General features: G+C 37.1%; 25 protein-coding genes, 7 long non-coding RNA genes and 3 other non-coding genes across 54 annotated transcripts; 11 read left to right on the forward strand and 24 right to left on the reverse strand.

Moving 5' to 3' along the window:
- Positions 1 to 1,803: 1,803 nt before the first annotated feature.
- st6galnac3 (ST6 (alpha-N-acetyl-neuraminyl-2,3-beta-galactosyl-1,3)-N-acetylgalactosaminide alpha-2,6-sialyltransferase 3) lies at positions 1,804 to 96,113 on the reverse strand. Its single transcript, XM_032566443.1, has 5 exons — positions 95,867 to 96,113; positions 65,934 to 66,110; positions 55,703 to 56,112; positions 15,619 to 15,726; positions 1,804 to 5,982 (listed from the first exon to the last, which is right to left on the reverse strand). Exons 1-5 carry the CDS (start codon positions 95,882 to 95,884, stop codon positions 5,793 to 5,795), a joined length of 903 nt encoding a protein of 300 aa, XP_032422334.1. The 5' UTR covers positions 95,885 to 96,113; the 3' UTR covers positions 1,804 to 5,792.
- Positions 10,601 to 12,815, forward strand: LOC116722237 (uncharacterized). Its single transcript, XR_004339730.1, has 3 exons — positions 10,601 to 10,959; positions 12,414 to 12,560; positions 12,662 to 12,815. It is a non-coding gene; the product is annotated as an uncharacterized LOC116722237 (long non-coding RNA).
- LOC116722238 (uncharacterized) lies at positions 39,513 to 59,807 on the forward strand. The gene is made up of 3 exons (XR_004339731.1): positions 39,513 to 39,585; positions 44,620 to 44,625; positions 59,795 to 59,807. It is a non-coding gene; the product is annotated as an uncharacterized LOC116722238 (long non-coding RNA).
- Positions 96,114 to 107,628: 11,515 nt separating the features above from the next.
- Positions 107,629 to 117,938, reverse strand: rabggtb (Rab geranylgeranyltransferase subunit beta). Of its 2 annotated transcripts, XR_004339694.1 has the most exons (10): positions 117,826 to 117,938; positions 117,390 to 117,497; positions 116,345 to 116,542; positions 114,921 to 115,026; positions 114,483 to 114,535; positions 113,518 to 113,628; positions 113,226 to 113,351; positions 112,230 to 112,379; positions 109,978 to 111,384; positions 107,629 to 108,240 (listed from the first exon to the last, which is right to left on the reverse strand). XR_004339694.1 is itself a non-coding variant. In XM_032566056.1 (9 exons), exons 1-9 carry the CDS (start codon positions 117,829 to 117,831, stop codon positions 111,244 to 111,246), a joined length of 999 nt encoding a protein of 332 aa, XP_032421947.1. In that variant the 5' UTR covers positions 117,832 to 117,938; the 3' UTR covers positions 109,809 to 111,243. The 2 variants fall into 2 exon arrangements, 1 of the variants encoding a protein (XP_032421947.1); XM_032566056.1 differs by lacking the exon at positions 107,629 to 108,240 and having other exon boundaries at positions 109,809 to 111,384.
- Positions 117,939 to 118,502: 564 nt separating this feature from the next.
- Positions 118,503 to 133,799, reverse strand: LOC116722014 (uncharacterized). 2 transcript variants are annotated; one of them, XR_004339699.1, is made up of 5 exons: positions 133,619 to 133,799; positions 120,843 to 120,956; positions 120,536 to 120,649; positions 120,367 to 120,456; positions 118,503 to 119,390 (listed from the first exon to the last, which is right to left on the reverse strand). It is a non-coding gene; the product is annotated as an uncharacterized LOC116722014 (long non-coding RNA). The 2 variants fall into 2 exon arrangements; XR_004339700.1 differs by lacking the exon at positions 133,619 to 133,799 and adding an exon at positions 121,371 to 121,770.
- A 3,758-nt stretch (positions 133,800 to 137,557) lies between these two features.
- acadm (acyl-CoA dehydrogenase medium chain) lies at positions 137,558 to 146,392 on the reverse strand. Its single transcript, XM_032566049.1, has 12 exons — positions 146,265 to 146,392; positions 145,107 to 145,212; positions 144,156 to 144,253; positions 143,803 to 143,872; positions 142,936 to 143,036; positions 142,629 to 142,709; positions 141,765 to 141,895; positions 141,557 to 141,665; positions 140,955 to 141,095; positions 139,962 to 140,057; positions 138,579 to 138,827; positions 137,558 to 138,358 (listed from the first exon to the last, which is right to left on the reverse strand). The coding sequence occupies exons 1-12, from the start codon at positions 146,277 to 146,279 to the stop codon at positions 138,287 to 138,289; spliced, it is 1,269 nt and encodes a 422-aa protein (XP_032421940.1). The 5' UTR covers positions 146,280 to 146,392; the 3' UTR covers positions 137,558 to 138,286.
- Positions 146,393 to 147,070: 678 nt separating this feature from the next.
- On the reverse strand, positions 147,071 to 162,821 carry rps8a (ribosomal protein S8a). Its single transcript, XM_032566097.1, has 7 exons — positions 162,798 to 162,821; positions 151,067 to 151,071; positions 150,175 to 150,281; positions 149,856 to 149,955; positions 149,494 to 149,669; positions 148,409 to 148,538; positions 147,071 to 147,229 (listed from the first exon to the last, which is right to left on the reverse strand). Exons 2-7 carry the CDS (start codon positions 151,068 to 151,070, stop codon positions 147,120 to 147,122), a joined length of 627 nt encoding a protein of 208 aa, XP_032421988.1. The 5' UTR covers position 151,071; positions 162,798 to 162,821; the 3' UTR covers positions 147,071 to 147,119.
- On the reverse strand, positions 148,630 to 148,698 carry LOC116722378 (small nucleolar RNA SNORD38). The gene has a single exon (XR_004339764.1). It is a non-coding gene; the product is annotated as a small nucleolar RNA SNORD38 (small nucleolar RNA).
- On the reverse strand, positions 149,755 to 149,822 carry LOC116722363 (small nucleolar RNA SNORD38). Its single transcript, XR_004339750.1, has one exon. It is a non-coding gene; the product is annotated as a small nucleolar RNA SNORD38 (small nucleolar RNA).
- On the reverse strand, positions 150,030 to 150,138 carry LOC116722364 (small nucleolar RNA SNORD46). Its single transcript, XR_004339751.1, has one exon. It is a non-coding gene; the product is annotated as a small nucleolar RNA SNORD46 (small nucleolar RNA).
- On the reverse strand, positions 152,125 to 164,017 carry hectd3 (HECT domain containing 3). 2 transcript variants are annotated; one of them, XM_032566023.1, is made up of 20 exons: positions 163,918 to 164,017; positions 163,150 to 163,611; positions 162,302 to 162,555; positions 162,092 to 162,227; positions 161,339 to 161,460; positions 159,069 to 159,182; positions 158,813 to 158,895; positions 157,693 to 157,858; positions 157,524 to 157,605; positions 156,397 to 156,579; positions 156,265 to 156,317; positions 155,344 to 155,512; positions 155,154 to 155,267; positions 154,442 to 154,531; positions 154,125 to 154,331; positions 153,909 to 154,038; positions 153,367 to 153,441; positions 153,179 to 153,260; positions 153,019 to 153,090; positions 152,125 to 152,343 (listed from the first exon to the last, which is right to left on the reverse strand). In XM_032566023.1, the coding sequence occupies exons 2-20, from the start codon at positions 163,501 to 163,503 to the stop codon at positions 152,259 to 152,261; spliced, it is 2,571 nt and encodes an 856-aa protein (XP_032421914.1). In that variant the 5' UTR covers positions 163,504 to 163,611; positions 163,918 to 164,017; the 3' UTR covers positions 152,125 to 152,258. The 2 variants fall into 2 exon arrangements, with proteins under 2 accessions (XP_032421914.1, XP_032421915.1); XM_032566024.1 differs by having other exon boundaries at positions 163,150 to 163,608; positions 163,918 to 163,991.
- A 1,682-nt stretch (positions 164,018 to 165,699) lies between these two features.
- best4 (bestrophin 4) lies at positions 165,700 to 180,037 on the reverse strand. The gene is made up of 10 exons (XM_032566048.1): positions 179,952 to 180,037; positions 179,702 to 179,860; positions 179,519 to 179,619; positions 178,601 to 178,834; positions 175,856 to 176,010; positions 175,053 to 175,130; positions 173,805 to 173,957; positions 172,888 to 172,968; positions 172,657 to 172,811; positions 165,700 to 166,045 (listed from the first exon to the last, which is right to left on the reverse strand). The coding sequence occupies exons 2-10, from the start codon at positions 179,851 to 179,853 to the stop codon at positions 165,811 to 165,813; spliced, it is 1,344 nt and encodes a 447-aa protein (XP_032421939.1). The 5' UTR covers positions 179,854 to 179,860; positions 179,952 to 180,037; the 3' UTR covers positions 165,700 to 165,810.
- Positions 166,350 to 170,424, forward strand: LOC116721974 (uncharacterized). Its single transcript, XM_032566035.1, has 3 exons — positions 166,350 to 166,376; positions 166,806 to 166,934; positions 167,967 to 170,424. The coding sequence occupies exon 3, from the start codon at positions 168,180 to 168,182 to the stop codon at positions 170,151 to 170,153; it is 1,974 nt and encodes a 657-aa protein (XP_032421926.1). The 5' UTR covers positions 166,350 to 166,376; positions 166,806 to 166,934; positions 167,967 to 168,179; the 3' UTR covers positions 170,154 to 170,424.
- Positions 180,038 to 195,688: 15,651 nt separating the features above from the next.
- Positions 195,689 to 207,611, reverse strand: LOC116721985 (carboxypeptidase N subunit 2). The gene is made up of 3 exons (XM_032566052.1): positions 207,230 to 207,611; positions 200,842 to 200,972; positions 195,689 to 199,466 (listed from the first exon to the last, which is right to left on the reverse strand). The coding sequence occupies exon 3, from the start codon at positions 199,462 to 199,464 to the stop codon at positions 198,259 to 198,261; it is 1,206 nt and encodes a 401-aa protein (XP_032421943.1). The 5' UTR covers positions 199,465 to 199,466; positions 200,842 to 200,972; positions 207,230 to 207,611; the 3' UTR covers positions 195,689 to 198,258.
- A 4,945-nt stretch (positions 207,612 to 212,556) lies between these two features.
- glis1a (GLIS family zinc finger 1a) lies at positions 212,557 to 254,447 on the reverse strand. Its single transcript, XM_032566039.1, has 9 exons — positions 254,319 to 254,447; positions 236,562 to 237,608; positions 229,060 to 229,221; positions 225,306 to 225,419; positions 222,175 to 222,301; positions 220,095 to 220,251; positions 214,543 to 214,724; positions 214,370 to 214,462; positions 212,557 to 213,122 (listed from the first exon to the last, which is right to left on the reverse strand). The coding sequence occupies exons 2-9, from the start codon at positions 237,432 to 237,434 to the stop codon at positions 212,980 to 212,982; spliced, it is 1,851 nt and encodes a 616-aa protein (XP_032421930.1). The 5' UTR covers positions 237,435 to 237,608; positions 254,319 to 254,447; the 3' UTR covers positions 212,557 to 212,979.
- A 6,266-nt stretch (positions 254,448 to 260,713) lies between these two features.
- LOC116721991 (heterogeneous nuclear ribonucleoprotein C) lies at positions 260,714 to 269,606 on the forward strand. Of its 4 annotated transcripts, none has more exons than XM_032566061.1 (9): positions 260,714 to 260,854; positions 262,460 to 262,569; positions 263,693 to 263,961; positions 265,742 to 265,814; positions 265,953 to 266,003; positions 266,106 to 266,272; positions 267,576 to 267,689; positions 267,786 to 267,961; positions 269,199 to 269,606. In XM_032566061.1, exons 2-9 carry the CDS (start codon positions 262,565 to 262,567, stop codon positions 269,307 to 269,309), a joined length of 966 nt encoding a protein of 321 aa, XP_032421952.1. In that variant the 5' UTR covers positions 260,714 to 260,854; positions 262,460 to 262,564; the 3' UTR covers positions 269,310 to 269,606. The 4 variants fall into 4 exon arrangements, with proteins under 4 accessions (XP_032421952.1, XP_032421950.1, XP_032421951.1 ...); XM_032566059.1 differs by having other exon boundaries at positions 260,715 to 261,550; XM_032566060.1 differs by having other exon boundaries at positions 260,715 to 261,433.
- Positions 269,607 to 274,367: 4,761 nt separating this feature from the next.
- LOC116722011 (putative ferric-chelate reductase 1) lies at positions 274,368 to 278,907 on the reverse strand. The gene is made up of 7 exons (XM_032566099.1): positions 278,770 to 278,907; positions 278,321 to 278,404; positions 277,183 to 277,419; positions 276,025 to 276,138; positions 275,692 to 275,833; positions 275,450 to 275,569; positions 274,368 to 275,215 (listed from the first exon to the last, which is right to left on the reverse strand). Exons 2-7 carry the CDS (start codon positions 278,396 to 278,398, stop codon positions 275,163 to 275,165), a joined length of 744 nt encoding a protein of 247 aa, XP_032421990.1. The 5' UTR covers positions 278,399 to 278,404; positions 278,770 to 278,907; the 3' UTR covers positions 274,368 to 275,162.
- Positions 278,908 to 287,634: 8,727 nt separating this feature from the next.
- On the reverse strand, positions 287,635 to 300,080 carry apold1a (apolipoprotein L domain containing 1a). 3 transcript variants are annotated; one of them, XM_032566016.1, is made up of 20 exons: positions 299,943 to 300,080; positions 298,415 to 298,465; positions 298,179 to 298,238; positions 298,038 to 298,112; positions 297,895 to 297,960; positions 296,957 to 297,022; positions 296,714 to 296,767; positions 296,561 to 296,635; positions 296,396 to 296,467; positions 295,547 to 295,603; positions 295,136 to 295,207; positions 294,993 to 295,052; positions 294,328 to 294,399; positions 294,156 to 294,203; positions 293,993 to 294,055; positions 293,431 to 293,505; positions 293,318 to 293,357; positions 293,169 to 293,220; positions 292,021 to 292,435; positions 287,635 to 290,454 (listed from the first exon to the last, which is right to left on the reverse strand). In XM_032566016.1, exons 4-20 carry the CDS (start codon positions 298,089 to 298,091, stop codon positions 288,721 to 288,723), a joined length of 3,075 nt encoding a protein of 1,024 aa, XP_032421907.1. In that variant the 5' UTR covers positions 298,092 to 298,112; positions 298,179 to 298,238; positions 298,415 to 298,465; positions 299,943 to 300,080; the 3' UTR covers positions 287,635 to 288,720. The 3 variants fall into 3 exon arrangements, with proteins under 3 accessions (XP_032421907.1, XP_032421908.1, XP_032421909.1); XM_032566017.1 differs by lacking the exons at positions 297,895 to 297,960; positions 298,038 to 298,112; positions 298,179 to 298,238; positions 298,415 to 298,465; positions 299,943 to 300,080 and having other exon boundaries at positions 296,396 to 296,483; positions 296,957 to 297,019; XM_032566018.1 differs by lacking the exons at positions 296,396 to 296,467; positions 296,561 to 296,635; positions 296,714 to 296,767; ... (4 more) ...; positions 298,415 to 298,465; positions 299,943 to 300,080 and having other exon boundaries at positions 294,993 to 295,049; positions 295,132 to 295,207; positions 295,547 to 295,564.
- Positions 300,081 to 304,791: 4,711 nt separating this feature from the next.
- Positions 304,792 to 323,644, reverse strand: apol1 (apolipoprotein L, 1). The gene is made up of 25 exons (XM_032566028.1): positions 323,447 to 323,644; positions 323,309 to 323,344; positions 321,539 to 321,610; positions 320,717 to 320,788; positions 320,560 to 320,616; positions 319,016 to 319,075; positions 318,885 to 318,944; positions 318,748 to 318,807; positions 318,598 to 318,663; positions 318,441 to 318,497; positions 316,561 to 316,626; positions 316,271 to 316,348; positions 316,133 to 316,186; positions 315,983 to 316,057; positions 315,836 to 315,880; positions 314,435 to 314,482; positions 311,876 to 311,965; positions 311,705 to 311,740; positions 311,280 to 311,372; positions 311,130 to 311,180; positions 309,659 to 309,703; positions 308,907 to 308,984; positions 307,091 to 307,130; positions 306,637 to 306,688; positions 304,792 to 305,836 (listed from the first exon to the last, which is right to left on the reverse strand). The coding sequence occupies exons 1-25, from the start codon at positions 323,447 to 323,449 to the stop codon at positions 304,975 to 304,977; spliced, it is 2,256 nt and encodes a 751-aa protein (XP_032421919.1). The 5' UTR covers positions 323,450 to 323,644; the 3' UTR covers positions 304,792 to 304,974.
- A 1,847-nt stretch (positions 323,645 to 325,491) lies between these two features.
- On the reverse strand, positions 325,492 to 363,871 carry tep1 (telomerase-associated protein 1). 3 transcript variants are annotated; one of them, XM_032566012.1, is made up of 57 exons: positions 363,720 to 363,870; positions 361,414 to 361,865; positions 360,234 to 360,425; positions 360,001 to 360,150; positions 358,526 to 358,690; positions 358,306 to 358,443; positions 357,383 to 357,454; positions 357,126 to 357,250; positions 356,500 to 356,657; positions 355,553 to 355,662; positions 355,395 to 355,473; positions 354,328 to 354,517; positions 353,267 to 353,588; positions 352,329 to 352,481; positions 351,121 to 351,189; positions 350,064 to 350,182; positions 349,904 to 349,978; positions 349,092 to 349,232; positions 348,727 to 349,018; positions 347,778 to 347,899; positions 347,589 to 347,702; positions 347,065 to 347,182; positions 345,945 to 346,133; positions 344,789 to 344,976; positions 344,561 to 344,708; positions 343,838 to 344,017; positions 343,666 to 343,758; positions 343,451 to 343,586; positions 342,790 to 342,949; positions 341,627 to 341,760; positions 341,452 to 341,540; positions 341,217 to 341,331; positions 340,032 to 340,058; positions 339,721 to 339,931; positions 339,430 to 339,550; positions 338,690 to 338,814; positions 338,502 to 338,601; positions 338,060 to 338,215; positions 336,761 to 336,976; positions 336,343 to 336,399; positions 335,534 to 335,669; positions 334,333 to 334,584; positions 333,525 to 333,676; positions 333,305 to 333,412; positions 332,370 to 332,474; positions 331,844 to 331,973; positions 331,662 to 331,747; positions 329,894 to 330,020; positions 329,683 to 329,813; positions 329,343 to 329,467; positions 328,829 to 328,972; positions 328,617 to 328,716; positions 327,782 to 327,931; positions 327,691 to 327,751; positions 327,419 to 327,501; positions 326,674 to 326,778; positions 325,492 to 326,557 (listed from the first exon to the last, which is right to left on the reverse strand). In XM_032566012.1, the coding sequence occupies exons 2-57, from the start codon at positions 361,861 to 361,863 to the stop codon at positions 326,438 to 326,440; spliced, it is 7,914 nt and encodes a 2,637-aa protein (XP_032421903.1). In that variant the 5' UTR covers positions 361,864 to 361,865; positions 363,720 to 363,870; the 3' UTR covers positions 325,492 to 326,437. The 3 variants fall into 3 exon arrangements, with proteins under 3 accessions (XP_032421903.1, XP_032421901.1, XP_032421904.1); XM_032566010.1 differs by having other exon boundaries at positions 327,691 to 327,931; XM_032566013.1 differs by lacking the exons at positions 325,492 to 326,557; positions 326,674 to 326,778; positions 327,419 to 327,501; positions 327,691 to 327,751 and having other exon boundaries at positions 327,753 to 327,931; positions 328,615 to 328,716; positions 363,720 to 363,871.
- A 16,526-nt stretch (positions 363,872 to 380,397) lies between these two features.
- On the reverse strand, positions 380,398 to 388,650 carry LOC116722010 (uncharacterized). Its single transcript, XM_032566098.1, has 6 exons — positions 388,536 to 388,650; positions 386,190 to 386,920; positions 383,417 to 383,477; positions 382,309 to 382,614; positions 381,396 to 381,490; positions 380,398 to 380,946 (listed from the first exon to the last, which is right to left on the reverse strand). Exons 2-6 carry the CDS (start codon positions 386,190 to 386,192, stop codon positions 380,803 to 380,805), a joined length of 609 nt encoding a protein of 202 aa, XP_032421989.1. The 5' UTR covers positions 386,193 to 386,920; positions 388,536 to 388,650; the 3' UTR covers positions 380,398 to 380,802.
- A 2,709-nt stretch (positions 388,651 to 391,359) lies between these two features.
- On the forward strand, positions 391,360 to 395,489 carry LOC116722006 (uncharacterized). Of its 3 annotated transcripts, none has more exons than XM_032566092.1 (6): positions 391,360 to 391,721; positions 392,781 to 393,086; positions 393,366 to 393,638; positions 393,874 to 393,969; positions 394,656 to 394,702; positions 394,892 to 395,037. In XM_032566092.1, exons 1-6 carry the CDS (start codon positions 391,661 to 391,663, stop codon positions 394,892 to 394,894), a joined length of 786 nt encoding a protein of 261 aa, XP_032421983.1. In that variant the 5' UTR covers positions 391,360 to 391,660; the 3' UTR covers positions 394,895 to 395,037. The 3 variants fall into 3 exon arrangements, with proteins under 3 accessions (XP_032421983.1, XP_032421982.1, XP_032421984.1); XM_032566091.1 differs by lacking the exon at positions 394,892 to 395,037 and adding an exon at positions 395,044 to 395,489 and having other exon boundaries at positions 391,370 to 391,721; XM_032566093.1 differs by lacking the exons at positions 391,360 to 391,721; positions 394,892 to 395,037 and adding an exon at positions 395,044 to 395,489 and having other exon boundaries at positions 391,793 to 393,086.
- Positions 395,490 to 396,507: 1,018 nt separating this feature from the next.
- Positions 396,508 to 407,223, forward strand: LOC116722012 (uncharacterized). 3 transcript variants are annotated; one of them, XR_004339697.1, is made up of 7 exons: positions 396,508 to 397,057; positions 397,319 to 397,348; positions 398,713 to 399,428; positions 401,817 to 401,890; positions 404,894 to 405,199; positions 406,017 to 406,119; positions 406,569 to 407,223. It is a non-coding gene; the product is annotated as an uncharacterized LOC116722012 (long non-coding RNA). The 3 variants fall into 3 exon arrangements; XR_004339696.1 differs by lacking the exon at positions 397,319 to 397,348 and having other exon boundaries at positions 396,528 to 396,590; positions 396,854 to 397,057; XR_004339695.1 differs by lacking the exon at positions 397,319 to 397,348.
- Positions 407,224 to 410,639: 3,416 nt separating this feature from the next.
- On the forward strand, positions 410,640 to 439,401 carry LOC116722001 (uncharacterized). The gene is made up of 6 exons (XM_032566082.1): positions 410,640 to 410,886; positions 434,512 to 434,582; positions 437,051 to 437,353; positions 437,487 to 437,750; positions 438,062 to 438,156; positions 438,877 to 439,401. The coding sequence occupies exons 1-6, from the start codon at positions 410,876 to 410,878 to the stop codon at positions 439,012 to 439,014; spliced, it is 882 nt and encodes a 293-aa protein (XP_032421973.1). The 5' UTR covers positions 410,640 to 410,875; the 3' UTR covers positions 439,015 to 439,401.
- On the reverse strand, positions 412,168 to 412,558 carry LOC116722016 (uncharacterized). The gene is made up of 2 exons (XR_004339702.1): positions 412,331 to 412,558; positions 412,168 to 412,255 (listed from the first exon to the last, which is right to left on the reverse strand). It is a non-coding gene; the product is annotated as an uncharacterized LOC116722016 (long non-coding RNA).
- On the reverse strand, positions 417,145 to 417,535 carry LOC116722015 (uncharacterized). The gene is made up of 2 exons (XR_004339701.1): positions 417,308 to 417,535; positions 417,145 to 417,232 (listed from the first exon to the last, which is right to left on the reverse strand). It is a non-coding gene; the product is annotated as an uncharacterized LOC116722015 (long non-coding RNA).
- Positions 439,402 to 443,485: 4,084 nt separating the features above from the next.
- On the reverse strand, positions 443,486 to 457,139 carry LOC116722004 (T-lymphocyte surface antigen Ly-9-like). Of its 3 annotated transcripts, XM_032566087.1 has the most exons (6): positions 457,121 to 457,139; positions 456,446 to 456,650; positions 453,954 to 454,669; positions 449,028 to 449,336; positions 446,529 to 446,807; positions 443,486 to 445,752 (listed from the first exon to the last, which is right to left on the reverse strand). In XM_032566087.1, exons 3-6 carry the CDS (start codon positions 454,033 to 454,035, stop codon positions 445,625 to 445,627), a joined length of 798 nt encoding a protein of 265 aa, XP_032421978.1. In that variant the 5' UTR covers positions 454,036 to 454,669; positions 456,446 to 456,650; positions 457,121 to 457,139; the 3' UTR covers positions 443,486 to 445,624. The 3 variants fall into 3 exon arrangements, with proteins under 3 accessions (XP_032421978.1, XP_032421980.1, XP_032421979.1); XM_032566089.1 differs by lacking the exon at positions 449,028 to 449,336; XM_032566088.1 differs by lacking the exons at positions 453,954 to 454,669; positions 456,446 to 456,650; positions 457,121 to 457,139 and adding an exon at positions 449,608 to 449,888.
- Positions 457,140 to 458,060: 921 nt separating this feature from the next.
- On the reverse strand, positions 458,061 to 462,335 carry LOC116721998 (uncharacterized). 2 transcript variants are annotated; one of them, XM_032566079.1, is made up of 6 exons: positions 461,973 to 462,335; positions 460,478 to 460,783; positions 459,917 to 460,192; positions 459,586 to 459,681; positions 458,846 to 458,892; positions 458,061 to 458,504 (listed from the first exon to the last, which is right to left on the reverse strand). In XM_032566079.1, exons 1-6 carry the CDS (start codon positions 462,121 to 462,123, stop codon positions 458,502 to 458,504), a joined length of 879 nt encoding a protein of 292 aa, XP_032421970.1. In that variant the 5' UTR covers positions 462,124 to 462,335; the 3' UTR covers positions 458,061 to 458,501. The 2 variants fall into 2 exon arrangements, with proteins under 2 accessions (XP_032421970.1, XP_032421971.1); XM_032566080.1 differs by lacking the exon at positions 461,973 to 462,335 and adding an exon at positions 461,837 to 461,966 and having other exon boundaries at positions 459,914 to 460,192.
- Positions 462,336 to 464,097: 1,762 nt separating this feature from the next.
- Positions 464,098 to 475,914, forward strand: LOC116722005 (E3 ubiquitin-protein ligase znrf1). Its single transcript, XM_032566090.1, has 5 exons — positions 464,098 to 464,905; positions 467,810 to 467,905; positions 468,021 to 468,126; positions 471,724 to 471,825; positions 474,581 to 475,914. Exons 1-4 carry the CDS (start codon positions 464,380 to 464,382, stop codon positions 471,779 to 471,781), a joined length of 786 nt encoding a protein of 261 aa, XP_032421981.1. The 5' UTR covers positions 464,098 to 464,379; the 3' UTR covers positions 471,782 to 471,825; positions 474,581 to 475,914.
- A 2,000-nt stretch (positions 475,915 to 477,914) lies between these two features.
- LOC116722003 (protein lifeguard 1) lies at positions 477,915 to 485,132 on the forward strand. 2 transcript variants are annotated; one of them, XM_032566085.1, is made up of 6 exons: positions 477,915 to 480,009; positions 480,939 to 481,188; positions 482,034 to 482,234; positions 482,346 to 482,474; positions 483,311 to 483,454; positions 484,872 to 485,132. In XM_032566085.1, the coding sequence occupies exons 2-6, from the start codon at positions 480,946 to 480,948 to the stop codon at positions 485,004 to 485,006; spliced, it is 852 nt and encodes a 283-aa protein (XP_032421976.1). In that variant the 5' UTR covers positions 477,915 to 480,009; positions 480,939 to 480,945; the 3' UTR covers positions 485,007 to 485,132. The 2 variants fall into 2 exon arrangements, with proteins under 2 accessions (XP_032421976.1, XP_032421977.1); XM_032566086.1 differs by having other exon boundaries at positions 477,915 to 480,005; positions 480,941 to 481,188.
- parp2 (poly (ADP-ribose) polymerase 2) lies at positions 485,076 to 499,847 on the reverse strand. Its single transcript, XM_032566036.1, has 17 exons — positions 499,668 to 499,847; positions 498,808 to 499,017; positions 497,872 to 498,039; positions 497,712 to 497,782; positions 497,084 to 497,134; positions 496,386 to 496,482; positions 495,479 to 495,554; positions 495,297 to 495,399; positions 493,894 to 494,047; positions 493,665 to 493,803; positions 493,520 to 493,583; positions 492,746 to 492,880; positions 489,414 to 489,541; positions 488,907 to 489,006; positions 487,820 to 487,918; positions 487,555 to 487,679; positions 485,076 to 486,498 (listed from the first exon to the last, which is right to left on the reverse strand). Exons 1-17 carry the CDS (start codon positions 499,738 to 499,740, stop codon positions 486,339 to 486,341), a joined length of 1,953 nt encoding a protein of 650 aa, XP_032421927.1. The 5' UTR covers positions 499,741 to 499,847; the 3' UTR covers positions 485,076 to 486,338.
- A 340-nt stretch (positions 499,848 to 500,187) lies between these two features.
- mettl17 (methyltransferase like 17) lies at positions 500,188 to 507,570 on the forward strand. Of its 2 annotated transcripts, none has more exons than XM_032566044.1 (14): positions 500,188 to 500,360; positions 500,629 to 500,770; positions 500,855 to 501,007; positions 501,883 to 501,970; positions 502,083 to 502,164; positions 502,250 to 502,323; positions 502,402 to 502,496; positions 502,576 to 502,646; positions 504,007 to 504,114; positions 504,747 to 504,815; positions 504,903 to 504,953; positions 505,028 to 505,120; positions 505,892 to 506,088; positions 507,092 to 507,570. In XM_032566044.1, exons 1-14 carry the CDS (start codon positions 500,202 to 500,204, stop codon positions 507,192 to 507,194), a joined length of 1,485 nt encoding a protein of 494 aa, XP_032421935.1. In that variant the 5' UTR covers positions 500,188 to 500,201; the 3' UTR covers positions 507,195 to 507,570. The 2 variants fall into 2 exon arrangements, with proteins under 2 accessions (XP_032421935.1, XP_032421937.1); XM_032566046.1 differs by lacking the exon at positions 500,188 to 500,360 and adding an exon at positions 500,387 to 500,409.
- Positions 507,571 to 508,037: 467 nt separating this feature from the next.
- Positions 508,038 to 512,169, reverse strand: sdr39u1 (short chain dehydrogenase/reductase family 39U, member 1). The gene is made up of 6 exons (XM_032566077.1): positions 512,005 to 512,169; positions 511,399 to 511,505; positions 511,166 to 511,248; positions 509,435 to 509,556; positions 509,175 to 509,327; positions 508,038 to 508,614 (listed from the first exon to the last, which is right to left on the reverse strand). The coding sequence occupies exons 1-6, from the start codon at positions 512,018 to 512,020 to the stop codon at positions 508,181 to 508,183; spliced, it is 915 nt and encodes a 304-aa protein (XP_032421968.1). The 5' UTR covers positions 512,021 to 512,169; the 3' UTR covers positions 508,038 to 508,180.
- Positions 512,170 to 513,283: 1,114 nt separating this feature from the next.
- LOC116722013 (uncharacterized) lies at positions 513,284 to 514,778 on the forward strand. Its single transcript, XR_004339698.1, has 3 exons — positions 513,284 to 513,416; positions 514,410 to 514,437; positions 514,624 to 514,778. It is a non-coding gene; the product is annotated as an uncharacterized LOC116722013 (long non-coding RNA).
- Positions 514,779 to 515,391: 613 nt separating this feature from the next.
- ltb4r2b (leukotriene B4 receptor 2b) lies at positions 515,392 to 523,613 on the reverse strand. Its single transcript, XM_032566055.1, has 5 exons — positions 523,328 to 523,613; positions 520,331 to 520,890; positions 518,970 to 519,170; positions 518,838 to 518,881; positions 515,392 to 517,572 (listed from the first exon to the last, which is right to left on the reverse strand). Exons 2-5 carry the CDS (start codon positions 520,871 to 520,873, stop codon positions 517,329 to 517,331), a joined length of 1,032 nt encoding a protein of 343 aa, XP_032421946.1. The 5' UTR covers positions 520,874 to 520,890; positions 523,328 to 523,613; the 3' UTR covers positions 515,392 to 517,328.
- Positions 523,614 to 529,396: the final 5,783 nt, after the last annotated feature.

The raw sequence follows: 529,396 nt of genomic DNA on the forward strand, positions 1-529,396 counted from the left end.
TTTTTAATTTAGTAAAATAATTTTCAGAAAATTATTTTATGACATAATTCATTTCGTAAAATGATTTATGAAATCTCTGTAAACAAAATTGTCCTTCAAAAAAGGGTCTGGTTGTCATCCAGTTTTTCATAAAAAGAGAGAGAAAAGGGAAAAACAATAAATCCTGCAAATGGAAACTATTGAGCTTATTTTAATTTATCATGTGATTAATTGATTTATTGCTTATTGTGACAGGACTATGTACTGTTTTAAATAAATGTATTTTCCTTTTGTCAGTCACAAAATTTAAAGAGAATCTCAAACATCTGAAAAGAAAAACTGGATTCTGAATAAAAAATCTAACAAATCATGACCCTAAAAACTAGAATTTAATCGCCACACTTTTCGTCTCTACCAAAAGCACTTGGTGAGATTTTGTGGGTTTTTTGCAGTGCGGTTTCCCTCCGGAGCAGAACGAAGTCCTCGACTCGTTCAGGCTGTATCGTTTAGCAGAAACCTCGACTCCCGGCTGCTGGTGAAGCTCGGCGGGGCGGCGCTGCGAACGCTGACCCGGACCAACCCCCAAAAACCTTCAGTCCAGCTCAGGAATTTAAAACAGGACAGTTTTACATTTTGCTGATTTCCAACAAGCGGCAAGGTGATGCAGCAATGCCACGCACCTGTTGCATTGCATGTGGTGCAACTACATATATGCCACGATTTGCAGGTAAAACTATAATCACCATTAAAGCGACAACTGAGCTGAAAACAAGCTCCTCCTGAGCTTTTAGTCATGTTAGCCTTCATTTGCTTTATCGACTGCCAGTAGGCAGGAAGTTAATCTCTATGCATTTAGTTTCTGATAAACACTGGAATTTATTTGCCAAATTAAAACAATTAATTTAGCTTTAGCTTTGTGAGTTAAAGCTTATCTCTGCAGACTAAGAAGGAGCCTAAACCCATAAACAGATTAATGCATACAGCAGTTTTATGGAGCTCATCATTCGGTGCATCTCCTGGAGAAATAAGCACAATTACTGAACGGATGAATCACTGGAGCAGCTGTGATGTTTCTCAAGGACTGCTCCGGATGTTTCTAAAAGGCTGGATTTGAGTTAGAGCTTTTTAAGATACAATATCTCTATAGTGAAGTATAACAGCTACTGACAGATGAATATGCCGAACCCCATAATTTCAGCAGCTAAAAGATATAATCAATAGTTTTACTGAGGTGTGGACAGTCCGAATGTTTGCTGTGATATTAAACTATGTAGGGATTTCCTGCAGACAAACCTGTTTGAAAACTTAGGGAAGGAATGGACTAGGCGTGGCCGATGTTGTGAAAAATGTCATGATTATTTCTACAGAATAATCACGGTTATGATTTTAATACAACTTCATGGACTATAAGGGAAGGTTTAGAGCGTTTAGACCAAAAGCGTACACTGATGCCACTCTAGATCCAAATAATCTGCTGCTGGCCACGCCCCCAGCAACGTTTACACTCGCACGGAAAAATTATACAACTGTACATCTTTGAAAAGCAGAAGTAGAGCCTCCTGCACAGCCAACAAGAATGCAGCAAGTGGTTTCTGCATGGTAAGTCAACAACAAAGCACTCATCTTTTCCAGCTGCCATTGTACAGTACATACAGTGGTAAAACCAGCTGACCAAATGTACTGGTGGTGAGCTTGTGTTGCTAGGTAACGGGGCTGGACTTGGCTGGGGTTGCTAGGTAACAACAGCACAGTGCCTATAGAATGTAACTCAATAATCAGGAGGATTTTGAAACACCAAAAAACATAAACATATTGCCAAAAACTTGTGTTTTTTTTTAACCACTAGGACAGTTAAGAGCAACATGGACATAAAACTAGCAAAAAGTGAATTTTTCATAACTTTTTGAAGGACAATTTGGATTACAGACACTTCATAATTAATTGTAATTGTTGTTTTTGTTTTTTTGTTTACTTACTTTGGATATTTAAATTGTCTTCTGGTGTTAAATGTTCATTAGAATTTAAAGTTCACTGATATTTGATCATGTTTTATTGCATTATTATGTCGTTACCATTTTATTCATGTGTTAATGATTAAAAACACAACCCACTTTTTTGTTAGATGACTTCCTCAACAGCAGGAAGTTTATTTCAGATAAATTCTAAAATATTCTGCATTTTGCAGAGATTTCTGTCTGGTTTGTTGATTTGAGTTTCTATCTGCAGTATAAAAATCCTAATGTAACATGTTGTTATACTTTAAAGTCTAATATTACCCACTTCTGTTTTAAAAACAAAACAGATCAAATTTCTACAATGACTTTATAAGCAGTGAGAAAGATTATCTCCTGGATTATGTGGTGCTGAATTTGTGTTTTTTATTGTGGCTCTGCAGGCTGATATTTCTGTGGCTTAAAGGCAGCTGAAAAAGGTCTTAAAGGAGTTTAATTAAAGGCTGAACACAACTTAACAGAACGCATTTTGACTGAATGTGACTGAAGCTGCTGTTTGTTTGCAGGGAAACTCCACAGGGGTCCCTTTAACTTGAGGCACATTAACGCTGGTTTGTTTTCCAACAGGCTTTCAGCTCCATCTTAATGTTTTTATCCACGGCTGAGGAAGAAAATCCACTACATGCCTTTTTTCTTTTTTAATAATCTATCTCATTTGTTCTTGGAAAAGCAGATATTTTATACCTCGACCAAAACTTTATTACTGTGGTTCAATGTTCAGCTGCTTGTTTTTTTCCTACATTTAGAGTTACGTTCACACAGAAGCCAAATGCAACCCGAATCAGATTTTTTCACCGCAGTCTGAACGGTCCAACTCCAATATTTTCGCCTGGACAAAAATCCAATTTCTGAGCCCTTAATATGTGGTACTAAATCAGATACGTATCTGATATGTGTCTACAGTCACATTTTATCCAACTTTTACGTTATCGACATGAGACATGCGTCGAAATCGGCACCAGAAGAAACCAAACGAAGTAAATCCGGATGTAAACAGTGGCTGAAGCAAAAAAAGCCGACACTTCCTTCTTGTTATGATCTTGTGACAATACTGTCGGCTCTGATTGCTTAACAATTTATTGTTCCAAAGACGGCGGCGTCCATTATTACTTCTGTAAACATTGCACTGCTTTGTGACGTCTAAGTGGAAATAGGCATTAGCCCGTATCCATTATTTATACAAAAACAGCTGGAAAAAAATTTATATTGTGAAAGAGTTCAATATTTTTTTTTACTTCTTTCACAAAGTGAAACTCATCATACATAGGGTTCATTCACACCAGTCCTGTTTAGTTCACTTTATTGAAACATTAGTTGATTTGTCTAGATCACGTGTCAAACTCAAGGCCCGTGGGCCAAATCTGGGCCACCATAGCTTTTTATGTGGCCCTCTAGATGCTAGACTAAACGCTAAGTCTGCTTGAACATTATGCTATCAATGAAATCAACGCAGTTTATATCTGTTTACTACCCAGATATATCAGTCCCTGGAAATTCACGCAAGATCAACAAATCCCTGCATTTTTTTGTGCCAATAATTGGGAGTTTATTGCAAATTTTTCTAAAAAATTGTCAAACAATTTCTTACTTGTACTAAACAGCTGTCTCAACCTTAATTGATGTCAAATTATAGTCCATGATCTAAACAGCGAGTAATAAATAAGCGCAAATATTTCCAAATTGGTACAACAAACACTTTGATTTTTATTGCAAAAAATCACAAAAGAAATCACGAAATCCTGGAGGGACTGAAAAGATGTTCAATAATATTTAATTTTAAGAAATCGTTGATATTTTAACAGTTTGTGAACAGGTTTTATTAATACATTCTGGCACAACCGGCCATTTAAGAACGAAAGTGAGTTTGACTCCCCTGATTTAGAAAGTCAGATTTGTTTGGGGAAATGTGAATATGTAATCAAACTCTGGTCCGCCTAAAAACCTCGGTCTCTATTCGATTAAAGTGAGCTATGGTGCTGTTTGAATGCTTATGTGAACATTAAGAAGACCGAGACATTAAGAAACGCAGGCCACTTCCTGCTTTTACAGCAGGAAGTGGACTGCGCAGCTGCCATTGTACAGTAAATGCCCTGCGCAAGGCATTCTGGGTAAATATAACCAAAACAAACGCAACAGTCTAACGATAGCGAGAGAAATGACAAAAGAGAAATTCTACAACCACTAAAATCTGACGTCACTCCATTTTTGTTTACATTTCGTGACAAAGGAAGTGGCACTCAGTGTCTTCTTCTGAGGTTTTTGAGTCTTTTACTTCAGTGGTTTTGGTGTAGCGCTCCCACAGGTGAGGAGGGGAACAGGTTTTTTAGATTATTTTGATTGTTGAAGTGTGAAAGCGAACCGCAGCAGCTGAAAATGTAACAAATCTGTTGCAATTTTGGTCTCCAATTTGACTGAATCTACCAGACTATCAGGTGTGAAAACACCCTTTCAGTATTTCAGCCTGTAGTTCTTGCAGTTTTGATGATTATGGTTTAAAAAAGCCATAAAAAGCAGTGTACTTGTGTACTGAATTGTATCACTTTTGGTCCTTATTAGATAAGCATTATACATTATAATAGTGATTTTGTCCAGCAGCTCTAAAGGCTAACAATGCACATTTTGTTCCAAACTTTCAGCCCAGTTTTCACATGTGACTACAGCCGACCTGCAAACCACGACAATCCTGTCCGCTTACGCTGGAGCAGAAGTATCTCACTGTCCTCTGAGTTGCCTAAATTAGAAGTCTTTGACTCTTTTCAGTTGTCATCGCTGGTCCCACAGGCCCCAGCAGAGACCCACTGGTTATTCTTCACCGTCCTGTAACAGATGCGATGAGAAGTTACTGAGCGAGAGTCGAGCGCGCTGCACCCAGAGACAAAAGGGATAAAGTCCACACGGAGATGTGTTACACAAAGAGGCACAAAGCTGGAGGAGAAGATGAGAGAAAGAGAGCAAATGCATCTTCTTCTTTGTCTATACAATGAACTGCAAAGTATATGGCAGGCACAAAATGATAATGGGATACAATTAACTTCAAATGGTTTCACTGCACACATAAATCTTCTCCTCTGTAGGGACACAAACTGCATCCAGAGAGATGGACTCTAATTGCACCTCGCTCTCTGTGCTGTGCTGCTTACATTGTCATTGGCACAGTAAATCAGCAAACCCTCCAGAGACTAAAACCAAAACCACAATGAAATTTAGCTTCACTGAATTATAGCAAGAAAAAGGAGCCAACATCTTCAGGTTGAAACACAACGAAGCTGATTTACATCTTTACCTACAACCTGATTTTTGATCGCTTTGTGAAACAATCTTGTTTGCTGAAGATTTTTTAAACGGATCGATGCAAATTGAAACTGACAAAGCATCTGCCTTCAGTAGATGAAAGCCTGAACGAAGCTTGTTACAGGAGGCGAACTCCAAGGGGAAACAGCAGAGAAGCTGATGAGACGTCCAAGCCGACACAAATCGTCCAGTTGGCGTTCTTCCCCCCAAATCCAAAACGAGTTAACACCAGATAATGTCTTTTCCTATCAAGGCGGCATTCTTTGCTGGACTCACAGAGCCGCAAATGTTTGGTTCTGCCAGTGCAGAGCAGGGAGCGTTCCACATTCGTCTGCTGAAAACGTACAATCCAAGAAGCCGAAGGTATGAAAGATGCACGTTCATGTTTAGTCTTCAGATTTCACTTAATTCTGAAGAACCAAATGGGAACGAAATAACAGAAATGGGGAGAAATCTGAAAACTGATGTGTGTGTTTGTTTTAGTGTGAATTTTGTCAGGGTCGGCCGGGGTCACGACAGCTGCCACGGAGGGTTGAAGAACTTGATGGAGTGGGTTTTGGCCCACTTGGCGAAAACTGACTTCTCTGTGATGAAGCGGTGTCCGCCGTAGGGGGCGCTCTCGTGCAGATGGTACTCTGCACACTCGTCCCGGCTGCCCGCCTCGTAGTAGTGGTAGGGAACCTGCCTGTAGCCCTCAGTCCTAAAGGGAGGAGGAGAGAAAAGTTATCAGACAAAATCTTTCTCTACTGAAGAGGAAGAGAAGCTCGTTACACATGAATTACGTGATAAAACCTTTTATTTTGAAGGAAGAGTTCATCCAGTTATCAGGTCTGGACACCAAATAGTTGGACGGTTAAGTCTTGCAAAAACATTCACACAACTAAAACTTTTCACATTTAATTTTTTTCTATTTAGTGGTGAGATGTGATTAAAATTTAATTACAAGTTCTGTAATTAAATGCTTCAATTCTAACGTTAACATTGGGGGCAACTGTTAGCTGCTGCAACATGTTTAGCATTGAGATGCTACTTCAGGCTAGAATAGCTTCACTGAGAGGCTAACTCTTATTAGCATAACTTTAACACATTTATAGTTTTTCTAGCGTTCTTTTACATTGTTTTTTTTTAAGAAAAAATTAAACCGCAATGGACCAAAAGACGCAGTTTTGTCATCTATTGCTGTTTTTTCAAACAGTGCTTGTGCGTCACATTTACAGATGTACCAGAAACACAACACGAAGGTTCCTACTCTAGACTTTTGTATTGGAAAAAATAAAAATGTGCTTAACTGCTTTAAAATATTGATGTAATTAATTAGTCAAAATTAACAGCTTAAAGTTCCAACCTATAATTAATTGATAGATCCAAACTAAGTAGAGTTTAACATCTATATGCTGCCATTTTTACAGAATGTGTCTTTTTAAAATAGCTCAAGCTGAGTCAGATTGGATGAAGAACATCAATGAAGATCAGTTTTCAAGTCAAAATATGGTCAATGGGATTTTAAAAAGGACTTTAACTGGGCCAATGCAACATGTATGGTCTTTATAAAAATTAAAATTAAAATTAAAAATGAGTGAATTTTACATTTAAACAGTTGTGGACTTAATAAAGACATAGTAATTGATGGCAGATGGCTTGAAATTTTGCACAGCTGAACTTTAGCAGGATGAAATTTTGTTCCATAATGAAACTACCAATTAAAATTACGCCTGATTTCAGAGTGAACGCCAGGATTTTGCCTCACTTTGGGCGCTGGCTTCGATGCTTCTGAGCGACCCGTTACCGTCTTCAGCTGGGATAAACCGATACATTCAATCAGCAGCCAAGTGCTCTCTCTGAGCACTTATCCGTGTCCAAACACTTTCCTGCAGCAACCGCTCCCAGTTAGTGTGTAACACGCCGCGTGGGGAATCAGGTTCCCCCGTCCTGCAGCACCGGGATGAACTGCAGCTGCATCTGTGAGCGAAGGGTCCATCAGCCAAAATCTTACAAACGCTGTTCAATCCCAACTAGTCTTACACAAAAGCTTTTCAGAGAATAAAACACGGTTAAATCTCAACAGGGTTTCAACCAGCTGTGTGTTTATTTTAACAAGAACTATACTGATATTATGCAAAGGTTTTAGACTACATTTTATTATATTCAAGCAGCTATTCGTTCTTTTGATCATGTAGCTTTCGCTAGCTCCTCAGGTTTTTCTTTTTACTGGACTTTCACTTTCTTTTTCTCTCATTTTCTGTCCAGGATGTGGATAAATAACTTAAGTTTTAGTTATTTACCTAGAGGCAGATTCATTGTTAAACTCGGAGTGACGGGATTTAACCTTCACAAAATTTTATCGATATTTGTTAAAGAAATACTTACTAATTAAAAAAAAAAACATTTAATATGTCTTTATTGTGTTATATTAGTGATTAGTAGAGGTGCATAACATCAGGAAAGCAAAAATAAAACAACTATTTAGGACTGGGCAATTAAAAAAAACCAATCATATCACAATATCACAATAAAATTAACACTAGCCAATACTAATATCACGATATGCAATAATTCAGATTGTTTGTTTTGCTTTGATGCTTCTGATTGTTTTAAGAACAGTAGAAAACTCATTTATACAGAATGACTTCTCTGTTTTCTGTCTTTATTAGTTTTTTATGTTGTTATTATTTGTATTTTTAACATTTGTTTCCACTGGTATAGCACTTTGTGTTATTCTGACCTATAAAAGGTGCTGCATAAATAAAACGGACTCACTTACCATCTCTAATGTCCCCTGGTACTATTAAATAAGATTTTAAGATTTTAGAAGGTTAGTTTTGATTTCAAGATTTATTTTCAAAAACTAAACATGCCGACTTTCTGTTATGCCTATCGATTAAAAGCATTTTGAGGTGTCAAATGTTTGGGCTGATATTATTTTAAAGATATTCATAAATGTTTCCAGAGGTCATCAAAGGTCAAGCAGTGAGTCCATCTTTACAAAATCAAATGAAATATGGTGACAATCAACTGTGGAAGCAAATTGTTTCTGTTTGTGCCGTTACAATTTTTAAGACTTTAACATTTTTTAAAAAGTTTCCAGAGGTCATCCCCCCTCATGTTAACAAAATCAAATAAAATAGTTAGAAATTAATTGTACTATGTTTTTGCGTCTAAAACATTTGTAGCACAGTTGACTGACACCATGTTTTGTAATAATTATTCTTAATATCTTTAAAATGATAACAACACAAACACTTTACACCAATTTTGTGTCATTTGAAGACGGCAGGGGGTCCAACTTCACTCAGGTATATTACTGTCATTTAATCGCCCAGCTCAAGGCAATTACACCGTTTAATATTACAATTACATTCATAATGTTTTATTCACTGAGTGTATTTGCAGACGCTAATTGTTTAAAAAACTGAGTTTTTATGTACAATTTATCCCCAGCAAAACAATACAGTTGAGTTTTTAAGTTAACTCAGAGCTGCAGAAACTCCTGCTGGGATGAAATATGTCACAGGTAAGTGAGTGAAGTAAGACACAATAACAACACTAATGTAGACCATGGCATATCGATGAAATGTAGTGTGTTAGTTGAAGGGCTTTGAATTTATTGCAGCATGAGACATACAAAATAACCAGTAGAGTAAATCTGAAAACATGCAGCAAATGTCTCACTGCAGAGTAAAGAAAGTTATTGAGTTTTGTCCTAAATTTCCTGTGTATAGCGTTCATTAAAAAGAATATGATCTCAACCACCAATAAGCAACAGCACAACGCAGCGGATCAGGTTCACTGTGTCCTCTGGTGTCTGTTTTTAATGGCGTCTGACAGCTTTATGAGCGGATGACTTGTGTAACAACTGCATTGGGAGGAAGAACGAGACAGAAGAGAAACAGTCGTAACAGCAGCAGCAGCAGCAAGAGAGCGACTGTGGCTTTCTGCCAGTTCCCTGTAACACACAGCCGCTTCTCCTCTGTGTCACACGGCGGGCGCGCCGGGTTTAACAAATAACTTCAGTTTCACCAGAGCTGGAGAAAATATTCAAATCCTACACGAGTGCTGGACAGTGAAGATAGTCACATGATCAGTATAAACGGATGGGATCGCACTCGCGAACGCTGAAGCATGCTAAACGAAACATTAGCTTCGCTATCAGCGCGTTAGCGGACGTGTGCCCACCATTGTTGATTAAAAGCCATTGAAAACCTGTATCAACATTGCGGCTGGACAATAAATCAATAACAATATGTATCGCGACAGAATTGTGATCAATATCAATACATAATACAGCTGAAATAATATCCAATAATTTCACTGAACTCCAATCCAGAACCGCACGGCATTCTGGGAAATGTAGAGGAAAGACTTTTACCGTTGAACCTCTCATGGCCAGCTAACCAAAACTGGTGGAATCAACTGACTCACTCACTTTTTGGTAACCTAGCAACTCACTCTTTGGTAACCTAGCAATTCACTCTTTGGTTACCTAGCAACAACCTGTTGGGTAACTTAAGCAGCAGCAGTTAAAGATTTCCTTATAATTGCTTAAAAATAATTTTTAAAAACAACATGGAGTGAAAACTGTTTGGAAAATAAGAAAGGTCCCTTGAGAAGTTTGGCATAATTTCAGATATTTAAAACAAAAAATAATTCATTATTCGACAAATATGAAATGTTTACGTTGTGAGTTTTTCAGCCATATTTTCCCAGCCTTACACGGCACATAAGAAAAGGTCCAAATAAAGAGACAAATTGTAGTAGCCTGTCACAGTAACACATTTTGCTGGATGATCAACTGTCCCAGAAATAATTTAAATAAACAATAATATTGTTGTTTAGAGACCATTTTCAAGTAATATAATAATAATAATGACATAAAAATGCAAGAACATATTCTCAAAGATCAATAAACTTTAAATTCTAATGAACATTTGACACTGGAGCTGGAAGACGTTTTAAAAGATTAATAAATAAATAAACAAAACAATAGAAACAACAAATAAAATGAATTATGAAGTCTCTGTAAACAAAACTGTCCTTCAAAAAAAGGGCAAAACACCAGACTGAAGACTTTTGTTGAGATTTTGGTACAACGAGAGAGAAAAGAGAAAAACAATAAATCATACAAATGTTGAGCCTGTTTTAATTTATCATGAGATCAATTGATTATTTATTGCTTATTGCGACAGGCCTAAGTACAGGTACATTAAAAATATACTTCAGTATACAAAGTACTTGTACTTTGCTCCATCCTGCCACTGATTTCACCATCTCTGCAGCTTTAAATCTGAAAACCTTGAACCGCTTCATGCAAACATGGAAGTTGTCAGCAGAGGCGGAGCTAGAGGGGGGGCCGGGGGGGCCAGTGCCCCCCCAGCCATCTGATTGGCCCCCCCAGCGGCCCCCCCAAATGATCGACATGTCACGACACCCAGTCATTCCTTCACAGTAGGTAGCACTATGTACCACAATGGGTTGTGACACTTGTGACTGTTGTGACTGCTCAAAAGCAGCAGGGGGCGATATGCACCATTTACGTTTATTGTGATACACCATTTGGACACAACAGAGTTGACCCAACAGAAGAAGAGAAGGAGAACCGCGAAGAGACGATAGAGAAATATTGTACATCTAAGAGGAATACAGTCGATTTGACTCCAAGACGGATAATCTGACTTCAAAGGTAAGTTTTACAATGGTTTACTACTACCAATAAAAAACCCCCGTTAAAAACATTTTGTGCTCAGCCAGGAAATAGTTTCTGGTAGTTGAGTTACTACTATAAGTTGCGAGCATCAAGCTAACAATGCTACAGCTATAGACATACGTAGACGCCGACTTAGTGAGCGAGTCGGCCAGTTGCTATGATACGTCACGTCTGCCAGTCAGACTCGTAATGCACGCAGAAGCAAAAAGTATTGTAAAGACGCTGACGTGTTTCAGTGTGTTTACCACTCACGTCTGCCTGAACAATGTCGGGAGGATAAATACGGGAAGTAAAAAAAAAAGTATCCAACGTGGTGCATGTGTTATCAGACAGAATGGATCACGACATTCCTGATTATATGACCTGCCAAAATCCTCTGGTCTGTAATGCTCTTTCTTTCTAACAGCGATTTCTTATTAGCTCTCGCATTAAATAAAACTATACAGAATGAAAAATGTTAGCTATACTAAGAAAATAAAAATCAGAGTAGTTACTTCTGGCCAATATAATTACATGGGAAATATTTATTGGCTCAGAAGCTGTCGTTTGGCCACAAAGTCAAGAAATTCTGTTCATAAAATTGTGTTCTTTCTTTCTTACCTGTGAAAGGTAATGCTAATGGAGCCAGCTTGTACTATAAAATGAGTGAAAAAACTCCACACAAGTTCCCCACTGACATTTGCTATTTTTACTAATTCTTTTCTAAACATTTTCTATGAAACGGCAACACTTTGTTAGAGGTTCCGTTTCCCCTAGGAAAGGGCATGAACTTGTGACAATGTAATCTGTTACTCTTTTTGCTTTATTATGTTTTCCATGAAATGTTTAATTTATTTAAATTCTTATGTGTTTAGCTTTGTCATTTTCTTTTATGTTTTCTTTTATCTTATCGCTGATGTTTAGCACTTTATTTCAGCTCTGGCTGCTGTTAAAGTGCTTTATAAATAAAGTCGATAATGATCATGAACAAAAACAGGTTAGTCGGTCCAGTAGCTGAGAAGTTTGAATGCTGAACATACAGCCACAGTCTGTTTCCCCTGACCTACACACTGGAAGTGGGGATCTATTAACACTAAGTAATAGGAAGTGATACTTGGCATAACATGACTGGCTTGTTTTTTTTCCTAGGGTCAGTTGAGAATGAAAAGACAGGGAGGCAGGATAGACAGCTTCTTTATAAAAAGAAGCAAATCAGGCACAGATCAAACAGGGTTCAGCTCTGACATCAGCAGTCCTGGTAGCTCATGTCCTGAGAACAGTCACGAGAAAGAAAGTCTGGCAAACACCAATCCACCATCACCAGGTCAGAGTATCTACAGAAACAGTCAAATTCCTGCCCCGTTTTAGGTTATTTTTACTTGCTGGCTTCTGCTAATGTGTTTCTTTAATTGTTGGTTCAATTATGTTAATGTACTGTTTTTACAACGTAGTTCCATCAAAGGAGGAGTCTGAAAACACAGAAAGCTCTGCGCCTGACCAGGATGATGATGAGCCAGAAGGGGCAATTGCAGGAGATACCACTGATCTCTTCTCAGCAGTGTCCAGCACTCCTTTTGCTTTTCCAAAAGGACCCAGTGGTAATTTTACTTACACTAAGACCTGCTTAGTAGCTGCACAATTTACATGACATAATGATCATGTAAATTATGTGTACATAACCATTGTGTTTGTATTCCAGATATTTCAAAGTCAAAAGAACAGGGCTCTGTTCAGCCAAGTTTGACAAACTTCCCCAGAACTCAGCATGGAACAAGAAAGAGAACTTTTCACAGCTCCTGGTACAAAGACTATTCTTGGTTAGAATATTCTGTTATTAAAGACTCCTCCTACTGCTTTGCCTGTAGGCATTTTTCTTTGCCTAATGCACCAGATAGTGTCTTTGCTTCGCATTCCGGCTTCAGTAATTGGAAAAAGGCATTGTCCAAGGAGTCTGGATTTAAGCTTCACTCAAAGTTAGAGCACCATGTAAATGCAATGTATGCATGGAGTCAATATAAAAGGGCTAAAAGGGCTACTTGTACCAATGATAGTTTAGGAGTCAGTACATTTGGTCATAGCTGCATTAAGTTCGAAAATAAAATGCACATGTAGCATCTATTAAATAACAGTTTCCATAACATACAACCTTCTTTTTTGAGATATTGTAATTGTGAACTGTGTGACACTGCATTCTCATTGTAAGTCTTGTCTTGTTACAATGGTGTCATTTAGAGGTTAATGTCCACTTATGCTTTGTGTGGCATGCATTGATAATAAACTGCAAATTACATGAGCAAATCTCATTTCATGAGTCTTTATTTATATATAGTATGTGAATGAAAGTACTTTTACTGTATTGTCATTGTCATAGTCAGTGGACCCCTTACAGATAGCCCTGGCCCCCCATTCGCCCCCCCAGAAATAAAAGTCTAGCTCCGCCACTGGTTGTCAGATCGGAAACTTGGAAAAACACAACATCTGCAGGCATGAATGAGGACGGGGGGGAAATAAACGATGCACATGCAGAGAGGGGGAGAAGTATCCAGTAACTGCCTCGCTAAATCATCAAATCTCCTCTGTGCCGGTTGAATTACGCGCGCCTCTCTGCCATGTGTCTGCGGCTCTTATCTCAGCTCCCGCTGCGCACCGGGGAACGCACGGAGGATGAAGAGCTGGATTTCCAGCATGCATTTGGGAAGCGAGTTTGATTCGGGGGGGAAGGAGGAGGTTCAGGTGGATGATGAGTTCATCGAGAATGCGACGCGTTTAGAAAGAGAGAGAGAGTAAGAAAGAGAGCAGCCGAACCCAGAGCGCCGTGTTTGTCATCCCTCCTACGGCCTCGCAGCGCGACGGTAATCACTCAGCCGGGAGTCAGGGAAAAGACGACAGGCGCGATCACAGGAGAGACGCAAAGCAGAGGGGACAGCAAGAGACATGGCAGGCAGAGACAGACCCAGTAACAACGCCACAAAAAAAATCCAGTATGGATGCCAGAATGGAAATGTAACCATTAAATCCAACAGCTTGGCTTCGAAATGGACAGTGGTGGGATGTGGCGAGGTATTTATTTATTTCAAACAAGTTTTTAAAAACAAGAAAACAAGCTATCAGTAGGACAGAGAAAACATGTGCATACAAAATAATTGAGCAAAAATAATTAGCTTACCGCCACTTTTCTGTTTGAGAAAGAGCAGGAAGACATGAACACTTATTTAATCCTACATCTTATCTCAAGTTAAAGAAATATATCACTTACTGACGCACTAATTATCAAAAATGTTCCATTAAAACCATGTTATTGACCTCTAGCGTTGAGTGCATGCGCAAAATGTCCGGATATAAACAATAACATGCAAAGGGTCCATGTTTTGAATGTATTTGTTATTTATTTAATTAGATTTAATCATGGATACTTTCAGCTTTTATATGAAGTATCTGTACTTTCTACTCCACTACACTGCAAAAACACAAAATTTTACCAAAAACATTTGCTCTAATTATCTTAATACACTTAAAATTAGATAAAGCTGACTCAAAAGTAACTTTTCAGCATGGCAGAGCAGCTTGCTTTAAGTAAATAACTCCTTAAAATTTATGAAAAGTACTAGTTCACTTAAAACAAGACTTTTTTCCCACATTACAAGTGGAAAAATCTGCTGATGGAGCAATTGTTTTCTCACCAATATAAAGAAATTATTTACTTAAAATAAGCCAAAATGTTACTGTTGAGTTAGTTTTGACTCATTTCACGTTTACTAAGATATTTCACTATAATTTGTTTTTGGAGTGTAATGTGTTGTGTTACAAGTTGCATTGAGTTTTTTTATTTGTTTATTTGTTTTACAGTAATCCATGACTTAGCTGAGTTAAATGGTTCAAAAAGTTTTGAAAATGGTGTCAGAAAATTAAGATACTGTTCACTATTGAACCTATTTTAATACGAAATATTAAGTATTTTTAATTATAGAGTTCTTTTGTGTCTAAAGATAAGATAAGATAAGATAAGACTTAATTGATACAGGAAAATTTGTTTGTCCAAGCGTAGCCTGCAACAAAAATTAAAAACAAGTAGATGAATAAATAATTAATAATAAAGAAAACATAACAATAAATAACAATTAGCAGTGATATCGCTCAGTATATTGGTAAAAATATATTAATTTAAAACTATAAAAATGTAATTAAGCATGTTGGTTGTGCTTTGCGTTAAAAACTTTCACAGATATAACCATTTCTCTTTCTTATTTTTCTTGCTGGCTTTTAACTCGACTGATGCACAGAACTACAAGTCCAAGTGTAAACTGTAACACAATAAAAACACATTATTTGCATCCTTGTCAACTAAAATGATGTATTAAAGAAAATAATGATATTGTAGACCATTGCATTAAGGAATACATTCAGCAAGTACTTTTACTTTCAATACTTTAAGTATTTTACAAGGAAGTTAAGAGAAAATAGTACTTTTACTTGTACTAGTCTATAATTTTGTGTTTATTTGTGTTTCTCCACTGCTGGAAATGAAACGGTGTGCAGTTAAAGATGTGGATTTCATTTATCAGTTTTATAAAATCTGATGTTTTTATTTCCATAAGTGCTCAGAGGAAGTAGCAGGTGGCGAGGAGGCAGTGAGGTGTGCCGTCACTGGTGTCTTACTTGCAGTAGGTGTCGTTTATCATGCCGTAGACATGGATCTCTTTGCACATGTCCATGGCCAGGATGAGCGTGAACCAGCCGGTGCTCAGGTAAGAGCCGGACTGAATCCTGCAAATGCAGAAAAAAAATAAGTAAATCTTGGTAATAATAATATGCATCACAATTCAAATATTAATAATTTGCAATTACAGAGTTTCATTAATGCTGTTCCAGCGACCTTTGCACCTTTTGCTGATGCATTACAGCTCAACCGAGTCGCTGAATTATTCCAACAAATGCTTCCACTGAGAGCTGGTCCTCAGCTCAAACATAAATTTGAATGTAACGGTAATAGCAGATCAGCAGAAACACCATCCTCTCCTTGAACAGATGCCCAGTTCAATGTGATTTTTTATTTAACACTCAAGTTTTGGAGCTTTTACACTTGACTGGAGATGATAAAAAAAAAAAAACTACTGAAAGGCTGAGAAACAACAGGCAGCTCTTCAATTATTCAAGCACCCGGTGGGCAAATCAATACCAACATGTATAATCTTTTCATGAGCCCGAGACTATTAATGTTTGATTTGTGGATGTTCAAAGTTAAGACATGTCAGCTTTGATCATTTTTATCCAGACAACATGGAGTTGGAGTTTTATCTTGGCTGGAGGTTGAGAAGAAAGTCTAAAGCCTGAGTCTGCAGGTCGGACTGGGCAGGGGGCCACGGACTCCCCGAGGCCACTCAGCAAGCCAAAATATACTGAAAACAGAAATATATGAAGATATATTTAATATTTATTTTATTTAAAAAACACCTGTGGCTCTCTGGACTCTCCAGAGACACAATAGACTGACAAACTAAGCTATTATTTCATAAAAGAAAGAAATGTCAGAACAAATCTACACCAGATTCCAAAATTCATGACTTTGGTTTGATTGATCTCTATACCAATAAATATATATTAATTTATATAGAGCTCACTGCACTGACCATTCCACCAAATATTGATTTCTGAACTCTTCCTGAGTTAAAACATTAGTATTGTTGCTTCTAACTGAATATGAACTTGTTTTCTTTGCATTATTTGCATTTATCGTCATAAATAAGCGCATATATTTCCAAATTAGTGCCACAAACACTTTGATTTTTATAGCAAAAAATGACAAAAAGAATCACAAAATCCTGGAGGAACTGAAAAGATGTTCAATACTATTTAATTTTTAAAATTAATTGATATTTCGTTTTATCAATACCTTCTGGCACAACTGGAAATCTAAGAGCATTGATGATCTTGATTTGGTCCAAAACGAAAATGAGTTTGACTCCCCTGTTCTACGGGAAACAACTGGACTAAAGTTAGAAAAAGTGTTCAGTGAACACTATTAACTACTAACTTCTCCATGAAAACGACCTCTAACCAGACAAATAACGTACTTTTCTTCCAAGACCTCAAGCTGAGCAGAAGCGTCACTCGGCTTTCACTCTAAATGTTTAAAAACAGTTTGCAACTCATTAAATGTTCATTAAATGAAGTGAAATCAAATAAGACCACAGGAGAGAGATTTTCACTATGTTTGTTTTACAGTGCTTATAGCTCTGAAAAAGATGGAAGCTCAAAGTAAATAAGTTTAGAAATAAACACATTTTGGGGAATAGTAACGATTGTGTCTCCGGTCTCACGCTGCTCAGTAATGATGTCTCTGCTCTGAACTCCGCAGCGCAAATAATGGGAGCAACAGTTCACCTCTGTGCCTTTCATGCCCAAACTGGAGAGGACAAAGACTACATGAAGCTTTTTAGTGTATTTATTCCTGTTTCCTATTTGAAACTAGTGATTAACATTGGTGTCAAGAAAAGCAAAACTAAAAGACTTTTGCTAACTCTGGAGGAGCTGCAGAGATCCTCAGGTCAGGCAGGATGATGTTAGGAAAACATCATTCAGCTGAATCATAGTGGTGAATATCGCAAGAAAGATAAGATATGATGCATAAGTAAAAAGAGTTACTGGGTTCAAAGCAACTTGGTTAAAAAGAAACAAATGTCTTTTGATTTTTCTCAACAAGGTTTAATTGGAAAAGAGACGCCACTCTGTTGCTGTAAAGTTGCCACTGAAGTTTGCTGTGATTTTTCAACTGCTGTGGTTTATACCTCAGATTTGTGTCCGGGTGTTTGAAATGGCTACTGGACATTTTGTAGGAGCCGCAGACATTTTGACTTCTGACTGGAGTCCAAAATTAAAACTCTACGGCGCGCTTCCTGACATGGAAGCTGCAAATTTGGATTTTCACAAAAACAATCAAGTGAATCTAACAAAGAAACGCTCACCGTTCCCCGTATTTATTTATTTATTTTAATAAAAAGAGTACCATCCCCCTAATCTGCTACTATTAATCCTCCTTGTGACACTTCTTGCCATTATTCTCACTCACTCTTGGAAACTTTAAACATCGATTTGGGAAGTGCAAAAAGGAAAAAAAAACATTACAAGAGAGAATAAAGAGACCGCTTAAAATGATCAGTTTCTCTGATTTTACTTTTTATAAGTTTATGTTTGAGTAAAATGAACATTGTTATTTTTTTCTATGAACTACTGACAACATGTTTCCGAAATTCCAAGCAAAAATTTAGTATTTAATTTGCAGAAAATAAGGAAAAAGATGCAGAGCTTTCAGACCTCAAACAATGCAAAGGAAACAAGTTCATATTAATTTAGAAACAACAACACTAATGTTTTAACTCAAGAAGAGTTCAGAAATCAATATTTGGTGGAGTAACCATGAGGGGTTTTTCAATTCTTTCCAGCGCTGCATAAAACACTATTTATTTTTAAACAATTTCTGGTGTGATATGGATAAAAACTGTCTGGAGAAACTCTGTGAATAAATAATGAGGAGCCACTGTGTTAGTCAGAGATACCAATCCAATCCAGAAATGTAAGCAAGAGGAATCAATTTAGAAACCAATCAGCTGCTAACTTTCAGCTGCATTATTCAAAATGTTTGGATTTTGAACCCGACAAACTCCTTCAAACACTGATACACACAAACATGCACGCGCTGGAGGTGTAGGGGAGGAGAAATTACAAAAATATATATATATGCAATTTGTCGTAATAAAAGGGTGGAATAGCGTGGAAGGGAAATGGGACATTATCACCGATACGCGGCTCGGCAGCTCTCAGCCGTCTGAGCTGTCAACACATCACCATCACCCTGCATTATTCATTAGCAGTTTGCCACTTCGGCAGCAGACAAACAGGCTAGCACGCAAACACGGGCCGGCACATGCACCACATCCCCGACGGAGAGCTGGATGTTCTGGAATAAATGAAGGGGGAGGGATCTGCTGCACTGATAACTAACATTTCAAAGCTTGACGTCTGCTGGATGCGGAGGCCCAGAGAGAGAACGCCTGATAGCATTCGAGGCCCGAAACAGGCTGCAGTGTTTACCTGTGACGGTTTTAATGGGACAGGTTTGCGGAGAGGCGGCTGTTATTGTGTGGTCAATTTAAAAGATAAGGCAGGCTGTGAAGTCGCTTCGGCAGGCGACAAATAACATCCACAGCCCGGGGACACGGAGAATGCAATTTGCCTGTTTGGTTACAGCAGAAGAATCTCCTTTTACTCAAAGGCGGCAGACAAAATGTGTCATAAGGTCTGACTCGACGGCGCTTTGCTTTTAAGAGAATCCCTTTTAGTCTCCACTGAACCTCTTGTCTTGCAAAATGAAATAAACAGCGCTTGGGCGAAAACAAAGCAGGAAAGAAAGTGCATAAAGAAATTTTCTTTCAATAACCGAGGAGATGTGAGGTGGGAGTTACTAGAACAGGCAGGATCGAAACAAACAACCCCCTAAATCTGAGCTGCAGCTCGTTGAGCTTTACATCTGGAGAACGAGAAGCTAAGCCGGCGTGGAGAACTGCCCGGGATCCGCCAGACACTCATCTGCCTCCGATTCCACTCAATAACTCGCTCTTGACATTCGCGGCAGGAGGGCTGTCCATTTGTGTGAGATAATCTGCAATGACGGGCGATTCAGCTGAACCGTGCCTCGTGATGGCTCTGCATGCCGCTCCGATACGATCTGTCACCTGTCAGAAACACTCAGAGGAAAATACCTCAGCGCCATTGTGGCAAGCTGATCGCTCAGAGAGGACGTCATGCTTACACGGGATTCAGGGAAACAGCTTTTCAGGGAGAGTTTTGTTTTCTTGCCCAAAGTTCAGCAAGATGATTGACACACCTTTCATAGATATTCCTCTTCCTTCTCTGGCCTGCAAGCGAACCTCCAGTGGATTTTTCTTTAAGCTTTTACAGGTTTAGACAACGATAACTCAGGTCAGGGGTGTCCAAACTTTTTGTCACACAAGCCAAAATTGTCGAATCAAAAGTAGTAGTGGTCCAAAAAAAACAAAAAACAAACAAGAAACGTAAAGTCAAGCAAATAAAGTAACAAGATTTTTAAAATTTTCTCAAAATTGATTTTTATTGTGGATCCAAAACTTGAGAGGGATTTTATCTGAGCCATTGCAGATATGAAACACAAAAAGGAGTAAACTTCCAGCAAAAATCTCAGAAAGATTTTAGAACAAAATTGGAAATCTCAGAGTTTCAAAAGTAAAAATCTTGTGACGTTAGGAATTTTTCTCAGTTTCAAAACTCAAAAATATCCAATGAGTTTTCTTTGCTGGAAATGATTGATGACTGTTTGTGCAATTCAACTCAAAAATGACACAAATTTGTCCCATAAATGGAGAGTTTTAATTTGTAAACTGGATAAAATTATCAGCAACAAAATTTTCTTACAAAATATTCACCTTTTTATAACCAAGTTAAACCTTGTTTATCCAGAGACTTTTACTGAAAAACCAGCTTTTATTCTTTCTTAAGAATGTGAAAAAAGTTTATTGGAAATAATTTTATTCAATTGAGCCCAAAAGAAACTAAAAACTACTTTCATTTAATACAGCAAAATCTGCCAGAGCATTTCAGATCGGGGAAAAACAGGAATTAATTTCCAGTGAAAAACTCATTGAAGCTTTTTGGAACAAATAAAGAAAATTTTCACCTTTTGAAACTCAGAAATTTCTAAGTGATTTCTAGAAAATTTCTGAGATTAATCAAAAAGATTCTTGGCATTTTCTCCTCCTGTCTACAATGGTCCGAATACGGTGTTGTTAAAATCTCTTTCAAGTTTTGGATCTAACATAAAAATCCATTTAGAAAAAAAACAATAAAATAAAAAAACGTTATCTTTATTTATTTTATTTTTTTTGGCCTACGTAATAAAACGCTTGGAGACCTCTGATCTTTATTCGAGTTTATCTCCATTTGGATCAATGATCACTTGGTTAAAACGACAAAGAAAATAACCAGTTTTCTCTCCAAACTTATGTCTTCATTATGACTTAAGGTCAATATGCAAAAGCACTTCTTTTATTCCTTCCATATCTGGCCCTAAAATACCTTCTATAGATAAATAAAAATTGTGAAGAACATTTTGATCGTATTTCACTGTGATTAAGAATCACGGTCTGATGGTGATATAAACAAGATAAAATGCAGCTTCAGTTACTTAACAGTAAAGTAAGTTTACAGAAATGACTATTTGATTGGAATTTAACTTTATCTAAGTATGTATATGTATAAAAGTGTAGTCCCTGGTTTTGCTTTGACGAGAGAAGAGCAAGGTGAGGGCGTGTAAAGACGAGAGCTGAATACGTGAGACGCACTTTTCAGAATTTATGATTTATGGAAGGACGTCTCATTAAAACATTTCATGCTTGCCTGAAATGAATTATAAAATAGATAGATTGCATGAAACAGCATAATGGAGATGTGTGGTACGTGATAATTTCTGTTCAACTCAAAGCAAGGACTTTTTCATCAAGCTAAATATACGATACCTTCACTTGAACAAAACTTTGTTATTCTGTCAGAAGATTTTTCACTTTTCCCACAAATTTTTTAAACTTATTTTGTGACTCTACTGTATCACAGCCAAACATTTTGGACTTTTTCTTACATTGGACCTTTTGGTTTTCCTGTGATAAGATCACTTTTCAAAAGCATCGACAGAATTGTAGTAAACAAAGACAATGTCATCAGCATACAGCCGGACTTTTAGTCTTTGAATATGGGAGACATTGAATGTTCTGATTTTTACCAAGTCAGAAAGTTGAACCTGAATGATAACAAAAACAATCACAAATAATAAATAATCTCATCAGTATTTTTTAATGCTTGTCAAACTCAACTAAAACATGTTTACGGCTGAAACATCAGCCTTTATAAAGATCAGCAATCGGCAAGAAAACTGTAATCTGTGCATCCCTATTTTTTTCTTATACTTTTATTACAGATATATTATAGTTACTGGGCTGCATTCAGCCCATTAAGATGTTCCTGTGGAGTCAAATAAATCATCTGGCTTGGAATAATTGATATTTTATGGGGTCTGCCACTGAATATTTTATACCCAGCCCATTAAGGATCCCTATTATGCTTCATTCAACAGGTTAGAATATGGTTAATACAAAATACATATATACATTTTTTTTCCACAAAATCATTCGTACATAACAAAATTTTAGTCTGCACAGTTCTGCTTATTAACTGTTCTAGCGCCGCTTGTCTGCTTTAAGTATAATTGCTGCTGATGCGCAATTATATGACTGTTATATGCTGTTAATTATACAACAGCAGTAAAACCAGCTGACCAAACATGCTGGGCTCGGTTGGGGTTGCTAGGAAACAGTGCAGTACCTGACTCGATTTCCAGACACCAAAAATATTAACTTGTTGACAAAAACAGCTGAATGTTTTTTTTAAAGGAAAAACAAACATTTTGGTGTTTTTAGAAGCAGAGGAGAGACAAATAGAAGTACAAAAATGTGCAAATTTTGAATAACGGGTCTCCTTAAAAGACTTTTTTATTTCCAGCAAAGGAGCTTTGTGAGGTCACTAATCTTGCAATGTTCAATATCAGAAAGCAATCCAGACAATGTGAAGAGCCGACAGGAAAAGAGGAATTTATCCATATTCAAGGCCATGTTGATCTGTTTATTTTGTCTCTGGCTCCTGTTCCTTTGTTTTGTATTTGAAGCTCTATTATAATCTACTTATGATCCACCAACACATACTTGTAATTTCCTTCCAGGTCTTCAGGTTTTATTGAAAACCCTTTTCAGCTGCGGAGCATTGATCCATGCACATAACAACCTGGTCAAACCATTTCATCCATCCTCTTTCATTCTGAGAGCATGTCAAGCATCTATTTCCCTTTGCATCTTATTTGAGTCTTTCTGTGTTTCTTTAAACAAATTCCCATTCAATCACAGCCTTTCTGGATGTAAACAATAAGGTCTCTGGTTGCACAAGAACTATTTCGCTGCTTTTTCACTAGACAGGTTCTGATATTTTTCTTCTTCCTCATCAGCATGTGAGCTTTCACTCATGTCAGGACGCCGCCTGATGCAGCCGAGTTTGTTATTAGTTGCTTCCTTCACTCAGCAGTAAACTGTGAGACAGGTTTTTGCCTGTGGGCGGTTCTGCGTAGAAGAACATCACACAACGTCTTCCAGTGTCGAAAACTAAACTGCGATGCGTCCCCTCCCCCGATCCCACCGCACCGGGAACAAATAGTAACAAAAAAGGGAGGCTTTTATTGGTGGAACGTTTTTCCTTTAGGAAGACCGCGGAGCAGAGTAATTTATTGTAATGATAAAACGAAGGAGGCAGCTGTGTGGGCTTGCTGAGCCGGTCTTTATTTCTGCCGGGAGGCGACGTGAAGCATGGCGAACGACCTCCACAACCTGCATTATGAAAAGAAAATTTGCTCTTTTTTGAAAAGGCCTGGTTTTGTTTACTTTCATACACAGAGCCATTAATAAGGCAGAGAAAGGAAGCCGGCCCACGGAGGAAAAGCCGTCTGCTGATGAAGGGGAAGCTCAGCCGTTTGTTTGAGGGTGATTTTGTCTTTGACTCCCATGATTCGCTACAGTAAAGTACACTGACTTTCTTTTCATGCATATTAAGCAGGTTAGAGGGTGAATTTGATGTGATGAAAGAATATTTGGAGTGTTTCATGCATGCAGATGAAGAACTGGTCAAACGTTTTCCTTCAGCTCCTGTTTCTGTTGTTTTCTGTCCTGCAGCTACTGCAAACAGGAAACTGAGGCTCTTCTCCTACTGAACGGGTTGCAAGTCCTTGAATATCTTTTCTAACATTCAGTTGCTTTTATATTCAGCATGAGAATGCACTAAGGTAACAATGCAGCAGAGCAGCAAACAATGTCTGCCGATTAACTTTGGCATCTTCAATCTCTTCAGGAGACATCCTGTCTTAAAATGACAGTTTTCTAGTCTTTACTTCAGCCTCACACTTTTAAATTTTACATTTTCTGCAGAGAAATAGATATTAACTTTTTTAGTCATTTAAACTATCACTACCACTTTTTTATTTGTATATTATTATGCTTCCTTGAACAGGTTAGAATACACAAAACATGTTGATTACATGCTTTGAAATTTTATTTCACACAAAATTATTCTTATGTAATAAGATTTTAGTCTGAGCAGTTCTGTGCATTTTGAGCTCTTTCCAGAATGAGGTGTATTAAGGCTTCTTGTCACTTTAAATCCAAAAACCTTCACTGGCCACGCCCCCAACTAAACATTCACACTCGCATGGGAAAATGGCGGCAAACAGATGCGCAATTATACAACCGTACATCTTTGAAAATCAGAAGTAGAGCGTCATGCACAACAAATAGGAATGCAGCAAGTGGTTTCTGAATGTTGAGTCATCAAGAGAATAGTTAGTTACAATGGCTGCTGGTTTTTCCAGCAGCCATTGTACAGTGTGTACAGCTGACTAAAAGTGCTGGGGTTGCTAAGTAACGGCGCCGTGTGACGCCGGGTAAAATTAGCCGTTTTCAAAACTGCTCATTTTCCAGACGCCAAAAAACATAAACTTATTGCCAAATAATGGCTTTGTGTTTTCTTTAAGCTATTGGGTTGTTTTTAGAAGCAGTAAAAACCCAAATGAACTTATAAAAACGTCCAAAATGTGAATTTTCCATAACAGGTCCCCTTTAAAGTTAGAAATGAAGTTATCTCTTCCAGCCATGGACAGTGGCAGGAATGTGGGAACCTTAACCCTGACCTGACTCAGATAATCCTGCTAATTCAGTGCCACAAAATGTCTCGTTCTGTTCTGTCGTGTTGGTTCTGGTGTCAGCAGAAAACATTCTGGACCTTTTACTTCCACGCTCTATTTAGAGTTAACAATGGGGACCCAGGAAACAAGCCAACAAACCTCTATAATTAAACTCTAGAGAGACCAATGAATGATTGATGACTGCTAGACTTTATTAAATCTAATAATTTTTAGAAACTTCATTACTTATTTGTTATTTGATGCGTTTCATTTCACATAATTAAATCGCAGGAGTTTAAGTGATTAAAGATTAAAGAAACTTAATATATGATGATGGTGTATTCAGTGATTGTAAATCCTTCTTTGAGAAATATGCATCATATAAATTTGTGATTAAACTGTTTCATAGTAAAGTCAAGATCACTGGTATAGCACATTTCAGCAATAAGGCAGTTCAAAGAGCTTTACAGCATACAAATATTATAAAGTCACCAATTATGAACCAAGCAATAAACATCATGTTTTGTTCAATGACATCATCAAAATTATCAAGCACATCAAATATAATATTGATCCAGCTACTATTAATCAAAGCCAACTCTAAACAGGTCGGTTTTTAGCCTTGATTTAAAGGAACTCAGTGTTTCAGCAGTTTTGCAGTTTTCTGGAAGCTTGTTGTATATTTGTAGACCGTAGAAAATGTTGTAACTCGTCCTCCATGTCTCTTGTTTCGACTCCAGTACATCGCAGCGTCGCAGAAACTGAATAAACACGTCTTTTCACCCAAAAAGGGAGCTTGCGATTTTTCAAACATATGTCTTGATCTGGAGAAAATAAGGTGAGATCCCTATTCTCTTATTTTTTTCTCAAAGTCCCCTTATGGCAGTCTTTCTCAAACTGTGGTCCCCAGACTACTGCTGGTCCCCAAGTTACTGCATGTAAACAGCCGTTTATTTGCCATGACGTGAGCTCAAAGTGCGATGCTCAGCTAGCTTACCAAAGGATTGTGTTTAAAAATAATAATGGACAAGTAGCTTAAGATTGGGTCACTAAAAAGAAAACCTGAAGACACCGGTGGAAAGTTTCTCAGGGTTACTTGCAGAACTTTTGTTTTTGAACATTATTTTGATACACACGTATGCAGTTCTAGGTTTGTGTCTGGGCTGAATGCGACATGATGGTGACGAGGCGGTGAGCAGCGCTGCGCCCCGCGCTGACTAACTGCATCACCTAAAATAAAATTATTTAAGGGCTACCTACTTTCTGAAAGAAAATGTCTGTTTTTACCAAAGCAACTCAAGTCTATTGTTCTTTTATTATACTACTAAATTACAAATAGCTCTAAAACATTATTAATGCAACACAACACTTGTAGTAAAGAACTGTTTTGATCGGAAAGCGTAGAATCCATACTTTTAGAATCTATAAATAACTTAAAACATCTGAGTAGTCGTGTCCATTAGGATAAACAAAGACAATAAGTTAAGAGACTAATATTTTCATTCCAGGTTGTATATATTAAGGTGTTGTTGAGTTAGGTGGTCTGTGAATGTTTGTTAATTGGGGTAAGTGATCCCCGGCCTTGAAAACTGTGAGTAACACTGACCTGAAAGGTAAGAGATTAATCATTTTAATTAATGGTCATTGACATAGTTTAGAGTTGAACATCTTTTTTAGACCAGGCATTGTTTTGAACATTACTTAAAGGTCTTTCAGTTCTGTAAAGGAAACAAGTTCCAGCCTAAAGCAGGTATAATTTATTTCTGTTTTATGATACTTTGTATTGTTTTTTTGATTGTTTTGAAGTGTTTACTAAAAGCTGTAAGTGAAACTTTCATCCTCAAACATTTCAGCTGCACTGAGTTTATTCTAGACGCCGGTGGGAAGGTTGTTCTGTTGCTTTCCTTTGTTTAGTCCTTTGATATGCATTACATTTTTTTGCAGGGATTAGTCTGTCATGCTGCAGTTCCTTAGGGGATAGAGATATTGAATTTTTACTCCCTTGAGTTCTTCTTTGTTTTTGGTTCAATATTCTGCACCATTTTCAAATCTCCTGTCTCTCAGGGGATTCCCCTTTCTATCACTATTTTCTGTGGCACTCCATCTTTGCTGCTGGTTTTTATCAACCCTATCAACCATTTTCCGCTCTGACCCTTTAAACCTTCCCCATTGCTCTGTTCGTCTCTCTCTCAGAAAGAGTTAATGACCTTGTATTCCTCCTGAAGCACCTCCAGTGAAGACACAGAGCAGTGGTGCTAAAAAGAAAGAAATAAAGCACACAGGGTCTCTTTTCCACAGTAAATTCAAGCTATTTTGAAGCATTTTCAGGGTAAGTTTTTAAACTTTTCAGCAACACACTTAGACAAAAATGAAAGAGTTTCAAATCACTTCGACTATTAATAGTCTTGTGACAGGATATAGGTAAAGTAAAATATAACAAAGATTATGTTTTGAAATGTCCCTTAAATACCTGAGTGGTTCAAGAACAAAACACTAATTTAACAAAAAAAATCCTATATATCCATATACATATGCCAACCTTTATCTCAATTACACAGATCAATAAGTAATTTATTTGGTTTTGTTTCAAACAATCGAAACAAATGGTGTTAGGGTAAATGACCTTAATGCATTAATTAAATGCTTGAACACAAAATACAAAGAAAGTTACAAAAAAACCATCTCAATTTCTGTAATTTAGCAAACAGAAATAATTCTGATGATTCTAATTGACCTAAAGCAAGAAAAGTTTAGTCTGATTTAACTTCAGACGGTGAGAAGAAAATGTGTCTTTGTCTTTTTATTGGGTTTATGAAAATATCTGGTTTCTACTGTAAAGAACGTTTTCCAAATTGAAGCTATTAGTCAAACGTTCGATTCCACCTTATTACAAAACAGCAGATTGAATATCAACCACTTTCAAGGACTTTTTTCAAGGATTTCAAGCACCTTTACGAACTCAGCTGAACTGACTTGATAATCTGGGATACAATGAGTTCCTGACGCTCTGAGTCACATTAAGCTCCGTTTAGGTGATGATGAGCAAAGAGAGAGAAGAGAATATCACTGCAAACAGGAAGAAATTTATTACCCTTGAGAGCTGCAGGAAATGTCAGGGTCACAAAGCGTGGTGGTGTCGCTGCCCATGATGTCGACACATTTTATTCCGCCTCTCTGTCATCATTATTTAGCCTTTTCTGTTGTGATGTCTCTGTGGAGACTTGACAACTTTGACGTCTGAGACCATTGTGAAATAAGACAATTATAACCTTTTAAGACAGTTATTCATGGAGCGCTAAATACAGAGAGAGTTTGAAACAAGACCTAAACGTAACATTAATCTGAGAATAATCTGAGAGATTAACTAAATATTTAGAGTCTGAGTTGTTGAATTTGCAGTCATGGGGAAAAAGAAAGATGTTGCCAATCAAAATGTTCTTTGTTAATTTAAAATCAGCAAGTCTCATCACTTTTATTAAAGCAAGTTTTTGCAGATTTCTAGCTTAAATTTATATTCTAGAGTTTAATTATTACTAGAAAACATTTAAGAGAGTTGAAAATCTTTCCAGGAGTGGATGTCAACTTCACCCCAGTTTTGTTGGGTCAAAGAAATTGCAAAATAAATTCAAAAGCTACATCTCAGATCCAGCCACCATTTTAGGAGAATTAGACTGAAGTTGAGCTTCAAGGTTTCTGGAAGAATTACTTTTAGACAGATGAGACCAAAGTACAAATGTTTGCCTCTAATACACAGAACTATATTTGTGGAAAGCCAAACATCATGTCAGCAAAAATACGTCATCACAACTGTTAAGCATGTTTGATGATGTGGGCTTTGATTTTTATTGAGTTGTTACTAGAGCTTTAGAATATTTTAAATTGCAGTAATCTTCACAATATCAGAGCTAAACGTTTTCAAAGTTAGCAAAAATGCTAAGGCGCTATATCAAGCATTAGCTCCGCTATTAGCACATAAGCGGAACTGAACCCACCACTGAAGATTACTAATTAAAACTTATTAGAACATTAGTGGTGGGCAATAAATCAAGACATGATCAATATCAGTACCAATATTCAATAGTTTCACTGAACTCCGATCCATAACCGCACTGCATTCTGGGGGATGTAGGCACAGGAAAGGCTTTAGCCATTCAACCTCTCGCAGCTAGCTTCGCAAAGTTGGTGGAATCAACTCACTCTCTCTTTGGTTACCTAGCAACTCACTCTCTTTTTGGTTACCTAGCAACTCACTCTCTTTTTGGTTACCTAGCAACAACCTGTTGAGTAACTGCCTGTCATGTTCCGTGTTTTTCTGTGTATTTATTTATTGTTTTCTGCGTCCGTGAGTCTCTTCGTTGTCCTGTCCTCCCCTTGATTGTTCCCAGGTGTGTCTCGTTTCTGTGATTACCCTCCCGTGTATTTAATGCCACCTGTGTGTCTGCGTCTCTGTCGGGTCCTTGTCAATTCAGTGTCTTGTCAGTGTCGAATGTGCGTTTAGTCCTTCGTCTTATCCATTGAATTTACCAGTTGCTACCGGCGTTGAGCTCTGGCTTCTGCTCAGTCGTGCTGCCTGGTTGTGTGGACTTATTCTGAACATTCATCATTAAAATCATTTATTTTTCACATCCTGGGTCTACAGCGTCTGCCTCACCACCCCTCACCGCACCACTTCGTGACACTGCCACCAGTATTTCAGATTTCTAAAACAAAAAACGAATCAATAATTATCGATATCGACTGATATGAAGCCTTTGTATCGTGTTTTTCAGCCATACCGTCCAGGCCTAATTAACATGTCTAAAGTAATAATACTTCAGTTACGTTTATTTTAAAAGAATTGCTAGGTCTAGCACTAAGTGTAATTTATTAAAAAGAAAACAATAATTAAATTTTTGAAGTATTTTTGAAGATTATTAAACAAAAGATTAAAAAGTCAGTGTCACATTATTATTTCTACATGGTCAAAAGCGTTACATTTAATAAAAATGAACAGAGAAAGCAGATGAAGACTCCTATTAAAAGGATAACATTTTAATGATGAGCGGTACGGTATCTTATTTTTCCTGACTTGTCCTCCCCTGCTGCGCCCTGCTTGATCTTGGCTGCTCTGTTTACTGACACTTTGCATGCAGAGAGCATCTATCATCCTATCTTGCTTCACACCCGCTGCATTTGTCCCCCTGTCAAGTTTACAGGGGAGGGAAAAAAAGCAAACACAAACACCCAAATGACCGAGCAGATGGTGCTAAATGACGGGAGCCAAAACAGAACATATTTTCCTGCTCTCGGCCTCCCTTCTGACGCGCGCCGAGCCCGGCTTCCACTGATCTCCTCGTCTCCGCCTGGCAACCGGCACTTTAATAATTCTCTCAGAGCAGAAGACGTTGTCTGTTGCTTTCATGCCCACCGCCTCCCCAGCAGTTTTCTCTCATTAATTCTGCATCCCTCCAGTGAGTCTGAGGCAAAGACTTTGAGGAGAAGACAGATGTTAATCTGTGTCCTTTAAAGTCTAAGGTAAATGTGTGTGAGGTGTTTGTTTTACAAGCAACCTTACATCCTTTGTGCCCTGAGCCGGACTGCCCAGTACCAATACAGCATACTCCTTTTCTGTTTTGTACTTCATTTTGGGGGAGAAATCTGGTCTGAACTGAAAAGATGACATCCATCTCACTTTGGATGCTGAAGCGCCAGCATCTAGATCTATGGATAGATTTATTAGTCATCAAAAAGCATGACACTCCACAGCTGAGAACATAAAGCAGGGTGGCAATGTTTATTGCTTTTATGTGGGATTTTCACTGCTGCCAGGCCTCTAAGCGAGTTTTCACACCTGATAGTCCGGTAGACTCGGTTCGATTGGGGACCAAAAATGCAACATTTGTTACATTTTCAGCTGCTGTGGTTCCCTTTAATACTGCAGTCCAAGCACTTTGAACACTCTGTTCCCCCTACTCACCTGTGGTGGCGCTGCACCAAGAACCACTGAAGGAAATGACACACAAACCTCTGAAGAAGACATGAATGCAACTTGCTTCTTCATGAAATGTAAACAAAAATGAAGTGATGTCAGATTTTAGTGATTGTAGGATTTCTCTTCTGTATTTGGTAAAAAACCAGGAGCCATTTCTTCCGAGACTACTGCATTTGTCTTGGTTGTATTTACCCAGAATGCACTGTGCTACGGACACCTTCCTGCTTTTGGAGCGGCCTCCGGTCCACTTGGTATTCACATACGGATTCAAATCGCACCAGAGTTCACTTCAACCGAACCGAGACCGATGTTTTTAGGAGTTCGCAGAGTTCTGTCTGCATCTGTTTGATTACACGTTCCCACCTCCAGAAACAAACTGGACTTTCTAGACAAACGAACTAGAATTGGATTAAAGCGGAGTAAACATGACCGGAAGAAACAAATACGGCAAATATGCGACAATAAACTGCGATTTTAATTATTTAGAGTACATTTATGGTTTGATACATAGCGCTCATCAATGCTGGACGATATAGAAAACCATGAAAAAAAAATCCAAGCTTTCAGGACTACTTTGAAGATAAAAATATATTTTTATCTGATTTTTTGTGTTTTTTATGGTTCTATGAAAATGTTGCGATACTAAATAAAAAATAGAACATGCTCTATTTTCATTTTGTACAAATGTTAGACAAAAATTACATATGTAAGTATAATGATTTCCTAAAAAAATCTAAAAATATATTTTACTTTTTGATTGCTCTGGTACAGTTAGTCACAGAGATTTAATTCATCCAAGATTTTTCAAGTTGTTTTGTGAAGATTTGTTGGGACTTACATGCAAATGTCTTATCCAGAAGCACTGATGAGGTTCAATCTGTAATGCTTGGGTGAAAAAGCTGAAGAAAAGTAAACATTTGTAAATTTTTTTGTTTGAAATAAAAATTTTGTAATATTACAAGGATAAAAAGAAAATCAGAGATCTGGAATATCAAGCAAAACTGATCTCTGATCAGATCCATAATAAAGTGATGTTAGAAAATAGGGTTTAACTAAATTAAATTACATTGCATCAACTCTGCAATATAAAAGAAAAGAAAAAGAAAAAAAAGCAGGAACTGTTTATGAGGATAAAATACGTTGAAAAAAATTGAGAAATTAGCAAAGGGATGAATTGATCTGTAATCACAAATTTTACTTTTTGTTTTGTTTTGCAGAGATTTTCTTGCTTGGTTTCATAATTTGCTTTTACTCAATTTACCTAAGCTGTGATCAGCGCAGGAACACTTCATGTTTGATTTACTCTTTCAGTGGAAATCTTCCATGTCTAATTTTTGGATTTTGGTCCCATTTTAAGCCTTAGCTGTCAAGATTTCCATGAATCAGCAGCAATTTTAGCTCAGGTTTAGCTCATGAAGTATTTCTAGTCTGCATATTTAGTTAATTTAAAAAAAAATTATTTTAACTCTAATAAATCTATGTTTTACTGCATTTATATGATGCTGTGTCATTCATATCTGATCATAAATCATAATTATGCTTACACCAGAAGTAGGCTACTTCTAGAAAAAGAATTAAACTAAACGACAGTCTAATTTGTTGAACGTTTTACATCCCAGAGGAAAAAATACAATATCTGTACAGTAGAAAGAAAGGTGTGTGTGTGTGTGGGTGTGTGTGTGTGTAACATTGTAGCCATTTAAGCTGTTAATTGAGGTCAACTGGCTGCACTCTAATGCCTGGAAAGTGAATCACAGTCAAACGCAGCCTTTCTCTCTGATAGTCATTTCAAACAATTACAGCCCACAGACGGTGTCATCCTCTCAGTCACACTCCGCTATAGCTTCAACGCTAGTTTCTCCTCCGCCCTTTGAAACAAGCAGGCCGATTTTTCAAAATGATTGTGTAAGCTCGTTTCTCATTTCAAAAGACAAAGCTAGATCCGTCAACGGCCCTGGACGTGAATCAAAGGCGCCCACACACAATTTTTGGCTACGTCTTAGGAAATTCAGCAGCTGTGATAATCCTCAGCGACACCATCGGCAGGATGACGTGATGCTAGGAGTTATTGTCGCCTTTTCTCGCCTATGTTGTTTCCCAGCATTTGACTACCGTATTTTCCGCACTATAAGGCGCACCACATTATAAGGCGCACCTTCAAAAAAATGGCCTATTTTAAAACTTTTTTCATATACAAGGTGCACCGAATAGATGCTACAGTAGAGGCTGGGGTTACGTTATGCATCCATTAGATGGAACTGCGCTAAAGGGAATGTCAACAAAACAGTCAGATAGGTCAGTCAAACTTTATTAATAGATTACAAACCAGCGTTCTGAAAACTCCGTTCATTCCCAAAATGAATAAACAGCTGTTTTATTATTTTCCCCGAGGTAAAGTAAGTGATGTGGTATTTTCGTGACACAGTTTATCTTTTAACAACAGCAAGGTATAACATGTAGTGGAGGGAACTTTTCCTCGATTCAAAAACACGTAAAATACAGTCTGATACTGTTACAGTAAATCAAACATTAGTGCAATCACAATATATATCCACTTCCACACCATTGATTCGTTCATGTTAAATTCTCTCGCTGCTGCTCTATTCCCGTGTTCTACTGCGTGACTGATCACCTTGAGCTTAAACTCTGCGTCGTAAGCGTGTCTCTTAATAGGAGCCATTTTGGGGTCTTTACACAAAACCCAGCATGCATCGCGCGCTTCTTCTTCTACGGGGGAAAATGAAGTCGGCGGCTGCTTTCCGTAGTTGCGAGACCTGTTGTGGCTCAATATTGGTCCATACATAAGACGCACCGGATTATAAGGCGCACTCTCGGCTTTTGAGAAAATTGAAGGTTTTTAGGTGCGCCTTATAGTGTGGAAAATACGGTAATAAATTATCTTTCAGTAAAACACAATGAAGTCCTACAAGTATGTACCTTTAGAAGCTATTTAAGGGTGCATTCACACCAACCCTGTTTTGTCTGACTTAAGCCAACTCTAGATCGATTGTCTTGAAAGTTCGGTTCGTTTGATGTGGACCAAAAAAAGCAAACTCTAGTCCACTTAAAAATCTCGGTCTCGGTTCCGTTGAAGTGAACTCTAGTGCAGTTCAAATGCAGATGTGAACACCAAGTGGACTGGAAACCACAACAAAAGAAAGAAGTGGACTGCAGCGCAGAGCATTCTGGGTAAATACAAATGTGTGATTGTAACACTAGCGAAGGAAATCGCTTGTTGTCTTTTACCAAAGACAAAAGAGAAATCATACAAACGCTGAAATCTGATGCCACTCTGTTTACATTTTGAGAAGGAAGTTGCGCTTATGTCTTCTGCAGAGGTTTTTGTGTAGTTTCCTTCAGTGGTTCTTGGTGCAGCGCCCCCCACAGGTGAGGAATGGGAACCACACCAACTGAAAATATAGAAAAATGTTATTTCCTTTTTATTTATTGTTTTTGGTTGTTGTGTTTTATTTTGGATATTTAAAATGTCTTCCAGTTCCAGTGTGGAGTACATTAACCTTTATTATTCTACGAGAGGGCAAACCTGCATTACTATGCCATTATATTTATATTGGATTAAAATGTTCTCTGGACATTTCAGGGACAATTTATCGTCCAGCAAAATCTGTTATTGTGAAAGACCTAACTGATGTTACCGTGTCCCGTTTTTAGCAGCCTGCACAAAAAATTTACTTTGTTATTTATGCATGGATGGAAGAAAAATATCATTTTTATCTGTTGTAAATGAAAAACATACAACAGGTCTTCCCGTTATTTGTTAGGTTACTTTTGTGCCAAAGAGGTTCAGTGACCTGCACTCTGATGCACAGAGCTATGTTGGTAACATTTATTTCATAAGGACTCTGCTTGCCGTATCTCACCTCAACCAAACCCAATAACCCAAAATGAGATCCAGTTTTATCACCTTGATATCAGCAGGTGTGCCAGATGTAATGTATGCATTCTGCACATGAGTTGGTAGTGACCCATGGAAACAGACCGCCTGTCAGATGTTCACAGCCTCACTATTTATGTTTCAGCAAAGCAAACATTAGGATGGTAAATATCAGACGTTTGTCGTCTGAAAGTGAAAATAAAAACCTTAAACATTCACGCTTTTGAACCACATGTAAGTTGAATGTGGAAAAATGAGTAAAACCTGTTATGTGGACTTTTATTCTGCAATACCAGCTACAGAACTGGACTGGATGAATCCAAGCAAGTGCACTTCTGTATTTCACTTGTGAAAAAAAAGTAGTAGTTGACTGCATAATTTATGTTCAGAATGAAGGAGAAAGAAAAATTACTGTACAGATAGAGTTCATCCAGAGTCCAAGAGATGACTTTTGGCCAATCTGGCAGAGCAGCATTGATTACAACGCTTCGTGTAATCAAATATGGAACAAGAATTAATTAAAGGTGTCCAGTTATGCTTCCTTGAACAGGTTAGTATAGGCATATGAGCTATAAAAAACATGTTCATTACATTTTTAGATGATGAGAATTCAGTTGTTTAGTTCTGTGTATGATCTGTTTTAAGGCTTCTTGTCACTTTAACTCCAAATAAGCTGTTGCTGGCCACACCCCCCAACTCAACGTTTACACTCGCACGTGAAAATGGCTGCAGAAAGATGCGCAATCATACAACCATACATCTTTGAAAAGCAAAAGTGGAGTCTCCTGCACAGCCAACATGAGTGCAACAAGTAGTTTCTGGATAGTAAGTCAACAACAAAACACTTGTCTTTTCCAGCAGCCATTGTACAGCGCATAAAACGGTAAAACCAGCTGACCAAACAATCTGGAGCTCCTCTTGGGTTGCTAGGTAATGGACTGAGCTGGGCTGGGGTTGCTAGGCAACGGCGCAGTGTGACTCAACCATCGGGAGGTTTTTGATTCGGCTCATTTTCCCGAAAACCATTAACTTAGTGAGAAAAAACTAATTACTAGTTGTTTTTTTAGAAGCACTTAAATCTAAGCACTTAAGTATAATTTCTGAAGTCTACCTAAGAGAACTCCAAAATATGGTTCAACACCTAACACAGCCTCAATTAGTAGCCAGATTCTGCAGGTGTGGAAAATGGATGAACGGATCTCCTGTTGTTTTGATTAAACTATATTTTCCCCTGGATTTTATGAAATCTTGATTTTTGAATTCTTGATTCCAAGATGAGAAAAGAATCCCACGATTATTCCAAACGGTGGCCAAGACAAGAGAAAGCTGCATGTCTTTTGGTAAAACAGGTGAGTCTGATCTATGCATTATTCAAGGTGAGTCTGAAGTGTCTTGGTAATCAAAGCCTAGTGCCAGCTGAGAGGCTTTTTCAACCAATGCCGCATAACAGATTATTGGCTTTGCCCTCGCAGAGGAGCAAAGTGTAGCAGGGTTGGTACCAGCAACAACACGGTGCTGTTACCTTCATGCACAACACCCATAAACCATTTATGAGGACTTAATTTGCATAAAATCAGACCGTGGTGTGTTTGAAGGTCTGAGAAGGTTGGCAGGGGTCTGAATACATTTGTCATAAGTGCAACTTTTCCACTCAAAAACGAGAGTGGAAAACAGCATGAGGTAAACTTGGAAATCCCTTCAACCTTTTCAGCATAATAATAAGGAGCCAATCTAAGACGGGCGAGTAAAAACCGAGGATTAGTGAATCTGATGAGGACCAATTTCAGAGATTTCTCCAGGGGCAGAGATCAAGACAAAGACCTAAGACCACCTATTACACACAGAACCGCTGATTATCATTGATTTAGAGCTCAATAATCAATTAATCTCACCTGGTTTGTTGAATAATTTAGAGCCGCTTTGAAACTGGAGCTATACCTTTTCAAAAACCGACAATAGGGAGTAATCCCACTAACCGTGGCGCCAGTAAGCTCTCCCTCGCTGCTCTTAAGCCACACCGGGTCCCCTCTCATACAGTAAAGGAGATTTATGGTGGCTCACATATAAATGTGCTTTGAATTCAATATGTAACACCCTCTCGCTCCTGGTTTTACAGGAGGCTTAGAGAGCACACTGTCGTGACTTTACATTTTTATTTTCGTCACGTCGATGGTAAATAATGCTCCACACAAATCAAAAACCCTAACCAGGGTGACAGATGGAATAATGAAGTGATTATTCTTCCTTTAAAGGGATATATTCTCATCTGTTTGGCACTTTTACTAAACACAGAGCTACATTTTCAGTTTTTATTATTTAAATATTTCCTTATTAAAACATTTTATGCATCTATAATGTGTTTAATCCAGAAATGTTGTAACTTTATGGGGAATGAGAGGCAGATACAGCGTGGGAGGCAAGAGTGGCTGATGCAAGCAAAACTGGAAGACTTTCATGATGAGAATATATTTACTGAGGTTTTGCAGTGAGATTTTTATTTATTATTTTGATTATTAGCGTAATGCTTTTCGAGTCTGACAGGAGTGGATAAGGGGAAGCTTTCTACTAACGATTATTTTTTTAAATCAATTATTCTGATGATTCACTGGATAAAAAAATTGCCACATTCTGCAGATTTTAAAAAATAATAATCTAAGCCTTTTTTAAATACAATATTAGAAATACATTAAAGCAAATAAACAAATAATTAATTCTTTAATAAGAAAGTAAACATTTTATTGCCTAAAATGTAATAAAATTTGTTTAGAAAACGCTAGGGCTGGACAATATGGCTGAAAAACATCACGTTATTATCAATAATTATTGATTATTGTTTTTTGTTTAATTATATGAAATTCTGCCAAATTAGTGTCATGATCTTTCCTGCTTTATCCACAGTTATCACTCCAAACCGTTGCTTATTTTTAAGCTGTTATGAGGCACAGTGGAAAAAACAGAAACTTCTGCTGCGCTATATACTCAACAGGTCGTTGCTAGGTAACCAAAATTTGGGCGGGAATTTGTAACTGCTTGTTACCCAGGAGGTTGTTGCTAGGTAACCAAAGAATTAGTAAGCTAGCTGAGGCCACCAACCTACATTAGCTCTACTAGGTTGAGAAGCTAAAACCTTTCCTCTGCCTACATCTCCCAGAATGCTGTGCAGTTCTGGATTGGAGTTTAGTGAATAATCTATACATTGAATATTCTATCAAATGTATTACCTATTGATCACATATCTATTGCGATATATTGTTATTGATTTATTGTCCAGCCCCATAAACACTTGATCATTTGTATCAACGTGAGAAGCTCAGTCGTTTCTGCTCGACTTATAAACAAAACGGAGTAGGTTTGATCTGCTGACAATATTTTTTATTAATAATAACTAGATAGCAAAAAGTGCTTAACAGACTTTTTTGCTGAATTTAAACCAGGTGAAGCTAAATCTACACCACTTGAGGAGCTCTGCGTAGAACATTAAAAAAATAATACTTTAATCTTGTATTCAAAATGTGTTCAATTTTTGTACAGTTTTGGCTTATTTTTTTCTATGAATTTGTCATTCTTTCAGCAAATGGCCTTTTTTGACTCTGTATACTCCAGATTAATCGATTAGTAATCAATTAATTAATCGCCATAAACCTTTCACTATAAAACTACAAGTACTTTGACTGTATAATTTTAAAATATGTATCAGTGGTGAAATGAAGGCGGTTGTTCCAGCTGCATTTCAAAAAGTTTATAATTATTAGCTGGGCATTTGGGCTAAGACACTGGAAACAAGAATGTACAATGTCTAATTTGGCCTTTAAGTCTTTGCTGGAATTACTATAATTTAAAAATCAAAGTTGCAGGAAAGTGCCAGCCCCACTTTAGAGTTAAAATTGACTCATGGAAGGTGGTATTTATCAGGGGAAACCCGCAGCGGAAACATGACTTATCAGTGGTGGAGAAGCTCTGGTTTTGGGGATTTCAACACTGTAGCCAGGAGGTGACTGCCGCACATTTCACACAGCGTTGTGTTTAATTGGAAGCGAATAGTTCACTTTCAATTTAAAGTTGAACATATAACACTGACAGGATGCATTACGACTGATGGGGCACAGAGCATTATGGGCGCACTCATTTTTCTTGCTTAGGACACAAATTTGAGATCCATCTTTGTCTGGACTGCGACCGTAAATGCATTATCTGACATGACGGAGTGACTGTTGCCTCGCATTAAGCAGCAAGCAGCATTTTATATCAAAGTGTCCTCTGCAGATTTATTGATAGTGTCTCCAAAAAAACAGCACACCAGAGAACAAACACCAGAAACAGTGTTTGAGATTCAAGATATGCAGCAGTTTGCAAAGTGTCCCGTCCAACTCAACATTTTAAACCACACAGTTTGATGGGTTTCGTTGGGATTTTGTATGATAGACCAACACAAAGTAAAATAAATCAGTAGAAAAAAGCAGCAGAGTGAATGGGAAGATGGGTGGAGCTAAATACACAACAACCGTTCCTAGACATTATGCTAAAAATTAGGCCACTGAGGCAGCAGGAAGAAGTTGTCCAAACTCTTCTGATGCAGGCAAAATAAACTATTTTGGCAAAATAAACTATTTTGGCAAAATAAACTATTTTGCCAAAGTGGGCCGGCCATAAACCTCCCTCCGTTTCTATATGGAAGTCAAAGCTAATGGCCATTTCTGTTTTGATATTACGCTGATAGTACGATGGTAATTTTTCAGCAGAAATGCTAGAGGGCAAAAAGCTGCTCACTGACAATGACTACCATTGATTTTAGTTGTTAAGTTAACAATATAACACACTAAATCTTAAATATACTATATAAAATAATTGTTCACAATATCACAACTAGTAGCAAAACCTGCAAGGGAAAGGGAAGTAGTTCAGTTACGCTAGCTTGACTTTGACAACCGTAACATGTAGATGTGATGTGGAATTAGGTGTGTTTCTATTCAGTTACAAATTAAAAAAACGTAACCCGCACTCCATCTCTGACGGGTCATCAGTACAGCAAGTGTTTAAATAAGCTAATCAACCACCGCTGAGTTAGATAGCTAATAGCAGCGGTAGCTAATCTATCACAGCAATTACTTATTAATAATCGCAAAATAAACATCAAACCTAAAAACATAATACTGTAACGGACTAAATGTTCTGTTGTGTGCGGGAAATGTTTTAGTGTTTTATGATGTTGAATCCTGATACATTAGTGGTGTTGTTGTCAGTTGCTATGGATATGTGTGTAGCGTAGCAGACATAGAGAGCGAGAAAAAAGTGGTTAAGAGTTGTTCTTTAACAATTTTTCGGCGTTATTTTTCCCTTTGCTGTGACGCACTGCACTAAATTAATAATACCTACATGTCTAGTTAACAGGATTGTTCTACCGCGGCAGTGCAGCTATGGATGGCACATGTAAGAATCGTCCAGCGTTGCGCGCTTGCGCAAAATTTCTGGATGTAAACAATAACATCGAAGGGACCAATACTGATGTCTAGTGCTGATGTATATCACCATGTGACCGACCAGCTATTTATGTATTATAAAAGAAATAAACAAGTTGAAAAATTGTTGCATATAATTTCAATAAAGTACAAAGAATCAAGTGAGAAAAAATATAAAAGCTTTGAACACCTGCTGGTATGGGTCGGCACCAACTGCTCGGATGAAACGGTTCTCACCTAGATTAGCTGAAATGGGAACCACCGAGGTGGGAAAAGATTAAAAAAAAAAGTGGACAAGAAACAGCAGCAGAAGGTGGGCAAGTGGTAAAATTTTACAACATGAAAATCTGGGAAATATCTCACACCGTACGTGATGGCACACCACTCTTCACAAGTTCTCACCTTCACACAGAAACACCTTGTTCCCACACAGCAAAGTGCCGAAAACCAAGGCCAGTTAGCTGCTCTATTTTCTACATCAATCACACACACAGAGCAAAAATACTCTTAACCCTTAGCTTCTTTAAGACACGATTACAGCAGTAAAACAAGCTGACCAAACATTCTGTAACTCAGCTTGGGTTGCTAGGTAACGGGCGGAACTCCACATTGGTTGCTAGGTAACGGGCTGAGCTTCCCTGAGGTTACTAGGTGAACCTGCTTCAAATCTAACCAAATTGATATCAAATGTTTGTGCAGTAAAAATATTAATTTTGTTGCTATCATTTTAGACATATTAATAAAATACATTTTTAATTGTTTTTTTTTTTTTACCCCTCCAGCATTTATTGATATTTCAGTTTTTAAAAGTTATGAGGGAAGATGTGAGTTTATTCATTCAATCTGCCCAGATGGCACCATGGGAAGAAATTAAATTTGAGTTCAGGAAAGTGGATGAAACAGATATTAGATAGGATGAAGGGCAAGGACTTGCTAAATTGATTTGTTGCTGATAAATTGAATTTCAATGTGAGAATAGACTGACTCAATTTGATAATGTGGAAATGTATCTGTGTTGGATAACTCTACTTTATGTTCTAGGATTTAAAAAACCCAACAGATTAACACGAACAGAAACCAAGAACATGATGTGTGGAAGAATAATGAGGATGAAAAGGAGACAAGGTTGGATGAAAAGGGCAATACGGCTGATAAGAGGGAAGAAAAAAAGATTGGAAATAGGAAAAAGGACCATGAGTGAAGGGAAACAGGCTTGAAATGATGCAAAGTTGGATGAAAACAGGTTTAAAAAGAGGAGAAAGAAGAAAGAATGTCTGAAAGACAGACAAGGAGGATGGAATGGACAAATAAAGGGTCAGAAAATGGGTCAAAGGGAAAACGGAATCACATGAACGCTACGTGAGAATTCATAATAGTCATGAATACTTTGAAAACCCTAAGAACTTCCTATTTTAACAGTTCAAACACCAATTATACATTAAAACGCATTAATACAGACAGAGGAAACCGTATTAGCATTACCACAGTAGCTAACCTCTACCGCAGGGGTCACCAACCTTTTTGAGGCTGGGAGCCACTTCACGGGTCCAGAGTAACACGAAGGGCTTCTTGTTTGATACAGACATAAATTTTCTTGGCTCAGCCTTTATAACAATACTACATATACAGTATGTATATATGATTACATCCTGCCTGATCATATTAATGTTAGGGACTACTGACAATAGTTATCAGTAATAATTTACCATGACAACTATGGTTAATTGTCATTATGTGATCAGAAGTTCTTAGTTCAGAGTTTTAAGTTTGATTCCCTTTTGAAGATTTTCTGTGTGATTCTAAATTACCCACAAGTGACTGAGAGTCTGGATTGTTGCAGCTGCTGCTGTACAGCTGGACGCACTGAGATTTTCCTTTAAATAAAAAAAAGAAAAGTTATTATATTCTTTTATTATCAAACCGTCTTTACTATTAACAAAATTGTGGAGAGAAGAAAAATATCTAAGATATTAGGATTTATTATTTTAGGATGAACTAAGATATTTGCACTATAATCTAGAAGCAAATACTTGGTAAGACTTTATGTTTTTGCAGTGAATGCCCTTCAAAGCACTTACAATTATTCCAATACCATGTATTGGATTTAAAATTTTCAGTAAACTCTGAGCAAAAGTTTTTCTTCTGTGGGTTAGCAAATTGATTAAAAAAAAAGAAAACCTGAAAGCCCAAAAGTTGTATTAATATGTATTTTATAATATATTTCATATTTATTTAAATCGTTTTGGCCAACTCATATCTTCCAAAAAATAATAGAAAATAGTAAATACATTTCAAATAAATCATCAGCATGAAACAAGAATGCTATTTTTAATTAGCTAATCATAAAAATTAAACATTGTACAAGACATTACCTTAGCTTAAGGTCTTAATTCTTTTTTTTTTCAAAAAGGTAATTTATTTTGCTATTCCTGCTATTAAAGTTTAATTCAGTTCTTGATGTTAGACTAAAACATGATGTTGAATAAAAGCCAACGGAGCTGTAAGTAAGTGAGGATCTAAGCAGTGACAGACTGCTGGTGGAGCTTTGTGTCACAAGGCTATTTCATCTGTTTACGTTGGTATTTTCTAAAGCAACAGCGTTTGATCTAATTAAGCTTTTAGACGAGGCTGACCTGCGACATGACTGGTGGAGCAGAAGCGTGTCGTTTTGCTGCTGTGGGGTTTATTCAGGTGCAGTAGATCAGAGCAGAAAATGCATTTACAGCTTTAGAGTCTGGAGGCTAACCGTGTCTCCTACCTGCTTCCCTGCCCAGCTGCTGCTCCAACGAGCGATTCGTGTGAGCTGAATGCCATTATGTTCGGATAAGAAGATGCAGCAGTTTCTGCCAAAGCCAGTAAGACAAATGTCTGCCGGATTCGTAACAAAATTATTGGGAGTAAAAAGGCAGAAAGTAAATCTAATCTGGTATGAATATGGGAGTAAAAGCCACAAAGGAAACACAGCATGTTGAGCTGGACTCAAAGAAAACTGTTGGTGTTTTAACTAAAACATTGAATAAAAGTTTTATTTTATCAGAAAACTGGTACAACCCTATCCATAACCCTTCTGACAAACCTGGAGTAACTGAGTCAGTTTGCAGGCCATCCTGCTTGCAAACACATTTTCCAACTTTGGAGCTAAACATACTTGTATTATTATATACAAATTTAAAATAACAAAAAATGATTTATTTTCCCTTTTATAAATATATATTAGGGCTGAAATGATTATTCAGATCAGTTATCATGAATCGGCTATTGAAATAATCATTAACTGAAGTATACAGACTCAAAAATGTGAAATAACAACACACTCAGAGGAGGAATGAAGATGAACCTTTACAAACAAAAAACTATATACATTTTGGATTTAAAATAAAAAATATATTTTTTCCGTAAACCTGTTTTACACAAAACTCCTCAAATGTCATAGTTTTAGCTTCAGCCAGATTATATTATCATTAAACATCTTTTCTATCCAATTATTAATCGGCTAATGCAAAAATTAATCAGAACTAAACTGTATTATTGTTCAGTTAAGCAGAAAGTGCTGAGTTTTCCACATGTTGATGTTATAAGTATTCTTTTTGGTTGCAGATGCATCCTTTGCTACAGATGATCAAATGTTCACAAAAGGAATGCTAAATGCTTTTTTTCTTGATTAAAAAAGTATTTAATTATTTGTTTATTTACATCTTTTAATGTATTTCTAATATTGGATAAAATAAGCAGAAGTGGTTAAACAAAACATCTGCAGTTGTTACTATTTTTTTTATCCAGTTAATCAATAGAATAATCGATTATTAAAATAATTTTGTTTCCTGCTCATATTGTGTGAAGTGCACCAGTCCCTCCTGGAGCAAAACACCCTCACAAGATGAATAAAACCAACATATTACATTATAATAAATGTCTTCAGATCAGTACCATGAATTTTTGTACTACTTCAAACCTTCTTATTTCATATCTGTACATTTAAAAGAACAAACAAGCTTTTAATATTTTTATTTCGCCTTTTTTATATATCTATATTTTAAAAGTTTTCATTGATCGCAGAAGGGGGATCAAAGTCAATTTCCTTGTTTGAGTTCGCAAACTTGGCGAAAAAAGCTGATTGTGATTTAATTTTACCTTTAATTGATCTCAGAAAACAAAGTATTTTTCCCTGAGTTGATTTGAAAATGATTATCTGCTTTTTTATGTTGATTTCGGACTCGTTTTACTAATGACACTTTCAACTTAATATTTCCTAAAATAGATTTAAAAGTGCACTTTTATAGTAACATAGTAACCTTGAAAATCTTCTTTGCAAAATTTCTATTGTAAATATCCTGTTTTTAGTAAATATTAATAACTTTAGTGATCCTTTCTGACTGAAAATAGAAAAGGTTTAGTGAAAAAAACGGGGGGTTTTATACCGTATGTTTAAACACCTGGTTTTATGTAAGAAATAAATGGTGAAATGATTTCATTTTCATTACAATGTCTGCTTTTTAGATCCACCACGTCTGAAACAGAAATTCAACACTGACCAAAGGAAACTGTTAAATGACTTGCATCTAATTTGTGACGGTAATAAACGTGAAGGAAGCGAAGAGTCACGCGGCATTGTGAGCTAAAATCCTGAATCACAGAGGATAAGAGCTATTTCAGACATTTAATAACAGAAATCTGCTGACCAGCTCAGTGTCGCGTTCCCTGCTAATAAATTAGCTGGTATCATCCGAGAGTCATTACATTATTAAACCATAAATGCAAATGGCCTTTAGGGAAGACTGCACCCTGCCTTTATGTGATAGGTTGCTTTTCTCCCTCTGATGGGGTCACACGAAACGCAGGAAGGAAAAAATCTTCCTCCTGTTTGGGAGCGGCCAGTTCAACAACTTTTCCATTTGTCTGAATTGACCGCCTTTGACCCAGTGAACCCCCAAGAATTAGTTATTCAAGCCTAAGAGTTTCCAGTGGCTTCATTTAATAAGATAATTTCACACCAATTACAAGCTCTCAGCGCACAGAAGTAATGTCATTACACGCTTGCTTGGTGACAAATTCTTGGCCGGGACGAGGCGAGACGTGCCTGAAAATCATAGCTACACGACGGGAAACGGTACAATAACTCCTCCTCCTGCTCTCTGTTCTCCTTAAAGAGGTCATAGTGATAAACATAAAATTACAGCTAGAAATAACGCGCTTACGCCTCCCACTCGACAAATCCTGATGCCGGCTGTTTGTTGTCTTGTCAGGGAAAACACAAGGCAATTCCAGATACAGTCGTGCAGGACGCAGAGGAGCTGCTGGGGACTCCAGTTCACCGGCTCAGTCGCACAGCGATGCCGACTGAATCACCCAAGTTTTCCGATTGTTTTTTAGCACATTAATTCATTTTCGGTTGAGACACTTCAAGGTCTGCAATCAGTTTTTCTTTTTGTTTGACTCGTTTTAACGGCGGTGGAGCAAACATTTCTTTTCAATAAAAAGCCAGTTGCTTTGTCAGAGAGTTAACAGCTTGAACTCCAATTAATCCCAAACAATCGGTTATTTTGACCTGTTAATAATGATTTGCATATAACTACAAACAGCATGGAAAGTTCTTGTTCACCACCTGAGTGGTAAAACACTAAATCTCTGATTTAGTTTCTAGTGCAAATTTCATGGTACACTTAAATAAAGTAACTTTTCAGAAAGATATAAGAGTTTGCTCTGACTAAATAATTCATTAATATTGATGAAAAAGTATCACTTAATACATGGGGAAACTTTTTGTTATAAGTGAAAGAATCGAATTAGGCCTGTCGCAATAAACAATAATTAATTAACTGCATAATCAATTAAAAGAAGTTAAATAATTTATTGTTTTTCTCTATTTCTACCAAAAACTGGATGATAAAAAATCTTCAGTCTGGTGAATTAGCTCTAGTTTTGTTTACAGAGACTTCATAATTAATTTTATGTGTTGTTAAATATTTAAAATGTCTTCCAGTTCCAGTGTTAAATGTTCATTACAATTTAAAGTTTATTGATCTGTGATAATGTGTTCTTGGATTATTATGCCATTATTACTATTATATTGCCTCGAAAAGTCGCAATAATTTCTGGGATAATTTCATCGTCCAGTAAAATTTGTTATTGTGGCAGACCTACATGGAACTACAACTTTTTCACTAATATTCTGCAATTATTTACTTAAAACCAGCCCCTATATCTTGCTGAAAAGTTATGTATAAGTTAGTTTTGTCTTATTTTAAGTTTACTAAGATGTTTGCACTAGAAACTGGACCAAAATTACTTGCTAAGATTTTGTGGTTTTGCAGTGAAAATGGCTTGAATTAGCAAGAAGAAGATGATGAAACCGAACTACACAGGTGATCTGTTTGTCAAATTTAACATTTTTACTTTAGACCCAGTCACTAATAGATGACGGGAAAAAAGAGACACTAAAGAGAAAGTGACTTTCTATGATCAGAGATCTATTCTGAAAAAAACATATAAAAATTTTAAAATGGATGTATTTAAATACACTGGTTTTATTTTAAATACCTATTCAGACCTGGAAAATACCCGGATTAAATTACATACCTTTTTAATTTTTCAAGACTGAATCTAAACAGATGTTAGATTTTATTAGTTCATGTCTAGAAACGTGAAAATCACTGTAGAAAAAGAGAAACACAATCAATGGTGTTGAATTTAGTCCTGTCACGATAACGATACATTGTCCCAGTAATTATTGCGATAAACGATAATATTGTTGTTTTTAGACCATTTACAAGTAACATAATGGTAATAATAATGAAGAAACACATTCTCAAAGAGCAACAACGAGCATTTTAAACTGGAACTGGAAGACATTTTAAATATCCAAAATAAATAAACAAAACAGAAACAACAAATAAAGTAAATTATAAAGTCTTTGTAAAATAAAAAAAGGGTTAAATGAGACCAAAACACCAGACTGAAGACTTTAAATATCCAGATTTTGGTAAAAAAAGAGAAAAAAAACTATAAATCATGCAAATGGAAATTATTCAGCTTGTTTTAATTTATCATGTGATTAATTGAATTATTGCTTATTGCAACAGGTCCAGTTAAATAACTTTCTACTTTTACTTGTTTATCCTCATATCATGTTTTGAAAGTTTCATCTCAAAAACATCTCAACAAAGATATAAATGCTTTATCACTTGTTTTGATTAAACTGTTATCCAATAGGTAAAATTGAAGCCCTTTGAAGATTGTGTTATTGATCCTGACAGTAAAAACTTTAAAAACGGTTAAACCAAAAGCTCGTTTGGAGGAATTGGATTTTTTTTGTTGTTTTGTGTTTTTGTGGGGGTTCATTTTCCTTCACGTTCAGCAGAATATCAAAGCTGGAAAAATATGAGCTATTAAACTGGGAAGCGAACAAAGGAAGTATTTATATTCTCACTTGTACCAGAACGTTTCTGAACACACAAAACCCCCGCACTGATAGTTAATTTAAACAGCTGAAAAGAACAAAAGCATGCAGCTGTTAAGAGGCTGTTCATGAAAAAAATAAAAATAAAAAAAACAGGCTGAATCTCTGAGCCGGCGACTATAACAAAGATGAGAAGCGGTTCAGTTGCACGGCGTTTCTTTTGAAGCTATTTTAGGATGAGAAAGCGGCGGCTGCCAGGGGCGCATACAGTTATATGAAGTGGACAGCTGGAGATTATGGAGCGTGATTACGCAGTCCAGACATTCACAGCAGAATGTGACTAATTTGTGATTACAAAATGCTGATTTTTAATTTGGTGCTTCTTCAACGCAGACGTTACTTAAAAAAGGTCTGTTTTTGTTCTATTGGTGTTAACTTTTCTCGTCCAGTGTTAACGCTTCTCATCTTTTCATGGTCCCTTTTGCTAACTTTAACTTTGGAAAGTGTCTTCGGGTTTTATTGCTCGTATTTAAGCATTCATATTTAATCACAGCTGGAATATCTGCAGCAGATTCTGCTTTTTATGCTTCAACAAACAGAAAAAAAGCCTCATCAGAAGTAAATTCAGCTTGTCATCTAAGATTTTATTACTGCCATTCTGCCTCCTTTTCCATTATAACATCTCAGTAGGAGTTAAAGTTGAATGAAATGGATGCTGTAAAATAAGAAAAAGGAAAAAAAGAGTCATGTAATTTCATGCTTTCTGCATTTCAGGGTGATTTCTATTACACAGAGATAAACGAGCCATGACTAACTGACACCTGTGTTGCCAAGAAGTTTTCTACTTAGGGATGTTTTTTTTTTACTTCCCTCAAACTTTTCTGTCATTTTTAATTTTAAATTCATAACTCATAAACTCACTTACTTTTAAACGTGTAAAAAAAATAAATCAGTTGGGGGTTTTTTTTTAATTGTTGGCGATAAAACGTCTCATCAGGAAAATCCCTTTAAAATTTGTCAGTAGCACAAATGTGAGCAAAGCTTTGTAGATATGCCACCAATGTTGAAAAAACACTTTCGCAATTGCAGTGTTTCGATTAAATAAGAAAAAATTTAAATCACGTGTGAATAAGCTTGATCACACGATAAACAAAAACAAAAAAACAGTCTGTACCTTCATCTTCCAACTACTTCCTGTTGACTTCTTCGTGGTTTCCGGCAGTAGTAACATCCGGGTTGTTGATCATGTGACGCAAAAAAAAGAGTTTCCATTGCAGTTTTGTGAAATACGCGCAAAATTGGTGTTTCCATTAAGCAAATTTAAGTCAGTATTTCTAATTTGAACAGTAATATGAAATATGGTGTTTGTTTTTTGAGTTAATTGAAATAAATATACAACCAGTTGAATACAAGAACATTGCGGTATTTCCTGATAAAACCCTAGGATTGAAACTGGATGTACTTTTCCTTTTTACTGTGACTTTATTTTAATGAGTCTACATTTTCTGTCCCCTTGAGCTTCTTGAAGCAACTCTATTGTTGGTGTGTCAAAACCATCTTTTATCACAAAACCTGAGTGTTTTTCAAACTTGCCGTTTTTCCATTAAGCTAATTTATTTTCCTAAACCCCATTTGCGTAATTTTACGGTCAATGGAAAAGCAGCTAGTTCAACTTTCTGCGGATTCATCTAAGTTTTAAACTATCATTACTTTACTTTTGGTTTTTGTGGTGAAAACTGCTGCAGTTTGAGGAATTATCCACGAAATTATCCTGTTTTGGGAAAATTTCACACTAGTAAACAAAAGTTCTGGGAAAATTGGTTCTTATGGAAAGATGTGCTGAATCTCATAGTTGGAAAAATTATTGCAAAAGTAATTTCTTCACTTTTTCACAATTTGTAGCATTTGTAGCAGCAAGTCTGAGAACAATTTTCAAACTCTTATAAACTTTTTAAAAAAATTATATTTTTTGTCTTCAAACAGAACCAAGCAGCAGGAAACCATCAGAATCTGATTTGCTTCCAAGAGAGCCAATCAGGAGCCTTTAGGGTACTTCAAAGAGACTACCATGACCAATCAGGTGACAGAGTTTTCTTCCAAAACATTTCTCTCTGCTCAGGTCCGTAACAGATGCGATGTGAGGGAAGTTTAAACGATTTGTAATGTTATGGAGCTCAGTGTCAGCTTAGCTGCGCTGGCACACTCTGAAGCTTTAACCCTTCATTATGACGACTCGCTGGGTTTTACGTCGGTTTAATAACAGGAAGCTCTTTGGGATGCTCAGGTTAACGCAGAGCATCTCAGACCATCATAATGTCCAGACTGATCTGACAGTGAGCCTTAAATTTTTATTACAGGTTCTGATTTTTATGGGCTGATCAATAAAAGGCAATAAACAGGAGCGGTTGCTGCAAAATATATGAAATGTGAGGCATCAAATATTTCATTTAAGCTGTTAGCATCACTGGAAGCCTGATCAGCATTAGCTATAGTTTAAAGAGGAAATATTACGCAAAATTCACGTTTTTAGACTTTCATTTGGGTTTCAACTGCTTCTAAAAACACCCCACATGCTTAAAAAATATCCTGAGGTGTTTTTTTTAGCAATTAGTTAATGTTTCTTGGTGTCTGGTAATGGCTGGCACCGTTACCTAGCAACCCAAACAAAGCACCGCCCGTTACCTAGCAATAAAAGTAGAGCTTCAACACGTTTGGTCAGCTGGTTTTGCCTCTGTTTGCACTGCACAATGGCTGCTGGAAAAGTCAATGAGTTTTGTTACTATTCAGGCGCTACTTGCTGTATTATTGTTAGTTGTGCAGGAGACTCGACTTCTGCTTTTCAAAGCTGTATGGTTGCAGCCATTTTCATGTGCGAGTGTAAACGTTGAGTTGGAAGGTTTGGCCACATTGCAAAAACATAAAATCTAAAGCCAATATGTTAGTACACTTAAAATAAGACAAAACTAACTCATCAGACATTTTCAGCAAAAAATTGTAGCTTCTTTAGCGTCAATAATTCCTTAATATTGGTGAAAAGTGACGTCCATTTCCAGATTATTTAAAAATGTTTTGTTATAATCTGCCAATTGAACTTGTACTCTTTTTTTTATTACAAATATTAAGTTCTTATTGACTTGTAAGATCCTGTGTTTTGCTGAAAAGTTACTTGTAAGTAAGCCTTGTCTTACTTTAAGTGAAATATGACATTTGCTCTAGAAACTAGATCAAGAATACTTGCTAAGATTTTGTGTTTTTGCAGTGCAACAGCAGCTTATTTGGATATAAAGTGACAAGAGGCTGTAAAATTGCTCACAATAGGCTAAACTAAGCAGACTGAAATCTCATCATTCAAGAATATTTTGTGAAAAAACATATAATGAACAAGTTTTGCATTGCTCATAAATCCTATCTTTTCCCCTTTTAAGACCAAACCTTAATTGCCCTGGCAGGTATTAAGACTGTAGAAACAAACAGGAGGATGTGTAACAGATGTCAATAATTTAATAGTGATCAAAGCTGAATCAACTTAAAGCTGCTGGAAACAGCAAAGCCCCGGTTTGAGCGTCTGCTGTTGGTAATGGAGAAGTGGGCGGATGGGAGACGGAGACCCCGGCCACACAGCCGCTGTAAAGTGACAACGTGATTTAAGTGCTGTGTCTTCATAAGGTCCCTTATCTGCCGCCGCTAACGGGAGCGCGCCGATACGCTCTGACAACCACAGGAGGCAGAGCTGATAACGGAGCGGCCCGGCCTGCGCGACATCCGGCCGCAGCCCACACTCACATGACTCACAGGAAGAGGCGGCTGTCACACACATTTACAGCCACAACTTTTCATTATTATCTGCTACACTGAATTTCCTCCTTACTGCTTGGAGAGAATCAGGATGATCAGAGGCAACAAACAGAGGCATCGCCAAGATGTTTCATCTCAGTCATCAACGTGGTTTTCCTCTAAACTTAAAGATACTTTCTATACCTGACATGATTCTCAGCGTAAATGTCAAAATAAATGACCTGGTGTAACAATAAAAAAATTACACAATAATTAGATTCTTTAGAATAGTTTGTGATCTGTGGTTTTTACTTGCAAAACCAAACAAGGGGTGCACCAATTGATTGTTTCTGGACGATCGCTGATTACCGATTTTTTAAAAGCCTGACCTGCCGATTCCGATACCAATTTGTCTGAAATGTCGAATTTATTATTTCCATGCTTAAATCACTCCACAGCTTCACCCATAAAGGCTTTTTCTAGTGGTTTAAACTTTTAAACTCACATTTTTCTCTTTAATTATGAATTTGTTCCTTTTTAAGAAGAGCTTTTGTGATGTTTTGTGTTTCCTTTTTATAATCTTGACATTTTAATAACCCTTTCCCTCTCTTTCCTAAACACAGGAGTGAATTTACCAATTAAAATCTGTTGTTTTTGTACGTACAAAACGTCTAGTTTAAAAGATTTTTAATTTCCTCTCCATCATGAGGAACTCGTCTTTCTTTCTGTACTTCATAAAGACACAGTTTCGGTTCAACTTCTCAGCTTTCTGCAGAAACGACTGAGTTTCCTGACAAACCACAGGATCTTCTGGAGAATTACACTGCAAAAACACAAAATCATATCAAATCTTAGTCCACTTCAAATATGAAAAACTAACTTATAAGTAACCTTTAAGAAATATTTGGAGCTTGTTTTAAGTCAGCAGCTCCTTAATATCATGAAAAAAAGTTCTAGTTCCAGATTATTTCACCTGTAACATGGAAAAATGTCTTGTTAAAAGCAGGGGTGCACCAATTTATGGGCGTAAAATTCTTTAATTTAGTTAAATCAGCTATCAGCCAATACTTATTCACCGATATTATCTATTTCATCAAAGGTCTAAAAATCAACCACTCTCCTCTTTTACTTTTACAGGCTTGCCTGACGGACCGGCCCACCAGGCAATATCTGCATGTTTACAGTTAACAAATTAACAATAGTTGTTACCAACTTAGTGACTTCCTTGCTATATTTAGCAATAATTCAGACAAAATACAATTGGTTTCAGCAAAATCGGAATCAGCAGGTCAGGCTTGTAAAAGATCGTAATCGGCAATCGACCAGAAAACTGCAATCAATGCACAGCTAGTTATAAATGAGTGGAACTAGAACTTTTTCACTAATATTCTGCAATTATTTACTTAAAACCAGCTCCTACATCTTGCTGAAAAGTTATGTATAAGTTAATTTTGTCTTATTTCAAGCGCACTAAGATATGTACACTAGAAACTAGACCAAAATTACTTGGTAAGGTTTTGCATTTTTGCAGCGTGTTCAGCTCTGACACGGCGTTCGTCTTGATCAGGCATGCAAGAGGAAGCCGAGACGCCGCATCTTCTCATCTGCTGGCGGCAATGTGGATAATTAGAAGTAGTGTTGATCACTGTTCCATCTTTTTTTTTCTTTTACCAAGCTGATTATTATCCATGCACCAGTAGGGAGGCACTGACAGTACGCCACTGCATGCACAAATACAAATTACAGAGGAGCTGCTGCAGTAATGCGCTCTTAGGAGGGTTTTTTCTGGACTCGGGTCTGAAGTTAGCTAAGAGAGCAACAAAGAGCTGCAGGGTTGGATCAGTTTGAATTAGCTCCAGCTAATGACAGCAGTTATTCCCTTCTGATTACAGTGAGCTACACGCCGTATAACCCAATTTGAAAACTGTTTCCGCGGATATTCATTGTGTCAAAGCGCTGAAGTGTTTGCAGCCAAAATTGTGACAAGACAGGCACAGGCATGTAGAGAAACTTCTCATTACATATTCATTCAAAGTGCCTCATTGTTGCTCCTCGAGTTGGGTCTGTGTTACCAATCAACATCGATTGACGGTTCGCGTCTTCCCCGGGAGCGTAACGTCCCGTAATGAGATTCCTCTCCCTGAGCATCCATCCCTAATCCCGCACCTCTAGCTGCGCTCTCTGGGTTTCTGCACAGCTGAGCCGCACTCAAACCGGGACGGCGAACATGAAATTCAGTGTTATTGCTGCCATCCTGAATGAGAACCGCACAATGGAGCTGAAATGAAATGGATGCTACGCCTATTACCGAACATGTTAATCCTCTTAAGAAGTTAAGAGAGGTCTTGATGACATAAGGGAGCGGCAGGAGAGCGGCGCTCTGTGGAGATGAGCAGGAAGAAATGAGGTTTGTCCTCAACAATGGCACTGCCTGCTGCCGCCTTCCTGCAGTCATTAACCTGCAATTCTCTCAGGCGGATCAGCAGACAAAGAGGAACAACATGAGCAGCTTTTAAAGGGCAAATACTGTATATTCCAACCTAAAAATACTGAAAGTATGAAATATGCTTCAATAAACTATTTAAAATGTATCTAATAGGAATGCACCGATTGCAAGATCGATTACCGATCTGTAAAAAGCCTGACCTGCCGATTATGATTTGTTTTTGACTGAAATGTTGAAAAATATCGCAGGAAAGCTGCAGAGTTGGCAACAGTGGGGCAACTATTGTTAGCTGCAGACATTCAGACGTGAAACCAAAAAACAAGAAGTTGACTATCTTGGTCAAACGTGTAAAAAATAAACTGCAACAAACCTGTTAGATTTTTCAGAAAGTATGATTAGGAATTCTAAATATAATGTAAAATAAATAATAAAGCATGATGTCGCTCAGAACAGAAAATATAGAATTAGACTGAATAGATCCGCCCCTATAGATCAGGCCTATTGTCACTGATGCCCAATCTAGAATTTTTTTAAATATCGGGACCGATACAGATATTGATGTCGGATCGGTGCATCTCTAATCATCAGCTGGTCTTAAAAGGGCAAATATATTTTAGATCCAGACAACCTAGAAATACTAGAAGTAACTATTTAAAGTGAATCTAACTCTCAAATTAACTTTAAGTTTGCTGATAATCTGTCTAAATAATGTGTTAAGAGTTCAATCTTTATGTTTCTGTGCAGACTTTGGCATTTTCATGGAAATTTGTTTAGTTCGCCAATATTTTTTAGGCAAAAATATACATAAGAAATACAAGATTACGAATTAAATATCCGCGTCTGAATATGTTAGAGAAACAAATACGCTGTTGTTCTTTTTTAGATTATTATAATTATCATGAGCTAAATAAAAATCCTGTACACAAGTAAAGTATGAAAAAATTAGTTCACTTTAAGGTGGAACATTACACACGTTGAGGTCAACTGTTCATAAAAATTATTATTTATCTCACAGAAAACTGACCTGTAGCTTTAATTCTGCATTTTTTATTTATTTTACTGAAAATAGAACGAGTCAATCTGTTAGGGCAGCTGGATCTCAGAAGGAGTGCCAAACCCGAGCTGCCTAATTAACCAGCGTTTCCCCAGACCAACATTTTTGGATCATCTCCTTCCCTCTGCGGCTGCTCTCCACAGCTACTTCTTAAACGGCCTCATGTGTCACTTTGAACCTCTTTACAAGTAAATCTAACTCCGATGAAAGATCAGAGGGAGGATCAGAGGCGAGACGAACTAAACTGCAAAATTTAGAGGAGTTCCTGGCAAAACAAGCAGAAATCAGGAGTAGTGCTGCAGCTAGTGATTATTTTACTAATCAATTATTCTGACCAGTAATCGGATTTAAAAAACAGCTGATTCTGCTGATTTTACATTGAACTGCTTTAGCTTATTTTATATAATATAAAGAGTTTGTAAATAATGCAAATAAACAAATAACTGAACTTCAAATAATGGAGAGTTGACACTTTTAATGCAACTTTTAATGACACTTTTAGTTTTTAAGTTCCATTAAATGTTGCATTAAAAATGTTATTATTCACCAAATATTTCAAAATTGATACTTTTAATGCAACTTTTAGTGTAAGTTGCATTAAATTGTCATTATTTACCAAACAATGAAAAGTTGACATGCAAGTTTTAATAAAACTTTAAATTAAAAGTATCATTATTTACCAAATATTTATAAATTGATGCTTTTAATGCAACTTTTAGTGCAACTTTGCCAAACATTATTTACTGAATGAAAACAGTTGTGAACATTTATGAAGACTCCTTCATGTTTATGTCATGTCAGTCTTATCCACACCCCTTCAAATAAAGTGTTACCAAAATGTGCTGCACAAATAAACTTAAAACTTGATTGATTAAATTAGTTGCTGATTATTTCAATACTTAATCTTAATTCATTTGTGCCGAGCGAACAGGAAGTGCTGTTGGTCTCACCTGTCTTTCCCCGTCTCCTTCTTGAACACCATGTCGCAGTAGTTCATCCGGTCCTCTGTGGTGGCGTAGATGCGAGCGTGCGGGTAGTTCTCCGACGCCTGCCGCAGCATGTTGTACACGATGCCCTTGCCGTCCTTCCTCATGTTCCGCAGCGGGCCCCACACCACGTACACGGTGTCGTTGCCCTGGCCGAAGAAGTGCTGCGGCTTCTGCAGCAGCAGCGGCACGCTGGTGTGAGAGACGACCCTGAGCGTGGTCCGTCGCCCGACGTCGTTGTCAAACCCTCGCGTGGGAGCGTTGTTCATGCGCCAGATGCAGGGAGAGCGGTCGATCTGCGCGCCGGCAGCCTGGCCCAACATCTGACCGGAGCTGGACACGATGCTGCACAGCTCGCAGTTCAGCTTCAATGGCTGGAAAAAAAAACCCAGAAAAATATGTTTTAAGATTATTTTCTAAAGGTTAAAGATCAGGGTCAGCTACAGAGAAGCAGCCAGCTTCCTCTCATAAAAATATATGGATTTGAAGAGTGAAAGTTTGGCGGATTTTATTTTTTATAAATGATTTGCAGAGAAACCAAGTCAATAGTTCAGGCAAAAAGAAATAAACTCTCAAGTTTTCTAAGAGACAGAGTTCAAAACTGAAGGATCTGAAGGTTCAGCTAAAAATTTAAGTTTTTCCAGTAAGAAAACAAAAATAACTTCTTCCACTGTGTAAACCGACACAAAGTAGCGTCATTATCTCCACCAGCTCTGTACATCTTGACTGACATTTCATATTGATATGCGAATATCAATTTTAAACTTCTGTTTCAAGCTCTGGACTTTGACTGGTCCATTCTGACGCCTAAATACAATTTGATCTAAGCCATACAAAAGCTTTGTCTGTATTTTAGAGGGTACATATTATGAAAATGTATGTTTTTTTTTAATTTTTATTTGTGTCTCAACAGCCCAGGCACTTAAAAAAAAACAGAAATCTTTTGGCAATAAGTTCATGTTTATTGGTGTCTGGAAAATGAGACATTTCAAAAACTTCCCGATTGTTGAGTCACATCCAAGGGGCACTGCACCGTTACCTAGCAACCCCTGCAAAGCCCAGCCTGTTACCTAGCAACCCAAGCTAAGTTTCAGTGCATCTGGTCAGCTTAGTTTCCCATTGTTTGCGACCCGCAATGGCAGCTACAAAACACAAGTGCTTAGTTTAGTTACAATCCACATTTAGCTGCAGCAATGCTAACGCTATTCTTACACACAACTTCATTAAATCACTCGGTCAAGAACTTAAAATAAATACAAAACAACAAAACGAAAAAACAACATGGAAGACAACATGTCGGAATAAATGTAATTTTATTGTTGATTTACCATCCAGAAACCACTTGCTGTATTCTTGTTGGTTGTGCAGGAGGTCCCACTTTTGCTTTTCAAAGCAGTAGTAGTAAACACTTAGTGGGGGGAGTGGGGTGGACAGCAGCAGCTTATTTGGCAGGAGGCCCAAAAAAACTCAAAATAGGCAGAACTGACCAGAATAAAATCAGATTTCTTTTAACCTGCTGAAGGAAGCATAATAGGTCACCTTTAATAAGTGCTTGGCCTGCAGCAGAGGGTCAAATGCCTTGCTCAAGGGCTTCTCCACAGGCAGCTTTGTGAGCTTTATTTCAGCGTTCCCCACTGAGCTGAGCCAATCTGTGTGCGCTGAAAGGCGTGATGGAGTTATGAGGGCAGCCTGAGATGATGGATGAGCGGCTGACAGCTCAAGGCAGCTCGACGGCTGCAGAGTGACCCGGCCAGGTGCCGAGATTATTTCATAACCCTCTGATTGCATCCAGATGAGAGGGGAGAGAAAAAAGAAAACAGAAGATGGAGTAATTTACAGAAGATTGATGTCTCTTGAGAAAGGAGATGTTTTTGTTTCATTTTAAGGGGCTGATCTCCTGTAAGCTCGTCGTCGAGTCGTGAGCTCAGATAAGCCAAGTGGTAATGAGAGAATCTGCTGGATTATCTACTGTGATGATGTTTACAGCCACTGTTCATCTTCAAATCAGTGACATTTCACTGATTCTCCATTAAGCGCTTGTTAAATAAACCATTGGCTTCTTTGTTTTGGTGTAAGTGAGATTAATCTCATCAAAACAAACTGAGACGCAAACAGAGAAATCTGAAGAAGAAGGCAGGAGATTTTATAGACCGCAGGAAAATGGAGGAAAATAAAACATTTGATCTATGAAACATGTCTGAGTGTCCATCCAACCAACCATCCAACAACCATCTGTTCATCCAACCATCCAACAACCATCTGTTCATTCAACCATCTGTATGTCCCTCCATCTAACCAACATACCATCCAACCAACCATCCAACAACCGTCTGTTCATTCAACCATCTGTTTGTCCATCCATCTAACCAACCAACCAACCATCCATCCAACCAACTAACCAACCAACCATCTGTTCATCTAACCATGTAACCAACCAACCAACCAACCAACCAACCAACCATCCATCCAACCAACCATCTGTTCATGGTTCATGAACCATGAACCATCATGAACCAACCAACCATCCAAAGAACCAACTAACCAACCATCCATCCATCCATCCATCCATCCAACCATCTGTTCATCCAACCAGTCGGGTCACTCTGCAGCCGTCAAGCTGCCTTGAGCTGTCAGCCGCTCATCTATCATCGCAGGCTGCCCTCATAACTCCATCACGCCTTCCATCCAACCATCCATCCATCCTACCAACCAACTATCCAACCATCCATTCATCCATCCAACCATCCATCCAATCACACATCTAGTCAGCCATTCATCCAGCCATCCAGCCGTCCATCCATCCAACAGTACCATAAAACATCATGATAATGCATCTCATCTCTTCAGTCCTTTCATAAAAATAACTGAAAAAGTCGCCTTATTTCTGCCTTCAAATTAAACGATTGATTGAACTTCATATAAATTAGTAATTCTATATTTTTCTGGCAGTAATGTCCTTTAAAGGTCTTCAGAAATTCTACAGGTCAAATACTTCCAAATCAAGAAAGAAAATCCTCCTATATTGGAGCAAACTGAACATTGTACCAATCAGTTTGTGATTGGCTGGTTGGTATTATCTCTCTGAATTTCTCTCCATTTAAATGATGAATGTTCTGTATTTGCATCATCACCCTTTCACAAGCCCGTTATCATCTACCCCTTGTTAACCTATTGTGTCTTTCCTTGTCTTTGGTGAGGTCAAGATATATACAGAAGGCGAACATTTCCAGCAAGTTTTCTGCACTTTCAGCTCTTCAGTGATAGAAAACGTGCACACATTGTTCTAAAGCTGTAAAACCCAGAGATAAGGCTCAGCAGCGTCTCACAATGTGATAAATTTAGGTCCTCTTGGGTCTCTGTTCTAATTAACTGCCTTTCCCAGGGCTGTATTTTATGAACTGTAGTACATCCCTGCAGAGGCTGCACCGATAGACAGTAAAGGAAGTCATAAAGTGCTTGATCTTTAATTAGAACTGTAAACTTTGGATTTAGGTAGAACCAACTGACAAATCGCAACTCCTCAGTTAACTTTGAAGCAATAACACACACACATACACACGCAGTCATTTTCTTTATAATCATTTGTCGACTGTCACAATATTTATAACTGAATAAAACTTTAAAAAGTTTCACTTTCAAACGAGCGTCTGTGATTTATTTTCCCTGACATTTAATCAGTTGAATTTTTGACGCCTCACCGAGCTCTTAATCTGAAATGACTTGAGGCTTTAGGTTGATTTGACTCAAGCCTGAACTTAAACTTTTTTTTTTTATCAGCACACAGCTTCACATATTACAGCTAGAAACCAGTGACCAGGCCTGAAATCTGACCTGAACCTTCAGAGACATATAAAGACGATTACAAAGTCGGCTTTTTATCACCTGAAGAACATTTCCGAGATTAAAAAAACTAATATCTCAGCGAGATCTAGAGAAACTCATCCAAGGCATTTTTTCCTTGTTATAAGTGAAATAATCTGCCAGTGGAACTGGAACATTTTCATCAATATTAAGGAATTATTGACTTAAAACAAGCTCCTTTATCTTGCTGAAAAGTTTCAGTTAGTTTTTTCTTATGTGAAGTTTACTGACCTACTGACACTACAAGCTAAACCAAAGATTTTGGTAAAATTTTGTGTTTTTGAAGTGTAGCATCACTTAAACCCAATGTTTTTGACAATTTTTGTGGGAAAAAATTGCAATAAACTTGAAATCCTGCAGTAGCGCAAATGAAAGGGGTGAATTTGTTGATTTTGCATGAATTTCTCAGATTACAGAATTGCAATAATGTTGTTTTGGAACTTTACTCAAAGCTTCTTCTGCACAGCCAGTTAACCTTTGGAGAACCAACCAACATTTAGCTTTATACTTTTAATATTGGAGCAATAGAGAAACTGCTTTTAGTTTACTTAGTAACCCAGAACAAGAATTAAATCTGGAGAACAAGCATTTACATTTATACAAATCCAGCACTCAACCAAGAACAACCGGAACCAACATTTAGTTATATACTTAACCAACATTTAGTTTTATACTTAAACAACATTTTGTTTTATACTAAAACAACATTTAGTTTTATACTTAAACAACATTTAGTTTTATACTTAAACAACATTTTGTTTTATACTTAACCAACATTTAGTTTTATACTAAAACAACATTTAGTTTTATACTTAACCAACATTTAGTTTTATACTTAACCAACATTTAGTTTTATACTTAACCAACATTTAGTTTTATACTTAACCAACATTTAGCTTTCTCCCCGTCTAATCCAGAACAAACACATTTAAGATCAAGAGAAAGCCTCAGTAGTTTTTTACATGGGGAACCAACATTTAAATTTGTACTTTTAGCTTTTTGTTGTTCTTTTGGTTTAGTTGTTTGGTTTGTATTTCCTTCTAATTTGTGTATAAATTAAATTACCCTACCTGACCCACAAGTGGATGTAAATTTTTAACTGTGAAGAAATTAGATAACAAATAATTTTGATAATCCAAACTGAGCCTGAACAGAAAAAGTTTTCTTTTTACAAAGTGAATGTAAACATCTGGCTTCAGTTGGAAAAAGATGTATAAAATCTGGTCTAATGAGAACAAATCCTGGAATCTAGTTACCAACAAATCTTTGTGATTCAATAAAATGTAAAGTACCAGTAATCACAACAAAGTGCATTTTTATAATCCCACTAATCCCAGCACTCAGCAGAGCCTCTGATATGAAGGCATGAGTGTGGTAAATATAAAGTGGGTTATTTAAAAATAAAAGCTGCAGACAAAGCCGTCGTTAAATTAAAGCGCTGGGCTGTGAACTGAACCTTGACGTTCGTTAAGTTGCTTTAAACTCAATTAATTAATAAGTAATAATGATTGAATTAACAAGCTGCAAATCGCAGCGTCTCTGTGGGAATTTAAAGTCCTTCTTACAAAAATAACGTCTGTGCGGAGATCCAATTCTGCTGCCATCAAATAATTATTTTTGGTGCTTATTTCTGTGCAAATAAATCTTCCAAATTAAGTTGGATAAAATAAAAGGGCAAAAAAAGACTGAATTCTTGAAACAATTTGGGCAAAAAATACCAGATGAATCTTCCACAAAATCTCAACTTAAATGAAAAGTTAGTTAATAGATCAGACTGACGCATCTCTAGCTAAACAATCTTGATTTTAATGGTCAAAGGTGGACAAAATAAAATCAAGCTAGAAACGCTGAGAAATGCAATTAAAACAGACTTCTGATTTAACATAAAAATGCACGTCATAAAATCTGCAACTTGCAAAACCCAACAACTTTAATTAACTAATAACTAAGACTGAAAGTAAATTGGTCAGAAGCTAATAAAACAGCTTGTCCTTTCATTTTAATCTCAGAGGTCTTTAGACATCCAGAAGCCCTGATTTTAATTCAACTCACAGAGAAAGATGTCGACTCTCTCCACTAACTGATTAATAAATAATTACTTTGCTAATTAGGAGAACAACTTTGGATTGGGCAATCCAGTTTAGTTAATCTCTTGTTTGAATTAAGAGCATTAAAGACGACAGAAGGGAAACATGAACATATCTGAGCAGATGCTTCTATTGAACTGGATAAAATCTAACGTTTCTCCTTAAATCTGCAGTATGTAACTGTATATTTTTATTTATTTAAAAAAAAATTATATATATACATATTTTTAGTTTTTTATTTATTTATTACATATTTGCTGAAACTGTCACTATGTCATGACAGTATAAAATGAGGCAGATAATCAGTGGAAAAATGTAGCCTTCTCCCAGTGCTCCCAGTGCTAACAAGAAACGACCAATCAGAGCGAGGAGGCGGGTCTTAGTGTTGTCAATCACTCTTCTCTGTTTCTCTCTGCTGTTCCTGATAGCATAGAATGTTGTGAATGCTAAAGCTAGTTAGCTTGGCCATCAATGATAGAGGACAAACGTTTTTCTGTAACCGTAAGTTGTTTCTCGGCCATCATCACATTTAGCAGCAAGTACAGGAGGACGATTGACAGCGCTAAGACCTGACTCTGATTGGTTGTTTTTGGTCAGAAGTAATGCATTTCTACAAACAGCAATAGTAGCTCAGGAAAGAGGTGGAACAGATCGATCTTTTCACAGATTATCTGTCTCATATTAAACTACAAGGACATGGTGAACATTTTAATACAGAAAACTTTTTTTTAAAGTTACATACTGCAGCTTTAACAGGAAGCATGCAGAATAACTTTGTTTAACATTTCAGTCATTTGCCAAAGCAAACAGACAAAAATCAGGATGCAAAAGTTTCTGCTCGGCGTGAGACGAACCGGAGGGCATGAATGCAAAGTGCTGCAAGACAAATGTTCTGTATTTCTCTGAGAAAGCAGAACAGGAACAATAAATCACACCTGCAGACAGACTCAATCAAATGAGGAAAATGAGGCCGGGAGCTAAGGCAGCTTCCGCTTCTGCCAGGTTATGCATAATACATGCCAGGGAAATGACACTGTTCGGTGGATCAGGTAACACCGTCAAACAGAAACATCTCTTCCTCTCCAGCCTGGTTTGTTGCTCAAAAGCTGCCGCAGACGTTAAAGCCCATCGCTTCCCGTTAAAGTTCACAGCAAAGATCCAGTCGGAGAAGAGCGAGAGAAGCAAAAAGAGGCGTAATTCTGCAGAGGCTGCCTTTCTTTTCCAATGACTTCCCTAAATCTCCACAGGGAGAGGCCGGTGATTTAAGCAGGCTCGTCTGAAGGCTGGAGGAGGCGCAGACGTAGAGATTGGTGTAATGCATGATTGCCTCTGGGCCCGTGTTTTGTGGACGAAAGTCTCCAGAGGCAGAGGAAGATGCCGCGCATTAATCTGCCAATATCAGCCCTTTTTTATTTTCCCCCAAACGCGAGAGATCCACTTCTCACGAAGGACGAAGCGTCTTCTGCAACTCTGAAACCAGCCTCCAAACTAAAACCTTCATCTCCTTTATTCTCATCCTCCTTCACCTTTTGCTCCACAGATCTTTTATTTATTTGTGTGGCTATTTAACACCTAGAACACTAAACAGGATTTGATGTTTCAATTTACATAAATTACAATGTGAAGATAATAAGAAGCAGTTAGAAGGCAGTTTGTGTTTACAAAGAAATACGGCCAGAGTTGGGTAGTGTTACATTTACTCAATTACATTTACTAAAGTAACCTTTTTTGAAAAAATGTACTTTTAGGAGTATTTTTATTACACTGTACTTTTTACTTTTACTTTAGTAATTTTATTATGAAGTATCGATAATTTTACCCAAGTAAAATTTCTGGATTTTCTACCCACTGAATGAAAATCAAACATGTTTTAACCAAAAATGCACCAGACACAGACACACACCTGCAGTTTATATTAAAGTTTCATCAGTTTTCTTATTGAAAAAAACTTAACTGAAAAATTTCATGTTGACTTATTTTGTTATTTATGTGAATTATTGTCATTTTTGTCCTTGAAAATCAAAATTTTCCACTTAAATTTATATTTTTAAACATCAAATGATTGGTGTTTTGATCAGTTATGCAGTACTTGAGTAGACTTTTAATCAAATACCTTTTTACTTTTACTTGAGTAAAATTTTTAGCTACTCATATTGCACACAAACAACATCAGACGAGACATTTTGGGATCCGTTGCACAGTTACAGTGAATTAAGGAAATCTTTACGAAGATGCTGTGTTTGCATTTCATAATCTCTTACTGTGGATCAGAGATGAGATGATAAGTTAATGCCAATAGATGCTTGAAGAATAAGAAATTAAATATTAAAATTAGAGAAATATAAAAAAGTTCCAATAAAAATAAGGTGATTTCGTTTTATTGTAAAGTAATAAAATCCAAAGTATAGGGGAAAAAAACCAGCAGAGAAATCCTGTTAAAGTTTGAGACATAAAATTGAAAAAACTCCAGTAATCCTGTTCTGGAACATCAGTCAGCCTGAACATCTCATTTTCCTTCATCTTTAAAATGTGTCATCCTTTCCTCCGTCTTGTTTTCTCTACATATTTCTAACTTCTGCTGAAACACAGTTAATAAATCTGCCTCAGCATCTGTTGGCGCCACATATGAAGATACTCAAAAGCAGAAGTTACAGTAGCATAATGTTACTCTGAAAATATCCAAATAAAACTTATTCTATTCTATGCATTCCTAAGTCACACATTAAGAAAATACCTTTATGAAATAACCATGTGTATGAATACAAAATAAACAATAAGGCTGTAAACAGTGACATGTATAAAATGTTCAGTAATTATGCTCAAAGTTGATGAATGAACAAGAACTGGTTCTTTCTGTTTCTGTATGTTTGGTTCAAAATGTTGAAGCAGTGAACTATAAACATGAATCTATTCAGTTTTTATGTGAACTGAAGATTTTGACCAGGAAAATAAAACTAAAAGTGAGAAAAGCATGCAGTCTGTGCAGCTGTCATTCAGAAAGCAGCTCCAAAGGCCATTTTACTCAAAACGGGGAAATAATTTACAAAATGGGCATCAAGCTGAACCAACGATTGGAAATAAGATTGCTGTCTGGACTAAAATAAGTCAAAAGTTTCAAATCTGCTCACGGGAAACGTCAAGTTGAGATTAATGTACTTAAACTGAAGCAATGGAGGAGAATTCGTGGAAATGGGATGGACAAACTGTGGCTTTGAGAAGACCTCTTAATAGTGGGGCTAATTTACATACAAGGCTTCTGATGGGAACACGTTAACCTTTACTTAGCGTGATGGACGCCTCACATCATGCCTCGATCACTCACAGTGCAAGATGAAAATTTAATGGTCAAAAATGACAAAAAGACATTTTAAAAATAAATCTGCTCAATAGAAACACACCAATTTAGAGAAAAATCTGGTTTTTGTTGGGTTTTTTGCATTAACAGGATGTTACTACTGGTGGAAACTACAAAAAAAACAACAGAAAAGTTTAGGATGATGATGTTTTTTAATGACTTATCACATGAACAAACATATTCATGTGTAATTTTAATTTCAATTTTTTATTTAAAGGAAACACCTTTACTGTGTTTTTTCAACATTTTTAATATTGACAAAGTGTATGAAACTGATTAAGAATGTTTTGACACCTGGTAGTCTGGTAGACTATTGCAACCTTTGTTACATTTTCAGCTGCTGCGGTTCTGTTTCACAGGGCACTGTGTCAAATGAACTAAATCCTTAGGAAAACCTGTTCCCCTCTTCACCCTGGGGGGGCGCTGCACCAAGAACCACTGAAGGAAACAACATGAAAACCTCTGAAGAAGACATGACCGCAACTTTATTCACAAAATGTAAACAAAAATGGAGTAGCGGTTGTAGGTTTTCGCTTTTGTTTTTGGTTTTAAAAAAAGCGCTGGACTGTCACATTTGTTTTGGTTGCATTTACCCAGAATGCACTGTGATTTATTCCACTTCCTGCTTTTGGAGCAGTCTCAGGTGCACATATGCATCCAAACCGCATCAGAGTTCACTTCAACCGAACAAAAACGCAGGTTTTTCGGTGGACCAGAATTGACTTGTTTTGGTCCGCATCAGTTTGATCAGCTTCCACAAACCAACTGAACTTTCTTAGACAAAAGATATAGAGTTAGACTAAACAGGGCTGGTGTGAATGAACACTAAATGTGGAAAAAATAATAATTTCAGCTGTAGATTTTCATCACACGTGTCGATGCTGTCTCTCACCTCCTGTTTTGGGATGCTGACGTAGCCCAGGTGAGGCTTGAAAGCCTTGTATGACTGCTTGGAGAACATCCAGTGGTTGCTGAACGTCTGACCGAAGTCTGGCATCTGAGAGAAGTTCACCACGACCACAAAGAGCGAAACCACCACAACCAGGCTGGTGGCGATAAGAGACTTCCTCTGCGGAGAGAAAGGAAGCAATAAGCAAAACCTGGAGATAATATTTCACGTGATTCACTGGCTGTAAATCCAAATGTTGACATAGAAGGACAAATCTGAGGCCAGACTGTGTCTCTGTAAAACCTGGGTTTCTGCAGGTTTCACCAACTCAGATTTAAGACTTTTTAAGACCAGTATGAACATAATTTAAGACCTGTAACACAACAGAAATGTACCAAAAAAATGCAAATAAATAAATCATATGGGTTCACAACAGAAATGACCCAATAGTGAATGTGAACATCATTCAACCAACTGGTGATAAATCTGAACTTACCCAGGATGGATGTAAAAAAGCTAACCAGCTAGCAACGGGATATTAGCAGCTAGCTACCAAGACTTGCAACCGCCTCGGGTCACAGAACGCAACTCAAACTTTTGCGTAGCAATAAAGTCACATGAGAAAAAAGAAAGTTACATATAATATATGAGATTAAATAAATATTCTTTCCATAACAGATTTTAACATATGTGATTAACATATTTAAGAACAACTTTTTAAAATAATTTAAAGACATTTTAAGGTCTTGATTATAGATATATGAAATTAAGACTTTTTAAGGACGTGCAGACACCTTGTAAAGTTTTTAATTTTGAAAAACAAAACAGAATTTTTCATACAGCAAAGCAATGCCTGGTGGTGGATTTTGGAATATGGGCAATTGACCAGGGTGGCATTAAAAAAGGGGGTGCATGAACACAGAAATATATATATATATATATGTATATATAAACAAGTGTTTTATTGCTTTATGAATGTGAAGTGAAGTCATTGGAGTAGTTTACCAAATGAGACTATAAGATGTTTTAACATTTGGCTAAAATATGGCTGCTAAATACGCAGATTTGTACTCAATATTAATGAAGGTATAGAAATTGTTTCATAAATTGTCTGTTGGTTTGTAGTTTTTGTTTGGTTTTAGTGATCTGATCTGAAAAATAAAACATGCATGTAATTAATTACTAAACTGGCTTTTCACCAAATCGTGACCTATAAAATCAGTCCAGGTGGAAATTAGCATATTTTGCTACAACCTGGTGCCATGTATCTCTCCTTCTAAAAGGTTAATGAAATGATGTACGTTGCCCCTGTATAAATAAATAAACGGTACAAGCAGGAGAAATCTCATTTACTTCCCTTAATTGGTTGGTGGCCTGCAGAAAAAGGGTCTTGTCTCTCTGAGACATTTCACAGCCACTTTTTCTTTTTAAATAACAGCCATTAGATACCAAAGAAAATTCTCTATCAAAAGAATAACGCGGCCCATTCAAAGTCTACAGAGCAAAGACTTTAATTTCACCATCTAAAGATGCAAAGTCTTAATAACCTTTTAAGATGAAGCTCATTTGGAACAAATTACGAGTGGATTTGAGGAGAGCTACATCAAAAATGTCTGAGAAGAAGCGAGCTTCGCTCCCCATGAGAAGTTGTTTTCAAAGCAGCAGAGGGACTTTGAAGAAAGTGTTAAACTCAATCTTTGCCTTTTTGATTCAAGGCTAATGACTCAGTGTAACATCTTCCCTTAAGATCCGAGTATACGAAGGCCTCTCCTCCTCCTTCTACAGTCAATTTGCAGAGATTACCTCTTAATCTCCGCTCACTGAAGCACACCATTTCATCCCGGATGTGAGGGAGAAGATATACCGGTACTTTTAAAAAGCCAGCTCAGCTTTTTCAAATGTTTTATAGGTGTGTGTGTGTGTGATGGAAAAGTAACGAGTGGATGTTGGTCCACCAGCTGAAGTAGATACGAATTCACATCATCTATTCAATAGAGTCTGCAGAGACAAACCAACAATAGATTCCCTTCAGGAAGATCAATGGGACTTTAATAAAACACTGAAATGGTCGACTCGTTCAAATACAGCAAGGCAAAAAAGAAAAGTACATTCGCTTTCCATTCTAGGGTTTTATCAGGAAATACTACAATGTTCTCGTCTTTAAGAAACTCACAAAACAAACATCAGATTTCACACTAGCTGCGTTTTCATTCACCATATAATTGTGCAAGTTGCAAATTCACTTAATGGAAATGCCACTTTTGAAAAATTTCAATGTTTTTGCATTAGAATTAAGTGTTTTTATCAAAAACCAGAAGTTACTACTGGCAGAAATGACAAAGAAGATGACAGGAAGTGGTAGAAGGATGACGGCATGGCATGTTTTTTAATGATTTATCGTGACAACAAACTTAATCATGAGTGAATTTAATTGTGTTTCTTATTTAGTGGAAATACCGCAATTGTAAAATTTTGTTTTTTTCTAAATTAGTGGAACATCAACAAAGTTTTGCAATATTTGCATTGGAAACGCAGCCACAGCTTTTATTTTAGTGTATGAAATAAAAGACTAAATGGGGGAGGAACAAATCAATACTTTGCAGAATTACATAGTTTTCTCATATCTTTGTTTAGTTTTATTGATGTTTGCAGACATTGGTAAAAAAATAGTTTTAACCAATTTGAAAGTTTAGGCAACCAAAGTCCAAAAAGAAAAGCTTACAAGAAGGCGTGGAAAACTACTAATAAAGACCACTTCAAATGTCTGCAAAAGATGTAGAAACTTTAATTTCAGACCTTTGCACATCACTGACATTTGGCTCCAACAACAATAAAGCAAAATGGCTGCCAAACTCAAATATAAGCTTCCCCCATATGAATAAAACTTCTGCACCTGTTATATGAGGCAAGAAAGAAGTTCTTTATTTTTCCATATTTTCTCCATGTTTCCTCAGCTGACTCACCCGTGGGATCTGCATTGCAGTGCCACAGCAAAAATAAAACTCGCTATAAGATTCAAGGTCCAGAGATTCATAATATAAACCTGAACTGACTTGTTATTGCAGCACAGCGATTGACCAGCGGGACAAACTGGCACTAACATATAAATGTACCTGTGCAAACTCCAAGTAAAGGATTATGAGCCATTTTCACTTTGCATAATCTGCTTTCTCTCAGTTTCCTCCAAATAAAGCAGCAGCTGGGGCGACATTGTTTTACAGATGGCAGAATCTGCAGGTAATGGGTATTATGGTCCAGCAGAAAGAGCTGATGAATAATGAATAAGCGATGGAGGAGGAGGAGGAGGAGGAGGAGGAAAGGTTTCACAGAGGAGAAGCAGAACTGGAGATCAATGCACAGAACACACAAGAACTCAGGATATGGTAAAAAAAAATAAATTAAGTAAATTATCTGATTGCTACAACATCTCAGAGCCTGAGGCTGATGATACAAGAGGTTTCATTTTAACTCGCGTTTACCGCAGGAAACTGCTAATCCAAACAAACAACAACTCCAGCTTTTGGAAAGTTGGTGTTTTTCTTTGAAGTGATCTGATGGTGAAATGATCGGATGCAGTGGAACAGCAAAAACCGTGGCTGCGAGCTCCGAACTCCGATATCAAACATCCTAAAGGAGGAGGCGGCGGAGGCTTTGCATCATCAAGACGAGATCAAACAGCTGTGGTGCAGCAGGGGTGAAGCTAAAAAAATAAAAATGGTGGCTGCTAAGATGGCCTGGAAAGTCAACCTCCATTAAGCAGATGTACGCAGAGCATCAAGCAAAGGCATTGATTCTGTCACTTTTAGTTACCTTACAACTAAAAAGCTTCAAGATTTTTTTACAGGGATCTTATGTGACATTTTTCACCCACTTTGAAACAAACTGCACTGAAAAAAAACTAAAGATTTTACCAGGTATTTTTGTCCAGCTTCTAGTGCAAATATTTTATATCAACTTGAAATAAGTCAAAACTATTCAAATGTGAAGAAATGTGAGTTTGTAATTCTTTATATTGTTGTAAAAACACTAGTTCCACTGGCAGATTATTTTAATTTTATTATAGTAAAAGGTGAAGTAATCCTCCAATGGAATAAGTTACTTTTAGATCAAAATGAATGAATCATTGATTTAAACTAAGCTCCTATATCTTCCTGAAGATACGTGTAAGTTAGTTTCATCTTATTTTAAGTGAACTAACATACTTCCACTAGAAATTAAACTAAAATACTTGGTAAGACTTTGTGTTTTTGCAGTGTGCATACAGAAATAAATGAATTATTGTTGGAAAAAAGTCACACAAATGAATTTTTTTTAGTAATTTTACTGATACTTGGAAACGGGAGTCCTGTCCTGAATGTGACTCAGAATCTGTGAGCGGATGTAAAGATTAGGGTGATGGCAATGAGGCCTTCCAACCTAAAATATTTGTAGCACATCTCCAAATAAAATCACTAAAATACCAGTAAAAATGTACAAAAAGCTGGTCAATTATGAGAAGAGTTCGACTGCTATAATAACCAATTAATCATTGAAAAACGTAAAAATCGTTTTCAACACGCAACATTTTGATGAAATGTAAATAAAAACCTCTTTTTTCCTGAAAATTGTTCCTCGTTTTGTCTCATTTTTTATTAAACAAACTTCGCAGTTAAATTAAAATTATTTAAAGGGGACCTATTATAAAGTTTTTATTATTTTATTTGGGTTCTGCTTCTAAAAACAAACCAAGCACTTAAAAAAAAACAGTTTTTTGCAATAAATTAAAATTTTTTGATGTCCAGAAAAAGAGCTGTTTCAAAATCCTCTGGAATGTAACATCACAGTTAAGCCCACCCAGTTACCTAGCAACCCAAGCTGAGCTCCAGCATGTTTGGTCAGCTGGTTCTACTGCTGTACAATGACTGCTGGGAAAGACGAGAGTTTTGCTGAGGACTTGCAATGCAGATGGTTGTGCAGGAGGCTCCACTTCTGCTTTTCAAAGATGTACGGTTGTACAATTGTGCATCTGTTTGCAGCCATTTTCACATGCGATCGTAAACGTTGAGTTGGGGGAGGCGTGGCCAGCAGCTCAAAATAGGCAGAACTGATCAGGCTAACATATCATTATCTGAGAATGATTTTGTGCAAAAACATGCAGTGAACATGTTTTGAATAGACCACACACGCATCATAACCTGTTTAAAGAAGCATAATAGGTCACCTCTAAGTACAGGAAGAAAATGTCTTGGAGGCTGGTGAAGACATGAGGCTGTTTGAGGTTCATAACCTACAGCTAGACTCTTCGGGATTTAAAATAAAAGCATGCCACACTTTTCAGATTATTATTTTACGCTATGCACATAAAATTACAGTAAAACACATACAAGTTTGTGGTTGTAATGTGACGAAATTGAAAAGAGGGTTCAAAGTGTGTGAATAGAGCTGTACTCTTTCATGGCACGCTGAGATAATTTGATGCAAAAAGATTCTCTACGAGGAGTAATTCTGCCTTTTTCCAGTTTCTCCTTCCACTTTTATATAAAAGCTGCATATTACAAAGGGGCACAGCCAGTCTATCCTATTTTATTAAAAAAATGCAGGTCATTTTCTGAAAATGGGCTGTAATAGCCTATCATCAGGCCTCCATTACGGGGCTTGAAACCAATTCCTTGCAGGATGGTTCTCCAAGGGAGGCTAGAAACAACCTTCGGCTCAGCCTGCAGAGCTGAAAAACCTCGGCCTGCACTCGGGAGGACAGAAAATTTCCTCGTCTCCATCAACCTCGACCTCCTTGTCACAAATCACGGGGGAAACGATGTGTCAGAGTCTGGAGGCGACCGGAGGCCTCGGCGTGGGCGTCACGGGGCGCTGAACCTCAGCCGGTGGAGAAACTCTAAACTGGCGTCTGTTCATCCATCAGGGGGATGTTAAGTCAGATCATCGAGCCGTGAGACGCCGCAGTGAGGAGCGGCTCGGCAGAAGTGCAGTACAGTGGGAGAGCGGAGCCATTATCGCCATCAGAGAGGCGGCAGATGGCTATAAAGTCCGAGCATTAAAGCTTTTGGTCAATGTTAAAACATTTTCCTTGAAGATGGCGGCCCCGTATGCGACTGCGTTGACCTTGTTTGGCACCATCGGATCGGCCGATGATGGCCGCTAACTGCAGCGCTATTTACAGCCGCAGCCAGGGGACGTTTTATTTAATCTACCCCGGCTGAAAGCTTCGAGGGGGCCATTTCTGAAGGTGCTAAAGCTTGATCTCGGTTCTCTGAGTGTGCCGGATCACTGGGACCTGCGACACAAGAGAGCCATAACTTTCCTTCAATCTCTCCTGCAGCGCGTCAGAGGGACCACATTACATCCAGGATGAACCAACGGTGAGGCGTTGAGCCAACGATCTGCACTGGGATGAAATTAAGGAACTGAGGGAGTTGTGCATCAGAATGGAGAACATTTACCAAAATTGAGGAAATGTCATTTCAGAACATGTCTGAGCAGGAGATCGATTTGAGTTCGCAGCCGTTACAGTTGTCAGAAGTGACTGAGTCGGGTTTCTAGGCTGCCTCGCCCACAACTTTCCCAAAGGATTGAGACGGAAACACCAAAACATTCACGTTGTTGGCATTAACCCTGGTGTGCAGCGGTGGGGGGGTATCAGACCCCGCTTGGCATAACCCGCCCTGCTGGCATGCTGTTATGGGTCATGGTGGTGATGTTGATTCATAACAAGGATCGGGTTGGCGTCCTCTGTTACAGCCAGGACGGTGGAGCTAGCTAACTGTGTTCAGTCAGCTGCATGCCGGCATAGAGTTAGCGAGGGTGTTTGTGTTTTGTCACCGTAGCGACGCCAAGTTTGCTTTGTGTTCCAGGTTGTTACAGGGTTGAACAGAACTGGAACAACATGATTAAAAAGTGCCATTTTATATAAATAACTCATGTATTTTTCTCATATTTCTTGTATTTAGGTTAAAGTATATCAAACATGTTTATATTAGTTGAAATAACTTGCAGTTAGTGGCTATTTTTATTTGCTTTATATTCAGTGAAAACATTGATCAGTGGGGACTTGCTCATTTGGCTGACCTCCAGAAAAAGTTTAAAAACATGTAGTACATCTTTTTGTTGTTTGCGATGTGCAAGCTTCTCCTTTTCGCCTCGGCGGCGTTCACTCGGACCCCCGCCAGCTACCACCCCTAGCATTAGCGTGAACTGTGTCGTTTTCGCCTCGGCGGGGTCCAGACCCCAAGTCAGCATCAACTGTATCACTTCAGGCTGATACACACAAAGGTTAAGCCACTTTTGGTTGTTTGCTTAGTGTTGGTGTCCATTTGGAAAACCAATCTCCAAGCTTTAACTTCCTGATTGATGTTGCTTCCATGGTTTTACCTCATCCATCTATGTAATGAAGTGCACCAGTTCCTCCTGCAGCAAAATAACCCCACAACATGGGGTTGTTTTGGGGCTAACACCCCCCATTTTTCACAGTTAAGTTGGTGCAACCATCCAGTTTTTCTCCCAAATGTAAGGACGGTCACTTTGGCCAAACAGTTCTACTTTAGTTTCATCAGACCAAATGATGTAAGGTTTTTATTCCTGTCTCCATTCCCAAACTCTAATCTGTTTTATGTCGCTGGCTTCCTCCTCCTCATCCAGGATTTATTGGTTTAAATAAAACTATAAAATTACACAAATTGGAATTACAAAAAATAAACTTGCTTAATGGAAATTTTGAAAAATCCCACGTTTTTCAATAAGGTTGAAGTGTTAGTGTATTTTGCAAAAGTTTGATAGAAACACTTTATGCGAATCACACGAGTCGTGTGACCAGCAGACAGAAATCACTACTGGTGGAAAAGAGGAAGAAGGAGACAGAAGATTGTAAAAATACAATCTTGTGTTTTCTCAACATCAGAGGAATAAATTTTGAGCTCATTTGTACAGAAAACGCGGCTTTAGCCACCATTTTCACAAGGTTTTGTTTTGCTTTTGTTCTGGGGACCAGCTTTGCATTTTGGACTACGACTCGTTCACTTCTCCCATATGAACCGTTATTGTTCATTGTTCTTCCTCATAGCTGATTTCTTTTGATTTATTTATACCCTCACAAAAGAAAAGCGCTTGTGTGAGGTAAAATAAATCCACAAATTTGCTTCCAATTAATCAATCAATCTCACCAATCCATGACATCATCATTAGGGCCTTCTCATTTAAGAAATAGAAATAACTTTGGTAATCGTTGCCAACAAAAAAACAGGAAAAATTTAGTCTCATTTCAAGTCAGATAATAGGTTTTTATTGTGTATGTAAACATCCGTTCCCAAGGTGAACACAGATTCATCTAAATCTTTTAAAAATGGAGGAAGATCCAGAGGCAATCAGAACTGGAAATCATTTTATCTTAATTTATTCGTAATGTAAACAGTTCATTCTGAAAAAGGATATCATTCAGCAATGATAATGTAACTTTAAACTAAAAAAGGTGTTAAAATGTGCATTTTTTGTGATTTAAAGTCAATAATTTATCCTCAAATGTATAACAATGTAATTTGTTTATCAATTCTGAACCCTTCCTCTTCAAAATAAGAGACTCCACCACTGCACCTAAGATCTCTGGTTGCAGTTAGATTTATATCATCAGTTGTGTGCATGAAAAACATTTTATCAGCTAAATATTTCAGTGGAAAGGAGAGTTAGAACGCATTGCAGCAGAGCAGCAATTTAAAAGCATGAAAATTCACAGATTCACACTGGGATGAGAACTGTAATTTGATCAGTTGTGCAGATCCAGTTTTAATGCATCTTACAGAAACAATTCACACCCAAAATAAGCTAAAACTGGATTTTATTTTTATTTTGGTTGCTTGTTCAGGTCTGAGTCCTGCAACTGAAAGTAAGAAAACAGTTTAGAATAAATTTAAGTGTAAAAAACCACCAGGTAATTAATCAGGGGTGTTCAAAGTGCGGCTCGGGGGCCATTTGTGGCCCTTGGACTAATTATAATTGAAAAATGCCTAAAATTTGTTCCATAGACGCAAATGGAGAGTTTTAATTTGCAATCAGGGTAAAATTATCACCAACAAATTTTTCTAACAAACTGTTTGACTTTTCATCCAAACCACTTTCTTCCAGAAATGTAGCAATTATTGCTACACTATTTTGAAAGAGTGTGAAATAAAATTACTTTAAATAAATTTATTCAATTGAGCCCAAAAGAAAGTGAAAACTAATAAGAAACGGCTTATTAGGGTGGCTGTCGAGGAAAATAGGAATATATTTCCAGCAAATAAACTGACTGGAAAATTCTGATTTTCAAATGTCAAAAATTTGCAACTTTTGAAAATGAGAAAAAATGTTTAAAGACAAAAGATTTTTACTTTTGAAAATCAAAAATTTCCACGTTTTTTCTAGAAAATTTCTGAGATTAATCACTAAATTTCTGAGTTTTTTTGCCAGAAAAACTCCAGTTTTGTATCCACAACAAACATCCTTTTTGAAAAAATTTAAACAACAATAAAAAAATTGGGCTACTTTATTTGTTTCTATTTTTGAGTCGTGAATTTTGGCTTACTTGACAAAACGTTTGGACACCATTACATTAAATAAAACTTGGTTTAGCAGGTTATTTTTTTCCAGTTGTGCTTGGCTAATAAAAAACCATTACATTCAAGTTGTTCAGTTTCATTAACATTTGTTAAAATCTAAAGAAAAAAACTGTAAACATTGTCCAAACACAATCTGCGCCTGTTTTCCTATAATGTGCACCGAGTGGGTATTAAACCTCCAAACTGAAGAGTTGCCTACAAGGAGTGCTCAGTTCACTATTGTGATGAATGGAAATTCAAGGCAAATTAGCTGTTTATTTCCTCATACATATTGTGCAATCAAAATTTCACCCCCGCCAGGCATGAAGAGAATACAATTTCCCACCATGAATAATCCCCCAGCTCAGTAAACAACAGGACCGCGCCGCAGTTCAATCTAAAAAGTTAATGGCAATGGGTCTTGGAATAATGAGAGGTTCAACCTGAAGGAAACAGTTTGTGTTAAAAAAAAATAAAAACAACATATCTGCCAGCTATTTTTGAGCCTCCTGGGCAGCAGGCACAAAGAAAAGCTGAGATTACATTTGCAATGCAAAATCGCTGCACCTGATTCCTGCCATCACGCTTCAGCGGCCAGTTAAAACCCAATTTCAATTAAGGTGTTTAAGAAAATACATTTAGTCTCTCTCTCCCTCCGACGTTTCTCTCCGAGGTAATAAAACCCAGATAAACAAAAATCTGCTCCGAAGATTGGAAGCGTAGAGCTGTGGATGCGTGGACTTTATTCGGGCCGTGTTTTTTGAAGAACGTCTCACTTCAAAAGTGGTCCAAGTACAAGATAATACAATATTGTTTCCCCAGAGGAGGAAGAGGCTGAGTGTTTGCTGCCAGTAACAGAATCACGGACAAGCTCCTCTCCGAGTTTCGCCCACTGGAGGTTTCACTGCGTAACTGGGAACGAGCGTTGATGCAGTTTGCAGGAGTTACAGCGATCAGATTTGTACAACGGCATATTAGGGCCATTTTAGATAGGAAGAAATTTCTAGAGAAAAGAAATTTCAGAGCCTAAAAAGTGGAAAAAATTGCTAGAAAATTTTCAGAAATACTGAGATCGATCTCAGAAATTTTCTAGAGAGAAAAAAAATTTTTTTTCTTGTTTCAAAAGTCAAAAATGTTCTTGTTTTTTTTCCCATCCAGATTATTTCTGATATTATTGTCACAATTTCTGAGTTTTTCTAGCAAATTTCCAAAATTAATATCAAAATGTTCCAGTTAAACTTTTAAAGTTCTTTTTAATCTCAGAAATGGCAAATTATTTTTTTTGAAAATTTCAGAGAATAATGTCAAGATTTCTGAGATCTCCCTGAAAATATAAAACTTTTCAAACTCTGACATTTCTTAGTATTTTCTATAAAATTTCTGAAATTAATTTCCACATTTGTGAGTTTTTTTGGGGCAGATATTTAATCCTATTTTTTTTTTTTCTTTAATCTGAAATGGTCCTACCAGAGATTTGGGCCATTACAGTAAAACTAATACTTTTTATGAGTTAGTGGTAAAACTCTTTTGGGTTTTAACTTTGTGAAATTCCTTTAATTCACACAAAATCATCTTTTGTTGTTTTTTCAACACTCGATATTTGTCTAATTCTCAAAAGTTTCAGTTTGTTTTTGGGTCTTTTCTAAACTACAAGCAGAAAGAAAATTACGGCGAATGTTTGAACATCAGTTGAACATTTACAACTTTAAGATAAATCAGTTAATGAAAAAAATCAATAGGAATAGAAGAGAAATAAACTTTATTGTCTCTTAATGTGTTTTTTTTATTTAACATTTTGTGCTAGTAAATTTAGCATAAAATTTTAACTTGGTAGGGCTTGGCAATAAATTTATTTTGTCAATGAATTACATTTGCTGTTCATGAAGATTTAATTTTTCTGAAGAAATATATTATTATCTGGTTTATAAGAATGTTCTACAGCCTGTATTTATTTGGACTTTGAATCCAGGTCATCTCTCAGAAGAGAGGAAATGAAAGCCAGTTTTTGAAAATATTTTGTATCATTTGTAATTTCCTTTAAGAAAATAAACTGAGACAAAATAAATTGATTAAATTTCAGGAAAAATAGCATTTAGATGTGTTAACTGCGTGTTTCCCCCTTTTGGTATGTTGAGAGGTTTGTGTGTTTTTCCACCAGAAAAAGGAGATGAGATGGAAAAATGTGACATCAATAACAACCTTGAGCAAAAGACAAACCTAAACAACAAAAAATGACTCTAATTATTTCCTTGAAATACTGTTTTAGTTATTGCACACCTGAAAACAAAACAAAAAACTCAAAATGAAAAAGAAAATCTGTGTTTTCAAATGCAAATATTTCAAGATGACGCAGTTTGTCTCATTGCTGATCTGATGCAGGATGCTGATAGAGAACACGACCAGCAGAGGGCGCAGTCCGCTAACAGAGAGCTGACGTAGTGACCTTGTGATGAACGCTTTCATTCATTCATTCATTCATTCATTCATTCATTCATTAAAAAATGCAAATGGGAAACAATCCATCCTATTTCTTTTTAATCTTTTCTGACTGAAACAAAAAAGAAACAAACTCACATTTTGAGGCAATGCAGGATAAAAACCAACAAAAAAATAAAGGCTTCAGGTAGTTTTATTGTACAAAAAAATTGTAGAGATGCCAATATGTTTGTAGATTTCTTAATAGAGTATTTGTATTATGCAATAAAGATTCGTGTGTCTTTATGCAGTATTACACAGACCTGGAACATTTTCAGAGTAAAAAAGTGACAGATGGTTTGAGTCAGTTTTGGAAAAATCCTGCTGGTAGGAAGAAGGTGGAAGAGAGAAAATACAATCTGGTCAAGAGCAATAATCTGAGATAAAAAATAAAAATAACAAAAACAATATTCATTAGTACAATTAACAGGTTGATGCGATAGATAAACACGTTTTATCTTTGTTTTATTGTAAAGTGTCCTTGGATGGGACTAATAAATAAAATTCATTATTGTTATTAGAAATAGAAATAACTTTACTGTCATATGTTTGCACAATTTTTTAAAAGTCACAAAATGAAAAGCAATAAAATCACACTAAAACTTAAATTACATTGAGTTTTAAAGCCTGGGAATAAAAACTGTTTCACTGCTTTCATACTTCTGTAACGTCTACCAAAAGTAATAAGTGAATTATTATTGTTGTTAAGTTCTGATTTTCCAAATCAGTTTTTATTCTGACATTGAAGGGGGGGTTTTTTCTGTCAAATAGGCTAATTTTTATTTGTAAAGGCAATAAAAAGGGGGAAAACATCCAAGGGGTGAGCACTTTTCATAGGTGGTGTACGTGCAAAATCTGAAAAGCATGAAAACATTTCTTATGATGTGCTTTTGTGTCAATTTTAAATGTCTAAATACATTTATCTCCAAAAAAAACATGGAGTGGATTTGTGTCAATTATAGATTTTTAAACATATTTATATCTAAAAAAAAATAAAAATAGAAAGAAAGAAAGAAAGAAAGAAAACATGATGTGGATTTGTGTCCATTTAAAATTTTAAACACATCTATGTCCAAAAGAAAAAAAACATGGTTTTGTGTTAATTTTACATTTTTAAACAAATTTATCTCCAAACAAACAATTAATTTGTGTCAATCGTTAATGTTATTCTAACATAAACCTTTCAACAAGCCATTTAATTGCTTTTATTGTGAAAGATGTTCTTCCTGTTAGTCACCATCTGCAGTCATGAAAGATTCAGCAGGAAAAAATCAGATGAAAGTGACATTAAAGCCTCTATGGCGGCTTTTCGTGGTCCAGATGCCCACGTTGGCCAACCTCACTTTCTCCTCATCTGTGCAGAGCAAAATGTCCTGATGTTGTTTCCTCAGTGGTATCGCACTTATCAGCCGTGACATATGAAAAGCAAATCCTTCAATCCAGGTCAAATGAACGCTAATCTGTTCTGCTGGCGTCAAACTGGATCATTATAGAGCCTGAAGCGAAACGCAGCGTCTCAATCAGGAACGAAATGGAAGAAGTTGGATTTTTATGCAGCTTACACAAACAAAAGGTACAAAAAATATTTTAAATACAAATAAACCAGCATTAGTGAGAGTGAATGTAAATCTGCAACAGAGAAACCAATTGGACTAATGCATATCTGATATCAAATGGAAATAAATCCCCACAAGTACAGAGGATTAAATTCCCGACAGCATTCACCTCCCCATCTGGAGAGCAGGAAGGAAACTTTTGCATCTAGGTGAGTAAAAACACAAAACAACGTACCATATGTTCAGAGACAGTTTGGTGATTCTCTACGGTCCGATGCGTACGTAGGCCGACGCTTCAGAAAGTGCAAAAAAATTCTCAAAGTGACAGAAGGAAGAAGCTGTTCGTCGTGGTAGAGTAAAGTTTTATACGACGGTTTTCAGTAGATCTGAATGTTTTCCCAGTAAAAGCTGCTGCTTCTACCTGAGTACATGTTTGGACTATGCCGAGTTCATAAAGGTGACCTGTTACGCTTCCTTTTGACAGGTTAGGATAAGTTTATGGGCTATAAAAAAACACGTCTATCATAATTTTTGCTCAAAATCAATTTTAGAAAATTAGATGTTATTCTGCTCAGTTCTGCCTGAGGAGATTGATCTCCTCTAGCTCCTCCCTGAGCAACTATTGAAGAAATGCACACAAAATAACCAATCAGAGCCAGGAGGCGGGGCTTAGCGCTGTCAATCAACCTCATGTATGGTCTGGAAATGTGCTAATGGTGGAGAAAGAACTTATAGTTGCAGGAAAACTGTTTATCCACTGTCATTGGTGGCTAAGCTAACTAGCCTTAGCATTGCCAACATGCTATGCTAGCTGCATTGTAGCAGAAAGGAAGAGGCTGGAACGTCTTTGAAAAATAAACAAAATCAGCAAAAGAGTCTATGTACTCCGGTTACCCATATTCAATCACTAAATAAGTGGACGATTAGGCCTGTTATTATCACAAATTTTGCTGGATGAAAAATTGTCCCAGAAGTTATTGAGATAAACAATAATATTGTTCTTTTGAGAAAATCTTCAAGCAATATGATGGTAAAAAATGGCAGAATAATGCAATAACACATTCTCAAATATCAATAAACTTTAAATTCTAATGAACATTTAACAGCATAACTGGAAAACATATGAAATATCTAAAATAAATAAAGAAAAACAACAGAAATAGCCAATAAAATTAATTTGAAGTCTCCGTAAACAGAATAATCCTTCAAAAATAAAACAAAACACCAGACTGAAGAGTTTTATTATTCGGTATTTGATATAAACTGAGAAACAATAAATTATGCAAATGGAAATTGCTGAGTTTGATTGTTTAATCCAATTAACTGTTCCAGTAAATAAGGGTTCATCCTTTGAGTTCAGGAACCTTTCCTCCAAAGAAACCTTGAGAAAATCAGTAAATTTACTGCTCACTTTAAAGAAATCTATTGATTCTTCAGAGAAAAATATAAAGAAATGAGTAATTTCTCATATATTTTAAGTTTCTTAACCCGTTTAAAGTTTTGCTTTCTCTGAAAAGCACTTTGGGCTACACTTGTACTTGAAAAGCTGCATAAAAATATAAAAATGAATCTGAAAGAGAAAAAGAGCCAACCTGGCCTGCAGAAAGAGGCTGCTGCAAAGATTAAACGGCCCTTTGAGTTGCAGGTCGAGCCAGAATATCTCGAGGCATTCAGCCAGAACCAGAAAACGGCCTCAGCTGCTCACTTATAACAAGAGCCCCTCTAGCTTTATTCTTCTGTGATATCTTAGGGTCAGAGGCTCTGTGCTCACGGCTGCAGATGGCCGGCAGGCGGGAAAGACCTCGCTGCCGGCCAAGGACAAAGCTACCGTACTGTAAAGCATCAGCTGCTCTCTATCTGCCGCAGATGTCCTGACGTTGGGCCAGATGTCATCTCTGAACATGAAGCCTGGAGTTTCTCTGCAGCAGAATCACAAGAAGGAGAGGGCGGGAATCCGTTTGTTGTGAAAAACACAGACTAGGGAAAATCTATTTCAATTTGCCAAATGCCAGAGCAGGATTACTGACATTTAGCGACTGATATTTTCTGCAAAACTCAATGAAATCCCTACGTAACTCCATAACAGAGGCTCATCTCACCGACGGTGATTACACGCAGCAGGACTGCCGCTCGGAGAAATCTGAGCAGATATGTGAAAAGCTGAAAAGCACACAGACATCTGAGAGGGTGGAAGGGTTGGACAGGCAGACGAGGCGAATTACAGAGCATAATTCAAGGCGGAGAAGCAAACACGCTTCTTCTTCACTTCAGAGGTTTTCAGACAGGTGTTATTTGTTAAAGAAAAGTTTCAGAGAAAAAAGAAAAGCCTTTCCTGAAGGCAGGAGAGGTTTTAAAGCAATAAATGGGATTTGCTGTGTTTGGAGTTTGGATGACGACTGAAAACCCAAAACAAACATTAGCTTTGTCAGCTTTACTTCCAAAACATAATCTCTGCATAAAATAAAAAACAAACTTATAAACAAGTTATAAAATCAGTTTTATTATTTTCCAAATTCCACTGTTTTTCTTAATTTTTCTCAATTCATTTTAACCATATTTACTATCAGAGGTGCAGCGATTGTAATTTTCGGGCCGATTACTGATCTTCAACCCTTCCAAACCAAACGCGTCGGCGACGACGCAGCCAAATTTGTCGTACCATAATTCTGCAACGCTTTACGTTATCTGAAAAATTCCAACGGTTTCTGAAAGGGGAGACGTTGCACTTAATATGAGAGATGGTTGATCGGCCAATGCTTACATGTGAATCTTATCAACCTCGGCACAGATCTGAAAATCGTCCAATGTCCTCTTCTGCAGGTTTGACTGTCCCACCAGGTCATGTATGCAGTAACAATATTATAATATTTTCTTGCTATATTGAGCAACATTTCAGACAAAAAAAATTTATATGGGCCAACCTTGGAATCGGCAGGTCAGGCTTTTTATAGATCAAAAACCGCATTCGTTGCACCTCTAATAATTTCCATTTGCATGATTTATCGTTTTTGACTTTTCTCTCTTTCTACCAAAAACTGGATGATAAAACTCTTCAGTCGGGTGTTTTGGTCTCAACTAGCCGTCATTTTGAAGGACAATTTTGTTTACAAAGACTTCATATTTCATTTTATTTGTTGTTTCTGTTGTTTTGTTTACTTATTTTGGATATTTAAAATGCCTTCCAGTGTTAAATGTTCATCAGAATTCAAAGTTTATTGATCTCTAAGATAATGTGTTCCTGCATTATTATGCCATTACTATTATATTACTTCAAAATGGTCTCAAAGCAACAATATTTTCATTTATTGCAATAACTTCTGGGACAAGTTATCATCCAGCAAAAGTTGTTATCGTGTCAGGGCTTAAGTAGGTCATTTATTCTTTAAAACCCTCGAATGATTCTGCAAAGAAGAGTGGGTTAAAATTCCTCAACAGAGATTCTTGCCATTCGAAAGGAGTACAACCGGTTAGCTGTGACGAAAAACAAAAACAGAAGATGCATGTAGGAGTAGAAACCTAAATACGCCTGCAGCAGAAATTTCACTGACTTTTCCGTCAACGGAGGCATTCAGATGATTAGCAAGCTAAGTGTTTTGATTTCCATTAATCCGCTGCTTCTGAATTTGCACAAAGAGCTTCAGCAGCAGCAGCGTCATGGAACTGGAGCAGCTGTTGGATATAATAAACAAACCATCCAGGTGCATCGAAGGCCACCGGGTCCCGCTTTGTGGTAAACACACGGCGGGTGTTTGGGCTGAAAAACAACAATAAAGCTCACAGAGTCAGAGTGTGTTGTGTGAAAAAGCCCTGCGGCTCTGCTGCGCCGCGCTGACAGATCCGAAGGTGGGAGACCGGTGGCATTCAGCGTGTGAGGGGTGGAGTTGTGTCAACAGCAAACACGAGAACAGCAGCAAGTGCTTGCAGTTTGTCAAGGAGATCAATACGAAGGAAATGAAGAAGGAGGAAGAAAAACAATGACGAAGCAGAATCAGTTCATCTAAAGAGCATTTGGAATCGTTTCCACTTCTTTTTAATCAAAATCACCGCCACAGATGAAGGTTCATGGTCCCAGCAGATTATATTTCATCAAAAATATTGCCTCCCTGACTAATTCCCTCATTTAACCGCCTGTTGACCTCTTCAGCTGGCAGAGGCAATCAGCCTCCCAGTGGTGGCGCCCAGAGCTCTCCCAGCTTCCAACTGGGGATAATAACAGAGAACCCACAACCTTTTATTATCCCGATTTGCACAAGAGCCCTCAGAAAACAGGACTCTAATATCAGAAGCTGGCCATCTACCAGAGAGGACAGCTCCGACTTTACACCCCAACCTGACAATTTCAGCAAGAGACGGGGAATCACGCTGGGTATCTGATGCTGTGTGTTATCTGCAGCTCTGCAGCAGCGGGAAAAAACTCCAGCAAACATGTCAGGGTGATAAATTCAACCAAAAAGCCGATGTGGAGGGAGCGGGACTGGCCGAAGCTTTGAGTTGGACCACACTAATGCAATTACAGGGATTTTCTGCTTACTCAGAGGCTCGGTTGAAGGGCGAACTGAAATCTGGAGCCAAGTTGCATAAAATCAGGCGTTACTCAGGGCTTGAGCCAAGCCGAATCTCGCCACCTCGCTGTCTGGGAAAGCCGATGAGGAAATGTATACAGGATTACAGCCGGATCAGAGGTCCGTTCTGCATCAAACTTAGCTTTACATAGTTTACCTTAATCAAATAAAAGATGAAAATAGAAAATTTTACAACACGACCAAAGACAGTCTGACTCGATCTTTGCTACCACCTCAAGTCCTAAAGCTCATCTGTTTCACTGAGATCTTATTTCTTTTTGTGGTTCACATCAAAACCTCAAAGGTGGCCTATTATGCTTCTTTGAAAAGGTCAGGATAACTCTTAAGGGCTACACACTTTTGTTTCACAAAATCATTCTTAGACAACAAAATTTAAGTCTGATCAGTTCTTCCCATCTTGAGCTCTTTTATCTTGTCTCTTTAAATCAAAATAAGCTGCTGCTGCTGCTGGCCACCCCCCAAACCCCGCCTCCCCCCAAACTCTTACATGAAAATGGCTGCAAACAGATGCACAATTATGCAACCATACATCTTTGAAAAGCAGATGTGGAGCCTCCTGCACAATCTATAAGAATGCAGCAAGTGGTTTCTGGTCGGTAAGTCAGCAACAAAACTCTTGTCTTTTCCAGCAGCCATTGTACATCACTACAGCTGTAAAACCAGCTGACCAAACATGCTGGAGCTCTGATTGGGTTGCTAGGTAACGGGCTGTGCCTGCTGATTCGTGACGTTACATTCAAAAGGATTTTGGAACAGCTCATTTTCCAGTCACTGAAAAGAATTTATTTATTGCCAAAAACTAGTTGGTGGGTTTTTTTAAGCATTTCTTCTGTTTTTAGTAGCAGTTAAGACCCAAATGGAAGCATAAAAACATATAAAATGTGAATTTAGAATAATACTTCCCCTTTAATGCAACCACCATCAGACTCCACTGCAAACATTTAATAGCAGCGGTCAGTTTCTGAAACTTTCAGATGCATCCCTGCACCAACAAACATGAATCAAGTGACTGACTAATGACCTGGACTTTGCTAAACTTGTTTATGCGCCGTAAAGCGACTCGCATGCACAGGAGACACAGAGTCACATGTACGCCTCGTTTGTTCTTGTAAACATGGCCGACACACACGTCTGCGTCTGAAGTGGTCATCAAGTTGAAACCGACGAAATTACAAGATGGTTTACAAACTTTATCTGCAGAAATGTTTTCAGTCTTGTGCACATTTTTACTCTGAAGCTGATCGACTCCAGAAACAGGAAGTTGATGTGATTAGCCTGATGCTCATGTAAAGAGACGCTCTTGAATCTTACAACTTATATCTAGTGCACAGTTATTAAATATTGTCTCCATCCATTGTTTCAGCTTCTCTAAGATGGTTTTGTTGTCATAAATTTTAATCAGTTCAATAAATTTTTAAAAATACAGCCTCTTTCACCCGAGTGAAGGGGCTGAACTCCTAAACCACCAGCCTCAACCCTTGACCTCCTCAGCACCAAACTTTAAACTCAATGCCCAGTGGACGCACTGGTCCATCGGTTTGCAGACAGTCAATGTGGTCTGCAACATTCTCCACTTATCACACAGAAAAACTATGTTTTATAGTATTGATTGGAATGTATTTTTCTGTAATGTCGACTCAAATAATTTCAGAAATATGGCTTCACTCCCTTCAGTATGATTTCCTCTGTGAGCTCCAGCTCAGGGATAATTAAAGTGTGAAACTTCAGCGTCGACATTACATCTCCTTTGTGAAAGCTTGTACAGTAATAATAGGGGTTATGGCCCAGAGGTTCGCAGTGAGTGACATGTAATTTTAGGCTGCTGACCGTGGCTACAACTAAAGAGCAGAACTTAATTTCCAGGCTGCCATATCAACTCTTTCATTAAACCCCGGATGTCTTTTCTTTGTGTTTTTGCCCAACGAGAGAGAGAAAAAAAAGAAGTTATGCTCTGGCAGTTCCTGTCAGCAAAGTTCAAGCAAGCTGAACTTTCAGAGTGGCACTCGATTAAACACTGCAGGATTAGAGAGCACCTGTACAACAAGACCGACTGCACAAAGTCCGATCCAGCAAATCCTTCCTGGATGCTGATATGATCTCCCTGTGTGAGCACGGTGTTGGCTGCTGTGACTGCTGCTCTGGGGGATTAGACAGCAGGAAGGTTATCACCGCTGGTGAATAAAGCTAACTCTGCAGCAGCATGTCAATGTGTGTGTGTTTGCACAACAGATGTAGGTTACATTTCCATAATAAAGCAGCCACACGCTTAAATGCGCCTCTGTTGGTTCAGAGGATGGACGGCGACAGCAGAGCGCGAGATAAAGACCGTCGTTCAGGACAGGAGGAGGATTCAGCTACAGTTGGACTGAAATCTGATTCCTCCTCTTTTTTTCCTCAAAAAATGCATAATTTATTTTGAGTTTTGTTAATAATAGGTGCAAACATTTCTACTTAAATGACGTTAAGTCGGCCTGTTGATACAGAAGAAAATTCATCCTACTTTCTTGATTTTTACCTGAGATAAAAGTGAGAATTCTGAGATTAAAGTCAGAATTTTGGGATTAAAATCAAAATTCTGAGTTAAAAAAAAAGTTGGAATTTTGAGAATAAAATCTAAATTCTGAGAAAAAACAGAATTCTGAGACTAAATTCAAAATTCTAAGGTAAAAGTCACAATTTTTTCTGCATGTCCCTAATCCTCTTCCATATTTTTCTTTCAATGCAAAAAAAGATCAGCAAATACTTGGTAATCTTACCAAGTATTTTTTTTGTCTAGTTTCTAGTACAAATATCTTAGCACACTTGAAATAAGAGAAAACAAACTGAAGTTTGTTTGTTTTTTTGCAAAATATAGGAAACATCTACAGGATATGAGATTTTAACCTATAATAAGGGAAAATGTCCAATTATTTGATTTATAACAAGTAGTTTTTCCATCAACATTAAGGAATTATTGACTTTAAAAAAGCTGCTACATTGTGCTGAAAAGCTGCTAATAAGTTAGTTTTGTCTAACTTAACTTTCCTCAACTGGACTAAGATATCTGCTCTGGAAACTAGACCAAAAATACTTGCTAAGATTTTTGTGTTTTTGCAATGTTGCTAAAATTAAAATAAAATCTGTTCTGCAGTTTAATTAGTACAAACTGATACATCAATAACACAGAAGGATATTTATAGAAGAAATTATACAAAACAAGAAACTGGAAATAAAATATTAATTTCTAAAAAAACTCCTGAAAATAGGAGGCTGAAACCTCCTTTGCTGACAAAGACAGTCTGAAGTCTTCAACTCGTGGAAATCACCGGATGCTGCAGGGATTTCCTCATTTTTGACGCTCTGCCCGGCTTTTACTGCTGCAGCTTTCAGTTTATGTTTGTTATCCAAACTTTAGTCTTTAATAAATAAAATATTAGCTCAATTTAAGTAGGGCTGTTTGCAGATGAAGTAGTAATTTCCAAAGGAAGGAGTTTCTGAAGGAGAACACCTGATTGGACGGAAACACCTCCAATCAGGTGGTGCTATTTGAATTTTTTTTATTTATTTAGTTTCACTAGTTTACTGTTATATCAGAAGATGTTAGATATAATTACAGTGGACAGCTGGTCCAACTTTAGCACCGTCTCCTCCTGCCTTTCAAAACACAGATCTACTGGCTACATTTCAAAATAAGAGCATCAACGTTCACGTCCCACTGTTTTAATAACCAACAGAAGTGATTTTTCAGAGATGTTTATAAGTAAAGAGAGATAAATATTAATACTGGCTTGTTTTAGTTGTATGGTTTGTGACAGTAGCTTCATTTCCATTAACCATTTAACTGAACAAATGGAATTGTAAAAAATAAATTATTCATTTATTTTCAAAAACAAATTACAAAAATAATTTATTTATAAAATAAATTATTCTACATCATAAATAACATCTGAAACAAAAATTGTATTTTATTTCGTATTTAAATATGAAATAAATTATATTTATAATAAAATTTTCTTAACAAACAATTACATTTAAAATAATTACTGGTATTTATTTTATTCGCTTTTTTTAAAAGTGGAATTTAAGAAAACGTCGCATTTTTTAATAAAACATTTTTGCGCTAAAGATGGTGTAATATATTTTCGAAAACTGCAATGGAAACACTTGATCAACCACAGGATGTTGCTACTGGTGGAAACGACAAATAAAGATGACAGGAAGTGGTAGGACGATGAAGCCATGCCATGTTATTTTTATAACTTATCACATGAACAAACTTATTGATATGTGATTTTAACTGTGTTTCTTATTTAATAGAAACACTGAAATTGCAAAATTGTGTTTATTGACAAAGTTTTGTGCACATTTGTAATGAAAACACAGCTATCATTCCTTTATTAGCAATATTTCTTCTATCCAAAGAATATTTTTCAAGAACTGCGTTGACTTTTTTGGATGTTTTTAACAAAGTTTCACCTAGCTTTTATATTCCTTACTCTTATAAGTGGCCAGCTAGCATCTTGGACATCCAGGGTTTGGTTTTTTTTTGCGTGTCTGAGTCCACCAGCCTTTTCTTTCTTTCTCAATCAAATTGTAGTTTCTGCCACTGCTAATATTGTGGCAACTTTTCTGTTTCTGAAAAATCTTCCACATACAATCACCACCCATCAAACCAACTCCATGTCTTTTATCTGCTTAACTTATAAAGACAAAACAAATGAAATTCCTATGGATTTAGTTATTCATGGGCATATTCGTGTATTTACGTTCACAAATTACGTAGTTATTATTTTATGAAGAGACCTACTTAAATACAAAGGAGATGTTTTTAACAGTTAAGGTTTTATGCAGGATTCTTAGAGCTTCAGCGTCCAAAATAAAGAAAAAGGACAAAAGTGTGAAACGTCTCAAGGGAAAAGAAGACAAAAATCTGAACCAGAGCTCCAGCTCCATTCAGCCTCTCACTAGAGGGCTTTATTTAAAACTATGAGAGAGGCCTATTTATTAGGTTTTTATGTAGTTACACAAGAGGAACTCTGTAAAAAGCTCCATTCATCCCTGGTAAGAACTGGGCCACTCACAAAAAGCTTCAACAAAGTCTCTCAACACACGCAAACGAGAGCCTGTTTGCATGTTAACCCATTAATTAATGAAAATCTTCAAATTGTCTTTGTGGTGCACACACACATGCATTGCAAAAACACAAAATCTTAACAGATATTTCTGATCTAGAGCAAAAATCTTAGTACCAGACTGTTGCTGGATGATAAATTGTCCCAGTAATTATTGCGATAAATGATAATATTGTTGTTTTGAGACCATTTGCCAGTATTTTATTGGTAATGGTATAATGCAAGTTATCTCATTTTAATTTTGTAAAGAACACTTAACACTGGAAGGTATTTTAAATATCAAAAATAAAACACCAGAACTGAAAACAATAAATAAAACTGCAATAAAAAACACATACAACTGAAACCAGAAATAAAACAGATTATTAAGTCTCTGTAAACAAAATTGCACTTCAAAAAATATTAATAATCCGAATGGAAATTACTGAGTTCACTTTAATTTACCATGCGATTTATTGAGTAATTGCTTACTACAACAATCAGCAATTAATTGTCACAGTACACGCTTTCTTAGTGCACTAGAAATAAGACAAAACTGACTTACAAGTATCTTTTCAGCAAGATACAGCAGCTTGTTTTAAGTCAATAATTTTAATATTGATGAAAAAATTCAAGTTCCAGTACTAGGAAAGTATTACCATGTTACAAGTGAAATAATCTGCTGGTAGAAATAGTAGTTTTTCATCAATATTAAGGAATTATTTACTTAAAATAAGCTCCTATGTCTTCCAGAAAAGTTACTCGTAATTTAGTTTTGCGTTATTTCAATAGAAACGAGACAGAAATACTTGGATATACTTTGTGTTTTTGCAGTGACCACTGAAACCTGTTCCTCTGAACTCGTCCTGCCTGAAGTTGTGAGCAGCAGCAGCAGCAGCAGCTCTGCTTTGATGGGAAGAGATGCAGAGCTGAAGTCTTTGCTGCTGGGACAGAGCAGTCAGCTTTCAGCTGCTCTTCATGGATGAACTCTCCTCAATTAAAACACAACCTAACAACAGTGGGAACTCTGCATGCACCACCGCGCTCAGCGGGTATCCTGCACATAAAACCGCAGGAATGGAGAATCACACAGAGGCGTAGCAGAGAGATTAAGAACCGAGTTCGCTCGCGTCATTATGAATGGATGTTTCTGCACAGATCAAACCAAAACATGGCAACCTACTAATTATATAACGTGGCTTATCTGTCCAAACAGCTCCTAAAGACTACGATTCAATTAAGGCTGCAGCTAATAATTGTTTTAGTAATCGACTATGCTGACAATCAATCAATCAATTGGAAAAAATTCTACAGATTTATAATTTAACCACTTAACCCTTTTTTATATTAGAAACACATTAAGAGATGCAAAAAAAATTTTTTTTCTTTTTTAAATAAGAAAATAAACATTTTATCACCTAAAATGCAATCATTCCTTGAGTGAATTTGAGTCAGATGAAGCTAAAACACCAGTTGGTGGAGGTCTGCTGTTGGGTAAATGTCTGGCGTGTCGACGGGAGGTTTCGTAAAGGATTTTTAGAGCTTGAAACATCAAATTAAGATTATTTTCGTTTTCGACTAAGTTGTAAGACATGTTTAGTAATTATTTGTCTCTATTTTTTTTTTACAAGAAATAAATCATATATATTTTTTCAAAACAACCAAGTTGGAAGTGCGTGCAAATCAAACCACCTGTTACCACCCACGGCCTTTTTGGAAATTTTGGTTTTGGAAAATAGAAGAGAAGCAGCAACACAGTCCCTCCAGTTTTTAGCTGTTTTTCTACCTTGGAAATTCATGTAAAATGAAGAGATTCCCACATTCTTTTCCTGTTAAAGCATAACAGTGATTTTATTGCAAATTTTCAGTAAAAATGGTCAAAAGCTTTGGTTGTAAGTGAGGCTAACTCCCACCTGCAGGTGGCAGTATTTCTTACTTACTCTGCTGTCTCGCCCTCTGGATGTGACGTTACAAGTCACATTTACCATCATACATAAGCACAAATATGGTAAACTTTCTAACATATAACCGATAAATCTGTTAATTTGATTCCAAAGAAATCACAAAAACAAAAGCAGAATCCTGTATGGACTGATCAATCTGAAAAGATTGATTATTTAATCTGCTATTTGTTAATATTTTAGCAGCATAATAGGTTTTATCAATACATTCTGACCCTTACAAAATGTATTTCTGATCTTTATTATGATTAATTTAAATGATATTGATTTTTTTTCGCACCCATCTGCTCTCTTGACTGTTTCGGATTCATAATGTGATGTATAAGGACATCTACCGAGCCAGTAGCAGAACAATCCAGGTTCTCCCTAAACTTCTTCATAAAACTTTGCATCTGAACTCAACTTAAACGGAAACCATAACAATTGAGATTTAATTTAAAGCCACACCTCATTTCCTGCTGTCCACCTCCAGATTACATTTCCTTCAGTCACTCAGCGCTTTGTGCAGTGTAATTATTTTTCCTTTGTTCCCTGTTTTTGAAATATATTAACACACTATGCAGCCAAATCCGGTGTGAAATTAAACGCCGTCTGCGATAACGAGGGGAACCAGCAGAAGCGGTGAAGCTTTTGAAGTAAAACACTGAGGGAAAACTGTTTCCCGACGAGGAAGAGGAGGAGGAGGAGGGTATTAGATGACTGACAGCTCAGAAAGTTAAGAAATCTCGTATGTCAAGATTTACCCAGCAGAGTTGTTTCAAAACATGAAGTAAAAGCTGGAAATAAAAACCTCAACACAGTGAGATCAATGGCATCGAGCGACTCTGCTGTGGATTGGAGAGGGCGATAATTCAATATCGCCACTTAATGAGCTTTGGCAGAGTTAAACTGTGCTGCATGCCTATTGTATTCCGCTTCTGAATTTTTTATTGATCTTTGGTTGTAAACAAGCTGATTTTCTCAATTATTTTGACACCAAACTACCAGAGGCTTATTACAGTTAAAACCATTTTAAATTTCTCCCAGAAGTCAAGTTAAATATGTCGACAAAGCAATTAGTTTTAATAATTACAGATGAAAACGTCTGGTATTCTTTATCTCAAATACATAATACTTGTAGACTGAAAATAGTGGTTTGTCTTGCTGCTTATGAATGAATAAAAACTGAAAATGCAATTTTTTTCAGTATGAAAACTAGAGGTGTGCTGATCGATCGGCCACCGATCATAATCGTCCGATTTCCGTGAAAAAGTGTATGATCGGCGATCGCCGATCACGGTCTCTTGTTGCCGATCACCAAAACCTGTAAGCCTGCGTGTTCAGCTCTTCTCCTCTTTCGTTCTCACTGCAGAAGCACAGCAACAAATCCTGTCGTGTGGAACCTTAAGGCTCAGAGTAAACAGGGAAGTTTGCGTGTTGCGGTGGAAAATTACCTCGGGTGAAACACGTCACAATGCATCAACACAACAAATCTAATATGACATTTAAAAAACAAACTCTTGACAGAGTTTGGCTACATCAAGGCTCACTGCAGGAAAAAAAAGACATCCAGAGCAATGAGACAGCAGGTAAAGCAGCGCACAACTACCAACACTCAGCTGGATGAGCATGACGGTCAGAAAGCCAAACAAATAACCCGAAAAATTATTTAATTCATCGAGCTGGCGGTGTAAGACGCTGGTTCTGCTCTCGATGTTGGACCGCCGCTACGCGATACTGGGACGTAATTACACTCACAAGTTCTTCTTCAGTTTTGGCAACTTTATTTGCCCCACGCTGTGTGTATCTTTTTGTAATTGTTCTCTCAGAAGCAGCTGGGCACCGACGCACAGAAACAAAACCGTCACAAAGTTTCTTCACCCAGAGCTACAACGTTACAACTGACCAGGCGCAGCTCAGCCTCTCCAAAACTTCTGCAGCTAAATAAAAATAACTAGGCAAATAAAATATACTAAATAAATGAATAAAAGAGTGCTTTATTCATAACTTAAAAAACAGTAACATTTTAAATAAAATACTTCTAGGATGCAACATATTATTTCACAGACGTTTAACCTCCAACCGCAGTGAACTCTCACACCGAACGTCTGCTTAAAGCTGCAGCGTGTAACTTAAACAAACAAAAGATTTTACATATGTACTAAAACTTTCACTGTGCTAACATAAGACAGATAATCAATCTCCTCTGCCTCCTCCTGGTTCTGCAGAATTACTCCGCTTAGTCAGAACCAACCAATCAGAACCAGCATTACTCAGCTAGCTTTGATCTCAGGAAGTTTTGATTCAGTAACTCAGGATTGTTTATTTTGCTGCAACTTGCATTTGACTTAGAATGAATGTTTCCTTTTTTCTTGACATTATTTGATATAGGCAGTGTTGTGAGATTTATTTGACTCATGTATAATTAGGGTGCAGATCCTTACTGTTAAATATTATTTTACTGATTGCAGGTTTTTCAGTCCTTTAGACTGAAAAGTTGCTCAAAACAGCAACTTGTTTAAGTCTAAACTAGGTGAATTTATTGCCAGATCACGTAGAAGCACTTATGTGTTATGTGATAAAATTAATAGCCAATCCAGGTGATCGGTAGTGATCGGCAGTGATCGGCAGTGATCAGCAGTGATCTGCAGTGATCGGTAGTGATCAGCAGTGATCGGCAGTGATCGGCAGTGATCAGCAGTGATCTGCAGTGATCGGCAGTGATCGGTAGTGATCAGCAGTGATCGGCAGTGATCGGCAGTGATCAGCAGTGATTGGCAGTGATCGGTAGTGATCGGCCCTCATGGGTGATCGGAATGAGAATCGGCAGCAAAAGACCTGATAGCTACTGAAAACTCATCATCAACAGCAAATTCACTGATGCTCTTAAAGTGGCACAACAACAATCTTTCATTTTTTCTGTTTGGTTAAAAATTAGAACCACAAATATTTAATTGCCAATATATATAAAAATAAAAATAAAAAAAAACGTTACATGAAATCTAGTTCATAAGAAAAAATCTAAAACTTACATAAACTTACATAAATAAACAGCTTGGTAAAAATAGTGCAGCTCGCACAGAGCTAATCAGAGAAGATAATGATCAAAATAACAAAAATTACAAGCAAAAAAACATTTTCGTTAACTGACAAAATTTAAAAAGAGACTTTGAGAAAAAAAGAAAAACGAACTAAAACTGGTGTTTGACTCAGAAACAGACAAAAACTATAACTGAAGCTACCTGACAACCTGAGGACATGATACCAACAGGAGACGAGTTATTTTTGTCTTGCAAATGTAGCTTCTCAGATTAACATCAATGGGAATTTTGTTTTTGACGAAGCTTGTGCTTCCATATTTACCTTTAATTAGCTCAATGAGTCTCCAGAAACACCAGTTTGCCAAACATTGATGCTGTGGGAATTTATTAATCCCAAATTAAAAGCTGTAATAACTCAGACTATCCAAGTTCCTATAATCTACAAAAGGCATTTTCCACCTTCAAGCAAGCATGCAAAAACATGAAAACATGCAAACTAACAAGAAAGATGACCTTTCATCTATGCGGGGAAAATGTATGACAACAGGGAAAACCTGCAAATCAAGATTGTGACAATATGAGGTTGTTCTTCTATTCTGTTGACTTAACAATGCATCAATTGTATTTTCCAGTCTCTAAAACAGTTTCTCTCTTCTCTCACGTCGTTGGTTCGTTATTTTTGGAAACTAACACTAACATTGCCAAAGTTTACTCTGGAGGAGCTGCAAAGGTTAACCTGAGCTGTGTGCTACAATCCAAAAATCTGGTCTTTACTGAAGAGTGGCAAGAAAGAAGCCATTGAGATAAAAGCGTTAAAAGAAAGTACTTAGCAAATCAGATTAACCAGCAAAGTCGACAGAAAATTTTGACATGCAGTATTTCCTAATCATTCTCCCAGCACAGCAGACTGCGAGATCAAATTTCATGATTTATTTGTGAAGATTTAGGCACATTTTTACATTTTAAGACAAACATTAAATAGTAAATAAACTCAAAAATAATACAAACTTGTGTCTGTCCACTGTTGCCACATGCATGTTCGGCTGGGTATCCCTTGATAGAAACTTAATTTCTACTAAAATGGTTTAATCATGTAAATGAATCTGAATCTGGACTATGTATAGAAATTGGATTCATCATTTGCTCTGAATTGGTGCTGCAGACAAAAACTGGAATTTAAACAGTCTGATGCTGCAGGTAATGTGTTTATATTGTGGAGATGGAGGTTGTGATGATTTGCAGTTTGAAATGCAGTGTTTGTTAAATATGAGAGTTTCCAGAGTGAAGGTAGGGCTCGTTTGTTTACTTCCCTTTCAGCTCAGCATGTAAACACCTGGACCTGAAGGATGTTGTTCTCACAGCCTGGCTGGCCTTCACCAGCCTGGCAGCAGGCCAGATGGAGATAAAATAAAAACAAAACACAAACAACACAACCCGAGTGTCTGCACACACCCCAAAATCACCAAGCAATAAGAAAAAAACCCGGAAACCCACATCTGATATAAACTGGGGGGGTTAATTACCTCTTATGGAGCATCATTCCCTGCAACACTTGCTTCTGCTTCTGCTAGTATTTCACCATCCGACAGCTAAAATACTCCCAGACGAAGACCTACCCACGTCTCGGGCTCCACATGTCCACTCGTTTTGATTATTTTTAGCAGGAATGAGAGGGAGAAAGCAGCTCTTACCTTCCACATCCAGGCCATTCTTCCAATTTCTGCGCGCACACAATGGTGGACCGCTGCCGTCCCTCGGCTTTTAAAACGCGCTCGCCGCGTCCGTCCGCTCAGATGTGAACATCACAGGAAGCGGGTTGGAGGCGGGACGGTTTACATGCGGGCTCCAGGTATGCTGCAGTGTACCGTTATTTGGGTTTCTCCGTCTCTCTCGGGTCGGGCTCCTCTTCCCCATCCACGCGCACCACAGAACCGCTGCTGCTGGAGCCTGCTCGCGTTCTGCGCTGCTATTGGTCGATGGCGTAGAAGTCCCGCCCACCCGGCTTGGTCACGTGATCTGACTACTTTAACATCAACATGAGGAGAGGAGCCAAGAGAAACAAAAAGTCGCTGTTAAATGATATGTTAAATGATTTAACACATGAAGATATGTTAAATGTACGGAGGCATGTTAGGGCCGCAGATAGTGAAAATAGAGAAGACAATTTCTGCCAAAACACTCAGAAAAATATTTAGATTAATTTCAGAAATTTTCAGGAAAAACAGGGATGTTTCTAAGTTTGAAAAGTAGATTTTGAAAGAAAAATGTCAGAAATTTTGAGATTAATCTCAGATATTCTCTAGAAAGAAACAAGAAACTTTCTCTTCTGTTTTGGCAGCTTTATTTGCCCCACGTTGCGTGTATCTTTTTGTAAATGTTCTTCTCAGAAACAGCCGGGCACCGACGCACAGAAACGAAACCGTTACAGAGTTTATTCTTCCAGAACTACAACGTTACAACTGACACTACCAAACAAACAAACAAACATGGCGCGCAGCTCAGACTCTCCAAAACGTCTGTGGCTGAACAAAAATAACTAGGCAAATAAAATATTTTGAGTAAATTAATAAAAGAGTGTTTTATCCATAACTTTAAAAACATAGCAATAATTTAAATAAAATACTTCTAGGATGCAACATTTGGTCAGCTGGTTTAATCTGCTGTACAAAAGCGACGGGGCTTTGTTGGTTTACCATTAGTCACTGCAGGAGTATGGAGTGAAAATAGTCTGCACAGGTATTTTGAGACTATTTTCACTCCATACAGGAGACTCTACTTCTGCGTTTGTGTCTGAGTCCAGGTCAAGATGTTGGTATGGTTGTATAATTGTGCATCTGCTTGTGTGAAGGTTGACTTGGGGGCGTGGCGACTTACAGTTTATCTGGATTTAAAGTGACAAGACGCCCTAAAACATCTCATTCTGAAAGGAGGATGTAATTTACACAAATAAAAACTGACTTGATTTGACTGATAAAATAATATTTAAGCACACAACTGTTATCTTGAAATTCTATTTGTGTGGAGCCTTGACGGCCACATAAATAGCTGTGGCGGTCCAGATTCGGCCCGGGAGCCTGGAGTTTAACTCTGGTGTCGACGGATGAGGTAGGGAGGCCATGTTTGTGATTCACATATTTGCGTACATTATGTTTTATGTTGGATCGGCTTTCTGACACCAACCTGTGTAATTTATCTTTACGATTACCATAAATGAGTTGGGTCTGTATTTTGCAGAAAACCAAATAATATATATATTTTTAAAAAGTAAACACATAATGTGGTAAACAGTAAATGGAGTACTATGACTTGTTTTACAGTCTCTGTTATAAACAAGTAAAATAGATGTTTTGATTAATGTTTGTTTTTGTGCGATTTTACGCAGTTTGTCAACATCTAACTAATAATCTCGCTCTAAAATACATATAAAATACAAAACAGCACCGTGGTCCATCTTACACTGAGAGTTGAAATATTGCATTGCGCTGCGTTATGTAAATTTGATCTTTTAAAAACATTAAAATTATTCTGCAGCAGTGACATTTTGAAGATAAATTACACCGAGGTTCATGTTGGAAGTGGAGTTGGATTATTGCACCGCACAACAAAGTTTCTCTGTGCAACACAACATTTGCATCGACTGCAAAGTGCAGAATGAGGAAAAGGCTGCAGGAAAACAAACAGTTGAGAAGGTTGTTGAAATAACCAATCAGTGTTCAATACAAGTATTACAGCAGTGGAAAAAAAAAATTTTGAGTTTACTTGTTTTGAATTTGATCCAGATGAATTAATTGTTAACCACAGATGCTAAAAGAAATAATCTTTGATTAATTTAGATAATTTGAAAATGACAGCCAACTATAAGGTTTTCCTTAATAACATAAGATAAAGAGAAATGTTCTTAAAAACACCTTGAAATGGTAAAAATAGAAAAGAATGGGAACTTTAATAATTTCATTAATTTCTGTCATCAGGTGAAAGTTTTTGTTCTAAGAGTCACTTTATTAAAGTTTATTTTTTTCAAAGTCATTCAATTAAATTCTAAAATACTTTATTTATCCAAAAGAAAAATTAAATGTTATTGTTAATCTTGTTAATTGAGCAGAAAGGATCTCCTGTAGCAGTCTGTTTTACAGCCATTTTGGAGACGCCTCTGACTGGAGACACAGATGAGATGTTTTTTTTTTTACATAATATTTTCATTAAACCTTTAGAGACTAAACAAATCATATTATTGTATTTTATTAAGCTGGAATATCCCATTGAGACGCCATAATATACGTTTAATACATACATTCATAAATTGGAAGAACAGCAAAACCAAAAACTTAAAGAGGATTTTTTTAAATAAATCAGAACCCAAAGACCTTTTTTAGATAATGTTCAGATTTAAGAACATTACAAACAAGCAACTTTCACACAGTAATGGACAAGAGAAAAAAAATCTATTATAGAATTTAATTTATATTTAAACATCATGAAAGACGTTAAATCAGAGAGTTTGCACGCAAACTAAAGACCAATTTTAAGTCGTAATAATAATAATAATCTGCTAAATCTGCTTTTCAAAGTTGCTTAAAATCACAGAATGAGGATAATAAATCCAAGGTGCAGGAAACTGTTTCACAATGAAAAGTTGTGATGTCCAGCTGCCAAACTCAACTAATCTACAGACCCGAGTCTTTGGTTTCATGACACGCTAGAGACAGAAATTCAACTGGAAAACATCAAGAGTTTATTTTCTGTTGTGTTTTCCCAACGTTTCCTTTGCGCTTCATTGTGTTTAAGTTCAGAAAGTGACCTGAAACCTCAGGCTAAACGACTTATTCACTGTGTGAAAAAGTAACGTCCTTCCTTATTAGTTCATAAATTTAAGGAGAGCCTAAGCTTCTTTAAACAGGTTAGGATTGGTAAATTAATTATACTTTTTACACAAAATCATTCTTAGATGATCAGATTTTAGTCTGGTCACTTCTGCCTATTTTGAGCTGTTTTATGACATCTTGACATTTTAAATCCAAATAATCTGCTGCTGACAAACTCAGTGTTTACACTCACACCTGAAAATGGCTGCAAACAGATGCAACTGTACATCTTTGAAAAGCAGAAGAGGAGCCTCCTGCACAGCCAAGAATAATGCAGCATGTGCTTTCTGGATGATAAGTCAACAACAAAAAACACTTGCCTTTTCCAGCAGCCATTATGCAGCGCAAACATGGGTAAAACCAGCTGACCAACCGGAATCTTCTAATAATGAAGTGGGCGGAGCTCCACTTTGGTTGCTAGGTAACAAGGCATTGACTTAATAATCAGGAGGGGTCTTTTTGTGGCTCATGTAATTAATCCATATAAAATATTTCACTTTGAAAACCGAGTTGCCAGGATGACATCATAATAAACTGTTTAGCACACGTGTCAAACTGAAGGTCCAGGGGCCAAATCTGGTCCGCCATAAGTTTTATGTGGCCCTGTTGACTCTAGAACAATCTGCAGCTTGCAAACCTCAGTCCAAAGAAATAAAACTTGCTTAGATGCTATTAGACCTTTTTGGGGGGGGGATAATTTCTACTATAGATATTTTGCTGTCATTTTTAAAGAACCGTTGTTCTATTTCTATTTTTAGTTATGTAAACCTTTGTAAAAAAAAAAAGTATAGATACAATTTCTTCTGTGGGATGTTGGCATTTGTAGAAAATTACGTAAAAAAATGAAAACCCACACAGTTAAAAACCTAAACATCAAAAAATGCCTGAAAAAATACATCTAATATTGTATTTTGTTGTTGTGGAAAATCAGTGGAATTTTTTGTTTTAAATATTATTTTATCAATCAAATCAAAACCGTTTTTATATCTGTTATACATCAATGTGAAAATACCTTCAATATTATTTAACAAAAACTCATCACACACAGAGACAGCCATTTATTTGTATTTTAAGTTTGTTAAAATCGTTTGGTTTAGCATTTCAGCAGCAACATGATGCATGCAGCTTTCTGCAGCAGAAGTTACAATCTAAACAGAGAGATAAACAAAGCAGACAAGCTGTTTGTTTTTGTCCATGAAGATGAATCATCTCTGACAGATTCGTCTCTCTCGCTGCTGAGAAGAAGCAGAAATTAAAATCCAATCACCATATGGCCTTTTGAACGCCGTGTCCTGATAATCTGCAAATGACTCGAACACCACGCACATCAACAACCGGATGACTGAGAGGGAATCGGTCTGAGGGCGACTGATTAGATCTCCACCTCTTCATCTGCTGCACGTTATCTTTATTTCTGCTCTCAAGGGTTTTATTAATCAACAGTATGAAGGTAATATCTACTTTACACTTCAAAAACACAAAATCTTACCAAGAATTTTAGTCTAGTAGGTGCAAAAATCTTAATACGCTTGAAATAAAACAAAATTTACTCTTTAAGATGGACAAAAATAGAAAGCTAAGTGGAAATCTTTGGTATTTTAAACACCAAAACGACAATAACTCATATAAATAACAAGAAATTAACAAAGTCAGGCAAAAGAAAATGTTTCCAAATCAGTTTCTTTCATTAAAAAACTGCAGGTGTATGTCTGGTGAATTTTGGGTTAAAACATGTTTGTGGGTAGAGATGCAGAAATTTTACTCAAGTAATAAAATTGCTCAAGTAAAAGTAAAAGTACAGCATAGTAAAAATACTCCTAAAAGTACATTTTTAAAAAAAAGTTACTCAAACGTTTTGGGGGGATACAGACGTTTCACAAGCTGTGGACAAGAGGGCAAAAACCTGCACTTCACATCCTGATGTGAGATCACTTGATTTTGGCTCTTTAAGAGTGATTTAATCTATATTTTTTAAAATTACATTTAAACAGCTTAGATAAGACATGAAATGTCTTATACCACTAGTTTAAACGTTTCCCAGTGAGGGGTACAAAAGAGGAATAAAGCTTAAGAACTCTTAAATTTATAGATGTTCAGTATTTAAATACATCTTAAGCTTTATTTTACCCTCAAAGGTGGATTATTTTAATTTATTGTGTATTATATATGTATTCAAGGTATTTCTATGCAGCGCTTCCACAGGTAGTGGCAGACGGACGCTTGCAGTGAGTTTGGTTCTGGTTCTGCTGCAGGTTTCTTCCTGTTAAAGGGGAGTTTTTCCTTTCCACTGTCGCTGCATGAATGATTGGGTTAAAATTTTTTAAATTTTATTTTACTGACTTGATTCATTCGTTAATTCCTGCTACATAAAATGAATTGATTCTGATTTGTTTTTTTGTTTATTAAACTGCAAAACATACAACGACAGGATAGATTCATTGCTTACAATATTATAAAATTTGTTTAATAACTCATTAGAAACATTAAAAGAGTTTATACCTGAAATGGGCAATGTATCCTGGGGGATACAAACCCTACATTTACAAATAAAGGTCCTACATTTAAGAAAATTATGAAAATGTGTCATGAAAATAATTTTCAAATATATACAGCTCTGGAAAAAAATTAAGACACATAGATCAGTTTCTGTGATTTTACTCTTGGTAGGTATATGTTTGAGTAAAATGAACATTGTTCTTTTATTCTATTAACTACTGACAACATGTCACTGAATTTCCAAGCAAAAATTTTGTTTTTATTTGCAGAAAATTAAAAATGATCATAATGAAAAAGAAGCAGAGCTTTCAGATCTCATATAACGCAAAGAAAACAGGTTCATATTCATTTGGGAGCAACAATACTAATGTTTTAACTCAGGAATCAGTATTTGGTGGAGGAACCAGGAGGTTTTCCATGGGTCTCACTGCAGTGGGCTCAGTTTTTCCAGAGCTGTAAGTGTGTCCGCCCATTTAAGGGTTAATGTGAGGTGAATTGTGAAATAAATGTAAACAAAAAAAACGTGTCTGATTTATTTCAGAACAGAAAGTCAGTCCTTGGTTTCAGATGGTGGTGGAGAATAGCAACAAGATGGTACTAACAGCAATCTGTGTCTAAGGTTACCAACAAGCTGCATGTGTTGCTGTGGATGTCGGCTGCGCCTGCGGACTAATCCGCGGTAGTTTGTGCTGAGAGATAGCGCAAGTTTGACAGGACCCGGAGGAAGACAGGGAGGAAACTGCGCTGCTGCTTTCTATGCAAACAAACATGACTGAGAGTCGAGGGCTGTGATCCATCCATCTGTCTCCCTGCTTCTTTTCCTCACACTTCCTTCCCCGCCTCGTCCTCTTCATCTGTCTCTTCCTCGCTAATGAGCGCCGGTGGGTTTTCTCGGCAGCCTAACAACCAGGAAGTTTTGCCTCTGTGTCCAGAAACGGAGGGGCCACGCAGATTACTGCTGCCCGTCAATAAATACTGAAATTCAAACAGGCAGGTTCACTTTGCAGCAGGGAAATCCCACGTAGCAAGAGAAGCTACACACATGCTAGCTGTATGTAGCATAAAATACGTTATTAGCATGCTAATTGCAGCTAATAACTGCTTCCAGCGAACATTGAACTTGTTGATGGTCTTCTGACATGCAGAGTTGGACAGTAACTAGTTACATTTACTTCTAGGAGTATTTTTACTACTTTTTAAAATAAGTTCATAATTATAATTTTCAGCCATTGTTCCCATCCTGATTAACTGCGTCTGGCTTCTGCTGGTGCAGAATTATGACTCATGTCTCACATTAATGACGTAAAAGCCAGCAAGTACGCGGCATGGCCGTTGAAAACAGATAACTATCCGATTTAATATATACCAAGGTGACACAAATCAGATTTTCTTTTTCTTTTCATGAGTAAAAAGATTGGAATTGTATTGTTCAGACTACCGTGAAAAAGTCGGATACACACAACACACAAAGATCGGATTGAGTTGTTGCATCCTAGAGGTATTTTATTCAATTATAATAATTAATATAATTATAATTTAAACCCATCCATCCATCCATCCATCTTCTTCCGCTTATCCGAGGTCGGGTCGCGGGGGTAGCAGCTTCAGAAGGGAGGCCCAGACTTCCCTCTCCCCAGCCACTTCTTCTAGCTCCTCCGGGGGAATCCCGAGGCGTTCCCAGGCCAGCCGAGAGACATAGTCCCTCCAGCGTGTCCTGGGTCTTCCCCGGGGCCTCCTCCCGGTGGGACGTGCCCGGAACACCTCACCAGGGAGGCGTCTAGGAGGCATCCTGACCAGATGCCCGAGCCACCTCAACTGGCTCCTCTCGATGTGAAGGAGCAGCGGCTCTACTCTGAGTCCCTCCCGGATGACTGAGCTTCTCACCCTATCTCTAAGGGAGAGCCCAGCCACCCTACGGAGAAAACCCATTTCGGCCGCTTGTATCCGCGATCTCGTTCTTTCGGTCATGACCCAAAGCTCATGACCATAGATGAGGGTGGGAACGTAGATCGACCGGTAAATCGAGAGCTTCGCTTTTTGGCTCAGCTCTCTCTTCACCACGACGGACCGGTACAGCGCCCGCTTGACAGCAGACGCTGCGCCAATCCGCCTGTCGATCTCCCGCTCCCTTCTTCCCCCATTCGTGAACAAGATCCCGAGATACTTAAACTCCTCCACTTGGGGCAGGACACCCCCCCTGACCCGGAGAAGGCACTCTACCCTTTTCCGGCTCAAGACCATGGCCTCGGATTTGGAGGCACTGATCCTCATCCCGGCCGCGTCACACTCGGCTGCGAACCGCTCCAGCGAGAGCTGCAGATCACGATCTGATGAAGCCAAAAGGACCACATCGTCTGCAAAAAGCAGAGATGAGATCCTAAGGCCACCAAATCGGATCCCCTCAACACCTTGGCTGCGCCTAGAAATTCTGTCCATGAAAGTGATGAACAGAATCGGTGACAAAGGGCAGCCCTGGCGGAGTCCAACTCTCACCGGAAACGAGCCCAACTTACTGCCGGCAATGCGGACCAGACTCTGACACCGGTCATACAGGGACCTGACAGCCCGTATCAAAGGGCCCGGTACCCCATACTCCCGGAGAACCCCCCACAGGGCTCCCCGAGGGACACGGTCGAACGCCTTCTCCAGGTCCACAAAACACATGTAGACTGGTTGGGCGAACTCCCATGCACCCTCCAGGACCCTGCCGAGGGTGTAGAGCTGGTCCAGCGTTCCACGACCAGGACGAAAACCACACTGCTCTTCCTGAATCCGAGGTTCGACTATCCGACGGACCCTCCTCTCCAGGACCCCTGAATAGACCTTGCCAGGGAGGCTTAAGAGTGTGACCCCTCTATAATTGGAGCACACCCTCCGGTCCCCCTTTTTGAACAGGGGGACCACCACCCCAGTCTGCCAATCCAGGGGAACTGCCCCCGATGTCCATGCGACATTGCAGAGTCGCGTCAACCAACACAACCCTACAACATCCAGAGCCTTAAGAAACTCCGGGCGGATCTCATCCACCCCCGGGGCCCTGCCACCGAGGAGCTTTTTAACCACCTCGGCGACCTCGTCCCCAGAGATTGGAGAGCCCAACCCAGAGTCCCCAGGCTCCGCTTCCTCAGTGGAAGGCATGTTGGTGGGATTGAGGAGGTCTTCGAAGTACTCTGCCCACCGGCCCACAACGTCCCGAGTAGAGGTCAGCAGCACACCATCCCCACTATAAACAGTGTTGGTGCTGCACCGCTTCCCCCCCCTGAGACGCCGGATGGTGGACCAGAATCGCCTCGAAGCCGTACGGAAGTCTTTCTCCATGGCCTCTCCAAACTCCTCCCACGCCCGGGTTTTTGCCTCAGCAACCGCCCGAGCCGCATGCCGCTTCGCCCGCCGGTACCCATCAGCTGCTTCCGGAGTCCCACAGGCCAAAAAGGCCCGATAGGACTCCTTCTTCAGCCTGACGGCATCCCTCACCGAAGGTGTCCACCAGCGGGTTCGAGGGTTGCCGCCGCGACAGGCACCGACAACCTTGCGGGCACAGCTCCGATCGGCCGCCTCGACAATGGAGGCACGGAACACGGTCCACTCAGACTCCATGTCCCCCACCTCCCCCGGGACGTGTTCGAAGTTTTGCCGGAGATGGGAGTTAAAGCTCCGTCTCACAGGGGATTCCGCCAGACGTTCCCAGCAGACCCTCACAACACGTTTGGGCCTGCCAGGTCTGACCGGCTTTCGCCCCCACCACCGGAGCCAACTCACCACCAGGTAGTGGTCAGTGGACAGCTCCGCACCTCTCTTCACCCGAGTGTCCAAGACATACGGCCGCAGATCCGATGAAACGATGACAAAGTCGATCATCGAACTGCGGCCTAGGGTGTCCTGGTGCCAAGTGCACATATGGACACCCTTATGCTTGAACATGGTGTTCGTTATGGACAATCCATGGCGAGCACAGAAGTCCAGCAACAGAACACCGCTCGAGTTCAGGTCGGGCGGGCCGTTCCTCCCAACCACGCCCCTCCAGGTCTCACTGTCATTGCCCACGTGAGCGTTGAAGTCCCCCAGCAGAACAAGGGAGTCCCCAGGAGGAGCACTCTCCAGTACCCCCTCTAAGGACTCCAAAAAGGGTGGGTAATCTGAACTGTCGTTCGGCCCGTAAGCACAAACGACAGTCAGAACCCGTCCCCCCACCCGTAGGCGGAGGGATGCTACCCTCTCGTTCACCGGGGTAAACCCCAACGTACAGGCGCCGAGATGGGGAGCAACAAGTATGCCCACTCCTGCCCGACGCCTCTCACCTTGGGCAACTCCAGAGTGGAAGTATGTCCAGCCCCTCTCAAGGAGACTGGTTCCAGAACCAGAGCCGTGCGTCGAGGTGAGACCGACTATTTCTAGCCGGAACCTCTCGACCTCACGCACTAGCTCCGGCTCCTTCCCCACCAGAGAGGTGACATTCCACGTCCCAAGAGCCAGTTTCTGCAACCGAGGATCGGACCGCCAGGGTCCCCTCCCTCTGCTGCCACCCATCCCACACTGCACCCGACCCCTTTGGCCCCTCCCACGGGTGGTGGGCCCATGGGAGGGGGGGCCCATGTTTCCTCTTCGGGCTGAGCCCGGCCGGGCTCCATGGGTAAAAGCCCGGCCACCAGACGCTCGCCATCGTGCCCCCCCTCCAGGCCTGGCTCCAGAGTGGGGCCCCGGTGACCCGCGTCCGGGCGAGGGAACACCAAGTCCAAAGTTTTCCTTCATCATTGGGGTCTTTGGGCTGCTCTTTGTCTGGTCTCTCACCTAGGACCTGTCTGCCTTGGGTGACCCTACCAGGGGCATGAAGCCCCAGACAGCATAGCTCCTAGGATCATTGGGACACTCAAACCCCTCCACCACGATAAGGTGGCAGCCCATGGAGGAGAAAGTTGTTCGAAAGCTGTTAGAAGTTGTTCCTGGGAAAGTGTCACTCTCGTATCTCGGCTGCACTGCAGGGGGCCGTCCTCATCTCCATCACGAGGAGGAAACAGGTGGAGGAAAGAATGACCTCCCTCTAATTACTCAGACCGAGCTGTGAAATAAAAACCGACGCATAAAACCAGCAGCAGTGGCATTTCCAGACTGCCAGACCCTTTTCTGCATAAATAGATTAAATAATAAATAATCGTTTATTGCTGCTGGCTTTACACCCAGCTACTCTTCTTTTAAAAACACACATCATACAATAGAAATCATTAAAATGATTGAAATATATGGCAGATTTAGCATTAAAAAAAAATTAATTATGGTCAATACAAAATGTTGATAAACATATAATAAACTATAAGATGTGAATTAATGGTATTTATACTTGTCCTGAAAGAAGGATTCAATGCTTATTGAGCTGCTTTTTTCTGTTTCAATTTCAGTTTGTTTTTTATTTTTCCCTTTGCTCATTGTCTGACGATATTGAAGCTCAGAAATAATTAAAGTTCTTACTGCAGGCTTAATCAACCGAAATAAGGGCAAAACCAAGACAGTTTGTTATCCAAACAGACCCCAAGTAGCTCAGCGACTTGCTTTATGAGAGTCTAATTTATTGACGAAAATAGCTTTGGATCATGTTTACGCTTTTCTAAAAACTTAAAGACACGTTACAGGAATCAAGCAAAATTATAAACAAAACACTTAGATACATCTAACAAAATTATTTTAAAATATTATTTAATATATTGAAGAGTCTTGAATTCTGATTTTAATCTCAGAATTAAATTTTTTTTCTCAAAGACTCCGACATTAATCTCACAATTCTGACTTTTCTCAAAATTTTGACTTGTTTTCAAAGAATTTGGACTTTAATCTCACAATTCTGATGGTTTTCCTGAACATTTTGACTTTAATCTCAAAATTCTGATGGTTTTCCTGAACATTTTGACATTAATCTCAAAATTTTGGCAATCTCAAAATTCTGAGATTATCGTCAGAATTTCGACTTTTTTCAAAGAATTCGGACTTTAATCTCAACATTCTGACTGTTTTGCTCAAAATTTTGACAATCACAGAATTTTCAATTTTTTTCTCAAAATTCTGATTTTTTTTCCCTCACGTTTAACATTAATTTCAGAATTCTGACCTTTTTCTCAGAATTTTTACTTTTTTCTCAGAATTTTGATTTTAATCTTCTTGGGAAGAAAAAGTCTGGATTCTTTTTCTGTTTCTTTTTCCAGTGGCCCCCATCCTTTTCTGTATGCTTGTTTGAACCAAGTACTAGCTTTTTGTCTTTAAAATACGTAATATTAATTTGTTACCCAAAACCCATAGACTGCACTTTCATTTATAATTTATTGTTTAACATTAGAAATCTTAAACAAGAATATAATAAATAAATATTCTATATAATTTAAAAAGTTTCCCGTCCAGTGTTTGGTTTTGGGATCTGGGCAGCAGAATGCAGAAACTCTCCCAGAGCATGACTGGGATCCCTCTGACAGGCTGCCACCGAGAGCCGAACAGAAACTCCTCCATCATGCCGTTCCAGCCCCACAGGGACGGTGATGCACGCCGCGCAGCAGATCACTGAGCTGCCAGTCCGCGGGGCCCCAGGAGGCCCCCGAGAGCCACGGAGGAGGCGATGCATCCACACCACAGCCTGCCACACCGATTCCTCGTGGCAGCCGAGACACGAGTCACAAATCACACGCCAGCAGATGGAGATGCAGCCATGATGACTTCCTGCCAAATCACTACAGAGGAAAAAAATCTGCATATAAACACTACAAAAAAAATTCAAAAAGTATTTTTGGTTTAGTTTCTACACTGAAAAAAGACAACAGAGCTCAAACTTTTAAAAATTGAGCTAATTTTTTAGATTTAATCAAATTAAGTTTGTCAAACTTATTTAAGACACTTAGTATTTTTACTCGGATTAACTTAATTTGATTAATTGTAACAAAGGATCACCTGTTTTCTTTTTTCAGTGTAGTTCAAATATTGTAATACATTTGAAATAAGATAAAACTGACTTACAGGCAACATTTCAGCAAAGATATAAGTTTGAGTAAATTATTCCTTAATATTGATGAAAAAGTTCCAGTTCCAAAAGCCGATTATTTCACTTATAACATGGAAAAAATATATTGTTATAAATGTTATGTATTGGCCAGTATAACTAGAACTTTTACATCTATATTAAGGAGTTAGCTGTTATATCTTGCTGAAAAGTTACTTGTAAGTTAGTTTTGTCTTATTTCAAACATAAGAAATTTGCAGTAGAAAATAGAACAAAAATAAAAAAGATTTTGTGTTTTTTCAGTGCAGAAGCAGCTTCACTCTGTCGCTCAATAATACCAAATATTATATATTAATTTAATATTAATAATATTAATTTTTTTGTTAATATGCTAGAATTTTAAAAACATTACTGTATTAAACAGATTAAGCTCATTATTCCAACAACATACATGTTTCATTCCGTATTTTAGGTCAAAATGTGATATTTTTGTGCTATGAGACAAACAATAAATTTAATGGTTACGCATATTAAATTAACCAAAAGTCTGTTTAAAAGGGTGATGCTGCCATCTAGTGGTAATCAGCAGCTAGAACCTTTAATATGAAGTATCTGAAGATGGAGGGTTTCTTTTCCACACTCAAAATTTCAATTATCTGATTCATGGAGTTAATTTTCTGCCAAAACGTTGCAAGCAAATAAAAACCGATTTTTTTTCTTTATTTTATTATTCTCCTTCCAGAGAATAAAACTACATGTTTTAGTTTGTAGTTTGCTACAAACTGTTTGCTGTTTGCTGTTTTAGTTTGCTACAAACTAAAACAGCAAACAGTTTTTAGTTTGCTTAAGTTTTAGTTTGTTTGTCACATGACAAAATCATCATTTTGTCATGATGTTTAAATCATCGTGACAAAATCATCATTTTGTCATCATGACAAAATGATTAAATGCTTAATAAAGTGTAACTGTAATTATTTACTCAGGATCAACCAATCAAAATCGACTTTAAAAGTAAAAAAAAATATCAAGGAACTAAAAATTAAATGAAATGATTCAATTTCAAAAACTGCACAATAAAAATCCTTCTAATTGTACATTTTATTAAGTGACAATTTGAATTGTTTCAATTCAATCAGGGGTTTTTATTCTTTTTTTTGAATAAAAACAAAGATTAAAAATAAAAAGAATGGAAATAGTTTGACATTAGTCAGAAATCAGTGCAGACTTTATAAGCTGTTCTAAAATATTCTGTAAACTTAAATATATTTTAAAGGCATCAAATGAAGGAGTGAGAAACAAAAATATCTTCTTAATTATCTGATTTTAATTAGTTAAAACATAGAAACCCTTCTTGTAAACAAACTATTTCTATAGTAACTGTGTTAATTTAGCAAATCATAATTTTTAGTTTGGATTCAAACATTAAAACACTGATATACGTTCATAAAGCTTTATAACAAAACACACTAACCGGTTATTTTCTGACAGTAAGAGACGAGGAGATTTAGGGATGTGGAGCGAAACTGGAGAATCTGTTCAGGGTTGAGTAAATATTTCCTGCAGAGCGACAGATTTCAATAAATAGTTGGAATATTAAACACAACATTTACAGAAGAAATGAAAACTCCCCCCGTTTAAGCAGCTTCGCTCACGTTGGTGTGATGGAGACATAAACCAGTTTGCAGCGACTCCTGTGGCTCCTCTCCAGCTGAGTGGACCATTATCGCAGCGGGCTGCAAGTGCTGGAGAGCCACAAACGCGCTCTTACTTTAAATAGGCCGTCACCGTTTCATTACTGACTGAGCACAACAAACTGAATTTTCTGACATTTTTCCTTTTCCTGTAAAAAACTTGAGTTCTTTTACAATAAAATTGGAAAACCTTTTTGGTTTGGGGCTGATGAAGGCAGAAAATAGGGCTGAAACGATTGATCGATTATTGAAGTGATCGATTGTTATTGAAAAAAATCAATTAATTGTGATTAATCTATCATTTAAATAAACAATTACTAGTGATTAATCATGATCAATAATGATTTATAACAATTATAAGCATTATAAAACACTTAAATAAAAATTCTGCAGAATGTGGCAGTTTTAATATCCGATTAATCACCAGAACAATCGATTAATCGATAACTAAAATAATCGTTGCAGCCAATCAGAAGCCCCTCAAAATATGTTCACCATATTTTTACATTTCAGCCAAAAACTACAAAGCATTTTATTGAGATTTTGTGTGTTTTGTGATACAAAGTAAGATATAATTGTGAAACTTTAAAATATTTTTCACAAATAAAAACCTAAAAATAGCATCATTTAGTGCATCCATAAATAACCTCCAGGCTGACAAAAAGATGAATACATCAACTTTGTATATTTTTAATTTGTTTATTTGTAAAAATGTAACATTTTCCTTCTACTTCACAACTATGGAGTACTTCCAGTGGATCCATCACAAAAATCCCAATAAACTACAGTGAAGTTTGTGGTTGTAGGTGAGGAAAAGTGTAAAATTTCCAGGTTTTTCTCCTAAAAACAACTTGAGAAACGAAGGAATGTCATTTTCTGATGGTTCTTCCAAACACAGATTGATGAAAAGCAGAGGAGCGATCCTCTAACTGCATCCAGGGTGCAGCTGTAGTGGTTATAACTCAGACTGGGGGCCGGTGTGAGGAGCGGAGCAGCGTTTTAGTTCGTCATGATGATGATGATGATGATGTGTTAGCTAAGGGGCGCTAGCTGAGGAGGTCGGGCTGCAGGCCGACCCTCTGCAGGACGTCCTCAGGCATACACAGGACGGGATTCACCGGCTTGATCGCCTCGTCGCCGAGAAGCGAGAGGCCCGCCACACCGAACAGAGTGTGGAACGGATCCACCTGCAGAGGAGGGGTCAAGAGGTCAAACTGGTGCATAATGAAATCCTGGAATATTGCCTATCAACAATGTCTTATATTTTTGTCACTGTTTTAAAAGTTTCAACCAATTTTGATGGTTTGAGGAAACATAAAATGCAGTTTTTTGGAGGGGAAAAAGAATCTATCCAAACCCAAAATGGCTGCACAATCTATCAACAGGTTGTGATTAACATCATGTGGAAAAGTTTAGGACCAGTTCTGAGTGTAGAGATGGATCACATGACCAGCAGATCAGCCCTAAACTGTATTTGTACTATACTTTTCTACGAATAATCAAGCAAACACTAAATGAATGCTATGTTATTGAATTTTAGACAATAAAATATCATTTTCTTATTTAAAATTAATTTAATTATTTGTTTATTTGCATTTTAATATATTTCTAATATTGCATAAAAAGATTTAAGTGGCTAAATAAAAAAATCTTCAAAATATGTCAATGTCGTTATCCGATTAATCAATTATTCTGACGATTAATCAATTAATCGTCAGAATAATTGATAGAATATTCAAATATTAAAATAATCACTAGTCGCAGCCCAAGTATTCAGTAAAACTGATCTAATTCTGGTGGCTAGTTGCAGTTTATTCATGATTTAATGGGCGACATAAATCTTGTTCTCACACAGCCGAAGTTAGTTTAACTTTTTTCAACTGAAAAACTGCATTTTGTGTTTATTCAGGTTATTTTATGTGACAACAAAGTAAAAATAAAGAAGAAACCTTTAAAGGGGGCAATACTTGCAAAAAGTGCGGCATTAAGAAGGAAGATAATCAGCAGGAAGTCACGGCGTTTCTTTTCTCACCATGTCTCCCGGTCGGTCAGCGAATCCTCCCGTCTCCTCGTCCTGGCAGGCCAGAATGAAGCGCTGCAGCTTGGCTTTGTCGATCCAGTGAATCCTGCCGATGATTTTCAGAGACGCCAGGACCCACCAGGAGTAGCAAACATCTGGAAGCTGAGAGAGACGGAGGTTTGTCTGCGACTCTGAGCATCCAGCTGTGATCTCAGGCTCAAATCAAACATCTGAACTGATCCTTTGTTACAGGAAATATCACTTTATATCAACACTCCTCTTGATTGATGCAGAAAAAAAGACCATAAAGAGAAATCAGGTTCTTCAGTCGCTCTGTTTTTAGTCCTTAAGGAGGGAAAAATATTTTTAAATTTGTTCATTTTTAACCTTTTTTTTTTTTTTTACTAATGTGAACTGGGAATTTACTGTAAGTAAGAGATGTTGAAGTATAAATTTATAAATCTAGAATTTAGCAGCTTGTTGGAGTAAATCTACTTGGTTACATCTCATTTGTTCTGTTTATAAATTCTTGTTAATTTTTTAGGGTTTGGACAATAATTCCCACTAGTATCGGACACTTTGCAGCTGGGAGCATTTCTGTTCTTACTTTTTTACTTTCAGGCACTTATGAAGTGTAACCATGGCAACAATGTATTATTTTTAAAACTGGAAGAAACTGATTAGCATCTTAAATAATAAACTTTACTTACAAATTAACATATCTTACCTGAGATTAGAAAAAAGGGAAGATATCAGACAATACTGATAGTTTGACAGTTATATTGACTTTGTTTTTAATAAAAAAAACTAATTTCTACATTTTCTTTTAATTTGATGCAAGGTATCTGACTAATCCTGGATGCAAACTCAAAAACCTTAATAAACATTAAAGAACAACAACAAATCTGCAATAATCCCCTCATTTAAATGTGTTCAGCCACATTTCAATGCAGCTTTCTTGCCTTATGAATCTAACGAGCAGAGAAACTTCATGTGAAGTGCACAAACCTTCTCGGGTCGCCCGTTGAGGCCTCCGGACGGCAGCTGCCTCTCGCAGAGCCACCAGCCCAGTAGGTCGGCGTTGAGCTGGTGCAGCTGACCGGTGAGCGACAGGAAACCGGTGCAGCAGTAAATCTGACGGACGAACACGGCTTAATGGATTCATTCTGCGACCAACCGCCTCGCAGTTCTCAATCAAATGTTTACATTTTATTCTAAAGACATTTATTAGGACGTAAAGAACCTGTTTGGTTTTGTTTATAAAGAGTAAAGTTTTAAAAACGTCCAGGTGTGAACTCACCTGGCCAGCGTGAGACTCTGAGCCCGGCCTGCAGCCGAAACCTCCGTCGAAATTCATGCAAGACAAGACGAACTCCACAGCTTTGTCAACGTTTATGGTGTCCATCTTTCCCTGAGCGAGGACGGAGGAAAACAGAGACGGATCAGGACAAGCTAACGCTAACTAGCATGCTCATGTTCAGCTATCATGTAAAACTACAAATTTATAACGTTTCTGCTTCTTCTTTTGTCACACTTAACATTTTCTGAACAAATTTAAATGTCAAAGGTAACCTGAGTAAGTCTAGCCTTTGACTAGGCAACTTCAAAACATTTGAATATTTTTCTTTTCAAGGACCCAGAGGTGGATTAAACGTCACGGTTCCATTGAAGCAGCTAAACAAGCCCAGAGCATCATTCTGCCACCACCATGTTAGACAGAATGTAGACTGAAGTGTGTAAATGATTGTGATTTAATTAGAAACAACGTTTGGTGTGAATAGACACATTTGGATGCATTTTGCTGGAAATACAAATGGAAAGTAGCATTAGCTAAATCTGATGGAGAGCATTTCTTCCTTTTGTAAAGATTAATTTGTTTACACAGATGGTAAAAACAAACAATATGGACAATTAATAAAATTAGTTTTCAAGGTTGTTTTTGCATAGATTGAGAAAGAAAATTACAAATCTAAATTTATTCAGGTTTCCATTAATCATCAGAAAACATTTAAGTTTGACCAGAAAGGAGCGAAACAAGAAGGAATACTTTTCCTGTACTTCATTTCTAGAAACATTTAACTGTTTAGTTTTTAAATATTTATTTCTTTAAAAATAAAACAGAACTGCCTGACAAACTGAGATTATTTTAATAAATACAGAAATACATAACTTTACGACACAGCTATTATATGTTGGCTGCAGTTTTTGACATGATTATGAAGTTTTATCTTTAACAAACTTGTAGGGAAATAAAACCAAACATACCAGCAATGCCAGCGTAGCAACAGCACAGAAAGAAAACCGTGTGTCGATTTCTCCTGAAAAGACAGAAAACTAAAGTTAAAACTAACATTCATGTAATGAAAACTTTGATATCTTAATTACTTAATTTTTTTAGTTCAAACTTTAAAGTCTACAGCTTTTAAGTTATTATTTTTTGCTTATTTCTCCCCACAAAATACAAAAAAATATGTGAACATTTTTAAACCAAAAAGCAATCATAAAAACATCACATAAAAACATATTTATTTGAAAAAAACAACAACTACAAAGCAATCAGACAAAACAATTGGAGGAAATCCAGCAGTTTAATCATTCAAGTTTCTAAAGCAACATTTATAATTACATTATATTACAATTTATAAAGACTAAAATACAAACTGATCACGATCTGAATAATAACTTAGATTAAAGATTTGTTACCCCATTTGTCTCCTGCAAACGAGCCGTCCTCCTGCTGAAGCCCCTTAACGTATTCCACCACTTTGTCCACATCGATGGCGTCCAAACTGTCATACAGGCACAAAATCTGAGACGGACAGAGGACAGTCAGTCTGAGACACACAGAGGACAGTCAGTCTGAGACGGACACAGGACAGTCAGTCTGAGACGGACAGAGGACAGTCAGTCTGAGACACACAGACGACAGTCAGTCTGAGACACACAGAGGACAGTCAGTCTGAGACGGACACAGGACAGTCAGTCTGAGACACACAGAGGACAGTCAGTCTGAGACGGACACAGGACAGTCAGTCTGAGACGGACACAGGACAGTCAGTCTGAGACGGACACAGGACAGTCAGTCTGAGACAGTAAGTCTGAGACACACAGAGGACAGTCAGTCTGAGACGGACAGAGGACAGTCAGTCTAAGACGGACAGAAGACAGTCAGTCTGAGACACACAGACGACAGTCAGTCTGAGACACACAGAGGACAGTCAGTCTGAGACGGACACAGGACAGTCAGTCTGAGACGGACACAGGACAGTCAGTCTGAGACGGACACAGGACAGTCAGTCTGAGACAGTAAGTCTGAGACACACAGAGGACAGTCAGTCTGAGACGGACAGAGGACAGTCAGTCTAAGACGGACAGAAGACAGTCAGTCTGAGACACACAGACGACAGTCAGTCTGAGACACACAGAGGACAGTCAGTCTGAGACGGACAGACGACAGTCAGTCTGAGACGGACAGAGTACAGTCAGTCTGAGACGGACAGAAGACAGTCAGTCTGAGACACACCGAGGACAGTCAGTCTGAGACGGACAGAGTACAGTCAGTCTGAGACGGACAGAAGACAGTCAGTCTGAGACACACCGAGGACAGTCAGTCTGAGACGGACAGAAGACAGTCAGTCTGAACCAGGGGTTCGAACTTTTTACCCAGAGGGTCAAAACTGGTCCATTTACTGGCAGGACACAAAATTCACTAAATTAAAAATTCACAAGTTGGTTTGTGATATTTTTTTGTTTTTCTTTCTCAACAACAAACATTTTTTTATTAAATGTGTAAATCAATAAAGATCTAAAACATAAAAAGGGCTTCAGACTGCTGCCTTATTAAAAGAAAAACAGCTCATTTCCAAATTCTTGGGGTCATTAATTGTTTTCTATTTTGTTGGCCAAATTTTTACCATTCTTGACTTGTGATCAGGGGCCAAATAAAACCATTTTCAAGGTGGTTTTCAAGGTGTTCAAACTTTGAACACCTCCGGTCTAAACCACAAGAAAAACCTGATCAAACAGCTCTGTGTTACAACGAAATGGAAAAATTGTCACATTAGATCCAAACAGATCAACAAATACGATTAAAGTTTAGGATGCAGCGAAAGTCCATTAGGATTCACCTGGACGGCGCTGAGGGTGTAGAGCAGGTGAGGGTCGTGTCCGATGCTGGCGCTGATGCCTCCACACTCGTGCTGACAGGCTTTGATGAAATCGATGATCTCCTGGCGGTTCATCCGCTGCAGCTGGTCCATCAGGTCCATCACCGTCAGCCCCCAGTAGACGCCGCTCATCCTCAGGTACTCTGACAGCGTGTACTCCTGGTTAGTTCAACACAGAGCTAGTTCAAATGAAACGTCTTTAAAATATCAGAAGACCAGGGTTTGATCTGATATGTGGTTATATCATATGACTTCCAATAAGAGGCTGTTGTTTTTTTCACCATTTTGAACTAATCAGTCAATCATGTTCATTGTATAGCTCAGTTTCTTTCAATGAAAAAACTTATAAAACTTTAACAAAAACTACAGGTGTGTGTCTGGTGAATTTTTGGTTAAAACATGTTTGTTTTTCATTCAGTGGGCAGAAAATCCAGAAATTTTACTCAGGTAAGAGTAGAAATACTTCATAATAAAATTACTCAAGTAAAAGTTAAGAGTGCAGCGCAGTAAAAATATTCCTAAAAGTGCATCTTTTCCAAAAAATTACTCAAGTAAATGTAATTGAGTAAATGTAACTAGTTAATACCCAAATCTAATCAATGTACATCAAAATGTTGATAAATGTTTCATTCATTATGGTTCAAAAGCAACTCTAACCAGGTGGGTTTTAGCCTAGATTTAAAGGAACTCAATATTTCAGCAGTTTTTCAGTTTTCTGGCAGTTTGTTCCAGGTTTGTGATGCATAGAAGCTGAATGCTGCTTCATGTTTGGTTCTGGGGATGAAAAACCACTGCTAGGAGATCCTTAGGGTAACAATTTAAACCTTTTTAAAGTTTGCCTAGAGCAGGTAGTTAATGATCCCTGTCCGATCTTGGATGACATGAAAGTTGAAAAATAGACTTAAAAACAATGAATCTAAACGTATTTGAATGTGACTGGGTGTAAACTGGTTCTGTTTACAGCCAGATCCAGTTGTGATCTGGGTGCAAACGAGGCTTTACTCACATAGTCATCCTTCTTGGAGCCGTAGGCTGCGATGTAGTCTGCATGTTTGTCCAGCAGCAGAGAGCTGGGAGCGTCAGGTTTGATAATGACATCTTTCAGTTGAGCACTCTGACATAAAAACACAAAACAAGACGGCTTCAACAACCCGCAAAGAGGCCACGGCAGCACGAAACACAGCAACCTAAACCATAGGATCTTCTATTCAGTCGTTTATTGACGTTGTTTAGTGTAGAAAAACGAATGAATGTAAATATGAGGAGGATTCTTGTTGACAAGCTGCTAAATGCTAATATTGATGCTAGCGGCTTTCACAGAGAAACGGTCAGGTTTACGGTAAGATTTAAACAGGACACGGACAAAATAACAATCAAGCACATTAATATTGTACTGTTATATTCTAAAACAACGTTAACGTTAAAAAAAAGTCATCGTTTACCATCATTGGACACTATTAGCTTCGTGTCATTATCGGGATGCCTTTCGTCTTCTTCTTGGAATTAATGGTGGCTGGCCAACCAACTCAAAAGGTGCGTTATCGCCATCTACTGGATCCTTGTGAGACTGACAGAAAATATATAATTCCTCCCAGTAAAGTTTCTGTATGTAGCCTTTATAATAAAATAAATAACTTTTTTTTAACATATTGTTGAAACTGTCACTAAGTCGTGACAGTATGTTATAAGACATAACAAACGGTATAGCTTGTTGTGAATGCTACCGGTTGTTAGCATAGCCACCGATTATGGAGGATAAACAGCTTCCCTGTTGGTAGGTAGTTTCTCCACCGCTAGCAGATTTAGCAGTTGCATAGTAGAGCGTTTGACAGCTCTGGTATTGACAGCGGTTCAGCGGAAACACATTTCTCCTGGCTCTGATTGGTTGCTTTATTAAGGAGAGGAGCATTTCTGCAGATGGAGCTCAGGGAGGTTCATTTTTTCAGACAGAGACAGATAATCAATGTCACATGTTGCGACATGGTGACAGTTTTCACAAATATGTAAACAAAAATAATAATAATGAAACCATTTTTAGAAACAAAATAGTTCAAGAGATGTCCTGTAATAATATCTTTTCTCTGTGTTTCTGCACATAATTAAAACAAACAACAACTTGGTTTTTATGTTTGAAATGCATTTATTTTGTAATGTGCTGCAAAGCTATTCAAGTATAGGACGTCCTGCAGAGTACAGATTACAGTGTCAGTCTCTAGCCATGCTAAAGCAATAATAACAATACAGTACAACAATAAATTCATTTCTAGCATCCATACTTGTAACAGTCATTATACTGCTTGGTTCCTAGACATGAGTAGGTATCACCACAAGGGGGCGCCTATTCCCTTTTTCTTTTGTTGTACTATTGTACAGAGTAAGAACTCGTCTTCCATGTGGTGTAGAGGAGATCATCGGTGATGATGAGGTGCAGAGCGGTGAATTATCGTTTCTTTTCTCATGTATGAGACTGAAATGTTAGTACCGTGGAGACCTGGCTTTACATGGACGAAGTGAAAATAAAGTGACAGTGTGGAAAACTTCAACAGTGCGTCCTGCTGTTTTGGGTTAGAGTGGCTAACCACCATTGCTAACTCCTTCTCCAACCTCTCACCGCACCGTCACATACTGCAAAGGGCATGTTTTAAGAAAATGAATGGCCTAAACATCAACATTGTTACAATTAACAAGAAACACTTTTTTCATCCTGATGAACTTTTACAGCAACATATTAATAACATCAAGGCACTTTATGGCATTTGAAGATGTAAACATTTTTATATTATTTGACACATGACTCCATAGGGATTTTGAACATTAAAGTGTATTTAAAAAATAATATTCTCTGATTTGCACAAACAAAAAAATCTATTTGGTCACAAAATTTGCCTAACAAATCATTTTGTCCCTAAAAAACGGTAATTTTTACTTTTTCCCCATAAAACTAATTAGTTTGGCATTAAAGGAGCTGAGATGAGACGTTGTTGATGCAGAAGGTCTTTAAAACAACCTGAAAAAGAAAACAAGTTTCAATTTATTGAAAGAAATTAGACTTCTAACAGAACATTATAATTCTGTAATATGTAACAATATTTACAATCATCATACAATAATTCAGAATTTGTGAATACATCTCCCTTTATTTGGTGGTGGTAAATTAAGGCTCACAAAGAAAACAACTTTTAAACGGGATTAAACTGAAGAAAAAGTTTAATGAATGAAATGTAGCAGCTGGGAGTGAGAATCAGAACTATAACGTGATTTTAGAATAAATTGTATTTTTACTGTTTTCACATGTTGTATTTGTTTGATGCAAAACCCCAATAAAAGTGTCGATCTTAGACAAACGTAGACAAAAAAACAACGACTTGGTTTTCATGTTTGAAATTCCTTTAGTTCTTAATGTGTTGCAAAGCTATTCAAGTACAGGACAGATTACAACACTCTGCATGATGACTGTAGCCTTCAGGGAGGGGAAAACCCCCAAAGTGGTTCGACTTTACAATGGATATTGACCCATATAGAAGATTAATTACGAGAAGCTTTATATAGTTTTTCTGAGTTGCCTTATTGGTGCATTTATCTGATTAAATAAAAATGATCATAGCTGTCAGGTAAATCTTCACTATATTTTCTATTAGAATGTGATTTACCAGAAAACCTACACTTGTCTTTTCAGGAAGGAAACCTAATTTTTAATGTCTAGCGATCTTCCATCCTCTTATATCAGCAATAAAAAATAAAAAATACGCACTATGTGTTTACAAAACAGTGTTTGGTAGCTGACTGATTTCTGTTGCAGGCCAGTTTTTTAGCAAACAGTTCAATGTTTAATCTGATATTTTGCACTTTTGGTGTAAACTTTACCTTCAGTTCAATTGTCAGTTAAATTTAGTCTATTTTTATATATATAAATAAACACCCCTCAAAATAATCACAGTACCACCTGCTGTAAATATTTGAAACACTAAAATATTATTTATTACCTCTTGCAGCAGGTTGTCCAGTTTTCTAATTATTCTGAAGACAGAAGGTCCAATGAGGCCCAGTGTTGTTTCCATCCAGCAATGGGAGAACTGTAGAGCACAGACAGGTTTCAGCATAAAGATTTCAGGTGTCAACGTTCCCCAACCAGGTTTTCTGCTCTGAACTCACCTGACAGGAAACCTTGGACCCAGATACGAACAGATCCATGGATCAGATCCAATCCAATGTTTCCAGCAGCGGAACAGAAACGGAGAACAATCCCAAATTCCTGAAGGCTGATGCCTGAATGAAACAGAAATCAACAAAACCCAAAGTAAATATTTTATTGGGACAAGAAAAACTCAACTAGCTCAGCATTCACAGCTCAGTGTGCATCAAGACAGAAATAGATTTATTTATTCTTTAATCATGATTTAATTCTGCATATGGAGAAAAGAAGTAAAACACCACAGAGACGAGGTAAACCTGAGCTCACCCAGCTCATCTCCACGGATCATGTAACGACCAGGTTCACGGATCAGGTCCAGTTCAAAGTAACCCACAGTGGGACCAAGATGGAGAGGAATCCCATAGTCCAGGAGGTTTGGGTCTGAACAGAAACAAATAAACAGAACCCATATAAATATAACATTTCAATAAACTAAAGCACAGAAAACCTCAAGTTGTAGCGAGTTTCTTTGGTTAATGTTGTAGCTGTTAGAAAGTTTATCCCTGCAGCAGAGGATAGACAACAGAACTGTTCTGAAAGTTATCAAATAATTTATTCCCCAAATATTTCTTTTATAGTACATGAGCAGAAGAGGACAGAGAAGACAAACGTACTAAAGTAAGAGTAAAACTACTTCAACATATTTTTACTCAAGTAAAAGGAAAAAGTAGTGTTGTGATTTAAACTCGACAGACCCAAAACGTGTGAGCACACGAACAGGAAATCAGCCAACACAGAATAATCAGAGTTTACTTTTTTTATTCTTTTTTAGTGCTAGAAAAGAGAGACGCTTACCCTCACAGGCTAATTTGTTGTGGAGTGAATATAACCGAAATTATACAGCATCTGCTCAAACACGGAAGACACATTGCTTATATCCTAAGATCCGCCTCCTGGTCTGCTGATGTGTTACGTCACTAAAGGTCCTCCCATATGGAGTGAAAATAGTGTCAAAAAGATTTGTGTGTGCGTAAAATGATTTCTGCGTGCGTAAAATGATTTGTGCGTGCGTAACAGGATTTGTAAACCTTAAAAATAAAATACATGTTGGAAAAGTACACACAAATCACCTGGTACGCACACACAAATCTTTTTACACACGCACAAATCCTGTTACGCATGCACAAATCATTTTATGCACACACAAATCTTTTTGACACTATTTTCACTCCATACTCCCAGTGGTCATCCGATGCTCGGCACTAACTAAAGTTAGATTTATTAGAGTTTCCTCTGTCTCCCTCCACTGACTATCACCTCGTCTATTATTCCACCTATTCAGTAATTCCTCTGCCAATCTTTTTGCCTCTTTTTTTGCTCGACCCATATTTCCTTGTGTCTCCTTGCTGGTTTCCTCCCTGTGTATTTGTAGTAAGTTTTTGTTTTTATATTTTCATCAAATCCTTCATTGTCTGAAATTGGGTTCACCCAACACCCAGGACTTAGGGTCCTTAGTAAAACGATGCATGAGCACTCTGGAGTTTCGAACCCCTTGGATAAGTGGTTCACTGACCTGTTTAGAAAATATAAAGAAATCATCATCTCTTTGCTCCTTTCTGTGGCAACTTTCCTGGCACTCCTGATCACCTGCGGTTGCTGCTGTGTTCCCTGTCTGAGGTCTTTGGCTGTAAGGTGCATAACTGCATCTATAGAGAAAGGGAGCGACAGTGATGGAAAGCCCCCTGCCTATCAGATGGTTTCTCAGAAACGTAAAACAACCGTGAACCTGCAACTTTCCAGAGTGTAATCCTTTCTGGGGGTGTCCGGATGACATTGAGCCATCTCGACACACGTAGAAACCAATTTGACAGCAAATGACGCCAGAAGACACTGTTTCGAATAACATTTTAGAGCTCATAAAAAATAAATTTAACCTGCTGACTTTTTAACATTTTGCCAGTATCATTACATTGGGTTTTAAATGACTTTTTGCCTAAAACATTGATTTGCATATTTCAAGTGTGCTTCTTTCATATTATGTGCACTAAACATTTCTTTTCAGTGGGTAAGTTCGCATCCCTTTAGGACCATTAACTACTTTCACATTTTGACCTTAGAGATTTCACCTCACAAGTAACAAAGGGATCTTAACACTACTTTGTTTAACATTTTATTTGTCAGCATTATACCTAACATTGAAAGTTTTTTATTCTCATTGAGTTTTGGATTACTGAAGCTTGCATATTAACTAACATTTCTTCCATTGTGTAGTATTCACTTTATAATTTACCGCAATTCTTAGTATTAACCTTGCACTGCATTAAAGTTACACTTTATTGTTTGTTCACAGTTTATTACAAATAATAATGCCGGCGTCAACTCCTCACACTTCGTTTTACTCATTTAACTTTATTCATTAAAGGGTTATTAACATTCACATATTATTTTCGAATCACACATTTTACTAATATTCATTAACATTCACCATTTTGTTTAAATTTTCATTTTGTTTTCCTTTATTTTCACTTAATATTTTTCTGTTCCTTTTCAGCCTGTAAGAGGAACATTGTGGTGTCAACCCGCCGCCATTTTGGGGCCAAATGGGGCGCCCTGTTCGTTTTTACTTCCGATGAATGCAATGAAATGAAACCAACAAGCACCGTAATGGGCCCGGGGGATGTTTTCCGAACAGTGGGCAATGTCTTCCTCAGGATGTGTTGCTCCCCAAATGTGTGATGCTCTTTCAAAGATGTGTGGTCTCTTAGAGACCAAAAGGGGGAGTTGTTGAGACGTTTACTCCAGACACGCACCATACATGCACGCACACACATCTACGGACACAAAGATTCTGCACAAAAGCCTTTTGTTTCATACGGAAACTTTCTGTAGAAACGAAACTTAACTCTAGATAACCAGACAAAAGCAACACAATCAAACTAGAGTGACCGAATATTAACTATGAACAACAAACATAACTGGAAACACTGAGCAGAACTAAGAAAAACAGGAACTAGACAGAGCTAACCAGAATAAAAAACTAACACAAATTGAAACTATAATCAAAACAAACTGGGATCCTGACATTTTACTTTCCTCATACTGTTAGTTTGGACAGTGTGACGTCACACTTTCCAGATCCCATATTTCCATGAATACTAAGTGCTTATCATTCATGGAAAATTTGTCTTTTGTGTGAAAATACCTAACACGTGTCACAAGGGAAATTTTCCTACGTGGTTGCTTTGAAACTTTAGTGAAGATGAAATAAGCAGGCTATGACTGGAACATGAATCTTGTAGTCAGACGCTTACAATGGCCTACAGCAACTAGCAGATGACAAGGCCAATAATGAGTTTTTTACCATGAGGCCACCAGGGAGCAGTCAAAGCAGAAATCAGCACTTTTCCGAGTGTAATCTCACAAGACTGTTTATGTAACCTTGGCTCTTTGTGCCAACAGGACGTCATTCTTTGGGATTCCCATAAACATCTTCTGTCTGTCCCACTACAGTTCAATGATTTTGGCATCCTATGCTTGCTGCTTTTGGGGTAACAGTTTCTTTTTCTGCTCAACAAGACTTGGGTTTGTTTTATTTGGGCAGGAGGAGGAAAGATGCTATCTTCTCCACAATTACAGCAGTACCAATGCTTGGGTTTGGCTTTTAACTGAGGTGAAGGAGAATAGGATCTGTTCTGTCTTGACATGGGCTTGGACAGAGGTTGAGACATTTTCCTACGGAAGAGGATTAGGGCCACCGAAAAAAAAAAAAAAAGAATGGATTTTTTTCCAGTCAAACAAACACACTCATACACAATGGGATAGTTATGAAAATGAGCATACAAGTCACTCATGGCGCAGTAAGTTTCATTTATGCAAATGTAAACACTAAAAATGAGCTAATAAGAGCTCTGCTTCTCCAAAAGTAGCCTCATTCTTGATGAACTGGTTGCATAGATGCAGATTTGGAGTCCATGTTTTTACCTTAAACATCTTAGAACAAATTTTTGTGACAAATAAAACGTCTGTCTAATCCCTACTGTAGTGGCGATTGTTTGTCAAACCAAACATCCAATAAAAAGTTCCATCCGCCACTATGAGGTATTGGGGTCCAGATTCTTCACGCAGGCACAAAAAGTTTAATGTCCAAACTTCTTGATTTTCTTGGTTGCTTTTATTTTCCTTTTCAGCAAAACACTTATAACATTCAAATTTTCCTTTGTTACTCCTATCTACTTCTGTCTCTGGTGCCCTGTTGCACTGGTGCTCTGGTAAAAACCATAGGCCCCAAACCCAAATGCCTGCTGGTCCTTTACCAGGCCCCTACACTTATAGAAAGTGGATTGATCCACCTCACTTCCTGTCTTTAGAAAACAAATAAATAAGAACAAATAATAAAAACAAAAGATAAATAGAATTGACAATTATTAACCTGCAAATAATACAAAAACTAGAAATGTAAAAATAAACTAACAAAATTCAAATGCATAAAGAAATAAAGAATAAATAGCTCCAACACCTACCGTCACATATAAACCAATTGCCTCAGCCAGTACCAATGCTGTGCCCAAACAAAATAAATGCAGGATAAATGACCCAATTTCAACTACTTAGTTATAAAACCTCAGAAGAAATTATAAGTCAATTAAGCTCAAGTTTCTGCTGTCTGGATGTCCTACCCACACATTTCTTTAAGAAAGTCCTGCCTGCAGCCTCAGTGTGGAATAACCCAAAAATAAAAATAGAGGGGAAAATGATCTTTTGGAGGAACTGGCATACAAAAGGGATTGACAGTATAAACTGCTTCTTCCAAAATGATACCTTACTGTCATTTCAACAATTATACAATCTAAACCACAAAGATTTCTGGAAGTTCCTACAAATCAGGGACTGCCTCACAAAATTAAGAATCCTGAGGGAACCATACCCACGGAATCACCGATATACACTAATAAAATGAAAGATTCCCCAAGACGAGTAAGCCATATTTATAACTATCTGATTGAGAACGCTTGTAATACAGGACTTAAAAAGGTATGGGAATCAGAACTAAACAAAAAGTTCACAGAAGAACAATGGCGGAGGCTACCCTCTCGTTCACCGGGGTAAACCCCAACGTACAGGCGCCGAGATGGGGGGCAACAAGTATGCCCACTCCTGCCCGACGCCTCTCACCTTGGGCAACTCCAGAGTGGAAGTATGTCCAGCCCCTTTCAAGGAGACTGGTTCCAGAACCAGAGCCATGCGTCGAGGTGAGACCGACTATTTCTAGCCGGAACCTCTCGACCTCACACACTAGCTCTGGCTCCTTCCCCACCAGAGAGGTGACATTCCACGTCCCAAGAGCCAGCTTTTGCAACCGAGGATCGGACCGCCAGGGTCCCCTCCATCGGCCGCCACCCATCACACAATGCACCCGACCCCTTTGGCTCCTCTCACGGGTGGTGGGCCCATGGGAGGGGGGACCCATGTTTCCTCTTCGGGCTGAGCCCGGCCGGGCTCCATGGGTAAAAGCCCGGCCACCAGGCGCTCGCCATCGTGCCCCCCCTCCAGGCCTGGCTCCAGAGTGGGGCCCCGGTGACCCGCGTCCGGGCGAGAGAACACGAAGTCCAATGGTGCCGTTCATCATTGGGGTCTTCGGGCTGCGCTTTGTCTGGTCCCTCACGTAGGACCTGTCTGCCTTGGGTGACCCTACCAGGGGCATGAAGCCCCAGACAGCATAGCTCCTGGGATCATTGGGACACTCAAACCCCTCCACGACAAGGTGGCAGCCCAAGGTGAGGCATTTGAAGAACATTTCACTAAATGCATAGGATTAAAAAAACAGTTTATTATCAAGGTAGATGTTCAGTTTAATGACTAGTGAAAATGAGTCATTAACCTGAACTTTATTTGAAAATCATACTTAGAAATTTCATTATCCTTATTTTTATCTGAACGTTATGTCGCTGTTGGCCTTTTTTCTTTAAACAAGAATGAATGTCCATCTATGGAAAAGTAGACATGATGAGTTGGGTTTTACTATTTCAGTTCACAGTTCATGAAGTGGGCCTGTCATAGTTTCAGTACCAAACACCTTCCTGTTCACACAGAAACATCCCAACATCCTGCACTGCTCTTTAGTTTGACCTTATTTAAGTGACTCCAGAAAGATTTGGGAAATTAATTACAAAACAACACAACAGTCACTAATAACTTCAAAAAAGACCAACAAGACTCATTAACAAGGCTAAGGACCAGGATCAGACTAACACATTATTTATCCAAATATTTTGCACATATATCCGATTTTGCACAGAACTACAAAATACTCTTCAAATAAAGAAAGCCAATGCTGTACACAATTTCATTCATAAATATAAAAATAATTCTAAATTAATTAAGTACTGCATTGCTATTTAAAATTGCCCATTGCAAAAAATTCACTAAGCATAATATTTTGCATTGCAAATTGTCATCTGAATAAAGGTGCTGATGATACAAGTTTGCCCCCTTATAGCTGGTTAAAAAAATATATATATAATGGTCTTTACTGTTTTCTTTAGAGGTTCTAGACCAAATTTACCACAGGGGCCCGTGTAGTCAGTGTTTTTATGGACACACTTAAAAAAAGAATTAAACAAAAACACAGCAATATTTCATCATTTAATAATGTGAACAAAGAGCCACTTGTGTCTCCAGAGATTCAGGTTGTATTTCTCTGATTTAGTAGATGGAAAGTCTGATCCCATCTCCATACTGCAATTCAAAGAGCAGTACCATAATTTTTAATTCATTAAATTAATTTTTATTAAAAATAATTTTAATATATTTTTAATAATACCTTAAAAAGAAAATTGTGAAGAAAAAATATCTACCACTGAATATTTAAAAAAGACATTTATTTAGTGTAATTTCTTTAGAACCCCTCTTAGCCCCCGTCTAGAACCAGCCCTGGCCTGCAGGTCTGGTGGTATTGGTGTCTTAGCATGATTTTTCTTCATTGATAGGAAGTCAGATTATCCAAACTGGTAAACCACATTAATAAAATATTAGTGAAATAATACATTAAATGACCACTGGACAATAATTTATAAAATATATCAACATTTCTGAATAAAACACACAGAAAGTAATGTAATGTAGGAAATATTTATGTATTTACTGTTAATCTATTCGTATGATTTGTTCTTTAAATGGCCACTTATTTTGTCTATTGCTATTATTTATTAAATATCATCCAGACTCAACATCCTAAGCAAAGAATCAAACCACAATAGTGAACTAAAATCACAATAAGAAACTTAATCAATCATAACTAAATGTTCTGTACCATGTCAGCCTCAGGAGATGATTGAGGATGAAGAGATGCTGATTTCTGGTTCTTAAGGTTCTGATGGGTCTGCAGTTCCTCTCCTGATCCATTCTGTCTATCATACAGCACAGCAACACACTGCGCCACGACGGACACTTTTTTTTTGTCTTTCGATGTACACAGTTTCCATCCTCTGAAATTGTTCAGCTTATAATGCGCGTCTTTTCACTCACGTCTGTATTTTTAAAAGCGTTTTTTGTACTAAGGACACTGAATCGGGTCGAGGACGTTTTAAAAAGAAGCGGGTTGATAGCAGCTCGCCGCGGCTGCATAGTGTCCGTCTCTAGGCAACGGTGACGTTCAGCGTCGGTCCGCAGCGTTCAGGGGTCATTTTAGCTCCCGCCACAATTTAGCTGGCCTTAATATTTCCTGTGTTTTATTTTGGTCATTCGGACTCTCCGGGCCGGTGCTCAACTGCCTTTAATCTTACATAAAGAACGGGGATTTCTTTGTTTCAATTGGAAACTTCTCATCAAAGAGGTCAAAGGTCACATGTGGGTTACCCCAAGGTTCAATCCTAGGACCCCTCTTATTCAATATTTATATGCTCCCACTAGCTCAGGTTATAACAGGAAATAAGATTAGCTACCATAACTATGCAGATGACACACAGCTCTACACAGGGGCACTGCCAGGAATCTTGGGCCCCCAGACAAAAAATTAAATTGGGCCCCCTCTCACAGCTGCTGTTACAATTTTTTGAGTTTATCTGACCTATCAAAAGCGTCACAATTTTAAAGGCTTGCAACGGCCTTGCTTTCTTTGGTCCAATACAGATACTAGCACAATATTTACTGTTCATGAATTTTACATGCAACAGTCCACATACAGTATGCAAATAGGTTGCTTAAATTATTTCTATTAGTTTTAGATTACTGAAATGTCTTTCCCCACGAGTAACAGTCATAGGCAACATGCAAAATACACATAAAGCAATCCAGACTTCTCAAAAAATGCGGTGTAGTTGCATTTTATTCAAGCTGCAGTATATAACTTTAATAAAAAATATGTTTTCTCCATATTTGTTAAAGCTGTCACCATGTCACCACCAGTTTGTTATGAGACAGATAATCTGTGAAAACAATCAATCTGCTCCACCTGAACTACTATTGCTGGCTAAATTAATGCAACGTTCCAACCAAAACAACCAATCAGAACCAGTAGGAGGGTCTTAGCGCTGTCAATCAACCTCATTCTCTCACTGCTAAATGTGCTAATGGTGAAAAAACAACTTATCATTACAGGAAAACCGTTTATCTGGCGTCATTGGTAGCTATGCTAACTAGACTGAGCATTTACAACAGGCTATGCTAGCTGCAGCATAGGGATGAGCAGCCACACAAGATTGTGATTGACAGCACTAAAACTCTCCCGTCTCTGACTGGTTGTTTCCAGATAGTACTGGGAGAAGGAAGAGGAAATAGATTTTTTCACAGATTATTTCTCGCCCCAGAGGAGCTGGAACACGAGGCTGGGGAGAGGGAAGTCCGGGCCTCCCTTCTGAAGCTGCTACCCCCGCGACCCGACCCGACCCGACCCCGGATAAGTGGAAGAAAATGGACGGATGGATGGATGGATGGATGGATGGATGGATGGATGGATATTTCTCATGCCATACTGTCACAACATAATGACAGTTTTAACAAATATGTAAAAAAAAAAGTTTCATAAAAGTTACATACTGCAGCTTTAATTTCACTTAGAACAGGGGTCTCAAACTCCAGTCCTCGAGGGCCGCAGTCCTGCAACTTTTAAATGTGCCTCTGCTGCACCACCTGAACAGAATAATTAGATCGTTAAGGCTCTGGAAAACTGATCTACACAAGGAGGAGGTCATTAAGTCATTTCATTCCTGTGGTTTGTACCAGTGGCACATGTAAGAACTGCTGACCTCGAGGACTGGAGTTTGAGACCTCTGAATTAGAAGGAGATGAGTCAGGAGTCCAGGACGTGAGTTATTATTTTTCTTGGCAGCATAGTAACATCCACTCTTGTTCTTGTTTTGTACTGTCTGCTGCTGAAATTCTCCAAGCAGGAAAGAATCAGTCCATGCAGATCCAGGGGGGTTCAGGGCAAATGTGAGCTTTTTGGTCAGGGAGTGGTAACATTTCATTTTTACTGCTAAAAACAATATAATTAATTTTGTTATTGACAGGGCCCCTTTTTTAAAACTTCTATGAACAAAAATAAATAAAACATTGTCCTTCGAATTGTCATAACTTTCCCCCCTACACGGCGCCCCTGGCTCTACATTCTGATGTCACCAGGTGACCTTTGACCCCATCCAATCACTGAACAGATGCTTAGAGAAAGATGCCAAAACTTTCTCCAGCTGAACAGAAACAAAACTGAAGTTATTATTTTTGGACCTAAAAAGGAACGATCTAGAGTTATAGATCTAGAGTCAATGCACAGCTTCAGTTATTACAACTAAAACCTAGAGATCAGGCCTGAAACCTGGGAGTAGTGATGGACTCTGACCTGAACCTCCAGAGCCACATAAAGACAGTTACAAAGTCGGCCTTCTATCACCTGAAGAACATTTCCAGGATTAAAGGACTAAAGTCTCAGCAAAATCTAGAGAAACTCATCCATGAGTTCATCTTCAGTCGTATTGATTATTGCAACAGCGTCTTCACAGGTCTGTCCAACAAATCAATCAAACAGCTGCAGCTGATCCAGAATGCTGCTGCTCGCGTTCTCACTAAAACCAGGAAGATAGAGCACATAACACCAGTTTTAAAGTCCCTGTAGCTCAGAGAACAATACACTACACTGCTGTTGTTGTATCAACCTTCCAGAGCTCTCAGGTCTTCTGGTTCTGGTTCTGCTCTGCATCCCCAGAACCAGAACCAAATGAGGAGAAGCAGCATTCAGCTTCTATGCACCACAAATCTGGAACAAACTTCCAGAAAACTGTAAAACAGCCAAAACACTGACTTCCTTTAAATCTCAACTAAAAACCCACCTGTTTAGAATTGTATTTGAAACATAATCAATTACGAATTTAAAGATGACACTTGACTTAATGTAATGTTTTGATTGTTGATTCTGTGCTGCACGACTTTGTGTTTTTGTGTTTATTATGATGTGAAGCACTTTGAAATTCCTTGCTGCTGAAATGTGTTATACAAATAAAATTTGACTGAACAGAATCAATTATTGCAACATATGAAGTTAATTTTAAGTATGCAGTTTAAATATTGCAAACCTAAAATAACTTGACACATTTAGTTTAGCTGTAAACTAAATACCAAAGACATCTTGACTTGCAAAGTAACTTACTGAAAGTGAGTGTTGATAGCAATTTGATGAAAACTGATTTAAGTCAACTTACAGTTTTTAATTAAATACAATTTTGCATTTGCAGTATATTTACATCTCCATTTGAAAGAATACATGTTTTAATACAGACCATTTTATTTATTCTGATGTTTTTCATGAGTGTTTGCATTAAGTATTTGCAAATAAAGCAACAAAAGAATCTCAGATAAATACTATGTTAAAAAAGGAAATTGCTTTTTTAAGTTTTAAGCTCAAATAAACCCTTAAAATGCATCTAGTGTTATTAAATAATTAAAAAACAACCATTGACGAACTTAAACTTGAAATCAAGTTGTTTGAAAATAACAGCAGCAACAATTATTAATACTTAACATTTCTCTGATGCGTTTAAACTGACATGCAGTCTCAAGAACAATAGTTAACAACTACAACATACGGCTGCTTCAGCTATGAGTTCCTCTATAACATGCACCAAGTAACGCACCAAAAATCTCAGCATCAGCAGAACTAATAACAAAACTCACCTCCAGTGAATCCAAACAAATAAAAGAACATCATTAACCAAGAGAAACAACGGAAACTCCAAGTTGCTTGGATGAGTCGATATGAAAGCTCCCAAAAGAAAGAAATGCAGATGAGTGGTAAGATGGGCTTATCAGGTCGAGCGGTCGTCTGCTGGCTATGGGAGGAGCAATGTTTTTTAATACCGTCTGATTCTACGACAACCATTTTTCACTTACAGAGCAGATTTGACCAAACAGCAGCTTCAACGTTCAGAGCACTTTTTTCAGCTCATTACAAAATGATTGAAGAAAAAAGTTGTTTTATTATTGAATTCACTACAGAGCCCTGCAGTAAATATTTCACTTAAACTAGTAAAATCAAAATAAGAAACTTTTCCAGGAACTTTAACTGTAAACATCCAAATCAAAATGTGTTAAACATTTTCCAATCAGCGTGAAGACGATTCTGGAAGAGGTGGCTTCACTGAACGTTGGGTTCCAGAGAAAAACCCAACATTTCTAGGAAAACATACCCAGATACTTTGGAGGGTTTTAACTAACTTTGTGTTATTAACATTATCTATTCTCCTCCTAAAACATCAAGTTGTTCCTCCAGGACATTTCCAGGAGGACAATCCCAAACGAGTTCAGCAGAATCATGCTATGCTTAGCTTGACTATGAAGAGGAATAAACCTCTACAAACGCCAACATGGACTCTGACTTCTTTGTTCTGACCATGAAAGAAGCAAAGCAGACTGAGATGTCTGGCCACTCAGTGGAGGGGGGCATGCAAATTTTGGCAGGCTAATGATAGGCCTTGCCAAAAAACACATCCCCTGCTAAAATGGAGAAATAAAGAGTTAAGAGTGGAATAACTTTTTCTACATAATCACACTTGTTCTATGAATTGCTGGTATAAGTTTCATATCAATAGGATAATATTTGAGGAAAATAGAGAGGGCATGCAGATATCAGCAGGGTAATAATAGGCTTTGCCAAAAACACATCCCCTGCTAAAATGGAGAAATAAAGAGTTAAGAGTGGAATAACTTTTTCTACATAATCACACTTGTTCTATGAATTGCTGGTATAAGTTTCATATCAATAGGATAATATTTGAGGAAAATAGAGAGGGCATGCAGATATCAGCAGGGTAATAATAGGCTTTGCCAAAAATGCATCCCCTGCTAAAATGGAGAAATAAAGAGTTAAGAGTGAAATAACTTTTTCTACATAATGACACTTGTTCTCTGAGCTACTTCTGTAAGTTTCATATCAACAGGACAATAGACAGGCGATACAAATATTGGCAGGCTCAGAAATTAAAATGCATCCCCCTACATAAAGAGACTAGACAGTAAAGGATGATATAAAATGTTCTACATAACGGGCTTCTGTTTTGTAATGCTTTAAGCCATTATTGTGTTAAAAGAAAAATCGGGGAATTTCAAACCATCTGCGGAGAACATTTTCATCAGACACTCACTGAAAAACGTTCGACTCATATGTTTCAATAAAGCTATAAAAACCGTATTTATTTCAATTAATCTGCGAAATAAAACCCACCGTTTTATGGCTTACATGGTTAAGCCATAAAACGTTACGAATATCTTCAAAATGTTACGAATATCTTCAAAAATGTTACGAATATCTTCAAAAATGTCCTCTTCGGTCATATTTCAGTCCGTTTTCTCATCAATATGCGAGAGTTTAGAGCGATGCGCGCTCCCGCGACAGGGCATGTGTAAATGCCCTGAAGAAGGGGAGTGTTTTAATAAAAGAGCTGGACACGGTGCTTCTGCTCCAACGGTTATTATTAACTACATTTAACGGGAGTATGTTAGCAACAGCGCTAACAACAGAATTTAACATTCGGAGTGCCAAAAGAACTCACAGCTTTCTGAAAGTCAATAAACTCATTTACAATATACAGGTGTGTATATATATATATATATACTCATACCTGAAGAAGGGGAGTGTTTTAATAAAAGAGCTGGACACGGTGCTTCTGCTCCAACGGTTATTATTAACTAAGGAGGAAGTTCCGGTGCTCTTCACTATAGCTAGCGCAAGCGCTAGACTCCCCCTGCTGGTTGAATTTGACCACTGCTTCAGCCAAATCAGACTAGCCAGCCTCTGAAATATCCACATTTCAATCCATCACACATGCACTTCTCGGCATAACACCGTCGGCGCATGCGTCAAGCCCATAGACAAAACCCCGTATCGATGCGCGTATTGATTTCAGTTTCGAAATGACACTGGCGCACCAAACTGTGTTTATAAGGAAGCGAATCTGTCAGCGGGATGCATTTGCCAAAATGATCTTTTTTACGGTACAGCGTCAACTATGGAGCCTCAAGGCCATGGGCGTAGGTTTGGGTATGGACGGTCGTGACATGTCACGACCAATATTCAAGGGATATAAAATAGTCCCGACCAATTTTTGCCATATTAATTAAAAAAAAAAACCCATATGTATTTTTTTAACAAAAACAAAATAAATAAACGAAAATCTACATTGATTAGTTTAATATTTCAATATACTACGCAGTGGTAGCATTCATTTTAAAATTCACTGTTATGAACTATGACGACCCGCTATTGGCTCAAAGAACGTGGATCTACGTTCTTTGATTAGCTGCACCAGGCGGCGGCCAGCTGGCCACACGCGGAACGGAAGCTTGGTCCATGGTGCTGAAAGTGAACGCGTCTCCTTCTGAGTTTGACATTTATTATGAGTCTCCGAGACCATGTCGCCACCAAAAAAGAAAAGGACGACAGACATTAGAAGTTATTTCGCTACCTCGGCTGTAAGTACAGTGAGGGGACCCATAAGTTAGATATCACCTGGAGCCCTGAAGCTCCAGCCACCTCTCCATCGTTCTGCTCTGCCCCTTGCTCTGCTGTCTGAGCATCCTATGTGAAAAAATATTACATAATTAACAGACCTATTCTACCTCACATTCAGTGCTGACCTTACTAAACACCGGACTTTACAACAAATGCGTTGCGTGATAGAGGTGTTAGTTCTCAGATATGTAATATACTGTGAAATTATCTCAGTAAATATGGCATTTGAAGTTGGTTATTACCAGTCAACAATTGGATCTTTTTCCTGAAGTGCAAGAAGTCATTTTTTGTTCTTATCTGCAATTGTGTTTGTTGTATAATCAGTAGATCCAGAGGATATTTCTTTTGATCTTACTTGTATTGTTTGCTGAATTTTGAAAAGGAAAAAGTGAAGTGTTCTTGAACTGATCTGCTGAGTATGACTGTATCTGGCTGTATACACAAGATGTATGATCAAGTTATGGTTATGGTTGGGGGGAGGGGGTTATTAAGCCAATGTGGTGACATAAGATGCTATTTATGTGATGGACTGGGCCACACTCGGTACTTCTGCCACCTTACTAATCAGTCTAAGCCATCCCTGTTTTGCACAGTCTCTAGACCCACTACAGGTGCTTTTCATGATGCTGCCTGTACTGCACTAGTTCTGATTAATGGGCAGCGGGAGACAGCCTTGCTAAATACATGGGGGTTTCAGACCGTGGTTTTGTCTTCCTTAGTACCTAGAGAAAGGTGGACTGAGGAGAAATGTCACATAAGCTGCATAAATGGGGATAAGCATGAATATCCAATGGCTGACATACAGTCAGATGACTGTGGGAGCTACTGACATTTTTTATGTCAGTAGCTCTTGCAGAAAAGATGCCTCATACTGTTATTCTGGGTAATGATGTCCCCATTATTGCTGATCTCACTCAGCAAGCATAATTACATCCTCCCAAACTACTGAGTCCCACACATCCAGAAAACGTTCCCCCACAGGAAGTAACTGGTGCTCTTTTAGCCCAAACCATAGAGTACCCAGGTAAAGTGAGATCTGCAGGGCACAACATGGTCACTACAAGGGCTCAAAGTGCTCAAAACACCTTGAGAGAGTTACCATTTTTTGAGGAAGTATGGGAAATGGGACCAATTAAATCTTATAAAACCAATGCTGAGAGAAGGAGGGACAAGATGAGAGGATCTGCCAGAAATCTCTTTTAAACCATTTCAGCTGCTAGATGTTAATCTTCCAGCTAATGTGGGTGAGCTTCAGAGACAGGATCCAACTTTGAAAGTTTGATTTGAGAAAGTCATAGAGGTGGAAGGAAACACGCAGATCACTGCAGAATTTCTTGATGAAGCTACTTATGTAGTAAAAAGGGGAATTTTGTATCAGTGTAAAGGGGATGTAGAGGCCTTAGCATTACCACAACAGTTCAGAGAGAGAGTAATGGATCTGGGACACACAGATTCATGTGGGATTTCAGAAAACACTGTAGAATTGCCATAAGATTTGTGTGGCCAGGAATGTATAGTCAAATATCACACTTCTGTAAGTCCTGTGTTAAATGTCAACTCACTTCAGGAAAGAAGATTTCTCTGGCCCATCTGCAGCCCCTACCAATTATTGGTACTCCTTTTGAGAGAATAGGGATGGATGTAGTGGGTCCCTTAGAGAGAAGCTCAGCAGGCAACAAGTACATCCTAGTTATATGCGATTATGCAACTCGGTATCCTGACGTTTTTCCCCTGAGGTGTGTGAAAGCCAGAAATATTGCTAACTGTCTGGTACAATTGTTCTCTGGAGTAGGGATCCTGAAAGAGGTTTTGACAGACTGTGGAACAAACTTAATGTCTAAGCTGTTACAGCAAGTCTACAAGTTGCTAGGAGTGAAGGGAATTAAGATCACCCCCTATCATCCTCAAACGGACGGGCTTGTTGAGAGCTACAACCAGACTTTAAAGAACATGCTGCGCAAGTTTGTTTCCACTACAGGAGCAGATTGGGACCAGTTGTTGCCCTATTTGCTTTTTGCATACAGAGAGATCCCACAGGCTTTGACGGGATTTTCGCCATTTGAACTGCTCTATGGATGCCAAGTGAGAGGACCATTGGACCTCCTGAAGGTTACTGGGAACATCCTGAATTAGCGGAGGACATCGTGGCATATGTGGTCAAGATGCGACAGAGCTTGGAGGAAATGACAGCTCTGGCAAAGGAGAGCATGAAGACAGCACAACAGAACCAGAAAAGATGGTATGACCAGAAATCTAAAGAAAAGGTTGGTAGCAGCAGGTCCTATTGCTGCTACCAACCTCAGATAACAAGCTGCTTGCCAAGTGGCATGACCCATATGAAGTGACTCAACAAGTGGGTAAGGTTACATATGAACTGTTTATGCCAGACAGAGTGAAAAAACATCAGACATTTCATGAGAATTTGCTGAAAGAATTCCAGGTGCGTCAGAGACCAGTGCAGCAGCTCTTGATTTGTGAGGTTCAAGATGAAAAGGAGATGAAGTTTTTGCCCTCTAATGAAACACAGCTGTGTGGTTGCTGCTGAGACCTTAGCCCTTTGTAAGCAGGGTGTCTGTGTGTGTGTTAAATATTGGTGAATAAACACCCAGTGGGTCTGCACCGTTTCTCTGCCTCAAGACTCCGACTTCATCCAGCCGCTAAGGGCCATTCTAACATCTCCAGTCAATATAGATGCATCAGTATTGCACGTGTGCATGTGTGTGGTAAAATAGGGTTCATAGCTGCAAGGAAACGTATACAATTGGACTTTTTTTTAACCTTTTTTTACCCTTCAACCTGACTGCTGGGTCAAATTGACCCGAACAGTATCAGATTGAAAATGAACCATTTTCAATTTATATGTAGAGTGCACCTATTAAGACAAATAGAAAAAGTTTCATGCAGAAAAAATACTTCCAACTATTTAAAAAAATAAATTTTACTGTAAAACGGGTCAATTTGACCCGCAACATAACAGGAGGATTAAGGGAAAAGAAATAGACTAATTGTTTTCTTAAAATGAATTTGCAGAAATAAAAAAAGTCAAAGATCCTTTTGAGCAGAAGAGTAATAATGTAGTTGATGGCAAACAGGCTCAGAAAACATTGTTACAGTACAGAATTACATCCTGGAGAAGTCTGAAGAAATCTGACTGTAAAACTGTTTTAATCTCATTTTAAATTTTAAAACAGGCAAAATATTATTGACAAGATAAAAAAGCTGCATTTTAGACATGCAAAACAGACTTCTAAACATCTTTCTACACATTCTGTTCAAACTGAAAGTTATTTTACAAATTTGATCTTAAAGTCAGACGGATGTTCAAGGCAAAATATGGCAAAAATATTGAGCAAGATTATGATTAAAAGGCTGAAGATGTGAGCGACAATAAATCTTTACAGAAAACTGGATCTGAGTCACTGATGCACAAGATTAACAGCAGCTTTAGTTCAATAACTGATCAATGCTTAAAGATGCATTTCTGATAAAAACTATAAGCAGTTAAACTGTTCGCTGGAGAAATTATATTTTTTACAGTCTTGTGCTATTTTGGGCTTGGAAACGAGTTTTAATCGTCACATTTAAAGTGGTTTTCATCGTTTGAATCAGCAGAATCAGGACCTGGTGACTCAGATTAATGATCCGAATTGTTCGTTAAGGCAGAAAACATTGGAGCTGCATCCCGGGTCAGCGGCCGGGTCCGTTTTACAGAAACGCGTTATGTACAGGAGCTACAGGCTAACGGCAAATCACTGAGGATGAGGACGGATGATCTTATTCACTTCTTGAATCTTCCCAGGTGTTCTCTGGCGATAATGAGCCTCTGGATTTGAGCCGTGCCTTCATAGATCTACAGATAAAATAAATCAGAGCTGTTTTAGACTGTTGGTAGTGAATAAATCAATCAATTAACTTTATTTATATTGAACATTTCAGCAACAAGGCAGTTCAAAGTGCCTTACATTATAAAAACGCAAAAATACAAAGAAACAAAAGAAGCCAGACAGTAAACCAGTAAAAGGAACTCAGTGTTTTGTCAGTTTTGATCTAAATGAAGCGATCTTCCTCACCTGGTAGATCTTGGCGTCCCTCATCAGCTTCTCCACCGGGTATTCGCTGTTGAAGCCGTTTCCTCCAAAGATCTGGACGGCGTCGGCGGCCACCTGGTTGGCGATGTCTCCGGCGAAGGCCTTGGCGATGGAGGCGTAGTAGGTGTTCTTGCGGCCCTGGTCCACTTCCCAGGCGGATCGCTGGTACCCCATCCGGGCCAGCTCCACCTTCATGGCCATCTCAGCCAGGAGGAACGACACGGCCTGGTGCTGCCGAACAAAACCACAGACACCGTAACCATCCTGGTAGAAAGGCTTCAGCAGAAATACAACCCAAGTTTATTAGCCATTTGCTTTAGTTAATGTACTGTTAGGGAAGAGGATTAGGGCCAAAAAGCTGACTTCTTCCTCAGTTTCAGAATATTTCACATTGTTTATGCATCATCAGACAAATCTAGTCTTAAAACTTAAATCAACCAAACAAATTTGGGACAATATTTCGATGTAGATAAAGTGCAGATTTACAAATCCTATAACAAGGAGGAAACGTAATTATCTTTATATGCAAACAACATAACAGATATAAATCAAAGAATATTTGCTTATTAATTTGGATTTTGATATAGATTCACACAGAATCTAGGGGAAAAAATTTGGAAAGAAAAAAAAAAAAAAGGTCAATTCTGGAAAAAAAAGTCCACAATCTGAGATTAAAGTCAGAATTCTTAGGAAAAAATCCATCAAAATTCTGGTAAAACAAAAATAATTCTGAGAAAAAATAAAAAATAAACCAAAATCACAGGAAAAAAGGAATTCTGAGATAAAAAGTCTAAATTCTGAGATTAAAATCATATAAAATGTAAAAAAAAAATGTGTTTGTCCTAATCTTCTTCCATAAACAACTTATTAGTTCCCAAGTTCCATTTCTTTAGTTTTATGTTCAAGGCGCCACCTACTGGTGGAAAAGGAGACTAAAAGTGAGGCCTGGGCTTTTATCCAATAAAACTATGATTCATCTTTTCCATGAGACTCGGCACAGCAAAAGGTCAGATTCTACGCTGTGGTTTACGTTTCGGATCGCAGCTGCATCCTTTCAGAGATAGTCACATCACAAACTGCATATTTTAAGCGAAAATTATTTATTTTTTCTGGTGTGCCATATTCATTTACTCTCCCTCAGTAACAGAAGAGTTTTTTTTGTTTTTTTTTTTAACTAGAATATTCTCTGGAGTCTTGGCTTTATTTTGATAAATAATCCAAATAATTTCATTTTGGGGAGGTTATTTCAAGCAGAAATGTTGTAAAAGGAGTTAAATATACCGTTGTGTCATAGTTTGAATTGACGACATTGTAGCTAAAAATGAGGCGACACATTAACACCCCATCCTGGACGCTCAAACTAACCTCAGCAATAACTTTGCCAAAGGTTTTCCTCTCCAAGGCGTAGTTGGTGGCTTCATCCAGAGCCCTCTGGGCCAGGCCTGTTGCTCCGGCTGCCACCTGAAATAAAGTCACTTTAATTAACAGAACAAAACATAAATACATTTAAATCTGGAATATTTGAGACAGAACATGGGAAACATTTGATCACTTCAATTATTATGTACTGCGGACATTTACTCGTTTGATTTAATGGTACCGTTTTGACAAAAGCAAACATAAAGCAAAACCAAAAGATTTTTGTGACACAAAAGAAAGTTATGTAAATTTCATATAAAGTGAATGCTAGAGAACATGCTGTTTATTCAAATATTGAAACTAAAGGACTTGATTTATTTAAAAATGCTATTAGATATGTTTAAAACTAGAAAATATTACTGACAATTAGTTTAGAAAAGGTATTTTTCTCAAGCTCAAGAGATAAATATAAGAAATAAATTTAAAGGTAAAACTGTGAACTAGTTTAAAACAAATGTGCATTTCGATAGAATAAAATTATGGAGCAATTTAGATGAAGAGATGAAAAAATGCTTTGCTATGAATCAAATCAAAACATTTTACAAGAAAAATTATTAAGTCTTATAGATTTCTATGAGTAGATTACGAGGAGAATGATAGATTGTTTGCAACTTAGATTGTTGATTTAATGTTTACGGCTCAGAAAATGTATTTTATTATTGAAGAGGCAGATTTTTACAAGATTTTTTTCTTCTTCCTGCTCTCTTTTCACTTGTTTGCAGTAAATGTTGTAAGAGAATGTTTGTGAATTAATGATGAAATTTGTTAAATATAATGAATAAACTGATTAATGTCCCAGCAAGATCTAGAAAAACATATCCATGCATTTATTGTCTGTATTGTGTTTTTATGGTGAGAAGCTGTCATATCTCCATTCTTCAAAATAAACCTGATTTGCTGTGATATTTCTGCAATGCTGGAAACAACTGGAGCTCTTACTGGTGGTCTGGTGTTGTCAAAGGCACCCATAGCGATTTTGAACCCGGCTCCCTCTCCGATCAGAACGTTCTCCTTCGGTATCCTGACGTCCTCGAATGTGATGCCTCTGGTGTCCGAGCATTTCTGACCCATATTCATCTCCTGGAAGGACAACACGGGTCAGAAAACGCCACGAGCATGAACCGTCGTGGCTGGCCTGAAGATATTTACTGTTTATCGTTAACATCGCTAAATTAATGTAGTTTTATTTACAGAGACGCTCACAGCTTTATTAAGATTCCCTGCTTACCAGGGTATCTGCAGGTTTCACCAACTCAGGTTTAGGAATTTTTAAGACCATAATGAATGAAATTTAAAACTTGTATCACGAGAGAAATGTACAAAAGAAAATCGTATATTTTACATAGTAGTAGTGCCAAGATTTATGCACACAATGAATGTAGCATCTTATGGATTAGAAATAGAAGTGAGCTTTTAAGACCTTAATTACATGAATTAAAGAGATTTTAAGGCCTTAATTTGAGATAGATTCATTTATGATTTTCAAGGTTTTAATTTTAGATACATTTAAGACTTTAAATATGTTTGAACACCCTGCTTACCTTCCTTCCGATCTGAATCCCTGGAGTATCCGCTTCAACGATGAAGCCAGTGAAAGCTTTGCTGGTTGGACATTTGGGATCAGGATTGGTGCGAGCAAGGAGGAAGTACCTGAGGACAGAAGAGACAAATAACATGTTGTCTACCAATACTGCAGCCACATAACCCCCAATGAGCGAAGGAAGACAGCAGCTGGGCGTAGATACACACCAGTTAGCTTTCCCTCCGTTGGTAATCCACATCTTCTGGCCGTTAACGACGTACTCGTCTCCCATCTTCTCGGCTCGGGTCTTTAGTCCGGCCACATCAGAACCGGCTCCGGGTTCAGTGACGCAGTACGCCTGTGGAGGAGAAACGAGAAGCGTCACAACTCTGAACAAACAGAAAAAAATTTCATTTTTTTTTATGTTGCCTAAATTAAAAAGCCATAACTTAGATTTTTTTTCAAACCGCAGGAAGTGGAAGAAAATGGTCACATTTCTGTATGTTGTGAAAATTACCTCCTTATATTTACTTTTAAATTGTACTAAATTTTGACTTTGTTTTAACTCCTCTATTAACTTGTTCCATAATTTTACACCATGAATTGAAATATAAAAGCTCTTTCTTGCATATACTACAAATCCTTCGGGTTGAATAACCCCATGAGTTAAATCTCCTTCTCTTTCAAAAAAACATCTGTTTGTGTTCAGGTAACGGTTTATTTGATAAACATAATTTGAACAATTTTGAATTCCACCAGATTTTCAATGCTTAAAAATAAACAGTTTGGAGTCAAAATGGTGGATGAAACAGGAACAATTGCCAGTATTTCAGATATTACAGAAAACTAATCAATAATTATCTATAAGCCACATCGTCCAGAATGTATTAAAAACATTCTTTTAATACTAATTTGCTCTAATTTGAAATGTTGTGTATTAAAAAAATCATCATAATTAACAGGAATAAATTCTTTCAAACATTTAGTGTGTAATAATTTGTTTCACTTGGTGATAAATGGACTTTTCAGTAATATTCCAAACTATTCAATGTTTAGACTAAAACTAGCAGTTTGTCTTGTACTGAACTTACACACATCAGCGGCTCCTCCGTCATCCTTCCCAGGTATTTCTTCTTCTGCTCCTCATTTCCAGCAAGAATTACAGGCATTTGCTGCAAAGTACAAACAATAAGTTGATTAATACGGAGCTTCTCCTTATGATTGATGATGTGGAAAAACTATCAGGAAGGAAGTTAGGAGACATAAAATCTGTTTTGAAGCAATAGACTTAAATCTCTTAAACAATATTTGAATAAAATTCATTAAATAAATAATTTCTGCTCTGTCACTAGCTGCTCTCCTGTCCTGATGACGTTATGGATGCGTTACTTTACTTACTCCCAGAGAGTTTGCCTCGATGGCCGTCTGCATCCCAGTGCAGGCGTAGGCCAGCTCCTCTGTGATCAGGCAGGCGTCAAAGATCGACAGGCCCATTCCACCTTAAAGGAAAAACTCAACATTTTAGAGAAACGGAAGAAGAAACTTCACATTTAGATTTGGGTCAATAATCAGAATCAGAATATACATTATTGATCCCCAAGGGAAAGTGATTATTTGCTGACAATCTGCTCCCATCCAAATAGTTATAAATTAGCAAATACAAGCCATTAGTGATATGAAATTTATAACATGTGAAATTATAAGTAATTTAAATATGACCTAAATGTGAAATAAATAAAAAAGAGAAGTGAATATGTCATAAATGTTGCTGTGCATCTACTGATTTTTTAGGAGTTTATTAAGATATATTTGACACTATAACTGGCCTAATTAAAAACCAACTAATTATTTCACCCAGGAGCCTTTTATGAATAAAAATAAGTCTTAAAAAAAGACTACATTTGATCTGTTTTATTTATGTTTTTAACATTTTTGTTCATTTATCTGTACAGCAGAGATTTGCCTACAAATCTTGCATTCAGAGAACAATCAAATATTTCATATCAAACTATTCATGCTCTTTATGAAGCGTTAAAACGGGACAAAATTCAATAAATAAACAGATTATTAAATCATCAAATGTACCATAAAATAATTTATTTAATAGCCCATTATTGAATCACCATTAAATCATTAAATTTAAAACAGGTTTCACAGATAATTAAATGTACATTTATTTAATTATCTGCATCTGTTATTATAAGATCCTGACAATTAAAAAAAGATTGGATATTATAGAAATGCATTAAATTAGTAATGGCTTACCGTACTGCTGTGGGATGTGACTGTTGATCAGGCCGAGCTCCCAGGCCTTCTTGATGATGGGGACTGGATACTGGGAGAAAAAATTAAGGTCAATTACACATTAAACTTAAACATTTGGCTTCCTAAGACCTACATTTGATTAGATTTAAATCCATTTTCTATTTCCAAATAATAAAGCTATGTTTTATAATACTAAACCAACCACTATTATACCATTGGTATTTAAATTCGGCTTCATATCTTTAGGAAATTTGAACAACTGAAGGGTATAAAGATTAAAGTTTTTCTGTAAAACTACACTTTAAAAGAAAGTATTCAGCCGTATATTTGAGCCTCTTGTTTTCTGAACATACTTCACCACTTCTGTCATAAGCAGCTGCCACAGGAATCATCTCTTCTCGAGCGAAGCGCCTCGCCAGCTGCTGGAACTCCTTCTGCTGATCCGTCAGCTCTGTTCAAAAAACAACAGAAAAAAATTTAAGACAGAATTCACTCATTCACTACAAATAGATACACTTTTATTGTTTTCCAAAACACGTTATTATGACTCAAAAAAAAACTCATTTATAAAGGAGCCTAGCAGGGACAAATGTTTATGAGTGAATCTTTCAGGAGGAAATTAGGTTTTGTTCTAATATCTGATTCTTGGGTAAAACCACTAAAAAACAAGGCTTCAGTTTGTTTCTGAAGAAAATTAGTTTTATTTATAATAAATAAATAATCAAAACAGCTTTCTTTCAGCATTTATGTCCATCAGTGTGTGTAAACAAGCATTGGAGGGGTGGCGAAAGAGGTCAGAAACCACAGAGATGCACCGATCCAATATTATATCTGTATTGGTCCTGTAGTTAAAAAAAAATAATCCTAGATTGGGTATCTGTGACGATGATCCCAATAGATGAGGGCAGATCTATTCAGTATAATTCTATGCTTTATTAGTTATTTCACATTATATTTAGAATTCCTAATTGCACTTTCTGAACCACTTGAAAGAAGATTTGTTGTAGTTTGTTTTTACAGGTTTGACCAAAGTAGTCAACCTGTTTTTGCCAGTTTCTTTGTTATTTACTGTATATTGGCTGTTATACTCTAATTGCACTTACTGGAAAACTTTAAGTTGTTTTTATATGTTTGTCCAAACTTGTGAAACTATTAGTGTATTTAAATGTGCTGTGCTGGTGCAGAATTATCATTTAAATGTGTAATCGAGTACACTGATGACTATGTTTAAAACAGGAAAAGTCAATATGGCACAATTTTCTGTATTCACATATTGCTTATCGTCTTGATTTCCTCTGACTCACCGAATGAGTAGCCAGGAGCTCCTGCATGGCTGCTGGAAGCTGCAGCGGCTGCAGCAGCACCGGAGCTCTGCAGACGAATCCCAGAGCGAAGGCTGGCTCTGAACACCTGCATGGAGGGCAAAGGTCATCGTAGCACCTTTCAGCAACAAGGCATTTCAAAGTGCTTTACATCATAAAAAACACAAAATGCAAAGTCGTAGAAACACAGTGAACAATTGAAACATTACACTTTGCCGTCGCAACATCAGATTGTTGATTAATGTTTCATTGATTACGTTTCAAAAGCAACTCTAGACAGTTAGGTTTTTAGTCTAGATCTAAAGGAAGTCATTGTTTCGGCTGTTTTGTAGTTTTATGGAAGTTTGTTCCAAATTTGCATGAATATTATACATATATAATATTCACAGAACCTTTGTCATCATCTTATTGTGTCTACTTACTGTTTGGCAGATTAACAGTTAGATAAATATTGTGTTTATATGCTCTGGATTCAGATAAAATTGTTCTCCTTTGAATAATATATAAGAAAAAATAATTTATTGCCCAGCAGAGGGGAAATTCAGGTGTACCAGCAGCAAGTTAGAGGAAAATAGAAGAACGTAGTTACACCAAGTAAAAAAATATAAAGACACTGCAAGGTAAGAGCAAGTTTATAAGAAAAATAATACTCTAGTTATTAAAAACAACATACTGAAAAGGGGTTATGAACAACAAAAACCATCCAAATACATTTAACAGAAACTAAAAGGTATTCCAGTCTGTTTACTCAGACCAGGTTTCAGTTTAAGTCGGTTACTCTTTTCTAATATTTCTCCTGCTGCTTGAAATGGACCTTTAGATTACAGATATTTACACAGGATGCTAAAGCTAATGCTAGAAACTCAGGCACGGATTCGGGTCTGCTGTTAAAGATCCAGGAGATGCTGAAAATCATTCAAATAGTGACTAAAACGTACTTGCAAAAACTCGATAGAAAACTATTTCTGTGTTTTAGCCGTTATAGCAACTTGCTAACTAACATTAGCATGTGACGTAACGGTTCAACTAGCCTCGTTTCCATATACAAACGCACTAATTTAAAGCTTACATTCACAAATTAACTGGAACTGAATACATAGAAATGTGTCTGCAAATATCAATTAGAGGAAACAAACGCACCTTGTTGAGCAGCATTGTTGATCCTTCAGTATAAACTGAACCGACTGGACGTTAGCTAACTCTGCTGCAGCAAGTTAGCGTCCTCTCGACCAATCAGAGCGACGGGAAAAGGTGACGTGTACAACCTGGCACCTCCACTGTGACTTTTGTCCCAGTTTTTCCAGCTTATATAATGCAGTTCACCTCTACTGTTTATAGCAGTTTGTTTAACGTAACGGAACATTAAAACTGTCTCAGAAGACGTCCTGTAGCACAAGTTAAATACAGCAACAGCTCAGAACCTGTTCCGATGAAAACTAAGGCAGGTTGGATGGCATTCAGATCAAATGCACCAAAATGGAAAACTGAAATATGCCATATAGTGTTGAAAAAAAGAGGTTTAATATTGCAAAATACCGAAAGGCTCCAATATTTCTGGTAAATAAACCCTTCAAATTTCTCAGAAAAAAAAACTGCGATGATTCACAAAACAAGGCAAAAATAATAGTCAATATGATCAAAATTAATCTCATTATTTATGGTAGTTGGTTTTAAATATGACCATACCTGTATAGGGGGAACAAATATTTTTGTAATGAAATAAAATTGCATCTGATGTATCGTCTTTGCTGGGGGGAAAAAATCATAATTAAGCTAATCAGTTTTTATATCAAGTTCATGAGATTTTTATCATTAAATATTCACTGTGAAAATAAAACTAGGTCAGGTTTTAATTAAAAGTTACCATTTTTCCAGATTCTGCACCAATTAAACAGATTTTATAGGAATTGTTCCCATTTCAAAGAACAAAGAGGGCAGAGATCAGATCAGGTGTGGGACATTTGAGTTTTATTGTTGTATCAAACAGCTGTACATCTATTTGCCTTTCTTGGCCTTGATCTTCCTCAGGTAGAACTCCAGCTCTTTGCCCTCCAGCAGATATCCGTCTGCCCTGCCGCACTGGCCGGGCCTGGAGGCGATGCAAGCTGCAGGAAAACAAGAAAAAACTAAACTGTTAGGAAGAACTAAAGCAAAAATCAGGTAATAAAAATATAAATATGGATTAAAAAATAAATTAATTAAAGATATGTTAATTTACAGTTTTAAAGTTCTAAAAAGTATATACTAAAGCAGTGTAACTTGAACAAGTACTAGAGATAATTAGAACAAATAAAAATAAAGCTATGAGAATAAAGTAATATGAGGACAGTCATAATATTACAAAAAGTAGGATGTTACAAGAAGTCGTACAAGAATAAAATCATATTACAAAAATAAAGTTATACAAGAAAAGTCGGAATATTACAAAGTCATAAAATAATAAAATCGGAAAATTACAAAAAGTTGTACTGCTACGAGACATTGTACGAGAATATTACAAAGTTGTACATGAATAAAATCATAAAATTACAAAAAGTTGTATTACTAGAATGTAAAGTAACATTACAAAGTCGTACAAGAATAAAATGGTAAAATTACGAAAAGTCGCATCATGAGAAGTCGTACAAGAATAGTCGCACAGAAATAAAGTGATATTACAACTTTATTACTTTGTACGAAGTAATACTACAAAATGTTATAACAATACAACTTTTATACGAGTAGAAAAGTCGTATGAGAATAAAGTTGTAACATTACGAGTATAAAATTGTACAAGACATAATATTACGACTCTTAAGACTTCACTCTCAAAATATTACAACTTTATTTTAGTAAAGTTGTATTACTTTATTAGTTTATCCTGGTAATGAAACTTTCTTCTTGTAACTTTATGACGAGAAATTAAGGTGAAGTTGTGATGTTACAACTTTCTTCCCATAATTTTATTTTTTTTTAGATTTTCACAATATGACCCTTAGACGCCATTGTGAATTTGCTTTAGTGAACATTAAACCCCGGAAAATTGTTTTTTTCTGACAGTTTTACCGACCAATACTATCAATGTGACTCGCCTATATGCCAAACTAAAAGCAGAATTTCCAAAACAAAGAACATTTCTGACCAAACTATCAGTTTGAAGATGCACAAACATTGAGCACAACTTTAAGAGTGAGTTCCTTATTGAGATTTACAGAATTGTTCCCTTTTTAAAACTTTAATATCATGAAATTCTGTTTTCAGGCTCCTTGTTTAGCTTTTGTAGTGGATGAGGATGTTTGACCTACCGAGAAGTTTTCCCTGCAGGAACTGCTCCTCCAGGAGAGTGCTGATCTTGGCCGTCTTTTTACGCTCTTCGTACTTCTTCTGGATCTTTTTGGACCTTTTCTTATTCAGGATCTCCTCCTCCTCAGGAGTCTGCAGCAGGACAGGAAACAACTTATTAGAATAAGAAATAATCTCTGTAAAAATGAACTCTGCTGATTGTTTTTGGTGCTGCTCTCTCATCTTTCTCAGAGACTCTGATGTCACCACTTCCATTCAGTAGCAGAACTGGTCAAAGTTATCATCACGGAAAGACTTGATGGAGATTAAAAATACAAATATTATGTAAAGCTGAGATTTTACACCTCAAAATGTCAGCTCTTAAACATTTTTCCATTTCAAAAACTTTTCCAGATGCAAAGTTCAAAATTTCCCAGCAGTTTGTAATTAAATCATGAAAACAGCATCAGATCATCAGACAATCATCATCAGACAATTTCACACTTTTTCCTGACCAATTCAGAGTTCTGTTCAAATGCTAGAAAAACAGACTGAGTTGTATTAAAAATAAATCCTTCAATTCACATTTTGTGAACATTTGCTTCAGTAGTTTGTTTGCAAAATTTAGACAAACGAGGGGCATAAATGAGCCACATATCTTTAACTAAAATGTGGATTCATCTTTGTCACGTTAATTTAAAATTTTTACTTCTGTTATTTCGATCGTTAATTTTACCACTCTCTCAATAGGAATGAAAGTATTAATAAACAATACATTTGACTAGATGCAGTTACTGTGTGCAATTTAATAATGCAAATCACACTTCTTTATGGGACTTGTGTTGAAAAGAAGCGTATTAGAAATGGAAATTTTCGAGTTTGTGCAGCTGATTGCTTTGTTATGCAGTCAGACATTCAGCTGGCTGAAAAGGTAGTAATAAATAGTTCTTATTGTCACTTAAATCATTGTCACAACAGTACCACAAAATATTGTGATAAAACGTTAAGTCCAGATCACCCAATCCTATCAAAATGTGAAGTTGGCATCAATTTGCATCTTACATGTTGAACACCATCTTTAAATATAGTTTAAAGGCATGAAATGTACCAGCTTGGCTCCCTTCTTGCGTCCCAGAGGAGTGGCGTAGTGCGCCTCATACCACTGTCTGAAGGGAAGGCTGTCGACCAGGACGATGCAGTTTTTCACCAGAGTCTTGGTTCTGACCAGCTCGTTGTTGGAGGCGTTGTAGACCACATCGATGATCCTGGTCTTGCGTGTGCAGCCTGAGCACACAAAGCGAAGCAAAAATCAGACCAAGAAAATCTCACTCTTTGAAATAAAAAACTAGTTTTATAGGACTTTTATTTTTCTCTCAGAGTCTTTGGTTTCACCACTTGCACTCAGCAGCAGAACTGACAAAGTTCTCATCATGGAAAGAGGAATTACAGGAAATTTAACGGAACACTCACCCTCAGAGCCCCATGAAAAGTTTCCAACATCCAACCTCAGAGCACGGTACTTCTTGTTCCCACCACGGACCCTCACTGTGTGGATGCGGCGAGCTCCGAGCTGCAACGATTAAACGCTCCGTTAAAGCAAACATAATTTCTACAGCAGCAGCAAAACCAAATGTTTATCTCTTCAGCGTGTCAGTGTAACTATGACAAGTCCTACCATTGGTAAGTCCAAAGCTTTGAACCAAAACGGCTCAAACAGGAGCCTACCTAAGGGCAAGTTTTCATCTCTCACGCTGCTCCACATTTAACACAAAATTGTCTCTTCTCTTACCTTTGTGTTTGCAGGTGGACGACCGAGCTCATACTTCCTTTTCTTGTGGTATGGCTTGCGTTTACCGCCGGTCTTGCGGCGTTTGTGCCAGTTGTCCCTTGAGATACCTGGAAAAATTTTTACAAAAATGCATCACATCACAGTTTCTACCACGATACTGATTGAAAATAATCTTATGCTTGAGTGATCAGTTCTCCAAGGTAAGGTTTGTCCGCATTCTGAATTTGGAATCCGCTTATAAGAGTTTCATCACGTCACTCAAGCAATTTCAGGTGAACTTAAGATTCAGAAACATAAAAACACATTTTGATTCAAATTCTACTTCCTTGAGCACTTTAAGTCTTTGCTGTTAATTGAGACTGAACATATCACATAAAATATCTAAACGTGCATCAGCAAAAATTTCTAACCAGTTAGCCACTAAATAAAAACAATAAAATGTGCACTATCTGCTTTTAAGATCATCATAAGCAGCATGACATGATCTCTGCCAGCGCGCTAGCTTATGCTAACAGCCTTCACTTCAGCTTTACAATGTTTACACACTTAAAGATCAACTTTCACGAACTAAATGAGCATCAAAACTCACACTATCATCTAATAAAGTATGTAAACCAAATTTAGCAGCTCTCTAAACCGTTTACGAGACACACTGCAGCTGCAAGAGTTAACTAGAAATGGGTGATGCGAGCAGCCATCTTGGAGCATTTCACACAGCTACTGAAAATTACATTATAAAACATCATCTATTGCATTTACGAATCAAAGTTCGAGCTAGAAACATTTTAAAATTATTAAGCAGCAGTAAGGCGAACCATTTCGATAATATTCCACCGATAAAAAACGAGATGGACAAGGATTCGGTCTTCGAGCAATGCATGAAAACACGTACCCATTCTCAGGCGCCGGCTAGAAAGAGGAATCGCAAAGGCTCATGGGTAGGTTTGAAGCTTCGACCTCTCGCGATAATTTAAGCACTTAGTCCCACGCGTTTAAACGCGGTTAAAAGGTTATTAAAACGTACCTTCAGAATCAGTTAAACTATTTCGAAGTAAGCCACCGCACACTTTTACGGAAGAGAAATACGGCGACTGAGGGAAATAATTCTAGCTAATCTCAGATTTTTTAAAGATTTTAATTCAGACTTTCCCGACTTTTCAGAAGTCAGGCCTTTTCTGGCTGAAAAAAGTAATTCTGACTTTTCTTTAAACTCATATTTAGTTTTTTTTTAAAATTCAAACACTGTATTCCCAAGAGAAAATTAAATGTTATAACTTATATCATCCGAACATCTTCAAAAAGTTGTTGTGGCTGATGATGCTATGGGCAGGAAGAATCTCCAGTAGCAGTCAGTCCTGCAGCAAATCTGAAAAGGCTTCTGACTGAAGACTGTTGCTGTACTTCAGTCTCATGACTGTCACGACATACTAACAGCTAACACCATCAGTTGCTAGCAAGCATTGCTAATCTGTACTCGTATATAAATCTCTGGTCATTTGTTCAGAGAGTGAAGAGTCTGGAATACGATCCTTGCCTATGGACATTACGATGGCTGTAAAACACGTTTGCCAAACAAGATGGCCGCCCAAGATACACTGGATGATTCTGGACTATGAAAACCCATGGAGCGTATTCGTGAAAAGATTTTCCAAACATTAAATCTTCAAATATTAAATATTTGATTAATCGATCAACTTGATTTATCGCCCAGCCATACCTGAAAATATAATTGATAATCTACCATCTGTATTAAGATTCGTGAATTTTAGGCTTTTACTCAAAACTAAAGTTTCAGATATAAAATACCTACACAAACTGGATATAACCCATAACACCTAAACAAGTTTTAACTACTTGGATGAGAAATAGTTTAAAAAATTTTCAAAGAACTTTATTAAAACTATTATTATTTGAAGATAAGACATGTTAAACCAACATTAATGAGTCAGGTTTGTGTTTTCTCATAGTTGTTTAATATATACAGCTATTACTGTTAACTGGCAGTTGTACAGATGTGGTTATAAACATGGCGGTGTGCATGTTTCCGCGTAATGAGCAGCATTCAGTGAGGCGGCGCAGAGAGGTCACTCTTCCCAGGGGCTCATGTCGGTGTCGATGGCCACACAGTTGTACGCAGCGTAGCGCAGCTTTTCCTCACAAACCTTGGCACTGAAGAAGAGAGCAGGGAGAGTTTTAGTGTTCAGCCATTTTGTATTTACAGTTCAGGCGAGAAATCAGCACAAAAACAGTCATCATAGCCCCCTGACCAAATCCTGCAACTAACAATTATTTTTGTAATGGCTGCTTATTTGTTGATGTTAAAGCCACTATAATGTTCAAAGAAGTCCGTTTCTTCTTGTTTATGTTCAAGTGCTTCCACTAGATGGCGCTTTTACACAAAAACATACTAAAAGAAGATCTTTCTGAGGAAATATCTAAATATACAACCAATAATTAGAGATAATAATAAAAGATATATCTTTGGCTTTAATAATCTTATAAATCAATTATTCTGATGATTAATTTTTTCAGTTAATCACATAGATAAAATTTGTTTTTGGCAAGAAAATAAAACTTTTATTGCCAAAAATGCAGCAACATTGCATTATTTTAATCATTTGTAGCAGCAAAATAATACTTATAAGTTCAACATGTGAAAAACTCAGTTCTTTCTGTATAGCGTATGGATGATCTGTTGACTATGTTTTAGATTAACCAATTATAGCAAAAGGTGCTTAGTCTGATTTTGGTTTTTTTTACAGAATTTGGACCAGGTGAAGCAAAAGGAGTTAAAAACTTGTAAACTTGTAAAAATGAAGCTCAAGACCCTTAACTCTGTCATACCTTGGATAGTTGGGTAGATACAAGGTGCTGGAACACGTGGACGACTGTGGAAGTGCGTCAGTCGTGTCCGATCTGAATTTGAAAACAAAAACAAGCTGGGATTATTCTGCTTTTCCACCATTGCTAAGAAATAACTCCTAAACATAGCAGTCGTGCTCACCCTAGTTTGTCAGGGAAGACATAGATTGGTGCAGGAAGACGACTTCTACCCGTCACAAACCTCAGAAACCTGCTGCGATCCTCTAGAAATTAAGAAAGCAATGTGTTTAATTCATTTCTGTCTTGTTAAACTCTAAAGAATTATCTTCATGTTTCATATATAAGTAGGAAAAGTTACAGGGAACAAACCATTGGTGAAGTTTGTCAGTGCCTCCCATAGGTACTGCACTCTGACGTCACTTTGCTCCAGGTCTTCGTAGCGCGCTGGTTGATAAATAAAAAACATTATTTTCATCATGTTAATGAAATGTTGAATTTTGCTACTGAAACATCCCTGATCTGTGCAGGTTTTGACGCTTTTTACATGCAAAACATTTATTGTTCCAGTAGAACAATAAATGTATAAACAAGTGCCAATAGAATAAGTCAATCTATGCTTTTCATCTCAAAAAATCTATTTATTAAAAAACAAAAAACTACATTTATGTAAGTATTTAGAGACATCCTGGATGTACGGTATATTTCTCTGCCTCTCAACACTCCTGAAGGTTACGCCTGTCATGATGACAAATTTGGCTGGATGATAAATTGTCCCAGATGTTATGATAAATGATAATATTGTTGATTTATTACTTGTTACGACAGGCCTACCTGAAGTTGCTGTATTATTTTATAAATTTCAGTTTAAAGGCTTAATAATAATGTTATTATTAATGGTGAGTGAAACGTACTGAGCCGTTTCAGGGCTTCCACTGTGATCTCTGGGTCTCCACACACTTTCTTCTCCACTTCCTGCCATGTGAGCAGGTCCAGTACGGCCTGTGGAACCACCTTCAGCAGCCCTGCCTGCATGGCTGCAATCTGCAGCAAACAGAGAAAAACATAAATCAATAATGAAACAAAGAAAACCATGAGCAATAATAAAGTAAGAGGAGTTTGTCTCCAACCTGCTGCCTGCTCTCCTCCAGCCGAACTTTCTGCACCAGGCGGATGAACTCCTTGCGGTCTTCGTATCGAACCGGCACGTTGCTGCCACCCGGGATCAGGTCCATCATATGGCCGTCGGTCAGCGGCGTTGTGTAGACCAGCTCCTCCCCAAACCTGAACTCAAACGTCTCCTTGTCCATGTTCTCCATGGCTTCCAGCAAGTTCACCTGATTGCAGATTTAAGCCAAAGTTACAGAACCCAACAAAGACTACAAATTATCTGCAAAATGTACAGTCAGGCATGAGAAAGTGAATCTGCACTGCTTAGATGTCTCACCAGAACCGAGTCGACTGCTGGGAAGTCTTTTGTCCAGCTGACCGTCTCCCCTGTCAGCTGCTTCCACACCAGACCAGGCAGAGCCAGAACCTGCAGCAGGAATTTGGGATTTTAAATTAAAATATGGTCCAAAGTAGGGCTGCAAGACATCATTTGAATCGATTAATTACATTTTTGGTTTCTCAAAATTTAGTCTTTGGAAAATCTGGATTTGCAGTCCTTGGGTTTCCATAGTTCCAAGGCGGCCATCTTGTTTGACACGCGTGCTTAAAGCTTCTATTTATTTGGACTTTGAATTCAGGTTAACTCTACAACTGAACATTAGAGTCAGGCAACTATTTTTAAATCTGAGAGTAAACTCATAGTATTACCAACAATAGTGCAGGGCATTCTGGGTAAATACAACCAAAGTAAACATGCAAGCCTAGTGCCAATTTTAGAAACGGATCATGGTCTTTTTCCCAACGACAAAAGAGAAATCCTACAACTCTACTCCATTTTTGTTTACATTTTGTGAAGAAAACGTAAACAAAAACTTCTCTCCTGGTAGAGAGGAAGGAGACAGTGGTTGATTTTTAGACCTTTGCCAAGGTAGATGAGATCGGATGCGCATGTAAGAATCAACTGATCACCAATCTCCCAAAATTAAGAAAATTGGTGCAGATTTACCGATGCACCCATTAACCTACAATTGGATTGTAGGTTGACTCACCAGGAAGTCTTTCCCCCTGAGAGCTGCACCCATCAGCTGACCGATCCACTCGTATTTATGGAAGTCCTTACAGGACGGGTTGGGGACGTAGTAATCTCTGGCCTCAAAGTCTCCCTGATGGACAAAAGACGGTTTCAGAAAGGCGAGGCTCACTGGCGTTTGGCAGCAGTGATGAGGTCGGATCTGCTACCTGGTTGGACGTCCGGGTGAAGAACGGCAGAGGCATGGGACACTCGGCAGAGCTGGGGCAAAGCTCCTCCGACATGTCTGCCAGGCTGTCCCGAAAGCCTCCGCCCTGGTCGATGATTCCCTCGGCGATGAACTTACATTCCCACCACTGATCGTAGCGAGCCGGCCATCTGATGAGATGAAAAGAACATCTTGGTTTGTGATCAAACTTTACTTTGACTTCAGAGTAGAGGTGCTAACAAATGATCATGATATATATATATTTTTTTAAATATCTTGATAATGATAGCAAAGACGATATTCCACATTTTCTGCTGTTTAATATTTGATGCGACCAAACAAATATGCAACTAGGGTTGTCACAATAATCAATAATCAATTAATCACATGACAAATTAAAACAAACACAATAATTTCTCATTTCTATCGTTTTTTTTCTTTTCTCTCTTTCTACCAAAATCTGGATGACAAACATCGACATTGGTCCTATTTTTGAAGGATAAATAATTTTATTTACAAAGACTTCATTATTCATTTTATTTGTTGTTTTGTGTATTTATTTTGGATATTTAGAATGTCTCCCAGTTCGAATGTTTAAATGTTAATTAGAGTTTAAAGTTTATTTATCTTTGAGAATGTGTTCTTGCATTATTATGCCATTATTACAATTTTGCTACTTGAAAATGGTCTCAAAACAATATAATCATTTATCACGATAACTTCTGGGACAATTTATTGTCCAGCAAAATTAGTTTTTGTGACAAACCTATATGTCACCAGAATATAAAATATATTGATACAGAAATATTTACAAAAATCAGACAAAAAAAATACAGAATTTATTTTTTTCACCATTATTACCGTATACGAGACAACATGCCGCAGTCCTACTTGAGAGTAACACGAGGCCAAGAAGACGTACCTGTAATCTAAAGTCTTTTCGTGTTTGTCGGACGGCTTGAGACCTTCATACACCTTCAGGAGCAGAGAAAGCAAAGATGAAACCATGGCAACGACGTCTGACTGAGCCGAACCTCTGAGTTTAGAGACGGACCTGGCTGAACACGGCGTTCTTGCAGCTCGGGTCCAGAGACGGGTTGTCTCTGTGCTCCATGGCCAGGCGTCTGTTGATGTAGAGGCGAGGCATGAAGTTTGGCTTGCTGGTCTCTGAGTCCTTCAGGCACTGGATGATGAGGGCGGAGCGCCGCTTGGACAGCAGCAGGAACTGCTTTATGCTCTAGAGGGCGCCAGAGAACACACACAGAGATGAAAAAGCACAAAAAAGGAAAGAGAAAAAGTTTGTTTGACACATTTAGCATGTTTTTATGCTTCCATTTGTGTTTCTACTGCTTCTAAAAATATCCCATGTGATTAAAAAAACACCCAGCCGATATGTGGCAATGACTTAATGTTTTTTGATGTCTGGAAAATGAGACGTTTCAAAAACCTTCTGATTATTGAGTCACATTCCACTGCGCCGTTACCTAGCAACCACAACCAGCTCAGCACATAACTTAGCAACTCAAGCCAGGCCAAGTGCCGTTACCTGGCAACCCAAGTGGATTAATACTTCAAGCTAGAGACTAAAGTGAAATTAGACTTCTATTGCATTTTAGGCAATAAAATGTTTTCTTATAAAAAAAAAATACACTGAATTGTGGTTAATAGCTACTTTTACTAGCTTAAGTCGCTACTACAGAACAGGTCAGTGTTTTTTTTCTTCATTGGTACATTTAAGTCTGCTGCTTCTCAGCAAATTAGGCAGCTGAAGCAGGAAGACATTTCCAGTTTCTGAGTTTAAGTTTTGTTTCTTTCAGATTTAGGTTTATAGGTTAAAACCAGCAGCAGAAAAATAATTTGGACTCTTCTGCTGTTGATAATGGAGGAAGAAGCATTTTGAAAAGAGGAGCTTCATTCCCATTGATGGGGTTCTGAGTTTTAATCTCTTGGATTTTCTGTGTGCAGAAGAAGAGATCATGTTTACTAAACTTAAAAAATATTCTAACTCATGTTTACATTATTATTTTTGAAACAAATCCAGTAAGTGATCCGTTTCTGACACAACCTGTTAAACTGTCTATTATTCCTATGTTTGCTTGTTGGGTTTATCAGAACCGGGTCACCACACATGGTTTTGTTTTGGTTGCTGTTCACCACATAAACACCTATAACCCGACTCACTTTGATCTGGTTAAACGTTCCCAGGCTGTAGTCCCAGGCTGGCACCAGGTGTGGCAGCACATTGTCCATAAGGCTGATGAACCTGCAGCAGACCGAACATAAAACCAAACTGACGCGTCACGGACTGACCCAGCTGAAGGAAGCAGAACGGAAACCGCAGCGGTCTTACCTCTGGATCACCAGCGCTCTGCGGTACAGGATGTCGGGCGGCGTGCCCTGCAGGCGGGGGTAACGGACCAGATTGGAGGAGTGAAAAACATCGGCGTTCAGACCCAGATCCCGTTCACACGACGACTTGATCTTTAAACCCCGAATTCGGACGTCGATCCCCTCATCTGTGAAACAGTTGGAAAGCTTTATTTAGGTTTCACTGAAACAGATACTTTCTTCTTACCTCTAATGAAGAAAGAAATCATTTTTAAATTTGGTTTAAATTCTGGAAATCATTTTTATCATGATTATCTCCAAACTTTACAGCCAGATTTTAGGCCCAAATACACAAGTTACCTTTCAAACAGAACAGAACAGAGTTCATTTGGATTTAAAAGGAGTTCTGCAAGGCAACGTTTTTGTTTTCTATTTTTAGTCACAATTCAGGAAAAAAACATCTATCTTTATGCAGATGAAACCATCTTTCTACAGATATGTTGGGCATTTGGCTGGATGGCAGAAGCATTTAGAAAGGTTAAACTGGGTTTTCATCATCAAAATGCGGCCAATTTTAACTTCACAGTCACCAAAAATCTCATTCAGGCTACATTTCTGAACATTATTGATTATGGTGTCACTTTATACGCATTCTGCTTCCTCTAAACTTCTCTTTTTAAACTCTGTATCACTGATTTTAACATGTTCTACTAAGTTATTCACAGAGTTCTTCACAGTGTATTTCATAAATAGCTTTCTTGGCTCTCGTTAAGTCTAAGAAGTAAACAGCAGTGGTTTATTTTCATATACACACATTTAATTACATACTTGTATTTGATTTGAGTACGTTTCTAGGAGATTCTTGTGATTTACAATCTTTGAATTTGTTTATTTTTTTATATCTTCTCAATTTAACAGAACAACATTGGGAATAATCTTCATATTACTCTAAAGTCTTCTGTAATTGTCCAACTGCTGTTCTTAATTTGGACTTCTATGTGTCATGATGACTCCAACTTCTTTGATTTTCTTTATGTTTTTCTTCTTAAATGCCAAACTTTAATGTGTAACTTGGAAAACAACTGGTAATATCTGGGACCTTCTGGACAAATAAAGGTAAAAAACAAAAAAAAAAGACTGACCTCTACATTCCTCGATTCGGACTTCAATAACAGGGAGATGAGAAGTCATGTCCTCCAGAACGCACACCTCTCCAATCAGATTGCTACAAGAAAAATGAGAACAGAACACTATGAGATATATAAAACAAAAGACTTTCTGGTGTATTAATGGAGAAAGTCTTCACCATCCCATAAATAAAACTCATAAAGCACCAATAATTCAGCCGTTATAATGCTAATTCATGCAAGTAAAGAAACTTTATTGGCTGAAACTCACTCGTCTATGGTGACATCACTCAGCTTCTTCAGATTGTCTCCTTCTCCTCCATAAACCGTCACTCTCTTGGGCATGTAGTTGTCGTCCGTTGAGTCCACAGTTAATATCAGCTTACTGTTGGAAGAAAAAAGAAACAATAAACCCTTTGACAGAAAAAAGGATTCACTGCTTCTTGGGTTGTTGTTAAGGTTTAAGTTGTAGGAATCCACTAAAGTAAGAAACAAGTGACCTGAACCTACAGAGACACATAAAGATAGTTACAAAGTCGGCCTTCTATCAACTGAAGAACATTTCCAGGACTGAAAATGACAAATTTTCAGCAAAATCTAGAGAAACTCATCCACGCATTATCTTTAGTCGAATTAGTTTGCAATAGTGTATTTACATGTGTGCCTAAAAAAATAATCAGACCATTGCAGCACTAAAACCAGGAAACAATAGAAAAACACCCAAGTCCCAATACACTGACTGCCTGTAGTTCAGAGAATAAACTTTAAAATACTGTAGCTAGTTTATAAATCAACAAAATCAATTAAAGTCCTTTTGTCAATGTGTGACGACGCACTTGACAATCGTTGACTGTGTTTTACAGCTTTGTATTTTTGTGTTTTTATGATACTGTGAATTGCCTCGTTGCTGAAATGTGCTGTAAAATTAAACTTGATTGATTGAACTTGATTAATGTATCACATTTTGTTAACGTATCAACAGGGCTTCTGGTTCTGGTCGGCTCTGTATTCCCAGAACCAAACATGGAGAAGTAGCATTCAGTTTCTATGCTCCGCAAATCTGGAACAAACTTCCAGAAAACTGCAAAACAGCCGAAAAATCGGGACTAAAAATCCAGCTGCATACCGTTGCCTTTATAATAACTGAAAAATAGATTAATTCCCATCTGAATTACAACTTTTCATTACTTCTCTTTATTCTGCTCCATAATTAAATGTTTTTTTTCCTGTTTGTTTGTTTATTGTGTTAGTTTAAAGGCAAATCCATTTGCCTTCGCAAATGGATTTGCAAAGGCAAATGGATTTGCAAAGGCAAGTCTATTTTAATGCTTTGGTGAGAAGCTATTTCCCTTTGCTCAACAATGGACCTATCATAACTGAAACGTCATCAGTTTTATTCAGGATTGCAACTTTTCATTACTTCTCCTTACTATATCAGTCATATAATGCTTCTGTTAATTGTTTTATGATTTTATTGTGCCTTGTTGCTGAAATATGGTATACTAATAAACATTGTTGGTCCCCTATATGCTGCAGATTGTGTGTTTGCATGTTTAATTATACTATCAAATTGTTCCTGAGTAAATGAGTAATTTGTTTGTTTCTTTCTTTTGAGAGGAAGGACTAAAAATGCAAAACTCCTGGTAGGAAACCAGACAGTGAAGCTTAATAACACAAACAGCTGCAGGAGTTCCTGGTACTTGCTGAGTCTTAATTAAAAACATGCTGGAAAGTCAGTGACTATTCTTAAAAAAATAAATAAGATGCAGAAATATTATTTATTTTATATACAATTGGAATAAGAGTTTGAATGACTTTTAAAAGCAACTAAAACATGGATCTAGGCCTGTCACAATAACAAATTCTCCTGGACAGTAAATTGCCCCAGAAGTTTTTGCGATAAATGATCAAATTGTTGTTTTGAGACCATTTTAAAATAATCTAATGGCATAGTAATGCAAATTATTACATTCTCAAAAATCAATAGACTTTAAAATATAATGAACATTTAACACTGGAACTGGAAGACATTTTAAAAATCCAAAACAAATAAACAAAACAACAGAAACAACAAATATAATTAATTATGAAGTCTCTGTAAACAAAATTGTTTCTACAAAACACAGGGCTGGTTGAGACCAAAGAACCAGACTGAAGAATTTTATCATCCAGTTTTTGGTAGAAAGAGAAAAAAACTAAAAATTATGCAAATGGAAATTTTTGAGTTTGTTTTAATTTATCATGCATTTAATTGATTTATTGCTTATTGCAACAGGTCTACATGCATAAAATCAATAAGTTTAGGATTAAACATGAAAAAATATAAGAAAATGAACCAAAAATAAACTTTCTAAATGTTGTGAGTGAGCAGATACTGAGCTGCACAGAATCAAATAGATCATCATCAGAATATCAGGAATTTATAACAGATATCAATATTGTGAGAATTCCTAATATTGCTCAGCCTTTGCCGAGGCCTTTATGAAGACACCACCAGCTGAGCTTCAAACATAAATAACCCGACAAACAGCAGATTCTTACTTGACCACAGTGCCTCTCTTCATGAGCAGGCGGATCCAGTGCTGCCCCTGCATGCCGTCGCTCTCCCAGTAGGTTTCGGTGTCTCCATCGGTCAGACAGGTCACCCCGCCGCTGGGATCCTCCTGTCGTTAAACATCAGTTTCATTCAGGCACAGCAGGAAAATGCAATCAGATTTTTTCCACATATTCGACCTATGTTCAGATCTTTCCACCCAAATAAAAAATGTGATCTGTGCCTCTTGTATTTATGGAAGTAATCCGGATTGTTTTGAAAGCGTCAGTTACGTTACATTTTTATGTTCTGGTTCTGACTGCATATCCAAACAGACTTCTCTAAAGAAGAATGCTCAATCAATTGAAAACAATTAAATCAGATTTCTTTTTGGGTGAAGAGATCGGAGTTGAACCGTTCAGACTGCGGTGAAGGAGTCGCGTATGGGTTGGCATGTCACAATACATTTTGCTTGACGTTTAATTGTCCCAGAGATTATTGCGATAAACAATAATATTGTTAAATGAGACCATTCTCAGTTAACATTTTAAATAACTGAGAAAAAAAAGAACCAGACTGCAGTCTTTTCTCATTCAGTTTTTTAGTACAAATAGAAAAACAATGAATCATGCAAATAGAAATTATTGAGTTAGTTTTAAACGATCATAATTAATGGATTTACTGCGAGAGCCCTACGCTTTTGCCTGCTGTTTGAATGCAACCTAAATGAAGAAGTAGTTAAACATCTGCGTGTCGCTCACCGAGCTTGAAGACACTTCGATGCCGGTGACGCACTGCTTCACGCTGCCCAGGTTCTCGTCCTCCTTTCCTATGTGGTCGTAGAAGTAGTGCACCAGATCCTCGTCGCATTCGTACGTCCAGGTGGGAGGAACGTACCTGAAATGTGCAGGTAGCGTTTAAACTCACCGCTCCGTTAACAGTCAGCAGTCACTTCACACGGCCGTGCTCACCTCAGCTTCTGGACAGCCAACGAGTCGCACTCCGCGATTTTGGGTTTGGAGCCGATGTAGAGCGCGTTCTCCACGTCTACCACCTGCTCCCATCGGTAGCAGGGTTTGTGGTCGTAGCCGAAGAGCTGCTGCTGCCGACTGATTGTCTCTGGCGACTCCACGGGAACCAGCCTGTCGCCTCCCTCCGTGTGCTTACACACCAGGATCCAGCCCTCCTCCAGGTCCTGACCGGGCCGCAGCTCCTCCAGCTGCTCCTGGGAACCGAAGGCCATCGTTGGGTCGTCAAAAACATCAGCAAAATGTTTCTCTGACTATCACAACTTTGACTGATATCATACAGAATGAAATTGCAAACACTTCCTTCTAAAATGTGCTGCACCGGTGCAGATTTGTCAAATAAATGTGTAATTCAGTGCATTTATGCCTGTGTTTAAAATAAGAAATGACAATTCAGCACTGTTTTCGTGTATCGGATCAGTATTTACTGATACTAAACCTCAGATATCGGTATCGGAAGTGACTGAACAAATTAAAACTGTTGTTTTTACATGTCTGTCCAAGCTCGTGAAGCTATTGGTGTATTTAAGTGTGCTGTGCTGGAGCAGAATTATCAAATAAATTTGTAATTTATCTATATAGTTTATGTCTGTTCAGTTTTCTTTGAAAAAAATAAACATTTTACACCAATTCAACGCTGTTTTTCTGTATCAAATCGGTATTGGCCGATACTAAACCTCTGATATCTGCATTGGAAATAAAAAAAGTGGATCGGTGCATCCCTAATTGTGGGACAATAAAGAATATTTCTATTCTTTTTTTTAACTAATGAAGAGGGATGATGAGCTCACCTTGTTGATTTTGACCCAGAGACCCTGGCTGTTGCAGTACTCCTCCCCTGTGGTTCTGATGCAGGTCCCTTTCTTCGGCTCTATGCTGTACTTGCATGACTTCTTACTGTGTGGAACCTGATGAGGGCTTTCAAAGATAGCCAGGAGGGTCTTCCCCACCGTGGATCCTCCTGCAGCAGCACCAGCAGCAGCAGAGCAGCTGGAGGATGAATCCTTGCAGATTTTGTAGCAGACCTCTTTGGGAACATAACACAAACTCTCAGGGACCGGCTCACTCCTCCTGAAGCTCTCGATGCACCTGTTCAAGAAGCGGATCCTGCCCAGGAGGAGGTGAGGGTTGTCTCCCAGAGCCATGGCGGAAAGGATGAACAGAGGATCAACAGCCCGGCAGCAACAGGGGGAGGACAGCTGACATTACACCTCTGCCCTGTTGTGTTTTCCAGCCTGGATGCAGGGATGCTGCTGCAAACAACACAGAACATTCCGCCTCAAAACACGATTTACAAAACTCTAAAAGGTCAGACATTACCTAATCAGAGGGCGAAGTTCACTCACTCTGAATCAAGAGTCGCCTCATTTCTGAAGGTAAAAGTCACTGTGCTAATGCTAACATGCTAGGTGTGCTGTAATGACTGGGACTCTTACTCTTTATCAACAAAAACTAATGAAAGATCCAGCTAAATATCTAAAATACTAAATTAGACAAACGTCACACAGTTTAAGAACAAGCCCGGAAGCTGTCTGCAGGAACAATAAATGTCAACATACCTGCTGAGGAGAGTTTAGATGGAGAAAGTAGTCTATTCGAGTCTTGATTTCTCACAACGCGGAAGTGCAGAAAACATCCGTTTGGTGTCCCTTTCAAAACAAAAGCTCGAAACCGTTTAATTTTTAACACGCTCCGTGTTGTTCAAAGTTGTGACTTAAAAGACAAAACTTGTATTTAAGTAAAAGTAGCACAACTTAAATATATTTTTACTCAAGTAAAAGTAAGAAGTAGCCATCCAAGAATTTACTCAAGAGTCAAAAAGTATCACTAAAAGAGGCAAACAGACTTATAATATCTGATTATTTCGCAGAGATGTCATCAGACACATATAGAGTTGTGTGTACCTTCTGGAATTTAAAGACTAAAATAAAGAAAAACAACAGCAAATAAATAGCAGAGTTACAAAATAAAAAATGCAGGAGGAAGAAATAGTTTTCCAAATTGATTTTTAAAAAAATGTCAGACACTTGATTTGTTCATTCAGTGAAATTACTTGCAGTGGGTAGATTATATGGAAATTTTACTCAAGAAAAAATTAAAGTATGTTTAATAGAACTACCTTTAAAAGAACATTTTCCCAAAAAGTTACTGAAGACTGAGTAACAGTCTTGATAGAAAAGGGATCTCAAGGTCCAAACACTCTTCCGTATCTCATATTCATGAAAATAGCTAAATGTAACGTGTTCTCTGAAACTTCATTTTAGTAAAGTGAAATTTGGCCAAACATTATAAATAAGTTAATGTGATGCTCATAAATATTAGTAGCGACCGACTGACTTCTTTTGTTCACTATAAAATTTAACTTGGACAATCAAATCAAGCCCAAACTGTATGTCAATGTAAATTTATTTATATTCTGGTTTATAACTCAGCCAAACAAAACAATTAAACAGTATAAACAGTAAAACAAGAAAAGAAAGTGGTTAAAAATCAATTTAATGTCACGTCAGGCAGGCACTGCCCGTCACCTAGCAACCCCCATGGCGCTCTGTCCCCTCTCCCCCCGTCTCCTAGCAACCCAAGCGAAGCTCCGCCCACTTCACTGTGCCTCTGGTTTAATGTTATATAATCAACTTGTATGTTTGTGGTATGATTGCATATATTTCTCTGTACTTCATGTTTTCAAACATAAGATGTTCATATTTTTCTTTCAACAAAATTTTAATTTAATTCAGTTCAGTTTATTCAGCAGCAATTCAAAACAAATGTTTTTACAAACGTTTCAGTTCTATTCCAATTGATGCTAATGATCAAACAATGCTTTCGTTTCATTATTCAAATTAATTTAAAGTTTTCCATCTAAGGAAACTCATCTGATTAAAGTGCTCGAAGGCAGCCTTACTTATCAATATTTATTTTAATAAATACAAAACCTTGATAAAACCTCCTTAAATATATCTGAGAGATATAAAGTTTACTTCTTTTTCATAAATAGTGGCGTGATAAGCACCAGGATGTTACTGATCTATATTTTATGCCTGAACACATGCATCCACTCACACCAGGAATGACTCAGTGAATTGTTAACTTACATAATATAATAATACATAATACATACTTACACTGAACAAGCTGTAGTCTAGGATGAAGGTGTGTAAATATGAGCAAGCTAGAACAAGGCATTTGTTATACATAATAAACCTCTCAGTGTCTGAGGTTCCAGTGTAATAAAGTATTAAACTAAGCTGGCTGGGCGTTTATGTGCTTAACATAAAACAGATCATATAAAGACCTCACAAATCAACATAATACCTTATCAAACCTCTCATTTCTATTTCTCAGCATTCATGTTTTGTGTGTTGTATGTTTTATTTGACAGATTTCTTTAGTCTTACATGTAAAGGCAGCTGAACAGTCACCAGTATTTCACTTCATTAATTTTCCATCACAGATTAAACCGCTGCCTTGTTATTGGTTGCATCTGTTTTGGTTTCAACGGCCTCGTCTTCCTCATTGTGATGAGTCAAAACGTCCATCAGGTGCGGGAGGCTCCCGCTGCGCAGGATGCCTTTGGTTTTCTGCTGGAGACCGTCCAGTCCGTCCCCCAGGGAGCTGCGTGGAAGTAAATACTGCTTGTTCACCGGCACATCGGTCAGCTGATGAATCTCAAGATCTTCAGCGCTCATCCTGGAAATAATGGTGTTGTTTTTTTTAAGGTCAAACATAAATACATTATTATAAATTTAAAAAGGGGCTCAGAAAATAATTTGCTTTATTCTACAATTGGATTGTGTCTGATTTGAACACTTTGTCTTTGTTTTGGCTTCAAAGAGATTTTTAGACAGCACAGTGACAAAGAAACATTTTCAAATTTTCATTATGTTACATAATTGATTGCAAATCTAATAATACAGGTGATCTGCTTCCACAAACATAAATCTCACCTGCATTGTAAATGCATTGCATATTTAGCCATTAGGAGGGTGAAACACTTTTGCCTGGTACTAGAACCGAAAAGGTATTTAGTCTTCCTGCTTTTATATTGTTGCTTTTATATTGTTTTATATTGTTATTGTTGTGATTGTGAAGATTATTACAAAATATATGTATAATTGGTGTAAAAAACAGCGTTAAGTTTCAGAGTGGCAGTTTTATTTAACCTAAAACTGAAGGTTGATTAATTAGGAAAGGGTTTTTTCAGTACGATGGTACCATAGGTGTGTAATTGATATGAATAATAAATCATTTCTAAATTCTTAATATGTAAATGTTATTAAGTTATCCTTTTGTCTTGATATTTAAAGTTGTTTTACATGTAAGAGACACAAACAGTTTCGATATTTGCAACAAATGTCAGTTCCTGTAAGACTTTGGCCAATTATTTTTTGACACGGTGCCACGTGGCAAGCAACTACCTACAGGTTTGTCTTCTCTTGTATCCAATCAGGATTCAGGTTTCACTCCACCATTCAACACTAAAAGAAAAGTCTCACCTGGCCACATCTTATTCAACATTAGGACGTGTTATTAAGGAGAGCATAACATTTCCTGTTGCCATTGGTACTGGAGCCGAAAGGTATGTGTTCTTCTACTGCTATAGCTATTGTTGGGATTGTGAAGATTATTACAAAATATATGTATAATTGGTGTAAAAACAGAGTTAAGTTTCATAGTGGCAGTTTTATTTAACCTAAAACTGAAATTTGATTAATCAGGAAAAAGTTTTCTTCAGTAAGATGGTACCACAGATGTGTAATTGATATGAATAATAAATAATTTCTAAATGATTTATTATTATTATTAGCCATTAGGAGGGTGAAACACTTCCTTTTGCCTGGTACTAGAGCCGAAAAGGTATCTTAATCATTTAGATAAAATCTAAGTGATTTATTATCTACATAATTAATAATTATATAAATAATGATTCATATAATTGAAAGTTACCCCTTTGTCTTGGCACTTAAAGTTGTTTTACAACATTTGCAATACTAATGACTGTTCCTGTAAGAGGCGCCAGCCAATTTCAGACCCAGTGCCACGTCAGCAAGTTAGTCTTATTCTCGAAGCTTCCTCATTCTTGTGTTATCTGTAAGCGCCTACTAGTGGAAAAGGAACATATGAGATGTAATTAAATTTTGTTTTATACCTTTTAATATTTTAAATTAAGGTCAGCAAGCTTTAGATGTGTTCTCAGGTTTTGTTATAGAAATCTAGAAAACCAAGCAATGAACATATTTTCTTAACATATTTTTTAACATTTAGGTTTCTTGCCATTTTAATTGTTCTCAACTCTTTCTTCAGCTAAAATATTATTACAATTATATTAATAATGCAACAATAAAAGCTTAATGGACATGTTCATCAGAGCAGGAGAAACAAGTGTAGAGGCATTATGTCTCCTCAGCATTGATTTTCTAATAATGATGATTTCACCGGATAAATACAGATTTCAACTGGCCAGAAAAAACTAATTTAATTGATACAAATGGCACACACAGGTATATTAAAGCTACATTATTGTGGGTTAAAAAAATAACACTCATTCGATTCTCACAGTTTTTAAGCAAATGTATAGTAATATATTACTGACAATAATTTCACATTGCAGGACTCTGAACACTAGAGGAACTTTGAGGAAGTTCACCAGGATAACTTCTTCACTTCATCCTTTTTTCAGCTGATGTGGCCCGACTTCGTGCGACTCTGATGAGCAAAACTTGACCTGCATTTTCTTTGTTAACCTACTAAATTATAAGTTGGTTATTTTTAGATACTTTCCTTTAGATACTCTATTTACTATCTTGTTTTTACCACAAGCATAATGGCAAGATTCAGTTCAAGTTTGCAACCTAGACGCAATTTCAGGTATTTTAATGAAAACAACTTTATGTTTGATCTTTTATATGATGATATCAAGGAAACGTTAAACATTTTAGATGTTGAAGGAGCTTTAATACATTTCAGAAAATCTTTCAATGCAGTGGTTAATAAGCATGCTCCTATTCTAAGTTCTGAACATCAGAATAATTCTGGGAATCGATCCTGTCCTCAGGAGGTCAATACAGATGAAGACCAAATATCAGATCCTAAACAAATCTGTGAAGCTTTCAATCAGTATTTTATAGATATAGGTAATCTGTTTGAAAGAAACGATAAAGGGCCACCTGTCTTACCAAATGAGGTTGATGACAGGATTACATCGAGTTGTTGCTTCGGGTTAAAAGAATTTACTTGTAAAGAGGTTTATGAAGCTATGCTAGATATGGATCCGATAAGTGCCATTGGGGAAGACGGTCTTGAACCTTCATTTTTACAACGTGCTGCTCAACTAGTAGCGATTTACATAACACACATTTTTAACCTCTCAGTTTCAACTGGAACCATCCCTGAAGTCTGGAAGGCCTCTTATGTAACCCCCATCCATAAAGGTGGTGAAACATCTGACCTTAATAATTACAGGCCGATCTCTAAACTTTCATGTTTAGCAAAGATTCTTGAAAAACTGGTTAGCAATCAGCTAAACTCGTTTCTAACAGAAAACCAGATTTTACATGAACGGCAGTCTGCTTATCGAAAAAACCACAACCCTATGACAGCTGCTACTGTTGTTTTAAATGATATTATAACTGCTTTGGACAATAACCAACACTGTGCAGTGCTTTTTACTGACCTCTCTAAAGCTTTTGATACAGTGGATCAAGCTGTGCTTCTCAAAAAGCTTCAGAGGATTGGATTTGATGAAAAGGCCTTTAAATGGTTTGAAAATTATTTCCAAGACAGACGTCAGAGCGTTACCAATGGAAATGTTTACTCACGATTTCGACATGTTGGAAAAGGTGTTCCTCAAGGCGGTGTTTTAAGTAATATTTTGTTCAACATCTACATGGCGGATATTGCTTCATCTGTAACAGGCTGTAATGTTCACATGTTTGCTGATGATACTGTTCTGTACTGCAGTGCAGGTGATGCTCAAGCTGCCATTACAACCCTTCAGCAAAGCTTTAATGACTTACAAAATGAATTCAGGAAACACAAACTAGTTCTCAATGCAAATAAAACAAAGTACATGATTTTTACATTAGACAGAAATGTTGATGATGGACTTGTCCTCTCCAGTTTGGATGGCACAAATATCGAAAGAGTTGAAAAGTACAAATATCTGGGTCTGTGGATTGATAAGGGTCTGAGCTTCACTGATCATGTGACAACATTGGCCAGTGTTTTGGGAGAAAGAATTGATTCTTTTCATAAAAAATACTCACACTTATACATGGAGAGCAAAAAAGACTTGATTCGAAAAGAATTTTTGTCCAAATTTCATAAGGGTGACATTTTGTACATGCATGCCTCGCGCAAAGTACGCAAGCAGTTGAATAATGTTTATAATTCTGCTTTAAAATTTGTCCAATGGCATGGCCATTATGCTAATCATCATAAGCTGTATCATGAAATGGGATTGCTTTGTCCCTCTCTGATCCGTAAGGGCCACTTGTTACTATTTATTTATAAAGCTTTGAACGGCTTTTTACCCCCTTACATTAAATCAATGCTTGTCATAGATGAAGCAAGATCCAGCAGGAATTGCATTTTGCTACAGGAGCCAACGGCCTCTACTGAAGTTGGTAAAACCAGATTTAGTTACTTTGGACCCAAAACCTGGAATAAAATGCAGGAAACACACAAACTTAATCCTTCTGAATCTGAAATGAAAGCTAAGTCTTTAATTTTGTCTTATCTGACTTCCAAATGTCTTTGTCGTTGCCGAGACTTGAGAAAACCTAAATGGGGACTGTAAGTGTTATTTTCTTTGCTGACACTTATTTTTCTGTGATACACAAATACTTAGATACCTCTGTTCATAATATGATCAAAGGTTGAGAATAAAAATCATGAAAACTACAAATGTGGATCAGAGTTTATTTCTGTTTTGTTTGTTTTAAGAATGATACTATAATAAAGTTCTGATGTAGTTTAAAAAATATACATGATTAATTCAGCAACTAAATGAATGAATGAATGAATGTTAGCTTGATTGTTTCTAAACTGTAACTTTGCATTTTATTTCTTAATATTGTTACGGCCCAAGGCCTTTCCTCTGGGTCTCTAACATCCCTGCTTTAGAGCTTCTAATTGGTGCTGATTGGAAGTGGAGGCAGCTGGCCAGTGTCTCCAGAATGACATCAGATCCAGCTTAAGATTGGTTGGACAACGAGAGAAGGCGGGTTTTTTTTCCCTTTTTTGTTTGAAAGTGAAAGCGATTAAACGTTATCTGGCAAGTAATAAGTTGAATTGAAAGGTGGGTTTGGCATAATCTGGATTGTGAGTGAATCAAGAAGATGGCTAGTTGTAGTGGGGTTTTTTCGGAAGATGGAAATATGGACATAGGATGGTCTATGGTAGAAAATAGAAGAGGGGGAGGGGGAAAAGATAAGGTTATAAAGGGACTAAACGCTGGTAAAAGATCTCTTGAGGATGAAGAAGACAGAGTTGAAATAAGAAAGAAAATAATGATGGATTTGGGTTTTGTTCCTTGGTTCTAATGATGCTTTCCTTCCATCCAGTAACTTACACACTTGTCTTAAGTTTGTTCAGTAACCAAATATAGTACACCTGTAGTTGTTGACGGTTCCATTACTAAAGCTTATAAATGATCAATGTGAAGCATCATTATGTATTACAATATTTAATACAATTCATATTATTTATTTAGATTTGATGTTTTCATATATGCAGTTGGATTTCTATTGATTCTATCAAGTGATGGTCTGTAGAAATATTTATGAAATTGAATGGCCATTCAGGTTTTATGTAGTTTTTTTTTTCTTTTGGTGTTTGTTGCACAAAACAACAAACACCATAAAAATTCACTCAGTGAATCTGTGTTTATTTCTTAAATAGCCTTTCTCAAAGAGACTTAGTTACATCTTCTATCAGTCACTGGAAATTAAAGGCAATTAATTAAGGTTATAAATCACTCCAACAATAAAATTTTGACATAAGGGTGTCTATATAGTCTCTATTGTTCACTTATTTATGTTGTTGAAGCCTGATCCTAATGCTCTGAAGCCTTATATTTAGTATCTGGGTTAATCAATCAATCAATCAATCAAATTTTATTTGTATAGCACATTTCAGCAGCAAGGCATTTCAAAGTGCTTTACATCATATCAAACACAGAAACACAAAGCAACATAGAATCAACAATCAAAACACGACATTAAGTCAAGATCCATCAATAAATTTGTAATTGATTACGTTTCAAATACAATCCTAAACAGGTGGGTTTTTAGTTGCGTTTGCATCCATAAAGGTTTACCTGTTACACTCCTACTGTGTTACAGTATATGGAAAAAATACCTATTGCTATTTTTATTCCCACTCACGCTCACAATCACACAGTTTAAAACGATGTAGACAGCATTTTAATGGGCTTCTGGCACAAGGCTCCATACACCTCTTTCACGGGACTTCGAGAAAGGTAAAGGTTTAGATTAAGTTTAGACTGAGGTTAGGAGTAGTTTTGTGTTCTGGTAATGTCAAGGTTTGGGGTTGTCTAATGGTGCGTTCACATCAAACGCGTTATGCGCATCAAAAACGTGTCCGACGCTTCAAGTTTGACGCGTGTCCACTTTGCTGCGTTCACACATTAAAATCTTTACTCTGTGCTTACTGTGTTTAGATGAATGCTGATTGGGAGGATGGTCTGCCTTGGTTATTACTTGCAGCAAGAGAAGTAACACAGGAGAATATGGGCTTTAGCCCTAATGAATTAGTATTTGGTCATACTGTGCGTGGTCCGTTAACAGTTTTGCGAGATGAGTGAAAGGATGCTGAACCACCACAAAACCTGCTGCATTATGTTAATGGGTTTAAGCAGAGACTCTTTACTGCTACACAGTTGGCAAAAGAGAAGCCATCACAGGAAAAAAAATGAAGCGTTTGTATGATAAGAAAGCTGAACATCATGTTTTTCTTTCAGGTGACCAAGTACTGCCCTTACTTCCTGTTGTAACTTCACCATTTCAGGCCAAGTTTTCTGGACTACACACAGTTTTGAAACAGGTGTCCGACCAAAACTATCTCATTGCGACTCCAGAAAGGCGGAAGAAACAGCAAACAGTTCATGTCAACCTCTTAAAACCTTACCATGTTTGTGCTGAGACTGTATTGGTGGATGAAATTCACCCTGTGTGCTTTGGTGAAACAGTGACATCTGCTGGAGGTGAATGGAATGGCGATGGGTTGCCTGCTCTTCTTTTACTGACGTTTTGAAATGATAAATTGTAGTTTCTACTCACCTCATGTCGAAAGTGGAGCCTTTGAACGCTGGTCTGAACGCCTCTGCTGCTGTCGACTGGGTGTAAGGGACCGAGAAGAGGCCGTTCTTCCAGTGTTTGTCCTTCACAACCGGAGCCAGGTTCTGGTACATGTCGTCCACAGCCAGCATTGAAACCTGCAGGAGATGAGAATAAAGTTAAAATCCATATTTTAGGTTTGGTTGTGTCACAGCGAGGCGCAGAAACGCAAACCTGAATGTTTCGGTCGATCAGCTGGTTGGTTTCAAAGTCATCATCGTCTTCACCAAAAGGGTTGATGATGAGCTCTCCTACCTACAAAGCACATGCAGAAAAGCAACTTCAATATGATTTTACTGAGTTAGAAGGATAACAGTCTTAATAGCATTTACTCTTAAAATTAATTAAAAAACCACTAATCTAATACAACTAAGAATGTAAATGCAGAAGCATCAAACCACACTTATTTCTAATTGGTTTAATAATTTTCTCATCATGTTGGAAAAAGCCCATTATATCATAATACAAGGTCTGATTGGTAATAGTGTTCTTTTACTTTTGGTTGCAATACAATTTTGTTTATTTACAAAATTTGCTAAAAACATCAGCTGAAATGTGTGAGAAATAAATTAAAATACAATACCACCATCATACTTCACTGTATAAATAGTGTTTTAAACATTTAATAGGTTATGGACAGTTGGGCTTTTCATAACAGAGTTTGTATTTCTGCTAAAGTAATTAACCACCATTATATTTCCGCTTAAACGTTTTCCTTTCAAAACAGCGATCAAACGTTCCCTTTACCCTGTTATGTGTTTTCGACATAAAACACTGTAGACACAAAAACTACAGCTGTGAATAAAAGATTCTTCCACTCTCAGTCTAAATTTTCTTCTCCATAGTTTTTTAACTTTTATTTTTTATTTGTTTTTTTCCCTGTCTAGCTGTGGGCTTCCTGTTCCGCAGAGCTCAGGTCGGGTTGCTAGGAAACCATGGCTCCATAGCAACCATGGAATGCTCTGAGATCGCCATAGCAGCCTGTGACTCAGCAGTTCCACCAAAAAAAAGAGAAGTTTAAGGTAGTTATACATTAAAGATAATACAGAATGTCCTTCCTGAAATACAGTAAAGAAGGAGTGTCAGGTCACCTTCAGCCAGCCGGTGTAGAAGAAGAACTGCAGCAGGGTGAAAACAGGAACGTACATGTCAAATCTGTGACCGCTGTAACCCTTCTCGGGATTCAGAAATTGTCGGCCAATGACGCAGAAGGCGAAAAAGGAGTAAATTGCAATGGTTACCACCTGTATGAGAATGAAACAAAAACTTACAGGATAAGTACACACACTTCAGCTCCGAGTTCATCCTAAGCAAAACGTTTGTGTTGATTCTTTGGCATGTAGGACGTAATAATCCCAAATTATACTTAAAGGCGTCTTTAGTTCTGAACAAGGATGGGAAGTTTGAGGCATATAAGTTCAAAATAATCATATTAATAAGGTCACTAAGGTCACAAACAGGGACATACAATAACTGAAGAATGTTGAATTAATATGAGTTACAACAACTTTTTATTTCCCTTTAGGATTTATTAAGCATTTCTGAATTTGAATTTGAATTGAAGTGTAGCTGTTTCAACTGTTCGCCCTAATGTCTGATTGATTCAACATTTTCACTTGAAAATATAAACTTGCCAAATGGTGAGTATTTTTGGTTGAAGGTGTGTAATACTGCATATTTTAGTATTTATCCGATCTCAGGTAAATACAAGGCCAGTATCATTGATACCAATGCCGATACCGATACTGATACCGATACTGATACTTTTTATTATTTAAGCTTTTTCTAACATGACGTTCTGATGTTCATGTGTTTTTGTGGATTTTGCGTTGTATTTTATTTTTTTAACGTAGGAAAAACTTTTGACAAATTTTATGCAATTTATGTTAAGAATATATTAAGATAATAAACAGAAAGAAATAGAAAAACAAAACAAATCTGCGCTCATTCTTTCCTAAACGCACACAAACACACTAGAGAAAATCAAAACAAAATATGTTTTGACACCATAGAAAAACAACAATAAAAAAATTGTACAAATTCAAGAAAGAATCTGAAGTTAATTTATTGACCACTCTAGTATCAATCAAATACTGATACCAACTTGGTATCAATATTATCAATATCTGCGAAGACCTTATTGGCCCTATTTATTAGACTGACTGTTTAGAACTGAAGAAACAAATTTAAGTTAAAAGTATTTCTTGCATCTTATCATTAATTTTAATTAATACCTTGTTTCTCAGTGATTAAAATGAAAGATTTAAAAAGCCATCTTCATGCTGAATCTTTGAAAACAGTAGATTGTAAGTGACTTTTTTGGGCTTTGTGGCCTGTACCTGAGTGTAGACCAGAGGGATGCTGATCCAGTCGTAGTGGAACAACAAACTGCATTTGGCTCGGTAATTATTCAGCTCCTATTGACACAGTACAAGAAAAAAATGCAAACATCACACATATATGTGTTTTATTTCACAGTTACAGTACTTTACTTCCATTTGAGTTTCTCTCAATTGATAGTTATTTCCCAATCTGAATATTTCGCGAATTGGAAATACATGTAGCTGTTTGTCTTAGCTTTTAGCTGTTTGCTTCTTATCACTTCACATTAGTTGGGAAAGTTAATTACCCTGCTTTATCCATTAGGATACTAATTAGCAACTTTATCCACTATTGCATGAGACAAGTAAACTGGTTATATTTTATAGCTAAATAGGGATGCACCAATTTGAAACTTTGGGCCGATAACCAATATTTACCAATACCATATTGATTATATGCATTTCCTTTTGATTATAACATTGTAAAAGTGACCACACTGCCTTCATTCTCTGCTTCAGTTAAACATCCCATAAACCTAGGCTGACCTCCATGTTTTTCAGATGAGATAATAAAATACATTTTCAGTGTGTCTGCACTGGGAATTGGAAAATTAAATAATAACAATAATACATTTTTATAGGGCCGCCGCCGCTTGTACGGTTTTTGTGTGAAAAAATCTGTCAAAGTCCAAAGAGAAATTCTGAATAACCTTCAGAAACCCAGAGAAAGCAAATATTCACATGTAAAAACAGAAGTGCGTTGTGCATGAAGTAGTTTATGTTTTATTTGTCGTTCCTGTTAGTGGAGAAGAACCACTCACGTCCATCAGCAGCCTGAGAGCGATGTCGTCCCTGACCCGGCCCTCCTGCCGGGCCTGGGCCGCCAGGTTGGAGAACCACGTCAGCGGCATCCAGTACTTGTTGAAATCAGAGTGAAGAGACTCAAAATTCTTCAGCTCGTGTGTCGTCATGAATCCTGCGCAAAAGTAAACAGGAAGTCAGTAAAACAAAATATTTTATCATCTATTTTTCTATCTATTTTCAGTATTTCAGCTGTTTTCAGTTTTCTGGAAGTTTGTTCAGCCAGACATTATATATAAGAGGTTATTTTACGTCAATAATTCCTTAACCCTCCTGTTATGTTCCGGGTCAAATTGACCCGTTTTAAAATTTACAAATTAAAAAAAAATAAATAGAAGCATTTTTTTTGCATGAAACGTTTTCTATTTGTCTTAATAGGTGCACTCTAGACATAAGTTGAAAATTTATTCATTTTACACATTTGTACCAAACCCTAGGTCTACTTTTTACATCGATACTGTTCGGGTCAATTTGACCCGGCAGTCAGGTTAAAGTGCAAAAAAAGATTTTAAAATGTCCAATTCTATATGTTTCCTTGCAGTTATGAACCATATTTCACCACACACACACTCACACACACACACACGCAACCACACACACACAAGCCCACTTTCTCACTATTATCTTTACTTCACTAGGAAACTGCGAGAAAGCAGGTGTTCACACAACCTTTGACGGGAATCTTTTCTGTTCCTGTGGACAAACTCCACCCACACTGAGTGGACACTCAGCAGAAGTGGAGAAAAACATAAATACTCTCTGCATGACTCATTTATCTTGATTTTAATCAGCGGGTCAATTTGACCCAGAACAGTATGTGTGTCTCAAGTTCAATTATAAAGATCACCCTTTGGTAAAAAAAAAAAAGTATAATATAAAATAATTTACCAAAGGTCAACTTCAAGGAAATTATTGTTTTTTTGTGTCTAGGTTTTTTTCAGTGGACATTAAAAATCTAAATTCCATTTTTTATGTCCAAATGAGTAAATGAGCAGGTTGTCGTCATTGATCCTTAATTTCTGAGAAATAATAAAACATCATTGCACAAATATTGATTGAAATGGTTAGTATTGGAGTTAATAATCAGATACAAAAATGTTTTGGAGGAATTTTTTGGTTTCTGACACTATTGCATGATTAAACACTCCCTGGGTCAAATTGACCCACGAACATTTTTGCTGTACCCTAGAAACGAACATGATGGAAACAAAATAGTTTCACTTTCAGATTATTTCACTATAACAAAGGAAAAATGTTGTTGTAAGTGAAATAATCTGCCGGTTGAACTAGAACATTTTTTATCAATATTAAGGAATAATTTACATTAAACAAGTTCCTTTATCTTGCTGTAAAGTTACTAATAAGTACGTTTTCTCTTATTTCAAATGTAACATATTTGCACTAGAAACTAAACCGAAAATGCTTGGTAAGATTTTGTATTTTTGCAGTGTAGATCTTTCATAAGAAGTGCTTAAACATAAACACTTACTGCGATTATATTTTCCTCTGAATGTAACTGTCTTTCATATAATATGTTCTTTATAGTTTCAGATTACACTGCCCTCATGTGGAGGATGTTGGAAATCTGTGTGCAGGAACCAGTCAGGTTATTATAAGGTGATTTATGAGAAACTTGACTTAGCATACAAACTTTAACTGTATCTGTATTTCAATGTTATGTTTTTGCTGCATTACATAACAGCATCTTATTCAGTTATAGTTGTGGAGATGCTTTTGTTAAATTGTTTGGTTACAATTTAACAAGAGTGGAGGATTTTATGTGGCTTGTGGTTCAGTCCATCATCTGTACATGAAAAGAAAAATTCAAACCTGTCAACACACGACTGCTTCCCACTTAAGGTTTACACCAAGCAATGAGGGTGGGAGAGCAAACGTGAAAGAAAGTGGTCTGACTGGTAAACTGGTTAGAGTTGATATGAGGAAAAATGAAGTTAAATACAAGGGAATCCTGAAGAACAATATTTTTATAGGTCGTAGATACTTAATCCAGAACATTAACAACCTTAAACATACAGACAGAACCACGAATAACAATAATAATGTCTTAAATCAAAGAATATTTATGTGTTTGAATGGTCCAGTCAAAGTTTAAACATAGAAAATTTACATGTGCAGATACTAAATGATATGCTACAAAGGTGAATTAGTAGATAGTAGATAGAATTAAAAAGGAGTACATTTCTGCCAACTAAACTAAAATTTTTAGAATGATCTGAGAAATCTTCTAAGAAAATCTCAGAAATTTCTGAGTTTCAAAAGTCGAATTTTTGGGAAATTTTCAACTTCATCTCAAAGACGTTCATCTCTGCAGTTTTTATTTTTTAAACAAACTTTCAACTTTTCAAACTCAGAAATTTCTGAGATTAATATTAAAATTTCTATGTTTTTATCTAACTATTTTTTTACTTTTGGAAATCAGAAATTTCTGAGATTAATCTCAAAATTTACCCCTCTGTTTTTCCTCTCTAAAAAGGACCTAATACGACGTCATAGATTTGCAGTTATTTGTTCAGTTTCATTGCAGTTTAATTATTAATTATTATAATTAATTATTATTTAATTATGCAGAAGATTATCAAGTAATTAAAGGACAGGAAAACAATTTCTGAAAAAATATAACAGTAAAATTACATATAAAATGGTCAACATCAATATTCTCCTTATTTGCCCGGTTTTGTTCCTACCTGCCTCCACGACGTGCTCCAACGTTGGGAAGCGTTTGCGGACTCTGGTGCTGATGGAGCGGAGGATCAGGACCGACGACAGGTTGGCGTACCTCATGAGGGTCCGACGCAGCAGGCGACCCCGGTCGTCGACGCCGTGCACGTTTCCCGACACCACCATCATCAGGTTGTCCGGCAGCGGGAAGCTGGTGTACTGACCCCACCAACGGGTGAAGGCCTGGTTCACGTAGAAACCTGGACAGAACAAGATACAGAAATTCACTTCATGTTCAAATCGACAGGGATGCTGATGATACGGAAGAGGATTAGGGACACTGAAAAAGAAAAGAATAATTTTAATCTGGATTTTTGTTTCCTGAGAATTTAGACTTTCTTTTTAGAATTCTGACTTTTTTATCTCAAAGTTCTGACTTTGATCTTAGAATTCTGACTTTTTTTCTTAGAATTCAGACTTTAATTTCAAAATTATGACTGTTTTTCTCAAAATTATGACTTTAATCTGAGTTTTCTGACATTTTAATTTCATAATTCTGACTTTTCAAAATAAACAACCAAGCATTCCTAGGTATATGTCAACTATGTTGTTAGTGCAGTATATGAACAATGATCACATAACTATTTCAGCATCATTGTAGGATTTAGAAATTTACAGTTTATCCACACTGAAAGCCTGTTTCAAATTTATTTGGTAGATTTGACTTTTAAGAGCAGATTTTACCTGAAGAAAATATTAATAAAATATTTAAACATTTCTGATTCTAAGGGGAAAAGTCAGAATTTTGAGATTATAATCAGAATTCTGAAGGAAAAAAATCTGAATTTTGAGATTAAAGTCAGAATTCTGAGAGGAAAATTCTAAATTCTTAAATTTTTTCCCCAGCGGCCCTTATCCTCTACTGTGCTGTGATCATATTTTACCCAGGACAAACAGAACGGGGATGAAGCTCGTGTTGGTGAACTGGTCACAGTAAAGGGCGACGCGCTCGAACAGATCCTGCTGCCTCGGCGTGAGGAGGAGCCTGGATACAGAAACAACCTTCAGTGATGCTGCACCAAAGACCCACATAAATAAATAAAAAAACATTAATTAAGCTAATTTACCTGTAAAATACACTGAAAAACAGATAGACAGCACAGAAAACCAGGAACTCCTTATACATCAGCTTGTAGATGCTTCCCTTCCACCTGAACAGCAGCCTGGAGAAGCCATGAAACCTGGCGTTGGCTACTTCTAGTGAGTACGACACAGTCATATTTAGGCTGCAAAAACACACAAAGCAGCATTTAAAATGTGCAGAACATTAGATATAAAAAAATGGATAAAGATGAAAAAAGTGAAGCTATGTCTCACCTGAGACAGTTGGCTGAGAGTGTTGGTATGGTGTCGGATCTGCACCCCGCCCTGAAGAAAGACTCTTTTCTTCCTCTGAATCTGAATTTAAAGCTCTCTGCTGAGTCGTCATAATTTACGGCCTCGGCTTTATTACCTGAGAACCTGCAGCCAGAGGCAATCACACCTGCTGAGCTTTGAAGCATTTCTCTTATCAAAGGAAAACCAGATTGTTTAGGTGATTTGATTACGTCACAGCTTTTTATCGTCTGTTTGACTCACACAACATTTTTGATTATTCAGTGGGAGTTCCTGAGGTGGTAGACGTCTAAAAAGCATAATTAAGCTTCAAATTAGATTTATTTTAATAACAGCATTTTATTCAAACACTAAATAAAATCCCCAAATATTTAGACCCAAGTCATCCATTTTAGGTTATCCCTGATACTGAGGAAATGAATGTAAACTTTTGAATTTGAGGAAAGTTACAAAAAAATAAAAATAAAAATGTTCTTGCCAAGGTTTTTGGCATTTAACAAATAGAGATAACTGAAGTAATTCTAACTGAGCTAAAACAAGAAAAGTTTGGTCTGATTTAACTTCAGACATTTAGAAAAAAAAAATGTGTGTTGTATTTTTTTATTCAGTATGTAAATATCTTGTTCAACTGTATATACCTGGGTACAATTTTTATGACTTTGCATTTTAAAGTTCACCCACAAGCATATAATTTGAGATTATCATTCAACTCTTTGTGAAATAAACAAATAATATATAGATCTGACTTTACTTTTCTCTTAAGAATGTTCAAATATTAACAAACCTTGTAAATTACATTTATTCTCTATTAACTTAAATAATTTCTGAATTCCAGAAGGAAGATTTTAATTAAATGCTTTATAGAAATGTACAAAACTAACTCAACAAGAAACATTTCAGCAAGATATAGCAACTTATTTTAAGCTAAGCTAATAATTCCTTAACATTGATGAAAAAGTATTAGGTATAAGTGAAATAATCTGCCAGTGAAACTAGTACTTGTTTAGCAATATTGATGAATTATTGACTTAAAACAAGCTCACATTTCTTGGTTTGTCTGATTTCCAGTGTACTAAGATATTTGACAAAAACAAAAGAATTCAGTTTAGACTTGAGAAAAAATAATTGTTGATTCTCACGAAGCAGGAAAACGATACACAAAGTTAGCAAAGTAGCTGCATTTCCATTGCAAACGTGCACAAAACTTTTTGGAGATTCTGCTAATATCATAAAAAATACAATTTCGCAATTACGGTGTTTCTATTAAATAAAAAAACGCAATTTAAACAACACGTAAGTAAGTTTGTTCATGTGATATATAATTTTTAAAAACAACCTCATAAGCCATTATCCTCCTACCACTTCCGGTTGTCTTCTTCGTCTTTTTCACTAACATCCGGTTGTTGATCACGTGACTCGTGTGACGCCAAAAAAAAAAAAAAAAAAGCGTTTCCGTTGCAGTTTTACCAAACATTAATTTCGATACATCCTAGCCAGTCCCGGCTGCATGGGCCGAACCTGGACACAGAGTCAGCCGTGAAGCCCCGGACTGGAAGCTGTTTGTTGTTTTTACCTATAAGTGACCAACTGCCCTCTGTCACTTTTTGTTTTATCAAAGTGGCAGCTAAAACGGTTTAATCCGTCGTTAACACGTCGCAACCTGTTTTTCCGAGCCGCTTTTAAACGCAACATGAGCGCTAAAACGCTCGGCAGTGAAGGAGGCCTGCTGCTGCTGCTGCTGAATCATGGCAGCAAACCAACAAAACGCAAACAACTTTGCGCAGTTTTTTCCCTCCAAACCAACTGAATGAGTTAAGTAATGCTGTTGGATGCAGGTAATGTTTGCTAAACGATGACTAGTTAATGCCAATACAGCAGGTTAAGCTTGTTAACCAGTAGCCTATAGGTTACTGGTGTTGTTGTTTATGTTCAGCTGCTAGATTGAGTTTGACCCAAAAATAAGCCGATTCCCACCCTGTTAAACTCGTCTGGAGCCTCGGCTGATCCCTGCGCAAAAACGTGAGTGTTTTCTAAATTGCTCGATTCTAAGCGAATGTTTTTGGGTTTTTTTCCCCAATTTGCATAATTTTACAGAAACATAGTCAGTGTCTCCGAGTGTAAAGAAGTGGAGTGAGAACAAGTCTGGGGGAGGAATGAAGCGAAAACTAATGATAAATGTGTCCAAACACACAAAGTTAGAAGATTTTGTCTTAAGTATTTATTTTCTTCACAAAACATTTCCACTACAAAGTACGCTGACCACTGTAAGGAGAGTAACCTTTTTCTCATTACTTGTCAATTACTAACAAAAATCAGCTGGGAAACTTTGAACCTCATATCTTAAACGAACAAACACCTCAGCATAGAAAATCAAACAAAACACGCAGCCTGATTGCACTGCAGAGGTTTCTGGTGTTATTTACAAGTTTCTGTGATAAGAACAGTCCAAATGTCAGACCGGTCAGAAGGTTTTGTCCTTCTGGTCCATTTGTTTGTTTTTCACATGGTTAAAGCACAGCACTGTAAATCAAACCGGGTTGCATCCGTCATACTTTGTCACTTTGAGTTGAATTACTTTAAGCTGAATGGACATTTATAGGGCCATCCGGTACCTTACATCAGCGTGGACTTCCCTCTTTCCTGCCTGAATCTGCAGACGGATTTATTACTTGATCATTCCGCCGTTAGTCGCTAGATGGCGGTGTTGCCCCGAATCTGACGTGACACACATGGGTTCCGCTGTAACTTTGTCCATAAGACCTGTTTATCTAATAAACAAAGCTCTCTCAAGGGTCTTTAAGAGGCAGAAAACGTTCACAAGTACTTCTGACACATTAGGCTCATTAGGGTTGTTTACAGCAACTATGTGATATTATCTGTAGAGTTACAACTACTGGTTGATTTACTTGAGTAACTTTTTTGGGGGAAAAATAGAAGTATTTTTTCTACATTGTACTTTTTCTTTGATTATGAAGTGTCACTGCTCTTATGACCTTTTATTTTTGAACAAATTAGGACAGGACTATGGGTAGGCCTGTCGGGATACACGGTAAATCAATCAATCGTACGATAAATTAAAACTATCGACGTCATTATCGTCTCTTCCGACCTTTTTCTCTTTCAGCTAATGAGACTGAATGAAAAAAGGCTCAACTCCGGTGCTCTCCACTGACTCCTCCCTTCCTCATTTTCCTTAGAGTAAAGCCCAGCGCCACTACACGATCTTAGAGCTGTCGGCCGATTGTCGGCCCATTTTCAAAACCTGAGACCAAACATTAGCCGACAGAAATCCTAGGTATAACGGTTCGATCGGGTTCGTTCCTGCCGTGTGGTGTCCAACAATGGGCACAAAATAATGGCTACAAGTCCAGTGAACTAATTTTAAAACCAGGCATTAATCAATTCTTTACTGGAATCTACCTGCAATGCATGTGGCTAGTGTCAGCGTAAAGTCCTGACTGAATGAAAATCATTATAACCTATTTACGTCACGTTAACGAAGAACAGCTGAAAAGTTAGCAATTTCGCTCCAACTCCTCCCCTTGTCATTTCTATATTCTTTGCATGTTGAATAAACATTAATGTTGTTTCCACATATCATCTCCAATGTCCGCTGGACTTCGGGTTGCGCCGTGTCAGCTGTTTGGGATTCTCATCGGTAATTTCCCCTCAGAAAGCACGGAGGAGAATCCGCGCTTTCTGATTGGCTACCTGTCTTCTTCTTCTTCTTCTTTTCCTTTTTTATGGCGGTTGGCAAGCAACTTTTAGATGTGCATTACCGCCATCTACTGGAATGGAGTGTGGATCGGGACGCTAACTATATACACCCCCCTCAAAACAAAACAAACAAAACAAAACAAAACAACAAAATAATAATAATAATAATAAAATAACAACACTTAAATCTTTTCTATCAATTTTGTTTTCTTAAGATAATTAATTAAATAACTTATATCTTCAGAATTAGAATTTTTTCCCAAAATATCTTGTAAATTTAACTGTAATTTATTTTCTTGTAACCGGCTAACTAATTTCCTTCTTTCAACAGAATATTTGGTACAGAACAACAAAACATGTTTTACTGTCTCTTCTTGACCACAAAAATCACAACTTCCAGTTCGATGTTTTCCTATTTTAAATAAATTACTGTTTAACCTTGTATGTCCAAAACGCAACCTAGATATAACTGTTTCCTCTTTTCTATTTCGTCCCGTTCTCCTCATTGCACCAACTTTTCTTTGAATACTGTACAGCCATCTACCAGTTCTATCTTCCTCCCACTGTCTCTGCCATCTTTCCTTAACCTTTTGTTTAATAATAGATTTGATTTCTTCTCTACTAAATGGAACTAATATATCAATATCACTATATTTTGAAGCTTGTTTTGCATATTTATCAGCCAACTCATTCCCTCTTATTCCTATATGTGATGGTATCCATGTAAATATAACTAATAACCCCATTGCTTGAATTCTATATGTTATTAACTGAATTTCTAATAAAAGATCCGGTCTACTATTAGCATGATTATTTTTTAATGAATATAATGAAGAACTTGAATCAGAGCAAACTATGCTTCTTAATGGACGGACTTCCTCAATCCATCCTAAAGCTAAAATAATTCCCATCATCTCTCCAGTATAAACTGATACTCCATCAGTAATTCTTTTACATTTTTTAACTTTGAATTCTGGAACAATGAAAGATACCCCATTACTGCTATTTGAGTTTTTAGACGCATCTGTAAAAACGTGGACATATCCATAATACTTACTATCTAAATATGATTGAACCAAATATGGATCTGAAATGTTTTCTCCTTTCCTTTTCTCCAACAAAGTTAAATCAACAACATTATTATGAAATAGAGACGGATAAACTGGTGAAAGAGGAACTGTTTGACTAATTTGGCTACCTGTCACATTCAACAGGCTGCTTTAAGATCACAGTCGGAGAAAAACCCCTGATTTAGATCGGAGCGGCAACGACGATCTACCGTAACACACCACACAATCTTAGAAAGACCAACGTTTTAAGATTGTCTTAAGGGGAAAAATAGGAGCAAAAAATCATGTAGTGTGAACTATTGCATCAGGTAGTCGATGTGCCCATCTTCTCTATTTAAATCTAATTATTACTGAAGGGCAACATAATATACAGACTTCATAATCTGCACTCTTTTGTGCAATTTATGAGAAACGGCAGAGCAACAGGCAGCTCAGAGCCTCCACGCGCCACCTACTGGTGAAACACCGCTACTACACCCATCGTCATTAATCCCTGTTAACAACAAATAAAATAGCTACTTATCATAACCCCATAAACATTTAAAGAAATGCATGCTCCTTTTTTTCCTATTGTGGGCACACACCAGTGGGCATCACACTAGTTTGGAGAATTTAGCTCCAAAGTAGTTCTACTTTATTCACACTCAACCATTTGTTGGGTTTCATCAGCTGTGACTTTCTGAAACCCTGTGAAAAAAAAACAAACTGTAAAACTTTAAATTTCACTGAAGAACCAAAACTATAAACTTCAAAAAATAAAAACTTGTCTTCTTTCAGCAAATTAATAACAAGTTCAGTTCAAACTCCTGCGAAATACAACTTGGTTATGTTCATTCAGAGGGCTACGGTGCAACATGCCTTAACAGATTTTTAACATTTGCTAACAAAAAATGAACCAAAACTGCATGCAACAATAAAATATATTTTATAAAATAATTAGAGAACTGGTTATGTGCCCAAGAAACTAAGGATGTAGTTAGTATTGCCCCAAACAAAGCAACAAAGGAGTGGCTAAGGAAGCACATGAAGGTCCCAAAGTGTTTAAAACGATTCTCCAGACTTCAACATCTGTGAAGGGATCTGAAACTTTTCCAGGAACCAGGAAATCCAGGAACAAATGCCAATAACCTTAGTAGCAGTCAGTCAAATATGTTAGAATATTCTGGGGTTAAATGTGTCTGCAACAAGATAGTTCTTGTGTGAACTATGCACTGACCCAAATGCAAGAAAATGTCGACTACAATAACAACAGAGAAAGTGAGACTCCGGCTATAGCATCTAACCACAACAGCAGCACGTTGCAGATATTCTTCTTCTTCACCTTGTTGTTTTCTTCCCACACAACAAGTTGGTACACTACCGCCACCTGCTGGTCGGTCAGTTGATCTTGGTTTGTCTTCATCTACCATCCAAGATGGTAGATCATGGAAGAGAGGACCTAAATATGAGGGCATACAAACAAAAATCGTGCATTTGCATAGGTCTGAAAATGACCTAGGCTTAACATTTACTGTGGCACACACTGAGTTTGTGGTGGTCAAGCATGGTGGGATGGGTTTGAGATCCCTGGTTGTCTCATGGGTAAATCTTGCAACTTTATTTGTGCTCATCCCCGACTAGTTCAATTGTTTTATTATTATTATTTTAATTAGTTCTTGTCATTTTCATTTTATTAAAGGATTTTATATTTATATATTTATTTCTACTCATGGCATTAACTTAGCAAAATGTTACCTCTTCCCACATCAATATATGTATATAAAGCAAAAAAACAACAAAAAACTACAAAAGCAATAAATGTTTGATAAAAGAAACAAACTTTCCAGACCTCATCTACTTATTACAAATGTTCTTTCCAACTCTCTTTTTCCAATGTTTGCTGACACAAGAACAAGAAAATAAATGTTTGACTAAACAAGCAAAATTAACTTTCTAATGAATAGATATTGAAAAATGTTCAAAAGAAATGATCACATATGGCGGAAAAAAACAAGTGAATCAGACTATTTTGAATATAAACAAGAATAAAAAGCATGAAATTTACTGGTGAGATGATGTAACACCACCAGCAGAAGAAGATTCTGTGATGTCACTAGTGAGGCAGTCTGTGTGATGTCATCAACTAGACATATATGTACAGAACACAATTCTGCATATTTTTCATTGCTTGCTATATCGCTGACCAGTTCAGACATACTCAAAGCACTTTCAAATACCGTTCAGGTAATTTAGAAACTGACTGATTTTAGAGAACTATTTAAGGGAAAATGTTTCATCAAAACCCAAGATACCACAATGGAAAGATGGGACCCCAGATGAGAAGGGGATTCCAGCACAACTCCCAAGGCAGGTTCCCTCCTGTGCACCCGAATGTTTTACACGAGGAAATCCAAAGGCTGCGTGGTTTTTTGGAAATGGAGAGAGCCCAAAGGTTTGAAGACAACCAACGACTGGCCCACATGGAAGAAGAGCTGGAAGAAACGAAATTCCAGTTACAAAGGCAGAAAGCTATCAAAGAAGTCTTCATCAACAAGTCCAAAGAGTCAAAGAGGGAACTCGAGAGAGTAGAGAAGCTTAGTGATCCAGCAGCTGTCAGCGCTGCGATCCTTGCTTCCAAGGTGCACAACGATGTGAGATATAAGAATAAGAAGATGCTGCAACAAGACTTTGTAGATTTAAAGACGGCCCATCTCCTCAGCCAGGAAGCATTTTCATCAGAAATCCAGGCTGAGAAAGAGAAAGGTAAAGCCCTCCAAGAAGAACTGGACAAACTCCAGACTTCTTATGAGGAGCTTTGCTCTAAGTATGAAGCTGACATTGCTCTGGTGAGGCAGGAGGCTGAGAAACAAACGTTTTGTGAAGAGAGGGATAGTGAGGTACAACAGCTCCTTGAAAATCTAAGAGCTGAAAAGGAAGATATGATTCAAACAATGTCGAAAGAGATCAAATTTCTGCAAAGCAGCGAAAAAAGTTTACAGGACGAATTGGACCAGGTCAAACGTTCATATGAAGAACTCAGCGGGAAGTATGATAGAGATGTTTCTGGACTTGAAGCCCAAGTAGAAACATACAAGAAAGAGATCGATCTTGAAAGAGAAGCCAGTTCAGAGAGAGCGAAGAAAGACCTTGAAGAAATCAACAAACTGAAAGCTGAGCAAGATCATCTCTACGAAACGATGACAGAAGAGTTCCAGACTCTGCAGCAGAAATTCAACGGGCTCGCAAAACATTTAAAAACTAATATAGGCCAGTATGAAACAAGCCAGTCTTCACTTCAACAGCAGGTGGAAAATCTTCAGGTGCAAATAACTGAGGAGAAAAAAGCTCACTTGGAAGACTTGGCTCTTCTCCACAACATAAAAGCCATGAAGGCCGACCTCCAGGAAAACGCAGCAAAAGATATGAAAATCCTGCAAGAAAAAGAAAGGGATGCGCAGACTGAGTTAGACAAGATTAAAGGTTTGTACCAGGAGCTGAATTGTAAATATGAAATGGATGTTGCTGCTCTAACACAACAAGCAGAAAAATATCAGCAAGTAAGTTGTGAGAGAAATATTAAATTGGAAAGAGAAGATGAGGATCTCCAGCTTGCTAACTCTCTGAGAGATGAGAAGGAAGACCTACAACAAAAAACTTCACAAGAATTTACAGATTTTCAAGAGGAGGAGAAAGATTCAGAGAGCCATCCTGACCAGATAGAAGTTTTACATCAAGAGGTTTCTTCTGAGGAGGATTTCTCAGAAGAAACCTCATCAGGTTGTTCCACAGATTTGGAATCCGCAGCAAAGACGGAGTTCGCTGTAGAAACCATCCAGGAGAATGTGGACAACCCAGATCCTAAATCCATGCAGGATGGTAAAAGGAAAAAGCCAAAGCTTTCAATTTGGAAAAAACTACAAAACATTTTGTGTTTGAAGAAACAGAAAAAAGAAGGAAAAGAGTGAAGAAAAATCAAGAATGTCTCACTTTAACTATCATTTCATGCGACGCTCCATCATGACAAAAATTAAAAAGGCAAGTTTTTCCCCCCCATTAACCAACTAGAACAAAGATCCCTTCTTAACCCACTTCAAAAAACAATCAAACGCTAAGATGAATTTGAAAAGGAAAAAAAGCGGGCAGCACGGTGATGCAGTGGTTAGCACTGCAGCTTCACAGGGAGGATGTGTCAGATCTTTGCTGTGTGGAGTTTGCATGTTCTCCCCGTGCTTGCGTGGGTTTTCTCCAGGTGCTCTGGTTTCCCCCCACATCTCCTAAAACATGTAGGTTAGGTCAATTGGTCAATGTAAATTTCCCCCCAAAAGTGTTCAAGAAACTGCAAGAATTGCTTTAAAAGTCACCTAATAGTCTTGAGGTATCAGCACTAAATCTAAGACTGTTCCTTACCCAGCGATGGCTGCTTCCTCTGCTTTAGCCCTTTTCCCTTCACTTTTTTAGTGGCAGATGGCACAGTGCCACAACAACACATAGCTCAATATTTATAGCAACCGATTAATTTAAGAATTAAAATTCTTCTTGTAATAGAAATGATTTCTGTTTATTTTCTCTCTGTTTTTGTAGTTTTATGGTTTGTCCTTTATTTTACCTTCTCTACTCACATTTTATGTTGCACTTGCACTTTTTCGTAGTGAAATGTGTTTAAATCCGGAATTTAAAAAAGGTTAACAGAAGGATCATGCAGTGGCTTTTTTAAAAAAAGATTTCAGGGTGACTGTGGCTCAGTGGGTAGAGTGGTCGTCTTGTGATCAGAAGGTTGTAAGTTCGAGTTCAGCTGCCACATGTCGAGGTCCCCTTGGGCAAGGCACTTTTGTTGCTTACCGATCTGCATATCGGTGTAAATGGGTGAATGTGACTGTAGTGTGAAGTGCTTTGAGTGGTCAAAATGATTAGCAAGGCACTACATAAGTTCAGTCCATTCATCTTTTTGTTTCTTTGATAAATCCTGTGTTTGTTTTTTTTATACCAAACATAAAAAAGCTGATTTAACAAGTTTGGACTTCTTCAGGGTCCCCGGGTGTTAAATTAAGGTTAGAATTACATCTGTACATAATATTAGATGATAATTGTAATCATAATTTAATACTCTGGACCCTGAAGAAGCCCAGACTTGTTCTATCTGGTTTGTTTGTTATAAGAAAAAACAGGCTTTATCAAAAATTAAAGGAACTGTGTGATCTTTCTGTTAGTCTTTATTTAGAAAAATGTATTCAATATAATATAACAAACTTAATAAAAAAAGTGCAATTTAACATGAAAAACTGAGTAGAAAAAGTAAAAACGAAGCACAATCCATGAAACAGAGAAGATAATCAGAAATTATTACTGTTAGTGAGGAAAATCGAATCTTAAATGAATACATTGCTATAAATAGAAACCTATGTGTTGTTGAGCTAATGTGTAGTCTACTGGTATAATAGAGAAGAACGACAGGATGCTCAACATCTTCAGAGGCTGTAGACCTCAACACAGTTATCCCGGGTTCAATTCCAAGTCTTGGGTAATCTGCTGCATGTCAGTCCCTTCTCTCTCCTCCAAATCTCCTGTTCAATTACTGTGTAATAAAGGCCACTAGAGAATAAAAAACTAAAAATATACCTGCCACCACATTGTGCTCATTTCCTCATGTTGAAAAAAAAATGAAAAAAATACAACTCTTTCTTGCTCTCTCTCTCGTTCTCTCTCATTCTTAAATAATAAATGTTACATACATATACTGTACATACACACATACATAAATGCACACACACACACCCACCCCAACATGCACACATATACACATCCCTTCCATGGGCTGCCGCCTTATCGTGGTGGAGGGGTTTGAGTGTCCCAGTGATCCTCGGAGCTATGCTGTCAGGGGCTTCATGCCTCTGGTAGGGTCACCCAATGCAGAGAGGTCCTAGGTGAGGAACCAGACCAAGTGCAGCCCAAATACCCCTTATGATGAGGACCACCAATGGAAACAGTGTTCCCTATCCCGGACGTGGGTCAACGGGGCCCCACTCTGGAGCCAGGCCTGGAGGAGGGGCACGTTGGCAAGCGCCTGGTGGCCAGGCTTTAACCCATGGAGCCCTGTCAGGCTAAACAATAAATATTTAGTTTACAAACTACATTTAGCATTAAGCTAAATATTTATTTAAGCTTAAGATTTAGTGACCAAGCTATATATATTATATTGAGCTAAATGATAAGCCTTGAGCAAGCTGAATACTTAGCTCTGAGCTAAGTATTTGGCTAACAAGGCAAATATTTGTCTCTGAACTAAATATTTAGTTCAGACTAGTGTAACGGGTACCAGGATTCCGGACCCGTCAGCAGCAGATGAAGCTGAAAAACAGCATGTAAATGAGCACAAGGGAGACGCACTCTGTACAATTTCTCTCGGCTTATTTATTGAACAAATCAGCTCATTTAACTGTCAATACAGTCCAATTTATAGTTCAGTAACTTACTGTACACATTAGACATATTCCATCATAGACATCAACATTAGCTTTCCTTAAATCAGAAATAATCCCATAACATCATATTTTGTCACAATTACCTTCAATTCACTGCACTTTATATGCATATTTAATCACACACAGTGACATATTTCATGGGCATGTATCTTACAGTTGTTGTAAACTGGCATAACTATCTTAGAATTCAAACTACTTTAATTAAGTGAATGCATTAAATCACAGTTTAACCTTCCACCACTGTGTTTAGAACACAAATAAACCCTGGAGCCTGATAACAGTATATCACTCTCACATCATGGATTATGGGCTATAAAAAACATGTTCATTAATTTTTTTTTTTACACAAAATTCAATGAGATTTTAGTTTTCTGCCTATTTTAAGCTGTTTTAGGGCATCTTGTCACTTTAAATCCAAATAAGCTGCTGCTTTCCTCTCCACTCGACTCAATGTTTACACTGGGGGGTGAAAATGGCTGGAAGCAGATGCACAGTTATACAACTGTACATCTTTGAAAAGCAGAAGTGGAGCCTGCTTCACAACCAACAGGAATGCAGCAAGTGGTTTCTGGATGGGAGGTCGACAATAAAGCACTTACAATGGCTGTCTTTATTGTACGGTGCATGTAACAGGCTAGGGTTGCTAGGTAACGGCACAGAACCTGCTAATTTGTGATGTGACATTCTTAAGGTTTTTGAAACGGCTCATTTTCCAGACACCAAAAAACATTAATTCTTGCCACAAACTGATTGGGTCTTTTCTTTTAAGCGTTTGGCTGTTTTTAGAAGCCGTAGAAACCTAAATGGAAGAACAAAAATGTGTAAAATGTGAATTTTGCATAATACATCCTCTTTGTGTAAGATTTTTGGATGTTCTACCCACTGTGAGTAACTTCACTGAATAATGAACAAACTTGTTTTACCCCCAAACAAATAACCAGACAGACACACAACTGCTGTTTATGTTAAAGTTTCATGAGTTTAAACTCAAAAAGAAACTGTTTTTTTCTCTTTTGCCTGGTTTAGTTATTTTTCATTTTGATTTTTTAACAATACAAAATTTCCTAATTTAATATTTTGCTCTGCCTGATGATGCAATTTTTAAATATCAAATGATGGATGTTTTGATCAGTTACTCAGTACTTGAGTTGCCTTTTTACCAAATTCTTTTACTCTTCAGTAATTTTTTGGACGGCTACTTTTTACTTTTACTTGAGTTAAAGTATGTTTATTAGTGTTATTCGAGTACAACTTTTCTCCAGAATTTCATTGTTTTCATCTTAGAGAACCATAATAACTGGTTCAATTTAGATTGTTGGATTGTTTCTCTGGTCTCCCTCCTGTCACTTCACACACTGGCTTACCTGTGGTCCTAATGGGACACATCCCCAAGTCCCTTTTCGATCACTTCTGTAACCCAATGCTATAATTACAACTTCCCACGGTGAATGAAACCGGAGATGGAGGAAGAGTGGGATTTCAGGTAGACGGCGTTGGCCTGAGTCCTTGTCGGGGCTAAAAAGCCGAGGGGCCACAGGGAAAGAAAAGCTCTGCAGAGTGAAAACCTGCAGCCCTGCATCCCTTTATTTATCATTTCAAAGAAGAAGGCTTCAATAATGAAAGATTTTTTAAAAAAAAGTAAAATATCTAACATGTTTTGCTATTAAGGCAGGTTGGTAAACAATTCTGCATTGCTCTATTTTATTTTCAGCTTTTCAAAATAAAATAAAATGACCTACTTCATGCATATTATCAACAGGTGAGTAACTGCAATTGTTTATCTTTCATTGGCTAACATGTGACGACAAACAATAAAAACAGCACAAAATGTTGCCAGGTATTTTGGTTTTATTCCTACTGCAAATATCTCAGTATGCTTGAAATAAGACAAAACTAACTTACAAGTAACTTTTCAGCAAGACCGGGCCTGTTTTAAGTCAACAATTCTTTAATATTGATGAAAAAATACTGGAAAGCACAGAAGAGCTACAGGAAGAAACCTTTGACACATGAATCGATTTATTTGTGAAAGGGACCCATCCCTGTATATATATAGTATATATATATGTATATATATATAGCAAAATCTCATAATGAGCTGTTAACAGCACTTACCAGCAGGTAGCAGCAGCTAACAGGAGTTAGCAGCAGCTAACAGTTGTAAAGTTAAACATAGCTAAAAATGCTCAGCAATATACAGTAAATTTGCTGTTATATACAAAACACAGCAAAATTACTCATTCAACACTGCATATGATTACATTTATCTAAAATATGTGCGTGACGTGTCCCTGGCACTTTTGTGAATGAGGACCTGATTAATTGTTGTGCTTTCTCCTTGCAGTTGATTGGCTGGAAGGGGTTTAAAAGGATCAAGCCCCGCCCACTAGGGGCGCCAGTGAGTTTGGATGAGAAGCTGCGTGGTTGAGAGGATTTAGTATGTGTGTGTGTGTGTGTGTGTGTGTGTGTGTTAAAGTATGTATATTATATAGTTATTTTTAATGGTAAATGATCTCTAGGATAAAATAAATTTCTGAATTACATCTCCGTCCAGTTGATGGCGGTAATTCACTAAGTATGTAAAACTGCCAGAAAACGCTATAGAAGAATTCTGATCAAATTTTCTAAAAGACAGACATTTTTTCTCAGCCGTCCTTCAACAAAGCTTGAATGGAAAATATGTGTGAACCCGCCTGGAAAATCCTCCTCAGCTCTTTCAATTCCAGGAAGTCCCACCCTCGCTGCACCATCCGTCTCCCTCGCTCAAGCCAATTAGCTTGCAGAGGTATAAAGTGTGAGAGTCTGTTTTCCACATCGCAGATAACAATCGAGTGTCTGTGTCGTGCACTTTTACCGTGACCTGGATGTTGGGCCTTGTGTATTGTGTGGCAGCCAGGTGTGCTCTCCTGCTGACTGAAGCGACTCAGACTGATTTTGATCTCAAACCAGCAAACCAGCATTCACTGCCACTTAAGCCCCAACATCTCTGGCCTGTTCCAGCTCTGTTGTGAGACTTTCTAAGGCATTACTCAAAGCTGAGCAACTCTAAAAGGAAATCTATTATCTGTTATACAGAGTTGTTTATACACTTAGTCGATTATACTTACTTAACTACCTTTTTTTTTCTTTCTTTAAATGTCCGTTTAGGAGAACCTTTGCTACGTTGTACTTTTCACTTTTACTTGAGTAACTTTATTACGAAGCATTTTTATTCTTACCTGAGTAAAATTTCTGGATTTTCTACCCACTGAATGAAAATCAAACATGTTTTAACCAAAAATTAATCGGACACAGACACACACTTGCAGTTTTGGTTAAAGTTTCATAAGTTTTTTAGTGAAAGAAACTAATTTGGAAACATTTCTGTTTTGCCTGATTTTGTTATTTTTTGTTACTTGTAACAAAAATACAAAAATTACAACCAAACTTTATATTTTGGTCCGCCTAATTTTAAATATTAAATGATTGATAATTTGATCAGTTATTCAGTACTTTACCAAAAATTTTTTTACACTTACTTGAGTTTTGGACAACTACTCTTTACTTTTGCTTGAGTAAAAATATGTTGAAGTAGTTCTACTCTTACTTAAGTACAATTCATGGGGACTCTATCCACCTCTGATTATACATTTAAATTTGGTGAAATAATAATAAGCTTACAAAATATTCAGTCTGTATTGTTAGAAAAATACTTCAATTTCCCAATCAAGCACTACTTTCTCAAGGTTTTCTGCAGTAATGTGACAAACATAATGGATATAAATGCTTTTAAAAGGATTTTAAATGTAAACACAGGCATTTGTGATCTTAAAAAACATTTTTCCTTTTTATTTTTAGTTCCTCTGTTCTGTATGTCCCACAGGGAAAAGATCCAGATTAAATCATTTCCTCTTGCATTGTGATACTTCAGAGGTTGAACTACACTCAGTTTTTGTGTAACACATTCAAAAAGTGTCTCTCTATTAAATAAAAAAAAAGAAATGTAACATCTGAACATAGAAAGAAAATTATCAGCTCTGATCTAAGAAAGTAGAGAAACTTTCTCAATGCTTGAAATGTCTAAAAAACTGAAGTTATGAATCATTTTCAGTTTCTCAGTTTATTTTGCCCAAACATAAACAACAGAGCTGTCTGCAAAACAAAGACACTATATGAGAATCAAACACCATTGTTGTTTTTTAAAACCCTAACCAGGGTTCTGAATGTTTTTCCCAGAATACTTATCGATCTGAATGAATTGTATAAATTAATAGCTGTTGAGCGAAAACTGAATAATTGATGGTTCTGATCAGGTTGTAATACAGAGAATATTTTATTTTATATGTTTTATCTGGTGCTTGTGTTTCTTCTCATGCCGCCCTGGGCTACCGCCCATTTTTAAACCCTACTGGGTTAACTGGTTCCACAAAATAACTATTTAAAGTACAAAAAGGAACTTTATTCTTGAGGAAAAAAATACAATTGTAAAGCTCTATAAATATATAAAAACATGTTTTTTATTGTAAAATTAAATAATCACAGCTTTGTTTAATTTTCATGTTGAGGAAAAGCATCAAACTTTCACAAAAGGTAAAAATATTCCTCCCTATTGAGTCATTTTTAAAAATAGGGGCAAAAAATAATGAGCCCTCCTTAAAAAAAATAAAGCTCATACCTTAGGATTAGAATGTAGTGAAACAGGAAAATTTGTCTCTTTTAACAAAATTAAATTCAATGCATAAATTTTATTAAAACAAATAAAAGAACACTTAAAAATAATTACAAAATTAACAAAAATGTTTTTATTTTATAGGGCAAATAGACCAAAATCTTTACAGCTGAGAATGTAAATCATAGAAAAACTGAGTTGTTGCACTTTAGTTTGTTTTTGGTAAACAATAATCCTTCATTGAACTTTAAAGCCGCTGACAAATTAGTTGTTTTTTAAATTAAGTACAAAGTATTTAAACACAGCCAAAAACATGTATATCTCAGCAGACCACAATCTGAGTTAAATTACGAAAAAATAAAAATATTTATTTCTAATTCTACTTCATCAGTGTCGGATATGATCAGGATTGTGAAAAAGTGCACCATCTTTTCATTTTGAGTTTTTAATGGTTAAATTATATTGTTAAAGATAAAGCTCCAGTAAAAAAACAAAAAAAAAACATTTACTGCTCACTGCAACATCGATTCAGGAGCTGATATAACTTTTTTTTTTCTTTTGGTCAGTTTTTATTCTTCCATTTAACATCAGATTACATAATAAAAACCAGTTGTTATAATGAAGAGTGCTGAAAACATTTACTGCTGATATCTGCTCAAACACTATGAGAAACAGTTTTAAAGCAAAAGTTTTATGACTACCTGTCGCTCAGCTAGCTGTGCTGCACTGCTAATGCTAGCTGGTACATAAACAGGAATAAATAATGTACACTTTTGTTTTTATCCATCTTTATTACAGAGTTTACAACATTGGTATTAGCTTCAACTAGAACAACAACATCTTCTTTGCTGTTGAGGGTCTGTTGGAATAGCTATATGTCTAAGCTAGTGCTAATGCTAAAGCATTTTTGTTAGCTGGTATTTTCTTGAAACTATGAATTTCCTGTAGCTACATTCAACTATATCCATGTTTAAAACTTGTAGCTGTTGATTTGAAGTTAAAGAAGTTCAAGGTAGTTTAGCTTCTTCTTTATTTATGCGATGCTGTAGCGCCGCTACCAGCTAATCAAGCATGATGCCACCACCATGACTGATGTTTCATAGTGTTGTTCGAAAACCTCTTAGGACTTTTTCTAATTCTTTTTGTTTTTTAAATTCTGTATTCATTTGATTAGGAAAGTGCCCATTAATTAACTTTGCCTCGATTTACAGCAATTTAAATATGCAGAAATTAGCACGGTAGCTAAATTTCATTCTTTGTCCTAAGGCAGGTAATTACAAAAAATAACAGTAAAACACAATTGGATAATATCATCGTGATAAAAAAAATCTGTGTTTTGAATCAAACTGTAATCTGACATATTTGCTGTGGCAAGAAACTAACCAGTGTATTAGAAATCCATAAAAAGTGTGTGATAAAGATACACACTGAGACTGAGGTATCCAAATATTAGTGAGAGGTGCATTACTGTGTTTCAATCTGTTAAAAGTACAAAGTTAATGTGGCATTAATGCCCATGATTGATTGAAAGGCCATCTGTAAACTTAAAGGGGATCTATTATGCAAAATTAACTTTTTGCACGTTTTTATACTTCCATTTGGTCTCTACTGCTTCTAAAAACAGACATGTTTTTGGCTATAAGTTAATGTTAAAAAAATGAGCCGTTTCAAAAACCTTCCGGATGTTGAATCACAATCGACGGGAACTGCGCCGTCACTTAGCAACCCCAATGAATCCCAGCTTGTCACCTAGTGGCCCAAAGCAGAGCTCGAGTATGTTTGGTCAGCTGGCTTTACCACAATATGTGCTGTACAATGGCTGCTGGAAATGCGTTTTATTCCTTCATTTGGGTTTCCACTGTTTCTAAAAACAGCTCAAGCGCTTAAAAAAAAGAAGCAGTTTTATGGCAATAAGTTTATATTTTTTGGTGTCGGGAAAAGTAGATGTTTCAAAAACCTAATGAATGTAAAGTCACAATTTAGAAGCCACTGCCTGTTACCTAGCAACCTCAGTGAAGCCCATGTAGTTACCTAGCAACCCAAATGGAGGTCCAGCACGTCTTGGTTAGCTGGTTTTATGGCTGTATGTACAATGGCTGCTGAGGTAAAACAAGTGTTTTGTTGGCGACTTACTATCCAGAAACCACTTGTTGCCTTTTTGTTGGTAAAGCAGGAGGCTGCACTTAATGCTTTTCAAAGCTGTATGGTTGTAAAATTGTGCATCTGTTTGCAGCCATCTTCACAAGCGATTGTAAATGTTGGATTGGCGGACCTGACTAGACTAAAATCTCAATATCTAAGAATGATTTTGAAAAAAAAAATGTAGTGAACATGTTTGGTCCAATCCTAACCCGTTCATTGAAGCATAATAGGTCACCTTCCACCATATCTCTGTGTCATGACAGATTTACGTTCTCATATTCCCCGTGGTCCGAGTCTTCCAGCTCGATGCCCGGCACCAGGCTGTAGTACTCAGTGGACTGAGTCAGATAGACCTTTTCTCTGTCCGCCGAGTCTTTCATCACTTCTGTCACGCTGACCGTGTCCAGCTCCATCTTGCTGGCCCTGTCGGGCTCCTGGGGACCCTGCCTCCCCTCCGAGGAGCCAGGAAGAGACTCTGCTGAGCTCAGCTTGATCTCCACCTCCTCGTAGATGTCCCTGGTGCTGCCCAGGAGACCCAAAGCCGGGCGGAGCAGCAGCTGGTTCTTCAGGATCCCCTCCGTCCTGCAGTCGGCAGCTCTGCTCGGCTCGGCTCCTGGATCCTGCTGCTTGTTGTGGTGCTTGTGGTTGCTGCAGCCAAAGTTGGGGGTCCTCTTTTTGGAGGAGCTGAAAGTGAGAGTTTCCTTTTTCTTCTTCTTCCTCCCACAGCACCAGCAGAGCAGCAAGGCGGAAAGGATGAGGAGAGGCAGGACGATGAAGAGCGCCGTAAGGCCGGCCAGGCGACAGACGTCGCTGATGCGTAGCGACCACACCGTTCTGCCGGCGAGGTGTCGAGGAAAGAAGCACGTCAGGTTCCCCACGAGATCCTCCAGCCGGGCCGTCCTGTTGGCCTGCCTGCTGGCCTCCAACCCTTCCAGGAACAAACAGGAGCATTCCCACCGGTTCCCATCCAGCCCCAGTTCATGAAGACTGGGAATCTGGAATAAATCACCAGGGAGGGAGCGCAGCTGGTTCCCCTGCAGGTCCAGCCTCTGGAGGCGATCAGAGTCCTGAAGGAAGCCTTTGGGAATCTCCTGGAGTTGGTTCTGACTCAGGTCCAGCTCAGTCAGACAGGGCTGGTCCCCCAGGAAGTGCTCTGGCAACTCTCTCAGTTTGTTCCCATCAAGGAAAACTCTCCGCAGTGTAGAGGCCTGCTTTCCGCTGACAATAATAAGGCTGATGTTGCAGTTGGAGAGATCCAGAGTTTGTACGTTGGTGCCGTTGGTAAACACAGACCAGCGCACGTGATTGAAGGCAGAGCCAGAGAAGTTCAAGCAGCAGGCATCAGCGGGAACCTCAGAGGGAAACTGGGACAAGACGGTAGCTGCTGGACAATTGCATCCATGAACCGGACCGGTCTTCAACAGCAAGGCCAACATCAGGAGAGTCCAGCGGAGAACCATCTCTGCAACAAAAATCACAGGGAAAATTAATTCATCAGCTGCAAAAAACCATACCAACTATTTTGGGTTTAGCTTCTAGTGCAAATAATCTGTATAAAGATTGATCTCCTCCACCTCCTTCCTGAGCTACTATTCCCATCTGAAGAAATGCAACACTCCTGCTCAAAAACAACCAATCAGAGCCAGGAGGAGGGTCTTAACACTGTCAATCAATGCTGCTCAATGTACAAATGGCTGATAAATAACTTACAGTTCCAGGAAAACCGTTAATCCGCAGTCAGCTGTGGTCATGCTAACTAGTGTTAGCATTCGTGATGAACCAGCGCTAAGACCCTCCTCTTGACTGATTGGTTGAATCTGACTGTATGTCTGCAGTTAAAACTGGGAGCGCTGAGAGAAGGCAGAGGAGCTTGATTATTTTTATGTCGCGACATAATTAGCAATTTAGCAAATATGTAAAAAAAAAAAAAAAACTGTTTTTTTAGTAAAAATTACATACTGTAGCTTTAATACTATATTAAATTAAAATTAGTTCCAAAAGATTAACTAATAACGGCCACTTAGACCTTTTTTTCAGTGTTGTAGTTTGGCCTCCACCCAACAGAGGGCGCCGCTGGTCATCCTGAAGCGGAGCCAGTTTTAAGAAAAACAAAGATAACGGAGGGATCGCCGAAGAGGATCACACAAACAGTCTGCTGAGGGACGCAAAATGCTTTTTATTCGGTTCAGTTTAATAATTTAACAGCAGTTTCTGTCCAGTTCGTTGAAACAGAGTGACGGGTGAATTCTGCCGTCCTGAACAAAACATGGGGAAATGCGTAAGTGTTCACTTATTTTAATCTTTATGTATTCAGAAGCCTGACAGCTTCCCGTTTTGTTATATTTCATAAGTATGTCGAATCTCTTGCTACAAGAGAAAACTGTTTTTTTAAGAAAATCAGCCGCTTATCAATTAATCGCTAGTCCATCAACAAAATCAATCAACGTAAGATTAACTTATTAATTGATAACTTGCATCCCAATTTACTGCACTTGAGGGCAAAACTAACTCTGAAGTAACTTTTCAGCAAGATATAGGAGCTTGTTTTAAATGAATAACTCCCTAATTTTGATGAAAAGGTACAAGTTTCACTGATATATTATTTCACTTATAACTTGGGAAATAGTCTGCCAGTGAAACCAGTACTTTTTAAAATCAATATTAAGGAATTATTGACTTAAAACAAGCTCCTATATCTTGCTGAAAAGTTACTTCAGAGTTAGTTTTGTCTTATTTCAAGGGTACTAAGATATTTGTACTAGAAACTAGACCAAAAGTACTTGGTAAGTTATTGTGTTTTGCAGTGTTTTATCCCTCTGCTTCCTCCTCAAGCCTACCTGCCTCCCAGTCCTCCCACAGACCAAGATGGCGGCTGATATGCTGGTAGACTCAGCAGCTTCTCTGAGGACTCCTGTTTGCTTTGAGGGTTGTAAAAGTTGGCATGGCGACTGGGATCACTGGGGAGCAGCTGCAGGAGAGGAAACAGATGCTTGGGTGAAGGTTTCGCTTGTATTAGTAGATGGGAACAATATTAAAAACACAGTTCAGCTGCCTTGTCTTGGCAGTTTTCACTTTTAAGATGAGAGGCTCTTAAGACACCTAAACCTGCTTTAAACGTACAAATTCAAACTTTGTACCCTTTGTGCTTCCATTTGGGTTTCTACTGCTTCTAAAAACAGAAAAAGTGTAAGAAAAAAAAAACCACCCAGCTGTTTTTTGGTGTCTGGAAAATGAGCGGTTTCAAAAACCAACAGAATGTAACATCACAAATCAGCAGGGACTGCATTGTTACCTAGCAACCCCAGCGAAGCCCAGACTGTCACCTAGCAACCCACGCTGCGCCCCAGAGCATCAGCAGGTTTTACCACTAAAACCTGCTGTACGCCATTGTACGTGCTGTACAATGGCTGCTGGAAAAGACAGGTGTTTTGTTGTTGACTTGCCATCCAGAAATTACTTGCTGCATTCTTGTTGGTTGTGCAGAAGGCTCTACTTCTGCCTTTCGAAGATGTACAGTTACATAATTGCGCATCTGTTTGCAGACATTTTCATGTCCTATTTTCACTGCCTGCATTCATGAAGCCCCTTTTTCAACTCCTCTGGGATTTAGAGTCATAGTTCGGAAATTATTTTAGCTTGAAATGCTAATTAGCTCTCCAATAAAAACAATACCTTGTCAGCACAAAAATGTGGACAAAAGCCTTGAAAACGATTGAAAGATAGCTATGCTATGACTAGCATAGCATAACTGTCTTCTAGGTTCTTTACTGATGTTTTAAAGAACCGCTGAACACTGGCCAACAAAATCTTCGTCCTTACGTCACTTTAGTGTCTCTTTTTGTATTTTTTAAACTTCTTTCTGCAGATACAGTGCATGAAGACAGTTTAGCATAGCTTTACCTCTGCCTTTTTGTCTGCTAACCATAGCCCTAATCTCTCTAACATCCAGATATGCGCTTCTTCGGCTGATAAATCACATGTTTGCTGGGTCGGCTGGTTCAGCTTGCATGTCGGCCACAGCTGGACCAATAAATCCCAGACTCCCTGCAGCAAATAATTAACACTAGATTGCAGCAAGAAATGTCAATTTAGGTTTTGTTCAGCAACAGTCTGCCCAGAAACCACGTAAAGTTTTTCTACATAGACCCTCACTTCCTGCCTTTGTTAAAGAGCCTCGCTGGGCCTGCTGATATTCTCAGAAACTGCCTATTTTTGCCTTTTTTATGTGGCATCTCTTGGCTTTGCGTTGAATTAAGAAAGTAAAGGTCAGATCGTGGGAAACTGAAAAACTTTACAGCGGCTCTCCATCGAAGTTTTGCTTTCTTCAGCAACATGACTGACCTTTAGAGATAAAAAGAAAGCAACAAAAAAACACGCCGTTCTTTGTTTACCTATAACTTTAGCCATTATCTATATCTGTAAGGCCTCAGTGAAAATTACATGACCTTAAACAACGTGTAAAGATATTATTTAGTCGTTTATTTATCTTCAAAGTTTCCCACTGGCTCCTGCAGTAAGTTTAATTCAACTCAAATTAAATTCAAAAGTAGTTGTTGTAACTGTAATTATTCAAGATTCTTCAAAGAGTTGTTGGTAGATGGTGAAGGCTGGGGGTGGAAAGCGTCTCCTGTAGCAGTCTGGATTACAGCGAATTTGAAGAAGCTTCTGACTGAAGACACTGATGTTACAATAAGTGCAGTAATTCCAGGTTTAGTATGGAAATGTTGGAGTTTACTTCTGATTCCTTGTTTTTGGTCTGCTAGTAATAAAAAAATACAAATTTTTGCAAGAACAATTGATATCTATGTTCATTTTTAAATTGAAAGTTCTTTCTAAAGGAGCAAGCACTGCAAAAACGCAAAATCTTACTAAGCATTTTTGGTCTAATTTTTAGTGAAAAAAATATCTTAGTACACTAGAAATTAGAAAAAACTAACTTATAAGTAACTTTTCAGCAAGAAATATTAGCTTGTTTTAAGTCAATAATTTCTTAATATTATGAAAAAGTACTAGTTCAGTGGCAAATTATTTAACTTTTTTCAATTTTTTCCATGTTATAAGTCAATTGATCTGCCAGTGGAACTTGTTTAACTTTGAAATTTTACAATTTTGCTTTGAATTATACTTTTACTATCAATATTATGTTTGATTAGGGCCTCCAAGAGCATATATATATATATATATATATATATATATATATATATACTGTATATATATAATTTTTCAGTTTGCTGCTACTTTAAGGTTAAAATTAATTACCATAAAGTTCGTACGATGTAAGCTAATTAGAAATTATGCTAATGGTAGCATAATTAGCATAACCTCTGTTATCATTTAGCACTTGTATTTACTCAGGAATGATGAAGCATTTATTGTTGACATGTTGGTATATGGGGGCCCCAAGTGAAAATCTGCTCAGGGCCCCAAAAAGGTTCTGACCGGCCCTGTCGTTTAGCCGCCTTCATGCCGTCTGACAGGTTCTGTTTCAGGGATTTCCTCATTCTGCGGGTCAGGAAGTTTTCAGGCCTGAGTTGGTGAGTAAAACTGAAGAAAGCAGTGCGGATCCCCTGTAGTTAATTCTTTAAGAAACAGAATATAATCGTCTTGGTCATTATTTGAGAAACTGAATGTTGTCTCAGTTACAGGAGGCCATCTTGCATCATCACTGTTCAAACAAACAGCCTTTCCTGCTTCCTGTTTGCTTCACACACGAGTTATTCAGGGTGTTTTCAGCCATGTTTATGTTCCCCACAGTCAGGCTGAGGCAGCCCCGCTCTGCACCTCAGGTCACCAGTAATTAGTTTATTTATGTCTCCAAATCATCGGCTTCTGCCAACTGTTTTCATCTGACTATCTCCCAAAGCAGAAATAACATTTAAGGTGACAGGAAATGGGTGTAATCATGTTATTTATTTGTGTTATTCTTTTCATTTTAGTGTTAAATATACCACAGTTTGAATCTAAATTTATATTTTAGTCAATCTGATGTCATTTGAAAATATTAAATCAGATTTTGTGATCACTACTATTTGGAAGAGGTAACTTTAATCTCTGAATTTAAACTTTTTCTCAGAATTGTGATTTGGATTTCAAAATTCAGACTTTAATCACAGAATTTTGACTTTTTTCCCCTCAAAATTAAAACATCAATCTAGGAATTCTGACTGTAATCTCAGAGTTTTGACTTTAATCTCAAAATTCAGGCTTTATTGTAAGAATTAAGATTTTTTTCTCCTCAAAATTCTGACTTTGATTTCTAATTACGATTTTTTTTACCTCTCAGAATCAGAAGTGTTGAAATTGTCTATGTCCTATCAGACAAATATAGTCTTAAAACCCAATAGATTTATATTTGGTAGATAAATATAAAAAATTAAATAAATTATATGTATATAAAACATGGTGTCTAAACATGCTGCAATAAATCAATTAACTGCATAATAATTTAAAACTCAATAATTTCCATTTGCATGATTTATAGACTCTTTCTTTACCAAAACAATTTTGTTTACAAAGGCTTCAAGAATCATTTTACTTGTTCTTTCTTTTGTTTTATTTATTTACTTTGGATATTTAAAATGTTTTCCAGTTCCAGTGTTGAATGTTCATTAGGATTTAAAGTTTATTGGTCTTTGAAAATGCATTTACCCTTATTCTACTTGAAAATGGTCTCAAAACAACAATATTATTGTTTATTCTGCTCCTTTGTGGCTCTTTCAACATGAGTTTCATTACAGGTTGAGATTTGGTTTGGGGTGTTTTGTTGCTTTTTGGGTTTTACTTTCTGTTTGGAAACTGTCAGTCAGATCTGGCAACCCTATATAAGGAGAGACCAGCAGTAGATCATTGTCATCATCAACCAACAATTACTACTTACTCCGTCTAACTCTCACTGTGTTTGTAACTGGATGAACATTTACCTGCTTTTATTCAAATTCAGGAAAGCTCCGATCTTTTTCCGCTGCACATTTTTGAGGATTTTGAATTTCGCCCTGTGGTTCTCCGTGTTCCTGCATGTCTTTTCCCTCTGCGGTTATTTGCATGCTGTTAGGTTTCATTTTCAGCTGATAATAATCAGACAGACGGGAAAGTGTTGGCGTCCAGTTGGTCATTTGCTTAAATTTGAAAGTTTTGGTTCAACACTGGGAAAATACAAAATCTCACCAAGTATTTCTGTCTCCTTCCCAATGCAAATATGTTACTGCACATGAAATAAAACAAAACTGTCTTACAAGTAACTTTACTGTAAGATATAGGAGCTTTATTTAATTAAAAAAGTCCTTTATATTGATGAAAACGCTCTAGTTCCACTGGGAGATTCTCACAATAACAAATTTTTCTTTAAATTGTCCCAGGCATTATTGCGATAAATGATAATATTGTTGTTTTGAAACAATTTTCTAGTAATATAATGGCAATAATAATGCAAGAACACATTTTTAAAGGTCAGTAAACTTTAGATTAATTTGAACATTTAATACTGGAACTGGAAAACATAAAAAAATATCCAGAATAAATAAATAAAACAAAAGAAATAACAAATTAAATTCATTTTGAAGTCTCTATAAACACAATTGTCCTTTAAAAAAAAGGCTAGTTGAGGCCAATTAAGACTTTTATCATCCAGTTTTTGGTAGAAAATGAAAAAAATAATAAATTATGCAAATGGAAATCATTGAACTCGTTTTTATTTATCTTGCGATTAATTGATTTATTGTGACAAACTTCCTTATTTCAAGCGTACCAAGATGTTTGCTCTGGAAACTAGAGAAAAATAGTTGGTGATATTTTGTGTTTTTGCAGAGAATCGTTAACAGCTCCGTCCGAGCGACTCTTACAACGGTTCAAAAGTCTTTGCATTCTTCAGTGAAGATAACGGAGACGTCAAACTCCGTCTGAGTCGGATAAGCGGAGGACAGGCTGCAGCTGTATCAAACGTTCGGCGTAAACACAGAAAACGACGAGGTGATTTCACCGCGGCGAACTGGAATCCACAGGCTGACCTTCTGGATGTCTGAGAGCGAGAGCGAGGGTTTAAACCAGGATGATCTCACCCTCTAACAACGTGAGCCGCTGCTTCCTCTCTGGCAGCCAAACGGATTCATGCATCCTTTCATCAGGACGGATCTGGAAACATCCAAGGCATGTCTCCTGTGCTTCTAATGTCCAAAAGGTTTGAATTTCAAGGCATAAAGACACATTTTAAGTTTGGAGAAGTGGGAATAAATGTTACTGTTAGTGGGCCAGTGGTAAAACAAGTGGATCTGCATGATATACAACTGCTTATTAGAGATATTATAGGGAAGAATAAAAAGGAAATTTCTGACAAAATTTTGAGATTAATCTCAGAAATGTTCTTGGAAAAAACATAAAAATGTCTGACTGAGAAGTAAAAAATTTCCTAGAACAAATTTCAGAAAAATTTAGACTAATCTGAGAAATTTTCTTGAAAAAACATTTCTGAGTTAAAATTTTTTTTTAAATATTTTACTTTTGAAGCTCAAAGTTTCCAAAAGTCAAAAATCCCCAACTTTAAAATTTTGAAATTTTCATGTTTTTTGTAGCAAATTTCTGAGATTAATCTAAAAAAATGTAATAAAATGGTGCCATGTTACGGCCTTTGTAAAAAAAAAAAAAAAGTAAATTTAATCCAAAAAACTCTCAGAAACTTTCTAGAATATATTAGATTTTTTTATTTATTTCAAATGTAAAAAAAAAAATTCACATTTGAGACTCCATTTCCAGATTTCCAACTTTTGAAAATTGTCAAATTTGCATCTTTTGGCTGTAATTTACTCTGTTTTTTCCCCCTTTCTATAATGACCCTTCATAGGGGCGTTGTGCTAGAGGGGGCGCCAAAATGAAGGTGTAACACTTATTATTTTTATTTTATTTTTATTTCTAGTCAAAGTTTTCTGTATTTAATAACTGTTTTTTAATGTGTAAATTATGTAATCTGTAAGAAAGGCACGCCTATAAAGTGCCCACATTCACCTCAGAAAGTAGAAAGTTTCGCCTAAAGTCCTAATTACCCGTTTTACCTCCGTGTTTCCTAAGATTTGATTTCAGTTCTTTAGCTAACATTATCCTGTAAGTCGGTGAAAGAGGTTTTAATGTATCTAATTCAAGCTGTTTATTAGGCCAAACTGGTGACAGGCGCATAAAAACCCATAAAATGTTTATTTATGGCGGTCAGAGTGAATAAAAGGTGAGACGTTTTCCTACCTGCTGTCTCCATCAGGTCGCAGCCTCTGAAACGGTAATGACGGCGGGTTCAATCACACCGTCCGTCTCCTCTCCGCATCCCATCGACTCCTCGCTCTGCCGCTCCGTGGGTGCGTCTCCTCCGGGCGGAAAGTGGAAACTCGGCGTCCTTTTCTGAGTGGGACTGATTATTTGTCTGGGAGGGAGCGCTGATAAGGTTTGTCCTCTAAAAGAGCCTTTACGTCGCTTTTTAACTCATTCTGCTCGACTGGTTTGATTCTGGAAGAACTCCGGGCAAAGTTTACGCAAAGTCAACGGCAGCCTAGTGGTGACGAAGCGCCACCTGGTGGATGGGAACACAACTACAACTGTTTAAAAACAAAACACTACAAAGTATTTTTGTTTAGTTTCTAGTGCAAATGTCTTAATACACATGAAATAAGGCAAAACTAACAAGTCATAATTCTATGATACCCTAATATGGCCATAAATAGGGGAAAAAAGTAAGTTTCTATAAAAACATCTTATTAAAATTTCTCAATTTGAAAAATTAAAAAAATATACTAGAAAAATATCAGAAATTTTTAGATTAAGCTAATCGAAAAATGTAGGAAATTTCAGTTTGAAAAGTTGTCAAATTGTTTAAAAAAGTAGAAAATGTTTTCCTCAAAAATTTCCGAGATTAATCTGAAAATGTCTGGGAGTTTTTCTTGAAAATTTTTGATATTTCAAAATCAGAAATTTCCAAGTTTTTCCTCAAAATGATCTGAGATTAATCTCAAAATTTTGGTAGAAATGTACTCTTTTTTTTTTTTTTCATCTACAATGATTTTAAGATGCTTTTGTGCATTACAGCAAGATATAAGAGCTGGTTTTAAGTCTATAATTCCTTAACATTGTTTTAAAAAGTGAGTAGTTCCACTGGCAGACTTTTTCACTTGTAACACGCAAAAAATGTCTTGTTATAAGTAAAACAAAAATCTTTTCAAATACCAAGATATTTATAAGAAGACACCATTTCAACAGGGTTATATTGTGCAAACCAAATAAACAAAATGCTCCTACCCTTGAAGAACACTTTTTATAAAATTGTAAAATATAAAATTTTGAATTTTATAATTATATAAAAGCATGGACTCTAATACAGAGACTTGAGGGACACCTTTTGTCTTATTCTGATAACGGGGGAAAGATCACCGAGTTGCTTATGGCCAGAAAGATAATTTTAAAATAATTTAAAAAAACAGTTTGTTTAGATTATTAGAAATTTTTTTTTGAACATTTCTGAGTTTTAAAAATTTTAAATTTGCTAGAAACAAATGTATAAAACATTTTTAGGTTAATCTAGGAAATTCTTGAAGAAAATAGTTCAAAAGTTGGAAAATTCTTCAACCTTTGAAGATGTAAAAGAAAAAAAAATTATTTTTGAAACACTGAAATTCCCAAGTTGTTTCTCAAACTCATGAGATTAACCTTAAAGCTTCAAGATTTTTTTCTAGCAAATTATGATTTTTCAAACTCAGAAATAAAAACATAACGTTTTCCAAATGTGAAGATTTCTCTATAGCTAACGGTTTTTAGTATATAATAATATAAAGTGTAGATATGCTTTAAAAATTAAAGGTTTATGGAAACTTTTGGCAAAAGTTACCCTGAAAATGTTACATGTGAAAAATCGCTGAAGGTGAGATTAATCATGTAAAGATAAAATTATCTACTTTATCTTCACCGAAGGCGAATCAAATGGAAATTTACAGCTAATCAACGGTTCGGAGAAGGAATCGATGCCCATATTTGGGCACAAATGCTCAGCCGTTTCTGGCTTTTAAACGTTTCAGCCGCCAGATGGCGCCATCCGCTCACTAAACCGGCTGATTTGGTCTAAATATTGCAGACGTATTCAACCTGGCAGATATGATACCGATTATGACAAAATCCATAAGAATGAACAAATACAGTTTTTATTTATTTGTAAAAGACAAAATAATGTTTATACAGTTTATACAACGATCAGTGATAATGAGACACTTCTGATCTGCTACAAAATTAGTGTAAACATTTCCTGGTTGTCAGTTTTATAGAGTTTTATGTAAATGTAAAGAGTGCAGAGTTTACTGTAAACAGCTCCCACCTTTAACTGACTGTATATAAAACACATTAAAGGCAGCCTACTAAACAATGAGGAGACATATAACTTTAGAAATAAAGTTTTCTTTAGAGTAAGTTTGTTTTGTTCTCTTTAACTGCACATTTTCTTTCTTTACAGTTTAAGGAGAATTTCTGTACATTCACTCAGAGACTAGGGGGCAGCGATGACGCCTGGTGCAGTTTCAGTTCTGGACACAAGCAGGTGAGTGTTTTAACACGTCAACTTGGATGCTAATTCAGAAATGTATGAGGGCCTTTGTAGAAAGACAGGAACAAAAGGAGCAAATTTCCACCAAAACAATATTGGACATTTTCTAGAAAGAATTAGGAAATTTCTGGGTTTCAAAATTTTGAAGTTTTCTAGAAAAACTCCGAAAATTTTAATCTCAAAAATGTTCTAGAAAAAAACTTGAACATTTCGGGTTGAAAATTCAAAAATTTCCTGGAAGAAAATGCAGAGCTTTTGAAAATAATCTGATATTTTTGAGAACAAACTGGGAAATTTATGAGTTTGAAATGTTAAAAAGTTAGAACATTTCTAGAAAAAATAGACATTTTTGAGTTTTCAAACTCAGAAATTCCAATTTGTTTGTAGAAAATTTACTAAAACAATCTCAAAAGTTATTTTATATTTTTCTAGTAAATTTTCAACATTTCAAACTCAAATTTTCTTGGAAAAGCAAGTCAATTTCTGAGTTTTTTCTGGAAAATTTTTGACTATTTTTAGTTTTTTGTGGGAGAAATTTCCTCCTGGTTTTTTCTATATAGAAGGATCTTATAGAAAGGCTCTTAATGCCTTTGTAGAAATGTCACTTTAAATGTGTAGGGGTTTAAATCCAACTAAACTTCTCTTTTTATCAGACCAACTAGAGACTAAAAGATCTGCAGAGTTGTTAAAAAAAAAAAAAAGAACAGGCTTTTTACAAATTTCCAACTAAAAATTCAATACGTTTCTAGACTTCCACATTTTTTTCAAATCACATTTTTTCCCCTCTTTTTGGATGCTTGAGTATTTTCTTCTTTGGTTTTTATCATCTGCATGTTCTGCAAAATATTTCATTTCAAATTTCACTGCTTTTCATGACATCAGCAACATTTTGGATCAGCTCTATTTTCTTATCTTCGGGACTCCAACATGTCAGATCTGGACTTGATCATTTCTAATGCAGAGTCTTTAAATCACAGTTTGTTATCTGTGATATCTTTATTTTTCCTGTAAAAAATCCCCCAAAGTTGGACTAACAATTCTCTGGCATTTACTTTTGGAAAAGTTTAAGACGCACAGATCCAATTTAAAACCGCCTTGAAAAGACGTGAAGTGGTCCATTTTAATTTTTGTATGACTCTGTCATTATCTGTAATTTCTGTCTGGTTCGATGCGGTTAAGTAAAAATAATAATCATTTTCCAGGCGTATTGAGGTTTTCTATATTTCATATTCTATCTTTTCAAAGCTCTATATGAATCCTGAAATACCCAAAATAAACGTGGCAAGTTTGTTTATTCATGTCTGTGTTTCTAATGCTGATCAGGTCTCACCATATTTGGCTTCATTATTATTGCTCTAAAAATACTGAAGCCAGTGTTCATTACTTTGTTTTTAGTTTCCTAGTTTATTCTTGTCTTCAGTTTCTTGTGTTTTTGTATCTATTTCTCTTACATAACTTTGTTTCTGTGTTTATTTTTAATTTTCACTCAGTATATGTTTGCCTTCTCTCACAAACCGTGTTTCCGTTAATGTTTTTCAATTTTGAATTAGAAAAGGTTGATGGAAACGGCGAAATTTGAAATAACTCCTTCAATTTTGCAGAAAAGCGTTTTTTCCTCTCGCTTGCAGTGGTTTGTGGCTTTTCCAAAAGAAAAAACAAACACATGAGCTAAATAAGTAGCGAACGCTCCCAACCACTGATGGGTTCGTGCCGCGATTAATTCGCTTTTTTAACCACTTTTTGTTTTTTTGCAAAATCTTAAAGGCACATCCAGGCACATAGTGCCATAAAATGGCACAATAAAGTAACTGTTACCTTCAGTTGGCATTCAGGAAAACTGAATGCCTTGAAATTGGGCCTCTGTCTCTTTAAGAAGCTCCTGCTCTTTCTGAAACTCCGCCTTCAGGAAGTCATCACGACATGGCTCCTCTATTAACCCTTTAATAACGTTTTACTGAGAAGTGGCTCGTATGATGAGCTCAGCAGATGCGCCGTTCCACCAGGTGTTCGCTAATTGCTGTTGGCTAGTCTGTAGGAGCTGAGAGGGGGAGGAGCTGCGTCTCGAAGGCGGAGCTAGGTCCACCCAGGCGTTTTGCACAGCTGAATGGTTGAAGGATTTCTCAATCATGTGTGGAAGAATTAAAGCGACAGTCCAGGTTTGTTTTTGGTGAGGGAATAAAATTATAACACGCTGTAAAGCCAAAAAAGTTGATTTTACGGATACTGCTCCTTTAAGGAAGATATTTTTGTTTTCGCCTCTCTGACTCTTTCCTGACTTTTTTTTTTTAATTGAACTTCGATGGGAAATTTAATATTATTGATTGCTGAAGGAATGTTGTGTTTTAAATAGGCCGGTGTTTAAGGTCACTGCAAAAACACAACATCGTACCAAGTATATTTGGTCTAGATTCTAGTGCAAATATCTTGGTACGTTGAAATAAGAAAAAACTAACTTACAAGTTACTTTTCAGAAATACATAGGAGCTTGTTTTAAATAAATAATTCCTTAATATTGATGAAAACGTTATATTATAAGTGAAATAATCTGAAAGTGCACTAAGAAAAGAAAACGAAGATCCAATTTTAAAAAATGTGATTAATTTGTTATATGTATCTGAATTAATTTTGCCAAATTAATTCAGATACATAATTTATGTTCACAGCTTAACAAAGTTAATATATTTACTTGGATAAACTTAATTTGATTGCTTGAAACAAATCAACTCATTGTTTTGAGTTGGATCACCAGTTTTCTTTTTTCAGTGATGGAACAAAATATTTTCTCTGTATTACACATTTAAATTTCTCATTATAATTATACTTTTTAGTCAATACTACGGAATTATTGATTTTAAACAAGCTTCTATATCTTCATGAAAAATTACTTGTCAGATAGTTTTGCTTTATTTCAACTGAACTAAGATATTTGTACTATAAACTAGACGTAAAATACTTGTTTTTTGCCGTGTATTTTAGTAATAAATTTCTCTCGTCTCCATAAATAGTCTCTATTTCCTGCTATAATCTGCTGACTGTCAGTTATTGACCCCAGCTGGAGAGAAAACTGCGCTCCTCTGCAGTTTGTTGTGCAACCAGAAACATTCACGATAGTTTGGGTTCGGCATCGTAGAGAGAGTCGGAGGAAGATTACGGAGCAAGTACTCGCTTCATCCAGATCACAAACGCTTCTGTCAATACAAAGTTCACTGCTTCTTACATCTGGATGTGGTTACCAGATGTGCCGTTCCGGTCAGTTTGCCTGAAAGTTTCCTTCTGTCTCCAGTTGTGTTTGAGCCATTAAAGAAGAGCGATAATGATAAGTTCCTGCTGGAACTGCAGCACATTGTACAGTAGATTAATGATCCTTCATGCTGCGTTTCGTTCGGTCTTTACTGACGACGTGTTCGGGTTTTCATCATGAATCCAGGTAGATGGAGTAGATCTGACTGAGGCAGCGGTCCACACCTCCACTCTGAAACAGGAAGCTGTCTTCTGGACACGGAGACGAGGAGTAGTTGTCTTCGGCTTGGCCTTGCATGTCCTGCAGCAAGTCGAACCCTGAGAGAAGCAGAACAGGAAACTCTGATTTTTTGTGTTTTCTCTTAGTATGCTTTCACACCTGAGAGTCCGCTATACTCAGTTCGTTTGGGCACCAAAATTGCAACATTTGTTACATTTTCAGTTGCTGCAGTTCGCTTTCACACTGCACTGAGTCAAACGATCCAAACCGAGTGGAAAAGCCGTTCCCCTCCTCGCCAGTGGGGGCGCTGCACCAAGAACCACTAAAGGAGGCAACACTAAACCTCTGAAGAAGACATTGGCGCAACTTCCTGCTTCACAAAAAGTAAAGACAATGAAGTTGCGTCAGATTTTAGCGGTTGGAGGATTTTATATTACTGGTTTGGACATCGACTATTAGCCGCTAACGCTAGCGACGCGCTCCAACAGGCGCCATTACTGTGAGTCACTGTCCGCAAAACCAGACTGCTCCAATATGAGCAGGAATCTGCCACAAAATCATCATAGCGTCCTTATTTTTACCCGATTTCCATAAACTGTGGCTTAAATCAAAGCTAATATTTTAATGTGTAAAGTATGTATTATTCTCCCTGGATATAAATCTATATAAACAGTTTGGTTTCTGTCAGTAGGCAAGAGAGGACTAAGCAAATCTCTCTTTTATGTTGGCCAATAATTTTAATATTACATAATTCCTGCTGTTAGAATTAGCTTGATAAATTTTAACAAACTATAACTAGACTTTATGAAATGTTTCATCCTTTTTGATGATTGTTATGAATATCTCCACATTCTACAAACAAACGATTATGTTCATTGTTTATTGAAGGTTTAATAATTACAGCGCCTGCAGTGCGCCACAGCAAGGGGGGAAATAAACTGATAAGCAATGGGTAAAATAACTTTAAACCACTTATATTCTGCTTTTCCTCGCTCTATGTCTCGGCTTTATTCTACACCCGTTGCTGTAGCAACTGACACAACACCTCCGGAAGATATATTTTAAATATCCAAAATAAATCAAACAGAAAAAAGGATCTAGTTGAGTCCAAAGCACCAGATTTTAGACTTTTGTCATCCAGTTTTGTTAGAAAAAGAGAGAAAAAAAAGATAAGTCATGCAAATGGAAATTATTGAGGTTGCTAAACTTTATCATGCGATTAATTGATTTATTACTCTTTGCAACAGGTTCTCTCTGTGGAGAGAGGCGTTTAGGTCAACATAGTAGTTAGTTTAATTGCTAAAAACAATAAACTGTAAAGTTCTCAGATTATTTGACGTCTTACCTGCAGAGGCTGATGGGTTCGTGAAGTAGCCAGCAGTTTCAAAGCCTCCGTTGCCGATTGGTGGAACCAGTTTTCCCTCTTGATAGACACATTCTTGGAGGACCAGAGCAGCAAACCAAAGTGTTACTCCGGAGCTCAACATACTGCGTGAAGGTAAGGGAAGTTGTCCTTACCTGGTTGCTGCTGCAGGAACACCGGCTGCTGGTGGCTGTAGGTTTTCTGGAAACCTTGCAGCTGAATGTCGCATCTTTCTGAGGAGGAGCTCGCTGGCCGCAGGTCCGCTGGCCGGAGGTCCGCTGGCCGCAGGTCCGCTGGCCGGAGGTCCGCTGGCTCAAACATCGGCGTCGATCTGTGCCTGGTGAAAAACAATGTTTACATTATTACAAATATACATGTTTGCATTGGTCCGCAACGCGCCGTCGCCACGGTAAAACATGCTAATGATGATTAAAGCTAGTCAGAGTTGATGGAGTTAGGTACAGGAAGAGTTGAGTCAATATATTATTGAAATGATTTGCAACAGCCCTAAATCCGTTATTAGATATAAGGGGCATTTATTTTTTACATATGGGCTTGTTGGTCTGGATAAGTATTTTCTTCTTTATGAAATTATCGCTTGAAAGTAGCGTTTTGTATTTCTAAGTTGCATATTAAAATTAGTTTGGTGTGCAGTGCAAGAGTGAGAAAAAAGGAAAAACAGCAACGGATAAATTTATTCATTCAAGATTTTCTTTCCTAAAATGGGGTTAAACTGAAATGCTCTGCTCAAATTAAACCAACCTGGGATTTTAAATGACGCAGAAAGCCATTAATCATCTTTTTTTTTCCTCAGGACTTTTAACCTACACACAGTACAGTATGTAAAAAGTGTTTTCCACCTCAGAGAGTGTAATGTAGACACCCCTTGATGATTTGTGCAGAGCTGTATCCGTTGCTGCGGAGCAGGAATGTGCTGACTGTGCGCAAACACTCTGACTCAACATGGAAACAAATGAGTCAATGCAGCCGGTTGGACAAGAAGGAAGAAGGCAGCTGGATATCTCAAAGGAGATACGCAGCTGAACCCCCCCACCCTCGGTCTGGTATTTCACTCCCGTCTCTTCAAAGAGCGCCCTCTCTCTGCGTTTCTCTCCGGGATGATGTACTGTAGCAGATTCATCCCCGGGGAGCAGAGTGGCCTTGGAGGGTTTTTAGTGGGCTTCATAAACAAGCTGGGCTTTGTCAAACACACAGATGGCCTCTGGCCCAAACGCAGTCAATATTTGCATCTGACCAGCTGCAAAAAAAAAAGAGAAACTGTTTGGAGATTTCTTTTCATATCTACCATTTATCAAACCCAGAACCCTTTATTATGGATTTCCCATGTCAAATGCTATTACGTTTAATTTAACTGCCTCTGCTTTCAGTGGAGAAACCCAATAAAAGCCCAAATTAATCAGAAGGACTTTCTGAAACCCAAACTGATATAAATCACAGATGGCTGTGGTTTCTTGAGGTAATAAAGACCAGGCTTTGTATACGATTATGTAAACAAAGTAGGCTTTGATATAGTGGGACTGTTAAATGTGCTGCGATGACTATAAGCCCCAAAAATCCAACACATTCCCCTCAGTGGCCCCTGAAACTTCAGCGCTGACCTTGGCTATAAAAGTCTGCTTCACAGCTTACATTCCTGCAGCGCTGCAGCAGCATAGCTGAGATGTTTCAGCCGCGCTGGGCTGATGCGTCGCTCCGACGCACCGGCTTCGCATGGCTGTCAGCAGAACCTCAGGGAAACGGCTCCTCTGATCATATATTACCAGCTAACCGCCCTCTGACTGCGCTTTTTTCTGTCTCTAACTGGAGCCAGCTGCAGTAAACGCTGTGCATCTAGAAGAAGAGTGGGCAACACTTTGTTTCTAGTGGCTCATACTGACTTAGTTACAACTTTTGAAAGGTAACACTTGGGAGTGAATAATGGGCTCAATATGCTGTCCACTTTAATCAAATTTAAAAAATTTAAACTGGAAAATCTTGGCAAATACAACAATATATTTTAAAAAATGTTTTCAAGCTCTAATATGACAAATATTGCTGCAGTGAAAAAGTATTTGTCCCCCTATAGTTGTCCCTTTGCTTTCTTCGCAAACGTAAAGGGAACCTAGCATGTAAAATGAACATTTTGCACGTTTTTATACTTCCATTTAAAGTTAAATTCTTTAACTTTTTTAAAGTTAAAGAATTTAAAAAATTCAGCTTAATTTTTTTTTGTGCCTGGAAAATTTCAAAAACCTCCTCATTGTTACATCAAACTTGACAGGCACTCCGCCGTTACCTAGCAACCTCTGCCAAGACCAGCCCTGTTACCTAGCAACCCAAGCAGAGCTCCACCACATTTGGTCAGCTGGTTTTACCAATGTATGCGCTGTACAATGGCTGCTGGAAACAAAAGAGTTTTGCTGTTGACTTACCATCCAGAAATGGCTTGCTGCATATTTTGTCTGGTTTTACATCAAGGACTTAATCAGAGCTTTCTGATTATTGTGATTATTTCCACCCCTGCATGTGTTTAAACTACAAGTGCCAGAACTGAAAGAGTAATAAATAGCCTGCTTCCTGTTTGTCATGTTGTGTTTTGGCAATAAGTTCATGTTTTCTTTGGTGTCTAGAAAGTGAGCCTTTTCAAAAACCTGCGCAGTTACCTAGCAACCAAAGCAGAGCTCCAGCACATTTGGTCAGCTGGGTTTACTGCTGTATGTGCGAGTTTTGTCGGTTAGTTGTGCAGGGGGCTCTACTTCTGCTTTTCAAACAAGTATGGTTGCACATTTATGTAGTTGAATTATTTATTAAATTAATATAAGTAGAAATAAAACCTTTCACAATTTAACATTAGCTAAAAATAGAGTTGTTTTTCTGATTTTTGTTTTTTTGAGGCATCTTTGTTGGTTGTGCAGGAGTCCCTACTTCTGCTTTTCAAAGAAGTACGGTTGGAAATGTTTGTGTGAATTAACAGTGAAGAAAAAATATGAAAGGCTTCCGCACTGAAATAATGCAACATCTAGTGGTGAGCAACAAATTCTCACAAACATGTCAAGAACGACGGCGCTGAAGTGAAACAAGCAGCGAAGAGCCTAAGAAAGCTAATTCTGTGTTGTAGTTGAGCAAACAGAAAAACATGCAAATGTGTCAAACTTAGTCATATGTCACTTTGAGCTTCTGCAAAGTAAACTTTGTCGTCTTCTCTTTCCTCCGAGTCGTATAACAGTGTTTCTGTGTGGAGGCCGACCGGGTCACCGCCTCCATCCCTCGCTTTTTTCCTCTCCACCACAAAACACACAAACCCGGCTCATCACAAACACAGCGCCGCCGCTGAACCCAAAGAGTGTTAAAGGAGGTCGAAGTGGCTCGGCCCGCCCAGAGTAAACCTGGGGTTGAGGTCACACAACGTTGATTTACCTGTACGTGTTTTTAATGTGACGTAAAGTTACTTGGAGGAAAAACAAACGCTTGTCTGGCGTTGGGTTTGGAAAGTTGTTACGACTTTATTCTCTTATTATTTCAACTTCAGACTCGTGCGACAATTCTTGGAATATTGACTTCATTCTTATAATTTTATTCCTTTATTCTCATATTATTTTGACTTTATTCTTCAAATATTGACTTTATCTTCATAATTTTATTACTTTATTCTCATATTATTATGACTTTACTCTGGAAATTGTGACTTTTATACGCGTATAAATTTATTCTTGTAATTTCATGACTTTATTAAATTATGATGAGGAGTAATAACATCTTTCATGACTTTTTTCTGACTTTATTCTCATATGATTGATACGTTAGTCTCGTGATTGTATTTTTATTTCATAGTAAGCTCCTAATACGCCATCTGACAAGTTTCAATACTTTTTCCTTCCACTTACTAAATTGCATCATAATTCGGAGAGCACATTTTATATTTATTCTGGTTGTCTTTCTATTATTTTAGCATTTTTTAATTGGAAGCATTTAATTGTGACAAAAAAGCAAAAACAGACATTTTTGAGGGGATAATTAGTTTTTTATACACAAAGCCGTTTGTTGTCATTAACCGTATATCTGTTTACTCACTACACCATCTAGCTTCCATATTTATTTTAGCTTCAGCTCTGCCAACGTGTATTATTAAAATTATGTCCAAGAAATGCACCTTGTTGTTGCTTTCTTGGCAGGAGAGAAAATATTAAAAAAGCTCAGGAAAGTCTGTATACAAATAAAAAAGGCCCATGAGGATGATAAATGACGTTGGACTTCATGAACTCACTAACTTGTTACTTTTTAAGACACGGGCCATGGGCTTCTTGGATCTTACCATTTTAAAAGTGTCCAAATAATGAACAAATACTTTCTGGCTTCATACAAAAATACCCAGACAGTACAACGTGTTATTGCTTAAGTGGAAAATAAACGTTTTTCAAATGTATAAATTTCATTTTATGGAGTGACGTAGATGTTGAGCTTTAGGAAAGTTCAATCATTTGTTAACAGAGACATTTATGACTGTAAATGCGATAAATTCAGCTGCTTTTTCTTTAATTTATCTTACTATCTAGTGTTAAACACATTTGTCAAAGAAACTCCAAAGCACCATCAGAAATCAGCTGAAAAACTGCATGAAATCACAAGAAAATATCATGATTTCGTATTACTTAGGCTAGTGTTTTTCAAAGCGGACACCACCAGGGGGCGATAGCAGGGCCTCAGAATGAAAGAAAAATTTAAAAAAGACAATAATCTGTTTTCCAATCATTATTACAAAATATATTAAAACAATTTCTTTTAATGTTCATCTTTCTGATTGGCTCCCAGTCAAATTTATCGAGCTACTTTGCTTCTCCAGCTAGCATAGTCAGATTTACAATGAGATAATCAATTAAAATTAGAATTGTTTAGCAGTATTAGAGCTAAATAGATGTAAAAATGATTAAATAATGAGTAAAAATACATTTCTTAACATATTTTGCAGCACTGTCTGTGAGTTTGTTGGTCAGAAGCTAATGCCGTTTGGGGATCCATAGCATGGAAAAGTTTGGGAACTCCTGTTGTTTCCCAACAACTCAACAGCCATTACTAATATCGGTAATAAAAGTCGGTTTACATGCAAAGCTTCAAAACCCAAAGTTTTGAGGCCGTAATCTCCAGGAACTAAACTGAAAGTTGCGTAGAGGTTTAGAAAAAAGAAGCGAGGCCAAAGTTTATTACTTTGTTTGTTCTTCTGGATCCCACATACCTGGCAGGCGTTTGGCTCAAGCTTCCAGTTTTGGAGGATGGATTCAGGACAATGGGCTGCTTTAAGTGCAGACACACAGAGGAGCTATTTTTAGCTTTAGCATGAAATACCTCTGCATCTCCAATGCCAAAACAAAATCCAGCCGTCTTAGGTCTGCAAAAGAAATCCCTGCTACTTCAAACTTTGCCAGACACCACAAAGGATAAGAGGAAAACCATGTTTTTTCTTTACTTTTTGAAGATTTAAGCCTGCCTCTGGGTGCATGATTAAATGTAATTAAAGTGCTCTGTTTTCCTGGGAAAAATCTGAGATAACAGTAGTAAAAAGTTAAAATATTGTGATGTTCACCATGTTATCCAAGAGGCTTAAACCCAGAAAAACAACAACAGTAAAAAACAAACAGCAGCTATCACTGCCCACAAATGAAATGTTCAGCATCTCTACACAAATAAAAATAGTTTTTGATGTTACACTCACCCGTCCCTCATTGTGCCCAGGCTGGTCAGTGAAGATACGGGACTGTTGGCATCAAAGTTGCCCTCCAGGCCGGGGTAACGGGAGCGGCTGTCTGCAGATGGGGGCATCAGCTCTGGGTTCCTGCTGCTGTGAGACGAGCTTCGGTTTGAGTACACACCTGAAACAGAGCCACAGGTATTTTTAGAGACGTAATAAAACTGAACGCAAAGAAAACTGGTTTCTAGGTTTGGATTTGGGTTAAAGTCTAATTACACTTTAAAAACATTGAGCTGGGGGCTTAAAACTAAATCATATCTTCCAGTCTAACTACTTCTGTAAGCTTTCAGGTAATGGATTAATCCATTATTTAATTATAAGTTTTCAATTTTTATAAGTTAGATTTCAAAAATGCAAGCAAACAACTTCTAACTTTAGCTAGAAGCAATATTACTGTTAGCTTTTAATGCTTATGGTTAAATATGTGCTGCTTTGACTATTAGCAGTGCGTCCATTAGCTTTGACCAGCTAAAACTTACCCACTACGCTACATTAACAAAAAACAGCTTTTCTGTTAACTTTCCATGATCCTTACATCTAACTAACTCATCTAATAATAGTATTTATGTTAGGTTTCAGCAATGTTAACAGGTAACTGCTGACTTTCAACTCTGCCAGCAGTTAACAGTTAACTACTCACTATTAGCCATACTGGTGTTAGCTTTGAAATAGGCTAACAGTTTAACGACGCTGACTACTAACTACATAATCTAATAGTAGTGTTTCTGTTATGTTTCAACAATGCTAACAAATAACTGCTAACTGCTTTAGCTAAGGTAGTATTTCTATTAACTATGCTAAGAGTCGACAGCTAACTATATTGACATTAACTCTAATCTGTTAGCTGTCAAATAGGGAGTTACTCATTATCTCGCATTAACAAAAATCTGTATTTGATTTACTAACTATATCGTCCAATTCTGTTAGGTGTCAACAATTCTAACAAAAACTGCTATCTGATTTAGCTAAAGCAGTATTTGTATTATATTTCAACTATTCTAACAGCTAACAGTTAACTGCTTCTGTTAGCCGTGTTTTTACCTTAACAATGCTAACTGCTAACTACATTATCTAAAAATAGCATTTCTGTGATGTTACAACAATATTAACAAAAATAACTGCTAACTGCTTTAGCTGTGTCAGCATTTCTGTTAGCTCTCAGCTATGCTAACATTAACCACATCACAATGCCGCATCAGCAAATCCCTTTAAAAAACAGCTTATGTCAGCAAATAGAATAAAGAAAACCGATCAGATGTAATTGGGCATAATGCAAACGCAAACAGTATACAGTTTGCACAACCAAGATTTCTGCTGAAGTTTCAAGGAAATAATAAACAGTTTTGAAGAAAGAAGCAATCTGAAGGGTTCAGTCACTTGTGTAGATAATGTTAATAGAAAAACATAGTTTTTCATGTTTATATGTCATAAACTGGATCCTGAACACTTTGAGTTCATGCAAAGTTTATGAAGCCAGCAAAAATCATATATAATGTATTGAGAAGAAAGGTTTCTGACTCTGTCCACTTTTGATAAGGACAAAGTCCCCCTGGGATCGTTTCTGAATTAAACACTGACACGCTTGTTTTGCCCTGAATAAACATAGCTCGCAGTGTGCTGTTTGAGGCTTTTCCCTCAAAGTCCTCAGAGTAAAACTGCAAGTAGTCTGAAGTAATAGACATGGACAGCTCTCCTGGACACACTCTCCTTTCCTTTGCCAAGTCAGCCTCAGTATCCCTGACAGCTTCTTGATCCGCGTTCAGCCATTGAAGGAGGGGAAAAAATAGAGCTTGGCGCAAAACCTGGTGTTGGAGGAGCTGGAGGAGCGGGCGCAGCGAGGGAGGGCCCACTCGCTCGTTCGCTCGCCCGCGTTCAGCGCCCGGTAATTGGACAAGGTAAACACGGGAGACGGGAGGGAGCGGAAAAGGAGCGAATGAGGCGATGGGAGAAAATGAAAGAGGCAGCTTGAACAGCCCAGGTGTTTGAGCGGCTACAACATCTCTTTGTTGGAGGGTAAACACAGACGTTTGCTACTGTTTCGTACCTGTGAAGTCATCCAAGGCTGGTAGAGGCGAGCTGTTTTCCTGGTGGGAGCAGGCCGAGCTGTGGAGATGCTGCCTCGCCAAGCAGTCACTCAAAATGTCCGATTCCAACACGGCATGCACATGAGCCTGCGAGTAAGACAGAATACAGATGTTCGGCCTTAACTACGGAGCTGCGCTTTTATGTTGCATGTGAAGGAATGAGAGTAATTACAGCGCTTCGCCAGACAGTACTTTACCAGTTTCTGTCACGTTATAACCACAAATATCAGAGCATTTTATTGACATTTCATGTTATTGGAGTAAAAGGACAATTATACTTGTTTTCTTAAACAATTTTTACATATAAAAATCTGAAAAACATGACATATTAATATTCAGGATAGGGCTGAAACAATTAATTGGATTAATTGTGTTCAATCAGTTATTGAAATAATCATCAACTAATTTAATTATTGGTAAATTGTTAACTGGAGTATACAGACTCTAAAAAGGCCATTTGAAGAAAGAACAACACATTCAATTAAGCCAAAACTGCACAAAAACACATTAGAGCTGGACAATATGGCTGACAAACCACGATACAGGCGTTTTATATCAGTTTATATTGATTATTATTGATTATATTTTTCTTTAAATATTTAAAACACTGCCAAACTGATGGTGTGACCTTTCCTCTTTCATCCACAGTTTTCACTCCACATCATTGTTGTTTATTTATAGACAGTTATGAGGCAAAGTGGCGGAACTTGAAACTGCAGCTGCAGCAGGTTGTTGCTAGGTAACCACAGAATGAGTTGCTAGGCAACCAAAGAGTGAGAAAGTCAGTTGATTCTATTAGTATTAGTATTATCTAGTGATATTTGATCACATGTGTTTCTCAGTATGCACCGTTACTATTGTCCAGCCCTAAAACTTGTACACATTTTACATTTAAGTGAAAAATGAAACCGTCTTTGTCTGCAAATATCTTCTATCCAAAACTATTAAGCATCTTTTTAATCCAATTTTTAAGCAGCTTATCGGCTCTATACACTGTACTGATATTAGGTTGAGCAGAAAGGGTTGAGTTTTCCACATATTGATGTTAGAAGTATTTTTTGTTTCAGCATTTGTTAGCATCATTTGTAGCAAATGATCAAGCTTACACTAAAGGAATGCTGCGCTGTTGCATCTTAGGCAATAAAATGTTTATGTTCTTATTTAAAAATGAATTGAATTGTGTGGTTTTTTTTTGCATTTGTTAATGTATTTCTAATTTGTATAAAATAAGCATAGGCAGTTAAATGAAAAACCTGCAGAATGTGGCAATTATTTTTAGCCGATTAATCGGTTGATGGCTGGAATAATTGATAGAATAATCATTTACTAAAATAATTGTTGGTTGCAGTCCTGTTTGGGTCTTGAACCACTGATGGTTTCTCTCTTTAGAAATTATATTTGAAAAGTTTCCTTATTATAGTCAATCTGTGGTTATTTAATTATTGCCCCAGATCTGACCCACAAAGCGCTGAAGTGTAAACGTGGCGTTAGGGGGCGTGGCCAGCAGCAGCTCATTTGAATTTAAAGTGACAGAGTCCCTAAAACAACTCATTCTGAAAGGAGGTCAATAGGCAGGACTGACCAGACTAAACTCTCATTATCTAATAATTATTTTATCCAAAAAAATTAATAAACATGTTTTATTTAGCACATAAACTTATCCTAACCTGTTCAAGGAAAAGTAATAGGTCTCCTTTAAAGTTGCAACTTGGCAAAATATGTAAAATTATAAAATATGAATACTTTTACTGCCTCATAGCGGGAAAATTCAGGTATATCAGCAGCATCAAGACATGTAGATTCACACAAAAGATCAAAATGTATTATCAATATCTGTAAAAAAAAAAAAACTAGATTAGTAATACATAATACATAAAAAATACTGTACAGTTATCAGAAATTGAGATATCCTTTTCAATCCAATGGATGTGCAACAGAGCGTAACGACTTTTTAAAATGAATTTTATGTACATGTGTATTGACCATTAAAAAGACAGCAGGCTATTTACAATATCAGTGCAGAACAGAAAAACAGATGTGCAATAACAGCAGAAAAACTGCATGTAAAAGCTGCAGCATCTAATTTGTGTGTTTAGGTCATGCAGTTCCCATGCAGCTCCAATTGAAAGGGACCGACTTTGATTACATACAGTAGATCAATAGAAAGCACGTTTATTTTCATGTTCTACTGTTCATTTTTCCACGTATACGAGGCCTGGTTCTTGTTTCGTTTTGTGCTTCGGCCTCATGAGGAGCAAAATCCAGAAATCCTGTCGGTCCAAGATGTTTGAATAAAATAAAAGCAGGACAATTAACTTTATTATCGTCCGTTAACAGAACATCCCTGAGGACTTTCTGAGACGTTTAACTGACAGAGGAAGCTCTCAGCGACTGCCAAAGAGCTAAGCATGTATAATCAGCGGAGAAAATGCGCCCAAATCAATGTTTATGAAGATGCAAGCTTCAATAGCTCGGTCACATAAGCTTTAGGAATATTGTAACCATGGGGCGTTTTTAAAGTGAATGTTTATGAAGTGTGTGTTTCAAAGTTTTATTTAGCCCCAGAGGGTTTACTGCAGCGCAGGGTGTGTTGGCTTTGTCATAACACTGAAGCACATGTTGTTCTGTTTAAACCAATAAGGCATCTGAAAACGCACCAAACGCAGTGTCACTCATGGTCCACGGAAAACAAACAAAGCCCAGATAACGCAGAACAATAGACCCACTATTCCGACTTCCAGAGAGTTTGGGTAATAGTTTTGTTTTATTTCATCCTACTGAATAATAAACATGTTTTCCTCGTGTTGCTGATCTCCATCTCCACAGCACGACAGAAACTCAGATCTGGAGCCTCTTGACTTTGTTTTCAATGAAAGTTATATAAAAACCAATATTTGCCAGGGGCGCGGCGGTGCAGGACTAAAGCTCGACCTTAGTCCTGAACGCGGCCGTCACAGGTCCAAATCCCGACCTGATGACTGTTACTGCATGCCTCTAAATATTTCTAAGCTGATTTCTGCAGCCGTTTCAGTTATATTGTGTGTTTCCCCTGTGGAAGATCAGGGGAGTGATGTGGGGCGACGGCGGGTACCTTGACTTCTCTCTCCTGCAGGCCTTTGGCAGAGTGAGCTTTAACGTGTTTCCTTAACGAACTGGGATCGGTGTAGCGCTTGGTGCATCCGGGGATCTGACAGGCGTACGGTTTCTGTCAACAAAAACACAACAAGAAAAAATCAGAAAACTACAACAAAACTGATTTACAGGCTACTTTATACTGTAGCTTTGATTATTAACAGCATCATATATTAAAGAATATCCAGCTGAGCCACATCAACACATCACACATAAAGATTTAGGACGAATATGGAGAAATTTGTGCAGACTGCTCAGAAAAAGGAAACGCTATGCAGCATATTTACCTTTCATCTGAAAGCTTAAAGGGAGAAAAGCAAGAGGAGAATTCAGAAACAAACATTTATATGATCTGTTTAAAGCTTCATTTGTGTTTAGAAGTAGCAAAATAAAGAAAAAATGTATATATTTAATGCTTAGTGAACAATGCAAATTACAAAATTAAAAAAGAAACATGTTTTTAAATGGACAAACAACTCAAATAATTTAAACATCTTCCTCTTTTTAATTTAAAATCCAGCTGTAAATTACATTTATTCACATATACGGCTGAATAATATGTTATATCACAATATCAGTGTGTGAATTAAACAAAATAAAATGAATAATTCATGAAAAACAAACATAAGCTGCAAAAAATGTAATAAAATAGAAACATAATCGAACATTAAACATAAAACCTTCATATTCAGTCATTATTTGATTCTTGATGCAGTGATAATTTCTGGAAGTTACACACCTAAACCAAATGTTTTAAAACCAAATGTTGCCTCAAACGTCTTGCTTTATATTTTAAATAATTCACATCTTACTGTTTTCAGATACTTAAAATAATTAAATGCCTATGTTGTTTATATTTAAATATAAATGCAAGGCAACACAAATAAAACTGATGGATAAATGAACTAAAAAACAAACTTTACATTCTCTTCATCTGATTAGATTGCTATGCTTCTCAGAAAAAGAGTTGAAGTGAAATTATTATAATTTTTCATTATTTTATACTCAAAATGGATGAGTGAAGCCCCCTTCGTATTCTTATATTACTTAAAAGGATTGGATTTTGTCAAGTTAATTGATAAGAACAAAACATAACAAGTGAAAAAAAACATAATTAACAACAATGTTTACATGTCAGCTCCTTTTACTTTGAAATGTGGAAAATATAGAGAACAATTACAGCTTTAAAATGATGTGGAAGCACCAAATGTTTCAAAAAATCTAAGGAAGATGAGTTTTCCTTAATCCAAATTTCTCTGACTTTATGAGCGGCAGTCGTTTGTTTATTTTTACGTCTCTGAGCGTCTTTAAATTATAGGGAATAAAAACTCCTTTATTATAAAATTACACCAGCACAATTCAAGTTGTTTTATTAAACTTAAAGTAAAAAAAAAAAAGGATTGTTGTTTTTATATCGACAATTACTTACATGCAGACATTCCTTTGCTGGGCCTCCAAAATGGCGCCAGAAGTGTCTGATTCTTGATTTGTGACGCAACCGAGAAACCGCCATTAGCGCGAAACCACAAAAGGGAGAGACCAGCTTTCTGGTCCTGCTGTAACAACAACAGAGTGCGACATCTCATCCGTGTAATAAGAGCTGTGATTCGCTGGATTACAGCTAAATCCTCATTGCTTGTCAGCAGGAGTAAAAATAACTGCGGGCTTTGGGAGTAAATCCACAGAAAGTCTGCAGAGCAACGTTTCCACCGAACTGAGACCGTATATCAGGCGGAGACGGGGAGCAAGAGGCGCAGCGGCTCTTTAAATTAAAACGGATTTATATGTGTGTCTTGGAAATGCGCTCTTAAATAATTCAATTATCATTTGGAAAATATATGAAGCCTTAAAACAAAGTTATGTGTAAGAGTATATACATTAAAGCCAAAAAACTACAGCTTGCTATCATTTACACATGGTCAGGTTTATATAATTGTTTCCTTTTTGTTGTGATATTTATCTATAAAGCAGTATGTAACTTTTATTAAAAACATTTTTTTATGTATTTGTTGAAACTGTCACTATGATGTGACAGACAATCTGTGAAAAACATTTAGCTTTTCCAACCAATCAGAGCCAGGAGGCGGGTCTTAGTGCTGTCAATCACTGCTCACCAAGTTTATTATAGTTCACTAAAATAACAGAAACTGAAATTGTGAAAACATTTTTGTTAACTGAAATAAATAAAAACTGAGACAAATGAGGAAAAACTATAACTAATTGGAACTATATTGTTTCTTTGCAAAAAGTAACACATAATCAAATTATAGATCTTATATCCTTCATTTTTGTGTTTATGAATCTATTCATTCGCCTGAAACAAATTTTCCCCCCACAAAATCAGTTTATGGCATTTAAGCCAGTCAACAAAATTATCTTTTGGTTTTTCAACAATAATTTAATAATTTTTTAAAATTATAACTTCTGTTGAGTATTCATTACCAAATGTATAAATAATCATGCGACAGCCCTGCTGTGTGGCAATGTGGTAAATTGTTTGTCAATTAAGGTCCTCAATTGTGGGAGGTGCATCTGATTACGTGGCCACCTGGATTGTATTTAAGGAGCGCCGTTCCAGGCCCAGCCTGGAGAAGATCCAGGCCCGGTCGGATCCAGAGGCGGCCCCGGCAGATCGCTTGACACGTTGTGGCAGTTGGGAGCAGAGAGCTGTGGGGGCCAACCGGGTCCATGACTCGGGGAGGACCAGGTTGAGGGAGCACATCTTGGGCTGCCGCACATTATTCCCTAGACAGTAACTTTTTTTTTTTTTACCCCTCCAGGGGGTCTTTTGTGGGCTCTAGTGTCCCTTATATGATAGTAGGCTGACAGGAAACGGGGAAGGAGAGGGGGGGAAGACGTGCGGCAAATGTCGTTGGGTCCGGGAGTCGAACCCGCGACGGCCGCGTCGAGGACTCAAGGCCTCCAAATATGGGTCGCGCTAACCCCTACGCCACCACGGCACGCCCCCTAGACAGTAACTTTTAATAAAAGCCTCTGAAGGGCTGAAAAGTTATTCTGGTTGTCTTGTCCTCCCTATTTTTTGTTGCGGCCACCTGAGCCAGGCCGTAACAATCACAATACAATAATTTGACTTTTTTTAATTCTGCACCTAAAAATTAACCAAAATATGAAAAAAACTAAAACTACTGCTACTAGTAAAAAGAAAACAAGAACTAAACAGTATTTAAGTAGTGATGACTAATAAAATCTAGCAAACACTCAATAACAACTTAATCTGAGTTACAACAACATTTAATCTGCCTTTGGGATCATTAAAGTATTTTTGAATTTGAAAAATAAAATTAAAACTAGCTGGATAAGACAAACAAAAAGTTACAACGAGATAAAACCAAACAATAATGAAAAACCCAAAACCATTATAGTCCTTTCTATCTCCCTCCCATTGCTTTCTGTTACGCTGCAGCTAGCATAGCCGTTTTCCTGTAACGGTAAGATGGTTTTCTGCTAGTAGCACATTTAGCAGCGCATTCACCAAGTTGACTGACAGCATTAAGACCCGCCTCTTGGCTCTGATTGGTTGTTTCTGACCAGGAGAGATGCATTTCTTCAGGGAAGAGGTGAAGGATATCAGTCTTTTCACAGATTATGTGTCTCATAACAAAATATGTAAAAAACGTATTTTATATAAAAATTGCGTACTGCAGCTTTAAGTATCGGAGCAGTTGGTGAGGTGAGTGCATGTGTTGCCTGACCGTGTCCAGGTGGGTGCGCTGGTGTTTGGCCCGGTCACTGGAGTTGCTGAAGGCCTTCATGCAGCCTAGGTGTTGGCAGATGTACGGTTTTTCTCCTGTGTGGCTCCGCAAGTGGATCTTCAGGTTCTCCAGACGTGAAAATGCCTTGGAGCAGCCTTCGAACTAAAACAAAAAAAAAGAAAAACGGGCAATACTCAGTTGTATAATAACATTGTGCAATTAAAATAGGAAAAAATTAAGTTTTTGCGCTTTATGTGCTTTGATTGTTTCAAGGAAAACAACTTGAATTGTGCTCTTGTAATTTTATGAAGAGTTTTACTCCCTATAATTTAAAGGCACTCAGAAAATAAGCAAAAGTTGTGGCAGACCTCTTGCATTTTATTTCCCAGCTCCCTGCTTAGCACCACCTGGTGGGACTTGCTCTGCCAGTTTGATTTCAAATGTTTTTTTCAAATTTGATCTATTTTTGAAGCTAGACAGTTTGATAAGTTGGAAAACTATTACAAAACATTCTATGCAGAATGTTTTCTATGCAGTTTTTGTAAGTTGATTTCTTACTACAAGAGTAGACGGTAAGAAAACCGATTTACATTTTATTCTAAAAAAAATAAAATAAATAAATAAATACTAATTCACATTAGTTGATGATATAAGCCTAAAAACAATGCCAATACAGTTAGAAAATTGTTGAAAAGTTATTTTCCATGCTGTACTAATGTTTGTGTCATTTCATTTAAGGAAATTGAGATCAGCAATCTGTTAGTAAGCCTACTCTGGGATCAATTGGCAGTGCCTCCATTCTCCAAATCCAAAATAGAGTCTATAATTATATTTATCTACAGATATTCACCACAACAACCTTTATATTTATTGTTTTTTTAAATCATACAAGTATAACTCCCTTGAATGATATTTAACATTGCTGGGTTGACTCAGAATTTGAAGATTTGTTTTATTTATCATATTATTCTTCATACAACATATCATAAAAACATCATTTTTGTTATTTAAAAAATTAAAGCACATAAAAACTCATTTGTATGACCCTAATGACAAATTTTACATAGGAATGATGCAAAAACAAAACTGCAATTTTATATGTGGCCTTAGTTTGATCCTCCCTCTGACATTATATTGTAAAATAAAAACAAACTTTAATCTCTTTCTGTTTTAAAAAGTAAACATTTCAAATGAAACAATTAATTAAGTTATTTTTTTTAATAGAAATGGATCAAAATTAAGTGAAATAAACCAAAAACACACACAGGTGGTGGGTTGTTCTATGGACTAAATCCAGACAAGAAGCAAACATCACCTTCAGCAGTTAATTTTTCACACTTAAGTTTATAATGAAGAACTTTGTTAAGATGACAAATTAAGCAGCAGAGCATGTTTGCTTTTGAAAACCACTGGTAATTTCTTTGAATAAGGGCTTCAAACCTCTTCAAGGTGTGAGTCTGAGGGCAGGAAGAACGGCTTTCATCTAAACTGTTTTCCTTCCAAACATTCACTCCAGGTTTTATTAGTTCCCACTAATGACTCTGTAAATGTCACTCACCTCATTTATTTGAATAAGTCTTTAAGTAAAAAAATATCCCACTACATCATGATGATTAATTAATACAAGGCCTGAAACCACCTGAACATAAAAATACAGTTCAGACCGCATGTAAACAGATGAATTCCTGAGAAACTTCCAGCTTTCAAGAAGCTGCAGATTTGAGGCCCCAAAGCTGTAAAAACAAATGTGACTTTAACACATAAATTAACAAAGAAAATTTATGTTTTAAACTCTAATACTTAGAAAAGCATTTTCTTCCACCTGACGCTTTTAAAAATGTTGCCTTTTTGAATACATTGAATTATTTCCTTAAATACATAAACAATTTTTTTTTTTTTTTTTACATAAAATTAAAACACACTTGACTTTTTTTTTTTTTTACTTTTCTACACTTTATGAAGCTTTTTCTCATGGTTATAACTTATAAATCTAGATACAGATTGATGCTACTAGTCAAAGATTTACTTATAAACAACATTAAAAACAAGGTAAAGCTAAACATGTTCATATTTAGAAAAACTATTAAGTTTGCTTATATAGTGTCAATTTATTTAAAAATTACATATATAATCAATTCAGTCATGTCATTCAGATAAATTCAAGTAATTAGGCTTTGCAGCTAAGTTCAGTTTAAAATTGTTAACAGAAAAGAAAATTATCCAAGGAAACCCAGCAAGCTATGTTCTAATAAAATCTAGTGTTTTAGCTGCCAAACTGGTTGATTTGACACGATTACCCTTAAAAATCTGCAGTGTAAGAAGCAAATCTAGAGCCAAATGGCAACACTGAACATATAATGTTCAGTAAAACTCAATTCCTGTAAGCAAATTATTACGTACTTATCACATAAAATTGAATGGAAGTTACAAGGTAACAGAGTAATAAGTCTCATAATTTAATTTAATGTCATGAACATAGAAACGGAAAGAAATAAACACATGAAAATGTCTAAGTATAAACTACACATTGCCTTCTCAGTGCGTCACCTACATAAAATAATTTTATTCCTGGCGTTAACTAAATGGCAAAGGATGTAACTGCACTAGCATCCCTTTAAACAGGTTTAACATAATATACTGGATAAACTAGTCATATTTTAGCTAACATTATCTTCTTGTAGCAGGATTACAAAACTTACACGGTTTAGTTAGAAGAAACTGAAGTTTTTTTTGCCTTTCGCTAGCTGCGGTTGGGTAGCTGAACGTGTTTCTGTCAACAAATCTACCGCTGGCGACCCGCAAGTGTAACAGCGGAGTTAGCATGGGCACGCTCATGGTGCGTTTAAAGGCGACTCGGAAAAACCCGTTACCGCAAATCAATAACGGGTTAAGTAGTTGTAACGGAACAGAGGGCACAGTTACGAGAAGTCCGGGGGACACGAGTATATTCCCCGTCCGTTACACCTTACGGACGGACGACATGACAACGTATCACATAAACGTTTCATATAAGTAGATTATTGATTAGTTTTTTGTTTTAAATATCTGAAATTTGTTTCTTCTTGAGCTATTCTATCCATTTTCTATTTTCACTCCACGCCGTTTTGTTTTTTTTAAGGCAGTTATGAGTCATGGTGGCGAAATCTGAAGCAGCTACTGGGCGTGCTATGGTGTCGTCGGGGGTAGCGGGACCCACGTTCCGCTACCCCCGTCTTCGACGATTCCCGGACATTTGCCGCATGTCTTCCTCCTTTCCTGTCAGCCTACTTTCATGTAAGGGACACTAGAGCCCACAAAAGATCCCCTGGAGGGGAGAAAAATAAATAAGTAAATACTAGGCAAGTTACTTAGCAACAGGTTGTTAGCTAAGTAACAGGTTGTTGCTAGGTAACCGCAGAGCGGGTGAGTTAGCTGATTCCACCAACCTTGTCTAAACAAGGTTGGTGGAATCAGAGGTTGAGCAGCTAAAGACTTTTCTCTGCCTACGTCATTATACGATTATTGAACGTAGTTCAGTTAAATTATTGAACATTCTATCAGAATTATTTTCTATTGATATTGATCACGTGTTTATTGATTTATTTTGCCCAGTCATAGGTGTGCAGTGTCAAAACTTAATACTTTTCTAGACTCAAATTTCCAAAGTTCTCACTAATTTTTAGCTCCATTTTTAAAGTGTGAATACAAGAATTAACAGTGGACAGATATTTTTACATTGATCAGATTTCAGGCTTTTTCTGCTGTGTTGACCATTTTTACTTTTTAATGATTTCACTTGAAGGCACCATTCTTGAGCGTTATGTAAAAAAAATTCTGCATAAATTCACAGAAATCTAACAGAGGTGTGAGCAATCTTTTCTGGCCACAGAAATATAAAAGTTTCTTCCGAGGTATTTCCTGCTAATGGGATAATTGTTGGTGTACCCTCACGGTAATCTCACTGCAGTCCAATAAATCATAACAGGAACATTTTGCATTTAAAAACTCTTTGGGGACTCATGTTTACAGCCTGAATAACACCTGCCGACATTACAGGCTGGTAAATAATTCAGAATACGTTAATAAACACTGACCGCATTCAAGGGAGACATTCATTTTCCACTGCAGTACCAGTGGTGACTTCACCGTCATGTCCGAGTCACAGCAGTTGATTAAAATGAAATCACATTATTCATTTAGCTCAAGCGTGACCGGTGAATAATTTTTGGTGTTGATGTAGATTTAATATTAATCCAGAGTAATACATTTATGAGCGGGCAGGGGCGCAGGACACAGTAATGAAGTGATTCAGTTAAATAGAAAGCGTGTGAAACCTTTTAAATGAATTATTAATCAGGGTTTTGGGCTGATGACAGAGGGGAATAATGGAGTCGCTCTCAGAGACGGGAATTTGGTCGTCTTGGTGCAGATGTGATGAAGAGAATGACTGATGACATGATTGATGAAGAGCGACAATCTTGGCTCTGAGGCAGAAACCTTACACGTACTATTTCTAAAACATGATGCGGTCTGCTTTACTCTTCATCTCTATGCTTTTTTTAAATGTTAAAATACTGAGGCCGAACACTGACATTAATACTGAGAGCATGTATGGACCTGGTTACATATGGATAATATTTTCTTTCATATACATACAGTAAAAAAACAGAAAAACTGTTATTGTGTGGAGCACAGACTCAGACCTTGTATAGACATTACCGGGTCTTTATACAAACAAAACTCTACGCCACATTGTTTAAAAAAAATAATATTGTACACACTGGATCGGTTTCAGAAAGGTTTTCAACTACATGAATCCACACAAAGCTGGGGTGCATTCACACCAGCCTTGTTTAGTTCGCTTTATTCAAACTCTAGTTCGTTTACCTAGAAAGTCTGGTTTGTTCTTGGGGAGTTGTGAATGTGTAACTCTCAGGGTGTTTTGTTTCACATCTGATTCAGTTGATATGGTTTGCTTTCACACTGCACTGTGTCAAACAAAATCCAGATTAATTGAAAAACCTGTTCCCCTCCTTGCCTGTGGTGGCGCTGCACCAAGAACAACTGTAGAAAACGGCACAAAAACCTCAAAAGAAGGCACTGAGCGCAACTTCCTTTTTTCACAAAACGTAAACAAACATAGAGTGATGTCATATTTTAGCGGTTGTAGGATTTCTCTTTTGTCTTTGGCAAGAGATCACAAGCCATTTCTCCCACCAGCACTAGACTTTTACGTTTGTTTTGGTTGTATTTACCCAGAATACCCTGCGCTGTAGTTCACTTCCTGCTTTTGGTGGTCTCCTGTCCACTAGCTGTTTGCATATGAATTCGAACTGTGAACAGTGTTTACATCACTGGCATAGTGATGTAACAGGGACCTAGATTTGTAGGCAGATCAGAGTTCAATTGCGAATTCACACCACCCCAAATGAACCAGACTTTCTAGACAAATGGACTAGAGTTCAATTAAAGTGGATTAAACATGGCCAGTGTGAATGGACCCTGATACGAACCAAAAAAGCTAACTCTAGTCCGCCTTCGTACTAAGGTGTAGGTTTGGTTTAAGTGAACTCCGGTGTGGTTTAAATGCATATGTGAATATCATGCAGACCGGAGACCAATCCAAAAACAGGAAGTGACCTATTGCCCATTGCATTCTGGGTAAAGAGTCTAGCCAAAGACAAGAGAAATCTTACAACTACTAAAATCTGACACAACACCATTTTTATTTACATTTCATAAAGAAGAAAGTTGCACAAAGGTGTTCTTCAGAGGTTTTTGTGTCGTTTCCTTCAGTTGTTCTTAGTGCAGCGCCCCCACTGGTAAAGGACGGAAACAGGTTTTTAAAAAGGTTTGGTTTGTTTCATAAAGTGCTGTGTGAAAGCGAACCGCACCGGCTGAAAATGTAACAAATGTTGCAATTTTGAACCAAATCTACCAAAAAACGCATGTTATGAATAACATTTCATTTAAGGTCATCGTTACGAATTCACTGGTAACAATTAGGGATGGCTTAGGGTTAAGAATAAATGAGGTTACTAAAATGAATGGAAGTCAGTAGAAAGTCATAATATGAGTAGAAATACAAACATGTTTGCATGCTCTTGGGGTGGGTTGTTATTGATTTCTCACCAGAAACTGAACATTTTATTATTTACAAAAAGCTTTACCGTTTCTTTAAGTTTTTATTGTTTGTATTAATTATTGACTGTTGCTAAAATTTATATCTAATATTTAGATATGTTGGGAAAACAGCCATTGTTAAAATGGCTAACTTTGTGTGCCATTTTAACGACGTTACAGGTCACACAGTGCCTTGATGTTGAAAGTAATTCACAAGTGAACGTAAACAGGCACTCCGAAACAAAATCTCACCATTTTGACCTTTACGTCAGGTCATTTAAAAGCCCTGACAGGGCTTGACTGGTCTGAACCTGCTTTCAGTTCGCCTCCGTTTGTGTCAGACTGATCAGACTGTCTGTTAGACATGCAGATGATCAAACTGTTTCCTCTGCCATGTTTCCCTTACTCATGCATAGAGAGGAAGAAACAGGGCTTTATTGAATGAATGCAGGATGTGTCTGTAGCCCTGAAACAGTTAAAGACGTACAAATAATCTGTTGTTAATAGTAAAATAAAGGCAAAATTAGAGGTATTACTTTTACATACTCTATGCCAGAGTTTTAGAAAACAAACCAAATCACCCTGCAAAAATCTACTCCACATTCTGTAGAATAAATACTTTTACATTGGCACTATATTTTTATATTTATAATTAATTCATAGAACATGTCAATACTTTCTAAAGAACTTGCTGGTATGGCAATTCTAATAGAGAATATTGATATTTTCTGTGGTATTATAGCAAGGATTTAGTTGGAGTTTTTTCGGGGGAAGGAGTTTGTCTTATATTTTGTGATTATTTATATCCCGGCTTGCTTCCTGTTTGCCATGCTGTTTTTTGAAAATAAGTCTTTTGTTTTTGAAGTCCTGAAATTAAGCCATTTCAAAAACCTGTGCCGTTACCTAGCAACCCCAGCGGAGTTCTGCCCGCTATCTAGCAACCTCAGCAGAGCTCCAGCATGTTTGGTCAGCTGGTTTTACTGCTGTATGCGCTGTACAATGGCTGCTGGAAAAGACAAGTATTTTGTTGTTGACTTACCACCCAGACACCACTTTCTGTATTCTTGTTAGATGTGCAGGAGGCTCTACTTCCGCTTTTCAGAGATGTACGGTTGTATATTTGCGCATCTATTTGTAGCTATTTTCATTTCTGAGTGTAAAAATTGAGTTGGGGGATGTGGCCAGCAGCATGTTATTTGGATTTAAAGTGACAAGATGCCCTAAAATGGCTCAATTTGAAAGGAGCAGAATGGGCAGAACTGACCAAACTAAAATCTCATTATCTAAGGATGATTTTGTACAAAAATGTAATGAACATGTTTGGTAAAGCCCATAGAGCGATCCTAACCTGTTCAATTAAGCATAATAAGCCACTTTTAAGTCTAAGAAAGACGACTCACCATGCACTTATTAGGTTTTTCTCCAGAATGGACCCTCATGTGAATGAGCAGCTTGTAGCGAGCGTTGAAGGGTTTGTGCCGTCGGACACAGCCAGTCCAGAAACATGCAAACTCCTCCCCTTTACGCTGGTCGATGTGCACCTTTTCGATGTGCCTCACCAGCTCCTCCTGGCTGCTGTACGTGGCGCTGCAGTCGATCCAATGACACGACTGCTCCTGCTGGTCCAGCATGAGGTCCGGTCCTGCTGGTCTACTGAGGCTGGGGGACTGGCTTCTGTCCTGAGCATTGTTACCCAGAGACAGCTGGCCAAGATGGAACAGCTCCCCCTGCTGGTTGCCTATGTGAAACGGCTCCCTTTTACATGGCAAGAAATCATCTGGAGGTTCTTGTTTAATTGAACGGTAATCCTCCTGTAGATTGTGTTGTTGTGACGACACTTTGTGATGGTGGTCAGAATAAGGCACGTGTGAGGTAACAATTGAAGATGATGAAGAAGGAGAAATGGACGAAGGTAGAGATTCAAAAGATGGAGACTTGGCACAACTGGTTAACATGTATGAAATGGGAAGAGAGGGCTGAGGGTAGCAGCTGACCCTCTGAGTGTTAGTTTTTAGCTCTGTTTGACCTGTAATGACAAAATCCTCCACAGTCTTTTCTAAGTGGGGTCCTGCTGTCTTGCAGCTGAGCAGGGAGTTGGGGTTACATCCCAGCGAAGTCCTGGGAAGGGAGCACAGACCACCTGAATGCAGCGACGGCTGGCGGAGACCCCCAAAGGACAGCGGCGCCTGAAGCTCTTCAACATCCTCAAACACGCTCCCAAAGCTGGGTAGGGTGAGCTGCATGTCCGGAGGGCCGAGGTCAGGGGGCCACATACCAGACCGCCAAGAGTCCCAGCCAATGAAACCACCTTAGACCGACCTTAGCAATCCACTGGAGGGAAAACCTTCCACAGCGTCCTCCAAACTTGGTGATCGAGGAGTGGACGGCATCTTCTAGAGAGATAATCTTGTCTCATTTGCTCCAAACTGCAGCTTTTGTCACCAATGCTGTGGAAAACACAACACAAAATGATTGATCAAACAAAAGCCTCAGCGGGTACTCAGAAAAAAATGAGGTGGAAAAGTGAGAATCAATAGATTATTGCATCACTAACATGCATTAATTGTCAAGTAGAAGAAAACTAAAGGAACTAAAACAAGGAACTGAAACAAAATAATCTGATTTGCAAAACTACAACCTGCCTTTATTTTTTTTTTTAAAAAGAGTAAATATTACTATTTTAGCTTTTATATTTTTTCACATATTATTAAAAAGTTTTGTGGCTTTAGTAGCGTATATTCACTAGTAACTGGAGAGGAAGAAAGGAAGAGAGAGCCTATGCATGGTGTGTCTGCGCTGAGCCAGGTGGCGCCCCCTAAAGGCCATATATTGACACTTAATGTCTGTACAGTTTGAAAGTGTGAAACCAAAGTCAAATTTCTTGCACAAAAAAATCCGATTTTACAAAAGCTTCTAGCTTTTTCCCACCACTCTTCTCTAACGGCCTTAAAGGAACAGATGTTGGTGTGATTGATCCTCTGAAGAAACATATTTGTCCACGTCGGCTAAGCTGAGTCAGGCTCTTCAGAGATGTTATGACTCAGCAGGTGTGGCAGCTTTGACTTTTATGCCTCTTATTTCCAGTTTGACTTCAGCAGCAAGTGTTATTTACAACGTCTAGCAACCGCACTGCGATTTGATTGCATGAAATCTGCTTGTTTACAGACTAGCAGTGGTGGAGAAAGTACTTAAACACTGGCCTTAAGTAAAAATACAAATAAACAGACAAAAAAAACCCAGACAAGAATATCACTAAATGTGTCTACGTATGTATTTCCTTTAATACCTCAATAGTGTGCATGTTTTTATTGTGTTTAACTTCTGTGACACAGCTGACATTTAGACTTGTGATTTTGTGCATCTTAATGGAGTTGAATCCATTAAGGAAAATAAAAAGAAGAATGACTATACCTTTAAAAGTTTTTATTTAACTCAAAGCAAAATCAATGTTATTGCTGTGCAGTAGACACTTTGAAGTAAAAGTTGACAGCCTAAAAAAAGGACATTAGCCACACCTAACCCAGGAATAGGCACCAGTCATTTTCAGAGATATTTCAACTCCAGTTAGTTAAGAAAACACTGTGACAAACTGTGAACCTGTTTGTGAAACAACTGGCATTACACGGCCAGTGTAATGTGAACAATATTTAAATTTTCAGAGTGTTGATCCACATGGAGTCACTTTTTTAACCTGTTAACTCGAATAAGTCATTGATTACTTTCAAATTAATAAATCAAAATCGCAATGGGACATGAATGTAACGTATTACGCAACACATTATAGAAATGTAATGGAGTAGAAACTTTATACTAGAAAGAATAGATACTTAAAGGTGACCTATTATGCTTCCTTGAACAAGTTAGGATAGGTCCATGGGTTATACAAAACATGTCCATCACATTTTTTTCTGCTAAATTATTCTTAGATAATGTGATTTTAATCTCCTCGGTTCTGCATATTTTGAGAATGAGCTGTTTTAGGACCTCTTGTCACTTTAAAACCAAATAAGCAGCAGCTTATTTGCCCCCTAACTCAACGTTTACACTCACACTTAAAAATGTCCACTAACCGCTAACAGATGTGCAATTATACAACTGTAGATCTTTGAAAAGCAAAAGTGGAGCCTCCTGCACAACCTACAATAATGCAGTAAGTGGTTTCTGAATGGTAAATCAGCAACTATACACTTGTCTTTTTCAGTAGCCATTGTACAGCGGAAAAAGCAGCTAGGCAGAAGTAGTGGAGCTCAGGTTCGGTTGCTAGGTAACGGGCAGAACTCCGCTGTGGTTACCGCTTACTTTCCAGACACCAAAAATGATCAATTTATTGCCATAAAACAGCATGACAAACAAAAAGCAAGCTATTTATCACCCTGTGAGTTCTGGTAGTTGTATTTTAAATACATGCTGGAGTATAAATAATCACAAGATATAAAACCCAACCCAAAAATGAAGAAAAAGAAAAAAATTCAGATTAAATCCTTTACATAATTCTGGAACGCTGCTTGGGTTGCTAGGTAACAGGGCTGGGCTCGGAATGTAATTCAGGAATGTTACATTCAGGAAGTTTTTGAAACACAAAACAAAACATTAACTTATTGCCGAAAACCGGCTAGTTGGGTTTTTTAAGCTCTTGTGCTGTTTTTAGAAGCGATAGAAATCCAAATGTAAAATTTTTAATTTTGCCCAAAACTGAAGGTATCCACAGTTAGATCTGCTTAAGTACAGCCCCACCACAGCAGTTTAGGATTAATTCTTCCTCACTCCTCTCACAAAAACAGTAGCTCCATTGTGTAAAAAGTCCTTCACAGGTTATTGGAGATGACTCCTTCTCCTCCATCTGCCAGATATTGATGATCTAATTTGCAGCCGGATCCCTGCCACGTGTAATTAGTCATCCAAATGCCTCAAACAGGAATCCATGCTGATGAAATCCGGTTGATTCTTTATGAGCTATAAACCGGCACGGCTAAGAGGATGAGTAAGAACACTTCTGTAGTTATATTAGCTGATGATGGAGTCCCTAAGTGTAGGTTCAGGCCCGTGTTTCCTGGTATGCTCTGGTTTAAAGTTTTATGATTCTTCCCGTAAATCGCTGGAGTTCCCCCCACCGGAGTCGTGTAGCAGACCAGTCATGGGAACTGTGGTTATATCTTAATTAGAGAGGCTGCGATGTGTCTGTGCCTCAGCGAGCTCAACGGGATTAATAGCAAAGTGGTTTGGTGTGACTGAAGAATGATAATTGCAAGCCACTACCTGCTGGCTTTGAGAGCTGGAACCAATATTAAGAGTTTTGAGAGGAAATAAAACTATCAGAAGATGAGAAAATACATAATAATCACTCAATTATTCATAATCGCATCCGATCTCTTCCAGGAATGTATCGGATTTCCAGCTGTAAGTGCAGCTGTGTCTGTTCACCAAAAACACTTTGGTCCTGATCCAGAAAGAAGAGCCAGACAGTGAAACTAAGAAAAGTGTCCCGCAAACCCTGAAGCAAGCCAGCGAGCTCTGTAAAATAGCAACCTCATCTCATGTGGTGCCTTTTAAAGACTCACTTGCTGAGGTTAGCTAAACACAGCTGTGGCATTTTAGGACAAGCTAATGTGTACTTATCTCAACAATAAGCACAAAGGATTCTTTCATATGCTTTCTAGTTTATTTGCAACGTGGGAAGGATCAATTTTTTTTGTTGTTGTTTTATTACTGAAATAAACCTAAACCCATAAGAACCAACATTTCTAATTATGATCCTCATGAATTAGAATTTATTGGAGCTAGAGTCCATTTCTGGGGATTAAAATATGGATTTTTATAGGTCTTTTTATCTCATAATAAATGCCTTCTGTAAGGGATTAATACTCCTCAAACTATTTTTTTTTTACATTTTATCACATAACCAGTGGCGTCCTCAAGTGGGGGGCCTAAGAGGGCCATGGCCCTTTTTGGAAAAAAAAAAAGAAAAAAGATTAACAAAAAAAGCTCTCTCTATATATAAATATAAATATTGTACTGGCTTTTAAATGCTTTATTTATATATGCCAACAGAAATGTGTGTTTTTCTGCTCAGAATTGCCAAATATTTCTAAATACATGCAGACACAAACAAATGACAAATGTTTTTTTAATTCACAGCTGCAGATGATGAAATAATTCATTGCTTTAACTGATTCATTTAAAGATACAACAGATCTGAATCTGATTATAAATTATTACATGTGGTTAAATTAAATCAGCCAAGTATTGGACTAATTTGTAATCAGTTGTCTTGATAAGGTTACATCCTGTTCAGTTTTGTTTTTTACTTTGGTTTGCAACAGCATTTTAAACAACTGAAACTATGTATTTGATTGGACAAACCCCAAGGGAGAATTTAACTTTACGAAATTCACCCAACTAAGCGTTTTGTAAAGCCAGCAGTGCAGCAGATCAATGTTTTCTTTTGTCCTACATTAATTTTAGCTTCATCTCCCACCAGATGTTATTTATTCCACCAAATCCAAATGTCACAAACAGCTGTGGTCTCTCAGAATCCAAAGGTATTTTCTCTGGCTGTAATTTACATAAATATACATGACTCTGGGTGGACTTTCACCAAAATGCACGCATAACGCCTCATTTAAATGTGGGCAAAACTGTGTGAGATGCTATTAGATTGTTGGCTCTGTTTTAGGAGCAGAACTGCCTTTGTGGGAATTAGGACATGCAAACTGTGGTTTACACACATTTATAAGTGAAAATATACTCATGAAATTCCCCCAAAGTTTGCAGCTTGAAATTTTTCCCAGAAACTAAACAGAAAATTAAAGCTTTCATACAACAGGAGCTCAACTCTCAACATTGTTTTTGAAATAAGCAAAAGCATGAGGAGTTATAGTGAAAATAAAAACATAAAACTAATATCTTAATAAGCAATTAACTTTATGAGCAGCAACAATTCTTCTTAGTAAAAGCAAAGTTTTATATTTTAAATTTGTGGTTTTGATTGTTTTGCTTCAATATCGGGATACTGTGAAACTGTTGATTAAAACCAAATAATTCCCAGATGGCTTATTTATTTTATTAACTTATTTCATGTTTATAACATGGTTGAAAAGCAGAAGAGTGAACCAAACAGGAAAATATAATACAGAGGACCATGAAGCCACTCACAAATGGCTGAAATCAGTGAATACTTGAGACCCCCATTTGTTAAAACTTTTCAATGTTTTGACAGGATAATATGAGACAGTTAATCTCTGAAAACATCAAGCTCCTCCACCTCCACCCTGAGCTACTATTGCTGTCTGAAATAATGTTCCCGACACAATAACAACTAATCAGAGCCGGGAGGAGGGTCTTAGTGCTGTCAATCAACCTCATGTACGCTGCTCAATTTGCTAATGGCAGAAAAATAACTTACAGTTCCAAGAAAGCCGTTTATCAGTGGCTGTGCTAATTAGCATTCATAGCAGGTTACGTTGTGGTGAACCAGCTGTAGCTTAGCAAAGAGCAAGGGGAGTGGGTGAGCATGAGAGTGATTGACAGCGCTAAGACCCTCCTCCCAGCTCTGTCTAATTCAGACAATTTCATTACTACACCAACCTGAGTATAACTTCCACTGTTTCCTGCTACCATAGTATGAAGACAGAGATTTAATACTTCAAAACACAAAACCAAGTAGTTTGGTCTAGTTTCTAGTGCAAATGTCTTAGTGCACTTGAAATAAAACAAAACTAATTTAAAACTAACTTTTCTGCAAGATATAAGAGCTTCTTTTAAGTGAATAATTCTTAACATTGATTAAAAAAAGCACTAGTTCCACTGATAAATATTTTACTTACAACATGGGAAAAATACTCAGTCTTTGGTTACCTAGCAACTCATTCACTCTTTGGTTACCTAGCAACAACCAGTTGAGTAACTCGCGCAGCAGCAGTTTAATAATTCACCACTGTGCCTCGTAACTGCTTAAAAATAAAAAACAACAGCGTGGAGTGAAAACTGTGGATAAAACTGGAAGTTATGTCACCATTTTAGCAGCATTTCAGATATCTAAAACACAAAACGAATCAATAATTTTTGATATCAACAAATATTAAATGCTTATATCGTGATACATTTTTCAGCCATATCGTCAACTGTAGGATGGGATAAGATGCAGGTTTAAAAGTCACATTGAGTCAAACAAAGATCTAACAAACACAGTATCTCAAAGATGCATCATCCTTCACCAAATCATGTTTTCTGTTAAAAACATTGGTACTTTAATACAGTGCTCTGCTATCTTTTGAGCAAAAAATAGGTCCTAAAAATTCACCACAATGAGTAAACATCATGTCTTCTGAATCCTCATAGAAGACAGTATTATGTCCCTTAAATATTTGTTCCAGTTCATCCTCTTCATTATGTGTTTTTCACAGAAACAAGTGCTACAATAATTAGGCGCTGATCTCATATTTTGACCAAAGATGAATGTGGCGATCAGTCGTCACCACCTGAGCAGACGTGCAGAGCCAAATATTTCCAAGCAGGTGTGGATCTGTCAGAAAGTTTAGCAGCAGATGGCAGGAAATTCCCCTGGAATGACAGCGGTTCAGTCCAAACCACAAGAGAAAGGCCTGTGGACCAGAACCAGAGGCATCAGCAGCAGGGCGTCTGCTAAATCTCTCCTCCGACGGACTTAAACTGGTTTGATTAGCCTTGACTGCCTCTTCCCAATCTGTTTTTGGGTGGTATTCGATGAGAGGAAACCTTGTGAGAACGGACCGTGTTTTACATGTTCTGGATTATTAAAACCAATGTTCAGCGGATCCGTCGAGCAACACTTTCCACATGATTTCACAGACGGTAGTGAATGATGAACACAAGACGTTGTCCTGGGAGAGCCTGAAATTTAAAGTTTGTTTCCCTTCGCAACATTAAATTATTAGCGTCATAATGTATCCGTCTGTGCTGCCTGAGTAAACAACTGAAAGTCATGATGTCACATTAAAGATGGCCTCTGTTCTGTCTCTGGCTTCCTCAGCCCTGCAAAACACAACGAATCCAGAAAAAATACTGATTTTAGGTTTGTCAGTGGTTTTCTACAGTTATGTTTTTGACTTGGAATAAAAAAATCATAGTGGCAGCCAGACCAGGCACAGCCAAAATAAAAAAAAAAGAAATATAATTGTATTCATTTATTTATTTTTGTATAATAGAATTTCTATTAAACTTTTTAAGAAGGGGCCATGGCCTCCACAAGCCCCTCTCTTGGGGGCACCACTGATCAAATACTTTCAGAAACTGTTTAAAGAAATTGACTACTACATGCAGATGGAGGATCAGTTCAGATCTAGTGCCACAAAAAAGTGTTTTTTGCATCCTTCTGGATTTTTTATTTCATTTATTTTTTGCTTTTTTTGTTCCATCTAAATGATTTGGCTCATCAAACATTTTAATACACTGGAAAAACACAAAATCTTATGAAGTATTTTTGGTCTAGTTTCTAGTCCAATTTTCTCAGCACACTTGAAATAAGACAAAACTAACTTATGAGTAACTTTTCAGCAAAATACAGGAGCTTGTTTTAAGTCAGTAATTTGTTAATATTAATGAAAAAGTTCTAGTTCCATTGGCAGAGTATTTCTTTTATGGTTAGACATTGTTTCCATGTCATAAGTGAAATAGTCTGCCATTGAATCTCAAACCTTTTTTTGTCAATATTAATGAATGATTTAATTAAAACAAGCTCCTCTGTGTTGCTGAAAGATTACTTGTAAGTTTGCCTTGTCTTATTTCAAGTGTTAGAAGATACTTGACCATAAGTATTTAGTAAGATTTGTCTAGGACTGCGCTTTCCAGGTAAACAAAATAGAGTTAAAGTGAACTAACCCGGGCTGATGTGAATGCATCCTTTAACTAGGCCACTCCAAACAACATTTTTAAGGAATTCAGAGTAATTGTTCTGTTGTAAATACCATGTTTTCCTGACCTTAGAATCACAATCTGATGGCTGAATGTTCTCAGGGATTTTCCGAGCTACAGCAGGAATCCCTTTACTGGATCCATTTACCGGGAATACCCAGAATCCACTGGAGGCACCGCATGTCCCTTCTGACCTGGAAACGTCTTAGAATCCGACCCATCTGAGCCATCGGACCCAATCTCAATGACAAGGACACATGGAGAAATTTCAAGTTGACTGCCAAAGATAACTTCAGGCAGACAACTATAGTTTTCTCTGAATGACCGTGACTCTGACGGGGTCACATTTCAAATCTGTCCAGGGGAAAGTGAGAGAAAAGAATCAAATAAAGTCATTTAAAATAAGTAATATTGTAAAGGCACTGTTGTTTCAGGGTTTGTAGAAAGTATACAAGTTATACTCACATTCTGACCAACAATTCCTGCTCTGAATCGATGTAAGCACACATATTTATCCAAATTTTGTTTCAGCCCAACCTCTTAAAATATAAATTTTTCTGTGAGGTCCATATTAAACGTATAAGCGCTGTGCACCTCTGCTCTGCTGACTCTGCAAGGTGGTGTCATTAATCTTGACAGATTTTTATAATGTTTTACCTGCTATGTTTATTATCCTTGTATGTTAGTCTTAGGTTGGTCCCAGGAATAATATTTGAGAAGAAATCCCTCAACACCAAGTCTGGTCTTCTCATTACTGTATGTGTCCCAACATAAACTATTGGCAGAAAATAGCGCCGTGCTGCTACTGACCATTACCTCATATCTTTAAAATATTAACTTTAATTTAATGGTAAACCTCCGGCTTGTTTTGACTTTATTAAATAATATCCTTAATGTGATATTTTATATTCATGCAGCTCTATAAATAAAACTATTTAATGTGCCACCATACCAACGTCTAACTCAGGACTTTATGGAAAATTTTTAAAAATTACATCTTCTGTGCTGTTTTGTTCCCCAGATAGTAATGTTTTCACATAAAGAAGCACATTTTTGCACTATAAAACAGAAATCCAAATAGAGGTTAATAAAATTAGAAAGATGGATGACTATTTATGGTTAAAAAATTGATATTTGACTATTTAACGCAACAGAACAGCTATCACAAATGCATAATTTTATTTTTCCAACCTTCCTGTAATCTAGGTCTGGACAACATGGTTGAGAAATGTATCACGATATAAGCATTTCATTTAAGTCGAAATCGATAATTATTTTAGTTTTTTTGTTTTAAATATCTGAAATACAACCACACTGGTGGTGTGACCTTTCCTGTTTTAGTCATAGTTTTCACTCCACGACGTTGTTTTTCATTCTTAAGCAATTATGAGGCACAAACCTTAAACTGCTGCTGCGAAAGTTACTCACCAGGTTGTTGCTAGGTAACTGCAGAGTGAGTGAGTTGCTAGGTAACCAAAGAGTGAGAGAGTCAGTTGCTCCCACCAGCCTTTCTAAGGCAGCAGTGAGCGGTTGAGCAGCTAATGCCGTGCGGTTATGGGTCAGAGTTCAGTGAAATTATTGAATATTCTACCAGATGTAATATCTATTGATATTGATCATGTCTCTATCACAATATATATTGTTATTGATTTATTAGCCAGCCCGTCCATAATCTATAAAATGATTTTTAGCACTGAAGGAGCTGCCTCAGTTTCTGGTTGATGCCATGTGATCATAATCTCCTGTATTCCCCGTATGTCTGGATTAAAAATCTGAGTTGAAAGAAGCATTTTTTTTTTTCAAAGAAAACCTTCAGGCCTTAGTTTTGTGAATAAAATCTCACAACACAAAGTTTGTTGATAAACCAAACTTGAACTTTTGAACCAAAAACCTTAATGTTTCTGCTGGGAAGCTGAAGCAGCATTTCATTTTTCAGCATCACTGCAAAAACACAAAATCTTACCAAGTATTTTAGTTTCTACTGAAAATATCTTAGTAGACTTGAAATTAAACAAAACTAGCTTGCAAGTAACTTCAGCGAGATAAGTAGCTTGTTTTAAGTGAACAAGTGTTATTTCCGCTGACAGATCATTTCATTTATAAAATGGGAAATTACTTGTTATTAGTGAAATAATCTACCAGTTTAACTGGTGTGTTTTTTTAAATCAATATTAAGGGAGCTGGCTTAGATCTTTTAAAAGATAGAGGTCAAATAAAGATATGGGATGGAAAATAGCCTGAACCAAAATCTGGTTTTTATTTTTATTTAAGTTTGAGGATCTAAAGATGTTTTATATCTACTGTACAATCACTATTATTTGTTGAGAATATTATGGCTTTGGGTGACTTTATGAGCTTAGATGCCCTGAAACAACTGTAGCCTATAATTACTGCTTAAAACAGACGGTGAAGGTAATGCAGGGCGATTTACAGTTTTATCTATTTAAACTATCATAACTCCAATAGTTATAATTGTTATTCACATATTATTTATTTGATAAATAACATAATGTTCTATATTTTTTTAGGGCTTAAATAAATAATTGGATTAATTGTGATTAATGGATTTATTGAAATAATTAATCACACAATTCACAATTGTCAGAGTAATCAATAGAATATTCAATTACTAAAATAATCATTCATTGGAGCCCCAATCTTTTTGATTATCTTTGATTAAACGTAATTGACCCTCAGCAGATGTTTTTTTGTTTTTAATCATGCTGACCTACAAAATGCTGCCGGATTTTTGGGTTTATCTAAATTCTAATATCTTTATGTACTGACATATTCATACTGTCATTTATCTTCCTGACATGAAAAAAATAAGAAATAGGATAAAATCTGTGTCATTAATCTTACAATCTGTTGTTTGGGACACATTCTGAGCTTTGAAGATTTAAACCAGATTAGGTTTTTTTCTGCTCATTTGTGTACATTTTTCATAAGATTATTTTAATGTTGGCTCTCTTAAGGGTGCTTTCACACCAGCCATGATCAGTCCGCTGTATTTGAACTCTTGTTCGTTTGCATAAAAAGTCTGGTTCGTTTGGGGCAACATGAATGCTACTCCAACACTTCAACCAAAACTCTCGGTTTTGGCTGAACTCTCCAAATCGAGAATTTGAAGTGATCTCTGACGCAGTTCGAATGCATATGTGAACGCTAAGTGGACTGGAGACCGCTAGAAAACAGAAAGAGAACCATAGCACAAGGCATTCTGGGTAAATACAACCAAATGCTGTAGCCTATGAGGAGAAATGTACACAAAAGAGAAATCCTATAACCACAAAAAGCCGACGCTACTCCATCTTTGTTTACATTTTGTGAAGAAGGATGTTGTGCTCATGTCTTCTTCAGAGCTTTTTGTGTCGTTTTCTTCACTGGTCCTTGCTGCAGCGCCACCACAGGCGAGGAGGGGAACAGGTTTTTTAAAGGGTTTGGATTGTTTGACGCAGTGCAGTGTTAAAGCAAACTGCAGCAGCTGAAAATGTAACAAATGTTGCAGGTTTTTCTTGGCTCCCAATCAAACCGAGCCTACCGGACTATCAGGTATGAAAACATGCTAAACTTGAAACATTTCAATTTACTGCACTTTTCAATCCAAGAATCAGTTTGATCTATTTCCCCTGATCAGCAATCAGTTATTAAATTACCATTTTAAATCTACATTTTAACATTAAAATAAAATATCCAAACGCATCCAAAACCGCTTTTTTTTTACTGCATTGCGCAAAAGAAAACAAAAGTTCCGGGACTTTCAGTGATTTACCAAGTAAAAACAATTTATAAAAACCCTGGCTTCCAGCTATAATGCACCCCAGAAACGATGTTGAAACCGTTACCTCTGACACTGGCAGCGGGTTGAATTACCCAGCTGTGTCACCCTTGGGTGTTGCAAAAGACCCAACACCCGTAGCCAGGAATAATATTTCCGCACCAAACCAAAACGAGCTCTGCCTATGGCCAATCGCTGTTAATATCCGTGAAATGTATGTAGGAACTGGGCAGCGAAGGAAAACATGCGACAAACCATTTCAACAGTGTGGTGTGGAAACAGAATAACTCTCATAAAACATCCGTTGAAACCAGGAAGACAAGAAAAATGTGACAAATTCAGGCGCCGCGCCAGGGTGTTTTTTAGTCCTGGTCACAAATATTTATATGAGCCAGCAAATCCTTTTTTTTTTTTTCTTCCAGGCAGTAATGAAAACCATATGATCAGAGTTGTTTCTCTGTGGCTTTGAAACCTTAATTAAATGCATTAGGTCATGCTGTGCTACGTAATGTAAACACAAGTAATAAAAGCAGCTTAGTAACAAAGCTGTGACAATAAATTAACTCTATTACAATAAAATCACTATTAGTATTCAGATTGGTGATATATATCCACCAATATGAATACCAATAATTATTTGTTTTTCATTTACATGTTGCTTAAAGTGAAGTTAGGTCAAATATTAATCTTTCTTATTGACATAATGTTTTATTTGCATAATTTTTTCTCTGGCATGCCCTCTGCTCTTCTGTCATCTATTAGGGCCTAAAAGAAGAGGATTAAATTTCCCCAAAAATACCTTTTGAAATTAATCTCAGAAAAACTTAAATTTCGGAGTTTCAAAAATCTAAAATTTGCAAGAAAAAAACTCAGACATTTCTAGAATAATCTCAGAAATTTTCCAGAAAACATTTTCCACTTTTGGAAATTTTCTGAGTTGAAATTTCCAAATTTTTTTCCACAACATTCCTGGGAGTAATCTGAATATTCAGATTTTTTTTTACTAGCAAACTTTCCACTTTTGGAGCCATATTTTTCTAAAACAGGACTCTTTCCTGCTCTTTGATCCCGCCACTATTTTGTTACTGTATCAACTGGCTCTGCTTAAGGATGGGCAGTATCGCCCTCTGGTGGATGGAGGCCAAACTACAACACTGAAAAAAAATGTAACATTATTAGCTAATCAATTGGAACTCATCTTAATCTAATAAACCATTAATTGACAATTAATCATAAGTCAATTAACAGTTTGCATCTCTGCAAATGACTCCTCAAAATAATTACAGGACCAACAAGCAATTTGACAAATAAATTAGTGTGGCATTAAATGCAAGAAAGTAATAAAAAGAAGAGATTTATTTAATAATTGATCAATTAATTACGTATAGATATATATTTCTTTTATGATTAAGTTTTTAATTTATTTCTGTGTTTTTATGCATATTTTTTTTATTTAAACCGATAGTTTTCAGTCACTTTTATCTTTGGAATAGTATATATTGAAATGTTTTTTTGCACATTTTTCTATGAGCTGCCTTAACAGAATATTATACAGAATATATAATATATTTTGGTGTCTCAGCTCTGTGATTTTCATACTGAGGGGTTTTCTGGTTGTACAAGTGAAAAAGAATTGTGTGTTTCTATGATAGCTTTGAAGATTACTTGCCAACGCTACGTGTTCGTCCAGGAGGATTGAATGATGCAAGTCGGTGACTCGATGAAATATGTAGGGCTTCCTTAAACAGAAAACTTTCTAAACTAATTTGAATAACTAAATTAACTAATATTAGGCCTATTAAAACAAATTTTTCTAGTTGATAAGTTGTCCCACAAGTTATTGCCATAAACAATAATACTGTTGTTTTGAGACCATTTACAAGTAATTTAATAGTAATAATGACATAATAATGCAAGAACACATCCTCAAAGATCAATAAACTTTAAATTCTGATGAACATTTAACACTGGAGCTGGAAGACATTTCAAATATCCAAACTAAATAAACAAAACAACAGAATTAACAAATATAATGAATTATGAAGTCTCTGTAAACAAAACTGTCCTTCAAAGAAAAGGCCTTGTTGGGACAAAAGCACCAGATTTAAGAATTTTATCTCTAAGATAAGAGAGAAAAGAGAAAAACAATAAATCATGCAAATGGAAATGATTAAGTTTGTTCTAATTTATCATGCGATAATCGAGTTGTTGCTTATTGTGACAGGCTTTTATTGTACTGTTAGGATCAACTGGAATGGCTCAGTGATTGGATTGAAATGTGTGTTTTTGTAAAGACGACCTTTGTTGTAAATTGGCGCAACATAAATAAACTGAACCGAATTGAATAAGATCTGTGGCCTAAACAACAGCTGCTTCAAATATACAAACATTGTTAATAAGACAAATAAAACATGACAATATGCCAACAAAAGCAGCTGAATACTAGCTTTTGTTAACTGTATAGTGGTAATATACATTTCTGATAGATATATCTTCTAATTTATCTCTCATGAAACCATTAAATCAAATCGTATTCTCATTCTTAATAAATAAATGTTAAAATTCCAGATCTATGGTAAAATGTAAGCATTAATGGTGACCCCCTTGGTTCGTTTATGCCTTGATCTGGCTTTATGTGTTTACTCCTGTTTTGTATTCTCACTACAAACAGGAATAAACATATTAATTTGCAGATATAATGGTCAGAAAATACTCTATTCCATCTGGTTTTGTTGATTTGTACTCGGTGCAGAGGAACCAAAACAAAGATAATCCTAACAGACGGAAATAATTTTTTAGAAGATTTTCCTCGCAGAAAGGATAAACCGCTCCAGGGTTCTCAACAGGCACCGCTCAGCTCTGCTTCTGCTTTTTTTTCCATGGTGTGAGCTGACTGCCTCCACCTCAGGAGACGTTTCCTGCAGCTGCATGGAGCATGCAGTAATGCAGAACCCCTCCTCCACCTGTTGCTGAGCAAAGCATTTATAACCAGATTTGATATTTTGCACCATAACTATAGTTATTTGACAACTGCTGCTCTGTTTGTTTGTTTTTTGCTTTTATTTTGTTCAAATCCATTTAATTGACATAAATGTTACAGATAACATTATTCCAACGATGGTTATTTAAAATATAAAATTAAAATAAAAAACACTGACCGTCCGCTTCATGAGACTGTCTTCAGTCAGAGGCTTCTTCAAATATACTGTAACACAGACTGCTACAGGAGGTCTTTCCTGCCCATAGTCATCCCCATCTACAACAACTCTTTAATTAAATGACTTACATGTTACAATAACATTTAATTTCACTTTTGGATCAATAAAGTATTTTTAATTGAAAGTTATTTTTAATGTTTTATGTGCATACTGTTTATGTCATCAAATATTTAATTATTTATGTGTTTGTCACAACTACTGATACGTAAATTTAAATATTAATTAAAGGCAGAGAGGTGGCCAAAAACTGTACTCAAGTAAGAGTAGCTATATCTCAACTTATTTTTAGTCAGCTAAGAGTAAAAAGTGTTTGTAAAACATGAAATATTTAAATATATACTATAATATAGCATTGAAAATATACAGTTATGTGAAAATTGTGATATTTTTAAGGACCTTATATGAATAACAATTCATATAAATAACATAATTACAAAATAACAAAATCAGGCAATAGAAAAATAATTCCAGATCAATTTCCTTCAATTTAAAGTGTAGAAAAACTACAGATTTGTGTCTGTGTCCGGTGAATTTTTAGTTACAAAAAAACAAGCTGTGAAGTTACTCACAGTGTGTCGAGTATCCAGAAATTTTAAACAAGTTAAAGCAAAAAGTAGTAAAAAATACTCCTAAAAGCAATTTTTCCCCTCAAGAAAATTGCTCAAGTAAATGTAACTTGTGGAAATGTAACTAGTTACTACCCAGAGCTGGAGTAATTTAATTACTTCCCATTTATAATTTAGATTTAGCTGAAATTACGTGCCCTGCGACAGACTGGCGTCCCGACACCACCCGGAACCCTGGAGATCGGCACCAGCACCCCTCTCGACCCCACTAGGGACAAGGATGTTAGAAAATGGATGGATGGATGGATGGATGGATGGATGGATGAAATTACGTGTTAAAATCAACAATGTAAAGCTTACATCCTCGTTTTTGTGATGTTATTAAGCTCACATAAGCTTTTATTTCCACTTTTTTAGTGAATTAAACAAAAATATTACAAAAAAAGTTAAACTGTAAAAAAATTAAAATCTACATAATACACACATTTTTCCAGACTGAATTAACTGAGGTCTATAATATATAATTTCAATACCTGATGCTATCATTTGCTTTTCCTTGACAGGTTGGTTATGTTTGCAGCACTCGGGTTGCCATGTCGCAACCCAAAGACACATTTAGCTGCTTACATTTGTAAAGCTTTGCATTAGAAAAACAATCCACTTCATCTGAAAAGCTTTTGTTATTCTTTTTTCCTGGCATGAAGCTGAAGTGAACATGCAGAAGATCTGCCAATCCAAACAAATATTTCAGGTCGACACAAATCTTGGCTTGCTGCTGTTTCCCACTCCAGCTGTGCACTTGACCAAACAATTTGAGCATCTGGAGAAATAATTGGCCAGTCGCTGGTATTGATCAACAACTCAATCAGCCTCTCAAAGGCATAATAGCTATATAGGGCTTTGAAAAACACTGTAAATTTAGTTTATTACTGTTTTTATTGCCACATATTTAAGATAATATGAAGTAGATAATAAAATCAAATGTGATTCAACCCTGGCTGCACACACCTCTGTGGCACAGCATTGCAATCATAAACCATAATCCTGCAAAAGCTCCATGCCAGTGATATCATGAGACTAATGAATAAAACAATCCTCCTCATCTGTTGGACCCTCAGTAAGCCAGATTTCCACCCCCTGCGCAGCACTTCTCATTCCAGCTACATTACATAAATCAGTGAGATGCAGAGGAGTGGAAAGGAAGAGTCCCATAAGTAATAAGAAGAGGGGGGGGGAAAATATCAGACCAAATCATTCGGGGATGATCTCACCACAGTGTAGCCTACAGCACCCACTCTATTAATTTCACAAAACTTTGTTGCACAATCAAAACAAGATCTTGTGTAATTCATCATATGGAAGTAAAGTCAGACCTGAAAAGTCATTTTCCAAACCCCACTGTGGAAGTATTTTCTTCCATCCCGGGAAGATTTCTCTTTTTTCCCTCATTAATCATAAAACAGACACTTTTCTGGACTTAATTTAGCTAAACGTTGCTTCATCTCTCACCTGGAGCCTATTTATAGAAACAGATGCATCCTGTTATAGTGTCACACAGAGACTGAGTCACTTTAACGCCATAAAAGTATTATTCAAACATAGCAGTGGATATAAAGCGTAAACACTGCGTGGGAAAGTCTCCCGCTGCATTATAACGCCGGTCCGGAGGCAGAAACAACAGGAAAGCATTAAAAGGTCTCCTCTTACCGTATCACGTCCAGGCATTCAGCGGTAGTAGAGGTCTCGTCCTCGCGCTGGCTGCACGCGGACTGTAGTTCCTACTGTCACTGCAGCTCGCGCTCACAGCTCGCGTGCTGCATCAGCTTTGTGGCGCGCGCGCACACGCACCCGACCCTCTCTCCCCCTGAAAAACCCCAGCTCACCCCCCGCCCACACTTGTTTCTGCCAATAATAGAGCATCATTAAAGTAAACCAGCTGTGCGCAGGTATTACAACAGCAGCCCTTCATTGTCCATTCATTAAAAGGCTCCATTCATTGTTCAAAATTTAGGTTTTAAAATAAAAATAAAAAAAATTAAAACAGCAGTTTAGGAAATTAAGTTAAATAAAAAATAGGTTACTGTTACGTTAATGATTTAAACTCGTTATTAAACAGTAAAAACGGATTAAATTCCCACATGCGTACGCGGTCCCATATTTCCCTAGTTGGTATCCGTACCTGGCTGTCATCACGGTTGCTATGGAGTTGCTATGACAACAATAAACAAGCCAGGAGCTTAGAATCTCGGCTCGTTCCTATCTAATTTCTAAACAATGTAAGTACATTACAGCTTGTACTTATTTAGGATGTTAGCAGAGGTGGATAGAGTAACCAAAAAATGCTACTCAAGTAAATGTAACACTATTTCAACACATTTTCAAGTAAAAGTAAAAAGTAGCCGTTCAAGAACTCAAGTCAGATCTAAAAATTTAGTAAGAAAAAAAGCTACTCAAGTACTGAGTAACTGATCAAAACATAAATCATTTAATATTTAAAAATTGCATAATCAGACGGACCAAAATATAAAGTTATGTGGAAATTTTGGTATTTTACAAACCAAAATAATTCATATAAATTGGCAAAAGAAAAATATTTTTGAAATCAATTTCTTTCAATATAAAATTTATCAAACTTTAACAAAAATACAGGTGTATGTCTGTGTCTGGTGATTTGTTGTTTGTTAAAACAAGTTTATTCTTCATTCCGGGAAGTTACTCACAGTGAGAAGAGTATCCAGAAATTTTACTGAAGTAAACATAATGATATTTCCTAATAAAATTACCAAAGTGAAAGTAAAAAGTACTGTGTAGTAAAAATACTTTTTCCAAAACGTTACCCAAATAAATGTAACTAAGTAAATGTAACTAGTGTACTAGTTTACACAAATTATGTCAAAAAGTGAAAGTATGGAACTCAGCAAATGTCAGCTGTCAAAATTAAATTAAAACTCTTGGAAATCACTGTTTTAGAGTTTTGCTTTTAGCTGTATCATCTGTTTAATGATTACTAAACAATATATATGTCAAAATTACCTGTTTTTGCAGAGTCATGCTTTCATAGTACTGAGTGCCAATGGCAGAAAAGTCAGGTACAGTCTATAAATTTATTTTAATTAAAAAGTATTTACAGCTTGAATTAAGATTAAAAAGATATGTTTAAATTGTAACTCTGGGAATTACATTTAGGGAAAAAATGTCTTATAAACAAAATGTCAAATGTGATTTTGTTGACACTGCAATAAATATGGCAACTTAATGAGATGAGAAAAACAATTTTAAATTCATTAGAGATTTTAATACTATAAATATTGGTACATAATTTAAGGGAAAAAATGTTCCTGAGCTCTATTTTTATTTAAAAATACTGTGTTTACTGAGTTTTATAGAACTGCTGAGTTTATGTGAAGTCTTTATGTATTTAAATCAGCAGCCAATCCCATAAAATACACAAAAGATTCTGACTTTGCTTTTCTAAACTGGCTGTATTTAGTAAGCTTATTATCAAGCAAACATTTGTTTATATGAAGAATTCCAGAAATATTTTTCTATTTATTTCATAATTGTTTACCTTTAAATTTTTGTACCTTGGAATTAAATTTCTGTTCTGAGACAAACACAGGCTTTTTTGTTCCTTAATTTAAATTTTAAGTAGTGAAGCTGTCAACTTGTACGCTCATAACTGCTGTTACGCAACTTTAAAATTGTTTTATTTGTCATTTAAAGTTCACAAGGAAACCTTTTTGCCATATTTTAATCAGTACCAGTTGCTATAGATATTCTGTGTGCACAAATAATAAGCAAGTGAGTATTTTGATAATCATTTTTATTGTATTGTATTTTCTAACTCCAAGCTGGACGATCACAGCAGGTGTCATGTTGGTGCAATGATTGAAGGTTTGGCCTAATTATTAGACAGCTTCTTTAAATGGGGCAAAAGGAGATTTAAAGGGACAGTATGATGTAAAATTGACTTTTTTGAGCTTTGCATCATGTTACAATGTTATCCTCTCATCAAAAACATACCTGGAGTATTGTTTTGATTCTTTCATGCATGTTTGAGAAATCCTTTTATCTCCATGACAACCATTCAGCTGTGCAAAACGCCTGGGTGGATCTGGCTCCGCCCTCGAGTCATAGCTCCTCCTCTGAGCTGCAGTTTTCAGTCTTCTGAGCTTCTGCCTCACAGAGCAGCGAGTCTCCCACTCAGCTCCTTCAGACTAGCCAGCAGCAATTAGCAAACACCTGGTGGAACTGCACATCTGCTGAACTCGTTATACAAACTTACTTCTCAGCGAAGTGGTGATAAAAACATTGTAAAAGAGACAGAGGCCCAATTTCAAGGTGTTAAATCATGAAGTAGAATTTCTTTTAGGACATATTTGATATAAATGTAATTTTTATAACAACTGAAGGTAAATAGTTACCTGATTGCTCTGTAAAATGGCACTTTGTACCCAGAAAGCACATGATACTACCCTTTTTAAGAAGTGTAAAGTTACTCGTCAACACACACAAAAAAATTCCGACTCCATGAAAGGAAGGCTGGTCACTGTTAAAAAAAGAAGATTGGCTATATTGGTTACAGATTTATTTTCTTACTGTCAGAAATGTTTATTGGAAAGTTTTGAGTTGTTTATAATTTTCACTTAAACAGATGAAAATAAAAAAGTGAAAAGGGAACATGTGTGTTTTTCATTTAGTTGCGTAATAATTCTGCACAACAATAGTTGCCCAGTAACTGAACACATTTAGATATTCTCTTAAGAAAGAAGGAACCTCACTTTTACTTTGGCCTGCTATGCTTCTATTAAGAAGTTATGAAAGGTGAGGCTCAAAACCAGCTTTTGTAGGGCCTCTTGTCACTTTAAATCCATATAAGCTGCTGTTGGCCACGCCCCCAATTCAACGTTTACACTCGCACTGAAAATGGCAGCAAACAGATGCACAACTGTACGTCTTTGAAAGGCGCAGCCAACAAGAATGCACCGAGTGGTTTCTGGGTGGTAAGTCAACAACAAAACACTTGTCTTTTCAAGCAGCGGTAAAACTAGCTGACCAAACGTTCCGGAAGTTCACTTAGGTTGCTAGGTAACGGGCTGAGCTAGGCGGGGGTTGCTAGGTAACGGGCTTAGCTTCGGTTTTCGGTTTATGAACAATTGGGATTTTACTGAGAGCGCCGTAGTTGGTGAATAATATAAAGAATCTCCCAAAAAAGAACTTGCCTAATTATTAAGGCACATCTAAAGGCAGTCAGTTTGGCCTTTGGGCATTTTAGAAGCACGAATGGCCTAAATTCTGTTTTAAACTCTACAGTTTGATGATATCCCTATATAATAACTCCCAATTCACAGTGATTATGAGTTCACATGGCTCCTCTTCACTTTATGGTATTTTTATTTCCAGTGGTTTCCCTGCAATTTTATCTCAGTATGTTTGAGGTTGTAAGTACTGACCTCACACTGACCACGTTCTGGTTTCTGGTCTGCACAGTTTCCAATGGTTTATCTCTCTCATCATCAGCTCTGCTGTATAATCCGTAATGGACTGAAACTTAATGACACCCTTTACCCCTCCATTACTGCCAGTCCTGACATTTAGATAGCACAGGGCTTTTATTGTGCCAACATTTGAAACAATCACAATCAAAGGTTGTACAACGGCCTGTCAAATGTCCTGCTTGTCCTCTAGCTGTAAAGAATACACAAAGGAGGCCAACAACATAAAAAACATGTCATCTCTGTACAAGGCTGGATGGTAAAACCTGCAAGTCAGAGTTACATTTCTGCGTCTCGAGATGATGTTCGGAGCTGTAAACAGGTCCACTGGGACGCTGCTGTTCCAAACAAAACCAGATGGGCAAAAACAATTCACAAAAGAACATATTCTCCAGGAAAAATTGGGACATAGGGGTTTCTTCGCTAACTAGATGCAGAAAACAGCTGGTATCAGTCTGTTTTGTTTGCGGCCTTTTCTCCCTAAAGTGGCAAAGTGAAAATTTAAGCAAAGGGTCACACGAATATTTAATCCAAAAACGACACACCTCCTCCTGTGAGCTGCAGTTTATTTTCATTTTTAATGGACCAAAAGCCAAACTGGAAAAGATTTCTTGATGTTGCAATTGGTACAATGTTTTTTTTCCCCTTATTCATTATGGATTTATTGGAACTTTCTGGTGTTACATAAAAGCCAGGAAATAAAAGATTAATGTTTTTATAAAGGCAGTTCAAATGAGGTCATAAAAATTCATCATATCAATTTTAATTTGTTCAGATTGCTAAATGTATTTTGTATTATCAAGGAGAAATGTTGAAAGAAGTGCTGTTGGGCAAGAATAAGAACCAATATTTTATATTAACGTCCACCTGCATGGATCACCTGAACATTTCAACCAAAATGTTCAGCAACATAAATTACAGCAATATAAGAATATTTAAGTACTTTATTGGGATAAGTGCTTTGGAGTCCTCTGACTTGATAAAGCGATATACAAATTAAGGTTTTTAAGCATTTGTAGTACCGGGTTGGTCCACCTCTTCCTTCCAAACAGCCTTTAATCTTTGAGGGATATGTTCAGAAAAGTGACGCAGCGATTTGGTCCAGTTCTTGTAGATTCTTGCCGGGAATCGTCCATTTCTCCACATCCCAAAGGAGCTTAATGGGATTTAGATCTGGTGACTGCGGAGACCAATGAAACAGCCAGTTTGATGAGATATAACCATTTCGATATTGTAGATGGTAGCCATCGAAAGGTCTGCATTACACCAAATTTGAAGAAGCCTGCATCTGAAGACACTCGTTTTCTACGACGGAAAATGGCCCAGTCAAAGTCACCTAAAAATCTCTTTTCTTTTCCATTCTGATGCTCACTCTGATCTACAGAAAGTCATATAAAATATGTTTTTACTTATTCTTGAAAGTTAAACTGTATGTCTTCTCAAAACCACAAAGAAAACACAACTATTTAAACTTCATGGGCAACACTGAATTTCCCAAACACATAATCTTTGTGCCTGTTTTTAATTGTCTCCTGCCTATTTATGCAAACATTTTTAACATCTGGTTGTTTTTTTTTTTGGACATCTGTCAAGATATGTTTATTTATAAGTCTGATGAAACAATTCCCTCTGCAGTTGTCAGCCCTCAGCAGCACCATAAATAATAAATAAATGGAAACGTCATACTTATGCATTGTTAGCTTGAAGTAATTGAAAATACTGTACACAAAAATCATTTATGTATTTTCCCATGTGTTGTTGAGTTTCATGGCCTCATACGTTTAATGAACACGCCAAACCTTTCCTGGATTTATTTCTTTAGAGGACACTGCCCTCTGCTGGCTGCCTGCGGCAGCACATAAGCTTTCTACATTCTGTTCCAGTAAATCCAATTTTATTGTTCTGATTTTGTTAAATAAATATTTTAAAACTTAACATGGGTTTTGTGGCCTACTTTATTTTATCTATAATTATTCGTGTTATTTATAATTTATTTTTTTTAATTTGTAGCCTAACTTAGCATATTTCTACTTCTTCTCCTTTACTTCAAAATAAAGGAATACATGCATTAGATTTTAGAAAGGTACAATTTTTAATTTACAACAATGCAGATATAATTAAATCAGTTGCTGCTGAGCATGACCAACAATCAAAATATAAGTTGAATCTTCTTTATATAAGAAAATAGGCATATTATAACATTTAAAAGATAATTAGGGTAAAATCAATTGAACATGTGCATTTAAAATTCGTTTTGAAAAATTACTGCAATTTAATTCACATAATTTACGTAATATCTATCATTTATATTTTACATTCTTGAAATTTATTTTATAAATTATATTACTTTACATTATAATGCTTACTTTTCAACGTATACTTTTCTATTTGCTATTTGTTTATTTTAGAATTCAGAAATACTATTTTTAAAATAAAATCTGTGTTCATAAAGTTGAAAGCAAAAAAATATAAATATTTTGCCCATAGTACACAGCCTATGATGTTTTACTCACCTGGTCACACCGGAGGTAGTCAAATTTCTAATGTCGTGCTTTTCGTAGAGACGCCGCCCCCCCAGATTGCTCCGTAAATCAAAACCAACACATCCTTCTCATCACTGCGCCATCGCCTGTTGCGTTAGCTTGCTGTTCAAAGGGGGCGAATCGCTTGTGCACCAAAAAGGACGACCTAAATTGCAATTTGACCGATTTTACGAAAAAACAAGACATTTTGCTCGTACAGGTCGTGGTGAGTATTTTGTCCCCAGACATTTTTTCATTTTTCCCTCCTTTTTCTTTTCTTTTTGGATTTTTTCCACGGTGATTTTCCATTTTGCGAGTGGACAGAATGTGCTGGCTAGCAGGGTTAGCTGGCTTAGCTAACGTGGAAATGCTCGTCCCCCTCAAAGACAAAAAAACGCAGATTGTTTTTTTCTAGCGCCACAACATGTTGGAAGCATGTTAGATACACTTTGAACTATTTTTGCAAGTTTGCCTAGCTTTATATTTTTCTTTGACGGGACTGATTTGTTTTTGGCTCGCTTTTCAGACAGTCGGACAGCTAACGTTAGCTTCAGCTAACATCGTCAGAGGCAGCAAAATTTTAATCCCTTTCAGATTATTGATGGCATATTTATCAGAATTTTTCAGGTTTTGATTTTTTTTTTCCACAAAAACTGGTCAGATTGGTTATTTTTTCGTGCCTTTTTTTTAGTTGGTGGTTAGCTAACGCTTGCAGCGCTAGCCGGCATGGAGCGCTACCAAGGCTAGCGCAGGCCTTGTGATTCACACTTGAGCCCAGAAGAGGGCGCTGTTGGTGTCCAGGCGGGTGTGTTGTTGATTGATTTGGGTTGTTTTTGTGAATCGTTGTCTTCGGACTTTTTTTTTTCTCACTTTGTCTTCACTTTTTTTTTAACGGAGTTTTCCCCAGTTTTTCCCTCGCATGGTGATTTTTTTTTTAAAGCTTTGGATTGCAAGTTTTAACACATAACATGATAAATGCACATTTAATTAAACATGATGTATGAAAAGTGTCTTCCTTTGGCTGTTATTATGTGTTTCTCTGCATTCACTTATAGGTACATGCCCTTAAGGCTTTTACATTCCATCTTCATGTTTAGCATATAAATAAAAGGTTAAAAGTCAATTAATACGTAGAGGTTTAATGACCAATGGGATTATTAGGGAATGGTCCTCAGTCATTATATAAAGAATATAAAATATATCAATTTACATAACTGAGAGACGCCACTAACATGGATGCTGTTGTATGAAATGTTGCTGCTTTTCTCATTGTAGTTAAAAGTAATATTGTCGGTTTATCTGCAGCTATTTTGTTATAAATGCAAAGTCTTTTATGTTTTGAAATTTTTAGATGTCTCTAATCATGCTTTGTTGGAGCAAAACACATCTAAGACCTGCAGGACACAGGCGGATCAGTACCACAGTTGCCCATCCTTGATATTTTTGCAGCATCTTTACACTTTAGTGATTTAAGTGTGTATGAAAAATTTAAAAAACTGTCAAATAGATGGTTTTACTAATGGTTTGCTTTGATGGAAGATATTTGAACATTTTACTGCTCGAATAAACAGATTTAGTCAAAAGTTATTAGATTTAAAGTAGTTGGTGTTATATAATGTAATATTTTTGTGTCTTAGATTGATTTATTAACCTTTTTAATTTAGATTTAAATTGATACTGCCTCGCTGTAGCTTTAAGGCGCATTAAGCGCCTATTTGTTTGGGTGGTGTATGTTCTGGAGTTCCTGCACACACTCCGTCCAGCCCAGGTAAGATTTGGTGAACGATAACCCTGCCCAGCTTGACTGAGGATGTGTTTTCTGTCGCCTCAGTAAAAATCGCCAGGGGGCAAAGGTGAAGGTCCAGACACCAGCCCAAACTGAGCCCAGCCCACAGTGTCAAACGTCAGGCAGACGAGATCCCCGCACACAGACGCTATGGAGTGAGTGAATGTCGAATAAATCCCCCCCCACTGCGCTTTCCTTCTCTATCAGCAGGAGGGGGGCAGAGTTACTGTCCATACCACTGATGTTTTCATGGTTCTGCCCCTGCAAACAGCAAAAATCTGATCTTAAACAGGAGCGGCGAGGCCATAAAAATATACAACCAAAACACAAACGAGTGCATTTCTCACAGATAACATTTAAACTGCTCTGCATAACTTCCTTATGTGCGTCAGCTTCACATGCATGTTACAAGAAACCGGAGCTTTATTTACTTTAAAAGCGTTGTGTTTCTCCACGCGAGGAACTGCAGCGTGTGTTCGGTTGGGTTTAGAGGAACATGAAGCGTTTAGGCTGCGTCCGCATGATAAAATATGCGCAGAGGAAGCGTTGCTATATATGGTTGTCTGTAGTTTTTGCATTAATCTAAAGAAGTCCCTGCTTCCTTTTATGAAGTCGTTTACATGTTTGACGCTTTGTATCTGTTATGTGAGAAAAACACGCTAGTGGTGCATGAATGTTTATTTTTGAGTTTGTCACACACCTTCATGTGGTTTTAATTTAAGTTTCTGAGGCCTGATTATGTTTATTATTTTTTCCAGTACAATCAGTGCAGCAGGTTTAATAATGAGAATTAAGATGATTGTTTGAATGAGTGAAACGATTTAGAGCAGCTGAACAGCTAGAGATGTATCGATCAATACTTACCTACGGAGACGGATTTATTAAGAATATTTTAAGGATTATTAATTGAGGCATAGAAGATTTTTCTGGATAGTCTAGAAAGAAAAAAATATATAAACAAAGTTTGTGCTTTTGGTTTGTGTGTTTAGACCAAAACTACCGAACGATTTTAATTGGTAGTAAATGGGAGAAAGCATCAATTTTGACTAATTGATCACAAATCATAGCAAATACTGTAAAACATGAATTGTCAGATTGATTGATGCATCTCTAGAGAACTCCTGTCATTTGTAGATTTCTGCTCCACAGAAAGCTGTTTGAAGCCTAACTACTCAGACTTTCAGAGGACTGAAGCGTCTCTCATCCTTCCTGAAAATCTCAAACCTTCGTATCCGTTTTGTCTGTCTGTTTCTCTGTTTCTCTCTCTCTTTCCGTCAGACGTTCATCCTCCACTTCCAGCCTCATGGCCAGCAGCAACGTCACCAACAAGACCGACCCGCGCTCCCTCAACTCCCGGGTCTTCATCGGCAACCTCAACACCCTGCTGGTCACCAAGGCGGACGTGGAGGCCATCTTCTCCAAGTATGGGAAGATCGTCGGCTGCTCCGTCCACAAGGGCTACGCCTTCGTTCAGTACGCCAACGAGAGGAACGCCCGGGCCGCCGTCACTGGCGAGGACGGGAGGATGATCGTCGGGCAAGTTCTCGGTGAGGACTTTAGCTTCTGCTAGCGACTAAACCTGGAGATTAATGTAAAATACTTCTCATTAGTACCTAAAGTTTAGCCCAACTTTATTTATCTCAAAGGGAAATTAAATATTGTAACTCACATCATCAAAGTATCTTCAAGGTGTTGTTACTGGCAGGAAGGATTTCCAGTAGCTGTCAGTCTTTCCACAACTCTGAAAAGGCCTCTGACTGAAGCCTGTTGTTGTGACTCATGACTTTAATGACATGCTAACAGCTAAATGTTAGCCAGCAGAGACGATACTCCAGAGTAGCATGTCCTGTTAGCAAGCAATGCTAATCCACATCATTTGCTTTAGCCTCTCTTCTTTAAATCATTGTCTGGCTGTGTGGTTTGGACTAGGGCCTAAAGTGACTAATCAATTATTGAAATAATAATCATGTAATTTAGTAATTGATCTTTAACTGTAGTAAACAGACTAAAAAGGCAATTTGCTGAAAGAACAACATACTTAGAGCTATATTGAAGCCAAAACTTTACAAAAAATATTTAATTTAAGATAATAAGAAAGGCGTTTGTTAAAGGAATGGTGAGATATTGCTTTTAAGGTAGCAAACTATTTATTTTCTTATTTAAAAAATGAATTGAGCTATTTATTTTTCCATTTTTGCCATTTTTCTAATACTGCATTAAAAGAACCAAGTGGTTAAATGAAAAATCTGCAGAATGTATTTTTTTTTTTTATCCAATAATGGATAATAATTGATTACTAAAATAATTGAGCTTCTTCTTTCTCTCTCTGCTCTGCATCCATAAATCCGTTTTCACTTCTGCAGGGTCTTGGGGTTGTAGTTCAGATGTTACGTTTTTATTTGCTAATCAGCTGCTTCTAGTTGTAAAAACAACAGCTTGTTGCCACGGTTACGCATCTGACTCTGAAAGTTAAACAGAAACAAAAACAGCAAAAGTCCTTCCAATTTCACAGCATTTAAGGTCAAAGGGAATAATTCTCCAAAATGGATCGCCTCCACCCACCTCGCTCCGACTGTGGCAGCGGACGACTGAACGTTTCCGGTATTCTCAGATCCAAAACTTGTCAGCATTTTTACGGCCATATTTGTCCACTCCCGTGAGTTGTGAATTCTCTGAAGAAATACATCTAGTTTTGACACGTTCTGACTACGTGGCTGTCGTCCTGTAAACAGCGTCACGCATGAGGGCGCACGGAGCCTGACGTTGACGCAGCATAGACGCACACGTTGCTCGTGGTTACGCATGCAGCTGGTGGATTCATGTCAAAACAAACCCCAAAATGCCTTATATCCTTATGACAATACGTGTTGGCTACACATCTGTGGCTTTAGATTTAGTCTCCGAGTTGACCAGTCAGAAATATTCCAGAAAGAATACAAGCATGTCAAAATGAGCTCAAGTCGCTCTCTGGATATTATTGGCTCGGGAAAAGCCATTTTATAACATTATTGGTCGAATGCAGTGTCAATCAAAAGGGCTCTGGGCTGCTGCTAAACTCTGCCGGACACCGGCAGAGTTTAAAGAAGAGAAAAAGGCAGAGAATTCAGACAACCTAGATTTGTCCCATGGATGGGATGCCGCCAGTTAAGGGGTTAATAAACACTTTATTACATAAAGCTTAAATTTTTTTTTTTAATGAATTGATCGTTTCAAACAATGCAGCTATGTTTAAAATGTTAGTGTACTATTTAGGTGAAAGTTCTTCATGTTTTGTCTGAAGTGTTTTTATCGTCCCTGCTTAACGATCCGTTCTGTCTTTTATCTCAGACTGTAACCTCGCCGGAGAACCCAAACCACACCGGTCAAAAACCTCCAAACGCTCGGCGGGAGACATGTACAGGTCGGTGTCTGACCCACAAACGGCGCCTCCAGCTGATACAAAGATAACAAGCTGTTTTTAAAAGAGGCTTAGAGAAACACTCTGGGAATGCGACACGCTGACATATTTTCACCGTGTTGTTTATGTTCTGCCTTGCAGTAGTTCCTCGTTTGACCTTGACTATGATTTTCAAAGAGACTACTATGACAGGTGAATGAAAGCCGTCTGGAAAAAAAAACAATCACTGAGCGCCTCAGTCAACACCTAGTCTGATTTCTGTTTTGCTTTCTTTTTTTTCCCGTATGGTTCCAGAATGTACTCGTACCCGTCTCGCGTCCCCGCGCCGCCGCCGCTGTCGCGGGCCGTCATCCCGTCCAAACGCCCGCGGGTCAGCCTGAGCGGAGGGAGCAGCCGGCGGACCAAGAGTAGCTTCTCCTCTTCATCAAAGAGCAGCCAGAGGACTTCATCGTCCAGAACGAGTCAGTGCTCTCACCGAAAAATACCTTCAGTTCCTAAAGAACATTCAGCACTGCAGCTGGAAGACGTTTAAATATACATAAAACAATAAGGTGACATGGATCAGGAATATAAAATCTGAAATTCTCCTTAAAATTTCTGATATTAATCTATATTCTTTTCCAAAATAGAAACCGCAAATGACAGAGAATATACTCAAAAAGTGACATTTATTTGATTAAAGATAAAATCCTGATTTTTTTTTTTTTTTTTTGTCAAATCATTTCTGTTTTCAATCTTTTTTATTCTAAAATACAAATAACAGAAAATATTCTCCAATAGTGAATTTTATTTGATTAAAAATGAAATCTCTTGTTTTTTTCATACCATTTTTGATTTTAATCTATTTTTTTTCTAAAATAGAAATTACAAAAAATTAGAAACAACAAAGGATATTCTCAGTGTTTTTTATTTTATTTATTTATTTTTTGTTATACCATTTCTGATTTCAATCAGTTTTTTTCTGAAATAGAAATAAGTGACAGAAAATATTCTGGAAAAGTGACTTTTACTTCAACCATCCCTTATGTGAGTCGTTCAGCAGAGTACGGATCGGCCTGTCGCAATAAGCAATAGATCAATTAATGCATGATAACTTAAACTCAATAATTGCATTTACATGTTTGATTGTTTTTTTCGTGTCTCTTTGTATCAAAGACTGAATTCAGATCAACTCTCACAAAATATTACGGCCAGTCTAAGATTTTTTTTTTTATTTTTTACTTCCAGATAAAGTTTAAATAGAGACTAAAGCGTTAAAATTACCAGAATAAAGTCGTAATATTAGGAGAATAACATAGTAATTCTGAGAACTTTTACATGAAAACTAAAACATTTAAATGTGGAATATTGAGTTAAGTTATGCTTCATCAGTGCTCAAGTTAGAGCAGCGATTATTCATAATAAAATTACTGAAGTAAAGGTAAAAATACTCAAAGTATTTTTTTCCCAAAAAAGTTACTAAAGTAAATGTAATTGAGTAAATGTAACTAGTTACTACCAACTCGGGCTACAAATGATCAAGGGAATAATAACGTCATGTTGCATTTTAAGCAAAAAAAAAAAAGCTTGTTTTCTTATGTTAAAAATTTTATTTGTTTTTCATCTTTTAATGTTTTTAATATTGTGTAAAAAGCCTTCAATGGTTAAATGAAAAGCCTGCAGAATGTGCTACTTTTTTATCCTGCAAGTAGTCAGAATAATTGATAAAATATTAGTTTCTGGTTCAGACTGTAGGACAGAGGCTAATCTTTTGTTTCCGTGCAGTAAGGGTGGACGAGCTGCAGATCATCAAGCGTGAACTGTCGCAGATTAAAAGCAAAGTGGACGACCTGCTGGAAAGCCTGGAGCGAATGGAGAAGGACCACAGCAAGAAGTCTGGTACGACGGCGACAGCTTCCTGCAGAATACGGCCGTTAAGTTCATCTGATGCTGCAGGTTTTTAGTAAATTCACATTTTTGATGTTTGTTTTGTAGCAAAGAGCATAAAGCCAGAGCCGGGCGAGGTGACCTCACCACCGCACTCCAGCAGCAAGAAGAACGACGGCATAAAGAGAGAGAGGGAGAGCCAGGACATGAACAACTCGGATGAGGAGGAAGAGGACGACGACGACGAGGAGGAAGAGGATGGAGACCTCCTGGAGGAGGAAGAGGTGAGAGTGGTTACCAAGCCCTCCAGGGTGCTGCGGCCTAAAATGATTTTACTTAAACTTTTTCAAAAAGTTGCTACTGTTTTTCAAGCACCGTTTTTGCCATAACTTGGCATGCATGTTTTCATATTGGAGGTTCGGCTTTCCAGAAACGTCATGAAACAGGAATTTAATAGGCGTATATTACATCAGATACCACTAACTTGTGACTTCTTCTAGAATCTGGAAATTATAAAAAAAAGAATGAACCAGATTAATAAAGGTCCACAATTTACTTCTTAATATCTTGGCTGAGTAATTTGGATTTTTCTGTGACATTAAACAAGGAGCAGTGCAACTGAAATGTTAGTAAAATTTTACTCTTTGTTTTTCCCACATTCTCTAAAAAGGCATAATACTTTTTTATGTCTGTGTCGAAGTATTAGGGCCAGGCTAAAAAAAAAACTATTACAAGAGTAGTCATTTTACAAGAAAAAGTGTCACCAGAAATCACTAATAAAAGTAAAAATGCTAGGAGAAAGTTGTAATGGTAAGAGAAGAAGGTCGTAACGATACAAAAAGTTGTAATGATAAGAAAAGTTGCGATAATAGTGCGAAATACACCCCCACCCCCAAATTATTAAAACATAATTTAACAAAGGTTCGAGGCAGAAACATTTTCCTCGAGGAATTTTAATAATTGAGGTTCTTGAATCATTCGAGGAATCGTTTCAGCCCTAATATGAGAATCAAGTCGTAATTTTACATCTCCTACACAACAAAATATTTAAAATTAAAATGAGGAATGTCTGAGATCTTGTGAAGTTATACTTTAGTACCAGTTTTACAAATTACTTTTTTAAAATCTTTTAACACATCGGCGTCATCAGCAGGACTTTGAGGCAATTGTTCAAACGTCTATTTATGTCGATTTCAAAAAAAGAACCTAAAAAATTACCAAGCTGATTACGTTATCGAAGCTTTTGTCGTTAAAACCACATTTTCTTGTAATTTTACTTTTTATTTTGCTAATATTAATTTATTTTGTATTTATAAAAACTAATGTAATACTACTGCATATATAAACTTCTGAATTTGAAAAAAATTATCACTATTATTCTGGTGATTAGCAGGTTTTTTTTATCCTGAGTGCTAAAACAGGGAAAGTTTGGTCTGATTTACTGTACTTTAGTTTATGTATGTTATGATTTTTATCTTTTTAGTAGTTTTAATCTTGCAGTTCTGCTCACAAATCCGTCAGGTCAAGAGTCAGGAGAGGGAGGAAGAAGAAGAAGAGGAAGAGGAGGAAGGCGAACACGTGGAAGGAGACGAAGATGACGGCGACAGCGTGAACGGTGACGACGACTCGTAGGCGGAGACTCGGCGCGGCTTCCAGAAGGAGCTCCGACTCCTGTTTTAACACTCAACGTTGTAGATAGAAACACAAGTGTGCACGAAAACACGAGCATGGTGCGCACACCTTACTGTCATGTTGTCCCTGAAGATTTCCTTTTAGTTTTCGTTTAGTTGTCCAGTATTACTGTAACAGGAATATCTAGCTGTAGGTTTGTGTTTTGTTTCTTCTCGTCTTCGTGTGGAGACGGGAACATGGACTAATAATGTTCTCAGAGACACCAACTCGACGGACATCTCTTAAAGCGAGGACGGGAACTCAGCCACAGATTAGTTTTTAGCTTCTGCGTGTTTTTCTTCCTCCTCCGTGAGTTTGTGTATGTTCATGTCAGTTTTTTTTTACATATATAAATATATAAACACTTTTTAGTTTAACTGTAAAGAAATAAATTGCAATAAAACATTAAAATCAAATCTGAGCCTTTATTTTGCCCAAAAATCTGTTTTAATTACTGCTGAAATTAGAGAAACATTCGACTTGCAATTAAAAGTCGATTAATAGTTTGGATTTAAATTATTTTTAATCGATTACTGTAATAAGGTCCATTTAGACTGCCTTTCAGTGTTGTTTGGCCGCCATCCAGGAGGGGGCGCGGCTGATAATACTTCAGCAAGCCAATAGGAAAAACAAATATGGAGGAGAGTGAAAGAAACGGAATGATTTTTATGCGATTCTGTTTCGAAATATAAACACTCTACAAGGTAATTAAAGACTCCGTCCATTTCAGTTTTCTTTATAAACAAACTTTTTAGTTTAACTGTAAATAAATTAATTTCAATAAAACACAAGTAAATCTTAGCCTACATGTGTTTTTCTTTAGCTTTAAACTGTTAGTAGTTAACTAATGTCCGCTTCGACGGATTTGGCCCCAAATCCGTCTGCTGGATTTGGCCCCAATCCAGCAGAGGGCGCTGCTGGTCATCCTTGAGCCAGCCAGAAGAGAAACAAAGATGGCGGAGGGCGAAAGAGAAGGTCCGTACAGAAACGAATGCTGTGTATGAGCGCGGTTCTGTTTAGAAATATAAGCTCCTTAAAGAATCTGTTACGGTCAGTTTATATGTATATACAAACATACGTTTTAGCTCAACTGTTTAGAAATAGGTTGCTATGAAATTGCTGATAATGGAGGGCGCCGCTGGTCATCCTTCAGCCGTTGATACAGATACAGAAACAAAGATGGCGGAGGACACATCTAATAACGGGTAAGAAACGATCCAAATGGCGACCGGTGTGGAATCTAAAATGCGTTTTATGCGGTTCTGTTTAAAGTTTAAACTCTCCACAAGCTCCTTAAGGAGTCCATGACATGATAAAACCAAGAAATTAGAAAGATCAACTGTTCTTTTTGTTTACAGAGAAGCTTTTGATAGTATATTTTAGTAGTATTAGTGTCTCAGTATTCTGTAGTGAAAATGGCCATTTATCAATGAATCGTTATGCGATCGATAAGATCAGTCAACTTTTGAGTAATTCATTAATGAACATCTTGAATCCTCAACTAGAATGGGATACTAATTTCCAGCTTTTAATGTCATTCACTTTCAATCTTCTTGTGAAGGTAAACATACTAAAGACATGCTAAGGTCTGGCTACATAAAAGAGTGATTCTCTGAATTCGGTATGTTTTGAGGTCTCAGGTTACTAAAAATATACCACAAAAATTGTGTTTTTGATCACTGCATCTATTGAAGGACTCTTCGAACCAACAAGAAAATATGTCTCCCCAACTTATGCACGAAATCCCAATCATTGTTACAAATTTCTTTGTTACTTAGGTTGCTTTAAATTCAACCCCTATGAGTATAACTCTTTAACATAGTTAAACTAATTCTTCCAGTTCATTTGAGATCTCCTGTCCCTTGATTAAAATAAATAATTGTAAATATATTTTACTTGATAGTGAATCATAATTAGACTGAGAAGTAGAATATGGCAACTTGATGTAAAAGCGCTTTTCATAAATCATGAAAGTACACTTTAAAATAAACATTAAATCAGGCTTTTTTAAATATTTTTGACTCATTCTTTAAACTTTGCATACAGACCAACAAATATTAGTCTAATATTTGCTGTTATTATAAAAAAAATGATAACAATGTAATGTATTAAGTAACTGGGTTGAACCAGTGACGTGCGGTCAGGGGAGGCAAGTGAGGCAGAGCCTCACTTGTCATCATGGAAAAATAATATATAATGATAAAATAATTTATATTGCTATTTTCACCCTGTGGTTTTTACTACAAAGTGCCCATTTCTCATTTAGCTTAACCAATTCTGATTATTTTTTCTTCAAAATCGCTGAATTTTCGCATTTTCCCATTCAAATGCTCGGAAGCGCAGCTGGTGAGGCAGCAGCCAGCTGAGCCTCACCTGGGATTGATCAACCTCTCGCTAACTGTACTGCCTGCCACTCTATGGGAGCCCGTTCCTCCTCTCTGTACGTCACCAATAAAATGGCTAAAAAACATTTAGTATATGAACAGATTTTCCATAATTTAGCTTATGTATATAATGTACAGTGTTTTTTGTCACCAAGTGTGTGTGTAACGTGCTTTGTGTGCTGAGGAGCGATCAGAAACGGCAGAGAACAGATTTGAGGTGAGGCAGGCAGTTCCCTTGCCTCATGTCAGGGGGCGCTCATGATCCCAGACCATGTGACTCCACAACTGCAGAGTAAGAGACAGTAACAGCGAGCTAGCCATACAGTAAAGTCAAGTGCAGCGATATATTTACAGTTTTCTCCTCTTACCACAGCAATCACTTATTAATTATCACAAAAACCATAACCTAAAACCATACTACTGCAACAGACTGAATGTTCTGCTCTTTGTGTGGGAAATATTTTAGTGTTTTTTGGGGGTTTTTGCGGCATTGTTCTCAGTTGCACATAGCTGCGCTGAGACAGAGAGCGAGAAAGAAGTGGTTTTGAGTTGTGCTTTAACAGTTTTTTCATTTGCTGTGGAGCCCAGCACAAAATTAATATCATCTACTTGTCCATGTTTGATTGAGTTAACAGAATTATTCTACGGCGGCAGCGCGGCTATGGATGACATGTAATCTTTTTGCATGCGCGAAATTTCCTTATGTAAACAATAACATGCAGGGGGTCTATATTTGTAAATCTGATTTTGATTAAGTCAGTGCCTCACCAGCTATGAACCTCACTGCACGTCACTGGGTTGAACAGGGTTGAAGATTTACACTAAAAGTAGCCACAAGTATGGATGCACAAGGGTATGGAGCCACATATTATGTGATGAGAACAAGAAATTAATATATTTTTCAAAGACTATTCTTTACTTTTTCCCAAACAACAATAAATATCATTTACGTGCGTAACAGTGTTGGAAGGTTGAGCTTGACGATGACGATCTATGAATAAAAATAATGAAATATAGGCAAGAATCTTTAATAACACTTAAATCTTTTTACAGTGTGAGCGGGAAAAGACTTAAATGATGTCACTACCTGGGTGCTGAGGAAATTGGACTGAACCATTATTTATAAAAAAGAGGGATTGATGCTGTTACAGGGGTGAACAAAACTGGAGGGACATGATTAAAAAGTGCTACTTTATAAATAATTAATGCATTTTTCTCATACTTCTTTTATTTAGGTTAAAGTATACTAAAAAATGTTTATAATAGTAGAGATAACTTGCAGTTACTGGCTATTTTTTTTGTTTTATATTCAATTAAAAATTAACATTGGTCAGTGGGGACATGCTCATTTGGCTGACCTCTATGCTTCAACAACCCATAAAATTTTTAGAAACATAATTTTTAAAATATATTTGCATGTTATATTACCAAGACACATGTATATTTCCTTTTCTTGATTTTTCTCAAAAAATGTTGTTTGCATTATATGAGAATCTTTGAGATAAGCCGGTGACACACAAAATGCACTGAATTCAGAGAATGACCCAAAACAGGTTTGACATGTTGATGGAACTTAACATGTCTACAATGCTGAAGTACTGAAACCTGTTATAACAGGAAACAAAGGAGACGTTTAAACATTCCCCACACTTCCTAATGTACCTGTTATATTGCCAGTAAAGGATTACAATGAATCTATTGTTTATGCAAGTAGGCCTACCTATAAAATGGAGGGAGGGGTAGAGAGCAGAAATTGTTTCGAAACACATCAATGAAAAGATATCATTGAACATTTTTAAAACTTGCCTTATTTTTCTCATTTGTGTTTTTTCACCTACTAAGCTAAGTTACAGGTCCAGTATGACAAAATACAAGTAAACATTTCTTTTAGCTTTTATAACCAAGATAGGTTGGTTGTATTAAGCCCTGAAACAAATAACACACGCAGATCACCGAGTCAACTGGTGATTGACATGGACCTGAACATTCTGATCCACATAAAGACGGTTACAAAGTCAGCCTTTTATCACCTGGAGAACATTTAAGGAGATAAAAGACTAATGTCTACAATGCAAGTTGTAGAGAAACTCACCCATGCAATTATCTTTAGTTACACTGATTACTTTAAAATACTTATGTTAGTTTATAAATCACTGAGTGGCTTAGCACTAAAATACATTAAAGTTCTGTTGTTGTATGAAACTTTCAGACTGCTCAAGTTTTCTGGTTCTACTCTCCTCTGCATCCCCAGAACCAAACATTTAGAATTTAGCATTGAGTTTTTATGCTCCTCTGGTCTGGAACGATAACTTAATAACAATTAGTTTTATTCATAAAAGCTGAAACATCATAAAGTGTCCTCTGGATTACAACTTTGCATTACTTCTTTTTATTTTGCTACTGTAATGTAATATTTTTGTATTTATCATGTAAAGCACTTTGAATGGCTTTGTTGCTGAAATGTTTTATACAAATTAACTTGACTAAAATGAACAACTGGGGCACCGCAGGGCTTCGTGTTCGAGCATCTGACATACTAATGAATAAAAATCAGAGACAGGTAAGACATTAATCCATATTTTTGGTGATGATAAAACATAACTTTGCACTCATTTAGACAAATGCACAAAAATACTCAAATTTAATATGTTTATTGTCAAAAAATAGTTTATAAAGAAAAACAGTGATGTGGTTATCAACATTTTCTCCTGATTTTTCCATTGTCCTTTGCTAAATGTCTCACGCTTTCACATTAAGTTTCTCACATATCTCGAAGCAAAGCAGAGTGCTCATTAAAATGTGCTTTGTCATTCTGTCAGAGTTCAACCATCTTTCATATCCTCTCACATAATAACAAAAGGCATCAACTTGTGCCAAGTGGCTTGTTTTCTTTAGCCGTACCGTGACATCTAGAGCTTTTGACGATAAGATCCAGAATGTTGGTCGACCGCCAACGAGATTGAAATCTTGCTTTCAGTTTAGTCACTTTTCTGGTGTAGTGAGTCCTTCTGGTTTTATTGCTAACTGACAGATGGCTTTATCTAATTAATGAAAACAAGACAATCCTGAGCTGGGATGGGCTCCTTTTAAGATGACAGTCAGATTTAATAAACACACGAGACCTGCTCACATTTCATTTCACACAGTAATAAAAGCATTTAAAGACAGTAATTGTATCAATAGATATGTTTACATTATTAAAAAATATATACCTTAAATCACCAAAACTTTTGCAGAACCTGAGCTATTAGTTTCTTCATCTCATAAGTGTTGAGAACAACCAGTGCAATATATAATGTATACATCTCTGAATTAGTTTTGTAAAAACACTTCATAAACAGCATGACACTCGGTTTTTGCTGCGTTTTAAAGCAGCACCCTTCACTGTGTCTTTGTGGGGTTATAATAGCTTCTTCATCTCTGGGTTTGATCAGGCGAACGTCAGGATGGACAGTGTGACGAAGCTGACCAGAGGCAGCACAGCTGGAGGAGAAAAACAGAAAGACGTGTTAATTAGAGAAGGTAATGTGAAATTACAAAGAACGGCACAAAATTTAAGTAACTTAAGATAGAAAACTGTATAAACGAGAAATTTTATGTCAGTTTCGAACTCTGTTTATGGTGAAATGTGGATTTCTCTGCTCTTATCTGAGAACTTTTTTTAATCTGAATAAGAAACAATTTTCTTTTGGTTGAGCAGAAATTTTAGTAGCTTACCATTAGAGTAGAAAGGACGGTTGGCCCCTGATGGTGGTGCTGTGGTGTTTGTCGAGGTTAGGAAGATGGAAAAGTCTGTAGCATTACCGGTTTCAGAAAGTTGGAGGTCGTTAAAATCAACTGAAAAGAAAATAATTGTTTTTAATTCATGCTTCAAACGTGCAAATTTCTATCATTTACTAAACTGGAAACAGCTAAACAGGTTTAAAAAAAAAACAACACATATATGTTTGTGCTCTTACATCCCGTTCCAGATCCGACGACCAAACTAAAGGTGGTATCGGCGGACCTGAGTCCAGCTCCGGTGGTGACATTCAGACCAGCGACGTTAAACGTACACTTGATGTTGGTACCATTGACGATGTTTTTAATATCTGTCATAGTCTGAAAATTTGAAGTCAGATTCATAAATGCTATTCCATAAATATCCAGTAGATAAATTTTAAGTTAATAAATGCAGATCACATAATATTTTGTGAGTTGTGAATACTCTTACTTTCCTTTTTACCATAAAAATTTTATTCAAGTAATTTTCCGGATGTAGGAACAACGCAATGTTAAAAGTTAATCCTTACCTTCGCTAGTGTACTGTTCGCAGTTTTATTGACTGCGTTATAAATCGTGGACATGCTGAAGAAGGACCCGTTGTTTGAGCTGTTTCGACCACAGATAAAAAGCATGAAGTTTGTCTGTGGAGAGAAGCAATGCAACATTTCAGTCAGAAATTATGAATATTGCACAAAGTTATGACTTTGTTTAATTGTCTTCAGTTTAACTTACTGTACACCATCATTCGTCATAATATTTACGTCGCCTAATTTTATTAAGCTGAGCTAAATAATGTTAAGCTACATGCATTTAATGTAAGCTAACACTTACGTTAAGCTTACATTACGTTAAGCTAAACATAGCATAAATAAATGGAATCAAGCTAAAGTTAGCTTAGCTTAGCTAAATTTTGATGTTAGTTAAGACAGTTTGATTAACTTTGATGAGGAATATTACCGCTCAGTTCCAAAATCAATGTCATAAAGCCAGACTAAGCTAAACTAAAACTCGCTAAACTAAGCTGAGTGTCATTTAGCTAAATGGTGTGACAGCGAGCAAGTATTATAAAAATGATAAGAATAATTTTAAACTGTAAAGTTACAGTTTTAATCAAAGTCAAAGGTTGTCCCCATCTTGTAGCTGTTTGTTTTTTAAATAATAATTTTAATAAATATAATTGGATTAAAAGGTTGTGACAATATTTTAAAAATCTTTGAAGTAAATTTCTTTTGGCATATCTGTTAACAAGAATATATCAACAATAATAAAATGTTGGCACTATATTGTGTTATATCAACAAATCCTAAAGATTTTTATTGGACAGTTTTGAAAAAATCTGCCATACACTTCATTTATTCTACCTTCACACATAAGCAAACATAAATCAAAGTAAGTTTTTATTTTACTGAATGGATTATTTAGATGGATTTAACTATTCTACTTAATATGCTACATATAAAGCCCATAAATACCAATACAAGTACAAAATAAAGAATTGTGCTAATAGAAACAGGAAGTTGCAGAAAGGTTCATTGTAATATTTGCAACCATTAAAATTTAGGCATCATTAAACCCTTCTCATATATTATGCATATTGTTCAGCTAACTTCCATTATTTTGTATCTCCATGTATTTTTTTCCCAAACATTTATTCGGAAGTACTTTTGAAAATCTGAAATAATTACCCAAGCTTTGTTGGTGAGACCTACGGCGACGTATCCGGTAGAGTTCTCTAGGGAAGAGTTCCCTCTGGCAAAGTTCCCACTGAGCTCAAAGGCCAGGTCGATGCCATTTGGGGCCTTCAACGCTGTGGGGCGAGCAGATCCAAAAAGACAATCGGTGGTGTTGCCTGCTGGGTCGCAGTTTGTAGGTTTCTGCATGCACTGTTTGGTTGCGCCACATCCTGTTTTAGAAATATCACCCTACAGAGACAGAAACAAACCCAATAAGTCAATAAACAGTCAACAGATTCTTTAACTTCTGTGTTCTGGTGGAGCTCTAACGTAAAGGTTAGATACTATTTCTGTGTTAATTTAATTTAAAAATCAGATGCTGTTTCTGTTTTCTTGCTCAGCCGCTAAAACGGCTGAGTGTTAAAGCTAATGGATAACTTTCTTCAGTTGTCCTAAGCTTCAAGTAAACCATTGGTTACAGTTTAACAAAACCAAACCAAAAGATTTTGAGCTTTTCTTTGTTTCCCCATCATCAGTCAAGTCTTTCTATTTGTCCTCTGAGTTTTTAAAGGTTATTCAAACAGCAATGCTTTGAAAATTTCCACCAAATCTAAGTAAATTTGTGTTAGTAAGTTGGATTTTAGACATTTTTGTAAGTTCAGCACTGCAAAAACACAAAATGTTACCACATATTATTTACTTAGTTTCCAGTGCAAACATCTTAATACACTTGAGATAAAACGAGTAACTTTTCAGCAAGAAATAAGAGATTGTTTTAAGTGAATAACTCCTTAATATTTATGAATAAAACACTCGTTCCACTGGCAGATAAATTAATTTATAACAAGACATCGTTCCCATATAATTAGTGAAATAATCTTCTAATGGAACTAGAACTTTTTCATCAATTTTAAAGAATTATTTACTTAAAACAATCTCTTATATCTTGCTGAAAGGTTTTCTATTGCTTAGTTTTGTCTTTCTTAAAATGTATCAAGATATCTGAACTAGAAACTAGACCAAAATTACATTAGGTAAGATTTTGTGTTTTTACAGTGAGATCTCTTTATCTTGTAAGTACATCAAAGTTGTTGGTTATAAAGTAGGTTAAAGTATTATCATTACAATAATAATAATAATAAATACTAACCTGTGACAGTACTGGCTGGAAACTGAGAGCCAGGAAAACCATCATTGCGGCGAAAACCTGCATCATCTTATGTTCCATTTCTGCCTGGAAAATATAAATATTTACACAAATCATGTTAAAAAAAATTTGTTTTGAGGATTTTTATTTAACAAAAAACATTAAAATGGATAATTTAATTTTACAATATGTCTTAACTTTGTATACACAATAGAAAATTGAAATTTAATCAGATAGATACATATGATAAAAAAGGATGTATGATTATTCTGTTCTTTTTCACAGAAATACAACAGAAAAACATAAATAAATCTTATTTAAAATGGTTTACAAAATTACTTTAACTAATTTGGTTTACTAAAAATGATCAGATTTAAAGTTTTAATGTTTAAATTAGTAGAAAAACCCAAACTGGTTCTTGTAAAGAAACATAAAGTAGAGTCTTGACTTACTGGATGTGAAGTTTGGTTCAGGGAGGTGTTGTTGGCAGCAGGTGTTCTGGAGTTCTGTTCAGTGGGGGAAGCTGATGGAGCTTTTCTACATCCACCTGGAAAGGGGCGGGGCTTAGCAGGAACACCTGTCTGGGTACTAGGATGTCACAGGTGTACTTTTGTTTTGTCTTTCTGTCAGTGGAAAAAAAGGTTTCTGTGGAACCAGTTTGACCACTGAGGGGATTTTTGAGATATATTACAGTCAGATGAGATGGTCATCTTTAGATCGTACAATGAATAGATTTTTTTAGTGTAATGTTACAGAATCTTAACTGGATTTACGTCTGGATTTAACTAGGACACTTCTAAACCTTCATTTTGCTGCTTGATCCTTCAGCAAAGCAAAAACACAAAATATTACCAAGTATTTTTGGTTTAGTTTATCGTCCAAATATCTTAGTACACTTGAAATAAGGCAAAACTCACTTACAAGAAACTTTTCAGAAAGAAATATGAAATTCTTTTAAGTAAATAATTCCTTAAAATTGATTTTTAAAAATGACATTTTTCCATGTTACAAGTGAAATAATCTGTCAGTGGAAGTAGTACTTCTTTTGTTATCAATGTCAAGGAGTTATTTACTTAAAACAAGCTCTTATGTCTTTCTGAAAAGTTCTTTCAACTGTGCTAATTTATTTGCTCTAGAAACTACACCAAAAATAACTTGGTAAGTTTTTGTGTTTTTGCAGTGTAGTGTCAGTTTGAAACGCTTTGTTAATTTTACCAAACTTTTTGTAACATGGAACAAAATCGTCAAGTCAAAATCGCTGGCGGGTCGAGAAAATAAACTGAAAAAACAAACTAGAAATGTTGGAAAGGGACATTATTTATTGTAAAACCAAAACTTAAAAAGAAATTTGCCCTTTTGTTGTATTAAAAGAAAAGAGTCTAGTTTTCAAATTCTTTTAGTTTCGGTTGAACAAATTTATTCTCAGTTATTAAACAGTATTTCAGTCGCTGTATTATATATATTTACACAAATTATGTTAGAAAAATCTGTTTTCAGAAAATTGTCATGTACGTTTTCTCAAAACAAAAACATTTTCCTACAAAAAACATGTTTTCCATTGTAAGAAAATTATGTTGGTAATATTTTCAATCTGATTAAACATTTAATAAACAGGTTTTATCACTCTTGTACTGCAGATGTGGGCCACGAAGGATCAGTCCAAGGGCCACAATTGGGCCACAATTGGCCCCCGAGTCACACTTTGGACACCCCTGCTCTAGATGAAACAAGAAGTACGTCTTTCAAAACATTTTGTCTCTTGTCTTTTTGACCTTCTGGATGAAACATTGATGCACTTTTGAAGTAATTTTATTGTTATTATCAGATAAAACCTGAAAATACATAAAAAATGTAACTAAATGTGTTTATTGCATCAGAAAAATGGAAATTGTTCAAAATAGGAATCAGAAGATCTCAAGAAGCCCAGAAATTAGTATCAGCCTGGAGAACCCGGATCGGAGCGTTTATACTATAAAATAAACTTTTTATTACCTGAGATTTTAACTTTAAAATATAAGTTCTAAAAGCTAAAATCACCAACATGGTGTTGGGATTTATTTTTCACCTACTCAACAACAAATAATCAGATTTTTTTATTGTTTTTTTTTTTTTTGTAGGAAATATATATCCAAAACTTTTAATGGTTTTTAGACGACAACCTTGTTAAATCAAAGGCATCCAGGTTGCTTTTGCTTTTTGTTTCGGGCTCCATTGAAAAATACTGAACAAAATATTTCATTTATATGAACAGAATCCAGGTCAGTCATCGATTGAAAACATTTACTACATTCAATAAAGTTTAAGTTTAGCAATTAAAACCACATTTTGCTGTACTTTTGAGTCCTAGTTACCATGACAACAGAAGGAATCCAGAAAGCTTGGAAAAGATGAACACTTTGTTTTGCGTGTAACATTTTTATAAGTAGATTTTAAAAGTTATAGTTTTGTACTAATTTAATTTAATTTATTCTTGAATTGTGGCCACAAAAAGTCAGTCCAGTGGCCGCAAAATGGCCCACGCACCTCACTGTGAACACCTTTGCAGTAAAGTCTTTTAAAAACAAATAAAATAGATTAATTAATTGGATGTTTTCAAGCCAGTTGTTTTTCCACTAACAGCTAAAGAAAACAAGACATTTTGAATTAGAATATTAAGTCAAACTAATAACAAAATCTTGTTTTAAAAACAGGATTAATCTAAAAGTCATATTTTTGTCCTAAATTATCTCTTGAATTGTGGTCGGAGGGCCACAACAAATCCGTCTAATGGCCACAAAATGGCCCACGCTCCCCACTTTGAACACCCTTGCTGTAAAATCTTGATACCTACTCAGATTTTAATCTAAAAATTACAGTTTCAAAGAATGTAAATGTGGGATAATACCTGCTAAAAGCTTATTAAGGTGAAGAGTATTTACACATAAAATAGTTGCGTTACAGCGGTGTTGAAATGCTTTTCAGGTGATGGGGCCACATGATAATTAGTTCATAACATGGAATGTGACATCTGAGACGTTTTTAAGGCTTTGACGTCATTAGGCAAAGAAAACTGGACGGTTTGGTGCCATGATGCCAAACCAGGAGGGGCTGCATTCCTTCCTAGCTACGCTCTGGTTTTACCTGTCAATTAGTCACCTTAAGGCTGAAAGTTTTCCAAATTACATCGTCTGGATTTACAGCCACCAGCGCTGCAATTAAAACTAAAATATATTTAAACAATTGAATCTATTGTAGAGGTAACCTATAGATTATATTTACAGGAAAATTTGAGGTCGGTGTTTAAAACTGGATCATGTTTCTGTTGTTACCAGAAGAACTCCGGAAAACAAGTCTAATTTTAAAAAACACCATAAAACACCAAATGTTAACATTACTGCAAAAAGAAAAGAAAAAAAACAATCTATTTCGATTAAGCCCACACAGTCAGCATCTTAAATGTTTCTCATTTTTTCTGGTAAGGAAGAAAACAAACAATAATGTGGAGCTGGAAACCTTATCGACTGGATTCTGAAGATGTTTTGATTTATGGAAACTTCTCGTAAAATTGCCCAACATGAACTTCCTTGTTTGAAAAAATCTGTGTTTATTCAGGTTACGGGAAGAAGGCGGTGAAAACTAATAAAGACGAAAGACAATTTTAGAGTTGAGCTTCAAATGGGATTCATTTATTGCATTGCATTTTATTTCATCGTCACTATTTTGATTTTTTTTTTTTGTATAAATGCGACATAACAGCTTTTTTACTTTGGGATCTGTAAAGTATTTTTGGGTTTGAAAATGTCTTTAAGCAACTCAACTGGCGATAAACAAAAACATTACCATTACCAGTTACCAATGATAAGAGAATTAAAGAAATAAAACAAGATTAGATCATTATTAGCCTTTTTAATACAGTTGGAGATTAACTTAATCAGTTAGTCAGACTTTTTCATTCAAACTAATAGAAAATATAAATTTAAGCTAATGCATTGAAGTAAATAATACTGTCACTTTCTTAAAATAATAGCCTGTTAGACATGTTTTGCCAAAAATGTGACCAAAAGAAAATAATTTTTGACATGAAATGATACATTTTAGGAAGGTGACAATATGTAAACAAAACACAAAATATAATTTTTTGGATGTAAATCAAACTTATAAGATGTAAATTAACAAAAAATAGAAATTTAATTTTTAATTGAAGCAAAAAATATTTAAACAAAACATAAAATAACTAATTTTATGGGGGGAAATAAAACAATATTAATGTTTAAATCCTCTTCATTATGCAATAAAGTATTATTATTTATTTGTATCTCAGTGAGTTTCAGATTAAAAGCTCTTAGTTTTCCTGACAAAAGTAATGATAAAACAAACTTTTCCATTATATAAAAGTTTGCAATGATAAAAACATTAAAGAGATAAAACATTATGGGATAATTATTAATCTTTTTAATTTAATTGAAGATGCAAGTAAATGCAATTATTTTTGTTTTTGAACTTAATCAGACTTTTATCATGGAAATGAACAGAAAATAGAAATTTAAGCTAATGCATTGAAGTAAAGAATATTTAAACAAGACACAAAATAAACAGATTTTTTTTTTTTTTGAAACAAAACAATAAAAAAAGTTTAACTTTAAAGCCTCTTCACTAAACAATAAACTCTTATTTATTTGTTTATTGTTGTGCTTAAGACTGAAATTTGCTGCTTTTGTTGGGGAAGCTCATGCATCTGTTTTATCTTTTTGTGATCCTTAACCCAACAGACCGCCTTTGTTCTTTTATATACTTCCCGGCTCAGAACTTCTCGTGGCCGAACCGGCCCAGTTACCTTTGTTTAAAGAGCAACAGAGCAAATAATAGAATACAAGAGAGACAATGAGGCCTTTCATTGGGAGTAGGTCCATTTGAATACTGCTGCGAGCGTCGCTGACCGTCGCAGAGACGTAATTTAAATAAGAGGTAATTAACTAAACAACCTGTAGCATTGTTAGAGTTTATGAAACCATTAAAAAACCATAGAAAAGAGATTTGTTTAGACTTGAGCCTCTGTTTTGTTTTTGATCTAGGCGTTTTGTGCCGAAGTGTTTGAACAGCAGGGTGGAGCCGCATATGGAGATCAGATCAAAGGTCACCAGGTCTGTTTAATGTTCCATCATGACAGAAAGTTCATGTAACGACTCCAAGCTTTTAACGACGCAGTCTCAGCTGGTTTTACGACCATTTTCACCCCCATGAGCTCACAGCGACCTTAAAGGTGACCTAATACGCTTCCTTGAACATGTCAGGACAGGTTTATGGGCTACACAAAACACATTCATTACATGTTTTGCTCAAAAACATTCTTACATGACGAAATTTTAGTCTGTTTTAGTGCCTCTTGTCACTCTAAATCCAAATAAGTTGCTGCTGGCCACGCCCGCCCGACTCGACGTTTACACTCGCACATGCAAAAGGCTGCAAACAGATGTGAAATTTTGCAACCATAGATCTTTGAAAAGCAGAAGCAGAGCCTCCTGCACAAACAACAAGAATACAGCAGATGGTTTCTGGATGGTAACTCAACAGTAATTCTTGTCTTTTCCAGCAGCCATTATACAGTGATAAAATCAGCTGACTAAACATCTTGGAGCTCAGCTGGGGTTGGCTGGGGTTGCTAGGAAACAGCACAGAGCCCATCGAATGTGACTTAACTTATTGTCAAACAAATTAGCCTGGTAAAAACCAGACCTCTCTATTCGGGCTGGTGACTTGGCTGTTGAGAAACGATTTCTTCCTTTCGATTCTGTTGAAGCTTTAAATTTGACCAAATTTCTAACGTTTAGTTGTGACGTATGTAACAACAGTTTGACCCTATGAAGCTAAGAAATTGATGTCATTGTTCTGTTCGCTGATTGGTGCGTTTGAAATTCTGCCAGAAGAATCCTAGTGAATGGGAGAAAGCCCAGACTGTCTGTGAATCGAGTGGAATTGCACAGAAAGGCAACAGTCAGGCTGCCGGGAAAAACGCTGGGTGGATTTTTTAAAGTACTTGGGCTGGTTTTAGAAGCAGTTCAAACCCAAATAAAAGTATAAAAATGTTGAAAAAGTGAATTTTGCGTAATAGGTCGCCTTTAATGGCCCAATGACTCCTAGTGTAACCCACTAGTGGTGTAAATATCCCACAACAGGAAGCCGGGTTCTTCTAGGGCTGGATGAGGTGGCTGAATTGTCTTAAAACAAATTAAACTGATTTGAACTGAATCACATGCTGCTTTTTGTAAACCAGTATTAGTAATAAAGTATTAATACTGGAGAATATTTTTGGATTCATGGGTGGAGACTCTTCTGAGAACCTTTCATTTCAGTGAAATCCTCTTTGCTGTGGTAAACTGGTTTTGTTTTTGAGAACTGTTTGATGCTGTGACTCACAATCATCTCTCACTTTGAAATGTGACGCTTTACCAAAAACCAGACACACCTGCAACTGTTACATTATTTTTGTGCAGAATTGCTTGAGGCAGTTCCAAAACATTGTGCAACTAGTTCCTTAGTTTGCTACAAATGTTGGCAGACATTGTTATTTTTGAAGGAAGGGAATTTGAAGAAAGAACGAGGAAGAGGTTTTAGATTTGAATACGCAGCAGCAAAACTTCCAGCAGATTGTTTTTGAATGAGTTGCGTATGTTTCTGAGATTAAATCTGCCATTAAATCTGTGAAGCATCCTAAGTTTGAATAGTGCATGTATATTGGAATGAAGGATGTAAACGTTTCGTTTTTGTTCCACATACTTAATGATCTCCAGACCATTTTGAACTGAGAGTTTAAAGCTCTGTACTCATCTGTGGTGTGAGCTCAATACAGTCAAAGTATTAAAATATACACAACTCCTACGATGGCAGTTTGGCTGAATTTTTTAAATATTTACTACTCTGCAAGGGGCCGTCAGGTATGATGGTGTAGATACAAAAAGAATAGTGAATATCCACCAAGAAGTCTAAAAAAACAAGGACATTTTTGAGTTTAAGAAGTTGAAAATTTTCTAGAAAAAAACTTGGAAATTTCTGAGTTTGAAAAGAAAAAATTGCTAGAAAAAAACCATTTTGAGATTAATCACAGGAATTATTATTTTTCTTTAAGAGAAGAGTTTCAATCTTTTTGACTTTTGGAAATTTTCTGAATTTCAAATGTAATAAAAAAATTGTAACTTTAAGAAATTTCCATGTGTTTTTCTAGAACATTTCTGAGGTTTTCAAACTCACAAATGATCTTATTTTTTTTTTCTAGAAATAAACAGATTTTTCACACTTTAACCTTTTTTAATGCCTTAAAAAATCAAAACCCGTAGATTAAATTCTGACTCAAAACATCATAAATCATGAATGAAAAAATCCCCAGTGAGTTTGGTTTAAACATAAAAACACTGTGTGCTTGTGGATCTTTGTCGTCACGCTGGTTCAGTTGGAGGCCAGAACATTCGGAAACTATCTTAAATATCACGCCTCTAACTTTTCTTCCCATTAGTCATAAATTCCTCTTCTTAGATTTGTTCTTATTCTGAGAACATTGATTTCATTCGTTGAATCTGATCATGGTGCGGGCCAGAACGGCCTGAGATTGTGAGGGAAAATTCTTTACCGCCCGAAAATGAAGTTGTGTCATCAAACACCGGTTGCATCCAGCTGCTCCGGCCTGCAGGTATTTTGTCAAAACGATCACATATTTTTGTCGAAGGAGCTTTCCTGGAAGGAATGCATTAATAGAGAAAAAAATGTGTTTTAGCTTGCTTCAGTCGCAGGAAAACTCCTGTTTTATGTAAATACGCAGCAGCGGTAAAGGCTCTAAAACTTTTCCAGAGATAAGAAAGAAGTTAAAAAGCATCACCTTTAGTAAATAAGCCCCGACCTGAATGTAAAGAAAGTTTCCCCCGTTTGGTCCTTCAGGGCCCTTTGTCTCCATATTTACAGACTCTGATTAGATATTCAGTTTTAGTGGAGGACAAACAAAATAATCTGATCAGATTATCTGATCCCTGATCAAATGGTTGCTATGTTTACGTTTCAGAAGCTTTCTTGATAAAATCCTAAAAGAGGATACACAAATGTGATTAATTATATTTTATTAAACTTGATCTTAACTTTTTTGATATGTTTTTCAGATAATTAATAAATGTAAGTAAGTTACAACATTTAAATAATCGTTTTCTTACCATTATTTTAAGTTCAAGTAAAAATCATTTTTACTCACGTTTGAAAATGATTGTGATTTGAAATGCGGGGCAGCATCACCCTCTTGTGGTTGCAGAAGGAAGTGCAACATAACGGTAATCAACAGAAGCAAGCTTTATAGTGCTCTTACGAAATAAATTCTGGGGAAAATAGTTAAAATAAAATTAATTAATTTGAGCTTTAGTATGGTTAAGATTAGGCAGAAACTTAAAAAAAATTGAAAAACCCTTTATTTTACTGTTTTCAGACTAGTTTGACATTCTTCTATGGCTCTCTTTCCTTGAGAATAGTTACATTCTGTTGTACATAAATAGTGTGAATAGTTACTTAAAATGAGTTGTTAACCAGAAGTTTTCTACAACCTACTGGTTTTTAAACATGTGAGAATAAAATTTAACACTCAGAAAGAGGTGCAATGTTTAGCATTCTGGATGTAAAGGTACTCCTTTTATTTATTATTATTTATCCTTTATTTTAATAAATACCATTTGATGCTAAACTCAGTGAATTATGAAGGATTTCAAATGTTTTTGTTTGCTAAAGCAACTCATGGGGGCGCCAGAAACAACCAACCAGTCAGAGCCAGGAAGAGCGCCTTAGTGCTGCCAATCAATCTTGTGTACATGCTGCTCAATGAGCTGATGGCAGATAAACAGCTTAGCTTTACAGGAAAACTATTCACAACAGCCTCTGGGAGAGCAAAGCACAGCAGCACACAAAAGCCTGATTGACAGTGCTAAGACCCGCCTCCTGGCTCTGATTGGTTGTTTCTGATTGAGTTGTGTATTTCTTTAGCTGGCACTGGGAGAAGGCAGAGAAAGGCTTCTCAGAGATTATCTGTCTCACACTAACCTTTCATGACAGGGTGGCAGTTTGAACAAAACTGTAAAATAAATAAAAGTTACAAGTCCAATATATCTTTGTTTAAGACTTTAATTTTAATCTTTGGTCAGTAACTGAGTTTCTTATAGGACCAAGTTGAACTATTAGATCCTATCGATCCATTGATCCATCGATCAAGCTAGCTAGCTAGTTCTCTAGTCAATTCTAAGCTTTCTGGCTCCCCCTAGTGGCCGTTTACTTTACTGCTCATAGACATAAAAACCCCCTCTAACAACAATTTTTTAAAAATATATATTTTATTTGTTCAGTAAATAACCAGCATCATAGAAAACCAAGTTTATATATATGCATATATAAACATAGAATAAAACATTTTAAAAAAGCAGAAATCTCGATGTCTGGTTAAAGTGCGCTGAGTGGAAGAAAGTTTGTAACAGTCACAAATTTCAACCTGTTGAAGCGCCAGGTCGGTTTTTATAGCATCCGAATATAAAACAGCTGACAGTGAAAATAATATTTTAAAAAACTAGTAGATGAAACTATCAGCAGCATTTTGTTTACAAATAAGCACTTAAATATTTGCAGTTTTACCCCAAAAGCAGCAGCGATATAAAACAGCAACAGGCTCCATGTTTCCCACTCAAACGTTGAAAGTTTTGAAAACAATATTTCCAGAGAAAAGTATAAAAAAGCTCAAAACTCAACAAACATAGTTGTGTCAGATCACGACTTTATTATTGTAAAAAAAAAGACCTTATAGCTGTTATTAAAAATGCTTTTGGTTTTTATTTGTCTTTTTTTTATTTATGAAGATTCATAATATAACCTCACCGGTGCTGTTTCTTAAAACTGAAATTAAACTGTTGTTATATTATGAAAGTGATGATTTTTACTTACAAACTGTTTATCTGAGGAACTAAAACAACTTTAAAATTTAAAGAGAGTATTAAAAAGCGTCAGTATTTCTACATTTTGTAGAAGTTCCATTATTTGTAAATTTTCTCTCAGTGTAAACACATAATGTTTAAGTCAGTTAAAAAACCCACTGCCCTTAAAGCTGCAGTACGTAACTTTTATAAAAAAATATTTATTACATATTTGTTGAAACTGTCACCATGTCGAGACACCAAACAGTAAAAAATGAAGCAGATAATCTGGAAAAAATCAAATCTCCTCTGCCTTCTCAAACAACCAATCAGAGCCAAGAGGCGGGTCTTAGCGCCTGACGGTTCTCCATGTTGGACCTTGAACATCTGCAGAAGCTTCTCTCCATCTTAGAGAAAATCTTGCAGAAAATCCTGTTTTTCCTCTTTTCTGTGATTTAACCACGTTAGTTTGGTTTAGTGTGATCATTTCTTCTAAACTCTGGTTTAGATGTTCAGGCCGTCGTGCCTCAGGGCGTCGTATTTGGACCTTGATCCTTTCCGGCTGTGCCCGTACTCCCTGCCACTTCCTCTCCTTCTCTCCTTCTCCTCCTCTTGTTGCTGGTTTCCTGCGGCTCTCTCGAAGCGCCTCCGGACGCTCTCCACTCTGCCGCTCCGCTCTTCGATCTCCCTAACATGATGGCTCGTCTTCCTCTCCCTCGGAGACTCTTCGTCTCTGTGGCTTCGATGCGAGTCTTTTCTTCCTGTCTCCTCCTCTCCGCTCCTCCTCCAGCTCTCTCTGTCTCTGGGGTGACTTTCCCTCTCCTCCCTCCTTTCTCGTGTTTCGTGTTTTTCTCCGTCTTTCTCGCTCCAGCTGCTGTGTCTCCTCGACGTCTCAGTTTTCCTCTGGGATTTTTCCTCCTCTTTCTTTCCGCTCATTTTCAGGCTTTGTTTTGATTTCTGGGGTTTGTTCGGTTCTTTTGACTTTTCAGGCTTTTTCTCTGGTTTCTTTCCAGGCGACGTTTGGTTCCCAGTTTCTTTCTCTTTCTTGCTTCCTTTCTCAAATTGTTCTTTTAAAACGTCTTTTTCTGCTTTCACACTCGTTTCATTTACCTTCTTCTCAGATTTGGATTCAGGCATTTTCTCACCTTTGTCTTTTTCCTCCACTTCTTGTTCCTTCATACTCTTCTCTTCCTTTTTCTCTTTCTTTATTTTAAAAATGTCCAACACCGACTCTTTGCTCTTCTTTGGCTCCTCATCCTCCATTTTTTCTGCCACATCTTTTTCCTTCATGCGCTTCTCCTCTTTTTTCTCTTTCTTTATTTTAAAAATGTCCAACGCCGTCACCTCTTTGCTCTTCTTCGGCTCCACTTCTTCCTCCTTCTCCTCCACTTCATGTTCCTTCATGATCTTCTCTTCCTTTTTCTTTATTTTAAAAATGTCCAACACCGATTCTTTGCTCTTCTTTGGCTCCTCATCGTCCTTTTTCTCCTCCATTTCTCCAGTTTTCTCCACACTCTTCTCTTCCTTTTTCTCTTTCTTTATTTTAAAAATGTCCAACACAGACTCTTTGCTCTTCTTTGGCTCCTCATCCTCCCTTTTTTCTTCCACATCTTTTTCCTTCATGCTCTTCTCCTCTTTTTTCTCCTTTATTTTAAAGATATCCAATGCCGTCGTCTCTTTGCTCTTCTTCGGCTCCACCTCTTCCTCCTTTTTGTCCAGTTTCTCCTCCAGGAAGTCTATCTCCTGCTCCAGCTCTGCCAGTTTCTTCGGGTCGGACTCGAACTCGTCCTCCACCTCCACCTCCACCTCCTCGACGTCCTCGTACTCCTCCACCTCGATGCCGTCCATCGTCTTCTGCAGCTGCGTCTTCACCTTGTTCAGCTCCAGCAGGCCTTCCTGAAGGTCTTTGCACACCTGCCGGATCTTGGCGGCGAACTTGGTTTTGGCTCCCTTGTGGAGTGTGTGGGAGTCTTTGGCGAGGAAGAAGATGTCCAGGGCGAGGAAGAGGGCGGACATGACGCCAGTGGTGACGCTGACGGCCTTGACGGCCTTGGCGGCGCCGCCGGCTGCGCCCAGAACCTGAACGGTGCTGATGAGCTTATCGGTGTTGATCATCAGGGCTTTCCCCGCCCGGCCGCCCTCCTTCATCACGTGTTTAATGTTGTGGTTTAGAGCCTTTTTGGTGGCACTTTCCGAATATTTCTCAAAATCCCACTCCTCCAGGGTGTTCATGCCCTCCTACAGCAGGAAGCAACAAAACCAGACGATTAGCAGCTGACTTTCCTTTAACCATAGAACTGAAATGATGAAAATGAATGATCTTAATGGAAACACTCATGTTTTTTCATAAAAGGTTTGAGCGCTACACTGCAAAAATACAAAAATATTCTTGTCATTTTGTATTTCAGCAAAATACGGGAGATTGCTTCAACAATAATTTGAAGCAATTATTGTTGCTTCAAATAGTTTTTCATCAACTAGTATTGATGAACTAGTTCAACTGGCAGATTGTTTCAATTATAGCATAGGAAAAATGTCTTAATTAATTTGCCATCAGGACTGGAACTTTTTCATCAATATTAAGGAATAATTTACTTAAAACAAGCTCCTATTTCTTGCTGAAAAGTTACTTGTAAGTTAGTTCTCATGAAGTGTCAATAAACCAATAATAAACCAATTAATAACACAATAAATTAAAACAACTCAATAATTTCCATTTGGATGATTTATAGTTTTTCTACCAAAACCTGGATGATAAAAATCTTCAGTCTGGTGTTTTGGTCTCAACCAGCCATTTTTTGAAGGACAGTTTTGTTTGCAGAGACTTTATGATTCATTTCATTTGTCGTTTCTGTTTGTTTATTTTTATTTTGGATATTTAAAATGTCTTCCAGTTCCAGTTTTGTTGCTTGTAAATGGTCTCAAAACAATCTAATTTATCGCAATAACTTGAATTTATCGTCAAGCAAAATGTTTTATTGTGACAGGCCAACGAAGAAGAAAACAGGAAGTAGAGTTCTTTGTGGTTTGTAGTTAATTTCTTTGTTCGGACAACGCGCAGCTGGCTCCATCAGCGCTCTCACAGCATCTCACAGTTCATAAAAAGTTTTGTGTCATTTACAGAAAAGCGATCACTCTTCTCTAAAATTGCTGACTATAATTTCCTCAAAACACTTCATCCAAAGCATAAACAGATTGTCGCTCCATCACCTCAATAAGACACTTACCTCTCCTCCCATGGCTGAATAATCTTATGTAGCTGTTTACATCCATCGCTGCCATCATTTTAATGACTTATCACATCAACAATCATATCTCACGTTTAATTTAATTTCTTATTTAATCAACACACCTCATTTGTGAAATTGTTTTCGTTCAACATTAGCAGAATATCGACAGAGATCTGCTCACATTTGTAATGGAAATGCAGCTAATGATGTTCGATTTTACAGAAATACCAAACATGGCTTTTAATGTCTTAATGTGAGACTTTGGCTGTTTCTAAAGTGCTTCTAAAGGTCATGACCTCCAGTTCAGCCAGAGTATCCAAAATGGTGTGTTAATGAAATATAAAACTTTGCATTTGCCATTAAAATTTTTCTAATTTTATTTTTTATTTGTTTTCTTGTTTAGAGATCAATGAACGAACCGAACACAGATTGATTTGCTTGTGAATGCTTAAACTGGTCTCTTTTCGGTTTTCTGGAGGTCTTTTAAGAGTTTTTAATGGACTTTTTAATTGAGTTTTCCCACCATTTTCAGGGGAAAAGTTTCCGTTTTGTTGTTTTAAAATAATTTCCTCACCTGAACGAACTCCAGGCACGTCCTGATGTCCTGGATCTCCTCCTGGTAGCCCTGGATCATCTTCTCCACCTTCTTGCGGTCCATGTTGGAGTGGACGGTGTCGGTGATGTTGGCCGTCGCCGACGTGATGCTGCCGGCCGTCGCCACGCCGATCCCCACCGCCGTGACGATGATCGACGCCCCGAAGGTGAACGGAGCCAGGATGAGGCCGGTGATGGTCGCCACGCTGCCCGCCACGCTGGCCACGCCCCCTCCCACTGCGGCCGACACCGTCTTCTTGTGGAACTCGTCTGCGGCGTCGGCCATCGCCAGCAGCTCCAGGATGCGGTGCTGCAAGGACGCCCCCCGCTGGTTGAAAAGGTGAACGAAAACATTGGCTGCCATGTAGACTCGATCGGCTGCCTGCTCCATCGCACTGCAGACAGAAAATAAAAATCAAAACATCAGGATGGAAATGTGGAAGGAGTTTCTACAGGATCAAATCTGCAGTCTTTGATTTATTGGTTTATTGTACATATTATTTTGTTATTTTGCCAATAAAATGAACATTTTGACTTAATTTAGCTTCTTATCAAAAATATTACGCTTATTTTTATGGGGCTATTATTTGTTGCTGGAGAATGAAATTTATCTTAAAAAATAACAACAAAAACCCCAAATGTATTCGACTCACTGTGAATCTGTCCACACGATTGGACTGAATGAACTACTTTATAGATTTCAATAAATAAATTGAATCTGTTTTTGAAACATCTTCAGAAATGACTGAGTATTTGGGCCATACTGAGAACTAACAAAAAATAAAACTACCAGAAGAGTCATAAGATTATGCCTTTATTCTCTTTCTTTTTTTAAACTTTATTCTCATAATATTTTGTCTTTATTTGGGTTTTTTTTTTTTACTTTATTCCTGTAATTTTGTGACTTTATTCTTATCATGAGTTCATGTAATTTTATAAATTTTTTACATTTTTCTATTGTGGCCCTAAAGCACCACAGTGTCCAGACATCTTTTGTAAATTAAAATTATGAATGGACGGATGCACAAATGGACAGAGAAATGCAACATTTTAAAAAAAGTGGGACAAGGAATAAAGTCTAGAAATATAATCCCCAATAAAATAAACCTTTTCTTTTGCAGTTCTTACATTTGTTCATCTTCCTCCTGGAAATTTGAGGTCTCGTTCCACTCGGTCCAACCTGGAAACCAGCGGCACAAATCCGTCAGGCAGAGAACAAGAAACAAACATGAAACAAATTTATGTTAAATTTAAAACCAGTACAGTCTGATATCAACCTTCCGCCGAGTTCCACCACTCCATCAGCTCATTGTTCTCCTGAAAACAGATCCTTCTGTTAATCTGGAGTTAGTCAGTTATTTAACATTTTTTAAACACGTTTTAATCCCACCTGCTCCATCTGGGTCACGCTTTCTTCAGTGGGATATGCTGCCATCTCCACCGGCTCCACCACCACCGTGCTCTCCTGATTAACAAATAGTTCAAGTTTCTGGAGGTTTTTTTGTTTTGGTGATTTTTTTAAATCAGAAAAACACACAAATATGTCTTATATTCATGAAGGGAAAATATTTTAGCCGTAAAAGTCTGGATTTCATTCAATCAGAAATGCTGTTTAAGTTCTGTTTCTCTAGGCCTGATAAAATAATGCAGGAAGAAACAGTAAAACATTTTAAAGGTTTACAATGTGAAACAGGAACTTTCAGTTTGAAATAATTTCAGCTAAAAACTCCAACATCCTTTAATCAGTAAAGGAATAACGATTAAAAATACATGTACACTATTTAAAAAACTTCCTTTTTAATCCTTTATTTGTTGCAATAAAATGCTGGAAAAATAAAATAATCCTTTAAAGAAAGGGCTTAAGATCTGAAGTTATATGTAAATATTATAATAAAGATAAGAAAATAAATAATTTATTTATAAATAACTTATGGAAATTAATTTATTCTGACTTGTGGAGTGTTCAGCTCCTCCATCTCAACGCTCTCCTCAATCACAGGCATTTCACTGGATTTCTGTATAGTTAAAAATAAAACAATGTTAAATTAATTAATCTGTTTTTAATAAAGAATTAAATCAGTTTCATATGTAAAACCCCCATTAAGCAGAAAATACCTCGGTGGACATTCTGGGAAGAGTTTTCTTGACTCGGAAAGACACAACCTGTCAAACGTAAACAACAACAAAATAAAACTTCAAGAAAAACTTTACATTTCGCCACTATAAATTACTCCAAACACTGTTTATTATTCTGCAACTCATAAATGACAAAGTAAAAATAACTTGCTCTTTGTTTCTTCTTTATGGTTCTCTTGCGACTCAGTCCGCGTCCAGCAGGTGGCGTCGCGTCTTCATCTTCCTGCAAACCAACAAATAAAGAAACAAAAACATCATCAGGTAACTGGAATATAAAACTGCTTAATTTAGATTTATATATGATTTTACTCAATATGAACTTGTTTTTATTTTATTTTCTGCAATTAAAATCAAACTTGAGATTCTCAAATTTCAACATAATCAAAGTCAAAACCTAAATCTTTTATATAGATTAATTTTGCAGAGATTTATTTCAGGTATAAATTTACTTTAATTTGATCATTAAAGTTTACAGCTAATGAAAAAACCCAAAAATATTGTCTAAGAGCAATAAATAATTTTAATACAAAAAAACTCTTAAATGTTTTTTATCTTGATAAACTTTGCCACATTGCTGGTACAACTTTTTCTACCACATTTTTTCCTTCCACTCAACTTACCATAATTAGACAGAACCGATCATGAACAGACAGTTTTTTGTGTTACTCCATGTGGAATGAATCTAATTAACTAATAATTTAAAACTAAAATAATTTAATTTAAAGAACTAGTTTGAAACCTAACGTTTATATTGTTACCAGCAGTAGCAGAATATTTATATTTATATTTTATTTTTTAGAATCAGGTTGTTTTTACCTGCTGCTCCGTATTTCTAGGCGTTCGTCTGAAAATCCCGGACATCCTGGCTTTTTTCTCCTGTTTCATAAACATTATGGAGGTTTAATTTAAATTAAGAGGGGAAAAGTGTTAAGACTATAGTGTAAATCTAAGGGACTTACCCTGGTGGTACTGGAGGTGTCACAAAGATCATCGGTACTGGCTGACAGTTTTTGTTGAGAGGCGCTGTCGTCCTTTAAAAAGAAACATTGAATCATTTTAAGGAAAATTCAAACAAAATGATACAATATGGACAAAACCTTGAGATTATACCCAAATATTTGGACATTTTTAGTGAATTAACAAACATAAAATACAGTTTTCATCAAAAAGGTCTGAAAATATTTTAATTCTGGATTAAATGTTTGGATTTTAGCTCATTTAGATCCTTAAACCTGAACAAATTAAGAAAATAAAGCTGTATGTTTTGCTCATGTTATCGGTTTTGTGATGCTCCAGTGTTTAACTCCAGAAATGACTAAAAGGATTGTTAATGTTTGCTGTAGTCAAAGGTTTTAGGTTTCAGCTCTTACGTTCCCGGCCTCAGTGAGGCTGTCCCAGCTGGACGACAGCTGCTTCGTCAGCGGATCCTGGAAAAGAGAAAAATCATTTCAACATTAAATTTCCAAATCACTTCAGCAATTCATGAGCTTTTATATAACATACTGCAACTGATGTTTGCACTGCACAAACACGAAATTATAGCAAGTAATTTTGGTTTAGTTTCTGGTGTAAATATTTTAGTAAACTTAAAACGAGAGAAAACAAACTTACAAGTAACTTTTCAGCAAGATATGGAGCTTTTTTAAAGAAAATTATTCCTTAATATTGATAAAAAAAAGTTCTAGTTCCATTGGCAGATTATTTCACTTATAACAAGATATTTTCCCATGTAATAAATGATATAATCTGCCAATAGAAATTCCATTTTTTCATCAATATTAAGGATTAATTTACTTAAAAGAAGCTCCTATATCTTCCTGAAAAGTTACTTGTAAGTTTGTTTTCTCTTATTGTAAGTTTACTAAAATATTTGCACTAGAAACCAAAACCACCTGCTAGCATGTTGTGTTTTTGCAGTGTGGATGGATGTTTTCAGTTTTATTATCTGCCAAAGTTGATGCTAACCATCATAATATTATTACTTTATATAACAACTAAACAAACTGTTGTCATAAAATGAAAATCGTTGCCTCTTCCTAAAGCTTACTGAAACATCAACCGGACATGAGTATAAATCCGACTTCAGATTGGCAGGATTTGTTCAAAGTAACATTTTCTGTCTATTTTAAAGAAAAATGAATATGTTGAACATCAGAGATGAACAGTTTAGGTTTTACGAATAAAATAAATACTTTTGATGCATTAAATGGTTTCATCACCTCAGCAGCAACAGAGCGCGGAGACGGTTTGGGCGACTTTTTAAAGAACCCTGAAAGTCCTCCTGTTTTCTCCTGCAACAGATACTCCCTTAAAAATATGCTAAATATTTGAGAAGAGAAACTAAATTAAGTCAAAATGTTCATCTCGATTAAATTTTCTTTTACTTTTGCTGGGTTTGCCTCCTGCAGATCTTCAGCGCTGCCAAACAACGTTGTGTTTTCGCCGGTCGCATTTGTCCCCTAAAGACACAACAGAGGTTAAAATCTGGACAAATAATAAAACAGAAACAAAAATGTTCAGCAGAGTTTTTATTCTACCTCCTCTGCAGGCTTCGCACTTCTCTTAAACATGCCGCTGAAAATATTTTTGTCCTAAAAATAGAAGTAAAAAAAAAAAAACCAGATCTAGAAGTGTTAGACAGGAGGTGGATTCAAAGCGAAACATATTTGATTTTCAAACTTTGGAGGAAAAACACATTGATTAGTTTTAAAGGGATTAAAGAAGGAGAAGTGAAGTTCAGGTTTTCGTTTGGCTCAGAGTGTGAAACCGACGGGACTGACCTCGTCTAGCAGGTTGTCAAAGCTTGAAGATCTTTTGAATTTTCCAGCCAGGCCTCCTTTTTTCTCCTGGAATCACACAAACATGATTAATATCTATTAATTTGATGAAAAACTGAAATTGGACTGAATATTAAACATCAAGTAATCTCTGTAGCCACATATTTAGGCTGCTGGAGAATAAACTGATCATTTTCTCCTAATACTCTCCAATTTCAACTATTTGCTGCAACTTAAACTACGGCTGAAACGATTAATTTGAATAATTTGGTCCATATTCGTGTTTATGTTTATAGGAGGTGAAAGAGAAACATTAACACATTTATTAATCCACCAATACGACACTGAATAGTCTCAGGATATTAAATCAACTTTAGCAGCAGCTGGTCTGATCCACGTTACAATAATTTAGCTTATTTAGTATTTAAGGTAGCTTAGATTTATGTCCTAATTATGAGATCTATGAGATAAATCTCATATTTATATGGAATCGATGTGTTTTATGAGATTTAAGTCATGAATCTCATAAAACATATCAGTGTAGAAAAACGCTCGCCTAAATGTACAAAACTCAAATAACACAAAAAACAAACTCTTACCAAGTAATTTTTGTCTAGTTTCTAGTGCAAATATCTTAGTAAACTTCAAATTAGACAAACTTACTTAAAAGTAACTTTTCAGCAAGAAATAGAGGCTTGTTTTAAGTAAATTATTCCTTAGTATTTGTTAAAAAATACTAGTTCCTTTGGCAGATAAATTAACTTAGAACGTGAACAATGTCTTTCATGTGTTAAGCTTTAAGCTTTACACTGCAAACATTTTTAGTTTTTGTTCAAATAACCGAATGAAGAAACGTTTTCAGCTCATCTTTGAGGGCAGGTTTCAGCTCAGGCTCACGTTAAAAAACGAGAGGAAGTGGTTTCATGAAATGAAATGGAAACCTTTGGGCCGGTCGGGTCGGTCAGGTTCTCACTGCTGGCGGACAATCGTCTTTCAGTGTCCATGTCCTGCAGTCAGAAGCAGAAAACGGTGAAGAAAAACCCAGAATCAGGAGTTTTGTTTATATCTGATGAAGCTGCAGTACCTCTGTCTCTGCTTTAGCGCCCTCTGCTGCTAGGTTCTGTGTTTTCTTAAACATGTTGCTGAAAATGTTTTTCTCCTACAAATATGACACTGAAAGTCAGTAAATGTTTTGATACGATACTGAAGGTGTTGAGATCCAGACCTTGTTATTCTCAGCCAGGTCTTCACAGCTGGCTGACAGCTCCCTCTGAGCCTCTCTGTCCTGAAACAGAAAGTCGTTTAAAAGCTTTTATATACGTTACATTGGACAACTGCTTACTGGAGTCTCAGTCTTTTCTCCTTTGGGCGTCTTTTTGAGGAGTCCACCGAACAGACCTCCACCTTGAGGATAAACCAGGAGGAGAGTTTGATGTGTTTTCTGGGTTTTTCCTCACTGACCTGTTTGGTGTCAGATAAGTTCTCAGTGCTGGCCGAGTCAGAAACGGCATCCTGGAAACAAAAACCAGAGACTTTCAGACAGCCACGGTACCCTGAAGAGAATCGGTAAAAGAGGAAAAATGTTGATTTGATGGGTTACCTGTAGAAGGAAAAAGCATGGAAGAAAGAAAGAAACAGAAAAAGAAAGAAGGAAAGGAAGCAAAGAGAAAAGCTAAGCAAAAAAGCAAGAAGGAAGCAAAAGTAAAAAGTAGCCTTCCAAGAACTTATTCAAGTAAAGGTAAAAAAGTATTTGGTAAAAAAGTCTACTCAGCAGCTGATTAGTTATAACATCTGATTTTATATGTAAAATTATGTCATCTGACAGTCAAAATTATTAGTCGTATGTAAATTCTGATATTTTAAAGACCTACATTTTTATAAAATAACAAAATACCAAATTCAAGCAGAATTGCTGTTTTCCAAATAAATTTCTTCATTATAAAACTTATGAAACTAATACTTATTATAGGTAATGTACCTGTACATTACCTATAATGTAATTTCTGACATATATATACTATATGTCAGAAAAGAGTAAATTACTTCCAGTGACAAGGTGTGACATCAAATATATATATATATACCATGATTTCCAAATGGTACATCAGAATGAACATATAGAAGATAACATTACATAGATTTCATAGATAGAACATAGATTGTGTTCAAACAGGAGGTCTCACTTCAACATAAATTGTAGATGTGTGTCTGTGTCTGGTGCATTTCTGGTTAAAACGTTCTTATTCGTCATTCAGTGAAGTTACTCACAATGGACAGAGTAACCAGAAATTGTACTCAAGATTAGTAATACTTCATAATATTTTAATCTAGTAAAACTAAAAGGTGTGTAGAACTATTCCTACTTTTGTAAAAAAAAAAAAAAAGTTACTCAAGTAAATGTACCTAGTTACTACCCACTTTTAAGTAAATAATGTAACTGAGTAAATGTAGTTACACACACCTATGCAAAAATGTACGTATCTATAGATATCCATCTAAAGAAGAACTGAAAATTTTCTATACATCAGAAACAAAAGTTGAAGAATTGAAAGGAGCGAGTGAGGAAATAGTTTAAATTTACTGACAAAAGTTTCCTTCGTACATTAGCAGAAATGAGTTCATAAGACAAAAACCAGAATGAATGAAGCTTAAAATCCACCCGATAGCGACTGTAATAATTACACAGCGTTTTATCACACACTTTCTGTACAACCACTGTATTTTACTTTGACAGTGACATCTCTGAAATATGATCGTAAATTAAAAAATATATATATACATTAAGCTGCACCTATGAATCCTCTTTATTGTGTTGAAGTGAGCTCTGGAAATAGCCGTTGGTACATTTTAGCTAAAGCGCTCGCGCAAACTTGGAAGCTCCAGAAAGATCGTCTGTGGTCGTAACTGACGTTGGCGTTTAAAACCGTTAACCGCTGTAAGACGGACGAAACTAACCGAAGTTAAATGAGGCCGATCAGCTTGAACCTACCGGAGATCCTTCAGAGATCCCTCTCCGATCCTCTCCTCCAAGTTTCAACAGTGATTGATATGTAAAAAAAAAAAAAAAAAAACAACCGAAAACAAATGGGAGGCTCCTTCACTGTCATCAGACTCTCAGGAGTTTTAAAACTTCGCACTCAAGATGCGTTCAGGAGCTGTCCTAAAACACGGAAACAACAATTATTTCACAAATCATTTATTTATTTGTTTATTGCATACTATTTATTAATGCTCAGGGGATTTTACCAAATAGTTTAGCAGATGGACATTGATATCAGAGTTTTTTTTCTTCTCCTTTTTGCTATTCAGGTTAGGAAACATAATATGTACATATTAAGTTATAAACTGCATGTATGCATGTCAAGTTTTGAACATTAAAATTTGCTGTCATTTTACTTCCTCTGTAAAATAAACTATTTAAAAACATAGATTTTGTATGTATTTATTAATGTTCTCAGTTTATAGTAAAAAAAACCTCAGTGTTTATATTTTGTGTCGATTTTCATCTGGGATTGACAGTCGTTGGCTTTTTAATGTTGTATTTTTCCCTTCATTTTAAATTTTACACAATAAAAAGCAATTTGTTTACATTTATTTGTAGATAATTTTTTATGCATGTTTTTAGATTACGGTAAATGCTGGGGAAGTGCTTATAAACATAAATTTTTATAAATAATGGCTATTATGTGCCGTTTGAACTATTATAATGTACAAAAATGTATTTTTTATATATTGTTTTCTTTCAAAAATAAGTTACAGGCTATGAATTTACTAGTTCTTTCAGTGCCAGGAGTGACACTAAATAATGTAAATAACAGTTCAGCGTGGATGTTGTGTATAAATGTCTAAAATTTGTCATCACAAATGTCTGTCAGTGAAATAATGACGCGGCTAGTCTGTTCATGCACGTTGCCTGTCCATCCCATGTTCTCATGTTTCCTAAGCTGCGTTTATCTCCACGTCTGGTAATCCACAGATTCCGACACCACCCAAAGGTGACTACACCTGTGGAACAAAGCATCTTTAAACAAACCCAAACGCACCCGCAGAGCTTCTCTGCCACAAAATTATCTTGGTGAAACTTCATGTTGCACAAGAAAAACACTTCCTGACCAGCAAAAAGAGACCACTGACCAAACTTCTCTGTGTTTCAAGTTTCTCACCTTCCTTCAGGATGAAAAGATGATTAGAGAACTTTTGTCTCCTCTGGTTTATGGCTGTGAACTCACCTGAGACAAGGGCGTGGTCAAGTTTGCTGGCTACCTGTGTCTGCATGTAACTCATAAATTTCACAATAGTCATGATTTTCACATGTCAATAGATGTTAAAAGTGATGATCTAAAATTAGAAAAGGAGGGGGGGAAAAAAGAGGTAGAAGTTGGAGTTGAAATGCTTGATAACCAGTGTGGAAAATCACTTGCTGCTCGTGTGCGTTGAATGTCACATGAGGAATTCCCAGAAGATCATGTAGCTGAAAATCTTGTTCCACCACATTTCAGCTCCTCTACACATGTGTGACTGTCTTTGTTGTCACATGTTGAGTCCAACAAAGTTAATTAAAAACATGCAGTGAAAGTTTGTAAATTTAGTTTATTTAAATACCAAGATAAAAAGAGGATTAGAAGGCAAAATATGTTGTATTCAAACACAATATACTAAAAACGTTAAAGTGTAGCTTCATCTGAGTAGCATATAGTTGCTGTGAGAAGTTTATCACTGGCATAAATGTCATAATTTTGGTTTACCAAGTCATTTTAGTGACTGTCTCTACAGTGTGCAACAGAAAAAAAACACTAGTATTTGGCTGAATACCCTTCAGCCAAATACCAAAGAGACCTCATAATGTGACACCAAGTTCAATTTAGTGACTGTTTGGAATCATCATCCTGTTGGACGAAAGTTGAATACAGGTTTCAAAAACACTCAGCAGGAAAAAGGAAAATTTGTTCAACAGATTTAAAAAAAAAAACACTGATGGAAGACCTATAGTCTACAGTGAAGGATGCATTAAAAATTCATATTATTATTCTTATTGTTTGCTACTCCTGTAAGATTAAAATCAACAGTCATAATGGTGTGATGTAAGCTAATGATGCTAATGGTAGCAGGTACGCTACACACCGTAAAGTAGCTTAAGATTGATGAAGCATCTGGTGTTGACATGTTTCAAGGGAGGTTCCAAATGAAAACATGTTTAGCTTGTACCACTGCATAAATTAAAATATACTGTATATGCATGCGCTGTAATTCCTGTAAATAATTAAAAAATCTTGGACTTTGCATGCACTTCTTCCCTCGCAAAGATCTTTATAAAACAGACTACAAGGCAGCTAATTTGGGATCAGAGATTATGGATTTATTTATATAATGAATTTATTTATTTTTATTTTATTTTACTTTAAAAAAAACAATAGACTTTTTCTGGCTGAATTAAACTAGATGAGGCATCAAAGTGCTTGTTCAATAGCAAAACCTGCAAAATGTACAGACGTGGCGCCACTAGTTGTTAGTTTTATAATAAAAATGTATTTAAACTCACATGGACAGTTTATTGCACATAGAAATATTTCTAATCCAGCCTTTACAGAACAAAGAAGACCAATAAATAAACATTTGCTTCCAACAGGCAACAAAGCAGCTGAGCAGCAGTACAATTAGAGGGAAATATCATAATTTGCATACCTCACGTAGTGGATATACAATTGTCTGTTTGGTTTAAATTAACTTAGTTAAAATGTACCAGTTAATTGATATTAAACAATTCAATAAGACTGATTTATATTTTAAAAACTCACAGGCTTGAATTTAGTGATGGAAACCAGTGACATTCATAATCATTCAGGGTGAGATTTACCAGCTAATATTTCATAAAAAAGTCTGGATTAATAAGTTTTTGCTGAGATAAAAACAACGTTCATAGATTTATCCTTGTCAAATGACAACAGAGAACAAGAAGTGGCTAAGAACATGAACTAAACTAAATAAATGGTGTAAAAACTCTAAACTGATTCACATTTTAACAAAGTGTGTTAAAATAAAGAATAATCTGTAGTTAAGTTTTTGACTTCATCTTGAATTTGTCGGCAAAGAAACAACATGTGATCTCATCTGTTAACGGTTTTGACCCTAAAATGTAACTTAAAACTGATCAAATAAGGAGGCAGATTTAAATGTTGCAAAACCCAGCAAAACGTTTAAGATTATTCAAAATATTTAGCTAGGGTTAGGGTTATTCAATCCTGAAACAATTTTTCATCAATCCAGATTCATATCCACCAGTTTCTATAAAACAAAATTTCACTACTGATAGTTTAAAAATTACACCCAGTGACTGCAGCCACCGGTTTAAAGCATCATTGAAAAAAAGGCACCCATCATAATGTAACGTAAAAATCCCAAATTGAGGTGACCCTATTTAAAAAAAAAGGTTTGTAAAAATAACACTATCAAATCAATTAAATCTTCAAATCTCACTTCTGAAACAAGACGCGTCACACACCTTCCAGATTTTCTCTATGAACCGCAGTTTAAGGTTGGTTTCCTGCTGATGTGGTGTTTTGATTAGAACGATTCAATTTGAAAGTCTCCTCAATGAGACTGGAGAGGAAACAGCAGCAGGAGGTTTTAAATAAGTTCAGAATGTGTAACGTTTAAAGAGTCCTGTTAAAACTTTAACGTTTAACAGTCTGCTATGGGGAGCGGATTATAAAGTTAGGCAGTACAAAAATTAACAGCAATATTTCGGCTTATTTAGTCTGTCATACAGAAAAAAAATTTAGTTCATTTTTCAAAGTCACGTTTTCACCATATTATTCATACATTTATAAATCTCATAGTTCCAAACAAAATATTTAATTCACAAGCAAAATATTTAGGACCCAAATGAATATTTATTTTCCAAACTAAACATTTAATTTCTAAACTAACTATTTATTTTTCAAACAAAATATTTAGCTTGGACCAAAATATTTAGTGAGCAAGCCAAATAATCTTTTAGAAACCAGGCTAACGTGCCAACTAAATATTTAGGTAGCAAGATATTTCCAAACTAAGTATTTAGCTTTCTACCTAAATATTTAGCTAGCACCCTAGCCTGACTGGCTAACAAAATATTTATCTTGCTAGCTAAATATTTACGTAAATATTTAGCAGGCTAGCTACCATTTAGTTAGCCTGCTAACTAAAACACTTAGCTAGCAACCTGAATATTTAGTTAGCAGATCAGGCTAGAGTACTAACTATATATACTACTCAAAAAAATAAAGGGAACACTTTAAGTGTTAAACACCTGTTTAAGTGTTCCCTTTATTTTTTTTTAGCAGTGTATTTAAGTAGCAAGCTAAATATTTTTGTCAGTTTGGATAACTAAGTATTTAATTGGCATCTGATTTGTAAACTAAGTATTTAGCCTAATTCAATATTTAGTTTGTAACTATATTATTTAAATGTAGAATAGGGTGACCAGACGTCCTCTTTTTCCCGGACATGTCCTACTTTTCAGACCTAAAAAGATGTCCGGGGGGAATTTAAAAATCGTCCGGGATTTTGGTCAACTGCCTCAAAACACATTACATAGCTTACAGTGCATTGTGATTACATTGCCACTCCGTTCCACTACTCCATTCCAGGTTTCTTTGTATGGCAAATTAGTCACGCCCTTCTCCCCAAATCCAATCACGTTGCATTATGTGTGCGAGTGTGTGTGGGAAAAGTAAAGATAACCCCCCACCCCACCACCCCGCCACAGCTTGTCCTGGTTTTCCCAAAGTAAAATATGGTCACCCTAATGTAGAATAACATTGACAAAATATGACTTTGAAAAATGAATCCCCAATTTCTTTCCTCTATGACAGGCTCAATAAACCAAAAATATTGTTGTTAATTTCTTACTGTAATATTTATAAGCAGAACCCCATAATAACCTGTTGGAGTCAGACATATTCCCGGTTCTCAAGGTCCTTTTTTATAGCTTTTTTTAAATCCAGTCGATCTCATCCTCATCTGAACTCTCATCATGTTTCTCACTTGTCTCTTTTGCTCTCGCCCTCTTTGCCGCCTGCGTTGCCTTCTGGTGTGGTGCTGTGCAGCTCCTCCCAGATGGTGTTCAGCTCCACCAGCCCGTCGTGCAGCTGTGTGGTCACCTCCCTGATTTTGGCTGCAAACTCTGATTTTGCCCCTTTCTTCAGCTCCTTAGAGTCTTCAGCTACGAAATAGATGTCCATACCGACAAAGAGCCCCGTGAGGACCCCAGTGGCCATGCTGGCGATCTGGACCGCCCTGGCGGCCGTGCTGCCCGCCACGTTGGCGATCTGCACCACACGCATGATCTCGTTGGCGTTGATGAGGATGGCCTTCCCCGCCATGGCGCCGTCCTCGTAGAACTGACTGGTGAGCGCGGGGAAGTCCTGGTTGTACGCGCTTTTCTTCATCTTGATCAGGTCGAACTTGCGCAGGTTCTCTATTCCCTGCTTGATGAACTTCAGGCACTTATTGAGGTCGCCGATCTTCTCCTGGTAGTCCTTGACAATCTTCTCCACCTTCTTGCGGTCCAAAGAGTTGTTGACCTGGTTGGAGATGCCGGCCCCGGCCGAAGTCAACCCACCGGCCGTGGCGACACCTAAACCCACGGCTGTGACAATCAGGGAGGTTCCCATGGTGAACGGAGCCAGGGCGAGGCCAGTGATGGTGGTGACGCCGCCGATGGCGCTGGTGGAGCCGCCGGTGATCTGTGCGATCTTTGTCTTCTTGTTGAATTTGTCCAGGCCGTCGGCGATGGTGTTGAGGTCGATGACGTGCTGCCAGAGGCTCTCGGCTCGCTCGGAGAACAGCTTGTTGAAAACTCGGATTCCCTTCTGGACCTTATCTGCAGTTACAGCGAAGGCCCTGACAAAAGAAAAAGATGATGACTAAAAACGTGACAACCAACAAACAGCACTTTCATCTAATTTCTATGAGTATTTTTTTCTAATATTACAGATGAGAAATGTATCAAAATCTCTTTACTTATTGTTTACTTATCCTTATTTTGTCTACTGTTTACATATTCTTCAAATTCTTTTTGTTTAGTCAGAAAGTCATTCTCTCCTGATTTTTACTGGTACAAGTTAAGTTCTGCTGCTCTTGGCAGTTGGTGGTTACCATAGCAACCAGTAACTGCCAGCTCCTCCCCCTTTTTCTGTTGCAGTTTGTAACTATGGTATGTAACGGGATCGGCTCGGTGTTTTCTAAACTACTATAATATTTTAGCATTTGTACATTTTTAATTTTGCCATATTTCATTTAACTTAAAATTAATGTTGTAAATTTCAGCTGTTTCATTTTACAACTATTAACTGTTGCTCTGTAGTTAGTTAAGGGTTATTTATTCTATTTATTTAATGTGTAGGGGCGAAAGCTGCAGGACTTGATGTTAAACACCAACTTGATGTTTCTCTTGTTAGAATAAATACAGCGAGCCAGAGTGGGTCTGATGTTCTATGAAGACTAGCGTATTTTTAAAAACATGTTAAGACAGATTTTTAAGTTTTGTAGAAACTACAGAAGTGATTAACTTCCAGACTGTAAATAAATTCAGGAGCAGTTTATAATACAGTTTATCAGCATGATTATAGGTAATAAGTGAACAATGTTTGCAAAGCGTCACTCAAAAGGTTTAATTGACGTCCATTTCTGCTTCAGCTTACTTGACCTCTTCCTTTTTTGTCATGTTGTCATCTTGAGGCGTGTCCTCCCATGCTATGAAAAAAAAAAAAAGCAATAAAGAGTAATGTTATGAATCACTTCATGGGTAGCACAAAGACAACAGCATGTTGACATTGCGGTACACCCATGTGCTGCTATGACAACCATAAACTGTAGCTCCCAGTGGACTGGGTGAACATTAGCAAGGTCAGCGTTTGTTCCCGACGTTTCCAGTGACCCATGACGGTTTTATAGCAGGTTTATTAAAAGATTTTGGTTTGTTGAAGCAGGAAATAGTCTTTTTTCTAAAAATGGACACTGGTGAGGACAACTGGAAGTATTTTGATTTTACTGAAGTGAGTTAAATACTTAAATGAAAACAACACTAGGATATTAAAAACACTTTTCCTCATATTTTCAGAGAAATATTTTAAAACAAATAGAAAAAAGACTTACATTCAACATTGTTCCACCAGTCCATGAGATCCTCCACATCCTAAAAGAGACAGATTTTTATTTACATACTTGTTGCTATTGTTGACTTGTAAAGCTGGTCAAAAAACAGACAGTTGGTCACCTAATATCACTTTTATTTAGTTGATTTCACAGTGAAAATGGTCACAGGATGCTGCACAAACAGACAAGGAGGCAAACCAAACTGGTCATTTATTGGACAACTTTTAATGACGGTGGCGATGGACAGCAGCCATCAATCATAAGAACTGGTAACCCTCTATGCATTTGAAGATTTGCAGCAAATACTCTATACAAGGTTTGAAGATGAAGGTTCATATACTTTATAAGTAAGTAAGTAAGACTAGTAAGATGCAATCAAATATTGAATTTGGAGAAATTAGCAACCATGTACGAAATAAACTGATTAGCCTCTAGACTTTTGTACGTTTTTAATGTTGCTCCGGTGTAATGGGAAACGCCGTTCATGACATACTGCTAGAAATCACGTGGTGTGAATTCAGGTAAATTTGATCAAATCAACAAACATGTCAGGAGCGAGGAGGTATGGGTCGGTTTCCAACTTTTGTAAATAGCGCCGTCTATATGTACCCCAAAGTTTTGGGAAAAAAGCAACTTCGGAAAACAATCTCAGTCATTCTGTTCAATACTCCTGTTCCCCACTTCCAAAATGCATCATGGTACCTCAAGGTGATTACGTGACGTAGTTGCAATGCTAGAAGGAGACAGGAGTTATTCTCGCATTTTAGAGATCAACAGGCTGAAACAAGATGCAAGATAAAATATTCAGCCATGCTTATGGCTGAACGTGAACTGGTGCTCATAGCCAGCAGTTATTGGGCAGGTTGCCAGCACATAAACACTCACACCTAAGGCCAATTTAAAACGATCAATTAACCTAAGGATGTTTTCACATCTAATAGTCCAATAGACTCGGTTTGATTGCGGATCAAAATTACAACATTTCCTACATTTTCAGATCCCGCCGTTCACTTTCACACTGCACTGTGTCAAACGAACAAAACCAATTGAAAAACCTGTTCACCTCCTCGCCTGTGGGGGCACTGCACCAGGAATCACAGAAGGAAATGACATAAAAACCTCTGAAGACACCGAGCGCACCTTTCATATTCACAAAAAGCAAACAAAAATGGAGTAGCGTCAGATTTTAGCGGTTGTAGAATTCCTCTTTTTTCATTGGCTAGACTCATGTTTGTTTTGGGTTGTTTTTGTTTTTGGGTCTGAGTCATTTACCCAGAATGCCCTGCGCTGTAGTATGCTTCCTGCCTTTGGAGCGGTCTCCTGTCTGCTTGGTGTTCAGATATGCATTCGAAATGCACCAGAGTTCACTTCAACCGAACGAGACCCAAGGTTTTGAAGGTTTTAAGGTGAACCAGAGTTTGATTGCGCATTCTCCCCTCCACAAACGAACCCAGAGAGACCACACCTACATGGAGGGAACATAAATACACTATGCAGAAAGAGCCCAGGTGGGATTCAATCCTTCTTGCTTCAAGGCAACAGTGCTAACCACAGTTCCTCCTTGCAACCACAAAATGTTCAGTAAAATCAAAAATTACACCAATATAACAAAGATTTCAGAATCTCTTGAAACTTCAATTGTCACAATTCTTTAAACAGTTGACTGCAAATAGATATAAATCAATATACAATAACTAATTACAAGTGTAGGAATGGCTAACAGGTTTGTTTACAGATATTAAAATTATGTATTGTTGGGAAGAAACTGGAAAAGGGGCAAACAGACCCAGAGTCGTCAACATATTTAGAAACCAACCTGGCCTTCATCTGGCCTTGAGGGCTCCATACGGAAATCCTCCAGCCTGTCAAATAAAGACCTTTGGGGTTCTTCATTCTGAGAAAACAAGACAAAAACAAATTAAAACACGGGAATAAGCGTAACTTTACAAACAATTCTGCACAGAAGAACAGTGACAGGCGTATGCTAAGTAGACATTTGTAAATTTAAAAACCAGCATGTGAGAAGTCATGGCTTCTTGGTTTCGCCATTTCTGCTCAGAGAAAAGGGAGGAAGTTTGAGTTACAACAATTTTAACTCTGCAGACTGCTTTAGGCCGTTTGCAGAAGTCAAAAAAGGACCAAAAACTTCCATGAAGCCGCTGAAAACAAGAAGTGGAGAAACAAGTCTGGGCACATTTGAGCCTAATCTTCTCATCTTCTCATGTTCATGGGCACGCACAAACACGTATGACGGTGTGGGCTGGGTTTCATGTCAGCAGTGGCAGAGGAGCAAAAAAAAAAGAAAAACACATTGACAACAATAGTCTCTGTTGGGAACTGAGCGTTTACTCTGGAGGCGAAGTGTGTGATGGGAGAATAGGAGGTTGTTTTCAGGGTGGAGGAGGGTGGGAGTCAAGTGACTGAAACACAAAGAGTAAGACTGAAAGGAAACATATCATGTACTAAATACATGTACTTCAGATGTAGGTTTCATGCGACAGAGAGGAAAAAGAGCAACAAACAAAAGATACACCGAAAACTTTATTTTATAAAGGAAATATTTTCCACCTCTGCTGCAGCTCCGCCTGGTCTGTTCTTCTGAATGACTTTGGCCTGAAAACAAACAAAACAAACAGAAAATCATGTCCGTCGTGATGCTGATTTTGAAGTACAAAGTTTAGATTTATGGTCAGCTAAAGGTTTTCAGACGGAGCAGACAGGTTGCAGTGAATCGTTCACGGTGTGCTGGACTAACCTCACCTAAATAACCCGACAACGAAAGAGTTTACATCAACAACTAAATTAAAACTAGTCCAAACAATGCAGCAAGTTTCAAAGTTTTTATACAATCATAACCATTGAATTTATGATTGTATAAAAATGCTCCAGACGTCACATCACCATCTTTACAGTCATGAGATCTCATAAATACTTTTCTAATAGGCCACATAGTGGTTTCAATCGGCAGCAGTTACTTCTTGTACAGAAACAGTTCAGAATATTTTAAGAATCAAACAGGTTGCACTGTGATTAGTGCTTTTTTTTTGTTTATTTGTTTTTACTAAATTTTACAGCGTGTCACCTGTGGTATTACCAAGAATTACAGTCATAAACATACATGCAAACATGCAGAAAAAACTTGAAAATTGTTTTCCAGTAGCAAACTACTGGAAAACAATTAAAGTAGCAAACTACTGGAATTGTTAATTGTGCAAATTACACGTAACCAAGGGACACCTGCAACATGCAAAGAACTGAAACCTGATGTGAAAAATGTAAAAGAAATCTTACAAGCACAAACTGCAAAGAACTGAACTGACAGGAAAACCGATATAAACCTTAATAAATATGTAAACTACATGGCAGAAAAGTACTGGATTCATGACATTCAAGCCACTGGAAACCTTAAACCAGACAATCTACTGGAAAGATGACATGAAAACTCCTCAAAAACATGTCACGCCAACTGGAAACCTAAAACACATTTTTCATAAACAAATGCTTGTTATTATAAATTTAATTACTTCTTTGTTTGGTTTTAATATTCAACTGCCAACTTCTGTGAACTTTTTCTTGAGTCTCAGTTATAAATGCAGCTGAAACTGAAGCATAACTGTTGTCTGTAGTTTTAAACTAAATTTATCACCCAGTTTCATCAGAACTACGTCCTACGGATGCATCGGTGCAAATAGATTATCTCAAACATCTAACTGAGAAGTGTTCCCTCAGACCTCAAGATGTACTGCTAATAAGGCACGAAACGAAAGCTGCAGTGAAATCTACATGTTGCAATGTTGTGTCCTATTTTTATTTTCGATCAAATAAAGGCACGGACTAGTCAAAGAAGCTGAAAAGGAAGCCATGATGATGAGTCAGCTTACTAAGGTACAGTTACCTAGAGTTGTGCAGAACGGCTTTGTAAATATAGACTCTCCAGTAATAATAATAAAAACTAAAGTGGATCATTTTTAATCAGAAATGTATGAAACTTTTGAATATGGACACAAACAGGTTTGAATAACTCCCTGTTTTTTCTTACCTTGATCTGAGGCATGAAAGGATTGTGCTTCTTTGGTTTATTGACTTTGGGCTAAAAACAAACAAAAACAGGATCAGACCATGTCTGTAAAATTAAAACACAAAGTTCCTTTTGCAGCTTTTAGGGTTAAATTAATATTTTACACCTAACCTTGTCCATATTCTCCTTGTCCCCATCTTTTTTAATTTCCTCTTTAATTGAAGACTCATCTTTGTCTTTTAGTCCCTCATCATCAGATGCAGCCTGAAAAAAAAAAAAAAAAAAAGAAAATTAGCCACAAAATAAAACATTTAGCTATAACAGATGCATATTAGGTGTTTGTAAAATTAATTGATGAAGAGACAATTTTAAAACAGTTACTGCTTCTTTTTTGTCTAGGTTTAGACTAGAATTAGTAAAAAAAAATAAAAAAGAACCATAATGATATGTTTGCCATTATGGCAAATTTACAGAAAAATGTTTTCTAAAAACTCTCCGAACAGAAAAAAAAAATCTCCACCTTATTATTTTTAAAATTATTTTTAGATGCGAGAATTTGTGAGACCAAGTTATACCAGTCACATTTTGATATTTACCTGAGGCCGAGGCATGAAAGGATTGTGTTTTGGCTTCTTGAATTTGGGTTAGAAGAAGAAAAAAGTTTAGATTTTATTTTTAATTGAAATACAGAAACTTTCTATTTTCAGTTATTAGTCAAATGAACATTTGCTCATAAGCAGCAAAAAATGTCAAAAAACAAAACAGACCTTTTCTGGTTTTTCCTTGTCATCATTTTTAATTTCCTCTTTAGACGATGACTCATCTTCATCCTTCAGCCCTTCATCATCAGACGCTCCCTGACAATTAAAAAGACAAAAACATGATTTTTAATGTCTGACTTTTGGCTTTTTCTACGGAAGAGGATTAGGGCCAGAATTCTGACTTTAATCTCAGAATTCTGACTTTAAACTCAGAATTCTGACTTTCTGACTTTAATCTCAGAATTCTGACTTTCTGACTTTAAACTCAGAATTCTGACTTTCTGACTTTAAACTCAGAATTCTGACTTTCTGACTTTAATCTCAGAATTCTGACTTTAATCTCAGAATTCTGACTTTCTGACTTTAATCTCAGAATTCTGACTTTCTGACTTTAAACTCAGAATTCTGACTTTCTGACTTTAAACTCAGAATTCTGACTTTCTGACTTTAATCTCAGAATTCTGACTTTAATCTCAGAATTCTGACTTTCTGACTTTAATCTCAGAATTCTGACTTTAATCTCAGAATTCTGACTTTCTGACTTTAATCTCAGAATTCTGACTTTAATCTCAGAATTCTGACTTTCTGACTTTAATCTCAGAATTCTGACTTTCTGACTTTAATCTCAGAATTCTGACTTTAATCTCAGAATTCTGACTTTCTGACTTTAATCTCAGAATTCTGACTTTAATCTCAGAATTCTGACTTTCTGACTTTAATCTCAGAATTCTGACTTTCTGACTTTAATCTCAGAATTCTGACTTTCTGACTTTAAACTCAGAATTCTGACTTCATCATCAGACCCAGCCTAAAATAAGCATTAACATTACAAAACATGAGGCAATACAAAATACAGAGTTCATGAGAACAAGGCTAGCTAGCTAGCTTATGCTTATGAGAGAAAGATGGTTCAAATGCCAAAGAAAATGTTCTCAAACTGTATTTAAATATTCAGTTTTGGATTAATTAGTCAAAAGTATATTACATTTTAAGGTAGACATGATTAAATGACTGATAAAAAAATCTGTATGCCACTGCTTTAGTTCAAGAAGCTTTAAAGCAGATGCTAGATACTAAAGCTAGCAACAGTTAGCTAGCGGCGCTAAGCTAGCAGTGCTTTCCTTCTCTGCCTTTGATTATTTCTATAAAAATAACTAAAATCCTGCCATACAAACTTTAAAAGTGGCAGAAGATTCTTTCATAACACAGAGTTGTTAGCTTTACTACTAAATTTAAGGACTAATTACTTTCTATTTTCTAAATAAGAATCTCAAATGCAGATACAGGCGTGTCAAACCTTGATAGCCCCAAACTAATGCATAATTTTGAATAGTTTTGCAGTAGTAGGAAAATATGTATGGTTAGTTATGGCAATAATTAGTCATAAAAATGTTCAAAGTGACTTCCTGCTGGCAGATACAGCACAATTACCCCCTCACAAATGACTTACTTTAAACTAATTTTAATCTCAGATAGAGATATGTGTACCAGCTATTCAAACATTATGTTTCTACCAGATGAATAATAAAAAAAGAAACATGCACTGCCATTATACATTGGTCTAAGTCACACAAGAAACCTGAAAAACTACATTTCACTGAAACTGCTGCTGTTTATCCTTGAATGAACGATTGCTATCTGAGTCAAACATGCTCCAGTTTTTTAGTTTGGACTGTAAACTCATCAGGAAACATCATCCACATGCAATTATGCTCCTGTTTATTCCCTCAAATGTCCTGTCCTACTTTCTGCTTTTGACTCAGATTTCCCAGTTATAAAATCCATATTATATCCTTTAAAAATCAGCTGAAAACTCACATGTTCATGCTTGAAAAATCAAAAACAAAGAGTCCAAAGTTTTAACACAATCAACTTAATATGAACAGATAAATCTCCCCACAAAATGTTACCAAGTATTTTGTCTTGTTTTTATTGCAAACATTTTAGTACACTGGAAATAAAACAAAACTTAACTTGTGAGTAACTTTTCAGCAAAATATAGGAGCTTCATTAGGTTAATAATTCCTTAATAGTGATGTGAAAACACTAGTTATTGCAGATTATTTCACTTATAACGTGGTAAAATATCTTGTAAGTGAAAAAATCTGCTAGTGGAACTAGCGTCTTTTTAAAGTTCAATATAAGGAATTATTTACTCAAAACAAGCTCCTATTTCTTGCTGAAATGTTACTTGTAAGTTAGTTTTTTCTTATTCCAAGTGCCCTAAGACATTTGCACTAGAAATTAGACAATAATCCTCAGTTAGATTTTGTTTTTGCAGTGTAACAATGAGCTTGCAGGAACTCCCTCTGACAACAGCCTGAGGGAGTCACATGTATCTTGCATGGGTTTAGCATGACGCAGGCGATAAGGAAGCCGGAGCTGCTAAAGTTGGATCATAACCGAAACGGTAACGGCAAATACTCGACGTACAAGAGTTCATTTCATACAGTGACAGCATGAACACTGCAGAAGAAAAATATATTTTATACAGTTCATAAAAGTCTTGGATTATTTTGTTTGTTTGGGCAACAAGGTCCAAACCGAAACTGATGATTCACTCACTGGTTTGTCTTTGGTCAAACCAGTGGCTTCTTGTCCTGATTGGCTCTGCTGTAAATTTATAAAATAAAATAAAATATTTAGTTCATTAAAAAAAAATCTGGAAACAATTTTTACATTTGAAAAAAACTGCATCTCTTCCTGAAATATTGTCTTATCAGTGGAGCTTCAGCAGACATTTATTTTCTTTCCACACATAAAACCAAAACAATTAGACGCACCTGATCAGTTTTGTATCAGATTTTGCTCTCTCTAAAGTTTTCACCTCCCTACACCAACAGTAGCCAACTCCAATTTTTGCCCTGCATTAATTTGCTATTTAATATCTGCATTAATTTAGAAGATATTAAAGTATTTTTTTCTAACCTTTCTGCCATGAAATGTTGATAAAAATCTATTTTAGAAGCAGGTGTAACAAGCTGCAGGTATGAAATACAGCAATCACTGTAAAACATGACTTTGCAGATTTAAAAACAACAAAAATAATTTGACATTATCCATTTAAACGGTATTTAGCATCTCATATTGAACAGAGTGATTTTGTGGCTATTGGAGTTTATGTATTTGCCAAAAAGCTCCAGATATTTCCTTATCCATCTTATTTCATGTGGTTAAAAGTTCATATGGAGAAAATTAGCTACTCTGCTGCATCGTGTTCAGCCTTCCTATTATCTGGTGAAAATCTTGTTCTCTCTTCCAGCCTGAGTAAATAAATAGTTAATATGCAGAAAAGGTAATTTAGCTTTTTGATTCAGGTGTGTTTGAGCTGGAAGGCATCCAAAGATTGCAGGGCAGAAGAACTTCACTGGAAATTTAGAATATTGTCGTAGAGCAAAGTTTCTTTTAATATCTAGACATCTATAACTACAGGTTAGCCATCTTCTAGTCAATGAAAAAGCCCCAAAATAATACAGATGAAAAAGGGTTTATTCATGTAATATAAGCACTTCATAAATTATTAATAACTGTTTATTATCCATTAATTAAGGATGAGAAGGAGACAATATGCTAAAACTTGTTTACCAATGCTTACCGTGCTTATAACATAATCTGAAATGTTTAGATAACTAGATAAAATATATAGATGAACAGATTTGGCTCAGTATTTTGCAAGAAACGAGTAGATTTTGTCTCTTCCCCGGCCTTAATTAATGCATAATAAACAGTTATTGCTTTATAAAGTGTTCAGAGATAATTTAATAACATATTTATGAACTTTTTATTATGCCTCTATAAGGGGAGCCTCATCGTAAAGTTTACCTAAAGACTTTTGTATGAGGTTAAATGCCTACAAAATGTTAAGTAAACATAAAAAGCAGCTTGATTTTATTTTCACTAGTCAGAATGAAACTTTAGTGAAAGCAAAGAGAGAAATAATCAGACATTTTTACGTTCTGTACAAACCTCTTGCTTGTCTTTCTTGCGATGTCTGACAGTTTTGCTCATTTCCTGAAATGTAACCACAGCAGCTTTCTTAAACTGAGATAAGCTGTTTGAACAGATGGCACATAAAAAATAAAAATATAACTAAAGTAAGAGCAGATTTCCCACCTCCTCTGATGGTCTGGGTGGAACAACGGGAGGGTCTGAAGGTTTTTCTTTCTTCTCTCTAGGGAGTTTTTCCTTCTGCACAGAAAAATAAATCTGTTACATTATTTAAAAAAGAGCAATGCACAAGTTTAGATAGGAAACAAAAAGCACCTTCTCCTCTGGTTTTGGTTTTTCCATCTCATGCATGGATGTCGTCTTCATCGCCTGGAGTCCCAGCACAGATTTAAAGCAGAACCGAGAATGTTTTTCATAAGAACCACTTGTAAATATTTGCGGCTGCAAACAAACCTCTGCTCTTGGTCTGCGTAGGACTGGAGGAATTTCACCCTTTTCCTTCCCTTCTGTCAGGATCAAATTACTCTTGACCTGCCAAGGACAAAAACACAAAGTAAATGACTTGGTGTCCCAGAACAGGAGGTGAAGATTTAATAGCCGTCAGGAGCGAAACGAGAGTGACGCAGCAGGAAGTGTGGAGGAGGAGCTTCAGTTTGGAGGGTATTTTTGTAAGAAGTTGATCGGCTCCACATGCCTGTTTGTGGTCATCGATTAGTTGTGACCGAAGGAAAAAATAGGCTCACCAGATCCGCCTTGTTTTGCGACTGCTTCCCGTTCTCCGCAGAGGTCTGCGTGTCCTCAGTGTCCTTCTGAGCAGAGGACAAAAAGACATTTGTTGTTTTTTTTCACTGCGTTTCACTGAAATGCTCATAGCTTCCATTTAAGTTGGTGATTCCTCATTTAATTTGACATTTTTTGTTGTTTTTAATAGGAAGAAACATTTAATTTCTGTCAGCTGCAGAGAAATTGATTGGAGACTTTCTACTGATCTAAAGTGAACATAAAATCAAACGTTATATTTCCTATTTGAAGAGTTGTGGCTTAAAGTCTTTTTCTATGTACTTACTATAGAATATACATAGTAAGTAGATAATATAGGCCTTTTTAAAGGGGCAGTATTTTGTATTTTGCAGGAACATTTTGCCATTTTATAGCACAATCAAGTAACTATTTTACTTTCAGTTGTTATAAAAATTTTATATCTTTCAAATATGACTTTGTATTTTAATGCCTTGAAATTGGGCCTCTGTCTCTTTAAAAACTCCTTTTCTTTCTGAGACTCCACCTTCAGGAAGTCATCACAACATGGCTCCTCTATTAACCCTTTAACAACATTTCTACCAGCATTTCACTGAGAAGCAGCTATAATGAGCTCAGCAGATGCGCAGCTCCACCAGATGCTTGCTAATTGCTGCTGGCTAGTCTGAAGGAGCTGAGTGTGGGCTGCTCTGTGAGGCTGAAGCTTGGAAACTTCCACCTCCCAGGAACAGCAGCTCTGAGGTGGAGCCGCGCCTCGAAGGCGAATCCATAAACGGCTTCCTCCATTGTTACTGCCGTAAACAGAGAGCTGCTGTTTGACGTCAACGTTCTTCTTCTGCGGATGCCGGGAGCTTTGGAGTCACACAGATTGTGTCTGAATTTAAGCAGCAGCATGAATGACCATGCTGCTGCTTATGGTCATTTAATTAAACATCAGATTTTCATAAATCTGATGTTTAAAAAATACATCAAATTTCAGTAAAATTAGAACGGAGCATCAAGTCGTAATATTTTGAGTCAAAGTAATAAAGGATAAAGTTGTAGTATTAAGATTTTATTTTATTACGATTTTATCCTCAAAGCTACAACTTCATTCATGTTTTCTCTCGCAATATTACAGCTTTATTCTGGTACAGGTTTGTTCTCATAAAATGACTTAAACTCATAATTTTATCACTCTATGCTCCTAATTTTATGATTTTTTTAAATTAAAATTGTCATAATACTCTGTCACAGAAAATACACAAAGTACGGCAGCATCATGAGCAGCGGCATCATAGAAATGACAGCATCTTATCCTACATAAAGGGTTTTTCCTGTCTTTGTGTTTACATTCAAGTACTAAAAAAGGAAACAAGCTACGGCGATATATGTAGCAAGAGGCAGCAGTTTTATGGTGCAAAACTTTCAGGATAAGCATCGATCATCATCAGCAACACTTTCCCAGCCCTGATTTTCCCTCAACGCCACCAGCACATTTATGCACCATCAGGATAGTTACTTTAGCTGCAGAGCAGAACGGATTCAGTTTGTTCATGGCTTCAACCATGATGCTGTAGGGAGGGAAACATTAAAAATGATGCACAGATGTTACTCTGACATCCTGTTGACAGCTGCAGTACTAGAAAAGCAGTGGAGTTTAAAACAGATGAAGCTTTGGAAGCACATTCACTGCAACCAGATTAAATGGTCACTAGATCAACAAACTAACTCTACTGGTTTCCTGACTGGTAACTGGTTTAGCTGGGCGTGGCATCTCTCTTAAATCAGAGTTCTGGCATTTTTTGGTAACTGAAACGCGTCAGTAATGTTTCCTCTGATCTAAAGTTGGAACAAAATTTCACATCTTATCAACTGTATTTACCTGAGACTGAGAGCTTGCAACTTTTTTCTTGAAGATGCCACCAAAGAATCCTGTTTCCTGAAAGAAAGAAAAAACTAAATCAATGCTCAGCAACTCGCCTTTATGACCGATACAGACCGATGCGTCTGAGTCTGGATTTATCAGATAAAAACTTCACCTCTGTGTGGCTCTCAGACAGATTCTCACTGCTTTCAGAAACCTCACTGGCTGCTGATAAATCCTCCTGAGGGCAGGACAGAAATATGAATCACTTATTATAAAGAATAATATTGCAGAAGCAAGATGCATTAATAATTACAGCTCCCACCTGAGATGGCGCTCTTGCTCCAAAAGGGTTTTTAAAGATGGCACCAAACCCGCTTGGCTCCTGAAGACAGAAATTTAGATTTTTAACACATCCTGAACATTTAAATTAATCTGCCTTTAGTTTGAAATAATTCGTACTTTGGTCTTGGAAAGACTGTCGTTGCTTTTCGACAGCTCGCTTTGTGCAGACAAATCTTCCTAAAGGAACATTTTAAAAATAATTAACCAACCTACATTAATCTGAATAACATTAGAAGCATAATAAGTACCTTCGACGCTGCTCTCATCCCGTTGAATTTAGGAGACTTTGTCACCTTCCCTGCTGACTCCTTTGAACAAAAACACCATAAAAGAGTTAATACTGGGGCGTGCCGTGATGGCGTAGGGGTTAGCGCGACCCACATTTGGAGGCCTCAAGTCCTCGACGCGGCTGTCGCGGGTTCGACTCCCGGACCCGGCGACATTTACCGCATGTCTTCCCCCCTCTCCCTCCCCCTTTCCTGTCAGCCTACTTCATGAAAAGGGACACTAGAGCCCACAAAAAGACCCCCTGGAGGGGTTACAAAAAAAAAAAAAAAAAAAAAAAAAAAAAAAAAAGAGTTAATACAACCAGAACATTGGTTTAGGTTGCAATGTTTTACAGTGAAAATAACAGAGGCTTTTTTTTCCCCAACTGTTGCAGCAGTCGGATAGATGGGCAGAGATGTGCTGATTCAGCGCTTCTTCCAAATCGCTGATGCTGGCACATTTGATCTCACCAAAACAAAAACAAAAAGCTCAGAGGCGCCGGATAACAAAACATATCTGGATACCTGGTACACATACCTTAACATTGGTGAGATTAGGTGACTATATAATGAATAAAAACACTGTAGATGGTCGAGGACAGCAGAGGAAACAGCAGCAAACAACTGAAATCAGTGATGTTCTCATCTAGCTATATTGTACATACAGGTAATGGAATGAAGGCATTTTTTGATTATTTACACTTCCCCTAATGATTTAACTGTTTTTCACCCTTTATAACGATGTATAATGCTGTGTATAGTGCGTTCAAATATTCCTGTATGTCTTTCTGTGTGAGGGAAATTTTTAGAGAGCTGCTGAAACACTGTTCATTAAAAGTGATGATGTTCAAAGCAAAGTGGCAAGTTTCTGAAGCAGGGGAAGTTTTTCTTTAAATTTTGTCCGAACACGATAAACCGGAACGATGACGAAATACTTTGTGAGCCAAAGTATCAATGAGCCACTGCAGTTTTCTGAAATATGCTAATTTTGACACAGTGGAAAAACAAAACAAAAACTTTATTTTGCTTTATCAAAAACAAAATCAAGTTTTTAAAAATTAAGCAAATTTATTTTCTTAATTCTATTTTTTTTTTTTTATTTCATGGTCAATAGAAACGCAGCTACAGTGGAGCGCATTAAGTAAGACACAATCACAATACTGACCATGTAATACTGATAAACTGTTGGGTTACTTCTCAAAATTTAGGTGGGATTAATATTAAAGTATCAGATTAGAACTGGTCACACTGACTGATGACTGAGGAAAACAACCACAAATCACAACAAAAAACTTTGTGAGCCAAATTATCAACGATTCATCAAAGCTGAGTGAATACATGCTAATGTTAGCCTAGCATTTCACTAAACTCCTCAGCATAAAAAAATAGTATATTGAACTGGTCCAAATCCTCTCCTGGAACGACTGGTTCCCATTTGGCTGTGTTTTAGTCTTAAAATTTGTGTTGCAGTTATTTAAAATGCTGAATTCAGAGCAAAAATCAAAATCCGATGGGATGAGACTCACCTTCGTGTTGGTGATCTCAGAGTGGTTTTTATCATGAGCTGAAAGATCCAGAAGATCCTGGATGAAACATGGTAACATAGCGTCATTTTACTGAACACAGAAATGTAGGTGATATAATTTTTACTGTTTGTTTTAATGAAAAGTAAAAGTTGTTGACCTGAGACGGCCTGCGGGTTTGTCCTGGTCGGGGCGATCGCTTCAGTATTCCACCAAACATTCCTGATTTATCCTTAAATGGAAAAAAAGTTTGGAATTTCCAGCTTGTGTGTTTGAAAATAAATAAATAAAAATCACATAAATATAACAAAGCAATACCTTTGATGATTTATTGTCTGCTAAGCTGTCACTGCTGGCGGACAATCCAGGGTGTTGTGAAAGTAAAGTAAGTAGTAAAGTAGTACTAAGCTAACTGGGGGTTAATTTCTGCTTCAACAATTATCTGATGGGACGCCGGGAAAGACTATTGTTGTGTTCACGTTGTGCTAAAAGGAGTTAGCATATCATCGAAGCTATTCAAGCCTAAAGTAGTATCTCAATGCTAAACAGGTTTGTGCAAACAGACGTCCTTATCCCTCATCCTGATATTAACATCCACAGTCCAGGTTTCTAAAGTATTTTCCCAAAGAAGTTGCATGAATGATCAGAAACACATAATAGCACTTTGCACCAATCTGACAACAGAATAACCTAAACAACAGATTTAAAAACAATAAATATAGCTCGTATGTCTATTTATTCAACAATTTAGCTGCAAAAATGGTCTTCTGAATTGAAAATGCTGTTAAATAGTTGTTGATTGAAACGTTAGTAATTATTACAGACCAAGCAATTACTGACCACCAGTTTAAACACAAAAACATCTGAATAAAACCCACAGAAATTTGTGACAAAATGTGAAAACTTCAAGGCATTTTATGCAACAATTATTAAAACTTGCAAAGCCAAATAAAAGATGAAGTTATTATATAGAACATGTTACCTGTGCTTTTGGAGATGGTTGTGCAGCCTTGGATGATTTCCTGAACACCCCACCGAACAACGTGGCTTTTTGCTGGAAGCAAGAGGAGGAGCAGAGAAACGCCCTCACTGATCCTGCAGCGCGTTTATAATAAGCAGGATGTGATTTAAAGCATCATCAGAATGTGTTTCAGGTCCAAACGGCAAGTCCAGGCCTGAGTTTCATGTCTAATCTTGAAGATCAGATGGCAGTAAAACATTTTTATATGAGTGAATAATTGCATTACCTCATTTTTTAAAGGCAAACAATGCGGAATGTCAAAATGGCTCCATGTTCTTAATGAGAAATTCCAGTTAGTCATTATTCCTATTGCTCTCAGAGTGTTGTTTAAAGGTCAGTATTGTGTTTTTCTATTAGCACAATCAAGTAACTGAGTTGTTATAAAAAATGCTGTATATTTAAAAATGAAAGAAATTTGAGTTTGCAATTTAACATCCTGAAATTGGGTCTCTGTCTCTTTAAGAAACTCCTGCTCTTTCCGACACTCCGCCTTCAGCATGTCGTCTCAGCCATGCTCCTCCATTATGCTGTTTACAACCATTCTTAGGAACACTGGACTGAGAAGTAGTTCATATGATGAGCTCAGCAGACACCAGATGTTTGCTAATTGCTGCTGCCGCTAGTCTGGAGGAGCTGAGCGGGGGGGCATTGAGGAGCTGCTCTATGAGGCGAAACCCGACTGGAGACCGCAGTGAAAATAGGCGTCACTTGGTGAGAGCAAGCTTTTAGACACACCTGGATGGTTGCCATGGGAGATTAGGGGATTTCACAAACATGCATGGAAGAATCAAAGCAACATAAGTTTGTTTTTGATGTGGTAATAACAAAATATAACGTGATGTAAAGCTCAAAAAGGTGACTTTACATAACAGTGCCTCTTCTAGAGAGAGGAAAAGATGAACTGGGAGTTTATCTGCAGTAATGTGGGCGCAAGTTTGAAACCAAATCTCTCAATTTACCAAACTGTCTTTGTTATAATCCACACATATGGCCTTCATTTATAGATAATTATAAAAATTAGCTTCCTCCATAGCAGTGGTGCCCAAAGGTTTTCCCCACAAGGACGTAACTGTGAAGCACAGAGTAACTTTGGGCCACAAATACACCCGTCTTTCCATCATCTTTTATTTAATCCAGGGTTGTGACCATAAATCAGCCGGTAAATTGAGAGATTTGCCTTTTGGCTAAGCTGACTGTACACCACAACAGATCATCACAGCAGATGTTACACCAATCCACCCATCAGTTTCCTGCCCAATTTCTCCTTAATTTGTGAAAAATACCCAAATACTTCATTAAAAAAATATAAAGATTTATAAAGATTTTTTTAACTTGCTCATTAATAAGCACATGTGTTTTACTGAAAAGAATAAAGTAGTTTTATTTTTATAGATATCGGGTCTATAAATGAGTCACTGTGGATTCAAAACAAAGAACAGAAATAAGAAAACAAATAACAAACAAAAACAAAAAGGTGCTTTTGGGGGGGCTTGTCCACCCAGGGCGCCAGTTATACAAGAGCCGCCCCTGGCTGCCATGCTTTGAAACAAAACAAACGTTTAAAAAAAAGGATCTTTTTATTGACTCCACCTGTTTGTATCCGAACCACCTGGGTACCAGATTCTGTTACCAGCTAATTCCGGGTCTCCATCAGGTTAAATAAAAGGAAAACGCTTCGTTATGGATCCAGGAACCTGGAAAAGTTAACTTACAACACAAACAGTTACTCACAGCAGCAAGATCCAGATCCAGTTGATCATATCGATCCTGTCAGACAGTGATGAGGGTAAAACAGATTCAAGGGCAATAATTTTAATAACTACTCAGCCGGTATGAACAGCAACTAAAAACATGTGATCATTAACGTACCATTAACCCTCATGATCGGTTTCAAATCCCTCCGTTGAGGTGAATAAAATAAATCTAAAAAAAAATATTCAATCTGTGAATTTAAAATAATAAAAATAAATCTGTGGGAATGTGAGGGGATTATCTTCAAAAAGGATTTTTATTTCTGAGTCGGACGTCCTTCAAACTGGAGGATCCCGTTTAGTTTCTCTCACCTGTGAGCTGTGGTCCAGGAGAGAGGGGCGTGTCAGTCTCACCTGGAAAAGGTGGTGCTGCGTTTGAGGACGACTCGGAAAACTAAGCGTCGTTCGAAAACTAAATCAATCCACCGATCAGCATTTTATGTATTTTACAGATAAATTTGTAGAACAAATGAATAAATAATAAAGGAACGGGGATAAAAAAAAAATAAACAACGTACTCTTTAGAAAACTGTAATAAAACTTTACATTTTGAAATGCTGAACTGTGAAAATTAAATTTCAGTCGTTACAACAGAACCCAAGGACAACATAAAAATATAAAATATCCAACACTGGAAAATATTCTTTGACTCTGAGACACATTAAGTAAAACAAAGCATTCCCTTAGCAAAAGTATTTTATTCCAGTGTGCTTATTTTACACTGAAAATGAGGCAATGTACTTAAAGTTTACTGTTTATGGGTTATATTTACTTAGCATAGTGAAGTATACTTGGCTCACAGGAAAGTATCAAGATAATTCAGTAATAGTTTGCTGCAAGCAATTTGCTAAACATGCTTAAAAGTATGCTTTTAACAATTAAGTAAAATACCAAAAATACTATATTTCAGTTATAACAATTCATAAAAGTGTACTTAAAGTATGTTTAAACTAAATTGGGACTTGTGGGATACAATAGATGTTAATTAAAATATGAACCACGAGTATATACCTAGTACACTAGAGGTACTTGCATACTTAAACGTTTACTATTGTAAACATAAAATTTTTCTGCCAACCTACAGATTAAATAATATTAAATTAAATTATATTCATCAGAACATGAGATTTTACTGCCTGGTTTTATTACTGTACTTCAGCGCCTCCAGTGGTAGAAACGAGTACTACAAAAACAAAACGAGCCTCAAAATTCAGCTTCCTCCCATTTAAATCTCTAAGAACTTTGATTTTTTTTAAAACTCTTCAGTCAAAGTAAATTTAAGCAAACTTAATATATCACACCAATGTTGTGGTTTGCTCATCTTTAAGGGAAATCTGAAGAAAACGAGAAACCTTAGATTTTGATGCTTTTTTTTACAATATCCAAAACAAAAAAGTCTTTAGATTTGTAAATGTCTTTATAAATAAAGTATTTTCTTTTCTTTTAACACGATGCATCAAGACAGATTGTCAAAGATAAAAATACTTTCAATTATCCTACATCTTCAATATTCTAAAATGTATTTTAGGATATTTTTGCATTACTTATAAATTAAAAACAAATGTGTTAATTTCTCTGCTGCAACTTTATTACTTTTACAATGAATCACCATCTCCAAAGTAATCCACTCACCTTTTCAACTGAACAGGATTAAAACATTTATAGGATCTGTTTATAGTTCACTAAAGATAACCAGATATTACCATCTACAACTTCAACTATTTTATAAAATATTATGGCTTAGGGTTGAACAAAAATGAGCCTTACCTTAAAAATAAAATCATGTTTACTGTAAATGTTTTATAAATAAGAACTGCACAGGTAACACAGGTGAAAAAATAATGTACCCGAGTATATTTTAATTATTTCTAATTTGTTATCAAATGGTGTATTTTTCAAGATTATATTCAAAATGTGAAATACATTTTTAAAAACATGCTTCTAATATTTAGTTTTAAACTACATTTTTGACACACTCTTAAAAAAATATTTTCTAAAATATACATAAATTAAATATATTACTAAAATTGTACTTTGGATTATCTCCTTAAAAATACTTTATATGTTAAATATTTAACATGTTAAATTTCAATATATAGAATTTGTTAAAAATAAGAAAATATGAGACTTAATGCAAGAAAAGAGGAACAAGGGTTTAATTAATATCTTTTTTTCCCCATTTATTGAAGATGAATAAAATAAATGCGATCAGGCACAATATAAAGCCACAGATTCCCAGCCTTGTAAACTCAGAAAAACACAAGAAGTTATGCTTTCTCATTTGCAATAAGTGTTCAGGTATTGCACGTTGTAAAACAAAAACAAATCTTTGGTAATCACACTGGTTAATTATTACTGTTTAATTTTAGCAGCGAGTGCTGGGCGATAATCTCCCATTTTGTTTCTACCAATTTTAATATTTTGTTATTTTTCTTTTCTAAAAATGAAACAATAAATGATAGAAAATACTTTAAAAAGTATTTTTTCTATTTAAATTATTCCTTCTGTGCGAGGGCGTATTAGGGCCAAGCTATGAGTTTAATTAGCTACAAAAATAGTCATAATAAAGCAGAATAAAGACAATTTTACCAGAAAAAAAAATTAAGGTTACAACAAAAAAGTCATTTTAACGAAAAGAAGCATCAAGATCCAACATGAGAAGCTCAGTTTGTTTTTTCTTCAAAATAAACTCAGTCGTTCGCGCGATCTGCTCAAATCCTTCTGCTGAAATAATTTGATGCTAATGTATTAACAGATAAAGTATTTCCTTATTTGTAAAACTGAAAACAAAGTATAAATTCACAAGATGCTCAATATTCTTAATTTATTTTTCATGTAGGAGTTGTCATAATAATTACAACTTTATTCTGGTAACATTAACGCTTCTATTTTATTATAGTATAACTTTATTCTCATATTAATACGACTATTCTTGTCATATTAGGACTTTTTTCTCATAATTAACTAATTTAAAAAACGTAGCGTGGCCCTAATATTTTGCAGAGGGCGTGATGAAAAAACCCCAAGATTGTCTAGAAATTAAATCTCCTAACATAAAAATTTCCAATAATCAATAAACTTGATTAATCGCCCAGCCCTACTAGCAGATTTAATCTTTCCAGGAGAGGAAGTAAATCTTCCCCCGTCCGTCAGCACAGACCAGCTCACTGGGCTTTCCTGGGTTCAGCTCCAAAAACAGAACCGGGCCTCCACACACAAACATTCCCACCTGAAACACAATCAGAGCACAGATTATTTACTGAAAACAGATTAAATCCAGCGAAACAGATGGGTCAGTGTGTTTTTCAGGAAGGAGCAGGTTTGACCCTAAAGGTCGCGGCTCGCCTGTTTTTTGGTGTTTCTGTCCCAAAGCTTCAGCGTTCGGTCGTAGGAGGTCGAGATGATGACGCTGTCGGTGAGTTTCAGGTGAGTGATCCTGTCCAGATGGGCCTGAGGACAAATCACCACCATAATCATCATCATCATTAGGATGAAGAAGGTTATTAATTATTCATCTCAATCAAGACCAATTACAAAAACTTGCAGGGACACATAAAATTACTTTAAAATTATTCAACTCCCTTCCTGCAAATTAAGTTTATTCATAAAAGGCGTATTAGGGCCATTGTAGATAAAATAAGAAATTAATTAATTTTGGCCAAAAAGCTCAGAAATTTAGATATTAATCTCAGAAAATTTCTGGGAAAAAACGTGAAAATTTCTGAGGTAGAAAAGTCGACAGTTTTTGACTTTTGGAAAAAGTCAAATATTTAAAATTTTTCAAACCCTGAAATTCTCAAGATTTTTTCTAAAAAATCTCCGTGAATAAACAAAAAAATTCTCAGTTTTTTATCTTGCAAATATTCAACTTGTGGAGATAAAAAATTTCTGAGTTTCTTGTACATTTGCTTAGTTCTGCCATATTTTGCCTAAAACGCCTCAGTGCTGCCCTCTGGTGTTGAAAGGTGGGTACTGCAGGTGAATTCTCCTAATGTTTACAATATAAAACTGTAAAATGTGTAGCAGTCATGGTATCTGGCCTGTGGTGAAGGTAGTTTTGGATCAGATGTGATTTTGGAGAGGATCTCACAGGTTTTCTGTCGCTCCAGGAGGAAACATCTGGATGCTGATTGAACCACATGTTTCCTTCTTCATCTCCACACACCACAAACTCTGAAACACAGAAACATCGCATTAAAACTGCTGAAATAGTTTTTAAAAAAAATACTGGAAAACACAGCTATAACTCATCTCACTGCTGAACCATGTCAGCCATGTTTTTGGATTTGGTGTATTATTCTGACTGAATTAAATTTGTTACTGTTATAAAAACAAGTTTTTAATATTTTATGTTTTTGGTACCTTTATCCACAGTCATGGCAGTTATCAGGCTTCCCTTTTCCTGCTCTTCCTTCTTCTCTTCGTCTTCCTCCTTCTCTTTGTCCTCGTCTTCCTCCTTCTCTTCGTCTTTGTCTTCCTCCTTCTCTTTGTCCTCGTCTTCCTCCTCCTCCTCCTCTTCCTCCTCCTCCTCCTCCTCGTTGCTGAACTTCATGCTCATAGAGCAAAAACATGAGTGTAGAGTAGTTTCTGGGCCCAAACCGAACTGAAATCAAATCAAATAAAAAATGAAATAAAACTCTAGCTACATCCATAACTCAAGTCAGAATATTATTTCTTTTTTGTTTTGCTTTTTGCAGAGAAATTTTTGTTTTTCAATTAAATCACTGAAAATCTATTAACTTTTCAATTAAGTTGAAATATACTGAAATGAATGTGCAGATCGCGACCCAAACATCTTTAAACTAGGCAACAAATGTTGCTGGACAATAAATTGTTGTAGAAATTATTGCGATAATATTGTTATTTTGTGACAATTTTCAACTAATATAATAGTAATGGCATAATAATGCAAGAACACATTCTCAGACTTTAATTCTCAAGAACAGTTGACTCTGGAACCGGAAGACATTTTAAATATCCAAAATAAACAAAACAACAGAAACAACAAATAAAATGAATTATCAAGTTTCTGTAAACAAAATTATCCTTAAAAAAGAACTAGTTGAGATCAAAATTCCACACTGAAGACTTTTATTTTTCAGTTTTTGGTAGAAAGAGAAAAACAACAAATCATCCAAAGTTTGCTTTAATTTATCATGCGATTAATTGATTTGTTGCTTATTGTGACAGGATTAGTTTAAACTTATTCTGCTGGTGATTTGTCCTTTTAACTGATGCTGCTGTTCGATGTAGTTTTTATTATTGCAAAGTGCATTAAAGAAACTCACAAAAAAGCCCAGATTAATTTCTCCGTCGCCTCTACCAGTCAGCCACACACTTTTCTCATCATTACGAACGACACTCAGAATATCGACGCTTTGAGTCCAGCTGAAAACAACAGACATACACAACAACGATGCACATAAAAAAAGATAATTATCTGCATCACTAAAGTTTAATTCTTCATTTTGGATCAGCAATTGAGAAAACAAAAAGTTACTTTAAGTTTTGCTGGTTCCAGCTGTCGAGCTCGTCTTTGGCCACGTGGCAGAGCATCCCTTGGTAGGTGACGCCAACCAGCAGCGAGCAGTAAAACAGGCGAACCATCGGGTTTCTCACTTTGTAGCTCCTCGCCTTCATCAGGCTACAAGAAGCAGAAGAAATACAAACTTTTTACAGACAAGGATTAACATTTACTGCTTGGTTTAAACACTCCAACTCACCACATCATCAATAAAAGACTTTTATTGATTACTTCGGTCAGAATAGTTTTCTGACAAAATTATTCGATTCAGCGACAAATTCTGCAGCACATCTACATGTTAAGGTTGTCAAAGTCAAGCTAGCATAACTGAGCTACTTACTTATCTTCCAAAATGATCAAATAAATAGTTAACCATTTTAATTTTGAATGATGAATCTTTATAGGATCATGAAGAAAACTTGTTCACTTCATTCCTGGCTGTAGAAGGAGCTTACACACTGATTTATTATTATTTTTAAATATTTTTTACCTGACTTTGGTGCGTTGTTGGTTCCACACCAGCTTCCACACATCAACAACCATGATGTTCATGTAGGAGACGGCAAACTGGTTATCAGGCATCCAACAGGCAGCCGTGATCGGGCCGTCCGACGCCTGGAACCAAAACAGATGCAATCACAGAAAGAAGACCATGAAATAAAAGGCTGCACAAAATTCCTAAATATTCAAATTCATAAATATTCAAATTCAAGTGAATTAAAGTTTGAGGACTCTACAAACGTCGTGGTGTGTTGTTTTCCTGACTCTCCTGGCTCTGGATTCAATTTCTATCCTGCAAGAACCAACATAAACACCTGGGCTGGATTTACCTGCTTGTGGTCAACCACAGCGTTCTGCTTCCACAGCTCCAGCAGACCCGACTCGTAGCCAACAAGCATAAAGTCGGCAGCCTGAGAGAAGCACAGCGCTGAGATGGGGCCTTTCAGGTACGCAGAAGTGTCTGTGCACAAGTGACGGAAATGTTTGTCAACTACCAGAGTGATTGTTTAAATCCAGCAGCTGCACGGTGAAGAGATGTACCAGTTCTCCAGGCCCAGCATCTCAGGGAACCGTCTTCAGACACAGTGAGGAATTCTGGGACTTCTCCTTTCTGGGCGACGCCATGAACGGCGCCGCTGTGACCCAGGAAGGTGCTGAAATGTTCAACCTGGAAAACGGAGCAGCATTAAACCTGAGAAAATGTTTGAAGCTGGAGAGCAGCTCCGAAACGGACGGATCAATTCAAAAGTATCGATAATATTGATACCAACGCGATAAAATCAATACTTTAGTTTCAGTTTCCGTCTAAACATTTTATTTTATTTTTGTATCGTAGCTTCTCAACGCTACCTCAGGTTGGACAATATGGCTGAAAAACTATCACAATATACGTAAGTGTTTCTGATTAAATACTGATTTAATCAGATTAGTTTTTTGTTATAAATATCTGTTTTATTTTGTTATTTTTAAGCAGTTATGAGGCACAGAGGCGAAAGTTTAAACTGCGGTCCCGGTTGGCCGGAGCGTTAGTGATTAACGAAGCAGCGCTAACCTCATCATGCAGGTGCAACCCGGTGAGGAGCTTTCGCGCTCTCCTCATAGTCACGCATCATGCTGGTTTAGTCTTATTTTATTATTATTAGTAGTATTATTTCTCTATTTATCAAATGCTCTGTCCACTTAGTCAGCCAGAGTTGATGCGTGTGAAGATCTGAGAAACTCGTCCCTTAAAACTCCAGCAACCAAAACAGTTTCTGTGGCGCTTATTAAAACATTAACAGACACAAAATGGAAGAGCTACTAATACATTAAGTTCAATTAAATCTCCCGTTTGTTGTGCTTCTCTGTGCGAAGTGCAGCAGCGGATTTAACTGATCATGCAGGGCCGGTCCAAGGCTGTATGAGGCCTGCAGCAGAATTTGACTTAAGGGCCCCCCTTGCTGCTAAAAACATCAGCACCTCTAACAGCTTCTGTGTTAGATTTAATCTGGGAGAGGAGGAGGAGTTTAATTGGCCAACCTAAAAACAATAAGTTATAAATGCAGTTTACTAATTTGTATTTGTGAACAAACACAGCTCAAACTCAAAGGTTAAACTCACAGCCTCAGATTGTTGCTACGGTAACAAAACAATTTAACTATGAATATTGTCCTTTGAATTTTTACAAAGTAAACTTGCCAGCTCCTTAAAATCTTACATTTAAATGTTAAACAATTTAAATTCTTTGCTGAAACCATTTAAAATCAAATTTAGGAGCTTTGATAATCTCAATAAACAAATGTTGCATTTATATATCTGTGGTTTGTGTTAAAATATTAGCATTTATGGGCCCCTGAAGCCCTGGGGGGCCTTATGAAGCTGCTGAAGTAATTTGCATTAAACAGAAGTGCAAATAATTGATATTCATTATAATTTTATTTTTTAATTTGTTGGTTTTAAGATTCTATAGTTATGGATTTAAATAGCGTTTCACTGGCGATGTCTTCCAGTAACATATAATTACCCAGTAATATTTTTAAATTTTCTGCCTACTTAATATTTTTTAATACAAAAACACAGTGGAAAACCGATGGAACGCCGGTGGACAACCGATGGACCGCCGGTGGAACGCCGGTGGAACGCCTCGACCACCAATATTTTACCAAATTTCCTGTGTGGAAACGCTGGATGCTGGTCGTGTATTTACATGAATTCGGGTCAATATAAAAACATCCAGCATCGCACAGGTCTAAGTGTTGCACATAAAACATATTTGGACATTAGAAGTTTAATTTAATGAAGTGGGCGGGTTTTATCTGCTGTGAAATACCTCCAGAGGTTTCCAGAGCTGCACTGTGCCGTCGTCTGAAGCTGTGAAAACAGTCAGCTCTTCTGGTTTTGTTTCCTTCTCCTTGTCTAGAGACGAAAGGTCGGAAAAAGTTAAAAATATTGGCACCAAATTTGACTGAATATGATTAAGAACAAACGAGGAGTCTAGAAGAGTTTCAGCACCAGCGTTTGGGAGCAGAGAGCAGTGGTTTATACGTTGCTTGTGGGCGGAAATGTGGCAGATTTCAGTGTTTTTCTCCCAATCCCAAACATGCAGGGATCCCTCCGAAGAGCCGGCGATCACATGCCGACCCTGCACACAGAAACAGAAACACCTGTAAGACAAACTTTTAACAAAATAACAGAAGCAATAGGCAAAAATTATCGACCTCACTTTAATTTTTCGGCTTTATTGTTTCTTCCTGCCTTTTTCTGGTTTTATTGAAGACAGTGGGTGAAGAAAGGCTAAGCTCTGGTGCAACAGTTCACCCGTTCCTTCCTCATGGTAGAATGTGCTTCCATTGTTATGTCATCACCATTAGATCAGTATAAAACGGTCTTCAAACAATATTATCGTTTATGGCAATAATTTTTCAGACAATTAATCGCTCAGCAAAATTTGTTATCGGCCTGAGAAGCAATAAGGCATGTACTGTATATGCTTCATCCACACGCCAAATTATAAACTCTGAGTTCATAATTTGCTCACCAGGCAGCAGACGGAGGTCAGCGGATTCCTCCAGGAGATTTCTTTGAGATGCGAACCGGATTCCAGGTCCCAAAAACAAAGCCTCCCGTCATTTGATGAGCTTATCTAGAAGAAAACACAAGAAAGCCAAGAGAAAATACGTAAATATGTAAGGAGATTTTTTAATGCCCAGTTCAGAATATTGGAGAGATACAATCAGTGTACTCAGAGTCGGGCAGCAAATAGTTACAACTACGTGAGTAACTTTTGAAAAATAAAAAAATATATACTTTTAGGGAGTATTTTTACAATACAGAGTAATTTTTTATATGAAGTGTCTCCACTCTTGAGTAAAATTTCTGGATTTTCTACCCACTGAATGAAAAACATGTTTTAACCAAAAGTTTGACAGAGATATTTCTACAAATAACTTTGTTGCTGTTTGTTTTTCTTTTCCAGAGAAAGTACTCCCAGTTCACTGCTTCTGCGTTTTTCTGTCTTCCAAATGTTTGTTGTCTAAATAATCATGCTGAGTTTTTCTTTTAAGGGGTTTCCTTTTTTTTAAGCTCGCAGTTGGCGGTACGATGGCGTGTTAGTAAAAAGAAGAAAAAACAAATTTCTGCCGAAAGAAATTGCAGAAATGTCCTTGTTTTTTCACGAAAAGTTTGAATAGACAAAGATTTGCTTGAAAAAACATCTCAGAAATGTTCTAGAAAAAAAAAAACAGTTTTAAAAGTCAAAAATGATCAACTTTTCAAACAAAGAAGTTTTTGAAAACTAAGTTGTTTTTTTAGAAAATGTTCAAATATTCAAACTCAGTATTTTCTTTTTTTACTACTCTTTCTTTTCCTTCTGTCTGCAACAAGCCGTCGTACGACAGATACAGAATTTAGCCAAACAGTTTTCCAGATAGAGTCAGAAGGGGAATAGTTCATTTGGAGCGGAGGTGAACTCACAGCGCAGTCGGGAGTCCAGGCGCAGCCGGTGATCCAATCTCTGTGAGCGTTGGGGAACGATTTCAGCCGAGCTGCTTGATTTGGGTCGGCGCTCCAAACCATCAAAGCCTGAAAACAAACCCAGGTACCATCAGAACACAAATACTGCTTTGAAACTGAACATCGGACATGACGATGTGTGAATTAAAGGTCGGCTGACTAAACGATCTGAAGGGGTCACCTGATCTTTTCCACCTGACAGCAGCCGCGACCCGTCGGGACTGAACGCCAAGCAGGTGATTCCTCCCTGGTGGCCGCGCAGCAAAGCCTTCGCCTTCGGTTTGGAGGCGTCGGTCAGATCCTTCAGAGGCGTCAGCGCGATGCTGAAATCGTCTGTTTCAGGTGGAAACAGTGAGATTATATGTATGGGTGCACCGATTGTTGTTTTCTGGCCGATAAAGATCTGTTGATTCTGGTTTTGGTCTATAACATTCTTTTTTTAATCTGAAATGTCGCTAAGTACAGTATGAAAGTCGGTTAGTTGGTAACAGAGTTGGTAACTGCAAACGTGCAGACATGACCTGATGCTGGTCAAACTCTCAAAATTAAGGAAATCGGTGCCGATAAATCGGCCATCGGTTCAACTAATTATAATAACTAGCTCATATACCTCGTTGAAAAGTTACTTGTAAGTTAGTTTGGTCTAATTTCAAGCGTACTAAAATATCTGGAAACTAAACCATAAATACCTGGTAAGATTTTGTGTTTTTGCAGTGAAACAAACCTTTAATTTAGCACTTAATCAAATGGATGATTAAATAAAATTTATTCATTTAAGAAAACTAATTTGAGGCCCAGCTGAACTTTTTTTCCTTTGTTTTTGTTTCGACTTTTCATGGCGCCCCCAAAGCCATGAAGCCCTGAGCAACCGCCATAATCGCCTAGATCAGACTCACAGGAACCAAACAGGCATTTTTTCACTGATATTAACTGATTTTAAGTAGAAATCATAACTCAAATGAAACTTAAAGTGTAACTGTGGGTTTTACCTGAAGCTGAAGCCAGAACCGTCGAGTTCTGCCTCATCGCCAGGATGCTGCCGGTTTGCATCCCGATCGTCCTCAGGTGTTTCAGGCCTTCAACAACTCCCTCCTCTCCTTCGATTTTCCTCCACAGCCTCAAATGTTTGTCGCTTCCTCCAGAAACCAGCAGCTCCGGCCCGCTCCGCTCCGGGTCCTCGGGAACCCACAGCAGGCAGTTCACGGACACCCCGAGGTCCGTGGAGGCCCAAATCTTTTCACCTGCAACGACGACAAAAAGTCGTTACAAAGTAAATTTCATCAATTTATGCTGAAGTTACCCCACATGATCCATACTGATGAATTATTTAAATCACTCATCTTTATTTTTTATTAAAACTAAGTTTTACTTTCTTTTAAACAGTTTTAAGAGATTGTTTTACAGCAATTTTCTTCTTTACAAATTACTCTTGAAAATAATTTTAAATAATTTTCAGAAATTTAATTGTACAAATCAAGTTTTGCTTTCATATTAACAACTTTAAAATGTCATTTCAGAGAATGCTAAAATGTTCTTTTTCTAAAAACTGTACACTTTAGGTTTGTTTTAAATAACTTTATTCTACAAACTGTCATTTTACAGTGTGCTGTCAATATCCTTCTTAGGAATTGGACACTTAATGTTTATTTATTTTTTTAGAATTTTCAGAAATGTAATTCTAAATTACACAATTACACTAAATTCACTTACATATATACAATTTGCTATTATATGAAAATCGTTTTTTATAAATTGCCAAAAACTTTTTTCTTTTTTGTTTTCACTGTTTATTTTACCTAATTTTCAGAAATGTGATTCTGCAAAGTTTCAAATAAAAAGGTCATTTTACAGTTTCCCATCGAGATATTTGTTAAAATTGACATTTATTTTGATATTTTTCAATAATTTAATTCTACAAACCACATTTCACTTACATTTAAACAGTTAAATCATTTTACAGTATGCTATCGAGTTATTTTTGACAATCAACGTTTTCTTTAAATAATTTTCAGAGATTTAATTGTATAACCCAAGTTTTATTTTCACATAAACGGTTTTAACGGGACATTTTTCCAGGCGGCATCAAGATCTAATCTGATTTAGCTAAAACAAGTCGTGTTTTCAAATTAAAAATCACATTTTCTCTCCTCTTAGATAAACCATTTGCTCGTCTGTTAAATTAAAGCTCACCTGAATCAGTCCTGAAGAGTTTGATGCCGTCGCCGTGGTAACCCACAGCAGCGTAGTCGCCGCTCACCGCCACGCAGAGCGCGGCCGGGTCCGATGTTGCACATTTAGGCTTTTTGTGAGGAGGCTCCAACTCACACTTAAAATAAAAACAACAACAACAATAATTTGAAAAGAACGAAGATAAAACTTCTGTTTTGAAACGCTAAAACTTAACGAAACGACTTTATCCTTAATCCAAACACTAAATGGACCAAGTCTGCAAACACAACACAGCTTTAAAACTTTAGCTATAAAGGATAAGAGATAAGTAATGTTTTTAACTATATATTTAAAAAATGATGTTTAGTCATTTTTTCTGTTTTTTTCATAGAACATTTGCACTGAACTTCCACAGAATGACACTAAAAGTAGAAGTTATATTCTTTAGATTTATTTGTCTTGTAATCAGTTTGGACACTAAATGTGTTTTTTTTAATAGCTATATCAAATAATAAACTGTTTTTACTATCTTTTGGTAAAGGTTCTCAAGTTTTCAAAAATAACACATTTTCTCAAGTAAATATTTATTAAAAATGAGTTTTTTTTTCTTCCAAAAGCAACATAAACATAAGCAATATTTGCTTGCTTTATTTAACTGGATTGAGGAAGAAATTGGCTTCTTTTAATTGATAAAGTTGCAGACTTCTGATCTAGTTTTAATCTTCAATTTGGGATGTTTATAAACGGAGCTAAAATATAATACAGTAGTTATAACTTCAAATTAATTTAATGCCCAGAAAAACATTATTTATGTAAAAATATTAGCTTACTTCATCACTTTTTAAAGCAGCGACTGAGCGACCAAGTCCTCCTGACCAGAGGTGGAGCTGTTTCACAAACGAAGAGAGACGATCATTAATGTTTTAATGTATGACGGAGTATTAGGGCCACTAAGGAAAAATAAAATTATGAGAATAAACATGTACAAGAATAAATTCATAATATTGTAATAAGTTGTATGAGAGTAGTGATAATATTACGAAAAAAAAGTCTAAATAATACAAAAGTAAAGTCATAATAATATGAGAATATATAATATTTTGAAAATAAAGTCAAAATATTATGACTTTATTCTCGTAATTTTATTTTTTTTATTTTCTTAGTGTGGCCATAATACTCCATCACATCATTGCGGTTTTAAAATTTCGCATTCATCTTATTGCAGCAAATTGAACCTGATTGCCTCACGTTGTGATCGGAGCCGGCGCTCAGCAGCATGGCGCCGTCCTCCAGGAAGGCGAGCGTCTCCGCGGCGCCGCTGTGAGCCTGGAAGACGCCCACGCAGGTGGAGGTGGACACCGACCAGAGCCTCACCTGTCCGGACACGCAGCCGGAGCAGAGCATGGAGGAGGAGGACGGGGAGAAACAGAGGCTGCGCACCGATCGCTGGTGGCCGCACAGCGACTGAGGGAAAAACACAAAATATACCGCTACGTTTTAGTCCGACTTTCTGGTTTATCCTAAAATGATAAATATCTAAAACAGATTCACAGTTTTTGTGTGTTTGAACAGTTCTTCATTCACTTTTCCTTCAATAAAACTCAAACAATTTTCAAACTTTCCCACAACTACAACTTGGAGAGAAAAACAACACAAACCAACTAAAGAAAGTCAGTTTCAATCCAACATTATATTTGATAATTTAATACTGTAAGCTAAAATATAACCAAATTTTATGTTTTGAAATGTTTCTCTCAAACACAGAAAATACCTGACAAATCTGAAAACAAAACACTAATTTGATTAAGAAAATAAATCCTCCCTCCTTAGGGTGCTACCCCGGCGACCCGACCCCGGATAAGTGGAAGATGGATGGATGGATGGATGGATGGATGGATGTTCCAATTTAATAAGATTATCTAACTTTTTAACGCCAATTACAAATATCAATAAATAATTGAGTCATTAATAATCATAAATATTCATTACACTGAAACAATCCAAACAAACCTTGTTGAGGTGAATGACCTTCCTGCTCAAATTAAATGTTTAAACACAATTTACAAAATAGTTATGAAACATAAATCAATAAAAAAAAAATGTTCTTGCTAAGTTTTCTGAAATTTACCAAATACAAATTATTTTGCTAATTCTATCTGAGCTAAAACAAGAAAAGTTTTAGTCGGATTTAATTTCAGTGAGGAAAAAAAACCCTGAAAATATTTGATTTCAACTATAAATCACGTTTTCCAAATATAGGCTTTTAATCAAACGTTAAATTTAATCTTATTGCGAAATAAACAACCCAAGACTTTAAACAAAACAAATCATTTTCTAGGATTTCAAGCACCAGTACAAAACCTGAATATATTATAAAGGTTCAAGCATCAACACGATTTGATCATTTATACATTTTTAAGCAATTTTCTATTGAATAAAAACATAAAAATGCTGGAAAATTAGAAAATTTCAATATTTACCCATAAAAGATCAAAAACAACTTGGATTTTAAATCATTTGCAGCTCTGCTGTCAATATAAAACTTACAGTTTCTATTTTATTCTGCAGCCAATTCCACACTGTAACGTTTCCATCCCAGCATCCCGCAGCCAGCAGGTGACCCTCTGGGTCAAAGGTCACACAGTTGAAGGGGCTGGTGCTGGACAGAGAGGCTACTTCGTTAGCTTTAGCTGAAGACCAAACCTAAGAAACAGAAAGTTTGATTCAGAAAAAAGGAGAATGTTGGAGACCTGTCTGGAGTCAAACATGCGAGTAAAAACGTTTTCTGCGTCGACACATTTCAGGTTTTTTTCTTAGAACAAAAAAACACTTTCCCACCTCGGAAAAGTTCACTTTTTAATAGATTTAGTTGAACCCAAGGCTCCTCTGCCACTCTCAGGATGTTATTTTGAGTTAATTGTTGCTGCCTAAAACCAATAGATAAGCACAGCGGCATTTTGGGTTTTAATTAAACGAAAAGAAGACCAACTTTCAGCGTGAGGTCAAGGGACACAGTTGCGAGGTGTTTCCTGTCCGGAGTGATGTCACTCGCCGTTATCGTATTGGTGTGGCCGTCAATCAAAGCCGTCCTGCAACAACAAGAAATTACTCACAATTTAAGTCACATAAAATAGTAACTATAAATAAATGTTTAAATGGTCTCAGCTCTCCTCCCACCTGCATCCGTTCTGGACGTCCCACACCTCCAGTCTCCCGTCGAAGGAAGTGGAAACGAGCTGCGCGTCGTTCAGGAAGACACAGCTGGAGACGCCGTCGCAGCTGCTCACCAGCGACTTCACTTCCTGTTCACAGGACGGAGGAAATCCTTACAGTTAATCCTCACAAGGAAGAGTTGGGATGACTGTTCTCATAATGTTACAATTTTATTCTCATGATTTTTCTCATATTATCAATCAAGTTTATTTCCAAAGCACATTTCAGCATCGAGGCGCTTTACACAATAAAAACCCCAAATTAAAAAGTTACAAAGGAAACATCACACAGTCAATAACTGAATAAACATTACATTTTTATGAGTACCATCACCAAAATCATAAAAATCTAATATGTTGGTCAATGTTTCATTTATTATGGTTCAAAAGAAACTCTAAACAGGTGGGTTTTTGTCTTGATTTAAAGGAATATGACTTTATTCTTGTACAAGTTTATTCTCTTAATATTATGACTTTTTTCTGAATATTCTGAATTTATCTCGTAACATTTTGACCATTCTCACAGTTTTATTTAATTTTAAAATTCTTTTTAGTATGGCCCTAATATTCTGCCGTATGAGGGAGAGCCGTGAAATACAAGCATATAAAATAAAGAGACCTGCTCTACAGAAATACTGGAAATACTGTATAAGACTGTATTTTGTGGCAGGATTGCCAGAGATAATCTGAATATAATCTCAGTACCTGTCCAGTTTGTGCGTTGACAAAGTGCAGCGTTCCCTGTCCGGTACCAACCACAACCAGCTGTTTGTCCGGACTCAGAACCACACAGGTTGGTTCGGAGGAGAAGGTTGACACCAGCGAACTGAGGTCAAACACAAAAAACTCAATCTTTACAAAAAAACCTCAACAATAATATGTTCTTTAAATAATCTAATAAAAAACAAAGCTGCTTGCAGACTTTAGTTTCTAATTATAAGCTAGTTGCACTGAGGCGAAGGCGTCTCTAACTGCAACCATAAAAATAAAGTTTACGTCATTTCTGGAGCGTTGCCTACGCTGCTGTTCAGACACTCGATCACCCGGACTCCGCGTTTCCCCTCCAGGCCTGCAGCCCAGATGTGAGCTGATGTTTCCGGAGGCTCGTTAAGCGCCTGCTGGACGAAAAGCGCCGGCCACATGGAGAGCGTTGAGGTGTGGCGCTTCAGGAAACCGCGACAGTCGTCCAGATGTTTATCCAGGTCAGCTGATGGAAGAAAGGTGACATGAGCGATGAAATGTTTCGGGAACAAAACTTCATATCCCGTGGTCAAATTATTTATAACAGTTTTTCTTAAAAGACTTACAGTGAGGTGTATTTTTGGGCTGTTTATCTAAAGAGAGAGAGAGAAACATTTAAGAGAAAAGACCAATTATCAATCAATAACCAAAGAAAAACAAATCTGATTGTTAAACCTCATTTATAAATCAAATTAAAGGGGATGTATTATGCTTCTTTGAACATAATACATTTACATATTTACACTCGAGCGTGAAAATGGCTGCAAACAGACGCTTAATTATACAGCCGTACATCTTTGAAAAGCAGAACTGGAGCCTCCTGCATAACGAGAAAGAAAACAGCAAAAGCTTTCTGGATGGTAAGTCAACACCAAACAATTTGTCTTTTCCAGCAGCCATTGTACCGCGCATACAGCGATAAAACCAGCTGACCAAACCTGCTGGAGGTCAGCTGGGGTTGCTCGGTAACGGACTGTACCTGCTGATTTGTGATGTTCCATTCAGAAGGTTTTTGAAACAGCTCATTTTCCAGACACTAAAAAACATTAACTTATTACCAAAACATGGCTGTGTGGGTTTTTTAGGGTGTTTTCACACCCGATAGTTCTGCAGACTCGGTTAGATTCTTGAACAAAGTTGCAACGCTTGTTACATTTTCAGCTGCTCTATTTCAAACTAACCAAACTAACTGATAAAACTTGTTCCCCTCCTCGCCTGCGGTGGCGCTGCACCAAGAACCATTGAAGGAAACAATATGAAAACCTCAGAAAAACACAACTTTCTTTGTCACAAAAGTGGAATAAATGAAGTATTGTCAGTAGGATTTCTTCTTTGTCTTTGGTAAAAGACCACAAGCCATTTCTCCTTGAAGCAACAGATTCTCACATTGGTTTAGGTTGTTTTACCCAGAATTCTCTATGCTGTAGTCCACTTCCTGTTTTTGGAGCGGTCTCCGGTCCACTTGGCATTCAACTGCACCAGAATTCACTTCAACCGAACTGAGACTGAGGTATGCAAGCAAACCAAAGTTCGCTTTTTTGGTCTAATCTCACATTCACACCTCCCAAAACAAACCAGACTTTCTAGTAAAACAAACCAGAGTTGGATTAAAACGGATTAAACTGCGCTGATGTGAGGTTGTTTTTAGAGTCAGCTGAAACTCCAATTTAAAGTACAAAAACTAAAAAAGTGAATTTTGCGTAATAAGTCCCCTTTAATCCTTTTCTGTCATTATCTTAATTCATTCTCACCATGCAAGTCGTACGTCTCCAGCAGGTGGTGAAGGAGGCCGTGGCTCACATTGGCATGCAGGAAATAATAATTGGAGAGAAGCGAATCAAGAGCCCTCTGCTGTCCAATCTGAATCTATACGAGTCCAAACAAAAGCAACAAGGAGTTAAAAGTGCTTTTTCTTTGAACAGGAGTTATGAAATATGCATATAAATAAATATGTTGTTTTGTTGTAGCGTTTAAAAGTGAACAAACCAAGCTTGATGGCAGATGCATGAGCGCATCGGCTTCAGAGTGAAGGAAAGAGTCGTTTCCCTCAGGGTCAGCCGTCGCCCACAGATAACCTGTTCAATCAGAAACATTAGAGCGCATTAAAAATAACAAAAAATAGCTGGTATGCTTATTTAAGGAATGATGGTTTTTGGTTTACCGGCCAGAACAAGGTGAGCTCTGTATCTTTCGGTTTCTGTTGGGAGGAAAAATCCCTCAAAGCCTCTTTTCACCTCTGGGTTGCTTAGAGCCAAAAGGTCGTTGGTGTATTGGCAATGAGACGGAGCAGTCAGGCTGCAGGAAAAGGTCCAAACAGAGAGAAAAACACAACCTTACAGCACCAAAATGTCAATACATCCTTCTCAATTTAAATCTGTAAATATTTAGCAAAGGATTTATCACAAAAACCATTTAAATAATAATTTTAATAAAAGGTCAAGATGTGAAAAGGACACTAAGTATTTCAATTTAAAAAGTGTTTAATCCTCTGATTGCATATGTGGGCATATTTAGGTCAGAAATGTTCTGGAAGCTTCTCTGATCAACAAAGATCAAAACTAATTAATCTGATGTCAATTTTATCTTTTTCAGTCTTTTTCTTTTATTATTATTTCTTTTTAAAACAGTCAAATTGCATTTGTACACCAGGTCAAATGGAGGTCAAGGATTTCTAACTAAAAGATCCAAGAAGTTCTGATCATATAAAAAAAATTACATTAAAAAATTTACGAACCATTTCTTGTAAAATAAAATAAAATAATTTTTTTAAGTTTTAATTTTAATTAATTAATTTATTTATTTTCTTTTATTAAAAACAATTACACTAAGACCAAATTACACCTTCAGTCCAGTGAAACAAAATTTGCTTAGAGCCACAAAAACTGAATAACTTTGTTCTTATAATACCTACTATAGGAAATTCGTTAAGATTTTTTAATTAACTTGAATAAAGTTTTAGATTTATCACATTTCCTTCAATATAACATTTGACTTTTTAACACAAGGAAATATAAATTACAAAAAACTGCATGTAGTTTGACACTTGTATAATGTTATATAATGTGGGAATATTTCCTGCACTATTAGTGTAATTCTTTGTGGCCTTTGAAAACTGCTAAACATTTTTATTTACCTTTATATTTTAAAATATTGTGCAATTCTTTGGTCAAAGTCACTAAAAGCCACATTTGGCTCCGGAGCAGCAAGTTGCAGATCGATGGGTTGGACTTTTCTAACTTTTCCACAGTAAATTTTATTCTACTGTAACTAAAGTTTATATTTTAAAGCTTATTTACTCGTTAATAGCAGTAGATGGCGCTGTACCTTTGTAAATTCTGCACAATGCGGGTGAAAACTGCCATGGGAACCCGCCCTTTGGGCTTCCTGGAGAGCTGCAGCACCTCCTCCCATGAGACCTGGCCGTCCGGTGAAGACAGGTTGTTACACGTGTTCAGTACAGAGTACAGGTCTCTCTCCTTCAAACCTGCAGATAAAGAGGAAAACACAAACAGACCAGAATGAATCCTTTCTCTAAGTCAAGATTCACACTTCTGAGAAAGTTTGGAAATGGTCCCAGTCAGATGTCGCTGTAATGAAATCATTTATGAACAGAACATTATTTCTTGTTTTTGTTCATGGCACAAAAACAAGAAATATTTCAGTTTTTGTGCAAATTCTGAGGTAGATGCCTCATAATTTCAGCTGCAGGATTCTTTACAGACAATACATTGTTGTGGGTTGTGAAACTGAAAGAGTGATAGCCAGGTCGTTGAAGTCAAAGGTCATGGTTCTGAATCGGAAATCGATCCACTGTGACCTCTGGAGGTCAGACTTCAACCTCCAGCAGTGACCCTTAAGGCTGCATTTTTTTAAAGATTAAGCAAACTACAAAAACAAGCATACAAATGTAAATTATTGCTCTTGTTTTAATTTATTGTGTGATTAATTGATTTATTGTTTATTATGACATGTTGCAGAACTTTACCGTTTTTGCTGACAGCGAGAGCTGCGAGGCTCAGACGGAGTCCAGGTATGTCTCTGTACTGGTTGCAGAGTCTCTCCAGGCTGGACTGGACCAGCAGACTCAGAGACTGAGGCAAACCCTGCAGAGTTTCCTTCAGCTGAAACACATAAACACTGCATGCTCTCACTCCCATCATCTCCTCAGGTTACGAAATAAACCTAAATATGAGTCTATACCTTTTCAAAGGAGGCAAAGTTCTTCAGGTCTTCACAGGCCAGGTGCAGGTAGAGCGGACTCACAGCTCCTTTCTTTGTTATTAATGTCTGGAGCTGAATTTATAGCACAGTTTTCCAGTAAAAACAAGTTCCAGTAACATTCAGAAAGAGACAGAGGATGTAAAATCAGAACCTGGTTGTTAAATGCAGAGTCACTGAGCTTCTTTCCAAAAACATCCAGCTCCTTCTGAACAATCTCCCTCTTATCCGGCATGCTGAGCTGCCCCAGAGGAAACGGCTCGGCTCCTTTTTTCTTGGCTAAAGTTTGCAGCAGAGGTGAACCGGACGCGACGCTCAGCACCAAGCAGACACCCTGAAGACAAACAACTAAATATTTATATATCTAATGTCCAACTAAATAATTTTACTCTCAGTTTTAATCGTTTTGTAGGGCTCGAAAATATGCTGGAAAAACGTATCACGATATAAGTGTTTCATATCAATCTGTATCGATAATTATTGATTCGTTTTTGTTTCAAAAATTTGAAATACAATCAAACTGGTGGGACGACCTTTTCCTGTTTTATTCAGTTTTCTCTCCACACAGTTGCTTTTTACTTTTAAGCAGTTATGAGTCACGGTGACGAAACCTTAAACTGCTACTGCGCCGGTTACTGAACAAGTCGTTGCTAAGTAACCAAAGAGTGAGTAGTTTATTTTACCAACTTCACTAAGTTGGCAGAGTTGGGTTGAGGAGTTAAAGTCTTTCCTCAGCCTGAATCTCCCAGAATGCTGTGCGGCTCTGAACCGAAGTTCAGTGAATATTCTGTCAGATGTATTATTTATTGATATAGATCGTGTATCTATAGCGATATATACTGTTGTTGATTTATTGTCCTGTTCTCTTGTAACCAACCTGAGGAAGCAGCTGTGGGATCCAGTCAGAGCTAAACTGTCCTTTGCCATCCTGGACCAGATCCACTCCATCAACCAGAACCACCAGAGGTTTATTATTATTCTTCTTCCTTTCACTCAGAGTGGAGTGAAACTCCGACAGCAAGTCCCTAATGTATCCAAAATTAAAAGGTTAAAACAGATGGAAAGAACTGCTGGTGCAGAAACTCTCTATGTAGGAGTTTCTTACTTGTACAGGTGAGGAAGAGGTGATTCCTCCTCTGTGTGTTTATTGTTTCTGAGCCACTGAGCAAGGCATCGGAGGAGGTTTTCCACGGAGCGCGCCGACTGGCTGGCAGCTGTGGAGTAAGAGATGACGTCGCAGTGGAGGTTCGTTTTGGATTTCAGTCCAGTTCGAAGGGAATCTGCCAGAGCAGCCTGACAGTAGGGAATAAATGCAGGAATATTTGGTTTAACAGCGATAAAGACAAACAACTAGGATACATTTACAAATCATTTTACTGAAAAAGATGTTTCCTTGTGATCTATTTGGCTTCAAGTTTACACTTGGGCTGAATGTCTAAGAAGTTGATCAATCACAGAATAAAATAGATACATAAAATAATACAGCTGTTTTTCTAATACTTAGAACAATAGTGAGTTTAAAGGGGACCTATTATGCAAAATTCACATTTTGCACATTTTTTGTACTTCCATTCGAGTCTCAACTGCTTTTAGAAATAAAGTGAATAAATAAATAAAAAACACCTGGAGGTTGTTTTTTTGACAATAAGTTAATGCTTTTTGTGTGTGGAAAATAAGCCGTTTCAAAAACCTCCTGATTGTTGAGTCATACTGAACGGTCGCTGAGCCGTTACCTAGCAACCCCAGCGGAGTTCTGCCCGTCACCTAGCAACGCAAGATGAGCTCCTGCATGTTTGTTCAGCTGATTTTGTTGCTGAAACTTCTTGCTGCATTCTTGTTGGTTGCATAGGGGGCTCCACTTCTGCTTTTCAAAGATGTGTGGTTGTATAATTGCGCATCTGTTTGCAGCCATTTTCATTTCAAAATAAGCAGAACTGAATAGACTAAATTCTCATCATCCAAGAATGATTTCGTGCAGAAAATGTAACGAACATGTTCTGTTCAGCTCATAAACTGTTGAAGCATAATTAGTCACCTTTAAGGTTTTCTTTATTTTGTGCCTCTAACTAGTGGACTTCATTTAATCAGACAGGAAATTGCCCAGGAGAGAAAATGCCACTCAAATAGAACTGAAAGCCTTATATGGATCCACAAATATTGATATTTTATTGTCATCACCATGTCTTCATAAGCTGTTTGTAATTCTGCCCCCGTCCTTTTAACATGATCTGGATTCAAACCACCTGAGGATGTAAATTTACCATGAAGACAGTTTTCCCTTCTCCAGGTCCTCCTTCTATCACCACCATTCCTCCCTTGTTTTGGACCCGCTCCACGGTCCCCACAGCATTCGACAGCAGCTTTGTCCTGCCGAAGAACTGCCTCTGCAGCGCCCCCTGGTGGACCTCCTGCTCTGAAACCTCCAGAGCAGTCTCTGCCTCCACATCCTCCTGCAAAAAATGGATACTGTCGTATTTCTGTCTAGTTTCTAGTGCAAATATATCAAAAAACTTGAAATAAGGCAAAACAAACTTAAAAGTAACTTTTCGGCAAGATATAGGAGCTTAAAAATAATTTTTAAAAAGTATTAGTTCCACTGGCAGACTTTTAAACTTATAATGAGAAAAATGCCTTCCTTTAAGTAAAATAATCTGCTAGTGAAACTGGTAATTTTTCATCAGTATTAAGACATTATTGACTTAAAACAAGTTGAAAAGTTACCTGTAAGTCAGTTTTGTCTTATTTTAAGTGTACTAAGACATTTGCAGTAGAAACAAGACAAAATACTTGGTAAGATTTTGTGTTTTTATAGTGTACTTACTTAAATTAGTGTGATTTATATCACTAAACTGCACAAAGTCACTGCATTTCATCATATTTTGGAACAAATAGTAGAGAATATGGTAAAGATATAATTTCCAATAACACTCAGTTTAATTCTTTAATTAACATTATTAACTGAAATATGATAAGAATCAAAATTCTTATCATGAAAAGAGATTTCTCACAATAAATGATAAACGATATGATAAATGGCAACCTCTAAATGCAAGGCATGAACATGCCTAAATATGGAAAGCGTGTGTAAGTGGAGAAGACCGTGTTTAAAAGTTAGAGTTATGTGTTGGGGAAAGTCAGATGTTGTACTGGATAGTTTCTAACTGGAAGGGTGTAGAAGAAGCTGTGCTTAAAGAGCTTGAAGGTGACCAAGCTCCAATAAATAACATTAAAATCTGTGAAACAAATAGTAAATAGGCTGAACTTCTTACACTCTCACACTAGAGCCACATTGACAGTCATGCACTAATATCGATAGATGAATGCCTTGCTCAAAGGTACATTGAAGGAAACCAGAAAGTGGATATTTGATCAATTATTTACCTCAACAAACAGCTTCTGAACAGCCAACCAGAGGTCTTCCAGCACAGCTTTCCCAAAGTCCTCCAGCTTTTTCACGTATGGCTTCCCCTCCACAACGCCGCCCCACATACACGAGTAACTATGAGACACAATAAAAGAGTTTAAAACGGAGCTAGAAAAGCTCTTTCTTAGCCATTTCCACAACAAACACTCATTATGCTGATGGTTGCGATGATTTTTGTCTCTTAAGTTTTAAATTATTAACTGTTTTCTAAACAAACATACTTCAAATTCTTAACACAACTTTGCGTTATTTGACTGTATAAAACTTTTAGCTAAAAAAAACAATTTATACATAAAATGGTCACAAGGAATTCACCCAACATCAAATGATTCAGCTCTTTAACATCGTCTGTAGTTTCTATAAAAATAACAGTTTAACACAAACGTTTCGGTTCGATTTGTTTTTCTCACATGCTTCTCATTAAAATGTCTTATGTCATTCACTTAATTCACGTCAGCTCTGTCTACATGTTTGGACTCACTTTTCAGTGATTTTAACTCCGTCATCCAGGAGTCTTCTCTTCAGAGAAGAAAGTTTCTCCTCAGCGTCTTTTGATTCGGCGGCAAAATCGGATCTCCAAGCCACCGGAACGGATCTGGACGCAAAACGGGATCAAAGAGCGGTTAAAGGTGAAACAAACAAGGCTGAACGACTGATGTTTTCTGCTTACTTGATGACGCTTGGATCTCTGAAGTAGCAGAACATCCGCTGCTGAGCGGCGCCGGGGTAAAGAGCCAGGAACTGACGGATCTCCATCTCTGTGATGGAGAGACCGGCTGGAGCAGAAGCCAGCTGCATTTTAAAAATATCGTTATTTACCTGCTTTAGATGAAAATTCAAACTATACACACGTTGCAACGTGATGTCATGTACGCAAGAGCTGCTAGCTGACGCTGACTACACCAGATGTATAAAAAAAGAGAAGCAGCGCTTTTCTACTACTTGCCAACACTATGACAACTGAATAACAAGGCCAGGAAATAGTTTTAATTAAGAAATAGCTAGGGAGCTTTATGCTAGCTTGACTTTGACAACCTTAACATGTAGATGTGCTGCAGAATTTGTTGTGTTTCAGTTCAGTTAAAAAGAAAAGGTGACCCACATATGAACTATAAAATGTAAAGTTGATCCACATGCCAACTCTGACAGATCATTAGCAAAGCACAAGTCTAAATTAGCTAATCATCCACCGCTGTGTTCAGACAATCACTTAATAATCGCAAAATAAACGTCAAGCCTGAAAAAATAAAACTGAATGTTCTGCTCTTTGTGCGGGAAATGTTTCCGTGTTTTTTGGTGGCGAATCCTGATATGTTAGTGGAGCTGTTGTCAGTCAGTTGCTACAGCAACAGGTCTGCGTGTTAGCGTAGCCGACACAAAGAGCGAGAAAAAAGAACATGAGTGGTTCTGCGTTATTCTTCGATGGTGTCTCTGCGTTGTTTTCCTTTTTCTGTGGCGCACTGCACTAAATTACTAAAACCAACATCTCCAGGTTTAATTCATTTACTTGGATTGTTCAACTGCAGCAGCACGGCTACGGACGGCAAGTAAAAAACCCTCCGGATGTAATCAATAACATGCAACGTGTCTATAAAAAGCGTTGGTATGACAGGCCGTACCCAGCTGTACTGCGGCAGGTCTGGAAGGACGGGTCTGGGAGGAACCTGGCCATACCTCTCCCCCAGGATCGCCACCAGCATCTGGCTGTGGCACACCTCCGACAGACACAGCGCCGCGGCCCGCTCCGACTCCTCCTCCGTCACGCCCCAGCGAAGCTCCACCTCCTGCAGGTGGAGGCAGTGGGCGGCGGCGCGGCGGCGGAGCTCGGGGAAGACGCAGCGCACCAGGACGTCCCGTTCGGCGTGCATGTCTCTGAAGGTGGAGGAGATGAACACCCGAACTCCTCTCCATCTAGGAGCAGCAGGAACGTTTAAATATCAAGTAAACATCAACTTTAACCGCTAAATCAGTCGAGAAACTTTACCTGAGCTTCGGGGAGGCTGGCACTGAAACAATGTTTGAAGTCTGTGGTTCTTTGGCTCCGACTGGTGGTGGGATGTTGTACAGTTTGTCTAAATGCTCGACGTGATCCAGCAGCCTGGAAGATCCTCGCTCTGCCACAAATCTGGTAATTTAAAGAACGTTTACTTTGGTTAGCAACCTTCAACTGTTTAATAGTGTTAACCCAAAAGAACTAATCATAAATATTAGTTACACTGAAGCGCATCTAATATTTTCGCTTCAACGAGGGCATTACATGGTCTATAATGGCCTCAGATATTGTATTTATGTTTACATCTTGTTCTATACATACAGTGTTTTAAATAGTTTCTGTATGTTTCTTGTTTGAAATAAAGATATTGGGGTAAAAAGAAAAACAGGATTAGGAAAGGAAAAGTAACTGCTGCATGGACAGCTCCTCTACTTCAAAATAAGAGCGTGAACATAAACATCTATCTACTTGAAGAAATCTGAACAGCCAAAACAAAAACCTCAACACATATCTGTCAAACTTTATTCAATTGAAAGTTTACAAAAAAAGCCAGGTAAGTAAATTAGTGCTTAAGAATGCATCTGGCAAAATAATTTAAAGGGAAGCTAAGTGCTAACGTTTCCAAGTTAGCAAAAGTGCTAAGCTAACAATAACCTATTGGCTCATTAGCGGAGATGAGAATAAAATTAAACTTTTTGTTGTCATGAAAAACTTCAGAATACAGTCTTGGGTAAAAGTGAGTGTAACAAGGTTTTCATATTTGCCTCATTTCCTTTTGGATCTAAACTTTTCTCCATTTTTACCTCAGGATTTGCTCACTGAAGCCCTTCAGCACCACATGGTTTCTGTCATGAGGTTCCTCTGGGAGTCCAACATGGCTGCACAGAACAGAACAGGATGAGTCAGAACCCACACAGCTTCAGAAACGGAAATCAATGCAGAATGGCACATGAAAAAAAATACCTGTCAGATATGAAGATATCGACACCGAGAGCTTTTTTGTTCTTGGTTTTATAGTTCTTGATAGCCCAAACAAGTTCATCATCCAGCCAATTGTGTGCGATTGTGATGATGTTATCCACCTGAGAAGATGGAGAATTTAGTTCTGACGTTATTCAGAATGAAATCCTGGCTACAAACATACAGTCAGACCTGAAGCTGCTGTATAATTTATGCCAGATTGCTGCATTAGGCGAGAACTGCAGGTAAACTAGCATCAAAGTAAACAGGAGCTGTGACTTTTAATGACATTTTTGCATGTATAAGTATTTCAGAAAAGCTATTGGTTTCTATTGGTTTCATTAAAGGTGATTAAATATGTTCCTTGAACAGGTTAGAATAGTCCATGGGTTATATAATACATTTTTATTGTATATTTTTGCAGAAAATCATCCTTATATAATGAGATTTCAGTCTGCCCAGTTCTGCATATTTTCAGAATGAGCTGTTTTAGGGCAGCTGCTACAGGCCACGCCCCCTAAAACTCAACGTTTACACTCGCATGTGAAAATGGCTGCAGACAGAGGCGCATCCATAAATCTTTGAAAAGCACAAGTTGCTTCTGGAGAGTAAGTCAACAACAAAACACGTATCTTTTTCCAGCAGCCAGATACATAGATAAAACCAGCTGACCAAATGTGCTTAGGTTGCTAGGTAACGTGTAACCTAAGCTAGGTTGCTAGGTAACGAGGCAGCGCCTGCTGATTTGTGACTTTACATTCTGGTGGTTTTTAAAACAGCTCATTTTTGACATTAACTTACTGTCCAATAGAGCTGCGTGTTTTTATTGTCGTTTGTCTCTAGAAGCAGTAGAAACCCAAATGTAAATATAAAAATGTGTAAAATGTGAATTTTGCATAATAGGTCCCCTTTAAATCGTGACCAAAAACATTTTAACTGTAATCTAAATCATCAAACAATCTGTATAAAAACATTTGGCTTCTTTTAGAACTTTAATATCTGTACTATTTTTTGTATACTGTGTTATTTTCTTCTGTTCTTAACCTCGAATAGCACATACCTTGTTTTTCTTGGTGAACAGCTCATAGAAAAAGCTACAATCCATGTCTCCGTGATGATTGGTCGATTCCTGCGAAAGAAGAGTCCATACAACATCGTTACCTCTAACAGCGCAACAAGACGTCTGTGCAATCGATGGATTATCTGGCACCAAACTTCTGGATTTAATGACTGTTGGTATAAAAGTATCTTCAGTTTTCAATTATCTGCAGGACTGGAACTAACAATTATTTTAGCAATTGATTATTCAGACCATTAATCGATTAACTGGTTAAAAAAAATTGGCAGACTTTATATTTATGTTCTAAAGCCACTTTTATAACAAATTAGAAATACAAAAAACTAATAATTCAGCTCCTTTTATAAATAAGACTTTCTATTGCCCAAAATGCAATAAAAGCATTTCTTTATTTGATTATAATTTACAGTTATTTCTTCTGCAACAATTGTTTTATAATTACCATTTTTAATCACAGGACAGCTTTTTTATTCCATGTCATTACAGGAAAAGTTTTAAACTCTCGTCTTTTATGCAAGCAAATAACTAGTAAATGTTTTAGTAATCGATTATTTTATCAATTATTCTGACAATTAATTGATTAATTGAATAAAAATATTTACATAATATTAGAAATACATAGGAAGGTGCAAATAAACAATTGAATTCCTTTTAAACATTTTATTGCAATACTATAACGTTGCTTCAATGTACACTTGATCATTAGCAAAGGATGCACCTGCAGTTAAAAAAAAAAAATCAGCCATTTCTGCTTGATTTAGCATCAATACAGTGTAGGGCTCATCGTTTGATACATTTTTGGATTAAACTATTAATATTTGGATTTTAAAAAAGGTGCTTAATAAGAGAATTTATGTCCAGAATTTGAACTAGGTGAAGCTACAACTCTGCTACATGAGACGTTCTGCGTAGAATGTGTTTACATAAACATATACTTTATATATCTTAAATAAAAAATGTATATATTGTCTAATTTTGGCTTAATCACTGCACTAATTATGTTGTTCATTCTCATTGTGTATACTCACATTAACTAATCTAATACTAGAGTAGTTGATTATTTCAATAAGTGATTAATCACTATTAATACGATTCTCCAATTCGCTAACTGGAATCTTCTCTCCATGTCAGAGTTTTCTTAATGCTGCACCTCAGATTTCATGATGCACAGAAGCACCAAACGTCCTGACCTTCATTTCTTTGGCCAAACTTCGGGCGTTTTCCAGCAGGACGTCGGATCGCAGCTCCACTTCGTTGTAGCAGCTGTTACAGGTCCTGAAGAGCCGGCAGTTTTCTGATCTGTTCTTGATCATCAGAGCGAGCAGAGCCGACACCTCCATCATCTGCAGTAGTTCATGAACACAAACAGAACCTTACTGGGAGCTTTTCTCCACCACAGAACCGATTCTCAGTCATTCAGTTACTTTGAATCGTTAAGCTGCTTCCTTAAAGCGATTCGGCTTGTTGGTAACATCGTAACGTCTGACGTATTTGGTGACGATGTATCGTAGACGCTCCGTATTTCACTTTAGAAAATATCCAAGATGGCGTCGTGGCGGAAGCACTTCAAAATATGTTTTATTTCACAAAAAAAGACGATAAAAGGTCCGGTTGCAACATGCTCAGCACTTTAATCACAATAAAAAGAGGAAATACCTCCAACATCCCCAAATAGTTGACCACACAGCCTGCAATCGATTTGAACGAAAGTAGAGTGTTTGATAAGTTGCTTAGCAACAACGGTGGCTCAAGGGGGCGGAGCTTCGAGCACAGAGTTTCCTGCTGTGTGCATGAAACTTATTGTATTAATGTTAACTCCATACTGAATGAATAATCTCCATCTCACAATAACATTACAGTCAGATTCAATAAATTGGAATATATTTTCAGACGAGGCTCGTTTGTTAAGTTGCATTTCATGTTAAAATGTTCATTTTACAGAGGACTTCTTATTGTTTACCAAGTTCTACATGTGTTTTAATGGAATACATTATGGTGCATATTTTGAATTAAAGAGTTTGTTTCCTAATTTGATGAGAATCAAAAATAGAATCGATAAGCAAAATCGATAATGGAATCGGTATTGATAAATTCTTAGAAATTTCCATCCCAAATCAGGGTCACTCACAGTCGGAGTGAGAGGGTCGTGCTCTTCCTCTTTTCTCCCACGCTTCTTCCTGCCATCTTCTTCTTTTTCTCCTTCTTCTTTCTTTTCTTCTTCTTCGTCTTCCTTTTCTTCTTCTTCCTCTGCTTTGTCCAGTTCCTCCGGGTCCGGTGGGATGCAGAAGTCCTGCTTCCTGCTCCAGGACTCGTCGTTCCACGAATGGGCGACGACGAAGAGGACGGTGTTGCCGGGTAGCGGAGGCACGTTGTAGTTGCAGGAGATCTGGATGGCCGTCTCCAGAGCTTTGCGGTAGCGGTCCAACAGGTCGATGCTGTAAAGCCTCTGACTTTAAAACAAGTCAAAAGATTATGCTGTTTCAACTATATCGGTTTTAATGTTCATTTTTGACACAAATGTAATATTTAAACTACTACAATAGTTATTGTAGTAACTGATTATTCTAATAATTGATTTGATTAAAAACTGGCATATTCTGCAGATTTGTCCTTTATGCAATATTAACAATACATTAAAACAGTTCCATTCCTTTATTAAAGAAGGAAATAAACATTTTACTGCCTAAAATGCAATAACAGCAAATGTGTACGCTGTATTATTTGTAGCAAAAGATGCATCTGCAGAAATACTTCAAACATCAAATTTCGATTTTTATTTTGAAAGAATTTGGACCAAGTGGAGCAAAAACTTTGCTACTTGGAAATTCTGGGTAGAAAATATTTACAAATGTTTTTTTTATTACTATGTAGAAAGCAAAATGTTTGTTTTTTATAACAGCTTTTCTTAATTACTGCTCTGAGTGTGTTGTACTTTCATTAAATTACCTTTAGTGAGGACTTGAGTCGAGTCTGTATACTCCAATTAACGATTAATCGATTACTAAATTAGTTAAGATTTTTGCAATAATCAGCTAATCACACTAAATCCAATTAATCACAATTAATCAAATTAATCACAACTAATCAAATTAATCACAATTAATCAGAATAGTTACAATTAATCATGATTAATCATTTCATCACTAGCATCATTAATGTCAAATTTTTACAGTTATCATCTAATCTTACTTGGCTTTTAGAAGCTGGGCCTTCTTGTTCTTGTACAGTCGATAGATGAATGGCACGCCGAGCGTCAGTTTTATCCTCCCCTTCTTACACTTCTGCCAATCATGCCGGCAGCGCGGACTCTTGGGAACTTTCTTCAGGATGCTCAACAGGATTTCTTTGGCAGGTGGGATCGCTTTCTGGGAGGCAGAGACTAAAAGGAGGAAGAGGGTTTTTAAAAAAAAAAATCTTTTCAATCTTTAATGTTGCATATGTTCTGTATCTAAACCAAAATCATGAGGAAATTGTAAAAAACTAAACGCCACAATAAACTAGTGGCTTTGCATGTGCAAACCCATACACTTACATGCTAATTGAAGTTAAAATAAAAACTGAGAAATAGATGCATCTATTTTAAAAGGTTTTTATTGGCAGATTGTTTTGGATTGTTTACATAAGACTAGATAAGGTTTTAGTAATCAAATATTCTATCAATTATTCTGATGATTAATCGGATTTTTAAAAAAGGCACATTCTTCGGATTGTTGATGTAATCATTTGCAAACAAGTAAATAATTCAATTCATTTTTTAAATTAGAAAAAAAAGCTGATAGTGCCTGAAATACTACAACATAGATTTTTTTTTAGTGTATGCTTCACCATCTGTAGCAAAGGATGAATCTGCAGCTGAAAAGAAAAAAATACTGTCTACTAATTTGTTGATTAATAACTGCACAGCAAATGGTGCTTAGGAATTTTTTTTTTTTTTTGCAGAATTTGAAACGTGAAGCTAAAAATGCCGCTTCAGGACTTCTGGACAAAACATATTTACAGACAAATGTTTTATTTAATCTTAAATGCAAAACATATATATCTTTTGTACAGTTTTGGATTAATTACTGCTCTCAGTGTGTTGTGTGTTGTTCTTTTAGTATTACTTTAATACTGGATTAATACTAGATTAATCGTTTCAGCCCCAATTAATTCGCTAAATTAAAAGAGGTGGTAACGTTTTTTGGCCAGGTGTTATATTTAACAACCTTTTCTGCATTCAGTAAGTTGAAGTCCTTCATATTTATGATGCGTCTTACCTAAAGTACGAAGCTCCAAGATAACTTTGTAAGCAGCGAGGAATCGGAAAGGAAACTGGCGGCTCTGAATGACTGCTTTCTGTGAAAACATCCAAACATCAACATCAGAGTCATGTTTTTAATTCAACCGATCTGTAGCTCATCACAACGTGTCGCACCTGATTGGTCAGCCTGCGCAGGATCTTTTTGTGATGAGCCTCACTGATTCCTTTAGTGATCATGTTCCTCAGGTTCCTCAACATGGCCATGAACGGCAGAGATCCGCTGTCTGAACAGGAGAAACGAACATTTATCACCAACTTTTAAGGCTTTCTTCCAGGGCTGAGCGATAAATTAGATTTTATCAAATCGTATTTTTGGATTTTCGAGATTTAACTTTTGAAAAATGTTTTTTTTACCCCCACAATGCACTCCTTATAGTTTCCATAGTTCACAGGGATGTCAATGCGCCCATGGCGGCCATCTTGTTTTTCAATTGTGTTTAGCAGCTTCTAGTTACTTGGACTCTGAGTTCAGGTGATTAAATATTAGGGTTTTTGTTTTTTAATTACTAGGGTAAAGTCATAATATTATTAGAATAAAGTTGTAATTTTTATGAGAACTAGAACACGACAAACAAAAACTTAACCAGCTCAGTTTGTGTTCATATTCTGCTATTTTCCATGCTGGAGTTACTACTTTATTCTCCTAATATTACAACTTTATTCTGGTAATATTACGACTTTATTTTTGCATTATTTTGGTTATTGTCGTACAACTTTATTTTTGTTATTTAAAAAAAAGAAGGAAGCCTGGCGGTAATATCACACTGTAGGGTTGAACTAAAGTCAAAGTCTAAATAAACAGAAACTGTAAAATACGATTGTCAAACAAGATGGCCGCCACTGGGCTTGCTGACATCACCATGAACTATAAAACCCCCCCTTAAACAAAATTCTGGATTTTCCAAATTTTAAATCCTCTAAAGCCAAAAAAAAGTGGATTAATCAATAAAACCAATTAATTTCCCAGCCCTGGAACAAACAATGTGGTTCATCTTTTGTTCCCCTTTTATGATAAACTAGTCGACGCCAACGATGGATGAGTTTGAGTTTTACTTTCAGACCTATGAGCTTCTGCCAGGTGGCGGCCTTGTTGCCCTCCAGGCTGACCAGTCGTTCCCACGTCTGCGGCTCTTTGAGCTTCATGCGCTGCCCGGCTCTGCCCGGCTCCCACACGCCTTTTATTCCACTGCGGGTGAACGCCTTCGCATCTCTGGGGTACCTGCAGAAAGTCAGACACAGAGACTTTAAGACGGTTTTCTGCTAACCTCAAAAACTATTTTAAACATTTTGCCTTAAAAAGGGGCAAATAAATAAAAAATATCACCAATCGCAACTGTTTAGGTTTTGGTTTATTGAGTTGTTTTAACAGTTAAGTTGGGTTTGGACTGGGAAAAACTTTCTAAAATAATTCCCACAAAGCTAAATGCAAAATAACTATAATCTAAGTTTAATACAAATTCATACCAAGCAAAGTTCATAAATATAAAGTACACTTGGTTTCAGCTCCAGGGTTTTACTTTTCTAGACATAATAGAAAAAATCTGGTTCTTTAAATCCAACTTAACAATAATGTAATAAATCAACTAACTAACTCCTGAATGAGTAGATGAATGAGTCAAAAATTAATCAACTGAACAATGCAACAGTCTCTGGATGTCAGGCTCCACCATCAGGATGTGTGTCTTACTTTTTTCCCAGGATTGCCATAACAAATTCAGCAGGTTCTTTAATGTGAAGCTTCTTGATCAGCTTCTTTATGCTGAACTCGCTCTGTTTTTTGTCCACCACCTCTCTGCTGCCCTCCAACTGGAACTGAACAAAAATAAAAAAACGCCTGTTAGTGTTTGAACTGCAGCAATTAATAATAATCAGACTGCAGAAATTGTATTTTACATCTATGATTTGCTGCAGTTAAAGTAAAAAGTAAACAAAGTAGTAACTTACAAAGTTCTTCAGAATTTCCGGATCAGATTTGAGAAATTTGGCCCATTGTATGAGGTCTGATTTAGATGGTTTCTGAAAAAAAATCAGACAAAATACTGAAAACAGGGAGCTAAATCAGTGGAGGACAGTCCAGTGATGAGTTACAGAAACAAGTCGACTCCACGAAAAGGGACCTATTATGAAAAATTTACATTTTTGCACATTTTAGTTCTGAACTGCTTCTAAAAAACAGAACTTTGAAAAAAACAACAAACAAAAACAATAAGTTAAAGTTTTTTGGTATTTGGAAAGTGAGCCGTTTCAAAAACCTCCTGGTTGTTAAGTCAAGACAGGCAATGTGCCACCTAGCAACCCCAGCCCAGCCCGTTACCTAGCAACCCCAGCCCAGCCCGTTACCTAGCAACCCCGGCCCAACCCATTACCTAGCAATCCCAGCCCAGCCCGTTACCTAGCAACCCCAGCCCAGCCCATTACCTAGCAACCCAAGCCCAGCCCATTACCTAGCAACCCAAGCCCAGCCCATTACCTAGCAACCCCAGCCTAGCCCATTACCTAGCAACCCCAGCCTAGCCCATTACCTAGCAACCCCAGCGGAATTCGTGGGGCGTGGCCAGCAGTAGCTTATTTGGATTTAAAGTGACAGAGTCCCTAAAACAGCTCAAAATAGGCAGGACTGACCAGCCTGAAATCTAATTATCTAAGAATGATTTTGTGTAAAAAAAAAAAGCAATAAATATGTTTTGTAACGCCCATAGATCTATCCTAACCTGTTCAAGGAAGCATAATAGGTCACCTTTAGTGTAGAAATCAAAAGGATTTTGGACAGGTTTTTAACCAGCAGCACACACTACATCTGTCATAACATACAGTTTTCACCAAGTAAAAACCTGGTACCTTTTGCTTTATTAAAGTAAGTCATCTACCTTTCCTTTTGGTTTCTTCCGGCTGTGTTTGCAGCGGTGTTTGCGCGTGTTGTATTTGGCCAGCTGGTACTCGCTGAACTGCTTGAACTTGTCGACCATCGCCTTCTTCAGACACGTCGGAAGGCACTGGCTGAAGCACTGGAAGAGGGTAATCAGTTTGTTTAGATAGAAATGGAGAAGTGGAGGCTGGATGGAGAAACTGATGCTGACTCAGACTTACTGTAGAGTAGATTCTGACTATTTCCAGCCAATCGGAGGGCAGCTGCACAGCAGCGCAGAAATATCTGCGGACGTGCGGCTTGGTGGGGTCCAGATTGGCGGCCAGAGCCAATAAAAAGTTTGTGGTGATCCTGATGTTTAATTCTTGCCTGGTGTAAACAGCAACCTGGACGGGAAACGAAGAGCAAACACACAGATTGACATGATGACATGCATCATAAATCCTTAAGTCCTTACACTGGCACCTGTGTTTTTTTCATCTAATTAAAAAGAAATGAAAGAGAAAAGCCAAGTCATTTTAAATAACGCTTCTGCTTACATGCAAATGATTTCAAATGTTTGTTCTTTAAAGAAAACCAGCATAAGGAATTTAAACTTTTAAAACACCTTTCCAATTATTTTTAAGGAGATATGAGGCACGTTAGTAAAACCCTAAACTGCTGCTGCGCCAGTTACTCAACAGGTTGTTGCTAGGTAACCAAAAAATGAGTGAGTTGCTAGGTAACCAAAGAATGAGTGAGTTAACTTGCTGAACTCGCTGTGAGAGGTTGAGCGGCTAAAACCTTTCAACCGCCTACATCCCCCAGAATGCAGTGCGGTTCTGGATCGTAGTTCAGTGATATTACGTATTATCTATTGATATTGATCACATGTCTGTCAGGATATATATTCTTATTTATTTATTGGCCATCCCTACATTTCTGTTACACATAAATTTTCCTGTTTTACGGGACAATAAAGAAAATTTCTATTAAACTATAATCAGGTGACCTCCACTCCAATCATTGTGAGATTCATTCATCAATGGACTGAATGTCTGATGAATTAGGTCGGTCACTTTATTATTTTACGTTTCTTATTTGTATTTGTTATTATTTTATAGAAGTCCTTGATGTTAAAGGAAGCCTATTATGCAAAATTCACATTTTGCAGGTTTTACTACCATTTGGGTTTCCATTGCTTATAGAATCAACCCAAGTACTTTTTGCTGTTTTTTGGAAATAAATTCATGTTTTTTGGTAACGGAAAATGAGCCATTTCAAAAATGTGTTAAGTCACATTCAACACTTGGTGGGTGCCAGTTTGGCACAGTTACCTAGCAACCCAGGCAGCGCTCCAGCATGTTTGGTCAGAAAGTTTTATTCTTGTTGGTTGTGCAGGAGGCTCCACTTCTGCTTTCCAAGTGGAAAGCAGAAGTTTATGCGGTTGTATAATTGAGCATTTGTTTGCAGCCATTTTCACATGTGAGTGTAAAAGTTGAGTTGGGCAGCTTATTTGGATTTACAGTGACAAGAGGCCCTAGAAAAGCTCAAAATAGGCAAAACTGAGCAGACAAAATGCCATCATCCAAGAATGATTCTGTGCAAAAAATGTATTAAACATATTTTGTATCGCCCACAGACCTAACCTCTTCAAAGAACCATAATAGGTCTCCTTTAACGGGTTATATACTCAGCAAACTGTACAAAGGCCGACCTTAAGAAGGAACTCCGGGTCCCGATCAGAAACGTCCTTGGCCAGTGCAGTGATTTTGGTCCAAACGCTGTCCTCCGAGTTCCAGTCCGGCTGGCCTGGAGATTTGCTCTTATTGACCAGAGAGCAGCAGACGGCGTTCAGCAGGAGGTACTGAAAGACACAGACAGGAATCAGCACCCAGGGGTCAAAGGTGACAACTTAATTTTTGTTCTTACAGTAATTAAAAATAAAACCTTTTTATCTTTCAGCTTTTCTAAAGTGCTTTTATTTCCTCTGTCCAGTTCTGGAAACTCTTCCTGTCTGACGGCGTCGGAGTCATCAGGTTTCTGGGTGATCATGTCCATTTCTATGACTGGCGTCTCCATGGCGATCTCAGCGTCCTCTTCATCGTTTTCCTCCTCAGACACCATGTTGTCTTCATCCAGCTGATGTCCAGTCACATTACAGAAATCAAGACAAGCAGTCAGAGCAGCTTCAGTGCACATTTTCAGTTATTCTGTAGTTTAAGCAAAATATTTACAAACATTTTATAGAAAGAACAAGTTTTTCTTACTGATTATAATCAGGTTAATTTTTCCTTATTTAAGTCTGTTAGGATTATAGAAATTGGTTCAAGTTGATAAATGCCAGAATTAATATATTTTCTTATTAGTTTCTACAAAGGCAGAGGTTTTCACAAAGATTACCATGTCTTCAAAAATCGGTCTTAAGTTAACTAAATTATATTATTTAAAGACAAAGGAAAAAGTACTAGTTACCCTGGCAGATTATTTAAACTGAAAACAAAACATTTTTACTATGTTATAAGTAAAATAATCTCCTACTACCAGTACGTTTTCCATAAATATTAAGGAATTATTTACTAAACAACTTCTATTTTTTGCTGAAAAGTTACTTGTAAATTAGTTTTGTCTTATTTCAAGAGTACTCAGATGTTTGCACTAGAAAATAAACCAAAACGTTGGTAAGATTTGTGATTTTTGCAGTGAAGTCATTCACTGCTATTCTACCTATGACTAAAGAAAATGTATGTGAAGAATAAAAGAACAATGAAAGAAAACAATTTTTAAAAATTATATGTATTTTTCTCCTTACATTATAAATAATGTAAGTGAACTAAAACATAAATAATTAGGCTTATTTATAGTACAGTTAACATTTTCTTTTTTTACCCCTCCAGGGGGTCTTTTTGTGGGTTCTAGTGTCCCTTATATGACAGTAGGCTGACAGGAAACAGGGAAGGAGAGGGTGGAAGACATGCGGCAAATGTCGTCGGGTCCAGGAGTCGAACCCGCGACGGCCGCGTCGAGGACTCAAGGCCTCCAAATACGGGTCGCGCTAACCGCTACGCCACCACGGCACGCCCCTACAGTTAGCATTTTTAAACAAGAAATATAGAGAGTTTTTCTCTACCACGCTTGTTTCTTCAAAGGATGACTGCATTTCTTCTGATATTTCCTCCTCTTCTTCTTTTGCATCATTTTTCTTTTCTCCATCTTGTTTCAGGAATGAAGGAGGATCAGCGAAGCGGTTCACCAGAGAACACCCAGTCAGTGATGGGGAAACCAAATCGTTTGAGGCGACAGTGGAGGTGAAGGAAGAGGTACGACTCTGAGACTCGGAGGAGAGGAGTTTGTTCTGGGTGTTGAGGAGAGGAGAACTGATGGAGGAAAAGGAGGAGAGCAGAGAAGAAGAGGTGGAAGACAGGCTGGTTGGCTGAAGAGACAGAAGGGAAGAAGGATGAGACCCGGATGTTAACGTTGACCCCTGGGATAAAATTTTATTCTCCAAACTTCGAGGGCAGTAGTTGGAGGTCTGACTTCCTGAAGCCTCATTCCGCTGCTGCAAGGCCAACGCCTTCATTTCTGCAGAGAAACACAAAGAGCAAAGCATTCACATGTTCTTACTTCCACAAACATTGCTGCACATCAAATACCAAGACAAAGCATCAATCAATGTTCGCGCCTTGTTTGCCACAGATGACAGGTTAATAATTCCTCCTGTGACTGTAGCATCTGAACTTCACTCTATCAGGGCCTGCAATCAGTTTCTTTGCAGAAAAATGTAATAAAATAAGAGGGTTAATCTGCACAGCAACATAACAAATGGAAAGAAAATGGCTAAATTTCACCAATCAATTAAACTCTTCTTCCTGCAGTCTTGATATTCTACCCACAACCTTTTTAAAGGGGCAGTGTTATGTGTTTTAAAGGCACATGGCGCCAATTTATAACACAATCAAGAAACTATGTTACCTTCAGTTGTTAGAAAAATACTCTATGTCTAATATGACTTAAAAGAAATTATACTTTGTAATTTAATGCCTTGAAATTGGGCCTCTGTTCCTTTAAAAACTCCTGCTCTTTCTGAAACTACCTTCAGAAAGTCATCACATGGCTCCTCTATTAACCAGCACCTTTAATGAGCTCAGCATTTCCACCAGGTGTTTGCTAATTGCTGCTGGCTAGTCTGAAGGAGCTGAGTGGGGGAGGGATGCTCTGTGAGGCAAAAGCTCAGACGCTTGCAAACTGCAGCTCAGAGGAGGAGCTGCGACCCGAGGGTGGAGCCAGGTCCACCCAGGCGTTTTGTACAGCTGACTGGTTGCCATGGAGATTAAAGGATTTCTCAAACATGAAAAAATTTAAGCAACACTCCAGGTACGTTTTTGATGAGGAAATAACTTTAAAACATGACGTAAAGGTCAAAAAGGATTAAAAACATTGTTTATTGCAACTTTATTCCATATCTTTCCTTTTTATTTTCTTAAATTGTACAAATTTAAGAAAATAAATTAAATTGCTTTGTATGCATTATGTTTTTTGGGTTTTATTTCTTGTTTCTGATTAAGTTTGTGTCTATTCTCTGTTCTTTTAGGTTTCCAGTAAAGCACTTTGATAAACTCTTTGTATGAATGTTAGGGGTAAACAAATAAAATCGTCTTGGTTTCACAGATAAAATCCGAATTAACTGACTGAGCATGAGCTGTTTAGCAAAATAAGAGCAATAATTTTGTTGGTAGATACACAAAGTTGGTGGAAGTATAACTGAGGAGACCTGCAGCTAAAAATGCGTCTGCAAAGCATCAAATCAGAAACCTGAACAAAAATCCAAGTCACTCCCTTTTGGATTTGTAAAATAAATATTTAGAAAGCCATTCAGTGTCTTTTCTTCTTCACAAATTTCCACTAATGTGTGTTGGTCGATAACAAGAAATCCCAGTTAAGTTTTGTGACCGAACGTCTTTAAAGAGGTGAAAGGTGAATGGAGCCACTCCTGTTTGCCAACCGCCATAAAACAAAAAAGAAGAAGAAGAAGAAGAAGGAGCCACTCCTCCGAATCTCGCTCCAGGCGCATTCTTTCTGCTGACTGAGCAAACAGGTAACGTGTTGAGCAATACAATGATTAATTCAAGTCTGAAAAAGAGAAATAATACAACGAAATAAAATAAAGCTTATTGATTTAATTAGGATCTAGATTATACAACCGGTATTTTTAAAAGTTGACTTTCTGCAAGCATAGAAATGATATAGGAACTCGAACGAGATTCTCAAACACACAAATAAGTTTTAGATTTGTCCAGAGCTTCACATCGTAATCACTTTGCATGTGAAACCAGAGAAAATTACCTCAGTTCAGACAAGAAGCACAACGTCCTGACTAGCAATGAATAGAGTAAATAAAGGTGTGACGGTCAGCAGACAACAGACGCGGAAACTCACCAAAGATTCAAGCTTCACTTGAAGAGGACAGACTCTAATCTAAAATATCTGGACATAAATTATGTTTCCCATAGGTGTCCAGCTGTAGTTCAGTATTTCTACGAAGCCAGAAGTACCAGGGACTTTGCATAGCTAATTGCTATGCAACGTAAAACGTCATACGTCGTATAGGTGCGCACCATTTGTGTGCCGGTATACCGGGCGGCGTTAGCCTGAGTAATAATTTTAATAATCTTCTTTCAGATTTACATAATGTAAATAATAAAGTCAAGTTAATCAGTTAATATTATGATCAATTACATACCATATATAATAATAATAATAATTATTATTATTGTTGTCTCTTTTACAAATGCCATGGTCGGACGAATCTATTTTCAGAACCCATTGCTATTTATTTAATAAAGCTATCTGCACAGAACTGGGCGTGTATAATTCTACATATTTTGAAACCAGATCCGCCAAAAAACAAACAAACAAACAAACAAAAAACAAAAACAAGAAAACTCCTCCCACTCAATCATTCTGTCCGAGTCCTCCACCGGCGGATTGTAAAGGAGCGCTTGCAGATTGATCGGTATTTACGTTTATAACCGGCAGTGATTTGTATTTTTCTAAAACATCTGAGCTACCGTAACCCACATACTGTTTTCATTTAATAAATGTCATTATTCTCACATCTTACATCTTAAATAAAAAAACGCTAGGTTTTTTTTTGTTTTTGCTTCCGAGAAAAATAAAGGAACTCAAATTAGGACATATTAGGGCCTAATAGAGAGAAAAAAGGAGTAAATTCCAGCTAAAACGCTTGAAAAAAACAATTACATTTCTGAGCTTCAAAAGTTGAAAAATTACTTCTACAATTTTGAGAATCTCAGAAATGTTCTAGAACAAGGGAATTTGAGTTTGAAAAGTCAAAAATGTGAAAAAAAATTATTTCTGAGATTTTTGGTGGAAATAGACTTTTACATTTTTTTTACAATGGCCCCATCACATTATCGTAGACAGAAATGTTATTCCATAACTTGTGGCTCTTTAAGGGACAGACGAGTTTTAATGCCCAAAGCAGAACTGCACCTACATTTTCTGAAAAGCATCCATTTATGTGAAATTCATATCTCATTAAACCCTGAATAGAATCCTGAAAATTATTTATAAAACTTGCATATGGTAAACATATCTCAGCTTGGTTAGCAAACACTAACCCACACAATAAAACTTCAAGCTCAAGTCCTTTAAAACAAATTAGTTTATTCAAAGATGTCTACATTTGTAATGTCTTAATGAACAGAGGAGGCTCGGACTAAATTCGTATCTCTTTATTGTTGTGCTATCCTTCTGGTAACTACACAGAGAGAGCTTGCAGTCACAGAATACAAGGACTGTACCAACGCAGGAAATCACAGGGGTAAATACACCACAACATTGAAGAAAGACAATTCAGTAATGCTTTACTTCTTTGGCAATAATGCTTGAAAAAACATAGTATATCCCCACACCAACAAGCTGCATATGAGTCCATTATTATATAAAGTTTCAAGTCATAGCCCTTTCTTCATATTACATGCATGATACTTTTTACTCAGAAGTAAGAGGAATAATCTGAGAAAATACTTTCAAGTAAAACAGTATTTGGTAAAAAAAAAAACAGTCAAGTATTGATAACCGTCTGAGCTTATCAATTAAACTCAGGTAACAGATTTCACGTTCTGTGCAATTTTTGGCATTTTAAAGAATAAAACAAAACACGAGTTAAGACAAGTAGATTTTCAAATAATAAAGTACAGACATTAGACAAACATTTTAAAATTGCACAGTACATCAGGAAATGTTTATAATTTAGCATGTAAACAATTTTCCTTATATTCACATTTCCTCCAAAAGGCGCAGCAGGATCAGTAGATAAAACATTTCATCAGAAAAATAAATCTTTGATCATGATAAAAAAAATATTTTTCTGTTGTTGAGACGTTTACTCCAGACACACACCATGCATGCATGCACACTCAACTACGGACACAAAGATTCTGCACAAAAGCCTTTTGTTTTATACGAACACTTTCTGTAGAAACGAAACTTGACTTTAGCTCATCGTCTGACCACTAGGTAGTGACGTAACACACCAGCAGACCAGGAGGCGGACTTTAGGATATAAGCAATGTGTCTTCCGTGTTTGAGCAGATGCTGTATAGATTCGGGCCTTTACACTTGACATCCACATAAGCCTGTAAGGGTAAGCGTCTCTTTCTTTTTAGCGCTAAAAAGAATAAAATAAGTAAACTCTGATTATTTGTGTTGGCTGATTTCCTGTTCGTGTGCTCACACGTTTTGGGTCCGTCGAGTTTAAATCACAACACTGTCTAGTGACATTAAAGCTTCAATTGGTAATTTTTGACTTTTCTTTTTAACTACACCTATGTCCTTACAGTTTAAGGAGACAATTTATGGCAAAAATGAATAACAAAAAAAACATAAATACAACAAAAAAAAATTAAGGTTCTCTTGACTCCTTGTGTTTCTATGAAATTCAACGTTCCCGGTCAGAAACGACCAATAAGAGGCAGGAGAAGGATCTTCGCTCTGTTAACAAAGATTGCTGGTTTGCAGCAGGTGTGCTAAAGGGGGAGAAACAACCGAAAGTTACAGAAAAACTAATTTCTGGCGTTCACGAGGGCAGGAGCTGTGGAAAGAGAACTGTACCGCAGCAGAGAGTGAAGAAAGGGAACTGTGAAGTGAGCTTGTTCAAACTTTCAGGCTAAGTCTGTGGTTTTCTCTGCAGAAATCTGCAAAGTTTTTCTCCATTAGGAAATCGAGCTCATCTTCAGAAATGAGTTGGGGAGCTCCGTTGTTAGAGAGGCAGAAGGGGCATGTGAATGGTTGGAGAAGTTGGTCTAGAGCCCGCTGAAAAACGTACAGGTCCTTCCTGGTCTTGGGAAGTAGCTGAGGACTTGCACTGGGGACAGAAATGTCAACATTTATATCAGTTAGCATTAATATTAGCATTGCTAACTAGGTATTCAAAGGCAGAATAATTTTAATGAGGAAGAGGAAGAAACAAGACGCTTAAACCACAGCATAAGCCAGGGCATTAAATCAGTATATTCACTGAACTATGATCCAGATCCGCACAGCATTCTGGGAGATTTAGGCAGAGCACAGGCTTTAGCTAAGCAAAGGTGGTGGAATCAACTCACTCTCTGGTTACCTAGCAACAACCTATTCAATAACTTGCACAGCAGCAGTTTCAGGTTTTAAGCTATGACTGCTAAAAAATAAAAAAAAACGACATGGAGTGAAAACTGGATAAAACAAGAAAGGTCACGTCACAAGTTTAACACCATTTCAGATATTTAAAACTAAACACTAATCAATAATTATTGATAGACAGTCATCGATATCGACTCGTGAAATGCTGGTATCTTTTTCAGCCCTACCACTGTAGTTAAATAGGCTTATGAAATATACAAAAAACCTAATTATGATAATATTTAAGTTTTTAAAATATGAGTTAAAGACTGTACTTTCTCTTCATGAAGTTGTTTACTATTTAGAATATTGCAGTTTAGCTCCATGTTGAATTAAAGTTGGAACACAGAAACCTTAAACTAGAACAGATCAGGCCTAAACTGAGCGCAAAGACCTCCTGTATGAACCTAGCCTTGGTGTCCCTAACATGTATTTGCATTATTATATTATTATTTCTCTTTATGATGCAATAATTACATACATGGACTTACCTTCTTTCTAAAGTACCATGCAGCAAAACCAGCAGCGATAACAGCAACACCAACAAGATAAGGGAAAATAACAGCAACAGCATCAACATCTTGGTTTGCAGATCCTAAAAAGATAAAACAAGAGAATATAAGAAAATAGATCCAACATGATCTAAACCCCCAGTAATGTCTCGATGTCCAATCCGCCTGATTTCAACAGCTGAATAATCTGCTCAGGATGCAGGCAAATTCTGCAGAGCCCTACTAAAAACCTACTTATTGGATTCAGGGATGCTAAAGCAGAAACACATCTAAACGTTTGGAGTTTGGAGACATCAAGAGTTTAATGTCCTTGTTCTAATTTGATCGGTAAATCTCTGGGGGAGGACAGAGGTTACGTTACTAAGCAGCAATACATTTTCCAACTGGTATAAACCAAAATGCTTTTTACTCCTCAGTCTTGCTTCCAGATCTGGAACAGGACTGGATCATCGTTGCTGACCTGGTTGCTATGGCTACAATCAGATTATTGACAGAAGTTTTAAAAACATTAAAGCAAAGTGAAGCTGATAGGATTGTTCTGCCTACCTTCAACTGTAACGTTGTACTTTCTCAGTAGCTCATATCTGTCTCCTGAACCCCATGCAGAGTAAACTCCACTGTCGGATTTTTGTAGGTTCATTAATTTCACAGATCTTTCATCTCCAAAAAGCTCAATTCTTCCAGTGTAGTTCTTCTTCACTGTACGTTTGCCACTGGAATCAAACACCACTAATATAGCTTTTGAATTAAACTGCCAGTAAAAAATGTCAAACTTCTTAAGAACGTCTTTTTCGGTGATATTAAGAAGCAAATCTCCTCCAGTCCGAACAGAAACATCATTCTCAGCACCTGTGAAACACAACAAAAGGTTTTAAATTTATAAACTCTTTACCCTATTAGTTTGTTTTGATTTGTTTATTGTATGAACAGACCAAATGTTTTTCATTGTTAAGGAAAACACTGCTGACTTAAGAAAAAAAAACAAACAAACAAAAACAAATAAGATAATCGTTACCGTTAACATTGTCTGGAGGAAGCAGAATCACAATCAGAGGAAAGAGCAGCAGCATCTTGTCACAATGAGGCCTGATGACATATTTCAATAGACAAAACAAATACACTTGAATATTTAGATTACAAAACATTTAACATATTTCAATTTTAAAAAATAAGTTGCAAAAAATAAATATTATTGTCATGTTTAAGTGAAGGGTCAGCAGGTCAGCTACATTCACCCAGCAGGTTCGATCATTGCTGCTGTTTTATTTTCAACACTTTTTAGCGTTTTTTGTTTTAAACTACAGGTTTCAACTTTTTATTGCAACTTACTTCAAGTCAAACCCTGTAGGATTAACAAAGGTCTGAGTGAGTTAATGCTAAAGTAAAAATATAATAATAAAAAAGACACATAGAAGAGGCAACATCAAATAATAGAATAGAATAGAATTACTTGATTCATCCCAGCAGGGAAATTATTTTGCAGTTACAGCATAGAGACAAGACACACAACAACCACCACTGAGTAGCAATTGTAGACAAAATAAAAATAAAATATAACATGCTGTCAATATAAAAAGCAGCTTAGAGCAGTCCTTGCAAAGATTCAAAAAATGCAGATACAGTAAGTATATGTAAATATATGTACAGCAAGTGTGCCATAGTGCAGTTGTGCAAAATCGGACTGATTGGTGCAGAACAATGATTTAGCTTTTATTGTACAGTGAGATGGCAGGAAGTCCCTACGACAGCGGAGCTGGAGCAGCCTATGTGAGAAGGTGCTCCGCTGTCTGTCCACTATGTGGTGGAGAGGGTGCTGTTATTGTCCATAATAGACAGAACCTTCTTCAGTGTCCTCCTCTCCACCACAGTTTCCAGGGACTCCAGCCTTAGTCCCAGTACAGAGCCAGCTTTCCTGATGATTTTGTCCAGTCTATTGGAGTCGCTGGCTCTGATGCTGCTTCCCCAACACACAGCAGCAAAGAAGATGGCACCGGCGACAACACTGTGATAAAAGGTCTCCAACATCTTGCTGCACACATTGAAGGATCTCAGCTTCCTTAAAAAATAGAGTCTGCTCATCCCCTTCCTGCACACAGCGTCAGTGTTAGATGCCCAGTCCAGTCTGTTGCCGATTACAACTCCCAGGTATTTGTAATCCTCCACCTCCTCCACAAATAACATGCTAATAACAACATTATGTGCTTGCCAACAACAATAATAGGTCAAAAACATAATACTTCATGTTGACTAAGGAGCAGAGAATCACGCCTCCTTCCTCTCTGATTAGCGGGAAGAGTTGGCATGTTGTTACAACCGAAGTCAAAAAATGGATAAACAATTGAGCTGGTGCGGATGTTTAAATAAATTGCTCCTTAAAACCACAGAAACGATTTTCTACGGAAACGTCAAACACTCGCTATATTGCAGAAAAACGCACCTCTTTCCACCGGGGTGCTGGTCCGGTCTCTGCTGCTCTCGTCCTGCTCGACGATAAAACTGCTTTTTCTGAGGTCACCAACACGCTTCTAACGTTGCTTTCCCAGGACAACTTCGATAATTTAATGAATGAAAAGTTGTCTCGATAGGTTAAAAGAATCACAGAGCTAAGTCGAAAAGGCGAGGGTAGCATCTCCATAGAAACAAAAACTCTGCGGCAAAATTCCAAACTTTTATTTATTTATTTTTTTTAATGGATCTTTATTGAGATACAAAATACATAACAGTACAAACACAGAAATGTCTGCCAGGTGTCACCGACACATACGGTACATCACCGTGACGTTACATGAACACATTTTTTTTTTTTTTTAAACAAATTAATCAGAAACAAATAAGGCAATTACAGTAGTGGAATTCTGTATAAGGCACATATAGAAGAGGCATATTTAAAATGGAATACAGAGTAATATTGATAATAGAAAATTAGTATTACAATAAGTAATAGTAAAAAAAAAAAAAAAGGCAAAGGGGGATTCAGGTATTAGGATTAATATACATCAGTGGGCAATTCCATTAATATTTCAGCCAGGGATTCATACGATTCAATACATTTCAAGGATTTCAAATATAACTGGAATTCAGATAAGAAGATGTTAAAAACTGGGGATGATCTCAGCACTCTTTGTTTATGAATAAAGAATTTTGCCAAACAAAATATTAAGTTACAACAGAGTTCTGTAGTTTTGTTTATTAATAACACTCCAAAAGTTACCATATCTCTAGAAATAGATTCAGGAAGTGTGATTTTTAAACTGATCCACCTTTCTAAGCAATTCCAGAATGTTTTGGTTTGGTTGCATTCATAGAAGATATGGTCTATCGTTTCAATATCACGTTCACAAAATTAGCACTTATTGTCATCGATATTAAAGCGATTTCTTAATAGTTCTTTTGAAGGGTAAATTGCATTTAAAATTTTAAAGTGTGTTTCTTTAGCTTTTGGCAAAATTCCAAACTATTATTATGCTCCTCCTCTTCCTGCTTCTCCTCTTCCTGCTCCTCCTCCTTCTTCTTCTTCTTCTGTTGAGTTTTATAGCAGTTTACACACTTTGTGCATTACCGCCATCAACTGGACGGAGATGTAGCTTCAGAAATACATTTTTTACTGTACATCTTCAAATAAAAAAAAAAAATAAAAAACCTAAATTATATTCATACTTATACACACATACATACTAAATCCTCTCAGCTAATTTTGTATCTTTTAAATATTTAATAAGTGCTTGAATTATGTCATGTGATTGATGCTTCCCTAATAAATTATCTATAATTACTAAACTCCCCATTACTCTTTCCAGTTCTTTCCTCTCTTTTATATATTTTCTACAATAAATCAACACATGTTCTACTCCTTCTGTTTCCCCGCAATAAGAACAATCACCTGATGGATGTTTCCTATTATTTTTACACCACTATTTAAACCAGTATGCTCAATCCTCAACCTGTTAATCCATATTTCCTCTCTCCTATTCATTATGCTATTATTTCTCATGATTACCTCCTTCTGTATTTTATGTAAATGCCTTCCTCTTTCTTCTAAATTCCATCTCTCCTGCCATATATTATTTATTTTATCTTTAATAATTACTTTTATTTCTGCTCTACTTAGTGGGACATCATATTCAATTTCTCTTGCCTTAACTGCTTCTTTAGGTAACTTACCTACTTTTTCATTACCTGCAATTCCTTTATGTGCTGGAACCCATGTGAATTGAATACTTATCTTTTGTTGCTTTATACCATATATCAAATAACTAACTTCATCTAAAAGATCTTGACGGCTTTCAGATTTTCCACTTATAATACTGGTTAAGCAAGACATTGAATCTGAACAGATAACTACTTTACTAGGCTTCACCTCCAGCAGCCATTGCAATGCCAAAATAATTGGCAACATTTCTGCTGAAAAAATGTATAAATTATCCGTTTTTATAAAAACTTTTTGTTTCGGAACATAAACTCCTGTTTTACCGTTTTCCTCTTTTGATACAAACCTCCACAGGACTGCTCTATTTTTATGGTTTCTAAATTTACTATTGGCATTTCAAATAAACATGGAGCAATTTTAGATTTAATTAGTTTTACAGCATGCTATATTATTTATCCTCAACTGATCTGCATACATTTTTTCTTCTTCTTTTCTATTATGGCAGATCGCAAGCAACTTTAAGGTGCATACCGTTACCTACTGTACACGAGTGTGTAGCAACATTACATGTATCAAATTCTATTTTTTAATTTTGTATTCTGAAGATAAATACATAATACTTTCCTTAATCTGTAAATATTGTTGAGGAAAAATGATTATTTTTAGTGCTTAATACAGTTAATCTTACGGCATGTGTAAGAGGTATATTGAACACTCTTATTTTGAACAAATTTCTTTATTTTGGACAGGTTTGTGTTAAGGATTTAAAACTAAACCAGATGGCCAAGTATTCAAAGTACCCCCAAATGGGCCTTCCGCTGTGCTGCCTGAGCACAGGAGGCCATAAAATTAGCATATCCTGCAGGGCAGAATCACTGGAGCTTGGGGGAGAGAAGCCTGTTCTGTTCACAGCAGATCAAAAGCCTCCCAGAAACCAACATCTGGGATGGTGTGAAACTTAATACAACATAGAAGGTTGAAACCACTAACATTTAATTTCTAAGACATTTTTCTAAGTATTAATACCATGTTTTTATTGAAGATTGTATTATCTCATTTTAAAACTACTAATCTAGTAAATGATGAATGTATTTGAAAATTGTACTATCTGTGACTATATCAGAATCAAATGGAAATTGTTTGAACGAAAATGTTTTGTTTAGTATTAGAGAATTGCTTAGGAATTATACCTCATTTTGTTCTGTTGATTTTATGTGTTATTTTTGGCAGGACTCAATCTTTTGAGGTGCTGAGTGTAGAGGAGCAAAACTGGGGTTTGTAAAGATAACCTTTCCTTGAACCAAAATTACTGGATTTAAGTTTCTTTAAGAATTTGTGTAGGGAGAGATAATGGGAGAGACTTCGGATTTCACAGGTATCTGTGAAATCTTATCTCATGCTTCTCTGTACCCAAAATGACCGTAGAACCCAGGAGGCCAGGACGCAGCTGTTGGCTCTTTTGTTTTTAGCAGAGAGCAAATGGTCTTTGATCTTTGCCGTAAAATTAGGGGGAGTTTCTAAGTTTCTCTGAGTGTCCAAGGTAGCTTCCAGTTGGCCGACGAGAGCTACGCCTTAAGTGAATATATTAAAAAGACAAGACACACCTTCAGTATAAGACTTCGTGTACAGGAGAAAAATTCAGAAAGCTGCCACTATTTTGCTTTTTTGCATCAGCTATCTCCAAAGACGCGTCTTTGCCTTTTCTTTGTTTTTTCTTTCTCTATTTTTCCTGTCTCAAGGTAAAAATGTATATCTCTGTCCCTCTGCAGTTCTGTTGTTAATTAATGCGTTGTATGGGATTAAACTCTGTGATTCTGTGACGTCAACGCGCAGTGTTGTTTTCCCTGTGGCTGCACGTTGCCCGCTGAGAGGACTCGGAAGTTTAAGGAAGAGAGAGCCAAACGTTTTGTCCAAAGTTAATTTATAAATTATTCTTCCTTAATAATATCCGTTATGTTTCCTTCATTTATCAATATTCCTTTGAGACTCCATCATTGACCTGTCCTTCCAACCATTCTTCTCAATTTTGCCCTTTCAGGTTCATGTCTTAGCTCTACCGCCACCTTCTGGATTGGAGCGTGAATAAGAACAACAGTTACAAACATATATTTTCTTATAAATAGCTGTTGCGCTTTTACAATAATAATAATTGTTTTGACTAGTCATAATTCTGATTAAAGATATCTTGAATGACACCACAAATGTATTAGGTGCATTTTGATGGGATTTGTATATTTGACTAGTGCAAAAATACATTTCAGACATCTTCAAGCAAATAATTAGGCAAAACTAAATTAGAGATAACTGTAATTTTCACCAGTCAAAATTCATTTTAAGATTTCTCCAAGTGAATTGGAGCCATCTTTAATTAGATGGCTTTTCTATTTCAGATATCTATAACACTCTGAGTAGTCAGAATGACGTTACTGATGTCCATCCATCCATCCATCCATCTTCTTCCGCTTATCCGAGGTCGGGTCGCGGGGGTAGCAGCTTCAGAAGGGAGGCCCAGACTTCCCTCTCCCCAGCCACTTCTTCTAGCTCCTCCGGGGGAATCCCGAGGCGTTCCCAGGCCAGCCGAGAGACATAGTCCCTCCAGCGTGTCCTGGGTCTTCCCCGGGGCCTCCTCCCGGTGGGACGTGCCCGGAACACCTCACCAGGGAGGCGTCTAGGAGGCATCCTGACCAGATGCCCGAGCCACCTCAACTGGCTCCTCTCGATGTGAAGGAGCAGCGGCTCTACTCTGAGTCCCTCCCGGATGACTGAGCTTCTCACCCTATCTCTAAGGGAGAGCCCAGCCACCCTACGGAGAAAACCCATTTCGGCCGCTTGTATCCGCGATCTCGTTCTTTCGGTCATGACCCAAAGCTCATGACCATAGATGAGGGTGGGAACGTAGATCGACCGGTAAATCGAGAGCTTCGCTTTTTGGCTCAGCTCTCTCTTCACCACGACGGACCGGTACAGCGCCCGCTTGACAGCAGACGCTGCGCCAATCCGCCTGTCGATCTCCCGCTCCCTTCTTCCCCCATTCGTGAACAAGATCCCGAGATACTTAAACTCCTCCACTTGGGGCAGGACACCCCCCCTGACCCGGAGAAGGCACTCTACCCTTTTCCGGCTCAAGACCATGGCCTCGGATTTGGAGGCACTGATCCTCATCCCGGCCGCGTCACACTCGGCTGCGAACCGCTCCAGCGAGAGCTGCAGATCACGATCTGATGAAGCCAAAAGGACCACATCGTCTGCAAAAAGCAGAGATGAGATCCTAAGGCCACCAAATCGGATCCCCTCAACACCTTGGCTGCGCCTAGAAATTCTGTCCATGAAAGTGATGAACAGAATCGGTGACAAAGGGCAGCCCTGGCGGAGTCCAACTCTCACCGGAAACGAGCCCGACTTACTGCCGGCAATGCGGACCAGACTCTGACACCGGTCATACAGGGACCTGACAGCCCGTATCAAAGGGCCCGGTACCCCATACTCCCGGAGAACCCCCCACAGGGCTCCCCGAGGGACACGGTCGAACGCCTTCTCCAGGTCCACAAAACACATGTAGACTGGTTGGGCGAACTCCCATGCACCCTCCAGGACCCTGCCGAGGGTGTAGAGCTGGTCCAGCGTTCCACGACCAGGACGAAAACCACACTGCTCTTCCTGAATCCGAGGTTCGACTATCCGACGGACCCTCCTCTCCAGGACCCCTGAATAGACCTTGCCAGGGAGGCTTAAGAGTGTGACCCCTCTATAATTGGAGCACACCCTCCGGTCCCCCTTTTTGAACAGGGGGACCACCACCCCAGTCTGCCAATCCAGGGGAACTGCCCCCGATGTCCATGCGACATTGCAGAGTCGCGTCAACCAACACAACCCTACAACATCCAGAGCCTTAAGAAACTCCGGGCGGATCTCATCCACCCCCGGGGCCCTGCCACCGAGGAGCTTTTTAACCACCTCGGCGACCTCGTCCCCAGAGATTGGAGAGCCTAACCCAGAGTCCCCAGGCTCCGCTTCCTCAGTGGAAGGCATGTTGGTGGGATTGAGGAGGTCTTCGAAGTACTCTGCCCACCGGCCCACAACGTCCCGAGTAGAGGTCAGCAGCACACCATCCCCACTATAAACAGTGTTGGTGCTGCACCGCTTCCCCCCCCTGAGACGCCGGATGGTGGACCAGAATCGCCTCGAAGCCGTACGGAAGTCTTTCTCCATGGCCTCTCCAAACTCCTCCCACGCCCGGGTTTTTGCCTCAGCAACCGCCCGAGCCGCATGCCGCTTCGCCCGCCGGTACCCATCAGCTGCTTCCGGAGTCCCACAGGCCAAAAAGGCCCGATAGGACTCCTTCTTCAGCCTGACGGCATCCCTCACCGAAGGTGTCCACCAGCGGGTTCGAGGGTTGCCGCCGCGACAGGCACCGACAACCTTGCGGCCACAGCTCCGATCGGCCGCCTCGACAATGGAGGCACGGAACACGGTCCACTCAGACTCCATGTCCCCCACCTCCCCCGGGACGTGTTCGAAGTTTTGCCGGAGATGGGAGTTAAAGCTCCGTCTCACAGGGGATTCCGCCAGACGTTCCCAGCAGACCCTCACAACACGTTTGGGCCTGCCAGGTCTGACCGGCTTTCGCCCCCACCACCGGAGCCAACTCACCACCAGGTAGTGGTCAGTGGACAGCTCCGCACCTCTCTTCACCCGAGTGTCCAAGACATACGGCCGCAGATCCGATGAAACGATGACAAAGTCGATCATCGAACTGCGGCCTAGGGTGTCCTGGTGCCAAGTGCACATATGGACACCCTTATGCTTGAACATGGTGTTCGTTATGGACAATCCATGGCGAGCACAGAAGTCCAGCAACAGAACACCGCTCGAGTTCAGGTCGGGCGGGCCGTTCCTCCCAACCACGCCCCTCCAGGTCTCACTGTCATTGCCCACGTGAGCGTTGAAGTCCCCCAGCAGAACAAGGGAGTCCCCAGGAGGAGCACTCTCCAGTACCCCCTCTAAGGACTCCAAAAAGGGTGGGTAATCTGAACTGTCGTTCGGCCCGTAAGCACAAACGACAGTCAGAACCCGTCCCCCCACCCGTAGGCGGAGGGATGCTACCCTCTCGTTCACCGGGGTAAACCCCAACGTACAGGCGCCGAGATGGGGAGCAACAAGTATGCCCACTCCTGCCCGACGCCTCTCACCCTGGGCAACTCCAGAGTGGAAGTATGTCCAGCCCCTCTCAAGGAGACTGGTTCCAGAACCAGAGCCGTGCGTCGAGGTGAGACCGACTATTTCTAGCCGGAACCTCTCGACCTCACGCACTAGCTCCGGCTCCTTCCCCACCAGAGAGGTGACATTCCACGTCCCAAGAGCCAGTTTCTGCAACCGAGGATCGGACCGCCAGGGTCCCCTCCCTCTGCTGCCACCCATCCCACACTGCACCCGACCCCTTTGGCCCCTCCCACGGGTGGTGGGCCCATGGGAGGGGGGGCCCATGTTTCCTCTTCGGGCTGAGCCCGGCCGGGCTCCATGGGTAAAAGCCCGGCCACCAGACGCTCGCCATCGTGCCCCCCCTCCAGGCCTGGCTCCAGAGTGGGGCCCCGGTGACCCGCGTCCGGGCGAGGGAACACCAAGTCCAAAGTTTTCCTTCATCATTGGGGTCTTTGGGCTGCTCTTTGTCTGGTCCCTCACCTAGGACCTGTCTGCCTTGGGTGACCCTACCAGGGGCATGAAGCCCCAGACAGCATAGCTCCTAGGATCATTGGGACACTCAAACCCCTCCACCACGATAAGGTGGCAGCCCATGGAGGAGGTTACTGATGTCTTGAATAATTATTCTGTTTAGTCAAAATGAAACAGATTTACACACAATTTTGTGAAATTTCAACAAAACAGTGAAAAAAAGATTTTTGAAAATGCATATGTTCAGTTTGGAAATGGGATGAGAGTAGAATTTTTAGCTAAGAGAAAAGGTACAGCTAAAAAGAGTAGATTATTGAAGGTCATTTAAATTTAATATACAAATTACTTTAATTCATTACAGTGTTAAACTTGGCACAAGCCTATGTCCCAATTAAATTAAACATAATTATGTTTTCACATTATGTAGGACATAAATTAAATGTCCTATAAACATGGTAACATGTTCAAAATGGAAAAACAAACTAGACGAACATTGAAAACTACATAAAATAACCAGAACAACAAATCAACTATGCACTGTATATACAGGAAATGCAATAAAAAGTTGCATTAAATACTTAAATAACATTACAATTTATATGTTTGCAACAATATTTGTAATGTATTTTCACTTTATGAATTAAAATAACTGTATTCTAGTTTAAGAAATAAATGGTAACTCAGAATTATACCCCTTTAAAAATCCTAGGTGGTTTTATATGTTTATACATTCTCAACTTCTTTCTACAGAAAACTGGTTGAAAATGAATCTATTAATGTTTGTTTGTGTAAGCTGGAGATAGAACTGCATATGAAAACAAAACCTTTATTAACCATTTAGAAAACCTAAACAAACAAAAAACAAAACAATCAAAAATATCAGATGACTTGGTTACATGTGAAAATAACTCAAAAATTGTCCAAATTACAGTTTCTTTCTTTTCCTTAGTACAGAAAGTTTCTCTTATTTATATCTTAGAGTACAGATGGAAAGTCCATTTTTAATCTGTTTTGTTTTTGCATTTTGCACACACGTTTGTGGTGCATTTTTAATCTAAAGGAAAAGATATAGAACTTCAGAAATTTCACCAACAAGATATTAACATGCATGTAAAACCCTTACAAAAATATTATATTATTGCAGAAAGGCTTTCAGCATGAACCATCTAGAACATTATTGCAAGAAACTGCAAAAGACAATTTTGGCGGCCCGCCATGCTTTACTGTCCCGCCGCCAGGCTAAGCGGTCACTTCAGGAACACTGCAAAAGCAGTGTTGTATAGTAACGAAGTAAAAATACTTCACTACTTTACTTAAGTATATTTTGGAGTACTTCATACTTTCCTCGAGTATGAACATTTTTGATGACTTTCACTTTTACTTCACTATTTTTCCGAACTTAATTGCGTACTTTTACTCCGATACATTTTCAATGTGTGGTTTAGTTACTCGTTACAAAAAAGCGAGAGAGAAACAAAGTGTTTTGATCCCACCTACTGATTAGCAAGTAGCAAGTAGGCTACCGATCAAAGTCCGTAGCCTGCTTGCCTGGGCTTGTTCATCACCACCAATAGGATACACCTGTTTCGCTTCTCCCATTAAACACAAAGCAAGTCTCGCAATCAGCAGCAGTCACATGGAGGAGGAGACGGAGACCACAACGACTGCAACTACGTCGGACACGGCTCCAGGGGAACCACCAGCTGGTGATGAGAGCCCATGGCCTTATTTAAACACAATACACTCTTTCGTGGGTGTTAAAGATTCGTCGAACCGCATGCAGTTTATGTTATTCCTGCCCGAAGATGTGGAAATTCTATCTTACAAAAACTCCCCGTCCAACTTGAAGAAACACATCGAGGTAACTTCTTATGAAATGGTTATAATCCTCCTGTTTCAGTAACTATAGCTTGGTCACTAGGCACTACTGTATTGTGAAATCTTGACCATAAATGAACTTTGTTTGGCATTGTTTCAGTTCCACACGTGGTGTATTTAGCTTAGGCCTAATGTTGACTGTAGCAGGCTACCTAGACTCCTCTGTTCAAGGGGGGACAGAAGCCATAGCAATAGCAATTTAGACTAAATTTAACGAATATAGGAAAGGCATGCAAGTTCAAAACCAGGTTTACAGATGCCAATAAGCTGCATTTCCCTCCCAATTCTTTTTTTCTTTTGCATAATGACCAGTTGTGTGCACCACCTACTGACTGTAGCATTGACTGATTCACTGATTTGTGAAGTAGAGTAATCGTAACAGCTCTTTTTCTTCATGTTGGCTGCATTTTCTGTACTATTTATTTTTCTCATTTTCAGCACTGACCTTACTTGAAGGGAAAACTTGAGGCTTACAAAAACTTTGTATTTTCTGTCCTGGAGGGTATACTAAGAAGCTGGTTCAGTTGTAAAGCAGGTTAAGTTAACCTTGTGCTATAGGTAAAGCACCTAATTTTCTTAACTAAATGATGCCTGCAGGTATATCTATTAGCAGGTTTAATTTTGCCTGCACTTGGTTGGGTACATTATTTTAAGTGTAGTTGACAAGTTTACCAAAATATAAAAAATGTCATTCAAACTGCATTTGCTTTGTTTTACTTTTTACTTATACTTTTCATTACATTAGTACATCCATTTTTACAGTAATTTCCATACTTAAGTACAAGAAGTTTCAGATACTTTAAGACTTTAACTCAAGTAACATTTCAGTCAGTGACTTCGACTTTTACCAAAGTCATATTTTGGAGAGGTACCTATACTTTTACTTGACTCTGAGATTTCAGTACTTTATACAACACTGTGCAAAAGCATGGAGCCAAAACAATTGAGCTAAGATAGGCTACACCCTCACCTGTACAGCGCCGTGTCGTGATTGTCTGATTGGTCCGAAACTGTCGCCATCAAATGCACTTGAACATCAAATTTTGTTTCATCTAGTTCGCTCCTAGACTGGCCATTTCTTCCTGACCAACTCCGCTCGAATAAAATCTCGCTTCCAGCACGGTCTCCTTTCTCCCCATTACTTTAAATGCTTCCGGTTGGTTTTCCTAAGGGCCAATCAGCGAATAGAAGGAGACGCTGTGAATGAAGACATCGATTTTCTGCGCTGTTTTAGAATTGTAGTCTGTAGTTTTAGCAATAGGAAAGGAGGAAGTGAACAAAATCGTTCAGTCCATGTTGGCCACACTTCCAAATATTAAATTAACGTTAAAATTAACAGCAGCCGCGTTCAGATCGGATCTTATCTATTCGCTGTGGAGGACGGTTATCTACAGTGCAGGTTGTTTCGGGTAAGCTTCATAGCGTCAAACTAGCACGTTGCATACATCAAAGGAAAACGTTCAAATTTAAATCCTCAACACAGGAAGCAATAGTTTAGGTTTTCTCTGCGCCACCACAACACCCCACCTGTAACCTGAAGTTACAGGAAAACTAATTCTGCTGTTCACAAGTTGTGGAGAGAGGACTGTAGTGCAGCACAGAGTGACAGTCTGCGGGTTTCTCTGCAGCTTTAAACAGGTGAATCTGCAGCATTTTCCTCGATGTTGTGAGGATCTCCGTTGTCTTGGGTAGGTGGTAGAAGGATCTGGACAATTGAAGAATTTGTTCCAGAGTTTGCAGAGAAGACTACGGCTTCAGTCTGGTCTTGACATTTCTGGGAACAGAAATGTTAAAGTTAACAACAGTCAGTGGCAGCATTGCTAACTAGATTTTCTACATCAGGACAATTCTAGTTCTAAGGGAGAAGCAACACATTTAAACCACTTTAGTTAATGTTATAAAATACACTGACTAATAATATTTAGATTTTAAAATGTGAAACAAGGACTGATTTCCTCTAATGAAGCTGTTTACTACTCTGACTTTATGTGTTTAATTAAAATTCAAACATAAAAACCTTAAAATAAACCTTGTTTTAGGTGCTGGACTAGTTTCTATAAACACACATGAAAAGACTGAAAATGCTGAACCAAAAATCTCTGAGATCAAATCCGTTCTAAGATGCTGTCATAAAAAACTGATCAATTTAAACATCAAACCTACACAGGTTGGAAGTGGTTAGAAGAAGGTAATATTTATGTTGCATTAAATAGATGGACTTACCTTCTTTAAACAGCACCAAAGTCCAACAGCAGCAATGATGGCAAGAACAGCAAGAGAAAGAGCAAGAACAGCAACTGTGGAAACCGTATTTTGGTCTGAAAAGATAAAATAAGACAATATAAGAGAATATATTCAACATGATTTGTCGTCCTGATCCAACAAACTTGATGCCAAAGGCTGAATAATCTCCTCAGGATGCAGGCAAGTTCTACAGGGTCCTACTAATAACATACTTATTGGATTTAATTGTGCTAAAGCAGAAACACATCTAAACTTTTAGAGATGTCTAGAGTTTAACATCTCGGTTCTAATTTGATCTGTAAACCTCTGGTAGAGAACAGGAAGCTGCTTTATTAAGCAACAATATGATTTCCAGCTGATTGAACCAAAATGCTCTTAAATCCTCGTTTGCTGCGTTTCCATTACAAATACGTGCAAATCTTTGTTGGTATTCAGCTAATGTCAAAAAATATTAAATAAAAAAATGAAATTAAAATTATGTGAATGAGTTTGTTCAGGCAACAAGTAATTAAAAATCATGACAGAGTCAGATGTAAACAGATACATGAGATTATATTCATAATTCAGCCATCAGAGGAAACGTCGGCATCTTATTCAGGTCTTCAGGTATATATACAATGTTTTGGGGAAATTGCAATGAAAATTTCCAAAAGAGCTACAAAGTCAACACGTTCAAATGACAGACAGTGTTTTATGAATTGTGTGATGCTGTCAGAGCTCTGATGGAGCCAGATGGACGTTGTGGGGGAAAAACAAAAACAAATCAAGAGAAGCTTTAAAGACATTAAGCAACGTTAACTTTAACAGCCCTGTTCTGCAGATTACAGGTAAGGAGTTTACATTTCTAAGCAGTTCTTTACAATGTGCATAACTTAAATGTTGAAAAACCTACCTGCAAATGTGACGCTGAAGCACATCACTGTATTATTATGTTTATCTCCTATCACCTTTGCACAATATAATCCACTGTCTGATGTCTGTGGACTCAGAAACGTCAGCGTTGTTGGTCCAGCAATCTTCACTTTTCCATCGAAACGCTGCTCCAATTTTGTTTCTCCATACGAATAATATGTTCCTATGGTCCTATTTAAATGATCAAACCATAAAACCGTAGAATCTTTAGGAAGCTTTTCTACAGGGAAACTAATATTTGATTCTTTTCCAGTTGGAAGAAACTTTTGGATCATCTCAGTGGAACCTGCTGAAACACAACAAATTAATTTTAGGGAAAACAGAAAACAACCAAATTAACTTAAATTAACTTGACTTAAAAAGAATCATACCCAACCCGGTTTAAACTTTTAATTCCCCCTTAACATAATAACTACTTTGCCATCGTTGGTGGCAAGAAATGGCCTTAAGCAATGCAATAATTGTACATGTCTGTTTTCCGTCACTGTGGAGGGATTCTGGTCCACTCTTGATTTATTTCAGCCACATTTAAGGTTTTTCCAAGCAACAACAGCCTGTTTAATATCATCCTGCAGTATCTCAAACAAAATAGAAATATTTTGTCCCACAGAGGGATTGACTGAAAAATTAGGTAACTGCAACATCACACAAAAGTTATTAAAGTGTTAAAAACAAGATATAAAAACAAGATTTACAACAATAATACTGAATTTGATTTGATTTCTGTTAGTCTAGTGCAGAAATCAAATTACAGACTAATTAAGGAAATTATTAAGGACTCGGCACCTAAAACGCCCTCATTTTGGTTTGTTTTAGATCTAGAATCCAATTAATTGTCTTCAAAGTTATGAAACACATTTTGTTTTAATTTTTAGAATTAGGTCTCAGGTAACATAACTTTCAAGGAGTTATGTTAGATAGAAACAAAAACTGTTTTTAATTTATTACTTTGATCCATTTCAGTCTGTTACGAGTTATTTACTTTAATGAATAAGTATTTAGTTACTGTCATCGGCAGCTGATTTCAGAAACTGGACTAAGTTGGTGTAAGCTTAAAAAAATATACATTAAAATAATTCATCTGTTACCTTGAATTTGTCCAAAGAACAGCAGAAGAAGCGGTAGCAGGTTGATGGGTTTCATCTCAACACCCCCAAAATCCTGATAGATTAAAAGACTGACCTGATAGATAAAAGACATGTCTGAGTGATGAGACAAAAATATTTCATCATTCACTTAAACAACCAAGAGATAAAACAGCAGTGGGTCCAATACTTGTTTACCTAATTTACAGTGGGTTGCAAAAGTATTCACACCCCATGAACATTTCCATATGTTGTCACAACTTTTATTCGAAGACAGACAGAGACAGACAGATCTTTTTGCTGGGACTTTCCATTCATTTCTACTGCCAGGACTCAGTTCACACCTTGGTCCGAAACCTTTTAATATTACAATTATTTAAAATATTGAATATAACTTAAAAATTCAATAGATAATAATGTGTCTCATGTAATAGCATGAATGACCACTTTTTTGTGCGTCAGTCACAAAGCAAGACATGAATTTACATTTGTTTCTCAGGAGTGTTTGATTCGGAGTCAATTCTCCTCCGGCAGAATTTACAGAACTGCTGGCCGAAATCAGCGTTCATAAATCGGATCCACCTTGAGCCAGACGCCGCTTACTCCGCGGAGCTCGAGTATCCAACGTGAAACGAACTTCACTGCGGTCGTAAACGTCCAGTTTTGGACTTGAGAAAACGAGAAATGTCGCCGTCCGGTGGCACCGTCTGAACGGGAAAACGGGGAAAGGGGACCGAATACGGAAAAATAATGACACGGCGAGAAAGAGGAGTAAAAAAAACGGTAGTTTTCCGGCCAAAACGGGAGACATGACCGGGAAAATTATTCCCGCAATCAATCATGGCACACGCATAGAAAACCCGAATTACATCAAAATGAACCAGAAACTACGACATACTTATTATATCTACAGTAGGACAGACGAGCTGACATTTCCCGACTTAACCAAGCAACAATTGTGACTGAAGTCATCTTACCTGGTATGAAAACACCTGTTTAAATGAACGCCGCTGCTTCCCGGTTCTCTTCGAACCTGCTAGAGCCTGAAGTTTTGGGCTTAGCCAATGAGCTTCGGTTCAGCTCATGACAGGGCGTCCATAAATGGTGGCGGAAAAATGACGCAACTATGTCTGATTAGAATGTGAATTATTAAGGTTTAAACGTTGTTAATGATTTACAATTAAAAAATACCTTCAGATCTTATTGAATCACCGTCCATCTCTTACTAAGAAGTTATCATGGAGCCCATTTCACAGGAAAAATCCATTAAATATGTTATCCAACCGAATTACTTACTTTCCAGTCCATTTGTAAAGATTAAAACTTCCCAAAATAGACCCTATTTTATTTGAAAATAATTCTATTTATATCTCAAAAAATAAAAACATTGAGTTTAAAATGCTGATTAATACAGCTTGGCTAAAAGTGATTACATAGATCAAGCTGTTATTGAAAGTGCATCTTTGCACTTGTTTGCATTTAAATGTTTATCTTAAAATGACAATAGATGTCACTTTATTTCCCAAACAGTCTTTAGTGCTTTACAGTATTTCTACCCTGGAATGACTTCATTAAAATAAATAATCACATCAACAAATCTTTCATATACTGTAGATATGATACACTTTATTTTTCAGTTTTTTGCTGAAGTTTCAGCTACACATTGTGTTTAAGGCTTAAATATTTTAATAGTAGGTTAGCTGTTAAGGCAAATTAAAGCAAATTCAGGGTGCTTCCCACAAAAATAAGAAATACAATAAAAAATGTAATATTCATTTAAATTATCACATTACCATACATACATTTTGTTTGTAACAACAAGCAACAATTCTGCTGCTTTTTACAGCAGAACTGCAGTAAATATTAGGGCTGCACCGATTGCAGTTTTCTGGCCGATCGCCAATCTTTTAAAAAGCTTAACCTGCCGATTCCGATTTTGACCGATAACAATTTTTTTGTCTGAAATGTTGCTCAATATAGCAAGAAAGTTGTTCAGTTGGCAACAGAGGGGTAACATGGTGGGCCGGTCTGCCAGTCAAGCCTTTATCACTGGAGAGCAAAAGAGAATAGGGTAAATTCTTAGAACTTTGCCAAGCTAGATAAAATTGGTGAATAAGATCGACTTCACATGTAAAAATCGGCCGATCACTGATCTCCCTAAATTAAGGAAATCGGTGCAGATAAATCAGTGGACCCCTAGTAAATATAGTTTTCAGTTACGATTTAAACACACCAACAGTTTCTACTGATCTCAGGTTTTCAGGGAGAATAGAAACTAATGGCTGCTGCCCTGCTGTTTTGAAGAATCGTGGAGAACCAAGACACAGTACATCTAAAGAAATTAGAATATTGCATAAAAGTTTCACTCATTTCAGAAAGTGAAACTCACATTATATAGAATTATAATTTTGATGATTATGACTTACAGATAATAAAACCCCAAAATTTAGTAGAAAAATATAATTAATGGAAACTTCTGGCATCACATCCTGATCAGCTAATTAACTCAGAACACCTTTAAACGTCTCTCACTCAGTAGGCTACACCATCATGGAGAAAACTGCTGACTGCACAGAGTCAACGGCTCCCAAAGAGCCACAAAAGGTCATTGCTGGAGAAACTGGTCAATGCCAGAGTTCAGCCTTCAATCATACTGACAGAAAATTGAGTGGAAGGAAGAAGTGTACATCTGCAGCAGGAAGAACTGCATCCCTGAGAGCTTTGTGCTAGACAAGGGCTACAAATCTCACATTCCCTGTGTTAAGCCACCCAGAGACATCAATCGTCTTACCTGGCGAAGGTGAAAAGGAGCTGAACTGTTGAGGTTTGGTCCATAGTCCTTTCTTCACAGGAGAGAAAACTCTGCATTTCATTTTGTAATCAGGGTGTCAGGGTCTGAAGAACGGAGAAGCACAGCGTCCATGTTGGTTGAAGTACAGAGTGAAGCTTGAGGTGCCATGTTGTCTCCTGGTTCTGGTCCACTGGGTTTCCTGAAGTCCAGTTTATGCAGAAAATTCTAGAGCGCTTCACGATTCCCTCTGCTGACAAACTGTATGAAGATGCTGGTTTTATTTTCCAGCAGGACTTGGTACCGACCCACACCGCCAAAGGTACCAAATCTGGTTCAGTGTCCATGGAGATCCTGTTCTTGACTGGCCAGCAAATTTCCCTGACCTTTAACCCCATGGAGAATCCATTTAGTGTAAGATGAGGTTCTGTCTGAGCTAACTGGGCTTCTGGTTTAGTCTGTTGCATTGAAGAAGGAACTGAACTGAAAGGTAAACTGAAGTAGTTCAGGAATCTCATCAGGATCCATCTTTGATGTTAAGGTTTTCCAGTCCCATTGGGAAGAGATCCCTGGATCTGACCAAGATCCCACTTCAAGTACCATCCATCCCTCCTGGCCCAGGAACCCCTGTTGTCCCCCAGGTGGCGCTCCAGTACTGGTTGAGGAGGAACATCTGGGGATGTTTCACTCCTGGACCTTTCATCTCCGCAGTTTGACGTCTGGAAATAAAAAGAAAATGGATGGATTAACTCTAAATATGAGTCATTGTTAGTGACGACATTAGCTGCGTTTACATTACAAATGTGTGTAAATCTTTGTCTATAGTCCACTAAAGCAGAAAAAACACAACTTATCAATTACAGTGTTTCCATAAGAAATAAAATCAAAATTACACATGAAAATGTTTGTTCACCTCAGCGTCTTATTCAGGTGTTGGAGCGACAAGCCCCGCCTACTTGGGAGCGGCTACTTATGCGGCATTTTAGGGAAAATGTGGTCGGCGATTTACAGGAGTGCTATTGATTCAAAACGTTAGAATGACACAAATTTTAACTAATATTCTATGCTTGAAAAAACTAAAATAAACCATCATGTATGTCGTTTCCGCCAGTAGCAGCATCCAGTTGTTGATCATGTGATGCAAAAATAAAAGAACAAAATCTTTTTTTGTGCAAGCTTATTTTTGTAATTTAATTTTGCACAATTTTACAGATAATGGAAAAGCAGCTATTGTTGATTCGTTTAACACCTCTGATGCTGGGAGAGAAGAGGAACACTAATAATGTTTTAGCTGCAACAAAATTGACCCATGAGGTTATAAATATATTCTAAAAAAAATGAAAACATAACTTATTAAACAAGGTAATATTTAACTTCCTGTCCAAAGACATTAGTATTAGTGTCTAATGGCGTTTGTAATGTTTTACATGTTTTTTGCTTGTTCTGTAAGGCACTTTAGTCCCTTTGGTAAATTAAAGTGCTTCATAAATAAAGCTGGATTGGATTTGGCCATTTCTTTATTAGTCCAGCAGATGGCGCTGTTATTCTATCTAACAGAGCCCTGCTTTGCTACAGCAGTGATTTTTGCCATTTCACACATTTCATTTCGTGGATATTCTCAAAGGAGATAAAACTACTCATTTAGAAAACTACTTACTAAAACAACTGGTAAAAAAATTAGGACTTTTTCTGCATTCGAGATTTCTTATAGTTAAATAATGTTTCACATCTTTTCACATTAATATAATTTAGCTGTACACAGATAAACACTGAACTGATCATATTTAAGCACATAGCTGTTGTGTTAAAGTTCTATGTGACCCTGGAGACCGTTTCAGAAAGTTAGGTTAGTGATAAAACAAAAAGTTAAAGGGTACTGTAGTGTAGGTACGTTCATATTCAAAGTTTCGGTTTCAGAAAGACAACTGAATCAGTAGTAACCCTGATTCAAGTTACTACTGCATCTTTCTCCATGCACCGTTTGAACAAAGTCTATTCTACATAAATATATCTTTACTTTTCTCTTGTATCTACACTCAGGTTGTACGATTACAGTTTTATCTCGCCTTTGCTTGCAGCAGACACCGTGAAAATAGCTAAAGAGGAGAAAAGTAAAGGATTGTAGTCAAGTTTAACCCATACATTTACAAAATGTTCACTGAGAGCCTTTTAAAACAAATATAAAACAAAATGCATTACGTTTCTTTTAAATTAAATAAAACAGATTAATGTTAAAAGTGTTCAGCATAAGTTTAAATATAAATAAACCAATGATTGAATGAAAAAATTCATTACAAAACACACCTATACATGTTTATACTACAAGTTTTATACCTCATTCTGTTTTCAAGTGGCGATTTTAAAATTTCCCTCCCAATTCTTCAGGATGCCTCTCTGTCTCTTTGCAGGAACAGAAATGCAGCATGAAAAAGGCGCAAACGCCCCTAACATGGAGGCTTTACCAATCGATGCCAGAAGAGGCTTACTAGCTGATCGCTGATTTACAGATCGCAATTTCCTTGAAGAAAATGACAAATAGGCTACATGAAAAATTATAACTTTTTACTGCATTTACATTGTTTAAGCTTATTGTAACTATTATGAATTAATATTAACCCTTTTTACTAGCAATTCGTATCACAATAGTTACTTTCAACTCTGAGGTGGTTGTTGGCAACTGCTGAAAGTAAATCACGTAATTTGTAATATAACTTCATTACTTTTGTGGCCAGCAGGGGGAGATCTTTTTAAACAAGATGCACCAGCACACAGAATAGTAGACAATATTTTACTAAACAATTTCCTTAAAACATTTTTTTTTTAAAGAAAGAAAAAAAAACTGGCTTCAGACCCAAAAAAAGGGATCGTGTGAAGTAAGGACAATTTCAATTATTCCAGAACAAACTAACAAAAAATGCAATGCAAAAGAAATTAGTAAATCAAAACAAGAAAGGAAACATTAGTAATTTAAATAAACAAATACAAACTGTAAAAGAAAACACTTAAAGCGATGACACAACTTGTCGTTGTCCAATTTCAAATGCCCTTCAACACGGCCAGAGGAGTCATGTCCCGTCGCTGATTGGTGGGCGTTTTAGGCGCCCACCAATCAGCGGTGCGCTTCTGGCTGCACCTGGTGGCAGAGTGGAGAGCGTGGGACACCATCCCACCACACTTTCAAATAAAAACAAATAATTATCAGTAAATATAATAAGTAACTTTCGGGATTTCAGTTGTACTTTATATTACGGTGGCCGACAGGTGCAAATGCGCAGCAAAAGAGAAACATGCAAACAAAAAAAAAAAACGCGCACAAATTAAATGCGGCAAGCAAAAAGCGAATAAAATCCAGCAAACAAAAAGAGAGACGCAAACAAAAAAGAAGACACCCCCGAATGAAATGCAGCAAACAAAAAGAGAGACGCAAACACCCCCGAATGAAATGCAGCAAACAAAAAGAGAGACGCAAACACCCCCGAATGAAATGCAGCAAACAAAAAGAGAGACGCAAACACCCCCGAATGAAATGCAGCAAACAAAAAGTGTTGAAAACGGAAGTGCTCCAGACCACTAGGGGGAGTCAAAGAAAATAGTATTCATTTCTATGGGACCAGATGCAAGATTCAGAGAAAGAAATTTGAAAGAAAGTAAAGGTATCTCTCTGAATCTTGCATCTGGAAAGTGATTATTGTGAGAAGTCTGAAACAATAGAGCATGTTATTTTAGAGTGTTGTAAGTATGAAGAAGAGAGAAGATGCATGCTGAGAGAGTGTGTAGGTATTAAAGAAAGGTTTAATTTAATAGAATTTTTGAGGAGAGATTTCGGGAGTAGACATATTCAAATAATTATTCGGTATCTTAAAAAAACAAAGCTATTTCATAGGATATGAGTAGAGCAAGTTGGGTGTGAGTGTGTAAAGAATATCAAAGAGGGGTATATAAAGCTATAAGCAAGTTGGATAATATAAGCAGGTGTGTATGTGTGGGGGTATGTTTAATCAGGAGTTAATGGAGGGAAAAGGTAGAAAGTGAAAGTTTATAGACCATCTCGAACCACACTCCATACTGGTAAGTGGCGGTAATGCTACTGTAAGTTTGTTGCCAACCGCCAATAAATACCAAGAAGAAGAAGAAGAAGAATCTTGCATCTGGTCCCATAGAAATGAATACTATTTTCTTTGACTCCCCCTAGTGGTCTGGAGCACTTCCGTTTTCGACACTTTTTGTTTGCTGCATTTCATTCGGGGGTGTTTGCGTCTCTCTTTTTATTTGCTGCATTTCATTCGGGGGTGTTTGCGTCTCTCTTTTTGTTTGCTGCATTTCATTCGGGGGTGTCTTCTTTTTTGTTTGCGTCTCTCTTTTTGTTTGCTGCATTTTATTTGCTTTTTGCTTGCCGCATTTAATTTGTGCGCGTGTTTTTTTTTTTGTTTGCATGTTTCTCTTTTGCTGCGCATTTGCACCTGTCGGCCACCGTATTATATGGACCATGACAGATTGATTTAAATGTGTAGAGGAAGGATTTAAAAGCAAATGTTCACTTTAAGTTTAGATCAAACAAGCAGTGAAGTTAAAGATTTTAAAAATGTTTCACATTTAGCTCTTTGAGTAGCAGTGTTGAAAAGTGTTGTTTGCTCTGAACCAATTTAGAAAATGCTCTATTTGTGAATGCACAAGCAATTGAAGTATCGGTGCAATGATGTTTTTATGACTTATGCATTCATTAATTAAATTTTTTATTCAATGAAAACACCACAATTGCAAAATTATGTTGTTGTTTTTTATGTTAGCAGAAACTAGACAAAGATTTCCCCATATTTGTAATGGAAACTCAGCTATTGTTTGGTTCTGGAGCAGACTAGAAGACCTGAGGCAGGGGTGTCAAACTCCAGTCCTCGAGGGCCGCAGTCCTGCAACCTTTAGATGTGCCTCTGCTGCACCACGCCTGAATAGAATAATTAGATCATTAAGGCTCTGGAGACCTGATCTACACAAGGAGGAGGTCATTAAGCCATTTCATTCCAGTGTTTTGTACCTGTGGCACATCTAAAAACTGCAGGACACCGGCCCTCGAGGCCTGGAGTTTGAGACCCCTGCGTCTAAGTCCTAAAGGTTCGAACTAAATGTCCTTAATTTCTACTAGTAGTTTGGGAAAAGATGAAGCAGTGATCAGAAAGTCCAACATGCATCTTTTATTTTGCTTAATGTGTTTTCATATTTTGGAAGTTCATTGCAGATGTTTGCGCTGTTAAAATCTCCAAAAACAACAATAAGACAGGATGGATGTTTTTCCTTTGTGATCTGTTGTCTTGAAGAAACCTCCTTTTCTCCTGAGATGCTCCTCATGGAAACTGTTTGGAAAAGAAGAGAGTCAAGAAGAACAACAGGTTCGTATATGACCCTGTAAGTTCATATAGGAAGTTATCACTTCCTATATGAATCTTCCTCATGCGATGTGAGAAATGGCGCAGATTCACACACTACTTTTTCATCTGTTTCTAATCTACACACTTCAAATTCAAGGTAAATTCTGTTTTTTCTCTGTTTGTTTTTTACATTTGAAAGTTTTGAGCATTTTCTGTTCGTTCTAAATTAATTAATCCTGTCACAGATCTGGTATATCACCGTAAACGTGTCGATCTCATGAAACAAAAGCAGGAAGGAAGAAGGTTCAGTTCAGTAAGATAAGAAATATTTAAAGATTTAAAATGTCAAACTTTAGTTCACTTTTATTCTCACTGAAACCCTTCCATGTTCACTAATTCACAAACTACAGAAATTAAACTTAAATTACAAAACCTTTCTGTAGAAATTAGAATTACTACCCTATAATCAAGTCAGATGATCTTCTTTTAACTCATTATAATTATTAAAATTATCGCCACAGCGATTTATCGTCATCACTTTGTTTTACTAACTCTGTTCAATTTATTTTATTTATTTATTATTTTTTCTATGAACAATCTCTGACTGTGTTTTAGTCTTGGTTTGGTCAGGTTAGATTGTGAAGTTAGTTTGAACTTTTTATACTTTCAAATGATGGAGAAAAATGACAGAAATTAATACTATGAAGAAAATATGCAAAACTGTCTTCAGGTACAAAACATTCACTGTGTCTGTTTGTATAATATATTACATATGCTTTATTTTTACAAAAAGCCTTGCCTGTTTTAGGTGTAAAAATTAAGAAAAACTTTTAAAAATATCATATGTACTTGTTAAATCCAAAAACTGCACATTACACTTTTGTACATTTGTGCAAAAACAGAATATTTACAAAATATAGAATCTTGTAGAAAGAAAATCAGGAACCCAAACATCGTACTGGGTTTGTTGGGAACAGTGGAAAGTCTAACAGCTGCTGGAAGGAATTACCCATCAGCGACATACAGACAATATTTATTTAAAAAATAACAATGACGCTGACATTATAACTGTATGTAACGTATTAATAAACTCTTTTTTTAGATGAACAATACTGACATTTTAGGAATACACCTCAGTCTGTTCTGTCTAATGTACTTGACAACTTTGTACTGATCTCAGTTTAGTTTGAATTTTATTTTGTTTTTCATTTTTCAGGTTCCTCTGCAGTGACTGATGTATTTGTGAAAACTGGAGATGATTTAATTCTTAATCTCACAGAAGCTGAAATTCCATCAACTCCTCACATTTGCTTATGGCAATTTAAAGATGATATACTGGTAGAGTTTTTGCTTGGTTCCCAACCAAATGTTGTTAACAATCGCTCTGGAAAAGTTGAAGTTATAGAAAAAAGTTACAGTGTGAAATTAAAGGATCTACAGAAGTCACACAGTGGTATTTATACTGCAATGGTAGTATCACCTAAAGAGCAAATACTGGCTCAATACAACGTTACAGTTCAAGGTAAGTTGTTTCATATTTTCATATGTATATTTCTGATCAGTGTATATTATAAATAGTTACATGCGAAGTTGAAACACCAAAAACTGTGACCTACAGCGTGACCTCTCTTTGTTTTTATAACCTTTATTGATAAAAATCCATAGTCATAAACACAACAAGCTAAAATAAAGTGTTGTAAGAATAATTTTGTCCTTTGAATTACATTTCTTGTTGGATTCTGGCCTCTCTTTGCATTTTTTCTAATATTCTAAAACTTCTCAAATCTATTTCCTCCCTCAGATCCAGTGTCTCCAGTTGATCTCACCTTTACCTGCTCATCCAGCTCCTCCTCCTATAACCTGACAGCGACCTGCAGGACAGACGACATCAGCATCACTCTGAGATGTGATTATTTATTCTGCAACCAGGAAGAAGCAGAGAGAAGATCGGTCACCAAATCTGGTTCTTCTCTTCATATCTATCAGTTACAAGAATCAATCGTCTGTAGCCATAGCAACCAGGTCAGCCAGATTGAATCCAAAGTAAAGATTGAGACTCACTGCATTGAACTTGGTAAGATTACATGACAAGAAAATAACATTTTAGTTTTAACCAAGACATAAAACTGATAGAAGATGTTTGTTCACTTATTTTAAAGCAAAGCAATATTGTTTTTAATGTTTAATTGATTAAATTAGAGAACATGAGTTTTTAAAAGCTTATAAATGAAGAACTCCAGTCATTATGTTTAATTTATTTATTTTAAGTTCCTATGTTAACATTTCACATATTTTTGTTCTCTTTACAGCTAAAAAGAGAAACATTACAATTATTAACATCACAAGAATAATCCTGGCTGCATTACTGGTTGTAGTTTTCATCTTAACTGTCGTTATAAGAAAATGTAAGTCTTAGTTTATTTATTTATTTCTATAATATAACAACAGTATAATAATGTAGATTCCAGTTTAAAACAGAAGAAGGATCAGAATAAGTTCCTGATTTGATTTTTGTAACTTTTGTCTAATTTCTAGCCATGGATAATTTACTGATCCTAAAAACAGAAAATGTTTATGCTTTTTAAACGGGATTGCAATGTGATTGACTAAAGAGAATATTTTTTAAAACCTGACTTTAAGTGATCTGAAACACAATAAATGATTGTTTATAATCCATAAGTTGATTTTTAATTAATTAGAAAAAAATTAAGAAGGAAAATCAGAGATGTTAGTTTAAAATTTTTGAAGTTTTCTGAAGATTTAGATCGTCATCCAGGCTCTGTGAGCTTCTTTTATTTTCTGTGTAGGACTCTTAACTCTTTATTTGTTGCAATGTTCTGAATAAACTGGGAGATTCAGTTCTCAATTATTGCTGCTTTAGTTCACAAAGCTGATGCAGAAAATGCATTCACAGTATTTTTATGTAGCTTTTTAAGATCTTATAGTTTGAAACCTGATTATGTTTTTATCCAAATAATAAATTATGTTTTGCTGTTTGTTTTAGAAACAGTCAAGACAAAAAGAGAAATTCTGTATTTTTATTACACATTAATAAAACTCACAACAAACTAAATTTTTCTTTGTTTTCAAGGTAAAAGGAAAACCAAACCAGAGGAAATGATGTACGAGTTTCCAGAGGTGAGCAGCAAGTTTTATCTCTAAAGACAAGCTGGACAATTTGGAGGTTTAAACTAATTAATGTATATTTTGTTATTGAAATAAAGTTTATAATTACAACTCTGCAGAAAAATTACTTGTTACAATTTTTGCACAAAGATTCATTATGTTCAGCAGTCTGCCTCACTTATGTTTTTGTTTCATCATCAGTGAATCTCCATCATGTCTGGTCATCGTGATTCTGCTTCTTTCTGTTGTTCTAAACTCCTAATGCAAACTTAATGTTGCATGAGCTCATAATTACTAACATGTAATGTGAAGTGTGTCTGAATACTGACATGTTTAAACTTCTTTTCATGCAGTGACACCAGGTGAACCAGACAAGCAGAATCCTGTAGCAGGTTCTGCAGACGGGTCGTTCTGACTCATGAAGTTTCTAACATCGGAGGGACTGGAAACACCTCCGAACAAACGGAGGAAACCTGTTCACTGTCTCATAAATATAAATATGATGCTTTTGTAAAACTGTAAATATGCTTTGTGACAAAGAGGATCCATGATGTCCAAGTTAAAATATCTAACAAGTTTGAGCATCATGAATGTTAAACATGGATTCCCAGTGACATCTGCTGGGTGAGTAGAGAAATTACTGAGGAAATACAAGATTATTATTAATCCCAACAACCCAACAAAATATTTAATTTGTTTTCATGTCTTTTAATGTTTTCTATTCTTATCTATCCTTTGTGTTGTTGATAAGGTGATTTTCATGTTTCTCCATGCAGAAAATAAAATATAATTGACAGATGCTTAATTGTTCTGCTTGTGAGATTTACACAGTGATCTAGACGAGAAACAAAATAACGCATGGAAATATTTTTAGCGGATTCAGGAAGCTTTTTGTGACGAATAGATCTTTGAAACAGAAGGAAATGACTGGCGACCTGTCCAGGGTGACCCCGCTTCTCTCACCCATTGACCTCTGGAGATATTGGCACCAGCACCCCTCACGGTTCTGTAGAGACAAACGTGTTGGATGGATGGATGGATGGATGGATGGAAATGACTCGTTTGACTCAAACATACAACATTGATCCAATTACATCTCTCCAAGAACCGGATGATTGTGTGATGGTTGATCCACCGTCAATCGTTGACCTTAACTTTAACTTCAACCTTTTTGACCATAATTCAGCGTTGAATTAGCATCGCTTGCTATCTGGGAAGTCCGACCAAACACTCACATTGAAATAATAATAATAATACATTTTATTTACAAAGCACTTTTCATGACATTCAAAGATCCTGATGCATAAATAAGGATTAGAAACAACAACAAGCAATCAGACAAATATTAGATATTAAAAGCAATGATTTCTGTTATTAATTCTAACTGTTTTCTAAAACTGTACAATTCTTCTTACATTTAAATTTCCTCATGGAAAAATTACTCATGGAATGCTGGGTATTCGGTGCAGTCTTTTCGCTTTGTACCGCCAACAGGCAAATTAGAACGACTGAATGACTGAATGACTAAAGAGAAGAGGCATCACGTCTCTTTCACAGACGTATTACAAAATCACTGTTATTGTCACTGTTATGTGGTTTTAGGTCTCACTTTAATTTCTTGTCCATTTACAAACAGAACATTTTCTAAACTGGCTCAGAGCAGACAACACTTTTCCTCAAAGAGAGATAAAATGTGAAGTAAGATGCCAGACATTTTTAAAATCTTTAACTTCATTGCTTGTTTGATCTAAACTTAAAGTGAACATTTGCTTTTAAATCCTTCCTCTACACATTTAAATCAATCTGCCCTGGTCCATATAAAGCACAACTGCAATGCCTTGGTCTGAATTCCTTGGTTTTGTAATTCCAGAAGAAGTGGCGGCATAGTTACCTTGAAAAAGTAACTTAGTTACTTTACTGATTTATTTATTTATTTGAAAGTAACGAAGTTAGATTATAAGCTACGTTATTAGTTATTTTCAGCAGTTGCCAACAACCACCTGGATAGTTGAAAGTAACTTGTAATATGAATTGCTAGTAAAAAAGGTTAATAAATATTAATTTATAATAGTTAGAATGAGCTTAAAAACAATGTAAATACAGTAAAAAGTTGTTGAAAAGTTATAATTTTCATGTATTAATGTTTGTCTCGTTTTGTTCAAGGAAATTGCGATCTGTAAATCAGCAATCGGCTAGTAAGCCTCTTCTGGCATCGATTAGTAAAGCCTCCATCCTCCACTGAGGTATTTTCGCGCCTTTTTTATTTGCACTTCCTGTTCTTGCCATGCTGATCACAAAGAGACAGCGAGGGATCCTGGAGAATTAGGAGGGAAATTTAAAATAATCGCCACTGGAAAACAGAATGAGGTATAAAACCTAAGCATATTCATACTATAAATATGCATAAGTATGTTTTGTAATAAAAAATATGTTTTTTTATTCAATGATTGGTTTATTTGTTCATATTTAAAGTTTTGCTGAACACTTTTGTTAACATTAATCTGTTTTATTTTATTTAAAAGAAATGTAATACATTTTGTTTTATATTTGTGTTAAAGGCTCTCAGTGAACATTTTGTAAATGTATGGGTTAAACTTGACTACAATCCTTCACTTTTCTCCTTTTTAGCTATTTTCACGGTGTCTGCTGCAAGCAAAGGTGAGATAAAACTGTAACCTTTGGGAATAACCAGCGTCTGCAGATACAAGAGAAAAGTAAAAATATATTTATGTAGGACAGAGAAAGATGCAGTAGTAACCTGACTCAGGCTAATGGCTTCCTATCATTATAAAAGCAAATATGCCCTTGTCTACACTACAATACCCTTTAACTTTTAGTTTTATCACTAACCTAGTTTTCTGAAACGGTCTACAGAGTCACATAGATAGAACTTCAACACATAGAAATTTATTACATAGATAGAACTTTAACACATGGATAGCAACTTTAACACAACAGTTGTGTGCTTAAATATTAAATCAGTCAAATCAGTTTTTATCTACTGCGAAATTATATTAAAGTGAAAAGATGTCAAAAGTTTGAATATTTTACCAGTTTTTTTTAAGAAGTTTTATAAATGAGTAGTTTTATCTCCTTTGAGGACATCCATGAAATGAAAATAAGTTTGAAACAATTTTCTTACGCGTTTATTTAAGTGAAATGGCATAAATCAGTGCTAAAGCAAAGCAGGGCTCTGTTAGATAGAATAACAGCGCCATCTGCTGGATTAATAAAGAAATGACCAAATCCAATCCACCTTTATTTATGAAGCACTTTAATTTACCAAAGGGACTAAAGTGCTGTACAGAACAAACAAAAAACATTACAAACGCAATTAGACACTTATACTAATGTCTTTGGACAGGAAGTTAAGTATTACCTTGTTTAATATCTGATGTTTTCATTTTTTTTTTTAGAATATATTTACCGGTATAACCTCATAGGTCAATTTTGGGGGGCTACACAGCATAGCACTGTTGCCTTGAAGCAAGAAGGTCCTGGGTTTGATTCTCAGGGTCTTTCTGCACGGAGTTTGCATGTTCTCCCTGTGAATGCGTAGGTTCTCTCTGGGTTCTCCGGCTTCCTCCCACAGTCCAAAAACATGACTGTCAGGTTAATTGGTCTCTCTAAATTCTCCCTAGGTGTGAGTGTGTTTGTTTGTCTTGTCTGTCTCTGGTTTGCCCTGCGACAGACTGGCGACCTGTCCAGCGTGACCCCGCCTCTCACCCAGAACGTTAGCTAGAGAGGCACCAGCACCTCCCAACCCCACTAGGGTGTTAGAAAATAGATGGATGGAGGTCAGTTTTGTTGCAGCTAAAACAATATCAGTGTTCCTCTTCTCTGCCAGCATCAGAGGTGTGCGGTCTTTAATGGAAACGCTGTAATTGAGAAGTTGTGTTTTTTCTGCTTTAGTGGACTATAGACAAAGATTTACACACATTTGTAATGTAAACGCAGCTAATGTCGTCACTAACAATGACTCATATTTAGAGTTAATCCATCCATTTTCTTTTTATTTCCAGACGTCAAACTGCGGAGATGAAAGGTCCAGGAGTGAAACATCCCCAGATGTTCCTCCTCAACCAGTACTGGAGCGCCACCTGGGGGACAACAGAGGATCCTGAGCCAGGAGGGATGGATGGTACTTGAAGTGGGATCTTGGTCAGATCCAGGGATCTCTTCCCAATGGGACTGGAAAACCTTAACATCAAAGATGAATCCTGATGAGATTCCTGAACTACTTCAGTTTACCTTTCAGTTCAGTTCCTTCTTCAATGCAACAGACTAAACCAGAAGCCCAGTTAGCTCAGACAGAACCTCATCTTACACTAAATGGATTCTCCATTGGGTTAAAGGTCAGGGAAATTTGCTGGCCAGTCAAGAACAGGATCTCCATGGACACTGAACCAGATTTGGTACCTTTGGCGGTGTGGGTCGGTACCAAGTCCTGCTGGAAAATAAAACCAGCATCTTCATACAGTTTGTCAGCAGAGGGAATCGTGAAGCGCTCTAGAATTTTCTGCATAAACTGGACTTCAGGAAACCCAGTGGACCAGAACCAGGAGACAACATGGCACCTCAAGCTTCACTCTGTACTTCAACCAACATGGACGCTGTGCTTCTCCGTTCTTCAGACCCTGACACCCTGATTACAAAATGAAATGCAGAGTTTTCTCTCCTGTGAAGAAAGGACTATGGACCAAACCTCAACAGTTCAGCTCCTTTTCACCTTCACCAGGTAAGACGATTGATGTCTCTGGGTGGCTTAACACAGGGAATGTGAGATTTGTAGCCCTTGTCTAGCACAAAGCTCTCAGGGCTGCAGTTCTTCCTGCTGCAGATGTACACTTCTTCCTTCCACTCAATTTTCTGTCAATATGATTGAATAAAAAACTCTGGGAATGACCAGTTTCTCCAGCAATTACCTTATTTTCACAGTGTTATAATCTTCAGAGACACTAAATTTTGGGTTTTTATTATCTGTAAGTCATAATCATCAAAATTATAATTCTATATAATATGAGTTTCACTTTCTGAAGTGAGAAATAGTGCACTTTTATGCAATATTCAAATTTATTGAGTCATACTTTTATGTCATGGTTCTTCACGATTCTTCAAAACAGCAGGGCAGCAGCCATTAGTTTCTATTATCCCTGAAAACCTGAGATCGGTAGAAACTGTTGGTGTGTTTAAATCAGGACTGAAAGCTATATTTACTGCAGTTCTGCTGTAAAAACAAAGCTGACTGTTTGCAGCTTGTTGTTGCAAACAAAATATATTTAAAGTAATGTGATCACTTAAATGAATGTTACCTTTTTATTGTATTTCCTATTTTTCTGTGAAGCACCCAGAATTTGCTTAATTTGCCTTAACAGCTAAACTACTATTTAAATATTTAAGCCTTGTGTAGTATTTTCCTACCACAATGTGTAGCTGAAACTTCAGCAAAACAACAACAACAAAAATTACAGAATAATAACATGTATTGTTTCCATGTGAAAGGTTTGTTGATCTGATTAATTTGATAAAATTTAACTCTTACATGTAATGAAATAATTTCAGGTAGAAATACATTGTTCAATATTGTTTTATTATAGAATGTAAAGCACTAAAGACTGTTTGGGAAATAAAGTGACATTTACTGTAATTTTAAGAACATTCAAAGTCAGAGATAGACTTTCAATAACAGCTTGGTTTATGTAATCACTTTTAGCAAAGCTGTGTATTTATGACTATTTTAAGCTGAATGTTTTATTACTTGAGATATAAATAATTATTTTTCAAATAAAATAACATCTCTTGGGAAGTTTTAATCTTTACAAGTGGACTGGATTTTTCCTGTGAAATGGGCTCCATGATAACTTCTTAGTAAGAGACAGACAGTGATTCAATAAGATCTGAAGGTATTTTTTAATTGTAAAACAGTAACAACGTTAATTCACTTTTTAATCAAACGTAGTAAATTCACTTTCCCGCCATCTCTACGTCATTCATCACCCATGTCTACGTGACCGTAGACATGGGTGATGAATGACGTATCCAGATGTGTGTGCCATGTATTTGATGCATTACGGAGATAAGTTGGTTTCAGTGTCATTCCTTAGACACTGAAAGTAAAGGACACGTGCAAAGCGTGAATTTAACAAAAAGTTTTTATCTGTAAAAAAAAAAATGCAAATACAAAAATTACGATAAATCAGTTTTACAATATTTTTTTTTCCCAGAAAATACACAGCTTACACGGTCAAAAACTGTATTGCGCCGTGTCTTTGTAATCCGCCCAAATATAAGCAAGTCAATAGTTTTTTTCTAATGCAGCCTTTCAAAATAAAACTAAATTTAACGGTAAAAATGGCCCGAACAAATATCACTCTTCTTAACTAAATATGATAAAATAAACAACAAGCCATCATAAAAATAACTTAAATATTTCCTATTTATGGCTCTAACACTGACCATATCGGTCAAGTCTCCCGTTTCCGCCGGCTGACAGTCAGTGAATAAGTCAGCCGGCGGAAATGAGCCTCATTTCCGCCGGCTCATTCCGGCACAAGTGAGCCGGTGGAGTCTGAGACTTGCTTGACTAACTGTCAGGTAAGGTGGAAAGGCGCTGCTTGAGTAAACGCCGACTTTTCTGTTTTCTCAAGTCCAAAACTTCACGTTTACGACCGCAGTGAAGTTCGTTTCAAGTTGGATACTCGAGCTCCGCGGAGTAAGCGGCGTCTGGCTCAAGGTGGATCCGATTTATGAACGCTGATTTCGGCCAGCAGTTCTGTAAATTCTGCCGGAGGAAAATTCACCCGCAGGCAAGTTAATTTAGGGAAACAAATTTCCGAAACGAACTCATGAGAAACAAATGTAAAATTGTGTCAGTTGGCTTGTGACCAACTGACACAAAAAAGTGGTCATTCATGCTATTACATGAGACACACTATTGTCTATTGAATTCTTAAGTTATATTAACTATTTTAAATAATTGGAATATCAAAAGGTTTGAATTGAGTCTTGGTTAGACAGTAGAAATCAGTGGAACTAGGGAAGCAAATTTTGAACCCAGTGCTGCTATTATCTGTTTTTTCTTTTGTATTTTTGTCTCATCACTCAGACATGTCTTTTAATCTATCAGGTCAGTCGGATTTTTTGGGGTTGAAATGAAACCCATCAACCTACTTCTTCTGCTGTTCTTTGGACAAATTCAAGGTAACAGATGAATTATTTTAATGTATAATTTTTTAAGCTTACACCAACTTAGTCCAGTTTCTGAAATCAGCTGCCAATGACAGTAACTAAATACTTATTTGTTACAGTAAATAACTCGTAACAGACTGAAATGGATCAAAGTAATAAATTAAAAACAGTTTTTGTTTCTATCTAACATAACTCCTTGAAAGTTATGTTACCTGAGACTTTCTGTTTTCATTTACACCCATTTTTTAAAATTAAAACAAAATGTGCTTACTGTTTCATGATTTTAAACACAATTAGTTTTATTCTAGGTCTAAAAAAAACCCAAAATGAGGGCGTTTGAGGTGCCGAGTCCTTAATAATTTCCTTAATTAGAGTCCTTAATTTGATTTCTGAACAAGACTAACAGAAATCAAATCAAATTCAGTATTGTTGTTGTAAATCTTGTTTTTAACACTTTAATAACTTTTGTGTGATGTTGCAGTTACCTAATTTTTCCCTTTGTCAATCCTTTATTGTCCCTTTGTGGGACAATAAAGGATTGATATATCTATTTTGTTTGAGATACTGCAGGATGATATTAAACAGGCTGTTGTTGCTGCTTGAAAAACCTTAAATGTGGCTGAAATAAATCAAGAGTGGCGCCCAAGATGTTAACCAACAGAATCCGGTTAAAGGATTTTCAAAATAAAAGATCCTCCAGACTCAATACATAACACGGAAGTATTTAATTGTTTCTTGCGCAGCCCGGTACCGGTCCGTGGACCAACCCCGGGGTTGGGGACCACTGCTTTAAGGGGCGGAGCTTAGAGCACCGGTGAGCAGCATGCAGACGAAGAAGGGGGGAAAAGGAAAAAAAAAGGAGCTGTAGAGTTTACCGTTTGCAGTTTGTTACGGAGCCCCCTAGGGGACATGGGGAATTTTTTTTCTTTTGCGTTCCCTCGCAAAACTTTTGCGTTACCTCGCAAAACTTTTGCGTTACCTCGCAATACTTTTGCGTTCCCTCGCAAAACTTTTGCGTTACCTCGCAAAACCTTTTGCATTACCTCGCAATACTGTACTGGTCAGTTATGCAGCATAATTGAACACTGTAAGCCTTTCTTACGGTGGGCGCCGTACTTTATGCTTTAATATAAGGTTATGTGAGGTTTTTCCGTGACTGTTAGAATCTTTTTGTGAAATATCTGAAGTTTTATATCTTTCTTTAGGATAGAAAGGCACCACAAACCTACGATATAAACAGAAACTTTCCGTAAGTAGGAAAGAAATAAAAAATACATCCTAATTTGGACTATTTCTGAGTTATTATCGCGGGTAATAAATCATCTGACAGTTTTGATTGTGTCTCTGTTGTGTTCTAGTCTGAATGGTTTAAAGAGCTGCTTTCAGTGCCGCTCCATCTTAGCCTTAACAGACATAAACATGCAGTAAAAAATAAATCAATTTTCAATCAGTGTTTTGCACCAAACAGTTAATAATAATAAACAAGTTTTCACTGAGGCTCTGTAAGAGCCATATGAATGAAATAAGTAATTATTGATATGACAGGAGCAGGAGGCTTTGACACTCAGGTGTGTCGAAGTGGGAGTGACGTCACCAGGTATGAATGGGAAGGATTTGTGTGTATTAAGAAGCGGTGAGCGGGGCGGTCAGTCCTTGCAAAGTTTGGAGCCTGATCATCAAAATGGAATAAATCGATAATTGTGACAGAACAAAGAAAAGGTTTGGAGTTGATTGATACGCGGACAGATGAGATTCCCCGAGTTAATCCAGTGCGGCCCTTTACCATCATTAGTTTGTCGTGTTTTTAATAATAAAAACTTGTTAACAGTAAAAACTGTTTGGTGCAAAACACTGATTGAAAATCGATTTATTTTTTACTGCATGTTTATGTCTGTTAAGGCTAAGATGGAACTGCACTGAAAGCCCTTTAAACCATTCAGATTACGAACACAACAGAGACACAATCAAAACTGTCAGATGATTTATTACCCGCGATAATAACTCAGAAATAGTCCAAATTATAATGTATTTTTATTTCTTTTCTACTTACGGAAAGTTTCTGTTTATATCGTAGGTTTGTGTTGCCTTTCTATCCTAAAGAAATATATAAAACTTTAAATATTTCACAAAAAGATACTAACATTCACGGAAAAACCTCACATAACCTTATATTAAAACAGAAAGTACGGCGCCCACCGTAAGAAAGGCTTGTAGTATTCAATTATGCTGCATAACTGACCAGTACAGTATTGCGAGGGAACGCAAAAGTATTGCGAGGGAACGCAAAAGTATTGCGAGGTAACGCAAAAGGTTTTGCGAGGGAACGCAAAAGTATTGCGAGGGAACGCAAAAGTTTTGCGAGGTAACGCAAAAGGTTTTGCGAGGGAACGCAAAAGTATTGCGAGGGAACGCAATAGTTTTGCGAGGTAACGCAAAAGAAAAAAAATTCCCCATGTCCCCTAGAGGGCTCCGTAGTTTGTGTACTTTAACTTGCTGTTTGCAATTTATTGTCACCTTCTGTTGATGTGTGTGCGTGGAAATGTAAAACCACACAGTTATGTCACATTAAGAAATAAACAGCAAGTGCAAGTTAAACCCACTGGAGTGCGACTCTGCGTTTCTTTGGAGTTCTAACCGGATTCACTACAGTGGTCTGAACATTTTCACTAGCAATTACAATCCCTAACTACTAGTGACAGAAAACAGACATGTACAATTATTGCATTGCTTAAGGCCATTTCTTGCCACCAAGGATGACAAAGTAGTTATTATGTTAAGGGGGAATTAAAAGTTTAAACCGGGTCGGGTTTGTTTACAGAACTTTATTATTAAATCATCATTTCACAGCCAAATCATCATTGTCTCACAATAAAATTTATTTCATGAAGCATTAAAGTTTAACTCAAAAAGCAAAAACAGAAAATTTTTTTCATATGATTTTTTTAAGTCAAGTTAATTTAAGTTAATTTGGTTGTTTTCTGTTTTGCCTAAAATTAATTTGTTGTGTTTCAACAGGTCTCACTGAGATGATCCAAAAGTTTCTTCCAACTGGAAAAGAATCAAATATTAGTTTCCCTGTAGAAAAGCTTCCTAATGATTCTACGGTTTTATGGTTTGATCATTTAAGTAGGACCATAGCAACATATAATTCGTATGGAGAAACTAAATTGGAGCAGCTTTTCGATGGAAAAGTGAAGATTGCTGGACCAACAACGCTGACGTTTCTGAATCCACAGACATCAGACAGTGGATTATATTGTGCAAAGGTGATAGGAGATAAACATAATAATACAGTGATGTGCTTCAACGTCACATTTGCAGGTAGGTTTTTCAACATTTAAGTTATGCACATTGTAAAGAACTGCTTAGAAATGTAAACTCCTTACCTGTAATCTGCAGAACAGGGCTGTTAAAGTTAACGTTGCTTAACGTCTTTAAAGCTTCTCTTGATTTGTTTTTGTTTTTCCCCACAATGTCCATCTGGCTCCATCAGAGCTCTGACAGCATCACACAATTCATAAAACACTGTCTGTCATTGGAACGTGTTGACTTTGTAGCTCTTTTGGAAATTTTCATTGCAATTTCCCCAAAACATTGTATATATACCTGAAGACCTGAATAAGATGCCGACGTTTCCTCTGATGGCTGAATTATGAATATAATCTCATGTATCTGTTTACATCTGACTCTGTCATGATTTTTAATTACTTGTTGCCTGAACAAACTCATTCACATAATTTTAATTTCATTTTTTTATTTAATATTTTTTGACATTAGCTGAATACCAACAAAGATTTGCACGTATTTGTAATGGAAACGCAGCAAACGAGGATTTAAGAGCATTTTGGTTCAATCAGCTGGAAATCATATTGTTGCTTAATAAAGCAGCTTCCTGTTCTCTACCAGAGGTTTACAGATCAAATTAGAACCGAGATGTTAAACTCTAGACATCTCTAAAAGTTTAAATGTGTTTCTGCTTTAGCACAATTAAATCCAATAAGTATGTTATTAGTAGGACCCTGTAGAACTTGCCTGCATCCTGAGGAGATTATTCAGCCTTTGGCATCAAGTTTGTTGGATCAGGACGACAAATCATGTTGAATATATTCTCTTATATTGTCTTATTTTATCTTTTCAGACCAAAATACGGTTTCCACAGTTGCTGTTCCTGCTGTTTCTCTTGCTGTTCTTGCTGTTCTTGCCATCATTGCTGCTGTTGGGTTTGTTGCTGTTTAAAGAAGGTAAGTCCATCTATTTAATGCAACATAAATATTACCTTCTTCTAACCACTTCCAACCTGTGTAGGTTTGATGTTTAAATTGATCAGTTTTTTATGACAGCATCTTAGAACGGATTTGATCTCAGAGATTTTTGGTTCAGCATTTTCAATGTTTTCATGTGTGTTTATAGAAACTAGTCCAGCACCTAAAACAAGGTTTATTTTAAGGTTTTTATGTTTGAATTTTAATTAAACACATAATGTCAGACTAGTAAACAGCTTCATTAGAGGAAATCAGTCATTATTTCACATTTTAAAATCTAAATATTATTAGTCAGTGTATTTTATAACATTAACTAAAGTGGTTTAAATGTGTTGCTTCTCCCTTAGATCTAGAATTGTCCTGATGTAGAAAATCTAGTTAGCAATGCTGCCACTGACTGTTGTTAACTTTAACATTTCTGTTCCCAGAAATGTCAAGACCAGACAGAAGCCGTAGTCTTCTCTGCAAACTCTGGAACAAATTCTCCAATTGTCCAGATTCTTCTGACAACGGAGAAGAATCTGGACAACGGAGATCCTCACAACATCGAGGAAAATGATGGAGATTCACCTGTTTAAAGCTGCAGAGAAAACCACAGACGTCACTCTGTGCTGCACTACAGTCCTCTCTCCACAACTTGTGAACAGCAGAATTAGTTTTCCTGTAACTTCAGGTTACAGGTGGGGTGTTGTGGTGGCGCAGAGAAAACCTAAACTATTGCTTCCTGTGTTGAGGATTTAAATTTGAACGTTTTCCTTTGATGTATGCAACGTGCTAGTTCGACGCTATGAAGCTTACCCGAAACAACCTGCACTGTAGATAACCGTCCTCCACAGCAAATAGATAAGATCCGATCTGAACGCGGCTGCTGTTAATTTTAACGTTAATTTAATATTTGGAAGTGTGGCCAACATGGACTGAACGATTTTGTTCACTTCCTCCTTTCCTATTGCTAAAACTACAGACTACAATTCTAAAACAGTTCAGAAAATCGATGTCTTCATTCACAACGTCTCCTTCTATTCGCTGATTGGCCCTTAGGAAAACCAACTGGAGGGGTTTTTCACAAGCTGAAACTTAGATAGCATTTATTGTCATTGAACAGAATTCAACGAAATTTCCATTGAATTGGAATCTCAAGAAAATATAAATAAAATTCAAGCATGATTTCTAGTCATTTTTTTTTTCAACTTTGGTAACCTGCTAAGGAAAGACAGAAGTTTGTGTAAAACTTGTCTTAAACCAGCTACATTCATGAGTTGGGTCTAAAAAGTTTCATGTAGTATGTTGAACATAGTTTCCCTCTAAAACCATTTGTAGAAGCCTAAATTCAGTTTTTGTTCATTCAGACTTTAGGATAAGTTATGTTCATATTTCTTATTATAATTTGTTTATTTGGATAAAAATGATAAGTAGTTAAATCTATTGCATAGTAATTTACTATTTTTGACTACACTAAAGTTGCCCTGCGACAGACTGGCGACCTGTCCAGGGTGAACCCCGCCTCTCGCCCGGAACGTAGCTGGAGATAGACACCAGCAACCCTCCCGACCCCATTAGGGACAAGGGTGAACAGAAAATGGATGGATGGATGGATGGATGGATGGATGGATGGATGGATGGATGGATGGATGGATGGACCACACTAAAGTCTTGAAAATTTGCATATCTAATTGGAATTAAGGATTTTAGGGTGTGGCTGGGCAGAGTCAGTTGGGCAGTTGGAGTGGAGCCACAGTTTTTTGACCTCACTCGCTTTCTTTTTAAATTTTCTTGTTTCTCTTTATTTTTCGTGGAAAGATAACCTTTGTACTGTTTTTTGTTTATTTCTGAAGTAAACCATTCAACTATATTAAGAGGATCTAGTCCCTTTTTTTGGTTTTGTCGTTTTTGTCATGAAGTGGACTGAATGGGAAAGACTGAGAGCGTCAAGCTTATGGCTTCTTTATTTAGGAAACTACACCATTTATGATTTAAATATTGTCAGGATTAAATGTAAACATTGTGCAAGTTTGAGTTTAGTTAAATAAACATTAAAAAGAATAATCAAAAACAAAATGACAGACATGATCAGAAACAAGGATCAATAAGGTGTAAAGGAGACCGTGCTGGAAGCGAGATTTTATTTGAGCGGAGTCGGTCAGGAAGAAATGGCCAGTCTAGGAGCGAACTGGATGAAACGAAATTTGAGGTTCGGGTTCATTTGATGGCGACAGTTTCGGACCAACCAGACAATCACGACACGGCGCTGTACAGGTGAAGTGCAGCCTTTCTTAGCTCAACTGTTTTGGCTCCATGCTTTTGCAGTGTTCCTGAAGTGCTCAGTCTTTAGTTTTGTGAAGCCATGTCCAGCTCTGTCTTCTTCTTTTGAGTTTTGTTGGCGGTTGACAAACCAACATTTATCACCACTTACTGGACTAGACAAGCTCGGTTCCCCAAGCATTCGGTAAAAATAAATAAAAACGGGTCTAAATTTTGGCATCTAGAAAAATCTTTTTTTTTTCTGTAGTTATGGAAGCCCGTTTCCGCCACTCTGTTAAAAGAGATAAAATAAATTATCTCATAATAATGAGATAGTATCTCATTTTAATGAGTAACTGGTTCATTCCTTTATCTTATCTTTAAATGAGTGCACTATACACCAAGGCAAGTTTTTTAAGCACTTGTGATTTATTTGGGGGGATGTCAAAATAATGGATTGTTCTTTGTTTACAGAATACAAAATAAATATGTTCTGAATAAAGTGTAGAGTCTTTATGATTTGCTGTTGCACTGTAAATAAATTGATTGGCCATAATACTGAGAAACAAATATATGTCAAGAATAATGACAACATTTGTACTCTTTTAAATTAATACCAACTGCAAACAACAGCAGTTGTCACAAATAGTTATGTTAGTAAAAACATTATTAAAACATTGCATTGAAGAAAGACAAATACAGGTGAAGATAGGCAAGGATTATTCTGAGAGTTTGAATATAGAAAATGGGACAAGGAAGTATAGTAAGTCCGTTATTATTTTCAGTGGTAGTTAATGAAATGTTTAAAGAAGTAGAGGCTGGAATGGGATTTTCATTTTTTGCTGATGATGGAGCAGAAAGAGGAAGAAATTGAGCAATTTCAGTTATGGTCATGTAAATGGGGTTTTAAACTTTCTGTAGAGAAAACTAAAATAATGTTTTTTACAAGGAAAAGAGTTGATGAAAAAATTAACTTAAAATTATATGGTCAGGATTTGGAAAGAGTTAAACAATTTAAATTTCTTGGGATGTGGTTTGATGAAAGAATGACATGGGGTGTGCACATTAAGAAAATAATCGATAAATGTAGGAAAGTATTAAATATAATGAGGTGGTTAGTTGGAACAGAGTGGGGAGCTGATAGAAATTCATTAAAAGCAATTTATATGGGGTTAATTAGGTCAGTCTTGGATTATGGATGTATAGTTTATAACTCAGCAGCAGACACAAACCTCCATAAGTTAAATATTATCCAACATCAGGCTTTAAGAATTTGTACTGGTGCTTTTAAAACATCTTCAGCAGCAGCGTTACAGGTTGAAATGGGAGAAATGCCTCTTAAAGTTAGAAGGGATCAATTATCTTTAAACTACTGGTCAAATTTACAGGGACAAAGAAATGATCATCCAACATTAGAGGAGCTTAAACCTGGATGGGAAAAGGAAAAGAAACATTTAAAGAGCTTTGGATGGATAATAAACTCTAAAGTTAATGAAATTCATTTAAATCAGTTAGATGTACAGTATGTCAGACAGTTCCATTACCTGCAGTAACACCTTAGATACTTCCTGATGCTGAAGTTGATTTTTCATTATTAGAAAAGAAGAACAAAGATAAATATCACATTATGAATAAATATATAATACAAGGATACTTAAATAAATATTATAACTATATACAAATATACACATATGCATCAAAATGTACAGCTAATAGGGTAGGGATAGCATTTATTGTGCCACAGTTTCAAATAAAGTTAGGGAAAAGGATTATTGATGGAGTATCGGTGAATACAGGAGAAATACTAGCTTTGTTTTTAGCAGTTCAATGGGTGGAAAAGGTCAGACCATTAAAATCTATCATTTGCTGAGATTGAAGTTAGATTACAAGTTAAGTTATTAATTACTCTCAGCAGTTGCCAACAACCACCTGAGAGTTCAATGTAACTTGTAATATGAATTGCTAGTAAAAAAAAAAAAGGCTAATAAATATTAATTCTAATTCATAATAGTTAGAATAAGCTTTAAAACAATGTCAATACAGTAAAAAGTTGTTGAAAAGTTAGGTACACTTGGATAAGGTATGACACTTATCCAATAAAATTAACTCAGCTACACTAATGACGAGGGAAGAGAAGGGTTGATTTTTTTGTTTTACTTTTTCATTTTTGTAGCAGCTCCACAGCACTTGAATTAGTTTGCGCCGTTCCCCCCGTACCGTTCCCCCCGCCCCCTTTCTGCTGCAGCGAGCTCGGTCTTACTTCTGATTGGTCGTTAGACGGTCGGCTGTTTTACAGCAAAAACAGCCAACTGAAGATGCGTGTGGATGGTACATCAGCTCACACTCAACCTGCGCCCAGAAAAGCTCTCTGCTTGCGACCTTTTTACATTCTCGCAGCCTCTCCTTTAAATTAAAATCCCTCCGGTGCTCGCGCCCGGTCTCCGTTTCCTCTCGGTCTTCATTCAGCTCATTTCAGCGGAGGAAGTTCCAAGACATGAGCCAAAGGTAAGACGTTCCTGTGGTTTTACCATCACTTCATGTTTGTATGTTCAGCCACGACATGGTTATTATCTGTGCTAATGTAACAGTTGTTAAAAGGCTCAATAACGTCACGCTGGAATCAGGATCTGCGCCAGTTTATTACTATAAGACACAGAACCAGCGGTAAACCAGCGGGTACCGAGGGGGCACCGTCAGATTCCCGCAGGACTAGCCTATCTTCCGCCGGGCTGCGGGTGGTGACAGCAGCATGGGTGGTGCAACACCAATAACTATAATCCCGCTACACATTTAGGAACCAAAAATAAAACCTGTATACAATAGAAATAGCCCTGCTGTAGCGCTAACGCGATGCTAGACATACTGTATATGCCAATTCAACAAAAAGGTGTTTTCAGAAGGTTCATTGAAATCAACTATGAAAAATAAAATTAACTCGGTTACACTAATGACGAGGGAAGAGAAGGGTTGATACTTTTTTTTTTTTTTTTTACTTTTTCACTTTTTCACTTTTGTAGCAGCTCCCCAGCACTTGAATTAGTTTGCGCCGGGTGATTTTCAGAACTTTATTTTCTTTGATGCGGATCATCACAGTCACCACACCCACTTCAGTCACAGCGAAAACTTTCACCAAAGCGAATCAACATTCCTAAGTACCAAACACATCATGACTGTTGTTCAAGTCATTCATTGGTATAATGATTCTGCCAGCTTTGACAGGCCTCCTCTTATTAGCTATGGCAAAATAAACAAACATTACTAAAGAATAGGGATTATAATTGCTGGTGGAAAAGTTCAGATCACTGTGGTGAGTCCGGTTAGAAAACAGAGTCGCACTCCAACGGGTTTAACTTGCGGTTTATTCCCTAACTTGACGTAACGGTGTGGTTCTAGAAAAGATAAACAACAATACAACGTCAGTGTCCGAATAATCCCCAAACAAATGACTGAAATAACATCACACATACTAAATAACTGCAATATTAATAGTCACAAACATCAAGTTCTAAACAAATACACGACACGAAAAACTAGTGCACAACTCATCAGGCGCGTTTTGTCTGAACGCACCATTTTGGTGCAAAAATATGAAAGCACATTTTACTGGAGAGATTTCCTTTAATGCCTCACTTTCATTTATTCACAGATTCCGTCCAGAAACTTTGGAATTCCGTTACACATTAAAATGGGATTAGCATTTTTCGGAATGAAAGTTGTAAGGGATAGTTGTCATATCTGCTTTAACACTACGAACCCACATGCAGAACACAACTCGGGACGCGAAAGATCAGTTAAAGTGATTTATTTACAAAAGATTTCCAGGGTAGGCTCTCAGTCATCGAAGGGACGGCGACAGACAGGTAAGTCAGGACTTCTGGGAACAACAACAGATCGGGAGGTGAGTTCAGGGACCGTGGGGATTTTCCAGAGCTCTAAAGTGTATGCTTACTCGGGGAGGAGAATAAACAACGGCGTGGCCAGGTGTGGAGGCGCTGGAGGTGGAGGTTGTGCTGCGGTGGAGGGCGGACAGGTAATAGGGTCCAGACGGCGTCGCAAGGGAAACTCGGGACTACAGCCAGACTTGACGTTGCAGGAACAGCTGAAAAAAATCCAAACAACAGATGGCGTTAGCTCAGAATCGACAGGAAGCTCGACTAGGTCGCTGGAGAGGGCTCTGGGTTACCATTACAGGCTAACACTCAAGCGTTGGTATGCTGGCAGTCGCCGTCTCTTGAAGTCCCGCTGACGAGTGGATTGGGAACCGGTGTGACGGTGACGTCAGCCCTTCAGTCCTCCTATCCTAGCCTCCATGGTGCCATCTGGTGGCGATGGCAAGCCATAGGAATGAAAAAAAACAAAAAAGGCAAAACAAAAAAAACCCAACTCCTGACAGTACCCCCCCCCTAACGGTCGCCACCTGGCGGCCGAGACGACCTGGCAGGCAAAGAAGAGCGATAATCAGCGATCAAATCCAAATCCAAAATGAACGAACCAGGGACCCAGAGGCGCTCCTCCGGGCCATAGCCCTCCCAATCAACAAGGTACTGCCACCCCCGACCCCGCCGACGGGAGTCCACAATCCTGCGAACAGTGTAAGCGGGGTGCCCGTCAATGATACGGGCGGGAGGAGGGGGTTCAGGTGGAGGGCACAAGGTGCTGGTCTGGAGAGGCTTAACTTGAGACACATGAAAAGTGGGATGGATCCGTAGCGAGTCTGGGAGACGGAGACGGACAGCTGACGGATTGATTATGGATTCCACCTCAAAAGGTCCAATGAACCTAGGGGACAGCTTCTTTGACATAGATTTTAACTGAATGTTCTGAGTGGATAGCCAAACCTTCTGACCAGGAGAGTACACCGGAGCCGGAATCCTTCTGCGATCAGCGAAACGCTTGTTCTGAGTTGAAGTTCTATTGAGGGCGTTGATGGTTGATCTCCAGACGTTCTTGCAGCGCCGGATGTGGTGTTGGACAGAAGTAACGGAGATCAGATCCTCCTCAGCGGCAAGAAGTGGGGGCTGGTATCCTAGGGAAACCTCAAAAGGAGATAAACCAGTAGCGGCAGAAACATGGCTATTGTGTGCATACTGAACCCATGGCAGGAAAGTACTCCAGTCAGATGGATTGGTGGATGAGAAACAGCGGAGGACCGACTCAAGTTCTTGATTCATTCTTTCCACTTGACCATTGGTCTGAGGATGATAACCAGAAGTTAGAACTACTTTGGCCTTGAGAGCAGCACAAAAATGTCTCCAAACTTGGGACACAAACTGTGGACCCCGATCCGAAAGTATCTCAACTGGGATGCCATGTAAACAGAAGACATGTTTAATCATCAACTGAGCGGTCTGAAAAGCACTGGGGAGCTTGCGAAGGGGAACTAAATGACAAGCCTTGGAAAAACGGTCTACGATGGTGAGTATAGTCGTCATCCCTTTAGAGGGAGGTAACCCAGTGACAAAATCAATGGCAATGTGAGACCACGGACGCTTGGGAACAGGTAGTGGTTGAAGGAGTCCTGATGGGGGCTGATGAGAGGACTTGTTCCGGGAGCAAACAACACAGGCTCGCACATAGTCCTTAACATCCTTATGGATGGATGGCCACCAAAACCTGCGGTTTATTAGAGAAATGGTGCGACTCGTACCTGGGTGCCCTGAAAACTTAGAGGCGTGGATCCAATGTAGAAATCTGGCTCGGACAGCTGAGGGAACAAAAAGTTTATTAGCTGGGCAATCAACAGGTGTAGATTCAGAGGACTGAGCCTGCTTTATGAGATCCTCAATCTCCCAGGTGACAACACCCACGGTGCAGCTGGGGGGCAAGATGGTCGCAGGAGTCTTGTCTGAGTTATCAGCAGCATATTGCCGGGACAGAGCATCTGGTTTCAGGTTGCGTGAGCCTGGGCGGTAGGAAATGGACAGGTTAAATCTTGAAAAGAACAGAGACCAACGGGATTGACGTGGATTGAGGCGTTTTGCGGATTGAAGGTAGGAGAGGTTCTTATGGTCAGTCCAAACTAGCACTGGATGTTCGGCACCCTCCAACCAATGTCGCCACTCCTCCAGGGCCAACTTGATGGCCAGAAGTTCCCGGTCGCCCACATCGTAATTCCGTTCAGCAGGGGATAACCTACGGGAAAAGAAGGCACAAGGATGTGTCTTATTATCAGTGCTAGATACTTGGGACAGAACGGCTCCCACTCCTGTATCGGACGCATCAACCTCCACAATAAATTGTCTGGACGGGTCGGGCTGAATCAGGACAGGGGCAGCAGAAAAAAGAGACTTGAGTCTTTTAAACGCTGCTTCAGCTGTGGGTGTCCACAGGAATGGAGACTTTGTGGAGGTTAGAGCGGTTAAAGGAAGAGCTGTTTGACTGTAGTTGCGAATGAATCTTCGGTAGAAGTTTGCAAAACCTAAAAATCTTTGGAGCTGTTTACGTGTATCAGGGGTCGGCCATTCCACAACTGCTTTAATTTTGTCCTCCGTAGGGCGAACCTGTCCGCCCTCAAGTATAAAGCCCAAGAAGGACACTGATGATTTGTGGAATTCGCATTTCTCTGCTTTCACATAGAGTTTATTCTCAAGTAGTCGTTGCAGAACCCGGCGGACATGGTGTTTATGTTCAGTTAAATTCTTGGAGTAAATGAGTATATCATCCAGATATACAAACACGAATATATTCAAAAAGTCTCTTAAAACATCATTTACCAAAGCCTGAAAGCAAGCTGGAGCATTGGACAGGCCGAACGGCATAACTAAATATTCAAAGTGTCCCAGAGGTGTCTTAAAGGCCGTTTTCCACTCATCACCCCTTTGAATGCGAAGCAAATGGTAAGCATTTCTTAAGTCTAGTTTGGAAAAGACCGTGGCACCATGGACAGGCTCAAACGCAGACGACAACAGAGGTAAAGGATATTTATTTTTAACTGTGATTTGGTTTAGCCCACGGTAATCTATGCAAGGTCTCAGTGTTCCATCCTTCTTGCCAACAAAAAAAAATCCAGCCCCCAGAGGAGAAGAAGAAGGTCGAATTATACCTGCTGCCGAAGAGTCCTTAATATACTTCTCCATAGTCTCCCGCTCGGGCCGTGAGATGTTATACAGTCGACTTGAGGGTAACGGGGCCCCTGGGAGGAGATCTATGGAGCAATCATAAGGTCTGTGAGGAGGAAGAGAAAGAGCTTTAGCCTTACTAAAGACAGGAGCCAAATCGTGGTAGTCAACAGGGATGGACGATAAATCCAAAGGATCCACTTCTTGTTGCTCTGCCGGTGGCGGACCTGGGGGAACAGCAGACCGGAGGCAGGTGGAGTGACAGTTAGTGGACCATGAAACAATGTTCTTATCTGACCAGTTTATGTGAGGGTTATGTAGTTCCAGCCAATCAAAACCTAGGACGACAGATGATGTGGCTGTGGGAAAAACAAAAAAAGAAATCAATTCGTTGTGGTTACCTGAACTAACCAGGAGAAGCGGTTTGGTTTTGTGAGTTATGGGTGGAAGTGATTTTCCATCTAGAGCAGAAACTCTAAGAGGAACTGGTAACTCGACAGTCTCAATTGACATCTGTTTAACCAATTCAGAGTCAATTAAGGTTCGTTCACAACCAGAATCAATCAGGGCTGTCAAAGGAATGGTCTGGTTATTGTAACTAAGGTTTGAAATTATCGAAAAGCGAGGAGAAGCTTGAACATGTCGGTCCACCAGATCTCCCCCCTCTACTGGCGGACTAGGGGGTTTAACCGAACCGGACAGCTAGCAATGAAATGTCCGGGCGCGCCACAGTATAGACAAAGGCGAGACCTCATCCGGTTTTGTCTCTCTTCGGGGGATAACCGTGTACGTCCAAGTTGCATTGGTTCTGGTTCAGGTGAGTTGAGTGAGGAAAGGGTTGGGGTCACAGGAGCAGAAGTCTGTACGTTTCTGGTAGATGAAGTTCTGCGGCTCCTCTCCCTGTTACGGGATCTGATCCGGTTATCTAACCGAATAGTTAATTTTATCAGATCTTCTAAGGAATCAGGCTCATCGAGCGTTGCCAACTCATCCTTTATCGAGTCACTGAGAGCGTGAAAGTAAGCGCTCTTTAAAGCTGCCGGGTTCCAAGCCGAGGCTGCAGCCACTATTCTGAAGTCAATTGCAAAGTCTGCTACAGATCTTTGTCCTTGTTTTAATGACCATAACTCTCGGGAGTTAGCGGTCTTGTCAGGGTCACAAGTGAAAACCTGTTTGAAGTCCGCCAAGAACTCTGTGAATGTACAGGCAAAATTAGTGGGGTCAGGAAACTTCGCCTCAGCCCAGCTAAGAGCTCTACCTGACAGGTGAGCAATTATAAATGCAATCTTGGCCCCATCGTTAAGAAAGCTCTGAGGAGAATGATTGAAAATCAATGAACACTGCATTATGAAACCCTTACATTTGTTAGAGTCACCATCAAACCTTTCTGGCGAGGGTGGGCGGATCTCCGAATACATGGCGCGGCTCACTGGAGCAGGATCGGGAGTAGGGTCCGGAGCGGCGACTGGAGGCTGTTGGGATGAAGTCTGCAGAAAGTTAGCTATTTCTTCAAGCCGACGGTTCGTTTCTGCTTGACTGGCGCTAAGATCGCGAAGGACCTTTTCATGTGACTGAATCGCTGATTGTTGTTCAGCTAAAGCCCTTCTGATTGTGTCTGCTGGGTTCGGTTGTTGGCTTGAGTGTTCTGTCATATCTGCTTTAACACTACGAACCCACATGCAGAACACAACTCGGGACGCGAAAGATCAGTTAAAGTGATTTATTTACAAAAGATTTCCAGGGTAGGCTCTCAGTCATCGAAGGGACGGCGACAGACAGGTAAGTCAGGACTTCTGGGAACAACAACAGATCGGGAGGTGAGTTCAGGGACCGTGGGGATTTTCCAGAGCTCTAAAGTGTATGCTTACTCGGGGAGGAGAATAAACAACGGCGTGGCCAGGTGTGGAGGCGCTGGAGGTGGAGGTTGTGCTGCGGTGGAGGGCGGACAGGTAATAGGGTCCAGACGGCGTCGCAAGGGAAACTCGGGACTACAGCCAGACTTGACGTTGCAGGAACAGCTGAAAAAAATCCAAACAACAGATGGCGTTAGCTCAGAATCGACAGGAAGCTCGACTAGGTCGCTGGAGAGGGCTCTGGGTTACCATTACAGGCTAACACTCAAGCGTTGGTATGCTGGCAGTCGCCGTCTCTTGAAGTCCCGCTGACGAGTGGATTGGGAACCGGTGTGACGGTGACGTCAGCCCTTCAGTCCTCCTATCCTAGCCTCCATGGTGCCATCTGGTGGCGATGGCAAGCCATAGGAATGAAAAAAAACAAAAAAGGCAAAACAAAAAAAACCCAACTCCTGACAATAGTGAGCTATTTAAAATAAATTATTTACATTTGTAGACTAAAGTAAATTACTCAAAGTGAATTTTCTAAATTAAGAATGTTGCAGATTGTTTATGGATGTTTGTCTGTTTTGATTAGTACTGTTGGTGGTTTATATTTTGTTTTGTTTAATTGTATTTGCACTTTGTAACTGTGAAAAATGCTGCCTGACAGTCTGCTATGTTGAGCCCTTTAAGGGGCGGAGCTTAGTGCACCGGTAAGCAGCATGCAGACGAAGAAGGGGAGAAAAGGAAATAGGAGCTGTAGCAGCACAAACAGACGGGGAGCCAACTTCACTCACTCTGTGGTTTTACTCAGACACCAGTTGTACTCACCAATGTGACGCAGGAGTTTGTGGCAGGCCGTTTTAACATAAATCGGGTTCACCACCAACAATCAATAGAGGTCAATTTTACCAAATCCTATTTTGATAAAAAGGTTTATTGTAAGTAAAGAATATTAAAAAAATTTGAATAATTTATCCACAACCAGATTCATGCTCTATCATTTTACCATTCAGGATCTAGTCGAAACTATTTGTTATGTAGGGGAGACCGGGTATGGTTGTAACATAGGGAGAGTTGTAACACCACCAGTTCCACCAATCAGGGATAAGATAGGAATTACATGATCATTTCAGTGTTTACCCGCTTCCTCCCCAATCCCATATTGTGATTGTCAAGGCTGGAAACAGGCACATGCAGATACTAAGGAGAAAAAACTGATTTTGAGGTAAGAAAGTAAATTTTTTGACCATGACTATATTTTGTTTAATACTTATACTGTTGCAGATAAAACCATATGACTTACATTAGATGAAAGTGTAATTTCTCAGGCAAAATGTGATGCATTTTCCCGTGCTAATTTCAAACCGCTATGCTACTACAGCTAGCTAAACATGGCTGACAGGGTTGGGGTGGGTTGTAACACATCTTTAAAAAGTGTTACAACCATCCCCTTACATACAACTAAGAACATTTTGATTTTAATAATTTTACAGAATGCCTAGGCAGTGGATACGAAAGACTGACAGAGGTGTGCCTGCAGATGTTTTAAAAAAGTCATCTGATGAGGTCACAAAGAAGAGCAAGTCAGTCAGATCAGTTGCAAAGGCGCATGGGATCTGCCATGTAACACTGAGCAGATACTGCAAATCACTGCAGAAGCTGAGAGAACAGGTGTCCAGTGATCTTCCCAGTGTAGGTTATTGGAGCAGCAACAAAGTCTTCTCTAAGGTGCAGGAGGAAGTGTTGGCTGACTATTTGACTCAGGCAGCAGACCTGTATTATGGACTGACTCCACGTGAGGTAAGCATATGACAGGTTAGTCACTGGAGACAAGAGAAGAATTGAATACCAGCGTAGGTGCTAGACAAATTTAAAAGCTCAAAGCCACAGGAAGTGTGGGTAAAATGTGCCCTATGCAGCCTCTGGGCCCACCAAGCCTGCACTCCTGGGCTACCATCATTCATTTGTCACCACTGTGACTCTGATTAAGGATACACACACATAAACACACACACACATTGACATTGGTTTTTGTTAGACCTACATGTTTGTTCAGTGTTCATTAAGCATACATTATACATGTTAAGGAAGTTTGTTCTAGTAGAATAATTTACACACATGCACACACACACAAACAGAGTATATTTGAGTTATGGTCAGTCACAGAGAGAGAGAGAGAGAGAGACATTGTTTTTGTATTGTTCTTTTAATTCAGTAAACCTCTTTTTGAAGCATATCACATGGTGTGGCCTCTGTTTTTGCTTCTTTTGTCTAATTGTTACAACTTACCCCAGCAGGTGTTACAACCTACCTCGGTAGCGGGGTAGGTTGTAACAAAGGAACACCATGTATTTGACATGAACTCATGCGGTCTGTGATATTCTTGCAGAGGTTTGAATTGGTGCCATTTGTAGTAAACAAATGTGGGTATTTTGTATAAAAGTTTGAAAACTCTAGCTCAAAAATTCTGTGAGTTAATGGTGCTGGAGCAAAAAGTGTTACAACCATACCCGGTCTCCCCTATATGGAATGTGCAGACGAAATAATTTTATATTACGACGGCCTGCCCTAAATAGAGTACTGTAACTTTAATGGACGCTGTGTGTCTCACAACCCACTTCCTGCATGCTGTATCGACATTGAAAATGCCGGTTATAAGGATCAGGTGTTATGCCGAGAATTGCATGCCCTGTCGCGGGAGCACGCATCGCTCTAAACTCTCGCATATTGATGAGAAAACGGACTGAAATATGACCGAAGAGGAAACTTTTAAAGATATTCGTAACATTATCACGTTTCTTAACCATGTAAGCCATAAAACGGTGGGTTTTATTTCGCAGATTAATTGAAGCAAATACGGTTTTTATACCTTTATTGAAACATATGAGTCGAACGTTTTTCAGTGAGTGTCTGATGAAAATGTTCTCCGCTAATGGTTTGAAATTCCCCGATTTTTCTTTTAACACAATAATGGCTTAAAGCATTACAAAACAGAAGCCCGTTATGTAGAACATTTTATATCATCCTTAACTGTCTAGTCTCTTTATGTAGGGGGGATGCATTTTAATTTCTGAGCCAGCCAATATTTGTATCCCCTGTCTATTGTCCTGTTAATATGAAACTTACAGAAGTAGCTCAGAGAACAAGTGTCATTACGTAGAAAAGGTAAAATCACTCTTAACTCTTTATTTCTCCATTTAGCAGGGGGATGCATTTTTGGCAGGCTAATAATAGGACTTGCCGTAAAATGCATCCCCTGCTAAAATGGAGAAATAAAGAGTTAAAAGTGAAATAACTTTTTCTACATAATCAAACTTGTTCTATGAACTGCTGGTATAAGTTTCATATCAATAGGATAATATTTGGGGAATATAAAGGCGGCATGCAGATATCGGCAGGAACAAAATCCATATTGTCAAAAAATGCATCCCCTGCTAAAATGGAGAAATAAAGAGTTAAGAGTGAAATAATGTTTTCTACATAATCACACTTGTTCTATGAACTGCTGGTATAAGTTTCATATCAATAGGATAATATTTGGGGAAAATAGAGAGGGGATGCATATTTTGGCAGGCTAATAATAGGCTTTGCCAAAAAATGCATCCCCTGCTAACATGGAGAAATAAAGAGTTAAGAGTGATTTTACCTTTTCTACGTAATGACACTTGTTCTCTGAGCTACTTCTGTAAGTTTTATATTAACAGGACAATAGACAGGGGATACAAATATTGGCAGGCTCAGAAATTAAAATGCATCCCCCCTACATAAAGAGACTAGACAGTTAAGGATGATATAAAATGTTCTACATAACGGGCTTCTGTTTTGTAATGCTTTAAGCCATTATTGTGTTAAAAGAAAAATCGGGGAATTTCAAACCATTAGCGGAGAACATTTTCATCAGACACTCACTGAAAAACGTTCAACTCATATGTTTCAATAAAGGTATAAAAACCGTATTTACTTCAATTAATTTGCGAAATAAAACCCACCGTTTTATGGCTTACATGGTTAAGAAACGTGATAATGTTACGAATATCTTTAAAAGTTTCCTCTTCGGTCATATTTCAGTCCGTTTTCTCATCAATATGCGAGAATTTAGAGCGATGCGCGTGAGACCGGTGGACTTCTGCGTTGTGTGTTGATAGGACAAACCATAAAAACACCGAGTCAGGGTTTGGAGGCTCTCCGTTTATTCAGCCTGTCAATCGAGAGATATTAGCATTAGCACGTAGCATGTGCTCCAGTTCTCCAACCCGATCTATACAAAATAATAATGTTAGCATGCATCAAATCTTATAAATGCATAATAGCAACTCGAATGAAAATATTAAAACACCTAACATTAATACAGAAGAAAAAAAAATAAACATTTGGACAATATAAATGAAAGGATTACAATAGATTATAAAACTTGCCTCTTCCCAGTGGAACGAGTAACAAAACGGAAGAGGAAATGAACAACGTAACATTTATAATGGTGCTGGAGGACCCCAAACAAAAGAAGAAGAAAGTAGGGCGGAGCTGGAGGACCAAACCCCTTATAGCAGACACAGAGGAACACAAAGACAGAGAAGTATAAGAGGACAAATAAATTAAAGAAAACATTTTGTGAAAATATACAACTAACAATATAGACCCAGTTACATTCACCCCCCTAGATTTACACAAAATTATAAAACCATAAGGAAAACAAACACACACACAAAAAAACATACATCACAGGCCAAAAATTACAACAGCCAATGGGCAAAGTCGGCAGAAGAGCCATCTACTAAAAGATTAAGAGGTTACAGAAACCTATCAGACAGGATGCGGTGCCCTATACACCACACCGTTTTGGCTAATTACAATATTCAGAAATAAAAGCGTGTACACGCCATCCATATACTCAACAAAGTACTTGCCTAGAAGCATAACAATCAGGTGACCAAGAATGAAGTGTGGGGAAAAACAAAACAAACAAAAAAAATTACACAGTTCTGATAGGAGATTTTTGATTCCCAAAAACAGACTCAATCTGGGCCATAGACTCAATCAATCTACACACCGGCTTGATAATCCTGCCAAGACGCGTAGTGACTCTGTGACCTAAACCCCTGTCCTGAAGGTCATGTAAGTCCCCTTGATGACTATGTGACTCAATGGAAGGGAGTGAAGGAGCACCTGCACCAGCCCACCCAAGGGAGGCAGAACACATCCCCTCAGGGGAGGGTAAGTCTTCGCTCTCACATGATGACTGTGCCTGAACCCAGGATGCCGTACGGACCTCACTAGACTCACAGACACAAGGAGGGATAACAGGCCCTAGGGTGTCAGTTCCTCTCTTTGAGGAGGAGGTATTGGGCTTCCCTGGGGCAGCAACAGAACTAACAGAGCACTGCTCATCCAATGAAGGGTCCAAGGGCAAGAAGTTGACCTGGAGTAGGAAGTTGCGATGAACTGTCCTTTCACGTCCTGAGGAATCCCTGATCTTATAGAGGTTAAGGCCGGGTTTAGAAGCGACTACCTCAAAAACTGTAGACTCCCATTTATCTGACAGCTTACGTTTCCCTCTCGCGCTCTTGTTTGCCAACAGCACCCGGTCCCCCACCGACAGAGGTAAGCCCCTGACCCTTTTGTTGTACTGCCTTGATTGGTATCTCTGCTCAGCAGCACTGTGTTCTTGAGCCAGGACCATAGCAGAATGTAGATCATTCATGAGTGACTTGACATAGGCATTGTAATCACAAACTGTGTCATCACGAAGAACACTCTTGAAAATGAGATCAACCGGTAACCGTGGAACCCGTCCAAACATCAGATAAAATGGCGCAAACCCAGTCGTTTCATGTGCAGTACAGTTGTGCACAAACGTCATCGACTGAATCATTTGTGGCCACTCCTGTTTCACTCTAGGGGGCAGAGATCTCAGCATGCTCCCCAAAGTTCGGTTAAACCTCTCCGTAACACCATTGCCCATGGGGTGGTAGGGTGTAGTGTGTGATTTCATAATGCCCCCCATGTCCAATAGCTCTGCCACCAACTCACTCTCAAAGCTTGGGCCCTGGTCAGAGTGTATGCGCTGAGGGAAACCATATATGCAGAAGAAACCCTCCCACAGCTTCTTTGCCACACTCTTAGCTGACTGGTCATGACAGGTGAAGGCATGTGCCAACTTAGTAAAGTGGTCAGTGATCACAAGTACATCCACAGACTTGTTGTTTCTGTCTTCAGCTGACCAGAAATCAATGCACACTAACTCAAGTGGGGCACAGGTCTTTATACTCTCCAGTGGTGTAGTGAAGGCCGTGAAACGTCTGTCGGACTCATGCAGAGGCACGTTGTAAAACCCGGAGGTCAGATCCATGGTGCTGAAAAAGGCATTCCCTCCCAGTGCGGCAAGACAATCAGTTTGGTGGGGCAGTGGATGGGCATCTTTAACCGTCCTAGCATTAAGCCAACGAAAATCAGTACATATTCTCAAGTCGCCATTCTTCTTCCACACCAACACCAAGGGTGATTCACTTATTGACTTACTGATTATGCCTTTCATCTCCATCTCTGATAGCACTTCTCTCAACACTTGATAATGTGCTGGGGGCACCCTGCGGAAAGGCAAACTGAAGGGGCGAGTATCAGATAGATGGATCCGATGGACAAACCCTTTTGCTTCTCCACAGTCCAAATGGTCCTTGGAGAACACATCCTGAAAGCTCAACAACAGATCAGCCAGCTTCCTCCTCCACTCATCAGACACTTCACAACCCTCCAAGTCCACATCACCAAGGCCACGGTCCTTTAGCATCTGCACAGGATCTGATTCACATCCCAGAGAGAATGAAGAAGTAGTCTGGCTAGACTGCACCATGCATGAGACCGGTGTGACAGGAAAGTCCTTAATAGCCACACAAGGGAACACATCAGCTAACTTACTATTGCGGCGCAATATAAGAGGCTTAGCAGTGGGATTAAGAACCTTCATGGGAATCCAACGATCGCCCCACATCGGTGTAATGACCCGACCAACCAAGATGTTTTTTGGTGTGGAGCGAGCTGAAGTCGGTTCCACGACGACAGTGCTCCCAGGAGACACAGGGGCAGAGGGAGGAAGCCTTCCCCAAACAATGTATTCCTTTCGGGGGAGCAGTGTAACGGCCTGCTGCAATTTCACAGTACCCACCTTGTCAGGTACCTCTGGGCTCTGCCACCGGGAGGTGCAACTCAGTAACTGGAGGAACTGTTCACAATCAGGGTCAGTCGTATGAGAGGACACCATCTCCCAGTATTTCCCATCAGACTTCATTCTTTGGATCACTGGTCAAAGCACATTTGTGCCAATAATCAACTCATCCCTCTGTCCAGGAACAAGGAACATCGGCACCAGACAGTTAAGACCGTAGAGCTCCATGCTCAGCTCGTAAATGCATTTAGGTCGTGTAATAAGTCCACCACAACCAACAAGGACAACTCTTTCAGGGACAGGTTGCGGGGACAGGACAACACCTGCCGCTCTCAGCTTAGCCTCTCCCGTTTCGCTAAGTGTACATGACATGCTGCCCGAGTCCAGCATCCCTGTCAGTGACGTCTGGCCACCAATAGACACAGGGGCATAAAACAACTCACTAGCTTCCTCAACTCTTTGGGACCCAACCAAAATTATTGTTTTCTCGTTGGGGAAGCTTTCACAGCAGTCAACATACTCTGAGTGTGGATTAACAGAATCAGTGAGGGTGTTGTGTACAATGCCCATGTTGCCCCTCTCATCACATAGGCCAGTCAGTTTAAATCAACATGTGAAGCAGCATTTGAGGATCTCTGTTCCACTTCCTGCCTGCAGTCACGTTTCACATGTCCTGGCTCAAAACAGTTAAGACTTAACCTGTATAGTCTGCAGTATGAATGTGTGGAGTGTTCACTGGACCCACAAACTCGACAGGCTAGGGGCTGTGTTCGCCGGGGAACCTGAGATCGGCCCGCTCTCTGGTGACCAGTAGCCAGAGACGCATTACACAGAGAGAGGACCCTGTCAAACATGGTCACCATCTGTTGAGAAACAGGTTAAATAGTGGCAACACTGCACGCCCCAGTGGGCTGCGGGCTTGCCATAGGGTCATGCAATGTATCGGCACCGTCAACAGCCTGTGTATTTGCCACTATGCTCTTGACTGTCCTCACACGACCATCCAGGCGTTGCTGGACCTCAGCTACTGTCCACTGTTCTGCTGGCTTCATTTGAAATGACAAGGAAAGGGTGGGGTCAGGGCAGTGACTGATAAACATCATCACAACCTCTGCATGAGGGTCCTCCACACATTTACCACGCCTGCGGAGACACTCATCCACAGCATCAATGGTCTTATTAAGACGGATCCAATAGTCCATAGCATCCTCCCCAGTCCTCAGAACAGTACCATAAAAGTCTCTCATTGGCAGGTTGGAACATGTAAGCTCACTGAAGTGGTGCTTTAAGACATTAAAAACAGCATTAATTAACCCAGCACCACACAGTTCAGGACGGCACCGTAGAGAGACCTTCACCACATCACGGGCTTTGCCTGTTAATCTTGACATTAGCAGCCCATATTGTTCTTCGGGCGTCCCACAGTTAGCCTGAGACAGGTAACACCTCATCAGATCTTCCCATTCTTGGATGGAAAATGTGTCACTATTGTCACCCCTGAAGAATGGAGGGGCTTTGGCTTCAGACTGCACCACAACCTTCACATGGGGAGACTCCGGTAGAGTAGGAGATGCATTATTAGCAGGGTACTCCTGGGAGTGGCTGGCCTGTTGCACGGTGCACATTTTAGCTGTAATATTATCTCCAATTTGTTTTGCCAGGTCAGATATTAAACCACTGAGTGCCTCATGTGAAACATGTGTAGGCTGTGAATTAACAAAAGGAACTGGTGTGGAGTTTGCAACAGGCACAAACTGTGGATTTATCACAGACTGGTCAACTGTGCATTCATTGTGACCAGGCACCACAGGCCTACCCCTCCCAAAACACGGTGAAGCATTATGTTGATTGTTTGCTGAACCAAAACTCACACCACTGCCTACATATTAAAGTTCCGGCAGATTTGCATGAGACATGTCTGTGAATTGCAACAAAGCATACAATTAAAAGAAAAAAAATAATAACAATGACTTAAAAATATATATATATAGAAAAAAAAATCACACACCCAGAGCAAATACAGAAATAAAAACAAAACAAAAAAAACACAGCTTTTAATGGAAAACTTATTTTGTTGTTGTCGGTGTTGAGCGTCTAGCGCAAAAAAAATAGTAATATTAAACCTGAAAGACCGCACTCAGGGCAAAGCGGCTCTAGTGGCGCAGCTCGGGATCAGGAGACAGCCAAAGATCGTCACAGCTCCGCTGGACGGGGGTTCGCTGACTGCGGACTCGATCAGAGATGTCTCGGGTCGAACGGCACCAAGTGAGACCGGTGGACTTCTGCGTTGTGTGTTGATAGGAAAAACCATAAAAACACCGAGTCAGGGTTTGGAGGCTCTCCGTTTATTCAGCCTGTCAATCGGGAGATATTAGCATTAGCACGTAGCATGTGCTCCAGTTCTCCAACCCGATCTATACAAAATCATAATGTTGGCATGCATCAAATCTTATAAATGCATAATAGCAACTCGAATGAAAATATTAAAACACCTAACATTAATACAGAAGAGGAAAAAAAAACCATTTGGACAATATAAATGAAAGGATTACAATAGATTATAAAACTTGCCTCTTCCCAGTGGAACAAGTAACAAAAGGGAAGAGGAAATGAACAACGTAACATTTATAATGTTTTTTTTTAATGGATCTTTATTGAGATACAAAATACATAACAGTACAAACACAGAAATGTCTGCCAGGTGTCACCGACACATACGGTACATCACCGTGACGTTACATGAACACATTAATTTTTTTTTAAACAAATTAATCAGAAACAAATAAGGCAATTACAGTAGTGGAATTCTGTATAAGGCACATATAGAAGAGGCATATTTAAAATGGAATACAGAGTAATATTGATAATAGAAAATTAGTATTACAATAAGTAATAGTGAAACAATAACAAAAAAAAGGCAAAGGGGGATTCAGGTATTAGGATTAATATACATCAGTGGGCAATTCCATTAATATTTCAGCCAGGGATTCATACGATTCAATACATTTCAAGGATTTCAAATATAACTGGAATTCAGATAAGAAGATGTTAAAAACTGGGGATGATCTCAGCACTCTTTGTTTATGAATAAAGAATTTTGCCAAACAAAATATTAAGTTACAACAGAGTTCTGTAGTTTTGTTTATTAATAACACTCCAAAAGTTACCATATCTCTAGAAATAGATTCAGGAAGTGTGATTTTTAAACTGATCCACCTTTCTAAGCAATTCCAGAATGTTTTGGTTTGGTTGCATTCATAGAAGATATGGTCTATCGTTTCAATATCACGTTCACAAAATTAGCACTTATTGTCATCGATATTAAAGCGATTTCTTAATAGTTCTTTTGAAGGGTAAATTGCATTTAAAATTTTAAAGTGTGTTTCTTTAGCTTTTGGTTGTATGGGGAGTTTAAAATAAAGAGTTCTTAACGTTTCAATTGATTTATTATCAAACTTGGAAAGAATGTTATTTCTATTAATTTTCCCAGGGAACAGAGTTTTGTTAAGACAGTTTCTAATTGTGTGGTTATTGAATTTTTGGTCAGTCAATGAAATTCCATTAATTAATAAATTTGGTAATTGTGGGGTCATCGGATTATTTATTATCAAGTTTTTTACCTGATTAATAAATTGTTTCGGAAAGGCATTAAATAATTTGGTAAATTCAGCTCTTGGGGGAAAGAACTGATATTGTGCACATAATTGTTCGTAGTTTAACAGGCAACCATTAGCATCCATTAAGTGCATAATAGACCAAATATTCTTCTCCATCCAATCTTTGTAAAATAAGGATTTATTGCGATGTAATATGAATCTGTTATTCCATATGATAGAGGAGTGTGGCGAGTAGTTATGTACATAGAGCATTTTCCAGTATAGTAATACTTGTTTATGGAACTCTGATAGTTTAATGGGCAATTTATTTATATTGAAATCAGCTAGAAGTACAAGTTTTAAACCACCTATTTTGTTAAATACATAATTAGGGACACAATACCAAAATAACTGAGAATTTTTAACCCAGGATTTCAACCAATTAATCTTAAGGGTTCCGTTAAGACATTCAAAGTCAATTACTTTCAGACCGCCATCTTTGAATTGTTTCACCATATGACTTTTCCGTAGGTAGTGTGGCCTGTTCCTCCAAATAAAGTTCATGTTCATTTGGTTAATAGTTTTAGTTAAACTATTTGGGATAGCAGTGCTACAAGTTGAGTAAATTAATCTTGATAAACTTTCCATTTTTGTTAAATAAATGCGTCCTAAAATAGAAAGGTCCCATGAGCCATGAGTTAAGTTTGGATTTACATTCTTTGATCTTGTTTTCAATAGTTAAGGTTGATTCTTGGTTTTTGGTTATAACATTTCCTAAGTATTTAATTTCAGATTTGATTGGAATGCTAGATATTTCTTTTAGGGGAGTGTCATGAATGGCTATAAGCTCACATTTTTTTAAATTTAGTGTTAGTCCTGAAGCCTCAGAAAAATTTTTAATTTTATCAATTACAATTGAAACCTGCTTGTGATTTTTTTAAGAAAACGGTGGTGTCATCTGCTAACTGGCTAATGATTAATTCTGTACCAAAAACATCTAATTTCTCAATGACTACACAGTTTTTAAGATAGATTGCTAACATTTCTGCAACCAAATTAAAGAGATATGGGGAGATGGGACACCCTTGAGGAATTCCAACATTAATGTTAAATCTGGCTGTGGTGCCCTTAGGTAGTATTACACAACTATTAATGTTTTGATATAAACCTCTAATTAAGTTAATAAAATTGGCTCCAAAACCAAAATGTTAAAGAACTGAGAATAAGAATTGATGTTCCACCGAGTCAAAGGCTTTATAAAAGTCAAGAAAAAGAATAAAGCCATCGTCTTGGATCATGTCCCTATATTCAATCAGGTCCTTCACCAGTCTGATATTGTTGTGGATTAACCTTCCTTTTAAGAAGCCAGATTGTGATTCTGCAATAATGTTTGAGATTCCTGTTTGGAGACGCATGGTAAATATGTATGTTAGTAATTTATAATCAGAATTTCTGAGTGTAATAGGTCTTCTATTCTCAATAAATCTAGGGTCATTGTCTGGTTTGGGGATACATATAATAATTCCTTGATTCATTGTGGTAGGTATAGAATAATTTTTAAAAATTTCTGTAAAAACTTGATGCAGTAATATTTTTATGTCTTCCCAAAAATGTTTATAAAAGTTTCCTGTAAGTCCATCTGGACCCGGTGCTTTATTTATTGATAAGCGATTAACAGCCTTATCAAGTTCTTCTATTGTAATTTTGTTGTCACAAGTTTTTTGGTAGTCATTCTCTATTTTAGGGATAAATGTTTCAATTTGTTTTAAAAAGTTGTGAGATTTTTGTTCTGAGAATTTGGAGGTATATAATTTGTTATAGAATTTAAAAATTTCAGTTGATATTAATTTTTCATTGTTGGTTTCTACATTATTTATTATTAAGGATTTGATAGAATTTTGTTGTTGTCTTCTTCTTTCCAGATTACAGAAGTAGGCCGTGTTTTTTTCTCCTTCTTCGATCCATTTTGCTCTTGATCTAATAAAAGCCCCTTTGGCCCTCTGGATATACATTTCATCTAGTTTGGGTTGGAGGATTTGTATTTTTTCTTTGTCTTCCATTGAAGGATTGGGCTTATTGCAATATAAATTTAGTTGTTGTACAATATCTAGTTCTTTTTTTTGGAGTTGTTTTTTAATTTGTTTACTGAATGAGATAGAAAATTGTCTGATCTTGTACTTCAGGAATTCCCATAATATTTTGGATTAAATCTTTGATTTTTTGGCAGTAGGTATCATTTTTAAGGAGACTGCAGTTAAATTTCCAATATTTACTTGTACCTGATTTCCAGTTTTGAGGTTTCATTTGAAAAGAAATAAGGCTATGGTCAGTCAAAGGTGCTGCAGAGATGTCTGAGTTAATTTTATTGGACAATAATTCATTTGTTATAAGCCAATAATCAAGTCTTGACTTGCTATTTGAGCCAAACCATGAAAATTGATTACAGTTGGGATTAAGATGTCGCCATACGTCAACTAGATTTTGTTCACTGCAGAAATTGTAAAATATTTTGTTAAGGTAACTTGAGTTATGTTTAGAGGGCCATTTATCAAAAAAGTCATCATGAACAAGGTTGAGATCCCCACCAATTATAATATTGTTTGTTGAATAAAAAGATTTTAGGTGATCTAAGTTTAGGGTTGTTTCTTCAAGTAATAATTTGTTCTGGGTTTGATTGTTATAACCATATATGTTTAATAAAATAAAAATTACGTTATCCAAACATACAGTGAAAAATAGCCAGTGACCATTTTCATCCATTTTACTTGAGATTATCTGACCCTGGAAATTTTTAAGAAGAATAGCGACCCCTGCTGATCTTGAAGAGCCATGACAGAAATAAGTTTCATCTCCCCATTGTTTAGACCAAAAGATGCTATCTTCTTGTTTAGAATGAGTTTCCTGTAAGAATATTAAATTTGCATTTTTCCCTTTACAAAATAAAAAGAAACTTTTCCTTTTAGTTAAATCTCTTAGGCCCCTTGCATTAATAGAAATTAACGAAAGTTCACTTGTCAAGTTAAACATAAAAAATTAAAAAAACAAAATAAAAGGCTGAACAGTATTTGAATAGGTTTACCTGAGAATAAATTGAACTGTAGGTAGCAAAAACTCCTGAACTGATAAAATTATCTGAAGTCAGAAATGTTGTGTAGATCTATTGTGACGTTAAGGAGCAACTCGTTGTCCATTGATAAAGGCATATGGGCCTTTGAACACCGCCTTTATCCCAGCTCTTCGTGCTGGCTCTACTTTGGGCCACACAGCCAGTCGTGCTTCTCGGTCTTCTTTGCTGAGGTCCTCGGAGAACCGGATGTTGAGCTCCCTGCAGATGGGGTGTTGCTTAGTGGATCTCCAGAGTTCATCCCTGAAGATCCGACCAGTAAACTGGACAATAATCTGCCGTGGGCGGTTGGTGTCGTTCGGGCCAAGGCGGTGTACAGTGTCGAGAATGAAGTCCATCTTCTCTTTCCATTGTGGGAAAATCTGCTTAATAACATTCGCGACTTTCTGTCTTGTGTCTTCCTCCTTTTCCTCTTTTAAGCCGTTAATGCGCAGATTCCATCTTCTTTTGTAGCGCTCTGATTCTGCCGCTTTTCTTTCAACCTCTTGAATCTTCTTTGTCAGCTTGGCATTTGTGGTTTTAAGTTGTGTAATCTCATTTTCCTGCTTTTCGTTTGTATTTTTACAATCTTGAATTTCAGCGCTGTTGAACTCCACCGCTTTAGCAATATTTGCAATGGAGAGCGTGTTCCGTTTCATTTCTTCTCCAAAGTTCAGCATCATTTTCTGTAGATTTTCAACTGCTTCTAAAATCTTGGCATTGGGTGCATTTAAACTAACCTCCTGGTCTCCTTTTGTCTTCTTCTGTGGTACCGGAGGCTTGCATGGTGATGATAGGGCGTTTTTAGTCCCTTTGGCATCGGTGTCCACACAGTGATCGTGAGTTAGCAGAGCCTTGTTAGCTTTGCTGTTAGCCATTATCCTCGTTGTTTTTTTCTTTTGCTTGTAGTTATCTTTCCCGTCATCACTGGACGCTTTAAGTTATTGTTATTATTATTAAATTACGACTGTACTCCTTTTTTGTGTCTAGTCTGGACTTCATAATATTTAACTACTTATTTAGGGAGTTCGCTACCCGGAGCTCATTACTGCGCATCCGCTCTCTCCGCCATCTTGCCGTCCTCTCCGTAACATTTATAATGGTGCTGGAGGACCCCAAACAAAAGAAGAAGAAAGTAGGGCGGAGCTGGAGGACCAAACCCCTCATAGCAGACACAGAGGAACACAAAGACAGACAAGTATAAGAGGACAAATAAATTAAAGAAAACATTTTGTGAAAATATACAACTAACAATATAGACCCAGTTACACGCGCTCCCGCGACAGGGCATGCGGTTCTCGGCATAACACCTGTTAGTTGCTAAAATTCAGTATTTGGTTAAATTAGGAAATACCAGTGGCCCTGCGTTAGATTATTTATAAATATTGTTGTTTCTGGTTCAGTGTGATTACGGCGCTCGGTAACCTCATAAATTATGCCCAGGTCTGCATGACCGATCGGGGAAGGGGCACTCATTAAAATATAATTTGAGTCTTTATAACGTCGTTCCCTCGGTTTATGAAATCTTGGTCACAAATCCGCGCGTAAGGATTATAGAAATCGTGGCTGCGGTTTGCGCCTCTCTGATCAAGTTAGCTAACAGTTAGCCGCCGTTGAATGAGCATTACCCAAGTCAACGGAGGCTAACTGTTAGCATTTCTGTAGTCCTGCAGCACAGGAACGAGCACAGGATCCGTTACTCACAGTTAACTCTTTATTTCTCCGTCTTAGGGGGATTTATTTTTTGGCAAAGCAAATTAGTGGCCTGCCAGTATTTGCATGCCCTCTCTATTTCCCCCAAATATTATCGTATTTATATGAAACTCATACCAGCAGCTCATAGAACAAGTGTGATTATGTAGAAAAAGTTATTTCACTCTTAACTCTTTATTTGTGCAAGCCAAGGTAGGAGGAGATTATTCTTTTTGAATAATTTTTTGCTGTCTTACCCTTTGTTGTGAAATAATGAATGCGTAAGATCAAATAGTCCAGTGACATCAGATGAGGAAGGTCAACAACAATGGTCTCCAAATGTCCCTTGCCTGAAAATGCATGCCTGCAATGTGAAAATATTGGATGGCAATGTGTTGTATGACATTTTCTACATAATGACATGTCCTCTGAGATACCGGTGTGACTTTCATATCTGTACGACACATTTTGAGCTGAAAAACAGGGGATGCAAATATATCCATGTGGAAAAGAAATAGAAAAAACATTTTAAAAAATAAGCCTCATATCGTCTTCAGTACTATATGTGTTGTATATTGTACAATATAACCCATATATGATTTACTCTTGAAAGTGGCCACTTTTACAATTTTTTTTCATACAATATAAGTAAGTACTCAAATTATATAAGTTTTATTTTGTTAAAAAAATACTATACTAAGGATCTTATACTTGGCATCAGTGTGTTATGCAATAAATATAAGTTTCTAATAAAAAAAGATAAAAACCTTATAAGAATTTTATACATCTTTTCCATATGGGTCGGCAGGCTAATAATTTGCTGTGCCAAAATATGCATCCCCTGCTAACTCAGACAAATGGAGAGTTAAGAAAGATGTAAGCTTTTCTACATAATCACACTTGTTCTCTGAGCTACTGGTATCGGTTTCATATCAACAGGACAATAGACGGGGGATGCAGATATTGGCAGGGTCAGAAATTAAAATGCATCCCCTCCTATATTAATTTGTTATCACCATTACCTGTATAGTCTATATTAATAGACTAGACAGTATACATAATTATATATGTATATTATAATTACAAGTCTAGTATAATTATTGTCTAGTATAGTATATTACTAGACAATGTGATGGTGATGGTGATATCAAATTTTCTACATAATGGACCTCTGTTTTGTCATGAGTTAATCTATTATGGTGTTAAAAGAAAAAGCAGGGAATTGCAAACCATTAGCGGAGAACATGTTCATCAGACACTGACTGTAAAAAGTTCGACTCATGTCTCAATGAAGGTGTCAAAAATTTATTTATTTCAATTCATCTGCGAAACAAAATCCACCGTTTTATGGCTTATATGGTTAAGAAACATGATAATATTATGAATATTTTTAAAAGTTGCCTCTTCGATCATATTTCAGTCCGTTTTCAGTCCCACAACAGCTGCAGACATGCGTTTCTCGGTATAACACCGGTAAGTTTGGCAGCTTACCGGACTAAACTGTGGACTTCAGTCTAGTCATGATCTAATTTAAATCAGTAGATAAATCTAACTTCAACCTAGGTATATTAGGCATACAAATGTTGCATCTACTTTTTAAATTTTTTTTTAAATCATTTTATCTCTTGGTTGTTGAGGTGAAAAAATATGTTTATCTCATCAGACATGTCTTTCAATCTTTCAGGGCAGTTGGACATCTATGGTTCAAGATGAAATGCATCTCGCTGCTTCTACTCTTCGTTGAGCAAATTCAAGGTAACAGATTAAAAATAATTTGAATGCAACTTTTTTTAAGCTCTCCATACCAGTTCAGTTTCTGAAATCAGCTGTCTATACACAGCAATTAAATACTTTTGTGTGGTTTATACAGTGAGTATCTTGGAACAGACTGAAATAAATTAAAGATCGCTTTTGTTTCCATTTAGTGCCTCTCTGAACAGTTTGTTGTTACCTGAGACTTTTGGTGTTTATTTACATCTATTTTTGAAAATTAAAATTAAATGTGTTTTCTGTTTCATAACTTTGAACAAAATTAGTTGGATTCTTAAAACTGTTTTTGGTGCATTCATATTCAAATGTGCCTGTTACAACTAATCCTAATGAGGTCAGAACTGCTTCATTAACTCAGTGCCACTGTGATAAAATGGACAGACATCCCTGTAAAAAATTTTGAATTATTTGTTTATCCATCTTTATCAAAACAATTTGGTATGACGGAGTAGATCAAACATTATCTACATCAAAATGCACTCCTCATTAGATGATTATTAAGAAGTTTTTGTGTCTCTTTGAAGGCCTGATTACTTTTAAAGTTAAACGGAAATCACTTAAACAGAACCTGACAACAGAAAGTAGATCAAAATGAATAAAAAAGCAAAACATCAATCGCTAATTTATATGAATTTAAGAACAGATAAGAAACAAAATCAGTAGCTGAGTTTCCATTGCAAATGTGAGCAAATCTTTGTTGATGTTCTGCTAATGTCAAAAAACGCAATTTCACAATTGCGATGTTTTTATTAAGTAAGAATCAAAATCACACTAAAAGTCATTAAAATAATGGCAGCGACAGATTTAAACAGTTACATAAGATATATTTATAGTTCAGCCATCAGAGGAAATATTGTCATCTTATTCAGGCATTGGAGCAACAAACCACTTGGGAGCAGATGTGGCATTTTGGGGAAATTGTAGTTGTCGATTTCACATAAGAGCTGTTTGAATGTTACACAACTTTTTACGAACTGTGCGATTCTGTAAGAGCTCCGGTGGATCCAGCTGCATATTGTACGAAAAACATAGAAACAAACCATCATCCTCCTCCTACTTCCTTTTTTCTTCGTCTTTTCCTCCAGTAGTACCATTTGGCTGTTGATCACGTGACTTGTGAAAAACGTGAAAAAAGTGTTTCCGTTGCAGTTTGTCAAATTACATCTATTTAAATGCGGTTGAAAAACCACCTCAAAGCGCTAAGCAATTATTGGGGAAAAAAAAAAGTTTTTTGTTTTTTTTTCCTTTTCAAAAGTGGCAAGTTTCCATTAAGCAAATTTATTTTCTATTTTTCAATTTGCACAATTTTATGAACAATGGAAATGCAGCTATCAGCCTGGAAATATTTCAAAGCAGCTGCTATTGCTCTGAGAGACTAGTGATCCACAGTGAGAACAATTATCCACAAATGGAGAAAAGGAATATAACACTCGCTGCCCTCTCGGCTAAGAACAACAAAAACAGAGATTAAGAAAAATGAAATGGAATAGAAATATCCTTTATTGTCTCACAGTGGGAAAATTCAGCTGTGCCAGCAACATCAGGACATCAAGGTTTAGGCTAAATAGATTTTTTTTAATGTATAGAAACAGAATAATATTTACTGTGCAGCAAGGATAAAAATGGCCTCCTTGGGCTGCTGACCAAAACAAAAGTGGAGCTGCTTCCTCTGATGACAGTTGGCTTCACATGTTATCATCACAGACCCGTATCAGCTGACCTGTTCAGGGCCAAACCAGCTTCAAATTCCTTACATCTGGCCATCATTTTGGGATTTTAAATCAAGCTCACTATGTAGCAGGACACACTAGTCAGTCCACATCTGAATAGTTTTAAAAAATAAACTAAATAAGGTTGTTTCAGTGGCCAGGTCCTTAAATTTGATTTCTGTTAGTTTCATACTGATTATTATTATTAATATAATATAATCTTATTTTTATATCTTGTTTTTAACACTTTAATAACTTTTGTGTGAACCTTCATACCTGATGCTGCTGTTCTACTTGAATTTTACCTTTGTGGGACAATAAAGGTTCTATGTATATATATATATATCTGTTGATTGAGATACTGCAGGATGATATTAAACAGGCTGTTAAAGCTTGAAAAAAGCTTAAATGTGGCCAAATTAAAAATCCCTTCACAGTTATGGAAAACAGACGTCACCAAATTATTGCAAATGCTTAAGGCCGTTTTATGTTAAGGAGGAATTACTATTTTACACTGGATCAGGTTTGTTTCAGAACTTTATTAAATCAAATTATCATTTCACAGCCAGGCTTCTTTTTGTCTGACAATAAAATTAATGTTATGAACTGAAACATTAAAGTTTGACTGAAAAAGTAAAAACAGAACAAATCTGTAAGGGACCAAACACTTTTCCATTGGATTTGGTAACATGGTGCTGTTGTGCTTTCTGTTTAGTCTGAAATTAATTTGTTGTGTTTCAACAGGTTCCTCTGAGATCATCCAAAAATTTCTGCCAACCGGAAAGAGATCATCTATCAGTTTCCCTGCAGATGACCTTTCCAAACATTTTGTGGTTTCCTTGTTCTATAATACAAATATAACTATAGGAACATGTTACTTCGATGGAGATCCAAAGCTGATGAAAGATTTCACTGGAAAAGTGGAGCTTTCTTGTCCAGCATCGCTGATATTTCCGAGTCCACAGAAATCAGACTGTGGACTTTATTCTGTACGGGTCACGGGAGATCAATCTAAAATAGGGAAGGGCTTCAACGTCACATTCCAAGGTAGGTTTTTCTGCATTTAAGGACACATTATAAAAAGCAGCTTATAAATGTAAACTCCTTACCTGTAATCTGTAGAACCGCGCTGTTAGACTTCACTTTGCTCTAATGTCTCTCATCTGTTCTTCCTCATCAGATCCAGTGTCTCCAGTCGGGTTGAAGGTCATTTCAGAATCCTCCTGTAAAGCAACCTGCAGTACAGATGACGACGAGATCAACGGCATTTTCAGGTGTGATGATAAATCCTGCCATCTGGTGGGAGGACAGGGGTCAAAGATCACCAAGTCTGGGGCTATCCTCAGTCTCTACCAGTCAAATGGATCAATCATCTGTAACCATAGCAACCAGGTCAACTGGACCCAAAACAAGAAAGAGATCCAGCCCTGTTTGAGATCTGAAGGTAAGACTGAGTAGTAAAGAGCGTTTTGGTTTAAACCATCTGGAAAACATGTTGTTGCTTAGCAACATCAGGAAGTAAAGCAGCTTCCTGTTCATCACCAGAAGTTTACACATCAAATTAGAAATGGGATGTTAAACTCCAGACGTCTCCGAATGTTTAGATGTGTTTCTGATTTAGCATAACTGTATCCAATAAGTAGTTTTTTATCAGAACTCAGTAAAACTTGTCTGATTTCTTAAAGTCGTCGTCTAGAATCAAAATAAATCATATTGAATTCATTGTTTTATACTCTCTTGTTTTCTCTTTTTTAGGGTCCACAGAGCAAACTGCTCTTATTGCTGGGGTCATTGTGGCCATTGGTCTAGTTGTAGCTGCCATCATTGGTGGTGTGTGCTACTGTGAGAAGGTAAGTCCATCCATGTAATGCATCATAAATATTGCCTCATTCTAACTAATTTCAGTCTGTGTAGGTTTGATGTTTAGGGTGAACTTTGTTCCACTTTGTATTCTACATCAAAATGAGAGTTCAGTTCACTTGCTCCTGTAACTGCCTTAATATGTAATTATTTGATTTCTCTTGGTTATGAATTTCATGTATTTGGCCTTGTATTTTGGATTTGTTGCATCTTTTATGCTGCTGTCTTGGCTAAGTCACTCTTAGAAAAGACGTTAATGTCAACGAGTAAATTTTATTCTTTATAACATAAAGGATACATACATACATAGTTATTTGTTTTTGCTGTTCACCTATCTATATTTAACAGCATCTTATAACAGATCTGATCTCAGAGATGTTTGGTTCAACGTTTTCAGTTTTTCATGTGTGTTTATAGAAACTAGTCCATCACCCTAAAACAAGGTTTATTTTAAGGTTTTTATGTTCCAACCAGCATGGAGTCATAATGTCATCTACTGGGTTAGCAAACGGTTTCATTAAAGGAAACCACAGTCTTTGATCACAATTTAAACATTTAAAGATTAGTCAAAAAGTTTTTGTGTATTTTAAAACATGAACTAAAGTGGTTTAAATGTGTTGCTTCCCTCTCAGAACTGGAAGCATTCTACCGTAGAATAGTAATACTAATCATTAACTGACTGTTTTTAACTTTGACATTTCTGTCCCCAGAGGAATCTCGCATGTTTTGCCCCAAGAGAGCCATCGAACTCGCAGGTACCTCAACCTCAGCAAGTCAACGGAGACCCCTGCATCATTCCTGAGTCTGACCACCTAATGAAGGAAAACATTGAAGTGTCACCTGTTTAAAAACACGGACCGTCGCTCTGTGCTGCTTCACAGGCCCCTGACCAAAGCTTATAAACGCCAGAAATAGTTTTCCTGTAACTTCAGGTTACAGGCGGTGCATACAAACACATGGTTGATGGAGCTAGTTCTCTCGTCTTGGCTCTGATTGGTTGTTTCTGATGGAGTATTTTTGATGATGGCAGTAGGACTAGGGATGGGAATTGTTTACAAACTCATTATTCAAGTCCAATTTTTGGGCCAAATCATGATGTACGAGTCAGATCAATTATTCATAATGATTTCTGCTTTAATTTATCAGTGTGCCTCATTCAGTCCGCTTTGCAGCCTAGAATGACAAACGGAGATGAAGGGAATTCATTTTAATCAGTAATCTATACTTGGACTGAATTATTTTTCTGCGTTTTTGTTTTTATGAAACTGTCACTGGAAGTGCCACATGTTTATGTAAGCAACTGCCTCCATTTAGAATAGAATAGAATAGAATAGAATTCAACTTTATTGTGATTGCACTGTCACAAGTACAAGCAACAAGATGTAGTTTGCATCTATCCAGAAGTGCTCTACGAGATATAAATATTTATTTACAGATGTACAAGACTATGTATATATGGACTATAAGGGGTTATAGCAAAGAGATATACTGTAGATATTGTGTATAAATATAAATATGGGAGCTATATGCACAGATTATACAGAATATACAGATTATACAAGAATGTTAGGGAATGGATTATAGATAAATAATGGCAGATAAAATTTACAGGTTGTATGTGTGTGTGAAGAAAACAGTCCGTGATGTGTGTGTGTGTGAGGATAGTCCATGTGTTATTGTTGTATGAGAGGATAGGGGAGTACAGTCCTTATAGTTTATGTTTTATGTCAGGAGGCGTTCAAAAGCATGACAGCTGTGGGAAAGAAGCTGTTCCGGTGCCTGGTGGTTCTGGTCCGTAGGCTTCTGTAACGCCTCCCAGAGGGCAGGAGGGAAAAGAGTGTGTGTGCTGGGTGAGTGGAGTCCTTTGTGATTTTCCCGGCCCTTTTCAAACACCGCTTCCTGTAGATGTCCTTGATGGCAGGGAGCGGTGCCCCGGCGATATACTGGGCAGTTTTCACCACCCTCTGCAGCGCCTGCCGGTCGGAGACAGAGCAGTTCCCGTACCAAGCTGTAATACAGTTGGTGAGGATGCTCTCAATGGTGCAGCGGTAGAAGTTTGCGAGGATCTCTGAGGACAGGTGGTTCTTCCTCAGGGTCCTCATGAAGAAGAGGCACTGATGCGCCTTCTTAATGAGTTTGGAGCAGCTGGTCGTCCAAGTCAGGTCTTCGGAGATGTGGACTCCCAGGAACTTAAAGGTGTCCACACACTCCACCACTGTCCCCTTAATGTGGATGGGTGGATGTGGGTCAGCGTTCCTCCTGAAGTCCACGATAAGCTCCTTGGTCTTCTCGGTGTTCAGCTGCAGGTTGTTTTAGTCGCACCACTCAGCCAGACGGTCTACCTCCTCCCTGTAAGCGGCCTCGTCATTATCTCTGATGAGGCCGATCACCGTGGTGTCGTCTGCGAACTTGATGATGGCGTTAGAGCCATGGACAGGTCTGCAGTCGTAGGTGAAGAGGGAGTAGAGGAAGGGACTCATCACACAGCCTTGTGGCACTCTGGTGTTTATGATGATGGTGGATGAGAAGTGGTTGTCCAGCCGGACATGTTGAGGTCGACTGGTCAGGAAGTCAAGCAACCAGTTACACGAGTGGACTGATGCCGAGGTCTGTGAGTTTGGTAATGAGTTGTGATGGGATGACAGTGTTGAATGCTGAACTAAAATCAATCAAGAACAACAGTCTGGCGTAAGTGTTCTTACTGTCCAGGTGAGAAAGGACAGAGTGCAGCGCTATAGAGACTGCATCCTCTGTGCTCCTGTTCTGCCTGTATGCAAATTGGTGGGGGTCTAGTGTTGGGGGGAGACAGGATCTGAGGTGTGCTAGGACCAGCTGCTCCAAGCACTTGGTAATGATGGGGGTAAGAGCTACCGGGCGGTAGTCATTGAGTCTGGTTGGGTTGGGATTCTTGGGGATTGGGATGATGGAGGTAGACTTGAAGCAGGTCGGTACCACAGCGCGGGCCAGGGACAGGTTGAAGATGTCCGTCAGCACTCCTGCCAGCTCCCCAGAGCACGTTCTGAGGACACGTCCAGGTATGCCATCAGGACCCGCAGCCTTGTGGGATTTAATCCTGCTCAGAGCCGCTCCTACGTCAGTGGGGAGGAAAGTCAGTGGCTGTTGGCCTGGGGTGGTAGCTGCTTTGGTTGCACTTGTGGTATTCCCTCTCTCAAAACGAGCATAGAACTTCGTTGAGGAAGGAGACATCAGTAGAAGCGGGGGTGGTATTGGGGTTCTTGTAGTCTGTGAGAATCTGAAGGCCTTGCCACATACGTCGGGGGTTGGAGTTAGAAAAATTATCCTCCACCTTCGTTTTGTAGTGGTGTTTGGCCTTCTTGATTCCCTTCTTCAGCTCAGCCCTGGCTGCACTGTAAGTCTGTGCATCCCCTGACCTGAAGGCGATGTTGCGGGCCTTCAGCAGGAGACGAACGTCTCGGTTCATCCAGGGTTTCTGGTTGGGGTACATGGTAATGCGTTTGTAGGTGGTGACACGTTCTATGGTGGTGGAAATATGGTCCAGTACAGATGAGGCGTACTGATCCAAGTCTGTATGGTGGAAAATAGTCCAATCTGTATTCCTGAACCGGTCCTGGAGCACAGCGTCTGAGCCCTCTGGCCACACCTTTACTGTCCTCACGGTAGGTTTCGCACGTTGGATGAGTGGTAAGTACCGAGGTGTGAGGAACAGGGAGAGATGGTCTGATTGTCCGATGTTGGGGAGGGGTGTCGTGCCGTGGTGGCGTAGGGGTTAGCGTGACCCATATTTGGAGGCCTTGAGTCCTCAACGCGGCCGTCGCGGGTTCGACTCCCGGACCCCCCATGTCTTCCCTCCTCTCCTTCAGCCTACTTTCGTAAAAAGGGACACTAGAGCCCACAAAAAGACCCCCTGGAGGGGTAAATAAAAACAACAAAAAAAAACCATTGTAGGCTCCAGCCAGATTGGAGTAGACATGGTCCAGGGTCTTGTCTCCTCTGGTGTGGCAGAAGACATGTTGGTGGAATCTGGGAAGAACTGTCTTCAAGTTGGAGTGATTGAAATCACCTGCAACAATAAAAGCAGCCTCGGGGTATTTGGTTTGGTGTTTGCTAACAGCCGCATAGAGTTCTTTCATGGCTAGCTTGGCATTAGCATCCGGGGGGGGTGTACACGGCAGTGAGGATGATCGAGGTGAATTCCCTTGGGAGGTAATAAGGTCTGCATTTGACCATTAAAAACTCCACATTCTGTGAGCAGTGACTCTCAGTAGTAGCAGAGTCTGTGCACCAAGCTTTGTTAATATAAATGCACAAACCTCCGCCTCTGGTCTTGCCGGAGTCATCTGCTGTCCTGTCGGCTCGGTGTGTGTGGCGTCCACTTAGCTGGATAGCATTGTCCGGGCAGCTGTTGTTTAGCCATGTTTCGGTGAAAAACATGACATTTGAGTCCATAATCCGTCTGTCACTCCTGATGGATAGTTGTAACTCATCCATTTTATTAGCCAGAGAACGGACATTGGCGAGGAAAATGCTGGGTAATGGGAGCCGGTGTGGTGTTAGCTTTAGCCTAGCTCGCACCCCTCCACGCTTACCCCCCCTTTGTTTACGTTCTCGTACTGCGTACTCGCCTGCGTACACTTCCACCCGGCCGGGAGAAGTGAGCAGCCTCCGGTGTTCTGGAGATCTCTGGGATGAGTCGGAGATCATAGAGTCAAAATTGTAGCTCCAAAGGTCCAGAAGTTCGTGTCTGCTGTAGCGCAGCAACGCTGTGCAATTCGGGGAAAAAAAGTCCAGTAAAACAGCGTTGCAATTTCTATGGTGCGTTTTTAGCCATTTCACAATGTTTGTAATTATTTAGCAAAGAGGCATAAAAAATTTACATAATTTCTCACTGTGTTTGATAAACATTCAGTATTTGCAACGGACAGAGGAAACAAATTAGCCTGGTAAAGATCAGCCCCTTTTCCTAAAGCCATTCGCTTCGTACAATCGTTACTGAGAAAAGATTGCTTTCTGTGTTCATGTTTTAAATTTTAATGTTTCCCCGTGATGTAAATGACGCACCAGTTCGACTATGAAGCTTACTGGAAATAACTTGCACTGTAAACTTCTCTGTGAAGAGAGAACAATAACAGGATCTGAACAAGCCTGTTAATTTTAATGCTCTACTCCTACATAGGACCACACAGAGGAGCCAGATGTGCTTGATATTCATTCATAAATTGTCTGTTGCAATGAAGTGAGAGTGAATTTCCATAAAGACTGAACAAGCACTTTTTGAGTCAGTTGTGCCTTTTGGGATAATGTGAATGTACTACCTACTGTGCAATTTGAAAATGACTATTTTTCTTGACTACTGTTTTTCTTTATTCTTAAAAATGCCAAAGCTGGAACACAACTGGCAATCTTTGTCTGTCTCACTTTCACAAACAAAATCAGACATTGTGACAAGTTACATGTGTTGAATTGCATTTTACATAGTACTTTTTTACTTGGTCATTTTTTTACTTCTACTTTCTTAAATATATTTATACATATAAGAAGTATAAATGAAATGAAAAGTATAATGAAATGTTATTTGTAATAGGTACCAATATATAAGTCCTTTTGGGTGTGTACTTATATATTGCAATACCTCATCATTGCCAAAAAGTGAAGCATTAATAAAATATTTTATCCAAACATCTATGAAAAAACTTTGTTTGGACTCTTATTGTGTGTGTTGGTGTTTCTTAACAAAGCTGAGATCTGTTAAGCAAATGCAAGTTTCATAAATAATTGTCAGTATTTTACCCAGTTTCAGAGCGATATGAATGAATGAAATCTGCTTTGTGAATTAAAACTTCTTTTATACGTTTCTAAAAGTTGTATTTACAGGTCAAAGCCTCTGGGTGGCGCACAGAGGCCATTATATCTGTTCAAGATATGCATAACATTTTGTAACTAGCAGTGCAGCAGTCATTCCGTTTTTTTCTTTCTTTTGTCAAATTTATCATCTGTTTTTAGCAGACATTTTTAAAAGTAATCTGCAAGCAGCTCTGAACTTTCAGAAGGTGAAGTGAAGCCATTTACTCTGGATGTAAATTTAAAATAAACTCAGATATCAGGGGGATTCCACCTACATGGGTAAGTTGCAGCGACATGCTTTTTGCTTTGCTGTTTTAGAAACAGATTTTCCTCTACATGCAGATTGAGAATTAAATAAACTCTAGTCCACATGTTAGTTCCTGCATGTGGTTTCCTGACTAAAACCGAAGGTCTCTAAAGGTGAGTACTGCTCCAGAGAATATTAAGTGTCATAATTTGATCATTGGTACAAAACCACATCCTCTGCAAAGAGCAGTGAAGAGATCATGAGGTTTCTAAACCAGAATCGTTTTTCTCTTTGGCAACCAGATTTTATAAAAATAATCAGCCCTCCCAAACTTTTTCTCATACAACAGTCGAACTTCAACGAAGCCTCAGAAACTGTCAGTAAAGATTTGTTTCCTTGTTTCAGGATGTAAATAAAAGCAACGCGCCTCAAAGTTTATCCAAGGTTTAAGGAATCAGACAACATGGCCGCCGGGATCTTGGGTACAGGGTGAGGTGGTATAACTGCAGAGAGCATTAAACTGTAATTATTCAAGATTTCTACTTTAATTTGATTTACAAATCAGAAATAGTGACAATAATCAGATGCATGCAACAAGAATAGGGCCAAAAAAAACCCACATAAAAAATAAATAAAACTCTGATTTTAATATAAAAATTTCTAAATTTAAATTATTTTAAAGATTTCAGACTTTAATCCCACAATTCCTTTTGTTCCTCATAAATTTGACTGTTTTCTGGGAATTTTCACTTATTTTCATAATTTTGACTTTAATCTCAGAATTCTGACTTTTTTCATCATTTTGAATTTAAATTCAACATTTTCTCAGAATCTGCCATGTTTTCCAGAATTTCACTTTTCTCAGAATACTCAAGTTTCCTTCTTGTTATAGGATTTTTAAACCTGCACTTTATATATGCTGAAAATGTATCCCAAATTAATTTTGGTAGATTTGAGTTTTTACGATTAAACTTGAATTTAAACAATTCTGATTCTTAGTAAAAAAAAAAAAAAAATTTTAAAAAGTCAAAAATTTTCTTTACTTTTTCTTTTGGCCCTAATCTTCTTCCATACAAATGGGTGAACTAATAACTAGAATCAATTGGAATGTGTGCGTCAATAAATTGAAATTACTTTTTTGTACAGTTCATTGAGATGATATTTATTGTGAAATAGCGCCATATAAATAAAAAACTTAATTGAATTAATAAACATGCACCAAACAAATCATAAAAGTGAGATCAGATGAGCAGAAAAAGAAAAGGAATAACAATGGTCTTATAACTGTCATTATGAAGGAATAACATACAAAAATTTCAATTCACAAGCAACTTAATAGAAGAAAATATATCAGAAAACGTAATATTTTTTAATAAGTAGGTAACCGGTTATTTGTGTTTGTTGAATTTCTCCTTGAGGTGGACGGCGATGACGACCAACACCATGACGATCAGACCCACCGAGAAAACGACTTTCTTCACGTAACAAATGGAAAATCCATGGGGTTCGTCTGGACCTGCAACAGGGAGGCATCGATTTATTACAGAACCAGAGTGACTAGTTTATTTCTCTAATTTAAGTTTTTTTCAAGATTTCTATAAATCTGGTAATTTATCTCTTGCTTGAACACAACCTTAATCACATGATGGTGTTATATTTACAAGCTGCTGTGATTTTCCTCCTAACAATTTATGTTTTGACTTGGAAAATCAAGATTTTTTCTCCACATTGCAAAATTTTCACTCAGGTTGAACATTTTTATGTTTTCTCACAAACTAGAATGTATTTAAATGGGATTACAAAGTAGTGCAGAATTGTTAGAGGGATTGAAACGACTTTTTTATATTAATTTGTAAAGTATGATGTGCCTTTGTATTAATTTCATCTTTATCATTTAATCTCCACAAATATGCCATTTTATTAGGAGTTGCAAGAAAAGAGCCAAACTAAGAAGTCCACAAAGGTCATAACAACCTGTTATGGGCGGTTTTCTGGTCAGATGAGACCAAAAATCTACTTTTTTCCTCCTAATGTCAAATGCAAAGTTTTTCCACTTTTTACTTCAGCAGAGAAAAGGAATCTGGTCAGAGTTGATGAGAAGGTGGATGGAGTCAAATATAGTACGATAATAATAACAGAAAATCTGTAACTTTAGACTGGGTTGGAAGTTCACCTTCAATTGGTCCAGTCAAAGTCCATGCACTGAACTTTGCTATAACTTGACAAAATGCAAAAAGGTTTAAGGGGTAGAAAAACTTCATCTAGTAATCTTGTTGTGAATCTCAAACTTACCGGCATTCTTCAGACAAAGGTGATCAATCTCTGCTGTTTTCTCCATCCAGCTGACCTGGTTGCTATGGTTACAGACGACGGCTGAACGGGACAGGCAGACAAGGAGGGCAGCACCTGATTTGGTGACCTTTGATCCCTCTCCCCCCTCTTGAAGGCAGGTTTTGGCGGTACATCTGAAAGTGCTGCTGATGTCGGTGCCGTCGGCGGTGCAGGTCGCCGTGAAGGAGGACGAGTCGCTGGACACGGAGTCGACGGTGAGATCGACCGGACCCACCGGATCTACGGAGAGAACCGATAGGAAAAATTAGAGCAAAGCAGTGATTTCTGGAACAACTGAGAAACTCAGACAATAAAGTCCTTTCTTTGCATGTCAGCAAAGCAAACTCACCAATTCCTTTTAATCTTCAATTCAAAATGTTTATTTAATTCATTTACAGTCTAAAATGAACAAGTCACATGTTAACATAAACAAAGGTTTTGAATGAAAAGTAGAAGTTTGAATAAAAAAGTCCTCTATAGTCTACCCCTTCTACCAAAAGTCAATTATCTGCACCATAAGCAACTCAAGACTCCAATGTGGCTTGGACTCTTTGGCTCAGACCAAAGAGCGGTCCAAAGAAACCAGAGACAAAACCGTAGACCTCCACAAGACTGGAAAGGACTACAGGGGAAATGCCAAGCAGCTTGATGAAAAAAGATCAACTCTTGAAGCAATTGTTAGAAAATGGAAGAAGCTAAACATGACTGTCAGTCTCCCTCGGACTGGAGCTCCATGCAAGACGTGACCTCATGGCATATCAATGATCCCAAGAAAGGTGAGGAATCAGCCCAGGAGGAGCTGGTCAATGACCTAAAGAGAGCTGGCACCACTGTTTCCAAGGTTACTGTGGGTAATCCACTAAGATAGCATGGCTTAAACTCATGCATGGCACCGGAGGTTCCCCTACTTAAACCAGCACACGTCCATGCCCATCATAAGTTTGCCCAAGACCACTTGGATGATCCAGAGTCGTGGGAGGAAGTTATGTGGTCAGATCGATCGATCAATCAATCAATCAATCAATCAATCAATCAATCAATCAATCAATCAATCAATCAAATTTTATTTGTATAGCACATTTCAGCAGCAAGGCATTTCAAAGTGCTTTACATCATATCAAACACAGAAACACAATGCAATATAGAATCAATAATCAAAACAAAGCATTAAGTCAAGTTCCATCAATAAATTTGTAATTGATTACATTTCAAATACAATTCTAAACAGGTGGGTTTTTAGTTGAGATTTAAAGGAAGTCAGTGTTTCAGCTGTTTTACAGTTTTCTGGAAGTTTGTTCCAAATTTGTGGTGCATAGATGCTGAAAGCTGCTTCTCCTCGTTTGGTTCTGATTCTGGGGATGCAGAGCAGAACCAGAACCAGAACCTGAGAGGTCTGGAAGGTTGATACAACAACAGCAGATCTTTAATGTATTGTGGTGCTAAGCCGTTCAGTGATTTATAAACTAACAACAGTATTTTAAAGTCTATTCTTTGAGCTACAGGGAGCCAGTGGAGGGACTTTAAAACTGGTGTTATGTGCTCTATCTTCCTGGTTTTAGTGAGAACCAAATGGTTTAATGAGACCAAAATAGAACTTTTTGGTCTTAAATCCACTCGCCGTGTTTGGAGGATGAGGAATGATGAGTGCCATCACAAAAACACCGTCGCTACTGTGAAGCGATGGCTGGGTCTTCCAACATGACAATGACTCAAAGCACACAACCAGGATAACCAAGAAGTGGCTCCGTAAGAAGCATATCAAGGTTCTGGAGTGGCCTAGCCAGTCTCCAGAACTAAACCCGATAGAAAATCTTTGGAGGAGCTCAAACTCTGTGTTTCTCAGCGACAGCCCAGAAACCTGATTGGTGTAGAGAAGATCTGAATGGGCCAACATCTCTGCTGCTCTGTGAGCAAACCTGGTGAAAAACTACAGGAAACGATTGACCTCTGTTGCAAACAAAGGTCACTGTTCCAAATATTAACACTGATTCTCACAGATGTTCAAATACTTATTTGCAGCAGTAAAACACAAATACATTATTAAAGTCATACATTGTGATTTCTGATTTTTATTTTTATTTTAGATTATGTCTCATAGTGGACATTCACCTAAGATGGAAATTTCAGACCTGTCCATAACTTCTAACAGGGAGAACTTGCAAAGTCGCTCAAATACTTATTTTCCTCACTGTAGCTTTACATCAACTCTACGCAGAAGGAAAATATTACTTCCGATTCATCTGAGCAAGTTTTCTATTGCTTTATGTATCTACATTTATCGGAAAGTTGACCGCCCCGATTCCTGAAAGCGGGGCAAGAACTGCCACTAAAGACCATAAATGCTGTCAAAACTACAACATCATAGTTACAACTCCCCAACAAGTGTTTATGTTTTCATTTTAGAGGCAGGAATATTTTTCTTTCTTTCAAAATATACATTTTATATATAAAACGTCCTACCTTGAACTGTGACGTTGTATTGAGCTAGTACTTCTTCTGACGCTGCTGTTACTATCGCCGTATAAAGTCCACTGTCAGATTTTTGGAGGTTTTTTAATTTTATGGAGTATTTTTTTGCCAAAACGTCTATTCTCCCACCATAAGCCCTACGCACGTTTAATTTTCCATTTGGAAAGAAAGACACCAAGACATCATCTGTGACAAATTTCCATAAAAGGAGGTGATAATCGTTCGGGACATCTGCTTCTGAGACGTTAAGAAAAACATCGCCACCCGTCCGCACGAAAACTGAAGTGAAAGCATCGATTCCTGTAAAACACAAATACATAAGATTAGGACTGTATGTTTCATTTTAATATCAGACATGTTTGAAGGAATCCTGTGAATAAAATGGCAGGTTTGCATACAAGATTTCTATTAATTATTTTCATCTGAAAAATAAATTTCTAGGTTGCTCAATGTTGGTTGAACAACTTAAAACCTATAAGACGAATAAAGCTGGTTTTTCCACACTTTTATCATATAGAAATGATTTTCTTTTTAGTCTAATTTGTATTTATTGTGTTGTATTATTTCCTACCTGGTTCATTATTGATCAGAAGAGCCAGCATCAGAAACAAAAACATCATCAACTCCTTCAGTGAAAGACTTTCTCTTTCTGGCAACAAACTCTTGAGCAGGAAATAACATCAACCTGACTATGAGAAGTGTCACCTTTGAGCTCTTCCTGTCCAAAACCACAGTTATGTCCTGACTGAACACGTCTAAACACACAAACAGATTGTTCTTGTCAAAATATAGTCTTAAATTGTTCTGCTTTCCTTTGTCCACCTTTGGTGAATTTGGTGTCTCTGTTGAAGGTTTTTGGCTGCAAAGAGAGAAAAATCTTTTTCATATTTAAAACGAAAGCAGAAAGCCACCAAAACAAAATGCAGAGGAACCATTTTTAGTTAAAAATAATTTCATTAATGTGTCACAATTCATGTTTCTGGACTGTTTTATGTCATCCATTGATGGTTTATAAATAACTTTCACATTTAATATACAATTTATTTGGATTTACATCTTAACTTTAACTAGTTTTGTGGATAATTTCAGCAACTGAACAACAATTTAATGTATATTAAGTATTATATAATATCTATAATGTACTTAGATTAAGCTAATGGAAAGGCCAACTGAGTCAAGCTACCAGTTTAATGTAACTGTCTTTAAGGTCATATGCTTTTATTTTGGAAACTTTCTTGTTAAGGTAGCTATGGTAACAGAACACAGTTCTACCCCATAAGGCTAACAGCAATAAACAGAAAAGGTTAAAAAAAGAATAAAAATCAACAGTTTGAGCTTCAGTTGATCAGGGATCCAGGTTGGTAAATGGGACTGAGGATTATTTGAGTAACTTGAAATGTAAATAGAATAATCTGTGACTGCTAATGTAATGATCTATGTATAACAACTGATGGTGAAAACTATTGTAATTATTATTATTTGTTCTGAATAATGACTGTAGAACATTTTCGTTTGGTGTTATAAGTTACACAAATACAGTTTATAGTAAGCCTGGACAAGAAGTCAATAACGATCTGATAGGCACATGATTAACATCAATAAATAAATAAATTCAGCACCGAACTCCCCAGAACCGCATAGCATTCTGGGGGATGTAGGCAGTACACAGAAACTAGCTCTGGCCAGGAGTCTGTCTGCTGTTTGGCAACACCATTCTGGCGCCCTTAATAGACATTACAGGTACATAGAGACAAGTAGAAACTATAACTCAAATTATACTTGGTTTTTAGTCCTTACCAGTAAAACCAGTAAAGGCATTTAAACCCACCAATCATTGCCTCATGCTCCATATTAATTACTGGCTCAAAGGCCTCCGTGATGGACAAGCCTAGAACATGAAACACATTAGAGATGTTACCTTCAATTATTGGGTGGTTTAGTCAATGTAACGTATTTATATCTGGTACTCTTTGCTTTTGTGTGCTGCCATCTCAATGTTTGTGTGATGATGGATAGAGCTTATATTTGCGTTCAGCACATCTTGCCTGTATGTCGTACAAGGAGCTTCAGTGAAGGCCCTCACTGAAGCTCCTTGTGTTGGTCGCCGGCGGAGATTGTGACAAACACGGCAAAACATCCCTAAGAACTCCACAAAACAGCTTTAACAACAGAACATCTAATGTTTAATTTAACAGCAACATCTTGCTGTTCACTCAGAATAAATTAAAATGCGTTATATTAATATTTAAAGCAGTGCATAAATGTTCCAAAAGAGGGTGCTGTTGTTTCTTGTTGTAATTGCTGGCACTACCACAATTCTGATATGTTTGTCCTGCCGGGGACACCGTAGCGCAGGGGATTTTTTTGCGCGCGAACTGCCGTACTCTTTACAGTGTGTTTACTGCCTGTAAGGTAAGCAGCAGCTCTGCTAGCTCGGTGTAAAATATACAGTATATTGATATACCGATCCATTTCTGTTTGTTCAGTTTGCCTGTTAAGTATAAATTACATTTTGTTTTGGTGATGTTTGATTATTTTGTAAAAAGAAAAACGATTGAATGCTGACAGTGTGTTTACTGCCTGTAAGGTGAACAAAATAAACGCGCCAAAGTCTCCCCACAAGGAAGAGCCCCTGTCTGATTCCTCTCCTGCACGGAACACATCCCACCCTCACACAAACACAACGCAGAGTCCCGGTCGCCGGCGGAGATTGCGACAAACACGGCAAAACATCCCTAAGAACTCCACAAAACAGCTTTAACAACAGAACATCTAATCCTTAATTTAACAGCAACATCTTGCTGTTCACTCAGGATAAATTAAAATACGTTATATTAATATTTTCACCATTTTCAGTTTTATAAAGCCACCCACTGAACTTCGGCTCAACTAACCTTTTTTGACCTTTTCTCGGTGACATGTTGCAGTCGGTGTTACCGTGTGAGGAGGTAGAGAAAGGTAGTGATTTTGGGGGATACCGGTGGGAGGAGAAAAATAACAAACAAAAGTGTTTTCGCCTTTTAACCACTAGATGTCGCCATTGCGCGTAAACGGGTTTTGCCAGGAATACTCATAAACCTTCATTGTCACTGTTACCGTGTATAAAAATGAGGTAATTTACAACAAACAAGCAGCGCTTAGCCTGGCGGCGGGGCAGTAAAGCATGGCGGGCCGCCAGGCCTATAATACACAGGGGGAAACCCTGGGTAACCTAATCTGGACCCTGGACATTTCTCCACAACACTTTGAGCCATTTATACCAGCAGAACTAAGGAAGGCTCTAACAGGTGATCGTTACCTTAACGAGCTAAAAATGCCGCTGAGACAGGCAGAGCCGGACGCTCTTTGAGATGCTAACAGGAGCTATACGGCCTGCGGTACTGACATCACCGATCCGACCGGACCCATGGAGGTCCGGTGTCGCTGATGCCAAACAGGACACAGCGCTACAAACGCTGGGAGAAACGTCAAAGACAAGCAGCAAGTTTATTTGTTTAGCACATTTCAGCAACAAGGCAGTTCAAAGTGCTTTACATCATAAAAACACAGAAAGTCAAAAAAGACACCATATTGTCAAAAATTTATACATTACTGCTGCAGCTTTCTAATTTCCAAAACCAAAAATTACAAACCGATCAGCCGAGGTGAATAAAGCTTTCTGAAACACAGACGTTTTCCCAAAGAAGTTCAGGGCCACCAAGAGGAAGAAGAAAGTAAGAAGCATCCAGGCAGGAAAATGAAGCGACTATGTCTGATTAGAATGTGAATTATTAAGGTTTAAACGTTGTTAATGATTTACAATTAAAATACCTTCAGATCTTATTGAATCACCGTCCATCTCTTACTAAGAAGTTATCATGGAGCCCATTTCACAGGAAAAATCCATTAAATATGTTATCCAACCGAATTATTTACTTTCCAGTCCATTTGTAAAGATTAAAACTTCCAAAAAGAGATGCTATTTTATTTGAAAATAATTCTATTTATATCTCAAAAAATAAAAATATTGAGTTTAAAATGCTGATTAATACAGCTTGGCTAAAAGTGATTACATAGATCAAGCTGTTATTGAAAGTGCATCTCTGACTTTGCACTTGTTTGCATTTAAATGCTTATCTTAAAATGACAATAGATGTCTGCCAGTCAAACCTTTATCACTGGAGAGCAAAAGAGAATAGTGGTAGATTCTTAGAACTTTGCCAAGCTAGATAAGATCGGTGAATAAGATCGACTTCACATGTAAAAATCGGCCGATCACTGATCTCCCAAAATTAAGGAAATCGGTGCAGATAAATCAGTGGACCCCTACTAAATATAGTTTTCAGTTAAGATTTAAACACACCAACAGTTTCTACTGATCTCAGGTTTTCAGGGAGAATAGAAACTAATGGCTGCTGCCTTCTGTTTTGAAGAATCGTGGAGAACCAAGACACAGTACATCTAAAGAAATTAGAATATTGCATAAAAGTTTCACTCATTTCAGAAAGTGAAACTCACATTATATAGAAATATAATTTTGATGATTATGACTTACAGATAATAAAAACCCAAAATTTTGTGTCTCAGAAGATTATAGTACTGTAAAAAATATAATGGAAACTTCTGGCATCACATCCTGATCAGCTAATTAACTCAGAACACCTTTAAACGTCTCTCACTCAGTAGGCTACACCATCATGGAGAAAACTGCTGACTGCACAGAGTCAACGGCTCCCAAAGAGCCACAAAAGGTAATTGCTGGAGAAACTGATCATTGCCAGAGTTCAGCCTTCAATCATATTGACAGAAAATTGAGTGGAAGGAAGAAGTGTACATCTGCAGCAGGAAGAATCACAACCCTGAGAGCTTTGTGCTAGACAAGGGCTACAAATCTCACATTCCCTGTGTTAAGCCACCCAGAGACATCAATCGTCTTACCTGGCGAAGGTGAAAAGGAGCTGAACTGTTGAGGTTTGGTCCATAGTCCTTTCTTCACTGGAGAGAAAACTCTGCATTTCATTTTGTAATCAGGGTGTCAGGGTCTGAAGAGCGGAGAAGCACAGCGTCCATGTTGGTTGAAGTACAGAGTGAAGCTTGAGGTGCCATGTTGTCTCCTGGTTCTGGTCCACTGGGTTTCCTGAAGTCCAGTTTATGCAGAAAATTCTAGAGTGCTTCACGATTCCCTCTGCTGACAAACTGTATGAAGATGCTGATTTTATTTTCCAGTAGGACTTGGTACCGACCCACACCGTCAAAGGTACCAAATCTGGTTCAGTGTCCATGGAGATCCTGTTCTTGACTGGCCAGCAAATTTCCCTGACCTTTAACCCCATGGAGAATCCATTTAGTGTAAGATGAGGTTCTGTCTGAGCTAACTGGGCTTCTGGTTTAGTCTGTTGCATTGAAGAAGGAACTGAACTGAAAGGTAAACTGAAGTAGTTCAGGAATCTCATCAGGATCCATCTTTGATGTTAAGGTTTTCCAGTCCCATTGGGAAGAGATCCCTGGATCTGACCAAGATCCCACTTCAAGTACCATCCATCCCTCCTGGCCCAGGAACCCCTGTTGTCCCCCAGGTGGCGCTCCAGTACTGGTTGAGGAGGAACATCTGGGGATGTTTCACTCCTGGACCTTTCATCTCCGCAGTTTGACGTCTGGAAATAAAAAGAAAATGGATGGATTAACTCTAAATATGAGTCATTGTTAGTGACGACATTAGCTGCGTTTACATTACAAATGTGTGTAAATCTTTGTCTATAATCCACTAAAGCTGAAAAAAACACAACTTCTCAATAAGAGATGAAATTCAAATCACACATGAATGACTTATCGCGGGAACAAACTTTTTCATGTGTGATTTTGATTTCATGTCTATTGCAGCTATTGTTAATTCGTTTAAGACCGCACACCTCTGATGCTGGCAGAGAAGAGGAACACTGATATTGTTTTAGCTGCAACAAAACTGACCTCCATCCATCCATTTTCTAACACCCTAGTGGGGTTGGGAGGTGCTGGTGCCTCTCTAGCTAACGTTCTGGGTGAGAGGCGGGGTCACCCTGGACAGGTCGCCAGTCTGTTGCAGGGCAAACCAGAGACAGACAGGACAAACAAACACACTCACACCTAGGGAGAATTTAGAGAGACCAATTAACCTGACAGTCATGTTTTTGGACTGTGGGAGGAACCCGGAGAACCCGGAGAGAACCTACGCATGCACAGGGAGAACATGCAAACTCCATGCAGAAAGACCCTGGGAATCAAACCCAGGACCTTCTTGCTACAAGGCAACAGTGCTATGCTGTGCAGCCCCCCAAAATTGACCTATGAGGTTATACCGGTAAATATATTCTAAAAAAAAGATGAAAACATCAGATATTAAACAAGGTAATACTTAACTTCCTGTCCAAAGACATTAGTGTAAGTGTCTAATTGCGTTTGTAATGTTTTACATGTTTTTTGCTTGTTCTGTACAGCACTTTAGTCCCTTTGGTAAATTAATGTGCTTCATAAATAAAGCTGGATTGGATTTGGCCATTTCTTTATTAATCCAGCAGATGGCGCTGTTATTCTATCTAACAGAGCCCTGCTTTGCTTTAGCAATGATTTTTGCCATTTCACTTAAATAAACTCATAAGAAAATTGTTTCAAACTTATTTTCATTTCATGGATGTCCTCAAAGGAGATAAAACTACTCATTTATAAAACTTCTAAAAAAAAAACTGGTAAAATATTCAAACTTTTGACATCTTTTCACTTTAATAAAATTTCGCAGTAGATAAAAACTGATTTAATATTTAAGCACACAACTGTTGTGTTAAAGTTGCTATCCATGTGTTAAAAGTTCTATCTATGTAATAAATTTCTATGTGTTAAAGTTCTATCTATGTAATAAATTTCTATGTGTTAAAGTTCTATCTATGTGACTCTGTAGACCGTTTCAGAAAACTAGGTTAGTGATAAAACTAAAAGTTAAAGGGTATTGTAGTGTAGACAAGGGCATATTTGCTTTTATAATGATAGGAAGCCATTAGCCTGAGTCAGGTTACTACTGCATCTTTCTCTGTCCTACATAAATATATTTTTACTTTTCTCTTGTATCTGCAGACGCTGGTTATTCCCAAAGGTTACAGTTTTATCTCACCTTTGCTTGCAGCAGACACCGTGAAAATAGCTAAAAAGGAGAAAAGTAAAGGATGTAGTCAAGTTTAACCCATACATTTACAAAATGTTCACTGAGAGCCTTTAACACAAATATAAAACAAAATGTATTACATTTCTTTTAAATAAAATAAAACAGATTAATGTTAACAAAAGTGTTCAGCAAAACTTTAAATATGAACAAATAAACCAATCATTGAATAAAAAAAACATTTTTTATTACAAAACATACTTATGCATATTTATAGTATGAATATGCTTAGGTTTTATACCTCATTCTGTTTCCCAGTGGCGATTATTTTAAAATTTCCCTCCTAATTCTCCAGGATCCCTCGCTGTCTCTTTGTGATCAGCATGGCAAGAACAGGAAGTGCAAATAAAAAAGGCGCGAAAATACCTCAGTGGAGGATGGAGGCTTTACTAATCGATGCCAGAAGAGGCTTACTAGCCGATTGCTGATTCACAGATCGCAATTTCCTTGAACAAAACGAGACAAACATTAATACATGAAAATTATAACTTTTCAACAACTTTTTACTGTATTTACATTGTTTTTAAGCTTATTCTAACTGTTATAAATTAATATTTATTAACCTTTTTTACTAGTGATTCATATTACAAGTTACTTTCAACTATCCAGGTGGTTGTTGGCAACTGCTGAAAATAACTAATAACGTAGCTTATAATCTAACTTCGTTACTTTCAAATAAATAAATAAAAAAAATCAGTAAAGTAACTAAGTTACTTATTCAAGGTAACTATGCCGCCACTTCTTCTGGAATTACAAAAACAAGGAATTCAGACCAAAGCATTGCAGTTGTGCTTTATATGGACCAGGGCAGATTGATTTAAATGTGTAGAGGAAGGATTTAAAAGCAAATGTTCACTTTAAGTTTAGATCAAACAAGCAGTGAAGTTAAAGATTTTAAAAATGTCTGGCATCTTACTTCACATTTTATCTCTTTGAGGAAAAGTGTTGTCTGCTCTGAGCCAGTTCAGAAAATGTCCTGTTTGTAAATGGACAAGAAATTAAAGTGAGACCTAAAACCACGTAAGTGACAATAACAGTGATTTTGTAAGACGTCTGTGAAAGAGAAGTGATGCCTCTTCTCTTTAGTCATTCAGTCATTCCAATTTGCCTGTTGGTACAAAGCGGAAAGACTGCACCGAATACCCAGCATTCCTCACTTCTTTCCATGAGGAAATTTAAATGTAAGAAGAATTGTACAGTTTTAGAAAACAGTTAGAATTAATAACAGAAAGCATTGCTTTTAATATCTAATATTTGTCTGATTGCTTGTTGTTGTTTCTAATCCTTATTTATGCATCAGGATCTTTGAATGTCATGAAAAGTGCTTTGTAAATAAAATGTATTATTATTATTATTTCAATGTGAGTGTTTGGTCGGACTTCCCAGATAGCAAGCGATGCTAATTCAACGCTGAATTATGGTCAAAAAGGTTGAAGTTAAAGTTAAGGTCAACGATTGACGGTGGATCAACCATCAAACAATCATCCGGTTCTTGGAGAGATGTAATTGGATCAATGTTGTATGTTTGAGTCAAACGAGTCATTTCCATCCATCCATCCATCCATCCATCCATCCATCCATCCATCCATCCATCCATCCATCCATCCATCCATCCATCCATCCATCCATCCAACACGTTTGTCTCTACAGAACCATGAGGGGTGCTGGTGCCAATATCTCCAGAGGTCAATGGGTGAGAGAAGCGGGGTCACCCTGGACAGGTCGCCAGTCATTTCCTTCTGTTTTAAAGATCTATTCGTCACAAAATGCTTCCTGAATCCGCTAAAAATATTTCCATGCGTTATTTTGTTTCTCGTCTAGATCACTGTGTAAATCTCACAAGCAGAACAATTAAGCATCTGTCAATTATATTTTATTTTCTGCATGGAGAAACATGAAAATCACCTTAACAACACAAAGGATAGATAAGAATAGAAAACATTAAAAGACATGAAAACAAAATAAATATTTTGTTGGGTTTTTGGGATTAATAATAATCTTGTATTTCCTCAGTAATTTCTCTACTCACCCAGCAGATGTCACTGGGAATCCATGTTTAACATTCATGATGATCAAACTTGTTAGATATTTTAACTTGGACATCATGGATCCTCTTTGTCACAAAGCATATTTACAGTTGTACAAAAGCATCATATTTATATTTATGAGACAGTGAACAGGTTTCCTCCGTTTGTTCGGAGGTGTTTCCAGTCCCTCCGATGTTAGAAACTTCATGAGTCAGAACGACCCGTCTGCAGAACCTGCTACAGGATTCTGCTTGTCTGGTTCACCTGGTGTCACTGCACGAAAAGAAGTTTAAACATGTCAGTATTCAGACACACTTCACATTACATGTTAGTAATTATGAGCTCATGCAACATTAAGTTTGCATTAGGAGTTTAGAACAACAGAAAGAAGCAGAATCACGATGACCAGACATGATGGAGATTCACTGATGATGAAACAAAAACATAAGTGAGGCAGACTGCTGAACATAATGAATCTTTGTGCAAAAATTTTAACAAGTAATTTTTCTGCAGAGTTGTAATTATAAACTTTATTTCAGTAACAAAATATACATTAATTAGTTTAAACCTCCAAATTGTCCAGCTTGTCTTTAGAGATAAAACTTGCTGCTCACCTCTGGAAACTCGTACATCATTTCCTCTGGTTTGGTTTTCCTTTTACCTTGAAAACAAAGAAAAGTTTAGTTTGTCGTGAGTTGATAAAACTATTAATGTGTAATAAAAATACAGAATTTCTCCTTTTGTCTTGACTGTTTCTAAAACAAACAGCAAAACATAATTTATTATTTGGATAAAAACATAATCAGGTTTCAAACTATAAGATCTTAAAAAGCTACATAAAAATACTGTGAATGCATTTTATGCATCAGCTTTGTGAACTAAAGCAGCAATAATTGAGAACTGAATCTCCCAGTTTATTCAGAACATTGCAACAAATAAAGAGTTAAGAGTCCTACACAGAAAATAAAAGAAGCTCACAGAGCCTGGATGACGATCTAAATCTTCAGAAAACTTCAAAAATTTTAAACTAACATCTCTGATTTTCATTCTTAATTTTTTTCTAATTAATTAAAAATCAACTTATGGATTATAAACAATCATTTAATGTGTTTCAGATCACTTAAAGTCAGGTTTTAAAAAATATTTTCTTTAGTCAATCACATTGCAATCCCGTTTAAAAAGCATAAACATTTTCTGTTTTTAGGATCAGTAAATTATCCATGGCTAGAAATTAGACAAAAGTTACAAAAATCAAATCAGGAACTTATTCTGATCCTTCTTCTGTTTTAAACTGGAATCTACATTATTATACTGTTGTTATATTATAGAAATAAATAAATAAACTAAGACTTACATTTTCTTATAACGACAGTTAAGATGAAAACTACAACCAGTAATGCAGCCAGGATTATTCTTGTGATGTTAATAATTGTAATGTTTCTCTTTTTAGCTGTAAAGAGAACAAAAATATGTGAAATGTTAACATATGAACTTAAAATAAATAAATTAAACATAATGACCGGAGTTCTTCATTTATAAGCTTTTAAAAACTCATGTTCTCTAATTTAATCAATTAAGCATTAAAAACAATATTGCTTTGCTTTAAAATAAGTGAACAAACATCTTCTATCAGTTTTATGTCTTGGTTAAAACTAAAATGTTATTTTCTTGTCATGTAATCTTACCAAGTTCAGTGCAGTGAGTCTCAATCTTTACTTTGCATTCAGCCTTGCTGACCTGGTTGCTATGGCTACAGATGATTGATTCTTGTAACTGATAGATATGAAGAGAAGAACCAGATTTGGTGAAAGATCTTCTCTCTGCTTCTTCCTGGTTGCAGGTTAAATAATCACATCTCAGAGTGATGCTGATGGAAGCGTCGTCTGTCCTGCAGGTCGCCGTCAGGTTATAGGAGGAGCTGGATGAGCAGGTAAAGGTGAGATCAACTGGAGACACTGGATCTGAGGGAGGAAATAGATTTGAGAAGTTTTAGAATATTAGAAAAAAATGCAAAGAGAGGCCAGAATCCAACAAGAAATGTAATTCAAAGGACAAAATTATTCTTACAACACTTTATTTTAGCTTGTTGTGTTTATGACTATGGATTTTATCAATAAAGGTTATAAAAACAAAGAGAGGTCACGCTGTAGGTCACAGTTTTTGGTGTTTCAACTTCATCTATTTAGAGTCGCATGTAACTAGTTATAATATACACTGATCAGGAATGTACATATGAAACAACTTACCTTGAACTACAACGTTGTATTGAGCCAGTATTTGCTCTTTAGGTGATACTACCATTGCAGTATAAATACCACTGTGTGACTTCTGTAGATCCTGTAATTTCACACTGCAACTTTTTTCTATAACTTCAACTTTTCCAGAGCGATTGTTAACAACATTTGGTTGGGAACCAAGCAAAAACTCTACCAGTATATCATCTTTAAATTGCCATATCCAAATGCGAGAATTTGATGGAATTTCAGCTTCTGTGAGATTAAGAATTAAATCATCTCCAGTTTTCACAAATACATCAGTCACTGCAGAGGAACCTGAAAAATGAAAAACAAAATAAAATTCAAACTAAATTGAGATCAGTACAAAGTTGTCAAGTACATTAGACAGAACAGACTGAGGTGTATTCCTAAAATGTCAGTATTGTTCATCTAAAAAAAGAATTAATTAATACGTTACATACAATTATGCTGTCAGTGTCATTATTATTTTTTAAATAAATATTGTCTGTATGTCGCTGATGGGTAATTCCTTCCAGCAGCTGTTAGACTTTCCACTGTTCCCAACAAACCCAGTACGATGTTTGGGTTCCTGATTTTCTTTCTACAAGATTCTATATTTTGTAAATATTCTGTTTTTGCACAAATATACAAAAGTGTAATGTGCAGTTTTTGGATTTAACAAGTACATATGCTGTTTTTAAAAGTTTTTCTTAATTTTTACACCTAAAACAGGCAAGGCTTTTTGTAAAAATAAAGCATATGTAATATATTATACAAACAGACACAGTGAATGTTTTGTACCTGAAGACCGTTTTGCATATTTTCTTCATAGTATTAATTTCTGTCATTTTTCTCCATCATTTGAAAGTATAAAAAGTTCAAACTAACTTCACAATCTAACCTGACCAAACCAAGACTAAAACACAGTCAGAGATTGTTCATAGAAAAAATAATGAATAAATAAAATAAATTGAACAGTTAGTAAAACAAAGTGATGACGATAAATCGCTGTGGCGATAATTTTAATAATTATAATGAGTTAAAAGAAGATCATCTGACTTGATTATAGGGTAGTAATTCTAATTTCTACAGAAAGGTTTTGTAATTTAAGTTTAATTTCTGTAGTTTGTGAATTAGTGAACATGGAAGGGTTTCAGTGAGAATAAAAGTGAACTAAAGTTTGACATTTTAAATCTTTAAATATTTCTTATCTTACTGAACTGAACCTTCTTCCTTCCTGCTTTTGTTTCATGAGATCGACACGTTTACGGTGATATACCTGATCTGTGACAGGATTAATTTAGAACGAAAGGAAAATGCTCAAAACTTTCAAATGTAAAAAACAAACAGAGAAAAAACAGAATTTACCTTGAATTTGAAGTGTGTAGATTAGAAACAGATGAAAAAGAAGTGTGAGAATCTGCGCCATTTCTCACATCGAATGAGGAAGATTCATATAGGAAGTGATAACTTCCTATATGAACTTACAGGGTCATATACGAACCTGTTGTTCTTCTTGACTCTCTTCTTTTCCAAACAGTTTCCATGAGGAACATCTCAGGAGAAAAGGAGGTTTCTTCAAGACAACAGATCATAAAGGAAAAACATCCATCCTTTCTTATTGTTGTTTTTGGAGATTTTAACAGCGCAAACATCTGCAATGAACTTCCAAAATATGAAAACACACTAAGCCGACGTTAAGCAAAATAAAAGATGCATATTGGACTTTCTGATCACTGCTTCATCTCTTCCCAAACTACTAGTAGAAATTAAGGACATTTAGCTCGAACCTTTAGGACTTAGAGCAGGGGTCTCAAACTCCAGTCCTCGAGGGCCGGTGTCCTGCAGTTTTTAGATGTGCCACAGGTACAAAACACTGGAATGAAATGGCTTCATCACCTCCTCCTTGTGTAGATCAGTTCTCCCAGCCTCATTAATGACCTAATTATTCTATTCAGGTGTGGTGCAGCAGAAGCACATCTAAAAGTTGCAGGACTGCGGCCCTCGAGGACTGGAGTTTCAGACTCCTGACTTAGAGGGAACTGAAAACTCTCTACACTCCAGTTTTAAAACCCTTACACTTCCTGTAGCTCATAGATTTTAAGATACTTCTGTTAGTTTATAAATAACTGAAAGGTTTTGCACCAAAATACATTAAACATCTGGTTCTGTATCAACCGTTCAGACCTCTCAGGCAGGGGTCTCAAACTCCAGGCCTCGAGGGCTGCAGTCCTGCAGTTTTTAGATGTGCCACAGGTACAAAACACTGGAATGAAATGGCTTAATTACCTCCTCCTTGTGTAGATCAGGTCTCCAGAGCCTTAATGACCTAATTATTCTATTCAGGCGTGGTGCAGCAGAGGCACATCTAAAAGTTGCAGGACTGCGGCCCTCGAGGACTGGAGTTTGAGACCCTGCCTCAGGTCTTCTAGTCTGCTCCAGAACCAAACAATAGCTGAGTTTCCATTACAAATATGGGGAAATCTTTGTCTATTTTCTGCTAACATAAAAAGCAACAACATAATTTTGCAATTGTGGTGTTTTCATTGAATAAAAAATTTAATTAATGAATAAGTTTGTTTACACATAAGTCAAAAAATCACGGCACTGATGGATGTAAAGAGTTACATGAGATATATTCATAATTCAGCTGTAGCGCTCATCATTTATCAGCCAATCAGAAGAGATGTTGTAGTCAGGAGTTCAATATGGAAAAGTTGGTTTTTCACTTATTACAAAAGCTTGGTTATGAAAAGGCAAACACTTTGTGTCGTGAGTTTTTGTCTTTAAGAAGATTATGTTAGTAGTAATTTTGACCTTATTAAAAATAAAAAAATGTGGTTGTCTGTATCAACCACCTGGTCAAATTTGTATCATTCTTGAATTGCTGTTGGGCCGCGCAAAATCAGTGAAAGGGCCAGAAATGGCCCCCGGACCACACGTTGAACACTTCTGTTACAATGACTGCATGAAAACAAATTTAAACACCGCAGGAAATGAAACAAATATATTTCATTTCCTCAAGATTATTAATAATCTCAAGGTTTTCAAAATGTGAATAAAAAACTTTCTATTTAATCCACTAGATGGCGCCGTGACTCCTCCGTGATTTAACATTACAGTTTATGTGGTATTAGATCAGTCCTTAAAAATAAAATAAAACTTGTCAGACTGGCTCTCCTCAAACAGGTGATCTGAGATCTGATCTATTAGTGGTAGCAAAGCATAAAATACCTGACCTGCATGACGATTTTCTCTTCTATAACAAACTTTGTGTAAAAGCCAACAATGTTCTACATATTTACAAAAAACACCCTCCCCCGGTCTTCTGATGTGATACTGTCATTTTTGAGTAAACCTGTAGAAATTTACGCACATATTTCATTTAATTATTTGCATTTTTATATAGTTTTTCTCCGTTAAATACATTTTACATATTTATGCTAACATTTACTAACATGGTGTATGTTTTAAGTCGTTAAATGAAGCTTTAAAATGACTGTACCTTGTTATTATTATTATTATTTCGCACCACAACTTTAAAAAAATATATATATTTTAAATCAATAAAATTGGAAATGGTCACATTTACTGTACCGTAACTGTTCGTGTGTGCGCGCAGCTCCAACAGGAAGTGAACGCGCACTCATTTCCGCTGCAGCAGCTTCAACGGTCACGTCAAAAAATAAAAGGAAAATGTGGACGGAAAGGACGGACTAAAAGCTGGGGAGAGATCATCCAGACCGACCCGCCAGCTGCTTTCTCTTCCGTAAGAAGTCGTTACCAAGCAACTGCTTGTATTCGAGACTTCGGTCGGAACATTTAACGTGTTTTTAAGGGTCGTTTTGAGGTGAACGCGTCCCCTTCTTGTGTGCTGAATTAGCCAGCGTTTAGCCAGCCCGCTGCTAGTGATGGGGACGAGAACGAGTCGCCTTCAGGACCCAGATCCCTCTCCCTTCGTAAAAGATGGCTCAAAGCGGGATTCCTATCGACGACCCCGGTGTACCAGGCCCACCAGCCTCGTCGTCGACTTCTCGGTGAGCTTCGAGGAAACGGAGGCCAACAGGAGCCGATCTGAGGAAGGGAGCGACTCGGACTTGGGGCAGCATGGAGGGGCGAGCGCCGACGGCAGCCCCGCCGACCACCGCAGCATACCGTCCGGCATTAGCCAGGCGTCTCCGGGTGACGACAACAACAGCGAGGGGAAACCCGAGGAGGACGGCGGCGTGAGCCCGGGGGCCCCCGCCGACGCGGAACGCCAAGCCGGGGAGGAAACAGGCCGCACGCCACATCGCACTTTTTCAGAGAGGCTCCCCGGGAATCGGCACTCTTCCGCCCGCAGCGTCGGAGCCAGGTCCGCCCGCGTTCGTGGCACACACCAGCGGCCGGTGTCGGAGGCTTGGATCGGCCTTTACCGTGTTAACAACCGACATGGCAGTAAGTAAATACAGTCAGGAACCGAAGCCGTGTTATATAATTTTCATAATGTTTGCCACAGAAATAGACTTCGCTCCAAGTCCGTCCTTAACTTGTCCAAACAAGTTAATCAACTTCACTGTCTCTGTAAATCTGTTTTTATTTAACACATTTAGATGCACCGATCAGACTTTTCTCAAGCTTATACCGATTTCTAGTTATCTTCCAGGGCTGATTTTTGACCGATTTAATTTTCATTTTAGAACCTATAGTTATGAATCCAATAGAATATTTAGCAATGAAAAGAAATATACTAATTTGCTCAAGAGAGCATCGTTCCCAAACCTTTTATTTCCCAACTAAATTCAAAATGTACATTAAAGTTCATGCTATAGGTTGTTAAACGGAAACAATGTTTTTAGCTATCTTTGAAGAAAGATGGATCAAAGTTTATTATTGGTTTAAAATACTTGTGGTTCTTATTGAACTATAAAGAAAACTCCTATTTTGCAACATCAAACAAACTGATCAAATAAAAAATATGGGCAAACCCATTTCTGGTTCAGTGGTTACTGATTTTCCAGAAATGAAAGTGTCTCAAGGCACATGCTGGTGGTTGATGAGTTTATAGACCAAACATAGTGGAATTTCTTAGTTTTGATACCTTTTTGGAAAAAAAAATTGTAAAAGAAAACTCTGAATTTTCCATACTTGACATGATAAACACCAACCTGAGCCTGTCCAAGTGAAACTAGCTGGGGAAACTATGCATCCAAGGATATATTTTATGTATTTATAGGATTAAGACGGCAGCAGTTTCTATTTTTGATGCATTTAATGAGAAAACTATAATTGGATTAAAGCCTGGATGGGGAAAAAATCTGCCTTTTCCAATGTCTGTTTAATGGATCGGTGCATCTCTAAGACACGACACTTTGTTAAATGCAGGTAGCGAATGTTTGTGCTTTCATAACAATCAGTGAATGTTAGTCTAAAACACAGAAGCACTATTTATTATAAAAACAGTTCATGTGTTGAATTTGCAATAACTGTGCTGTCCTTCAATGACAATCAGCAAATGTTGGTCTAAAACACAGAAGCACTATTTATTATAAAAACAGTTCATGTGTTGAATTTGCAATAACTGTGTTGTCCTTCAATGACAAAGTCATTTCTCATTCAACAGAAAACTGCATCGTCTGTGTTACTTTAACATGATCACTTTAAACAATCATGTAAATGTGCCAGAATTCGCCATAAAAGCTAATTTAGGTAAACTTATCTTGCTTCCCTGACATGTGTAAACCTTTAAACTCCATTGTTTCACTGACTAAATAATGAATAAAAACATTGCACAAGAGGAAATTAAAAACATGTGGTCAATATCACATTGACCCACAGTTTTACAGACGTGGAGACCAGAAAAATGTAATATTTCCAAAAAAGATTATCACACTGATAGGGGGAGGTTATGCATAATGTTCCACATAATTAAACTATCTGAATATTTAATCCTGTTTTCCTAAGATATATAATTATGTTTTGATAGAACAGAGGATTTAGTTCAATTTAAAAAATCCCCCTGGATCAACCTGGTCTGAAATTATAATGGATTATTGGGGGAATTTACATTCCTGGACAGTTAATCTCTTTTCCCGTGCTAGCATGCTGACTGAAACCATCAGAGACCCCATTGTCTGCGGCGGAGCAGTGGCGTAGAACTGTAAGTGGCGACACAGAAGCTCTTTCACGTTTCCGTAAGACAGCGGTTGTCTTTGACAATCCTCCAGCATGCAAGTTAAAAACATGAAGCAACCGACTGTGTTTCTCCTTTTTCAGGGGGGAGATAAGTTTGCAAAAGGTGGGAAGCAGTACATGCAACTAACAATCATTTTAATAATCGATTATTTCGACCATCAATTTAATTTGATTTTAAAAAATCTACATATTCTGCAGGTATTTCATTTAACCACTTAAGCCTTTTCTTTATACATTATTAGAAATACATTAAAATATGCAAATGATTGCTTTTTTGAATAAGAAAATAAGAACTTTATTGCCTAAGATGCAATAACTTAGCATTTCTTTAGTGCACACTTCATTATTTATAGCAAAAGGTATATCTGCATTTTTTTTAAATAACTGGATTGCCAAAGCACTTTGAACTGCCTTGTTGCTGAAAAAGTGCTATATAAATAAAACTACTTCTTCTAAAGATGCTTAAATGCACTTACCAATTAATCACAATTAATCCGATTAATCGTTCGGTTTTTATGATTTTTCTTTTGGAGTGATAAACGACAATACACTTACTTCCTGTCTGACCAATTTAAAAACAGAACAGTCTTTCAATGATCAATTAACCGTTTCAGCTCTACCAGATTTTCAACATTCCATAAAAGTCAGAATCCCCTCCCCTTATTTTTCTTTTGGAGCGGTAAAAGACAACCTTCTGTCTGGAGGATTTAAAAACAGATCAGTCTTTCAATAAACGATTAATCACGATTAATCGTTTCAGCCATACATTCAGGATAATCAGATGCAAGCAGATGGTGGTGTTGTGACTGAAAACATGACATTTTGATCCACAACGCTGCAGAGTGGTGGGTTTCCTGGGCTAGCCCTTCAGCCAGAGTAGGGAAATGGGTCACAACTTCACAAGCTGGCAGCGGCTCATAGATGGAGGAGGAGGCGGGGGGGGGATGTAGGGCAGCAAGGTGCTGTTTCTGCCTGACTGTCACATCCATGAATGGCTGAGTGCTGGCTTTCCCTCAGGCGTGACTCACTGTTTTTATACGGATGCACACAGTCGAATGATTCTATTTCAGGCCAGCCGAAGTCGAGGTAGCATCATCTGAATTCAGTTTTATTTGCTCATCTCTGTCCAAAATGACATCGTGTCCTAATCCCAGCTGCCCTCTGCAGGTATTCGCTGCCCTTTCTGCTCGAAGCCTTTCCCAGGTGGTCGGATCGAGGATCACCTGTTGAGCTGCCTCACGTCTCCTCCGCTACCTTACAACAGTAAGCGTCCAGTAACTTGACGCTCTGACAGCTGTGTGTGTGTGTGTGTTGTTTCTGTTTTTAAAGGCCGATGATGACGCTGTCTGTCGCCTTGTGTGTGTGCGTTTGTTCGCAGCGGACGTGCTGAGCAAAGACAGCGGGGAATGCTCGATCTGTCTGGAGGACCTGGTGCAGGGGGAGACCATTGCCAGGCTGGCCTGCCTCTGCGTCTACCACAAAAGGTATTTAGAGCTCAGCACGTGCATGGAAACTGTTTCAGTATTTAACACATTTCTCAGAAACCAGAGTTGGGTAGTAACTAGTTACATTTACCTGAGTAACTTTTTGGAAACAAATTACTTTTAGGAGTATTTTTACTATGTTGTACTTTCTATTTTTACTTGAGTAATTTTATTATGAAGTATTTCTGCTCTTAATTGAGTAAAATTTCTGGATTTTCTACCCACTGAGTGAAAAACAAACATATTTTAACCAAAAACTCACCAGACACACACATCCATTTTTTGTTAAAGTTTCATACGTTTTTTATTGATAAAAACTGGTCTGGAAAAAATGTATTTTGCCTGATTTTGTTATTTTTGTTACTTGTATGAATTATTGTCGTTTTCGTCCTACAAATAACAAAATTTCCACTTTGGTCTGTCTGATTATGTAATTTTAAAATATTAAATGATTGATAGTTTGATCAGTTCCTCAGTAGTTGAGTAGACTTTATACCAAATACTTTTTTACTCTTACTTGAGTAATTGCTTGGATGGCTAAATTTGACATTTACTTAAGTAAAAGTACGTTGAAGTAGTGCTTCTCTGGCTTTAGTAAAGTTTTTAGGTACCCTGCCCACCTGTGTCAAAAACACTTGATAGATAAATTTCCAAATTTTGGGACTGCAGCTAGAGATTATTTTAGCTAATTATTCTGCAATATGTAGCTTTGACCAAGATATGTTTTTTTTAACATAACTGTTAAAACTGTCACGGTAATATCAGACAGATAATCTGTGAAAAGATTGATCTGCTCCACCTCCTCCTTGAGCTGCTGTTGCCATCTGAAGATATGCAAAAACAGCCAATCAGAGCCAGGAGGCGGGTCTTGGCGTCGTTTATCCACCTCATGTAGTCGCTGCTAAATGTTCTAATGACTGAGAAACTACTTGACATTACAGGAATACAGTTTATATGCCGTTTAACTAGCATTAGCATTCACAACCATTAGCATTCTTGCATAATAGCTATGATATACATGGGATATATAGTCCCTTCTTTTAGAGGTCCACAAATAGTCCATTTTGAACCACATATTAATTAAATGTCTATTAAATAACACTTACAATTTTAAATAGTAATTTATTTTAAATTATAATATCTCAAATTATAAGTCATTAACAAATCATGGATAAACCCAAAACAAATCTTTCAAGAAACCCTTTGTTGCAGTGCAGTTTTAATTTGCCGTAAATAGTTATGCAACATTTAATTGCTTTAATTTGACCTTTTGGAGATGGCGATGCAACAAAACTACGCTTTTAAAAAATGAGAAAGGAGTTTGGTTCACCACTGATTTGGAAAGTTATTCGTTTCTTCTTCACTGCAAAAACACAAAATCTTACTAAGTAATTTTGGTCTAGTTTCTAATGCAAATATCTTAATACACTTGAAATAAGACAAAACTGACTTACAAATTACTTTTTAGCAAGAAGTAGGAGCTTTTTTTTAAGTAAATAATTGCTTAACAAGTTCTAGTTTTGTCGGCAGATTATTTTGCTTATAACGATATTTTTCCCGTGTTTTAAGTTAATTTATGAAGCCTCAATTTCTTGCTGAAAAGCTACTTTAATAGTTTGTCTTATTTCAAGCGTACTAAGATATTTACACCAGAACTAGACTGAAATTACTTGGTAAGATCCTGTTTTTGCAGTGTGACTGGTTGTTCTGAAGTTATCTTAAAAGCTTTGTAAATTAAACTTGGATTATTATTAGAGAATCAAATGTCCTTCTCTGGAATTTAGCAGCTTTAAACTGAACCACAAATGTTTCTCCAACTGTTAAAACATCGTTACATATGAGCTCGGCACACCCTCAGATGTTCAGAAACCTCTTGGAGGTTTAATAATTATGAAGCTGTTAAAGGACCTCTGGTGTTTGCCTGGTTCCAGCACATTTACGCTGGCGTTTCGCAGTGTGCTTTAATGAGCCTCTCTTGGATTTCCCCCTCGTTTTCCAGCCGTCGCCGACTCCTTCAGATTTTTAAGTGCGAGCTTCGCGGGGATGACGCCACTCTCCACCTTTTTTTATTTATTTTTTTTGTCCGTCAAAGTTGCCTCACAGCCGAGCCGTCGAGGCAAGCAGCTACAAGAACGTCCCGGCCTGGAAGTCCGTGTAATTTCCTCACACGGAAAAGCTGAGTGTGTTGGAATTTAGCTTCACTCCAGGGAACTTCACTCAAGATCAGACGGATGACTGACTTCACCTCGGTTCTGGTTGAAGGCGGGCTCGCCTCCAGCTTTTTTTTTTTCTTTTTTTTCTTCAAGGTGTGGTCGTTGGATTGCGTGAAGGAAATTTTTAATTTTACCCATGGAGCAGTAGAGATTCAGGGAAGGAAGCAAATCGGAGAGTGAAACAGCTGAAAATGATTACATGATTCGTCATGTTTGATAACAGAAGTCGATCAGAAAAAAAATGTATAAAGCAAGGGTTTCCAAGGTGCGGTTTGGGGGCCATTTGTGGCCCTTTTACTGATTTTTTTTTTTTTTTTTTTTTTTTTTTGCGGCCTCCAACTGCAGTTAAAGAAAGATACAAAATTGGCCCATCCAGCATAAGGGGTTGATGCAGTTAGATTTATTTATTTATTTATTTAATCAGAGTAAAATTATTACTGACATATTTTTCCTATTTTCAAGTACAACACAAAATATTCACCTTTTCATAACTACGTTTTTATGATAATTAGAGCAACATTTATCCAGAGACCTTTACTGAAAACTGACTTTGCTGCACTCAAATCAGCTTTTATTTAATTTTTCAAACTTTACTAAATAGAGCAAGTGCTTTGAAAGAAAGTTATCCTGATCTTATAACTGAGAGTAAAGTTTGGGGATGAAATGATTAATTGGATTAATCAGTTACTGAAATATTTATCAATTAATTTAGTAATTGATTAATCGTTAACTGGAGAGTAGAAACAAAAAAAGAACAACACACACAGAAGTAGTGATGCTCAGACACAAAAATGTGGGCCAATATCGATATCCGGTATCAATATTGTTATGGCCAATAACCGATATTTACTTGGGTGTTTTAAAATATTGCACATTTAGTTAATTGGTGAGAAAAAAGTTTAAAGTTGCAAGAAAAAGTTGCTGTGATTTTAGTTTTGACTCAACACATTTGATAATATATAAAATAAACACGATTTAAATCACATTCAGCTCCAACTAGTGGATGTAAAGAAAACCATCCAGTCTGTTTTTGTTGTGAAATATTGTGATAAATTACGCATTTTTCCTCACTTGTCCCTTTCTTATCTGTCATTATGATGCTTCTCTAATTAGTGGTTTTACAAGCACATAATGCAGGGTGAAGAACAGTTCCTGGCATGCGAAGCTTTCTAAAGTAAACAAATGTTGCACTTACACCAAAAATGCAGCTTTGTCTCTTAATTATTTGGTTTCTTAATCAAAAAGCAGGAGTGTATGGTTTCATCTTTCATCAGCCCTTCACCGGCTTCTAACCAGCGATTCAGGAAGTCGATGAAATCTTGTGGGCGACTCCTCAGGTTGTTACATTAGCGTCTGTTAATCAGAGAGTTTTGTGTTTGTGCAGCTGCATCGACTCCTGGTCCAAGGTGAAGCCCTGCTGCCCCGAACATCCCTTCGATTGACTCGCAGGTCAGGCGCTTCCAGCCCAGCGACCAGATCGACTCAGGTAAGCCCACGCTACAGGTGACTCAGATTATACATGTCTGGAAAAGTTGGTCAATTTTATTCAGCATTTTTGGTCTAGTTTCTACTGCAAATGTCTTAAAACACTTGAAATAAGAAATAAAGAAAAACTAATGGATGCATGTCAGATTATTCCATTTGCAACAAGACATTTTTTCCATGCCATAGGTGAAATAATCTACTTTTTAAAGATCAATATTAAGGAATTATTGACTCAAAGCAAGCTCCTATTTCTTACTGAACCGTTGCCTGTAAGTTAGTTTTCTTATTTCAAGTGAACTGAGATATTTTCACTAGAAACTAGACAAAAAAATTCTTGGTAAGATTTTTGTGTGTTTTTTTTTTTTGGAGTGCTTGTAAACATCCTTGAAAATATAAATACTGTTATAATCCAATTGCATAATTTCATATTGAAATGTAGAAAAAATGGCATTTTACAGTGTGAAAACATCCAACTAGTTTTGGTTTTATATATAATTAAATACTATTATCCTTTAATTTGTGGCTGCATGTGGAGCTCCTTACTTTAACTTTGGGAACGATTCATCGTTATCCTGATTAAAGACCAAATTCCTAAATAAGTTCTTGAACTCTGGCAAACGTTCCCCGAAAATGAAAAAGGCCCACAGCATGACAGAATTTTTTTTTTTACTATCATTTAAAGCAGGCTGGATGTTACTTGTTTATTTTTTATATATTCATCCTTTGCTTCATGTCAAACCCACGTAGATTGTTTTTGTTTTTGAAAAGCTCAACATAAAGTTTCAGTGGAAGAATGAGGCTCAGCAAACTGCATGTTTACGTTTGTGATGGTAGGAAAGAAAAGGTTTTCCATCGTCAGTCTGGCAGATAAAGTCTAAATGTCATTATGAACAGTTCTAAAGAAAATAAATAAAAATCTGGTGCTACAAAAAGTAACAAACTTGCACTGGTTGTGCTGTTTAAGTTTTTTTTATTTGCATTTGCATGTTTTTTAAAAATATATATATTTCTGTGTAAAATTAATGAATGTCATTAATTAGCATGTGTTTAGTGTCGTCATTGTTGCTGGACATAACAGTGGGAAGTGAGACCGGTGTCGCATCATATTCACACCCCAGAGAAACAAAGACTTATGGATTAAAAGTACCTAGATAGTCTGAAAAATTTAATTAGAATACATTTTAAAATTGGTTCAGATGTATCCATTTATAGAAACTGTTTGGTAACAATAATTTGGTTAAAAACATTTTTTCTGAATGAAAATGTTTTTATATTAAAGGTTTTTCCCGACATTTTTCAGTGAAATTATGCTGCTGCTACTGAATTGATTTTAACACTTTAACATCTTCTTCATCGCATTGCACAGTGATTTAAAAATGCTTCTTAAGTAGAGTTTTATGTTTTATTATACATTCTGCAAGTTTCATTTGGTAAAAAAACCCAAACTAAAATCATTGAATCTAGCAGTCCTCTCAACCTCAACCTAAAGTAGTTATTCATACATTTAAAAACATGACTCATCCGACCAGCAGCTTCGTCTGTCTGCCTGCTCATGTCAGCAGCTGAGCAGCAAAAATAACAGGTTTGATGTCATTAAAATATTTTCTCACCCACTTCCTCGTTCTATAATTTAAACGTCACCAAGTTGGTCTGAAATAGTGGGGATTGCCTCATCTTTTCTCACTTTGTTCAGACAGTGACTCCAGTCAAAGTTATCATTGTAAGAGCAGATATTGAAACTTTAAGGACTGCTGGGATAAATCTCCAAAAAGCTAAAGTTTACTGAACTTAACGACAAACATGAAGCTTCACCCACAGCCTGGAAGCTGGGCTGCAATAAGGAGAATTTATTTATGCCTTATTAAAGAGAAACATGTTGGATTTTTCCACCGAAGCGACTTCAGCTGTAAAGCAGAGAAATTTACTTTCTCTGCTTTACAGCCGTTACTTAAAAACAGGAAGTGCTTCATCCTCCTCTGCTGCTCAGAGACGCCGTTTACCTCAGTGTGCAGATTACTGATGATGACAGTATTTACTGAGGTGCACTGCAAAAATACTTGGTAAGACAAAATCTTATCAAGCATTTCTGTCTAGTTTCTAGTCCAAATATTTCAGCGCATCTAAAATAAGACAAAAGTAACTTAAAAGTAAGTATTCTGCTAGATATAGGAGCTTGTTTGGAGTAAATAATTTCTTAATAAGGATTTAAAAAGTACAAGTTCCACTGAACTAAAACTTTTATCAGCATTAAGGAATTGTTGACATAAAGTGAGCTCCTCTATCTTACTAAAGTTGTAAATTAGATTTTCTTTGAAGTGACCCAAAATATTTGCACTAGAAACTAGACCAAAAATACTAGGTAAGATTTTGTGTTTTTGCTGCACAGAAGAAACGAACGGCTGTTAACTTTTCAAATCATTAGTGAAAACAAAACTCCTTCCTCTTTCTTTAAAGATAAAATTGAGTCAATTAAAAGTTGCATAACTATTCCAGGCAAATTGAAGCTGCAACACAAACACAGTAAAATGTTGAACTTTTACTGTGATACTGATAAAATTAAGGATGCAAGAAGAAACCTGCCTAATTCTTGGTTCTTCTGGCACAGATCTGCGAACAGGCAAAGAAAAAACGACCGAAAAATGAAACATTCACTGAAAACTGGGCCAAAAATACTTGGTAATATTTGGTGTTTTTGCAGTGTGAGAAGTTGAAGTTAAATGTTCTCTTTTTCTCTGTTTTTTTCTCTGTTTTTACAGGAGATTACACCGGATCCCAACAAAACCACAATAAGAATCAAGAATTGAACGAGCAAAATTCATATTTCCGTTTCCGATGTAAAAGGTCAGCGGGATCTTCCTCTATCGATTTAAACTCGACCTGCCAAACGCCGACGTTGAAACCAGCTGCTCCATCTAATAACAGAGATGTCTGTCTGTGAGTGTGTGTGTGTTTGTGTGTGTGTGGACTCGTATCACCGGGGGTCATTTAAATATTATTATCCAAGAAAACCAGATGGAGTTTCAGTGACCGGCGCCTCTCCTGTGCGTTTCTGTCTCTGAATCTTATCAACTATTTTTGCAAAAAACAAAACAAACAAAAACAAAGTATTGTTGCAAGTCCTACATCGGATGAATGTTTCCTCTTCTCTGCTTTTCCCCCCAAATTAACCAAATCTTCAGCTGTTACGTTTATTTCTGCTCTGACACGATGAGGACCTGTTTTTGGTGGAAAGGGGGGCTGCTGCTACTCTTTCTCTCTGTTTTTTGTTATTATTTTTCTTGCTTTCTGTTACCTTTAAACATTTCAGGGGAAGTTTTGGGCCTTTGTGTTTTGTTTCTTTTAAAGTCGGCCAGTTTTGTCTCCTTGTTGCCGTGGGGATTGTTCAGGAAGATTTCGACAGTAGCACCGCGTTGGCGCCAGCTGGAGCATTTTTCTGTTATTTCTCATACGATCTGGGATGACAGTGAGCGACGGCGGGGTGAATTTGTCCTGTGTTTGTTTGTATATACATTAAAGTGTGTTTGTGTTTGTTGTAAACTTCGCAGATGTCTGGTTGGTTGGTACTTTCTATGAATGCCGTTTCTTTTTTTCTTTTTTTTTTCTCGCCAACGCCGGATCGCGCTGGGACAAGTAGACAGATTTTTGGGGGCATGTTTACGCCATGTGGCATCTGCCTCCTCTTCACAGCACTGGGGGCTATGGACAGCTTATGGTTAATAATTACATAAGCAGCAGGCACCCTCTTGCTTTTCCACCCTGCCTTTTTATTTTGAGCATTTTTAGCTGACATATTGTCGTGATTATTGCTAAATGTGTTAAGTGGCTTTCCTTTGCCTTTTTTGTGCTGATTTGCCTTTTTTGGGCTCTTAAATTGAGCCAGCAGAACAAACAACTTGATTTCTTTTTATCTGTTTCATGGATTTTCAACCCAGACGGTTCAGTTTTAGAGCAAAGGTGTTCAAAGTAGGGTTCGGGGGCCACTTGCGGCTCCTGGATTGATTATGTGTAGCCCTCGGACCAAAATTTGAGAATTATAATCTATTACTTTTAAATAAAAATCTACTTACAAAAATGTTACACTGCAAAAAAATAAAAAGTATTTTGGTCTAGTTTCTAGCGCAAATTTCTAAGTTACATGTAGTTTTGTCTTATTTCAAGTGTACTTTTTTAAGTCAATAAGTACTATTTCCACTGGCAGATTATTTCACTTAAAACATGGAGAAAATGTCTTGTTATGAGTTAAATAATCTGGCAGTGGAACCAGTACTTTTTCATCAATATTAAAGAATTATTCACTTTATGAAACAAGCTCCTATAACTTGCTATGGTTACCTGTATGTTAGTGTTTGCTCTAGAAATTAGACCAAAATACTTGGTAAGATTTTGTGTTTTTTGCAGCGTATTTGCAACTTTTCTGGTTTCCTTCCGTTGTCGTGGTAACTAGGACCACATTTACTCATTGACTTGTACGCTAAAGTACAATCTGTTTCACCAAAATCTGCTTTTATTTGCTGTATTAAAACTTTTTTATTCTCTCAGTTTTCTTCAATCGAGCCCAAAACAATAAGCAAACTGGATGCCTTTCGTTTAATAAGGAACCTTTGGATTTACAATCCCATAAAAATCAGAGTTCATTCTTATTGCTGAGTAAGTTTTTAAAAAAAAAAATCAACATTTTGGTGATTTCAATTTTTTTTACCCCTCCGGGGGGTCTTTTGTGGGCTCTAGTGTCCCTTATATGATAGTAGGCTGACAGGAAACGGGGAAAACATACGGCAAATGTCGTCGGGTCCAGGAGTCGAACCCGCGACGGCCGCGTCGAGGACTCAAGGCCTCCAAATACGGGTCGCGCTAACCACTACGCCACCACGGCACGCCCGGTGATTTCAATTTTTAATAATTATATTTTTTGTCGTGCAGTCACTTCTAATGCTAACAATTTTGGCGAAAAGAGTTGGATTAGTCTTGGTTTTCTTTAATTTCCTCCCCTGGTTCACGGTTTTCTGCAGTCTGAGGTGCTACGACTCGCCCCACCACTAGTGGGCAGCGCTGTGCATGTTTCTCTTTTTATATTAAAGCATAAAAATATATATTGGAGAATTTTAAAAATGGAGAAAGGAAAAAAAAAAAGATGCCAAAAGTGAGTCTGTGCATTGGGAGTGTCGTGTGAGCGTGTGCAGAGGTCGAGGTGACGTTGCGTTCGTTGTAGAGGTCAGTTATGATGTTGTATACTTTGGCTGGGGGGGTGCGATGGGGGTGTTTGTTTATGCTCATGGAGGTTGGATTTAACCCCCCTAAATTACTCTCATTTACTCTGTTACCCTCTCTAAGCTGTGTGGTGCAATACCTCAGTTTTTTATTTCTTTACCAATGCTAGCTAAATGCTCTCTGTGTTCTCCAACCAAGGATGGTGTGTATTTTTTTTTCTTTCTTTTTTTTTTTTTTTAGACGTCCCTCAAAGATTTGGTTCTGAAACACGGGGCTCCGTGTTTTAGATGAGAAAGTTTTAAAAATGGGTCACAACGGCTGAGTCTGCATCCTCTGGATATGGACAATCTGCCTCGACTCTGGTATAAAAACAAATTTAACTTTATTTATTATTATTATTATTAAATTGTAAATATGTAATGCAATTCAAGAAAATGGCTTGGTCCTTGTCTGTTCAATTATACTGTTTCTAAGCTCTGATCTTTTGTATGTCTCAGAAGTTGTTTTTATATGTATTTTTTACAATAAATATGTGTGAGAAAAGTCGTTTGCTTTGTGTTTGTTTGAAACCATCATTTTCATAATCAGAAATACACAAATATTGAGCTGTAAAAGATGTTAAAATATCAGTTTATCTGCAGAGTTGGGTAGTAGTTGCATTTACTAGATTAACATTTTGGAAAAAATGTACTTCTAAAGTAGTATTACTACACTGTGCTTTTTACATTTACATGAATTTTATTGGTTTTAACCAAAAGTTCTAATAATACTATGATTTCATTCTTGTGTTATTCCAACTTTATTCTTGTGTGACTTTATTTTTATAATTTTATGACTTTATTCTCATAATATTCCGACTTTATCCTTGTAATTTTCTTAGCATGGCCCTAATACTCTGTCGTATTAGTAATTGTTAGCCCTTCTTGTTTGCCAAACAGCTCAAACTCAGGCTGGATAGAGAGCAATTAGGGTTTATCTCTGGACTTTGACTGGACCATTTTAACTTATGAATGTGCTTCTGTTTAAACGAATGGTTCTAAACCCTGGTTCTCGGCCCCTTCTGTGCACCACCATGTTTCGCTGAGGGGTCGGTATATTCATGGTGATGCAGTTTTATATGTTTGGTCTCCTTCCATGTTTGTCAACAACAGCCATGCATTTTGGTTAACAGCTTCTAGGTACATGATTTACCTCTGAATGGTTTGTATGTTTGTAGTTTTCAAGCTGCAGATGGAATCTAAATGATAGAAGAAAAAAACACACAATGCTCTTGGAGAATCTGGTGAGATGCGTTGGTGACATTTATAAAACTCGGCTCTTCGTTTGTTCGTTTCTACAGAAAGATAACATCGGCCGGGTTATGGGAAGCCTGGGCTGCGTTTATCTGCTTTGTGTTTGTTGCTGCTGTGTAGGTTTGCTCTGCAGCAGCTGTTTCGAGTCTACCCAACCACACAATGACCCTCAGCCATTTCCTCTTTGTGCTTTTATGTCAAGACCAAACTCTCAGTTTTACCCTTCAAGCTAACAAGCTGCAGAGCATGAATCTATGGTTTGCTTTGTGCAGACATGACCAGAAGGAAATGTTGTTTCAAGGTTAACTCCTTCCTGTTTCTAGTTGTTTACGATGATCATCAAACCCAGTCAGTGTCACCTTAAGAGTCCAGCTCAAACCAGAACACATCTAATATGCAAACTGACTGATCCTTCAAACAGAAAAGTCCAGATGTCATCGCTTAGCATCAATTATAACTTCTGCAGCAGAAAGAAGAGTTTTCACTGCAAAAAAACAAAATCTTACCAAGTAGTTTTAGTCAAGTTTAGAGCGCAAATATCTTTATACAGTTGAAAAAAACTACTTTTCAGCAAGATAGAGGAGCTTTTTTTTTAAGTCAGTAATTTCTTAATACTGATTAAAAAGTTCAGTTCCACAAGCAGATTATTCCACTTATAACATGGCAAATGTTTTGTTATAAGTTAAATAATCTGTTGTATTACCGGGTTAATAAATTTTTTGATGCAATAATTTGATGAAATGTAAATACTCCTTTCCCATTATATTATTGTCTTTATACACCTGCCAGTATTGCTTTATTTAACATATATATTTGAATGAATCTGAGTCAACACTTGTGACCTTGAGTGTGTAATAAATTCAGAGTTTAACAGCAGCAACAACTTTCTGAGTTTGCTTCTGCAACAGGAAAAAAGGAAACTGAGGGTAGATCTGTAGTCTGATATCTGTGCCTGAACCAGAGGAAGCAGAAAAACTGAAAAAACTTTTATAAAGTGGCAAAAGACTCATTTTAAAGTCTGTCGGTTGCTTTTTGTTTTGTTTATCTACTAGATCAAAAACCATCAACAAACGGGAAGTTATAAAAACAACTTGTGTCAACCGACGTTTCTTTCAGCGATTAGTCAGATCCGTCCTAACTTTCAGTTTCTGTTTGAGTTCAGAACCAAAATCTGAGTTGTGACGACACCCAAAATTACAACCAATTAATAATTTATCCGTAAAATGTATTTTTTAAGTGTCTTGCATGTTTTAAATGTATTCCTGCCAAAGCACAGAGCGTTCCTACAGTTCTCCAGATGTTTTTAGATCTTTTTAAGCAAAATTTAAAAATGTGAATTAAAAAAAGCTGATTTTTCTACATCTAGCTTTAAAAAAAAAGAGGATGGGTAGATTATCGTTGTCACTTGGAGACAACGATAAAGGTAATAAGTTCTGATAATATAAACATTTCCTCTTTATTTCCTTTCTATATGCATTTACAGATAAAAACCTCTGAAGGTCGCGACCTTCAGGAATCTGTAGTCGTGATCGCTGCCAATCTTTTCTGAGTTAACATGAGGCGAGTCATCAGAGCGAAACTGTTTGCATCACTTTAAAGAGACGAGAAGTCTCTTAAAAGTGAGTTTTATCATTTCCTCCTCAAACAGCAGAACTGCTTCAACCTGTGGAGCCGCTCAGAGGTAAGAGGATCGGTTGGTTTATTCTGAAACATTTTAAAATGCTGCGAAGTTTTACAGAGAAATCTCAAAGGGCAACTTAAACCACCAAATTTAAGGATAAAACAAGTCTAAGAACTAAAACATCTCTACTTGAGACAAGGGAAAAGATGTGCAGATATTGAGCCAAATAAATCTATTGAATTGTTTTTTTTATCTTCAGGTAAAATTCTTTTCTACAAAAGTTACGTAGATAGACAAGATTACTCTTGTGCCTAAGTGATTTATTTAATACATTTTTAAAAATAATTATATATTGTCTTATTAAAAATAATACACTTATTATTATAGCCCTTTACAATACACACTAGCAAGTGGCTAATTTTGCTTAACTTAGATAAAAATGTTTTTTAATCCTCTTTTTAACTTGAGTAAAAAAAGATACAACACAAGAGACGGTAGAATAAATTTAAAAAATACTTAATAAATGCCACACTACTGAGTATTAAAAGCCATGTTGAGCATAAATGCCTCTGTTTTCAGTTGAGATTTGTCACAGTGGGACAATTTTAAATAAAACGTCCAAATTTAATGATTGGTGAAGGATTTTTTTCTTTTGATGATAAACAGGTGACCGCTCTCAGTTTAAATTACTGTATATTTTGAGGTGGATCTTTAAAACTAAACCGTCAGTTAAACTTCTAACAGCAGTGATTTCTTCCTGAAAGTTAAGAAAGTAACTACTGTCTTTCTAAATACGGTACATTTTGTTCAAATTCAGATTTACGGTTAATCAACAGAACTGAAAAACTGATTTTTGTCATAATTCTTCACAGCTCAAGTTTTACTTCTGCATTTCTTTTCCACATTGATGCAAAAGGAGAGTCCACCCTAATCGACTCACTTCTGCTGGTGAACTACTTCTCCCTCACGTGAGTCTCTGAATCTTTCTGTTTCAGCCAACATGGCCGATCAAAGAGAGCCACTCATACCTAAGCCGTCTTCGCCTCCACCGTATTCCTACCACGACCAGTCGCCTCCAGCTTACTCTGCGGACCCGGTCGGGTACGGTCCGCACCAAAGTGAGGCCGTTGTCACCAGATACGAGTCTTTCCGAGACATAAACCCAGAGATCGCATCGGACACGACTCCCTTTGTGTCGTCGTCGTTTGAGGACGAAACCGTGAGGAGAGGGTTTGCTAGAAAGGTTTGTCTCCACTCAAATGTTCAATTATTACACTACAAAAACACAAAATCTTACCAAGTTTTTTGGGTCTAGTTTCTATATCTTACTACACTTGAAATAAACAAAACTACTTACAAGTAACTTTTCAGCAAGATATAGGAGTCAGTAATTCCTTAGTATTGATTTTAAAAAGTACGAGTTACATTGGCAGATTTTTTCATTTAAAACATGAGTAAAATGTCTTGCTATAAGTAAAATAATCTGCCAATGGAACTAGTTCTTTTTAGATTAACCAATTAATGTAATAGTGACATTTAGAGTCGCTTTTGGGGCCAAAAATAAGTTTCTACCATTTATGTTAAATGCCTTAAAATATTTCTCTATTATTCTGACATGTGTGAGAACAATTCCCTTTCCAAAGGAGAAAATAAATCCTTTTAGAAACCACGGGACAAATCCTGTACATTTGGAAACGTTTGCTGCTTAATTGCTACAGTTACCTTGGTGGAACCAAATATTTCAGCTGTCTGAAATAATCTGTTCCCTCTCCATTTAAAAAAAAAAAACGTCTTAATTGTATTCATTTTTCTCATCATAAACAACACATTCTATGGATTTGAAAACATTTGCTTTATACTTTTTAATGTTACAATGGAGAAATTTCTCGTATGTTATTTACAAACCAACGGTTTACGGATGTCGCTTGTGCGACAGATTTACGGGTGTACCAGAAACGCAACACAAAGGTTCCGGCTCAGGTGCGTAAAAAAACAGTTAATTGCGTTAAAATCTATGTAGTTAATAAATCGAAATTAACGCGGTAAAGTGCCAGCTCTAACACACACGTCTCTTACTTTCTCCTGCAGGTGTTTAGCATCCTGACGCTCCAGCTGCTGTTCACCTTTAGCGTCGTCTGCGTGTTCACCTTCTCCAGCGTGGTGAAAGAGGCCGTGCAGGAAAACTTGTGGGCCTACCTCAGCTCCTTCATCGTCTTCATCGTGGTGGCCTTCACCCTCAGCTGCTGCAGGTCCTTCAGCCGGCGTCACCCCTGGAACCTCGTGGGGCTGGTGGGCATATTTCTCTCAAAGCAAACTAAATAAATAAATAGGTCAAACAGTAAAGCTGCAAAGCATAGACAACGAGCAAAGTGTGTTATAAAGTGAATTTTCTCGCTGCAGGTTATCGTCACCCTAAGTCTGTCTTACATGGTGGGGACCGTCGCCTCCTTCCACAACACCACCGCTGTGGTCATCACCATGGGGGTGACGCTGGTCGTGTCTGTCGCCATTATCGTCTTCGCATCACAGGTTGGCGGTGCTTTTTCATTCAAAAATCTCCTAAATAAGGAAAATTATTATTCCGTCTGTCTGTAATATCGATTTGAGGCCTCTTTAGAGCGTCTTGCTAGTTTTTCCGTTGGGATTTGCTGGGGTTGCTAGGTAACGGGCTGGGGTTGCTAGGGAACGGCGCAGCGCCCGCTAATTTGTATCTTTACATTCCGAAGGTTTTTTAAACGACTCAGACAAAAACCTTGACTTACTGCCAGATTTTTAAGCTGTTTTTAGAAAGCAGTTGAGACACAAATGGAAGTAAAAAATGATATATTTTTAAATAATACATCCCTGCAAAATGAACCAAAATACTGATGGGTAGAATGCACAAATCAAGCTACATACACAAAGCTTATATGGATATGCAGCAACTTCATTAATTAGGCGTTATTAAGTTTTTACTTAATAAAAACATGATTGATTTATTGATTGGTAACTGTGTGTTGTTGGTTATTTTAGGTTGGATTTTAAAATGAGAGGATTTGGCTGCAGCTTCCTTGAATGAAAATTGAACAGAACAGATAAACCAACAGCAAAATGGATTCACACAAAAATAAAAAATACAAAAACAATGAAATAAGAGTAAGAAACTGTACATTAAGGGCAGATTTACAATATAAGACTGTAACAATTTAATTATTAAAAACAGATTTTAAAAAAGTGCAACTGAAAAAAACATAATTAAAAACATTTTTTAAAAATCATATATGCCTGTAATCAACATCAATTGCCAGTTTGCAGATCCTGGTTTGCATCCAGCGGCACTAATCTTCAGTGACGTATTTCTGGGTGTCCTTCTGTTCTGCTTTCAGACTCGTTATGATTTCACTCTTTATTACGGCGTCCTATTAATCATGGCTGTAGACGTCGTCATGTTTGGGTTCTTCTGCACCTTCTACTACTCCCACGTGGCCAACATCATTTATGGATGTCTTGGAGCGCTGCTGTATTCTCTGGTAAGAGCAGGGAATTTTACATACAAGACGATCAGAACATTTATGTGTTTATTTATTTAATTTAGTCCCTTATAGCACTCCATACATTCAAATACAGGATACTTACACAGAACCTGCAAGTGATGTTAAAAAATTTACAAGTTATTTTTTTGTCATTTATAGAATATTTTTAATAAACAAAAATCAAATTACTTTTCTGGAACTGAAAGGTTACTTTCCAAATCCTTGACAAAGTACGTGTGACATTAACAAAACTTAAAGGTTAGTTTTTAATAAGTTAAGGGGCAGTATTATGAAAAATCTACTTTTTGAATTTTATGTAATGTTATACCTTCATCAAAAACATACTTGATTATTTCACCCATGTTTGAGAAATCCTTGATTCTCCTGTGGCAACCATTCCCGCAGACTATTACAACAAAATTTCTTGTTGGACAATTCCCTCCCTCAGCCCCTCCAGACTAGCAGCAGCAGCAATTAGCAAACATCTGGTGGAACTGTGGTTCTCCTGAGCTCATCATATGAACTACTTCTCTGTCCAACACTCCTAAGAACGGTTCTAAACGACATAGTGGAGGAGCGTTGTTGTATTGACGTACTGCAGGAGTGTCGGAAAGAGTAGGCACTTCTTAAAGACACAGAGGTCCAATTTCAATGTGTCAAATTGCAAAGTAAAATTTTTTTCTAGTCATGTTTGATACAAATAGCATTTTTATAACAACTGAAGATAAAATAGATTATATCATAAAATAGCACCATCTGGCTGGAAAATACATATTACTCCTCCATAACCCAGAAGAATGCAGCACGTGGTTTCTGGATGGTAAATCAACAACAACGCACTTTATCTTTTCCAACAGCCATTGTACAAAACACACAGACCAAACGTCCATCACCATCTTCAACAACTCTTTGAAAAATGTAATTTAATGAGTTACAACAACATTTAATTTAATAAAGTATTTTTGAATTTAAATTTGGAACTCTTCTTGGGTTGCTAGGTAACGGATTAGAGCTGGGCTGGGGTTGCTAGGTAACGGCGCAGTGCTCTTAGATTGTGACTTAACAGTTGGGATGTTCCCCAAAAAGGTTTAACATACTCTGCCTAAAAAATGGCTGGGTGGTTGTTGTTTTTTTTATCTCTTGGGCTGCTTTTAGAAACAGTAGAGACCAAAATGGAAGTATAAAAACATCCAAAATGTGACTTTTTCATAACTGGTCCCCTTTCAATAACAGTTATGGTTATTAATAGGAGTGAGAAATCTCACAAAACTCACAGCCAGGAAAAAGGGAAATATTATTAATATCTCCAGTGACTCTAGGAATGCTGTTTGCATAAATAAGGGAAGTGTTTTAATAATAAAGCTGCGGTTCTCTAATTTCTCACCCTGCTTAACTCTTTCCCTTCCTGGCTCAGTTCTTGCTGGTCGACTGTCAGCTGATGATGGGAAAGATGAGCTATCGGCTGAATCCGGAGGAATACGTCAACGCTGCTCTCACCATCTACCTGGACATAATCCTCATCTTCCTCTACCTGCTGGGGAGGAGGTGATACTGTGTAAAACACTACCTAAACCGAAATGATCAAGCATTATAATGTATATAACTCAGCAGCACAATACAGTTTTCCCAGGTTTGTTTATTTACACCAAGAAATAAACATCACAATTGATTCTTTTGCATTGTTACACTGTATTTTATTGCATCCATATTGTCTAAAGCTGTTCTTTACTGCATTTGATCACAGAGGTTACATATGTTTTAGAGAAAATGAGCAAAAAAACAAAGAAGGAAAGTAATAAACAGCTTTAATTATAAGGAGGATAAAGAAAAAAACATGAATGAAATATAGTGCAAAAGTTTTTTTTCTTCATCTCAGGCAGAATTTGTTATGTGTAATACACCCACAGTTTAGCTCTACTAACCAAGAAGTAACTTTGAATTAACTTGGTCGACTGCAGCAGCACGGAAATATGGCAAAACGTTTTACAATTTAAACCTTAACATCCAAACAGCTTTTAATAATCAGATCTGTCAGCTTTAAGGCTTCTAATAATTTTTAGAGAAGAAAGGCTCCTGGGCCAAATGCTGCAATCATTTAAAGCCTTTACATGATTTAAAGAGGCACTGATGGGCTTCCTTATATAAAATCGGATGCAAAAACACAACATCTTACCAATTATTTTTGGTCTGTTTTCTAATGCAAATATCTTAGCACACTTAAAATAAGACAAAGCTAACTTATACTTTTTCAACAAGATATAGGAACTGGTTCAGAGTCAATAATTCCATAATTTTGATAATATTTCCACTTACAGATTATTTCAATTATGACAAAACATTTTTCCAGTGAAATTATCTGTAAGACGAACTAGTATTTTTTCATCAATATTGAAGAATTATTGACTCTAAACAAGCTTCTATATCTTGCTGGAAAGTTACTTTGTTAGTTTTGTCTTATTTGAAGTGTACTAACATGTCTGCACTAAAAAACTAAGCAAAAATACCTGGTAAGATTTAAAGTTTTTGAAGTCTATTTGATTTAAATCTTTATTATACTTCAACTGGAAGTTATTGCTTTCAAAATATCAGCTTGAGCCCCTGACCAATGGTTTGATCAGGAAATAATGTCACTGCACATTTTCTTATAAAAATGTACGACTGGTTGAAATATAATTTTATTCAAATTTTGGGAAACAGTTTTTAAAAAATGCTGCCACATTATTCTCCAAACGGTTGACCAAGTAAACTTTTATGAGTTGACATAAAAACTTCTGAAATCTGCCTAGCAACAGGAGAGTCTTCAAGTCGCCAAACCCACAGTAAAACAGTAAGATTTCCCCAACAGGGCAGTGATCCAGACTGGCCCGGGTCGGACTGGTTTTCACCAGAGAGAGGAGTAGTTAAACTGGATCCGCAGCAGGTACCTCATCCGGGTCTGAGCCGGGTTGTAAACGATGAACTCGTTGTAGAGCAGAGAGTAGCCGTTGGAGTTAGAAACCCCCGTTTTAACGCCGGGACCCATCGGAACCGTCGCTCCGTTGCTGAGGGAGAAAAAAATACAGACAAGGAGTCAGAGGTCATTGATTTAGACACGTTGCATTTACGTTTTTATACTTCATAATTACTTTGTTTTTTCCACTTATTTGTATAGAAAAAAACTGAAGTTGTCATCTTTGGACCTAAAGAGGAACGATCTAGAGTTAGTGTGCAGCTTCAATTACTGTAGCTAGAAACTACAGATCAGATTGGATTCTGACCTGAACATTCAGAGCCAAATAAAGATGGTTACAAATTCAGCCTTCTATCACCTGAAGAACGTTTCCAGGATTGGAGGACTAATGTCCCAGCAAGATCTAGAGAAACTCATCCATGTGTTCATCTTTAGTCACATTGATTACAGCAGCAGTGTTTTTACAGGTCTGTCTAAGCTGATCCAGGATGCTGCTGCTGATGTTCTGACTAAAACCAGGTATATAGAGCCCATCACCCAGTTCTACAGTCCTTACACTGGCTTCCTGTAGCTCAGAGAATAGACTTTAACATACTGTTAGTTTATAAATCACTGAACGGCTTAGCACCACAATACATTAAAGATCTGCTGTTGTCATAGCAACCTTCCAGACCTCTCAGGTCTTCTGGTCCTGGTTCTGCTCTGCATCCCCAGAACCAAACATAGAGAAGCAGCATTCAGCTTCTATCCTCAACAAATCTGGAACAAACTTCCAGAAAACTGCAAAACACCCGAAACACTGATTTCCTTTTAAATCAAGACTGTTTAGAGTTGCTTTGCTTTGGAAACATAATAAATGAAACATTGACCAACATTTTTGATGTGAAATGAAAACCAGTAATGTTTCTTACTGGTTTTCTCATTTGTTGACTATATGATGCTTTTTCTGACTGTGTATTTTTCTGTTTTTATCATGTAAAGCGTTTTGAACTGCCTTGTTGCTGAAATGTGCTACACAGATAAACTTGTTGAACTTGACTGATATTTACCTGAAGCGCTTTAACTCAAACATAAAAAGTAATTGACTGTAAATTTCTTTGCTTGATGGCAGATTTTAAGTTAAATGTGGAGATGTGACAAGACTAACAGCGTGACGGCGTTTTTTGGGTCGGGTCCGGTCACACCCAGGCCCTTGGTGCTGTGTTTTCCTGCAGGCAGCTTATGGGCCTCATAGTCGGCGTCCAGCAGCTCGTTACTGTCCCCTAAAGCCACCTGCAGACAAACATGTTGATACATATGACAGAGCTGGGTGTAAAATGTGGGCAAAGCAGCCAACATGACATAAGGCTCAACAAATAAACATTAAAACTGCTTTGGAGAACAAATCTTTTTCTGAAAACACGTTTTCTCACCTCACTCAGCAGCAGCAATCCAACATGGTGGCTCTGGTTGGCGAAACAGTAGTTGGCACTTTTTGACGACATGTCTGCGAAGTAAATCCCTTTACCAAACTGAAGGAGAAAAACCAGAAGGTCGAGTTATTTTTTATGTTTTATAATAAATTTAAACCTGCAAAGCGTCTTTATGTCTTCTAGAGAGGTGGAGAAAACTTAATATTTCTTTAAAAAATAATAATTTTATTAGATTTGCTTTTCTTTCCTGATATAGTTTTATCTAATCATGTACATTTAATTCAACAGAAAATGTATTTTCCCTTTCTTTTCTATATTTTTCTGACCTCTCTGTGCTTTCATTGCTTTTTATTCAAGCTAAAACTTTGTCTAAGTTTGGTTTTCTGCAGGTTTTAAACACAGGATTAAAGGTTGAAATTCCCCTACAAAATGCCTGAACTGTTAAAAAAAGAAAAGAAAAAAGTCTGTAATTTATAGTAAAATAGAATTTTTCAGAGTAAATACGGCAAAATCTGGCAACCAATTCTGTGGTTGCCAGAATTTTACCGTATTTATATGGTGAAACAGCTGCCGGTATTTTACCATACATTAGTGACATTTTCTTTCTTTTTATAGTTTGACACCCGCTGGAAAAAAATTTCAAACTTTTCAAGTACAAATAAGTTAAAGTGAAAGTAAATAATATGGTATATAATTTATGAGTCAGGGAAATCACTGTGAATGTTTTGGTCAGAGGAAGAAAGGACATTTGGAAGGAAACACTGGATAAAGGACAAAACATTTGAACAACAAGATATAGAATAAAGTCTTTAAATGCAAATATTTTTGTATACACTTTTTATTTGTATTTTCCTGATAATACTAAATTAAAACTAGATTGTTTCAGGAATCATAAAATTCAGAAAACATGGAGAAATTCTGGCAATAAAAACCAAACTAGTTTATATTTAATGAGGTTTTTCTGCTCAGATTAACAGTTTTTATTTGCAGTTTTTGTTTGATATGAATAATTCTGTAAAATATTGTTTTAAAACAGGAAAAAAGCTCAAAATTAATGCATTTGTGTGTGAAAGCCTCTCCTTCGTACCATGTAGCCGGTGACGGGGGCCTCAGGCGGCGCCACTCGGAGCCCCTTGCTGAGGATCCCGACCCAGTTAGACAGACGGGAGCCGTGCCACAGCAGAGTCCTGGTGCAAACAGAACCACACACATGAACACAGGGATGGCAAAACCCAACATGTGCACTGCAAGAACACAAAACCTAACAACTGCTTTTGGTTTTTAGTGCAAATATCTAAAATATACTGGAAATAAAATTCAACTAACTTCAGCAAGATTTAGGAGCTTGTTTTAAGTAAATAATTGATTGTTCTAGTTCCACTTGTAACTTGGGAAAAATGTCTTGTTATAATTGAGACTAGAACTAGAACTGTTTCATCAATATTAAGGAATTATTGATTTCACTAGTAAGTTAGTTTTGTCTTACTTCAACTGTGCTTTAAACTAAATAAATACTGTAAACTTGGTAATATTTTGTGTTTTTGCAGCGTGGAGCAGAAGGAGCCATCTCCAGATTGGTTCTGGCTCGACCCACCTGTTGTGTAAATGAGACAGGAAGTTGTCGCTCTCGCCACCCCGGTCCACTGAGAAGACGTCCAGGACCTTCATGGTGTAGTCGGAGTGAGTGGGAGCGTGAGTGGACTGCAGGTACCGTTCTATCACCTTCACACAAAGACAGGAGGACAGAAATTAAATACATTTTATCAGTAAATCAAAGATTTAAGTTTTGGAAAATTTGTTGTTGTTTTTTCACCATTTTTTGCGCTTAAGGCGGCCATCTTGTTTGACAAACGGGTTTTATAGCTTCTATTTGGACTTTAAATTTAGGTAAACTCTACAATGACGTATTAGGGCCAGGATTAAACATATCAATACTTTTATTATCACAATAATTATTGAGATGAACAATAATATTGTTTTTTGACCATATTCAAATAATGTATTAACAATAGGATAATACCGCTCTCAAATAAAGTTTAATTTTGTATAAAACATGCCACACTGAACTACAACAGAAAGACTGGAAGATATTTTAAATGTCCAAAATAAAATACAACAAAGTAATAAATAAAAAGGAAATGAAAATCAAACACAACCAAAACAAGAAATAAAATGCATTATGAAGTCTCTGTAAATAAAATTGCCCTTCAAAAAGAAATCAATCATGAGAATGTAAATTATTGAGCTCATTTTAATTTATCATATGATTGACTGATTAATTTCGACAGGCATAGCCAGGATAAAAATCTGTTTTTATAATGTTTATTTAATTAAAAAATGGGAATAATGTCATAATATTACAAGAGTAAAGTTGTACAACAATAGAGTTGAAATAACACAAGAATAAAGTCAAATTATTAGGAGAATGAAGCAGTAATTTTATGAGAACTCCAACATAAAAATAAAAACTTTTATGAGTAATGTTGAGTATCTTTTGAGTTTATACTTTGGTATTTATTTTACAGATAAGGAAATACTTAATCATTTAACACATCAGCATCAAATTACTATCAATAGCAAGACTTTGAAACAACTGAGCAAACAAACGTGTTTATTTTTAAAACCAAGTTAACTTTTTTTTATAATTTTAAAATGTTTTTCTAGTAAAATTGGGTCTTTATTCTGCTAAAATTATGACTATTATGACATGAAATGTTCTTAAAGAGATCCAGAGTGAAGCTACAGTGGAATCTGAGATACATTTGTTTTACATTGTTTTCTGTGTCCACATGTTTTCTTAAATTATGTTTAAGAAAATAACTTAAAATTATTCACATAAAAAATTCTCATAGCTTGGCCCAAATACGGCGTTATACAAATCAAAGAGATTTTTGAAATAAAAGAAACTTTTTGAAAGTATTTTCTGTCATTTGTAATTTATTTTTTTTACAAAAGAAAGCGAGATTGGTATAAGACAATCTCAGATTTTATTTTTAAGTCATTTCGCCCAGCCCTAATTTCTGTGTTTGCCAAATAAACATGGAAGAACAAATCTGAAATAAACAAGATTTTCCTTCTCTTCCTGTTATTTATTGTATTTTCTACAATAAATAACAGATGTGAGGAATAAAAGCCTCGTCACAGTCCTAAAACTAATTTCTTTCCCCTTCCTGTCAAAGTCTGGAGTCAAGCAAACCACATTTTTGCTCCTCATTCTTTGAAGAGTGGAAGAAAGTGCCACAAAAAGCCTGCGGTTGCACCATTTACAGTCACGTAAACAGATTATATTTTTGCTTGAGGTTGATTTTGAGTCTCTTCAGTCAATAAAAATTCTCCAAACAATGAGCTCTAACACGCCGCAAACAGATTATTAAGCAGTTCTTTAACATTATTTCTAGAAACTAATTTGCTTTTTGAGAAATCACAGCCTCGTCGCTGCACAATTAATAACCTTTACAGTACATATAAATATTTCATAAGGCCTGGATTATTCTGGGTGAAAAAAAAAAGAAAAAAAGATTAAGCTATGCATTTGACTGCACTAAAATCGTGTTATAATTTATATTACCAAATTTCTTCAAAGAGTTGTAGATCCTGGTGGCTATGAGCATGAAGGATCTCCTGCAGCAGTCTGTGTTACAGAGACTCTGAGGAAGCTTCTGACTGAAGACACTCTGTTGTTGTATGACCGTCTCATGAAAAGGATGCTCAGGATTTATTTTTATATTTTGCATGAAATAAATATCCCTTTTCCTCTAAATAATGACTTAGAACAGAAATATTTGATGCTAATATCAGACGTTTCTTTTAGTTTGTCTGGTGGGAGCAGACTAGTTTCTAAAACTGATTTTTATACTTAATGAAATAGGAAATCTACTGATGCCCTAATTCATGAACTTAAACAATACAAAAAATAGTAATGAATGCATTAAATTTTATTTGTATAATTTAGATTCAGCTATCAATTAATAAGAAAACCATTAAACAATTGAAAGTGGGACTTTATTAAGCAATAAATCATTTTAAATAAAACTATTCATATTTACAAGATGTTAATGCGTTAATTTAAATTAATTAGTTACATTTATTTTAATGCAATTAATCGCCTTTTTTTTTTTTACATAGGAAAATCCCAAATAGGAACTTTTGTGTTGTGTTTCTGGTACGCCCGCTAATCTGATGCACAGGCGACATCCGTAAACAAGAGCGATGGACGACAGAACCGCTTTTATTGGCCGACTGGAGGCTAATTTTTGTTTCAAAAAACGATCTAACTGGCTGCTGGTAAATACTTTATTTATGTTCAAATTGTGCTAAAATAAGTCAGCCGATCAGCGAAGCTATCAAAAACTAAAATAGCATCTCAGTGCTAAACATGGTGCGGTTAGCAAAGTCTACGCTAAAGTCGGCGTCCACAGTTCACATTTCTAAAAAATTACTTTTTAAAAAAATTGCACTTTACATCAATCTGATGGTTGAATAACCTAAATAACATTAAAAACATTTGTTACTGTGCTCATGTGACTTTTTATTCAACAATTTAGCAGCAAAAAAGGGTTTCGAATTGAAAATGATTGAATATTTGATTAAAATACGATTAATTTATTCCAATCCTAAATTAATTTGACTAAAATTTTAATCAAGTCCCACCACTAATCATATTATGTGCATATAATTGACTGTCATACGCTGTGCAGCAAGTCAATCACCTTTTACTACAGCAGCGTTAGCTCCCCCTGCTGGCCACAATGAGAATATACATAGCACATTTAGATAATGAGAAGAAAGTTTACTATAAAGTTATAAATTCAAGTTATCTTTAAACTAGTCAACAGGTAAAATAAATATTTGATGGGTTATTTATTTACTGGATTTTGACGCTCTTTGTATTTGATCATTTCAGGATAATTATTGAACTTAACCAACCTTGAACTCATGGCTGCTCTGGTCCAAAGGCTCCAGTTGGCACTGCAGGGCGTGATACTGTCTGTCCAAAGGATGCTCGTCACTGTCTGCATTGGACTCGGCCATTTTCACTGCTATCTGGATGTCACTCAGCGCCTTAAACAAAATATTAGACAAAATGATTAGGGATGCACCGATCCACTTTCTTCACTTCTGATACTGATATCTGAGGCTTATCGTTGGCCGATACCGATCCGATACAGAAAAACTGCGCTGAACTGACTTAAAATTGTACTGTTTTAAATAACGCAGATATAAATGTACTGAATTACACATTTATTTGACAACTCTGGACCAGAACAGCTCATTTAAATACAGCAGTAGCTTCACAAGCTTGGTCAAAAACAACACAAGACAAGGAAAGCACTGCAAAAACACAAAATCTTAAGCATTTTTGGTCTAGTTTCTAGTGAAAATATCTTGGTACAATTAAAATACGACAAAACTAACTTACAAGTAACTTTTCATTAAGTAAAAAGTGTTTGCTTTAAGTAAATAATTCCTTACTATTATTATTTTTTTAAAGTACTAGTTCCACTGGCAGATTATTTCAACATGGGAAAGATATCTTGTTAAGTGAAATAATCTGAAATAATTTGTTCAGTCAGTGTAACTAGAAGAATAAAAGCCAGAGTAAAATAAATATTAAAGAAACTGAAATGGACAAAAAAACCAGGTTGACTATTTTAATCAAACATGTAAAAAATAAACTGCAACAAATCAGAAATATTTTACCTCCAACAGAGCAATTTTTTCCTTCAGTTCTTCTTCTGAGCGAATCACTGGAGGCGTTTTTAACCTGGAAATTCATTTTTCTTTTAATTTCCAAACACCAACACAGACAAATGTTTTCTTTGCAGGGTTATTTCATGCTTCTTACCCAAAGTCATGTGGGATACGGGTGTAAAACTGGTTGCAGGCTTCCAGCAGCTCCTTATTGCTTCCCTTCTTCTTCAAGCACGACTCGATTCTCTTCAGGGCTTCGTATCCGGCACGGATCTGCTCCGAGGTCAGCTTTCCTGCAGGTAGAAACACAAACGGTTTTTATCAATCCATTCCAGTGTACTTTAAGATTGAGTTATTTATTTTTTTCCCTAAGTGTGGCGGACCAAGAGGAGCTTTTCTGGTGTCGAACTTCATCTCCAGCACACACTCCTCCATGGCTCTGAGGTCACAGATGAGTTCGAGGAGCGACTGGAGCTTCGCTTCCAGCTTGGAGGGCTGTTTTCTGGGCGCGACGTCGACTGTGGTGATGTTCTCCTCCTGGGACGAAACAAAAAAAAGGTTTGTTTTATATATTTCAGACTGGCTTTGTTCCTACATCATCAGATTTAATGTGGGTAATATGACTACAGCTACCAGACTTCTTAAAGATTTGCCATTTTGTTCTACTCAAATTTCCAAAATTAACAAGTCTTTGCATTCAATGTACAATAAGAAATTTGGCAGATATTTTAATATTTCAGACTTAAAATATCAAAGCTGGAATAAAATGACAGTAAAGACATAAGAAAGAAACATAAGGATGAAAGGAATGACATAAAGGACATAAGAAATTATAATATATAAGGAAATACACAAGAAAGTAAGTAAAGAAGGAAGGGCAAGGGAAAGAAAGAAGAGAAGGAAAGCACTGCAAAAACACAACATCTTAAGTATTTTTGCTTCAGCTTCTAGTGCAAATATCTCAGTAGACTTGAAATAAAACAAAATTAACTTACAAGTAACTTTTCAGCAAGAAATATGAGCTTGTTTTAAGTAAATAATTCCTTCATATTAATAAAAAAAGTACTGGTTCCACTGGCAGATTATTTCACTTATAACATGGTAAAATATCTGCTAGTGAAAGTAATACTTTTATTTATTAATATTAAGGAATTATGTACTTTAAACAAGTTTCTATTTCTTGCTGAAAAGTTACTTGTAAGTTAGTTTTGTTTTATTTCAAGATATTTGCACTAGAAACTGAAGCACAAATACTTTTTTGTGAGAAGGAAGAAAGGACAAAAGTGAGGAATGAAGGACATGAGAGAAAGGAAAGAAATTAAATACAAGAGAAAGTTACGGGACGACACAGGAAAGGAGTGGAAGGACATAAAAGATAAAGAAAAGATGGGAAAACACAAATAAGAGAAAGAAAAACAACAGTAAATATAAGAATGGAATGGACAGAGGATGCAAAGAAAGAAGAATGATAGAAATAAAAAGGAGGGAAAGAAAAAGGAAAGAAAAGAAGGACAATGAAAGAAAACACACAAAGATAAAAGGACCTCAGGAATAATGAAACATTTAGAAAGTAGGATAAAAAATAAACTTTCAACTCTGCTGTTACACAGTTATTTTGTTTTTCCAAGCCTAGACAGATCTGGAAAATATTCAAAACCGAAACTTTTCCAGATATTTTTTTAAAACTCTTTCAATAAAACTCTGTGAAAGTGAAAATACTGATACGCAGCCAGATCACTGTGGACTGTGTGAACCGGTAAAAGTCTGACCGCCCCTCCAAACGCACCTTCTCGTTAGCGGCGTAGTCCATGAACACCAGGTCATATTTTCCGGCTACTTTCTCAAAACTTTCCCTGTGATCCCACTCGTTCTTTGTCTTATCCAAGAACCTGCAGCAACATTTCAAAGATTCACTCAGAGCGGCGTTTCCCGAAGCTTCTAGGAAACATTTTAATCAGATAATCTCACTTTTTCTTGAAGATGTCTTTGGCTTTCAGCAGATCTGCCCCGCAGGGTGTGAGGCTGTTCTGACCCACTTTACCCACTGTGGAAACACAAGCGATTAAGAAATGTCTCCTGTCAGCTCTGCTGGTCAGCAGTAGAACTGGAAAGAGTGATTATTTTAGTAATCTATCACTTTATCCAGTATTTCCATTTCATTTATTTATTTTTGAAAACAAGAGAAAAGATGAGCAAACATAACTAAGAACAGAATATTTAGCTCACCTCTACCTTTTTGTTTTAAAAGAACACATTACCATTTATTTAATCCTACCCCTTATCTCAATTTAATGAAATATATTATTTATTCACTCAATAATTGTTGCTATTTTCTGGTCATTTTGACATTAAATCGCTTTTTTACACAATATTTGAGATGCCTTAAAAGATTAAAATAAGCAATAAAGTAATTACTTTAATAATAAAACAAACATCTTACTGCCTAAAATAACACAGCATTCCTTTAATAACACTTTCTCATTTATAGAAAAGGATCTGCAGCTAAAAAATACTATCTACAAATATTTTAATAAATTTTTTATTAATAAATGGACAGCTAAAGGTGATTAGTGGGAGATTTTTTGCAGATTTTGAATCAGGTGAAGCTAAAAATGCCACTTTTTAGCAAATATTTCTGGGTAAAACATATTTACAGAAAAAGAATGTCTTTAATCTTAAATGCAAAATGTGTTTATTCTTTGTACAGTTTTGGCTTAATTGCAGCTCTGACTGTTCTTCCAGCAAACGGACATTTTCAGAGTCTCTTTACTCCTGTTAATGATTAATTAATTGCTAAATTAGCTCATAACTATTTCAATAATTAATCACAGTTAATCTGATTAATCGTTTGAGTCCTGGTGAGCAGCGGACTCACCTCGGCCCCATCTCATCCAGACGCTGTAAGCCTTGGCGCCGCCGTCCTCCAGCAGCTGGATCAGGTAATATTTATTGTTGTTGAACTGCAGGTTGGTCTGCCAGGCAACACAGAAAATAACAAATAAATGCAAGTAAAACCACAAAATTTAATGAATTAAAATTTTTTTATGAGAATCAAAAGGTTTCAAGAATCCAAATAGAGGCCTAGAAGTATTTATTTTACCAAAAACAAGCTAAAGCACTAGCTTGCTTTGATTCATGAAAAATATTACGTGGGATTTTTGTTAAGATACAGACGAAATTTGATTTAGTTTTTTATTTATTATTAGGTCTGATCTGCAGACTCAAATTTCAACTGATTATGATTAACATCAGAAAATTAAGGCGTTACAAGAACTCTTTTATTTATTCATAGGTTTCTTTTTAATACTCCAAAAAAAATGCGTTATCAAGATTTATTTGCTTCGGTGCATTTAATGACCAGAAAAAAACATTTTTTTTAGTATTTGACTTGCAAACAACCAATCAAAAGAAGATCACAGGAAAATTGATGGATTACAATTTCTGGTTGATTGATTGGTGCATCTGTTACAAAAAAAACAACCAAAAAACACAAAACAAAACAAAACAGGGTATTTTTTTAAAAAGCTGTGGGTTGAAGCAGAAGTAAATGAGGTTTATTTTTCAGTATTTTACCTGGTTCAGCATCACATCGTAAACATCATTTCCTTCACTGTAAACATGAGCCTGAAAGGGAAACATGAAGAATGTTTAAAAAGACAAAAATCTGCAAATTCTTAAATAGTTTTTTAGAAACAAAAATTGTTTTGCATGTTTGCAATTTTATTTGAGCTTCTCCTCCTGAAGTGGCAGATGTGGGAGTGTCTCAAACGGGACATTTCTTAAATATTTTTGAATATTTATAGAGAAAAAGGAAAAAAGGACAATAATAACAACAACAGGACAAAACTTTTACAGAACTGATACAGAAAACAAAACAGGAAGCAAGTATAGAAATTACAGCAATTACTTGAAAAAAGATAAATTTACATCTAAACTTAAAATTATGCATCATCCCCTTTTAATCCAGAACTGGAATCATGACTAATTTTGATTGTGTAGGATAAACTCGTATTTTCTGATCTATATTTTCTAGATATATTTTCTTACTAAAGGCAAAAAATAATTTAAAATATTTTGAGTTAAAATCATCTTCATTGACACATTTCTCTGACTTCAGAAGAATCTGTGACACATTTTTGAACCTGCAGGTGCGACACCACAGTCAGTGGCGTAACATCTGGTTTGTACACAGGAAACGCACCTTTCCCAGTTTAGCTTTGCATTCGGAGTCCACTGGAGCTTTGCCCTTCATCACAACCGTCCTCACCACCTCTGGGCAGAAAAAACACATCAGATACATTCCTGATGATCATTTCTCAGCTCTAGTTTCATAGTTAAAGCTCTGACTTTTTATATTTTACCTTCAATTTTTATTTCCTCTTTAGGCATTTCTTTGGTTTTTGCTGCACTCTTCCTCTGTCCTCTTCTCCTCTTAGCTGCCGGCTGCTCCGCTGTCTCCTCCTCTTCCTCTTTGACTTGAACTGAACCTCCATTTTCAGCCGCCACGTCACCGGCTTCATTTAAACTCTCTAAATTCAAGAAGATAAAAAAAAGATATAAATTCAACCTACCTATCTACACCCTACATAATGTAAATGTATGTTTCTTTTTCTACTTTCAGAATTACCTTTAACACAAGGTAGGGATTTAAAAAAATAATTTGGGAGTTGGAAAGCACCTTGTAGTGGCATCCCAATATTTTTATTTTATGCTCTACATGTCTGAACATACAAAAAAAATAATTTGCGTCTTTAATTATAAACTTTTGATACAAGTATTAACAATAAAGCTACAAACGCTGATATCTGCAGATATTTGCACTTCTGCCTTTAACACATTATATTTGGACTTAAGCGTTAGAACCAGCGTAGAGAAAATATTTCTAAGTATCTGTTTCCTGCTATACCTAAAAATACTAACATGACATGTATTCCTGTCTTTCCAATCTTGAAAAAGGATGAGAGAAATAAGAAAGTGACTGGTTGGTAGTGAGATTTTCAAATTGCTTTTAAAAGTTCAAACCTTTACTTGTTGCTGATTAGGTTTGGCAATTTTTACATTTTAGTGAACTATATACTGAACTTTTCTGTTTGTTTACACTTTAGAATTAGAGAAACTTCTTGAAACTCTATTGAAACAAAGTTATTTTACCTGTTTTCCACGCATTTGAAAAACTAAACTTCTGAGCTTTCAGATTATTGTAGTATGACAGCTAAAAATGAAAAAGCAATAAATGAATATTTTCTTAGGTAGAAGGATAAAGATTCACTGAAGCAGTAAAAAAGATGGATACTTACCTGTTTTTACTATCTGAGAGCGAATCTTTCTCTTGTACTTTGTCGTAGGATTAATCTGGACCATTTTCTTCAGATCAACTTCATATTTCTTCCCTGCGCCAAGAGTCAGAGTGACCGAAGTCTTTCCTGATGAGGAAGCTGAGTCCAGCATGGAGCCCGCTTCATCTGGGTACGGTTCCCACTGCCCGTCATCTCCTTTCCACTGCCACACTGAGCACAAACAGGAGTCAGGACAGGTGGGTGGAGTTTATCTCGGTTTATTTACTGATTTATAATTAAGGCATTCAGCAAAACTCCAAACACAATTCATTTAAATATAAATTAATATTGCACAATATAGTCTAAAGCTGATTAATTCTACATTTCTGCCTGAAATCATGTTGTCAATGGTGTTTATTTAAGGTAAATCTGACTCGACACGTCCAGTTGTCTTTTTTTTAATATGTTTTAAGATCAAATTAAAAACCTTTCAAGACTTCAAGAAAAAGGTGATGAGCATATAGCAGTTTGCACAAGCTGAAACTCCAAAACATTGCTTAGTACAAAATTATAGGCTTAATATTTTTTGTAAATCTTTATATCTGGACATTTCAGTCATTTTCCCCCAATTAGCAATTTATTAATTGTATTAATATAAACGTAAAAATAGGTTTCTGGCAGAGTGATTGTGAAAGTGGATGGTATGAAGAGCACTTTGCAGATAAAGTAGTTTATTTCTGTCCAAATTGAAGGTTCAGACCCTTGTCTCAATAGTTACTGCGTCCAGCTCTTTGTTATGATCTCACTGTTGCTTGTCCCGTCATGTCTGGACATTCAGAAATAACCGCTGGCTTCCTTCCTAGCTAAAAACAAACACCAACCTGTCTTTGTCGGGACTTCCTCGTTTTCTACGGTACTCTGGCTTTTATTTCTGGAACCCCTGGTTCTCCTCATTATGTACTAGATAATTTTATAATTTAGGTGATGGTAGTAAAGGTCCAGAGGCGACAACACAGAGCGCGAAACTCCGCTACTGCTTCCTGGACGTGTCGGGGGATCGTAGTGAAGCTCGTTTAGGGAGAAGATGACTCACTTCGCAGGCAGACGCGACTGTTTATGCAGTTACCATGACAACAACACTATCTGAAACCAGTCCTGCTGCATCGTTTTTTTTTTATATTGGGAGTAAAAAACTACATTTTTGGTTGATTTATTAACATAATACGTTATATGTTTTTTTAAAGAAAACAAACTACTTTGCAAAGAAACCGTAAAACTGCGTTGTTTCCATTCAATCGCAATATCTTCCGAGAATTTAGGGAAGAGTGAGCCCTCTTCGTATTTGTTTCGTAGTAGGAACAAAACATTCGGTCTAAGGGGTTCCTCTTTAGTAACTGATCGGACTTATTTTGTTGATGCTCAGCTATCGTACGGTGTGCTTTACGAAAGCGTGGATCAAAGTTGTTCATTTAACGGCGTTAAAGTTTATTTCTGATACCGAGAACATGGCGTCACGGAGTTACGGAGCCTGTTTTCTTTGTCATCGAGCGGCGGCGGTGAACATAATGTTCAGGGTGGGTGCAATTAGTGGCTGTCATTGAACGCAGCATCTTTACAATGGAGGTCAGATGATAGGATTCTTTATACATTTGCCTCTTTCGAACAATATTTACCTTATTTTATTAAATTTATTCAACCTTCTCACCAGTAATATTTGAAAACAGTTTAAAAATCTTTAATGCTAATTTTGGATATCTAGAAATCTTGCAATTAAGAAAACTTTATATACTAGATTAAATATCTGTTTTAATACATAAGTTGACTTTTTTTTTTCCTTTCCAGAGTGTGAGTTCAGCAGCTCTTCCTCAGCCTAAGGTCGATTTCCTGAAAGGAGAACTTCACAGGAAGCATCCAGGTGTGACCAACCTGAAGACTGTCCGGCTACCCGAGCATCTCCAGCTGGCTGCACAGTCCATCATTCACAGTACGTTCACCAGCTGGAGAATGATTATCCGGAAACGAGACTCGCTGCGTTCCTCATTCATTAGCTTCATGTTTCCGTCTACAGGAGTTCGGGTGCCTCAGCTTGCAGAACGTTCTCAAAAGCTCACAAACTTCTTGTGGAGCCGGAAGAGAGCGGTCGAGGATTTGATGGTGAGGCAGAAAGCTGTGAGCATGGAGAAGGAACTGTGGGAGAAATCCGTGCAGAACATCGGAAGAGGTGAAGGATGAATAATAATACATACAGTTCCTTAAATTTTAGGTGCTTATAAATTAGCACAAAAGACCCAATTATTAAGCTAAAAAAGGACAACACATGATTAATTATAAATAAAAAATCCCCCTAAATTTGTTGTGCATCTGTATTTTGCTAGTTTCATAGAGGCAGTAGAGTTTTTTAATTTTTTTTTTTAAATAATAATAAAAAAATAAATAAATAATAAATGTGCTACAGAAACTTTAGATTTCTTTGTGTGCAAAAGCATTAAAGCATTTTACTTCAACTTCACAATTACTCATAATTTTGTGTTGGATAATCACAACAAAAAAAATCCCCATAAAACATTTTCGTTTATGGTTGCACCTAGGCCTGTCATGGTAACAAATTGTCCCAGAAGGTTTCACAATAAACGATAATATTATTGCTTTGAGACCATTTTTAGGTAATGTAATGGTAATAATGGGATAATAATGCAAGAACACATTCTCAACGATCAATAAACTTTAAATTCTAATCAACATTTAATACTGGAACTGGAAGACATTTTAAACATCCAAGATAAATAAAACAAAAATAAAATGTCTTGTGAAGTCTCCGTAAACAAAATTGTCCTTCATTAAAAAGGGGCTGATTGAGCCCAAAGCAACAGACTGATGGCTTTTGTCATCCAGTTTTTGGTAGAAAGAGAGAAAAACTATAAATCATACAAATGGAAATGATTGAGAAAATATCAATGCAATTAATTAATTTATTACTTATTACCTGTTGCACAATGACACGTTCAAAAGGCTTAAGGTGTAGGAATTATTTTTCAAAGTGTGTCTGAAGGCTTTGACAAAACCAGGAGTAATTAATTAACTGTGACCTTTTTGCAGATGTCGATGAGCAACTCCTGGGGGATCGCATCAGGAAGAAGGTTTTGTCGGAGCTCAGAAGAACGACGTATCGCTGGACGCCCCTAAAGTAACCGTGCATGCTGCTTGATTTAAGCTTAGATTAGTTATTTATTGGAGCAGCCACGTCTCATAGCTTCAGTTAAAGGCATATAAATATCTCTGACTGCCTGGTGTTTCAGGTACGATGAAGAGCTGAGCATGGTGTACATGGCGGCTCGGCTGGCTGGAGGCTATGCAGCAGTGAGGAGAGCTTTAAATGAGGTAGGTGTGGAGAAGATCACGTCTCCTCTAGCTGTTTCTATCAACCCTGAATTAATATTTTACTTTTTTTGTTGATTTTATTCAGATAAAGAAGCGAGATCCTTCATTTGCTCCTCAAACACTTCTGGATTTTGGTTCTGGCTTAGGAACTGTTGCCTGGTTGGTGTGCAAACTGGAACTTTTATTTGTTTGGCTGAAACTTAAATGATATATTGAGTGTCTCTCTCCGTCCATCAGGGCGTCTCACTCGTGTTGGGACGACTCTTTCAGGGAGATGGTGTGTGTGGACAGCTCTGCAGCGATGAACGTTTTGGCCGAACAACTTCTCAAAGGCACAGAAATGGATTTTAAAGCAAATATGTCTTTTTCTAAAGCGAGAAGTGTTAAATTAGTTTGCTTTTTTCTGCGCAGGAGATGATGAAAGAGCTCAACCGCACATCAAACACGTTTATTTCAGACAGTTTCTTCCTGTCTCTCCTAAGGTCAGTTTTAGTCCAAGAAAAATATAAAACCAACCACTAACAGGTTTCTGTGCCAACCATGTTTATTGGCACCTCAAATATGTGCAAAAATCTTAAAATAAAAACATTTTTTATTGAAGTAACATAATCTCACATTCAACAATTCCTGAAAATTAAATATTAGTTGAATCCAGTGGCGTCCAATCGCTCAAATTTCTGCTTAAATCCTCGTAATTAATAATTACTTAAGAAATCTGTCCATCTTTTCTTGTTTTTTTACATTTTCTGACTAAATGGAGGAAAAGTGTTTTAGTTTTTGACATTTATGAGTTCCTTTTGCTAATTGTGCCTTAGAGGGACGACAGCTAAAACTGCTCATAATGTACAAAGCAGGTATCTGAGCTCACCATGAATGTCTAATATACAGTCAAAATGAGTAAATTAGAATATTTCTGATAGGTTACGTTTTTCCAGTAACTTAGTTTGTTAAATTAAACAAATTATATAGATTAATTTCTCACAGATGGATGTTTTCAGGCCTTTATTTCTGTTAATTATGGTAATTTTCTGCTTCCAGGGAATAAAAAAAACAACATTTAAGATCAGAATAATACATCAGGACAGTTAAAAATAACTAAATTTTTAGAACAGAAATGTGTGCTTAATGAAAAGAATTTGCTTGAAAACTGTTATTTTTTTTAGGGATGCTTTCAATTTGATGAGCTTCATTTGTAATTTACTGAATTAAGTAGTAAACGTTTTAACTGATCCATACAAGACGAATAATCTGAAAGTAAAATAATATTTTTGCTTGTTAAAGTATTATAATCTTCTTTTATCTATTTATTTTTAAGCATACTACTGCAGTGTCTTCAGTATCTTGACTTAAACTTGCTATGCTGTAAGTTAATAATACTAAATAAATATTTAATATAGTAAATGTATAATATCATTGAATGCCCATATTCCTATGCAGATGCATTTTTATCTTCTTTATATATATATATATATATATATATATATATATATATATATATATATATATATATATATATATATATTTTATTTCTTTTTTTTACATTTCCGTGGCTGAAGGTTTTTCTTAAATACTAATTTTGTATCAACTCAACCTTTATTTAACCAGATGATTGAGAACTAGTTTACAACTCCAACCTGGGACTGAGGCACCAGTAAAAGCAACAAAATAAGTTACAATTATTTCAAATTGGAATAATTAAAACCCTGAAACATTTAAAAATGGCCAGCTTTAAAACACACCTAAAAAAAAAATCAGTAGCTGAAATCTGTTATTAAAGTAAATGTTGCAGGTTTTTTTTTGGTTTTTTTTATGAAACCCTGAAGGTCCAGGTTCTCTCTGCAGGTCCAGTTCGATTTGGTGGTGGCAGCTTTTACCCTGTCAGAGCTTCCCAACGTGAACGACCGGGCGGACGCCGTGACGACGCTCTGGAGGAAGACGAACTCCTACCTGGTCTGTTCAATCTGGGATTTATCTGCTGTTATATTTATATAATACACAAGGAAAAATTTAATAATTTTGTTGCAAATTTTTAAGCGTTTATTATAATAAATGAGTAACTAAATAAACAAACGCAAGCATAAAATAACACAGTACTAGATATTACAAAGAAGATTGTAACAATAATAAAGAAAATTTCTAAAATTCTCAAAATAAATGAATCAACTAAGTGAAAAGAAATCAATTTATTTAATAAAAATAACTATTTAATTTAAATGGTAAAGATAATAATAATATATTTAAAAAACAAATGTATACATAAATACAAATAAATTGAAAAAATATATCATTTAAATAATTACCTAAATAAAATAAACATTTCTTGATTGTATAATAATTTGCTAGTTATTATCTAAAAAAAGAAGTAAATAATGAAATATTTAGTAAATTTCTAATGTATAAATAAATCTATGAATTTCAAGAGGAAAATAAATAAGAGTATAAGGCTTAGTATTCGTTTTCATGAGAATAATATTATTAATATCATTTATTTAAATTCCAAATAAGTACTTTAATTAAAGTAATGAATAGTAGATTTGCTGATTAGATTAATGATTAACCAATAATTGAAATGTTTGCTTTAGGTGCTGGTGGAAAATGGTACCAAAGAGGGCCATCAGATGATGCTGGAGGCCAGAGACGTTTTGCTAACGGTACTCAAGTATTTCACAAAACAGTGAATCCGTCATTTTGATTAGTAATGTTAGCCCAGTGTAGTAATCCATATTATTGATCTCCAGAAACAGGAAAAAGTCGTTCATGACCCCAGACCAGCATCAGTGTTTGCACCGGTAGGATTAAAACAAGTTTTAAAATCCAGCAGCTTCAGGGTCTTTTTGTTGATAATCTTTGTTTCTGTTCTCAGTGCCCTCATGAAATGATGTGTCCCAAACTGGCCCAGAAACCCGTCACGCCCTGCAACTTCCACCAGCGCTACCATCCTCTTCCTCTGCCAGGGGTAAAACTCCTCATCTGTAAATCCGCCAAGCAGGAAATCAGGAATAACTGTTCATTTTTTAGCTTAAAAATAAATATTTATGATGAAAGTAAATACTTTTATGTTGAGAGAGAAGGCCTGTTGCAACAAATCAATGAATCGCATGGTAAATTGAAATGAGCTCAATAATCTCCATTTGCATTATTTATCGTTTTTCTCTCTTTCTACCAAAAACTGAAAGTCCTCAGTTTGGTTCTTTGGTCTCAACTAGTTCTTTCTTTAAGGATAATTTTGTTTACAGAGACTTCACAACTAATTTTCTTTGCTGTTTCTGTTGTTTTGTTTATTTATTTTGGATATTTAAAAAGTCTTCCAGTTCCAGCTCATTAGAATGTAAAATTTATGGATTTTTGAGAATGTGTTCTTGCACTATCATGCCGTCATATTACTTGAAAATGGCCTCAAAACAACAATATTATCATTTATCACAATAATATCCTGAGCAATTTATCAACCAGCAAAATTTCTTAAAGTGACAAGCCTGGTTGAGAGTAAATTTGTTGAAACTTTTGTCAAGATTTTAAATAAAAATCTTGCATCCGAAAAAAATTATTACATTTAATTTTCACTAAAATAACACAAGAAGTTGTTTAATTGCTTTGTTGACATATTAAGTGTCTGATCATCCAGACACAATCTTGTCATGATAGAAAAAAACAATTGACAGGTGAGCATTTTGTTCATCAAAGCTTCAATATTTTCTCAATCACTGTTTGTTTTTTTTTAATTCAGAGGCATGAGTGTCAGACAGAGAAGTTCAGCTACCTGATCCTGAGTCGAACAGAACCGGCAGAGCCGACACCAGAAGGTCTGGACTGGGGCCGGCTGATCGCGCCGGTTCTGTGCAGAACGCGGCACGTCCACTGCCACGTGTGCCGCTCCGACGGGCGGCTGCAGCACATGGTGGTGACGGCACGGAAACACAGCCGGTAAGAAAAACCGCTGGGCTGTGATTATGGTGTGAAAATTATTATGAGAGGGTTTGAAAACCAGGGTGGATCTCGTTTTATATTGGTGGCTATTTAGAATACTCCAGTCAAAAAGGAAAGTGGTATTAAGAAGCAAAAGACACGTTAATTGGGGTAAAACTTTAACTATTTTATTCATTTTAATGTTATTTGTGTAATGCTATGTTTGTGTGTCAATAAAAAGTTTTACACAAAAATTTTTTTTTTAAATAATAGGAGTATTAATTGAATTTATTTTAACAGTAAACGTAGGAACTAGATTTTAAAAATAGTCATTTAGTTTAGTTTTTTTTTTTACTGTCACAGATTAAAGGAAAGGATGACTTCCATAGTTATAATTAGATAAAATGATAATAAATATTTTTTAAATATTTTATGATTATTAAAAAGACAATGTAAAATATCAGATAAATTTAAAATCTTAAAAGTAAACAGTTTAAACATTGGATTTGACAATACCAAGATTTTTTTTAAAGTGTCTTTTTCTACATTTGTTTTATAAAGTTACTAACAACAATTATCTCTTAAATTAGATTTTTTTTTCTGTATTTATTCAGATTTTATTTATATATTTCTTGCATAAAAAACTATTAGTCCTGAAAACATTTTAATATTAGGTAATATTGAGTCTTCCTCCGAGCTCCAGTAATTATTTTTTGTTTATATTTACTAGCAACTTTTTATGGAGCGGAAAAGTTCCTGGGAATAATCAGATGTAATGCAGTAAAAACTGGCAGAAAATATTCTTAGATTTCATTTTAGGGCAAAAACCTCTGTCTCATTTTAAAAAATTATTATTCTCAAAAAGTTAAAAACACGGTGTCTATAAATTTGAGAAATGCTCCACAAATATCATGATTTATTTCTTTTCTTACTGGAGAAATTAACAATACTATTTCAGATTGATCAGCTTGAAGAATATTTGTTGTGCGGTTTTTATCTGAAATAAATTGTGTTTTGTCAGAGATATGTACCGCTGCGCGCGGAACAGCGAATGGGGAGATCAGCTGCCGATTGTTGAGAATGTCAAAGAAGAGACGAAGGTCCACAGCGACTCGGAGAGCTGATTCAGATGAAAACCTGGACATTTTGGACTTCCTGAGTATTGGAAACAAAAATATCACTTTGGATTAGAATCTACTTTCTTCTCTCTGTGTTTTGTAAATCACAGTAGGTATGCCTCTATTACACATTTACATATTTTTATTTGGTGCCATTGTCAATAATTCATTGATTATTTTGTTTTTGAGTCTGATTTGCATCCAATTAAAGTTTCTTTTTAAAGATGTCAAAATCAAACTAACTTACAACCTTCAGACGCTGCAGATGAATATATTTGTTTTGCCCGATCCAGCAGCTGAATCAGATCATTCCTGCTATCATGTGATCTTTGTGTTATATTTTCAGATAAGTGCATGTGCTAATAAAAATATGTAACTCTTATTTGCTAACAACAATTAAGGTTGTAACCTTTTCACAGCTATGTTGAGAAGCAGAAGGCTATGCCACTTCCGAGAGGTTATTTTTGCTAATTTGCTTGATATGCATCATATTGAACTGAGACAAGAGGGTTAAACATTAAATTTTAAAGTGTCTATAACTGATGGGGATTGAAGGAAGGAACATTTAGGCAACTCAATATTTAGTTTTATCTACATGAACTTTTTTTTTTTATTTCATTTTTCATCAGTCAAGAGAAGGATGAAAACTTATTTCCACAACGTTGGGTAAACCCAACATTTTATGTAAAAGGGTAAAAAATTAGCTTTCAGAAGTCGAATCTACGTTGTTTACCCATAACACTAGTAAGACATGGTGATGTTTATTATTAAGAAAATAAATAATTATTTACTATTAATCAGGCATCTGTCATCTAATTGTGGAGTTTTATTAATGAGAGTGAAAACATCTGGTGAGTTATTTTATTTAATGTGAAAAAGTCCCATTGCCTTAAAACGAAGCAGCTTACTTTTTTATTTTTTACCAATATATAGAAGGCAGTAAATGATTGTCATTCGTGTTTTTGCAGAAAAGAAGATGAAATAAAAATTTATTAACTCCCTACAATCTGTTTCAGAGCTAAGGTCAAGTCTGGGTACTCGAACTGATATCCAGACTCTAGTGTTTTCAGGGGAATGACTTTCTGGCCCTTTGTGAGGATCACAGCCCTCTCTGAGCCCAACATGGCGCTCAAGACGAACTGAGGAACGGGAAAGATCGTGGGCCGCCTCAGGATCCGACCCAGCTCCTTGGTGAACTCGTGGTTGGTGGTGATCGCAGGTGCAACTCCGTTGTACACCTGCGGTGAGGGGGGTGGGGCTTCGGTGTTCCTTAGGGGCTCCAGAGAGCGAGCGATGATTCCTGCCAGATCCGAGACGTGGATCCAGGGGAAAGGCTGCCTTCCAGAGCCCAACGTACCTCCGAGTCCGAGCCAGAAGGGCAGCAGCATCTGCTTCATAGCACCGCCATCTCGACCCAACACTGCCCCTAGAGGACGGAAGGAAGAATGAGTGAAATAACGTCTGTCCCTTTAAGAGCTACAATCAAACTGCAGGTGAACGAGACGCAAAGTTTTAGTTGTGCTTTGTTTTTATTAGCCTCATACGTTTTGTTATGATTTTCTGACAGTCACGTGGGCTCCCATTGTTGAATAAACTAAAAAATCGATCCATAGACGGCGGGATCCATCTCTTTTTCGAGGTTTGAAACGCTGGCTTGTTAGCGTATGCTTCTGTTGCCTTTGATTACTCATAAAAGACACTCGAAATTCCTTTTTGGATCAAAAACAGCCCGTCGAAAAAGTATGGTATAACTGGACTGCAGCTCAATATTCTTATATTCTGGACAAAAAAATCACCCAAAATAAAACTTTGACAGACCTTTAGAAAAGATGGAGATTGTGGATTAAGACCACAGTCTACAAAAATGTCTGGCTCTTTGTAAGTAACTAAAGAAACCAGAGGTGATTTAAAACTTTTGCATATTTCTAAATGGGAGTAGGCATGAACAAATCTCCCTCAGCTTCTTTACTGCCCCTCTGAACGTACCGGCCCGAATGACGACTTGTTTGGTGGTTTTCGCTGCGTTCTCAGGGAGAAACGCTGCAGCCTCCCACTCTTTGACGAGTTGTGAGAGGAGGTCAAAGGGCGTCCACTCACTGTCTTCTGTGTACTCAGTTGTGGGACTGGGTTTGTAGCAAGCTGTGAGTCAACGAGGAAAACCAGACAAAATCAATCATAAATCTGAATCACATTTTGTGCCTTTTGCAGCTGCTAAGCGAGCAGTTAGCAACCAGGTGGACCCGTACCTATACCGGAAACCAGAACCCAGGAGTGAGGAGGGCTGGAAGACGCAGCGATGGCTTGAGACAAAGCTTTAGTTGTGTCAATACGACTGGAGAATAAATCCTTTTTATAGCTTTCATTCCACCTGGAAGGACAAGAAAATTAGGTTATAGATCTGATTTAAAGTACAACATGACTGAAGGTTGTTACTAATTCAAGGAGCCAAAAGCAGGATACATTTTGAAATACATAGAAATACCAGAAAAGGCAAGGTAGCGAATTTACACTATTGTTTTTATTACGGTATTTTAAACACTGTTTAAAAACTATTCCAACTATTTCTAACCCCTTATATACAAGGTTCAGTAAAGCCTCTTGTGAGCAGATAATATAAACTCTACAGCATATGGGTTTTCACATGATGCAAATAAATAAAACAGTTTTAGGTTAAGGTTTTGAGCAGGTTGCTATGAAGCACAAATCCTGAGGTAGAGCAGTTTTAAAAGTGATTAAAATCAGGCTTTGTTGCTAAGTAAGCAGTACTTACACACTGTTCATGTCTAAATTCAACTTTCCCAGCCTTGTTTTCCAAAATTCACAACTATTTTCAAATAAACAGAAATATTCTTTATTAATATGGTGGAAATATGGATGGGGTCTATAAAAGCTGTGAAAAAATATATTTCTATCATCACAGTTGCGTAGTAATAAGTTACATTTACTTTTACAACAACTTTTTAGGGGGAAAAATACTTTTAGGAGTACTTTTACTATGTTGTACTTTTTACTTTTGCTTGAGTATTATTATTATGGAGTATTTCTACTCTTACTTGAATAAAATGTCTTGATTATCTACCCGCTGAATGAAAAACAAACGTGTTTTCACCGAACATTCGAACACAGACACACACCTGCAGCTTTTGTTAAAGTTTATAAGTTTTGTATTGAAAGAAACTGATTTGGAAACATTTTCTTTTGCCTGTGTTAGAATAATTATGTTTTGTTATCATTCTTACATAAGTAGTTACCAGTTTGTTTTTCATTTAAAGGTTTGGTATTCACACCCCAGAGAGGAGGAATTTGTTAAACCGTGTGAAAGACAAAACTTGCTTTTTCCCTAAACCTTGAAGCTGCAGCTGCTTCTTATCTCGGGATCCTCCTTAAACTGCTTGTGTGTAGAATGTAGTTCTTCCTTGTTTCAGAATAGCCATTCTTTGATTTATCACTCTCCCACATTTCACTCTTGACTCCCTTCTTTCTCCTGCTTAATAAAAAGACAGGAAACAATGGAAATGTGGGAAATACTTCAGGCTCTGCTGCAGGGAGTCAGAACGCATGGTAAACACCTTGAAGAAGTGGTTTGCTGTGTTTTGTCCTTCTGGTTCTTTCTTTGTATTTAGGTAAACAAAATACCTATCAGCCCGATTTTGTTATTTTTTTTATAATTTCATCAGTTACTCAGTACTTGAGTAGACTTTATACCAAATACGTTTTTACTCATACTTGAATCATTTCTTGGATGGCAACTTTATACTTTTACTTCAGTGAAAACAAGTTGTGCTACTCTAACTTGAGTACAATTTTAGGGTACTGTGCACACCTTTGTCTATCAGATAGCTAAAATTTGGTGGCTATGTTACACTTATTACATACAGAAAAATGAGTTGTAATTGTTTTTCTATCATTGTGATGGAAATAGGCTTCAAAACCAAGTCAGATTGCAATAAAAACTCTTTTTTTGGGCGGGTTCTCACCATCGAAGGGGGTTAAGAACATTCTCTCCTGCCAAGTTGACGGCACCATCACAAGGCGGCAGACCGTGAGACTCCAGTTCTTTCTGCAGGAGCAAAAAGATACAATTCAAGAAATTACAGGCATTTTTGCGTTGATAGAGAAGCAAAGTAACATTGTAGAAAAGGAAATTCCCTGTTCATTATTATCCATCTAGAGACGGTAATGATTGAGGAGCTGAACCTCCTGGTCATACCCATGTTATCCTTCCTGGACCAGGCTGACGGGATATCAACGTGACCTCGTGACCTTTGTCTCTGAGCAGGCGTGTCAGCTCACGACCCACAAAGCCAGAGCCCCCTCCTGAGAGACAGACACAAATCAAACATACAGACTGTAAGCTTGAAAGAAAATAGTAAATCAGGAGAGATAATTTTACAATATATCAACTTTAAGAAAATACCATCTAAACTTCTCAATATATTAATGTTAATATACTGCATAATACACTAATTAATGAATTATTTCATGCTTTAAAGTATATAGTTGTGCTGACATTTTCTTCAACCCCCCCAAAAGGATCGAGCAGCTGTGAATAGTGCGCATGCGCACTTTACATGCTTACAAAACAAAACACATGCGTGGATTTTGCTTAAATAACAAGGAAATTCAAAATACAGCGATCTCGTTTTATCTTTCAACGGCAGGATTTTAAACGCACCTGGATTATCTGTTGCATTAAATATCAATTCAATCCAGGTTTTGTCAGCAGCCCTAACCTTAGCTTAGCAAGCTAGCTTGAACCATTTTGACCTTTCTGAGAATTTAAAAATAAACAGATAACTGTAATAGCTTTTCTTACCGATTAAGACTCTCATTGCCAAAGGTTTCCACCCAACGCTGACTTTAAATCCCTCAACTTCGCCTCTATTAACAGTTTTCTCCTCTGTCTGTCACTCTAAGTTCTTACTACGCTTTTTTTTCTCCCTCTTTTGGACCAATGGGCTTTCCGTACTACAACATGGTGAACTACATTTTGTAGTTTTTTTCCCCCTTTTTTTATTCGTTGGGAAAATCTGCCACCTACTGGTTTTGTTGCGATAATTTAATGTAGTAGAAGGACTGTTACTGAATGTAAAAACTCAATAAATAGATTCATTTCTCAGATTTTTTTTGTGTTTTGATAACTATGTAATACTTTTCTTCCACTTCAAATTATGTTGTATTTTGAGGTCTTTTATCACATTCAATTTGTGCATTACAATTATGCATGGATTTGGATTATTTGTGTGTTGGGAGTTTACCACGTGTTTATATTTAGGAGAATACTTTTAGATATAACTGCTAATTTGGGATCATTTTGATTTAAAAAAGACTTGGATAGGTTTTTATAAATTTTACTTCCTTTTCTTCTATTTCAGATTTGATTTTATGTTGTTTTAATGCATATTTTTGGTTGTTTTCTTGTAAGTAATATTGCCTGTGTATCAGTTTAATAATTCAAATATATTATATCCTATACAGATAAACAACAAAACTAAAATACTTTAAAATACAAGAAAGATGATGGTTGTAGTAGCAAAAAAAATAAAAATTAAATGTTCATAATTCAAATTATTGAACTGACCAATCAGAAAGAGTCAATTGATAATTTAGTTGAGACAATAAAGCAGGTTTATTTTTATGGATATTGTTTTTGTATCCAATGAATATTTAAATATGATGTGCACTGAACAAATTTAATATCAGCCATAGTTTGTAATTGTTTCTATTTCAACTTGTAGCTTAATAGTTGTTTCCAAACTGAAAATATATTGATCACTTAATGAAAAAGTTGAGACACTTTGTAGTATTTGGCTGAGTATACAGTATAGGATAAATACAAATATAAATAAAATATACATGTTTCCCCAGTATTTATTTTTCTATTTCAGCCTGTAAAGATAAAACAAGAACATACAAACTCATATATGAAGTTAATTCATTATAATGTGATTGTAATGTTATTGGTCTAATTTTGAATTATTTGTAGATTTGGGACTTGATTTCAACAGCAACATGCAAACATAATTAAAGAAATCAAGTGGTGACATGAAAGTTTATCTTGCCGCAAGCCGGAAGTTGCCCGTGTGTGACGCCAAACACGTGGTTTGATAAAGAGATAAATTGAGGCGCAGCCTCATTAACATTCTCTCTTCCTTGTCACGGAGCGAGAGGAAGGAGTTGCTGCTGCAAGGAAACTAAAACATCAGCAGTTTGAAAGCCTAAAATGCGGTAAGGGTCGTATTTGTTCGTGTCCGGTTTGTTTTCTTGCTTGGTGACGCATTTGATGCGGGAGCAGGTGGATGATCGTTGCGGTTCAGGATCATCTTTAGCTCTTTGTTGCAGCGTTAGCGCCAAACCGACCTCGTGGTTTGATTTCACAGGAGATACTCGACAAGAAAGGCGTTTAAATAAAAGCTCAGAGCCATTTGATGGTTTCTGTAAAAGTGCTAAATTCATAATGGTGTCAGACAATTTGTGCTGCACCGGGTTTATTTGACTTTAGCTGAAATCCTCATTTAAGTCAATTTATTTTAAGTTGTATTTCAAAACTGGATTCATTGCCTACACTATTATGAGTTATTGTTTCTGAAAATCCTGAATTATTTTTTTTCTAAAAAACAATAAACGTCAGACCTATTAAAGATTTTCATTATATAAATTTTCCTCATAACATTTCTAAACTGACTTGTTGTTCGCCTGAGTCGGGTGATGGGTTCAATGAGAAGTTGCCAAATTGGCTTGCTGAGAGTGCTGTATATCTACCATATTAATTAAAGTTTAGTGGAAGGAAAAAGTGTGGCGTATTAAAAAAAGGTGCATGAGCCACAGCCACGATTTCAAAGATGGAAGTAAATTCTGCATGTGTGTTGGAAATTGAGCTCTCAACCTAGGAGATTTTTACCTTTTCAGAAAAACATTGTTTTATATAATTAAAGCATTTTTTTAAAGCTTATTGAGATGCACCTCTAGTTTTCCCTTTTAGCAGCTGTACTGTGAACTATTTGGTTAAAATCCTGAAAGTTGCCTTTTTATGTCGTTAGCGTGTCGTACTGAACTTTTGGAGTCAAACCTTGCATGATGAGTTGCATGTGAGTCCGTGTTTCACCTGAAACTGATGATTTTACTTTCACTGCACTGATGGGTTTGACTTTACTGATGCTCTCCAGGTTTAGGCCACCACAACTGAGACTAACCGTTAATTTCCCTTTCTCTCCTTTTTAGGAAGGATGCATTAAGAAAACCACTTGAGGTAAGAACATCTCGTTTTAAATGTAGCATCAAATGCTAGCTAGCATCCATTTTTAGTTTACAGTGCTGTACATTTCTACTTTGATTCTGGTTTGTGGTCTAGTAACAGATGGATGCAGAAGTTATATTTTTACACTTGTAACATTAAGTTGACCGAACTGATCTCTGTTTTCCTTTTCCTCCACAGGTCGGGTATCAGGAGTCTGCTTGTTGACCTAACGCCTCAATTTTTAGAAATTTCTACTGATTTTAAATGTTATATCTCCTGGAAGAGCTACATGTAAAAAAAGACAGTTTAAATTTAAAGCCTAAACGACAATAAACTACTCTGCAAAAGAAAAAGTAAAGCCTCCAGATCTTTTGTATAAATGTTTTGTTTTCCAAGGTTTGCAGTTTTTTAAATTTTCTTAAGGGTAGCTGGCATCACTATTGAGTCACTTTCATCAAAGTGCGACACAGTAAAGAAAACCTGAAAACTTTGCTAGCAGCTTGGTTCCTATAGTTTGGTAAATGGTTTTGGTTTGTTGGAAACAATTAGAGACATACAAAAATAAAATTACAGAAATAGTCATATTACAAAAGTAAACTTGTACAAGAATAAAGTCAAAATAATAGGTCACTATCAGAATAAAAATGTAATTTTTTTATTTCAACTTTATTCTCAAACTAGTATGACTTTATTCTTGTAATTTTATTTTCTTAGCATGACCATAATATTCTTATTTGAGGAATGTTGTATTCCTCCCAGAAAAAGTCGATTTCCTTATTAGATTACAGCTTCAGACGTGAGTGTAGATCGTTTCAATCTAAAAAAGTTTTAAATCTCACTTGATCATGATCTCTTTTGTAAATGTCCTCAGCATCTTTTCACTCCATTTGCAGGAGACTTTGTACAAAAAATGATTTTTATTGACTTGAAAACATGTTTCATTCATATACTTTACAAACCAGGAAACAAACAAAAAAACTAAACCTTATAGTGGGAGAGAAACACATGAAAACTGTACAGTGCAATTTGAGATGCAAATTCAAGAACATAGCAATTCACCTGCCGTTTTTTTTCCAAACTGGATGTTGGATTATACTTTGACGTAAAGAAAATCTCACAAAGAGGAGCATATGAACAAACATGAGAATACAATGGATGTTTAGCAAGCAGAAAAGAGAAACATTGCAGTAGTTTTTCATGTTTAAAACAAAAAGCAAGAGCTGGGACAAATTACTAGTGCAGACTAATATTTAACTCTGTTGCCTCAAAGAAAGGTTGTTTCAGAACTCAGAAAGTAAACTTACATTTGGAAATGGATTGCTCCAAATACTCCACAACAGCTCACCCTTTGTTGGTTTAGTTGTGTTTCTTACACCCTTAACTATGTGAAGTATGAAGAAGCATTATTATTTATGCAATGTTCAATAATGGTAACATCCAAAAACATTAGACATTGTGAATTTCTGTCTGGGATTGATAAAGTTTATATCCATTCATTCGCTATTTTTTGCTAGCTAATTTTAGCCGGAACAATCTGGTTCAAATCTAACTGGACATATTTATTCAGTTAACTGTTCTATTCATTCAACATGCGTCGTGATCAGTAAGTTTATATAGATAGTTCTGTGGGTAAATATATTAGCTCTGTACTAGTTTAAGTGTAGAATGGAAGTTAGTTTCCAGCTTTAGCTTATTTAGCCGCAGCGCTAATGCTAGGTAGCCGAGCGTCTTAACGCCACTTATGGTTGTCAGGGAAACGGTTTCCAATATGTCAGTAAGTTTTTATGCCTTTACTCCTGGGAGTCCCAAGACATGAGATCAAGTGTTATTTTATTTTATTTTTTTGTGTGTACTTGGAATTTATGTTTTTTTAATTTTAAGATGCAATTTGTCACTGCAGTATGTTTAAATAAATAAACTGTAAAATCTTACATGTGAGGTTGTACAGAGCAAATTTATGCCAAACAAGACCATTTAAAACAGTTTAAAGGCTAATCACAAACCAGCTTGTAAGTTTTATTTTTTTTCATAATGGTCAAACTGTTAATTTAATTTAATTTTTTAAATATTAGTTTGTCAGTGTAAACTTTTTGAAAGTAGAATAATAGACATGTCTTGTCCATCTGCTCTCTTGTGAAACTATAACATTCAGTTTTTGTCCTTGAGACATAAATGGGAATAATATTAATTTATTCCCACTTCTGTTGAATAATATTGTTACGAACAGCCTTAGTTGTCTCAGTGCTTCCATGTTTAAAGATTGTTGCAGCTAATGTGAGATCCAGTGCAATCTGAGAACCTTTTTTTTTTACTAGATACTTTTTTTCCACTAACTTTTATTAGATTGTTTTGGGGATAAACATCAATTTGGTTAAACCAGACTTTTTTTTGACAACATATTCTGACTATGGTCGTAATTAATGTGACTAGATTAATTAGAACTGTCCCTGTTTTTTATGTAAAGTGCTTTCAGCTGACAGTTGTTGCGGCTTTACATAAATTAACAAAATATTGTTAAAGAGGGAAGCAGCTTTTGGTGTATGTGCTGCTTAGCTCTGGAGCTAATTCCCTGAAAATCTGAGATGTGCAAAAACAATCAGGACTGAAAACATCCTGCAGTTCTAACCTTTCATTTTAAACTACTAATACGTGAATTATCATTAAATAGCATTATTTTGTAATTTTTCCTCACACTATTTTGGTAGTCCCAGTAAGCATTGTAGAACTTTTATATAGGATGTATTAACTTTATCATTGAAATTAAAGTTTATCGTCAGAGAGTTTATCCTGTACTCATTTATGGTGGTTTAAAAAAAATAAAAGTTCTGTTGTGAAATCTGGTTTTTCCCACAAGTAGCTTTGCACATTTTACAATTCACGGTCTAATCTGGCCCATTGGTACATTATGTAGTGGTGGTGTTGTTTAATAAGACATTGTTCGTTTCTCCTGCACTGTCTCTGCGATTCTGTTTATTTGCAGTTTGGTCCGATGATGCCGTGCCGTCGAAGAGCTTAGCCATGAAGGCTAAGCCGTTTTTCTTGATGTAGGACTTTCCAGCTAAGGTGTAAAGGATGGGATTGGCACAGCTGCTGAGAAAAGCCAAAGTCGAGGTCACAGCTCGGCAGTTCTCATGAATCAAGTCCAATCTGTGGGCAAAAAAGATGGGGAAAAAAATCTGTTAACTGCAGCAAAGAGCAACTTTTAGGATCCTGTAGAAACAAAACCTCTCACTGTTACATGGATGTAAATGTTTACAAAAATACTTCACTCAAAATAAGAGACAGAATAATAAGGCATACAAAATTTCTGCTACTGTTAAATTTGGGTATTTTGCTTTTGACCACAATATCTTTGGTAAACTACCATTACTGCTTATATTGGCCTGTCTACAGATGAGTTAGTTTACATGTTGGATCCTTTTCCTCTTTTCTTGATAGATCCAAAGGAGTTCCTCAGGGTTCTATATTAGGCCCCATTCTCTCTACTTAAATAATCTCTGTAATATTTCATTAAATATTAATTTAATCTATGTGCTAATGACATATTTACCTGGTCCATTAACTAGTCAAATGTTGGAATTTCTCTATTTTTATTTTAATGTTCAGTTCATGTATGCCAAAAATACATTTGATAAATTGTCTAAAATAAGAAACATTCATGATTATGAAAGATAAATGAAAAACCTACAAACCTAAATTTGTTATTTTGTCTTTATTTTAAAATATAATTTGGTTCTTTAACATTTTTAGTCAAAGTTATTAAGAGCCATTGCTGGAAATCTAAAGAACTGCTTGCATCTCTGGAGTTCAAAATTGATCTGGTCCATTTTTCTTCTACATCCTGCGCATGGCTACAAGCACGTGAGTTGCTTACCAACATTTCTGTGCAAGTGCAAAAACAAATATTCAGGGAAACCTTTCCCTCCCTTTCCAAACTCATCGCAGCAAAAGTTGTAACATTGAGCACAGATTTGTAATCCGTCTCCTGGGCTGTAGCGCCAAACACATTTACAACAAAAGTCATTTTGTAAGAGAATTGGGAAAGGAGCACTTAGTCAAAGTGTAGATGAAAATTATCCATAATTATGCAATCGTGTATGTCTATAACGCAACTGATAACATTGCATTGATGTTAGACCAATCTTTAACCTAATTACTCCAGCCTGAAATTGCCTGGTTACACCTTAAAAAGGAAATACCACCGATAACAACCAAAAAAAAAAAAAAAAGCAACCAGAAAAAGTGATAAAACATTAAAGATTCAAGTAAAAAACATGATGCCTTAACAGAATACATAGTAAATATGGTTACCATCCAGAAATGTGAACAGAATGAACAATTTTACCCTTCATATTCAGTAATACATCTTTATAGAGTAGTAAAAGTATGCAAAGCAATTTCATCTTACTCACATTTTTCTAGTTTTTGTCTCCTTGTTATACCATTTAGCTGCAACCTGGGAGTCACAAAAAAATGTAATGAAAACAAGAACCAGGAGCAGGAAAGGGAAATGGTGGATTATAGGTTAAAAAAGTTTTACTCACCTGCACCATGTTGATTACATGGTATGGAAACCAAAATATGCCAAATGTTATGACAATAGCGAGGATGAGTTTTTCGCTACGAATCCTTCGCTGGAACTGGGTCTGCCTCAGGCGTCTCAGGGTGAGGACGTAGCAGGTTATGATGACTGCATACGGGAGGATGAATCCTGAAACGGTCTCTAAAGAATACTGGAACCGGACCTGACCAGAGAAGCGAGGAAAAAAAGTTGAAAATATAATAGTAAGAAACTGAAAAACATATCTAACTTGAAGAAAAATTGAGACTGTTGAACCTTTCTAGTTCATGGTTTTGTAATTTTTGTGAAAATAGTTTATGTTCCTTTAGTTGAACAAACTATGGTTTTATTTTAACCGTTTTGCTTATTCAAAAAAAATTGTGGCATTCAAATTCCCAAGATCCATTTTTGATGAACAACTTTTAGTTTATGCTAGTTTTGCTACTTTCTGCTAACTACTCACCTCTTACACGTTATTTATACATTTAAACATTCAATATGGCTGAAAAAGCACAATATATGATCACATTATAAGAGTGACATATTAGTCGGTATTGATAATTATTGATCCGTTTTTTTGTTTTGAATATCTGACATACTGCCAAAGTAGTAGAATGGTGACTACTCAAGTTACTGAACAGGTTGCTAGGTAACCAAAGAGTGAGTGAGTTGCTAGGTAACCAAAGAGTGAGTTGATTCCACCAAGTTTGCTTAGCTGGCCCTGAGAGGTTGAGCAGCCAAAGTCTTTCCTCTGCCTGCTTCTCCCAGAATCCTGTGCGGTTCTGGGAGGAATCATTAAACTTTTTATTACCACAAAAAAATATTTGGTTAAAAGTTCTACTCAAGTACCGAGTAACTGATCAAATTATCAATCATGTAACATCTAAAAATTACATAGTCAGACGGAGCAAAATATGAAGTTAAGAGGAAATTTAGGTATTTTAAGGACAAAAATGACAATAATTCATATAAGTAGCAAAATCAGGCAAAATAAATGTTTTCCAAATCAGTTTTTTTCAATAAGAAATGTACAAAACTTTAACAAAAACTGCAGGTGTGTGTCTGTGTCTGGTGAAATTTTGGTTAAAACGTGTTTATTCATTCAGTGGGTGGAAAACCAGAAATTTTACTTGAGAAAAAGTATCGATTCTTCAAAATAAAATTACTGAAGTAAAAGTAAAAAGTACAGAAGAGCAAAAAAAGCTCCTAAAAGTATTTTTTTTTCAAAAAGTTACTTTTAGTTACTGAATAAATAAATCATATTTATTCAGGTAAATATAATTGAATAAAGGTAACTAGTTACTACCCAACTCTGAATAAACTTTGTGAGAAGAGTGGACTTACATGCGTGGGCCAGGTGTGATTGGGTGAACACACAATCCGTGAAATATTCTCGCTAAAATCCGGCTCAATTTCCAGTTCTCGAAACACCAGCGAGGGGATGGAAATCACCGTGACCAGCACCCACATGCCCATGATCACCCTCGTCACAACCTTTCTGCTTATCAGGTATAGTTTCTGGGGAAACAGCACCGCCACCATCCTGTGTACACTCATCAGCGTGATCAGGAAGATGGAGGCGTACATGTTGGCGTTGCACAAGTAGAAGAGGGCTTTGCACATAACGGGTCCAAAGATCCACGTCTGCTTGGCCAGGTAGATTAAGAAGAAGATGGTGAGGGCCATGATGAAGCCGTCCGCACAGGCCAGGTTGAGGATGAGGATGGTGGTGATGGAGCGTTTACGGGTGCGTGCCAGGATGCTCCAGACGATGAAGAGGTTACCAGGGACGCCCAGGAGGAAAACCAGGGTAAGGATGAGGGTGCCGATGGCTGTGGCATAGTCGTTGCTAACAGCACTGTCTTCCTCCGTTGTGGTAGCTGTCATTCTAAAATGATTTGATCCTAAAAACAAGAGAAATAGTTAGAAATTGTACATTTCATCACCAGTTTGTTTGTAAAAAACAATCAGAAATCCTTCTGGACCTGAAAGCAAAAGAATCAGACATTCATTCTATGCTTATTTAATTTATATTTTTATTTAATTTGTCTCAAAATTGTTGACTAAAAAGTCAACAGCCAAACACTTTTCTTTTCCAGCAGCCATTGTACAGCACATACAGCTGTTGCTAAGAAACGGTGCAGTGCTCATCGATTGTGACTCAACAGTCAGGAGGTTTTCAAATGGCTCATTTTCCAGACACCATAAACCTTTAAGTTATTGAGTAAAAAAACAGATTGACTGATCAAGAATAATTTTGATTGGCTCTGCTATAAACTTCTAATTAAAGAAGATTGGTTCAGGTGATTGTAAACATAAGCATGTTTCAAGCATATACCATAACAAAAGTATTTTTTTAATCGTCAGACATGACACAAATTAAGTAATTTGGTTGCAGTGAATGTAGAAGATGAGGCATTCAAGCATTAGAACAGTACACCAGCTGTCAAGTAAGGTGGTGGCAGAATTATGCTGGGTGGCTTTTCTTTTCATTTTTGTCACCAGAGGTCTGCACAAAGACGGAGGCCTACCTTCATAATAGTTGAGGCTTGGATGCATTAGGTTATTCAACAGGACAATTATGACAATCATAATGGTTTTAGAGTAGAATAAGCAGGCAAATATGAAACCTCTGTAATGGCCTCCCCAAAGCCATAAATCTCCTAACCCTTTTGAACAATTATTGACTAAAAGCCACATCCATGCCAGGAAACGATATATTTTAAAACAAATTACTTCTGAAGAAAAAAGTGGTCAAATATCCACCCACACAGAAGCTCGCTAATGGTGTAATTTTCCCCATGACTTGCTAAGTGACATTTATTTAAATATTAAGAGATTTAAACCAATAAACCACCCAGATTATAACGACTTCTGTCTGAGAAAGACACAAGCTTTTCATAATCATTAAGTCAGTTATGAATTTCCTTATCCAGCAATGTATTTGCCTTATTATTATGATTTTTGCACCTTCAGACACAAAAACCTTTTTTAAGGTTTGCTTTGTAAACTTGTATGAAATCTATTAACAGACTTAAAAGAGGAAGCAGATAAAGTAAAAAGGAAACAAGATGCTTTTTGACCACTTTAAATCATAAACGATGGGGAGTACAGAACCACAGGATGTCTGCCAACCTGATGTAATCTCTGAAATATCTCCAGCAGGCTAAAGCATGCAGGAAAACTGGCAGCCGTGCGTCAGAGAAGAGGAGTGTTTCCCCGCAATTTTTTATTGATCTTTGAATGATCTCCAAAAATCTTTTTCTTATTATCATTTTGCTTGTTAACTCTGTAGGTCAGAAATTAGTCGACCCTTGGGCTGACCACAACATACCAATAAAAGTCAAGGATAGAAACATGAAGTTTTAATTTCCTTATTAAGTACTCATTTCTTGTGCCCAGTATCCAAAGAAGACCATGTGTGTATTTTCCTCTTATGGCTTCAATAAAATTCCCAGGTCCCCAAACAATGTACTAGGATTTTATCTCCACATGTATCTCGCAAGAGGTAGTAATAACATATGTAGTTTTATAATTGTTTAAATTACAGATTGAAATAATCTGGCCCTCAGGAGTACATGAACATGAAACAGGTGGAGAAGCTGGTCATGTGAGTAATTTAACTATCATTCTTTAAATTAATCTGTGTGTAAATTATGCTTTATAATACAGTTAGGCTAAAAAATGTCATAATAAATGGCAGATTTAGATTTAAAATTGGTTTCAATCAACCAAGAAGTTTGTTTCTGATATAAAAAGAGAAAAGCATTCCTCAAATTATGAAAAAAAAATCATTTGAAAGTGTCAACTTAGAATAAATGTATGCTAATGATTATTTGTTGCCTTTTCGATAGTTAATTATAAACATATTTATATTTTTTACAACTATAAAACCCTGCTTTCAGTTGCTGAGAAGGTTTCCACTGGTGTTTTTAAATCTTCATCAAATCACTTTTAATCTATATTCTGTCAGAGAATATAGATTAAAATGTGAAAAAAGAAATTCAATGTTATTTAACTTTAAGAAGGACGCATCAAATGTAGACAACTTTTAGCAGTTTAACTGGCAGTTTTATTGATACTTGACCACAACTGGCTGGTTTATGATCTTGTTTGTAGATACTTTAAACCTAAATCTGCCAAGAGTATGAATATTTCTGTTGTTGTTTTTCCTGTTAAGCATGCCTGAGAACCCATGTTTGCTTGTAAATATTTACAGTGGATCAGAGTAGTCGAAAAGTATTAACATAATTTCCCACAGATTTGTAGTGTGGACAAATTCAGAGGAGAAACATGGCAGTAGAAACGGGAAAAAGTAAAGGAAAAGTCAGAATTACTAACCTCTAATTGGGGAGTTTTGTTGCGGATCTTTGTTGGACGGAAATATCCGGCTGCTGTCCCGCTTTGAGTCTCCGTTAGCTCATTAAAGAGGAGATTGTGTCCTTCCCCACAGGCTGTAACATGCTGCGGTTTTACAAACAGAGAGGTGTGTCCTTCACTAACACTCAGACTCCCCCTCTTCTCTTCACTTTCATATCCACATATATGATCATTAATTCAAGTATTCTGATAAAAACAAGCACTTTTTTTATTATAAACAAACGTGCACGTTTATGGAAACTTGCCCAAATGTTGGGAGACTAAGTGACTAAGAGACTAACTGTCCATTCATGTTGTCCTGAAAGATACTTTCACTCGGCTGCTGTGTTGTGAAATGAAATGAGGAGTGATTGCAAAACCTCAGTGCCTCATTGATGCAGAGCATGCAGAGGCAAACACCGTCGCAGAGAAGGCGCACGCAAATAAAACGTAGCACCACCAGTCGCAACAAGTCTGATTGAAACAGGAACGCTCTTTTCCACGAAAGGGTGGAGAGTAAAATTAGCAGAAGTCCACGCAGAAGAAACGTAGGGAGTCTTATCGCGTTAGTTTTGTACTGGAACTGCTTGTTTCTTTATCTTTGACTACAGATTTGACATTCATGTTATACATACCAAGGTCATACGATAGAGTAAAACTTTAACAATTGTCTTATACCAGGATTGGGTATTTATTAGTTATATTTACTCAATTACATTTACTTGAGTACTTTTTTTGACAAAATCCTTAAGGAGTATTTTCACTAGTCTGTACATTTTTACTATGACTTGACTAATTGTATTAGGAAGTATTTCTACTCTTGAGTAAAATTTCTGGATTTTCTACCCACTGAATGAAAAAATATACTTTAACCAAAAATTCACTGCACCCCCCCCCCCGCTCCCACACACACACACACACACACGCACACGCACACACACACCCACACACCCACCCACACACACCCACACACACACACACACACACACACACACCTGCAGTTTTTGTTAAAGTTTCAAAAGTTTACTATTGAAAGAAACTGATTTGGATTTTTTTTTTTTTTGTCTGATTTTATTTTTTGGGACTTATATGAATTATTGTCATTTTTGTCCTAAAAATACCAACATTTCCACTTAACTTTATAATTCAACCCATTTGATGACATAATTTTTAAATATTAAATGATTGATCATTTCACCAGTTACTCAGCACTTAAGTAGACTTTTTACCAAAAACTTTTTTACTCACTAGGGAATTTCTTTACTTTTACTTGAGTAAAAATATGTTGAAGTAGTGCTGCTATTACTTGAGTACAATTTTTGGCTGCTCTGTCCACCTCTGCATGTAACACATACCAAGTTTATCTGATTACTACCATGAACACCTGAATGAAGTCAGGAATAATTTACTGCCATAAATCTGTGAGCTAAGCAGGATTTAATATCTCTGCACTCAAAACTTTTGCTCTTTTTCCAAATATTCCCTGTTCTCCCTCAAACTTTCTCTGCGCGGATCAAACATGTCTAAAACAATATTAGTAAAATTAGGTTTTAAGGTGAGTTTAGAAGATATTGACTATAGAGGACACAGATTTGATATCAGTTTTACGTTTACACCACAAACAATCGGAGGCGATATCACCAAAATCTTTTCTTTTTACCCAATTGGAAAACCATTACATTTACAAAAACAAACGATTATTCAGCCATGACGCCAAGGCTGAATAATCAAGTTGTTTAATCCATCGCCAGAAGAGGACACGATGGCAGCCACTCAAGCGGCACATCCAGGAGATGTTATCAAGCGCACCCAGTGGAACGCTGTCATGCTATTGGCTGGAACGGTTGCTAGGTGACGCACTCCTTGTTCCGCGAGAGATTCCGCGCAGATTTGTTCCGTTTTTAAAGAGCAAACAGATGTGGGGAAACCCAATTCAAATTCAAAAATACTTCATTAATCCTAAAGGGAAATTAAATAAATATTAAATATTATTTTACTTTCCATCCGCAGCTGCGCTGCCGCGGTAGAATAATCCCGCTAACAAAATAAAACTAGATGTAGGTATTATTAATTCACTGCAGCGCCCCACAACAGATTAAAACACATCGTTATTTTTACAAAGGTAAAAAAAATAACGCAGATAAACCGTTGAGGAACAACTCAAAAACACTCATATTCTTTTTTTCTTGCTCTCGAAATAAGAAAATAAAAATGTTATTGCCTAAGATGCAGCATTGCATTCCTTTATATTAGAGCTTAATGATCTGACATCATGTGTTTGTCCGAGGTCTGCTTTACTTCCACATGGAGGCAGGCAGAGCCGCTGTCATGTCAAGTACTGCTCTGACTATTTTGTTCTTGTGCAAATGGACATTTTTAGAGTATGTACAGTAATAATCGATTACTAAATTCGTTGACGATTATTTCAATAATTGATTAATCACGATTAATTCGATTAATCGTTTCAGCCCAACTCAAAATATAGATTTTGTCAAAACAACCTAAACATTAAGGTACATTTTAATGTTAGATATATTTGAAAATATGTTCACCAGCAGTGATGTGCTTACAGGGTTGTCTTACCCTGACTGCTGCCAATGACTGCTGAATTTAGGCACCAGCATCAGTCTAACAAATAAAAATTACCGCATGATTACTAATGTTTGATTATTCCATTTCACTTCTTCCAAGAGACCAAGACTGATTCAATTTTCTTGTTTAAGGTGACCTTCAGGAACAGTTTTCAAGAGAGAGGAGTTTTCTACTTCAGCTTTAAATATGTTTTTCGCTATTTTTCATTTAAATAGCAGAAAATGCTTGTAGTTAAGCTTATAGCTTCTGACCTCGATCTTCATAACTCAAGAAAAATAACAGTACTTGGAAAAGAACTCGTTATACACTGAATCTTTTTGCAGTCAGACACAAACAGATTATTTCTTTAGCTGAATCTATAAAGACGAGACAAACAGACATAATTCTGCCTAATTTTCTTCATTTGTTCCCGTTTCCTAATTCTTTGAGCACGAAGTGGATACAAGTTTTGCTAAGATCAAGTGGAAGTGTTTCTGTCTGAATGAAACAGAAGCCAAAGTTAAAATGATGCCAACATTTAAAGAGCTAAAATAAATATTTCTCAAGATGATTTAGAGAATGCAAGAAAATCTGGCTTGGAACATAAATAGCCTACAAAGTAAATAGATGTGAATATTTTAAAAAAGTAGATCAAAACTGTGAAGTTAAATGATCTACAAAGTTCATTAGTTACTGATATGTTATTATTTTCACATCATATGCTAAAGTTTTCTTTCAAACTCTGTTTATTTGCAGTGTTGTTACTACAGGTAGCATGTTTTCTCAAATAATTCATACTATATTTCAAGTGTAATCGTCCTGTCTCTAACCTTTCATGTGTATTAGTATAAAGCTGGTCAAAAACACTCTTTTTGGTATTGGTGTTGGTTGTTTATGGTCTACTTTCTCTTCAGCTATTTCAGTGGACTTTCAGGTGTAGCTCCATTTACTGCCACCTACTGGCCAACCAATGTAACTGCATGATAAAACCTTGAACCACGTGGCTAGCTGTCGTGGAAATGACGAGAATCCGGAGGAAGGACTAGTATAATTGTCAACATTTTGCGTATTGATTTTACGTAGGAAAGAAACCGGAAATAATATTTTTTATGAGCGATACTGGTGCAATACTGTTTTTTAAAAATATACGTCAACAGAAGAGATTTTTTTATTGAGTAAATGACTTTTTTGTTTGTTTGTTTGTTTTAAACTACATTTATCTTTCTGGTGATCTGTTGTGTTATTTGTAGTTAATGAGTTCATGCTCATTAAAGCACGCTGAGCAATGTCAGAAATGATGATATTTGTTTTTACAGTAAGATTCTATAGAATTTCTTGTAGTATTTTGTGCATATATTTAGTTTGATGTTAAGTTTGTTAAGTATAATCTTTACTGTAAAGTTAAGCTCCCAAAACAGGTACAACAAAAATGCAAATCCTTCCATCAAGTTGAAAAATACACTTCAGCTTCACTAGATTGGATTATTTTTGCGCTCTCCCAACTCTTCTGGATGTTGAAAAAAGTGATTTTCTGCTGACCTAAGAGATGAAATTTAACTTTACTTTCACCACATGAGGGCAGCATATCTCCACTAGCCATATCTGGTCCCATAAACTTTGAGTGTAAGCCACTGAAATAAGGCTTTGGGGAGGGTTAATGTGTGGCATTCTTGGTTTTTTATTGGCCTTTCAACCACAGATGAGGTTTTATAAAAGTCAAATCTCCTTTGTCTTTGCATAGTTTTAAGGAAAATCTTGAACTTTGAGGAAAGTATCTATTCACTGTTGACTGTCTCCAGCAGTCACTGGTCAAGAGGCAAATTTACTATGGCTGCTATACTTTGCTATACTATTACCATACTATTCTACACTGTACTAATACTATACTTTGCAAAAGCAGGACTGCACAATACAATCACTTTAATATACTATGTTGCTGCTATACTGTTCTATACTTTAATTTGTCCACTACTATTTTATACTATATGGTCACAAAAATACTATAACTATACTGTTACCATACTGTCCTACATTACAGTATTACTTTACTATCCTTCACTATGCATTGTTGTTAACCGGTCCCTGCAGCACTATCTATATACTGATTTATGTTACATTATTTTATTGCCCCAAACTAGAGTGTTACTATGATATCTTTCACTATATTTTTACCACACTATCCTGCAGGGGCGCCTGCAGGATATTATGCATAATACTGTCACAGCGGACCTATTTCGCTGTTGTTTTTCTAAATTTCTAAACAACAAATTATACTAAATAATAAAGACATGAAAACAGAGCCTACCTATTTGACCCACGGGAAGTAGAGGATGGAGATTCCCAGGGTCAGGTGGTGTATCAAACATCCAGAGGAGGAGAAGGTGAAGCAACAATGTTTGTTTAATTTCTACTCTTTTGGAAAAGTTTTGACTAGATTTAACTGTTCAACCCTCCTGCAGTCTTAGAGCGACACTCAGGGAGAGCGCGGCAGATGTCACGGTCGGCCAACCGGTCCATCCGTCAGCTCTTCGGTTTGTGAAACTGGCAATCTGCCAGAACCGCATAAAAAGCTGACCCCTCTTAGAAGGGTTCAAACTACTGTCCAATGTTTTATTATTACTAAACTGTCCCACATCATACTATTACTCTGCTGTTTTACTCTATCTATGCTTGATTTTGTTGTTGTTGTTGTTGTTGTTGTTCTGTCCCATATTATGGTATTAAAATATCTCTATAGTGTTATGTTATCATCCCACAAATAGAAACTAGAAAAGCAGATGTTTCCAGAAAAGCCCAAGCCAACTTCATGGTTAATTTTCTAACCACTAAATACAAGTTCCTCTGATTATGTCTCAGTCTTGTTCTGTCATTTTTAGATTTAGTGATGTTGGGTTTTGTCGGGGGGCTTGGAAATCCTTGTGTCTGCTTGTTTGGTAGCAGTTTTCCCCTTCTCCCTTACCACACTGCAACATCTTGAGACCAATCCAGGACCCCGAGGCCCAGAAGGATGACCCAGAGAGTGAAACGAGCCCCCGGTTACACGCCAGCACAGCATACACCCGACGGTTGTGAGAACCGGAGGGGGGTCAGAGCATGGAGATGTTGGAGAGACCAAGAGTGAGTGTGTTTATTTAAGTTTTTCTTCTCCTGACTCAGACAGAGAGCAGACTACAGAGGATAATGAGAAACAGATCTTTGGTGGAGAGGAAGAGGAGGGAGGGGAGAAGAGACGACAGAGACTTGGTCAAGGGGGAGAAAAAAAATCAAGACAAAGTAAAAAAAAAAGAAAATGGGAAGGAGAGGGAAGAGTGACAGCCAAAAAAGGGGGGTTGTTGCGTTCATCGCCACAGGAAATAGGCCCTCTTATGTTCACTAACTGACAGTTAACACTGCAGCCCTGGTGGCCATGCAGCTGGTCTACAAATGGAGGTATGAGAGACTTTTAGCAGCTCCCTCCTGGTCATGATTAGAATAACAATC

Source organism: Xiphophorus hellerii, chromosome 6 (genome assembly GCF_003331165.1).
Source record: "Xiphophorus hellerii strain 12219 chromosome 6, Xiphophorus_hellerii-4.1, whole genome shotgun sequence".
Taxonomy (NCBI): Eukaryota; Metazoa; Chordata; class Actinopteri; order Cyprinodontiformes; family Poeciliidae; genus Xiphophorus; species Xiphophorus hellerii.

What these genes read in the sequence shown, in the direction of transcription:
- LOC116722005 (XM_032566090.1), top strand. Translation starts at nt 464,380, where the DNA reads ATGGGGACGAGAACGAGTCGCCTTCAGGACCCAGATCCCTCTCCCTTC. An exon ending in TGTTAACAACCGACATGGCA is followed by an intron (nt 464,906 to 467,809) that starts GTAAGTAAATAC and finishes TGCCCTCTGCAG; the next exon opens with GTATTCGCTGCCCTTTCTGC. An exon ending in TCCTCCGCTACCTTACAACA is followed by an intron (nt 467,906 to 468,020) that starts GTAAGCGTCCAG and finishes GTTTGTTCGCAG; the next exon opens with CGGACGTGCTGAGCAAAGAC.
- LOC116721974 (XM_032566035.1), top strand. Translation starts at nt 168,180, where the DNA reads ATGGCAAGATTCAGTTCAAGTTTGCAACCTAGACGCAATTTCAGGTAT.
- hectd3 (XM_032566023.1), bottom strand. Translation starts at nt 163,503, where the DNA reads ATGGCTCTGGGAGACAACCCTCACCTCCTCCTGGGCAGGATCCGCTTC. An exon ending in CAGCAGTCGACTCGGTTCTG is followed by an intron (nt 154,332 to 154,441) that starts GTGAGACATCTA and finishes ATCTGCAATCAG; the next exon opens with GTGAACTTGCTGGAAGCCAT. An exon ending in GTCTTCCCTGACAAACTAGG is followed by an intron (nt 153,091 to 153,178) that starts GTGAGCACGACT and finishes TTTCAAATTCAG; the next exon opens with ATCGGACACGACTGACGCAC.
- LOC116722006 (XM_032566092.1), top strand. Translation starts at nt 391,661, where the DNA reads ATGGCGCAGATTCACACACTACTTTTTCATCTGTTTCTAATCTACACA. An exon ending in CTACACACTTCAAATTCAAG is followed by an intron (nt 391,722 to 392,780) that starts GTAAATTCTGTT and finishes TTCATTTTTCAG; the next exon opens with GTTCCTCTGCAGTGACTGAT. An exon ending in AACTGTCGTTATAAGAAAAT is followed by an intron (nt 393,970 to 394,655) that starts GTAAGTCTTAGT and finishes TTTGTTTTCAAG; the next exon opens with GTAAAAGGAAAACCAAACCA.
- acadm (XM_032566049.1), bottom strand. An exon ending in TCACATCCCACAGCAGTACG is followed by an intron (nt 143,037 to 143,802) that starts GTAAGCCATTAC and finishes TTTTCCTTTAAG; the next exon opens with GTGGAATGGGCCTGTCGATC. An exon ending in CGGAGGAGCCGCTGATGTGT is followed by an intron (nt 141,896 to 142,628) that starts GTAAGTTCAGTA and finishes TCTCCTCCACAG; the next exon opens with GCGTACTGCGTCACTGAACC.
- LOC116722003 (XM_032566085.1), top strand. Translation starts at nt 480,946, where the DNA reads ATGGCCGATCAAAGAGAGCCACTCATACCTAAGCCGTCTTCGCCTCCA. An exon ending in CCTGGAACCTCGTGGGGCTG is followed by an intron (nt 482,235 to 482,345) that starts GTGGGCATATTT and finishes TTCTCGCTGCAG; the next exon opens with GTTATCGTCACCCTAAGTCT. An exon ending in GAGCGCTGCTGTATTCTCTG is followed by an intron (nt 483,455 to 484,871) that starts GTAAGAGCAGGG and finishes TTCCTGGCTCAG; the next exon opens with TTCTTGCTGGTCGACTGTCA.
- rps8a (XM_032566097.1), bottom strand. An exon ending in GTCCACCTGCAAACACAAAG is followed by an intron (nt 149,956 to 150,174) that starts GTAAGAGAAGAG and finishes TAATCGTTGCAG; the next exon opens with CTCGGAGCTCGCCGCATCCA. An exon ending in GCAAGAAGGGAGCCAAGCTG is followed by an intron (nt 148,539 to 149,493) that starts GTACATTTCATG and finishes GTCCTGCTGCAG; the next exon opens with ACTCCTGAGGAGGAGGAGAT.
- glis1a (XM_032566039.1), bottom strand. Translation starts at nt 237,434, where the DNA reads ATGTGGCCCCCTGACCTCGGCCCTCCGGACATGCAGCTCACCCTACCC. An exon ending in TGCAGGAGAGAGAAGTCAAG is followed by an intron (nt 222,302 to 225,305) that starts GTACCCGCCGTC and finishes TCTTACTCGCAG; the next exon opens with GCTCATGTGCATGCCGTGTT. An exon ending in AGCCTTGGATGACTTCACAG is followed by an intron (nt 220,252 to 222,174) that starts GTACGAAACAGT and finishes GCTCTGTTTCAG; the next exon opens with GTGTGTACTCAAACCGAAGC.
- sdr39u1 (XM_032566077.1), bottom strand. An exon ending in GTTCTTAACCCCCTTCGATG is followed by an intron (nt 509,557 to 511,165) that starts GTGAGAACCCGC and finishes TTGTCCTTCCAG; the next exon opens with GTGGAATGAAAGCTATAAAA. An exon ending in GGTTCTGGTTTCCGGTATAG is followed by an intron (nt 509,328 to 509,434) that starts GTACGGGTCCAC and finishes GTTGACTCACAG; the next exon opens with CTTGCTACAAACCCAGTCCC.
- LOC116722001 (XM_032566082.1), top strand. An exon ending in CTTCAACGTCACATTCCAAG is followed by an intron (nt 437,354 to 437,486) that starts GTAGGTTTTTCT and finishes CTTCCTCATCAG; the next exon opens with ATCCAGTGTCTCCAGTCGGG. An exon ending in GTGTGTGCTACTGTGAGAAG is followed by an intron (nt 438,157 to 438,876) that starts GTAAGTCCATCC and finishes TTCTGTCCCCAG; the next exon opens with AGGAATCTCGCATGTTTTGC.
- mettl17 (XM_032566044.1), top strand. Translation starts at nt 500,202, where the DNA reads ATGCTCAGCTATCGTACGGTGTGCTTTACGAAAGCGTGGATCAAAGTT. An exon ending in CGTGCAGAACATCGGAAGAG is followed by an intron (nt 501,008 to 501,882) that starts GTGAAGGATGAA and finishes ACCTTTTTGCAG; the next exon opens with ATGTCGATGAGCAACTCCTG. An exon ending in GGCCGAACAACTTCTCAAAG is followed by an intron (nt 502,497 to 502,575) that starts GCACAGAAATGG and finishes TTTTCTGCGCAG; the next exon opens with GAGATGATGAAAGAGCTCAA.
- apold1a (XM_032566016.1), bottom strand. Translation starts at nt 298,091, where the DNA reads ATGTTTAAGAAAACACAGAACCTAGCAGCAGAGGGCGCTAAAGCAGAG. An exon ending in TTCCCAGAATGTCCACCGAG is followed by an intron (nt 294,056 to 294,155) that starts GTATTTTCTGCT and finishes TTAACTATACAG; the next exon opens with AAATCCAGTGAAATGCCTGT. An exon ending in CGTGCCTGGAGTTCGTTCAG is followed by an intron (nt 290,455 to 292,020) that starts GTGAGGAAATTA and finishes TTCCTGCTGTAG; the next exon opens with GAGGGCATGAACACCCTGGA.
- tep1 (XM_032566010.1), bottom strand. Translation starts at nt 361,863, where the DNA reads ATGAAGGCGTTGGCCTTGCAGCAGCGGAATGAGGCTTCAGGAAGTCAG. An exon ending in ATTGTGCAGAATTTACAAAG is followed by an intron (nt 341,761 to 342,789) that starts GTACAGCGCCAT and finishes CTTTTCCTGCAG; the next exon opens with CCTGACTGCTCCGTCTCATT. An exon ending in CTGTGGTTGACCACAAGCAG is followed by an intron (nt 329,468 to 329,682) that starts GTAAATCCAGCC and finishes TTTTGGTTCCAG; the next exon opens with GCGTCGGACGGCCCGATCAC.
- parp2 (XM_032566036.1), bottom strand. Translation starts at nt 499,740, where the DNA reads ATGAGGAGAACCAGGGGTTCCAGAAATAAAAGCCAGAGTACCGTAGAA. An exon ending in AAAAAATTGCTCTGTTGGAG is followed by an intron (nt 492,881 to 493,519) that starts GTAAAATATTTC and finishes ATTTTGTTTAAG; the next exon opens with GCGCTGAGTGACATCCAGAT. An exon ending in CTGTCTCATTTACACAACAG is followed by an intron (nt 489,007 to 489,413) that starts GTGGGTCGAGCC and finishes TGTTTGCACCAG; the next exon opens with GACTCTGCTGTGGCACGGCT.
- LOC116721985 (XM_032566052.1), bottom strand. Translation starts at nt 199,464, where the DNA reads ATGGTTCTCCGCTGGACTCTCCTGATGTTGGCCTTGCTGTTGAAGACC.
- ltb4r2b (XM_032566055.1), bottom strand. Translation starts at nt 520,873, where the DNA reads ATGACAGCTACCACAACGGAGGAAGACAGTGCTGTTAGCAACGACTAT. An exon ending in ATCACACCTGGCCCACGCAT is followed by an intron (nt 519,171 to 520,330) that starts GTAAGTCCACTC and finishes TTCTCTGGTCAG; the next exon opens with GTCCGGTTCCAGTATTCTTT. An exon ending in GAGACAAAAACTAGAAAAAT is followed by an intron (nt 517,573 to 518,837) that starts GTGAGTAAGATG and finishes TTTTGCCCACAG; the next exon opens with ATTGGACTTGATTCATGAGA.
- LOC116722011 (XM_032566099.1), bottom strand. Translation starts at nt 278,398, where the DNA reads ATGGAACATAAGATGATGCAGGTTTTCGCCGCAATGATGGTTTTCCTG. An exon ending in TCCAGCCAGTACTGTCACAG is followed by an intron (nt 277,420 to 278,320) that starts GTTAGTATTTAT and finishes CTGTCTCTGTAG; the next exon opens with GGTGATATTTCTAAAACAGG. An exon ending in CGAACAGTACACTAGCGAAG is followed by an intron (nt 275,834 to 276,024) that starts GTAAGGATTAAC and finishes TCAAATTTTCAG; the next exon opens with ACTATGACAGATATTAAAAA.
- st6galnac3 (XM_032566443.1), bottom strand. An exon ending in TCAGCATCCCAAAACAGGAG is followed by an intron (nt 56,113 to 65,933) that starts GTGAGAGACAGC and finishes TTTTTTTTCCAG; the next exon opens with CCATTGAAGCTGAACTGCGA. An exon ending in AAGGAGACGGGGAAAGACAG is followed by an intron (nt 15,727 to 55,702) that starts GTGAGACCAACA and finishes CTGCATTTGCAG; the next exon opens with GATTCAGTCCGGCTCTTACC.
- LOC116721998 (XM_032566079.1), bottom strand. Translation starts at nt 462,123, where the DNA reads ATGTTTGCGCTGTTAAAATCTCCAAAAACAACAATAAGAAAGGATGGA. An exon ending in AGAGTCAAGAAGAACAACAG is followed by an intron (nt 460,784 to 461,972) that starts GTTCGTATATGA and finishes TTCATTTTTCAG; the next exon opens with GTTCCTCTGCAGTGACTGAT. An exon ending in AACTGTCGTTATAAGAAAAT is followed by an intron (nt 458,893 to 459,585) that starts GTAAGTCTTAGT and finishes TTTGTTTTCAAG; the next exon opens with GTAAAAGGAAAACCAAACCA.
- LOC116722010 (XM_032566098.1), bottom strand. An exon ending in GTTCTTTGGACAAATTCAAG is followed by an intron (nt 382,615 to 383,416) that starts GTAACAGATGAA and finishes GTGTTTCAGCAG; the next exon opens with GTTCCACTGAGATGATCCAA. An exon ending in TTTGGTGCTGTTTAAAGAAG is followed by an intron (nt 380,947 to 381,395) that starts GTAAGTCCATCT and finishes TTCTGTTCCCAG; the next exon opens with AAATGTCAAGACCAGACTGA.
- LOC116722004 (XM_032566087.1), bottom strand. Translation starts at nt 454,035, where the DNA reads ATGAAATGCAGAGTTTTCTCTCCAGTGAAGAAAGGACTATGGACCAAA. An exon ending in ATACAACGTCACAGTTCAAG is followed by an intron (nt 446,808 to 449,027) that starts GTAGGACGTTTT and finishes TTCTCTCCGTAG; the next exon opens with ATCCGGTGGGTCCGGTCGAT. An exon ending in CCTTTGTCTGAAGAATGCCG is followed by an intron (nt 445,753 to 446,528) that starts GTAAGTTTGAGA and finishes TCCCTGTTGCAG; the next exon opens with GTCCAGACGAACCCCATGGA.
- rabggtb (XM_032566056.1), bottom strand. An exon ending in ACACCCTCAGCGCCGTCCAG is followed by an intron (nt 115,027 to 116,344) that starts GTGAATCCTAAT and finishes TGTCCGTCTCAG; the next exon opens with ATTTTGTGCCTGTATGACAG. An exon ending in TCAACGGGCGACCCGAGAAG is followed by an intron (nt 112,380 to 113,225) that starts GTTTGTGCACTT and finishes CGTCTCTCTCAG; the next exon opens with CTTCCAGATGTTTGCTACTC.
- apol1 (XM_032566028.1), bottom strand. An exon ending in TGGATCTGGATCTTGCTGCT is followed by an intron (nt 321,611 to 323,308) that starts GTGAGTAACTGT and finishes TCTTGCTTCCAG; the next exon opens with CAAAAAGCCACGTTGTTCGG. An exon ending in CTGGTGGAACAATGTTGAAT is followed by an intron (nt 306,689 to 307,090) that starts GTAAGTCTTTTT and finishes TTTTTTTCATAG; the next exon opens with CATGGGAGGACACGCCTCAA.
- LOC116721991 (XM_032566061.1), top strand. An exon ending in CAAAGAGACTACTATGACAG is followed by an intron (nt 266,004 to 266,105) that starts GTGAATGAAAGC and finishes GTATGGTTCCAG; the next exon opens with AATGTACTCGTACCCGTCTC. An exon ending in GACTTCATCGTCCAGAACGA is followed by an intron (nt 266,273 to 267,575) that starts GTCAGTGCTCTC and finishes GTTTCCGTGCAG; the next exon opens with TAAGGGTGGACGAGCTGCAG.
- best4 (XM_032566048.1), bottom strand. Translation starts at nt 179,853, where the DNA reads ATGACTGTGTCGTACTCACTAGAAGTAGCCAACGCCAGGTTTCATGGC. An exon ending in TCCCTCTGGTCTACACTCAG is followed by an intron (nt 173,958 to 175,052) that starts GTACAGGCCACA and finishes ATTCTCATACAG; the next exon opens with GTGGTAACCATTGCAATTTA. An exon ending in TCTACACCGGCTGGCTGAAG is followed by an intron (nt 172,969 to 173,804) that starts GTGACCTGACAC and finishes TGTGCTTTGTAG; the next exon opens with GTAGGAGAGCTCATCATCAA.